At 37.2% G+C, this 576716-nt stretch overlaps 1 protein-coding gene across 10 annotated transcripts; it reads left to right on the top strand.

The window, feature by feature from the left end:
* Positions 1 to 117186: 117186 nt before the first annotated feature.
* NOL4 (nucleolar protein 4) lies at positions 117187 to 543928 on the top strand. 10 transcript variants are annotated; one of them, XR_006707305.1, is made up of 12 exons: positions 117188 to 119174; positions 218245 to 218394; positions 240379 to 240490; positions 241401 to 241513; positions 247518 to 247650; positions 330827 to 331110; positions 415652 to 415831; positions 416568 to 416759; positions 434423 to 434536; positions 472625 to 472805; positions 485798 to 485887; positions 541979 to 542082. XR_006707305.1 is itself a non-coding variant. In XM_045457208.1 (11 exons), exons 1-11 carry the CDS (start codon positions 118911 to 118913, stop codon positions 542170 to 542172), a joined length of 1788 nt encoding a protein of 595 aa, XP_045313164.1. In that variant the 5' UTR covers positions 117187 to 118910; the 3' UTR covers positions 542173 to 543928. The 10 variants fall into 10 exon arrangements, 9 of the variants coding, with proteins under 9 accessions (XP_045313164.1, XP_045313155.1, XP_045313156.1 ...); XM_045457208.1 differs by lacking the exons at positions 416568 to 416759; positions 485798 to 485887 and adding an exon at positions 219376 to 219438 and having other exon boundaries at positions 117187 to 119174; positions 541979 to 543928; XM_045457199.1 differs by lacking the exon at positions 485798 to 485887 and having other exon boundaries at positions 117189 to 119174; positions 541979 to 543928.
* Positions 543929 to 576716: the final 32788 nt, after the last annotated feature.

Below are 576716 nucleotides of genomic sequence, written 5' to 3'. Positions count from 1 at the left end.
ATTTTCCCTATCCTTCCCTCTGGCAACCACCCCTTTGTTCTCTGTATTTATGGGTCTGTTTCTGCGGTTTGTTTGTTGTATTTTTGGCAAAATCCTATAGTATTTGTCTTTTTTTGTCTGACTTGTTTCACTTAGCATAATAGCCTCTAGGTCCATTTGTGTTGTTACAAAAGGCAAGATTGCATCCTTTTTTTTATGGCTAAACAATACTCTATTGTATTATATACCATAGCTTTTTTTATCCATCTATTGATGGACAGTTGGTTGCTTCCACATCTTTCCTATTATACATAATGCTTCAATAAACATAAAAGTGCATATATCTTTCTGACTTGGTGTTTTCATTTTTGGGGGGTAAATAGCCAGTAGTGGAATTACTAGATCATATACTATTTCTATTTTTAATTTTTTTGAGGAAACTCCATACTATTTTCCACAATGGCTGCACCAATCTACACTCCCACCAATAGTGGATAAAGGTTACTTTTTTCTCCACATCCATGCTGACACTTGTCATTTCTTATCTTTTTGATACTAGCTACTCTGACCTGGTGTAAGGATTATTCGTTTTGTTGTTGTTTTCTGTGTGTGTGTGTGTGTGTGTGTGTGTGTTGTATAAGTTCCTTGTATATGTTGGATATTAATCCCTTATTGGATATATCATTTGTAAATATCTTCTCCTACCCAGTTGGTGACCTTTTTGTTTTGTTGATGGTTTTCCTTCACTGTGCAAAAGTTTTCTATTTTGCTGTAGTCCCAATCGTTCATTTTTGCTTTTGTTTTTCTTGCCCAAAGAGGCATATCCAGAAAAATGTTGCTAAGGCTGATGTTAAAGAGATTACTGCCTGTGTTTTCTTCTAGGATTTTTATGGTTTCAGGTCTCACATTTCGGTCTTTTATCCAGATTGAGTTTATTTTTGTGTATGGTATAAGAAAGTGTTCCAGTTTCATTCTTTTATACGTAGCTGTCCAATTTTCCCAGCACCATTTATTGAAGAGACTGTCTTTTCCCCATCATATGTTCCTGCCTCCTTTGTTGTAGGTTAACTGATCATATAAGTGTGGGTTTATTTCTGGGTCCTCTATTCTGTTTCATTGATCTGTGTGTCTTGTGTGTGTGTGTGTGTGTGTGTGTGTGTGTGTGCGCGCATCAGTACCATGCTGTTTTGATTTTTATAGTTTTGTCAAAATGTTATAGTATATCTTGAAACCTGGGATTGATACCTCCAACTTTGATTTTCTTTCTTAAGATTGCTTTGGCTATTTTGTTTTTTTTTTTTTCAAGTTTCATACAAATTTTAGCATTATTTGCTCTACTCCTATGAAAAATGCTGTTGGTATTTTGGTAGGGATTGCATGGAATTTGTAGATTGCTTTCGATAGTATGCAATTTTTTTTTAATTTTTTTTTAACGTTTATTTATTTTTGAGACAGAGAGAGACAGAGCATGAATGGGGGAGGGGCAGAGAGAGGGAGACACAGAATCCGAAACAGGCTCCAGGCTGTCAGCACAGAACCCGACGCGGGGCTCAAACTCACGGACCGCGAGATCGTGACCTGAGCCAAAGTCGGCTGCTCAACCGACGGAGCCACCCAGGTGCCCCGATAGTATGCAAATTTTAAAATGTTTTAGAATATTAATTCTTCCAGTCCATGAGCATGGGATAGATTTACATTTGTTTGTATCACTGTCAACTCTTTTCATCACTATTTTTAGTTTTCAGAGTACAGGTCTTTCGGCTCCTTGGTTGTTTATTTCTAGGTATTTTATTCTTTTTGGTGCTGTTATAAATAGAATTGTTTTCCTTAATCTCTTTCTGCTAATTTGTTACCCCTTATTTCTTTTTACTCACCTTGTATATTACTACAAGACTCTCTGCTCTAGTTACACTAAAGAGAACACAACACACTTTCTGTAAAGAGCCAGATGGTGAGTATTTAGGCTTTGTGGACAAAAAGTTTTTGTCACGACTATTCAGTTCTGCCACTGTGACACAAAAACAGCTGTAGACAATAATATAAAGGAATGGGCATGGATGTATTTCCATAAAACTTTATGAACACTGAAATTTGAATTCATATAATCATCACATGCTATCAAACACTATTCTTTTGATTTCCCCCCTAACCATTTAAAAGTCTAAAAAAAGCATTTTAGGCTCACAGACTGCGTGAAAACAGGCAGTGAGTCAGATTTGGGCCATGGGCTGTGGTTTGCTGACCCTTGCACTAAGCCACTCTTAGAGGACTAAACGTGCTGAGGTATCACACACATGCTTTTTGGGTTTTTGTTTTTGTTTTTGCCTGACATGACCCTGTTGTTTAGGCTAGAGAGCTTTAACCGGAGAGGAGCTTAAATAGAAGTTAAACTTCATCATTATCTCCTGTGAAGAGTTCCCTAATTCTTATACCCCCAACCAGGAAAAGGTTGATCACATCTTCTTTTATGTTCTCCAAGTATGTCCAAGTATCTTGACACAAGATCTCCAAGTACCGGGGCGCCTGGGTGGCGCAGTCGGTTAAGCGTCCGACTTCAGCCAGGTCACGATCTCGCGGTCCTGAGTTCGAGCCCCGCGTCAGGCTCTGGGCTGACGGCTCAGAGCCTGGAGCCTGTTTCCGATATAATTGACTAGGATGTGCATTAGAATATACATTCCTTTTAAATGATAGCAGAAGAAACTCTTTGGAAGTTAAAATAAAAGCAAAAGTTCTCTTCAATTGTGCAAAATTAATCAGGTTGTGGCTTTTTGTGTCTTTTCTTGCATTTTATATTCCATCAAAAACTCATGGTCAGCTTTTGAAATTTACATAAGTAAATGGAAGTAAGAAAGTAAATTCAGCCCCTTTGGCCTAGAGGTAAATTTTCATGTTAACAATTTAGAAAAGTCATTTCTCATTTTATAAATAGAGTTTATTTTCAAGAAGTTGACAAGGGAGACAAAAGTCCAGAGGCTTTCTATGTTACTTTTTTTTTTTTTTTTTTTTTAATTTTTTTTTTTTTTCAACGTTTATTTATTTTTGGGACAGAGAGAGACAAGCATGAACGGGGGAGGGGCAGAGAGAGAGGGAGACACAGAATCAGAAACAGGCTCCAGGCTCTGAGCCATCAGCCCAGAGCCTGACGCGGGGCTCGAACTCACGGACCGCGAGATCGTGACCTGGCTGAAGTCGGACGCTTAACCGACTGCGCCACCCAGGCGCCCCTCTATGTTACTTTTTAATGGAGATGTTTCTCAGTATATAATTTGGAGTATAATATGTGTAATTATGTATGGAAATGCAGCCTGTCAGGCAGACTGCTACACAATGGTTTGTTTGTAAAAATATGGATGCTCAAGGTGGATACCTGTTACACTAGCAAGCAGAGGGCCATGAATGAATGAGGGTCAACTCCATTAAATTCTTTATAGACAGGCAAAACATGTGAGAAATTTTTTTTCTTGTTAACTACATGTGTGATGTGATCGTTACATTTTCTTATTTATAATTAGAGGTGTTTTTACCCCCAATATTTTAGCGGAACAGAGTTTTAGAAAAGGGATTTTGGCTGAGGGTGGGAACTGCTGAGGGTGGGGATTAAGATCACAGTGACTTTGTTTTGTGTTGCAGGTATCATCATATTGATACTGCCTCAAATAGAGAACTAACCTACAAAATTTATTCCTCCTTCTAATTTACAAGTTCCTAGAGGGCAAAGGGTGGGTCTTTTTAAAATCCCTTCTCCTGGGGGCACCTGGGTGGCTCAGTTGGTTGAGGGTCCACCTTCCGCTCAGGTCACAATCTCATAGTTCGTGGGTTCAAGCCCCACATTGGGCTCTGTGCTGACAGCTCAGAGCCTGGCTCCTGCTTCAGATTCTGTGTCTCCCTCTCTCTCTGCCCCTCCCCTGCTCACACTCTGTCTCTCCCTGTCTCTCAGAAATGAATAAACATTAAAAAAATTTTTTTTTAAATCCCTTCCTCTCTTAACCAAATATCTAACATAGTAGAACAAAATCTCATTGTAAAAGCTGGGTTGGCAACCTGTTGGGTGTGAGAGTCTGTGTTCTCAGATTTGCATATAAAGCAAACATTGAACCTGTGAAATGCTCTTAATATACGACTAACAAAAAACAAAAGGCAGATATAGCATCTTTCAATAATTCTGGCACAGCTAGTTTTTCCTACAGCTTTGGAACAAATGAAGTACTTTGTTTGCATTTTAGGGGCCAAATTGAAACCCCTAGAATGCATGTTTCTGTGCTATCAGGATATATGTTTCTGTGCTATCAGGATATTTAATGTTCATTGTACAGAACTGAATTTCTCTAACTTAAATAGTCAATGAATGTTCGCTGAATAATTGATTGAGCATGATAAAATATTACTTTTTCTAGCAGATGACATAAAAAACAAAAATCTCTATAATTTTGTCAGCTTTCTCTCTAGTACAGGAGTATTTATTTACAAGGTCAGTTCATGCTCTTTATAAAAAGGGTTGCAGTATTTGTTTGGAAGCCAAGGTGTTATTCTGCAACTCATGAAAACTAGGAGCTACCGTCCTCTTGAGGTATAACTGTTAATAATAGCTACAGATATGACCTCAGTTCTGCTGGCAGCTTTACAGTTGAGGGACCACTAAATGCACATAATTGTTCTGGTAAAACTCCATAGATTATCCCTGCCTTATGGGAAAAAGTTATATCTTTGCAATTTTTTAATGATGTCCATGCCCATCAAAAGGTACCAGATTGACACTTGTTAAATTAATTGTGCTTGAAAAATCTGACTTTCTTAGAATCCAATGCAATACAGTTGGCATGGTGCCTTTACCGAGACTAGGCTTGTTAAGAAGTCCAGAAACATACTACGAAATCTCAATAGCTACTAAGCTATTAATGTCTCTTTGTTATTATTCTGAGATAGAGTTTCCAAACTCATTGAGTTTATTAGGGAAGTGATCATCCCAATCTGGTCATTAAGGAAACTTTATTATATTATGGGCGAGAGATAAACAAGACTAGCAGTGAAGCCAAATAGGACTGGAAACTTATTGTTGGGGAAACCAATGCTCTTTTTTCCCTCCCTGATGTAAAATCAGAAACAAAATCTGAAAAAACGGTTAAAATGAAGATTTTTTTAGTAGGTTAATGATAATTTTATTTTATTATTATTTTTTAATGTTTTTTTTATTTCTGAGAGAGAAGGAGAGAGAGCGAGCATGAGTGGAAGGGGCAGAGAGAGGGAGTCACAGAATCCAAGCAGACTCCAGGCTCCCAGGTGTCAGCACAGAGCCCCTTGTGGGGCTGGAACTCATGAACTGCGAGATCATGACCTGAGCCGAAGTCGGACGCTTAACCCACTGAGCCACCCAGGCGCCCCTCTACTGATAATTTTAAAAAGAATGTTTTGCCTTTTTTCCATTAGATACTCTTTTCCTGCTTTGTCAAAGATTAGTTGACCATACATTTGTGGGTCCATTTCTGGGTTCATTATTCTGTTCCATTGCTCTGTGTGTTTTTGTGCCAAGACCATATTGTCTTAATGATAACAGCTTTGTAATACAGCTTAAAGTCCAGAATTGTGATGCCTCCAGCTTTGGTTTTCTTTTTCAGCATTACTTTGGCTATTCGGGGTTTTTTTCTGGTTCCATATAAATTTTAGGATTGTTTGTTCTAGCTCTGTGAAGAATGCTGGTGTTATTTTGATGGAGATCGAATTGAATATGTAGATTTCTTTGGGTAGTATTGACATTTTAAGAATATTTGTTCTTCCGATCCATGAACGTGGAATGTTTGAGTCTTCAATTTCTTTGCGTCTTCAATTTCTTTCATAAGACGTCTATAGTTTTCAGCATACAGGTCTTTTACCTCTTCGGTTAAGTTTATTCCCAGTTATCGTATGGTTTTTGGTGCAATTATAAGTGGGATTGATTCTTTGATTTCTCTTTCTGCTACTTTATTATTGACGTATAGAAATGCAACTGATTTCTGTATGCTGATTTTATATCCTGCAACTTTGGTGAATTGACATATCAGTTCTAGCAATTTTTAGTGGAGTCTGTCAGGTTTTCCATATAGAGTATCATGTCATCTGCAAAGAGTGAATGTTTGACTTCTTCCTTGCCATTTTGAATGCCTTTTATTTCTTTTTGTTGTCTGATTGCTACGCTAAGACTTCCAATACTATGTTGAACAACAGTGGTGAGAGTGGACATCCCTGTCGTGTTCCTGACCTTAGGGGGAAAGCTTGAAGTTTTTCCCCATTGAGGATGGTATTAGCAGTGGGCCTTTCATATATGGTTTTTTGATGTTGAGATAGGTTCCTTGTATCCTTACTTTCTTGACGGTTTTTGTCAAGAAAGGATGCTATATTTTGTCAAATGCTTTTTCTGCATCTATTGAAAGGATCATATAGTTCTTATACTTTCTTTTATTAATGTGGTATATCACATTAATTGATTTGTGAATATTGAACTAGCCCTGCAGTCCTGGAATAAATCCCATTTGATCATGAAAGACCTACATGTGAGACAGGAAACCATAAAAATCCTACAGGAGAAAACAAGCAGCAACCTCTTTGACCTTGGCTGCAGCAACTTCGTACTAGACATGTCTCTGGGGGCAAGGAATATAAAAGCAAAAATGAGCTATTGGGACCTCATCAAGATAAAAAGCTTCTGCACAGCGAAGGAAACAATCATCAAAACTAAAAGGCAAGCGGGGCACCTGGGTGGCTCAGTCAGTTGAGTGTGTGACAGTTCGTGGGTTCAAGTCCCGTGTCAGGCTCTGTGCTGACAGCTCAGAGCCTGAAGCCTGCTTTGGATTCTGTGTCTCCCTCTCTGTCTGCCCCTCCCCTGCTTGTGTTCTGTGTTTCTCTCTCAAAGATAAATAAACATTAAAAAAAATTTTCTTAAAAAACCCAAAAAACTAAAAGGCAACTGAGAGAATGGGAGAAGATATTTGCAAATGACATATTGGATAAAGGGTTAGTATCCAACATCTATAAAGAATTTATCAAACTCCACACTCAGAAACAAATAATCCAGTGAACAGATGGGCAGAAGACACGAATAGACACTTTTCCAAAGATGACATCCAGATGGCTAACAGACACATGAAAGGATGCTCAACATCACTCATCATCAGAGGAATACAAATGAAAACCACAATGAGATACCACCTCATACTTGACAGAATGGCTAAAATTAACAACTCAGGCAACAACAGATATTGGCAAGTATGTGGAGAAAGAGGAACCGTTTTGTGCTGTTGGTGGGAATGCAAACTGATGCAGCCACTGTGGAGAACAGTATGAATATTCCTCAAAAAATTAAAAATAGAACTACCCTGTAACCCAGAAATTGCACTACTAGGTATTTATTCATAGGATACAAAAATGCTGATTCCAAGGGGCACATGTACCCCAATGCTTATAGTAGTGCTATCAACAATAGTCAAATTACAGACAGCCCAAATGTCCATCAAATGATAAATGGATAAAGAAGATGTGGTGTGTGTGTGTGTGTGTGTGTGTGTGTGTATGTATGTGCATATACATACATACATACATACATACATACATATGTATGTGCGTATATGCACATACATACGCACACACAGGAATACTACTCAGCAATGAAAAAGAATGAAATCTTGCTATTTGCAACAATGTGGATGGAACTAGAGTGTGTTATGCTAAGTGAAATAAGTCAGTCAGAGAAAGACAGATATCATATGATTTCTCTCATATGTGGAATTTAAGAAACACAACAAATGAACATAGGGAAATGGAAGGAAAAATAAGTTAAATACAGAGGGAGCAAACCATAAGAGACACTTAAATACAGAGAACAAACTGAGGGTGGGGGGACAGGCTAAGAAGGTGATGGGTGGTAAACAGAGCACTTGTTGGGTTGAGCACTGGGTATTGTATGTAAGTGATGAATCACTGGGTTCTACTCCTGAAACCAATACTACATTGTATGTTAACTAACTCGAATTTAAATAAATAAATTTTTAAAAAAGAGCGTTTTACCATGAAAACTTGTCTTCTCAATTATAATGATGGATTTACAAATATGAAGATCATGGATGCCTATTCCACTCTTTAGAGGACAAATAAATCACTGTTATGAATAAGAAACTATCATTTTCCTTTTGGTAATTAATATCTTAGCCGTGAAGTATGTTTTTATTGCATACTAAGTCTTTCACAATCCTAAGTGGACTTTTTTTTGAGGTGGTGGAGATAGTTTTTGAAGCTGTGATTAACCTTGAAACAAGAAAATAATAATTTATAAGTTATCTCTGCCTTCAGATATGTTGATTCCTATTAAAGCAGAGACAAAACTACTCAAATAATTCAGCAGAAAAATAATTTCAAGCAAAATGAAGTCATTAATTTGAGTGGCAAAAGTGGGGAGACTCTGATAAGGAAAAGAAATCTGTGTTTTGGTTGGTTTTTCTTTTGGACAGATTAATTTATGTTTAGGGAAATATATATGCCACATTTAGATATTTTTGCTTGAGTTTCATGCAACTAGTTTCCATAAAAGTCAAAATTTCACTCATATAATGGGAGAAACAGAGATATACACATAATAAACATCATTTCTTTAATATTTCAGTGTTATTTATTTTGTAATGGGGAATACAAAATATGTAAAACACATAAAAATAGTGTATAAATCATAAAGTCATTTCTGTACCTTGCATGAATCCCTTGTATATATATCTCTTTTAGGATATAATAAGAGCATTTGGAAAATTAAGATAAAGTCTTTGCTGAACAAATATTAGAATCAATCACCTAGTAATAATAATATTTTATATTTATACAGTGCTTTACAATTTACAAAGCACTTTCATATATGATATTTATCATGGTTTTAAGTAATATCTTTCCTTTAAAAACAAATACATATACTAAAAGTTACCCAGGTGGCACAGGTGGAAGAGAAAAGCCAATGAAAAGAGAAATCCAATGAAAGATGATGAAATGAATTAGTCCATAAGATGGATGATGTATTAGAAGCCATCTTGGAAGATTTCAAGAAGCCAGTGGTCAATGATCTTCCTACCAATTACAGGGAGGAAATCAAGTGAGACTCAGACTGAAATCTGTCCATTAGTTTGACAATTGAAGGGAAAACGGGGAGAGCAGTAGAGAGAAATTGTGGGCAGAGGAGGGCTTACTGTGAAGCTAATGGAGTTTAAGCATGAGACCACTCAAATGCATGTTCCCCTTCATATACTTAATCTCAGGTTCATGTTTTCGAATCTGTCTTCTTAAAATAGATTTCAAAATTGTGTAAGTTTTAGGCCCTACAAACTCTGATCTATTCCTGATTTTAGAGATGGAATCCTGATACGGTGTCGGGATGTGACTGAGAGAGGAGACGATGAACTGGTGAGCATGAGCCATTCTTTCAAGAAACTTGGCTGGGGTCAGTGGAGTTGTGCATACACAGCGCCGGCTTCATGGCTGTGTGACCAATACATTAACACAAGGCCCCCCACTCAGAAGGACCCCACACTTGGGATTTAATGCTCTTCCATGGCTGTCTTGAGATTCTTGAAACCTATCTTTTAATTGATGTTTTGTGAGGGCTGATCAGACACTGAAACATGCTCTGTGTCTGGGGCGTTGGCTCTCCTGCAGGCCTGCCTCCCCGCGACCCTTCTCCTGAAGAAATGTTCTCTGCTACTTGCTTCCCAACCGTCTGGTGCTCCAGATCCACTTGGCCTCAGCATTCCTGCCGCCACCCTGCCACCGCTGTTGCCCTCCACCTCTATAAGGAGCCTGGGCATGAGCACAAGAAGGGTCGGGGTTGGGTGTGTACATCCTGCCATGGCTGGGGACTGGGCATGGTGACAGAGGTCCCCCCTGGGGTTGGCAGCATCACGGAGTGGTTGGTGTGGCCAACCAGAGGCCATATGTCAGTGAGGACTAGCCTATGGTTCACCTCAGGTCCAACATCGTGCGCTCCTCAGTGTGGAGGGTTTTGTTCACCCACTTGTGTGGCCTGGAGTGACAGACCTGTGGGAGAGGGAGAGGGGGATGGCTGCAAAGACTCTCCCAGACCCTGCCCCTCCCTGGAGTAGAGAGCCTGGGTGGGGGGCAGGTACAAGGGGATCTTGACAGTCAGGAGACTGGAGGGAGCACAAATGCCCCACGTGGTGAGGTGGGGCACCTGAGTGTCTGTGATGGTCTCCACTGCAAGACTCTGTGGCTGGAGGATCCTCTCTTCCTCCTGGTTCCTTCAGCTTTCCTGGTTCTGGCTTCTTTTTGTCTCTTCTGGCCAGCTAACGTCTCCCTCTGGGGATGAGCCAGAAAATATGAATTTTATAATTTTGGTGATATCACAAACAACTTAAAATACTCTAATACTTGCATTTGAAACTGGCATTCCCAATATAAAGATGAATGGGAAAATATATGCTAAAAAATTTAACATTTTAATTTTACTATATTTAGAATGCCATTAAATAGCAAATAAAAAACAGCATAAGTTGAGAGCACAGAAGACATGAAAAGTGCTTTACATGTACCTTTAAGTGTACTTCTCCTCTACTCTTTGGACAAAAGGCCGTATTTTCATTTCGTACTGGGTCCTGCAAATATTGTCACTGACCTTGTGTGTGTATGTTTAGCACAAAGAGAACAGTTGGAGACAGAGGAGAGTTGGGGAAAGCACGTGTTTGATGTGCTAAATTTGATTTTGGTACGTTAGCTGCCATCACCTTTGATGAAAGGAGAGAGTTTTGCCAAACCTCTTGCTTAAGTTAGTCAGGTGTGTCTGACTGGGAGAACCTAGTTCATGTGCCTGTGCCTTAGCTGCAAGGGAGGCTGGGAGGGCATGCATTTCACTGTTTATGTTTTCATAGTGTTATGAAGTCTCTGTTTCATACTCTGGGTCATAAAGTCGGGACTTGTCTAAACCTAGGAGGAAGTTCAGATGCTAGAGCAGAAACTGTAGGTGCCTTAATCATATTCATTGAACCTTACCACTTTTGGTATGCCCCGGATGACTTTGACATCCAGTTGCCAGTGCCTTAAAGGCTATTTCCAAAGCTAGTGAAAGGAGGCTCTGCTCATTCATGGGGCTATCCAGAAGTACTGGGTGGGTGGAGTGGGGTGGGGATGAAGTACCCAAGGAGAAGGCCTCAGCAAATGACTGATAGGAGCTGCAATCCTCTTCCCTCCCTCCTTTGGTAGGATAACTATGAGATGTGTGTTTTATACCATTTCCTGAAACTGCCAAGTGAGAGTAACCTCTAATCTCTCACGGTGGCAGTTGACTTGATAACATACCCATTATTGACTGCCTTCCCTTTTCTGATCCAGCTCCTCTCCCCTAGTAATGATTCCTTTATTTCCCAAATAATCACCTTGTACTTGAATCTTTTCTCAGGGTCAGCTTCTGAAGGAACTCAAACTAAGATAGATGCCAAAGAGCCAAAAGGCCAAAAACCAAAACCAAAAACAAAATCTGCCTCTCCTTGTGATAGAAGCATGCATTTCTCTGCTTCAGTAACAGCTCTTTATGCACGTTTATGTAATAACACTAATATCTCTGTAAGGTAGTATTTGTCTAACTAGTCCCTTGGGTAGGCTCACAAGATCCAGGACCACGTACATTCAGCTGAGCATCCTCAGGGTTCATTGCAGAGGCTGGATGTAATGGGTGCCCAGTAAACATCTGGCAATGCGCAAGTGAACAAACTGATGAATGGTTATGTGTTTATCCAAACATGATGGCTCATGAAAGATTTATATGAAAGATGTTCACCTTATTACTGTTATCTGAAATTCTGATTGAAGGGAATGTGATTATCTCTGTATTTTCCAATCTGCCCAATTTTATTTTTGGCCTGGTTGCTGTGTAGATGTGGGCATGTGATCAGCACTAATTTGTGTATGTGAGGGTGTGCAAAGAACAATGCCCTACTGTGTTTTTTGGGTTTTTTAAAATTTGCTTGAAATTATGGAAAAATGTCTCCAAAATCTGTCTTTGACATGGCAAACTATATTAAGCAGACCTGAACTAGGTGGCAAACCTCTCTTCTTATGCCTAAAAGTTTTTGAAACACCCAGGAGGATGTGTCTTATCAGAGACTCAGATGAACATAGTGTTCTGTCCTATGAGTTTGATTCTAGCATTTTCCATAGAGGTGTCCTTTAACATTTTTCTTGCTGCGTTTTTATGCTGAATTTAAAGCCGGTGAAATATGCCAGCTCAGGGCTTCTCAAATCAGAGGATCTCTGTTTCCTAGAGAATAAGTTTGGCTCATGAGAGCTAATGCCACCCACACTCCAGAACCATACCAGAATGTAGGCTCCAAGCAAATGCCTGTGCATACTCTTTACCTTCCTGAATAAAAACATCTTTGAAAGTGCATCAGTTTGAAGGTCAAATCTGATTTCTTTATATTTTCCTTAGTTTTGGCATAATTTTTTTTCTCATTCTTAAGACAATGAACAGGAAGCCACACAGATGGAAGAGTGTGTTAAAGGCGTTAAGCAAGTGTCTATTAATACTGAAGGAAGCAATGAGTTCTTTAGGCACGTACATACAGAAGAATATGCTGAAGCAATGAAAGCAAAATATGCTTTTGATTGTTCCAAGTTAGAGATCATTTCTAGTTTGAATAATGGAATAGGAAAATGTCAGTGCCTGGATGGGCAGTAGGAGTATCTCAGGGATAATTATTCGGGGAATAAGCTGCTTAATTCTATCTACAACCTTAAACCCGCCTTGCCATGTAACATAACATATTCATGGATTCCAGGAATTAGAACGTGGGCATCTTTGGGGACCCTTATTACACCTACCACAAGATGATTTATAAAACTACATAAAAATAGCAAAATAACTAAGCTGAAACTGAGACTAATACAAGAAAGACATAAATTGATAGGGGCATAAAGTGTATTGAGAAATTAAGCCAACAGCAAAATGCACACTAATGAGGTCCTATACACCATACTTTGAGTTCCAAGTCAGTGATTCTTAAATTCTGGGTTTAAATCATACTTTTGAATGCTCTAACTTTGGTGCCATTCTGGAGGGGATTAAAAGAATCAAAACAAGACTAATTATGTCACCAATAATTATATCACAAACACTGCCCCAGTATAATTGTATCTCTCATTTTTATTAGAACAATCATAGAGAACTTGACTGCCCTTAAGCACAGTCATTGTTTAAATAGAGTTGCTTACTGCTTATGCCTTATTCTCCCATGAAATCATGAGGCACAGGTCTTGCCTATTCTGTGAATATCTTCCTTTTGGTTCCAGCTTACTTTTTCTTTATGCCGCTCTCATCTTATTACAGCAGATGAATCCTACTTTGCGCATTATTAAAAAAATTGCTCAGAACAACATTACATTTGATAAAAATTTCCATGACAGTAGGTATACCCAACATAATAACAAGAAAAAAAGTCTAAATGCTGGCAAAAATATGGGTACACACCCACGCTATGCCAAAAGGTCAAAGCACACCAGTTCTGAGCTCTCTGTCTTTAAACACAAGATATATCTGACCTATAACATAATCCGTAGTGTATATAGGATAAGAACATTAAATTCTTTTTTTAAATTTTTATTTGAGAGAGAGGGAGAGAGAGAGAGTTAGAGTGTGAATGGGGAAGGGGGGGCGGAGAGAGAGAGATCGAGAATCCTAAGCAGGCTCCAGGCTCTGGGCTGTCAGCACAGAGCCTGATGTGGGGCTTGAACCCACAAACAATGAGATCATGACGTGAGCCGAAGTAGGTTGCTTAACCAACTGAGCCACCGAGGCACCCCAAGAACATTAAATTCTTAGCAGAAGGACAACTATTCCTGATAATAACCTAACATTCCTATAGTACTTACTGTATCTCTGATATACCTAACACTCTTCTAAGTGCCTTTATATACTTTAACTGATTTAATCTGTACGAGGGTCTTCTGTTCCTAGTCCCATTTCACCAAAAAAGAAATTAAGGCACAGGAGGCTAGTTGACCTCCCCTTGTTAATAGTAGCAATCTGGGATTTGAATCCAGCTAGTCTGGCTTCAACTCTGTGCTTTTACCATCAATAGCATTGCTTCAAAGAACAAAGCCAAAAATGTGTCCCCACAATCCTTACAAAGATGACCTTGTGCCAGGCTGTATATGAAACTTACTGTTTTGCAAGACTCCATCTAACTGGGTATTTTTACCAATGGAAGGGGGTTGAAAATGATACCTAAGGCATGGAAAATCTTCTGTTCTAGAAAGTTCCTTTGCCTAGCATGCTGTCCTCCTTTCTTTCCTCCTCCTTTCCTCCAGTTTCCTGGTTAACTCCTTCTAATGCAGATCTTAGAACAGGTATCACTTCTTTAGGAAGATTCCAGTACTCTCTTGTTTCCATTATTTAATTGCATTTTTGTGTTAAGTACTCAAGTAAAATACTGAATTTTGTCCTTCATAGAATTCATTGTAGTTTGTAATTAATTAGTATGAATTTGTTTGTTTTGTTTAATTTGTGATTTATTTTAATATGTATATCTTCTACTGGACTGTCACATCCATGAAAGAAGGAACCATGTCTGCTGTTGGCCTCCATTGTACCCTTAGAGGTAGCAGTGTCTGTCACATGAGAGTTAATTAGCAAACATTTGTGGACTGAATGCAGGAAATCCCAGTTTCTGTTTATTTGTCCTTCATTTCACTTTTTATTATAAGCAATTTTATATCTCAAATTATAGGACTAATGAATTTGGTTACAAAACTATGGTTTGAAAAAATTTTATTTCTGAAATTCTATATTTATTACACTTAGCAAATCATGTTTTTGCATAGATAGAAGGTGAAAAATGATATTGATCTTATTACTATTCATTGTTCCTTGCACATGCCCTCCTTGCCTCTCACTGTATCCTACTTCCTTAGCTCAATCGAATTCCAGTTAAATCCAGTCTTGCCTCCACTGCCCTTCACCCGCAGAACTGACCGATGCTAAAGAAAAACACAACCCATGATGACTGGGTAATCCCTTAAATCTATGATCCCAGCTAACTGCTTAATGAATGTTTTAGTAACTATATTGAGGGAAAAAAAAAAACAACCAAAAACATATGGGGATGTGAATAAGTACTGATTTTTTAAATTAAAAAAAAAAATGTTTACTTGAATTAACAGGTAAATAGGTTCTGAGAAAGGAGTTAAGCAGCCCAAGCAAAAGGCTTAAGCATGTTGATTTCCAAGGGTGTATTGATTTGAGTACCAAGGCAGATCAACTTTTCTATTAATTTGTCAAAATCTCGCGTTAGCTTGGGAAGTGTAGTTGCGATTATGTGAAGGCTTCAGGGCACGAATGGCTGGATGGTGAATCCTGAAGCCCTGTGGATGGAGAAGCCACCTCGGGATGCATCAAATGTTTATGGACTCTTCACTAGCGAAGTCCTTCCTTGTATTTGGCCCCTTGATAGACGCCTGTGTGAGCTTTGGGCATTTGGTTAGAGTTACACAGAAGGGGGAGGGCAGGAACAATCCTGGGTGAGGCAACAGGAAAGAGAATGAAGACTTCAAGAGAACTGGATTTGGGTGTTAGAGGATGACCAAAATAGATGAAAATTGCAATGTACTTAGAATTCAAAACTAAGTGACTTTCTCGTGTTTCTTTGTAAAACTTAGCTTGTATTTTTACCAAAGTAATACATATTCATAGTTGTTCTTTTTAAAAAAACAAGTTTATGAAAAAACAGTGGTTTGCCTGCCTTGTTTCTGCCCACCCAGAAGTCAGCCTTTCTGGAGGCCACCACTTCTGACTCTTTGAACTGCTTCTTTGTGCTGTATTTCTAATTAATATGCTCATGTTGTTATTTATTTTCCGACCTCAGGCGTTTTATTGAATCCGCCTGAAAAAGAAACAATTAGGCCTCTTAACACTATGTTCCCACCTACACATAACTTCGCTTTTTCCCATTTTCCAAATATAGTCATTCTGCAATTTGAGGTTAAGTCAATATTGCGTTGTTTACGTTATCGAGACTATGAGTGGGCATTTTGTGTATACTTAAAACAATGTTTTTATTTATCTGGGGTTTCAAACACTGATCTAACTCCCTAATGTTATAATGTTTTAACGTTTTTACTTTAAGTTTTTAAATAAAACTTACACATTTTTATTAGCCTATTGGTATTAGTAGTCATTTATAAGGGAAATTTTATTTATTATTTATTTATTTATTTATTATTTTTAATGTTTTATTTATTTTTGAGAGAGAGACAGACAGAGAGAAAGAGTGTAAGCAGGGGAGGGGCAGAGAGAGAAGGAGACAGAATCTGAAGCAGGCTCCAGGCTCTGAGTTGTCAGCACAGAGCCTTACACGGGGCTCCAACCATGAGATTGTGACCTAAGCCAAAGTGGTATGCTTAACCGACTGAGCCACCCAGGGACCCCTATAAGGGGACTTTTATTAATGTTTGGTCCCTTTTACAAATTTAGTTCAATAAAATGCTGTAAAGAGCTTCAAACTTTATTTCCTATTTAATATTTTTAAGTATTGCATTTTGCCAACTAATACCCGAAATGAAGAATTTAATCCTAATAAATCTAGCAAAGAAAATTTATAAATATGGTGATTCCCCAGTTATCATAAGCATTCAGCATGGCTGATATATTTTCTAAAATTTTCTTGTATCTTGTGTCTTTCATATAAAAAAGACACAATCAAATATTCCAGAATGTTAGTATTCATCCATTGGATTCACTAATCTCGGAATGTCAGATTCTTAAATACCAAATTAAACCAAAGGTACTGACATATAGCTATGGGCTAAATTTAATATTTTACACTTTACCCTAAGCTTCCAAGAGTTAAAGATGGTTTACACTAAGGAGACAATTACTTCTTTCCCATCTCAGTGGATCATGGTGACCCAGGGCAATGCCTACAGTTATTATTTTTTTAAGTAAGCCCTTAAAAAAAAGAGTTGATTTTCTGGTCCATGTGCTGGGATTCCCGTAACTCATTACTTAAATTTTTAAGTTTAATCTGGGTCTGAATCCTTGTCCCTCCATGCCCCTACATTGAGGTCATTTCATTTGCTTGATTGCGTCATTCTGTTGCATAATATTATAAGTCATTTTATTATTCTTCAAGTTTGGTAAGGGCACACAATATCACAGATGTTTAAACAGCATCCAGTTTTATTTAGTTATTTTTTGTTTTTTTTCTTTTAATTTTGATTAGTGAAGGATAGCTGACATATAATGTTATAGTAGTTTCAGGTGTGCAATATAGTGATTCCATAATCCTGTATATTGCCAAGTGCTCACCGCGATAAATGTAGCCACCACCACATCTGTCACCATAGAACATTTTTACAATATTATTGACTCTATTCCCTATGCTGTACTTATCATCCCTGTGAGGACTTTGTACCACTTAATCCCCTTCACCTATTTCACCCCACCCAGTTTTATTTTATATACTTCTTATGTTTCATTGTCATTCTAAATGGCAATCACCATATAAATATTACATTAGAGCTGCATGATGTTCTATTATTGCATTTCCTATCTTGAAAATATTATTTTCATTGTTCTCGCATTTGATTTGTTATTTTGCTCCTACTATAGTTTATAGAATCTAAGACATGTCCTTTTTGTCTTATATATCTACATATCTAAAATCAGAACTCCAAAAATGAAAGTTTAGAAATACCTTGCTCAATTTGCTTTGTATTTCTTCTTTATATATAATCAGTGTGCTATAAATTCATGTCTACCTAAGTCTAAATTTTGATACATATAAAATAAAACACAGTCATACTTAATTGGTCAACCACTTCCTTCTTAGTACTATATGAAATGATGGTACATTTTAGAGTCTGGGATATCTTAGATTTGATGAAATATACTGCCATTTATTTATTCTAAGTCTCTCTGAAGGACATATGAGATTCCTTTTGGTATTGCCAGGCACAATATCAGGTTGTATACACTGGCATTTCTCCCCATTCTAGTCTGGTCTGGTTGTTCTCTGAATCTCTCTGCCCAGCTGTTATTGTGGAACTTTCTTCTCTCTCCTGTGTTAAACTCCCTATTTCTGGGATCTCATATCTCCTTTCTTGGGTTATTCCCCCATATGGGAGAGTTCACTCTTCAGCTCCTGAATTCCTAGAAAATATTTTAGCCTGACTTTATCATAATAATAGTTATTATTATTATTATTATTATTATTATTAGCAGCAGCAGTAGTAATTTTCTCTGTGTGGGTTGCCTTTTTTTTTTAAAAAAATTATTCTTTATATTTTTAAGGAATATTTATCATTTAAATGCTGCTCATTCTAGATTGATCCCCAATTTTTCTTGTTTCCTATTTTTCTACATTTTGTCTGTATTTCTGTTTTCAAATAGATTTTCTTAAACTTATCTTTTTTAAAAAATATGTTTATTTATTTTGAAGGAGAGAGAGAGAGGGAATCCCAAATAGGGTCTGTGCTGTTGGCTCATAGCCCCACACAAGGCTCCATCTCACGAACTGTTAGATCATGACCTGAGCTGAAATCAAGAGTCAGACACTTAACTGACTGAGCCATCCAGATGCACCTCTCTTGATTTTCAAATGTTCCTTCAAAAAATGGTACTACTCCCTTGTTCTCTTATTTATTTTATGTTAACTTTGTTTTATTATAGAAGTTGCCATTCTTGTTTCATCCACGTTCCTGTTTGTTTGTTTTGTTCTCTTCATGATAAATGCTTTCTGGGCTGGCCACAGTGACCACTGAGCTGAGTAGGGGGGAAAGAAGCAGGGGAAAGGGCTAGGTTAATCTCTCTAGGTTAACCCCACTGTTTTATCATGGTGTTACAGCTCACCTCAAGTCTGCCTCTAGGTCTCAGGCTAGAGCTTCTCAGAGGAGCCTTTAGCCTGGACAGTGGGGAGGATATGACTCGAGTTAATGAGTGAAGAACTGGTGTTTCTGATGGGGTATTCAGGTAGGGGAGAAAGGTACAAAATACGCTTTAGTAAGTGCGTGGAAAATTTAAAGACAAGTATTACAAGAAGGAAAACAGGATCCAGCCATATGGGTCTCCTTCCCTCTCCTCTTTCATTCATTCAACAAGTATTTTTTTTTGGTATTTACTTTGTTCTTGTGAGAGACAACCTGAAGACAGCGACCATCGATCGTCGTGAAGCCAGTCACAACTCCTGTTTCATGAGCTTAGAGACAAGCCAGAACATTCTAGATATCCTTACATAATTAGTCAACTAAGTACATTAAGTGCATTAAGTGCGTTGACGCGAAAGACAATGCCATGAGAGTATATAAATGGAAGAATACCATGTTCTGATGTTGGAGTGTGTGTGTAGGACCAACAGTTAACTAGACAAGGTTGGGAGAATAACGGGGGCAGGAAGACATTCCAGGCAGAGGGGATGGAATGTTTAAAGGATCTGCGGTCTAGAAATTAGAAGAGAGTTGGCTTGTTTAGAAATGGAAAGGAAGCCTGTGTGGCGCTGGCCTACAGTGAAGCAGCAGGAGAGTAGCTGCAGGGGAAGGGGAGAGGTAGGTGGGGAACTCAATACAGACCCCCCCCCACCCCAAAGCCAGGCTAAAGATTCGGGGAGTGACTTGATCCACTCTGTTTTTAAAAAGACTACTCTCCTTGATGGGAGAACTTATTGAAGGGAGAACATTTAACTGCTCTGGGGTGAGAAATTATATAATCTTACCGATAAATGATTTGGCAAAATAAATCCAGAGCCTTTAAAAATTCATAGTCTGGGGGCGCCTGGGTGGCGCAGTCGGTTAAGCGTCCGACTTCAGCCAGGTCACGATCTCGCGGTCCGTGAGTTCGAGCCCCGCGTCAGGCTCTGGGCTGATGGCTCAGAGCCTAGAGCCTGTTTCCGATTCTGTGTCTCCCTCTCTCTCTGCCCCTCCCCCGTTCATGCTCTGTCTCTCTCTGTCCCAAAAATAAATAAACGTTGGAAAAAACTATAGACGTTCCCTTGTAAAAAAAAATAAAAATAAAAAAATAAAAAAAATAAAAATAAATAAAAATTCATAGTCTGTTAATACAACTTCTACAATTATGTCTAAAAAGTTAAAAAAAAAAAGAGAGATATACACATGCACAGTCATAGTTGTTTATAAAAATGAAACATTAGAAACAATTCAAAGGTCAAATAACTTCAGCAACAACAGCCACATGTATCATCTGTTATTTTTAGCTATTTTCGTATATTAACTTTGAAACTTCCTTATAATTTTTGGAGATAGATAATATCGATATTCCAATTTATAGAGAAAACCCTGAGGGGTTAAGTCAATTTTCCAAGGTCACAGAGGTGGTGGGTAGGAGACCTGGGGCTCCTGCCTAGGCAGTGTGGATCCAGATCCTGAGCTTTCTATTACTACGTGAAATTACCACCTGGCAAGCAGCTGAGCAGCTGGCAGACCAGAAGATGGGCGATTCTACGGTGAATATTGTAGCACGGAGTCCTCGAAGAATATTTCATGACTTGGATAGAATATTTATAACGTAGTATTTAGTAAAAGAAATCAAGACACAAAACTGACTATGTATGCTTTATGATTACAGACAATAGAAGGTGCGTATGAGTGTGGCGGGATTATTAATCTGCATTAGGCTGTAATTCTTTTGCATCTTCCTCTCCTTCCTAGATCCTAGAATTCTCTCATTCTCAAGCCAGGAGGCCTTTCTCCAAGCCCGTTTGCATGGTAGGCATAGATCACCCACATCAGAAACAGCTCTAAAGACTGTAAATCTCAAAGACAGAAGTTGCAAGCTAATGACGTGCTGCATAAAAATATTCACAGGCTTGTTTGAGGACCAGGTTTGTCTACTCCCTGAAAGACTTCGAGCTGCAAAGAGGAAGAGGCAGCCTGAGAGAACAAGCAGATGGGAGGAAGGAACTGAAAGACCTCCATCCCTGGGGAGGAAAATAGAGCTTTCGTTTGCAAGTACCAGGCAAGTGTAGACACAGACTCCAAGCCAAATAGTCCTGTTGTTGCTAATTCAGGAATTTCACCACTACCGGCTTCGTGCCTCTGGGCATCTGCCTCCATACAACTGCTACCTGCAGAGAGTTCCCTAACGGATGGGAAATCTGGAAACCTGTAGGGGATTTAGATGTCCAGGGAGAAGATGATGGCTGGAATAGACTTCGAGCTGGGACAACAGCTGTATATTCTCTCCCGACACAGAGCATAGAAACAAGGAAGGAGAGGAAATACAGCAAAATGTCAATCACACTCCTGTGTCAATGGTCATGTTATTTTCTTGAAATTTAATGGTATTTTCAAAATATTCTATAATGTGTAATATTTACAGGCAGGAAAAAAAAATTGAAATGAAGGAAAGAAAGCTCGCAATCTTTACCAGGATGTGTGCCTGATACATGGTAACTTTATCCCCCTACTGGGTTTGTCCAAGACAGCACCTGCAGTGGTGAGAGCTCTCTTTCCAAGTCCCTCTGAGTTCGATACAATTTATAAAGAAATTCAAAGCCCTGGAGCACTTCCCTGTAAGGCACAGGCCAGGCGTAAGGATTTTGCTTGGACAGCCAAAGGCATAGTCTGGAAAGAGAGGAGCAGTCTGAGGGGATCCTAACTTCAAGAACGGCTGAAATTAGAATTTTTTTGGCTGTGTTGTGTTTTGTACTGCTGGCCGGAAACTGGTCTATAATCTCTTCTGAGCACCTCCTTCCAGAGTGTTTCTCCCGATTGTACTTGTTCATGTGACTTGTGAATGCCTGCCGCCTTCAGTAGACTTTTAACATCACAAGAGGAGAAACCACGTCGTTTTCTCACCATTGAAAATCTCTTCCCAAGACTATATAGTTGGTGCATCTTTGTTGTTCCATTAACATTGGCCAACTGAGTAAAAACCCAGACCCCATTTTTTCTGTAGGGAAAGGGAGGTTTTCCCCGTATTTTAGAGGTCAGCAAAGGTAAATATAACTCTTGGAACTTCTGACTTGTGATCAGGTTCCATGTGGAGGGTTGGAAGGCAGGGAACGAATTCATTCTCCATCTTGTAGGCCAAAGACTGCTTTCTGGAAGATGTGGCCCCGAACAGGAGTTTAAAAGGGTGAAGAAGAATTAGCCAATTAAAACCGAATGGATTACAGGGTGTTTAAAGTCTTACGGCTGGGTGAGTGAGAGATTTGGGGGCTCATTAAGGGAAAAGATATGACCATGAGGTCGCAGTAGTGCATACAACTTTATGGGCAAAACAATGACAGAGTCACACTCAGGACAAAATCCTTCACAGAAGTCTGTCTTAAGGCTTCGGCGGTGGGAGCGGGGGGCGCTAGGCCGATGGGCAAGAGAAGGGCAAGGCGACTTGCTGTGGGGGAGGGGCTGGAGAGGGAGAGCAGGGCAGAAAGCTCCAGAGCGCATCGGCAGCAGGGGATCTTGATGGCCCAGGGCGCATCTTATTTATTGCCAGCAGACCTGAGGTGAGGTTTGGAGGTATGCAAAGCAGGCAGGCTGTAAATGGCTCAAAATCTGCTTGTTTGGGCTATTTTTAAAATAAATGGATGTATAAAAAATTCGAGTTTGGCACCAGCCGGCTTCTGAGCTAACAGATCCCAGTCTGCTGGGAAGAAAGTAAACAACCTAGGAGCACACAGAGGCCCCTCCGGCTCATTTATAGAGCAGGCTCTCCGGGCTGCCTGGGTGACGCAGGCACTGGGGTTGTGGGTAGAGATGGGGCAAGGGCAGCAGAGCAGGGCACGACATACGTACCAGGGAGCCAGTGTGTCATTCTAAGAGAGCTGAACTCTAGGCTGAAAGCAATTTGGGGTCAGTGAGATAATTTAATAGTCTCTAGCCATCTGCACTGTTTAAAAAGCCCTTTGTGTATTGGAGCGCTTGGGTGGCTCCGTCAGGGAGCTGAAGTTTGACACTTCAACGAGGGGGCCATCTCGAGGTCTGTGAGTTCAAGGCCCCATCCAGCGCTGTGCTGAGCTCAGAGCCGGGAGCCTGCATTGGATGCTGTGTCTCCCTCTCCTTGCCCCTCCCCTACTCGTGCTCTGTCTCTCTCTCTCAAAAACAAACATTAAAAAAAAACATATCTTTTTAAAGCCATTTGGGTGAATAGAATACGTAACCCACGTTGGAAATACTGCCTCAGAACGCTGCTACTCAAAATGTGGTCTGTGGACCAGCAGGATTGAAACTGCCTGAGAGCTTCTGGTCAGTGCACGGCAGGTCCTACTCCAGCCCTGTGTTGGCTGTTGTTGTTTGCAATTCAAGTGTAATTCATGTACAGTGTTATGTTAGTTTCAGGTGTACAGAATAGTGATTCAACAATTCTATACATTACTCAGTGCTCATCACTATTCGTATAACTGTTAACCCCTCCACCTAATTTACCCATCCCCCAACCCATATCCCCTCTGGTAACCGTCTGTTTGTTCTCTACCGTTAAGGGTTCGTTTTTTTGGTTTTTCTCTCTTTTTACTTCGTTCATTTGTTTTGTTTCGTAAATACTGTATATGAGGGAAATCATGTGGTATTTGTCTTTCTCTGACTGACTCATTTCACCTAGCATGATACCTTCTAGTTCCATCCACGTTGTTGCAAATGGCATGATCTCACTCTTTTTTTCATGTCCAGCCCTGTGTTCTAAACAAGATACCAGATGATTCCTGGGCACATTACACTTTGAGAATCTAGAGTAAGTGCCCATAGATTTACTTTTACGCTTCACATATAGAATTGTTCAGAAGTGGTTCTCTCTCACTAAGTTTTAGTTCCTTCAAAGTTGTGTATGCAAGATATTTAAATGGTAGAATAGTTCTGCAAGGTGGGGCACCTGTGTGGCTCAGTCGGTTAAGCTTCCGACTTTAGCTCAGGTCATGATCTCGTGGTCCATGAGTTCAAGCCCCACTTCAGGCTCTGTGCTGACAGCCCAGAGCCTGCACATCTGCACATGCTTTGGACTCTGTGTCTCCCTCTCTCTGTCTGCCCCTCCCCGACTCATGCTGTGTGTGTCTCTCTCTCTCCTTCAAAAAAAAAAAAAAAAATAGCAGTATCCCACCTACTCCTCCATTCTCATTTCCTAAAGGCAACTGGTTTCCACTTTTGGAGGGTAATTACTTCATACCTATGAATATTATGTTTATAGTTCTATTTTTTAGTGTTAGGCTTTATCTACCGACTTTTCACTACGAAAGATGAATATTTAGTATTCTTTCACCTCTACCTTTCACCCCACACAATGAAAAATTCCCCTCTCTAATTAGAGTGATAATTTTTATTTAAATTAATATTCAGTGCTTATATCGACATGGCTATGAAAATCCCATGATGATTTAGGATGATTTCATTTTCTTTCTTACACGACTTTTTGCTATTTCGTCGGAGTTTTGTTTTTCCACAAATGATTATTCATGTGTTCGCTACCCTCTGTCCTAAATATAAAATTTCTCAAAGAAATCAGATATTCTCTGTCTCTTTCCTGGTTTAGCGTCACCTGACATGCTCTAAACCAATCTGGTTGCTCTCTGAAGCCACTATGCCGTCCTCAGCCTGAAAATCCTCTTACAACCATCTTAGGAACACCCTCCATTTGTCTCTTACCCTGGGTTCTTTTTTCCCAAACACCACATCTCCCTTTCACTTTTCTGCACCATCATCTCGGTGGTCTTTGTCACCCCATAGATGCTTGACATGTTTGAAATTTCATGTCTTTATTCTACCCTAACACTTCATTGACAGTTTAGTCTCCTACGTCCCTCTGCCCAGAAGCTTTTAGAATCTTCTTTCTGTCCTCACTCAAGTTCCCACGAACCCAGCCATATGCTTTGCTGTGGATCTAGCTTTATCTATATACTCAGTGGGGCCCTGTATTCATTTTGTAGGTCTGCCATAACAAAGCATTACAAAGTGTGGGGCTTAAACAACAGAAATTTGTTGTTTCACAGCTTTGGAGGCTAAAAGTCTGAGATCAAGATGTTGGCAAGGTAGGTTCCTTCTGAGGGCCGTGGGGGAGAATCTCTTCCATGTCTCTCAGCGTCTGGAGGTTTATTGGCAGTCTTTGGCATTCCTCGGCTTGTAGATGATTCATCCAAATTTCTGTCTTCATCTTGAAATGGCCTTCTCCCTGTGTGCATCTATTTTTGTGTCCAGATTTCTCCTTTCTGTAAAGACACCAGTCACAATGGACGAGGGCCCACCCTAGTGATGTCATCTTAATGTGATTACATCTGTCAAAACTAGATTTCTAAATAAGGTCATAAGTCTGAGGGTAGGACTTCGATGTTTTTTTAGAGGGACACCATTCAGCCCATAACAGCTCCTTTGAACTAGAAATTCAGTTCTTTCAGTTCTAGGAAATTTTCTCGAGTTTTTTTCTTGGAAAATTTTCCTATCTGTCTTTTGTTCTGTTCTCTCTGGAATATTTGTTATTTGGATCATAGAACTTATGAAATGATCCTCTAATTATATTCACTTTTCTCCTCTTTTCTGTATCCTAGTCCGTATCTTCCTTTTTATTTGTGTATATTTTTCTATCATATACAAACTCACAAGGCCCTATCCATCCATGCATTGTCTACTTCTTTGTGTATGATTTCCAAGAGTCCTTTTTAATTCTCTGAATATTACTTTTTAATATTATACTGCTTTTTTGTCAAGATTGTAATGTATTTCCTATTCTCTCTGATAATATTAAACATATGATTTGGAGTTTACTTTACCCACGTTGTTTGTTTATTCACTTTCTTTTCAGCTCTTTCTTTGTCTTGGTATATTCTCTTTTCGTTACTCCTCGACCATTTCCTCATATTTAGGATTAGGGACCAAAAAGCTGAACTGATGCCCTGTGTATGTGTTCTGGGCTTGTTAATTGGTGCACTTCAGTCTCAGGTGGTCTGAGACATTCTGAGGGTTCAATGAAGAAAGGGAGCAAAAGTTTAAGATTTCATTTCGTTTCTCTGTTTTAGTGTCTTCCACAGCTCAGCTGTATCTAGTGTCTGTTCTCTTGTGTCATCTAGTACCTAAAGATGCCTCTGCCCCCCGGTGAACGATACCCCCTGGTACTCACATTTTTAGATAGTACACTTGTCCTGATTCTGGACAGGCCTTGTGATTATGACCAATATCATGTGGCAGAAGTGATGCTGAATGACTTCCAACTCTATGTCATGGAGTCTTTGTACCTCCCCTTGGGTTTCTCAGAAGGCTTGTTTTAGAAGAAGCCAACCTCCGTGGATGAATTTCAACTAAACGGAGACTGCCAAGCTGTGATGAAGACAAGCTGGCTACATGGAAAGGCTATGTGTAAAGAATAGCATCTGGTCATTTGCTGGCTGTTCCGGTCATCCCAGCTGAAGAGCCAGGCATGTGAATGAACACTTCATCTTGGACAGCCAACTCATTCAAGCCTTTGGGGACTCCGGCCCAGCCACCATCTGTCCATAACTATATTGGGGAGCCCCAGTGAGAATTGTCCAACTGAGGCTAGTCAGCCCATATGTAGAATGATAGGTATAATACTAGATGATTATTTCATGTCACTACATTTGGGGAAGAGATTTGTTATGTGCCAATAGAATACAGAAACATCTCTCGTTTAATGGGACCTCTGTGTTATGTCTCTCCAAAGATTCCGTCTCCAATTTTCTGTTGAGGTGAGGCAGAGCAGGTCACCTAGATATGCAGCATAAGGGTGGGGACCTGAGAGTCTAGCTGCTCCTTAAAATGGTATTTGAATCCATTCACTGAATGAACGATCTCCTGCTTCTCTATCACACCATTACCTCCACAGCCATCAATTTCTGAACCGTTTGGACGTTCTGTAGTTATTTCAGGTAAATTACTGCACAGTTTCTACCACGGAAGCTTGGAATTCATGTTTCTCAAGTTTTCTAAGCAGCTACCCCATATCTATCTGTCTGCTTTTGTGCTTCCAGAGTTCTGTTTAGGTTGTTCTCCTTTTCTTTCTGTCTTTGTGGTTTTATGGCTTTTAAAGATTACTTTATTTTGATGGAAGCTCTCTAATCAAAAGTCCCTAGAAGCCACTTTACTAAAGGGCATTACTCAAAGCAGAACATTGTAAACAAAATGAATAGGGATTTCAAACAGATTAACACTAATTACTTAAAAAGAGGTAAGTTTGAAGGCCCACTTTATAAAATTTGGGACATCACCTTCAACTACTGGGGCTCCCTGAAGGACTAGCCCAGGTACCTTTTTTAAGTCCATTCTTAAAAAAGACAATACACAGACAGGCTTAAAAGCATCCTGCTAGGGACTTTGAATAACTATTACTTGAAATTATAGTAAGATTTCAGAGGGATTCAATATGGCCCCTCTTTCCCTCAATGCCTCTCTCTTCCCCTGGACTGTTCTTCTGCAGTGTAGTTCTGTAATTCACATATAATAAAGTCATACTCAGAAGTAATTTGCTATAATAATTTTGTTACAGCTCATTATGGAAATATTTCCTTTTCCTGTCATAAGTAACAAAAATAACAACTCCCAACTTCTTTCAAGATGAGTTACATCTTTTTGAGAGCATAGCCAGGTACTTTTAAATTTTAAAACTATCATACTTTGCTTATAAAAAGCAATATGACTGTCCACAAATGGCTCAAGAGAGCAAGGAAGCTTGGGGAAGTTATGAAGGACAGAATTAGGCAGCAAATGATTTAAGCAACATCAATCTCTTAGGATTTCCCTTTCATTCTTATGACTGAACATATAGTTTTAGTTTACTCAAGTCCTTAATATGATTTAATAAGAAATCCACAGGCAGACCTTTACTCCTAAATGTAGCGTAACATGGTAATCATGAGGCTTTAATTTCAAGTTAATTATCATAATATGCTTGTAGCATTCATGAAAACCCTCTACAATCTCCAGGGAATGAAAGTATTACATTCTGCTGCCCCCTGGCAGACATTTTGTTTATTGAATATTGTGAACTGCCCAGAGGAAAATGAAAACAAGATAGAGGCTGCCCTGTCTGTACGCCTCCACAGGAGATAAAATATTCTTTTAGGTGTTTGTCGTCCGATGAGCAAATATTATCTCTAGTCGAAATTTGTTTGAACGAGGATTTTGCTGAGGCAGAACCAGCTCATCTGAATTCTTGGCTTCCCTTTCTCTTAAGTGGGAAGAGTTAATATGAAATGAATGCCAACAGAGGATAAGTGTTATAAGTAAACAATTGAAAAGAAATACTACCATCCCTGTTTTAGGCACTTTATTATGAACCCAAACTGTGAATCATGAAGCTCAATATAGGTAGAGTTGAGGTCCGTATATATTCTCAAAGGTTCCAGGGAACAAGAACGTTTTAAACCATCATCATCGAGTGTGCACACATGCTGGGAGAGAAGAGGAAACATGTTGGGCTGGTGGAGAGGGGTGTAGATAACACCACCTGCATCATCTTGCCCGTGTTACATTGCTGTCAGAGCATATAAGGATGTGTGATCTGCAAACCATCGACGTGAGAATCAAATCCCATGGTTAAAGATCTGTAGATGATTTACAAAGTGAGAGCAAAATAAAATACAAAGTATTAATATTTCTGTTTTGGCTCGCTTCTTTTTTTAATTTTCTTTAATGCTTATTTATTTTTGAGAGAGAGAGAGAGAGAGAGAGAGAGAGAGAAAGCTTGAGTGGGGGAGGGGCAGACAGAGAGGGAGACACAGAATCTGAAGCAGGCTCCAGGCTCTCAGCTGTCAGCACAGAGCCCAACACGGGGCTCGAACTCACAAACCGTGAGATCATGACCTGAGCTGAGGTTGACGCTTAACCAACTGAGCCACCCAAGCACCCCTGGCTTGCTTCTTTTGAAATCATTAGAAGCAGTGAGCTACCTTAATGGTGACAAAGGAATGGAAATTTTCAAATTCCCTAGAAGTCCTTTCACCTGACATGTTTGTGGGAGAATATTTACCAAGAAGTCAAGTGGGAAATAACCTCGTTCTGCCTGCATCTCAGTCTTGTTAAGACGGATCTAAAGCTGGGGAGGTAAGGAAAGGTTGAGGGAGATCAGAGAGGGATCTAATTTGAATATCAGCCAGTGACTACTGTTGTCCCCTCTGGCCCCGAAGGATTTTTATTGCTTTCCAGATAGGATAGAATAGTTTTGTTTTAGGTTTTATTTCACATGATCAGGATTTCTTCTAAATTTATTGAATGTGAAACTCTGGGATCAACGGGGGAATCTCCATTTTAACATCTTTAGATGATGTTTGGGCAGAAACGGATCTTGGCGAAGCAATTTTTGTTATATTTTCAATATATATTTTCAGTTGTATTGTCTCTTAGAACTTTGATGGTAAAGAAAATTCATTTGATCCCATATTGTAGACGGTGGCAAATTTCCTAGATTCTTCTCGTGGCTCCTTGGACAAATACAAGATATGAATCCCATGTGAGCATACGCAATGTAAGAGCTGCCTGTGTTAAAAAAAAAAAAAGTGATTGGAAGTGCTATGTAGAATTCTTCCTTTAATGAAAGCCTCCGAGAGATTTGGGCCAAGTTTTTATTCCAGGGCCAGGATTACTACCATTAGCAATCTTTTTGTTTACGAAGTTCTGTGGACTGCTCTCAGAGTCATGAAAATAGGTTAGAAGGATTGGTACCAAAATTCTCAAATACTTCTCATTAGCCCTGAGCTAAATGATTTCTGCTTTTTCCCCATACAGACGTAGGCACACCTACCCAAATATGTTTCTGATTTATATGTCAATGCTGGTCTGTTTACACTGAATTATCTGTTGCATTGTTTTGTTGTTTAGGGTTTTTTGTTATTATTATGCATTGCATTTTTCTCTATATTTTGTAATATGTTCTTGGAGAAGACATTTACTGAGTAAGGAAGCTAAACAAGACGATCTCTGAAAACACATTCCAATTCTCAGACACAATGATTAAATGATAACTTTCAATGATTATGAACTATAATACTCCTGGCAATTCTGTGGGTTCTAAATAAGTAGTAGGAACCATCTTTATAGAGTATTTTTTATTTTTTATTAATAGATTTTATTGTTATAGTACTTTTAAGTTTACTGAAAAAGTATGCAGAGATTTCCCACATGCCCCCTATAGGCCTTTTGCATCTACAGTTTCCCCTATTAGAACACACATTGGTGTGGTACATTTGGTATAGTGATTAACTAATATTGGCAGGTTATTATCAATTAAGGTCCATAGGGTACGTTAAGGTTCACTCTTTTTTTTTTAATTTAAATTTTAGTTAATATACAGTGCAATATTGGTTTCGGGAGTAGAATTCAACATTTCATCACTTACATACAACACCCAGTGCTCATCACAACAAATGGCCTCTTAGCATCTCCCTTCTTCAACCCTCAGTTTGTTGTCTATAGTTAAGAGTCTCTTGTGGTATGCTTCCTTCTCTCCTCTTTTTTCCTCCCTTCCCATATGTTCATCTGTTTTGTTTCTTGAATTCCACATGAGTTAAATCATATGAAATCTTTCTCTGATTGAGTTATTTTGCTTAGCATAATACACTCTAGTTGCATCCATGTCGTGGCAAATGGCATGGTTTCATTCTTTTTGATGGCTGAGTAATATTCCATTGTGTGCATATACCAAAGGCTCACTCTTTATCTTGAATAGTTCTATAGATTTTGACAAATGTATAATGCCATATATTCACCATTACAATCTTGTGCAGAATACTTTTGCTTCCCTAAACATTTTCTATGCTCCACTTATTCATCCCTCCCTTCCTTCTTCCTTCAAAGTCCCTGGTAACTGTTGATCTTTTAACCGACTATAGTTTTGCCTTTTCTAGAATGTCACGTAGTTGGAATTGTACAGTACTAGCCTTTAGGAACTGGCACCTTTTACTTAGCAATATGTATTTAAGGTTGTTTCTTCTTTTATCTTCTTTTATTTATTTTTTATTTTTTAATTTTTGTTAGAGACTGCGAGTGGGGAGAGGGGCAGAGGGCGGGAGGGGGAGAGAGAGAGAGAGAGAGAGAGAGAGAGAGAGAGAGAGAGAGAGAATCGTAATCCATGCTTAGCATGGAGCCTGATGCAGGGCTTAATCCCATGACCTCGGGATAATGACCTGAGCCAAAATCAAGAGTCAGAGGCTCAACCAACTGAGCCACCCAGGTTCCCCTCATCTTCTTATCACTGAATAATATTCCATTGTATGGAGTACCACAGTTAATCCATTCACCTTTTGAATGATTTCTTGGTTACTTGAAATATCTTGGCGATTATGAATAGAATAGGGCTTTTATAAACATAACTGTGCAGGGTTTTGTGTTACATAAGCTTTCAACTCACTGGGGTAAATACCTAGGAGCATGATTGCTAGATTATGTGGTAAGCCTATGTTTAGCTTTGTAGGAAACTGCCAAATTATCTTTCAAAGTGGCTCTACCATTTTGCATTCCCTCCAGCAGTGAATGAGAGCTCCTGTGGCTTCATATTCTCACCAGCACTTGGTATTAGTGTTTTGGATTTCAGCCATTCTAATAAGTATGTAGAACAGCATTCAAATAAGTTGTTTTGATGACATATTCTGTGGAACATCTTTTCATATGCTTATTTCCCACTTCTATAACTTCTTTGCTGAAGTTTGTGTTCAGACCTTTTGCTATTTTTTAATTGGGTGGCTTGTTTTCTTATTATTGAGTTTTAAACGTTCTCTATATATTTTGGACAGATTCTTGTATCAGATATGTGGTTTGCAAATATTTTCTCCCAGCTTATGGCTTGTCTTTTCATTCTGTTAACAGTGTCTTTCACAAAGCAGAAGTCTTAAATTTTAATGATGTTCAACTTATTAATTATTTATTTTATGGATTGAGCCTTAAAAAAAATCATGTCCATGCCCAAGGTCATCTAGATTTTCTTCTGTGTCCTGTGTTATCATCTAGAAGTTTTACAGTTTTGCATTTACATTTACATCTATGATACACATTGAGTTAATTTTTGTGAAGGGTATAAAGTCTGTTTATATGAAAAAGAAACCTTTTTGGCATGTAGATGTCTAATTATTTGAGCATCAGTTTTTGAAAAGACTATTCTTTCTCCATTGAATTGCCTTGGCTCTTTTGTCAAAATGATTCAACTATATTCATGTGGACTTAGTTCTGGGGTCTCTGTTTTTTTCCATTGATCTATTTGCTTATTCTTTTGCTAATACTATACTCTCTTGTTTACTATAGAAGTCTTGAAGTTGTCAGTTCTCTGACTTTGTTCCAGTTTAGAATTGTGTTGGCTTTCTGTGTCTTTTCCCTTTCCATATATGTTTTAGAATTATTTTATTGATATCCACAAAATAACTTGATGGGATTTTGATTGAGATTGCATTGAATCTATAGATAAAGTTGGGGAAAACCGACATCTTAACAATACTGAGTATTCTTATATATGAATATGAAATCTCTCTATTTTTAATTTGTTTCATCAGTGTTTTAGAGTCTTCTTATGCATATTATGTTAGATTTATACCTAAGTATTTTATTTTTGTGTATTAAGGTAAATGGTGGGGTGTTTGTAATTCCAATTCCATTTGTTCATTTTTGATTTATAGCAAATAGATTGGCTTTGGTGTATTATCTTCTGTCCTGCAACCTGGCTATAATCTCTGATTAGTCCCAGGATTTTTTGTTGTTGATTTTTGGGTATTTCCTAGAAAAACCATCATTTCATCTGTGAACAAAACTTTATTTCCTTTTGCCCAATCTGTATGTCATTTATTATTTTTCTTGTTGTATATCATTAGCTAGGAATTCCATACAATGTTAAATATGAGTGGTAAGAAGGAATGTCCTCGCCTGGTTCCCAATCTTAGGGGAAAAGCATCTAGTTTCTCACCATTAAGTTTGATGTTACCTGCAGGTTTTTTGTAGAGGTTCTTTGTCAAGTTGAGGAAGTTCCTTTCTATTCCTACTCTGCTGAGTTTTTATTATGAATGGGTGTTGGATTTTTCCAAATGCTTTAAAAAAAGCTATTGATATGATCATATGACATTTTTTTTCTTCAGTGCCTTGATTACATTAATAATTGATTTTTTTTTCACCCTGAAAGTTGAATAAGCCTCGCATGCTAGAAGAAATACCACTTGGTTTTGTTGTTTAATTCTTTTTATACACTGTTGGGTTGATTTGCTAATATTTTGTTGAGAATGTTGGCATCTATGTTTAAGAGAGATGTGGGTCTCTGGTTTTCCTTTCTTGTAATGTCTTTGACTGATTTTGGTATTAAGCTAATGCTGGCCTCATAGAATGGGTTTACAAGTATTTCCTCTTCTGTTTTCTGGAAGAAATTTTGGAGTAGTGGTCTCATTTTCCCCTTAAATATTTGATAGAATTTGCCAGTGAAACCATCTGGACCTGTTTTCTGTTTTGGAAGTTTGTTACTTATTGGTTTGATTTTTATTTTCTTAGTCTCTATAGGTCTGTCAAGATTATCTATTTCTCCTTGTATGAGTTTTGGTATTCTGTGTCCCATGTTCTGAAGGCTTCATATTTGGTTTAACACTCATTGTTCCTGTCTTTAAATTCGTAATAATTTTATCTCTGAACTTGTGATTTGTAAGTGAAGTCCCCCAGGACAATGAAGCATGTTCATGAGTAGGGGAGGCAGGTACCACATGCACATCTGCCTTTCCCTGCTACTTCATTGCATGCAGCCTTCAGGATGCCCTGCGAGCACAGCATCTTGGTAGCACCACAATGTGCAGAGTTTTAGCAAGACTGGAAGGGAATACAAGTTAAGCATGTTACATAGAGTAGGCAGGGATAACAATGGGCCAGGAAGGCCATGTTTTCCTTTGGAACAGGATCTTACTTCAAATAGAAAGAATGCAGTGGTATTTTAAAAACAAATAATCAAGGAACCCCCCCACCCATCATAACTTTTCTTACTCGTGTTATCCCTTGTATGAGCCAACCACTTAAAAAGAAATGATAACACAGAGGAAAAGGCAAGCACCAGGCAAACCATTGTTCCTTTACCTTTCCGTCCTTCTTTAACTCATCAATCAGCTGAAGGAATGAAGACATTCCAATGTCTGTGGAATGTGTATATATTAAAGAAGCAAAATAAAAACAGTTAAGTTAGCCTTGGATATCATCACCTCTGACGTTTTGATAAGAATAAAAGACATATACTTGTGTGAGCTATAGATATGAATTGTGCAATTTAAGTGACTTAATGTGCAAATTAAATGCCCTTGTGTTTGCATTTAAAACTGCTATTGAACCATATAAAGACAAATTTGTGTTAATATTTATAATTTTTAAATGTTCTTTAATTAGTATAACACTAGCCAGGAAATAGAAAGCACCTTAACAAGAGCAACACCATGAAAGAAAGGAAAAGGCTTTGGCTTTATATTTTAGTACCTTTAATCACATGCGTTTCTTCTTTTTATCCAAGGGCTCCACATTTTTATTTTGCACACGGCCCTGCAAATGATGTAACCAGATCTGAACTCTTGAAGAAAAGGTATTAAATATAAACAACAAAGAAGTTAGTTACATTGAAATGGTGATCTCCTTAAAACATTTGCTGAAATTATGACTTTATTTGGCAACAGAGAAGCTGGGCAAGAAATTACAAAGACTGTGATAGATTTATTTGATAATTCAAAATCAAAAACTTCTGTACCTAAAAAAAAATATAAAATTAATGATAAGTTGGTAAATTACTCGTAAAAATGACAGGCAAGGAATTAATAACTTATATATAACAAGACTTTCCAAATCAACATATAAAGCATCCTAATAGACAAATTGGCAACACTTATCAACACAAAATTTATACAAGAAGAATATAAAATATGAATCACCATAGGAAAAAATACACTTTTACGGATAAGAAAAGAGTAAAAAACGTTTAAATGAGGTTTTTTGAATAATTTTTTTTAATGTTTATTTACTTTTGAGACAGAGAGAGACAGAGCATGAGCAGAGGAGGGGTAGAGAGAGAGAGAGGGAGACCCAGAATCCGAAGCAGGCTCCAGGCTCTGACCAGTCAGCACAGAGCCCGACGTGGAGCTCCAACTCATAGACTGGGAGATCATGACCGGAGCTGAAGTCTGATGCTTAACCGACAGAGCCACCCAGGCACCCCGAGTTTTTTTGTTTGTTTGTTTGTTTTTTACTACCAAGTTGACATTGACTGATGTGCATTGAAGTAATCAGACACATTCATTTCGTGTGGACAAATCCAGCTTAATGAAGACTCATTGGAGGAGTGTTTGGTAATGTGTATTAGGAACCTTCAAAGAAATTGTTATGATTTGATCCATAATTAATTTCCAGGAATTTTATGGAAATTTAAGGAAATTTAAGCAAATTATGAGAGACAATATAGAAAGATTTCTGTATAAGGTTGCTGATTTTTATTTTTCAATATTATAAATAAGGCGTGGTGGTGGTTTTAAAACAAGTTCACGCACTTTTCAACTCCTCCCGACAAAAGGTGAAGCCCAATTCACCTTCCGTTGAGTGAGGGCAAGTCTTAGTGCCTTGGTGCTGAGTAGACAATGCTGGAAATGATGTTGTGTAACTACACAACTAAGTCATAAAATGCATCACTGCTGGGGCTCCTGGGTGGCTCAGTAGGGTAAGCGTCCAACTTCGACTCAGGTCATGATCTCCAGGTTTGTGACTTCGAATCCCGCGTTGGCCTCGGTGCTGACGGCTTGGAGCCTGGAGCCTGCTTCGGATTCTGTCTCCCTCTCTCTCTGCCCCTCCCCTGTCACGCTCTGTCTCTCTTTCTCTTAAAAATAAACATTAAGAAAAATTAAAATGCCTCACTGTTTCATCCTTGCTCGCTCTCTTGATTTATTTGCTCTGAGGGAAGCCTCTCAAGCAGCCATCTCCAGAGGTCCAATCGGTGAAGAACAGAAGTGAGTGAGCTGTCTTACAAGGGAATCCTCCAGCTCGGCAGGTCCTCCAGCAGATTAGATGCACCTCAAAATGCCAGTGGTAGGTAGGAATGCTCTGTGGAATCTGTGGCAGGATCCTTCAGGGAATTACAGAGATGATTATAATGTGGGAACAAAGCATTGCCATTTTCTGTGAGAGAAAAGTCTCTCCTTTCATGAAACATCTTTTGCTTTGCTACCAGGCTTTCGCAGAGACTGAACACTGGACCACAGGCCACCAAGTTGCCAAGTAACTTGAGCTGCCCATCACGAACTGGTGTTATTTGACCCACCGACCTATAAATTAGGAGACATACAGCAGCACTCTTTATCAAATGGTAGGGATACGTCCTAGATTAGGCTCATGTAGTTCCTGAAAGCTCAAGGTGCATAAGGAAGTGGGAAAGATGTCCATGGACTCTATTCAGAGTACGTTGCCTTCCTCTCTCTTAATCTTTCCAACGTATGGTCTTGTAGGGCATTGTCGTTGACCAATTGACTGTTAAAGAAAAAAATTCGATCTGATTTTACGAGTGTGTTTTGCAAAAATGCAGGCATCATCAGTATAGCTGCAGCATGCGAGTCCTACTCCAGGATGGCCCGGAAAGATAGCAATAAAGGGCAGACGTTAAAATTATTCATTTTTCAAAAAAGGAGAGATGGTCACCGTTATGGGTATACACCTATTTCTGGACTGTAGCTAATGTCACAGTCCTCAAGACTGTGGCTAGATAGTCAGGCACTGAGGAAGTGCATGTTTAGAAAATTGGTGACAAGGAGCTCAGGGGAAAAGGTATCTAGACAGATCCAGCATGAAGATATTTGTGCCCCATTATGCTCACCAAAGGGCGATTCCAGCAGAAGGGGCTTAATTACCAGGTAGATAGAATAACATGATTTGGGGGTTGTTGGTGAACTTCCTTTCCTAGCCATTCCTGTCACTTACCACTGAGCTCAGGGAAAAGAGGCCATGGTGGCAGGAAGGGAGGTTATCCCCAAGGCCAACCTGATTATCACCCTTGCTGAGTACTCAAACTGCCTCGCAAATTGCTTTCGCTGCTGGCCATGCTTCTGCCAAAACTACCGTGTATGAACTTACAGGACACTTTATCCATCATCATGGCATTCACACATCATTTCTTATGCCAGGGAAATCACTTTACCGCAAATGAAATGCAGCAATGATTCCTGCTCATGGAATTTACCATATCCATCATTGCCCTGGAACAACTAACTTGATAGAATGGTGGGATGGCCTTTTAAGGATTTAATTATGGCACTGGCTAGGGCACAATATCTTGTGGGGCTGTGGCAGTCTCCTCCAGGATGTGGCATCTGTTCTAAATCAGCATCCAGGATTTGGTATTATTTCTCCCATATGGGATTCCCATAGCCAGGATCCAGAAACCATGCGATGGAACTTTGGGCTCTGCTTGCTAGAGTTTATAATTCCAGAGGGAGGAACTTCCACCAGGGGATTTAATTCCATTGAATTAGAAATTGGGATGGTCATCTGACTACTTTGGGCATCTCGTGACATTGAACCAACAGATAAAGAAGGGGATTCCTGACCTGGGTGGGGCAAATTTTCCTGACTATCGAGGGAAAATTGGTTGCTCCTATACAACAGGGGTAAGGAGAAATATGTCTCGAATGTAGGAACCCCGGACACTTTTTCTTGATTGTTTTTAACCATTCATTCAGTGTGCACTTTGCTGAATATGGGCCTTAAATTCATTCATTTTGCCAATTATTGAGTGAATAACGAAGAGGGAATTTGGAGTCAGAAATTACTCATCACAGTGGAATGAATCAGGATTTGTTCCCCTAAAATCTCAGTTCCTTGTAACTAGCAACGTATTTCCAGAGTAATAAGATAAAATGATCCAAGAGCAGTCATTCCTTACCATAGTCTCTTTAATTCTGTACACATTCTTCCACATTTTTGATCCTTTTTTGTTGCCCTCAATGCTCCTTTCCTTTATCACTACATTAGCAGTGTGGTTGCTGAACAAATTGCTTCAGGCTTTTAAAGGGAATAGACAAGACTGCTTTTTGTCATGATTAACTTTGGGGATTTATGAAGGAAGCTGCTCACAAGGTGTGGGCAGAAATTACTGACTACCCATATGTTGCTGGCACTGATAACACGTAAAATCTGAGGAATACGTCTGCACAATCAAGCTCATGTAACTATAAAGAACACTTCATTTGAAGGTTGAAGGTTTTGTTTTATGTCCTCTCAGTTTTTCTTACCAATTATTTAACCTCCAAAGGAGTTATCACCATTTATCTTTCACTGCCTTAGAAAATATTTTAAAATAATGTCAAAGTAGGAAGAAGTAAATGAATATGGTGAGAGTGAGTTGGAAATTTTGAATCCAATTCAATTTCTCAAAAATTCATAAATAAACCAACTTGGATTAGGTGGTAGTTAGGCTATAAAAATACTATTTTTTGTAGGTGGAAATGTTTATAGGACTTTTATTGGCTTCTTTCTGAAGTATGAATGGTATTCTGTTATTTATACCTAATCATATCTCTTAAAGATATTTCAAGGAAAAAATCTGGCCAAAGTCTCATAGGTAGAATACTTCTATTTCCATTTTGAAGAGGAAAGACTATTAAAGTTCAGAGAGCTGAAATGGCAAGCCCATAAGTCACATATATGATGGGATGGGGCTGAGAATCCAGATTCTTTCCACACATCCCCATGCTTTAAACACTAAGGAAAGGGGGAGAATAGCAAAATACTTTTTTACATAGCTTGTCTTTGTTTCCTAGTTTCTCACAACCTGACACAGTGATTACTGTCACATCTGCCACTTCAGAGGGCACAGAAAAGAGTGACTATGGACATAAGAGTAAGGGTAGATGGTGGGGAAGCTCATTGAGAAATGGATGGAGCCCATAGAAGGGGAGTTGTCCATTCTAATACATGAGTAATTCTAGAGACATGTTTCTATTCTCATGGGAATAGAACTCATGGCAGTGGTCACTGAACTCATTTTGGAAACATGTAAGCCATTCTCTGTTCTTTACTTGTACCTGAATTTACTACCTATGAGGCTTTGCTGTGGAAGCCTGGTTTCTTTAGACTCCAAAACACTGTTATCTAGTTCTGAAAAAAGCAAGCATTTAGATGAGAGATCTTCAGGTAGGCGAGTTAGAGTCTACAGACAGAGATCAATCAGATAGGGAAAGGCACAAAGCTAGAAGAGTATAAGTTACCTTTACTAATATTGTAGATTTCATTTAAATAGAAAATATTGATTAGCTTACCTTATGAGAAATATAACATCTGACCAATTCATAGTTTTAAACAAATGCTTGAATTAGGAAAAGACATTTAAATGTCAGTCTCATTTGGACTCCTTTGAGAACTCTCTATAGCATAGAGAAAGACATTGTGAAATAGCTTAGGAACTAAGACTCAAAAGTCAAACAGATGGCGGTTTGAATGTAGGCTCCATCATTTGACACCTATGTAACCCCAGGCGTTATTCAACTCTCTAAGCTTCATTTTCCTCATCTGTACAATGGGAATAACAACTGCAACTTCTTCTCAAAGTTGACGTGAAAATTGAATGACAGTCCACATTCTATTTAAGCTTTTATTACATTATATTTACATTGTGTAGTTAATGGAACATACTACTGGCAACTATTGGGAATATATTTATTCTTTTTGTGACAAGATCAGATACATCATATTCTATGTGTATGTCATTGGAGGTGGGAATGGAGTAGTCATATGGGTGGCTTGATTCATGTTTGGGAGTTGGCGGTTGCATCCTAATAGGATAGGAAAATATAGGCTTCAGTAGGCAGAGACAGAAAGATTAGGACCTGAGGTCCCTGGGTAGGGAAAAACACATATTTTGGAACAATGCGGGGAGCTGCTGACCACAACAAACCCCCTTAGGCTTAAGGTTCCTCTTAAGAATGTGACAGACAACACCTACTCCCCCTCTGGTTTCCCTCAGGAATTTCACAAAAGACCTGACTAAGAATAGGTGGTAGACCATAAAACATATGACCCACAAGGAATGGAATGGCCACAGACCACCCCTCATACAACGGAAACAAACCAATCAGGAACGGACAACCCAGCACCTAGAGTTATCCAACCAATGAGGGTAAAACCTGAGAAAGAACAAGGGGGGGGGGAAGGAAGGAAGGGGAGAACTTTATAAAACAAGGGCCCTTGCCTATAGTTGGTGGGTATTCACCTTCAAATGCCGCCTCTCTGTAAAGAGAGCTTCCCTCCTTATTTTATAACCTTATACTCTAACAAACTTGTGTTTGCTACTCATTCTGTGTCCACCCCTTCATTCTTTCAAGTGGCAAGACAATGAATCCAGGGTATTGAGGTAAAAAATCTGCAACACAAACAAGCAGAAAGGGATTCAGAAGGATGGTGAAGTCACTAATAATGTGCCTAGTAGACTAGGCTGAATGTGGAAGGAAGTGAAACATTTACAAGGGTGAAATACAGGAAAAATTGGAGAAGTTCAAGGACTGACTCCGAAATGAGGTGGAGATTGGAAGTATGGTAGGTGAGAGCTGGGAGGACAGATTATGCTGACCAGGTTGAGAACTGGTGCATATGCTTTCTGAGTTGGAGCATTTGCAGATAATGACAAAGCCCAAGGTGTAGTCATGCTGAAGAGAAGGGAAGAAGGGGTTAACTGGAATTTGTGAAGGTCAAAGAATCAAGAAGCCAGGGTGACAGATGAATGGTTTACATGTTCATAAAAGTACCCATGATGATGGCAGAAGGTGGCATGAAAAATAAGTGGAAGGATGGGTACATTATATTAATGAGGAAGTGCAAAGGCTGTAGTGGCTCAGAAACCAGATCTCCACAGAGGAGGGGTTATGGCAGACAGTTCATCCAACATATAGCAGTTATAAGGCAAGTAACGCCCCTTGTCTTGAGGCATTTGGGATTTCTGAGAAAGAGTCTGAACTTGAAGTTCAAAGGATAGCAGTATTTGGAGGGGGAAATCAAGTTTAAGGTAAGGCTAGGAGGTGAGGAGGCTGGAGGGTGATGATTCTCACCTGCCTACATTAATCATCCTCAGTGCTTTTAAAAATCACCCATGTCTGAGCACTTCCCAAACCAGCTGAGTCTAATTCTCTCAGATTGGTGTTGTCAGCTCTATTTGGTAAAAGTTCGAAATTACTTAATGGGATGTTTAGGTGAGAAGTTGCTTAGATTGAAGATGAATCAGCTGGGAGGAAGGGTAGAGAAGTGGTGACAAGCATCAAAAGAGAGAGGACCTCAGGGGGCAGGCCTTTGAGGACGTAACGGGACGAGGAGTCTCTATGCAGCTTTTTAGGACCTTCCATTACTCCCAGAGCCGACATTGTGTGGCAGGAGGTAAGGAAGACAACACCTGCTTGGGGAAGGCCTGGGGATGAAAGGTCAGAAAGTGTTTATTTACCTTTTATCTCCATCTCTCTTTCTCTCTCCTGGTTTCTCTCTCCAGAGCCCAGAGTTTGGGGAAACTTTGCTGTTCCTGTGAAGTATGAGTAACTTAGCTTTGGTGACCACTGACATCTATCCCATGCCTGCTTGTGCTATTCCCTTTCCCTGGTGCTCAGAGACCAAGCCCAGCCCCTGCACGCACTTGATTTCTCAGAATCTCTTCTCACCAATAAAAAAAAATCTGGAGGCCCTCTGAGTCTCTCTGAAGTGTGTGCTTCCCCAATAAAATGTGCCCATAGTAAGTTGTTTCACCTAAGCCTAAAATTTCCAATTCTCTGCAATGGTTTGTGGCAGAAGACTCTTTGGTTAGAACAGATGCACAGAGGCCTTTTCCTTTTCCATCTCAGTGTGATCAGAAATTTCACATAGAGAGCTGGTCACCCTTCAAAGCACTAAGTGTCCCTTGGCATGTTCTCAGGACTTACCTTACCCCACTCCCACCCCCAGCCCTATCACTACGCTGGGACTGCTGTGGGAATACCAATGAAAGTGGTACCAGCCCCCCCCACACCCCCACCCCAAATGACCTAGGAAATATCTATCTCCTATCCCAGATTTTTCTTTTCAATGATCTGTTCAACAAATCTGTTTCTCTTCAATGATCTGTTCAACAAATATGTGTTGAACAATTATGTGCTATGTCTGAAGGAAGCCAGTGGTTGAAAAAGGAAAATTACAAATTCCTGCCCTTATAGTGCTTATATATTCTGGTGGGAAAAGTTGGACAATGAACAAATATTTAAGGAAAGATACAGATGCTATTATATGGTAATATGCCCTTTGGAAAGGGATGAAGCCTTTGATGTAACTTATTTTAAATTAGGATTTAAAGTAGGGTGGTTGGAGAAGGCCTCACTGAGAAGGAGGTGTTGATGGAAGATCTGGAAAAAGATCTGAGAGAACAAGCTAGGTGGGTGTCAGGAGGAAGAGCATTCCTGGTGCAAAGACCAACAGGTGCAAAGGCCCTGAGCTGGGAGAATTTCTGCTATGTGTGAGGAACAGCAAGGAAGCCAGTATGTCTACTGTGACATGAAGCATGGGGAAATATTAGGGGATGAAGTCAGAAATGCAGCTGGATCAGGTTGGAGGCAGGCATGGGGGATGTGAGGGGAATCAGATCATAAGGGACCTTGTAGGCAATTGTAAGGTGCTCTGAGTGAGAGCGAAGGGCATGGAACAGAATAACACGATCTGAATGGGGTTCATCAGGCTTCAGGGTTGAGAACTGCCTGCAGGGAAGTAGGGCAAAAGAACAGAGAGATCAGTTAGGAGGCCATGGTGATAAGCCAGAGGAGAGATTTTGGTATATTGGTTTGGGTGGTAGCATTCAGGGTGTTAAGTATTCGTCAGATGAAAGATATATTTTGAATGTAGCATTGAGAGATGTGTCAGATGTGAAGGGTGAGACAAAGAAGAATCGAAGATGTGCCCAAGAGTTTTGACTTACAACTGGAGGAACGGAATTATCTGGAACTGAGAAGTATAAAACTGAAGAAGGAATAAGTGTGCTTGGGAAAACAAAGAGGTTGGTTTTGAACATAGGTTGAATGTGAGATATGCTGAATATCCAAGTGGGTATCTTGAGTAGGCAATTGGATTTATGAACCTAGAGTTTAAGGAAGGGATTTGAACCGAAGATAAAAACTTAGAAGTTTTCAGTGTGTATTTTACTTAATACCATGAGATTGGATGGCATCGGTGGGGGTGGATGTAGATGGAAAAGACATGATTGGTAGGTTGATAGGTAAATTCATCCCCTTAAAAGTAAATTTTACCCCTACCCACATGAGTATGGCCTTGCTCTGGAATCTCCAAAACTTATCAGAATAAGCTGATCTGGCCTTGGACTCTTTCCCACAATCCCATGGGAATTGCAGGTCACCAGCAGATCTGTCAGTGTGGAGCTGCATTAAGCATAGATCTGTCCTCTGGCTTGTTCCATACTTCTTCCAGTGAAAGGCCAGGAATATACCTATAGGTCTATGTAGAACCTTAAGTCTCTGCTTATGATTTCTGTGATGCTCACTATTTGAATAAAAATAGCATCTAAGAACAAGTAGAGGACAGTCTAAATCCATAGAGAGAAAAACAGCCTTTTTTCTAACATGGTATCAATGCCTGTAGAGGCCTAATTTGTAGGACTATCCAGAATATTGTCTCAGACTAAAACAATCACGTTTAGATTACACCACATTGAGGATCTTCCTCAAGAAAAATGTGTAGCTCTTGCTTTATTGTTCCAAAACTAAAAAGCCCATGGAGGCTGTTTTCCAACAAAATAAGACAGTTTATCAAATAGATACATTAAAGATATTCATAGGAGGCTGAAGTTGGCAAGTTGTGTAGACTGTTCCAGCTTCTTAGAGTTTCACTACATTAATTTGTACACGTGAGAGTAAATAAACATAGATACACACATGTACTTCTAAGGAGTATTTAAGGTACCTCATCAGAATTAAGATTGCAACCAAGATAGAAAAAAGAGTGCAACTTTTAAGTTGTACCCATTGGCAGGGATAGAGAAATAATATTAGAATTTATGTAAAAATCCCCTTATTTTATATTTTATCTATATTAAAAATTATCTTGGATAAATCTAGTAAGGAAAGATTTAAAAATTTTTTCTTAATAGTATATCAGTTAAATGCTTTAAATCTAAAATAGGATAATTAGGTATAGGTAATGGCTGCACAAACTATTCTTAGGATACTTTGAAAGCAAGTTATATAAATAGAACATGTAGGAAGTCTGAACTAAGAGCACTATATAAAGGGGTCTGTTGGTCACTTCAGAAAGCATATTAAACATGAGTCAGTACAGCGGTTCTGTTCTTGAAAAGGTAATTATGGCATTGAAATGCTAAATAAGAATTCAGAATGTAGGAAACACTTGGCACCTTTCCCATTAGGTACTCAAAATTGTCAAAGCCTCTACCTGCTCAATTCTGATTCTGTAATTAAATAAGACAATGTACATGGAGAATATTCAAAGGATGCCAATGCAAGACAATGTAAACAAGAAGGAAGTTGACAAATTGATATTATTTATCTGAGGCAAGACATGACATAAGAGGTATGATATAGTCATCAATTTGCTGGAAAAGGAGGTCCTTTGTCAAAAATAAAACCACATTATAATGGGAAAGAACCCTGAATTTCAGAACCAAATAAGCCTGGAGTATAATCCCGGCTCTACTATTAATTTGTGTGACTTTGGAGAGTAACCGAACATCATCTACTTTCTTCAGCTGGAAATGTGGATAAAAATGCAATCCTTGATTAGTTACTATAATGATTAGATTAAATTATATGATGTAAGTAAAGCACCTAGCAAAGTGTCTAGTTGAGAGCTGTAATGGAAATGATAATAAATCAATACAGCATTCTGGCATTGACATGCACTCTAATGTATGGGATTGACATGCATTCTGGCAGAATGCAATTTTGAGTATTGCACAGTGGTTAAGAACATCAGTTCTGAAACAGCCTTGCCCGCGTTCGAGTTCTAGCTATCCTACTTCCTAGCTATGGGACCATGGGCTCGTTATTTAAATTCTCTCATGTGGGTCATTTATTAGCCCGAGATTGTTCTATAGATTCTGTTCTGAGATTTACATTAGTTAACCCGTGTAGAATGTTTAGAATAGTTCCAGAGACTATTCTCTTCTGCCTCTTTCTCATTCTTTCCCCCTTCTCTTTCCCTTCCTTCTCCTCCTTCTTGCAATTAGTGTGGTTCAAGGGCGTCACTTGGCTATTTCTGGTACGTTGTAAGGATGGATCTTGAATCACTGCAAAACGTGCACTGGTTCTGGTGTCACGTGTTGGGCCCTCCCTCCTTGCCTCCCCTCCGTTCTGTGTGGTAATCCCAAGAGCACTCTCTAATGAGTCTCCTGCATGTTGTCTCCATCAGTCTACATGCCGGGGAATGCAACACATTACAGTCACCACAGCTATCCTCCCACCAATAACAATAGTAGTAATGACCAGTATTTTAATATTTCACGTGTGCCAAACACTGTGCTAAATGCTTTATGTTTATCATCGAATTGAACTTTCAACACTGAGCTATTATTATCACCTCCATGTTGTGTATGTGGTTAGTGTGGCTCAGAGGGGTTAAGAAGTTTTCCTTGGTCACTAGTTGTCAAGTGGCGGAGGCAGGATTCAAACCCCATAGTCTGGCACCAAAGATGTCACACTGTTCCATGATACTACGTGGTCGTTTAGGGGGTGCTTAGTAAGAATATTACCAGATATTTTGAGGTGATTTGCTACTTTCATTGAGTTATTTTTAGAATCCTCTCATTTGGTAAATTCCTACCCTGAGTGGACCCATTATTAATAAGTGTAAACAACGGGGTGAATGGGTAGTCAAAAGGGGAAGAGAGGTAGAGAAATGTTTAAGTCAAGACATTTATTTAAAGGAATGCTTTGCTCAAGAGATACATGTGTTAAGGAATGTTGAATGTACAATAAAAATTATAAAAATATGCTCAATGTCACAAGTAACTGGGGAGATGCCCATTAAAAGAACACTGAGATAAGTAGAGATCTGCACAATTTGTAAAGAACTGATAATGTCAATGTTGGTAAAGATGTGGGAAATTGGATACCATCATACAGTGCTGATTAAAGTTTTAATCAGTACTTTGGAGAACAATTTGACACTAATACATGTGAAAATGCATATACCCTGCAACTTTGCAGTTAAACTCAAATACCTAGAGAAGTTCCTGTACAATTACGTTAAGAGGGGAAAATGTGGATGCTCCAGCAGCATCTTTTGTGAAGGCAACGATTCTTTAAAAGTTCAAGTATCTACCAGTAAGAGAATGGGTAGATATATTATGGTGGTATATTTGTATGACAGAATGTTCATATAGTATTTCAAATGAATAAATTCAATATAACTGTAGATCTGGAAAAAAATGTTGAAAGAAAAACGCAAGTTTCAGAATGTTAAATACGGTATGGCATCATCTATGTAAATTAAAAAAAAATCAACACATATATTGTTAATGGATTCAGATGTGAGGAGAAAGTGTAAAATCGTTAACTGTGTATATTGCAAATTTGCCACGGTGGTTGCCTTGCTGGAGAGAAGGAAAGATGGCATAAACAGCAGAAGCAGTGAGAGAAATAGAGGAAACTTAACTTTTTCTCCCAAGGTTTATTTCTCAAAACAAACTGGCAATCACACAAAAGATCTGAGGCAAACATAAAAAGAGATCAACATAGGGGAACCCGGATGGCTCAGTCAGTTAAGCATCCGACTTTGGCTCAAGGTCATGATCTCAAGTTCATGGGTTTGAGCCCCCAGTAGGGCTCTGTGCTGCTTCAGATTCTGTGTCTCCCTCTCTGCCCCTCCCCCCCCTCATGCTCTGTCTCTCTCTGTCTCTTAAAAATGAATAAATCTTAAAAAGAATTAAAATAAACCAACATAACTGTTTGGGGGATAATAGGTTTTTCACTTTTGTACTTTCTTAAAAATGAGTAACAGTAGAAGAGAACGTGTGTGTAGTTTTACTGATGAATTACTTTGCAAAGTAAAATCTTAATCCAAATGTAACTATTTGAATAGAATCTAGATATGTAGGTTATCTCTAGGTGGGCTTTGAAGTGTAAATATATATTATGCTGAAAAAAAGTAAGGAATTTCCTCTTTCTTTAAAAAATGTTTTTTCAATCTCCTTTGGAGTGTTTCACGGTGACCTTTCCTGTGTGGGGAGAATGGAATGGATTAGTGGTTCCTAAACCTGGCTGATCTTCAGGATCACCTGGGCAGTCCTTCGATAGACAAAAGTGTGAGCCACACCTTAGGTTTATGAACCATATTCTTTGCTGGTGGAGCCCAGAGACCTGTTCCCTTTATTTCCATAGCCTTTGATAGCTCCCAGGGGAGTCTGGTAATTAGTCTAGCTTGGAAATCTACCTCCAGATGGCCTCTCAGGTTTCCTTCTTCCCGATTATTTTTTAAAGATTAATTAGTTTGGTATAGGAGTAGAGTGTAATCGTTTCCCACAGAGAGACTGGAAGTCCCCGCTTAGATAGAAAAGGTTTCCAGTTTCCAAAGTGGGCATGCCTTCTAACAGTTAACTCACGTGGCATATTCCTCCTTGCTTTTAAGTCAGTCTGAGTTCAAGATGGCCCCTGGTGCTTAAAAAACCAGGTACTTACAGTGTCTCCTTTTATATAAAGTCCAGAATGTTTTTTGCTTTGTTGGTGGCTTTAGTCTTTTTTTTTTTTCTTCCTCTCTCTCAATTTATCTTCAAGAACGCTACAGACAGTTGAATATCAGTAAGAGCATTACAATTTTGGCTGCCAGGAAAATAAACATTACTACAGTTCTTTTTGTGTGAAGCTCCTTGTCAGTGTAAAAAGTAACTAGTAAGCACAGATCTTTGATTCTGAATTGCAATGTTCTTTGCACTTGACTTGCAGGTGAATATAACCTCCATTCGTACTACAAAATAAAAATGGGATAATGATTTGTGCCTCTGAGGCATTTTCTTTTTGAGAGAGGCCTCACTATAAATCCTTCTGTGGGTTATTGGAGGAATTATATGTCTTACAGTGCTTGAGACTATAAATATATGGGTCATAAAGAGAGTGCCTCCTGACAGACTTCTCATCTGTATCTGCCATACACAGCTTTTCTGAGGGCTGGGAAGAGGGAGGACGGCAGAGAAGAAAATATCAGACAGGAAGTTTCCTTGTGGACGCATTTTATGTTTACTAGTTTTTAAAGACTATAGCCTAGGGAGGGGCCTAAATTTATATTTCTAAGTACTTTTTTTCCCATGAAAAGATGGAAGTAGGGGGTTGCTACTAAGAGTGACTGCTTTAATATTTTCTATTACTTGTTTCCTCCTATCTGAACAGGAGTCTAATTTCTGCTCTGACCTTGTGCCTTTAGCCCATGCTGACCCACGTACCTTCCGCCTTGTCAACATCCCGTAAAGGGGGATCCTAGGAGCCCAACTGTTCATGAAGTTTTAGACCATCTTCCTTCACACCCATTCTTTTTTTTAAAAATTTTTTAAATGTTTATTTATTTTTGAGACAGAGACAGAGCATGAACGGGGGAGGGTCAGAGAGAGAGGGAGACATAGAATCTGAAGCAGGCTCCAGGCTCTGAGCTGTCAGCACAGAGCCCGATGTGGGGCTCGAACTCACGGACCATGAGATCATGACCTGAGCCGAAGTTGGACGCTTAACCGACTGAGCCACCCAGGCGCCCCCTTCATACCCATTCTTGATCCCTGTCTTGCTTCTCTGCTCACTCAGCTCCTGACCGATGGCTTTCCTGTTGATAAGCTAACACTTGGCCCTGGGCTCTAATTCTAGACTTAGCTTTTCCAACTTGACCCTCAAGTCTGCTCTTAGCCTCAGTTTTGCTCCCTCTCATCCTCTCTGCTCTGTTTCTGGCTCCCCCATACCAGCCTAGTGTTCACTGTGCTCTTAAGACTTGAAAAGGAGGAAGACACCCTCCCCTCCCCCACCAGTGCTAAGGGTTGATGCTTTCCAGCCCAGTTTTGGCTGATGGTCTAAGTAAGAGTTTACATCCTTCCTCCAGTCATATCTGAGTCTGTGTGGCTAGATTTCTTTTGTAAATATTCATTATATGTTTTCAGGGCCTCACATATATTCTTATGATGCTGCCATTGTTGGAACACTTTTGAAGCATTTCAAATTGCCTTCTGACCACAATGCCTTATACAGCGAGAACTCCGTTGGTGTTTGTCGAATGAGTCAATTACAAATATGTATAGGAAACTCAATCTTGTTGATCTATAAAAATACTTCTTAGGGGCGCCTGGGTGGCGCAGTCGGTTAAGCGTCCGACTTCAGCCAGGTCACGATCTCGCGGTCCGTGAGTTCGAGCCCCGCGTCGGGCTCTGGGCTGATGGCTCAGAGCCTGGAGCCTGTTTCCGATTCTGTGTCTCCCTCTCTCTCTGCCCCTCCCCCGTTCATGCTCTGTCTCTCTCTGTCTCAAAAATAAATAAACGTTAAAAAAAAAAATTAAAAAAAAAATACTTCTTAGATTCAAAAAAGCTTTCCCTAACTTTCAGAAGCTACTTTGTCCATAACACATGTCACTAGATAACAATGGAACCTTAAAAAAAATAAGTACACCTTTACCCCAAGGCACAGGACTGACCACCATTGGATATTGTTAAAGGCACATGCTATAGCCTGGGAAAGAATTTCTCAAATGGGTAGTTTGAACAAGTTTCAATTAATGGTGGGATTTTTAGAGGAAGTATATGTTCTCCTATGATGAATGGTTTAAAAGGGATTATGTTGACATGTAGTTGATATGTTTGATGATGTTTTTAAAAATCAGTGACAATAGTTTATAACCACCCTTTTTACATTGAACTTTTTGGAAATAGTGTGGTCTTAGGTCTATGTTGCTTATGGCACCATTTGATTTAATTTAGGGAAGACATCTAAGCTGGAAAACAATTCCCGCCCTCCTCCTCACCCCCAGAAATCTCAAACCCTCATAAAGCAATTTTGAGTAACATACTCAAAGAAATGAAGTAGAAAACATTTTACTTTCCTTCTCATTTTCTGCTTTATAGGTTTCAGTCATTTCCTCAAATACTTTATTCATTATGTCACCAACCTTGCCCGAGCACTTTCTCTATTTCAGGCGCTGTGCTAGGAACCGGCCACAAAGCAATGAAATAATCCCTGGGTACTAGGAAGAAATAGTTGCTCTGAGAAGGATGGACACATAAATAAATTTGCGAGTAGTGGTCGGTTCTCTTTAGCGTCTTGTCAAGAATGCTCTAAAATTATAGAAATGATCTACTGACTAGGCGACTAAGGTGGAGTGATTACTTCACAAGAAAAGTGGCACCGATCTAGGTCAGTGGTTGGCAAGTTGTTTTCTGTAAAGGGCTAGATAGTAAATATTGTCGGCTTTGTGGCCAGACGACCTTTGTTCTAACTACTTTACTAGGCAGTTGTAGTGTGAAAGCAGTCATAGACCATGTGTAAACGGCTGTGTTCTGATAAAGCTTTATTTACAAAACCAGGCAGAACAGCAGGCAAAATGTGGCCCATGAGCCATGGTCAATTGACCTCTGCTCTAGGTTATCAGGGATGAGTAAGGCAAAGATGTTTTGGGTACTGAAAACAGCATGATAAAAGATCCGAAGCAAGAAAGCCCATGTATCCCTAGGTGATAGCAACATGAAGATAGGCAGAATAAAACACTGCTGGGAATAAGCTGAGTAAGAGTGACTAAGGCTATGTTGCCAAATGCATCACATGTCAATTTAAAGAGTTGGATTTTACCCTGAGGGGAGTCACAAAATGAGCTTCTCTTCCTGTAAAACTGGTATAAATCAACTTGTTCATTTTCTGAAGTCAGGGATGCAAAGTCTTGTAGACGGAAAAGCACAAGCTGAGTACAAATTCTTGCTTTTAACATTTTTATCATTAGCAGTGGCTGGATTATTAGGCCTATCATAATCTTTTCTCTTCAGTTGTGTCCTATTTTTCCCACACAGCAATTACCAAGAATTTAACAGAGGCAGCACACATCCATGCCAATGATATATCCCCTCAACCAGTTCTGTCTTCAACCAGCAACTTGTTTTTGCTCTTCACCTAGACATGATGGGACATTTGGAGAAAATTGCTCCCTCTAATGACTTTCCTATAGAAATTAGAAAAAAAGTCACCAAAGAGAGCAGCATTGAGATGAAATGCTACCATGAGTCCACTACGGGGATGGACAACTGCTCAGTAGCCTAGGGACTTTACAATACGATGATTTGTCTTGTTTAAAAAATAATTCTCCAAGACAAGGAATATCCCTGAAATCAACTATTCAAATTTGTGTTACTGAGGGAACCTTGGAATCTCTTTCTGCCCAGACATTGGCTGAACTTAACAGCAACAGTTTGTAAAGCAATTTTAAACCTATTTGATAGCATGAAGAAATAAATATATAATATATAAATAAAACAAGCTATATATATATATATATATATATAGATAGATAGATAGATAGATAGTTGACCCTTGAAAATTTCAGGGGTTAGGGGTATTGAACCCCTGTGCTATCAAAAACCCACATATGACTTTCAATTCCCCCAAAACTTTACTAAGAAAATCATAGGGAAAATACATTCGCAGCACTGTACTGTTTTTTATTAAAAAAAAAAAAAAAAGGGGGGGGGCGCCTGGGTGGCGCAGTCAGCTAAGCGTCCGACTTCAGCCAGGTCACGATCTCGCGGTCCGTGAGTTCGAGCCCCGCGTCGGGCTCTGGGCTGATGGCTCAGAGCCTGGAGCCTGTTTCCGATTCTGTGTCTCCCTCTCTCTCTGCCCCTCCCCCGTTCATGCTCTGTCTCTCTCTGTCCCAAAAATAAATAAATAAAACGTTGAAAAAAAAATTAAAAAAAAAAAAAAAAGAGGAAGAAAATCCGTGTAGAAGTGGATCCACACAGTTCAAACCTGTGTTGTTCAAAGGTCAACTGTGTGTGTACATAAGGATGCTTAAATATGTCCTTTACTCTTAGTGTTTTAATATTATTTTGATAAATAATATTTAATAACTATATTCTACAATATGAACTTGCTTAAAAAAATTTTTATTCCATGATTTTAATAATCTTTATTTCCATGATTTTCTAATATGAAAGTAATGCCATGCAGACATCAGTAAGAGAAGAGATCACAGGGAAACAGAGTGTCTAGGGAGAGGGCTGTGGCCCGAGTCAGAAGATGAAAAGTCTGGCTCTGGCTGAGGGCCTGCAAGTCTGAGCCATCTCTCTGAGAACAGAACATACTGATTCTTTGATTGCAATGAACTAGGAATCATGAAATACCAAGAAACTCCCATGGAGGTCAAAGCATCAGGGATTGCGGAGGCCTGTCAATGAACCTGTCCAGGTACAACTGACTGACTCGGGGAGGGAAGCAGAGAGATGAGGGCAGGAATGTTCTGACTGCTTCCATAATTGCATCCGGGTGCTAAATAAAGGGACCAAAGTGACAATTTATAACAACCTTCTCCCTATTGATTTGGGACACTGATCCTAAGAGTGCTCCCTAATCTATATATAGATTACATATCTGAAGAGTAAGCATCATGAGTCCTCAAAGAAAGGGAGAGATTTTAGCAAAGTGCATTTAAACATAGTATAAATATCAAAGAAAAACTTGTAATAAAGGATCCGACTTGAGTCTCTGTCATCACGAGCAAGTTCTTTCTCGGAAGGGGCACAAAGACATCAGCACACTTTACACAAAAACAATAATAACAGTATTATTGTTGCCTTACTCTTCTCACAGAAGGGAAAAGATCATCTCTTGGAGGTGTCAAGTGGGTCTCTCAGGTCCTTCTCGAGTATTTTCCTGATGTTTCCCGTTGAAGTAGGAGAAAATTGAGACTTAGTCCATATGCATTGAAAAACAAAACAGAAATGCCTTCAGGTCAGCGATAGCCCTCAGGTATGTCGTCTTCCCTGGGGGGATTATAATCAAGCGGCAGGTGACCACAGGGACTTGGATGATGATTGGATGATGAGACTGGACCGGAGAGGCCGTATTGGCAGAATGCTCATTGGCCAGAAGACCTCAGACAGACGAGAAGGAGCTCTGAACTCTTCAGCAATGAGGGCAGTAGGTACACACTGGACTTTGTGGAGCACACGCCACGCCTTTAGTCTGTGTCAATGTCCAGTGGTAGACTAGCACTTGAAATGACACCAACTGTGTTTGTCATCTGCTGTTTTTTGGCCTGTTCCCTTGCTACTGTGAGCCCAGTTTTCCTTTTGGGAACTGCTCCTTCATTGCACATAGTCCTGGTCAGACTGTAAGTCAAGATCCCCGGATAAAATTGATCAGGTGATCAAGCAAAGCTAATCAGACACTCTCTTCCAGAATTTAAATCTAGGGCAGGGTAATATAAGGACACAAAATAATTGAAACTGATCATTCAGATTGAGGTGGGTGATGTTTTTTCTATCTGCTCAGCAAGAACAACCACCCCCAACCAAATAACTCACAATTCACCAATTCTGCCATCATCGACAGCACTCAAGTGTCAGCTGATAGTCATGAGGAATTTGCATAAATGTGATTATTCTTGAACCAGAACAAATGCTGTTCTGTCCAGTGATGGACACAAGTGCTAGTCTCATTCTTTCTTTTAGAAAGTAATCGAGGCAGTGAAATAAAACTTCACTTTGCAATCGCATCGATGATAACTTTGTAGTGTTAGCTATGAAAGAGTCGTTGTCACGCCTTCTAGGAACATGATGATTTAAAAACGCAAGCCAATCACCAAGCTTTCGAAGACTAAACTTTGTCACAAGTTTTCTTCTCTTGAGGTTCTCCCTCAGTCTGCAAACGCACGACAAGACCTTGTCAGTTCAAAAAGGCTCTACCACATGGTGGCGCTCTGGTTGTGCCTTTAGTGAGATTGCTGGCGTTTTCTTTTTAGGGAAAGGTTTGATCAAAACATGAAGTAAAACAAAACAAAACAAATAAAACCTATCCACGCCGCAGCTTCCGATTGTCTTAGGAAAAAAATGTTCTTTTTGGTATTTTCTCTACATCCTCCCTGGGTCATCCTGCTGTTGTAGAGGATCGCACGTGCCCTTGACTTTTCTCCTGCAATTGCAGCCACCCGGGACCCAAAAGTGAGGACCTGGCGGAAGCTGCCTGATTGTAAACAATAGGAGGCTGGCTTAAAGATACCCTTAATCCTTCCTCATGTCTGTTCCTCTCGGCCCATTCAGAGCCCCTGCCATCCTCTCCATAAATGAATCACCGGGAAATTTCCAGCACATCCCAGCTTCCTGACCAACCGCTTGCTCATTCGTTCTAGCCGACCAGAAATAAGATGCACTAATGCGATAATGAAAAACAAGGTCTAATGGATGGAGTCCCGGGATGAAGTCACTCAAATTTAAACTCCAAATGTGCCCAAAGCGCATTTTCCTAGGGTAGGGGATGCTCTGGAATAGCAGTATCTTTTGCCTCCGTGGAGCCTGCGTTTTCTTCTTGAAAGAAAGTTGCCTTAAGGGAGAGGAAGGTCCAGTTCTGCACATCTGAAGAAAGCCTGTCGCAGGTGATTCCTGATAGAAAATTCACAAGAGGCAGAATAACATTTCAGCTGAGCTATGTGAAAAGGAAATTATAGGTTGATTGTTAGAAGTAATTTTTGATAAAAGAAAAAGCTATTAAATTGCATGTTATTTTCTCTAGTCGTAGAGGTATATTAGATTTCCATTGCTGTGTGACGAACTTCTATGAACCAAGTGGCTTAAAAAGCACCCATTTATTAGTCCACAATTCTGTAGGTCAAAAATCTGGCCATGGCAGGGCTGGGTTCTGTGCTCAAAAGTATCACAAAGTTGAAATCAGTACGCTGACCAGATTGGGTTCTCTTCTGGAGACTCAGGAGAAAGAAATCGATTTCCAAGCTCAGTGATTGCTGGCAGGACCCATTTCCTTGTGGTTCATTGTATGACTGAGGTCCACATTCTCCTGTTAGCTGTCAGCCAGGGGCCACTCTTAGCTCCTTGCTATATGGCCCCCAGGGGCAATTCACAACATGCTTTTTGCTTCTTCCAGGCCAGGAAGAACAACATGTCTTTCTGACTTCTTCTGCTAAGACTAACCAGAAGGAAAAAACCAAAAAACTCTCTATTTTTAAAGGGCTCATGTGATTGATTAGCTCACACCCACCCAGTTCATCTGCTTTTCTTAAGATTGACTGATGTGGGTCTTTGGTGACATCTGCAAAATATTTTCACAGCAGGATCTAGATTAGTGTTTGGCTATCTGGGAATGATGTGTATACCAGGGGTTGGTGTACTGTCTCAATCTATCTCATAACTCCACTCCCTGTCTTGATATCAGCATATAGCAAGGCTTGGGGGGGTTCTCCCTAATGTCCTCTGCCTGAGGAAGACTTACAGTTTTAATCCTTCTGCACCCTCCTGGGCTGAGTCAGAGATATAAAAGTTAGAGCTGGAAAAGACGTTAGAGATGGAGTCCAGTCGACCCGAAACCAGGAGAGATATAGTCAGAAACCACCCAGGGTCACCCAGAGGGTAGCCAGTCTGGCTCAGCCCAATGCCTTCTAATTTCCAGTCCTCACCTGTAGCTTCCTCCAACCAGCCAGTGCTGCTCCATGGTGGGGTTTCCCCCTGGCTGAGGGAGGTGAGGAAAATAACAATTTAGTACGTTTTTAATAATACTAAATATTTTTATAAATATATTTTTTTAATTTAAATAGCTATCCTTTATTATGAGATTATACTGCCTATTTTTCCTTTTTCTTTTTTTAGTGGTGTTGAGGGGTGAGCTAGTTGACGTGCAGAAATGATTTTTATGGTTCTTCCGTAATTCACTTTTTAGCCACGAATACAGTATAAGGCTTTTGATTTCTAGATCAGGATATAAAACTGACATCATGCTCTTCAGAGTGTCAGACAGATCCTTTAAAAGGAGAAAAAAGAAAACCACATCAAAAATGAAAATACTATGGCCCAACGTTTCGAGCACTTAGTCTGCCCTTCAGCTATTATTTGCTGTTGTTCTTTAGAAAGTTCATTGCCTTTTAAATGTTCCAGTCATATTACAAGCATACAACATACCCTGCCGTGGTGAAGAGATGTAGGCATAGAAGAATCAATTATCATTATTATGGTCATTGATATTCCAGTGACTGTCAGGATGAAGCCACAAAGCCCCTGAAATTCTAATCTATTCGATTATCCTACTTTCTGACATGTTCAGAATATATTATAGGCATGATAATTATTTTTCCTACTGGATCGGTAAGTGTATTTGTAGGTGTTATTACGAATTAGTAACAGGATAAAGAAAATGTATAAATACATAAAAACTATCATTTAGTGACTGCTAGTATGTGCCCCCAAACACTCTGATACGTTTTCTCTCATTCACTCATCAACCTGCAAGGTAGATATAATCCTCTCCACTCCACATGTGGATAGCAATTCAGAGAGATGAAGTAACTTGGCCACAGCCAGAAATCTGGGAAATGGTAGAGATGTAATTCGAATTTAGGACTCTGTACTCAAGGTTCACTCTGCTCTGGCAGGTGTGACCGTCAAAGCACTCCTGAGCACGGGTATATCTTTTGACCATGACCTAAGAATAATGATTATTTTCAGAGATGAGAGATTTTACCACAGCCTAGGAGCCCTAGCTCTGGAATCAGGAATGGGGTTCAGACTTCGTTAAGTGCTTTGAGCCTCAGTTTCCTTGTCTGTAAGACAAAGTGACAGGATCAAGTGATTCCCATCGGTGGCTGCTGCCCTGAATGACGGACCCCTTTACATTTGGGTTAACTTGTCTTCATTTGTTTGTTTCTTCAGTGACTTCCTCCCTCCCTCTGGGCTTCTGCTGTTTATTTCTGTGTCTGTTTCAACTGCCCCTGCTAATTTCAGCATGAAGGTGCCTCTGAGCAGCATGACTATACTGCTATAGCGACTGCTAACTTCCATTGCACACATTCTCCTCCTTGAATTCTGAAATCTCTATGAGACAGTTATTAGTACCTCCATTTTACAACTGAGAATTAAAATGTTTGGAGAAATATAAATACTTTATTAGAGGCTGCCTTACTAGTCTATGGTAGGCGTAACATTTAAAACTGTCTTCAAAACCCAAGATCTTTATCACAACTACCAACATGACATTTATTAGATTCTCCTTATCCGGTGTTTGCTTTAATAGAAAACTAATCTTTTAAACACGACTTAATAGAAATAAAATTGACTTTCCAGGAAGATGTGCTATGTTTGTCCTGTGACTTATGCTCCCCGGCACACAGGTGCATACTTCTGAGTATGTATAGTGAGGGAAAAGGATCTTATACTGGGGGTTCATTTATTCAGATCTTTATTGGATCGTTCTGTGACAGGCACTGTGTTAGACACTGTAGATGTAGGGGTGAATAAGGCACAGCCCCTGCCCAGAGGCAGGGAGGAAATCAACCTAGTTTTGCAATAGCTGCTCCACAGGCTTGGGGGTGAGTGGGACAAAGGCGGAGGTTACCATGTAGCAGTCTCCTGAAAAGGAAGCTCTGAGAGGTCTGTGTCCCTTTCCTGTATCTCAGTGAAAAATGTGCAAAGCAGGGTCCTGAAACTGGGCTCCGTGTAAATGCTGCCTAGTTTGGGGACAGTGATTTTTCTTCGAAATGGAAGGATTTAGCTTTGAGGCCTAATATGGGAAGGGGATATAGAGCAAGCAATAGGAAAGAACTTTCCCCGAGGCACTGAGGAGAGTTTGGCTGAAGATGATTATTTTCAGTGATGAAAACGAGCAGCTCAGAAACCCAGAGGCCTAAATCAGAGCAGGGCAAGACAGATACTGTTTCTCAGGGACCAGCCAGGGATGTGTGTGTGTGTGTGTGTGTGTGTGTGTGTGTGTGTGTATGCACAGGTGTGAGCGTGTCTCTCCGTGTGCATGTCTGTGCACATGTATGTGTTTATGCAGGTGTGACTTATATGTGTATGTTTGCATGTGTGAGAAGGCACGCATGTCTGTGTACATATGTCTCCATGCACATTTGTACACTGTGTTCATGTGTGTTGTGTGCGCGTGCCTGTGCACACGTGTGATTTTGAGTGGGTGCACATGCACTCTGGAAAGGAATTGAGCGGGATATGTTTCCATTGATGCTACAGGCAGATGCCTGTTTGCTTTCAGTCCAGAATGAATAGATGTGGCTATTTTCCACATAGACGTGGAAAATCTATGAATAGATGTGGCTAGAACCCATAAGATTAGAAGCAGTGTGAATTTTTTAGATTCACGATATTCTTGATGTCTAATAATTCCCCAAACAACTTAACGAAGCTTATCGACCCCAAGATCGGCAAGGTATATGAAGGTGTGGTGTGGAGATAAAAAGGGGTTTATTTTCTGTTATTATCTATGCTTCCCTATAATGCAGTCTTCTGCACCTCTTCCTGCCCCCTACTTGCCAGAGAAATTGCTTCCTTTGTCTGAACTTGTTTACAACAGATGCCTTATTACAGCCAGGGTTTTAATTCTCTTTATGAATAGTGAAAACAAAATGAAGGGAGAAAAAAAAAAAAACCACGACCACAAACAGTATCCATCTACAAACATTTTTAAACAGAGCTGGAGGACATGATAAATAGATTTCAAAATGATTTTAGTTTGCTAAGGAGGCTGGAAGCCTGGCCTTTCCCCGAAGGGGTTAAGTCCCTGGGGCAGGGATAATTATGACTATTTGTGTTCGTTATACACATAGAGCTGTAAGGATCTGTTGTCTTTCTCTGTGGTGTATGATTTCTATTCAGTGGGCTTCTGCTAAAACGTGGATTTTATATTTACTTCTGAAGCCGATTTTAGTCCTTTCTCTTTCATCCAAAACCAAAATGTTGTATTTCCGTGGCTGGTTTGATAATTGTGCAATTCCAGACCTAGAATGCAATGTATTTGTTTGCTAAGATTAAGAGTTTATTTTCATCTGCGCCGATGAATGTGATGTTGTATTGCAAAGCAAGCAGTGCCTCTCATCCTTCATTTCCACCTGATTAAAAACAAAAATGCTCACTGTAAATCTGAAGTCAGAAATTACCAAGCTTTGAATGTCTAGTTTTTGAAACCCCTCTGGTTCTCGGAAGGCCATCTTTTGTATATACAGCTGCGACGAGCCTTCCCGAAGCCCCACGGCAACTGCACACAGGCCCAGACTGTGGCAGCGGCTGCCGTGGAGTGATCCAGCTTTTGGGGTAAGAAGTGCCTCTCTTAGCTAATTAATCGGTAACTCCAAGAACCCACTAATCAGAAAGAGTACCAAGCACCTCCTGCATTCACTCAACCTTTGCCATGGGGCACATTTAAAGTAGCTTCGAGTCTTGGAGCATGTACCCTATACTGTGGTAAAAATCAATGCACTGGAAAAGGGAGAGATGCGAAATATCTCTGCACCCCCTGGGTACTAACAGCTACAATTTGTCCCTGGCGAAGTCCACAATACACTGGTATTAAAGATTAACTCGGTGTGCAGCACAGAAGTATCTGGGCCAACCAGGACAGAGCCGGAGAGTGACAGCATGTGCTTGAGGACAAGGGGCTCCGATGAATAGGCCACTAGAATCTCACCGAGGGCCTAGCTGAGAGGTAGAGGGAAGAGTCGAGGTCAAGAGGGCTCTGATGGTCAGAAGAAGCTTTTGCAGAAAATGGTGTAGGGAACTTTTGTGTAGGCAAGCATGAAGAGAGGAGCAAGTTCAACTTCAAAAAGGTAATCAAAGGACTACATGCTGGTGTGACTGACTTCCACAGTAAGTAAGCTAGTACAAAGGCAGGGGTGGAATGAGTCATTGAAAATTATTGACCATCAGCAAATCTGTGGGCAATTCATGGCAGCCCAGGCTGGATGAAATATTCCTTAAGTGGGTGTTGATGTATAGTTAGAGGTGAATAATAAATAGGGAGCCTGGGAGGGAATAGAACATTCAGGGAAAATGGGAATAAGACTGTTCAGGTTCAAGCAAGCAGGAAAACGGGAAAGAGGACTCAGGGAGATAGGACTTCAGGTCTCCTATCAGAGTGACGGTTGCCCTGAATTGTGTGGGGACCTGAGTCACACGGTTAAGCTCCTAGAACTACATTTCTGGTGGGTGTATATGAGGTCATGCAGGGAGTCGTGATGTTGCTGAAGCTGGAGCGTGTTGGAGCTGGAGGGATCATCTCACTAAACTCTTCAAATGTGGAAACTGAGGCTTAATAAGGTGAAATGACATGGCTAAAATCCACTCACCTGGGCGGAGCTGGTGTGACAGTGGATCCCCTGGCATTTGTTCCATTCTCTCTCTTTCTCTCTTCTTTTAAGTTTGTTCTATTCTGAGGAGACACAGACTACATCTCTTCTATTGATCTAAGAGATTGATTCTTTTGCAAATATAGTTAACAGGCCTATCTAAACACCAAAAGGAAATGCCAGTCCCCATTTTGTTCTGATCATAGCTTCCTTGCCTCACGATACCCGACATTGGGAGGCAGCATTTTCACCCCCCCCCCCACACACACACTATGGTTTTATTAATATGCCAAACAAACGGCAGTCAAGTTGAAAGAAACCTGAGCTAACAGGTGCTCCCAAAACAATAGACTCATCCAATCTCCAAACCTATGTATTTAATCCTTACTTGGAGGCATGAAACCATGACTTCTCACCAATGAATTTCTTCATTCTTTACTCACTTGAGAACATCTGACCCGCTACCCTGTGCCAAGCAGTGTGCCTGAACACCATGCAGAGATGCAATTCCCATCCCGGATGTGTGACCCAGAGCGTGCAGTGTAACAGGGAGAGAGCCAGAAAACTGCCATCAGGAACACGTGGTGATCAGTGCTATGGGCTGGTTGATCAATTGTTTCTGTTATAGTAATTTTATTCATGCAATCTCAACATAGTAACACGCCTAGGGCTAGCTGAAGGCTGCCTAGAAAGCTTAGATCCAAATAAGCAAGCTACCAATAGCATGAGTATAAGGTACACCTCATTGATAGCCTCTTTTTTTAAGTGTGTCAACTTATTCAGTGGTTTGACTCGAGTCTGCCATGTTTTATTTTCAAAGTGTCTCAAAGCACTTACGTAAGCCATTTAGATCCACAGTCCCTACGGTCACGATTGTCCTTGTTCCACTGAAGCACCCCAGCTGTTACAAAAGCTAGTGGTTCCTCTTCTGTGGCACTCGGCCCAGTCTACCGCCCATGGAAATCTTGGTAACTCTGGCACTTCTTCAAGCCCAGGTCTGATACCACAGATTCATAGATCTAAGCCTCCTACTCAAGGTGGAAACAGGATCTCCTTGAGGCAGAACCCTGAAGTGCTACTGCAAATATATACGATGCTCTTCCCCAATCTTCCCCCAAAGGGACCTTCAGCCTTTACTTGGGGGAAAAGGAACTGCTTAGAAATTTGAATGTGTTTAGATACCAAATCTGACCTGACACTCAGAAATTCAATAGTCCAATATGATTCCATAGTTAGAGTGATTAGAGACCAGGAGATAAAGACCTGACCTGAGTCTCTCTTGTGTTGGATTTGTTGGGTTCACAGATCCACTCTGTGGTTATTTCCTGAGTGCACAATTGGTATGGACATACTTAGCAGCTGGAAGAGCCCTCACAATTGTTCCCTGACCTATAGGGGAATAGCCATTATAGGAAAGGCTAAGTGGAAGCCCCTACAACTGTCCTACTACTCCCCACTACCTAGCCCAGCCAAGAGAGTAAATCACACCTTAGGAGGAACTGCAGAGAGTAGAGCCAAGATTAAAGACATAAGGATGCAGGGGTGGTGTTTCCTATTATGTTCTTACCCAATTTACTTGTAAGACCTCCATAAGACCTTCATGGGTATGGTGCATCATGTGCCATAAACTTAATCAAATGGTAGTCTCAATTTCAGCTGTTATGCTGGATGTGGAGTCTTTACTAGAATAGCCTCTGGCATTACGTAGGTGACTACTGAACTGGCATCTTCCCCAGTCCCATTAGTAAAGAAAACCCAAAGCAATTCCATTATGTGGGAAGACCGTCAACTCTCCAGCCCCAGGACTCCATTAACTCCCTTGTTTTCTGACACAGATACTTCTCATGGACCCTAAGCAATTGGTCTGCTATATTGGTCTTCTATATATATATATATATATATATATATATATATATATATATATATATTTTTTTTTTTTTTTTTTAATGTTTATTCACTTTTTGAGAGACAGAGACAAAGTGTGAGCAGGGCAGGAGCAGAGAGAGGGAAACACAGAATCTGAAGCAGGCTCCAGGCTCTGAGCTGTCAGCACAGAGCCCGATGCAGGGCTCAAACTCACAAACCGTGAGATCGTGACCTGAGTCAAAGTCAGACGCTCAACTGACTGAGCCACCCAGGCGCCCCTGGTCTTCTATATTGATGACAGTATGCTAAGTGATCGGGAAGTGGCAAGTACTGTGTATTCCCTAGATAGACACATGTGAGTCAGAAAGGGGGAGAATAACACCATGGAGATTCAGGGACCTGCAATACCAGTGAAGATGTTAGGGGTTTAATGGTCTAGGGAACATGACTATTTCCTCTGAGGCAAAGGACAAGTTGTTGCCCATATACTCCTACCAAAGAAGAGACACAGCTCTTGCTGAGTTTGGTTTTGTTTGTATCTTGGAGACTGCATACACTGTGCTTTGGGTTACTGCCGCAGTGAACTTACTGGGTATCTTGCAAGGCTGATGATTTGGGGCCCAGAGTAAGAGGAAATTGCAACCGGCTCATGTGACCAACAGATCTGATGTGTATAGTCTCTGTCTAGCGTGAAGAGCAGAGTCAAAGCAGAGATGCCTGGAATCCTTAGGCAACATCATACAGGCCATACTTTGTGGGTCAGGGAACTACTTGCCATTTGTAACAGCAGTTTCTGGCTGGGCTCTAGTATAGAGTAAGTACCTTCCTGATCCTGGGACATCGAGTTATTGTGTGACCAAGGTATTATCACACCCACCAAGCAAAAAGTTTGAACAGGTGTAATAGCAATTGGCATTGTGATGGAAATAGTACATTTGGGTTTTGGCTCAGTAAGTACAGAGAGATATCAGCAATCTGAACAAGTGGGTTAGATTTCCGTATCACTTACTTTTGTTGGACTACCTCCTCCCTCTCTCACCTTACATCTGTGGCCCCAAAGGTGGGGTGGAGGTTCTCTATCACCAACCAGCAGAGAAGGAAAACCCAAATAATCAGAAATGGATTGGCTGTATGTGTTGCTGCTAGCTGAAAGTGGACTGCCACCACACTACTACCCCTCAGGAAAGCATAATGATCTCTGCACTTCATGATAATGCCCACCAGAGAGCATCTGTGGTACTCGCCAACCAGGAAGACAGTTTGACTCGTCCAGTGGCTAGCAGTCAGCCTCTGTCCATAACCATCCCAGGGTTTTGTCAATATCATACAAATGGCAGAGCCCAAGGGGAACCCATGTGCAGGCTGCAAAGTTGGGCTCCTCACTAAGACTGATCTAGTTGCAGCTGCTGCTAATTGCTCAAGCTGCCAAAAGCAGAGACTGACACTGAACCCTCAGTATGGCATCATTCCTTGATGGAAAGTGGATCACATCAAAATGCGTCAACTCTCAATTTTTCAACAATTGTTGCTCAAGGAGCAATGATTGTCCTTTTTAAGTTGAAAATATGGATTTGCTCTTACCAGCACCATCATCTGAGAACTTACTAAATGCCTGATTTAATAACACGGGGTACAGCAAAACATTATCTCAGACAAAGGGACACATGTCACAATTAATGAGGGTAGCAATGAATGGGTGACCATAAGATCCACCAGTGCTAACATATACTGCGTGACCTGGAAGTAGACAGCCTAAAAGAATTATGGAACGGTTCATTAAAGATTCCACAAAGGCATCAGTTTGGGGCTAATGCCCTGCAGGGCTGGAGTCCTAACCTCCAGGATGTGGTTTATACCACAGCTAGTATTAAGGCACCATGTTCCCACTACCATGCATGCACAGATCTGAGAACCAAGGTGTGGGTGGAGGTTTGGCCCGTCTCACCATCTTCCCAGCTACCCACCTATGAAATTTGTGCTTTCTGTCCTAGCAACTTTAGGGCCTATTGGAAGAGAAATCTTGTTTCTCTGGGAGAGGGAGACGCTTTCATTAGGAAACACAATAAAGATTCCCCTGAGCCTAAAGCTGTAACTATCCCTGGACCGTTTTTGGATCCTCATGCTAGTGAGTCTTTAGACAAAGAAAGGAATTGCCATATTGGTAAGGGTACTTGAACCTGATTACTATGAAGAGGCAGGTTTGCTACTAGGGTGACTTTGAAACCCAGGGAACTCCCTGAAGTGTACCTTGGTTCTCCCATACCTGGTGATAAAAGTAAATGGCCAGTGTCAACAACTGTGGTCCATTAGGGGTAAAGCAACTAAGGGTTCTGATCCCCGGGGAATAAATCCGTCAAGTGATCCAATCTCAAGGAAAATCCCACATAGGGCGAGGAGGGGAAAGATGTAAATATCATTATAGCCTTGGGATCAATCATAGCAGTTGGGACTGTAGTTTTTTCCACTACCATTGTGTATTAAGTTATTTTGTACATATTGCAGGTGACCACCATTTTGAAGGTCCTGTGACAGACTGACCGGACTTAACGTAAAGAGCAAGTGAGTTTCAGTAGTACAAGGCATGGCTGTCCTAGACACCTCTCATGCCCTGCCTCAAATCCTCTCTGCCCATCTTTTTTTCCCGTTGTTGTTGTGATTCTTTTTAGGTGCAAGTGTGATCTGACTGTACCTTAATTCAGCTGTACCGTCTCTCACTTTCTGCCATGGGGTTCTTTGCTGCTACTACCTGGCTGGCTGTGGGATCCCCTCAGCCAATCTGATGCTTATGCAAACATGCATGTGCAATGGACAATCTTGAGCCATGGGTGCAGGAACTAGTGGATAAATAGTTCCTTTTTTTCCTTGAGCAGATACGCTGAGTCTCATTCTAGAGTTCTTTAGAAGGTCCCCGACCTGATCCATCCCACAGCAGGGACCAGTTCAATACAATCACTTGAACTGGCTCTCCTTCCTTCCCTGAGTCACCCTTGGCCCCACTGTACTATTATTCTGTGGGATCAGTTTCCAGTATAAACTTCGTGAATGCGGGCTTTTGCTCAGGCTCAGCACTGGGGAGTGACTCCAGCCAGGACAGAAGATGTCCTTTAATTCAACTTTTTTCCTGTTTGTGTCCCCTTTATGGATTGTGGAAGAAGGCATGTGTTTTCATGATTATATTCACTTGTCGTTACTGTATTCAGATACTCCAGGTCTGGCTGTGCATCTTATTTTACCTCTTTGGGTTTTGCTTTGCCAGGTATGCTCTGTTTTTCTCCCCTGTCCTAGATTTTTCCCCTCTGAGAAGGCTTTCTCCTTCTTACTTGCCCAAATATTGAACTTTGATATGCGTGTAAGAAGAACAACCATTTGTGAAGGTATATATGAAGTGAAATTCTTAGGCTTTTCCTTCCTTTTTTTTTTACCCCTAGAAGTTACTAGTAACTGTGTATTCATTTGGAAGGGAAAACTATTTGTGGTATATTCAGAGTATTTTAGGATTTATTAATGTGCAATATTCATATAGACTCTGTGGCAATCCTAGTTTAAATAACCAGCTAACCCAGGCTACAGTATGATTACTTAAGTTTTAGAGACACAGCCTGATTCTCTATAAATAATTGTGCTGAATTGATTATTCAGGAAGATTTTATTTTATTCTAGAAGGATTTGCATCTGTTCTAAATCAGTGAGTAGCAATTCAAAAGAGCTACTACTCGATTTTCAGTATCAATCAGAACTCAGAAAACCAAAGCCATACATTCCACATAGCTCCCATACTGATTAATAAGTTAATAGTGTTATTTAAATAGTATGTCGAAAAGAGAAAGGCGTGTCCCCATTTCCCCTTTAGCTGTATACACGTATCTATAGCATGCGTAATGGTGTGTGTGGTGAAATCAATCTCATCCAATTAAGTTCCCCTTCAATAGTATCTTCCAAGTGATGAACAGCAGAGTGTGTTGTAAATGCCTGATAAAATTAATGCTGAAAAAATTCTACAAGAACGTAAGTCAAATAGAGAAACTCAAGATCAGATCTGAAGTATAAAATTGAAAAATGTATCGTAAAATGAGCCCCAAAGAGCCAGCTTCAAGAGGAAGGTGAGTAGAAAGATCCTATATCAGGTATGTTTTTTGTTAGCAGAATCAAAGATACAACCAGTATGAGTGAACTTCAACATATATCATGTAATAGAAAACTTAGGGGAGATTGAGCATTTTTTCCAGTATGTCAATTTTAAAACAAAATATAAAAGTCTATTTATTAAAACCTTTTAACCTTCTAAGGTGTTTAGAAGATACTGAAAGCTGTGCTCCATCAAGGTATCTGCTAAATATTAATCTATTTCCAAAGACAATGATAATGCATGTTAGACCTAAGATACTTTTACTTGTTTGTTAAATTTAGTTTTAGATCAGATATCCAAAATAACCAGTTTTTCGATCTTACACACACAGACACACACACACACACACACACACACACACAGAGTATTTTATAAATAACAATTCAATTACAGTTTCCTATTCATCCAAGTATTAGATTACTGTTTTCCATGATTTATACCTATGGACAAAGAGTTTTTTACAAGCAGTGCAAAAAAATCAATAAAAATAAATTGAACTTTCCCGTCAAAATGGAAAATATTTCCTACCACTTAGTAACAGTGTCAAAAGATTAAAACAGTATCCAATGATCTCAAATGTCCCTTTAATTCATTTTATGATTGCTGGTAATTACACACATCCTATAATATTTGAATATTAAATAATACTTAAAAGGTATCTAAGTATACATCCATTTATGAAAGGTATGGTGTCGATTTGGACACATTTCAAGTTTCTGTTAAAATCAAAGCCTTTGAATTTGAGTTTCACAAATGAATGGAGACTTTAAAAGAAAAGAAAATATTAGCTGCTTGGAGATCTGGCACCCAGATGAGCTTGACATTTCGTTGAGAACTTAAACCACAACCTTCTCATCTTTGTGTTCCTAACACCCAACCCACTGCCTGACACAAAGCAACGTTTAATAAATGCATGTGGAATAAAAGAAAACGTAAGTGTAATAATCTGCAAATTATCCTCACTATGCCCACCCACTGTTACTTCTCCTTGAGGACAATTATTTATTTTTGGAGTCTTCTCCCAAAAGGTAAAACCTTTTTCCTTGGCTCAGACAGGCAATTCATTATCTAGAAGCAAATCCTCATGGAACTTGAAAGCATATGGAAAGCCTGAACCAGAAAAACAGACATTGGCTGAAGGAACAACCCCTGTAGAAACACTGTTGAAGAGTGTGTGGGAGCCCCAAAGGTTGTGTCTGATACCAGTGACTGGTCAGTTCACTGACCAGAAGGAAACAAGTTTGATTTTAAAGCCGAGATGCTGGTGTACAAGCAAAAGTGATACAAGAAATGGAAGGGGGAAAAAAAGAAAGGAAAAAGAAACGAGGAAAAGATGGGCAACAGATCAGCATAGAGTAGAAGGAATAGCAATGAGTCCATGGCAGTAACGAGCCTTATGGCAATGAGTCTACTGGCTTTATAGTGCTCGCTCCTGTTAATCCCCGGAGCATTCATGTGCCACAGCAAAGAGGGTGGGATCAGTGAACACTGTAGGTATGCAGATGGCTTCGTGTGTACCTCAATAGAAAACATTTAGAGAGAAGGCAAACTAAATTCCATTCATTTTGATTGTCTCAAAGGACATCAATATTCAACGTCATGCTTAAGGCAACCCAACGGCTGTCTGTGGCCCATTCACTATTGTGCAAAGGAGAGTTGACGTGTGCAGGTAGAGCTTGGACGGTAGCTGAGCTATGATCAGGTGTTGCATGTAAACTGTCCTACGCTATGATTCAAAAACTTCCCCCAGTTGCCAGCAAACACCTCCGTTTGTGCTCAGTGTAAACTGAAAAAGCAAATGATTTTATAAGCAAATGCTGCCAACTGAGTTGTGTGAGACCAAACATGAGAAGGCTAGGTGTAACTGTTTAAAAACAAAGTAAAAACAGAAAGCCATGGAATTACAGAGCAATTTTGCAGCTTCCCCCCCACGTTGAAAAGAGGTTAGCCCCTTAAATAGTTTTGTTTTGTTTTGTTTTTAATGCTGATGAAATTGGCCCATTTTGGCAAAGCTTGCTAAATTCTAGCCTAGCAGGGGCCGGTGAATCAAGTGCCTGAGGGTGTAAGAAGAATAAGAAAAGGCTGACTACTGTTATATGTGCAAATATTTCAGGCTTCAACAAAATAAAACCCCTGATGATGGGAAAATTCCACTCTTGGAGAGTTTTTATAGGTGTCACCACTTCTATACTGTTTATGGACTGTACACTCTTACACAAAGGGACATAAAATTGTTAATTCCCTTTGCAATTTTGTTCACTTTACTTCTTGATCCCCAACCCCCAGAGAGTGGACGTGAGTGAGCTGTCCTCCCAGAGAAAGGGCAGAGGAGATTGCTCCCGTAACGTTTTAATAGTGAAAATCCCACATCCTGGGAAGCTGTCAGTTCCTGGCAAGCGAGGGCTTTTGCTCACCCTCATTTCTGAGTTATGTGTGCTCCACCTCCTTTTCCAGGAGCTATTTGCAGATTTCATCAGAAACCTGAGAAGTAGGGACATGCAGTTGATCTACACCTAAAGAACAGAATCTCCGAAAGGAAGGACTAGGTAGCATTTTGCATGGTAGGAAGTGGTGCTTCTCAGCCTTGGATGTGCCTTAGAATCCCCTGGGGAGATTTAAAAACTAATATCTGTGTCCCCACCACTGGGAGTCTTGATATCATTGTTCTGGGATGTGGCCTAGACAGTATTCGAGATGAGTCCAAGATTGGGAACCACTGACATAGGGAGGCATGTAAACGTCTTCCGTATTTACTACGTTGAACTTCAACATGAATATAATTTGAGCTCATGAGAGTGATTCCTATTTAGCACGAATTGCTGATAAAGGAATATTTAACTCTCACCTTATTTGATATCGACCATCGCACAAAATAACCTGTAAGAAAGACAACATGAGCTAGTTGAACAAACTTCCCATTCTATCTTCAACAAATGAAAACATGTATCTATTCAGTTATTAATCTGATTCATTATAACCGAATAATTTAAAATTATACCTTTTCATGATAAAGCCTTTTAAACATGACTTTTACATTTCACATCTAATAGTTAACTTATCTTGACTTTTTGATGAACAGCTTCTGTTCCAATTGACTAATCATTCCCTTCAGAATAAGCTTTAATCTCAACTATGCCCACTTATGACTCAACAGTTATTGGGAGGGTGATATTCAAAATATTTAACAACCAGGAAGGTACAGGCACTAACCAACTGCCAAGGACATGGCAACTGCCAAGGACATGGCAACATCGTGGGGAAGGAACGAGTCCCCTAACTGCTGAATCAAGATGCAGTTCCGAAGGTCCTCACCCATGTCTAAATGGGATCGTCTGTGGGGCGGGGGAGCTTCGGACAATGTTATTTACCAAACAGAGCAAAAGTTTTACTTTAACAATATCATTTTGCCAATCGACATCTGCTGAATCCTGGCCCTAATAAAGAATGTATTGAAGCCTCTAATTTAAAATGTTGACAATCTTGGTAAAGCCAATGTAAGAGGATATCAATTCAACCCCTCACTGCTATGTGAAACTAGTTGATAGCTCTCCGTGTATTTTGCAATGGGAAAAGCATGGACTTTGAATTCAGTCAGACCAGAACATGAGTTCCAGTTTTGTAGCTTCCTCTGTATAATTTTGGGTAAAGTGCCTCTTTGAGCCACAGTTTCCGTCATTGCTTAGGTTTTATGAAGACTAAGTGGAGGCAGGGGTCTAGGATCTTATTACGTACTTGATAAATGGTGGCTGTACCATGATGATGCAGATTTTTCAGCTTCTGTTGAAATACTTTTGTGGCTCAGCTCACCGCAACTCAGCTCTAATTGCTAGAAAGTTACACCTTATTATCGTTGATTGTACTTTTGGTTAAAAACATTCACTGTCCTTGCCATGAAAGGAATATTTATCTCCAAGTTTGACCATGGGACTTGCTTTGGTCAATGAAGTGCGAATAAAGGTGCCCTGTGTAACTTGCAGAGAAGAGTTTACCACAGATTATCAATGTTTCACATAGGGACTTCTCAACTGGCCTACAAACCAGAATGAGGAACACATAGAGAAAATTGACTTACAGTGGGCATATATTATAAGATGTGTAATTTAGTGGGGTTTTTTTTAGACCCCTGAGATTTAGAGTTTTAGATTACTACAATCTAACACCCCACACTCTTGAATACAGAAATTGGTACCTAGAAGTGGGGTGCTACCAATAAGAAACCAAAATTTTGTGATTTGGGTTGTAGGATCCGGTAGTGGGCAGCAAGGAAATTGTGTTTAGAGACTGGAAAGATGTCAGCTCCTACTATGTAAAGGCAATATTTTTGGTCAAAGGATCCACTGACGTAACTTGGAAGGCAGATACCAAAAGAGCTTGTGGCTTTAGGAAAAGGTGGGGGAAAAGAATATTGGTATCCGTACTGTGCTTTGTTTGCTATTTGCTGCCTTTATAAGAATCTGCAAGAAAGAAATTGAATGTGAGGATGAAAGGCAACATGAAGGGACCATAAATTCTTGGACATTGCTTTGTTAGAAGAGTAAAGCTTTTTTTCATCTTCAACAGACAAACTCAAATCCTGGGTATGGCTGTCCTGCCCTTTGTCAACATCTTTACAAATTGATTAAGATACCAACTAGTTAATCCTTTCAGTGGGACAAGATGTCTCAGGGCAAAAGGGCTAAAGAATTGGCTCTCCCAGGGACTACTGAACTTATAATTAAGTCTAGAGCCATATCTTGAGAAGACTTGCTGGTGGGGCTATTGGCTTGTGGAAGCAAATCAAATAGAGTAAAAAAAGAATGCATTTGAAAGAATTCAACTGCCAAATAAATACCAAGACAAATATCGATGTGACCGTGTGAGCCGTAAACCAACCTTGGGCCTCCAATCTTCTTTCAAAATAAAGCAGCCTGGGAAAGCTGCTTAGTCCTCAGAGATGTGGCCAGGGAGGAAAAGGAAGGGGACATAAGGGAAAGTTATGGAAAATAGTGGTCTGGGGAGCTACTCCCAAAACCAAAACTAAGGTCTAATCCAAGTACATTTCCTGCCCTTAGAAAATAAGGGTGGAAACACTGCATCCCAAGATTTCAGAATTACTCTAAACTGGAGACTGCTGTGTGCCTCCCATTTTCCTGATTTCTGCGTTGACGGTGGTAATCCTGTTCTTTCCAGGGTGGCAGTGTCGGCTTAAATACAACAGATACATAAGTTGAAGTGTATTTATTAAAAGGGGTATTTTGGGGCCCTTGGGTGGCTCAGTTGGTTAAGAATCTGGCTCTTGATTTTGCCTCAGGTCATGATCTCATGGTTTGTGAGATGCGGCCCCACATCGGGCTGTGTGCTGCTGACAATGCAGAGCTTGCTTGGGATTTCCTCTCTTTCTCTCTCTCCCTCTCTCTCTCTCCCCCCCTTCTCTCTGCCCCCCTTCACTTGCTCTCTCTCATGCGCTCTCTCTCAAAATAAATAAACTTAAAAAAAAAAGCGGTATTTTATAGCGGCGGAAAAGAATTATTCCTAACCCAGCAACATTGGTAACTCATGGAAATAATATTGCATGTGTACCAGAACCCCGAAACTAGATGCTTTGTGATTTTATTTATCTGAAATTTCAAAAATAGGTAAAACTAACATACAGTGATAGAATTCAAAATGATGATTTCCTCTGGAGGGCTGTTGACTTAGGGAGGAAGCATGGGAGTGTCACCTGGGTGTTAGGAACATTCTATACATTGATTTGGGTGTGATTCCTAAATATAGATGTATGTGCAATTCATCAAGCTGTATACTTAATCCATCTCCGCTATACCATATGTAAGTTATACCTCAAAGGTTTTCTAAGCCATCTATATTTTTCTTGCCCCTCTCTCCCCTAAGTCTCATGTCATTTTGGGCTTTAACCTTTCTGAAACTCTTCTTATAGTTTCTTAAAAACTTTTGATTTTACTTTAGCTTTTTCATGGCATTCTCCATGTTATGTTCTTGTCTTTTGAACATAAGAATTTATCTTTGGGCACCTGGGTGGCTCAGTTAAGTGTCTGACTCCAGAGTTTTGAATCAGGTCATGATCTCACACTTCATGAGATCTGCAATGACAGTGGAGCCTGCCTGGGATTTTCTCTCTCTCCCTTGCTCTCTGCCCCTCCTCCACTCGTGCTCTCGGTCTCTCAAAATAAATAAATACACATTAAAAAAAAGGAATTTATCTTAATGTTTCTAATTCAATCTCTCTAGTTTCCTTAAACATGAATGCTTGTTTTCTTCCATTGAAACTAGTCCTTCACGTCAATTTCATCTTTGAGATTCTGATTCTTCTTGAGCTTTAGTTTCTTTCTCTGTGGTTATGAGATATCTTTTTTTTTTTTTTTTTTGAGTTTTGAACTCTGCTCTCCCAAAACTTTGGTTTCAGTGGACCCACAACCAGTATTGTTTTTCTACATCATCATAAATTCCACTGTGATCTATAATTTTCCTCAAGAATTTTCCACTTTCCCATTAATATAGTTAATCCACTGTCTTTGGCTTAATTGTTTGTAGTGCTGATAAGGAAATCAAAGGGTGGATCTTGGTCTGGGAACTGTTCTAATAGGGTATCCTCACAAGTGGTAGGCTTATGCCCTGGGGAAGCTCTTTGTGGGTGAATAGAAGGAGCTAAAATACTGGGCATCATAGCCAATTTTGCACTGAGTACTGCATGCTTGAATGAGCATAATACAGAAATGAGAATCATCCTTGATCTCACCTTAAAGAAACACTCTGTACTGAACAGAAATCTGCATCAGCAATAGTGAAGGTTACCAGAGCAGGAGGCTTTGTCTCAGCCCTAGTATCTGAGGCTAAATAGAAATCATGATATTCTAGTGGGACGGCAGTAGCCACATAATGCGGGTCTCTATGTTACCTTTGGTACTTAGAGCAGGTTAATGGGAGCACATTCTAGGGAAACCTGATCCTGGCAGTGGTTAAGGAGTCCCTCTTCCCCATTCCCCTGCTGAAGGGTTAAATTTGAGTTTCATTTCCAGGAATGAAGGGAAAACAAATTGAATTGATCTTTTGAATACAAGTAAGTGTCCTGAGGGAATTCTGGACACATAGGGAGCATTTTAAGCAAAGGCCATAAAAAGGAGAGACTACATTTTCTGCTAAACTTTAAATTGAACCATCTCAGTTACTTGAATGATTTGGGGCATACAAGTCTTACTACAGATACTTTTATTTGTTACTTCTCTATAGAATTATGAATACTACTCTCTTCATAATGAAAGCAGTATAATGAGTGGTTATAAACCCATGCTTTGGAATGAGACAGACCTAGAATCAACCCTCGGTTCTAACTAATACAAGTTGGGTAATCTTAGATGGATTATCTAATGTCTCAGACTCTTAGTTCTCTCAATGAAATAATATGAATATATTAAATGAGATAATTTATGTAAAGTGTTTAGAAGACTGCCTGGCACATATTGAAATTTCAGTGAGTGGTCATTATTATTCTTGTCATTCCATGAAATATCTATTGTCTTCATGGTATTTGTTTTTAACTTTCACATGTACGTTTCTATCTTCTCACCCTCAAATTCCATTTTAGACATATGTTAATAATATTGATAAACCTCTTCCCAGTTTTCATGGAATGCACATTGGACCTTGGCATAAAATAGTCTGAATACTCCGTACATTATATGATAGAACATGCTTAATTTTAAAAATTAGAAGTCTGAGAAAATTACTTAGATTTAATGTTATGTTAAAAGCTATTTGATAATAAAAAGAACTACTGCTAATAAAAAATAAGACTAGTTCGCCAAGCCAATTTAAAGTGTTTAAAGTGGCAATAAAAATGAGGCAGATCACTTTCTAAAGAAAGCAGTGTGTTTTTATACTTTCTCACATATTTAAGCAAATATTCTTAGAAAATGTGGTTTTTAGTAATATTTTAAAATAAAGTAAAATAAAATATTTTTATTATATGAATATATTATGAATATGAATAAAAATATGAATTTATTTTTTATTATATGAAAAGAAAAGGAGACATGGTCTCAATGGAGTAGATATTTAATACATGGATAAATAAATGAATGAAAAAAGTCCATAAATACACAATATTTACACATAAAAAATAAATATACTTCATTTAGTAGGTGAAACCTACAAATACAAAATAAACAAAACTTCTTGGCAATTCTTGTTTAAAAATTACAAATGCCACTGTTTTAAAGGACAAACCATATCTGTAAAATGCAATTTTGTTAAAAGGAGATTGTTAAAAGGAGAAATAATAAACACTAAATAATAAATACTAAACGATGACTCGAGTAGCATTCAGGACCATGTATCTCATAAATCTATTTGCTAAGTTTACTGAGATTGGATAAGATTCAAGTACAATCTCAAGAACTAAAATCTGAATAAAAAATAAAAAACAAAGAGAATAATGAATGACAATGTTTCCAGTTAAGATGTGATAGCTGGTGATACGAATTTTGTGGCCTGTGTTATTTAACAGATTTATTAGTTATAGAGGAAGAAGATGATTCTAAATGAGGAGATGCTACAAATACCACTGAAAACCAAGGAGTAATGGTTGGATTAAAAGGAATTCATGAACAAAACTACCATTAAATAATACTGAAGGACAGTAAGTAAGAGAGAAGAGTTCAAACTCTATTTCTTTTACTTTCTGATTTTGTGAGGCAAAATCTAAGAACAGATCAAGTATAAAAACAATTTTTGAAGCTGATGTTTTTTTTCATTTAAAGGAATATTGCAAATAGTTTTATCTTTTAGAACTCATCACTGTCAAGTGGGTACTTAAAGCTATGCTTAGAGATCAAGTCAGAGTAGTGAATTTCTTTGTGTTTGATTGAGGGGAATACTAATTTGGATATTTCTGGTCCATATCCTATAACTCTACATACAAGTCCAAGTCCTTGTTCACTGTCTGGATAGTTACTCCAAGTTCTCCTGAACAGTGAAACTCTGGCTCTGACCTGCAGTCTTTGGGAGCTGGGTTTCTACTAGTTTCATCTTCTTATACCAATCTGTCTGTCTGAACCTTTGACTATTAATTACTAAATCTCTGACTTGCCTTGTGCTCAAATGATCTTCCTCCTACCTCTGGTTACTGGGCAATTTCTGGCCCTCTAATTCCTCTCTGGAGGCTCTGTGTAGTTTTAGCATCCTAAGAAACGAAAAAAAATTAAAAAAAATAAAGCACTCAAGTGGACTAAGGCTTCGTCTGATAGCTTACAACTGCCCTTGGATACACCCATTTAGAAATTCTATTATCCATCTTACCCTAGATGTTTCTAAGGAGAATTCATTATCTCTCCCTCTTTCCTCTAAAAAGAATCCTTTTCTGACTTTTCTTTCAATGTCAGTGGTGAGAGATTTTACTCAGGCCAATAGGAATGGAAACTAAAGTTGTCCTTAACTTTTTCATATCTATGATTCTCTGTATTCTATTGTTCACCTAGACTCCTAGAGTCTTCTTTCCAAATTCATGTTAATCTTTCTCTTTTCTTTCTTGCTTTCATTCTTCTGTATCATTTATATCTCTATGATCATAATAGCCTTTTTGGAGGGAATAAAATAAAAATAATAAAAATTGGTTTGATGTGCCTATAATAGTAAGCACATATAATTAAGGTAAACAGATTTGCCTCACGCCATCCTTCCAAAAAGGAATACTCAAACGTACACACACGGAAAGAAAACAAAGGAGATGTTACCAGGTCAGTTTAGCACTGCATAGATACTACCTGGTTGTCTGTAAGCTATAACTGGAAGTGTAGGTCTGGTTCTTGCATGATTTTCATCACGCATTATTGCACATTCTTGGGAAAAAGCCAACCAGCACTAAAGTTGTCACCAAGGAAGAACTGGGCTGGTTCCACATAGACATACAATGAAGACATGGACGTAGTGATGGAAGTATTAGCTAACCCCACAGTGGTAGTAATCATTTTGCAATAAATAAGTGTATAAAATCAATACATTGTACACCTTAAACTTATGTAATATTATATAATTGTCAATTATATCTCAATAAAGCTGGGTGGGGGGAGATGTGTAGGCACTGAGGGCCTCCCAGGCAATTTAGAGGAAGATGAAAGCAGAAAGGGGCGGGGGGGAAGAGCAGTATTTATTTTATTTTCATCATTTAAAGTATCAGCTAACAAGTACTGAACATTTATAATATGTTGAGCAAAGTTGCAAATGAATCTTCATTTTGTCACAACTTCACGACATAGGTGTTGTTATTAACTCCATTTTCACAGTTGATGGCGTTGAGGATTCAGATATGGCCCCTTTTTTCTGTCTGTATCAGCCCCACCACGGCCCAAGCTCTCATCATTTGTCTTTGCAACATTCTCTTAATCTGTCTCCCACACCCACACCTACTTTTGCCCTCACCGATCCTTCTCACCAAAGCATCTAGAATAATCTAACAATTTATATCAGATCACACTGTTCTTCTATTTAAAGTCTTTTGGTGATTTCTATTGCAGGTTGCATAAACTCTAAAATCCCAAGTAGTTGGGATAAGACCCTGTGTGATCTGATGCTGCCTCTTTCTCTTCCGACACTGCTGTAACACTTTCCCCCTCTACCGCACTGACCTCAGGTTACTTCCTCTAATATCCAAATGCTCCCTCCTCAAGGCTGTTGCCCAAACTATTCCCTTTGCCTCAAGTATTTTTGTCCCAACCCATTAGCTCATTTCTACTCATCCTTCAGCCTCAGCTTAAACTTTACTTCCTCTGATCATACATTTTTGTTTTCTTTTTATTTTTTTTATTAAAAATTGTTTTATGTTTATTTATTTTTGAGAGAGACAGAGACAGAATGCAAGTGGGTTGGGGCAGAGAGAGAGGGAGGCACAGAATCTGAAGCAGGCTCCAGGCTCCAAGCTGTCAGCACAGAGCCTGACGCGGGGCTCGAACTCACAGATCACGAGATCGTGACCTGACCTGAAGTCTGACATGGGCAACCGACTGAGCTACCCAGGCACCCCATTTTGTTTTTCTTTTTAAAAAAATGTCTTCCTTATCTGAATTTTTAAGTCTGGTTTTTTGAGGTATAATTTATTTATTTATTTATTTATTTATTTATTTATTTATTTCAACGTTTATTTTATTTTTGGGACAGAGAGAGACAGAGCATGAACGGGGGAGGGGCAGAGAGAGAGGGAGACACAGAATAGGAAACAGGCTCCAGGCTCTGAGCCATCAGCCCAGAGCTTGACGCGGGGCTCGAACTCACGGACTGCGAGATCATGACCTGGCTGAAGTCGGACACTTAACCGACTGCGCCACCCAGGCGCCCCGAGGTATAATTTAAATACAGTAAAATTCATTTGGATGAAATTTGACAAATGTAAGCAGTCATATAACCACCAACAATCATATTATAATAGAACATTTTATTTGATTTCAAACATTCCCTTGTGCCCCTTTGAAAGCAATTCCCTTTCCCTGTATCAGTGGCAACCATTAATTTCTTTCCCTATAGTCTTTACTTTTCTGGGATGTCATATAAATGGAATCATATAGAATGTGGCCACTTGTATCTGGCTTCTTTCACTGACATAATTATCTTAATATTCATCTATATTGTCACATGTGTGTATCACAATTTATTCATCCACTCATCAAGAGATGTACATTTAGGTTGTTTCTAGTTTTTGGCGACTATGAATAAAACTATAAATAGTTGGCACAGGTTTTTGTGTGGATGTTCATTTTATTTCTTTTGAGTAGCTACCTAGGAGTAAAATTATTTGGTGATATGATAAATATATGTTTACCTTTATAAGAACTGCCAAAGTGTTTTCCAAAGAGCTATACCACTTTTTTTTGCATTTACACTAGAAATATAAGAGCCCAGTTTCCCTTCATATTCACCAGCACCAGATATTGTCAGTTTTAAAACTTTAGTAATTTTAATAGGTGTGTGATATGTATATATTTTTATTTTGTACTTCCTTGATGACTAATTTTGAGCATATTTCTATTTGCATATTTGCTTTTTTTTTTTTAAGTAGGCACCATGCCCAGAGCAGAGCCCAACATTGGGCTTGAACTCATAACCCTGAGATCAAGACCTGAGCGGATATCAAGAGTTGGCTGCTTATCCCAGGTGCCTCTATGTGCATATTTTCTATTAATAACTGTTCTTTGGTGACCTATCTGTTTTAATCTTTTGCCCATTTTTATTGAGTTGTGAAAGTTTTTATATATTCTGGATCAAAGTCCTTTGTCAGCTATATGTTTTGCAAATATTTCTTCCCAGCCTATGACTTGTCTTTTTATTTTCTTAAAAGTATTTTGAACAGCAGAAGTTTTTAATTTTGAATATGCAACTTATCAAACTTTCAGCTTTTTTTTTTTAAACCTGTGCTCTTGTGTCCTTACCTCATCCAAGGTCACAAAAATATTCTTCTGTATTTTTTTTTTCTAAAATTTTATAGTCTTGGGGTGCCTGGCTGGCTTAGTCAGTAGAACATGCAACTCTTGATCTTGAGGTTGTGGGTTCAAGCCCTATGTTGGCCTGGAGCTTACTTAAAAAAATAATAAATTGTATTCCATATAAAATAAAATAACTAAATAAAATAAAATAAAATTTTTATGGTCTTCAGCTTATGATCATTTTCCAGTTGATTTTTGTATTTTGAGCTATGGGTGTAGATTAATTTTTTTTCACATGCATGTTTATGTTTTCAGTTTGAATAACTACATAACATCTAAATATGCCTGTTTGGGGAAGTCTTGACTGAACGGCAACCTATGTATTGTTTTCCCACAGTCAGAAAACATCACATATCAGCTATACCCTCTGATGTATTTCTACACCAGCCCTCATTTCATCTACCTAAAACACAATTTTGTTACTTCCTTGCTTGAAAACATTCAGTGAAATAAATAGATTATTTAATAAATGGTGTTGGCACAATTGGATCTTCATTTTTCAAGGAAGTTTATTCAGACTTCTGCATCTTATTATATATACATGCACAATTCTAGATGGATTAATAAATATAAGGGATATAAAACATTAGAAAAAATAAAATTCTTAGAAACTGATGGGAGAAATTTTAATATTCTTGAAACAGAAAGTACTATTTAAGCAAAATATAAAACCCAAAGACAATGAAATAAAAACATTAACAGGGGTGCCTGGGTGGCTCAGTCAGTTGAGTGTCCAACTCTTGATTTTTGCTCAGGTCATGATCTCATGGTTCATTAGTTCAAGCCCGTGTCCCTCTGTGTGCTAACAGTGTGGAGTCTGCTTGGGAGTCCCTCTTTCTCTCTCCATCTCTCACTCTTTCTCAAAATAAATAGATAAAAAAATTTTTTTTTAATTAACAATTTGTGTAGTGTAAAAAGAACTAATTTATATATGACAAAATAAAATAAACCAAGGAGAGAATGAAATATTAAAATGAAATGATATATGGAGAAAGATATTTATTTGCAATATGTAACAGGAATACAGAGTTCCTATCCTTTTAAAAATGGGCATCGTATAAACCTGTAAAAAAAGTAAATAAATAAAGGGGGAAAATACCTCTGAAGAAAAATGACAAAGGGCATAAACCATAATTCATAATAAAACAAAGATCCAATAAAAATGAAAAGATATGTAACACTAATAATAACCAAGAATTGCAAATTCAAATAGCAATTAGGTGTTTTCAATTATCAGATGAAGAAAGATTAATGTGTTTTATAAATGCTTGATTTTAGTAAGTGTTTTAGGGAAGCAAAAATCCTACACATAATTGGAATGCACATTGATATGCATTTTTGTAAAGCTGTCTGACAAAATTCATCAAAATCTTTAACTCTGTTTAGATCTTTTGTACTATAAATATGTTCACAGAAATTTAATATAAAAAATAATTGAACAAGTGTGAACTTTTTCACAGACATAAAGTTGAAAATAGCCTAATCATTCACCAAAAATTATTAACTAAATAAATTAAGGCACATCAATTCAATGACATAATTAGCAGCTGTTAAAAAAATAAGGTAAGGTATATTTATATACCTGGTATATATCATACCCACATACCCATACATACATGCCTACATTTACACACACACACACCATATCATTGAATGAAAAACAGGATACAATATGGTATATATAGTATGATTATGCCATTTTATATATTATTTGTGTGTGTTCATATCAAAGAGTTAGTGATATTGAGCTTTGGGGAATAGGATTCGGGATAAAAACAAAACTGATATTTAAATAACTTTGGTATTGTTTAAATTTCTTTTATTATGACTGCAGTGATTTTTGTAATATGAATTAGTTATCCGTATTAATTTTAGGAAAAATCAAAACAGGAAAAACATACAACACAGGGATAACTACTATTCCTACTGTGCTGAGTTCTCCACTACAATGTTTTTTATGCTTACATATGTGTGTTTAGACACATTTGAGATCATATCATACACATATATTTTAAAAATTTATTTTTTTAATTTTTTTTCTTTTTTTTTAATTTAAATTCAAATGAGTTAACATACAGTGCAGTCTTGGCTTCAGGAGTAGAGCCCAGTGATTTATCTCTTACATATGACACCCTGTGCTCATCACCCATTTATCCCGTCTCTCCCACCCCCCCCCCCAACTCCCGTCCAGCAACCCTCAGTTTGTTCTCTGTATTTAAGAATCTCTTATGGTTTGCCTCCTTCTGTTTTTATCTTATTTTTCCTTCCCTTCCCCTATGTTCATCTGTTGTGTTTCTCAAATTCCACACATAAGTGAAATCATGAAGTTTATGTCTGAGAGAGAGAGAGAGAGAGAGAAAGAGAGACAGAAGGGGGAGGTGCAGAGAGAGAGGGAGAAAGAGGATGCCAAGCAGGTTCTGTGCTGTCAGCACAGAGCCTCACATGGGGCTTGCACTCACAAACCTTGAGATCATGACCTGAGCCACAATCAAGAGTCAGATGCTTAACTGATTAAGCCACCCAAGCGCCCCTCATACAGGCATATTTAATAACTGGTGTTATTGGGTCTCTTATTCATCAACCTTTGTATGGAAATCTCTGGCTCATATTGCAGGAAAGGTACAAAAAGAAAAGAAACAGTTGAGAAGGGAAGAAATCTGCTCTACAAATGCTTTTCATATACCTAATTTATTCATACAGCAAGTATTTATTGAGGGCTTTTTATGTGTCAGGCACTGTTCTAGATGTTACAAGCACATAACAGGCAATCTTCTGTTGTTAATGGAAATAGAAATCATCAAAATCTGTTTGACATGTGTTAATGTTAGAGTGAATAAAGACATGACTGGTCCTCAGATAATCTAACAAGCACTTAGCACACTAACTATGTTAAAATTCCTTAAATGACTAGGGTTTTTGTTCTCTTGAGTTTAAGGTCACAATCATTTAAATTTCTTCCAGTGAACATTTGCTTGCAAATCCACACCAGCTGAATTAATGAGTAGAAGACAAACGTGTCCTTCAATGGAAGAGAAGGGACCAATGAAAAACCACATGTAGCCAAGGGGTGAATTCAATGATCACTTTTGTCCCAAGCACGGAGAAGTGGGATGGAGGCAAACACCAGGTGGACAAAACTTCAGAAATGAGTATCAGCGATAAGACGGTATGATAAACTGACTCGTCCCTGCTCCTTGCTTTGATATTCTCAATGGCTCCTCTTTCTTGTGTAGAGGAATTGGCTTCCCCGTGACAACCGCGGGTGCTGACAGGATGGATGGAGCCAGAGATCATGGTGACCAGAGAGAGGCTACCATCTAGGAACCAGGCAGGTCCTGGCAGGGGACAGGGCAAGGCAGTAAGAAAAGTAGGAACACGGAACCTCAAGGGTAGACCTGAGACATCAAAAAAAGCAGTAGGCAGTCACTGTCGATGGGATACAGCACTAGGAACTATGTCTCTGGAGCAAAGCAAGAGCTTAGTCGCTAGAACAGAGCATGAGGCTAAAGAAACAGAGTTTCTGGCTTGACTCCTTTTTTGTTCCTATTGACAATCTGGTCCCAGGTCTACAGATGGTACTTTAGTGTGAAAGTGAATCTTCACCCTATTAAGCTACGGAACCATCTAACAGGGTGGTCACACCTCTCAATGGTATGCAATCCAAGAACTTGTAGGAAATTGGAAACCCATGGTCCTTATAGTCACATCTCTCTACTTGGACTGATTGGACCAATTACCTTAGCTTTTTGAGACTTTTTCTCCCCACATTGTGGTGCCATGGTCCTTTCTCATTCTTTCCACTTTCATTTCAGATTAAAACGAAAATCATATTGAAAACATCCTGATGGCAGAGATCATTTATTATATTCTGGTATTTGTTGTCAAACAAAAGCTGACAATTACTTCCCCTGTGTGAAGAATTTTAGGTAATCTGATATCTGTTTATGTGCTTAGGCTGGGTCAGTTAACAAGATAAATTGGACTTAATAGAAAAAGCCTAGGGGCGCCTGGGTGGCACAGTCGGTTGGGCGTCCGACTTCAGCCAGGTCACGATCTCGCAGTCCGTGAGTTCCAGCCCCGCGTCAGGCTCTGGGCTGATGGCTCAGAGCCTGGAGCCTGTTTCCGATTCTGTGTCTCCCTCTCTCTCTGCCCCTCCCCCATTCATGCTCTGTCTCTCTCTGTCCCAAAAATGGGTAAACGTTGAAAAAAAAAAAGAAAAAAAAAAAAAAAGAAAAAGCCTGTTATTGTTCCCAAATACACTACCTGCTGAACCCACGGTCTCTATTCTGTGTGGGGTGTGCTGGGGCACCCCGATGTTGTCTTGTGTTCTGCCTTCCTGGCTGTGGGTCATGACTTTGTACACCTTCGTCATGTTATTGGTCAAATTCAACTTCCTAAAGGTCAGAGACTCTTCCATTATTTCAAGCTTCCATGCTTTGTCCTTGAAAAGAGAAGATGGTGGTCAATCTCTTTTTCCACTTACTCAACTTACCCTTTGGAATTTCTCAGCCGACAATGAAGAAAACTGCATCTGTTATAAATGGACGGAGCTTAATTGAGGACGTCGGTTTTGTAAGAGAGGGCTATTTGTAAGTATGCAGAAGTCAAATGCCACCTGGGAAGCAGACATCCTTTTTCCAGGGCAGTATTTTTAATTATGTCTTTTCACCTGAGCTCGAGGGCAAACGTTCCATTTTTCTCCCTGCTCATTATTAACAAAACCCAAAAGGACACGGTTTTCTAATTTCATATTTTTAAGTGAATTTAGCATGCAGAGTATTCTGAAATGACATTAGCTACGTAGTTAAGATAATACCTGGGCTCTGGAGTTTCTCCGTTTCATACAGATCTTTACCACCTACGCAGGTTGACTGCCCTCTGGTCACAGAGAAAAAGTTAACCATCCAATCTGTGTGTGTTACTGAAAGCGTGTTCAGTGGCTTGTCGTGATCGTTGTTTGCAGGCTACATACGTTTGACACACATGGTAACTGTTATGGGACCCGTACATGTATATAATTTTCAGTGTTTAATTTGTATGGAGAGTGATTTTGTGCAGCATGCAGACTTGTGCACATTTTGAAATTAATTAACCTCGACAAAATTGGATTCGCCAGTCTAGGTTCCTTAATAATATCCTGGCTAACACATTAAATAATAAATGAGAGGGAAATGGAAGTGGTGAGATTCCAAGGAGAGAGAATGAGGATTCAAGCCTCCCGAGTTTTTAATCCCCATCCTGCCAGTGTTGTTCCCCTGTGCGTGAGTCTTCCATTCTTTGCTTTTGTTTTCCTGGCTATAGCCGGAGAGCGAGAGCAAGCTCAGGCAGTGTTGTAGTGAGAGTGAATGAATGCCTAAAATGCGCTTGGAGAGCCTCAAGTAAAACGCACTATGCCGCATGTGGAAATGATTATTAGTTCATTCTTCATGCACTTTTAGTCCTTGCCCTCTAGGCTCAGTCTGCCAGCCAAGGCGCCAATTACTGTCGATGGGGCTGTTGGTTCTTGTGATGTGAACACCTGTCCTCCAGCAAATGAACTGAAATAATACATCCCAATTTACTATGTGTGTCATATACCCTACAAATTGAATCTCTAAAATACACTCTGAGTTGAATAATAAATGACACTGGGTTTAAATGACAGGAAATAGACTCAATACAATTGCTTGGGCATCTGTGTCCACCCAAGCCTTTGTCCACCCAGTCTGCTGCTGAAACGCCAAGCCAGACTTCCCTCTGCATTCTCAGAGCTGACTAAGGGGCCATCTGTATGGGGAAAGTCACTGCAGAATTTCTGGCTTCCCTGGGAGAGCCTCGGGCTGATTAATTCAGTCAAGCCAGGGTTTGGCAGACCCAGCCCCATGCTGCTCAGCAGATAAGACAAAATTGCACCCGGATACAATTCCAGAGGCCCTCCAATTCATATTTCAAGAGACATTCATGAAGTAACGGGATGGACTGCCCCATACAAATTGTTACCCTGAAATCAGAAAGAGAAGATTACCGAATGAAAAAGGGAAGGAAGTCGCAGTGGAAGATAGTGGTTGAGGGAATAAGTTTGGGAGGACATACAAAAGCTAAGCTGTGTGACTTCGGGCAAGTTATAAACTATGATTTCTGTAAATTTCAGTTTCCTCTTTGGTCTCTCGACTAGAACCATACCTAACTGGCTCCCCAGTACATCGCGAACGCCTGGCGCATTATTTGGCCCACGTAGGTGCTGAAAATCAGCTGGACGAATGGTTTTTCTGGACTCCTTGTTACAGCCTGTTACAGCTACTGATGTAACAGCCAGGAGAGGCAGCGGTAGTGGACAGCCATCTGTGTCCACTCGTCCTGTGCTTTCCTTTGTTCTCCATGGGAACAACCTCTGGGTGAGGGAGAAAAGAGGTTCTTCAGCATTTGGCCGGCTCTGCCTAAGCGCCCAGCCAGGAGGCTAAGCATAATGCTTAAGCTTGTTTTGTGCAGATTAACCCTCCTCCCTCAAAGAATTACAGTGCCCAGCCAGGACTTCATGTTTTGATACATTTACGGACTTGGGTTTTTGTAGAATTCACCGTCAAATGAATACAGGGCTATTGGGCCTCCCATGGCTGCATTTTATGTAGATACATAAATGTGTACAGTTTTTCTTCCTTTCCTGTTTTAATTACACGTTAATCAGCTGGAACTGCATTGATCCAGATACTGCCTATTTTCTATGGCCCTCCCCGTTTCCAACATCCTTGATCAAGGGGAAGCGTGGACAGGAGAACGAATGCCCAGGAAAACAGAAGCAAGGCTATGGGAACACAGCAGGGTACTACAATAATATCAGTATTATGTCAATAGATGTGCACTTATAATTCTATGAGTGTTTAATTTGTTGTTCTTCCTCCATAGATAATGCCTACATAACCTAGGAAGACAAAGACTTAGTTGTCTGTTTGCAGTTTCTGTGTAACCCCACGTAATGCCTTCACTTTATTTGGTTGGCTTGTCACTGACAGTGAGGGCTGTTGGCACATGTGAGTTCAGAAGAAAGTGCCTGTCCTGCAACTGATTCGCACCCTTGAGTTGGTGGCGAGCAGAGAGCCATGAAAGCCATGAAAGGAAGCATGTGTAGATCTGCTCCAAAGGTCTCTCCCTGGGACCTGAAGCTGGTAGACAATCCCATTTCAGGAAGCCCCTTGTGAGCACAGTACAGTGCCCCTCTTTTGTGCTTCCCTCTTATCTGTCTTCCTTTCCTCTTATTTGCCTTCACCCAGAATAAGCCCTAAGGACCTTCTATTTGCCACTTCCTTCTAGCTTACTCCTTCTTTCCCATTGCTGCTCCTACCTGAATTCCCCTCTTCAGTCTTATTCTTTGACTGCTTTAGGACATTGCATGGGAAATCTCATATAGACATGTTCTCTATTGCTTTCCTCATGTTCTAGAGCTTTTCTATGTCTGGACATCCCTTGAGAAGGTATCTGACATCTCTCCCTGTTCCACTTCCTCACGGATCTATTAAATGGCAATGGCTGGTATTAGATTGCGGTGTTCAATATAGGATATTGGGAAAGAGAACTCTTTTTTTTTTAAATATTTATTTATTATTGAGAGACAAAGAGTGCAAATGGGGGAGGGACAGAGAGAGAGGGAGACACAGAATCTGAAGCAGGCTCCAGGCTCTGAGCTGTCGGCAAAGAGCCCGGTGCGGGGCTCAAACCCACAGACCATGCAATCATGACCTGAGCTGAAGTCGGATGCTCAGCCAACTGAGCCACCCAGGCACCCCATGGAAAGAGAACTCTTTATTGATTAGTTCAGGTTTGTAATACAATGTCTGCCACCTAACTATAGGTGTAGCAAGTTATTCATTCTCCATGCCTCAGTTTTCATTTAAATTTCATTTAATTTTTTCATCTTTTTTAAATGCTCTCCAATCTTTAACCAGCACCTACCTTTGGCTGAATCTAGCAGAAAGCCAGCTCACTTAGCACCCAGACATCCTGCAGGTCTTGGCTGCCTGTGTTCCTGGAGAGAACTGGGCAAGGTCGAAGCATGCATCAGAAGGCAAAGCAGCCATGGATCAGCCCAACAGCACTCTGTGTTTGTTCGTGTAGGTGTGTCCCCTCTAAGGATGTGAGATGCCCGGGGTCAGGAAGTGCATTTTCTTCTACGTTGTATCCCCACTGCTTTCACGCTACCTCCGATGGAATGCAAGCTTAATAAATGTCTACTGAGTGGACTTGTTAGTGGAGGTTAAGTAGTATCCTTCTCAAGAAACACGTTTGCCTTTTTAGTTAGATAGGTCTGAATCTGTAAGAGTCCATGCTGCCAGGAATGAGTACTGATGAGTGTGCAGCATGGTGGAGAGGGGATTAAAGAAAGGACAAACTGAGAAGAATTCATAATTCTTCCAGAAGCCCTACTAACTTGGACAAAGGACAGGTTGGTTTTGACAGCAAAAAGAAAGAGACATTCGATAGCACAGGATGTCAGCCAGAGAGGACTGGGTAGGATGGGGCAGTGTCATGGGCCTTGAAAGACAGACATGGTGTAGCATGAGTTCTTGACGTTAGAGATTAGTTGGAGATTAGTTGGAGGCACTGTCAGGAAAATGAATATGCAAACCATGAAGCTAGTTTCAAAAGTAAAACTATATTTAATTTATTTTGCAACATTGGCTTGGATCAACCTCACGAGCTTCCCCATTCTTTGTTTCATTCTTCTTTGTAGCAAAATACTTCCATCCCCAGTATTTGGAAGAGTGCCTGGCATGGGAATACGTATTGAGTGAAAACGATGTAGAAGGGAAGAAAGTTGTAAGTGTATAATAATGTCTACATCGTGTAGGTTTACTTCAATCCTGAAACTGGAGACGAAAAGGCATGTGTAGCTAGTGATGCATCCATACTGTTTTTCCTTTAAGAACAGGCGTACTCTGTCTCTTTGAGCAACCATGGAAAATAGTCATAAGAATGCATTACTTTAACTTTCCCAGGGGTAGTTAATTTAGCTTAGGAAAAGATGCTTAGGAAATTTAGCTTAGGAAAATTTAGCATCTCATAGTCTAAATATATTATTCTTCATATCTGTGACACACTGGATTATACACTTATCAGTTGCATTTCCCTTTCCTTTTTGCCATGTACTTCTCCTTCCACTAGTTTCCATTTGGTCACGTCATCTGCTTTGGCCAGTGGAATGTGAGCAGGTGTGGCATATTCCACATCTGAGCAAAATCTGCTTGTTTAGTATTGGTTTTATATCTTTCGTGCCCACCTTTACTTGAGAAGAACATGACCCAGACAGTAGTTACTTCTACAAACTAGGTTCCAAAATGAAGAGAGTCACAAGGTAGAACAAAGCAGAACTTGTCGGAGCCACAGCCGACTTGCCCATCTCAGGTAACTTAAGCAAGAAATGGTGTTTGCTTTTGTAAGTCATTAAAGCATGTGTCTAAGTCTTCTGCTGCTATAACAAATTACCATAAACAGCAGCTTAAACAACACAAATGTATCTTATAGTTCGGTAGCTGAAGTCCAATATGTGTCTCACTGGGCTAAAATCAAGGTGTTGGCAGGGCTGTGTTCATTTCTGGAGGTTCTAGGAAAGAATCTGTCTCCTTGCATTTTCCAGCTCCTAGAGGTTGCCCACATTCTTTGGCTTGTGGCTCCCTTCCATCCTCTTCAGCAGTATCTCATCTCTCTCTATCCATTCTTCCACAGTTACATCTCTCTCTGATTGTCTTTTTGTGTCTTCCTCTTCATTTTTAAGGATTCTTGTGATTTCCCTGGGCTCATCCAGAAAATCTCTCAATTTTACGTCATCTCAAGATGAATTCTCAATTTTGAAGTCAGCTGATTAGCAACCTTAACTTCCCTTTGTCATGTAACCTTAACATATTCATAGGTGCTAGGGACTAAGACATGGATATCTGTGAGGTAATTATTCTGCAGTATGGGAATTGTAATCAAGGGTGATATTGCTTGAATGGCAGACAATTAGCCATATTCTGTAAATGAACACGAAGCAGCAACTATCTGTGCTTTTTGAAGTTAAGGTAAAATACACAGCAGAATGACATTGAATATGATGACCTGACTCCATGCCTCATACCGCCTCTAGGTGCAGGACTTTGGGCAAACCATTTGATTAATTTCTCTCTTAGTTTCTTCAACTGTGACATGGAAATACTCCACTTTAGTGCAATTTATCTTTCAGGGCTATTGAATAGCTATATCCTAACAGTATCGGTGTCTATATATCTCCATATCTATACTTCATTCTTTTTGTCTTCCAGGGTTCTTAAATGGATCAAATCAAACAATGTAGTGTAAAGGCATATCTGTGTATATCTATCTATCTTCGTTCTTTTTCTCTGTAAAGATATATGCACAACAGGGTGTACCTGCTGGTAATAGGGTCACCAGATTTAACCTTGTGCCACATTTCTCTTTTAAATGGATCATGCCTTCTGTGCCTACATATGTAGACACATTTGGGACCTTGTAACTGTCCTGTGAATATAGATTAGCTAATGCACTTTTCCATCATAAAAGTAATATAGCTTCAAAAGATGAACAGCTTTCTCATTTATTCACCGATGGTAACTATTAAAAATATTCAGCAATAAATGGTAACACTAAGATAAGATTTCCATTGGCTTACAGTCCTATGTTGGCAAACAGTTATGTATATGCCCGTGTGCATTTTGTTCTACATTGTAAAACTTTTTTTCTATTTAATCTTCCATATCATATCACAGCATGGACTTGACACTTCTAACTTGTCATTTATATAGGTATTTCAATAAAAAACTCTCTACTGGAATGACCATATAAATTGCTTTTTCCTTTTATTGGAAGTGCAGCTTAGTGCTCATTGCCTGACTATTTTGGCCAACTCCTAAGGCATCTCTGGCTAAGTAGTCAGCTGTCTCCCCCGGTGGCAGCTGGAATCTATTCCTCTTTCAGCATCTGAGGATAGAAGACTTTATTTTATCCTTCCATATATGCTCATGAGAGCATATGCTCATGAGAGAGCAGAACATTACAGGTACCCAAAGAGTTTACATCTTCTTACATCTTTTATTCTTTCTGCCTGCTTTGACATATGTCTTACTATTTCAATATATATATATTTTTAATTTTTTTTAATGTTTATTTATTTTTGAGAGAGAGAGAGAGAGAGAGAGAGCACGAGTTGGGGAGGGGCAGAGAAAGAGGGAGACCCAGAATCTGAAGCAGGCTCCAGGCTCTGAGCTGTCAGCACAGAGCCCAACATGGGGCTCGAACCCACGAACTGCGCGATCCTGACTTGAGCCAAAGTTGGATGCTCAACCAACTGAGCCACCCAGGCATGCCTGCTATTTAATGTTTAATGAGATGATTCCAGCATGTATGTGAGTGGACTATGTCCATACATACCTACGTGCTATTTCAAATCAAATTATGCTGCCTGTCCAGTGACAGATCCAAACTGTTAATATGCATCACAAACTTGTTGCTTGAATGTTAAGGGTCTTCAGCAAAACAATGAAATCGGAGAAAAAATATCACTTGTAAAGGATGTTTTCCACATTCAAGTTAGGAGCCTATGACCATTCTATGGACTTTGAAGTTATGTTATGCTGTGCTAAAAACAAACATAAGAATTACTCTAAAATACGATACAAATTAGACACAAAGTATGACAAAAATCTTTGTTTTCATATTTATTAAATATTTACAAGTGGAATAACAACTAAACACGTATTGCATACAATGTGCCATAAGGGTACCAATGCCCACCCCAAAGTAAAATAATTTGATGTTTCTGAGAAGGATGTCATCTTGAAAATTAATGTCTCAAAATGAGAGATCTCTATTACCTTGCTCAGTTTTTTTTTCTCTAAAATTAAATATTTTAAAAATAGTTTTTGTTTTGTAGTTCATTTTGGTATTAAACATTATATTCGTTTATTTTAAAACTATTATTCTAGCTCTTGATTTATCATATTGCATTTTTTAAAGTTTATTTATTTATATTGAGAGAGAGAGAGAGAGAGAGAGAGCAGGAGAGGGGCAGAGAGAGAGGGAGAGAGAGAATCCCAAGCAGGCCCCACACCATCAGCTTGGATCCTGACATGGGGCTTGAACCCACAGACCGTGCAGTAAAAGGGGGGGCAAGGAGAAGCAGCTCCACTTGGGAGCCATATACATTAATCCCATGATAAAGCCCTCTTTACTTTGTCTAATTATTCAGTTCCCCAGACAGCTAGATTGTTCCATGTTCAACAACCTATGGAGCATTATGTACTGACATATCCTATCCACATAAACATAGCTCTTCTCCCCATAAAAACGCCCCTCATGATGGAGGGTCGGTCAGAAAAACATAACACACTACTTCTATTAATCATTTTAACCCTTCATTCAATAAATACAAAGCTACTTCTAAGAGTCAGCACATATTAGAGGAAAACCAATAGCATCCATGGCAAAAATCAAAATGAATAAACCAAAAAATTAACCTTATAGGAAACAGAAATATTTAGGAACCAGAACAAAAATTAAAATATCCCAATTAGTTTCCTCAGAGAAGTTTAAGAGGATATTACATCCATAAAACAAAAGAAGACTATTTTTTAAAAAGGAACCACCAGAGAATAAGAGTTTGTGAAAATTAAAATTTTAATTGTGATACAAAAGAAATCAGCCAATGCACTGAATAAGAGAATAATCAAGCACAACCAAGCTTAGTATTAGAAAGATTATGGATGGCACAAAAACAGACACTCAGATCAATGGAACAGAATAGAGAACCCAGAAATGGACCCACAATCATATGGCCAATTAATCTTGGACAAAGCAAGAAAGAATATCCAATGGAATAAAGACAGTCTCTTCAGCAAGTGGTGCTGGGAAAACTGCACAGCAACATGCAGAAAAATGAACCTGGACCATTTTCATACACCATACACAAAAATAAACTCAAAATGGATGAAAGACCTAAATGTAAGACAGGAAGCCATCAAAATCCTCGAGGAGAAAGCAGGCAAAAACCTCTTTGATGTTGGTCAAAGCAACTTCTTACTCAACACGTCTCCAAAGGCAAGGGAAACAAAAGCAAAAATGAACTACTGGGACCTCATCAAAATAAAAAGCTTCTGCACAGTGAAGGAAACAATCAGCAAATCTAAAAGGCAACCGACAGAATGCGAGAAGATATTTGCAAACGATATATCAGATAAAGGGTTATATATCAGATATATATATCAGATAAAATCTATAAAGAACTTATCAAACTCAACACCCAAAGAACAAATAACCCAGTGAAGAAATAGGCAAAAGACATGAACAAACACTTCTCCAAAGAAGACATCCAGATGGCCAACTGACACATGAAAAAATGCTCAACATCACTCATCATCAGGGATATACAAATCAAAACCACAATGAGATACCACCTCACACCTGTCAGAATGGCTAACATTAACAACTCAGGCAATGACAGATGTTGATGAGGATGAGGAGAGAGAGGATCTCTTTTGCAATGCTGGTGGGAATGCAAACTGGTGCAGCCACTCTGGAAAATAGTGTGGAGGTTCCTCAAAAAATTAAAAATAGAACTACCCTATGACCCAGCAATTTCACTACTAGGTATATATCCAAGGGATAAAGGTGTGCTGTTTCGAAGGGGCATATGCCTGCCAATGTTTATAGCAGCACCATCAACAATAGCCAAAGTATGTAATGAGCCCAAATGTCCATTGATGGATGAATGGATAAAGAAGATGTGGTATATATATACAATGGAGTATTACTCGACATTAAAAATACAATGAAATCTTGTCATTTCCAACTACATGGATGGAACTAGAGAGTATTATGCTAAGTGAAATTAGTCAGAGAAAGACAAATACCATATGACTTCACTCATATGAGTGAACATAAGGGAAGGGAAGCAAAAATGATATAAAAACAGGGAGGGGGACAAAACAAGAGACTCTTAAATAGAGAGAACAAACGGAGGGTTACTGGAGGGGGGATTGGCTAAATAGGTAAGGGGCATTAAGGAATCTACTCCTGAAATCATTGTTGCACTATATGCTAACTAACTTGGATGTAAATTTAAAAAAATAAATTAAAAAAAAAAGATTATGGAACTAGTATTGGAAATAAACTTTCCAAATGTAGAATATATATATACACATTATTTAATATTATGTATAGTTATATATAAATAACCATGTTTTATTTACATATATATACATATACATCTGTGTATATATATGTGTGTATGTGTATGTATGTGTGTATATATATATATATATATACATATGTGTATATATATATATATATATATATACATATGTATATATATTGTTGTTGTTGTTTGTGTGTTTTGTTTTCAGGTCAACTGGAGAGGGGGTGGAGAGAGTTGTTTGCATTAAATTTAACATCTTCTACTGAGTACGCCCTGAATGGTAATTTTGATTGTTCTCTGTGCTGTGGCTCATTAAAGTCCAAGCTATATGTCAACCTTACCTGTCTAGATGACTTCAAAAACACCTATGTGCATGCCAGCTTGGCCATGCATTTAAATGTCGTTTTAAAAAATCCAGTAAGCACACTTGTGACCAGATTGTGGTTTCTAAATATTATTCTGGAGAGCTGGATCCTCAAACCCTGGCTCAGTGAAAGCACATAGTGAGCCTGATGCATCTCGTGTCAAGAATAAGCAAGCTCTCCAAGAATGGGGACATGTCACAAGGACCCAGGAATCAGTTTCAGAACAATTTGAGCATCAAAAAGAATAATGAATATAATTGACTGTAACCACTGAATATATAAAAATCTATTAATTCATTGCGGTGTCAGTGAGAGATAGGCTACCAATGAAGAGATTATTATACCCCTTATCATCAAAATTAATTCAAGGCAAAGTTAAGCATTTAGCATAACTCTTGGAGAAAGTGTGTTCAGTCCATGATAATGAGATAAAACTTTCTCTTTCTTTTTTTTTTTTAATTTTTTTTTTCAACGTTTATTTATTTTTGGGACAGAGAGAGACAGAGCATGAACGGGGGAGGGGCAGAGAGAGAGGGAGACACAGAATCGGAAACAGGCTCCAGGCTCTGAGCCATCAGCCCAGAGCCCGACGCGGGGCTCGAACTCACGGACCGCAAGACCGTGACCTGGCTGAAGTCGGACGCTTAACCGACTGCGCCACCCAGGCGCCCCATCTCTTTCTTTAAACAGAAGTTGAAAGCTGCCAGTTAGAAAAGGAGAGGGAATGATAGAATTTGAAAATGTCCATTTTGTAACCCCGAGCAAAATAATTCAGAAAGGGATCATTGCTGGAGGATAGAATCATTAGAGGAAATGTTGTTGAAGAACAGGATACTCATTGAGACCAAAGTATCATCCCCACCCCCAAAAAAATCACTTGGTATTTCATGGGGCAGGGAAAAAAAAAATACCTTTACCACGGAGATATCTGGGAGTTACCACGTGATGAAGTCTTGCTAATAGTGGATCGTGAGACATTGTATATCTCCTGATGAGTGCTACAGGACCCAGCAAGTATTCTTGCCCTAAGTACTACACCTGAGTCAAATCAAGTCTGACATTGAATTTCCTGATTGTAGGGAATACATAGGGTTAGAAAAACAAAAACAATGACACAGTGAAAAAAAATCAAGATCCCAGAATGTGGGGCCTTGTTTACACTAAGTCTCTTCAAAATGTCAGATGACATAGGAAAAAGCAAAGTAGGAAGCATGAACTTTGAATCAAAGTTAAAAAAAAAAAAAAAAAAGCTAAAATTATATTTTGGAGAATTTTGGGGAAATTTTGAAAAGAAATTTTTAAAATATGAAAAATTTAAAATATGAAAATGTTTGTATTAGAGCTCTACAGAGAAAAAGAACCAATAGGATGTGTATACATAAAGAACGAGATTTATTTTAAGAAATTGGTGCATGCCATTGTGGGTGCCCAGTGAGCACAAAAGCAGACTCGAGACTCAGAAAAGAGTTGCAGTTTGAGTCCAAGAGAAAACCAGAAAGAGCTGGGGTTGCAGTTCAAGTTCAAAGGCCATCCACTGGCAGAACTCTTCTTGTTCGGGGAGGCCACCCTTTTGTTCTTCCTTTTTTTTCTTTTAAGTTTATTTATTTATTTTAAGAGAGAAAACACGAGTGGGGGAGGGGGAGAGAAAGAGGGAGAGAAAGAGGGGCAGAGAAAATCCCAAGCAAGCTCCACACTGACAGCATGGAGCCTGATGCAAGGCTTGAACCCAGGAATGGGGAGATCTGAGCTGAAGTCAGAGGCTTCACCAACTGAGCCACCCAGGCACCCCTCCAGCCTTTTGTTCTATTCAGGCCTTCTGCTGATTGGATGAGGTCCACCCACATTATGGAGGGGAATCTACTTTATTTGGAATCTATTGCAGAGAGAGAGGAAGAGAGAGTGCGCGTGCATAGGCGCAGAGGGAGAGAGGCAGAGGGAGAGAGAAAGAATCTTAAGCAGGTTCCATACTCAGCATGAGACCTAAAAGTGAGGCTCCATCCCAGGACTCTGGGATCTTGACCTGAGCTGAAATCAAGAGTCGGATGCTCAACTGACTGAGCCACCCAGGCGCCCCAACTGACTTTTTTTTTTTTTTAATGATAATAGGATGGGAGAAACTTTGGGAGATGATTTCAGTCATAAACCCTAGGTGGAATCCTCATGAATGGGAATAGTGTCCTTATAAAAGGGTCTCCAGAGAACTCTCTGTCTTTCCCTCATGTGAAGCACAGTCAGAAGACAGCAATCTGTGACCTGGAAGAGAGACCTCACGCAGCCACGCTGGCACCCTCATCTCAGACTTCCAGACTCCAAAACTGTGAGAAATAACGTTTCTGCTGTTTATAAGATACCCGCTCTTTAGTACTTTGTTATAGCAGCCCAAACAGACTGAAACACTGTAACTATTATTGGAAGCTAGGCTGTGCAATGTAGGAACCTGAGCTCAAATATACATACCTTGTGGGCATCAAATGCATGCCTGTGGGCACCGGGTGTCAGCAAGACATATTGAAAACACAGTTGTGTTAGGGAAAGACACATTGGGTATTGGTGGTTTACTTTTTTGTTTGTTTGTTTTTGAATTTTTACTGACGCTGAGAGCACAATGTGAGACGTGCCTTAAGCGTAAGGAGAGAGAAATCACACTTAGCACCAAATGTAAAGAGCTGCATTTTTGAAGTGTAAAAGTTCAACATGTTTGTTTCGGTGTTCTTACTGAAATAACATTTTAGCAAATGGAAGCATTGATAAATTCACAAGATACAAACATAGTTTCTGCTATTTTATAGACATGATTATGAAGATTGCTACTGTTGGTTCATTCTTAGTAAAGTGTTCCCCAGAAGAAGATAGGGGCAGAGAATATGGAAGGAGGAAGGAACACGAGAGTGGAACCCTGCAGGCTGACGTTGGCTTAGCAAATCTATTTCAGCCCTTGTAGACACTGCTTTGCCACCAGGATACATATCCTGTTGACATCACTTATTAAAAGCCATCCAGCAAATTTTGTCTTCTATTTTATTATGTGACTGTTCTTTTTTTTTTTAAGATTTTTTTTTTTTGAGAGAGAGACAGAGACAGAGCGTGAGTGGGGGAGGGGCAGAGAGAGGGGGAGACACAGAATCCGAAGCAGGTTCCAGACTCTGAGCTGTCAGTAGAGAGCCCAACGCGGGGCTTGAACCCACGAACCATGAGATCATGACTTGAGCTGAAGTCAGACACTTAATAGACTGAGCCACCAGGTGCCCGTATTATTTGAATCTTGCGTTGTTTAATCCATTCTGTGCTTTATCTCCATTGCTCTTAGAACTGCTTTTTTTTTCTTTTTTCCTGTTTGACCCGCTTCACCCATTTTACCCATTGAGGTCTGCTGATTTAAATATAAATCTCATCCCAAAACACCCTTATAGAAACATCCATAATGTTTGACCAAATATCTGGGTATTATGGCCCAGTCAAGTTAATACTTAAAATTAGCCATCACAGTGTTGTGAAAATGTAGAAGCAACTTCTTATTCTTAGCAGATGCATGCATAAATATTTGATGATAAAGTGTCATGATGCCTGCAGCTTACTTTCAAATAATTCAGAATGCATGTATATATATGTATATATATACACACAAACATATATACATATATAGCTACAAATACTTATAGACACATGGCAAATTTGAACTATTCTTCATTCAAAACATTGATTATAGCAAGTTTAAGCTTTAGAAAAAAAATGTTTTTAATCCAGACTTTTCAGTTGTTCAGTACTGTGGACAGTTTTTCTGCTTACTTTAAGATATACTCATAGCACATTATAGATGAGTATAATTTTATTTTATTTTTTTTTATTTTTTTTTTAATTTTTTTTTTCAACGTTTATTTATTTTGGGGGGGACAGAGAGAGACAGAGCATGAATGGGGGAGGGGCAGAGAGAGAGGGAGACACAGAATCGGAAACAGGCTCCAGGCTCTGAGCCATCAGCCCAGAGCCTGACGCGGGGCTCGAACTCACAGACCGCGAGATCGTGACCTGGCTGAAGTCGGACGCTTAACCGACTGCGCCACCCAGGCGCCCCAAGTATAATTTTATTTTTAATTATTATTGATAAATGGTCTAGTTTTATAATTCATCCAACTATTTTTTTTATTTTTACATTTTTTAATGCTTATTTATTTTCGAGAGAGAGAGAGAGAGAGAGAAACAGAGCACGAATGGGGAGGGGCAGAGAGAGAGGGAGGTACAGAATCGGAAGCAGGTTCCAGGCTCCAAGCTGTCAGCACAGAGCCCGACATGGGGCTCGAACTCACAGATCACGAGATCATGACCTGAGCTGAAGTTGAACACCTAACTGAGTGAGCCAGCAGATGCCCCAATTCATCCAATTATCTTAGTTATTTGCTGTGTCCTCCAGAAAATAAGTTGTTAAAAACCAGTGTATGAATTTACCTTTAAAAAAATAAAGTTAATGTTTCCATAATGTAGACTCTAGTTTATTGAAATGTGTTATAACTATATTGTGGAGTACATGATATATGTCAAAGCATGTGTTTATAATTAATATAATTAACATCAATCTTTCAATAACTACATGTTTCCATTTATCACATTTTATTTGTTAGTACATATGTTATTCTTTTTACATATTATTTAAAATTATATAATATTTAACATACTTATATTTATTTAGACAGAAATTGACTTCCATTTATTATAAACAAATAATATTATTCCAGTTTGGAATATTTTTTCCCATAAAAGTCTTTGCCATATATTTTTTCTCAATTTCCTACTAAGAGGGATGTGTAATTATTAAAAACACAGCAATTAATGGAAGAATAATGAGAAAGATTAATTAGAAATTATACTTAGAAATTTTCCTAATAATTTGTGTCTTTAGGTATTCCTCTACTACATGGCTATAGCTGTCGTTAGATAAAAATACTAAGTTCTCTGCTAAAAGTATAAAATTCAAATATTTTAAATTCCAAGTAAATAATCATTTCAGAAATAGAAATGACTTTAACGATAATTGAAAAGCTTAGTGAAGACAAACACATGGAGGTTTGATAATAAAGGACCTAAAATAATGAAACTTTGGTTATTTCTACTTCATATCTTACCTAACAATTGGTTTTTGACTCTTTGAGTTGTTTAATTAAAGTCGTATTATATTTGTGAGAGATTGACTTCCTTAAAACAATCAATTTTACTCTCAGAGAGAGTACACTACATCTAAACAATATATTTTTTGTGTCTCATTACTCTTCTTTTTTTTTTTAAATAATTCCACAGATTGTACAACACACTTAAAGCCTTCAAGGAAAATCCATTTCAAATACCAGTGAAGTCATCTCTTTTCTCTATGAGTACCTGGAAAGTAGAATTCAAAACACACTGTATTCAAATAGATTCTGTGTTTCCACTGAAGAAGAAACACTGGGAGGTGAAGGAATGCCTTAGTTTCATTCTCATGTTTTAAATTTCTCTTCGAAACAGTGACCAGCTAGAAGAACTCTTCTTTATTAAGAGGTGAGAATAAAACTCATGCAGAGTAATTCATATAATTGTAAAACAGTCAACATTCTTTTTTTTTAAGTTTATGTACTTATTTTGAGAGAGAGAGAGAGACCGCCTGTGAGCAGGAGAAGGGCAGAGAGAGAGGAAGGGAGAGAATCCCAAACAGGCTCTGCACTGCCCAGTGCAAAGCCTGATGCAGGGCTCGAAATCACAAATTGCAAGGTCATGACCTGAGCTGAAGTCAGACGTTTAACCGACTGAGCCACCCAGGTGCTCCTGACACAGTCAACATTCTGAAAAACAAATAACTTCACAAATAACAAAATAAACTACGAGTCTTGTTTTCCTAGATGTTTCTAAAAGGTCAATGTTGGGGCAATTTTAGGCACTATTTTAAATTCAACTTTTGTTCACTAAGAATTTAGGAGCAGCAAGGTGGGCTAAGTAGTAAGGAAAAGCATGGATTCTGGAATCAGAATAGCCCTGTGAATTAGATGAGTTCTCATGCCAGTTTCCTCATTTCTTGACAAAGAGACACAACTGTGCCCACGCTCCCTACATGTTGTTTCCCTGTTGAACTTGGCAATGACTTAACTTCAATGTAAGAATCTTAAGTCACCCTTGGTTAATGCACACCTTAGTACCATCCCCGTGGTTTCAGCAGCTTCCCTCGCTCTCCGCTTTTCCTGCTACATATCTCCTGTCCGTCAGTACTGAAGACGGTACTGAAGCTCTCCAAGGCCCAATTTATTTTTTCTTTCTAACAGAGCTACTATTCTTAAAATGTTCATTCTGTTATCACAGATGAGCCCTTAGTAGGTTTGACATTTAATGATTTTCCTATAGAGGTACCTCCAGATTTTCGTAAGTCAAGCTATGTGTATTACGTAGTCCCTAACTTTCCTTTTATGGGCCAGCTTTGAACAATTTGTTCATTAGTTAAGGTATGAATGTTTTATACTGTCACCTAGTGGTGATTGCTTGTCCACCAACAGCTTAATTTTGGCAGACTTACCATTGTTCTACAAATGCTTGTATGATTATTTGAATACTCAAGTCAACCAATTTTTATTGAGTGGCTAGTATAAGTCAAGTTCTGTTCCAGACCCTGGGGCTACGGTAGAAAAAGAAAAAAAAAATCCCTGTCCTTTGGAACTTACTATATGGTATTACAATGTGTTCTCTTTTCTAAATACAAATGAGAGAAAACATAGAAAAATAAAGAAATCTTTAATAACATGAAATATGAAAGACACATAATTTTATATAATTTTATATAACTAGTCACTAAAAGTGGAAAATTTTAGACCTAAATGGGGGCTTATGGACCTGAAGATGTTCACCAAAATATATTAAATAGCAATACAAAATTCCAGAAACATGTAATTACATGAAAAACATTAAGGACTTTACAATATGTTTGTCTAAATGCACTGTACACACAAACTCTAGACTGTAAATTTATTTTCTTTAAAAAATTTTTTTTAATGTTTATTTATTTTTGAGAGAGAGAGAGAGACAGAGAGACAGAGAGACAGGCAAGTGGGGGAGGGGCAGAAAGAGAGGGAGACGCAGAATCCGAAGCAGGCTCCAGGCTCCGAGCTGTCAGCACAGAGCCCGACCCGGGGCTGGAACTCACGAACTGTGAAATCATGACCTGAGCCGAAGCTGGATACTTAACCGACTGAGCCACCCAGGTGCCCCTGTGAATTTATTCTCTACAGAGGTATGTGTTAGCAATTCTGAAACTATGTGTATTCTGGAACTGAGAAAAAAGAAAGTTAATGTGGATAATGAGAGCCAGACTTCTTTTTTCCACGGGCAATAGTTATAAATCAGGAAGCGGTTATGGCTAGAACGAACCATGTAGTGTTTGGTTGGAAGTGGAGATGTCAGTATTAACTATGATTTCATATCTACATAGATAGAGCCAGATGTAGAAAACGACATAGGTGCGTATATTTCTTCCCTCTCTCCATTGAGACGGCCTAGAAGCAAGGGCAACTTAGTGGCAACAAGCCTACCTCATGCCTAGATCTTAGTTTCTAAATATTATTCTTCAAAAAATTTTTTTCATTTAGTTTTATCATCATGATAAGTACACTTTTCAATCCCCACCCCCTAAATATTATTCTCTAGTAAAATAAACTCGTGCCTTTTGGAGAAGTGAGTGACAAGAGTTGGGATTGGAGAAAGTACAAAATGAACTGAGAGTAAGACGTGGTATCAGAAAGTAAGCAAATGTTCGAACAATGATGCCAGCACATTGAAAGGATACCGGAACCAACTTGGAGTTCCTGGTGGCTGCACCAGGACCATTTGAGCACCAAAATAGGTAATGATAGTGGTGGAATATAACCCATAAAATAAAATAAATTTTTATGAGCTTATACTAGTACAAATATATAACTGAATACCCAGTAAAGGTAGGTAAGGGATAGCTCTTCGTTACAGTAGAACTGCAATTAATAAATGAACAATAAGTGGAATTAAAAAATGACTATTTGGTGACAACTACGGTAATAATTATTGTAGACAAGAATCCTCAGGGGATCCTAAAATTAGTGGAAAAAGTATCATGAGAAACAGAATATTTCCCTAATTGCAAAGTATTTGTCCCATAAGATACTTATTAATTTTAAAGGGAAAAAATAGTAACTTTACATGGATAAACCTGGAAAACATCACCTTAACCAAGTGATAAAGAGAACGGCACCCATAATAATATTGACAGGATGCACTGAGGAGGCGTAATTCCATTGCAGGACTATTCTTGTCAAAAATGCAGGGCTTGAGTTTAATCACAAGAAAATATCCGACAAACCTAAATTGATGGATATGCTGCAAAATATCTGGCTGACCTACATACCCACTTCAAAAGTTTCAAGGTCATGACCAACTGTCCCGAGTTAGAGGAGACTGAACACACATAGCAACTAAATGCAGTGTATAGTCCTGGTTAGAGCTTGGATCTGAAGAAGAACATTAATGTAACAGTTAGTGAAACTTGAGTAAGGTTTGTAGGTGACTTAATGGTATTTTCAATTTTCTGCTTATGATTATTGCAGTATGCTTATGTGAAGTATTAGCTGTGGGGGTGGCTGGAAGAAGGGCATATTGAGATTGTTTGTACTGTTGCAAGTATGAAATTATTTCAAGATGATAAGTCTAAGAAAAAAATAAATTGGTAAATGTTTTAATTAGCAAATATTTTATCTTAAAAAGGGAACCTTCCCTTTCAGTTTTAATAAGATGTAAAACTTGTAAATTTGCTATTCTGTTTTCACACATTCAACCCTTGTATGATTTGGGGAACTTATTTTGTGACTGCTTGAGATAACCTCCAGGGTAATAGAATCATTAATAATGACTAATTGAGTAACATTTTCTTTTAACAACAGGTACAAAGCTAACAGACAATTTAATTAGAAAATTATAACTATATTCCAGTTACAACTGCAATTATAATTTAGTGTTGATCTGTAGTTTTCAAACTTGAGATAGCACCAGAAGCGCCTGGAGGGCTTATTAAAATGAAGAGTTTTTGGATCCACCCTCCTGAGTTTCTGATTCAGTAGATCTCAGGTGGCGGCTAAGAATGTGAATTTCTGACAAGTTTTCAGCTGAGGCTGATACTACTAGTCCTGGGACCAGACTTTGACAAACCCTGGTTTAGACAAGAGTTCAAATTGTAGAATTAATGTCTCACCACATCTCTGTTATTTCTAATGTATATAGTTACATATAAAAGGCTCCTTTTCACTCCATTTTAACCCAGTTGCTGATCTAGAATATAAATATTGCAGAACTACAAACTGCTTTCGTGGCGACTTTAAAATTCTAATGCCCAAAGTCATGATATTCATAGGTGGGGCTTTGGGAGATATTTGAATCATGAGAGTGGAACCTTCTTGAATGCGATTAATGCCTTATACAAGAGGCTCCAGAGAGATCCCTAGGCTTTTCCACCATGCAAGGACACAGTAAGAAGGTGCCAGATATGAACCAGAACTGGGGACCCTCATGAGAGTGTGACCATGCTGGCACCTTGATCTTGGACTTCTCAGCCTCCAAAACTGTAATAAATAAATGTTTGTTGTTTATAAGCCATCCAGTCTATAGTATTCTGTTATAGCTGCTCATATGGACTGGGACAAGGCTTGATATGTAAGGTATCTGGAAATCCCCATCCTGTCCTCATAACAAGAAAAAGCTGGACAAATTGAAAATCAATTACTTCTTGGACCCATCAGAGAATTGAGGCTGCAGGACAAATTGCCAGCCTAAAAATCTGGAGGGACACTTTGATTCTGACTCAGGCATTGACCTTGCATCATGGTGCTTTAAAATAACCTTCCTTTATCCTGAAGAGAGCCATTTAAGAATAGGTCATAGACACAGACTATAGATTTTTTTTGTTTAGTTTTGCTAAACATTTTTTTTCTAAACGATTTTTACTTTTTTTTCACTTTCATATGTCTACAGAATTCTTGAGATCTGTGTGTGATTCTAAGATTCTTATGGTGCCCAAAGACCATACAAACAGCATTTGTTTTTTAGTGATGATGAATACTGGAAAGGAAGTTATGTTCTTCTATCGCTGGGGGAGCTGCAGTTTATTGACAAGTGGAGTGATGGAGGTAATTTAGAAGATTCTCTTAGTTTATTCATTCATTCAGAAGGCACAGAGCATTTTACTGGCCAAAGCACCTTACTGGTCAGTCAAATTTTCCAGCTTTGGCCATCGGGAACTTTTGCAATTAGTGCCTGTGTTCCTTTGATATGTCCATCTTTGTTTTCTTTTGTTTTTCTCTTACTTTTTGGAACTACTAGAGACTCCAGGGTTATATTTTCTATTTCCTGTTATATTTTCTATTTCCTGCTCCAGTCCAATAATAAGCCATCTCTCCAAGGAATGCTGGTTCCTTCTATTTTAGAAAGGTATTAAAATCAGCATGTGGATGTTAGGTATGCTCATTGCTACTGAGGTGTTGTTCTAGGCCTTCTCAGATAACAGAGCGGGGAAATATATACGTGTATATACTAACTTGTGTATATACATACCTATAAATATGTCCATATTACAAACATATGTGTCTATAGTAAGTTAAACATGAGCTCATATTGATGCCTTCAACTCTAATTCAATTAATCGTAATATATAAGTAATTCTAGCCTCACTTGTGTGTAAACTCCTACTCCAACAGTGAGACATTTGGCTCCAACAACCCAACTTAATTGTTAATTTAATTGGAATTACTTAATTGTTTGTTTACTCAATTGTTAAATTCAAGTATACAGGTACAGAAGTATCAGAATTATTAACCCTTACCCTCAATGTGGTTATCAACCAGATAAATGATTTTTTGCCTTTAGTTTCATAGAATCCATTCATTTCCAAGGTTACTTAGGTCAATATCTCTTTCTCCTTTAGTGAGATTGTATTCATACTTTTGTAATACAGTTAGGTTGTTTTGTTGTCATCCACATTTTATCCTGGGATCCCTTGCCCTCTGAAATGATTTAAAATTTGCATACATTAAAGTTCATTCTTTGTGTGGCAAAGTTCTATGAGTTTTCAACAAATGTGTAGTGTCTTGTATCCGTTCTTATACTATCATAGTGAATGGTTTTACCATCCTAAAAAATTCACTTATTCATACCACTCCGATCCCAAACACCAGGAAACCACTGACCTTTTTACTGTCTCTATAATTTTGCCTGTTCTAGAATGTCATACATTTAGGAAGAGACAATATGTTAGTTTTTCAGACTGACTTCCACTTAGCAATATGCATTTAAGATTTATGCCTTTTATTTTTATTTCTGAACAATATTCAACTGTACGGATGTTCATTTATAACATTTATAAAATGAAAGTTCGTTTTATTTATTTATTTATTTATTTATTTATTTATTTATTTATTTATTTATTTTTAATGTTTGTTCATTTATTTTGAGAGAAAGAGAGAGGCCGTGTGTGAGCCAGGGAGGGGCTGAGAGAGAGAGAGAGAGAGAGAGAGAGAGAGAGAATCCTAAGCAGGCTCTACGCTGTCAGTGCAGAGTCTAAGGAGGGGCTTGATCTCATGAACTGTGGGATCATGACCTGAGCGGAAATCAAGAGTCGGATGATTAACCCTCTGAACCACACATGGGCCCCTGTTTTATTTTTGAGTCAAATTCCATCGTATGGACATACCACTGTTTGTTTACCCTGTTAAGTATATCACCTATAAAGGGGCTCTTGGTTGTTTCCAGTTTGGGGTGATAAAGCTGGTATAAACTTGTACAAGAAGTTTTTGTGTGTGGACATAGATTTCCAAATCAGTTGAGTAGAAGCCTAAGGATGTCATAGCTGAATTACATGGCAAATCTATGCTTTGCTTTGTAAGGAACTGTCAAACTGTCTTTCAAAATGATTGTACCATTTTGCAATCCCACCAGCAATAAATAAAAATTCCTGTGGCTCCCCATCCTCCCCAGCAATTAGTATTGTCAGATTTTTTAAATTAGCCATTCTAATAGGTGTGTAGTGATATCTTACTGTATTTCAGTTTACAACTCACTTACGATAAATGATGTTGAGCATCTTTTCATATGTGTATTACTTTTTTGGGTGAGATATATGGTTAGACTTTTGGTCCATTTTGAATTGGATTGTTTGTTTTCTTATCGTTGAGTTTTAAGTATTTGGGATGCAAGCCCTTTATCAGATATGGGTTTTGCAAATCTTTTCTCCCAGTCTGTGGCTTGTCTTTTAAAAGTCTCTTAACAGTATTTTCATAGAGCAGAAGTCTTTTATTTTTAATGAAGTCCAAATTACATTTTTCTTTCATGGATTGTGCTTTTGTGTTATATCTAAAACCTCATTGCCAAACTGAAGCTTACAGAGATTTTTCCGTTTTCTTTTTCTAGACATTTCATAGTTTTAGGTTTTTCATAAAGTTCTATGATATATTTTGAGTTAATTTCTAAGTAAAGTGTAGATTTTGTGTCTAGGTTATTTTTGTGTGTGTGTATGAATGTCCAAGTGTTCCAGCACCATTTGTTGAAAAGCGTATCTTTTCTCCATTAAATTTCTCTTCTGTCAATATATTCTGTTGGGTGCATTTCTAGGGTCTACATTAATTGATCTATGTGTCTATTCTTTAGCCAGTACTATGCTGTCTTGATTACTGTGGTTTTAAAATAAGCATTGAGATTGGGTCTTGTGTTTCCTACATCTTTTCTTTCTTATTATACTGTTGGATATTTTAAGTCTTTTGTCTTTCTATATAAATTTTACAATCAACTTGTTAATTTCTACAAAATAACTCAGAATATTATACTTTTCTGCATATAGATCATTTATATATTTTGTTACACTTATGCCTAAGTATTTCATAGATTTTTGGTGCTATTATAAATTACATTTTTTAAATTTTGAATTGAAAATGTTCATTACCACTTTATAGGAGCGCTTGGCTTTTGTATCTTTGACCTTGTATCTTGCAGTCTTACTATAATTGCTTATTTGTTCCCAGATTTTGGATTTGTAGATTACCTAAGGTTTTCAACACAGACAGTCTGCTATCTGTGGAAAAGACAGTTTTATTTCTTCCTTCCCAATCTGTGTACTTTATATTTGTTTCATTAAAAAAATCTTTGTATTAGATAAGACTTATAATGCAATGTTGAATAGAAGTAGTGAGATAGGACATTCTTGCCTCATCCTAAAACTTAGGAGAAAAGTGTCTAATTTTTCACCATTAAGTATGATGTTAGCTTTAAGGGTTTTGTAGATGTTCTGTATCAAGCAAAGTTTCATTTATTCCAAATTAGCTGAGAGATTTTATTAAAACGGAGGTTGGGTTTTGTTTTATCTGTATCAATTAACATGGCTACATGATTTTTCTTTGTTAACCTCTTGATGTGTGATGAATAACAATGATTGATTTTCTAACGTAGAACCAACCTTCCATATGTGGAGTAAGTTCCACTTGATTGTGGTGTATAATGGTTTTACATATTATAGTATGTAACTGCTAATATTTTGTTGGGGATATTTACATCCATGTTCATGAGATATCATTGGTCTCTAGGTTTTCTTTCCTGAGATGTCATTGTCTAATTTTGACATTGATGTAGTAATGGCCTCATAAAATGAGTTAGGAATTCTTTTATCTTCTAGGTTTTTAAAATTTTTTTTTAATGTTTATTTATTTTTGAGAGATTGAGAGAGAGAGAGAGAGAGTCAGAGAGAGTGATGGAGACACAGAATCCAAAACAGGCTCCAGGCTCTGAGCTGTCAGCCCCAGGGCTGGAACTCAAGGACCGGGACATCATGACCTGAGCTGAAGTCAGATGCTTAACCGACTGAGCCACCCAGGTGACCTTTTTCTCTTCTAGTTTTAAGAAGAGATTGTAGAGTTGGGACCACTTGTTCCTTAAATAGAATGCAATAGAATTTACCAGTGCAACCAGCTGGGGCTGGTGCTTTCTCTTTTGGAAAGTTATTAATTATTGATCCATTTCTTTAATACATATAAGTCTATTTAGATTATCTATTTTTCCTTGTGTAAGTTTTGGTAGTTTTTGTCTAACAAGGAATGGATCCATTTTAAGTTATCAAATGTCTGGGCATGTGGTTGTTTATAGTATTCCTTTATTATCCTTTTAATGTACATGTGATAAGTGTAATGACCTCTCTTCCATATTTGAATTTGGTAACTTATGTCTTGTATTTTTCTTGGTTAATCTTCTGGAGGTTTATTGCTTTTATTCCATTTTCCAAAGAACCAGTGTTTGGTTTGTTGAATTTCTTCACTGTTTTCCTATTTGCAATTTCATTGACTTTTGCTCTAATTTTGTGTTATGTCCTTTCTTCTTGTTTTTGCTTAATTTGGGATTCTTTCTTAGTTTTCTAAGGTGGAAAGTAGGTTATTGATTTTAGAATGTTCTTCTTTTCTAGTGTATGTATGTAATGCTATAAATTTCCCTCTATGTGCTGCTTTTACTGCATCCCACAAATTCTGATGAGATATAATTTTATTTTCATTTAGTTTAAAAAAAACTTTAAAAATTTTTCTTGAACTCATCTGTTATTTATAAGTATTTTGTTAAATCTCCCAAATTTGGGGGTTTTCTAGCTCTCTGTTATTGATTTCTAATTCACTTCCATGTGGTTTAAAATTTTTTTTAATGTTTATTTTTGAGAGAGAGAGAGAGACAGAATGCGAGTGGGTTAGGGGCAGAGAGAAAGAGAGACACAGAATCTGAAGCAGGCTCCAGGCTCTGAGCTGTCAGCACAGAGCCTGATGTGGGGCTCAAACCCACGAGCTGTGAGATCATGACCTGGGCTGAAGTTGGACGTCCAACCGACTGAGCCACCCAGGCACCCCTCAAATCCATGTGGTTTGAGGACATATTTTGTATATCTCTATTCTTATAAATTTGTAAGTTTTGTTGTTTGGCCCAGAATGTGGTATACCTTGATAACTATTCCATGTGAGTTTAAGAAGAATGTGTATTCTAACTGGTGCAGTCATTATAGAAAACAGTATGAAGTTTCCTCAAAAAGTTAAAAATAGAACTACCCTGTAAGCTAGCAATTTCACTACTAGGTATTTACAAAGGATATATAAATATTGACTCAAAGGGGCACATGCACCCCAATGTTTACAGCAGCACTATCAACAATAGCTAAATTATGGAAAGAGCCCAAACATCTATCGACTGATGAATGGATAAAGAAGATGTGGTGTGTGTGTGTGTGTGTGTGTGTGTGTGTGTGTGTGTGTGTATCTATACACACTATGGAATATTACCCATCAAAAAGAATGAAATTTTGCCATTTGCAATGATGTGGATGGAGCTAGAGTGTATTATGTGTATTAAATATGTATTAGGTATGTATTACTTACTAAGCTTAGTAAGTCAGAGAAAGGTGAATGCCACATGATTTCATTCATATGTGGAATTTAAGAAACCAAACAGAAGAACATGGGGGGTGGAATAGAGGGAGGCAAATCATAAGAGACTTTTTAAAAAATATTTTTTAATGTTTATTTTTGAGAGAGAGAGAGATAGAGAGAGAACGAGCGGGAGAGGGGCAGAGAGAGAGGGAGACACAGAATCTGAAGCAGGCTCCAGGCTCTGGGCTGTCAGCACAGAGCCCCACATGGGGGCTCGAACCAAAGATCTGTGAGATCATGACCTGAGCCCAAGTCAGACCCTTAACAGACTGAGCCACCCAGGTGCCCCAAGAGACTTTTAATTATAGAGAACAAACTGAGGGTTGCTGGAGGGGAGGAGGATGGGGGGATGGGCTAAATGGGTGATGGGTATTAAGGGAGGTACTTTTGGTGATGAGCACTGGGTGTTATAGGTAAGCGATGAATCACTAAACTCTACTCCTGAAACCAATATTACACTGTTAACTAACTAGAATTTAAATACAAACTAAAAAAAAAAAAAAAAAGAATAATTTGCATTCTGCTGTTGTTGAATAGTGTTCTATAAATCTCACTTAGGTCAAGTTGAGTGATAATGCTGTTCAAGCCATCTCTATCTTCACTGATTTTTTGCTTGCTTTATATACTGGCAAAGAACTGTTGAAGTCTCAACTATACCAACATGTTTCTTCATTTCTTCTTTACAGTTCTATCAGTTTTCGCCTGACAGTTTCTGATGGTAGGTGTATGTGCCTTAAGGGTTGTTATGTGTAATTGGAAAAGTGATCCCTTTATCATTACATATGCTCCTCTTTATCCCTGATTTTTATTGTTCTGAAGTTGCATTGTTCAAAGTTAACACAAATCAGCTTTTGATTATGGCAACATGTTATATTTATCTCCATTCCTTTACTATTATTCAGTATGAACTCATATTTAAACCCCATCTTGTAGACAACATACAATTGGGTCTTATTTTGTAATCCACTCTGATATTCTCTGGCTTTTAATTGGCATATTTAGACCATTCACATTTAAAGTGATTATCATTGGATTAATATCTATCAGGTTTATATCTTTTCAGCATTTTTTGTGCTAATTTTTTGTGTATGTGTGTTAGTTTTTCTGTCTTTCTGGTTTTAATTAAGCATTAATTGCCTTCTTCTTAGCATATCAATTGTACTTTAAAAAATATTGTTAGCCATTGCTCTACACAGTTTGCATGTTTATTGCTTTTTAAAAGTAAATTTCTTAATTGAAGACTAATATATACAGGGAAAAGTGCACTAATGACAAGTTTATAAATGAATGGATTTTCACAAAATAAACCACCTGTGTAATTAGCATAGACGTTAGGAAACAGGATGTTACCAGCATTTTTAAAAACCTCTTAGTGTCCTCTACCAGTCCCTACAATCAAAGTAACTACTATCCTGACGTCACCTACCAGAGATTAATTTTATCTGTTTCTGTATAAAATCTTTGGAAGTTTACTTTTGTTGTTACTTATGCTGGCTTTTAAAGATGATATTTGTTCTTCTTGTACTTGGCCATTTCTAATTATATGCTCATATCTGGTAGATCTTAATCTGAGATAAGCCTGGTTGCTCAAATTGTGGGTGTTTTTTCCTATGGAGAATTTATATTTACTTTTACTATGAGCTAAGTGGCAAGGCATCCTTCAAGGACCCGTCTCTGGCTTAATACGGGAGTTTTATACACAGACCCAGCACTGTCATCCTGATCAGCAGCCAGATGAGTCTTCCTGCTGCAATGTTGGTTTTTAGTTTGCTCATAAGATAATCTAGTGCTTTAGGTGTGTTGACTGCTCACTGTACCATTTTCAATAGAATCTTTTGGGGGGTATGGAGAGGGAGATGCTTTCTACACATCCTGTGAACCTAGTCATGCAGAGTTACCCGTTATGCATTCTTGAGTTGTTTTCTTGAAGAACGTTCTCTTAGTTTGTAGTTAGCCATAGCACTAAAAGCTGAAATCCATTTTGTTCTTAAAATTCTTCTCATTGATTTAGCTCGAGCTAAAAAATCACAATTCATTAATAAATGAAATTGTGTCACTCCCGTGCTGGTGCTCTGCTTTTCCAGGCCAGCAGAATGACCCAAGTGGACAGTTTGCATTGAATTGCCAGAGGTATTTTTGCATTTTTGACTTTTATTTCTAAACTAATATAAACTATAAAAAGAAGGTAAAAATTTGGAAACTCTAAATGATTGTGCTGCTTTTTGATCAAAAAACCTAATTAAAGAGTTTCCTAAAAACTTGGGAGATGTCCATTTTAACAGATAAAAGAAAAGAAAAATCTAGAACTTTTTTTTCCTGTCTTGCTTTTTCAATGCCTATGAGATAGTCCCAGAGAAACTAAGGGTAGCTATTCCTTCGGCTTCTTCTTTCCAAAGGACAGTATTTTAACATTGTTACAGCTATTTTATATATTCTGATGTTTGAACTTCGATGTCTCCCCTGTGAAAACTGTTTATAGTCTGTGGTTTTAGCCAAGAAATCTTTGTGTCTTGTCACTTTTACTCTGCAAGTTAGAGAAATATCCTAGAAGGATTAATAATGTATTATAAATAAGATAGAAAGGTTAGATGATGATGGTTAAGATATTAACTGGTTGACTCAACAGAAATCAGAATAAAAAACTGGAAATCTGGAAAAGTATAATGGGAATTGGGCAGAAGGGATTGGAGAAGGAATTGCTCCCTCTCTCCCAAAGAGTTTTTATTTCCTATGACAGAATAACTATTCTAAAAATAATGTAGAAATTCTACAATAGTACTGTCCACTGAGTTGACGATGAATATGTGGATTACTGTTTTAAGACATATATTTTGGAAGAAAAGACAAGCCATATGGCTAGTGGGAAATAAAGCAATATTTGGGGCCAGAAAAAATGTATTTTCTTCTCTTATACAAGGGACATGAACACCAGACTGTTAACTTTGGGCTTTATCATAGTTATAACAGCTAGATGAAAATGTTGGGTGGATGAATGTTGAATGAATCCATATGTGGCTATCACAATGGAAGAACTGACTGCGCCATGGACTTGCTTGTACAAAGATGTTAAAGGTAGGGATTAAAGAGAAATTCAGCGAATCCATTAGGTTGTCAAATCTAATTTGTTCTTAGTGTGCACGCTTTAGTATTTATAGAAATAAACTTCTTCCCAGTGTATCATGTTTAATGATGATCATACCAGGCATAAATATCAGTCAATTTGGGGCTGAACAACAAACGTTAAATTTCTATACTTTTTTTTTCCTTTAAGTTAGAAAATGGAATAAAGATACTGATACTATTGCTTACAAATAGAAAGAAATATTTTCAGCGTCTTAGTAATGACAGCTGTAAAGATCAGGACACTATTTTAACTCTCTCAAAAGCATTTCTTTTCTGGACCAAAGGACAGCTACAGCATATTAAAGATAGACTGTTTTCAAAATTATCTGGGAGAAGAGTCAATAGATGAGTCAACTAGTAAAATCAGACTTGCGACTCTTTTTTTTTTAATTTTTAAAAAATATTTATTTGTTTTTGAGACAGAGAGAGACAGACCATGAATGGGGGGGCAGGGTCAGAGAGAGAGGGAGACACGGAATCCGAAGCAGGCTCCAGGCTCCAAGCTGTCAGCACAGAGCCCGACACAGGGCTTGAACTCAGGGACCTTGAGATCATGACCTGAGCCAAAGTTGGATGCTTAACTGACTAAGCCACCCAGGGGTCCCACTTGTGACTCTTTTTTTGTAGTCCCCAATTTCTCTATCCACAGGAGCTGTACATTCCTGGCTTTGTTTTTGCTTTATTTTGCAAAGTTACCATGCTATATGTTAAGTTGCTGATTGAGTTGGCCATTTGCTTCCTTCACAAATTCCTGTCCCTGGAAGAGTTATTAATGGACTGTTAAGCATTTGAATACATAACATTGTTCAGAACTTCCAGGTTTCAAAGTGACAAGTCATATCTATCACAATCTCTAGTACAGCTAAAGGGCTCAAATTCTCTTATGGGCTCAACTCAAGTAACCCAAATCCCTATTTGATCCATTCAATGATAGATTTGCTCACAGGCCATGCTCAAATTTTAGATTCCTATTTTGGCCCACCTCCAGCTCCTGATCTAATCTAGAAAAGGACTAATCCAATGTTTTCTATTTTTCCTTTTTTAAATTTTAGAGGATTTTTAAAGCCCCATCAATTTTGGAACTCACTAACAATTTGGGAAGAGTCAAGGATTGATCCAATGGCTTTGCTATATTTCTCAGATTTTCCCATTATGTGTTATAGCAAAAGAAGCCAAGTTCTGCTGTTCAGTACCTGACATTCTATTTTAGCCATGGAGTATTAGTTTATAAAAAATCAATATCTAAAGATGAAGGTGTTTCCTTTTAGGGGATGGAGGAGTGTGGGTAGAGGTGATGTCATTCATTCTTATGGCTTTAAAATCCCTGTATTTATATCTTCAGCCCAGACTTTTCTCTGTAGTTCAAGCTTCTATATTCAAATGCCTACATGAACAACTCTCCTGGTATTTCAAATTTAACTTCTCTGAAATTAAATTCTTTCTTCCTGCCTCTCTACATCAACCTACTTCTGCTCCTACCTCAGCCTCCAACTCCAATCTGTTCCTCCTCAAACACCCCTCTCTAAGTCAATGGCCTCACAAGCCGTACTACAAAAGCCAGAAGCCATATGGTCATCCTTGACTCAGTCTTTTCCCTCACCTGACACATGCAATCCCTCAGCGAGCCCTATCTTTAAAACCTATCTGCCACCCATCACGTCTACCTCAACTGCTACCTTCCTAATCTATCGTAGTGATACCTCACCGAAGCCACTAGAACTACTGCAAGTTTCCTAACTGGTCTTCTTGCTCCCACACTTGCTCTCTTCCAATCCATTCTCCTTCCGTTTGGCCAGAGAAACATACACATGCCTATCACATCACATAATTCTCCTGCTTTAAATCCTTTATTAATTTTCTGCTGGATCAATAATATAATGCAAACCCTTTATCCTGGCAAGCACTGTCCCACAAGATCTGGCCACAGAAGACTACTCAGACCTTCATTCCCCTATTTTCCCTCCCGAACTCAGTAAGCTCCAGTTTCATTGGCCTTCTTTCTATTCCTCGAATGTGCCACTAACTCTTGCGGTAGGACTTCTGCTCTGTGTCTATAGTTCCCCTTCCTGGCTCTTCAGATGGTTGCTTCCTTTGTATCCTTCAGGTCTCAGGATAAACATCACCTACTCAGAGATCTTCCCTGAGTTACCAGGTCCCTCCACTCTGCCATTGTTTTCTATTACAGCACTATTTCCCCCCCTCCTGGCATTCACTTCAAGTGCTATTTACTTCCTTATTTTCTGTTTTCCTGAGAAAACTTTAAGTCCCATTAGATGGGCACAATGCATATAAACATGCTTTGTTGGCTGCTTGAAACGTAAAGCCTATCAGAGTAATTGGTGCTCAGTAAATATTTGTTGAATAAAAGCCTAATTATGTGATGAAGTTTCTTTGACTCTTTGAACACAGGTTACAGGTTATGTTGTTTGGATTATAACATTTTGCTAATGAATATGTGGTGTTGCATAAACATTTGTGATTGATATTAATATATATGATTTTCCAGATTTTTATTTTATTTTTAAATGTTTTTATTTTTGAGAGAGAGAGGGATTTTGAGCGCGTGCGTGTGTGTGTGTGTGTGCACGTGTGCGGGGAAGGGGCAGAGAGAGACAGGGAGGCAGAGGAAATGAAGCGGGCTCTCCAACTCAGAACAGTGAGACCATGATCTGAGCTGAAGTCGGACACTTAACTGAGCCACCCAGGTACTCTGTTGTTGTTTTTTTTTTTAGGTTTATTTATTTATTTTGAGAGAGAGAGAGAGAGAGAGAGAGAGAGCGCGAGAGCAGGAGCAGGGGAGGGGCAGATCCATATTTTTAAAAATGTCATACACAACTGACCCTGAAGTTGGAAGAAATTTTTCTTTCATAATAAAATCATGTTTATCGTAGGTCAAAATTTGGATAATTTGGACTATCTTTAATGAAAATATTATTTTCTGATACAATGCTTTCTGATTTTCTCTCCCTATAAATATCAGACAGGACCCTGAGCAGGGATTAGGAACTGGTGTTCAGGTATGGGGGTGAAAAGTCTCTTTTTGGAGAGATATGCTCTGTAGAGAGGCAAATCTGAATAATGTATCTTGGGGAAATGCCAAATTAAATTCCAAGCAGCCTGTCAGATGAATCATATAGCTGAAAGAAAGGGTCAATATGACCCTCCAGGTGGAGCTAGGAAGACTTGGTTCTAGAAAAGCAAAAAGGAGAGAAATGAGTCTAGAGTGAGTTGCTGAAGCGCATTTTAGATTTTTCAGGTGCGTGTGCCCTTAAGTAGGAAAGATATGGTAAAAAAAAAAGTTGATTTAGATCGTGCAATTAATAAAGAGTATAAGTATGGAACAGAGCACACTTTAGTTTTCACTGGAGGCATGAGAATCTTCATGGCTCTGAGAAGCTTGGCCCTAAAAGTCCTAGGATTCTAGGACTTCTTTAGCCCAGTGTGAATATTCTTTCCACAGTAATTTACTTTTTCCTTCTAAAAAAAATGCACCTTCTATAATTGTTTAATCTTTGTGTGTTTTTTTCTTTTTTTTTTTTTTTTTCCTTTTATAACAAATCTAGCTAACACGGCTGGGGGTTGGTGACATATTTGCTTGTATAATATGAGTTCTTTATATCTATAGTGTTTTATTTTCCATACATTAGAATGCTAAGTATAATCATAAATATAACGAACGCAGTGCATCGTAAGACCTTGGTATCTCATTAAGCGGGAACCAGACACTACCCAGCAAAAGCCAACAGGAATGGCTAAGGATTGTGCTTCCTGCTTATTTCTTCCTTTCCTCTCTCTCCCTTTCCTTTATTAACTCAGTATATATTTACTAAGCATTTACTATGTGCATTGTTCATTGTGGTGGAGTTACTCAGAACACAAGAAAATCTTAACTCTCAAGGGTCTTCCAATTAAGATTCTATTTGAACAAACATACTCATGTGAAACTATGTTGTATAAGGAGTGGTATAGCTCATATGATCTAAAACAAGGTTTTCCACACTATAGGTTGCCAGGCATCTTTGGCTGCTTTATAAATTTATTGGGTTAGGACCGTTTATTGAGTTACTACTATTACCAAAGAGTAGTAATAGTAGTAGTAATACTAATGATAATAATAATAATAATAATAGGAGAAAATGGGGTAGATATCAGTGTGTATTCCATGCAGTAAAATATATTTTTTCATAACATTTTTGGAGGACAGCTGTATGAAGTGTAACGTATATGCCTTACTATGAGACAAGGTTAAAAAATGGTTGAAAGACACTTCTGCAGAGGAGCATAGAGAGACAGACTGTTTTAACTTGAGTAGTCAAGGAAAGAAGAAGGCTTTATAGTTCCGAAAGTACTTGAATGAGGCTTAGAGGAGAAGAGGTGACTTTTTCAGATGAAAGAGCTACTAAAAAGAATTCTGAAATTGTGAATTGTTTTAACCATAAGAAAAAGTGAACTCTATAGAACCAGCTTACTCTTGAATGAATGACCACCCCAGGATCAACTATACTTCCAGAATCTTCTAGGAAACATTTTGCTAACATACCACGCAATCTAGATCTCCCAACTTGGAATTACCCTCTATCTCTGATGCCACTAGATAAACTTTTAATAGTGTTCCTGTGAGGTATATCACTTATGAGAGTGATTCAAATATGCTTCTGATTGCTTAGTCCACATATCTACTTAAGATACTAAAAAGATTTTTTTTTAATGTGAAAGGCCTAAAGATAAATACCTAATTTAAAGTGTTTTTTCCTTCCTGCCACCCCCCCCCCCCCCATATTATATCCACTTGTCACTTGTATTAGTGGACTCTGAGCTCTACTGGTCTAATATTTACTGGGCAAAAATTCAAGGACTCAGGACAACGGATTTGTTTTAGCATCTTTAAAAATACAAAATAAAGAAATAAAAAGAATAAAAGTCAGGGTGGCCTCTGGAGAAGGGTAGCTGTTGTTGCAGGAATCTTGCAAGTTAATTGAATTCACCCGGGACTCAAGAGCGACTGCGAGGGGAGAAAGGAGGAGATGGGGCGGGGAGGGGGGGGGGAATAAAAACTCTTCCTTTGCAGCTGGCCCTCTCCCTCATTTGTTGCTCCAATAAGCAGTAATTAGGTCCTGAGCTAATGGTGTCAGCTGATCTGCTGTTTTTAGGCTAGACCCAGAGGAATCTCCATGGAAACCCTGCTGGAGTCGTCCCCCACCTGGATGCTGAGTGCTCCTTTCCGCCACCTGGCTGCCGCCGCGCCCGCTGCTACCTCCTCCTGCCTCTAACCTGCAGCCTGCAGCATGCGCACTGCCCCCGGGATCCCTAAATGGGACAATTCTGCCCGTGACGTCAGCGCCCAGCCGTCTCCACAGAAACTTTTGTCCCATTGGCCAATCAGAGAGCTTGGAAGAGGCCAGGGAGGGGGGGGGGTGGGAGGAGAGGGGAGTGGGAGGGGTAGGGGTGAGGGGAGAGGCGAGAGGTTTAGTGTGTGGAGCTGCTCGCGCTCCGCCCGGGCTGTCAGTCCCGGCTCCAGCCGCCGCGAGACCTTCCCGGAGACGCGCGCACACACAGCGCACTCCCCCCATCCCCCCCGCACACCGCACACCCTCGCTCCCTTGCTCACACACACGCACGCACTCAGCCTGGCCGAGCAGGAGCCACTGACCATTTTGCAAGTGCCGGGACCAGCTGCGGCGCAGTGGGTACAAACACTCAGCGTTCCCATTCGGGGCTTTCGTCTGGGAGACGACGACGAGGGGCGAAGGTGGGCTAGGACGCGGACCAGGCGCGGGGCACTGGTCGGGCCGCCTTCCGGGCAGAGGCGCCTCCCGGGACGGGCGCGGGCCTCCGCAGAGAGTAGAATAAAGAGGAGCGGCCGCAATCGCACGCAGCGCGAGGAGGATGGGAACTCCCCTATTTCCAGCTCTGTAACCAACGGGTGGAAATCCTGAATGGAGAAGCCGCCGGTTTCATTTGCTTGAGAAAATCGTCCAGAGGAACTCATATTTGGCTACTCTGAGCAGTGGAGGGGTGTCCATGACGTGGCAGGGGGAAAATAGACATACGAAACCTCCTGTGTGAACTGCAAACTGTAACCAAGCAAGGGGAAAATAATTTCTCTGTATATTTTAATTTCATGCAAAGGGTTTTAAGCATCTGTATTATAAACTTACTTCTATGCCTTGTACCCAGTCCAGCAGAAACCAGAGGAGTCCTGTCTGGGGACCCCGTCATTATCCGGGAGACCCGCCGCCCGCGGCCTGCCTTCGTTTACCCACATCCCCTTGGAGCGGCTATCTGTTTGGGGTATCACAGCCTTTCCTATAGAACTATGGCCAAATATCCACGAATGTTTTGTTAATTCTGGGACTTAACTCCTGGAACCTACCTGCAGGATTGGAATTTAGCCTAAATGCATATGAAGAAATGACATTTTAAACCATTAAAAAAAAAATACCTTAATGATTTCCTGTGTAGCAGGATTTGATAGGCTTAACAACATGACAGGTAAGAACTTTCTCTCTTTCTAGTCCCTTAACGCCCCACGCAGGGAAGGTCGAAGCGTAACGGGACCCTGGAGGAAGGAGAGCCCGGGGACCCGGGTGCCCTTCGGGGCTCATAGGCGCTCGGCCGGGCGGCTGCTTTCGAGAGAAGCTCAGCCCTCGCTCCTGCACGGTGGGGCCAGCGGCCGGGGAAGCTTCTGGGGCGCGCGCTGGGAGGCGGCGCGGCGCTCCACCTGCCTTGCCCCGGACACAGCCTCGAGGTGAAGCGTCCAGGGACCACCCCAAGTCAATATTGGGATTTTTAATAAACCAAGGAATGGGATTTTAATTATTTAAAACCCAGCTCCTCTGGGCCAGATGCTGTTGGGATGGTCCTAATCACACAATATTAAAGAGACCCATCACTAAGAGGACGAGAAAAGCGTCCGAGACCAGCGTCCGAGACATCCGTTGCAATTACGAATGAATCAGAGACTTGGTAGCACGGGGCATTGATTGCTGGTGCCCAACCGGACCCTCCTCCCCTCTCCCCGTTCCTCCCCCCACCCGAGGCAGGCTCCGGCGGCGGCCGGGACCTCGCGTCCCTACATCGTGGCCGGGGCCGCATTTTTCATGAGCCCGGGGTGAACAGGTGCGAAGTGCGCTGGGAGCATCCAGCCAACGGCCGGGAGCCGGGAACATGGAGAGCGAGCGCGACATGTACCGCCAGTTCCAGGACTGGTGCCTCAGGACTTACGGGGACTCAGGCAAGACCAAGACGGTGACCCGTAAGAAATACGAGCGGATCGTCCAGCTCCTCAACGGCTCCGAGTCGAGCTCCACGGACAACGCCAAATTTAAATTCTGGGTCAAATCGAAGGGCTTCCAGCTGGGCCAGCCGGACGAGGTCCGCGGGGGCGGCGGCTGCGCCAAGCAAGTGCTTTACGTGCCGGTCAAGACCACGGTGAGTGACTCCCCTTCCTCTGTTATTTGTCTGCGGGAGCAGCCGGCGGGGAGGGGAGAGAGAGGGGGGAGAAAGGGGGAGCCGTGAGCCACCGTTGGCTCGTGTGCCCCCCACCTTTCTCAACCCCCCTCCCCAAGTCGTCCCCACTCGCATGAGCCAGGCGCGTTTCCCCCACGGTGGAGTCTTTGTGGTCCTTTATTTTAAAGCGGCAGCGCACCACCAGAGCTCGCCGCCCTCCTCGCCTCCCAGGCTCCTGAACCCGCTCCTGGAGCTTCCATCCCCGGGTCGGGCGGCCTCCAGCGTCCTCGGGTCGGGCCATTGTCCCGTGTCCTTCGCTGGGCGCCTGGCGCGTGTCCCGCTTTTGCCACCAAGCATAAAGGCCACGCTGGAACCCCAGACGCACGCTCTGATAATAGACGATTCTGATCGATCGTCTACAGTGTCTCCTAACTGGCACAAAGCCCGATTGTGGCGCTGGTCAGAGATGTGGGGTTCCCCCCTCCCCCGCCCCCCGACACTATCCGGTTTTATTGTTAGACCGCCGCCCGGGAGACGCAGGGCTATCCGATCGCCTTGAGCATTCCCAGAGATCTTGCCACGACTATTTAGATTGTGGATGAGGTCCGGGAGATTCCTCCTCCCCGCCCCCCATTCCCTTCCTCACTTCCCCCTTTCACAAATAAAGCCGCCGCTACATGATGAACAACAAAGAGACATGGGTTTGGGCGCAATCAAATGGTACATGTGTTTGCTCCTCACTCTGGGATAGCTCTAGTCTCAGGGCCACGAAGCTCTAAGCCCAGGCGCAGCAAGGTGCTGGGCACTGAGAGCCTGGTGTACAGGGCAGAAGGCTGTGAGGCTGGCGAGCGGCAGCAGCGTCGATTGCCTTTTTAAGAAGATGGGAACTGTGGGCTACAAGTAGGATTGCAGATCAGATCCATAAGACCTCTTTCTCCGTCATGGAACGGTGGGTACTCGCCTGGAGTAGGGGTGGGGGAGGGTATCTGGCATCCTTTGCATTTTTGCCTGGCTTTGGGGTTTCTTGAGCATTTGCTCCTGTTCCACCCGCTCCCCCACCCCCCATACTGGCAACCCTTTCCCGTGCAGTGTTCCTGGAGGATGCTAGAAAGGAGATGTCTTGCAAGCTATTCTTCTGTCTCAAACGGAGGTATATGCAATTGGAAATCTGTGCATGGAAGGTTTTTCAGAGGATTATCTGGAGCGCTCTTTTAGGTTTGGAAAACCAGTTAGTGGTTTCCTGAGATTCGTTAGGGGTAGTTTGAAGGAAGTGTGTTTGTTTTGGAATGTATGTGGAAAACGGGAAAGGGAAATAAAGGTGAAACAGAAACACACATAAAAGTTCTGTTTTTTTTCCAAAAAGTACTGTTGTTGGAATTTTCTGGGAGGTAGATCTACAAACACAGCCTTCTCTTTGAACGTGGCATTGCTAAAGACAATGGTGAGATTACTGTCTTGCTTTACTAAATAATGAGAACTAGCTGGGTCTGGATTAGAACTGAGGTTTATTTACATCTGGATGAGCAGAAGTCTGTTGTAGAGAATTAAGTGCTTTGATTCATTTGTATCAGGAGTAACTTAACCTGATTTTTAAAAATAACTTATTGTTAGACAAAGTAAATGAGAATTCAAAACATAAGAATGTATTCTCCTTTAGGGGAACACTGGGCTAATTGAATAAATAAAATAATAATTTAAAGTGTATTTACCTAAATATTTAATATTCTGTATGTTTTTCATAACAATTGCCAGCTGGGAGGTTTGTTTTTCATTCCTTTTACATTAAAGTCAGGTTCCTGCATTTACCTGTCAGATAGTTTCCACCCTGTATGAATTGGTCCAATTTATACTTTGGGTATATCCACTATATGTATAAACAGATGTGCCCTTTTAAAACATTAACAAAAAATTGTAAATAACATAAATTGTGTAATGGCTGTAGAGGCAGTAAGATAAATATGGATGCCAGTAATTCAAATCAGAATTCACATGTTCAGATACCGATATTTTCATTCAAAAATTTTTGCAGAGTTGATAAAGAATTCTAAGACATCTAACAGAAAAACAACTTCAGGGTGAATACTAAAGTAACACATATTTCTCTTTTCAGTAAAGATTTCATATATTTATGGGAGAAAATGTAATTCATCAGGTGATATTCTTAGATAGTGGTTTCCATGTAGTAGTATTTAAGGGCTTTGGTCTTCATTCAAGCCTGTTTTGAAATGTTGAAGAGGCTTTTAATTCATGAACTCTTCTGTTGCTCTTTATGAAAATTTTATGCTGCTCCTCTCATAGAATTATAGGCTCCGCCTTCCCTGAAAGACAGCCAATCATCATTTCAACAAGTTAAAAAATAAATAAAAGGTTCCCCTTTTATCATGTGTTTCTCCGCATCTCAAATTATTTCTTCCTTAAGAATGAGTTTTTCCTTGTAGTAGCGGGAGTACAATCACCAGAAAAACAAAAAAATATATATTTTAAAGTCAAAGGCATATCTTGGCTGAAATAAAGTACTGTTTTTGGTATTTTCAAGTAGACGGAAGAATCATTCTAGCTGTTTGAGGTTTGAGTGTTTGCGGCTAGCTTTGCTGTCAGCGAGAGAGATTTGCGCCTGATGTTGCAGTAACCCACTGCTGCTGGTAATTAGACATCATTACTACCTTGAAAAGGGACAGACAGAAGGGAAGAGGACAGGCTGGGGCTAATTAACTGCTTGTGTTTAATGAAAGAAAGGGAGACTGATCGCAACTGGGAGGTCGTACCAGAACAGAGTAGACACAGCACATAGACTTAATAGAAACAGGACTAGCTTTCAGTCTGAAAGAAGCTTGGTTCTACCTCTTTTCTTAAACGAATAGCTGTAGCTTTGCAAATACTCTTTCCCCTAAAATCTAAATTTAATTGATGACAAAATTAAGCAAGTGACAACAGACTTCAAATGAAAATGTAGGATACTAGAAAGATAAACATGCCCTTTAATATTTGTCCTGGCCATGCCCAAAGCTGAGGGGGGCATATCTATCACTGTTTAGATTACTCTGTGGCTGAGGAGATACTGTTTGGTCGCCAAGCAACAACATCCTGCAACTCAGCCATTTTAGGTCTGGAGGAGGATCTGCGTGTGTGCCTGCATGCACGTGCACACACGTGTACATACGCGCACGTGCAGTTTGTTGAGCATTGCATCTAAGTTTTGTTCACACCACCGCCATTATTTTTATGTGTTCTTTCGTTAAAGATATCATAAATTTAAATGAGTGAAGTGAATGACTTAAAACAGTTCTGAAAAAAAAATATGGCAAAGGTCTGACGTTGACTATAAAATATGTTTCATCAGTGATCATTTTAAATTAGTGTTACTTTGGTTATTCTGTTTTACATTTTTGGTAGTTTCAGTTTAGTTTGTTTTTAGAAGCTTTCAAGCCTGGTTGACATTTTGGTTTTGGCCACAATTAGTTGAAACATCGACTTGTAATTCAAACTACCAAAACACATTATAGATACCACTTGGTAGTATGAAAGATAAACTTAGGAAATAACCAGAAAATTCATTATTTTTCTATTCGTATTGGATGAATGCATTATTGTGTATTTTTTAAAGGCCCGCCACATTGTTTAAAACAGGCAATTTGGCAAACTCACAATTTTATTTGTTTTTCAGTCTTAAGCAAACAAAGCAATGAATATCCAATTATGTGAGTATATGGGATATGTATATGTATATGTAGGAATGGACACTTAGGTCCAATTTTTGCCTTCTGTGTATGTAGTCCACTAGGGAACATAAAATGAATTTTCATCCAGAAAGGAAAATGTATTATCTTTAGTTATGTCATTTAAAAATGATGATGTATTCAGTTCTGCAATCTGTAGACTCAGATTTCATTTTGTTCTTACTGTGTATACTAATTGATTAGTACATAGTGATTAGAATGAATATTCATGGACTGGTTTATGAATAGTTACTGCTTTCTTAGTTCTCTGTGGTTTTGGTTACAAATTGTCTATGCTCTATCAAGAGTGAAGGAAATAATTCCTCATAAGGAGTTCATATACATTGCTATCAGGCCTAACTTCACTCGTGAGGCACACATCATGCATATTAGGCCTTGATCTGAAATTTGCTACAGAAATTCCAGAAAACAAAACTGAATGCTAGCCACACATTAGGATACTTTATATCTCTGACACAGACAGATCATAATAATAGTAATTAAGATATAAACAAAGTTTGGCTTATCTCCTATACTTTGAAGACAGGCATTGCTGTTGATAACCAATGCATTTTTCTCTATATTCCGGTATTTTGGAGAACTCTATAGCAGAGGTCTTTGGGGGTCAAATAGATCCCAAGTACGAGTCTCAGCAATGTGGCTTATAAGCTGACTTTAGTGGTTCCTTGAGAATTGTGAGGAATAACTCATCTACATCAAAACGCTAGCACAGTGCCAATTAAGGCTGTCAAGAATAGTGGGTATACCCTTATAAGAGGCCAATTTGGCATGTATATTTAGGGACAAGGGCTTGTGGAGATAATTCCCTTGAATTTATGGAGGAAATCAGACTCTGTTAATATATGAAGACTATCCCACACATATTTCCTAAAATACCAGTTCTTGACTTTTCCATTGGTTCTTCCTTGTCTTGTTAGTAAGTATAGTGGGTGGGGGAAGAGGGGCAAGACTCAGCACTCATTTATTTTCCCTCAATAACCCTCCTAACCAGCTGAGATTCTACTTCTCAAGATTTTACACTCTAGACTTCATGCATAGTATAGAGGAAAGATGAAGAAGCAAATACAGGGATACGGCAGAACTTCTGAGAATTTCAATCTCCTGTCAAGACTATAAAGACCTTTCACTAATAGCTGTTGTATTTATACAACACTTTATTTATACAAGATAAAATGAATCTGCTGTGTTTTAGATTACATTCATTTTTGATAGTTCTGGGATAATAAGATAAACGTCATGAACAGCAATAGATGGCAGGAAACATGGCATAGTGGGCAGGGTATAGATTTTAGAGCAAGATTTAAATCCCAATTCAAGATTTACGCTAGCTGCAAGTAAGCAGAAGTTTCTTGACTAACGACACTGTTTCCTCTTTGTAAATGCCACTAATAATACTTGTCTAGCTACTTTTGGATAAGAGTTAATAATAATTCATAAGCATATAGCGTTTGTAGTATCTGTCTGGCACATAGTAAATGCTAAAAAAACAAAAACAACAGAAGCTCTTCTAAGTATTACCAAGAAAGCAAGGACACCATGATGTAATTGTAATTAGGTATATGTTATAAACTCAAAATTACACTGCCACGAGGAGTTAAAATACATCTGTATGAATGGATATTTATTCAGATATTTATTTTTTAAAAAATAAAAATGACTTTATTTTGTAAAAGTGATACATTTTCAATATTTAAAAAAACTAAGTGAAAGGGAAAGAAATTTTAAGTCACATTAAATCCCTCCATTCAGATTTAACCACCATTAGCTAATTATGAGCATCATTATAGATGTCTGTCAAAACATATATACCAAAAGAAGATTAGATATAGTGATTGATACACTAATTGATATGGACATGCAGAAATAATTTTCCAAAACTGGGATGATAATTGTATGCTAATTTAAGTAAGAAGCATAAAACATCAAAATGTAACAAAAGAAAAATAAAAACATAAAATTTAAAAAGTTGTTAATTAATAAATGCTTCTCAGAGGTGTTTTTCCTGAAGTTAAGAGAAAACATTAAGAGATTGAATTCCATTCATTTTTTTCAAAAACAGATTTCAATTTCATTCTTATTGACTTTCTCCAATGGTAGGTGAAGAGTGAGCCTATTTCACTGTTCTTCTGTTTTGTTACATTTATTATATTGCCTGTATTTATTACATCTAATGTTACATTTATTGTAATTATATATTTTATTGTGTTATGTTCATTATATCATATAATATACTATATTTGGTTTTATTGTTAAGGTTTTGTTATAGTATGTAATTTGGTTCTCACAATTGTTTCTCCTTTGGTATATTTAAATACTTATTTATTCTTTTACCTTTTTTTTTTTTTTTTTTTGAATTCTTTGATTGGATTCATCACTTGGTTGGTTACAAGTCCTGGTCATTTTTCTTTTTCTAAGGAAAGGAATATGTGTTTTATTCTTTGAGGTTTGTATGCAATTAAAAATATTTGCCTTTTGCCTTTGTAACTAAAGAACAACCTGACTAGGTGTGATTTCTTTATTTTACTTTTACCACCAGAACATTGTTGATAATGTGTTTGTTCCGTAAAATCCTAAGGCAAACCTATTTTTCCAAATTTCATGGATTGTTTACTTCTTTATCCTTGAAATCAAATAATTTCACTGGGATATGTTTTGAATACCTTTTTTCAGTGAGTAATTACATTCATGTCCATGACTTCAGTTGCATTTGTTTTGGTGACTTAATGCATTATCTTCTGAGGTTCAGATCTGAATTTTCACGATTTCTACTGGTTGTTTCTACCAGGATATCCCAAAGCACCTCAAACTGAACATAACCCCAAATGACTTTTTCTTCTCTCCATTCCTTCATCCTAGGTCTTCCAAGCTGATACCTTTTTTCTTTTGTATTATCATTTTTAATAATTGTGCTGAAATATATCCTATTATTCGACTGAATCCAGCTAAGCATTAAAATAGTGAACCAAATGACATATTTGGTTCCCAGAATAAATGACAGTTCATAAATCATTCATTATAATTTCAGGGTGGCAAATAGAAATTAAAATGATTTGAAGCCATGCAATAATTTGAAAGACTTAGAAAAAGTTATTAGCACTGCACATTGGAAGAGGAACAGAAAAAAAAATGGTAAATTCAATACAATTTTATAATTTCCCTAGGCTAATACAGTAAAGTTTTACGAAAAAGAAGCATTTACTATTTTGCCTTTCTATTTTGTAACTGAGTATAGCATTTAACATTACATTGTGAATTTAGAGGAGAACAGCAGAAATGTGACAAATGGTACATTTTTCTCCTCCTTAAAAAAAGTACCTGTATTTCTCTCCTTTGTTTAGAAATTGAAAGCACTAAAATAATAGCTTGCCTATGAATCATCCAATGGGCACTCTGAAAAATGTAGAGGCTCCTTTTTATGATAATTTTCCTGGGAATATATTCCCTCCCCACCCCCACCCCCACCCCCGCTTCCTGTCTATATTTCATTAGAATCATTGTGCCATTTATGTCCATTATTTGGTGCACAGCAAATGCTCCTTTAAAAACAGTATTGAATAAATGAAAGCATGAGTATTTGTTGTAATCCCTACCTTTTTTTTAAGGATTATCTTTTTTTTCAATTGAGTAATAATTGACAGACAATATCATTGTAGTTTCAGGTGTACAACATAATGGTTTGATATTTATGTACGTCATAAAATGATCACAGTGTCTACTTACCCGTCAGCATACAAAGTTGTTACAATATTACTGACTGTTCTGGACACTATGTTCGCATGTCTTATTTATCTTATAACTGGAGGTTTGTCCCTCTTAATCCCCTTGTCCTTTTCATCCATCTCCCTATCTCCCTCTCCTCTGTCAACCGTCAGTTTGTTTTCTGTATCTGAGTCTCTTTCTTTTTTGTTTCCTCAATTGTTTTGTTTTTGGGGTTCCACATAGAAGTGAAATCATACAGTATTTGTCTTTCTCTGACGTATTTTACTCAGCAAATATCTTTTAGGCCCATCCATGTCGGCACAAGCAGCCAAGATTTTATTCTTTTTTATGGCTGAGTTATATTGTGTATTTATAGCTACATCTTCTTTATCCACTTATCTGTCAATGGACATTCAGGTTGCTTCCATACCTTGGCTATTGTAAATAATGCTGTGATGAACATAGGGATGCATGCATCTTTTCAAATAGGTGGGTTTTTTTTTTTTAAATAAATACCTAGAGGTGGAATTGCTAGATTATGGGATCCTGTGGTATTTCTATTTTGACTTTTTTTTGAGGAACCTCTATATTGTTTTCCATAGCGGCTGCACAATTTACATTTCTACCTATAGCACATAAGCCTTCCCATTTCTCCACATCCTTGTCAACACTTGTTATTTCTTGCCTTTTTGATACTAGCCTTTCCAACAGGTATGAGGTGGTCTATCATTGTGGTTTTGATTTATATTTCCCTGATGATTTTTAATTGGATTTTGTTTTGTCAATACTGAATTTTATGAGTTCTTTGTATATTTTAAGTGTCAGCCTCTTATCAGAAATGTCATTTGCAAATATCTTCTCCCATTTAGTAGATTGCCTTTTTGTTTTGTTGATGGTTTTCTTTGCTGTCAAAAGGCTTTTTTTTCTGGGGCGCCTGGGTGGCTCAGTCGGTTGGGCGGCTGACTTCCGCTCAGGTCACGATCTCGCGGTCCGTGAGTTTGAGCCCCGCGTCTGGCTCTGTGCTGACAGCTCGGAGCCTGGGGCCTGTTTCGGATTCTGTGTCTCCCTCTCTCTCTGACCTTCCCCCGTTCATGCTCTGTCTCTCTCTGTCTCAAAAATGAATAAACGTTAAAAAAAAAAAGGCTTTTTAGTTTGATGTAGTCCCATTTGTTTCTTTTTACTTTTGTAAAAGGTAAATGTCAAAAAACTTACTGCTTTTGTTTTCTTCTAGGAGTTTTCTGGTTTCAGGGCTTAGATTTAAGTCTTTAATCCATTTTGAATTTATTTTTGTGTATGGTGTAAGAAGGTGGTCCACTTTCATTGTTTCCCATGTAGCTGTCCGGTTTTCCAAACACCATTTATTGAAGAGACTATTTTTTCCCCATTGTGTATGCTTGTCTCCTTTGTTGTAGATTAACTGACCATAGAAGCATGAGTTTACTTCTGGGATCTCTGTTCTGTTCCGCTGATCTATGTGTCTGTTCTTATGCCAGTATCATCTGATTGGATTGCTATAGTTTTATAGTATAGTTTGAAATCTAGGAGAGTGATACCTCCAGTTTTCTTTTTCTCAATATTGCTTTAGCTATTTAGAGTCTTTCCTGGTTCCATACAAATTTTAGGATTATTTATTCTAGTTCTTTGAAAAACACCGTTGGTAGTTTGATAACGATTGCTTTGAATCTCTAGATTGCTTTAGGTAGTATGGACATTTTAACAGTACTTAACAATACTGATGTTTTGCTTTTTTTTTCTAATTTTTTTTAAGGTTTATTTATTTATATTGAGAGAGAGCACGCACACAAGCTAGGAAAGGGCAGAGAGAAGGAGAGACGGCATCCCAAACAGGCTATGCACCATCAGCACAGAGCCCAACATGGGGCTCGAACTTACAAACTCTGAGATCATGACCTGAGCTGAGATCAAGAGTTGGATGTGTAACTAACTGGGCCACCTGGGCGCCCCCTCTTCTATTTTTTTTTTTTTTCTAATTTGGATGCCTTTTATTTATTTTTCTTATTCAATTGCAGTGGTGAGGACTTCCAGTACTGTACTGAATAAAAGTGGTGAGAGTGGGCATTCTTCTCTTGTTCCTGATCTTAGAGGAAAAGCTTTCAGGTTTTGAGTTGTCATATATGGCCTTTATTATTTTGAGGCATGTTCCCTCTTTACATACTTTGTTGAGAATTTTTATCATAAATGGATGTTGAATTTTGTTAAATGCTTTTCTGCATCTCTTGTGATAATCATATGATTTTTATCCTTAATTTTATTAATGTGGTATATATCATGTTGATTGATTTTGCAGATTTGCATCCCTGGAATAAATCCCACTTGATCATGGTGCATGATCTTTTAAATGTATTGTTGGATTTGGTTTGTTAAAGATTTTTGGGTCTGTCTTCATCAGGGATATTGGCCTCTACATTTCCTTTTTGTGTCTGTCTGGTTGGTATACCAGGGTAATGCTGGCCTCATAGAATGTGCTTGCAAACATTCTTTCCTCTTTAATTTTTGGAGTTTGAGAAGGATAGGTATTAACTATTCTTTAAATGTTTGGTAGAATTCACCTCTGCAGCTGTCTGGTCCTTGCCTTGTGTTTGTTGGGAGTTTTGTGATTACTGATTCATCTTCATTACCAGTAACCACTCTGTTGAGATTTTCTGTTTCTTCCTGATTCAATCTTGAAAGAGTATATGTTTCTAGGAATTTATTCATTTCTTTTAGGTTTTCTAATTATTTGTTCTATAATTGTTCATAATAGTCTCATATTTTTTGTATTTCTGTGATATCTGTTATAACTTCTCTTTTTTCATTTCTGATTTTATTGGCCCCTGTCTTTCTTTTTCTTGATGAATCTTGCTGTAAGTTTATTAATTTTGTTCATCTTTTCTTTTGCTTTTTCTTTTTAAATTAATTTTCTGCATGCATGACAATACAACTTATCTATCCAAAGGCAAAAATCAGTGGGACATTTTTTATTTCCCCTTTTCCTCCCCTTTCATAGTCAGTACTCAACAGAATACTACTAACTCTGTGAACTTAATATCTCTTGAATCTATCATATTCTTACCATACTATACCAAACAATATAACCATTGCATAATAATTTGGTAATTTTCCCAAAAACCTTTGAAGGAAGGGATTTGATCTCCAGTGCTTGAATAATGTGTGATGTATCCTTAGTGCTCAGTATAAATGGAATAAGTGAAAAACTTCCTAGACCAGCACCACATGATGGGACGTTCTTATTTACCATCATACAGTAGCTAGTTTCATAGCTAAATTGGATGCTTATTTTCACTAAATGTAATTAATTAATTAAAATTCGTGTAAAAACACATAAAAAATTAATCATAACCATTAAAAAAATTTTTTTAATATTTATTTATTTTTGAGAGAGAGAGAGACAGGGACAAAGAGACAGAGCAGGAGTGAGGAAGGACAGAGAGAGAGAGACACACGTAGAATAGGAAGCAGGCTCCAGGCTCTGAGCTGTCAGCACAGAGCCTGACATGGGGCTCGAACTCATGAGCTGTGAGATCATGACCTGAGCTGAAGTCAGATGCTTAACTGACTGAGCCACCCAGATGCCCCAATTATAACCATTTTTAATTGTACAGTTGAAAATATTAAGTACAGGGGCATCTGGGTGGCTCAGTCAGTTGAGCGTTCGACTTTGTCTCAGGTCATGATTTCACCGTTTGTGAGTTTGAGCCCTGCATTGGGCTCTCAGCTTTCAGTGAAGAGTCCGCTTGGGATCCTTTGTCCCCTCTCTCTCTGTCCCTCCCCCACTCATGCTCTCTCTCTTTCAAAAATAAATATTTTTTTAAAAAAAATACAGTTTATTGTTAAATTAGCTAACGTGCAGTGTATACAGTGTGCTCTTGGCTTCAGGAGTGGATTCCCAAGGTTCATCGCTTACATACAGTGCCCAGTGCTCAACCCAACAAATGCCCTCCTCAATGCCCATCACTAATTTTCCCCTCTCACCCACCCCCCCCCATCAACCCTCAGTTTGTTCTTTGTATTTAAGAGTCTCTTATGGTTTGCCTCCCTTCCTCTCTGTTTGTAACTACTTTTTGCCACTTCCCTCCCTCCATGGCCTTCTGTTATGTTTCTCAAATTCCACATATGAGTGAAAACAGAAAAAGAAAAGTATTAACTACAGACATATTATCATACAACAGACGTCCAGAACCTTTTTATATTGTAAAACTGAAACTCTGTACCCATTAAGTAACAATTTCCTCCCCTTTCTCCCTTCTTCTAGTCCCTGGTAACCACCATTCTACTTTCTGTTTCTATGGATACGACTACGTTAGGTACCTCTTCTAAGTGTAATCCTACAGTATTTGTCTTTTTGTGATTGATTTATTTCACTTAGCAGAATGGCCTTAGAAGCCATCCATGTCATAGTATATGGCAGGATTTCCTTCCTTTTTAAGGCTGAATAACATGCCATTCTATGTATAGACCACATTTTCTCCATCTACTCATCTGTTGATGGACATTTGGGTTCCTTCAACCCTTTGGCTATTGTGAGCAGTACTGCTATGAACATGGGTGTGGGAATATTCCTCAAGATCCTGTTTTCAATTCTTTTGGATATATAGTCTTTATATCTATAGGTAATACATACTACCTGTAGATATTTTCTTTTAGATCTACAATTCTTTTTAGATACCCCACAAGTGGGATTGCTGGAGTAGTTCTATTTTTAGTTCTTTTGAGGAACTGTCATACTGTTTTCCATGGCAGTTGCACCATCTTGTAGTGCCACCAGCAGTGCACAAGGGTAAGCACTGTTCAAGACTGGAAACTGGTGACTTTGCTCCTCATCTAGATGTCTTCAGTGGACATGCTTCTTTCTTAGGCGATGAAAGTATTGAATGTATCACCATTAATAACAATAATAATGCCTCACATTTATCGAGTCCTTACCAGAGGTTAAGGATTGGGATAATCACTTTGAGGGAAATATGCCCTTTAATGTTGGCGATAGTCCGATGGTCGTTAATGCTTTTTATTACACACTTGAGAAAATTGTGGTTTAAGATGACTTTTTATTGTATTATTTTCTAATGTTTATTTTGAGAGAGCATGTGCATACTCACATGAGTGGGGATGGGGGGGGAGAGAGAGAGAGAGAGAGAGAGAGAGAGAGAGAGAAAGAATGAATCCCAAGCAGGCTCCGTGTAGTCAGAACAGAGGGATGCGCGGCTCCAACCCATGAACTATGAGATCATAATCTGAGCTGAAATCAGGAGTTGGACACTCAACCAACTCAGCCAGTCAGGTACTCCTAAGGTGACTTTTTAAAGTCACATAACTTCAAAGTGTTCAGATGGAAGAGTTCAGGTGGAAACCATTTAAGGTGGATTCCAGAGTCCTTGACATGATCTTCAGACTTTTACAATAATGCACTCCAGTTGATAAAAAAATGAACATGTCCCTGATATATATATTTATTTTTATAGATTATGTAGATATACTACTGTATCAATAATTAACACAATAATAATTAAAATACTCAAAAATATAAATATATAGTACTGAGATTAAAATACACAAAAGTTTTGGGCCGCCTGGGTGGCTCAGTCAGTTAAGCAGCCAACTTCAGCTTGGGTCATGATCTCATGGTTTGTGAGTTGAAGCCCCACGTCAAGCTTTGTGCTGACAGCTCAGAGCCTTGAACCTGCTTCGGATTTTGTGTCTCCTTCTCCCTGCCCCACTCCGGCTTGCACTCTGTCTCTGTCTAAAAACTAAATTAAAAAAAATTCAATGCATATGTTTTAATATTTTCTTCTTCACCTGGGGTATGCATATACCAATTTATAAATAATTAATCTATAGTGCAATTTTGCCTCACGGTAGAACATTGTGTTTAAGAGCTTGCCCTTCAACTAAATTATCACCTTTTTTATTACAAAGGGTGCCTCTGTACTTAACCAACACAACATAAAAATAATATCTTAGCTATACAAATCCTTGACATCCACAAAACAATGGTATATGTTTGGTGTTGGTATGATGGGAGAGGTTGTTTCATCAAAGGCACGTTTAGGGGATGGTGCACAGTCAAGAATAGTTGAAGTGTAGGGTATGATGAAAGATGAAGTTGGGAAATTAGGCTGGGGCAAAATTATGGGACACCCCTATTGTCATGTTAAAATGTTTGGACTTCATTCTATAGGGAATGACAGCTCCCAAAAGTGTTTGAGCAGGGATGTCATGATTTAGGTCTTATAGGTAGACTTGATGTCTTCCAGCAGTTTATATTGTGGAATATATATCAGATGAGTAAAACAGAAGCTAAATAGTTCCTTTGACTCACCACACTGTTTGAAATGTTATAGTTACAGATTATATAAGTATTCAAAGTATCAAGCAGTTTGTGATTAAAATTTAGTAACCTGATGTTATAATCAAATTATGTATAATTGAATCAGGCTGTACAAATCTCAGACAAGTCCAATAAAATGTTAAAAATAGAAATTATGAAATGTAAGAAAAAATTTAAAGGCACTAATAGAAATATGAATCAAGCCATCTTATAGTAAACAGGATTTTTTGTTTCTTTGCTCTTGGAGTTGAGGAGAAATGATTATTCATCTTTTAGTTGTTACTATCTCCACAATTATAAAGACTTCCCAGAGAAATCCTTCTAAAAACCCAACTGGAACATTCTGCGTTTATTTATTTTTGGGACAGAGAGAGACAGAGCATGAACAGGGGAGGGGCAGAGAGAGAGGGAGACACAGAATCGGAAACAGGCTCCAGGCTCTGAGCCATCCGCCCAGAGCCCGACGCGGGGCTCGAACTCAAGGACCGCGAGATCGTGACCTGGCTGAAGTCGGACGCTTAACCGACTGCGCCACCCAGGCGCCCCCCAACTGGAACATTCTGTATAGAATACTTACTCAAGAGGCACCTAGCTGGCTCAGTTGGGAAAGCACGTAACTCTTGATCTCAGGGTTCATGAATTCAAGCACATGTTGGGTATAGAGGTTACTTAAAAATCTTTAAAAAAAAAAAAAAAAAGAATACTAATTCAAGCTCAGACCTTTTCAAAGTCAAGCTAATGTTTCAAATGTTTATTAAAATGGTCGTTATGCTTTAAAACAGTATTTTAAATCTTGCTCATACTTCATTGATTTTATACCCACCTGCCTGTCTCTGCCACTGTGAATCTTCCTGTTATCCTTTAATTTTTGTACACTGTGATAGGCAGGATTCTGAGATGACTTCCAAATGACCCTCACACTAGTTTAATCCCCTCCCTTTGTGAGTGTGGGTAGAACCTGTGAATATGATGAGCTGTGTCACTCCCACAGTTTTGTTATGTTATATGTTGACTTTAAGAAAGTCAACATATGTTATATGTTATATGTTGTTATATGTTGACTTTAAGAAAGAGGACTCTTTCAGTAGGTTTGACTTAATCATATTAGCCTGTTAAAAGCAGAGAGTTTTTCTTTGGCTCATTGCAGAAGAAATAGAGTTTCAAAGTCTGAGATGGAGGGGACCATGTGGCTAAGAGCTGACAGCAGTCTCTAGGAGCTGAGAGCATGCATGCTTTGAAGACAGATAGGAAAACAACAGGGACTTAAGTCCTACAACCACAAGGGAATGAATCCTGCCAACAACCAAAGGAAACTTGGAAGTGAGCTTCCAAATGAGAATGTAGGGGGCTGACACTTTGATTTCAGTTTTGTGGGAACCTGAGCAGAGGACCCTTAAAATGTGCTGTACTTCTGACCCACAGAAATTGTGAGAGAGTAATTTTGTGAAGTTTCAAGCCACCCGATCTGCAGGTTACACAGCAAAAGAAAACTTATACATAGTTCCTTGGTACAAATCTTCTCAAAAGCTCATGCACAATTAAAAAGGTCAACTTTGGGGGTGCCTGGGTGGCGCAGTCGGTTAAGTGTCCGACTTCAGCCAGGTCACGATCTCGCGGTCTGTGAGTTCGAGCCCCGCGTCAGGCTCTGGGCTGATGGCTCAGAGCCTGTAGCTTGTTTCCGATTCTGTGTCTCCCTCTCTCTCTGCCCCTCCCCCGTTCATGCTCTGTCTCTCTCTGTCCCAAAAATAAATAAATGTTGAAAAAAAAATAAATAAAAAAAATAAAAAAAAATAAAAAGGTCAACTTTGGGGTGCCTGGGTGGCTCAGTTGGTTAAATGTCCAACTCTTGATTTCAGTTCAGGTCAAGATTTCATGGTGTGAGATTGAGCCCCGCATCGGGCTCTGTGCTGACAGCCTGGAGCCTGGTTGGGATTCACTCTCTCCCTCTCTCTCTCTGCCCCTCCTCTGCTCATGCACATGTGTGCTCTCTCAAAATAAATAAAGATTGAAAAAATAAAACAAGTCAACTTTTGAAAAGCATATTTGACTATGACTATTTATGGTTTAAGATACAGCTGGGAATAATTTAAATGTTCTTTCCACCTATTGCCTAATGTCTTGCTATTTTTATGATTTTTGATGAGATGGTCCATAATTTAGTAGTAAAATACAAAATTCTAACATCATTTGAAAAATTTAATGATGGCTTATATTGTGAATATATACATATATGTTCCTAATACTATATATGTATATATGTGTATATATGTGTGTATATATATGTATGTATATACACATATATATGTGTGTGTATATGTATATATGTATGTATATACACACACATACATCCATATATATTATTAGGAATATATATGTATATATTCACAATATGAGCCATCATTAAATTTACGTATGTGTATATATATGCATATATACATATATATATATAACTTTGCTTTTTCTCTTAATGTCTTTATTTTTAAACGATTTTTATTTCATTATATTTCATCTATCTCCTAAAGAGAATACAAGGTAGCTTACTGTTTTAGGTTTTTCATGGGAGGATCAAGACAGAACAGTACACATATCAGAAGAGATTATTATTATTTACATAATTATATTAATGTATGTTGAAGTATTTTTGAAAAAAATACACAGAAGATACAGCAAAATATAATATCCTTTATTAGGAATAACCATTCTATAATTTTATTTTAAAATAATTATTTTAACATAATATGCATTTTATTTTATTAAAACATTTTTTTACTGTTTATTTACTTTAGAGAGAGACAGCAGGAGGACGGGAGGGGCGGAGAGAGAGGGGGACACAGAATCCGAAGCAGGCTCCAGAACCTAATATGGGGTTCAAACTCCTGAACCATGAGATCATGACCTGAGCCAAAGTCAGATGCTTAACTGACTGAGCCACTCAAGTGTCCCAAATATGCATTTTAAAGGAGAGCCACCTAACAATTGTGGGCTAGGAAATAGGAAATAACCCTGATAGGTATCTTCTGTTTTAAAGTCTTCCTGGGAACTGGGAATCCTTTTCCCTTCTCTATGTTGAGAAGGGAAAATCTTTGTTTTGATTTTCTTTCTTTCTATCTGAGGTTTATTCAGTGGGCTCTTAAGTTCTACTCTTCCTAATGAATCAAGTATTCATTTGTGGTAGTTTCTCTCACAGTTACAGATCTTACCACTGTTGGGAGCTGTTCGAAACTGGAAGGTTGAGAAGGAGATTCAGAAGATAAGTTCAGTAACTGGGAAGCTTAGTTTTGGTAATAAAAAGGAATAACCTGTCTTATAAGCAGAGAGCTAGTGTTTTGTTATTAGTGGTTATTTTTCTTCCTTTTTAAAAGTTATCATGTCTTTTCAGGAAATATTACTTGCAGATTTATGAGTCATCATTATGTATAAAGGTAGCAGTTATTGGAATAAAGTTCAAATATTTTTGAAGTCTTATTCTCTGATGGAGTGCCAAGACGAGGGGGTTCAAAGGAGGATGCTTACATTTGGACCTAACTGTACTTGCCAGATGGCTAGAGGGCTTTAGAGGTTTAATCTAGAGCACAAAGCTAGGTGGCATATATGAGGATCTAATGACTAGCTAGGCCATATTAGCATCATGCTCTAACCAATTGACCTAATTAGATGAGATTTTCAAATCTAATATCAAAGGTTTGTTTGAATTGGAGATGTGGGTCATTGTTCCCTTAGTAGTCTCTGCTTACATACTCTTTGGTGTTTACCTGAGGTCATGGAGGAGTTTTGGTATATTTGTTTTAATTAATCTTGCTCTATAAAAGCTACCATTATAAAATAAGTCATTTGATGATTTGTTTGGTTTCACTAATTTGGAATATGTTAATTTAAAATTAGAGTTAATTTGAACAGGGGGAGGATGACATTTACCTTGAACTACCTATTAAAGGAGGATTTATCTACAAATTCATAATTAATAAGATAGCAGAGGGGGCATGCTTATCTACTATAATGAGTAAAAACTTTTTCTTAAACCATCTCTATCCTCATATAAACAATTCATAGGTCCATTCCATTATACATGGATCTCTACTTAATAAAGGAGGTATTATGAATAAATACCCTTCAGCTAATTTGCATTGCTTTGTTGTTGATACACAGAGTGTAAGAGTAATAAGTCCCCTAGAATTTTCAAGTAAGGGAAAAAAGATCACCCTCTAGAACTTAAACTTTAAAATCAACACGGTTAATTAATATGTGGTATTCAAAGTCATTTTAAAGTGACAGGATGGCAACTAAACGGTAAGACTAAGTGGTATTTTGCTTGAAAATATAATAAAAGATCTCATAATAGAGCCTCACGAGCTAATGAATTAACCAAAGCTCTATGCTCTTCCCTCTATAACATACTGATTCCCAGGGTGTGAACAAACTTGTTTATAGTAGTCTACCCTGTAGTTCCTTGCGCTTTGCGCTCATGAAATTGAATTGTATGCATATTATTGTTTATATGTCGTTCCCACATCTTTTTAAAATAACTTTTTAAATGTTTATTTATTTTTGAGAGAGAGAGAGAGATCGAGCAGGAGAGGGGAAGAGAGAGAGGGAGACACAGAATCCAAAGCAGGCTCCAGGTTCTGAGCTGTCAGCATGGAGCCCAATGGAGGGCCTGAACCCATGAACCACGAGATCATGACCTGAGCTGAAGTTGGAAGCTTAACCAACCGAGTCACCCAGGTGCCCCTCCCACATTCTTTTTTGGTAGTTTCATTTGTTATAATCATGTGATTTGAATATTTTATAAACTGGTAAAGTGAGTACAGTAACTTAAATTCAGCACTTTATAAAGTCTCAAACGTGAATCGCTAAAAACAATGGGGAAATAAGAAAAAAACAGAAAACTTAGGTTTCTGCACCATCTAGTTTACTTTACAAATAATGACTAACTCCTCCTTTAACTTTAACTAAAACTGGAAATCATAGACACATTTTCAAGGGCTTATACACTTGGGATATTGATTAGTAGATTCATACTTAAAGAAAAGATCTTTGTCCTATCACAAAAGTTTAGCAAATAAGTATAAATTAGCATGTATTAAATGAAAAACAAAATGATATTTAGGTGTGTGTATATCATCTACACCTTTCAGATTTAACTTTTTTTTGTATACTGAGCAACTTCACAATGGCTAAAGAGCTTTATGTATTATTATAGAAAGTTATATGTGGTATTTGATTAGCCACAGAAGTATGAGTTAAAGATGTACACATTGGTGATGCTGATAGTATACTGTCATGAAGACAGAAGAACTTAGTGTTTCCTAAAGATATGTTCTTATTAAATGCAAAAATGTTTCTATCCAGATGAGCCTGTTGCCACAACTTAATCACTTGGTATCATTATAACCTCATTCAGTCCATGTTTAGCAAACCACTTTTTGATTATTTGTATTTCCATGTGGCTTGAATAAAGAGAGAGAGAGAGGGAGAGAGAACACTGGTTGAACTGTTACCATTGTTGGGAATACTGAAGTTACATTTCTCAGTATAAGTTAGGTACTTCTAGGTTTTATACTATAATCTCTTGTGGGTTTTAGTTTAGTTCAGAGTCTAACCAACTTATGTACACTGATATTTGCAAAAAAATATTAGAGAGCTTGAGAAGGGGAGGGGATAATGGATGCTAGAAAGGGAACAAAGTGGTGTCTACCATAATCTGACTTATTTAGAACTCTTTCTTCTAATCAGCCATTCCTCCTGGTTCCCAGTTTCCATGACTTCCTGGTTGCTTTCTTCTGAGTTGATTATTTTCTAAAATATAGTAACTGGCATACTTTTTAGAGTTATAACAATAGTTTAATATAACTGTGAATTGTGCTTTTTCATTTAAAATTATTATCATTAACATTTTCCCAATGTTACTAGTCTTGATTATTTTTGTGGCTTCACAAATACCTACTCAAACATCTCTACCATGATTTTCTTTACTGTTTCTGTATGATCGATCATTTTATTTTATTTTTTTCTGTTTCAAGCTCTCCTTCCCACTGAATTATGATAATTATCTTTTTATTTTAAAAACACATTTGTTTATTTATGTGTGTTTGTGTGTTAGAATTTATATTTTGGACCTCATTGAAGGATTTACATGAATCTTCTTAGATTCCAAGACCTTTTTGAATCCTATTCCAGGGTTCTAGCTCAGGACATCTCTTAGTTTAATGTGCTTACTAGTTACCTAGGGAACTTGTTAAAATGAATTAGGGATTTAGGTATGGATAGGACTCAAGATTTTTTGTTTCTAAGATGCTGCCATAAACCTTATTATGGACTATCACTGTCACTGATTATACTGAAAACTCTGGAAACAGTATAAAGCACAACTGCTTGAGAACGCTGAAAAACAAACAATAAAAGGTAGCATGGGGTTGGAAGTGAAAAACAAGCACAGTAGTCCAAGGGGTGAGTGTTCAGGTTAGTTTTTCCTGCTGTTTTATCTCCTGGGTTTAATTGCAAGTTAGTCTCAGTGATGGAACTGCAGGATGACAGCAGACCATACAAATTCTAGGGTAACTTCTGGCCAGAGGATCAGAAAAAAAGGGCCCCTGCCACCTGAAGAATGTGGGGGAATCACTTTTTTCCCTTTTAATTTCACTGAAAGCCCTACGATGGGGGCCGCCCCGGACATGGGACTGCATTGCTGCTGGTAGAGGCAGTGCTTCCAGGGAGGGACCTAAAACTCTGAGGGGAACACCTGTCTCTTTGTCCAGAGGAACAAGGAAAACAGGCCCCTGTGGTCCAGAGAGTGTGTGTGAGATACCATTACAATGTTTTATCTCCCTGTTTTCCCGATACCTTTTTCTGAAGATGGCCCCAGTTTCATGGAATTGCGCAAAGCGCAGAATGCTAAAGGAATCAGAAGGAAAGGGGGATTTAGGGAATAAGAGAATGTGAGGAAACTACCAGAGGGGAGATACCCTAAATCTTTGTGTGAGCTGAAGTCATTGTCAAGCTAGGAATGTGAAGAACCTATACAACGCACCAAGTATTTGAGAGCTGAGGTATGATATAAACCACTGCCCAAGGCCCAGATTAACCCCTGAGCTGCCCGTATGCAGAGCAGACCCAAAGAAGCATAGCAAAATTTGAAAAATGGACTGATTGTTGGCATCACTGTTGAGAAGGCAAGATGGAATTTGTGTTCTGAATCTAACAGGGTTTACTGCATGCTATAAATATAGAATAATTTCCAGAAGATTTTAATAGATCCAGAGTCTCCCAACATAATATTCAAAATGTTCGGGATACAACCTGAAGTTACTTGGCATATCAGAAGACTGAAAATTGGATAATTGATTTTTTTAAAACATATTTGACATGCAGTGTTACATTAGCATTAGTTTTAGGTATACAGCCTAGTGATTCAACTTTTCTATACATTAGCTATACTTACCACAAACATAGCTGCCATCTGTTACCATACAGTGGTATTACAATATCATTGACTATATTCCCTGACCTGCGCCTTTTATTCCCATGACTTGCTTTATAACTGGAAGCCTGTATCTCCCACTCCCCTTCAGCTATTTTGCCATCTCCCCATCCTCTTCCCTCTAGCTCCCGTGAGTTCGTTCTCTGTATTGATAGGTCTGACTCTGCTTTTTGTTGGTTTGTCCATTGGTTTTGGTTTTCAGATTCTGCACAGGAGTGAAGTCATACGGTATTTGTCTTTCTCAGTCTGATTCGTTTCACTCAACATGGTACCCTCAAGGTCCATCCATGTTGTTGCAAATGGCAAGATCCTATTTATTTTTATGCCTGCATACTATTTCTGTGTGTGTGTATCACATCTTCCTTATCCCCTCATCTTTCAATGAATGCTTAGATTACTTCTGTATTTTGGCTAGTATAAATAATGCTACAATAAACATAGGGGGACATTTACCTTTTTGAATTAGTGTTTTCATTTTCTTTGGATAAATACCAGGTAGTGAAATTATTGGATCATATGGTCGTTTAATTTTTAATTTTTTGAGGAACCTCCATATTGTTTTCCATAGTGGCTACACAAATTTACCTTCTCAGCAGTAGTTCATGAGGGTTCTTTTTTCTCCACATCCTTACTAATAGTTGTTATTTTTTGTCTTTTTGACTTTAGCCATTCTAACAGGTATAAGGTGGTATCTCATTGTGGTTTTGATTTGTGTTTCCCTGATGGTTAGTAGTGTTGAGCATCTTTTCACATATCTGTTGGCCATCTGGATGTCTTCTTTGGGAAAATGTGTATTCAGTTCCTTTGCCCATTTTTAATTTTTTTTTTTTTTGGTGCTCAATTGTATATGTTTTTTTTTATATGTTTTGGATATTAGCTTCATCAGAATAATCATTTGCAAATATCTCCTCTCATTCAGTGGGTTGTTTTCTTCTTTAGTTGATGATTTTCTTCACTGTGTAAAAGCTTTTTGTTTTGATGAGTCCCAATAGTTCACTTTTGCTTTTGTTTCCCTTTCCTTAGGAGATAATATCTAGAAAAATCTTACTATAATTGATGTCACAGAAATTACTGCCTGTGTTCTCTTCAGGGGTTTTTATGGTATCACATTTAGGTTTTTAATCCAGTTTGAGTCAATTTTTGTGCATGGTGTAATAAAGACCAGTTTCATTCTTTTTTTAATTTTTATTTATTTTTATTTTTTGGAGAGCTCAAGCAGGGGAGGGCAGAGAGAGGGGGAGAGAGGATTTGAAGCGTGCTCTGTGCTGACAGGCTGACAGCAGTGAGCCTTATGTGGGGTCCAAGCTCATGAACCACGAGATCATGACCTGAGCTGAAATCAGACACTCAACCGACTGAGCCATCCAGGTGCCCCAGTCCAGTTTCATTCTTTTGCATGTAGATGTCCTGTATTTCCAGTACCCTTTACTTAAGAGACTGTCTTTTCCCTGTTGTATATTTTTGTCTCTTGGACAGATTTTAGTAGGAAAAAATCAACAAATGCTAACTCTGAGTTGAGCTAGATGTTGGAATTGCACAGAACTTTGAAGCCGCTATTATAACTGTGCTCTGTGCAGAAAATGCAAACCCTCTTGAAATTAATGGAAAAATAGACATTCTCAGCAGAAGAAGAGGAACTATAAAAAAAGAATAAAATGCCAATATTTAAACTGAAAAAAAATGGAGTAAGTGATAAAAATTACTGGGTGGGCTCAAGAGTAGAGTGGAGAAGGCAGATGAAAGAATCAGTGAATTTAAAGATAGATAAATAGGAACTATCCTGTCTAAAAAACAAAGTACAGAAAAGGTTGGGGGGAAAAAAACCCAGCCCGAGTGATCTGTGGAACAATATTTAAACAATATTTAATTTAAATATTAAACAATATTTAAACAATATTTAATTTAAATATTAAACAATATTTAAGCAATATATTAAACAAAAATATTTAATATTTGTTCTAATGAAATCATATTGGAAGAAAAGAAAAGAAATTGGTGTAGGGAAAAAAAAAAACGGTTGGAAAAGTAATGGCTGAAAATTTCCCAAATTTGGCGACAGTCCAATTCAAGATGCTTAGTGACACCCAAACAAGGTAAGTTGAAAAAAATTAAAATAGAACACAGAATAATGAAACTGCTGAAAGAAAACAGTCTTGAAAGCAGCCATAGAAAAGCAACCCCTTATATGTAGGTAAACAAAAATTAAATGATTGCAGATTTCCCATCAGAAACCATAAAGGGTTCTAGACAAGAGTGCAATTTTTTAAGTGCTGAGAGAAAGGAATTGTATATCCAGTGATAATATCCTTCAGTAAAGGTGATATGAGGATATTCTCAGATGAAGGAAAACTATGAATGATTTCCCAGTAGACTTGCTCTAAAATAAATACTGAAAGATGTTCTTGAGGATGAAGAGGAATGATGCTAAAAAGAAATGTAAAGCTTCAGTAGTAAAGGAAGAGTGCCAGACATAGTAAATAGACTGTTCTTTATCTTCTAAATTCTTTAAAATGTGTGTGACCACTGAACGCAAAAGTTATAGCATTGTCTGCTGGGGTTTTAAGACTATGTAGATGTGATGCTTGTTACTATATGTAACTCACAAACGATGTGCTCTGACCACAAAGTATTTAAAAGTGCAAATCAATAAGAGAATGTTATGCGGTAATTCCCCAAGTACTTAAAGATTAAACTACATACTTTCAAATAATCTACAAGTGAAGGGAAACTCCAAAGGGAATTAGACAATATTTTGAACTGAATGAAAATGATAATGTAGCATATGAAAATTTATGGGATGCACCTAAAGCAAGGCTTTGGGGAAGATTTATGGTAGTAAATACTTACATTATAAGAGATGAAATGTCTCAAATCAATAATCTAAACTTGCACCTAAGGGACTAGAAAAAAGAGCAAAGGAAACCCAGTGAAAGCAGAAACTTAATTTTAGTTCATTCCTGATAATCTCATTAAGTCTAAAGAACTCCTTTACCTAAGGTTCTAAGGATTAAGGGTCATTCATGTAGTGTCACAACCTCAGAGTGCAGAGGTAAGTAGGTAACTACTGATGGCAGTAGGCGTCTACTGAGATGTAGATTTCTTCAATTTGCTACTATCATGTTGATGGGTAATGTGGTACACATTGCTTCTGAATATACAGAATATGCAAGTAGGGGACCCTCTTCATGTTTTGGTTTCATTCTTGATGTCGTGGGATGAATTCACCTACTCTCCTGTGAGACCATTTCACACCAATATGCATTTAAGGCTAGTTCTCAGAAACTCTTAAGTATATAGGTTATATTTTCTTCCTTCCATGTCTTTTTATACCAACCGAGAGAATTATCTCCTTGGAAGTGTGAAAACTGTTTATTACTTTACCAGTGTTTATTCAGGTCTATTTTTTTTTTTTTTTTTTTTTTGTGCATGAACATTATATGATGAGTTCTCCAGGCTTCATGTTCATGGAGCTCAAAAGCTCAGGCTTTGCAACTCCAAGTAAATATCTGAAACTTAAAACCCAAGACTTTAAACGTTTGTAAACAATGTGTGCCACCATAACAACCTTTCTCTAGGGCAATGATGGAATGCCCTGACAACCTAGTTTGGGAACAAGGCCAGAATACACATAGAAATGCAAATGAAAGAAATCAGTTAACACTTCAAAAATTCTCCCAACGTGTGTGAAATGAGGAGAATAAATGATACTTATTTTACTTGGGTATTATAATGATTAAATGAGTCAATACATATGATTCATATGTCAGTTTTGACAACTAAATATTGAAATGTAAATTTTCCTTTTTTTCTTTGTCATCATCACGTCTTCCTTTTCCTCAATAAATACAACTGATATAAACATACAAATTCTGAAATATCCTCTCTGTGTACAGAGAACGTAAAGAGCCTTAGGGTTTATTCAATTATCGATGAAACAATTCAGGGAAATAATACGCATGGAGAGAGGCTCAGGCCCATGGGACTAGAGGAGAACACAACTGGCCAAGGGGAGGGGGAGGGACTTCATTTTCCTTTACTCCTTCTTTTCTTATCCATTATCCAGTATGGATTTGGACCAAAAGGCATTTTAACAGTCTCTTCATGTAAACCAAATGATTACTTTGAAATGCAGTATATTTAAAGTTATAAAACTCCAAGGATTAGGAAACTTCAGAATATTGAAATGAGGAGGAATGATATGACAAGTATTATAAAAAGCTTTATTATAAAGATTGCCTTAAGGAACAGTGGATTAAAAAAGATGCTTGTTGTAGACCATATGAACTACTTATTGGCTAAGATTATTTGTGATAAAACATCTAGAACTCACTGTCAAAGAGTACAGATTCTCCTCTTATTGCAGAGACTGTAGAACAATTAGATCATCAGAGGAATATCATGTATGCCGTAGGGTGTCATAGATGTGCATTTTGTATGCACATATTCAGGTTTTGTTGAGAACTATTTTAGGAGCAAATAGCACTTTGAATGAATCAAAACTATGCAAGAGACATCAGATGAAGTAGTTTGTAATGAGGAGAGGCGTATACTGTCTATGACGCCTTATCAGCCCTTGTCAGATTATGTTCATTTTTCAAACAAGGAGTTTATTTGTCTCTCATTCAAAGGAAGGTCAAAGATAGGTAGTCTAGGGATGACATGGCAGAGCCCGAGTGTCTTAAGGGCCCAAGGCTCCTTCTGTTTTCCTATTTCCCATCTTTATTTGAAGTGTACATCCCCACTTGCTGGAGTAGCTCTAGTTCAGGTAGACATGCTGCTTTCCAGGCAGAACATTGTGTGTGTGTAAGAGAGAGACAGACAGAGCCAAAGGATAGACTGCTCCAACTCTCTAATCGTTCTGTTTTGAATTGAAATTTTTATTGAGATTATTGTAGATTCACACACAATTTATGAAATATTACAGAGAGATCCTTTGCACCCACCACTTCCTACCAATGGTTAACATTTTGCAAAACCGTAGTATAAGACATCCCGGGTAATTATATTAGTATAATCCACCAATCTTATTTATATTTCCCCAGTTTTACCTTGTACTTATCTGTGTGTGTGTGTTAAGTTCTACACAGTTTAATTATGTGTGTGTTTGTGTGTCCGGTACCATACTAAAGATACTGAACATTTTAAACAATGCAAGGATCCCTCAGTCTACCCTTTTATAACCATACCCACCTCTCTCCTGCTTCCCTTTCCTCAAGGCCCCAACCTTAACCCTTGGCAATCACTGATCTATATTACATTTCTAAAACTTGTCATTTCATGATAAAATTATGCAGTATATAACCTTTTGGAAATGGCTTTTTTTTCAATGAGTGTAATTCCTTGGAGATTTATCTAAGTGTAACATGTATCAAAAATTTTTATTAATTTTTTTTTTTTACACTAAATAGTACTCCATGGTATAGATGTACCACTATTTGCTTGACCACTGTTGAAGGCTATCAGGTCTTATTTCAGTTTGGGGCTGTTATACATAAAGCTGCTATAAATATTTGAATACAGGTTTTTGGATGAACCTAAGTTTTTATTTTTCTGGGATAAATATCCAAGGGTGCAACTGATGTGCCTCAGAGTAATTGCATGTTTTGTTTCTTCAACTGCAAAACTATGTTCCAGAATGTCTGTACCATTCTTCTTTCCTACCAGCTTGTGTACGTGACTTTCCTATCGTATCCATTTTTTAATGTGATGGTAATAATGACTTATGTCAATAACAACATGAAGTCATTTTCTTCAAGCAATTATTTAGTGTTTGATGGTAACTTTCACTGATACAAACACAACCATAGAGAGGTGTCATTGTGATATTTTCTCAGTTTGTATTTTGAAAAAGTCATGGATATTTACTGAGTTTGTTCATCTTGCACATCAATATCTATTACCTAGAAGGCTGCGATTAACTTTCTTTGAAAAGTTTCCTGGTAGTGCTCTCCTATATAGTCAAGGTTAGAAACATTGACATATGTAAATACCTAGCCAGCAACTATCTTCATAAAATGGGAGCTGAAGAAGCAAATACTTGTAGTACGAATGTTTATAGGCAATGAAAGAAAGGGTGTGATTTATAACTTTAGGACAAAGATACCAAAGTGAATAGTCTATATTACAATAAATTATGCAGCCATGAAATTTATTACTTAACAATTTTGGTCTGGCGGACTAAGTAGGATTTGCTGGAATTTGACTCTCAAATGTATCTTTAAAACAAATTTTTTTAATGTTTATTATTTTTGAGAGAGAGACAGAGAGCAAGCAGGGAAGGCGCAGACAGAGAGGGAGACACAGAATATGAAGCAGGCTCCAGGCTCTGAGCTGTCAGGACAGAGCCCGACACGGGGCTTGAATCCTCAGACCGCGAGATCATGACCTGAGTTGAAGTCAGTCACTCAACCAACCGAATCACCCAGGCACCCTGACTCTCAAACCTATCTTAACAGCAGCAACGCTTATATTAATCTTAGTATCCCTAGAATCTGTGTGGTGCCTCCTTCTTGGTAGCTATGTGATAAATATTTAATTGAAGAATAAAATTGTGACAAAAGTAGGCTCTGGGCCTTTCCTTTTAGATCACTACAAGTCGAAGTCAACTTTGTTAGTCCTAAATCTGTAATTAATTATTAGACTCAGGACAAATAGAATCTAATAATGTTGTTTACTTTTACTTTTTTTAATGCTCAAAATTTTAAATAGGAAAATACAGTTTTTTGATAATAGAAAGATGTTCATACAAACCTAGGTAATTAGAAATGTTTCCATATAGCTTAAAGGCAGATCTAGATGAGAGGAGCAGTAGTTTATTTTTTTACTAAAACAGCATTATATAGAATGTTGGTGTTCTCATGGCACTAAATATAATGTTTGTATTTATGATATAGATACATTTAAATTATACGTTTAAATTAAAAATTTACAAATATGTTTAAAATGTAATTCTAGCCTTGAAAGAATTTTGAAAAATTCCAAGACACTGTTATTGAACTGAAAACCCAGATAAAAGTTTTTGAACTCAGACATTTATTGGATATGGCCCAGCGTTCACTTGGGTGGGCTAACAGGTGCAATTGTAAAAGAATGACACAAATTTTATATCTAATGGAGAAAGGATGCTGAGGAAAAGTAGCAAACAATTAGGAGTTATTTAGTATACTTTTTATTAATGCTATACAATCCTTAGAAGTGATTTTTTGCTTTTCTGATTCTTGGGGTATATAATTCCAATGATTAATTCATGGTGACAACAATGGTGATGGTTAAGAGCATAACACTAAAAGTAGGTGACTGCCTGGGTATGCTTTCCAGCTCTCTCACAGATTAGCTGTGTGACTTTTGGCAAGTTACTTAATATCTCTGTGCCTCACTTTATTCATCTATAAACTGAAGGTAATACTTCATAGGATTTTTATGAAGATTAAATGAGTTAGTATTTGTAAAACGGAGAGATGCCTTGTTATGTAGTTCATATTGTAGAAGTAATGGCTAACTAAAACTTTTGTATTTAGAAATGATAATGAAAAAGCTGAGTATCATTTTTGTGTGTGTGTGTGTGTGGGGGGTCTTTCTCTTCTGTCTCTGTCTCTCTGTCTCTCTGTCTCTCTCAATCTCTAATCATACAAAACATAACCCTATATCTAGATTGGAACTTAGAAGGGAAGTGTATTAGTAAAGTTAATTTCTTCAAGATAAAAGCGAACGTTTTGTTACAGGCTGATCTTCAGTTCTGAAATTTCCTCTACACAGTAAGAACTCTTCTTGTTGGTTACGTACGTTCTAGAAAAAAAAAATTTCCTTATGGAATTTTTATCATCACGTGGAACTCTCACATTGAATGCTTTCACTGAATTATCCACTTTATTTATTATAAAAATGTTTTTTATTTCTCTACTGGTCAATTCTCACCTATTGGCAGCTGACTTTTGGTACTGTGGTGGCATGGCCTAATTTCTGACCTGAATGGGTTAAGATCCACTGTGTGTAATACATGAATACATTGCTCTCCCAGAAGAGGTTCCTGGAGACCTTTTCCTTTTATGGATTAGTAAATTAAAAAAAAAAAACAAAACATTGAAACGTGAGACAACTAATATACCACATTTTTGTTTTCTCGTGTAAGGATATAAGAACATTAAAACTGAATCAAACCACACCTCTGTCATCCATTATACCAACATTTTATAAAACAATAGGCATTTTAACCTAAAAAACAACACAGCAACAACAAGGAAACTAGGGGGGATTTAATCTGAGAATCAAAAACAGCTCGTTAAATTGAGTTAGTATAAGTTGGTGGAAAACTCCCTCCATTTTTACTTTACTATTTCTCTTTGAATGGTGGGAACTACATCATGGATTAGTACCAGAACTTGATTTGTTTCTTTCTTTAAAAAAATTTTTTAATGTTTATTTATTTTTGAGATAGAGAGAGACAGAGCATGAACGGGGGAGGGTCAGAGAGAGAGAGGGAGACTCAGAATTGGAAGCAGGCTCCAGGCTCTGAGCTGTCAGCACAGAGCCCGACGCGGGGCTCGAACTCACGGACCGTGAGATCATGACCTGAGCCGAAGTCAGACGCTTAACCAACTGAGCCACCCAGGTGCCCCAAACTTGATTTGTTTCTAAGGACCTAGTGGTTATAGAAGAAAAGCCAGTGAAGTGCTATCAAATCAACATGGCTGGGTGCTCCAATTTATAAAATGGCGAAAGCCATGACTCAAAATGAAGTTTCTAGAGAGCTCTTCTTCACAGTAGTGTTTTTCCCTTCTCTGATGAAAAGTAACACATTAATTTTCCTGTCACCTCTTAGTTTGCTTACTGCTGTGATGACACTCTGTAGATGGTGCCAGGAGATGAAAAACAACAATTACTAAAATCGTTAAAAACTGAAGAAAAAAGTAGAAATTGTAAATGGAAAGGTAAATATATACCCTTTCCCCCCAATTTAAGACACTGCTGCTCTTATTGTTGGTATCTAGTGATGTGAATAGGCTGGAAGGAGTTCGTTGATAACAGCCATTATATACCATTGTGTATTTATAGCTAGCCTCCTCCTTCCTCTCCTGATTGTGCCAATTTGATGTGAAACTATTTTGAAGTGCATAATTAAATAAAAGCTTATTTTTATTCATTGGCATTTTGTTTATAGGAAAACTTCTCACCTCCTAGAGTTAACTGATGTCACTGATACATATTTTTTACCTTTTTCCATAATAAGGAATTTTCCAGGATATCTAAGTCTTCTATGCTCCAACCCAGTCATTAACCTTTGCCACTTATTTCTATACTTGTGTCATTATAGCTGCAAGTATACGTTGATAGAAGTTTGAAGAATTCATCTTCCTGTGTTATGTGAAAGTTTTATGTGGTTTTTATGGTTTGGTCTAGTAGAGAATAGTAGTGGAAACTACCTTTAATGTTGTGCATACAGAGATAAATAAATCTAGAATTTTTTCCCGTAAGGAGCTCAATTGTTTTGTGTGTGGACAGGTAAACCTGATTATACTTTAAATCCTTTTTAGGACATTCTTGCCCTTCAAATGAAATTTGAAGCTATCATTTTATTTTAACCAGATTTCACTACTTAAAGGTAGCTGCAGTTAAGCTAGAGTTTAGCATTTTAACATCTGTCTGTGGGCCAGGAGATAGGACTCATGGGTCCGCATTATATGGTAGGAAGCTAGAATTGAAGACCTCATAAAGCTGAAACCATCAAAGAATTTAATTTTCAGTGAAGGATGAACAAGGATATAACAAGGGAACTTCTATATTTCAGATGTGGCTCTGGAAAGGAAAGAAAGTTTCTCATGAAAGCTTACTACCATAGATTCCCCACCGCGCCCCCCCCCCCCCCCCCCGGTATGTTGATTTGGGTTCACATCTCCCACAAGAGTGTGGTCTTGGAGATCCCAAACTAACAAATTAACATTAGTGAATGAAGGTTGTTCTCACTGAGGGGGACTGGCAGAAGCTAATTCACACTGTCTATGAAATGATGCACTGTCAACGCAGGCTTCCCAGGATTCCAACAGAGAAAGCTCAACTGTACTTGAATTTGTCAAAACTACATATTGTAAAACAACCACCTATAACTGAGAGTCAGCAGAAATTTTAAAGAGAAGACTTAGATCTCCAAGAACATAGGATATTAGAATTTTTGTGTATAGCGTGTAGGGGGAATATGTTTTTAAGTGCCTTTCAAAATATAGGATCAAAATAGAAGAATGAAATGAGATATTTACATAAAAAAGACGGGGAGATTTTCAAAAGAACCAGTCACTTCTAAAAATGAAAAAAAAAAAAAAAAGCATGAAAATCTATACTAATTTCTGGAGGCTAGAAGTCCTGAGTATAAGTGTCAGCAGAGGGTGAGTCCTTCTGACGTCTGGAAGGGGGAGACTGTCCCCTCACCTTGGCTGGTTTTCAGACACCTGCAAATCCTTAGCCTTAGTAGCACACATCCTTTGCAGAATGGCATTCTCTCACTGCCAACAAAGAAGTTAAACAGCAGATTCGACACAGTAGAGAATTTGTGAACTTAAAGATAAGCTTGGGTAAATCTCCTTAGATTTCAGAGATGGCCATAGTGATAAAAAAAAAAAAAAAATAGGAAGAACAGGTTAGGACACAGAATAGAATGTGAAGGTAAAAAAAAAAAAAAAATGCATCTAATTAGGTTCCAGAAGCATAGCATAGGAAATAAGGGAAAATAAGCTTTTCTTTTTTTTTAAATGAAACTATTTTTTTATTTTTTATTTTATTTATTCTGAGGGAAGAGAGAGCAGAGGAGGGGCAGAAAGAGAGGGAGAGAGCAAAATCCCCAGGAGGCTTCACAATGTCAGCACAGAGCCTGACACAGGGCACAAACTCACAAACCATGAGGTCATGACATGAGCACAGGTCAGGAGTCAGACACTTAACTGAGCCACCCAGGTGCCCCCGAGCTTTTCAAATATATATTTGATTAGAATTACCAAGAATCTTTGAAAGAGATGAACCCACAAATTCAGGAAGGACAGCAAATATGAAACAGGATAAATATCAAAAAAATCCCTAACATGGCACATAATAGTGACATATAAAACCATAGACAAGAAGAAAAACTTTAAAAGTATATAGAACAAAAAGTGATTTAAGAATGATTTATTTAGGAACAAGTAAGTAAACAGCTTTCTTTTCAAGATCAAATGACTTCAAAATACTGAGAAGAAAGAAGATGCAATGGGAAATTTTCACGTGAGAGATGTTACTATTAATAGACCCTCACCCAAGAAATTTTGATGATATGATATGTTTAAGGAAAAAGGAATACAGAGATCTCAAAAGGAAGAATCAGGATCTCAGAGGAAATGGTGAACGTAAAAATGAGAAAACGTGAAGGCATAGTAAATATTATGAAATGGTATTATTAATATGTTGATAGTGGGAAATGAAGAAAATGTGGTAGTAAAATTCTGGACAAAAGTGACATTTTAAATGAAATATGACTGGGATTTAAAACAGTTTAAGCTTGTCTTGAATAAAAAGAGGGCTGAAATATTGCTTAGGTTTGGACATAGATATGCATTTAAAAGTATACATTGAATCACCACAAGAATAGAAATAATGTTCAATTTGAGAAAAAAGTGAAATATGAAAAACAACTTCAGTACATTGTAAGAATAATATAAAGAGAGAAAAAGCATGTAAAGGAGAAAGAAGAGCACAAAATGAGCTCATTGAATTAAGTTCAGGGGCACCTGGGTGCCTCAGTTGTTTAAGTATCCACCTCTTGATTTCAGCTCAGGTGGTGATCTCACAACTCATGAGTTTGAGCCCTGTGTCAGGCTCATGCTGACAAAGGGAGCCTGCTTAGAATTCTCTCTCCCTGTCTCGCTTCTCCTCTCCCCCTCAAAACAAATAATAAACTTAAAAAAATCAAATATATTATTAAATACAGTAAAATATATGAACTAAACTTGTTGGCTAAAAAGGAAAAATCAGCATGTTAGATTTAAAAACATGTATGTCGGGGCGCCTGGGTGGCGCAGTCGGTTAAGCGTCCGACTTCAGCCAGGTCACGATCTCGCGGTCCGTGAGTTCGAGCCCCGCGTCAGGCTCTGGGCTGATGGCTCAGAGCCTGGAGCCTGTTTCCGATTCTATGTCTCCCTCTCTCTGCCCCTCCCCCGTTCATGCTCTGTCTCTCTCTGTCCCAAAAATAAATAAAAAAATAAAATAAAATAAAAAAATAAAAACATGTATGTCCAGCTAATATGCTTTTTACAAGGGGGACGCCAAATTGTAAAGTTAGAGGTTAAAATCAAAAGATTGTAACAAATATTAACATAGCAGGTAGATGTGTATTTATACCAGACTAAACAGACTTTCCTTATTCATAACCATGTTATTGTGGATATGATACATGTGGATACATGTTATGTGGAAACATAAAAAGGAAACATATTTCTAAACTTGTATGCTACTAATAATATAGCCTTTATTATATACAAAGCCAAATTTGACAGAATTGCATGGAACATTTGACAAAGCCACCATAACAGTGGAAGTTTATCATATATCTCCCATTTAATTTTTGTCTGATTTGATTATATTAAATACATGATTTATTCCAACAGTAAACAGACAGGGTCTAATGAATATATATTTAGTCTCTACCTAGCAGATACAGCATTCACGTTGTTCTCAAGAGTATACAAATCATTTGTAAAAATTGGGTATGCATTATAATGTAGGGACAGGTATCAGTTTCTAAAACTCTGATTCATATATGCCATTTTGACCAAAATTAAGTTAAAAATTGAAAGTGAGTTACTGAAACACATAGTTGGAGATTTAAAAACTTTTAAAAGTTAATAAAAGGAGGGACAGAGACAGTGTGAGTCAGGGAGGGGGAGAGAGAGAGAGAGAGAGAGAGACAATCCCAAGCAGGCTCCACACTGTCAGTGCAGAGCCTGACACTGGGCTCAATTCCATGAACTGTGAGATCATGACCTGAACCAAAACCAAGAGTGGAATACTTAACTGACTGAGCCACCCAGGTGCCCCCTAAAACTTACTTTATTATTTAATGTTTATTTTTGAGAGAGAGAGAGAGCAAGCACACAGGTGCGGGAGGGGCAGAGAGAGAAGAAGACACAGAATCCGAATCAGCGTCCAGGCTCGGAGCTGTCAGCACAGAGCCCGACGTGGGGCGCGAACCGTGGAACTGTGAGATCATGACCTGAGCCAAATTTGGACACTTAACCGACTGAGCCCTCAGCCAGGTACCCCAAAACTTAAATAACCCACCTATCAAAGAAAAACTCAAAGTGGAAATTAGAAAATATTTTAAACTAAATAATAAAAAACACCATGTCAGAAATTTTGTGATGCACCTAAATTGGTGTTTGTCACTTTAAATGCTGCTTCTCTATATATAGAATCCAGAAAGCAGAAAATCTGTAAGATATCCTGTTCAACTTAAGAAGTTAGAAAAATAATTTAAAGGAAGTAAATAATAAAAGAATAGAAACTAATATTTTCAGAATGTTCAGAAGATACTTTCCCACTGACTACGAGCTTTCTGATGAGAAATTCAAAATAATCCAGTTGTTACTATTCTGTATGGAATGTGCTGTTTTTTATTTAATAGTTTTGAAGACGATTTCTTAGTTTTGTTTTTCAGAAGTTTCACTATGATAAGACTATGTAGAGTTTTGTTTGTATTTCTTCTGTTTTGGGTTTGATGAGATCTTTACTGTCAAAAAATCTTTCATCTAAGTTTATGTCTTTCACCAAATTTGAAAAGAAGTTATTGCCCGTGATTTCTTGAGAACTTTTCTTTGCCGCATCCTTTGTCTTCCTTCTGGGACTCCCATTACTCACATAATAGAATTGTTGATATTTTTCCATAAATCTTTGAATCTGTGTTCATTTTTTCAATTCATTTCCTCTCTCTCCAGATAAGGTGATTTCTAATATTCTATCTTTATTTGCATCCTTAAAATACTGATGCTCTTTCACCCAGAAAGCCTTTGCATATTCTGTTCCTGCTGCCAGGAACTCAAACCACCCTCCATAACCCCTTTTACCTACTTTCCTATTCTGCATTCTTCAGGTCTCATCTCAAACAGTGCCTTTTTCAGAATTCAGTCTCATTCACATTCCTTCCTACCGTTTATTTCACTTTATGATAATGCATGTGCTCATGTGATTAATTAAAGCTTGCTATTCCCGTGAGATAAGTTTCATGAAACAAGCAGAATGTAAGTTTCCCCCACTATCGTTTAGCCCCTTGGCACCAAGCAAGCATACAATAAATGTGGAGTAAAAACTTACAGCTTTGTTCTTTTATATTATTATCAGCTCCCACACATATGTTTACTGTAGACAAATATTAATTTGCCTCTTTCTGACCTCACCTTGCTGAACTATAAAATGAAGGGATTGGATTAGATTCACCTGTGTATCTGTTCAACTCTGAAATGCCATTTGTCACCTATTCTTGGTTTAAAAGGATAAACTTACAAGAAAAAGGATAAAGATCATAATTTTCAGGTTTCTTTCCATTTTCTTAATTGTTCAGGCACAATGAAATGGAATAGTATAATGCCTGCCCCTGAAACTTATTTAATTCCCAATGTTATATATTGTAATTTTATATGAGTTAGTGCTCTGTTGTATTGTTTTCTCCATCCGAGTAATGGATCTGCACAAATCCGTTATTATGTTCTCCACTCAAAAAAACAACAGAGCTCAAAACCTTAGCCAGTTTCTAAGGATGTTTGACAGACTGCAAGTGCAGCAGAAATCCACCTTCAGAAGCTCTAAAATATCTGCCTATCAATTTAAAGAGTGTTATCAGAAACATCTAAGGAGATATATAATTTTTGTACCATATATGATTAAACTACAATCATTCAATTTGGAGGAAATATTCATTTGTTGAATACACTTTAAGGGTGGCTTCTTTACATGACGAAGGCAAAAGTTAATGGAAAATAAGGTAAACTATGGCAAGGGAAAAGTCCCTTCCTGTCAGATTCTGGAAATGCCAAATAATCTTTCCATTGCATGAAAATTTGCTACACATTCATATGTTTTGCAATTGACAAAGTGTGAATAAATCTCCTTAAACATGTTTGCTTGAGGGCTCTCAAATCCCTGCCGTGAACATCTAATCAAAATTCATGTTTTACAGATCTTCTTCCACTTATGTACTGATAAACCCATCGTAAATTGAAAATATCCTAAGTCAAAAATGCATTTAGTATGCCTTACCTATCGAGCATCATAGCTTAGCCTAACCTACTTTAAATATACTCGGAACATTTACATTAGCCTCCAGTTAGGCAGAATCATCTAACACAAAGGCTATTTTATAATAAAGTGTTGAATATCTCATGTAATTTACTGAATACTGTACTGAAAGTGAAAAACAGAATGATTGTGTGGGTACAGAATGGTTGTAGATGAATTGGTTGTTTACCCCGGTGATGGTGTGGCTGAGGAAACCACAGCTCACTGCCACTGACCGGCATCTTAAGAGAGGATCTTAGGACATACTGCTAGGCCAAAAAGGGATCAAGATTCAACGTCTTGTTTCAACTGAATGCTTATCACTTTTGCACCATTGTAAAGTTGAAAATTGTAAGTTGAATCTTCATTAGGTTGGGGACCATCTGTATTGACAATAGTTTTGTAATGCCAACTTCACTTCTAGGACAGACCATTTACTTTTTTATGTACTGAATTATGTTGTGGGATAAAACCACTTGTGATTCTGATGCTGCATATTTTAAAATGTTGTTAACTTGTGTGGTTTCCAGTCCCAAATGGCTCTGATCAGCAGTTTCTGGAAGATGTGACATTTTCATGCTTGGATTAAAATAAGATAATAGAGTTTTTGTAATCGAATTGACTGTCCTTAGAATTTCCATGATGGAAACTATGTGTACACATTGAAGCATCCATCTCCCCCTAGCATAAGATTTCATAGAGCAGATACAATAGTGGGGATACCTTTCTCTGTATCCTCAAAGGACATGATGGACACAATATTTTCAGCATGGACATTTCTTTTTTTATGTCTGTCATTTACTTTATTTTTGTAATAAAAAAAATGTATTTATTTATTTTTATCAGGAATAGAATTTAGTGATTCATCACTTACATATAACACCTGGTGCTCATCCCAGCCAGTGTCCACAATAATTCCCCTCACCCCTTTAGCCCTTCTCCCCAACCAACACCCCGCCAGCCACCCTCAGTTTGTTCTCTGTATTTAGGACTCTCTTATGGTTTGTCTCCCTCTCTGTTTTTATATTCTTTTTGCTTCCCTTCCCTTATGTTCATCTGTTTTGTATCTTAAATTCCACATATGAGTGACATTATATGATATTTGTCTTTCTCTGATGGACTTACTTCATTTAGCATAATGCACTCTCATTCCATCCACCTTGTTGCAAATGGCAAGATTTCATTCTTTTTCATCATTGAGTAATATTCCGTGAGATATATATACCACATCTTCTTTATCCATTTATCAGTCAATGGGCATTTGAGCTCTTTCCATACTTTGTCTATTGTCGATAGTACTGCTATAAACTTTGGGGTGCATGTGCCCCTTCAAGCAAGTATTTTTGTATCCTTTGGATAAATAAATACGCAGTAGTGCAATTGCTAGTTCGTAAGGTAGTTCTATTTTTAGTTTTTTGGGGAATCTCCATATTGTTTTCCAGAGTGGCTGCACCAGTTGGCATTCCCACCAGCAGTGCAAAAGTGTTCCTTTTTCTCCATATCCTCGCCAATATCTATTGTGCCTTACGTTGTTCATTTGAGCCATTCTAACAGATGTGTGCTGGTATCTCATTGTGGTTGATTTTTATTTCTCTGATGAGTGATGTTGGGCATTTTTTCACGTGTCTGCTAGCCATCTGTATGACTTCTTTGGAAAAGTGTCTATTCATGTCTTTTGCCCATTTCTTCACTGGATTATTTGTTTTATGAGTGTTGAGTTTGATAAGTTTTTTTATAAATTTTGGATACTAACCCTTTATTAGATACTTTCTCCCATTTGCAAATATCTTCTTCCATTCTGCCAGTTGCCTTTTAGTTTTGCTGATTGTTTTCTTTGCCGTGTAGAAGCTTTTTATCTTGACGAGATCTCAATGGTTCATTTTTGCTTTTGTTTTCCTTGGCTCTGGAGACATGTCAAGTAAGAAGTTGTGGCCGAGGTCAAAGAAATTGTTGCCTATGTTCTCCTCTAGGATTTTGATGGCTTCCTGTCTTACGTTTAGGTCTTTGATCCATTTTTGCATTTATTTTTGTGTATGGTGTAAGAAAGTGGTCCAGATTCTTTCTTCTGCATGTTGCTGTTCAGTTTTCCCAACACCATTTGCTGAAGAGACTGTCTTTTTTCCATTGGATATTCTTTCTTTGTCAAAGATTAGTTGGCTATACATTTGTGGGTCCATTTATGAGTTCTCTATTCTGTTCCATTGATCTATGTGTCTGTTCTTGAGCCAGTACCGTACTGTCTTGGTGATTACATGTTTGTAACGCAGCTTGAAGTCCAGAATTGTGATGCTTCCAGCTTTGATTTTCTTTTTCAGGATTGCTTTGGCTATTCTGGGTCTTTTCTGGTTCCATACAAATTTTAGGATTGCTTCTTCTAGCTCTGTGAAAAATGCTGGTGTTATATTGATAGGAATTGCATTGAATGTGTAGACTGCTTTGGGTGGTATCAACATTTTAACAATGTTTCTTCCAATTCATGATCAAGGAATGTTTTTCCATTTGTGTGTGTGTGTGTGTGTGTCCAATTTATTTCATAAGTTTTCTGTAGTTTTCAGTGTATAGATTTTTTTTACCTCTTTGGTTAGGTTTATTCTTAGGTATTATATTTTTTTTTTGGTGCAATTGTGAATGGGATAAATTGCTTTATTTCTCTTTTTGCTGCTTCATTATTGATGTATAGAAACGCCACCAATTTCTATACATAGATTTTATATCCTGCAACTTTGCTGAATTCATGAATCAGTTTTAGCAGTTTTTTGATGGAGTCTTTTGGATTTTCCACATAGAATATCATATTATCTGCAAAGAGTGAAAATTTGACTTCCTCCTTGCTAATTTGGATGCATTTCATTTCATTTTGTTGTCTGCTGAGGCTAGGACTTCCAACACTGTGTTGAATAACAGTGGTGAGAATGGACATCCCTGTCATGTTCCTGACCTTAGGGGGGAAAGCTCTCAGTATTTCCCCATTGAGGATGATATTAGCAGTGGGTCTTTTCATATATTGCTTTTATGATCTTGAGGTATCCTTCTATCCCTACTTTCTCGAGGGTTTTTATCAAGAAAGGATGCTGTATTTTGTCAAATGCTTTCTCTGCATCTTTTGAGAAGATCATGTGGTTCTTACCCTTCTATTAATATAAGGTATCACATTGATTAATTTGTGGACATTGAGCCAGCTCCGCATCCCAGGAAAAAATCCCACTTGATCGTGGTGAATAATTCTTCTAATGTATTGTTAGATCCGGTTGGCTAGTATCTTGTTGAGAATTTTTGCATCCATGTTCATCAGGGAAATTGGTTTGTAGTTTTCCTTTCTAGTGGGGTCTTTGGTTTTGGAAGCAAGGTAATGCTGGCTTCATAGAATGAGTTTAGAACTTTTCCTTCCATTTCTATTTTTTTGGAATAACTTCAAAAGAATTGGTGTTAACTCTTTAAATGTTTGGTAGAATTCCCTTGGAAAGCTGTCCAGCCCTGGACTCTTGTTTTTTGGGAGATTTTTTTATCAGTGATTCAATTTATTTACTGGTTATGGGTCTGTTCAAATTTCCTGTTTCTTCTTGTTTCAGTTTTGTAGTTTATATGTTTCTAGGTATTTGTCCATTTCTTCCAGGTTGTCCAATTTGTTCACATATAATTGCTTATAACATTCTCTGATTATTATTTGTATTTCTGCAGTGTTGGTTGTGATCTCTCCTCTTTAATTCATGATTTTCTTTGGGTCCTTTCCTTTTTATTTTTGATCAATAGGGCTAGGGGTTTATCAATTTTGTTAATTTTTTCAACAAAGCATCTCCTGGTTTCATTGATCTGTTTTACTGTTTTATTTGTTTAATTATTATTTCAATATCATTGATTTCAGCTCTACTATTTATTATTTTCCTTCTTCTGCTGGTTTTGGGCTTTATTTGCTGTTCTCTTTCCAGCTCTTTTAGGTGTAAGGTTATGTTGTATATTTGAGACCTTTCTTACTTCTTTCGGAAGGCCTGGATTGCTATATACTTCCCATAATGACTGCCTTTGCTGCATCCCAGGAGTTTGGGCCTGTTGTGTTATCATTTTCATTGGTTTCCATGTACTTTTAATTTACTCCTTAATTTCTTGGTTAACCCATTCATTCTTTAGTAGGGTGCTCTCTAATCTCCAAGTATTCACCGTTTTTCCAAATTTTTTCTTGTGGTTGATTTCAAGTTTCATAGTGTCTGGCCTAAAAATATGCAAGGTATGATCTCGATCTTTTTATATTTGTTGGGGGCTAATTTATGACCCACTATGTGATCTATTCTGGAGAATGTTCCATGTGCACTCGAGAAGAATGTGTATTCTGCTGCTTTAGGATGAAATGTTCTGAATATATCTGTTAAGTCCATTCAGAGGCATTGTTTCCTTATTGATTTTCTATGTAGATGATCTGTACACTGCTGTAAGTGGGGTGTTGAAGTTCCATACTATTATGGTACTATTATCAATGAGTTTCTTTACGTTTCTGATTGATTGATTGATTGATATATTTGGGTGCTTTCATACTGGGGGGCATAAATATTTACAATTGTTAGGTATTCTTGGTGGATAGACCCCTTAACTATGATATAATGCCTTTCTTCATCTCTTGTTACAGTCTTTATTTTAAAATCTAGTTTTTCTGATGTAAGTATGGCTACATCAGCTTTCTTTTATGACCATTAGCATGATAGATGGTTCTCCATCCCCTTACTTTAGATCTGTAGGTGTCTTTGGGTCTAAAATGAGTCTCTTGTAAGCAGCATATAGATGAGTCTTGTTTTCTTATCCATTCTGATACCCTATCTTTTGATTGAAGCATTTAGTCCATTGACATTTACAGTGAGTACTGAAAGATGATGAATTTAGTGCCATTGTGTTGTCTGTTGAGTTGGTGTTTCTGATCATGCTCTTTGGCCCTTTCTAGTCTTTTTGTTTTGATCTTTTTTTGCTTTGTTGTCTTCTCTACTATAAGTGTCCCCCTTAAAATTTCTGGTAGGGTTGGCTTAGTAGTCAGAAACTCCTTTAGTTTTCATTTGGGAAACTCTTTATCTCTTCTTCTATTTTGAATCACAGCCTTGCTGGATAAAAAATTCTTGGCTGCATATTTTTTCCCATTTAGCATGTTGAATATATCCTGCCACTCCTTTCTGGCCTGCCAAGTTTCTGTGGATAGGTCTGCTGTGAACCTGATCTGTCTTCCCTTACAGGTTAAGGACTTTTTTTTTTTTTCCCTTGCTACTTTTGTAATTCTTTCCTTGTCTGTTTTGTGGATTTGACTATGGTATGCCTTGCTGATAGTTGGTTTTTGTTGAATGTGGTGGGAGTTCTCTGTGCTTCTTAGATTTTTATGTCTGTGTCTTTCTCCAGATTAGGAAAGTATTCCACTGTAATTTGTTCACATAAACCTTCAGTCCCTTTTTCTCTCTCTTCATCATCTGAGACTCCTATGATTTGGATGCTATTCCTTTTCAGTGAATCACTGAGTTCTCTAAGTCTTGTGGTCTTTTGCCTTTGTTTCTCTCTTTTTTCCTGCTTCATTATTCTCTATAATTTTGTCTTCTAAATCTCTGATTTGCTGCTCTGCTTCATCCATTTGAGATTGCACATCAGTTATAGCCGTTGTGGCATCCACTAGAGATTGCACATCGGTTATAGCATTTTTAATTTCATCCTGACTAGATTTGGTTCCTTTATCCCCGCAGAAAGGGATCCTATGCATTATTCAATCCAAGCTAGTATTCTTCTTATTATAGTTCTAAATTCTAGTTCAGACATCTTGCTTATATCTGTGTTGATTAAGCCTCTGACTGTCATTTTCTTCCTTTTCTTTCTTTTGGGGTGAATTCCTTTGTTTTGTCATTTTTGAGAAAAAAATTAAATAATTAAAAAATAAAAATTAAAAAATTAAAAACAAAACAATAAATCAGATAAAGGAAGCTAGATCCTAGGTGTGTTTTGTTCCACTTGTTGAAAGAAGCTTGATAGAATAGAGGGGAAAAAAGGAAAGGAAAACAAAAAAAAAAAAAGAAAGAAAAGAAAAAAAGGAAAATTTTAAGAATGAAAAAATTGTATAATAGAATAAAATGAAATAGAATTTAAAATTAAAAAAATTAAAAAAGTAAAAAAATAAACATAAATTTTTCTTTCCGTATCCAAGAATGAGGAAGGGAAGGAAAAAAAAAAAAAAAGAAAACAATTTAAGCAAAAACAGAAGCAAATAAAATGAACAAATAAATGAAGCAGCAACAGAATGAAACCCAAATGAAGTTACATCCAGTTTCCCCTAGAAATGAAACTATGAAGTCTTTTATAGTCCTTATACTAAGCAGGTGGAGTGACTTATGCTGGTTTTCTAGGGGATGTGCTTGGAGGGTGCAGTTGGGTGGGGCTTGGTGTAATGGCTCTGTTCTCTACTAGATGGCACTGTTTAGCTTACTGGGGTGGGTCGGTGTGGCACACATGTGCCTGTGGCCTGGGTGGGGGAGGCGGAAATGACTTCACCCAGCTCCTTATTTTCTGGCACAGGAACTTCACACTCTCACCCACCTGATATCAAGCACCCCTCCTTTGTCTCAGGCTTCCATCACTCCCTGACTCTGCCCTGTCTGTGTTCAAGCTGTCTGCCTGCCAGGAAGCACCTCCCTCCAGAGTTTTATCTCAGATTGGGTTGTGTTTCAAAGCCCAACGCTTCAGAGACCCCTGAGACTTGGACCCACACTGACTATCTGGGGGAGGGTCTTGTTGAGCAATGGCCGAGTACCGGCTTCCCCTGGGAAACATTCATGTGATGGTGCAGTGACAGAAGTTCACAGATTATGGCAAACCACAACACACAGGCGGCACCATGTTTCATTGCATCTTGGCGTCTTTGTCCCAATACCAGCAAACATGGCTGCTCTCTGGGGTCCACTCAGACCTTTGCCTGAGGGGCAGGCCATATGGCCTCTACCAAATGCACTCCAAGCAGGGGAACTGCTTCTCCCCGTGTGGCACATGGGCGCCTCAAACCACTGCCTGCTCCTGGGGATTCACCCTGCTTCCTCACCAGAGCACCACCAGGCACTGAACTCCAAAGCTTCAGATTCTGTGCCCTACTGTTTGTAGAACAGTGGTACCGAAACCCTCTCCTTTCTTCTATCAATGGTTTGGGGGAACAGATATCTTGTTCAGTCCCCTGTGAGTGTTTTCACACTTTCTCTCTCTTTCTCTCCAGCTACTTTGAGGGGTGTGCTTTTTTTGGAGGATCCCGGTGTGCCACTCTCCCTCTTTCTCTGTCCGTCCTCTGGAAAAACAACTCCTTACCCTCCGTATCTTTTCTCTCCCCCAGTTCACCTTCCCGCACCACATACCTGCTGAGTTCTGTGGCTCATTATGCAGATTGTTGTGTTAATCCTCAGATCAGTTTCTTAGGTGTTCAAAATGTTTGGTGCTAATCTGGCTGCATTTCAGGGACAAGACAAGTTCAGGGTCTCCATGCTGCCCTGCCATCTTGAATTCCTCCCTAGCATGGACATTTTTGAAAGGAATTTGTTATTTAAAAGTTAATGCATTTTTTCAAACATATGAAGAAAGACAAGTGCATGCACATAATGATCCTTTTTTTTTTTTTTTTGGTCAGAAAGTAAGAATTACCTTTTTTGTATTATCTTTATGTGTCTTCGTGAATATATCTATTCCCTGCATGTTTTTCTATATAATTATCTATTTTTTAATTAATTTACTTATTTTGAGAGAGAGAGTGAGCAGGGGAGGGGTAGAGAAAGAGGGAGAGAGAATCCCAACCAGGCTCCATGCTGTCAGCATGGAGCCAGGCATAGGGCTCGAACTCACAAACCATGAGATAATGACCTGAGCTAAAGTCGAGTCAGACACTCAATTGACTGAGCCACCCAGGTATCCCAGGCTATCTAAGTTTTTAAGTGAGAAAGTTGGGTAGAGATTAATTTGAAATGTGGAATAATGAATTATGTACTGGGAGGGATTTTTTTAAATAAAAGATTGATACACTTGTGCATCTGATCCCCATGTCATGATATTTCACCTTACTGAAGCAGTTCTAGTAAAGAATTCCAGACAAGGTGACACTTCTTAAGGTCTTAGATATCCTGACCAATGCTAATGCGAGATAAAATGCATACAACCAGTTGTAAAACTGGTATAATTGGCCACAGTGCAATGGCAACGGGGGGGGGGGGGTATTTTGGCACACGTAGGTGCAAAGCTTTAGTAGAATAAAATAGCATTCTTTTTGAGAAAACTAACATTTCTTTTATAAACACTGGGACTTCAAGGAAAACATGGCAGAAGGATTTTAAAAAGACACCATCTATTAATACATACATACAATTTACACAAACAGGGTTTGGCTTTTTCATTATTTTGCGTTGATAGAATCATCAAGATTTTCAATTTTTGCTTAACTTAGCTGCTTGGGTTTCTATGTTGAGAAGTATTAATTTCGTTATTTGTGACTCATTCTTAGATTATATTTTATTATTTCAATTTTGAGAAGAAATAATTAGAAAGGGCATATATAGGTGATGCCACTTGTTAGTAATAAAATTCATAAAATGCACATTGGAGGAAAATGTGGTCATGCTTCAGTGTTTCATGAAAACTAATTCAGTAATTTCTGATAAAGTGTCATTTTTACTATTACTTGTAAATGATTTAACACAAGACTGTAATTACAAGATTCTGGTGAGCCATTTGAAAATCACTTTTCATTGTAAACTGTCATCAATTTGAATTAATTGGGTTGGAGTCCACTAAATATCTGTATGTTAAATCTTAGCTCTTTATTTTTTTTTATATTTATTTATTTTTGACAGAGAGAGAGAGAGAGAGAGAGAGAGATAGAGAGAGAGAGTGAACTGGGAGGGACAGAGACAGAGTTAGACACAGAATCCAAAGCAGGCTCCAGGCTCTGAGCTGTCAGCACAGAGCCCGACGCGGAACTCGAACTCACAAACCGCAATATCATGCCCTGAACAGAAGTTGGGTGCTTAACCAACTGAGCCACCCAGGCACCCTGAATCTTAGGTTTTTAAAAGATATTTGCAGGGGCGCCTGGGCGGCGCAGTCGGTTAAGCGTCCGACTTCAGCCAGGTCACGATCTCGCGGTCCTGAGTTCGAGCCCCGCGTCGGGCTCTGGGCTGATGGCTCAGAGCCTGGAGCCTGTTTCCGATTCTGTGTCTCCCTCTCTCTCTGTCCCTCCCCCGTTCATGCTCTGTCTCTCTCTGTCCCAAAAATAAATAAAAACGTTGAAAAAAAATTCTTTTAAAAGATATTTGCATTGGGGGGGAGGGGAGTTTCTGTATTAATTATATGCAAAAATGCTCTACAACCCTATCATTAAAAAATAGCTCCAGAGAGACAACATAGCAGCTCTTGAAAAATGAGGTTAAACAAAATGTGTGACATCTTTTAATATTTGAATTTTGAACAAAGGCATTTAGGATGCTGGGAGTGGTTACATTTTCACCCAACTAACTTATAAGAGAAATACGTTTAAGCCAATGAAACATACTTGCTGCTTTTTTCTTTTCTTCTTTTTTTTTCTTACTAAAAACAGTACATTTCAACGAGTTACAAACATATGGTAGCTCTTTTGTTTTTGCAAATGCCGACAAAGGCTTCTGCATCCTGCTACGTAAAAATTTAGCCAAGATTAAAAAGGTTTAATATATAATTTAGATACAGTGGAGAGATGTGCATATGATGTCTTGGCACCTTAAAGTAAACAGCATTTCTCTTACACAAGCTAATCATTACAGGAGAAAAGTACACACAGGGGTGGTGTGTGTGTGTGTTTGAGTGAGTGTGCAAGAGAGAGAGAGAGGAGGGGATAGATAGGTTGGCAGATGAATTCAGAACGATCTAGGATAAATTAGATAAATCTACAGTTGTGGCCGATTTATAGATAATCTCCCTGACTCCTGTCTCTCTCCTGGCCTTTCTTTGTTTACCCCTTGTAAGGGTTGAATATGCATATATACTTGCTTTTCCAGTTTTCCCTGCAGCTAGGGTATTGGAATATAAACTCATTCTGGCCAATGGAACCCAAGGGAAAGTCTTTTGTAAGGCTTCAGGAAAGTTAATTCTCCATAAATAAAAAGATGAAAAGAATAAAACACTCTGCTGGATGTGGTGATGCGTACACATGAAGCTTGGAACTTGTGAAGTATTCTTGCAGTCATAGGAGAGAGCTGACATGGCAGGGATGACAGGAGACAAGTAGAAAGTACTTACTTGGGTCATGATGATACCACTGGCTTAGAACCAGACTTAAAACAATACTGCCTCTGGAAATTTTTGTGTACAAAATAATAAATTTACAAGTATTTTAAAAGAATATTTATTGATTTTAGGGAAAGCACAAAGTGGGGGAGGGGCGGTGAGAGGGGAACAGAGAATCCAAAGTAGGCTCTGCACTGACAGGCTGACAGCCAGATGTAGAGCTGGAACTCATGAACCATGAGATCATGACCTGAGCTGAAGTTGGATGCTCGACCGAGCCACCCAGATACCCCTACAAGTATCTTGAAGGTGGCTATTCTGTTAAATACAGCAAAATCTCCTTAGCTGACACAAGTGATTATCTCATGTGTGTGTGTGTGTGTGTGTGTGTGTGTGTGTGTGTGTGTGTATACACACATATATATGTATATATGTATTTTTTTTCAGTATCATGTAACTCACTTTTCCAATCATTTAGATAAATCAGCATGAGGAGAATTAATTTAGCTGCTGACAGTATGTTCTAAAATGACAAGGTTATTAGAACTGGGTGGAGATACACTCAAGTTTTTGTGGAATTTTTCTACTTTTTCATGTATGTCCAGGGACATCTGAAACCACATGCTATAATTATAGAGCTGTCTCATTAAGAGAACAGAGCTACAGTTGGGTTCTTATTTCTGTGCTGTGATTTCAAGCTGATGTGTATTAGCATATTCAGAGATTTTTGAGCAATATCTCCATAACTTTTAATAACATGGTATACTTATGATTCAGGGACCCAATGGGCTTCTTTGGTTCTGTTAGTATATTTTTGTAATTTCACATGTAACATTTTTGCTTTGTGTACCAAACCTACACATAGAATACCATTTATAATTGCTTTAAAATACAAATTCCTATATAATGTACTGATCTGAATGATATCAGAGTACTTCTTTAGAGTGGGAAATATACAATTATAATAATATATAAAATAAGCTTAAAAGCATTGTCAAAACATAGTTATTTGTGTATTTAAATAAAAATATGAGTTAAAGTTTAAGCTATCAAACCTTAAAATTCTATTCAATAGATTTGTATCTTTGTGTTGTCCCACTCAGTTCCACAAGGAGGAACTGAGTCACTTTAAACTGATAAATCCTACCAACAATTCAAAGCACACATTTTAATCATAGTGACTGGATAATTCTACCTTCATTTAGAAAGGACAGCACAAGATATAAACATAATAGAATTTTACTGAATTTATAGTTTAAAATTATATATATAAAAGCATTTGGGAGATACATGAAATCATATGTAAATATGTATATATGTGTATATGTACATATACGTATACACACATATGCATAAGTATACACACACATATATAAACCACTCGTCCAGTTTTATTACATCTTAAGAGACTATTTAAAAAAATTTTTTTAGCGTTTATTTATTTTTGAGACAGAGAGAGACACAGCATGAACGGGGGAGGGTCAGAGAGAGGGAGACACAGACTCCAGGTTCTGAGCTGTCAGTGCAGAGCCTGGCGCAGGGCTCGAACTCATGAACCGTGAGATCATGACCTGAGCCAAGTCCCTAACCAACTGAGCCACCCAGGCGCCCGTTAAGAGACTATTTTAATTTAAATTTCAAGCTTTTATTTGCACATGATCTGTTACAGATGGCCTTTAGCCATTCTATCAAGAGATAAGCATTCTCAGCTCTTATAAATTATGGTGAATGAATATCAATCAATCTGTTTTGCCTCTTTTTATAGACTATAATTCCAGACGGAAGCTTGCTGTTTATAAATCTGAATTCTTGCCAAAACAGAGATGTTGAAATTCATTTGGATATTATCTGTATGCAATGGATCATATATATGTATATATTTTCTCCCTACTAAATCGTAACTGAAAAAGCCCACAGTCACCCAGTGTGTAGTTAGGATAGGCAACCTGATGAGGTCATAGCAACAAGCAAAAACCTCCTTAAAAATGTATCTCCAAGTCCAAATGTGAAAGTGAGTCTTCTGGGTTCAAATGTCTCACAGTCATATGGAAATGAAAAATATATATTTAGGGGCGCTTGGGTGGCTCAGTCAGTAAAGTGTCGGACTTCAGCTCAGGTCAGGATCTCGTGGTCCGTGAGTTGGAGCCCCGTGTCAGGCTCTGGGCTGAAGCTTGGAGCCTGGAGCCTGCTTCGGATTCTGTGTCTCCCTCTCTCTCTGCCCCCTGCCCCTGTTCATGCTCTGTCTCTGTCTCTGTCTCAAAACTAAACATTAAAAAGAATAGAAAAAAAAAATATATATATATATATATTCTGCAGAATATATATATATATATTCTGCAAATGAGGAATGGAAAGAAAGTAGTTTGAACATAGTTTAGAGGATTTTAGCCTTAATGTTTTCATGACTGATTTATTTCTAAACTACAATAAGATTAATTTAAAATATACCAAATGCCACATGATCCTGAAATATTATATTAGATAGGGGGGAAAAACTGAAATGTGTATCTTAATAATCTCTAACTTTATCATTATAGGAAGTGATTCTGCTCACCGTCGATTCCTTGTTTTGGAATGGTGCCTAATGTATAGTAAACGCTCAATGAATATTTGCTGAATGAATGAACTTTGAAAGTCAAATTGCCATTATTTAGGGGTTTTGGAGGTCTTGCATAGGACCCTTTAATCTCTCTCAAAGATTAACACTAATACAAACAAAGCACCAACAGTAGTACATTAAGGCCATGTTCCGTGGGCTCACAAACCAATTTTGTGACAAGAAAAAGTATCGTCTGTGAACAAATATACCAATACATAGTCAGAAAAATACAAAATTACTCTAATTCTAGCAATGGCTGACTCTTGTATTATGTCTTAGACACCGCTGAGGCTGAATTCATCTTTCCAGTCAACTGAGACAGTTGTTTTTCATTTCTTTTATTTTCCCTCCCACGCTAGCATTTATTCAATAATTTTTCAAGGCTTTATATTACATTCAGTGGGGGACAAAAAGGTGAATAACTCTGGCTACCCTTAAGTCTACAATTAAAAGGGAGGTATAATGTGTACAAAAATAATTATTGAGTTATAATACTCAACATCATATGATATTCTGGAATTGCAAATTAAAACAAGGTACCGCTATACCCTATTAGAATGACAAAAGTCCAAAAACACTGACAGCACCAAATACTCATGAGGGTGTGGAGTAACAGAAACTCTCATTCATTGTTGATGGGAATGCAAAATGGTACAGTTACTTTGGAATACAGTTTGGCAACTTCTTATAAAACTAAACGTTCTCTGATCATATGGTCCAGCACGTGTGCTCCTTGGTATTTACACAAAGAAACAAAAATTTTACATCCACACAAAAACCTGCACATAGTTGTTTATAGCAGTTTTTTCAGAATTGTCAATACTTGGAAGCAACCAAGATCTCATTCAGTAGGGAAATGGTAAATAAACTGTTGTATCCCTTGACAATGTAATATTATTCAGTGCTGTAAAGAAACGAACTATCAAGCTATGAAATGACCTGGAGTAACCTTAAATGTACAATACTAAGTGAAAGAAGCCAATCTGAAAATACTACATAGTGTATAATTCCAACAATATGACATTCTGGAAAATGCAAAATTAGGGAGACAGTAAAGGACCAGTGATTCCTAGGGCTTATAAAGGAGGAAGGGATGAAAAAGTAAAGAAAGCATGAAGAGGTTTTTTTTTTTTTAATGTTTATTTGTTTATTTTGAGAGAAAGAGAGAGAGAGAGAGCAAGCGAGTAGGGGAGCGGGGCAGAAGGAGAGAGAGAGAGAATCCTAAGTAGGCTCTGCACTGAGTGTGTTGTGGGGCTCAATCTCACAACCTTGAGATCATGACCTGAGCGGAATCCAAGACTGAGACGCGTAACCGATTGAGTCACCCAGGTGCCCCAGCGCAAAGAGTTTTTAAGGCAGCAAAACTACTCTGTATGACACTATAATGATGGATATATATCATTATACATTTGTGCACACCTATAGAGTGTATATTTGTCCAAACCCAACAGTGAACCCTAATGTAAACTATGAACTATGAGTAACAGTGTAGTTTCATCAGTTTTAATAAATGTACTACTCTGGTGGGGCGTGTTTGATAGTGGGTAAAACCGTGTATCTGTGAGGGCAGGGAGTAGGAGGGAAATATCTCTAACTTCCACTCAGTTTTGCTTTGAACCTAAAACTGCTCTAAAAATATGAAAGTTTCTTTTTTAAAGCTACATTATAAAAGAAAGCTGGCAGTGTTCCAAGAAAAGCACAATCTACATGCTTTGGGAATGTGTGAGAGATAATCATTCTGGCTTAGAAAAATTTTATGAAAGATGTAACCATTATGTATGAATAATATTTTATTAGAGGTAGTAGTTAAATATTGCACACAGAGAAGAATGACAAGGGCAAAAATATTGGCAGATATACATGCAAAGTCCTCTTCTGTGGAACAGCACATAGTTTCTTTCCTTGGACTGGAAACCAGAGAACACTTAGAGTAATGGAAGCTAAGATTGAAAGATATACTTGTATAATTCTGCAGTTGGCTAGAATATTTTTTTTTATTTACTCATTTCTGGATCTATAGATAAATAAGAAGGCCTAGAGGTATGATCACACTATTAGTAATAAAGAAGTTTGTTCACCTAATTGCCAGACCAGGTTTTCCTTATTTAATGCTTTAGCAATGATAGAAGATTCTTGAATGTTAAAATAAAGAGTTTAATTTTATTCAATGGGCCATCAGTGAATTTTTTTTTATATGTTGGAGAGTGGCAGAATGGAGCATGATCTTAATTAAGGTAAGTGTGATAAAAGTAAGCAGAATGGGTTATGGAAAAAGTGGGGAAATTCAAACGTGGAAAATATTGTCATTTTGTAGTGTAGTTGCAGTGGAAATGGAAAAGGGGACCTGGCATGATTTGGGGTTTGAAGAAGTAATTTGCTATCATAGTCATTGTACCATAGACCAACCTTTAAACACTGTGCAAAAGGAACAGGGCCTGGGCATTGGGGTTGAAGTATTAGCAATTTTATAATGCAGCTCTGTATTGTATTAACTCTTAAAATAAGCCCATAGTACATTTGTAATCTAAGAAAATAAGCATTTTAAAAAGGATAATAGGGCTTTAATATTGTACAAAGTGTGCAAAAATGTTACAAGTGGCAGGGGAAGTATGAGGCAGATGTGTGTCTGATGTTAAGCAGTACATAAGCATGAGTTTATTTTGGAAATATTACACTCGATGATTTTTACCACATAAGTAAGACTTTTCTGGGGAGTAGCAGTAAGAGTTAGGAATTCAAAGAAGCCGAACTGGATTGGTAAGTCATGCTTATAGAAGTTGTGTCCTTGGAGAAAAAGGGATGTTAAGGTGAGTAAAAAAAAGGACAGAAGAAATATACACATGTAAGGACTGTGAACTTTTGTTGGGCATATATTCGTTCTTAGATGGTCTAGGTATGTGACAGTCAATGGGTGAAAATCTTTGCCTTCAGGTAGCTAGTGAGACTAGTGAGTATTTCTCAAAGCAGTATCTTTGACCTACTTTATAACCTGGCTGAGCATCAAATGGCCCATGGGTAGTTTAGCTGTTCCAGAGGAAAAGGGATGAAACACTTGTTAAAATACACTTAATAAATATGAAATGCAAGATTAATTATGATGTAATTATAAGATTACATTCTTCACACATTCTCAATGATGGTTCGTATCATATACTTGATTGTGCAAGCACTATGAAGGAGATATTGGTCACTGGTCTTGGCTAATATTCAGTTAACAGGGAGCAAGTCAGGTTGGCTAAAGGGCTTTCATGCTACTGTTTATATTTGTGAAATTTGCATAATATTGTATTGAATTACATCCTCAATTCACAGAAGTGGTCCAGGAAATAAAATGATTTGTTGACATATAAAAGTAATATAATTCACAACGAAGTAGGCAGTCTAGAGAATACAGGTGTACATGTGTAGCATTAATGGATTTGCAAGTGTAACTTTTCCACAGAGAAGCCCCAAAAGAAAAATTACCTAGAAAATATGATGATGAATATCTTAAAATTGGATTTGGACTGTTCATCTGTGTCCTCTTTCCCTTGCACGTTGGCAATGATGAAACTTTTTATGTATGAATAATATTGTATGGATGTGCCAGATTTTGTTTATCCATTCATTAGTTGATGGACACCTCGAGAAGTTTCTACATTTTGTCTGTCGTGTTCTGCCATGAACATTTGTGTACAAATTTTTGTGTGGTTATATGTTTTCAGTTCTCTTGGCTATACACTCAGATGTGGAATTGCAGGGTCTTATGGCAACTCTGTTTAATGTTCTAAGGAACTGCCAAACTATTTTCAAAGTAGCTGTACCATTTAAATTTCCACAGCAATGTATGAGGGGTCCAAATTCTCCATATCCTTACCAACATTTTCATGTTCCATTTTTTGTATTGTATATGGAATAGAATCATCTTATGGCTTGTATTTCCCTAATGACTAATCTTGTTGAACATTATTTCATGTGCTTATTGGCCAGGTATATATTTTCTTTGGAGAAATGTCTATTCACATTCTTTGCACAGTTTTAAAATTGGTTGGTCTTTTTATTTCTGAGCTGTAAGATTTCTTTATATATTCTGGAACTATACTCTTATCTGATATATTAAGAGTAAATATTTTCTTTGGGTTGAGTTCTTCTTATCAAAGCATTCTTTAATATGTAAACATATTAAGTTTTGATAATGTCCAACTTATCTATTACTCTTTAGTTGCTTGTGCTATAGGTGTCATATGTAATGTTGCCTAGGGGTGCCTGGGTGGTTCAGTCTGTTGAGCATTTGTCTCTTGATTTCATTTCACGTCGTGATCCCAGGGTCATGGGATTGAGCCCCGTGTACGGTTCCACACTCAGTGTGGGGCCTGCTTAAGATTCTCTCTTTCTCCTTCTGCTCCTCTTCCCTGCTTGTGTGCTTGGTCTCTCTCTCTCTCTCAAATGGAAAAAAAAAAGAAAGAAACCGTTGCCTAAAGCAGAGTCATAAAGGTTTGCACCTATGTCTTTTTGTAATAGTGTTCTAGACTTAGCACATACTTTTAGGTTGTTCATCTATTTTGAGTTAATTTTTGGATATGTAATGAATGGGTATCTAGTTCATTTCTTTTGCATGTGCATATCCAGCTGTCCTTGCACCATTTGTTGAAGAATATTCTTTCCCCAATTACATTGGCTTGGCACCTTTGTCAAAAATCATTTGACTATAGATGTATATTTACTTGTGGATATTCAGTTCTACACCATTGTTGTATATGTCTGTCTTTAAGCTACTTCCACGCTGTCTTGATTCTTGTACCTTTGTAATAAGATTTAACATTAAGAAGTATGATTTATCCAAGTTTAACTTTGTTTTTTAGATTGGTTTGGCTTTTCTGAGTTCCTTGAATTTCCATATGAGTTTTAGGATCAACTTGCCAGTTTCTAAAAGGAAAAATAAAAAAGGCAGTTGGAATTTTGATGTAAATAGTGTTGAATCTGTAGATTAACTTTGGGAGTATGGCCATCTTAACAATATTGTCTTCCACTCCAGGAACCTGGAATATCCTTACATTTATTTGTCTTTTTTTTTTTTTTAAAGAATTTTAGCTCTACTGAAGTAAATTGACATACATACTTAAAAGATATTTAAAGTGTACATCCTGGTAATTTGATATATGTATACATTGTGAGAGGATTCCTCCCATCTAGTTAATTAACACATCCATCAGGTCACATATTTATCTGTGTGTGTGTGTGTGTGTGTGTGTGTGTGTGTGAGAGAGAGTGACATAAGAAAATAGTTAAGTCCTATTACCTTAGCAAATTTCAATGATATGATACAGTATTATCAACCGTGGTCACCATATTTTACATTAGATCCTTAAACCTTATTCATATTATACCTAGAAACTTGTACCCTTTAACTAACTTCCCTATTTTCTCTATATCCCAGACCCTGACAAGCACTTTTCTGTTTTTTTTTTCCCTTTGTCTCTATGAATTTGATTTTATTTTTAGGATTCCACATAAAAGTGATAACATGTAGTATTTGTCTTTGGTTATTTCGTTTAGCATGATGCCCTCCGGGTCCACCTATGTTGTCACAAATGGCAGGATTTCCTTCTTTTCATGGTTGAGTAATATTCCTGTGTATACGTGTGTGTGTGTGTGTGTGTGTGTGTGTGTGTGTGTCTAGGCACTTATCTTTTAATGAACTTAGGTTGTTTCTATATCTTGGCTATTGTGAATAATGTTGCAGTGAACACTGAGTCCAGATATCTTTCTGATATTTTATCTTCATTTCTCTTGCATACACAGAAATGGGATTACTGGGTCACATGGCAGTTCTACTTTTAATTTTTTGATGAATGTCTATGTTGTTTTTTTTTATAGTGGGTGCATCAATTTACGTTTCTACCAACAGTGAACAAGCGTTCTGTTTTATCCACTTCCTTGTCAACACTTGCTATTTCTTGTCTTTTTGATGATAACCATTCTAACAGGTGTGAAGTGATATCTCACTGTAGTTTTGATTTGCATTTCCCTGATGATCAGTGAGGTTGAGCACCTTTTCATGTACCTGTTGGCCATTTGGATGTATTCTTTGGGCAAATATCTATTCAGATCCTTTGCCCCTTTTTCAATTGGATTGTTTGTTTTTTGCTGTTGAGTTGTATGAGTTCTTTACATCATTTGGGTATTAACCTCTTATCAGATGTATGGTTTGCACATATTTTCTACCGCTCTGTAGATTGCCTTCCATTTTGATTGTTTCATTTGCTGTGCAGAAGGTTTTTAGTTTGATGTAGTCACATTTGTTTATTTTTTCTTTATTTGCCTTTGCTTTTTGTGCCATATCCAAAAGCTCATTGCCAAGATTAATGTCAAGGATTTTTCCTACTATGTTTTCTTTTAGGAGTTTTATGGTTTCATGTCCTATGTTAAAGTCTTTAATCCATTTTGAGTTGATATTTGTGTATGGTGTAAGGTAGAAGTTTGTCTTTTTTATTTCAATGATATTTTTTTTTTTTTTAAATTTTTTTTTTTTTTCAAGGTTTATTTATTTTTGGGACAGAGAGAGACAGAGCATGAACGGGGGAGGGGCAGAGAGAGAGGGAGACACAGAATCGGAAACAGGCTCCAGGCTCTGAGCCATCAGCCCAGAGCCCGACGCGGGGCTCGAACTCACAGACCGCGAGATCGTGACCTGGCCGAAGTCGGACGCTTAACCGACTGCGCCACCCAGGCGCCCCTATTTCAATGATATTTTGAAGTTCTCATTGTATATGTCATTTCTTCTCTTAAGTTTATTACTGATTATTTTATTCTTTTTGATGGTATTGTAAAAGGAATTGTTTTTAATTGTTTTTAATGTTTATTTATTTATTTTTGAGAGAGACAGAGTGTGAGTGTGGGAGGAGCAGAGAGAGTGGGAGACAGAGAATCTGAAACAGGCTCCAGGCTCTGAGCTGTCAGCACAGAGCTTGATGCGGGGCTTGAACTTGTGAGACGTGAGATAATGACCTGAGCTGAAGTTGGTCACTTAACTGAGCCATCCAGGTGCCCCTATTTTCTTAATTTCTTTTTTTTTTTCAACGTTTATTTATTTTTGGGACAGAGAGAGACAGAGCATGAACGGGGGAGGGGCAGAGAGAGAGGGAGACACAGAATCGGAAACAGGCTCCAGGCTCTGAGCCATCAGCCCAGAGCCCGACGCGGGGCTCGAACTCACGGACTGCAAGATCGTGACCTGGCTGAAGCCGGACGCTTAACCGACTGCGCCACCCAGGCGCCCCCTTAATTTCATTTTCAGATTTTTCATTGCTATTTTATCAAACCTCATCTGACTATGTATATTTTTAACTTTATTTATTTATTTTGAGAGAGAGAGAAGGAGAAAGCACAAGCAAGGGAGGGGCAGAGAGAGGGTTAGAGAGATTCCCAAGCAGGCTCTGCAGCGCACAGCCTGATGCTGGGCTTGAACTCACGAACTGTGAGATCATGATCTGAGCTGAAACCAAGAGTTGAATGCTTCACCGACTGAGCCATCCAGGTGCCTGACTATATTGATCTTCTATCCTGCAACCTTGCTAAACTTCTTTTCCCTCAATGTCATGATTTTTATTACTTTGTTTTCTTAAGTTCCTTGGCTAGAAACTCCACTACAGTATTGAATGGAGTGGCAAGAGAATACTCTCTTGTCTTCCTTAGGATAAGAGAAAATTAAGTATAATGTTAACAGTTGTTTTTTGTAGATGTCCTTTATTAGTTAAGGAAGTTTTTTCTATTCCTAGTTTACTGAGATTTTTTTTTCATGAAAGTGTGTTGAATTTTTGTCAGATGCTTTCACTGTATCTATTTATATGATCATATGTTCTCCCTTTATTAACATGAAGCCATGAAGCAGTACATTGATTTTTTATATGTTGAGTCAGCTCTGTATTCCTGTGATAAATCCCACATGATCATGGTATTTATCTTTTTTATATACTGCTAGATTTGGTCTGCTAATATTTTGTTGGGGATTTTTGTATCTAGATTCATAAGAGATACTCGTCTTTAGTTTCATTTTCTTATGATGTTATTGCATAGTTTTGATATGAGGGTAATAATGACCTTAAGGAGTCATTGTCAGGTATTTCCTCTTCTGTTTTTTAGAAGAGGATATGAAGGGATGGTGTTAATTCTTTTTTAAACATTTAGTAGAATTCACCAGTGATGCCATATGGTCCTGTGCTCTTTGTGGGAATTTGAAAACATTAAAAATTTTACTCTTAATCTTTGTATTTATTATAGGAATATTCAGATTTTCTACTTTTTTCTTGAGCCAGTTGTGGTAGTTTGTGTTTTTTCAAGTAATTTTTTCATTTTCAACTATATTATCTAATTTTTTTGTAAATAGCTATTCATGGTACATCTTATAATTCTTTTTATTTATGTGGGTTGGTGGCAGTGTCCTGTTTTTAATTATTTTAGTAATTTGAGTATTCTCTCTTTTTGAAATTGCTCAACCTAGTCATATATTTATCAGTGTTTTTGATCTGTTCTATGGATCAACTTTTGGCTTCATTGATTTTCTCTTGCTTTGCTGTACTCAATTTCATTTATTTCTGCTTTTCTTCCATTTAGTTTACTTTGTTTTTATAGCTACTTATGATGGAAGATTAGGTGTTATTTGTTTGAGACCATTCTTATTTAAATGTAGGCATTTACCACAATAAGTTTTTTTCAAGGTACTTTTTTGCTTTATCACATTAGTTTTGATATGTTTTGTTTTTGTTTCCATTCAACTCATTATTGAGGACTGTGTTGTTTTATTTTCCACATATTTGTCAGTTTTGAAAATTTGTTATTGATTTCTAATTTTTTTGTTTATTTATTTATTTTGAGAGAGAGAGACAGAGAGAGGGAGAGAGAGAATCTGAAGGAGGCTTTACACTGTCAGCACAGAGCCTGCCATGGGGCTTGAACTCACAAACTGTGAAATCATGACCTGAGCCAAAATCAAGGATCAGAATGCTTAACTGACTGAGCCACCCAGGTGCCCCTGATTTCTAATTTTTTATATTGTGGTTGTAGAACATATCTTCTATGCTTTCAGTCATCTTTAATTTATGGAGACTTATTTTGTGGCCTAGCATATGGCTTATAATGGAGAATATTGTACATGCACTTGAATATCTATTTCTGCTGTTGTTGGGTGTGGTCCTCTGTAGATGTTTCTTAGGTTTGGTTGGCCTATAATGTTTTTCAAGTTGTATATTTATTTGCTGGTCTTCTGTCTAGTTCTTTCCATTATTAAAAGTTGAGTGTTGAAATCTCCAATTATTATTTTTCAGTTATCTATTATACACTTCAATTCTGTTCATTTTTTCTTTTTGTATTTTGTGGTTCTGTTGCTTAGCATATGTATATGTTAATAATTGTTATACATTACTTAAATTTTTTTAATGTCTATTTATTTTTGAGAGAGAGAGAGAGTGGGGGAAGAGAAGAAAGAGAGAGAAACACAGAATGTGAAGCAGACTCCAGGCTCTCAGCAATCAGCACAGAGCCCCGTGTAGGGCTCAAACTCACAAGCTGTGAGATCATGACCTGAGCCAAAATCAATACTTAACCAAATGAGCCATCCAAGTGCCCCCATATATTACATTTTTAAAAAAGTTTATTTATTTATTTGAAGAGAGAGAGAGAGAGGGAGAGAGAGAGAGAGTGAGAGAGAGCGCGTGAGTCTGGGTGGGGAGGGGCAGAGAGAGATAGGGAAAGAGAGAATCCCCAGCAGGTTCTACACTGTTAGTGTGGAGCTGGACGTGGAGCTCAATCTCATGAACTGTGAGATCATGACCTGAGCTGAAATCAAGAGTCAGATGCTTAAACCACTGAGCCACCCAGGCGCCCCTAATTGTTATGTATTCTTGAAGGATTGACACTTTTATCGTTATAAAATGTCCTTCTTTGTTTCTAGTAATAATGTTTATCGCAAATTCTATTTGGTCTATTACTAGTATAACCTATCTTTTGCTTTCTGTTTGCATGCTATATCTTTTTCCATCCTTTCACTGTTAGTATTTTGTGTAGGAATGTAAAGTGTGTCTCTTGTAGATATACTTTTGGGTGATTTGTAAAATCCTTTCTGCCAAGGTCTGTCTTTTAATTGTTGTTTTTTAATCCATTTACATTTAATGCCACTACTGATAAAAAAGAACTTATTTCTACTATTTTACTATCAATTTCTTCTTTACTGTCTTCATTTGTGTTCAATAGTTACTTTCTTGGGTACCATTTTAATTTCTTTTTTTAAAACTATGTATTTTTGTGTTATTTTCTTAATGGTTTCTGTGGGGATTGCCATCAGTTTCTTACTATATAACAACATAGTAGGGGGGCCTGGGTGGCTCAGTTGGTTAAGCATCTGACTCTTGGTTTCAGCTCAGGTCATGATTTCATGGTTTTGTGAGTTCAAGCCCCGTGTTGGGCTCCATGCTGACAAGTGCAGAGCCTGCTTGAGCTTCTCATTCTCTCTTTCTTTCTCCCTCTCTCTCTGCCCCTCCCCTGCTCATGCTGTCTCTGTCTCTTTCAAAATTATTAAACATAAAAAAATAATATATATATATACTATATAAAATACAATATAGTTAGGACTTTTACAAATATAATTTGAATAGTATATAAAACTTTGCTCCTCAAGAGTCTTACCCCTTATGCTGTTACGGCCACAAATTGTACCTCTATACATAGTGTCTCCATCAACATACATTTATAATTACTGTTTTGTGCAGTTATATTTTAAATTAGGTAGATGAAAAAAATTACAAACAAAAAATGCTTTTTCTTTACCTCTTTTTTTATATGTATTTATATAGCTACCTTTACCACAGCTCTTTATTTTTTCATGTGGATTAAAGTTATTGTCTAGTTTCCTCTCATTTAATCCTAAAGAACTCTCTTTACTTTTTATTTTAGGTCAGATATGCTAGGAACAAATTCTTTGAGTTTTGGTTTATCTAAGAACATTTTAATGTCTTCATTTTTTAAAGGATAGTTTTGCTGGGTATAGAGTCTGGTTGACTTTTTTTCCCTTTAGCACTTTGAATATATGGTTTTCGGCTTTCCTGGTTTCTGATTAGAAATCAATTATTTGTCTTACTAGGATCTCTTGTTTATTATGAGTTATTTCTTTCTTATGGCTTTCAATATTTTCTCTTTGTCATTGCTGCCCAGTTTGATTTGGTTTCTTGGTGTCTTAGTCTGCTTGGGCTGTCATGACTAAATACTATGGACTTTGTGGCTTAAACAACAAAATATTATTTTCTCACAATTCTGGATACTAAAATTCCAAGATCAAGGTACTAGCTTAGTCAGTTTCTAGTGAGAATTTCCTTCTTAGCTTATAGATGGCCACCTTCTTGCATGGTGGGAAAAGATAGCACATGCTCTCTGATCTCTCTTCTTATGAGGGCACTAATGTCATCATAAAGTTCCTGCCCTCATGACCTCATCTTATTCTAATTACCTTTCAAAGGCCCCATCTCTAAATATAATCACATGGGTGTTAGAGCTTTAGCATATGAATTTGGGGCAGACACATCTACTAGGTGTGGATCTATCTGAATTTAACCTATTTGGAGTTGAGTGAAATTTCTGATTACATACATTCCGTTTTTTCACCAAATATGGAAAGCTTCCCCCCATGATTTCTTCAGATATTCTTTGTGCCCTTTTCTCAGTTCTTTTAGTCTGGGATTCCCATTATGCATTTGTTTGTATGCTTGATGATGTCCCACAGCTCTCTAAGGTTCTGATCATTTTTCTTTATTTTTTCCTTTTGTTTCTCAGAATGGATAATTCTGTCAACTTTATGTTCAGTGATTCTTTTTTCTGCCTGCTCAAATAGCTTCTGTCTTTTCTTCTCCTTTCTTCTGTCAAGCTCCTCTACTGAATTGTTCATTTTAGCAATGCTACCTTTCAAATCCAAAATTTTTCTTTGTTCCTTTCTTAAAATAAATTGTCTGTCTCATTATTGATATTTCCAGTTGGTGTGATATTGTCCTTATATTTTTCTTTGGTTCTTCATACATTATCTTCGTTCTGTAAATACGTGTAAATATTTTTAAAAGCTGATTTATTTTTTTTCCTAGTAAATCCAGTAACTGGATAACAGTTTCCTCTGAGATAGTTTCTATTGATTGCTTTTATTCTTGTGTATGGGCAATACTTTTTTGTTTCTTTTAATGTCAGTTTCAACATCTTACTGAAAAATGGACATTTTAAATAACATTATATGGGAATTCTGGAAATGAGATTCTCTTCTTTTTCCAGGGCTTGTTGTTGATGCTTTTTATGGTTATAGATGTTTTTTGTTTAGTGGATTTTTAAAATTAATTCTGTGAAGTCTAAGTTGCTTGTCAGATGTAGCCACTAACGTATTTTTTCAGCTTAATAAAAAAGAATGGTTTCCTTAAATTTCTGGAACCAGCATTTGCTAATGGGCTCTCTGTGTTAGGGTAGACCTTTGACACTCAGCCAGTTTGCTTACAGCTCTTCCCTAGACTTTATTTCCTGCTTGTGCAGAGTCTCAAAGTCAGTTAGAGGTGAGACCTTAGGGCCTTCTTAGACTTTTTTGAGTGTGCGCATGCCTCTATGCATGTGTGTGTTGTTTTGGATTCCTAGGGAATATTTTAGAGCCTTTCAAAACTATGTGGATGTCTTTTTCCCTAGTTTTTACTTGTAGGCTTTTGTTTAGTCTATTGTTTGAATCAAACGCTATTCACTGTTGTAGGCAGCTGTGAAGATAAAACATTTTCCTGTAATTGTTTTCCATAAATGCTCATGAGGTGAAGGCTTTTCACACTGGGTGAGTTCCAAGTCAGGTCAACTTCAGACAGCTTGTTAAGTGGGGTCTTCCAGGGAACCACTAGACAGGTAAAATAATGTGAGTATTCTTTGGGGCAAAAGCTTTGAAAAAGCTCAGGTTCCATTCTCTTCCCTCCGGTGGCTAATAGGCAGCTGTAATAATGTGGGCTGTTATTTTTCAAGGCTACAGCAGAGCAACACATTAGGAGATGGAACTAGAGCAAGTTAAAACACCATAAATTTCACTGTTCTTTTCAATATTTAGCTCCTTTTCTGTGATAAGTGCTTGCTGGGTTTTTAAGGCTTTGATGAGCTTCCGGTATTTTATAAAGGTGGATTCTGACAATTTTACCCATTCTTTCATGGCTTTTAAGAACAGATTTTCAGAGGTTCTTACTCTGGCCTTATAGTTTTGATGTCACTTCTGTACACTGAATTTAAATCATACAATTTAAGCTCCCTGCCAAAAGTTTTGGGTATTGGGCTGGAACTTTAGTTCAGGATCACTCTAAAGGGGCAAGCAAACTGGCAGGATGCTATTCACAGAATAATGCAAGGCAATTTTCCAAGCATCATCCACTCTCTTCATTGTTACATGGTGTTGTACTGTTGAGTTGCTCAGATTCACTCTGTGAGGTTGTGTGTTTCCCAAAGGATTTTTAAACTTTAATAAAAAAGTCTTAATTGCATTACCTTCCCAAATGAGGATATAGTCAGAAAGTATTATGATTGAAGTTAAAATAAATATTACCATTCACACGGAGATATCCCATATCAACATATCACCCAGGTTGAGAAGATACTTTTCCTTAGTAAAAGTGTTTACTTCTTAATTTTCACAACAAAAATTCTTTTTTTTTTAATATTTATTTATTTTTGGGACAGAGAGAGACAGAGCATGAGAAGGGAAGGGGCAGAAAGAGAGGGAGACACAGAATGTGAAGCAGGCTCCAGGCTCTGAGCTGTCAGCACAGAGCCCGACGCGGGGCTCGAACTCACGAACTGTGAGATCATGACCTGAGCCGAAGTCAGACGTTTAACCGACTGAGCCACGCAGGCACCCCCAAAAATTCTTAAAATAACATTTTATATGATTTGGAAGTATGGTGATTTTTTATTTTAATTAGCACTTAAAACTGGATAATTCAAAATTACATTAGTATTAGATTAATATTAATTAATATATTGATGTCATCCAAAAATATTTCATTCATTTATAGTTATAATGCTGGGTGGTGACATAGAACAGATAGGTGTTAATAATTTCAAATATATAACAGAACCTCACTCAGGTTGTCAAAAGTATATAATAATTTGATTATATATATTTATTTGTATAAATATATGTATGCATATATACAGTGTGTATACGTACGTACAAAGACATAAACACATACATATATTCATAGATGTAAAATCCTAGGTTAGAGATTATTGGAGTTTTAAATAAAATATTTATCTCAGGGAGTGCCTTATCCAGATTGAAAGAGAAAATATATATACTTTAAGTAACAACAGAACCATAATAAAGTAATGGATTAATTAAATGACAGGTGATATTATATTCTTAACCTCATCAACAGATTGAGGCCTTTGATTCTGGAAGGAAGGTCAGGATTGAGGATAGCATGATAAAATGTAGTTTGGATGATTAATAACTCTTGAGCATTTTCTATATTGTAAAATACTATAAAACTCCATTCTTTTTATAAATCCTACCTAAGTTGTATTGCGGGCACAATGTCTGACAGAGAAAACATATAGTTTTGATATATGATATGTTTATGATAATTGTCTATATGGCATTGATATTTCCCCTTAATGGCTTACCCAGTGCTTGAATTAGTAACCTGTTTAGATGTTTAAAACTAGATAAATAGAGTAGAACACTAGCCGGCAATGTATCAAGAATAATAACCATTTTAGTTGCGACAAAGACAGCAGGCTTTATCTTCAGAGATTATTGACGCTTATTGACATTTGGCTACAAATGAACAATCTTAGAATTTTTCTTTTAATTATTATTTAGTATGTAAACTACACATTTCATAAAGTTTGTAATTGACAAAAGTTAATTTTACTTTGATATTTTCCTAGTGAAGTTATTTTATTTTTCCTAGAGTGCTTAAAAATAGCTTGACGTGTTAGAAAATACAAAACCTATCTTCCTTTATTCAACAAAAATATTTGAGCACAGAATAATGGCCTCAAAAGATGTCCTCATCCTGATCTCCAGAATCTGTGAATATGTTAAGGCAAAAGGGACTTTAAAGATGTGATTTAGGATTATAAAATAAGAAGAGTATCTTGAATGGTGGGCCCAAGGGTTTTTATATGAGGGAGGCAGAGGGCTAGAGGTAAAGAAGGAGTTGTGAAGACGGAAGCAGAGTTTGGATTGATGCACTTTGGAGATCTAAGAACACATCATGAACCCAGGAATACAGGTGGCCTTTAAAAACTGGAAAAGCCAAAAAAAAAAAAAAAAAAGATTCTCCCTGAGACCTTCGAGATGGAACCTGAAGAAATTGTGGGTGGGGTGAATTGAAAGAAGAAGCATGTACAAAGACTAAGAAACAAGAGAGAAAATAGATTAAGAATTGAAAAAAGAGGAGTGCCTAGGTGGCACAGTCGCTTAAGCATCCTACTCTTGATTTCCTCTCAGGTTATATAATCTTACAGTTCATGGGTTCGAGCCCCATTTCGGTCTCCACACTGACAGTGTAGAGCCTGCTTGGGATTCTCTCTCTCCACACCTCCCGTGCTCTCTCTGTTTCTCTCTCTCTCCCCTTCTCAAAATAAGTAAACTTGAAAAAGAAGTATTGAAAAAAGAATGGCATGGCTGGAGAGTAGAATAAATTGGGGAGACTTGCGACAGATGCTGTTCAAGATTTCACAGGGCCAAACCATGAATGCTTTGGCAGTTCATATTGATAAGTATGTATTTTACTTAAGTGTGTATTAAGTATAAAATGTAGCTAAATGTCCTTTATTCTGTTGAGGAAGTTTCCTTTAATTTATGCTTTTCTGACCATTGTTATTAGGAATGGATATTAGATTTTTCAAATGCTTTTTCTGTGTTATTAGGTGAGCATATTGTCTCTTAGTTTGTTAATATGGCAGACTGACATTGACATTGACTGACATTGGTTTTGAAATATTAAACCTACCTTGCATTCCCATCTTCCACAGTGTTAACATGGTTTATCTTTTTCCACTCTTTTACTTGAAAACTCTTTGTGACTTTAAATATAAAGTGCATTTCTTGTAAGCAAGCATATAGTTGGGTGTTGCTCTTTAAATACATGTCTTCCTTTCAATTAGGTATTCACTACATTTATACATAATGTGATTGGCGTTAAGTTTATTATATTGCTGTTTGTTTTCTATTTGTCCAGTCTGTTCTTTGTTCTTTTTACCTTTTTTCTGCATTTTTGAAGTAATTACATATTAGTAGTTGCATTAGAGCTTATAGTGTACATCTTTAACTTATCAAAATACATGTTAACTTATCTATTAACTTCAAGAATTATACCATTTGTATAGCTAAGAAGCTTATAATATTATACTTTCAATTCCCCCTCCTGACTTTTATGCTATCATAGATTTTCTCTATAGATATGTGATAAACCTCATAATACAGCATTTTGTTCATATATCAATAATCTGCAAAGATATTTACATAATAAGAAAAATATTCTAATATATTTACCCATGTGGTCATCACTTGTACTCTTAACTCCTTTTTATAGATCCATATTTCATTCGATATCATTTCCTTTTGCCCAAAAGACATTTCTGCCTGGAGGATATCAACATTTCTTGTAGTATAGGTCTGTTAGTAATGAATTCTTTTGGCTTTGTATGTCAGACAATGTATTTTGCCTTCATTTAAAAAGATACTGTAATTATATGTGTCTATATTTTTAATATACTTCAATTTTTTTTTTTTATTTTAGAGAGAGAGTGAGCTCGAGGGAGGAAGGGGGACAGAGGGAGAGAAAGCATCTTAAGCAGGCTCCACTCTCAGTGTGGAGCCCAATATGGGGCTCGATCCCATGACCCCACCCGAGATCATGACCTGAGCTGAAATCAGGAGTCAGCTGACTGAGCCACCGAGGATCCCTTATGTGTCTATTTTTTTTTAAATTTTTTTTTTCAACGTTTATTTTTTTTTTTGGGACAGAGAGAGACAGAGCATGAACGGGGGAGGGGCAGAGAGAGAGGGAGACACAGAATCGGAAACAGGCTCCAGGCTCTGAGCCATCAGCCCAGAGCCTGACGCGGGGCTCGAACTCACGGACCGCGAGATCGTGACCTGGCTGAAGTTGGACGCTTAACCGACTGCGCCACCCAGGTGCCCCCCTTATGTGTCTATTTTTAACATTCCATTTTTTGTTTTCTATTTACCTTGTTCTTTTTTAATGTTCCCTTTCCTACTACCTTGACATTTTAAATTATTTTTTTCTACTCGCCTTTTCCTTTTGCTGATTTGGAATTTATACACTAAATTTATCTTAGTGATTGCCATTTAAATTTGATCATGCATAATTATTATATTCTACACCTTGACCTTCCTGCCTACCATATTGGACATGAATTACAGTCTTTTGTTATCGAGGGTTTGGTTTATAGCCTTTTATCTTTTGAACCCCAGAATGTAGACAGTATTATTGTTCTTTTATGTAATTATTTCCTTAATGCATGTATTCTATATAACATATATTTATCTTTATTTTGTAGATCATGTTGCTTTTATACTATCTTCAAATTAATTAGTTTCTATTTTCTTATTCCAGTTTCTTAGGCTTTTTCTCTAGAGACATTTTTTCTTCCTTAAATTAGTGCTTTAGAAGTTCGTTTAGTTAAAATTCTTTGGGTGGTTAAGTTTCTTAATTTTCTAGCTGAAAATATTTTTACTTAGATCTGTTATTTTAACTTCTTAAATCCTTTTTTAAAAGGTCCTTGTGTTTTCCACATTACATTGTACCTCCTATTGAGAAATGTGCTATCACTCCTATTGTCCATTCTTTGTAGATGATCTCTTTTTTGAAAGTGTTCAGGTCTTTCTCTTTCTCTTTCTCTTTCCATGGTGTTCTGCAGACTTACTACAGTGTATCTAAGTGGAGATTTAAAAATCATTAGCCTGTGGCACCTGGGTGGCTCCGTTGGTCGAGCATCTGACTTAAGCTCAGGTCATGATCTCACAGTTTGTGAGTTCAAGCCCCGTGATGGGCTTTGCGCTGACAACGTGGATCCTGCTTGGGATTCTCTGCCTCCCAATCTCTCTCTCTCTGCCCCTCCCGCCTCCTTTCTGTCTCAAAAATAAATAAACACTAAAAAATAAAAATCATTAGCCTTTATGATATATGTTTCTGAATTAATGACTTTATCAGTTGTGGAAAATTCTGGTTTTATCTTCTTAAATTGGAGGGAAAGAAATGATATAAAACGGACCGGGCAGATCTAGAAAATATTTATTTTAAGGGAAAAACAACAAATGTGGCAAGTTAGGAACTCAAAGGTTTCAATAGAAATTTTGATAACATTAAAAAAAGAGTTGGTGAACTGAAATCTGGATGTGAAGATATTGCCCCCAATGCAGTCTTTTTTCCCCTATCATTCCTTTTCCTTTAATTCCTTGCACTCACATATCAGCTTTATTTACCCTACTTTGCCAGAATCCAAGGTTGAGTTTCTTCCTCTGATTCTCTGGTTTCATTGTATCATTTTTAAATTTGAATTTGTGGGTCCTGAGGCTTTCTCCTACTCATGCATAAGGTCAATAATACATTTAAAATATGTGTGACAGAGAATAAGTTGGCTCAGATTTTCATTTTAGATAGATACTTTAGGACACTCTGAGAAGAATAAATTGTTCTACTCTGAGTAGAACAAGGAGTAAATTGAATAAGTAATCCAAGCAAGAGATACAGGCAAGTGTCGGCAGACTTGAGAATAGCTTAAAAGTTATGCTTAGTAATTGGATATGTGGGAGGTATAAGACATCCAAAATGACTTATTTAAAAAAAAATTAATGTTTATTTTTATTTTTGAGAGAGAGAGAGAGAGCGAGTATGGATGGGGGAGGAACAGAGAGACACAGGATCTGAAGCAGGCTCCAGGCTCTGAGCTGTCAGCACAGAGCCCCATGGGGGCTCGAACTCACGAAACGTGAGATCATGACCTGAACTGAATGCAGATGCTTAACTGCCTGAGCCACCCAGGCACCACCAAGATGACTTTTTTTTTTTTTTTTAATTTTTAAAAATGTTTTATTTTTGAGAGAGATACAGAGACAGAGCGTGAGTTGGGAAGGGGCAGAGAGAGAGGGAGACACAGAATCTGAAGCAGGCTCTAGGCTCTGAGCTGTTAGCACAGAGCCTGATGTGGGGCTCGAACCCACAAACTGCAAGATCATGACAGGAGACAAAGTAGGATGCTTAACCTATTGTGAGCCACCCAGGCACCCCCAAGATGACTTATTTTAAAGCTTAACAGCACTTGAAAATGCAACTGTTCCAAACTGTTCTAATAACAGCCTAAGTGTTACAAATTTGTAAGCTTTGGTTAGTATTGTTCTGTTTCTTTAGTGGACGTTATTGTAGTTCTAGACATTTATTATCAGCTCAAGTTTAAATGATATGCCTCTGATATTGGAACAGTGGGGAAATACACATAGACACATTTTTGTGTAATCTGTTTACTGAAAATGACAAACATCTTTCAAATCCTGCCTGCTTGCCTATGACAGAATGTTTATTTATCTCAAGTCCATGTGCAACATCCATTTTCTAAACTCGCATACCTTGTTGCACTGGAAATTATCAGGTGGCTATTTTTATATTGTGTTCTTTTATTAATATCTTTCTATCAAACTCTTTAACTCCAGCTTATGAATTAGTTGGTACCTATTGGCCCAGGTAAGCTATAATGTGGTTAAATTCTGATGGAGTAGTGGATACAAACGGTCAGCTTTCGATCATATGATGCTTGGGAGGTTTGACAGTCTTATAACGAGGTTAATAAATATTTTAAATGTAACAATTTCTTGTAATATAATTGCTTAGTGAGTAACCTGGGTATGTACGTACAGGTTTCTCTGGCTGTATTCTGTGTTAAGAATCTCTGAAATGTTCCCAACTCTTGGAAAGACATATTTTGAAATTTTTCATTCAGTTGGCTTTTTTTCCTGGAAAGATTTTAGACATTGAAAAAATATAGGATTGTTTGTCACAACTAATACCATTAAAATAAACTTATGCTTTAAAATTTTTATTTATTTACTGAGAGAGAGGAGAGAGAGAGAGAGAGAGAGAGAGACGGAAGAAGCAAGGGAGGGGCAGAGAGAGAAGGGGACAGGGGATCTGAAGTGGGCTCCGTGCACACAGCAGAGAGCCCAATGTGGGGCTCGAACCCACGAACCATGAGACCATGACCTAAGCCGAAGGCACCCACTTAACTGAGCCACCCAGGTACCTAAAAGAAATGTATGCTTTTAAAAGTGTAGACATTTATCAATTTTAAAAATATTTATTATTATCTAATTAATACCTGCTTATTACAGATTTGTTGAAAAGTAAAGAAAAACAAAAGAAAGAAAAAAAACCCTTTGGTTCTACTATCTAGAGACATCTAGCAAAAATTGCATACTGAGTGTATGATATATGCTTCTTTCCAATCATTTCTTAATTCCTCAATTCTCATTCCCCAATTCTAGCATGTACTAATATTAAATGACCAGATAATTATTCACTTGGAAAGTTTTAGTTAGCAGCTCTGTATTATGTTCTATATTTTAATGCCCTAATGCGTATTGTACCTTGAGAAAATAGAACTATACTTGAATATGCAAAGATTGAGACCTAGCTGAAAGCATGCCAGACCTGCCGGGAGCTAATCATACCACGTGAAATAATAGAGTGAGCAGCTAGGTCTTTTCAAATGGCAAAAGAAGCAGTCCAGAAGTCCCAAAACTTTTCTGTTTACTTCGCATTCAGTGAAACCTCTACATACTGGAACATGAGGTACTCTGATCATGAGCCTTCTTCTGTGAGATCCTGATGATATAAAATGACATGTTAAACATTAGTCCATATACATTCTATGACTTATATACAGACAGATCTAGCTCCCAAATGAAAGATACGTTTGCCTTTAATCAATGTGGACAAAAAAAGGCGCTAATTTGGCACTTGAGGGCATGGATAAAACTCAGTGATAGAGAACAAACTGAGGGTTGATGGAGGGAGGTGGAGGGAGGTGGGTGGGAGAGGGATGACTAGGTGGGTGGTGGGCATTAAGGAGGGCATTTGTTGTGATGAGCACTGGGTGTTGTATGTAAGTGGTGAATCACTGAATTCTACTCCTGAAACCAATATTGCACTGTATGTTAACTAAAATTTAAATTAAAAAAATCCTTAGGGAGATAGTAGAAACATGTCTGCCATTACAATAATAACTACAGTAATAGTTTGGCAGTTTGGAAGATGATTAAAGATGTATTGTCTTTGTTGTTCTATTCAACTGTATCACATTTTTTTATTTAAAAATTTTTTTTTAAAAAATTGTTTTTGAGAGACAGAGAAAGACAGAGAATGAGCAGGAGAGGAACAGAGAGAGGGAGACACAGAATGCAAAGCAGGCTCCAGGCTCTGAGCTGACAGCACAGAGCCTGACGCGGGGCTCGAACCCATGAACCGTGAGATCATGACCTGAGCCGAAGTCAGTTGCTTAACTGACAGCCACCCAGATGCCCCTCAACTGTATCACATTTAAAGTGAAATTCTTCAGAAAAATCATCCTTGGAAATAACTGCCTTGTAAAATTAAGTATTTCAGTGTAAATATACAAGGACATACCTGAATGAATAACCATATAACACTTCAGTTTGCATTTTAAGGCATATGACTAATCTCAGAACTCTAATTGAAAGATCCTTTATGTTTTAGTGTCAAATTTAGTATCCAAATATATATACGTATATATTCATATATATACATATTCATATATATATATATGAAAATTTCTTAGGCAAAGTATTAAATCTCATTGAGAAATGCTGTTCATTTCCCTGTGAATTTTCTCCAGTTGAAGATTATCTTTGCCATAAGTTGTAAGTAACCAACAATTATTTAACAATATACTGATTCATCAAGTAGCTCCATAAATGTTTGGAAGAATCAGTGATACAACCTATATTCAGCAACAGATGTATTGCTTACAAATTTATTTTCAGATTTTGTGGATCTTATTTAAAAGGTATGCATGAAAAGCCCTGGTTATAGCAATAACATATTATTGTTCAAGAAGAGAACAGATCCGTATTGTAAACTAAATAAAACTGTCCCGAAAATTTCAAAATTTCAGCTATTTCTCCACCATGGTTCTTTCCTTTTGCTCCAGTAAATAAACACATGATTCAGTTCAGTTTCTGTATGCAATTTTGTTTTATTTGTTTATTTATTTATTTTGGAGAGGGAGATATTGTGCGCATGAGCAGTGGAGAGGGGTAGAGGATGAGAAAGAGAGAATCCCAAGCAGGCTGCATGGTCAGTGGGGAGAGGTCGGGGGCTCCACTGGCTTAATCCCACGACCGAAACCAAGAGTCAGACGCTTACCTGGCAGAGCCACCCAGGCACCCGTGTGTGCAATTTTGAATCATGGTGCAGGGTGCCTCTAATGGACAAGGTTTATCTGGCTGGGGCGGGGAGGGGGGGGAGGGCACCGCCTGCTGACAACACCCCCCCCCCCATGCCCCTCTCATGGGAGTCCCAGGGCAAGCGGAGATGCTGACCCTGGGAGAAGTCTGGGGGTGCCCTAGGGTCCCTGGCTGCAGTGGCCGCCTTCTACTGAGTGGCTCAAAGGGAGTCTACTCTTCTCTCCCCCAAAGCCAGGAAAGGGCAGAGTAAAGGGCGAGGACTGGGTGTCCCAGTGGTTGGAGATAAACCTAGGTGGGCGTGAAGGGCGGGCAGCAGGGTTTGCAAAGGGGTGGGAACGCAGAGTGAATGGGGGGAAAATGCCCGCAATCGGCGGCAGCACCCCTGTAAGGTGCCTCGCCCCAGCTTGGATGTGGGGATGGCCTGGGGTGGGGCAAGCTTCCATCGGTCTCTCGGACCTTTGGAAGGTGGCACGCAGGACCCTCGCTCCTCTGGGTGACTGTGCCTCAGTCCCGAGAGAGCAGATGCCTCTCCTGGTCAGAGAGGGCGGGGCGGGAGAGCCTCCTCCCAGGCGGCTGAGGATCCAGGGCGGGTCTCCAGCCCCCGCCTACTTCTTCCAAGTGCGCCACTAGGCCCAGACCCCGAGGGAAAATGGCCTTCCCTCCTCCACCCCCCCCCAAACCCCCGCCCTCGCCGTTGCCCGGGCAACAAGGTGTTGGGCAGGCTGGTGCTGGGGAGGCTGGCGGGGAGCGTGGTGTGCACGTGGTTGGAGGACCAGACGCGACCCCGCCCGAGGTCGGGGGAGGCGGGGCGGATGCTAGGCGGCCGGAGGGCACATTTCTCACCTCCCCCCCCCCCCCCGTGTTGCCATGGAGACTGCTCGGGTACCCTCACCTGTACTTGCTGCTGCGGGCGCCGCAGCCTTAGAAGCTGCAGCTACCAGAGCTCTCCTTTGCCCCAGAGGTCTCTTCCAGAAATTCTAATCCGGCACCTGCCACAGCTCCCCTCCCACAAACAGGAAATGACAGGGCAGACCTCCAAAATTCTCCCGGGGTTCCTCCACCACGCCTTCCGTTACTCGGCTTTCGACCCAACGTTTTATATGTCTCAGGGTTTTGCACAGTTAAAGGTCTGGAGGATGAAAAAGTGGCTCCCTTTATACTATGTCTGCACACATCTCTTCCGCTGACAAACAGTTTATTCCACAGAACACTAGCGTGGCCCAAATCTAATTATCAACAGAAAGAGATTTAAAAAGATTAATTAGATATGCGAAATTCCTGCTTTTTCTTGATAGGATATGGCTCATTTAGGAATGTCCTCTTGCTGAATTAACCACTCTTTGACAAGTGAGTGGAATAATTATGTGTTGGAATATCTGCGGACAGAGAAAGAATGAGCTGTTCAGAAGCCACTTCCCTGTGTTATTTTTATTTTTTATTTATTTATTTTGCATTCTGTATGCCAATCCAGTGCTAAAATGTCTCATTTCTGTGCTCGGTACAATCTATGTTTGAGATCAGTGTTTGGCTTTGCAGGGGAGGTTATTTAGCATGGGTCTGCCTTTGAACCGGGATGGGAGGTAAATTAAACACCCTAGAATATTTACACTTAGTTCAGGTTCAAGATTTAGTGCATGGATGCGTCTCTACTGACTACCGGCATGAACGCGCTTAGGCAAGGAGGTCTCTCTCTGATTAGAGCAAGTTGAGGCATCTGTGATCTTGAATCGCCAGCCATACCCTGTCAAGCTCAATGAACAGCTGGCGGTCTCAACCCCTTGCTTCTCAAATTTCTTTAATGTTTAATGTGTATATTGTACAGCTTTCATTTCCTGGAAGCACCCTGGTAGTTTTTGCTACTGATAATCATGAGTTTCCTTACATAGTTCTGTAATTTTGAATAGACTAGCCTTTTCAACTGACTTTAATACTCCCTCTTTAGAAAATTCCAACAATGCAGGGTAACTATTTCTTTCCTAAAGCTGCTAGGTGAAGTACTTACTAATTTAGTTTCGCCACACTTGCTGTGTCATGGGGTTTTCAAAGCCACCAAAAAAGATTTCTGTGTAGTCCAAGCCCTAGGTAAAGCTGTGGATTTGAAACACGTTTGTTTTCAGTGTCCTAATTTACTTGGTTGCAGCCTCTTGGGTTTCCTAAACACCAACTCTGAAACCCCCCTTTCATTTGCCTTCCTACTTAGCTTCTCCTAAGAATTTGACCCTCTTCACTTAACCTCTCCTCTTCCTTGCAAATCTGTCTCCATCTTCTTCTGGCTCGTCTCTGATCTCCTTCAGGGCTTTTTATCATGCTTTCCATTTTCTTCTTCCTTCTTTTATATTGCAGGTTGGTCTTCTGCTTTATCCATTCTTCATAGCTTCCTGGGCCTTCTCTTTCATATCCAAAACTAATCCTGCCTCATTATTCTCTCATCTTCTAAATCGGTGCTATTGTGTCCAATTCTTTTCTCTAAATGCTAGACTCTTATTCCTACCTATGGACATTTCTACTGGTCTTTCCTTCAGGCATCTCAAATTCAACCTCTTCCTCACTGAACTATGTTCCTCTTCAAAACTTCCTTCTCCTTCTGTATTTCATATCTCAGTTGATGACCTTACTATCCCCCCAGTTACCCCAGATAAGAAACATAGAGTCATTTATTGATTTTTGCATTCATCTCATCAAATTTCTTATTGGTCTCAGTGTATGCCAGGTAGACACCATCACGAAGGTTAATTCTAGTGAGGAAGATAGATTAATACATTTATGACTAAGTAATACAATTACAGCTTTTTAGAAAGTCTGCCACAGAAGTAACCAGGGTGGTATATGATAATGAAAGTTCTTGTATTAAGTTGAAGGATGAGAAGAAGCCAAACATTTAAGTTTCTGGAGAAAGAACAGGTTAGACAGAGAGAATAGCAATCACAAAGATCCTGTGGTAGAGAAGGACTTCTTGTATTCAAGGCATTGACATAAAAATCAACGTGCATAGTGAGAAAGGAAAGTGGGGAGCGGTGAGGGTGGAAAGAGAAGCTGGGGTCAGATTTTGTAGGACTTGGTGGGCCCTGAAAAGGAGTTTGGAGTTTATCCTATGTACAGTTGGAAGCCATGAAATGTTTTTAAGAAGACTGACATGAGCTGTTTTATAATTTAAAAAGATTATTCTGGCCACAGGGTGGAGAATGAACGAGAGGAGGTGACAGTTTAGAGATGGAGAGGAAATTAAAGACTACAGAAGTGTCCGTGGTTAGAAAATTAGTGGTAGATAATGGCGGGGGAGGGGGTAGAAGTGGAGAGAGAGAGATGAGTGAACCGACATGAGGTATTTTCAATAGTCCTTGTCACTCAGATTGGGCCTCAATTTCATTTCTGTCTTTAGATTACACTATGCCATATGGGACTTTCCACATTTAGGTACTTACTACTAAATCCCAATTGTTATGATTCTTATTCTTTTATGGCCTTAACTGTCAGTGATTGTTACATGATAGCTGGCAAGGAGAATATACAGAACAACAGATATGGAAGAAGTTCTAGAATCAAGTTGCCTTGGTTCGTGTCCAAGATCCATGACTTACTAGTCATGTCACTTTGAGCAAATTGCTTAAGCTTCTCTTTTATAGAATAGCAATAACAGTGTAATACTTATTTTCAGGACTTTATAGGGATAAAATAATGCATATTAATATACAGTGCATGGTAAGTGCTCATTAAAAGTTAGATGATGATGTTGGTGCTGATGATAATGATAGAGGACTTGATATCTCATTCTGATAAGGGTTTTTATAAAGGCGGTTGAGGGAAGTTTTGCAGCCTTTACTTCTAACTCGTTTGTAAATAATTCTAAGAATCAGAGAAGGAAAGGCATTATGTCTAGTCTTGAGGGTAGGAAGAAATGGGAAATGTTTTGACAACCTTAGGGTTACTACTCCTCAAATATCCCTTCTTGGGAAAATTCTCCTTGAGGAGTTTTCTGTTCTTTTTTTGATTATAAAAAAATTCCTTTCTTTAAGCCTATGTTTTGTCATTTTATTTTTCCTTGAGTGATTTGAAAAGAAAATGCATATGGTATTGTTAATCATGACAAGAATGATAAAATGCCTTTACGTTGGGAAACATTGGGCCTTGCTGCTACTTCATGTGGTCATTATAGTAAACACTAATTCCAAAGTAAACACTCTTCAGTAATTCAAAACTTCCATTTTCCTAAGTTCCTAAAACCAATATTTACTGCATTTTATCAAGTATTCACTATCCTTCATAAATGGCCTATAACCCATATTTTTCTTAATCACTTATCAAGTCTCTGTATTGAATAGATGAATTAATCCTTTGTAAAATATCTCTCCCATCGTTTTCCTTTCCTTTTTATTATCGTTACCCTCTATTTAAACTAGGCTGTCATTGTCCGACTTCAGCCAGGTCATGATCTCGCGGTCCGTGAGTTCGAGCCCCGCGTCGGGCTCTGGGCTGATGGCTCAGAGCCTGGAGCCTGTTTCTGATTCTGTGTCTCCCTCTCTCTCTGCCCCTCCCCCATTCATGCTCTGTCTCTGTCCCAAAAATAAATAAACGTTGAAAAAAAAATTAAAAAAAAAATAAACTAGGCTGTCATTATAAAATTGCATTATCAGGAAATATACATATATTATCCTTTTAACATTTCTCTGCTTGACTGTTTCATATTCATGGCAGATGAATTTTCTCAAAACGTAGAACTATTCTTGCCACTCTCTCATTCAAAAAATTCAAAAGCTGTTCACTGAGAAGAAAGTCACAAACTGGCAAAGATTCATATTCAGGCTATCTATGGAGCTCCTATAAATTAAAAAGAGCACCCAATGAAAAATTGGGTAAGCAACTAGGAGAGATACTCAACAAGAGTAGTTCTCCAAATGACTAATAAATATAAGAAAGGGTCCTCAACCTCAGTAGTCATCAGACAAATGAAAATTAAAACCACTAGAATAGTCATCAGACAAATGAAAATCCCAACTGCCAGAATGGCTACAATGAAAAAGAATGACATTCCTAAGTGTCTGTGAGAATGTAGCATAAATAGAATACCAGTATACTTCCAGGGAGACAATACATGATACAGCTACTTGAGAAAAAAAAAAAAAACTATTTTGATTTACAAAAGTTGAACATAGGTATATCCTCTGAAGCAATTCTACTCCTTGGGTCTATAGCCGAAAGGAATGAGTAATGGGTGCACCAAAAGATGCAAGGAAAACTGTTATAGCAGAATTATTTCTAATAGCTGAAAAGTGCTCCAACGTGGCTCTTGAGGACAACAGTTAGATAAATTGTGGCATGTTCTAGAATGAAATACTGTGCAGCAGTAAAACACTAAAAAATCCTGCTACATACTACATGTATGAATCCCACAAACATGTCATGACAAGATAGGCAACACTAATCCATGTGGAGAAGTCAGGTAGTGGTATCTTTGAGGTGAACCAGGTTAGTGATTGGGATGGGCATGGAGATACTGGTGGGGTGCTGAAACTTACATTTCTTGAGTTGAGTGATTCTCACATGGGTATGTGGGTGTAAATTTAGCAGTCTGTACATTTATGATATGTGCATTTTGACTCTTACATTCCAATAAAAATATTTATTTTTAAAAAAGCTTTCATTAACTACCATATTAAGTCACTCTCTCTAGATGGGCATTCAAGCCTCCCCCAACTGGATTTTACACCTGCTTTTCAAGTTGTTTCCTTATTACATCTTGGCACATGTCCTGTATTTCTATCAGGTCTCACTAGTAAATGAGGCAGAGGTTTTCACTTTTTCGTATTCATTGCTTTTTTTTTTCTTTTTAAAAATAGGACCCTCTGAATTTCAGCTGGACACCTGACTGCCTTTGACCAATTTACTGACTATATTTTCTAGCTTTCTTTGCCTCTAGGGGTGTTCAAATGATTAAGTGTGGACCAATGCTGCATGAGCAGACTTGATGAATGCAGTTTGTTTCTTGTGTTTTCTCTTTCGCTTTTGCTTCTGGCTGAGAACTAGCGAAGTCTAGAAAATGCTAGGCAGTCACATGTTTCTGATAGCAAGACTAATGCACTTGCCAGCCCACTGAACTATTAGATGGGAGGGAAATGCATTTCTATTTTTTAAGTTACAGTATTTTGAGATCACTTTATTATAATATAGTCTCTGTTAGCACACCTAATCTTCTATAAGCATTGTGATTCATATTGCCTCTGCATTTAGTGAGGCTAGTTTATCCAGAGATGCCCTGACCCTAGGATTCTTCTACTGAAAGGGCCTCCAGGATGTACCATATTCATTGTTTTTTCTGTGGCAGTGCATTACATTTCCTGTATATGTGACCATGGAGAATGAATTCATTTATCTGAGCCTCATATTCCTCACCTGTGAAATGAGAGTTGTAGATGATTATTATGAAGATTAAAACATATAATATATGTGAAGTGTTTAGCACAGTTTGGGACACATATTAGGCACTCAACAAATATAAGCTTCTTTTCACATCATAGCTTTAATATACATCAGGACACTATAGAATTAGCATAGCCATAGCATCAAAGATCAATGTAGGCTGGGGGTAGATATCCAAGTTAAGGGTATTTTAAAAACTAGCTTGACTTGCTTTATGATTCCAGGCCTTCTAGGAATTTTTGATTATGTCATAAATATTGGAAGTTGTGCAACGTGAACATAAGTATACCTCATAAGTAAGCATTTCTGCTCTTAAGTTATATGTCCAAAATAAACAAACACATGAGTATATTAAAAATATGAAAAAAATATTCACAGAAGCATTGTTTTTAATAACCACATGGAAATAAATCACTTGTGTCCTAGATATAGGACCAAAATTAATTCTTAATTTTGGCCTTTATCTTTTAACTGTTCCATGCTTCTCTTTCCTCTTAAATCTTGGGGGTAATAATTCCTTACTATTGACTTCTTAAGGATCTGACTTATCTATTAAAAAGTGCTTTGGGGAAAATTGCTACAAAATCTCTAATGTTACAAATAAATTATGCTTGTAATCTTAGTGTTTCCTTTCCAGAATCACCCAGCAATTTTCTTGAATCTCAAGTACTTCCTTTAAGTTCCCTTGATAAAGGTGGTAAATGCTTTTGGTTTTTGTTTCAAAGTTCATTCTTGAATGACAATTTACTTGATTATACAATTCTACATTAATATGTATTTCTCCTTAGAGCCATGAAACTATTATTCTACTGTCTTCTGAGTTTGTGATTATTGAGAAGTTTGCAGTCAGACAAATAGCTGGTCTTTAAGAGTAATAACATGTTTTATCTTTGTGGCCACTTGTTAATATGGTCAGTCTGTGGATATCAGCAGTTTAACTGAGATGTATTCAACAGTGGATTTTTAAAATATGAAATTATCCTGCTCAGAGTTCATTGTATTTCTTAAATCTGAATAGCTCTATCTAAATAGCTCTACCAATTTTGCTCCATTGTTTCCCCAAAGGTGAGACGTTTTTTTCTCAATAAAGAGACAAATTAAAGTAAGACAAGTACTTTGTCATCCCTGTTTTCAAATGGGCAGATTTTTCCTATTCCATTTTTTTGCTACATGCGTTGACCTTTTTTTGAGGGTCTTGTTTTTATGTGGAGGTTTCTGTCTCAAGTAATGTGGCCCCCCCTGCTCATGGGACCCTAGAAATTTGCCTTACTCTAAGAACTGTGTATTTTTTATTTTTATTTCTTTATTTAATTACTTATTTTGTAAACTCTTTTACTTTAACTCCAGTTAGTTAACATAAAGTGTTATGTTAGTTTCATTAGTTATATTAGTTTCAGGTGTACAATATAGTGATTTGGTATTTCATACACCACCCACGTGTATGAAACAACACTAAGTGCTGTTCCTATTTAATAAACAAATCACCTATTTATTCCATTCCCCTACTTACCTCCCCTCTGTAACCATCGGATTGTTCTCTAATAGTTAAGAGTCTGTTTTGTGATTTGTCTCTCTTTTTTTCATTTGTTCATTTATTTTGTTTCTTAAATTACACATGAGTGAAATCATGTGGTGTTTGTCTTTTCTGACTGGCTTATTTCTCTTAGTGTTATACATTGTAGCTCCATTCATGTTGATGTGAATGGCAAGATTTTATTCTTTTTTATGGCTGAATAATATTCCATTACACACACACACACACACACACACACACACACACACACACCCCATCTTCTTTATACATCTATCGATGGACACTTGGTCTGTTTCCATAATTTAGTACTGTAAGTAATGCAGCGGTAAACAGAGTGGTGGGTGTGTCCTTAAATTAGTGTTTTTGCCTCTATGGGTAAATAGTAGTGCAAATATTGGATTGTAGGGTAGTTATATACTTAAGTTTTTTAGAAACCTCCATACTATTTTCCACAGTGGCTGCACCATTTGGCATTCCAAGAGCTGTGGATTTTACACTGTGGTTGCTATTAATCCTTTCTAGTTATTTTATGGTAAAAAGTCTTTCTTTTTTAAAAGAATATTAATAGAAGTGAATGTTTTATATCCTTGGAAATTTTGTTTATTTTTCAATATGAACTGTTTTAAAATATGAAGAAGTATTTTTTAGAAATACATCTAATTAAAAGAGATGTAATCGATTTTGTTATATTTTAATTTTTCTGAATTTTCAGTTGATTTTTTTAATTGACCAAGGTTATTTTGCAAAAAATTCCTTGAGCTGGTTTTTTGTCCACTTAAATATCTTTCCACAGTGGTTACACAAAGAAGCAATGCTTTCCTTCTCAAAACCAGTCCATGGGCTTTTCTTTTAAATAGACTTTGTTTTGGGGGCACCTGGGTGGCTGAGTCGGTTGAGAGCCCGACTTCGGCTTAGGTCATGATCTCACAGTTTGTGGGCTCAAGCCCCTCATGGGGCTCTGTGCTGACAGCTCAGAGCCTGGAGCCTGCTTCCGATTCTGTGTCTCCCTCTCTCTCTGCCCCTCCCCTGCTTGTGCTCTCTCTCTCTCTCCCTCAAAAATAAATATTTTTTAAAAAATTTAAATAGACTTTGTTTTTAAGGTCAATTTTAGGTTTGTTTTATTGAGCAAAAACTACAGAGATTTCCCATATATGCCCTGCTCTCCCACATGTATAAGCCTCCCCCATTATCAAAATCCCACACCAGACTGGTGTATTTGTTACAATCAGTAAACCTGTGCTGCCATACCATTATCATCAAAAGCCCATAATTTTTACATTAAGATTCATTCTTTGTATACATTCTGTGGGTTTTGACAAATGTGTAATGACACATATTTACCAATACAATATTATAAATAATAGTTTGCTCTGAAAATTTTATGTGCTTCACCTATTCATCCTTCCTTTCCTCCCTCCCTTCTTACCCCTGGCGACTGATCTTCATGACAGCAGCTGTCTCCATAATTTTGCCTTTTCTAGAATATTCATATATCTGGAATCATACAGTGTGTGCCCTTTTCAGATTGTCTTATTTCACTTAGTGATATGCATTTACATTTCTTCCATGTCTTTTCATGGCTTGATAGCTCATTTCATTTAGCACGGGTTGTACCACAATTTATTTTCCATTCACCTACTGAAGGATATCTTGGTTGCTACTAAGTTTTGGCAATTCTGAATAAAGCTGCTATCAACTTCCGTGTGCAGGTTTTTGTAGCCGTAAGTTTTCAACGCCTTTGGATAAATACCAAGGAGCACAAGTGCTGGATCATATGGTAAGAGAATGTTTAGTTTTGTTAATAAACTGCCAAACCGTCTTCCTAAGTTGCTGTACCATTTTGCATTCCTGCCAGCAGTGAATGAGAACTTCTGTTGTTCCACATCCTTGCCAGCATTTGGAGTTGTCAGCGTACTGAAGTTATGCCACTCTAATAAGCATGTAGTGGTATCTTCTAATTTTAACTTGCATTTTCCTAATGGCATATGATACAGAACATTTTTTCATATGCTTGCTTTCTGTCTGTACATCTTCCATGATGAAGCATTTGTTCAGATATTTCGCCCATTTTTAAATCAGGTTATGCATTTTCTTATTGTTGGAATTTCAGAGTTCTTTGTGTATTTTGGATAACAATGTTTTACCAGATATGCCTTTTGCAAATATTTTCTTCCCATCTGTGATTTGCCTCATCAGTCTCTTGACAATGTCTCTCAGAGAGCAGAGGTTTTTAATTTTAATGAAGTCCAGCTTGCCAGTTATTTCTTTCATCCATAGTACCTTTGGTGTTGTGTGGAAAAATCATTACCATGCCTAAGGTCATCTAGATTTCTCACTATATTATCTACTAGGAGTTTTATTGTTTTGAGTTTTACATTTAGGTCTGTGATCCATTTTGAGTTAATTTTTGTGAAGAGTGTATGGTCTCTGTCTGGATTAATTTTTTTTTTTTTTTTGCATGTGCCTATCTAGTTACTCCAGCACTATTTGTTAAAAGGACTCTTCTTTATTGTATTGCCTTTGCTCCTTTTTAAAAATTTCTTTTTATTTAAAAAATTTTTTTTAATGTTTATTTATTTTTGAGAGACAGAGAGAGACAGCATAAGCAGGAGAGGACAGAGAAAGAGAGGGAGACCCAGAATATGAAGCAGGCTCTGAGCTGTCAGCACAGAGCCCCAGGCGGGGCTCAAACAAACTCATGAGCCGTGAGATTATGACCTGAGCCGAAGTCGGACGCTGAACCAACCGAGCCACCCAGCCTTTGCTCCTTTGTCAAAGATCAGTTGACTATATTTATATGGGTCTGTTTCTGCACTTCATATTCTGTTTCATTGATCTGTTTGCCTTTTCTTTAGCCAATGTGACACTGTCTTGATTACTCTAGCTTTATATTAAGTGTTGAAGTTGGATGGTGTTTGTCCTTTGACTGTTCTTCATTAGTATTGTGTTGGCTCTTCTGGGTGCTTTTTATTCCCCCCTTTTTTTAGGAACCATACCCAAAATCCATCTCTTTATATAAAAGGCTTACTCAGATATTTGAAGGACACAGATTATAATAGAGTTGAGTGCTTATTAAATTCCATGCATACTTCAAGTAATCCTCAAATCAAACCAATTGGATAAGTGCTATAATTATCTTCATGGTATAGATGAGGACACCAAGGCCCAGAGAAATATAAGGGAATTGCCGAAGGAAACTTAGGAAGTAAATGGAACATGGTAGTTTGCCTCAAAGAGGCATAACTCACCACTTCCCAATACTGATAGCATGAGCCAACTGTTTGGCAAAGAGATTCTACAAATATCCTGGCTAGAGAGACACAAGCTATACCCTAATTGGATGTTTACTGATCAAGTATTATATACCAAAGACTACTGTAGGTGTTACAATTTCAAAATAATTATCAAAAATAATTATCACCAAGCATCTTCTGTGGGTTCATTGTGCAAAGTAAGGATCTTATAGTGATGAGATCATTTAAAATACAACATAGTAGCTATTTTTATAATAGTGCCAAACTAGAATCAACCTAAATGCCCATCAACTGGAATATTGGCAAAATATGGCTTAGCCATGCAAGGACATATTATTCAGTAATAAAAAGAAGGGACTAATGATATAAACAAAAACATGAATAAATATCTAGATTATTATGCTAAATTCAAGACATGAGACATGAACAAGTACACAAATACGCATCTGTCATCTCAGATGACTTATATAAACATTTGGAACAGGCAAATAGTAACCTCTGGTGATTGAAATCAATGGTGAAAAGGTTGACAAAGAGTATGAGACGTCTATCTAGTGGAATGGAAATGTTTGTTGTTTGATGCATTTGCCTAAACTGGCTGAACAGTATACTTAAGATCTGAGCATTAAGGGGCGCCTGGGTGGCGCAGTCGGTTGAGCGTCCGACTTCAACCAGGTCACGATCTCGCGGTCCGTGAGTTCGAGCCCCGCGTCAGGCTCTGGGCTGATGGCTCAGAGCCTGGAGCCTGTTTCTGATTCTGTGTCTCCCTCTCTCTCTGTACCTCCCCCGTTCATGCTCTGTCTCTCTCTGTCCCAAAAATAAATAAACGTTGAAAAAAAAAAAATTAAGATCTGAGCATTTCACTGTATGTAAATTATAAAAAAGCAGAAATGAACAAAAATAGCATATTAAATGCTAAAAACAGGAATGAACAGAGGGATATAGAAGCACAGGGGAATTAGTAGGTAACTTAGATTTAAGGGGTCAAAGAAAGCTTCCTGGAAGACTGGACATGTGAGATGGGTTTTGAAGGGTAGACAAGAGCTTCCCAGTTGAAGAAAGACATTCTAGGGAGAAAGCAGAAAATGTTAATCTATTCACGTCTTAATTTATTCATTTTTCTGCTCAAAATTATAGTCCATTTATTCTCTGGTCGGTACAATTTTAGGTCCTTGGAAAAAGACAAATTCAGTCTTTGCCCATAGAAAGCTTAGATTCTAATGGAGAAGTCATATCATGAGTTTTACAGAATTTTCAGGGTAAGTTGAGAAGGTTAATGTGATTAGAGTGTGTTGGAATGACAGGTTATAGGGAAGTAGTGGTAAATAAATTGGGGCCAAATTAAGAAGACTTAAGTGTATAATAAGTTAAGGAGTTTGAGCTTTGTTTCATAGGCATGAGAGTCAAGTAGAAATTTATAAATCATAAGTTGGCGTAGTTATAATTTTTTTAATTTTTTAATTTTTTTATTTTTTTGATGTAGTTATAATTTTTAAATAAAGATTATTTTAGCAATTTGAGGACACATTGGAACAGTAAGAAATTAATGGAAAAATGATAAAAAGAATACTGTTTCCATAATCTAAGCCAGCGTTGGCAGAAGCTCAGTACATATGCCATCTCAGACTTTTGAGCCCGTGGTAGACAATACTAACCTAACCCATAAAAGCACTCTTTTCACCAAGCCAAAACGAAGCATTTACATACTGGTAGCCAGTGTCAAAAATATATTTGGCACATGTAATGAAACCTATTTGTAATTCCTGGTTTAGGCTCCCAAAATCATTTCCTGGGCTAGTAAATAAGGAATCCAGTAGAAACAGGGACAAGAGTGGATTGGAGAGCCAGTACAGAAGTAAAATTATTTGATTACTAGATGAGAGAAAGATTCAGAATTTTAGATTGTGAGTCTAGGTAACAATACCATTAAGCAAAGTGATCATTTTCACAATGATAGAGTAACACATAACATAGAATGTGTTTGGATTCTTGGGGAAGAATGATACTAAAGTTTTGACAAAGATCTCACACATCTCACTAACTAAGTGTTCACGTTGACTTTTCAGTGGAACTCTATTGTAGGTCTTCTGATCAAGTTAGAAGTGAAGAATCTTTCTCTCCAGGCTCTAATTCCTTTCCTTGTAATTAGGTAAAAAATTCTTACTTTGTGTCCATATGTACCTAACTCAATTACTATTCTTGGAATTTTCCTAAAATTAAGTCTTTCTCTCTTTATTCTGGGATTATGACTCACAAGATTGGCTTCTTAACTGTAAAGGCTTTACATTATTTTTTGTTGTCCTGTTAGCATCTCCTTACAAATATACTCATGCATTATAGGCCATTGGCCATGGACACCATACATCTTTGATCTATTAATTGTTTAAATCAAGTTTGTAATGAATATTAGAATCTCTAAAACTCATTTTTACTTGCCTTGCTCTGGTTGTTAGTACTAAAGGAATAAAAGGGATTTAGCAGTGTTAGGTAATGAATAGGTCTGCTAGTGAAGGGAAAATGCAAGAAGGTACTGTTGTGCTTCCCACTTACAACCAAGTACTGAATTATCCATAGTGATGACCAAAAAAGGTAGTGCAAATGATTCAGTCTTTGGAGGAACCCTAAATTTATCTTGAACACATTGGTTTTCAAGGGGAGAAAATTAGTTTTTTACCTTTTTGCTCAAATGCTGCATAAATCATTAATGAGGTTAGTGCAGTGAAATAATTGAAAGCCGGGAAATAGGCAACCTAAATAATAACTGATTAATCAGTACTTCAGAATCACAAGTTCTTTGTATTTCCAGGGCAACAGCGGTCTGGGTCAGGGAAGTGGTGAAAAGTCACTACTGTAAGAGAGTGTCTGACGAGTAAAGTTCATTTTGCCAGCATCTGAACATATGGCAAATCAGTGTTTTTCCAGACTTCTTTGTGCTGGCAGGGATTGGCCTCCTAGTAACTTGGATTTCTGTTTGTGCCAAAGAGAGGATGAATATTCTCCATAAATAATTGTAATTATCTTCTCATTGAAGCAACATAAACTTGGAATTCAGTACTGTTTTCTTGAATAGATCATCAATTTTGGAAAGAAGTGGGATTAAATTTTCTGTTTTTACAAATGAATAGCTGGTACAAAAATTAATAAATTTTGTATAGGTTTGCGTTTCCCAAAAACGTATTTTTTGAAGTACTTTAGGTTGAAATACTACATTTTTCTCTTTATGCTGCTTTTATTTTGTAGTGGTTTTTTTCTCCCCCCCAAACTGTCCATTTAAAATTCTACAAGTTACCTTGTCTCCTTTTTAAAAAATAAAGTTAGTAACTTAAACACTTTAGAAGATGTTAAAGAATGCTGCAACCTAAAAGTTCTTAATTTGGGTTATAAACATTTTACTTAAAATTAGAGTGCATTTCTTCAGTAATTGATAAAATCAAAGTTTTGTGGGTTTTTTTGTTTTGTTTTTTTTTTTTTTTTGTGTGTGTGTGTGTGTTTTGTTTTTTTGTTTTTTGGGTTTTTTTTTTTTTTTTTTTTTTGGCTGAAGGTGTCTTACAAAGTATTTACTCTACCAGATACTTGTTTTTAAATATATGAGTGAACTGAAGAGGAAGAGGTCAGGGCCAAACAGCAGGATCTTCCCCTAAGGTTAAAAAAGGGAGGTTAGGGCTGCAGACGACCACTTTGAAAATTAGCACTTTCTGCTGGAATGAGAGTGGAAATGTATATTTCATGTCTCTTTCCTATTAATAGGGGATGACTGCTTGAGCCCCCAGCCCTGGATTCGTATCCTAGCACAAGCTAGTGATTGGAGAAAGTTACTTATATTCTCCATGCCAGCTTTCCTATGTGTAAATTGGGAACAGTAACCGAGTCTGCCCCAGAGAGTTGTTACAAGGGTGAAGGACCCTGCTTACACCTTGCACCATATCAGCGGGGACTGCCTGAGCACAGGGACAGCTTCATGCACAGCAGCAGCTGTTGCTATCACTCGTTCCACTCCCACCTCCCATGCTGTCCTCAGCCTTGTAGTTCTTATTTCATCTACCAGTTTTACTCTTTCATTTTACTCTTTATTTTTCCCTTTTCTGGGGAGGGGGGTCTCATTCATTTCTCTCCTTCGTAAATTCATTCATTGATTTCTTCAGTAAACCTTCACATTTAGTCCCCAGGAATGGCTGAATTTTTCCTTCCCAAAATTTCTCTCACCTGCCCCTTCCCTTCCCCTCTTGTTACAATCGCTCTTATTTAATCTGGATATGCTGTACACGTTACTGTTATAGTAGTTGCTTTAAAGCACTGGGCTGATTTTGTGATTCTCATGTTGAAAACCATTGTAATGGTTTCTCACTACATCTTCAATAACGTATTAACTGAACTGACATCCATGACCACATCGGGTCTACCCCATAATTCTGCTTCATTCTTTTTTTTGTTTGTTTGCTTCAAATGTTTATTTATTTATTTTGAGAGAGAGAGAGCAAGCAGGGGCGAGGCAGGGAGAAAAAAGAATCTCACGCAGGCTCCGCAATGACAGCATGGACCCCAGTGAGGGGCTCAAACCCACAAACTGTGAGATCATGACCTGAGCCGAAATCAGGGTCGGTCCCTTAACTGACTGAGCCACCCAGGCACCCCATGTTTCATTCGTATCTGTAACTAACTCCTCTCCTGATTTCTCAACCTTTACTGCATATTAGAATCCCTGAAGATGTTAAAAACTCCCTTGCCCAAGTGCACCCATGATCTATTAAATCACATTCTCTGGAGAAAAGACCTAGGTATCAGAAATTCAAAGTTCACCAGGAGATTTCAATGTGCAGCCAAGATTGGGAACCAGTTTTAGAGCATATTGGATTTATCATGCTCTACTTGTTACAGTCTCTTTTGACCTACTCATCGAAACTAATGGTAGACTGCAAGCTCCTTCAGGAAGGGAAACAGCTTATGAGTTTTTCTTTGGAATTAGCTAAAGTAATCTATCACAGTATCTTGCACGTAGTAGAGGTAATTTCTTAAAAAAAAAAGTTTCTTTATCTTGAAAGAAAAATGGAGCATGAGCAGGGGAAGGGCAGAGAGAGAGAGAGAGACTGAGAGAGAGACTGAGAGAGAGGGAGAGAGAGAGGATCCCAAGCAGGCTCTTGCACCTTCAGCATCAGTGCAGAACCCAAGGTGGGGCTTGGACCCACCAACCATGAGATCATGACCTGAGCCAAAACCGAGAGTCTGACGCTCAACTGACTGAGCCACCCGGGCAACCCGGTAGAAGTAATTTCTTAAGCCTTGCCAACACTTTATACTTACTCATACTGCCCCACTCCTGGGCTTTCGGATTGCATCCGTCCTGCAGAATTATATTCCAAGGCATCACCCTTAGGTAGTTACAGTAAGTTACGCCAAATTTGGGTCCCTTTCCATATTCGTAGACTGAATCCTCCTCTTCTTCCATTCCCCCATTGCTTTATCTCAGCATACGACAATGGACTTGCCAATGGAAAATGAACTTATACGGTCAACTGAGTAGAGTAGGAGCAAGGGTACCTTTCAGTTTAGGTAGCACTTTGAAAAGTATTGGCAAAATTTCAATTTTTTGCAGATGGTCTCTATAAATTTTTGAGTTTAGAACTCTTGAATAGTGAGTGTTGGAACCCTTTTTTTCTGTATTATGTTGTTTTATTTGTTTATGAATTGACAGAGCTTCATACTGCTTTTATTTGTAAATATTTCACTAAAATTGCCATCCCATCAACTTTATCATAATTTTGTCATTTAAGATAGCTGTTTGATAACAACTAGACTGAAGGACAGGCGAGATCACTATTTTCACTCACTGATTCCTAAACAGTAAATGTGTTATATTGGCCTCAGTTTGAATTGTGTAATATAATTATGCCAGTAGATGTTTTATTTGATATATCAAAAATTTGACTTTCAAATATTTTTCTTTTTTTTTAATGTTTATCTATTTTTGAGACAGAGAGAGACAGAGCATAAACAGGGGAGGGTCAGAGAGAGAGGGAGACACAGAATCTGAAACAGGCTCTGGGCTCTGAGCTGTCAGCACAGAGCCTGACGCGGGGCTCGAACTCACGGACCGCGAGATCATGACCTGGGCTGAAGTCGGACGCTCAACCGACTGAGCCACCCAGGCGCCCCTCAAATATTTTTCTTTAATGGAGCAGAAAATTCTCACAAATTATCTGAATATGCTTGAGTGACATATTAGTGTCAATGTCTATGTGTATCTTACCAGAGCTTAATATTGGTGCAAGCAGATATACCCCTCTGTGGAGAATGGGAGTCAGGAAGGATTGCAGGAGAGAGATCCCTGAATGGTTGTGTTCCCATCAGTTCTTGTTTAGCTTCATAATGTAATTGGAAATGAGGAATTTTGAAAGAAGTTGAATTTGAAACTTAGGAATAGTGTATTCTAAATAGGTCCTGTAAGGCCAAGAAAAGACATGAAAATCTTTTACGATAGTCTTTTAACATAATGGCATATTGATTTCACTATAATCATGTTAGTATCTCTAAACTTTGTGTATCTCATTTACCAAATTCACGTTTGCCTTAAATTTTTTTGTGTATGTATGTTATCTGACTGATGGGCTGTTAGTAAGCTAGCAGGAAGTGAAGTAAGGGTGATTCATTTTTGAGCTTAACTATTTTCTTCCTTCAATAGCATTTTAGTGTGTTAATATAATACAATTAGGACATTGAATAAACCATAATTTTTTGAGCACAGACTTGCCATCACACATTCCATTTACAAATTTGATTAGTTTTGCTATCATGTTAACTTTAACATAAAATTTTTCCAATCGTACCTATGTTTTATAGCACCCTCAAGTGTTATGTTAGATTAGTTAGTTTTTTGAATTCTTGTTATCTAAGGCTTTTTATGTCAATGGTTGACTACAGGAACTGTGCTATAAAATATTCACTTAATTCGTTAAATATGTCACTCATCTTGAATGACATAAAAACAGTGGTATCCTGGGGCTAGTTTGTACTAATTTAAGAGAGCTAATTGTTACATTTTCAGGAATTTTATAAGCCATTTGTGAAACAGCCATTATTAAGCATTAAGGGATATGAACTTAGTAAGCTATTTACTCTGAGAGGTGGTAGAAACTCAAAATGTATCACTGCCTAGTTATGTTATTATTATTCATACTCTTGTTTTTTAAAGTTTATTTAGTTTTGGTTTGAGAGAGACAGAGACAGCATGAGTGGGGGAGGGGCCGAGAGAGAATCCCAAGCGGGCTCTGTGCCGCCAGCACGGAGCCCGATGTGGGACTTGAACTCATGACACTGTGAGACCATGACCTGAGCTGAAATCAAGAGTCAGACACCTAACTGACTGAGCCACCCAGGCTCCCTATTATTCATATTCTTGAGGTAGGTTTTCTGGTCTATTATGCGGTATTTTCACCAGACTGCTATGCTGTTGTGCATCTCTTCCTAACTCTGGGCTCGGTGACTTCACACTGGTATCTTGAAATATTCTTCGGTGGAAGTACTTACACCACGGAAATCAGCAAGTACCACACATCAGGGCTGGATTTATTGTTCTGCTTATGGCCCTAGTGCTGAAGCTGAAAGAAGTCTCAGTTTAATAAAATGTATACAAGGGAGAAATAGTACAACAGTAGAGTATATACCATGTTAAATTACAAAAGAACTTATTAGGAAGAAGTCTGCAATGAAGTTCCATTTGACATTATCATGGTTTGAATAAAATAGGCTGGTTTTGCTGACCAAGAATTGAACACAAGTCAATGAAAGCATTCTGTGAGAATTAGTTGTCTATATGGAATTTACAGTAAAAAGTATTACGTATTTTGCTATTATTTATAAGTTGTATGCTACACATCCTGATGTTATTAAAATTTGTAAAAACCTTGTGTATGGGGCGCCTGGGTGGCTCAGTCAGTTGAGCGTCCGACTTTGACTCAGGTCATGATCTTGCGGTCTGGAGTTTGAGCCCCACATCGGGCTCTGTGCTGAGAGCTTAGAGCCTGGAGCCTGCTTCGGATTCTGTGTCTCCCTCTCTCTGACCCTCACCTGTTCATGCTCTGTCTCTCTCTGTCTCAAAAATAAACATTAAAAAAATTAAAAAAAAAAACCTTGTGTATACCAACACACTGCTATAAGCCTTGGTGATTTAGCCATCCATTTTCACTCTACATTTATGGGTGTGCAGACTGTTAGAATTGTATTGTATGAACTCCTTTTTTGATGTTTTGCCTCTTTGAAATTAAGTTTTTTTTTTTAATGTTTATTTATTTTTGGGAGAGAGACAGAGTGTGAGAGGCGGAGGGGCAGAGAGAAGGAGTCACAGAACCCAAAGCAGACTCCAGGCTCTGAGCTGTTAGCACAGAGCCTGACATGGGGCTTGAACTCACGGACTGTGAGATCATGACCTGAGCCGAAGTTGGATACTTAACCGACTGAGCCACCCATGCGTCCCTGGCCTCTTTGAAATTAAAATCTGTGTTGTTGCAAATGGTAACAGACAGCATTACGTTAAGTGAAATAAGTCAGATTGAGAAGGACAAATGCCATGTAATTTCATTCATGTGCAATACATAAAACAAAAGAAATGAATAAACAAACATAAAGCAGAATCACACCTATAAATATGGAGAAAAAACTGGTGGTTGCCAAAGGGAAAGGGGTTGGAGAGATGAGCAAAATGGATGGGGACGAGTTGGGGCAGATACACGTTTCCGGTTATAGAATGGATAAGTTACAGGAATAAAAGGCACAGCATAGGGAATATAGTCAGTGATAGTGGAATAGTGTTGTATGGTGACAGATGGTAGCTACATTTGTGGTGAGCACAGTGTAATGTAGAGTATTTGAATCACCGTGTTGTCCACCTGAAACTAATGTAATATTGTGTGTCAACCATACTCAAAAAATTTTTTAAAATTTAAAAATGCATATTTAAAATACAATAAAATAAAACAAAAAAGAAATTAAAATTCAAAGCTATCGGAGACTGCGTATTTCAACAGTGTTTTTGAGGTATAACACACACCATGTAATTCATCCACGTAAAGTACACAATTTAATGTTTTAGTATATTCACAGGATATAAAACCATCACCACCATCATCTAATTTTAGAACATTTTGTCCCTACTAAAGTCCCTTCTTTGTACCCATTAGCAGGCAATCCCCATACACTCCTCTTCCTCGTTCAAAGCATCCAATAATCTGCTTCACATCTGTAAATGTGCCTTTTCTGGACACTTCTTATAAAACGAATCAAGTAATAGGTGTCTTTTGTTGTGTCTGGCTTCTTTAACTTAGCTTTATATCTTCAAATTTCATCCATGGCATAGCATGGATCAATACTTTATCCCTTTTTATGTCAGAATAATATTTCTTAGTATGGTTATACCACATTTTGTTTATATATTCAGTCCAGAAGCATTTTATTATCTCTATTTTTTTGCTGTAATGAATATACTGCTGGATTTTGTACAGTTTATCTTCTGTGGGCCTATGTTTTAATTTCTCTTGAACATATGTGTGTACTTAGGGCTTTTTCAGTCATCTGGTAAATCTGTTAAATTTTCAAGTTCCTGTCAGACTTTCCAAAGCACCTGCATCACTTTGCATTTCCACCAGCAATGCATGAGAGTTCCAAGTTCTCCATATCTTTGCCTATACTTATTTTTGATTATAGCAATCCTAGTCAATGTGAAGTAGTATCTCATTGAAATTTCGATTTACGTTTCCCTGATTACTAATTCTGTTGATCATTTCTTCTTGTGCTTACTTGCCATTGGAACATCTTCTTTGGGGAAATGTTTATTCAAAATCTTTACAATTTTTTTTTTTTTGTTTTAGGTATACAACATAATGATTATGGTGTAGATATATAATGATTATATGATTACAATGATTATATGTAATGAGACATATATCAAAATGGTCACCACAATAGGTCTGGTTAATATCCACTGCCACCCATAGTTACAACTCTTTTTTTATGATAGGAACTTTTAAGATCTTAGCAATTTCAAAAATGTAATACAATATTATTATCTATAGTAACCATGCAGTATATTATATCCCCAGGATTTATTTATTTTATAACTAGAAGTTTATACCTTCAAAATTTTGACCATCTTTACCCATTTAATCCACATCCTACTTCCTGACCCTGGTAACCACCAGTCTGTTCTTTGTATCTATGAGTTTGGTTTTTTGTTTGTTTGCTTGTTTTTTTACATTCCATATATAAGTTAAATGATATGGTATTTGTCTTTGTCTTATTTCTAGCACAGTATCCTCAAGAACCATCCATGTTGTTGCAAATAGCAGGATTTCCCTTTTTTTGTGTGTGGCTGAAAGATATTCTATGTGTGTGTGTGTATAATACCACAATTATGTGGTAGCACAAAATGTGGCTTATATACATATGACCACATTTTCTTTATCCATTTGTCCATCAACAGATAGATACTTAGGTTGCTTTCATGACTATTTTCTCCCAACATTCATAGCTATTGTAATGAAAATGAAGGTGCATGTATCTTTTTGAGTTAGTGTTTTTGTTACCTTTGGATAAACCCAAAACTGGAATTGCTGGGTATGGTAGTTCTATTTTTAACTTTTTGAGGAATATCCATACCATAGTGTTTTTCATAGTTCTGCACCAGTTTACATTCCCGCCAGCAGAGTGCAAGGGATCACTGTTCTCCACATCCTCACCAACATTTGTTATTTCTTGTCCTTTTGATAGTAGTTATTCAAACATGTATGAAGTGATATCTCATTGTGGTTTTGATTTGCATTTACTTGATGGTTAGTGATGTTGAGTACCTTTTCATGTACCTGTTGTCTGTTTGGGTGTCTTTGGAAATGATGATTCAGATCCTTTACCTATTTTTGTAATTGGAATGTTTGTATTTTTAGCTATTGAGTTGAACGTGTCCTTTATATAGTTTGGCTATTCACCCCTTATCGGATATATGATTTTCAAACATGTTCTCCGAGTTCTGTGGGTTGTTATTTCACTTTTTTGATGGTACCATATTCAGCATAAATTTTTTTTAAAATTTTAATACAGTTCAATTAATTTTTCTTTTGTTGCTTTTACTTTTGATTTTATACTTGGATGACTTTGCCTTACCTAAGTTTAAAAACATTTACTTCTCTGTATGGTTTATTTTTTAAAGAATTTTAAGTTTTAGCTTCTACATTTAGGTCTATGGTTCATTTTGACTTAATTTTTATGTATGGTGTGAGGTCGGGATTCCATGTCATTCTTTTGCATGTGGGTATCCAGTTGTTCCAGTACCATTTGTTGAAAAGACTATTTTTTCCCTGCTGCATTGTTTTGACACTCCTATTTAAAATGAATTGAGGGGCGCCTGGGTGGCGCAGTCGGTTAAGCGTCCGACTTCAGCCAGGTCACGATCTCGCGGTCCGTGAGTTCGAGCCCCGCGTCGGGCTCTGGGCTGATGGCTCAGAGCCTGGAGCCTGTTTCCGATTCTGTGTCTCCCTCTCTCTCTGCCCCTCCCCTGTTCATGCTCTGTCTCTCTCTGTCCCAAAAATAAATAAGCGTTGAAAAAAAAAATAAAAAATAAAATGATTTGAAAATGAGTGTAAGGGTGTATTTCTGGAATCTCAATTCTATCCCATTGATCTATATATCTTTTCTCATGCCCAGTACCATGTTGTCTATTATGTAAGATTTATAGTAAGTTTTGAAGCCAAGAAGTATGAGACTTCCAAATTTCTTCTTTTAAAATATTATTTTGGCTATTCTAAGTAACTTGCATTTATATATAAACTTTGACTTGTCAATTTCTGCAAAAAACTAGCCAGAATTTTTAAATGGGGATTACACTGAATTTGTAAATAAGTTTTTGGAATATTACCATCTTAACAATATCAAGCCTCTGCTCTGTGAGCATAGGCTATTTTTCCATTTATTTGGGTCATTAGAAGTTTTTATAACAATGTTTTGTAGCTTTCAATGTATGAGGCTTGCACTTCTTCTTTAACTTTTTGTCTAAATTTATGTTTTGTATTCTAATTTTTAGATGCCATTGTAAATGAAATGATTTTCCAAATTCATTTTTGGGTTTTTTATTGCTAATGAACAGAAATGCAATTGATTTTTATATATTACTTATCAACCTCAAATTTGCTGAACTCACTTATTAATTCTAACAGTTATTTGGTGGATTCCACAGAGTTTTCTATATACTGGATCATGTCATATACAAATAAAGATAGTTTTTTCTTCCTTCTTTTCAATCTAGGTGATCTTTCTTTCTTTCTTTCTTTCCTTCTTTCCCTCCTTCCTTCCTTCCTCCTTTCCTTTTCCTTTTTATTTCTCTTTCTCTTTCTCTTTCTCTTTCTCTTTCTCTTTCTCTTTCTCTTTCTCTTTCCCTTTCCCTTTCCCTTTCCCTTTCCCTTTTCCTTTTCCTTTTCCTTTTCCTTTTCCTTTTTCTTTTTCTTTTTCTTTTTTTCTTTTCCTTCTCCTTCTCCTTCTCCTTCTCCTTCTCCTTCTCCTTTTCCTTTTTCTTTTCCTTTTCCTTTTTCTTTCTTTTGCCTAATTGTACCTCCAGTAAAATATTAAATAGCAGTGGCTAGAGCAGACATTCTTGTTTTGCCCCTATTCATAGTGGGAGAGCATTCAATCTTTCATTATTAAATATTGGTCATGGGGTTTTTATAGATGCCCTTTATCATGAGAAAATTTCTTTCTAGTTTATTAAGAGTTTTTCTCAGGAAAGTATATTGGTTTTTGTCAAATGCTTTTTCTGCATCTATTGAAGTGATCGTATGCTTTTTGTCCATTCTTCTTTTTTTTTTTTTTTAACGTTTATTCATTTTTGAGACGGAGAGAGACAGAGCATGAACAGGGGAGGAGCAGAGAGAGAGGGAGACACAGAATCTGAAGCAGGCTCCAGGCTCTGAGCTGTCAGCACAGAGCCCAACACGGGGCTCAAACTCACGGACCGTGAGATCATGACCTGAGCTGAAGTCGGACGCTTAACCGACCAAGCCACCCAGGCGCCCATTGTCCGTTATTCTTTAATATGGTATATTACATTAATTAATTTGGGGGGCACCTGGATGGCTCAGTCAGTTAAACATCTGAATGTTGATTTAGGCTCAGATCATGATCTCGGCTCAGGTCATGATCTCGCAGTTCATGAGATGGAGCCCTGTGTTGGACTCTGTGCTGACAGCACAGAGCCTGCTTGGGATTCACTCTCTCTCCCTCTTTCTCTGCCCCTCCCCAGCTCCCACATGCACACACTCTCAGAATAAATGTATAAACTTTAATTAATTTTTATATGTTAAACCAACCTTGTGTACCTGAGATTATCCTACTTGGTTATGGCATTTTTGAGTTTTAATGAGTGTGGATGTAAATTGAACTTCATCACAATTGCAAGCAGATCCATATGACAGAAGGATAATAGGTGATTTCCCTTCCCCAATGCATGTGATTTCAATATTATCTTGACTAACACTGATTTCTTGAACGTATATTAACTGTTAACCACTGATGGTGAAGCATTTCCTATATATGTTCCCATAGCCCAATTCATACCTTTTGTACTCTAATTCATACAACCTGTAGTTATATGATAGCTCCCTAAAGATTTCAAGTCTTAATCCCTGAAATTTGTAAATGTTCCCTTGTTTAGAAAAAGAGTCTTCATAGATGCAATTAAGTTAAGGATAGCGAGTGAAGACGTTACCCTGGATTATCTGGTTAGACCTAAATGCCTTCAGAAAAAATGAGTCATTAAGAGAAAGAGACACACGAAGGAGAGACACATCAAAAAGAAGAAGGCAATGTGACAGGGCCTCAAGGCATGGAATGCTAGCAGCCACAAGACTGGAAGAGACCAAGAATGGATTCTCCTGTAGAGCTGCCCGAGGGGGTGCAACTTTGCCACCATCTTTGAATTTGGACGTCTGGCCTCCAGGCCTATGAGGAAATAAATTCTCTTGTTTTAAGCCTCCTATTTGTGTACTAATTTATTACCAAAGTCACAGGAAATCAGTATACACCTCTAACAATTATTTGTTTGATATTTTTTTTCTGTACTAGACTGTGAACTCCACAAAGACCTTGATCATCTGTCTCATACACATTGGTAATTTTAGTGCCTAGTAGAAGGCTTGGCGATGTATTTGGTCTTTCTGGGATAATTGTTGGAGGAGCGAATAAGTGGGCTGTGATTCCTACGTCGCTCATATTTTATTAACTGTATACAGTCACTATGTTTCTGATTATCCAGCAAAGGAAACAAGAGGAAACTGTAAGTTTTATGAGTTGGAGAAAAGACAAAATTTTATGTGTGTTTTTGCTGGTGGGAAGAGCTAAAATTTGGATATCTAGCCTAGGAACAGTGGATGTTCTCTGAGGAGTGGGTGTAGGTTGGAGTGATTGGGGGATGGGCATCTGAAATGGTGCTTCCCAGGCACTGTACTCTAAGCTACCTCAGTTTTTTGGGGTAGTTACGGCCATGCTTCATGCAGTTTCTCTGTACTTTCACTACATATGCTGGTCTTGTATCACAAGACATTAAGGGATTATCCATGAGACCCAGTATAGAAGAAAAGATGGCTTAAGATGTTAAAGGAGAGAAGTGAGAAAGATATAAACCTAATGAGGAATCACCTGCATTCTAGGTAACTGTGGAGGAGTGCTTCAAATTTAACAGAGGTGAAATACACAATCCACATATATTTGAATATATATGTATTTTAATATATATGTAGTTATTTAAATATATACGTATAGTTATTTAAATATGCCATTTGACTCATTGCATAATAATTTAACTCAGATTAATCACTCACTTATGCTGTATACCAACATTAATGCCTACATCATGGTATTTCAGATTATGCCTCGGGGTCCACATAAGAACCTTGTGTGTGTATGCACGTGTGTGCATGTCTGTGTTTGCAAATAGGAAATGCTTTCATATAAGATTAAATGTCTTTCTTGTCTAATTCCTAATTTCTTATTCTTTTCTTATGAATTTCTTACTTCTCATCATTTATGGGAGCTTTTTGCTACACTTTGTACCACCATGGCTTTTACCCTGTATGGATTCCCACTCACATCAAATTCTGTTTCTTCCAAGAAGCTACCTCAGCCGGAGGTGATACCTTTATTCTTTCAACTCCTATAGTATGTTGTTTACATTTTTATCCCAATCATTAAAATGACAAGAGCTGCTATTTGTCAAGTGTTCACTATATGCCAACCCATTGGGTCACATCCTTTTCCTATGTTATTTCATTTGATTACGATTCTGTGAAGCGGCCTCTGTTACCTCTGTTTTCCAATTGAGAAAACTGAAATTTGAGAAGAGTGAGATTTAGGGGAATTTCAGTGATTTGCACAAAACATACAGTTTCTGAGTGGAGGGTCCGAAGTTCACACCTAGACTATCTCTAGAGCTTCCATTTTTAACTTGAACACTTATTGCCCCTTAGTCTAATCTTAAATTATATGGTGTTTAAGGTTAGGGATTCCATATTATTTCTTTTATTTCTCTAATAACAGCTTCCAGTACCCAGCAACTCAATAAAGTTGATTGGATGAATGAATCGATATTTAGAATGAAATTATTGGAGTAAAAATTACTAAGCCTTAAAATATGTTTTAGAATAATTTACGAATGTTATGCTGATGGCAACAAATAAGTCATTATAAAACTTAAAAGATGTTATTTATGGGTAAGCATGATCACTATGCCAAATATCTTTTTTCATATTTCTTAAAGTTCTATATGTAAATGTGTGAAATTATGCAATATTCACTCACAAGTTTTTAAAGTTTCCTATCAGATGATTTGGCTCAGTTTATCAAAATGTTTTTGTTTAATTACCTCTTTGTGGTGAATATATATTTCTTTATTAATTTCGTGTCTTTTGTTTGTTTATTTATTTATTTATTTATTTATTTATTTATTTTTTGGTTTTGTTTCCAGGATGGTGTAGGGGTAGATGAGAAGCTGTCTTTGCGGCGGGTAGCTGTGGTTGAAGATTTCTTTGACATTATCTATTCGATGCATGTGGAAACAGGGCCAAATGGAGAACAAATTCGGAAACATGCTGGACAAAAGAGAACTTACAAAGCAGTAAGTTAAAAAAAAAAAAAAAAAAGAAAGTAGAAAGGCATGCGTTTTGGAATTTGATATTATGTATGTTTGTTGAAAATGGTTTAAATATTTATAAATAGTCTATCTTTAATATAAATTAGACCATACCATGGTCACACCCAACATGTAAACTATTATTATTACTGATTCTGTTTTGGTCGTATATGCACTAAGTCTGTTGCATATAATTTAAATCTGTCTCTAGCACTCTCATTTTGTTTTCTTTAAATATACATAAAATGTGGTAGTCCCAGTCAAATGCCCACAAATGGAAAGATATATTTCTGTTACATATTCAATACATAATATATATTCAGATCATAAATATATGATATATGGACTGGGTCATATGAACTTTTGTACTACCACTATAGTCTTAACATTCCTTCCTTTCAAATCATATTGTGTATTATAAGTATTTCCATTTAATACTTATATTCACATGGATAAGAAAATTTGATGTACTTTTCTTGTGTCACCTTATATTAAATACATTTGTCCTGAAGAGTATGTATTTCTAAATTTTCCAGAGTAGAGGATTAAAATATATGTGTTGTTTTCATAGATCCAATGCCCTTGAACATTTTAAAATGAAAATAGACAATTATGTATATCGTAAATTATGTGGAAAATAGATTTAATTAATTGTTAGATATTGAAATATTTTCAAAATGGAGTTATATATTATTTCTGAAGTTTCTAATTATATATACAGTTTGACCTAGACATTTTAATCTAGCTTTTATTTAATCAAACATTTTATGAAATCATCTTATAGATATTTCATCCTTTCTGGGAAAATTGAACAGTAAATTATTCTTTTCCAATATGAGCAAAGTATACATCAGAAGTGTTTTATCAGCAATCAAAAATAATATCCTTTTTTAGAATTCTTATTGAACTTTGCTTTTGGCTACCTTTTTATTGACTGTTTTCAGCTATATTGATACACAATATCAGTCTGGATCCATTTTTTTTTCAGATACAGAAAAATGTGTGAAATGCTCAAAGTTTCAAATACAGGTACATATGTTTGAAAATTAGCTACTGAGCATAAGAAATAGCTTCTTTTCCATAACTATTTTTTGCTATATTTCCAGGGTCATATTGAATCTTTGTAGTTGCATAATAACCCCTAATACATGTTGTATTTATCTCTCCTTCTCTATGGTTTTGTTTCTTGGCTGTTTCCAAATTGCATGGTTTGTGGGCAGGCACTATTGTAAGTTTCCTTACATAATTCTGCCACATAAACTTTCTTTTGACTTACATATCCTAGGAGACATTCTTATCATGACTAATGGCAATGGCCTAGCTTCTTAAAATATTTTTATGTAGACTAATATTACTGAACATACTCATTTTGCTTGTCTCCTAAGCCAGGGTTTTATCTTTGGATATTGGATATTAACAGGAAAAAATATACATCGATCTACTAATATCACTAACTGTGTACCCTTAAGATAATGCATTTTCATGAAATAGCTACCTGAACTTGATAGAACTTCGTATGGTAGGAATGCATAAGTTCAGTTGTGAAATGGAAACAAACGTGTCAACAAAAAAGTGGCTTCATTGTCAGTAGTAGTGTGGCAGCCAAATCTGTTTAGGTGCCAAAAGCAATTTAATATGATTTAATCTTTGACGTGTATTTATTAGACACCTTTAATTGAAACGGAAACATGATGTAGACCCAACTCTCACCGTTTTCTTAGATGAAATATAGGGAATGTGATCCCTTGCCATGATTCTTGCTAGACACTTCCAATAAATTGGTAAACATGTTTCCAACATGTATTATTTTGCATTAACATTATGAAGATATTGTATGCATTTTGGGGTGGAAATACCAACTTTGGACATATAAGTAGCACTGAAACATCATCCATTCCCTCTTGAGAACATCCTATTTGAAGATCTTTTCCCAAGTTTATTTTTAATTTCCACATCTAAGATATTTTCACCCTTCACTAATATCATGAAGATTCTTTTTGGCATAATCTTTTACCTCCTGCTTTCTCTTAATTGAATCCTAATTAGGAAAGATTTCCATTTTATAGAGTAATAATACATCATAGAACAAAAAGAACCACTGCAATGCCAGAAAACTGTGCATATCACTCTATAATAAATTAAGTCTAATGTTAAAATTTAATATAAATGTTCAACTAACAGGGCATAAAACTAAATGCAGTTTGAAATGGAATGGTTTAGTGGTACTAGGGCCCTACACTGTTGGGTCAGTGTTTAATTCTCAAGACTAATGCTAGAATTGGCTAGTCATTGGTAGAATTAGCTAGATACCAATTGCAATTACAATGGTTCCCATTAAGTTTAAGATTTTTTTCTACTTCTAACACATTAGTCATAGCGCATGCATGATTATGTTTATTGACCTTTTTTCTCCCTTTTGCTACATGGCCAAGAAATCATACTTATACAACTAATCATTAAAGCGTTTCATATTGTTTTAATAATATTATCAATAGATTTAGTGATCATTTTATTTACTTTGCCTTTTTTGCAAATCTTTCTATGTTTTCACTCTGCAGGAAATGGTGGTCCTTTAATATTGGATTAACTTTTGAATGCTATTTGTTTTTATCTATCTGCGGTATTGTCATTCCTTGAAATATCTAGGCATTATACAACTTAACTATTATTGCAATCTGACCTGATTATAGATAAAATTGGAGGGTATGTGTCCTACTCATGAGCTCTTTTTAAAAATCCACATAAAATGACACATTTTAGGAATATGTAAAGGCTATCATAATTATTTTGTTGAGTCATTGGGGAATTCTAGTGTCTTTTAGGTCTTTGCTTTTTTTCTGCATTTTTCCTTGCATATATATGAACTATTACTGCTGCATTAAATGTATTTCCTTCCTTATATTTGACTATAGTCAACTCTTGATTATCTGTGTGAACAGAATGGAGAGGAGGAATGGCTCATTCAAATATCACTTACATTTGAATTGAAGATAAATCTTTGTACTGAAAATTGAATGTTAAGTGTGCTTAGTAATTTGGAAGTTTACTCCAAAATTAATGACGTAACATTATAAGAAATAATTGTGAGATGTCTAGTCTTCTAGTACTTAGTTCTTCCCAACTTTTGCCCACACTTTACCTTTGGAAATATGTCACTCTTCTTCAGTTATCTTTTGTCACTTGTGTTTTATCACAGGCTAAGCACAGCTGCCCTTCGAGTAATATTTCTTAAGTTAGGGTCCAATTAAAGGGTTAAATTTCAAACTCTTTCTTCTACATGTAAAATAGGAGGAACTGGTAGAAATCTGGGAACTAAGGGGAAAAGTTGGTGTTTTCAATAGAGAGAACAGTCTGCATATAAATGTGTACACACACACACACACACACGCACACACGCACAACTTGTGGTGTGATACAGTAAACCTACATGTATTATTCACATACATAGCTGCCAATAATTACATTCATTTAATTCAGAGTGGAGAACATATGCTGTAGCTAAAAAAAAAAATAGGCTAGAAGCCAGACAAACTCAGTTTCAGATTTCAAATCTAGCACTTCCTATCTGTATCAGTTTTGGCAAATTATTTACTTTTTTTTCCTCCTCCTGTTTCAAGGGTGATAACAATATGCATGGTGTGGCGAAATAAATCAGTTCATATGTGTAAAGTGCTTGGTACATGGTAAAGTTTGGAATAATATTATTTGTCCTTTATCCAATCACAACTCATGTTCCAGGTAGAAGAATAAGCAGGACGATTCCCATAGATCTGTCATTGCCTTAGTTACAATTATGGATATAATCTCCTCTGCCCGCCCTGATGCCTCTGTGTTGGGAGATAGGAATAGTAATAACTTTTCATGTATTCTTTTATGTCACATTCTAGACATCAGCATCCCTGGAAGTCCACAGAGCAAGTTTTATCTGAGGTTTCACTGGGCAGAAGGGAGGCATGAAAGCAGGCCAGGGTTTCCATGTTTAAGAGGTCTCCTGCTTCATGGAAGTTTATGAGAATTCCATTCTTTTTATTTGCTCTTTCCAAAGTTTGAGTTTGTTAAATTACTTTCAGATTAATTTTTTGGAAAAATTTTAAAACTGGCTCTCTTTAAGGAATGTGTTTTCAATATGAATTGAACATCCATTTGTAGGGATGTACTATAGAAAAATAATGTATCGTGCAGAATGTATTGTGCATTCCTACTCTGAGAATTAAAAAGGTACATCTTTATTCTGTGAGACCTAGAATACTTAACCTTAGCTTTAATTAGCATAATTTTTGTTCTCTTCTTTTTATAAATACCTATTGGTTTGGTGTTTCCACTTCTGAATAGGATATTTTAACTTGCACCAGTTTCTGATGATATGTATGTAAAATTTTCTAGAATTCTTGTCAACTTATGAGACTAATGAGAAAAATTTGTAGCCAATCTGGTGTGAAAAAATAATACTACACTAAAATTTAAGAGTTCTAAACAATTAATTTAACTACTTTTTGGCTTAGGCTACAGTTTACTCAGATACGAAATGAGGGGGCTACATTTCAGGTTTTTTCAAACTCAAAGAATAACTCCAGTGTTAATGGTGTGTATGGGGCTGTCGCTGTGCTGGAGACATAAGAGATAGTAACCAAAGTGAGTAAATTGGTTTGCACCAGAAATGTTCAAATATAGGGAATGTATCCTGCTGTTACAAAGGCAGATTGGCTGATAAGCATAGAATAGAGCTAAAATATTCCTGCTCCACTCTGATCCAGAAAATTCTTCTATAAATAATCATAATGATGATAAGAGCAATAATGAAAAGGATCTGCAGTCATTGGACTTCATATTTCCAGGAATTTAAAATAGTAATCAAAGGAGAAAGTCCATAAAATATTATCAGTGTCAGCAAAACTTCACTGCACTCCATTTTTGTTAAAAAATTTGCAGTAATCTGAACCATGTGACAAATGAGCAACTCCTTAGTTATTATGGGATTTTAAGCTGCTGTACCACACATATGGCTATACCCCAGTTGCATTTATTCTTGTTCAGAACGTGATGACTTTGCTATATATCCCTTTTGCTTATTTATGGTTTTTTCTGTATCTTTATTGTAAACATGAATAATCATGTGAAGATCAGTGTTACCTGTCTTACGGTCCTATAGTCTGAGACAGCGTTTAATAGGATTTGCTCAATCTTACTATTGAAAAAGGGGGCTACCTATGTACTTCTGTGATTAGTGCCAGAGAGGCTTTGCTCTCCAAATATTTTTCCCTTCCCTATCACAGTGCCTCAAGTTTTAGTTAGGATTTAATTTACTTGGGTTAAACCATGGCCCCTGTATCTTTTTTTTAAATTTTTTTTTTCAACGTTTATTCATTTTTGGGACAGAGAGACAGAGCATGAACGGGGGAGGGGCAGAGAGAGAGGGAGACACAGAATCAGAAACAGGCTCCAGGCTCTGAGCCATCAGCCCAGAGCCCGACGCGGGGCTCAAACTCACGGACCGCGAGATCGTGACCTGGCTGAAGTCGGACGCCTAACCGACTGCGCCACCCAGGCGCCCAGGCCCCTGTATCTTTATACAGCCTTCAAATATCCTTGAGCAAGAAAAGCTGGAGAGTAAATCAGGCTTCTAGCAGTCATCGACACTTTGTGTGATCATCTTACACATTTGCCTCTGTCGTATCTAGCTGGGTTTAACTCAACCATAGAGAAGTATACGGGATGGGAATGTGTGTTGCCCTAAATAAATGTTTTGATATCTGGCACCCCACGTAGCATAGGATCTGCTGGATTTTTGTATGAGCCCTTAGTGTGGCATTACACTTACATATAGCTTTTGAAACATGTATGATATTTACAAGTTGAGATCTCATGTCATCAAGGCAAAGATGAGAAACCTTTACAAACCTCATTTGAAAATATTTTCCAAAAAGAGGATACCATTTATTTTAATGTTTTTAGAACGTGAGAACAGTGTTTAAAAATATGTCAGAAAGGTTGGGGTGCCTGGGTGGTTCAGTCAGTTGAGCCTCCGACTCTTGATTTCAGCACAGGTCAGGATCCCAGGATGGTGGGATCCAGCCCCTTGCCAGGCTCCATGCTCACAGCGTGGATTCCCTTTCTCTCTGTCTTTCCCTCGGTGCCTCTCTCCCTACTTGCACTCTCTCTCTCTAAAAATAAAAAAAACGGAAAAAAGGGCACTTGTACGAGCACTGGGTGCTGTATGTAAGTGATGAATCACTAAATTCTACACCTAAAACTGATATTACACTGTATGTTAACTGGAATTTAGATAAAAATCTGGAGAAAGGAAAAAATTAAAAATTGATGGGAAGTATTAGATTTAAAACTCTGAAACTTAAATCGGATTTTCTAGTAAAAAGTACTATCCAATCAGGATTCACTATAATACAATAAAAAAGTGTATGCTTCTGTCTCTTCTCAATCCCTTTTACTATTTTCAATTCTCTCCTTCCCTGCCACAGATTCAAGTGCATGGGTAGGGTGTTACTGAAGCTAAGTGTTGAGGAAAATGTTCTCTGGGACCTAGAAGTTAATATGCTGATAAGCCATCTTCTTTGACTTAATGCAAAGAAATTTCAAAGCAAAGTAACATAGCAAATGAATATAGGTTCCTGCCTTGTTTATGCAGGGAACATTTTTTATTTCATTATTATAAACTACAGTGGCTTTACAAATTTTTTTTAATGTTTATTCATTTTTGAGAGGCAGAGACAGAGTGCAGTCAGGGGTGGGGCAGAGAGAGAGAGAGAGAGAGAGGCACAGAATCCGAAGCAGGTTCCAGGCTCTGAGCTATCAGCACAGAGCCCAGCATGGGGCTTGAACTCACAAACCTTGAGATCATGACCTGAGCTGAAGTTGGACACTTAACCAACTGAGCCACCCAGGCACTCCTACAGCGTCTTACATAAACAACGGTTCTGGATATCAAATAGAGATAGAAAAAAACCTTAAAATTATTCCAGCTTCAAATAATTTTGTAGACATTCTCTAATATTGAATTCAACGATGATATTATGAAATTATAACTAGTTTATCCTTGAGAGTTTATGAGTACAAAACATTTTCAATGATAGATATTTTATGCTACTTGGATAAGGTTCCTTTTTTGTTTGTTTGTTTTTGCGTTTTATGACTAGGTAGATGTTGAAATAATCACACAGTTCTTGATGAGGGGGGCACCATATCTGTTTCTCATACCACTGTGTCAAAGAAGGCACTCAGTTGTCGAAGGAATAAATTCTCCTTGTCTTTGTGAAGCCCTTGCCTTTTTGATACCAACTAAAGAGTATAAAGATGTTACTGTCACTGGGAATAATGAAATAAGATTAGCAGTGTATCCCATGGCTGTAAAGACTGTGGACTGCAGAGTCCATGTTGACCTTGAAAAGAGCCCCAGATTTATGCAACTTTGTAGGTTATGAATAGGGTAAAAAAAATATTTTAACACAAGTGCTTCTCATTTGCTTTTCAGGCAAAACTTGAATATAAGAAAACTTGATAGCTCCATTAAATAATGCTATCATCTTTGGGGTGTCTGGGTGACTCAGTCAACTAAGGGTTGGACTCTTGATTTCCGCTCAGGTCATGATCTCATGGTTCGTGGGTTCTGCCCCCGCATCAGGCTCTGCACTGATAGTGCGGGGCCTGCTTGAGATTCTCTCTCTCCCCCTCCCTTGTTCTCTCTCTCTCTCTCTCAAAATAAATAAACATAATTTTTTTAAATGATGCTGTCATCTTTGAGGCAGGATATAAACACTACTTACTTTTCCAGACATTGGTTTATTTTTATCAGATACACACTTACACCTACATATTCCACACATACACACAGATATAGTTTTAGGCAGGTGATTTCTAAGTATTGAAAACATCTATTAAATTTAAACATGGTACACATAATGTTAGATCTACTTTTATATTAGAGCAGCCATACTATTGTTGAAAACTAAAAATAATTTTCAGCCTAATAAGTCAGATGGGTAAAACATCTCAGAAGGAAAAAAAAAATCAATGGCAAGGCAATTAGAGTTATTATACAACCATTCTGAAACTGAATACTAGTGTACTGCCATTCATCAAAATTGATTTATTTCTCATATAGGTGTAGTTAAAATTATCACAGGTGGGCAGATTAATAGTGCAAATCCATTATACTCAGAAGCTGTCTTTTTGGTAGTGGAAATCGTCAAAAAGACATAAGAACTCACCGAAACCAGTTAATCATCAACTAATGTCACAAGCCCTGTCGTTAACAATTTTTGTATTAAACGATAATGTCCCAGTGAATAGATCTATTCCTTGAAAGGGAATTAACCTTTTGGAGAAACTATTAACTCTTAATGTCCAGCCTGGTAAATTGCGACTTCGGCGCACCCTTGTGGTGAAAGTGAGCCAGTGCAGCTTTACAACAGGATGATTAATGCCTACCAGCTGGTGATTCTCACTCAGATCCAGAGATTTAGGTCTTCCCTGGTGTGGTGATGGTATAACAAACAAAAATCTCCCGAGTTTCTTCGAGCATATGCATGGGTGCACCTATGTAAATACTTACATAAGTATTTAAAAGGGATAAACTATAACAGGAAGAAGAGACAGGATGTGGATGACTAGGATGAGGTAGTAGAGAGAAAATGGTTCCCGTTTTGATGTCAACCAGACTTGTTTTGTTCTTACTTATTTTTATTTTTTTCTCTACTGTGAATAATGCTGCTCTAAGCATTTGTGTCAAGTTTTTTTGTTTGTTTTTGAGAGAGAGAGAGAGAGAGAGAGAGAGAGAGAGAGACAAAGCATGAGTGGGGAGGGGCAGAGAGCTAGGGAGACACATGATCCAAAGCAGGCTCCAGGCTCTGAGCTGTCAGCACAGAGCCCTACCTGGGCTCGAACTCACAGACTGTGAGATCAAGACCTGAGTGGAAGTCGGATGCGTAACCAACTGAGCCACCCCGGCTAAATCCCAGATTAGGTAACAAATTGGACTTGTATTATGTGAAGGATTTTTTTTTTTTTTTTTGAGGCTCAGAAATAATATATGTAAAAATTTTAACAGTAGTTCCTTCAAACATGATATTATATTGAAGGGAATGGAAACTTGTTTTTTTTTTTTTATGTGGAGTTTTTGTGGGGTGACAGATTCTATAAACAGCTTCTTTAAAAACTTATTTATTGGGGCACCTGGGTGGCGCAGTCGGTTAAGCGTCCGACTTCAGCCAGGTCACGATCTCGCGGTCCGTGAGTTCGAGCCCCGCGTCGGGCTCTGGGCTGATGGCTCAGAGCCTGGAACCTGTTTCCGATTCTGTGTCTCCCTCTCTCTCTGCCCCTCCCCTGTTCATGCTCTGTCTCTCTCTGTCCCAAAAATAAATAAACGTTGAAAAAAAAATTAAAAAAAAAATCTTATTTATTTATTTATTTAATTTATTGATAGAATGCAAGTGAGTGAGGCAGAGAGAGAGAGAGGGAGGGAGAGAGAATCCCACCAGGTGCAGAGAGAGAGAGAGAGAGAGGGAAATAGAGTGTGGAGTCTGGAGCCGGGCTCCAGCTCACGTGAAGCGGGGCTCCAGTTCACACGATGCAGGCTCAAACTCATGAACCATGAGATGGTGACCTGAGCCGAAATGTGATGCCTGACTGACAGAGTCAAACAGGTGCCTCTACGTAGCTTCTTACTAACTAGATTTTGAAAGATCTCTTTCTTTGTATCGTCTGTGCTCCTCTTTGGCCTATGGATAACACTCACCCATGTCTTTCATGCTTGACCCTCCCAGAATTGAGATTATGATTCATTGGCTTTATCAGAAACAGGTGTCCTTTCCTGATAGGTAAAAAAGAGACCAGCCTTCACCTATTCCTTGTCTGTTCACCTGCCCTTCTCCTCCCCAGCCCCCTCTTTTTTCCGGGGAAGTCCTCTCCAGTCAGTACATGGCACAGCTGTACTCTACTCCTTGGCTACAGTAATGGGAAAGGAGGTGAATCCCAGAAGAAACTGACTTAGCTGCCACTTTTGAGAATTAGGAACTTTGACCAAGAAATCTCTCTCTTGGTATGCTTTTTCTCTAAGTAGAGAACAGGTAAACATGGTATCTTTGACCTATGTGTCCGTTAGTTGTATCATTATCTGTATAATCTAAGACAACATTTCTCAGTCTGGCTCTGTAGGTCTTTCGGCGGGCAGTGGGCTTTGTCCAAATACTCCAAGCCATTTAATATCCTTCACCCCTGAATGTTATGTTCCAACAACACAAGCCCGGCTTCCTGTGAGAATCAGAATGCATCCCTATTCTGTATTTCTGGTCACCTCTATAGCACAGTAAACACACCAAGTTGAGAGACGTTTTCTTTTTTTTAAAAAAATTCTTTAATGTTTATTTATTTTAGAGAGAGAGACAGAGCAAGAGTGGGGGAGGGCAGAGAGAGAGAGAGGGAGACACAGAATCTGAAGCAGGCTCCAGGCTTAGAGCTGTCAGCACAGAGCCCGACGTGGGGCTCGAACTCACGTAACCATGAGATCATGACCTGAGCTGAAGTTGGACGGTTAACCAACTGAGCCACCCAGGCGCCCCGAGAGACATTTTCTGAAGGACACCATGTGGCCAGTTCTCTACTTAGTATCTTAGAAAATTGTTATTATTTGCCGGTTGTTGAGCAGTTCAAGAATTCAGACTATGATTTCTGCATCCGTGGCACATAGTTATCCTCTCATGACTGTGCACTTTGCCTGCACAGATCTTTGAGGGTTCTGTAACTTACTGGACTCCTGAGTAGTGAAGTCTAACCTTCTCCATTTATTCCCATTTCCCCTAAGGTGCCTAAATCTTGCCTGCTTTAAGTACCTGTGGCAGTGGTATTCTTAGGTACCTATTTCAAAGGAAACACTGCTTCCCCATTGACCAGCGAACGTAGTAGTAAAGGTAAAGTTTAACAGAGGGGATTGCAGTCAGAACCAAGGGAGAGCTTGAATGTGCTGATGAATTCTAGACCAGGAAGTTTGAATTCTTTTTTTTTTAATGTTTTTTTTTTTGTTTGTTTGTTTTTGAGAGAAAGCATGAGTGGGGGAAGGACAGAGAAAGAGGGGGACAGAGGATCCAAAGAAGGTTCTGAGTTGACAACAGCAAGCCAGATGTGGGCCTCAAGCTCACAAACTGTGAGATCATGACCAAGCACCCTGGAAAGTTGAATTCTAACTGGTCTTTCCTAACCCCAGTAAATGCACTAATATTTCATATTATAAACACTTTTCAGAAAAAATCAAGAGAGGAAGTAAATTCTCCACAATTCCCATGTGTGTAATTGTGTGTTTTAATGTAGCTGTTCGTACTGCAAGTAATTATATAAGCATTTGCTTTGCTGAGTCATTTTATTTACATGCAATATTTAGGGATTCTCTTTATTTTACTATTAGGAAATGTGCATGAAGAAAAACTTTTCACTGCCCATCTGCTCATTTTTTTCCATCTAATATAAGAATTCTCTGTTACGACAATCTGTTCCTTAACAGGCAAATATTCTGACATGAGAAGTGACAAAGATAGCATTCACAACTTTAGAGATCTATCGCCAGTTGCTTATCTCTCTTTTTGATGGTGTCTCATTGGCTCAATTGATGATAACTATTTTAATTATTGTAAAAAATACAGCTCCAAATTAAAGATGTGCATCATTATAAGAGAGAGAAAACAGAAAGACAATAAGGTTCTTTTTTCACAAAGCAATACAGCGAAGTTTGAACGGCAATCAATGAAGCAAAAACTGTTTCCAGGAAAAGTTAATGAATTATAATTAAATCACATGCTACTTCTTGTTTGCCTATGCCTTGATCTCCTAGTGTGTGATGTTGTAGTGCCTCATTCATGTGCTTTGCCCTGGAATGCTGTTCCCTCTCTGCTTACCTCCTCCATTCACATCAGGTGGCGGTTTTCTGTGCTTCTGCCCAAGCTGAGTGTCTTTGCCCTTCGCCTCTCATTCTAGCATCTCCCTGTCCCTGGAGGACACTGACTTCTGCCACTGTTCTGCCTTCACCATTCATTCCCCTCATACTACATCCGATTTATTTGCTTCTGGTTTTCAGATCACTTTGAGCTGTCTACAGTTTGACCTGAACTGTCTACAAATATCCCTGCCTGCATTAGGCCTCCTTTGGATTTTCCAGCCTTCATTTTTAAATTTGACCGCCTATGCAGCATCTTCTCTCAACCCCATAACAAAAATCTTTGCATTGACAGACTGCATTCTTCTGCTTCAGACCCATCGTTTGCATTACCTATCACAACCCCTTAGTGAGTTATCAAGTCAATTTAGTGGGTTGTAAATCCTTTAAAAGGATAAAATGGAAGGAAACAGAAATGATCAGTTTTAATTTATAAATGTGTATATGTGCTAGCTTATCATATAAACTATATTTGCACTTGTGCTGTTGGTCTTGAAAGTTGGAAAGCATCACTTTATTTTTTTTTTTTTTAATTTTTTTTTTCAACGTTTATTTATTTTCGGGACAGAGAGAGAGCATGAATGGGGGAGGGGCAGAGAGAGAGGGAGACACAGAATCGGAAGCAGGCTCCAGGCTCTGAGCCATCAGCCCAGAGCCCGACGTGGGGCTCGAACTCACGGACCGCGAGATCGTGACCTGAGCTGAAGTCGGACGCTCAACCGACTGAGCCACCCAGGCGCCCCAGCATCACTTTAAATGGGGACTGTGATTTCAAATTGCCTCCATACTTTCCAGTAATCACTTCCACTCCCCTTGGCTCTCACTTCAGCTCTTGGTACATTCTTATATTTTCCTGACGTAACAATTTGTTTCAAATTTAAAATCACTTCAGGCTCTAACCCATATTTTCACTCATCTTAGATAAATGTATCCTGTGAGATTACCAGATTTAATGAATAAGACAGAGGATGCCCAGTTATATTTGAATTTCAGATACACACTAATTTTTAATATGTTTGTCCCAGTATTGCCTGTTTATGTGGGATTTATATTTAGCTGGGCATGCTGTGTTTTATCCACTATCATTAATCCCATTTAAAAATCAACACTAGACCCTAAGGGTGGAAAAAATTGTGGTGCCTCCCCCATCTGTAATTAAAAATAAAAACAGTCATAAGCCCCAAATACGTGTAAGGATGATCTGAATTTGCCATGTTACACTCAGTTGCTTTTTTTTTTTTTTTTTTTTTTTGATTAGAAATTAAATTCCTCCAGTTGTGAAAAATAATGAAGTAAAACAATCCTAAAACTCAGCACTGGATGTTCCTTTCTGGGCCGTTCCATCCCCCTCAACTAAATGAAAAAAGCAAGGGGAGCTGGTGAATGATCCAAGAAGAAAGAAAATGATCAGACAAGAAAGAGGGGAAAGGAAAAGTGGACCATGCTGTGACTGAAAATAGCAAATGATAATAGCACCAGAGTCGTAGCAAATCAAGCAATAGTGCAGGATTTATGGGAACTCAAACAAAACAAGAGATTCCTGTCGGGGAGCAGTGGTGACTTTGGGGATGGAGTGCAAATGCAGCTTCAGCTGGTTTCGGTATTGGAGACATTATTAAGGTGCGGGGATTCAGTTGGTTGTTTAACAGGCATTTAGGGGTCAGACAGATACAACCTAGCACCAAATGTTTCTAAACAGTACTGAGGGTTTTGAGGCAAAAATTGTTGAGGTCCAGAGTGAATGCAGTTTTGATGTAGGTAAATGCCTACAAGCCAAATGCCTGGCTTGCAGTCTATTTGAATCTTACCACACATGTACTTTTTTACCTAAGAGCATTTATGTTGAGTCCTGTTGAAAGCATTTTTCAGGATGACTTGAGAATGAATCAAATAGTTACTAATAGGTGACTCCAATAATTTGATATATCCAGGCACATTAGTGGTGTAGAACCAGATGTAGAAGTATTCAGGGATAAGTTTACTCTCTGTGGATTTTGGTAGGTATTTGTTGAATAAGTAAATGTTTAGGTGAAAGGTGAAAGATGTCTTCATCTTTGTTTTTTCTTTTTTTTGAGAGAGAGTGTGAGCGCGGGAGAGAGGCAGAGGGGGAGAGAGAGAGAGAGAGAGAGAGAGAGAGAGAGAGAGAGAATGAATGTTAAACAAGCTCTATGTTCAGTGTGGAGCCCAGTGTGGGGCTCGATCCCATGACCCTGGGTTCATGACCTGAGCCAAAATGATGAGTCAGATGCTTAACTGACTGAGTCCCCTATGTGCCCCATAAATGTCTTCATCTTTGGAAGACAGCTTCCATATGCACCTCTGCAAATTAATAATTATCTCTGTGGAAGTGCAGTGATGCTCCTGCTGATCTTTTCTCATGCATAAAATGGGTAAAAGAGAATCCATATAAATATAAGAGCAAACCACTGGCTGGACATTTCAATTTCACAATACATGTAGAAAAATGTCTGAGCCAGGTGTTAGAGCATTTGCAGGATTTTTTTCTTTTCTTTTCTTTCTTTTTTTTAGCCTTAATTCCTTCCTTTCAAATGTGTTCAAAGATACACAATGTGTAAAGTAGATAAAGGCAGGGTAGCCCTTGTTGAATAGAAGATATTACCCCGAACTAAGGCTTCCCTTCTCCCAAAAGAGGTGTGCTGCTATTTCTTTATGAATCAGGACATATGGGGTCTTTAATAGCATTTAGAGGTATAGGCTTTATTAAATTCTGTTTCAATTTTATTTTTGGAAAATTTTATTTATTTCGAGAGAGAGAGGGAGAGAGAGAAAGAGACAGAGCGTGCGCACATGAGCAGGGGAGGGGCAGAGGAAGAGGGAGAGAGAGAATTCCAAGAAGGTTCCATGCTCAGCGCAGAGCCCACTGTGGGGTTTGATCTCATTGCTGTGAGTGAGATCGTGACCTGAGCTGAGATCAAGAGTCAGACGCTTAACCGACTGAGCCACCTGGGCAGGCCTAAATGTTACTACTTTTTAAAACTGCAGTTTCTATAGTTGTATTATCCATTTCTATACACTGCAGGTGGTTTGTGATAGAGGAGCACAGTATTAAATATCACAATACCAAATATAGCAAGGTAAACAAATTTCACTAGGAGAATACTTCTAATTTATTTTGTGTTCAGAATCTCAAGAGTGTTCATAAGAGAAGATAGCAAAAGTTTATCTCCGAGGGCAAATTCTTCCACAAGTTACTGCATGGTATTCAGCAACAGACATGGTTTTAATTCCAGTAAAATAAAAGTATTATTGCCATTCTCTAAATTCATTTTACAAAAAAGGCAAAAGTAATTTTAAAAATAGTATGATTAGACCAGTTTTATTTCCTTAGAGACTCAGTATCTCAAGTGGAGCACACTATACTGAGACATCGAGATGAGGAGTAATGTAACTTACGATGAAATTCAGCACTTGCCTACCAGTTTTCCAAATTACTGATATTTAGTAACATTAATTCTGGTTTGTTTTGTTTGGGAAAACCTTACTGAACCTAGGACAAAATGGCGTGATTTTGGTGGATAAATCTTTTGACGTTAGCTGTTTTGTTTTGCTTTAAGAAGTGTTTGCTAATGCCCATGATTTCCCAGCATCATGTAGTGTCTCCGTTTCAGCTCACGTGGCAGGCTTGAATCTTAAGCCAAGAATGCCTTCTCCACTGGTGAATTTCCTTCAACAATTAGAATTCTTACTCCTTTGGAAATAGGCTACTCATACTCCTTCTCGTACATTCTATTAAAAGCAGAAGCCCTATGCATTTTGTTCCCGGCTGTTAAATGTGACAGCATTGTCTCGAAGCCGTCACTTTAGCCATGGGTCCTGCTGAACAGCATATTGTTCATTTCCTCCAGGTGGAGCTCTCCGTCGTTACTGCACAGTCTGATGTGTTTCTTGTGGAACTTTGTAACCTGAGCCAAGGTACAGAGAATTGGACTGCCCCTTGTATTCAGAATGTCACCTCAAACCAGTTACAGCATCTTAATATTACAAAGAACCGCACACTGGGGGACATGATAAATATTTCAGCATATTAGCCTATGCAGTGACATTAATATTCCAACTCTTTATGGATGAGACAGTCTCTCTCTATTTCTTTTTGAATGCTAATAAGCAGGAGAGGCTATATATACAGTGATTAAAAGGATCGTCTCTGAAACCAGATTGTCACCTGAATCCTGTCTCTTTACTTGTTTGACAAGTTGTACAACCTCTCTGGAGCTTAGTTTCCTCATCTTCTAAACAGAGATGACGGTGGTAATGACAGTAATCTCTTCCTGGGATCGTTGTGAGGATTAAAGTGTAAAATCCATGTAAAATCCTTACTTAGCATAACCAGTGTTTAAGGACTCAATTCATGGAAAACTTAAATGCACACGTATTGTTCAGGAAACATTTCCTTTTGTGTAAAACAACAACAGTGAGTTATAGTTGGCGTACATTGAATGATATCTTAATTTTGAGAATTGTCCACTCTACAATTTCAGGAACCAGAGTATTGCGGATATATGTACAAACTGAGGACATTTAGAGCATTTTTCTACTGAAAATGTTCAGAAATTAAACGGTTAAAATTAGAGAAGAAGAGGCTTGGGACCGAGGAAAAGAGACATAGAACAAAGAGCCCTGTTTTAAAATCCTTCTCTGTTAGCCATGTTGCTGTCACAATTTTATGGCTCGCGTTAATGAGCTGAACTTGCATCCTATAACCGTGAGACACACAGTCTCAGAAACAACAGCAAAGCAGCAATATATTACAGTGTTTTGATTAACTTCTTCCATTTTTCCAACTCGATGTTACTTCAAGTATTCAGATCTAGGTAGGAAAGATTTACTTCTGAAGACAAAGCTCTGCTCATCAAAAGTAAATGTAAGAGAACTTTAGGAATTATATATACTATTGAATTTGTAAGATAACATTTGCAAATCAATTTAACTACAGTTGGTGTTTTAAGTTTTTTTTTTTTTTTTTAAATTAAATTTTTACTAGAGAGCATGAGCCAGGAGAGAGGAGCAGAGGGAAAGAGAAGGAGAATCTTAAGCAGGCTCCACACCTAGCATGGAGTCCGATGCAGGGGTCGATTCCACAATCCTGGGATTATGACCTGAGCTGAAATCAAGAGTCGATGCTCAACGGACTGAGCTACCAAGGCACTCCTATTTCAGTTCTTTTGGATAGCTGACATTTTGACCTTAACTGAGCTGTGCTGAGAGGAAGCCAGAATTTGGCTTTATAGTTGTAAGGTTTTGAAAAAATGTGGTTTCTTCTTTCTTCAGAGTGGCAGGGACATTGGCAAAGTAAAATGCCCATCCTCTTTTCAATCATAAAATTTGCCAGTAAACTTTTCAGAAATGTGTCCCAGATTTTTTTTTTTTTTTTTTCTGTTGTTGTTTTAACCCACAAGTGGAAGATTGGTAGCAGTGCCCGTTATGGCCCTGGATCATTAGGCCTTCATCGGGTGGATCTGTTTATCGTTAGATTACTAACGTCATACTATCTTTGCTATAGAGGCCGAGTTTATTGTATAATCCATCAAAAGATGCCTCAGTTCAATTATTTTTATGTAGAAGTATTACCATATTTTTTGTTGTTGTTGTTGGGAGAGGTTATTTCTATCCCTGATGTGTGATAATTTGGTTCATGATATTCTGCATTGTTGACCAAGTCCAGTTTTAATGGACTTAGAATGTAATATTTTCATTGTAAAAACAGTATTAATAATGTCCAATACAGAGAAGAATTAAGGTCTTTAGAAGGGGTAAGTAATGAAAAAATACGTTGTGCCCCAACATTCCCACCCCGGAACCACAAACTTAAGAGGGGTAACAACAAATCTTCAGCCGTACCTCAAGTTTAAGGACGTTTCACAAGTGCTGACTTTGTCCTGTGAGACACTTTGAAATCTACAATTAAAAAAAAATCTATTTCAATGTTTCTGCTTTCTTTGGACCCTGAGCATTTGTCTGTCTGTCAGATAAGCTCATCAAGGTCCGTTCAATTCATAGAGATAGACCAGGATTTGGGAGACCAGGATTTGGGAGACCCAAAGCCCTCTGCTTTGTCCTTTGTTGCATAACAATGACAACTCATTTCATCTCTTTATGCCAGTCAATCCACTTATCAAAAAACTACTGTGAAATCTGTTTAGTTACCATCTAACGTAATGATTGCAAAAAGTCAATGAAAAATACAAAGCATTACATAAATCTAAGAAAACAAGTCTGGATTCATAGGAAAAACATCTTCTGAGGAAGAGATGCCTCACAGTAGTTTACACGAAAAATGATGTTTGGTATTACTTCGTAAGTTTCAGCGTGGCTAGGTTCTAGGCCTTCCTTTGGATGTTAATTTCTAGTATAAGCAGTATATGTGGTTTGTCATAAGGCAGTTGTCCTTTTAGTGTTCACTGCAGAGAGAGCAAGACTAATATCCATTCACGTTACGTTTTGCTTCTTATTACCAAAAAGATGCAGTGTTTCCTCATGGAAAAATTCAAAGTAAATATTCTCTATCATTCCAAAATATATATATATATAATTCTAAGAATACATTTTCAAATGACATGTCATCCTCATCAGTGTTCTAGAAAATGTTCCATACTCTATTCAAAGTTCAATTTCTATCCTAGAAACAAGTAAGTGATTAGATTTGAAGAGTGGGTCAAGGAAATAGACATTTATGAATGATTATAGCATTTCATATAATTAATTATAGTATTAGAATGGTATTTCAAGTGTCTGAATCAAAATATTTTTTTCAATTTTCGTCCCTTCGAAGTTTTATTTGCAACTACTATTACATACTGCATGAAGGATGTTAGGACTTTGATGAATGGAGAGCCTAGAAGAACACATCCGTGTGTTTTATCACCATTTATGAATACCTATTTAAAGTTGGTTTAGCATTTCCAACATTCACTCCCAGCAAATGGAAACAGGGCCTTTCATTAGAGAAGGAGCCATAAGGGCATTTTGCCCCTGCCTCAATTTCTAAAGAGGCTTTCAGTGTTATCTCTAAATGGGGTTACAAGAAGATACTGACAGGATCAAAAGACAGGGCTTTAAATATGAAATGTATTTATTCAAATGTACTGTAATTTAAGAGCTTTTTAAGAGTATTTCTTCATTTTTACAAATATCCTAAGAACTTCAGCCATGAAGGTTGCCTAGGATCCTTAATTTCAAAGAGGCCTGGGAGGAAAAATTCTAGATAAGGAAAAAGAAATTATTTTCCTTCTTCACCTCCATGGCAGGAGAAATATCATTTCAGAAATAAGTGTAAGATGTGAAGAATCTGTTCTGAGGGTCTTTTCTCCTTGGGCTCAGGAAGACTCCGAGGTCTGTGAGCCCCAGTGAGCATGAGGTGGGGAAAAAAGATTCAAGGAGAGTGGGATGCCTTGGCTGGTCTCCCCATAAAGTGGATTCTGAACACCAAGAAAAGTACCCCCAAATAAATGCTTTTATCCACTGATATAACATGTGGTGACATGGCAAGTGCTGTGCCAGCATAATACCACAGAGAATGATGTGATAAAATACTTGCTAAAATTTCCTTTCTAAGATACAAAGCAGGATTTTATATTTTTTTCCATGCCCACATGTACACATGAACACAAACATATTTGTGACCATTACAGTTACTCATTTCTCAGAGTTAAACTATTAAAAGAAATGTAATGTGATTAATTACAGAATTAAACTATTAAAAGGAATGTAATGTGATTAATAATGATTCTAAAACAATTGGTTTGGAGCTAAGTAATGCCAGGACAAGTAATATGATTGGGCCAGGTCAATGATAAATCCATCTAGAAGGGATTCCTACACAAGCGCCTTATTAGCATTGGGAAATGGGAAGATTGTGGAGAGCATCAGGATGCTGGAAGCAAACACAGGGTGTCTTCAACTCCACATTTACTCATCAGTTTTTCAATGGAAGGTTTGCCTTTTATATAAGTAGATAGGGTTGTAATAGAAATCCTCTGAAAATCAGTAGAACATGCTACTCAAATCCTATTTGTTGAAGAATTTACTGGACAGCCCCATTAGTTCCAATGGACTATAACTTCATGTGAGTTAAAATATTAGGGCCAGGCATGCATCGTGGACATTTGTTTGTAACTTCTGAATTACTTTAACATAGGTTTTTGGAGTGTCAGAAAAACGATCTCCAATCAGATTAATAAATCAGGCAAAGGTGTGAGTTCCTTCTATAAAACAGATGAGTAATAATCAAATGTGTTTGTGTGTGTGTGTGTGTGTGTGTGTGTGTGTGTGTGTGTGTGTGTAGTTAGGAAAATAGCATAAGAGAAAGGGAATGAGAATTTAATTTGTGTATGTATTTCCTTATTCAATAACTAATATAAAATAGTTTGATGGGGGGCACCTGGGGGGACTCAGTCGGTTGAGTGTCCAACTCTTGGTTTTGGCTTAGGTCATGATTCCAGGGTCGTGGGATAAAGCCCCACATTAGGCTCCACACTCAGTGGAGTTCTTCCCCTCTGCCTCTCTTCCCCACTCGTGCTTGCTCTCTCTCTCTCTCTCTAAAAATATAACATAAATAAAATAGCTTGATGAAATACTTTCAAGTTGTTCTGTTTATTTTTCTCTCAAAATTCTTTGTACAGTATGAAGTATTTTTTTTTAAACTGGACAACATCTGAATTTACAAATGATAATAAATTAAAAACCCTAGTAAAGTTGAATTTTAATTACCTGTATATGGATCATCCATGATAGACTTTAATTGTGGACCTGTGCCTTCTCTTTGGTATTCTTGTGGCTTTTTTGCCCTGATCTAGGCTAAGTGGTACAAACTGATTTTATTATTAAATGCAAGGCAAAGTTTGCTTTATAATTTTGGATTTTAGTGCATGGGATTTCTTCAATGTTGTGCTCTTTCTACAGCATGAATAAGTAAAATTTGACCCCATCATCACTAACAGAATTGGTGTAGAATTGTACTCAATTATACACAAGGTGCATATTTCCTTTCTACAAGCTTCAAGTGTGGTAGTGTTCATAACAGCTGTACATACACCTGAGAAATTTTCTTTGGCATTTATGTCTCACTTACAACTCAACTTGTTTGTTCTTCTTCTTTCTGGTGTATTTCATGTACCAGTGTTAGTGCTATGGTGGAAGATTGATGCCCTGCATCACACTTCTGAGTAGCACTGTCCGAGTCAGTGTCCGCTTTTATTTAGAGCTATTTAACAATCTGTCAGCTTCACTTAAGTTATTGGCTTTGATGAGAGAAATACCTTGGATTTTGAAAAATTAGTATTTTAAAAATGACTGATAGGAGTATTGATTTCTAATGGGATCTAGATCATGATTCTGATAATAGAAGCTCTATAGAGTGTACTGGAGAAGCTTGCTCTGATAATCAGCCTGAGCTTTTGTGGACATAAATTTTGAAACACTGACGTAAAATAACAAATAAGTGGCCAAAATGCATTTCCAGGTGTGTCATTTTCTGTGGAAGGGATGATTCACTGTAGCAAATATATACATGAGTTCTCTTAGAATTTTCTGTTATTTTGACTTAAAATGTTTTAAAAAGCCATACTGAAGAAATGCTCACTAATGCAAAACCCAAAGTTTAGTGTTTCTTAGTTGGGGCTAAATTTTTAAAAATATATGTAAATTGGATAAAACTTTGATGGTGCTAGCAGTAAGTTTAAAAAACAATGTTGGCAATTTTTCATAGGAAAATTCACTAGAATATCTGCACACTGTGATTACGTTTCCTAAAAGAAATGCAGAAACCTAAACAGATATCCATCCAGATGTGGGTGATGTTTTGTTCTCCACATCACATTATTAGCTATTACTAAGAGACATGCAATCAAGTTGGATAGATATTTCTTGAAATGATGCATGGTACGCAGTGCATGCTTTCATTGTGCTTCCTGCCATTATGGAATAATGCGTCTTACTGGGAAATACAGTGATCATTTCTGTTGACTCATGTGCAGTCAGCTTATATAATAACACCTCTATTTTGTGAATCATTTCAGATTTCAGAGAGCTATGCCTTCTTACCAAGAGAAGCGGTGACACGGTTTCTAATGAGCTGCTCAGAGTGCCAGAAAAGAATGCATTTAAACCCAGATGGAACAGATCACAAAGGTAGCTGTGGTGTCAAATAGTGAGACTTAAAGTCATTTTACTCGTAATGGCAGTTTATATCCGACATCTTTATACACATGTGGTAGACTGAAATAGTTCAACAAGTCCGATCGTCTCGTTGATTCAATCCAGAGGCAGTCAATTTTGAATATCCACTTACAGAGTAATTCTGTGCCCATTCTCAGAAGAAAGGTGGTTTTGACTGTGGCAAATAACTTTTTTCCCTATAATAATATTTTAATTTTCACATATCATGTGTATTTCATGGGATGTTAAACATAGTTAGCAAGGAACCTGATGTTCCATCAATCTCCTTTTAAATCTACCAGTTCCTTATTTCTAAAAGTGAAGAGTACAGTATGGAGCTCCTCTGCTGAAAATTTTTACATGAAAGTTATAATTTGACTTTAGTTCTCATTGAAAATTACTTATATGATTTTCCTAATCGGTGAGTTTCTCTGAGAGTTTAAAATAATCTCAAAGAGACATTTAGATTAGTTCATTCCCGTGTGTTGGGGGATGAACAGACATAGAAGAAAAAGATGAAAGGAAAAAATGCGCAAATTTCCTTTTTTACTCAAGTAGCACATAGGAACTGTAGGTGTGCAGCAAAGGAGAAAAATACAAAACTACCAATGATCGTGTTTAATCACTGTATTGGGTTCACCCTTTGCTGCCAGGGTATCAAAAAGCTTTCCCGTAGTTAGAAATAACTAGTTTATCCATAGAGTTAGTTTGTCCCATGTACCTTTGTATGGTTACCTTTTCCTACCATCCATCTGTAATGCTACCAACCTCCTAAAGACTTGGTATCTAGAACCAGATTTCAATTTTAACAACGTGGGTCGCTCTGAAATTACAGGTAGAATGCAGTATCACTTTCACACCCATTAAAAATGTTTTATTGCAGATAACGGAAAACCTCCGACTTTGGTGACCAGCATGATTGACTACAACATGCCAATTACCATGGCCTACATGAAGCACATGAAGTTGCAGCTGCTGAACTCACAGCAAGATGAGGTAAAATGGAAATACCGACTTCCGAGTCGGAATGAAGTTTGATAACCATGACTATCGTATTAAGCGTGATGGCATTTTGAAGATGGTAATTTACTCTTTAATGAAAGGAATGTTACTGGCATTGCACAGTTGGAAAAAACAGGCAGAAACTTCTAGTCCCCGACAGAGAGTCCCTGTCTCAACACATCTACCTTAGTGCTGGGTGGGAATGTGTTCCTTCCCAAGAAAGCTTCTTTTTCCTTAATGGACCACCATCAAGCTAGCCTTGGTAAAGTGCTAGAAAGTTCAGGGGAAAGTATCCCAAATGAGTGAGTATCCAAGGAAAGTGTCCAGTAGTATTCAGGCTATTTTCCCTGGAAATCACAAAAGTCAATTTAATGGGCATTTCAAGTATAATCATTTCTCCACCATCTAAATCTTTTGTATGTTTTAAAGGTTTTTTTTTTTTCCATTATTGTCTATACCAGTGTGTATTTTCTAGAGATAATTTGTTGTGATTCTTCCTAATTAGGGGTATTTTGATGTTTCAAATTATCCTGTTTAATTTGTAGAGTAGAATCGAGATGTGCGCTTGCTGGCATGTATTAGACACAAATGCACACTTGTTGAATATTCTTTAGGATACTAATTAAGTGTTCAGTTTGGTGGCAGTATCTCGAAGATAGGGACCAAGTTATACATATTCCGCCACCAAAACTTGTAGCAGTAGGGGCTTAGGAAATCCTTGTTAACTAGTCAGTTAACAAGCCATTAATCAATAGGCACATTCAGATGATCAGTATTAGGAGTGGTTTCTCAGGCTAATACATACAGTCCTTCTTGAAATTTCTCAATAACAGGAAATGTGGTTAAATATTTATTTTTCAAATATAACGTTATTTGGCAAAGTGTTATAAAATTCACTTTGTTGAGCTTACTTTATTTAATGAAACTCATATTTTTTGTTTTCCTCTTTATTTGAGCAGGTTTAATCTTAAAACTATATTATAAAATTGTTTTATCTCAAAAAACCATTGAGAGTACACTTTGTGAGAAGATCTGTATTTGTACAGTGGCAGACGTGGATTTCATATTATCAGATGGCTACATATAAATGATTAAGTAAATAGTAATAAAATCTTTGGGTTAAAGATACAGAAGACAACTAAAAAAATACTAATGTCTATCCATCCGGGAGAATGGAAAGTTATTCTCCTGATTTATTATATAATTGGAAAAAAAATTAAACCTCATAAACTAGTTGGAGCTGTCAAATTATTTGTAGGAAGCTCATTTAGATGTTGGTACATTTATTTCTAGGCTAAAAAGTAAGAAAATCAACTCTGTGCCAACAGTACAGCCCACATATGCCGAATCCTTCTGGCTTCTAAAACATCATAAGTATTTCACACAAAGGGAGTAGATCCTTTCAATTTATAACTGGATTAGGAAAATAGCTCTCATCCTTACATCTTGAAAATACCAATTGGATGCACACTGCCTTCAAAATATTCATATAAATGGCTAGATTATTTGCAAAATTTTAGAAGCTGTGATTATTGAAAGATAGGAAGGTGATTAAGTAAATTACATTAAAACGGAATTCAAGTGAGATATTTCTTTGTGCTCAGTTATATTTAAATTTTAATGCGTTATTTCAATTAGTTCAACCAATATTTACTGAGTACCTTCTGTGTAACTGGTACTCTTGTAGATAATGGAGATAAACTTAATAAATTGACAAAAATATTGCCTTTATTAAGCTTGTCTTCTAGTTGCAGGGGAGAAAATAAAGGACATAAATAATAAAAGTATGTATAGAAGAAGATGCTAAGTGCTATTAAGAGAAATAAAGATGGCCAGGAATGAGAATCAAAATACTTTAATAATGTAAGATCAGTTGACCTTCTTACAGACTGTTGATAGAGTTTGAACCAGAATAATCTTACAGGAGGAGAGTTTGGCAATAATTATTAAAAATTTTTCAATGTTACCCATATGCTTGACTAGAAATTTATACTAAGGAATGTGATGTATGAAGCAACTCAAGTATTAGGATGTTTGTTGCATTGCTAATAGTGAATGATTGGAAATATTTTCAAGATCCAACAATGAGGAATTGTTAGATTTTCACTGCCCCATATGGTAGCCATTAGCCACATGTTGATATTTAAATTTAATTGGATATTAATTAAAATTACCTAAAATTAAATTTTTAGTTCTTCAGTTGCACTGGCCATGTTTCAAGTGCTCAATAGCCAAGTAAAGCTGGTAGTCACCTTACCGCATAGGGAATCTTATAGAGTAATTCCATCAGCACAGAATGTGTTTCTGAACATTACTGGCTAAATAACCAACGTCAGGGGCACCCATGGAGCTCATTGCACTGCATGTTGCAGAACCCCAGCCCAAGATTCTGATTCTAGACATAATGTGTGACACGTGGTGATCTGAATTTTTAACAATATCTACACTCATGCACACTAAGGTCTGAGGTGGTACATTCCGTAGAAAGGCTAATAGTATGGGCTTTGAGTTGGTTTGAGCATAAGGTAAGTGAAAAACAACAAAGATTAGATTGTGGGAGTGGGTTTCAAGCAGTCTTATGGAAAACCCTTAATGTTTGAGCAACTTACACATTACTTGGTAGATTTGGATTGACGAATATAGCTGCAAATTTATGAGCAGAGAAGTGGCACTTTCTGAAGTGGAAAGGTTAATTTAGCAGTAGATGATGAACAGGACTGGTGGGGAAGAAATTGGAGGTGGATAGAAACCTAGGAGACTATAATTAATCATTCAGGAAATGGGAAAATGAGATCAGGACAAATAACAATGGAAATCAGGAGTCGCAGGGTAGAGACCTCTAGAGGTAAAACCTGGAACTTGAAAACAAAAATAAAATATAGAATGGATCAGAGGATCTAAATTCCATGCAATTGTCTTAAAAGGAAAAAGACTGGGAATAAAATTATTTGTTACAGTAAAATATTTATTCTAATTTTTAAAAATTAAGCCTTAGGGAAGCAAATTCTATGGTAGTTGGCCATGGTTTTCATTATCCTAAGATTTTAATAACATAAGGAATAAAGTCAGATTGAAGACTCTCTTTCTGATTGTCATATAGAATAAAATACCCATAGGGGAAGAATTCAGATGAATGGCCTACAGATGATCATGAATAAAATAAAATACTTTAATATCATATCAGTCAAGTTTTCCAGTTCTTCATTCTTAGAAATATTTGGTAATTTCTTCCTAGACTTAGCATTCCTGACAATTAGCGTTGTCTCTATGTTGATAATAAAAAACCGCAACATTAGGTTTTAGGCAATTTTTCCACCTCTTATCAAAGATAGTAATTTAATCAGTCAATAATTTGAATAGAACTTACAGAATGAATACATGCACTTAGTTTTGTTAAAGCTCTTTATAAATGTAAGCAATTGGATAATTTATATTCTAATAAGGAGTAGAATTGTGAAAAATAAAATATATCAGAGGAAATCATAAAGGAAAATATTTAAGATAGTCACAATCATTAAGACACCTATGATTAATAGAATGGTGATTTCTTTTAAAATTAAAATAGCAGGTACAGTTGGTTGTATAACCATTTAATTTGTTGTCCACATTTCTTAAAATATATACTTATAAGAGTGTTACTTATTGATGATAAAATGTGTATTGATTATTCATAATGTGCTGTAGCAGTTTATATAATCATTCCATGGATCAGATATTATCTCTTTGTATCTAGCTTTCCTTTAAACTCACACATACATTCTGACATATACATACATTTACACACACACGTGTGAATACACACACACACATATATTTAAGATGGTATATATTAGAGATGAAATTTTACTGGACTATGTATATTTAGCTATTTTTAGTATATATAATAAGTGCCTGGTTCTACAGACTATGTTTATATAAAATACACAGCTAGTTTATAAACACATATTTAAATTTACTTTATATTTTATTTTATATGTATAAGTTTTACTATTATATTTAATATATTTAAATGTATTTACTATTATATTTAATCTTTACTATTATATTTAAATTTATTTTTGTATGTGTTCATAAAACATAATATAAGTCCTATTATATACTGCAGAGTTTCTTATGTATTCTACATAAAAATATTAAAACAGTTTTGTACTTAATTATCTGACCTTGTCCTAAGTACTTTAAATATTAGTATATTTGCTTAACCTTTATATAGCCCTATGAGATTGATACTATTATTCCCATTTTATAGATGAAGAAATTGAGGCACAGAAAGGTTAGGTTACTTATTTAAGGTAACACATCTAAGTGGCAGAGCTGGATCTGAATCAGTCAGTCTGGCTGTAGAGAATGCACTCTAAAATTCCATCATGTCAGACACTATATATAGTGCATATAATAAATATCTGTATCACCTACGTGTGTGCATATATATGTAGGTATATGTATATGGTACACACTGATAAGATTGATGTGCACATTGAATTCTGTTATTTTTTTTTCTTTTTAACATATATATTTATTTCAGATGCTTTGGATTTTCTTAGAATTTAGAATTTGAGAAAACATAATGTACCAAGAGAGAGGGCATGCCGCTGGGAGAAGTCTATGTGGCTGATTGCCCAGAGGCCTCACAGGGTGGCATTGCCTTGCTGAATTAATGAAGAGCTAGTTCTACTCAGTATACCCGGGCATGATCAGACCTTTTGTAAAGGAAGGACACCAAAATCACCTTGACCTGACCTATGGATCAGAATGCCAATTTGTTAGTCTACTAGAACGTTCCTGTCCCTTAACCACAGCAACTTCTTTGCTGATACCAAGATGTCATTTAGGAAGCCAAGGTAACTCTTCCCTGTTCAAAGAAGTTATTTTCTCAAGCCTGAATGACTTCATATGAATCCCAGTTCTGGTGTATTGTAGTGGGATACATTCTTTAACTGCTCTGTGCCTCAATTTCTCAATCTGTAAAAGTGGATGAATCCTGGTACCCAATTCACAGGTTGTGATAAAGATGAAGTGAGTAAACGAGTATAAAGAACAGTTATGTGTCACATAAATAGCACTACTGCTATGGCGATTGCTGATTTTTATATTAATGCTAAACTTTGAGATCAGACATTTACAAACTAAAGTCAAACCTGGTGATTTTGATTAAGTACTTGCAATATGTTACACAAGCTTCTCAGGCCTTTCTGCCTACATAAGCATACCATTTGGCTGAAAATCGGTTCTCTAAAAGGGATTTGCTTCAGTGAAACGATTTACAGCAAAATATCTTAGACTTGGTTTAACTTAATTTTTGACAGGTTTTGATGAGTTGGGCATTTGGAAAACTGGCCTTTTGGTAATTTAGCCACTCAGCGAACTGGCTTTTGGTAAATGGATCTTTCACACTTCTACCTAGAACTTGTTTTTGTGGTTGCAGTACAGCATATATTATAAGGAAAGAAGGGAGGTGTTAAAATCTTGCTTTCAGGAAATGTGGATTTTCAATCTAGCCATGTAAGTTTGTCAATTATTAGAATTCATCCTGTTTGCCAAGGAAAATTTTTTGTGTAAGGTTTTCTTATCGCATCCTAAGATTTTTGCTTATAATATTTTATTAGGTCATTTATTTTTGGACTCGAAACATATATTTCTCTATATTTTATGTTTTGTGACTGACTGTCCTAGGGAAGTTTTTACTAATTAAAAAAACCATTTTTTCATTGTTAAGGATAATTTTCCCAAGTACATCCTTCCTAAACATGTTATTTTGCCTTTTAAATCTGCCTGTACTTAGATACATTGTTTGATTTTTCACAAGCCTTGAAATTCCTTAAAGAGAGAAATTATTACATTATTTATTTCAAGTATCTATTAATATGTAACACAATTTACTGAGTTCTGTAAAAGCTAACTTACTGGCTAAACTCTAATTGACCCTGTAGATATAATGGTCACTATTTGAATGTGTTATATTTCATGATGCTTGATGATATTTTAAAACCATTTTCAGGATGAAAGTTCAATAGAAAGCGATGAATTTGATATGAGCGATTCAACACGGATGTCAGCCGTGAACTCTGATCTTAGCTCCAATCTTGAGGAGAGAATGCAGAGTCCTCAGGCTCTTCATGGGCAGCAAGATGGTAAGCCTTTCAAACTGAACAAACAAATCAACAAAACAACAAAAACCCAAGTCAGAGTTTATTTAAACAACAACCACCTCATGCTCTTGTGCTGATTTTTTTTTTATCTGTTCCTGTGGGGACTTTTCTGTAGACTCCGGTTCCATTATCTACTTCCTTATTTTTGGATTCAAGTACTTTGTTCAAAACTAGGGTGATAGACTGGTTTATAAACAGATGTTAGTTATAAAAATCCGAGCTTTCCCGTGTTTTGCTCCCTGAACTTAAATGTGTGGTACCAGTGTAATTTGGGTTTCTGCAATGTTTCCTAGCTTTGGTTTCTCAGGCCATAATAGTAAAGAGTTTAAAAATGATCAGAAGAGTAATTTGGATGTTTTAATTTTCCTAAAAGACAAAGTTGTAATTAAAAACAATTTATCTAAAAGAATAATTTTACCAGAGTGATTTTGCTGGGGTAAGAAGATTTTTGCTGGGATTTTGAGCTACTTTATAAAGCTGTAAGTGAAAAATCAATCATAATCTCTTATTCCTGGGTCCATTGAAAATTCCAGAATTATCCAGTTGTTGTTGATAGGAAGAAAACTGGATAGGTAGAGAAAGTAGACCAGGCAGTTAATATTTTAGGTCTACTGTTTGCAGAGATCTTTAAAAGTTATCTTTATAGATTTCTGTCTTTGTATGGAAGTAAATGTGCCTTACTAAGGTAATTGTGAATGAAAATTACGGGTTGTAAATAGAAGGCAGTTGGCCAATTTCATCCAACATTAGTTTATTATTCCTGTAATTAACAAGTTTACATGAACTTTTTGACTATATAGTTTTGTGCCTCCATCTCTAGATAGGGAAATGAAAAGTTTTCCTTGCTTTCTCTGACGCTTGCTATTAAAAACTGGTTGTAAAAGATTGCTGCATTTCTAGCTGCTGATCTGCCTTTGCTGTCAAAGTTTAAGAAATCCCCAGTTTTAAGTATACCCAAATTTCAAAAAAAAGGTGGCAAACATGTTTCTTGTTCACAATTCAGATAAGCCTAAAAGATTTTGGTGTCCTTGTTGGCATGAATTGCAAGGAATGACGCGTGCACTGATTGATCAGTGCCTTTAAAATCTTATTTTACCTACTGCACAGTGGACTAGCTATTGTGGTAGAAAGGGCATTTACTTGGGAAATTTGTTTCTTTTTTAATGCTTATTTATTTTTGAGAGAGAGACAGAGAGAGGGCGAACGGGGGAAGCGCAGAGAGAGAGGGAGACAGAATCTGAAGCAGGCTCCAGGCTCTGAGCTGTCAGCATAGAGCCCAATGCGGGGCTCAAACTCACAGACTGTGAGATCATGACCTAAGCCGTAGTCGGAAGCTTAACTGTCTGAGCCACCCAGGTGCCCCAACTTGGGAAATTTCTAAGAATGGAATTTTTCTGGTTCAGATATAGATTATCTTTTCTCTTTTAAAATCCGAGCAGACATCTTCAGATTTTGACTTTTTATTGGAAATTGCATAGCACTGGGATCATAGAATAACTGAACTATATATCAGTGACAAATATATTTATGTATATATCACTCTACTAACATTTGTTCGTGTACTTTGCCTATTTGCACCATCGTCTTTTTTAGTCTATAATTTTGGAGCATGTAAATAACAAGAGAATGTGTCTCACGATGCAAATTCATGGTTTTCTTGATTGAAGTTGTCAGTTGTGGATATTTTGCTAGGGGATAGCTGATGTGATATAAATCTACATTGATTCTAATACAATTCAGTGGAATAATTTCAAATACTGTTTACTCTTGGGAGAAAACACTTTCTCATCATATATGGATGCATGCCTCAAGGATAAGGACATAGCTAGTCATTCCTTCTCCAACCTATCCCTAAGTCTTCTCTTATACAAATGCCTTTTCCTCTCACTTCTCATTGAGTTTTCTCTTGCAAGCGTTTCTTTTGTTTTCCTGCATCATAGGTTTTCCCCAGGATGACTATATAAGCATGGTGTGATAAATGTCCTCTATACAAAGCTTCCATTGATCCCATGGTGCCCTTCTATTCAGTGCCCCATTTCTCTGTACCATTCCCGCAATACACTTTCCAGAAAAACTCATCTCAAGAGTTGTCTCAGCATCACCACTTTCTCTCCTCTGCTTCTTTTGCTCATCTCGGTAAGCTTCCATCCTTGCCACTCCCTGTTGGAGTGCTCTAGGGTGCAACCCTGAACTCTCTCCTCCCCTACACTTACTCTCTAAATGATCACATTGACTCGTGTAGCACCCTGATGAATCTCAGATTTGCTTCTCTAAGTGCTGATATCTTTCCTGAGCTCAGGACTATCTCCTCCAAACACCTAAATTTTAATATTCTTCAGAGGACTCACCGCTGTATGAAGTATTATTTTTCGTATTTATTAGCTATTTCTCTTCTAGAATACAAATGCCATATTAATGGATAGATCTTATGCTTTTGATTTTCCTTTCAGTTGCTCTATTTGAGGTAGTTCTTAAATACTCCATTATTTAAAAAAAATGAAAATATAACTTTTTACCATTACCACGAATTTTTGCCTAAGTTTTACATATTTTTTTTCTTTTCTCCTTTCCCCTGATAATAGCACTCCCATATGTAATCCTCAGTGACAAACTACTGTATCAGTTCATTTTTCTCTGTACTTACAGATAAATACATGCATCAATGAACATACCTAAGCATACAAACACACACACATAAACAAAAATATGTACATACTGGGAAGGTTTGATCACCATTCTTTTATAAAAATATGTTCATTCTCTCTCTCTTTCCCTCCCTCTCTCTCTGCCACTCCCACTCTCTGTCTCTCAAAATGATAAAAAAAATAGTTCCTATTATTTGCACTATACTGTATCTTGTTTTTCTCATCCAATGTTACCATTCAGAGCTTTCTATATGGTGCATATATATGTAGATGAAGGAAAAAAAACACATGGTCCCTACCTCCATAAAACACACAATCTAAAGGAATAAAAGTATACGTGATACCACCCACATTTGATTACTGTTCAGTTAACCAATGTGGGAAAATGCCAGTCTCTGTAAAAATAAGAATTCAATGTGGTAAAACCTGTAGTTTATGTCTACCTTTCTAAAGTCAGTGGGGAGGGGCGCCTGGGTGGCTCAGTCAATTGAGCTTCTGACTTCGGCTCAGGTCATGATCTCGCGGTCCATGAGTTCGAGCCCCGCGTCGGGCTCTGTGCTGACAGCTCGGAGCCTGGAGCCTGTTTCGGATTCCGTGTCTCCCTCTCTCTGACCCTCCCCCATCTGTGCTCTGTCTCAAAAATAAAAATAAATAAATAAATAAATAAATAAATAAATAAATAAATAAACAAACATTAAAGTCAGTGGGGACTCTGGGTGCTAGACCTACATTGGATCTGAGGGTATTACTTTCTTGTACCTGGTGTACGTGATATTTGGGAGTAGTCAGAAGGTAGGGACTTATGATACAACAAATCCACTTTTGGGTGGGCAATCCACATGCACCTCCAATCTAGTCCCTCCCAAAATTTCTCAACTTGGGCACATCATTTGTGGTTGTGGGGCATACCCTGTGCATTGTAAGATGCTTAGCAGTGTCTCTGGCCTCCACTCACCACGTCACTATTAAAACCTGTCTCCCGAGTTGTGACAACCCAAAATGTCTCAGACATTTCAAATGTCCTATGGGGAGGGACATAAAGTCCCTAAGTTGAGAACAACTGGTATAGGCAGAAAAGGCAAGTCTGGGTTAGAATCCTGTAAGATGGAGACTGAAGAGACCCAATAAAGAGAAGTTTAGAAGTGGAGGTTGGGGAGGAGTGAAGGAAGCGTGTTCAATCCACTTTCTGAGATTAATGGAAATGTCCTGTATTTGTGTGTTTTATACTTGTGGTAGTCACCAGCCATGCTGCAACTATTGAGGACTTAAAATATTGCTGGTGCAACTGAGGGACTAATGTTAATTTAATCTGATTTCATTTTAATTAATGTTAATTTAGATTAAAAGTCACATGTGCCTAGTGGCTACTGTATCAGATGTGTAGGTCTAGAATATTGTTTTACTCAGACTTGGAAGTTAAATTCATTTCTCTGTAGCCACGGGTTTGATGTGTGTGAAGTCTTTGTAGAAATTGAGAAAAATCTTATATTTTAACAGTCAGCTGGAACTCTAGTTTAATATTTATAAAATATGAATAACAACATTTTAAATGTTAAGTTAAAAGCTTCCATTTTCGGGGCGCCTGGGTGGCGCGGTCGGTTAAGCGTCCGACTTCAGCCAGGTCACGATCTCGCGGTCCGTGAGTTCGAGCCCCGCGTCGGGCTCTGGGCTGATGGCTCAGAGCCTGGAGCCTGTTTCCGATTCTGTGTCTCCCTCTCTCTCTGCCCCTCCCCCGTTCATGCTCTGTCTCTCTCTGTCCCAAAAATAAATAAAAACGTTGAAAAAAAAATTAAAAAAAAAAAAAAGCTTCCATTTTCTTTAATACAACATGATTAATGTATTATTGTAAAGAAATTAACATATCGTGATTTTAGAAATCCTTACCTATAAATATAACACAGGTAGGTACAACAATGTCTTTATTGGGCACCATATAAAAGGGAGAGTTAAAAATCCCTTTTAAGAGCTTTTTTTTTCTCACTGTGGTTATGAAGGATTTGCAATATATTCATTAAGGGAAATAATGTAAATTCATTGGGAGATATATGTATATTATGTGTGTTGGAGAAAGAGAGGAAAAGAAGAGAAATGTCTTGCCACTGGGCTAGATAATTAGGTGAAGGTCAAATAAACACAACTGGAATGAAGAATTTAGAAAAGGAAAGATCGATGTATAATATTCAGCTTTTTTGTTTATTTTAAGCTTCTAGTGCTTCCCTAAGTCAACAAAAATATAAAGATAAAAAATGTGCAGAAACTCTGAATCTTAGCATAGTACTTAATCTATTTTACATTTGTTTGTTTGTTTTAAGTTTACTTATTTATTTTGAGAGAGAGCACGAGCATGTATGCACAAGCAGGGGAGGGACAGAGGGCGAGTGAGAGAGAGAATCCCAAGCAGGCTCTGTGTTGTCAGCGTGAACCCCATGTGGGGCTTGACCTGAGCTGAGCTCAGGAGCCAGACGTGTAACTCACTGAGCCATCCAGGCCCCCCAAACCTATTTTACCTTAAATAAGTGTGCAACATAATGGCTCGATATAGGTAGTTACTGTGAAATGACCACCACAATAGGGCTAGTTGACATCCATTACCATACATAGTTACAATTTTTTCTTATGGTAGGAACCTTTAGAATCTACTTTTAGAATCAACTTTGAAATATACAATGCATAATTATTAACTCTAGCGACTATGCTGTACATTATATCCCTAGGACTTATTTATTTTGTAACTGGAAGTTTGTATCCTTTGGCCACCTTCACTGGATTTTGGGTAAAATATATTAAGCTATGTAAAACTTTTTGACAGACTTAAAATAATGCCTGTAGGTTAAACTCATTTAAAGATTGCATAAATCCCTTGAGTTAATCATAAAAGCAGGAGGTCTTTGAAGCTATCATGAAATATAAGTAGCTTATCATAAAAGAGGCTCTCCTGTGCAATGGTTGTTGTTTACAGAATTCCGAAAAGCATTCCCAGATCAAGAAGCTTAAAGATGCTCTGTATTCAGGTGTTTGTCAATTTGTAAGTGTCTAGTTCTGTCATTTAATTGGATTAGAAGTAGAACTGTGGTCACTTAGGCTTCTGTCCTTGAATCCAGATTCTAGAAATTCGTGGGAGCTTGTAATAGCTCAAGAAAACACTCTTTTTTCTTAATTATTTTCTTCCGAAGTTGTACATTCTATAAACCGCTGATTTGTTTGTTTTGTTGTTGTTGCTGAGGTTATTTATTAAAGGATGTCTGGCAAAAGAGAAGTGTCAGATTTAGAGACAGACTTGAAAGTTTCAGTTCAAAATAAACATTCAATTTCGTTTGATAGAAGTATACTTTTACAAGAACCATTTTAATTGCTTGTCTGAGTCAATACTATATTGTATATTATTGATAGTTTTGCAAGGGAATATTTGTACTTTATTAATCTCAAAAATATGTTTACATAAGAGCAAAGGATTTCTGTATTTTTGAGTCAAAGCAAATTGTTGTATTTTTCCCTGTTGCCCATTTTCTTAAGATTATTGGAGTAGAGGGGTGCCTGGGCGGCTCAGTCGGTTAAGCATCCGACTCTTGATTCAACTCAGGTACTTATCTCAAGGTTTGTGAGTTTGAGCCCTGCATTGGGCTCTGCACTGACAGTGCAGAGACTCCTTGGGATTCACTCTCTCCCCTTTCTCTGCCCCTCTCCTGCTTTCTTTCTCTCTCTCAAAATAAACTGGAAAAAGAAAAAGATTATAGAGTACAAAGGTAAGTTGAGGTACCCCTTTAACTCTGCACATTACTTTAATCATCTTTAAAAGTAAGGGATTGCAATAGAAAAAATGTACACATTCTCTTCAGCCCTCATTTTTTTTAATGGTTTTGGTGGTGACATCACAGAATATATTGCTTTTAAGTGTGTGTTCAGGGTCTCCAGATTGTTTCTTGACTCAGTGGAATAATAGAGACTATTTTAAGCATAGTTTTTTTTTTTTTACTTCATTTATGCATCAAACAATGACTTCTTTATACATTTGAAACCTTAACAAATAACATCCAATGTACCAGGCAAAGGGCTATGATAATATACAGAAACAAAAAAGAGAGAGAAGGACTCTTTTAAAGAGTTCATTAACACTTCAATGTCTACCCATGATGGATGGAAGAAATATATTCAAGGCAACTTTTTCATTCAAAGATGTGTTGAATAACTCTGTTAGCATGTGGGAATACATAGTTGATTTGCTAGAATTTAACCCTCCCCCACACTTTCTGCATAATATTTGTATTCTAGAAATGTTTTGATATGTTTCACTTGGTCAGACTATTTTTGACAAACAGGAAAAAATTGAATTGGAGTTTAGTGATAACCTGCATACAAATATTAAACTATTACATATATATATATACATATACACACATACAAACACACAGTCATCCTTAATTATAATAAACTGAAGAATTTTAGGTTTTACTTCACTGCTAAAAACAGGCCAATTGTTTACCGTAAATATCAGTTTAGTGAAAACAAAAGAATTTATATAAGTTATAAATATCTTATAGGGTAACTAAATAATAGGTAAATGCTCTGCATTCTAATCATTTGAATTGCATACCTTTGAGTAAAATCATAATTACAAAAAAAATGTGGTTCCCAGGTTCTAAAGGCCAGAAGGCAGTTTCTGAAACTCAGAAAAATATCTTGTTTTGAATCTTGTTGGGAAAAAAAAATTGAATCTCACTGATGTCCGCTTAGTCTTTCAAACCGTAGTTTGATTAGAACAAATATCTCTCTGTAGAAGCTAGGGTTAAAATCAGGAATGCATAGATATTTTGTTTGATAACATATCAGTCTAGAACACTTTTCCTATATAACAATACATAGTGTACTGGTTTCCAAAGAATGTTAGAAAGAAACCCATTGAAATAACATTTCTATGTGAAATATTTTTCCAAAATGTTTTCAGCTCCTTTGGCTTTGTAATGGGGATCTTCACCTCTCACTAACACTTACGTGATACAGCATTAACCCCCCAAAAAGAGCCATATTCAGGAGCTGAGTAGACAACATGGAGGCACATGTCCCAACATGGAGGCACATGTCCCATGCAGGCATATAATTTTAATAAGTATCTTACATGGAGCCTTGAGCATCCTTAGGCAAGGGTAAGTGGTGAGAGACCCAGTCTTTCATTATTAAGTCAACAAATACCTATTGAAACCTAGAATGAGCTACACAGTGGGGTTATAAGGACAGACCTGACATGTAAGGTTGAACCATATGAAATTGCCATATTGGTTCAACCTAATAGGTCATGCTCTAAAATAACTTAAAGTAGAACATGAAGAATATGAAAAGCAAACTGTTTTTGAAATTGGGATTTCTGTTTCAGAACAATGATGCATACACATGGGCATTGTGTGTATCTTGACTTTCACATTTGTAAAGACCAGACTCATGGGACCACCTCAGATGAGGTAACTAAGACAATCAAGGGAAAGGTATGGAGCCAGTGTTCCAGCTGTACTTTTATTTTCCTCACATTTCTACCTGGAAGTTTGGGAGGGTCAGGATGGCAGCGGTCTAAAAGGTAGTGAGTCATGTGGGTATAGTCATGCTCAAATGCTGTCTTTAGCCAGTGTTACCTTCTAAATTACCTTCAGAGTGAGGATTGATATGCATGGGTTTCAGGTAGCCCTGCTTTCTTAGTTAGGACAGCTGTTATATATTGCATTTCTTTAATATTTCTGAAAATGTTCCTCTACTCACCTACTAAATTTTACAGTTTTTTTGCAGTCTTATTTATCTGAGTATCATACACATTTGAACTTAATTTTAGAATACACACACACATAACACTCTTTTACTGCTGTATATACGTGAATAAAATTTTATTAAAAGTATGTTCATGACTAAAATTGCATCTAATTTAGCTGAATGGGATGGTTCCAAGTAATTATTAAAGCATATAAACCGGCAATAAAAGCAATAACTATTCACTATGTAATTTAGTTGGAAATCTAATAAAACATGTTTTTAATAAAAATGATGTAAAACAGTATAGTTAATACAAAATTAAATTTAGTGTTTCATTTTTTATGATGTTGAGTTTTAATTAGAAAAGCTATTAACATTTTTTTAGGTGCAACACCAAATTCCCTATTGACCTATTGTCTTGCGTAAGTAAGGCACTTTCTTTGTTCCAAAACTTTGTTTTCCTTTAATACTTTATAATTGTTCAGGATATGTTGCATAAAGCAAAAAATATTGAAAAGAATTTTTTTGCATAAATATAATAAAATATTTTACTTCCCAAATTGAAACTGTCCTTAATGGTGTTATTCTCAAATTTTAAGTTGCCATACACTTCTTCAAATACCTGAGAATTATACACTGGTGCTACTTTTTCTTAATCCAAGTTGTTCTAATGCCAAATTAAAAAAAATAATTTACCTGAGAGATTCATTATTCTGGGTTGAGGTGGTTACACGGATTTTTAAAAAAAATTTTTTTTAAATGTTTATTTACTTTTGAGAGAGGGGACATCGAGGGGCAGAGAGAGAGGGAGACGGAGAATCCCAAGCAGGCTCCGTGCTGCCAGCACAGAGCGCTCCTCATGGGGGCTCTGAGATCATGACCTGAGTCAAGATCAAGAGTCAGGCGCTTAACTGACTCAGCCACTCAGGCGCCCTACACCGGTGAAGTTTTCAGAAAGCTTTCTCTTCATGGCGGTGGCTCTATGAATAATTATATCATAATTTTCAGAAATATAAAATATCCTTATAAGTAAATGAAGAAGGTAGATAATTAAATGGAGTGTTTCTATGAACTGGAGGAAATTTTGATTGCTAGGTTCTGTTGTAATATTATGTATGCTTACGTGTGTGTGTGTGTGGGTGTATTTAATCATTTGAAATTGCTTTTAGGCAGTTACTCGACTTCCAAAAGCAGAAGAAATAGCAATTTGGCTTACCTGTAAAATGTAAGTGTGGAAAAAATATGTTTAGTTATGTATTTCCTTTAAATGCTTTTGTAGGGAATATTTTCTTGTATTTAGAGTGATAATATTTGAAAGTTTACTTTCCTTTTAAGTTGAAATTCCACTTCTTCATATTTTACTCATATTGCATAAGTGGTTTTTCATGTAAGTGAGTGCTTGTTTACAAATTTAGCTTATTGATTTCAGTATAAAGCTTGCACACTCAGGACACCAGTCTAATCTTAGCTAGGTCCTAGATCTCTGGAAAATTAAGGGAAATTGGCTAGGCTCCAGTTTGATTTGGAGAGTCTAATCTGATCAGTGAAGGATGTCAGATTAATTTGGAATTTTACTTCTGGGGTAATCCTTTGTTTTGAAGTATTGTTCTTGTGCTTGGTCATTAACTTCGTGGCAATATTCACTGGTCCATGAATGATTACATGGATCCAACATTCAATATCTTAGCACCTCCAGGAGATGCCAAAATTCCGTTGGGGCTAAATAGCAGATACTAGACCCTTTAGTCCTTGAATATTGAGTTTTGCTTGCCTGATAAATAAATAAGGTAAGAATGCACATGGCGCTGGGGAGATGTTAGAAAGTATATATCTTTTGAGCATTTATTCAAATAAATTTTGAGCCTATAAATTCACGTATCCAGCTATATTATAGAATCATAACTGCTTGAATTGTACAAATTTGAGTGTAAGTAGCCAACTTTTTTTTTTCCTAAATTTTTGTTTTTACTGTCACCCTTTTTAAACTCTCACTATAAAGTCAACACCATGCTGTGTTTCTTTACAACTCTCTTGTCAGTGTGGGTCAGCTAGCTATTACTTAAAAGAAAAACAAGCAAACAACTTTAGCCTTTGGATACAAATAATTTCAGGGTTGAATTATTTCAGGGCTTTGAAGCTGGTGTTGCATAAGAGTTGTAGAGAGAGAAAGCAGTTACAAAATGGTGCTAAATTGTCCATAAAAATCTTTATTTACTAGGTTTACAAAGATCATAATTGGATGATAGGTTCATGAAAGGAAAGAATGGTCAGAGGATATTGAAGAAAACAGTTAAAAGGGTATTTCATTACATTCATTATAAATTTGTAGTAGAGTTGCTTTCTTATCACTCTTACCTGTTTGACCGGCAGTGCCTGCAGTGGGGGGACCGTACATCTTCTGAATCCCTTCACCCTGCCTTTGGAGCCAAGAACAGTGTTTGACATATCATAGAATGTAGTTTTTGAACTGAAATAGTGTTTGAAATTTCTTCTTCATCTGATTGCTTCGGAGGTGAAAGTGGACTCAACTCTTACACTCCGTCTTTCTCGCCAAACATTAGACATGCAGTGGATTTCCTTGCCCGTGAATGAATATTCTGTCCTTTCTACATCTCACTTTGGGGTTTCTGATGCCAGTTGCTGTCTTCCTCCCAAAGCCAGTCAGGAGCAGTGGAACATTAGGAAGCTTTGAGTCCTAAAGTGAATTCATGAAGGAGGCAGCATGAACAATCTCTTAAGTTCAAATCTTGACACCTGGCTTCTTGTCCCAGCTCTTCCAGTAAATGAGTCTTGCGGCCTTATTTAAGAAGTATTGTCTTCGGGCAACCGTTTCTACATCTGTCAATGAGAAGCTCAGATGACCTCTCTCTAAGACTTATTCTGGCTCCGGAACACTCTGACTGTGCACCGTTTTAGGATTCTCTCTTGGATCTGTAATGTTTTCTGTTGTTTTCATCCTGACAAAACATTTTCCTTTAAAAGATATCATTTTCGGGGCGCCTGGGTGGCGCAGTCGGTTAAGCGTCCGACTTCAGCCAGGTCACGATCTCGCGGTCCGTGAGTTCGAGCCCCGTGTCAGGCTCTGGGCTGATGGCTCAGAGCCTGGAGCCTGTTTCCGATTCTGTGTCTCCCTCTCTCTCTGCCGCTCCCCCGTTCATGCTCTGTCTCTCTCTGTCCCAAAAATAAATAAAGGTTGAAAAGATATCATTTTCTATGTATCTTTAAACTGCTTTAAATGTTTTCTCAGGCTAGAGGAAGGGATTAAAGAGTGATGTAGACATCCCCATCCTTCTCCCAGCTAGCCCTTGGCATCTTTTTTTTTTTAAGTTTATTCATTTGTTTTGAGAGAGAGAGAGAGAGAGAGAGAGAGAGAGAGAGAAATTGAGAGCAGGGGGGAGGGGCAAAGAGAGAGGGGAAAAGAGGGAATCCTCTGTGCTGAAGCCTGACACGGGGCTCGAAATCATGATCTAGCCGAAATCAAGGCACCCCCTGGCCCTTGCCATATTTAAACAGCCATTTTATTTATTGGCTTTTTCTTTCTTATTTAAATTCCAGTTAGTTATCATACAATATAATATAAGTTTCAGATATTGTAATTCCAAGGTACATGTATGAAGAGTACTTAGGGAACCAGGGTGATTGCTGACCACTTTCCCTCCAGTCTTGACAGCAAGAATCTTCCAGGGTCATTTTCTGTCTTGTTTTTGCTGCTGATCTTCCATGCCTTTGGCAAGAAACTGTAGTCAGCACAAAGGCTGGTAGGTATTGCCAATATGTGAAATTAATGCTCCCATTTTTCCCCCTCTTCTTCATGAACATCATTCATAAGAACCCTTATCCCTTATTCCTTCCTAAATATATGTATATGTGTATGTACATATATATGTATGAGTGGCTGTGTGTGTGTGTCGAGAGAGAAAGGAAGGGGGGTAGTGGCTGTGTGTGCATGTGGAAGGGATGAGAGAGAGGGAGGGCATGAGGGAGGGAGGAGGAGTTAGTTCTAGTACTTCCAACAATTATGATTATCTTCCTTCAAGCACTTTTCATAACATTTATCCTGAGCTCCTGAGGTACCGGAAGGTTTCCTAGGATTTCTTTTAACAGCAACATCATTGAAGCTTTGACAACCTTAACTGTCTGTATACATTTCAGAAACTTTGCGATTCTTGGCAGTCAGGTGTCAATCAGCCCATCTCTCAGTCTGGGGATTTATTTCACTAACATATCATTATTGCCACTGCCTAATAACATCCTGGAGAATACATTCTAGCATCATACAGAATAAAAATTACAACTCATCACTGCTTATCTCTGTTCTTATTCAAATCTGTGATAAAGCAATCAAGAAAAATCAGATTAGCATTATAGGTACAGGGGAGTTTGGTACACCGAACAATGATGCCAGAGTTCTAACTTGGGCTCAGTGAGGACATGCTTACTCACTTAATGCATGTCAGCGACATCAGCAGTTTGTTTATCTCAAATGTGATGTGCATAATTCTATTTTTGAATTGATGAAACACATCTAGACTCTCATCTGAATTTAACCATTGAAAATCAAATCGTGGTAAGATATTTCCAATAGAAAGTGAGGATAAGTGATGATGAGAACTGTCTTGATTGCTTCCTGTACATGGCGCTGCCCCAAGAATTAACTTTTCAGATTTTCACAACGATCCTATGAGGCATGAACTGTTGTTATTTTTATGGTAGAGGTGAGGACATGGAGGCTAAATAACTAGTCTGTCATCACCCAGCTGCAAAGTAGTAGAAGAAGGATCAGAACACGGATATTCTGGATCTGGAGCCTGTCTCTCTAAAGATGAGTTTCTAAGTTGCCACAAGCCCACATCTGTCACCACCGCATTTATCATATTCTGTAACTTGTGCTTGCTTAACGCAGATTATTTTATGCCAGACATGCTCAAGTGTCCCATCGTGTTCTTATTTTCCGAACAGGGAATTAATATTCTGGCTTGTGTTTTAGTAGTACCTGTGCTTTTAAAACTGTATAATAGCTACTTGTAGATGTTTTCTCATACTTTCCTATTTTCGTGCATGTAGCTTCTTTGTTTCTGCATTGTTATAAAGAAACTAAAATGCTATTTCTAGCCCTTGAAATCTCTTGGTTTCATCAGGAGTAGCAAACCTAAAATCTGTTTATTTCAATAACACCTCTTAACAATAATTGCCCTGTGTTTAAAATTCATATTTCCTTTTATCTGTTAAATGTGTAATTGACTTTTGACAATTTCTTTCATTTCCCCTTATTCTTCCCTTGTTGGAAAGGACAATAAGAAATTATGATTGACCTCCTCTGCTGCATTCATTATTTCAAATCTTCTCATTTTACTTTACTTTATTCTGAATAATAAGGCCAATATTTGGCAGAAAGCGGAAAAAAAACCCACTTTTCATTCATGACCACCCAATTAGGCCAATAGTGATTTACCTTATAAGCTTTTTTTGGGTAACATTTCAGTTTTGCTTTGTGTAAATAACAATAAAGTGTACACTTTTTGATGAAGAATACTGTTTTTCTGCATAAAGCATTCAGATGAATAGGCTCTTTTGAAAATATCAATCATACAGGGCACATCTTAAATTAACATACTTTATAACAATAATACTCATGTTAATGTAATAAAAACATTTTTGAAAGAATGTTAAAGGTTGCATAATGTGGAAAATATCCAGATTAAGCTAGGGAAACTTATATAATAATGGTATATTCAGCCATACCTAATGTGAGTAAGCTTTAAAAATAAAACAGCAAACTTCAAAAGAAGGCTTTTAATATTATGAATTGAAATTACTGTACTGCATTTGTGAAAAGAACACAACTAGACCCCATAAAGGTTATTAAATGCTGGTAAGATATTGTGGCTTTGAGAACTTACATTGAGTGAATTGAGGGCTAATAATAGAAGCAGTTACCACTTGGGTGTATTTTTTGTCTAACGATTATGAATATCCTTACTTGTTCATAGGGCTGATTAACTGGCCAATCTGTAAATTGGCCAGCTTTTGCATCTGCATCTAGAGATGAGGATCAATTCATAGTTTCTTAAAAAGAAGACTATAAAATGTTACTCTGGAAATGAAATTTTTATAAATAAGCTCCAGATAGACTAGGTATTTTGACTTTCTTTTGAAAGTGTTTCTTACCCCATTGTGGTGATATTATAATAATGTCGTTCATTTTAATGATCAAAATGGTCTTTTGGGTCACATATTATTCTCATTTCAAAATTAAACCTGTTTTGGTTTTCTTTTCATTAAACCATGCTGCTTTTTTGTTACTAAAAGTATTGTTTTACCTTATTAAGCAAATGTTTTACTAAGAATTCTTTACAAAGCCGATTCCAAGCCATTGTTAAAGGTGACAGTGGATAAGCATGTGGTATAATGGACAGCATTAGGCCAAGATTCATAGGACCAAAGTATAGATCCCATTTCTATGACATAAAATGTCCTGATGCATGTCATTTCATATATATTAACCTAAGGGTTAATTAACCTAAGGTTAATTTGAAGGTAATATTTGCCTTATTAACCTCACAGAGTCTATGAAGGGAACCAATAAGATAATATGACCATTTACAACAATTACTATTGACCACCTACTGTATAAAGTGCTTGGAATTCAGTAGTGCGTAAAACATAAAAAAGGTCTACACTGTTGACGTTGATGTGTAGTCTAGGAGGGTGGGGACATAAGACTAAGTTTATGCGTACAAATTGTGACAACCGCTAAGAATGGAAGGAGCCCCATCAGAGAGGATAGCAGTGGCATTGACTTAACCTGGCCATGGGAGAGCTGGAAATGCCTCTCAGAAAAAGTGACGTAGATCCAGAGGTGCAAACCAGTTCATAGGTGAAGAAAGGCACAAGAGCACTTCAGAAAGAAGCAATTGCATGTGCCAAAGCCATGTGCTTTATACACTTTTAGGTATAATGGGGCGATTATTTTGATGTTAAACTGTGTGTGCGTGGTTTTTCAAATCCTCTCCCACTCACCACATCTCCTTTCAAGCAGAGTCCAGGGCTTTTCAATGAACTGCCCTCAGGCTAAGCATATTATAGAAAGAACAAAGAATCAATTGTTTGGCTTTTGAGTGCTTAAGTAGATATTTTAAAATTAATAGCATAGATATACATCTTTAAAACCATGGCTTTCACTGGCAAGATCCCAACATAGAATAGAATTCTAAGAAATTCGCTTTAAATAGGAGCAAAAGCCTAGAGGTCTGAATGAATACATTATAGAAAGGACGAGAATGCAAAATTGCATAAAACTTTTGTTTCCTCCCCAAAATTAACCTTCCTACTATATGTGGGAAAGAGCAATTTAGAGATATGAGCTGCAGGGTTCTCTGGGAAAAGCCTAGTGGCCATGGCCAGGGCAGCAGAGTAATCGGAATATGCTTCAAGGATAAAAGAACAGAGTCTCATTACCCAGGGTATATAGTTAGGAAGACTGCAAACCTCCCAGAGAAATGCCCTGTGTCCAACATGGCATCTGAAGAGGGCAGCAGGAATCCTGTGAAGTACTTAGGCAATAAGCCGAGGGAAAACCTCATAGACTCGCTAACATGGGGTAGGTAGAAAGAAGCAGCTGAGAGGTCTGGCGAACCCGAAGAATCTCTGAGGTTGGGGGAAAAAAAATCCTGAATCTACAATTTGGAAGCCCTGGCAGACTCATGGTCATCATCAGCAGACTCCACAAGGATAGGCATCTGATGAGAAAGTTCCTCTCTCCATGGAGGAAAGTTATCTTCCCATGGAGGACAGTGAACACAGAATAAATTGGCCTCCTTTTTCTTCTCCCTTTTCCTGAGGAGAAGAATATCATGTCACTGAGATCCCTAGGAAAAAGGGGAAGGAATGCGTGTCATTAGAAACCTCATGAGTTCACAAGACAGAATGGTTCTACGACCAAGACTCGAGTTTTCACTGGAAATGACTGAACGTCCTTCATGTGGCATAGATTTCCCTCCCTCACCAGGAGTGGGGCAAATCGAATTCAATTTAAAAAGGAAAATGCCCCCTTTTTGTACACATGAGTTGGTGACCGTGTGGGCTTAAACCAGTTCTACGTGGAATACAGATGTCAGCAGTAATCATCATTGAATTTGGGGCAGAGCTTGGAAGATGATGTTTCTAAGGTTCCCTCACAGTTGTCTTGAATTTACATTCCTGAGCAATGTCCTTCCTTTTTTTAATACCTTGTAGGAAATTGGAAAGCAGGTTCATTTTGAACCTATGTTCTTTTTACAAGTAGTCACTAGACATTTCCAAAATCCTTTTTCAGATCAAAAGATGTTTTAAAACTATGCTGTTTTGATCCCATGTGAGTAATTGTTGAGTTACTGTTGGCTTGTTGTTAGATATACACAGTTGGCTTGAACATGACTTATTAAATGTTTTATCTTCTCCTACACTTACCTATATAAAATGAATTATTCAAGGGGTGCCTGGTTGGCTCAGTCGGTTAAGCATCCGACTTCGGCTCAGGTCATGATCTCACGGTTCGTGAGTTTGAGCCCGTGACTGTGCTGACAACTCAGAGCCTGGAGCCTGCTTCGATTCTGTGTCTCCCTCTCTCTCTGCCCCTCTCCCGCTCCCGCTTTGTCTCTCTTTCTCAAAAAGAAATAAATGTTAAAAGTGTTTTTAAATGAATTATTTGATGTGTACAAAAGAAACACATTCTTGTGGAAGGTAATTTTTTAGTTATTGTTAGAGTGATATCATTGAGGGTGAGTGTCTTTGTCTCCTGGGAGTTCTTCTATGGCCACAACATCTACTGTCACCTGGAGAATGCTGCTGCTTGAAGACATCCTTTGCATTTTACCAATTGTCTTTATTAATAACGGGCAAAAAGTCATCATTAACAAGAATGACTTAGGGGCGCCTGGGTGGCTCAGTCGGTTGGGCGGCCGACTTCGGCTCAGGTCATGATCTCGCGGTCCGTGAGTTCGAGCTCCGCGTCGGGCTCTGTGCTGACAGCTCAGAGCCTGGAGCCTGTTTCAGATTCTGTGTCTCCCTCTCTCTGAGCCTCCCCCGTTCATGCTCTGTCTCTCTCTGTCTCAAAAATAAATAAACGTTAAAAAAAAATTAAAAAAAAAAAAAGAATGACTTAAATTGGGGAGAAGGAAATTGATGTCATCTGAGACTTTTCACTTGCAATTAGAATATAGGTTACATCTACCTAATGCGAATTTCTGTGACCTGACCAATGTTGAGAGGTTTATATCCATCATCCCCCAAAAGTGACATTTTCATTTTAATATAAAGAAAAAACATGTTATATATTGCCTCCCCTGCAAGTAAAATCATGTATTCACAGCTCACAGATTTGAATTTAGACTAAAACACCTTGACTAACGAAAACGGTCACATTTCGATTATCTGAGATGAAAAGCAATAACACATATGTGCACTGGATCCCTCTTTGCATGGAAGTTATTTTACAATTAGAAAGGTCGATCTCTGGATTTAAAAACCTATAATAGTTTTTTCGGGGCGCCTGGGTGGCGCAGTCGGTTAAGCGTCCGACTTCAGCCAGGTCACGATCTCGTGGTCCGTGAGTTCGAGCCCCGCGTCGGGCTCTGTGCTGATAGCTCAGAGCCTGCAGCCTGTTTCAGATTCTGTGTCTCCCTCTCTCTCTGCCCCTCCCCCGTTCATGCTCTGTCTCTCTCTGTCCCAAAAATAAATAAACGTTGAAAAAAAAATAAAAAAAAAAACCTATATTAGTTTTTCAAGTATAAAAATAATACAATGTCTTTATGTGATAGATAGTTCCAAACTACTTTGGAAGTTAGTTTTATATTTTTTATTTTGTTTTGCTAGAGATATGAAAAGATATCTGATACTCTTTGTACCTTTGCCATTGAAAGTAATATCCTGGAACACTTGAACAGTTCATGTTTTATGCTGAAAGGGGCAGTAATGAAAAATAGTAAAATCACCAGTTACTCTAATGACCACTAGAGGTCTACTGATATCAAATTTCTGCCAACCTCCTTCATTTCTACAAATATTTAATTTCATACGAATTAAAGTAAATTTCCTGTTTTGTTATGTATCTTTTTTTCTATGGACTCCAATTCCACTTAAAATTGAGGGTATTTGGTGGTTTGTGGTGTTTTGTTTTTGTTTGGGTGTTTTTTTTTTCAAGTTAATTTGAGAGAGAGAGAATGGGCTCATTCATGCACACATGTGTACAAGCAGGAGAGGGACACAGAGAGAGAGGGAATGAGAGAGAATCCTAAGGAGGCTCTGCTCTGTCAGCACAGAGCCCAACGGGCGGGGGGCTTGAACCCCTGAACTGTGAGATCATGACCTGAGCTGAAGAAGTCAAGAGTTAGAGGCTCAACTGACTAAGCTACCCAGGTGCCCCTATGTGTTGTTTTTGTTTGTTTTGTTTTCCTCTGAAGTTGTATTTAAATACTATATCATGAGTATTAACTTTTAGGGAAAGTTAACTTTTAAGTGGTTAGTGTGTGTGTGTGTGTGTGTGTGTGTGTGTGTGTGTGTGTGTGTGTGTATACATATATACATACATACATATCTCATGTGCATATGTGTCACATTAGTTCAAATGAGACTGGCTTACTTTTCATTCAGTAGATTTTATAAATTCCATTTGCAAGACTTTACTCCCCAGTATGACACATTTTCACATTGACTTGTGAGTACACCTTCAGGGAGTTTGCGGTGTGCATACACGTCAAACGTAAACAAAGTTCACTATTCAAGGACTCATGCTGTAGTCAGTCCTGTTGCTAAAAATAGATGACTTCTATTTTGTTAGAAGCAGATAAGTGTTACTAGCCACCATTTTGTAGAAAATTTGTGTCTAAGAACCCTGGAAGTATTCAATGTTGTGCTATTCAGATAATCTGCCTGCAATTTAAACCTGTGTGGAAGAACTAAGGAGCCCATCTCTAAGATCTGGCGCATAGGAAGAGTTCTGTAAATGCTGTTCAAGTGACTTGTCTGTCTTGGACCACAGATGACATCTGGAACTCAGAAACACCCTATAATCAGAGAGTCTCCTGTATCTACAGTGCTTTAAAGAGTCCCAGCTTGCAAAGATCAGTAGAAATGTCACGTTTGTTATTCTCTCATTCCAACACATCCTGTTCTGGCTCCATTCTCTTGCAAGAAAGAATAGTGAAATTAGAAATGTGCAGTCATCTTGTTGGAACAAGGAGGAAGGGAAATGTGTGAGTTCTGGGGTTTTCTTCTAATTAGTCAAAATAATTATGAATACATCTGCAATAAAGAGAAAACCTCATCTTGAGGAAACATTACATCTACACTTTTTGGAGCATTTAGTGAACTGCCCCCGAATTTATTTTCGGACAGCATTCTGTCTAGGAGACAGGAGTCAGATTACAAATGCGGCGAAGGGATGATTTTCATTCAGTCCAGTTGGTGCTAATGATTTTTTGCCATATGTTGTTGGGTAAGTGTATTTTACACTATCCGGGGTGGCCTTTTTTTTTTTTTTTTTTGAGTAAGCAGAATAGGGCTGCTGTTGATGTAGGGGACTCGGAGGATGCCAGAAATGGCTCCTCTGGGCTGCTGTGTGTAGATTTGAAGTGATCAAGTTTGTACGCTCTCCAAAGGCTACTGTTGACCATGGGGCAAGTGAAAGCTGATTACAGGTCATCTTCTGCTCTGCCAAGCCAGATGTGCTGGTGCAAGCTGCATTCACCTAGAGGAATGGGCATCTTGTCATCTGACAAGACAAGCATGTCTTGCAAGTAGCCAAGGCCATGGTCGTTTGCTCAAGGCTTTCCCTGCCTGCCCCCTACTAAAGTATCACCCTCATTCGCCTATCATGATATGTAAGACTTCATCATTATCTTTGGTATCTGAAGTTTCTCCTGTTTCCCCCTTATACATAAAATCACATACACCCCTCAAAATATAACCTTTGCAACTGTGAAGGAACACCGAAATTTAAATTACCAACTACTCACTGGGAAGACTCAGGAGGAGCTTAAAGGTTTTGAAAAAAATTATGAAATGTGTATGTTGTGTTACAATATATATTATATAGGAAATATATAAAAATTTCAAACAAACACAAAAAGAGGAAATAGTGAAGTACGTATGTGTTTATAGTAGGATGTACTTACCACCCAGATTCACAATTATTTGCTTATAAACTCTTTATTTAAAAAAAATTTTTTTAAATGTTTGTTTATTTTTGAGCGGGGGGAGGGGCAGAGAGAGAGGGAGACACAGAATCCAAAGCAGGCTCCGAGCTTTGAGCTGTCAGCACAGAGCCTGACACGGGGCTCGAACTCACAGACCGTGAGATCATGACCTGAGCTGAAGTTGGAGGCTTAACTGACTGAACCACCAGGTGTGCTGCAAAGTCTAAATTGGGGCATGAAGAGCTCCAAAAGAGAACGTACTTTTGACTTTTGAGAATTCTGCTTCACTTTGGCCGTGCCCTTCATGGTTTACATGGAGACTAATCCCTTCTCTCCTTTTGTTCAACTGTGATCTAATGAATGAAAATTTTTATTTCACTTACTACTTCTGGAAGCATTTCATAAAAATTATTGAGAAGCTTTATGATTGCTAATATAATGGGTTCAAGAGTAATTCATCCATTCTTCTTCAATTATTAAGCCCTTACTACGAGGCAGAAACTTTTTTTTTAAGTTTATTTATTTTGAGAGAAAGAGCGGGGGGTGGGGAGGGGACAGAGAGGGAGAGAGAGAATCCTAAGCATGTTCCATGTTGTCAACGAAAAGCCTGACACGGGGCTCAATCCCACAAATCTGAACCCTGAGATCACGACCTGAGCTGAGATCAAGAATCAGATGCTTAACGGACTGAGCCCTCAGGCACCCTGAGGCAGAAACTTTTTTACTCTAGGACCATAGCAATAAACAAGGCAGACAAGGTATCTGTTACATTAGAATTTATATTCTAACAAAAGAAAGGCTTAGTTATATAAAATAAACTAAAAGACTAAATCCCATATATGAAAGGAAGCATGGACCATTAAAACAGCTTTTTAAAAAAAATTTTTTTTTTCAACGTTTATTTATTTTTGGGACAGAGAGAGACAGAGCATGAACGGGGGAGGGGCAGAGAGAGAGGGAGACACAGAATCAGAAACAGGCTCCAGGCTCTGAGCCATCAGCCCAGAGCCCGACGCGGGGCTCGAACTCACGGACCGCGAGATCGTGACCTGGCTGAAGTTGGACGCTTAACCGACCGCGCCACCCAGGCGCCCCAAAACAGCTTTTTTTTAAGAAAGAAAATTAGAAACAAGTTTTTCTTTTAAGAGGAAATTTATTTTTATTAAAGTTGTTTAATAACTAAGGGGGAAAAGTCCAATAAAGTATTTATTACAGTGTGCTCTGCTCTTTTCTAGGTATCTAAGAACATCAATCTTACTTGGTCTATGAAACTTGTAATTCTCATTCTCCCCCCACCATAAAATACACTTAATGACTCTTCATTCTTGAGTTAGTTTCATACTTTATGAAATATTGCTTATAAAATTAGGTAAGCTACGAAGAATGACCATTGTAAAAACTGGTTATTCAAATGTTATCAGTTGAGGTAAGTAAAACTATGTAAGAACTTGGACTTCTTGTGGTTTCATAGGGTAGTTCATTCTCAAAGCTATAAAAAATACTGCATACTTGTGATGGGCAAAAGGAACATGACTACTTGGTATTTTCCTGCTGCAAAAACTAAAAAAAAAAAAAAATGATTTTGCTGTTGTTTTTTTCTGAAAACCAACTGTAAAGCTTTATATTTTGTGTCTTATTTTTTTAAAGCTGTTGTTTGAAGCAGTTTTAGTTTTGGACTTCCGTATACATCCTTCCCCCACAAATACATAGTCTCCACAAGAGAGGGAGGCAAATAAGAGACTTTTAAATACAGAGAACAAACTGAGGTTGCTGCGGAAGAGGTGGGTTGGGGGGATGGGTTGAATGGGTGATGGGCATTGGGGAGGGTACTTTTTGGGATGAGCACTGGGTGTTATATGTAAGAGGTGAATAACTGGGTTCTACTTCTGTAGCCAAGACTACGCTGTATGTTAACTAACTTGAATTTAAGTTAAAAAAAAAAAAAAAAAAAAAGAAGGTGGCACTTAGAAGAAGGTCATCTCCCAAAGAGGAAAAAAAATCACCCACCAGAATGGTACATTTTTTTTTAACCAAGGGTGAACCTGTATTAACTCCTAATAATCACCCACAGTCCTTGGGGTTCACTCTTGGTGGTATATGTTCTGTGGGTTTGGATAAATGTAAAATGACATGATCCATCATTATAATATCATAGAGTGTTTTCACTGCCTCTGTGTTCTGCTCATTCATCTCTCTCCCTACCCACCCCTGACACACAGTGGTCTTTTATTGTCTCCACAGTTTTGCCTGTTCCAGAATGTTACGTAGTTGGAATAATACAGTCTGAAGCCTTTTCAGATTGGTTTCTTTCACTTAGTAATATGCATTTAAGATTCTATCATATCTCTTCCTGATTTGATAGCTCATTTATTTTTGGCAGTGAATAATATTTCACTGTCTGAATGTTCCACAGTTTAATTATCTTATCCACCTACTGAAGGCCATTTTGTTTGTTTCCAAATTTTAACAATTATGAACAAAGCTGTTATAAACATCTATGTGCAGTTTTTGTGTGTACATAAATTTTCCTTGGGATAGATGCTAGGGAACATTATTGATGGATTGCATCATAAGGGTGTGTTTAGCTTTTGGAAACCACCAAACTGTCTTCCAAACTGGCTATGTTATTTTGCATTCCCACCAGCAGTGAATGAGAGTTCCTGTTGCTCCATATCCTTATCAGCATTTGATGTTGTTGGTTTTCTGGATTTTAGCTATTCTAATAGGTATGTGGTTGTATCTCATTGCTGTTTTAATTTACATTTCCCTTATGACATATAATTTGGAGTATCTTTTCATGTACTTATTTGTCACCTGTATATCTTCTTTCTGAGACTTCAAGTCAGGTCTTTGGCCCATTTTTAATTAGTTTGTTTTCTTATTATTGACAAAATTTTAAGAGTTCTTAATATGTTTTTGAATGATAGTCCTTTATTATATATGTCATTTGCATTTTTTTCCAGTCTGTGGCTTGTCTTATTCCCTTGATATTGTCTTTGGCAGAAAAGTTTTTTTTTTTTTTACTTTTAACAACTTGTCAGTTGTTTCTTTCACAGATCGTGCCTTTGATGACTTATGCAAAAAAGTCATCACCATACTCAAGGACATTTAGGTTTTCTCCTGGTTATCTTCTAGGAGTTTTCTAGTTTTCATTTTATGTTTAGATTTATGATTCATCTTGGGTTAATTTTTGTGAAGGGTCTGGGCCTAGATTAATTTTTTTTTACATGTGGACATCAGTTGTTCTAGCACCATGTATTGAAGACACTGTCTTAGCTTCATTGTATTACATTTGCTACTTTGTCAAGATGCGTTGACTATTTATATGGGTCTATTTCTGAGCTGTCTATTCTTTTCCATTGATCTATTTATTTAAACTTTGGCCAATACCACACTCTCTTGATTACTGTAGATTTACCATAAGTGGTTTTTTTTTTTTTTTTTTAATTTTTTTTTCAACGTTTATTCATTTTTGGGACAGAGAGAGACAGAGCATGAACGGGGGAGGGGCAGAGAGAGAGGGAGACACAGAATCGGAAACAGGCTCCAGGCTCTGAGCCATCAGCCCAGAGCCTGACACGGGGCTCGAACTCACGGACCGCAAGATCGTGACCTGGCTGAAGTCGGACGCTTAACCGACTGCGCCACCCAGGCGCCCCTACCATAAGTGTTTAAGTTGAGTAGTGTTAGCTCTCCAACTTTATTCTTCTCCTTCAATATTGTATTGGCTGTGCTAAGTATTTTGACTTTCTATGTAAACCTTAGAATGGTTTTTCAATATCTATTAAATAACTTGGTGGGATTGTGACTGAAATTACATTGAATCTATAGATCGATTTTAGAAAACTGGCATCTTGACAGTATTGAGTCTTTCTATCCATTAACATGGGGTATCTCTCCATTTATTTATTTAGGGTTTTTTTTTTACTTTGCTCGTCACAGTTTTGTAGTTTTCTCAGGTAGGTAGGTAGGTAGATAAGTAGATAGATATTGTACATACTTTGTTAGATTTATACCTAAGTATTTCATTTTGGGGGATGGATGTTGTGTTTTTAATTTCAAATTCCACTTGTTCATTGTTGTTATATAGGAAAACAACTGGCATTTTACACACAATTTGTTTCACAACCTTCCTATATTCACTTAGTTTCAGGGGGCTTTTGTTGATTCGTCAGATTTCCTAATACACAATCAAGTCATCTGTAAACAAAGACAGTTTTGTGTTTTCGTTTCTAATATGTATATAATTTATTTCCTTTTTTTATTGCATTAACTAAAACTTCCAATATGACGTTGAAAGGCACAGGTGATAGTTTATATTGTTTTCTTGTACCTGATATTATGGGAGAGCTTTGAGTTTCACACCATTAAGTATGATGTTAGCTATGGGTTTTTTTTTTTTTTTTTTTTTTTGTAGATAGGCTTTATCAAGTTGAGATATTGCCCTTCTATTTCTAGTTTACTGAGAGTTTTTTTTATCATGATTAGCTTTTGGATTTTATCAACTGCTTTTTCTTGCTTCTATTGATATGATTATGTGATTTTTAAAAATCTACTGATGTGAAGAATTATGTTAATTCACTTTGGAATGTAGAATCAGTTTTGTATACCAGAGATAAATCCCACTGGTCATGGTGTGTAATTAATTTTATGACTTTTTTAGATTCAATTTGCTAATATTTTGTTGCATCTATGTTTATGAGAGATATTGGTAGGTAGTTTTCTTTTCATGTGATGTATTTGTCTGGTTTTTGTGTAAGGAAAATACTGACCCTACAGAATGAATTAAGATGTATCCTCTCTATTTATGTCCTCTGAAAGAGATTGTAAAGGATTAGTATAATTTTTTCTTTAAACGTTTGGTGGAATTCACCAATAAACACATCTGGTCTAGTGCTTTTGTTTTAGAAGGTTATTAATGACTTATTCAATTTCCTTGGTAGATATTGGTCTATTTAGATAGTCTATTTCTTCTTGTTTGAATTTGGCAGCCTGTGTCTTTCTAGTAATTGGTTCAGTTCGTCTGTGGATTACCAAATTTGTGGGCATAGAGTTGCTTCATATTATTCTTTGTTATCTTTTACTGTGTTTTTTTCCTCTCTTTCTTTTTCGTTAGTCTGTTGAAGCTTATTGATCTTTACAGAAAATTATTTTTTGGTTTCTTTCATTTTTTTATTGATTTCCTGTTTTCAATTTCATTGGTCCCTTCTCTAATTTTTATTCTTCTGTTGAATTTGAATTAAATTTTTCTCCTTTTTTACTTTCAGGAAGTGGAAACTTGTTAATATTAAATCTTTCATATTTTCTAACATATATATATTCAATACTATAAATTTCACCCTAAGCACTACTTTCACTGTTTTCCACAAATTTTGATAAATTGTGTTTTAATTTTCATCTAGTTCTAAATTTTAAAATTTTTCTTGAAATATCTTATTTGACTTATGTGTTATTTAGAAGTGTATTGTTTTTGTGGCTCAGTCAGTTAAGCGTCCGACTTTAGCTTAGGACATGATCTCATCATTAGTGAGTTCGAACCCACATTGGGCTCTGTTCTGACAGCTCAAAGCCTGGAGCCTGCTTCTGATTCTGTCTCTTTCTCTCTGTCCCGTTCATGCTTTGTCTTTTTCTCTTAAAAATAAATAAACGTTAACAAAATTAGAAGTGTATTGTTTTATTTTGTTTTTAAGTTTTTATTTAAATTCCAGTTAATAGAGTGTAATATTAGTTTCAGGTATACAGTTTAGTGATTCAACACTTACATACAACACCCGGTGCATAAGAAGTGCACTCCTTAATCCCTATCACCTGTTTAACCCATCCCCCCACCCACCTCCTCTCTGGTAACCATCAATTTGTTCTTTATAGTTAAGACCCATTAGGCTAGCTGCAAGGTTCTCAGGAAACATGGCAAGCCAGAAGGGACTGGCTTGATATATTCAAAGTGCTGAATGAGAAAAATTTGCAGCCATGAATACTCTATCCAGCAAGGCTATCATTCAAAATAGAAGGAGATATATAGAGTTTCCCAGACAAACAAAAACTAAATGGGTTCATGATCACTAAGCCAGCCCTGCAAGAAGTATTAAATGGGGGACTCTTTGAGTGGAAAGGATACAAATGTATTATTTAATTGCCACATATTTGGGTATTTTCCACTGATCTTTTATTGATTTCTAGTTTAATTCCCACAAGGTCTAAGAGTATACATTATATAATTTCTATTCTGTCAAATGTGTCAAGGTATGATTTATGGCAGAATGTACTCTAACCTGTTGAATGTCCCATGTGAGCTTGAGAAGAGTGTATATTCTGTTGTTGTTGGACGAAGTAGCCTATAAATGTGAATTTAATCTAGTTGATTGTTAGTGTTGTTGAGATCAACTGTGTCCATACTGATTTTCTAGATGCTGGATCTCTCTATTCCTGAGAGGGAGATGTTGAAATCTCCAACTCTGATAGTGGATTCATGTTTGTTGTTCCTTACAGTTTTATCAGTTTTTGCTTCACATAGTCTGACACTGTTGTTAGGCACATACACATTAAAAATTGTGGAGAACAATTGTGGAGAACTTGGAGCACTGACCTCTCTTTATCATTATGTAATGCCCTTCTTTATTCCTGATAAATTTCCTTGATTCGAAGTTTACTGTGTCTGTAATTAATATAGACCCTCTGCTTACTTTTGATTATTATTAGCATGGTAAGTGTTTTTTCCATCCATTTACTTTTAATCTGTATGTGGTTTTATATTCATATTTAAAGTAGATTTCTTATAGACAACATATAGTTGGATTGTGTTTTTTGATTCACTGTGACAATGTCTGTCCTTAACTGGTGCATGTAGACCATTCACATTCAAAGTGACTATTGATGTGGTAGGATTAATAACTAACCACATCTGACAGTCTTTATTTGTTCCTCTTGTTCCTTTTCTTTTTTTCTCTTCCACTCTTTTTCTGCCTTTTGTAGCTTTAATTGAGCATTTTAAGATTGCATTTTTCCTCCTTTTTAGTATATCAGTTATACTTCCTTTTTTACATTTTTAAGTGGTTTCCCTAGGGTGGACAGTGAACATTTACGGATAATCCAAGTGTACTTTCAAGTAACATGTACCACCTCACAGTAGTGTGAGTACCTTATAATAATGTGTGTGTGTGTGTGTATATGTATATATATGTATAACATATATGTGTATATGTGTGTATATACATGTATATATGTATGACATATATGCTTTTTTGTGTATGTATATATAGATACAGATACACCTGTGTGTGTATACAAAAACAGACATATTTGAAAAATTGTAGGAATTATTTTGTATAAGCTGTTATCTGTTAGATCAATTAAGAATAAGAAAAATAAAATTTTTGTTTTACCTTACCTTATTCTTTCTTTGATGCTGTTTCTTCCTTTATGTAGATCCAAGTTTCTAACCTACATTATTTACCTTCTCTCCAAAGTTCTTTTATTCTTTTTTTTTTTTTTACTTTTTTGTAAGATTACTGAAAAAATATTCCCTCAGTTTTTGTTTGTCTGAGGAAATCTTGGTTTCTCTTCCACTTTGAAGGATATTCGCAGGGTACAGAATTCCAGGTTGATGGGTTTTTTTCCTCTTAACACTTTAAATATTTTACTTCACTCCCTTCTTGCTTTCATGGTTTCTGAGAAGTAGGAGTAATTTTATCTTTGTTCCTCTATAGGTAAGGTGTTATTTTTTCCCCTCTGGCTTCTTTCAGAATTTTGTCTTTCATTTTCTATTATTTGAAAATGATATGCCTAGGTGTAGTGGGGTTTTTTGTTTGTTTTTAATTCACCCTTTGGTATTCATCTTGCCTGTTGCTCTCTGAGTTTCCTAGCTTTGTGGTTTAATGTCTGACATACATTTGGGGAAACTTTCAGTCATTCTTATTTCAAATATTTCCTCTTCCCTTCTCTCTTTCTTCTGTTTCTGGTACTCCCATTATGTGTATGTTATACCTTTTGTAGTTGTCCCACAGTCCTTGAATATGCTTTTGTGTTTTGTTTTGTTTTGTCTTGGTTTAGTTTTTGTTCTCTTTCCTTTTTTTGTGTTTGAGGATTCTATTGATATATCTTCTAGCTCAGAGATTCTTTTTTTTTTTTTCAACATTTATTTATTTTTGGGACAGAGAGACAGAGCATGAACGGGGGAGGGGCAGAGAGAGAGGGAGACACAGAATCGGAAACAGGCTCCAGGCTCTGAGCCATCAGCCCAGAGCCCGACGCGGGGCTCGAACTCACGGACCGTGAGATCGTGACCTGGCTGAAGTTGGACGCTTAACCGACTGTACCACCCAGGCGCCCCTAGCTCAGAGATTCTTTTATCAGCTGTGTCCAGTCTACTAATAAACCCATGTAATGCATTCTTCATTTCTGTTACCTTCTTTTTTTTATATAACCTATAGCTTTTCTTTTTGGTTCTTTCTTAGTATTTCTGTCTCTCTGCTTATACTTCAGTCTGCTTTTGCACATGCCTACTTGTCTACTTTATTAACTAGAGCCCTTAACATATGAATCCATAGCTGTTTTCCATTCCTGATCTGATAATTCCAACACCCCTGCCATATCTGGTTCTGATGTTTGTTCTGTCTTTTAAAATTGTTTCGTTTTTGCTTTTGTTTTTTGCCTTTTGGTATGTCTTGTGATTTTTTCTCGATAGCTAGACATGATATAATGGGTAATAGAAACTGTTACAAATAGGCCTTTAGTGATATACTGTGAGGTGGGGGGTGGGGTGGGAAAGTATTCCATAGTCCTGTGATTAACTCTCAGTCTTTTAGTGGCCTTGTGCCCAGGTGTTTCTCAGTTTTCTTCTCCCTGCCCTTGGTGGGGCAGGATAGCAAAATTGGGCTGGATTTGGCTATTTCCCTTCGGCAGCAGATTTTACTCTGGTTAACTCATTTTCCCTGAGTGCAGGCCTTGTTTAGAAGAGCCTCTCTTTTATTTCAGAATGGTTCCTCTCCCTCCTGCTCCCAGATACCCAAGGGGATTTTTCTCTGGTATTTACAATAGGAATCTGGTTGAGCTCCGTTGGTAAATCTCACAATATTGTGTCCCCCTCCCTACACCCCACCAGGCCTAGATCCTCCTGGAGTTATTCACTCTCAGAGTTATCCACACTGAGCCTCCAACAATTCATCATTTACAGTTCATGTCTTCCTACCCTGGCACTGGCTCCCGTGGCAGTTTCCTTTTATGTGTCTGTGTCCTGGTAAGCTAAGACGCCCTGCATTCACTTGTCTGACTGTCCAGTCTTGGTGGCTGCTATTTGCCCTGGGTCCTGTCCCCTCTAGGTACCCAGAAGATTTGTTTATTTCAATTTTCTGGCTTTTTTCTCATTAGGACACAGTGGTGACTTCCAAGCCCCTTCCATGTAGAACAGGAAACTGGAAATGATTTCATTTTGTTTACTTCCTTTAGCTAAAAACCAAAAACCAAAAACAAACAAGCAACAACAAAAAAATCCACAAACAAAACAAAACACAGTAGTTGTGAGATAAAAGACATAGTCAACCCTCTAAGGAGTAAAATAACCAAGAAGAACAGGTAACTAATATGAGAAAAAATTTCAAACTAATAAGTAAAAGAACAGAAACTAATAAAAGGATTATTTCCCCATCAAATTGGAAAATATTTTTAAAAGATAATGAAATTGTTATGGTATGATATAATTTTGTAAAGCAGACACTGTAACACACTGATATAATGTAAATTGGTACACTCTTTCTAAGACAATTTGCAAGTATGTTTCAAGAAACTGTAAAATATTTATAAGTCTGAATTATAAGTGAAACTATAATTCCAAGAATTACTCTTAGAAACATAATCTAAACAGTAATTATAGGTACAAATAGATACATATTATCTGACAACAGAGATGTTTACTGAAACATTACCATAACAACAACAGCAACAACAACAACAAGATAAATAAACCTAAATGATCCACTAATGGACTAGTAATGGATAGCAAATGCCTGTTTTTTCACTGATGTATCTCAAGTGTCTGATCATATTAGATGCTCATAAATATTTTTTTAATTAATGAATATTATTTTTTTTTCAACGTTTATTTATTTTTTTGGGGACAGAGAGAGACAGAGCATGAACGGGGGAGAGGCAGAGAGAGAGGGAGACACAGAATCAGAAACAGGCTCCAGGCTCTGAGGCATGAGCTCAGAGCCTGACGCGGGGCTCGAACTCACGGACCGCGAGATCGTGACCTGGCTGAAGTTGGACGCTTAACCGACTGCGCCACCCAGGCGCCCCTTAATGAATATTATTAATAGAAAATTATATCACCATTAAACATATTAGCTTTGAAGAATAGTCAATGATATAGGAAAATATCCATATATAATTTTAATTCACAAATATGATTGTAAAATTTATATATACAGCATGTTTCCAACTTAGTGATTTATTTTTTTCTTTATATGTTTATTATATGACATTATGCAATACTACTACATATGAAGAAAGGCTAGCTCTAAGTTCTATTAAATATGATTCTTACTTTTAGACTTTATACTGTTTTTTAAATATATAATGAACTTATAGTATCTTAATTTGTAATTAATTTAATTTATATAAATAGTTTAAAATCTCAATTTTTAAAATAGCATATACAAAAATATATCAATGCCTTACCTATTCTCTCTTCTTGCTTCACACAGGTAACTGCTTTCAAATATTTTAGTGGTTTCTTTTTCATTTCTAACATGTTTCTTAAAAAAAAATTAATGTTTATTTATTTTTGAGAGAAAGAGAGGCAGAGTGTGAGCTGAGGGGAGGCAGGGCGGAGAGGGAGACACAGAATCCGAAGCAGGCTCCAGGCTCCAAGCTGTCAGCACAGAGCCTGACACCGGGCTCAAAACTCCGAACCACCAGATGGTGACCTGAGCCAAAGTTGAACCCTTAACTGTCTGAGCCATCAGGGCACCCCCATTTTTAAATAACCGCTTCTTCTTGGTATTTCTTGATTTTTTTAGTTTACATTTTAGACATAATATATTGGTTTTCTATAGCACTCTCCTATCCTCTCTCTCCTGACACTTCCCAATTTAGTTACTTCACATTTTTTAGTTAAAAAATAATTGAATTTAATTCTCATGTAAATGGTATCCATAAGTGACCATATTTTCTTTCTTATAGAATTTTTTCTATTATTTCTTTCCTGGAGAAAATAAGTCCCTGCTTTTTTATTTGATTGTATTTCTAGACATCTGTTATTTTGTAGATCCGTTATTGAACACATACATAGATATTTGGATTTATTATTTCTTTTTTGTTACAGTTGTAGTTTTAAGAAATTTATCTATTTCATCTAATTTACTTAATTTATTGGCTTAAATATTTAGAATATCACCTTATTATTGTTTTAATGTTTGTAGAACCTGCAGTGATGCCATTTCTCATTACTTATATTGATAATTTATGTATTTTGATTTTTATTATTTTCATGAAGTTGTTCCAAGGGATTATGAATTTTATTAATATTGTCAAAGAACCAACTTCTGGCGTATTACCTCTTCTCTATATTTTGTATATTTTCTACTTACATGACGACCACTGTGAATTTTTAATAATTTATCCTTCTTAGTTTTCATTTGTTTTTCATTTTCTAGCTTCTTAAATAATTCTAGCTTCTTCACATGCACATTTTGTTTTCATATTAGTTAAAATGAATATATTTTTTAAATTTCCTTGTGATATTTGACCCATGGATTATTTGGAAGTAAATATTCAGTTCCACATCTTTTTTTGTGTGTGTGTGGATTCTTTTTCAGACTTTTAATTGTCTTCTATATGATATGTGTACTTTTAAATTTACTTAGACTTGTTTCATGGTCCATTATATGATATGACTTGATGGAAAGTTCGGATACACCTGAAAAATAAGAATATTCTATACTTATATTGTGCAGTATTCTATATATGTCAATTAAATCAATTTGGTTGATAGTGTAGTTCAAATCTATATCCTTACTAGTTTTTATCTACTTGTTTTATTAATGACTGAGGAACATATATTAATCTCCAACGTAATTGTACATTTATCTGTTTTCTCCCTTTAATTCTGTCCATTTTTTGCTTCACATATTTTCAAGCTTTGTTATTAGATGTATACACACATTCAGGACATCTCTTCTTGATAAATTGACCTTTTGTCTCTATAAAATGTAATTTTATATCACTGGTAATACATTTTTATTTTATTATATTACCATTACATTTTTTGTAATGTACAATTTTATTGAAGTACATTTTATTATATTGAAATCTATTTTGTCTAAAGCTAATATAGCCATACCAGTTTTCATATGAATGATGTACCATTTTCTTTCATTTTTCTTTTCACCTACCTGTCTCTTTAGATTTAAAATATAGCTCTGTATGACATATATAATTGGTTGCCTCTCACTACCTCAGTCTCTCTAGACAGACAGACAGATAGGTAAGGAGGTAGGTAGGTAGGTAGGTAGGTAGGTAGGTAGGTAAATAGACCTAACTCTAGATGTTGATATGTATTTCCAGTCTGATAATCTCTAATTAGAATACTTTTAGTTCTAATGGTTTTTCACGGTTATCTGGGAACTTCAGTATGTGTCTACCATATTATAGCACACTTAGAATTAATACTTTGTTTTCATATGTTTTACTTCGTAACTTATAAACTCCATGTTTATATTACCATTTTTGCTTTTAATAGCCTTTTAAATAAAGTAAGAAAGATTAAAAATAGTCTATTTTCTACATGTTTATAATTTCTTTCACTTCTAAGCTGAGTTTCCAATTATTTACTTTTATACTGAAGGATTTACTTTATCATTTTGTTGTGCACATTCTGCTAGGGACAGATTCCCTCACTCAGCTGTTGCTTAGTGGATATATCTTTATTTTGTATTCATTTCTCAAGGACTTTTTCACTGTAGAATTTTAGGTTACGAGTATTTTTCCCTCCAACACTTTAAAGACGATGTTTTTTATGTTCTGGGTTGACTTGTTTATTATGTGCAGTTGGCAATCATTCTTCTTCTTCTGTACATTATGTGGAAATAAATGAAGACCAAATGAGAACAGGCAAAGGCTATTTATTCAGAGCTGGCTGTAGCAAGAGTCAGCCACCATTACTGATGTTTGCAGAGACTCAAAGACAGAGGAGCGGGAAAGCTTTACAGTGAAAGCAAAGGAAAGCCTTCAAGTAAACCCTGATTAGATGCTGTTGGGCTGGGGAAGCTGGAAGTGGGCTAATTAGAAGTGGTACATTCTGTGCAGTTAGTTAGGGCTGCGTAGGGCTTTCTTTGGTTAGTCATAAGTTGGATGTGGGACAGAAATTAGGGAAGCTGTCAGTTACTAATCAGGTCCTGGCCAGTTTGGACCAGTTGTATAGAGGTTATTGCTGGGCTTTTTAGGCTGGTTTCTAGAGAAGGACATCTGATTGCCTCCACATCTGGCTTACAAAGTAGTCTGACTTTCTGGACTAGTTACTGTAGAAAATGAGTTGGTTTCCTGGGATGGTTGCTGCAGATTGTGGGTCCCAGTTCTATTTTTGTATGTGGTCTGGCCATTATCTGTATGTATATTCATTCTTTCAGTTATGTGTATTTTTGTCTCTGTCTTCTCTTAAGATTATCTTATATTTTTGGTTTTCAGCAGTTTGCCTATGGAATGCTCAGGTGTGTGTGTGTGTGTGTGTGTGTGTGTGTGTGTGTGTGTGTGTGTGTGTGTGTGTAAATTCTGATTAGGGTTTGTTGAGTCTTTTAAAACTGTGAGTAGAGATTTCTTTCAGTTGCTTCAATTTTTCAGACTTCTCTTTTCCAAAAACATTTTCAGCCTCATTTTCCCTCTGATCTCCTTTGCAGATTTCAATTGCATGATTACATGTGTATTATTGATATTATGTCACAGATCACTGACATTTTTACTGTCACTTTTTTCCAACAGTCTTTTTGCTTCTATGCTTTTAATTTAGATAATTTCTTCTCACTTGACTTCAAATTCACTTATCCTTTCTTACCCATGTTAAATCTTCTCTTAAACACGTCAAATGAACTTTAATTTCAGACAACATATTGTCTAATTCCATAATTTCTATTTAGTGCTTTTTTAGAGCTTCCTGTTTTCTGCTGAAATATGCTATCATTACACCCAATATATTAATCTTTTGCTATAAGTTGTTTAACATGTTAAACTTGTTTAATATGACTAACAAGTTAATAATGATTACTGTAAAGCCCAGGCATGCCAATTTCAATAATGAATTATCTATAGAGCTTCTATTTATTTTGCTTTCCCTTTATTATGGGTAATATATCCCTCCCGTATCTTGTAAAGTTTTATTTTTTCTGGACATTGTTATAAAAAATGGTGGAAATATTGTTTCGATTCCTTTCCCAGGTAATAAAACCCTTTCACTTGTCTAGTGGTTAGGGTAAGGGGCTAATCATTCCAAGTTCCTCTGATCGATGAGCCATAGTTTTAATTATATTGAGTTAATCTTTGGTTTGTCAGGCTACCACCCCTTTTTTCATCTTACCAGTATTTGGGCAGAGAGGGTATTGTATTGCAGCTCCAAGTTTGATCACTCTTTAATTCAAATTGGAAAGCATTTTGAGATATAATTACTTCAAGAATGCTTAGGAATTAGCAATTTCTCTTTCCATTGTTTCTTCCTCCACTGCTGCTTCCTGGTAAAATTTGAGGAGGCGATGAAGAAGAATTGACATACTCAGGTATTTGTTTTCACATTTAGGGCTATTTTCAGGTTTTAAAGCATTCTGCAAGACCCAACTGTCGTCTAGTCTTGCCCGACTTGCCCTCATCTCTGCAGAGCCTCTCCATCTGCCGTGGGTCTGTACCTGCACTGACACATTCATGGCCACCACCAGGCGGTGCATGGTGCAGGTGCATGGTGCAGGTGCAGAAACTGCAGCACTGCTTTGCTCACCTAGTTTATTTAACTCTTAGCTCACTGGCTTTTCCTTCTCACGTTGTTTCTTAATTTTTCATCACTTCCCTTATCTCTTAACTTCGTAGCACCTTGTGGCTCAGTGTTTGAATACTTCCTGTTTTCTGTGTGCAGTCACTCCTTTGGTGATAGCAGACTCGTACATTTACACATCGTCTGTGCAGTGACGACTCATGGTTATATCTCCGAACTAGGCTTCTACTGTTAACCCCAGACTTGTATTCCCAAACCGCCATTTGGCATTTCCATTTGGACATAAAATAAGCATCTTGATCCATCCAAAATTTAACTCTTTCTAAAATAATCAATCAGTCAATCAGTCTTGCTTCACCTGCATCCTTGTCTGCCTCAACTCTGTCCTCTTAGTTGCTCAGACCAGAATACCTGGAGTCAGGTATCACTTCCTTCTTTTTAGCATTCAGCATTCGATCAATCAGATAACTTTCTGGTTCTTTTATCTTCAGAGTATATCCAGAATCTGGACCCTTATCTCCCTTTCCAAACCTGCTTTCCTAGTCCAAACCACCAACCAACATCATTTGCCTGTTTTTTTAAAGTAACCTCCTATCTAGTCTCCCTGCTTCCACTCTTGTTTCCTTTTCCGTCCTACAGTGTATTCTCAACCTGGGTGATCCTTTTGAAACCTGGGTCAGATCGTGTTATTCTTTTGCTCAAAACCAAAGGCTTCCCCATCTCTCACTGTAAAATTTGAAGTCTTTGTATGGCCTGGCTACAGCTTCCTGCTGTTCTTCAGACATGCCAGCTGTACACAGGCCTCAGGGTTCTTCGTGCTTCTTATTAACTTTGCCTGAAACTTTCTTATCTGCATATTTTGCCCCATTACCTCCTTCGAGGGTTTGCTCAAATATCATCTTCTCAGTGCATTATTAAGTGACCAGTTCATTTAAATAGCAAACTCTATACACTTCCCCCACTTTATTTTGCCCTATAACACTATTTTCTTCAACTATCTATGTAATTTACTTTAGTATTTTTTTTTTTCTCCCCCACCATTGGAATACGAGTGGGGCAAAAGGGATTATTTTCCCTGTTTCGTTTATGCTGTATCCATAGAACAATGCCTGACACATAGAAGGTATTTTGGAATATTTCTGTATATTAGTAGTTGTTCTTTTGTCCCTTGGCTAGCTGTTCATATTGTCAGTTTTTGTCCTTTACATTATGACAGTCTAAAGGTGAAGAGATTTCTTTGTTTTACAGTGACCCTTTCCTTGTCCCCGTTATATATTGTTATATTGATTATTTTAGAGATCTGGGATTATTGTTACAATTAGAAAAAGCAAACACAATTTTCTTGAACAAAGGTTAAATGTTATACTAGGGAAAGGGAACATATATTTGTATTCCGTCTTTGAAAAACTACTTTGCAAATATTAAAACGCTTTTCAAATATAAGGAATTAAAATATTGTGCATAGTAGACAGCTTTTTAGTACTGATTTGAGATGCCAGCTCTCCACTAGCAACTACACGCTGCTTTTAAATATTGTGGAGCCCACGTAAAGTGTAAGTAAAGTTTGAATATTCAAATTTCATGTAAATAATTTAATATTTTTATAACAGAGTTCCAAATACTTTTCCCTTTATAGCATATTCACGGCTATTTAAATTCATAGCAATACCTATGCTCGTGGACCAATTTTAATCAGGTGTAAAGACTCTTAAATAATTGAAAAATCCAGAAAATTAAGAGTAACTGCTCATGTTTAATAATGGACTTACAGAGTGGAGGTGGGTTGGGCGATGGATGAAATAGGCGAAGGGGATTAAAGGTACACCCATCATACTGAGCACTGAGTAATGTACACAATTGTTGAATCATTATATTGTACACCTGAAACTAATATAACACTGCATGTTAACTATACTGGAATTAAAATAAAAACTTAATTTAAAAAAGAATGGAATTAAAGAACTTTGTATTTTAATGTAATAAAATGGTAATAAAAATCTCTTGAGAGCTATTTTGATAATTCTCAAGAGTGAATGAACCATCTAAAATAAAGAGATGTTCTACCATTATAATTTTGCAATGAGTAAAAAGTATATCCCAAATTAAACTTCTTTTTTAGGTTAATTATTCATGACCACTATTTAAAAATTTATGCAGACATTATTTTAATCTCTGTGTAAATATCCCAAGCCAATTTCAAATTGTTATTTTTGTTGTTAGAATATATATACATGAAATCAGTTTATCCTAAGAGATGGCTTATATATTTTAGAGATTAATAATCCCCAAGTTAAGCTCTTTTAACAAGAGTTGTGTTTTGGAAATCTGTTTAGATATTTAAAACCACTCAAAGTGTTATATATCATTTAATGGCCAAAATTTGAACTTTTTGCTTAGAAATTTCCTGAAACATTCAAGCAGAGTCCTCAAAGCAAATAAACCAATGCTCTAAAATTTCCTACAAATTAACTACTTAGCATTTTTTATATCTCCTAATTTTTTATATCTCCTGTCAGAAATTCTTAGCCTTCATGACTATCATCAAACTATGTAGTTAACAATTTATTCAAAGTTATAAAAGTTATTTTACTAATCAGGAAACATAGATGTGTACGTGTCTTCAAATTATAATATAAAATGACGAATCATAATTTTAGTGCATTTTATAGTATAAACATCCTTTGCAGAATATTTTTTAAGGGGAAAACTCATTTGCAGGCTGAAATCCTTGTTAGTATCACAAATAATAAAAGTTACGCATTTTAGCCTTTAAAAAAAGAAAAAAAAACTCATTTCTTTGATGAAACTGTTGGGTATTTAATTTTAGAATGTCTGATATTCAACATTTCATTTCAGGATTTTAGAATGCATTGTGATATCACTTTAACTTCAGTGAACATGTAGGGAGAATATGTGTAACTGAAAGAGATATAGAAAGCAGTATATGTGAATATTAATAAACTGCTATTGGCTTTTAGTTGATTTTATAACTTTCAAACAAAATTGATAAAAGCTAAGTGTCAAAGATACACAATCTAATGGAATTATGAGATGATTGGCGATGTTTGAGAAAATTGTTTGTGTGTGTGTGTGTGTGTGTATGTATGTGTGTGTTCTCTTTGACACATCTGCTTTCCCTTCTAACACTTCCTAAAAGTGCACTAAACTAGATTTCTGAGCTAATTTTTAATGAGATTTTACTTGTTTCTGTTCTAAAGAATGCAGTGATATCCTTATTTGAATAGTTTTTATCATTCAAGTTAATTGCCTGTTTTATTGAGTTGGTTTAGTAAAATCAAATAACTTTCTACATAGATTGTGTTATCTAGCACGTGAGTAAATATTGTATATTTTAATTTTTTGCCGTAAAAACAAGATGTTTATAAATTACATGTATTCTAAAAACATCATGGGGAATAAACGTTAAAATTTTGGAAATTTTTATGCATTAGGATGGTCATAGTAGGATGCTTTTCAGGTAAACCATCTAGAATATGGTTGGAAGATTTGTAAGACTTGAATGAGTATTTTCTCTTAAAAATGTTTTTAATGTTTATTTATTTTTGAGAAAGAGAGAGACAGAGTGCAAGTGGGGGATGAGCAGAGAGAGAGGGAAACACAGAATCCAAAGCAGACTCCAGGCTCTGAGCTGTCAGCACAGAGCCTGACGCAGGGCTCGAACCCATGAACCGTGAGACCATGACCTGAGCCGAAGCTGGACACTTAACTGACTGAGCCACCCAGGTGCTCCATGAAGGAATACTTTCAAGTCTAGGGATCAAAGCTACATAATGACAATCTATAGAAATTTATTTATGCTAGATTATATCATGACTAATAATACTATTGAATTATATTTCACATTTCAGAAGTAAAGCATATGTATTACATCTACTATTAATAATACCACCAATTTGTTTTACATTTTAAAATTTCAAAGAGCAATTTTCATTATAATGATCTGGGAATGATAATGATCTGGATATTTCATAATTTGGAATGTGTGCTAATCTACCAAAATAAAATATGCTGTAGCATATGATCTTCAAAAACAGTTCTTTATGAATGGTTAGAAGTCAGACTCTGTAATTTCATTGACACTGCTTCTGATGAACTTAATAATGGAGATAATAGGATCCAAGGCTTTTATGATATTGTAGCATAAGTGGAGAGAAGAAAAGGACATGTGCCTTGGGGCTATATACAGTCTCTATAATATAATACAGTAAGTATAATCATAATAATATTGTTTACATAAAGCATTGATGACAATTCCATATTACAGTCTTTATTTCTTTTTATTCCTTTGACCTGCTTCATTTAAGTTTCAACAAATAAGAGGAATTGGCAAAAGACACTGTGTAGTGTGTCCTGCTTTACTTTTCTTGGACTCATTTGATCCTTCACTGGTGCTCATCCTGCACTATGTTTTGCTATTCATAGGTGACAGTGTACTGATTGTATTCTGTAAATTGTACTTGACTTCTTATGATGGTCTTTGTGTCATAATTATTAATTCTTTCTAAACACATGAACGATTTAGTCACACCATTCAATATACAGCAAGGAAGAAAAAATGGCATTTTCCAATTATGTAAATAAAATTAATTGTTGTCTGTGCATAACAAAGTCTCTTCTGTAGAATTGCTACAATGTGTTGCTTTTGAGAGAAAATAATTGAGCTTTAGTGTAGCATTCAGTGGTATAATATTGGTATAACTAGTTTATTAATTAATTACTGTCACATAATATGGCAACGTATAATGTCTGGAAACAGTAATATTTGTTTACATTTTTGTTGCATTGGTTTATTAAGTGCATTCACAGACATTATTTTATTTGGGCATGAAGGTAGACAGAAGGATTGGTTTTCTCACATGCCCACGTAAAAGATGTAAAAGCTCAGACTTGAAGAGATGACTGTGTCCAATAACACACTACACATGCAAGAATAAAAGTCTCCATCTATTTATTTATTCTAATATCCAGTCTTTTTTTCTTTTAAAGCACAATTTCTATTATCAATTAGAAGATTGCCAAATTTTGATATAAATAATTCCACATATGATATCATAAGTGTATATTTGGGGAGAAGAAACAATGTAAAATAGTTAATGGGTAAAGTCTAGAACACAAAGTAAAAGGATGATAAAGACCAAAATTGTCATTTAATTTATTTTTGGAAGTCAAACTCTTTGCTCAATGCTTACCCCTGTTAGGGAGTCATTGCACTGAAACTTTGGCTGGTGGTTTCACACTGCTGCTAATGTCAAGGTTGCTCTCTTTTCAGTTTAATTTCCCATGGTCTGATCACCTCTGTTGGGTCAAATCAAGATATGACATGGCCTTTCTTCTCTATTTGTTTCATGTGGGTTTAGTTATCCATCTTTTGTCTATGCCTCACCCAGGGATACAATGTTTGAGGAATGAATGAGAAGGTAAAAGTTACCAAAGGTGAATGACCTCTTTAGAAGCAAGGATCCATTACTGATATAAAGGGCAATATACTTTATAGCATAAAGTAACTTCTCTTTGTGTTTATATGATGTAGTTGATTGAAGGATGAATGGCATTTTACCTGATAAATTTAGTGATGATTAACGAGTTCTGTAAATTGGCTGTCTTTTTGGTTTGTGATTTGCATTTACTTCACATATTTCAAACATCTCATTCTGGATACAGTTAATTTTTTTATATGAATATGCACTGTTGCTTTCTATTTACTGGTATCAAAGTCCAGATTATTTCATTCTGTGATCTCAAATTGACATATTTTCAGTCCACCTGCCTATTTTAATTTTGATATATAAAATGTATATATATGTATGTGTGTATATATATGTATGTGTATATATATATATATATATATATATTGCATGTAAAAATGGATATTTGAGTATATTATTACTCTTTTAAAAAATTAGATGATCTCCCTTTTGACACATTCTCAAACTTGATTAAACTTGTCTTTTAGAAATGTTGAGAATTTGGGGGCACCTGGGTGGCTCAGTGAACTGAGCTTCTGACTCTTGGTTTCAGCTCAGGTCATGATCTCCTAGTTCTTGCGATTGAGCTCTGCCCTGACAGTGTGGAGCCTGCTTGGGACACTCACTCACTCACTCACTCTCTCTCTCTCTTTCTCTCTCTCTCTCTCTCTCTCTCTCTCTCTCCTTCCCCCACTCACACTCTCTCTCACAAAATAAATAAATAAACTAAAAAAAGAAATGTTGAGCATTTTAAGTGAGGAGTGGAATGGAAATAACAGGGACTACTACTCCAGCATATTACTTATATATGAAGAGAAGATAATGTTTATATCTTTAGTTCATTTATAATATTCTGGCAGAAGTATAGTAGAAGGCTTCTTTGGGAAAGAATTCATGCTTGTTGAGGTTCTGCCACAGCCTCTTCTTGCCCCTCAGGTGAGGTTCATGTATTTAACTGAAAATTAAGGTCCATCACCTAGTGCTATATTTTTATACCTATCTAAAGTATTTAGCTATTATCTTTCATTATCTTTTATGAGACATCTACAGATCTTTATCTTCTTTTGTCCCTTCAAATGGATCTTTAGGTTACTTATTAGCATTCCAGGCTTTCATATTTGCTATTTCTTATTTTAACCTCATTTTCTTCTTTTGCCCATTTTCCTTATCTCACATTTCTATTTGTCCCTGCTTTATCTGTTATCCAATTCTGATAGACTTAATGCCATATCTGGTATATATCATTCTAAATAATGCATAATTAGTTCCTTTGGTAATTGAAGCAAGAGTTTCTAATAATGTATCCAGAGGAGTTGTAGCAACTATGATAAGCAATATTAACCCTCTTCTAACTGTTCACTCTTTTTACATACTGTAAGATACAACAGTTATTTAAGACAGGATCCCTTCACCTAATGAATTTATAATATTCCTGGTTAAAAATTTCACATTACTTCCAAGTAAAATAAACTGTTGATGTTAAAACAAACAGGCTATACTTTCTTTTCCTTCATTTGTGTATAGTTCTTATGAGTTACCAGTCCATTAATGTAGAGCTTATGAAAACAACGAATGTAACGTCCCCTCAGCCAACCCAACAGTGTGACTCCGGCAGACTAAGCCTATGTGCCTTGAAAGGATATGTTTAGAGAGACCACTGGTCAACCTTCTTGTAGGAGCATTTTAGCATCCTGGTCACCATCCCATAAGGTCACTTTGTACACGTGGTATTCTTCCAAAGAGCTCTTGAGCTGTGTCTACTTAGAATCACTATAATAAATAGTATAAGAGACTAATATGCTCTTCTCTCCCCATAGAGCTAGATCTGTAGGATTAGAATGTTGGTGATAACACCTCATTGAATTTTTCTCATTCACCATATCTTTTTTTTTAAATTTTTAATGTTTATTTATTTTTGAGAGAGATAGAAACAGAGCATGAGTTGGGGAAGGGCAGAAAGAGAGGGAGACACAGAATCTGAAGCAGGCTCCAGGCTCTGAGCTGTCAGCACAGAGCCTGATGAGGGGCTTTAACGCACGAACTATGAGATCGTGACCTGAGTCGCAGTCAGATGCTTAAGCAACTGAGCCACCCAGGTGCCTCTCTCAGTCACCATATCTTGAAGAGTACCATTGAGGTAATTTATTATTGGGGTGGGTGGGTGGCTCAGTTAGTTAAGCATCTGACTTCATCTCAGATCATGATCTCAAGGTTTGTGTGTTCAAGCCCCACATCAGGCTCTGTGCTGACAGCTCAGAGCCTAGAGTCTGCTTCAGATTCTGTGTCTCCCTCTCTCTGCCCCTCCCCCACTCATACCCTGTCTCTCTCTTTCTCTCAAAAGTAAATTAAAAAACATTAAAAAAAGATAATTTATTTTAATAATAAAGATTATTACAAAAATTATTGTATGGAAGATAAGTGTTTATTCATTCAACACTGATTCAGCAAACATCTTTCAAATATCTATTGTGGACTACTGACTAAGCTAAATACATGTGTGTACTCCTAGTTCTTAATTATATTTTCTCTGCCATTTTTATACCTTATATTCAAGTGACTGAAATCTTAGGATTTCAAGAAATCTTAGGATTTCTTTCTACATGAAACTCAGGCCACTTAAGGCATGTCAGCCTTGTATATTCCTTTAAGTTAGTTTGAAGTTCTGCTTTCTGAAGAAAAATACTAAATACCTTAGCAGCTTGAAATCGTCACACAACAAGGCACGATGTGATGTCTTTCCATCTACGTAGCACCTTTATTCTGAAGAGGTCAAGATATTTCATAAACATTTATCTCCTTTCCACCCAGAATTCCTTTCTGCACTAATTGCTAAAACATGGAGAAGTAAAATTTCTTGTCTTGGGTCATGTAGTCCTCTTCCTTAGACACCAACTATATACCTTCTCTATGTCCTGGTTTTCTCTACAGCATGGTTCATGAGTATGTCCAATTTCCTCCTAAAATAATGAATTAGGCCAACCAGCAAATATTGTACATCTGCTATTACTAGGCATTGTTCTAGGTATTCAGGATAAATCGCTAAACCAAACAGAAGAAAAAAACCTTTCTTTGTCCTCCTGGCACTTATATTTTGACGGGAGGAAGGGAATAGAATGGGGAACATAGACAATAAACATTATAAATTAATAATTTATAGTATTTTGAAGAGAGAAAAATTCAAAGGCAAAAACAAAGTAGTGAGGAAAAAGTTAGACAGTGGGGTGGGAACATGTAAATAGATTAATCCGACTGGTGCAGAAATAATTTAAGTTCCCAACTATGTAAAGCAATGTCACTAAAAGTTGGCTCAGAATTGAAAATTAAGAGCTGAATTGTTTGGCAGTGGGTATTGCACATTCAAATGGTGGAGACTTGAGTTTACTAGTTCAATTTCATAAACATTTATGAGAACCATTCTGTACGAAGTACTTTTCTAGTGGTTTTGAGTACAAAGGTAGATATAGTGTGGCTTCTGCTCTCAAGCTGCTCAGACTTTGAAGGACAAGCTATTTTGGTATCTGTTTCTGCATAAAAACACCACCTCCAAGTACAACTGTTTAGAACAATAACCATTTTATTATCTCATGATTTATTGGGTTGACAGTTTACCTGGTGTTGGTTCTCCTTCTTCTGATTGCAGTGGTCTGGGGGCTTGATTGGCCTGGACCATCAGAGGGGGCTCGCTCATTTGGTTGCTGCCTTGGTGGGGGAGGCCAGCAGGCTTATTTCAGGTAGGACATCATTGGGTCACTGAGACTGCCTGTGGGTCACTGTCAACACCTCCTTGCCTCTCAGATTGTACTGCCCATGGTTTCTCCACATGGTTCTTCCAGCAGGTAGTGAGACTTCTTATGTGTTGGCTCAAAGGTCCACAAAGTGCAAAAGTAGAAGCTGACAGATCTTCTTAATTGTTAGGTCCAGAATCTACGCGGGGTTACTTTCTCTGCATTCAAGTGGCTAAAATGAGTCCCATGCCAACTCAGATTCAGGGAGAATATTTCACAAGGGACAAACTGTGGGATACGCAGATCATCGAGGGCCATTTTTGGAGATCAACAATTCCAGAAGACAGTGCTTACGATATGTGCAGGGTACTGTGAAAACCTGGACAAAGGGCACCTGTCAGTCTGGAGAAGCTCAGATGAGGCTTTCAAGAACAAGAGAATGCTGCACTGGACCTTAAAGGAAAAATCAGAATTAGCCAGTGAATGAGGAACAGAAGGATATGCCAGGCAGAGAGAGAGCGAGCGAGCAAGAGAGAAAGCACGAGGCATTTTACAACACATGTTGTCAGAGGAGAGTATGATGTGTTCTGAGAACTTCCAGTTATTCGGTATAATAGAGTACAACCTCTTTTGGTAAATACTGAGAAAGACAGCTGAAGAGGAAGACGGTGCTTTGAACCAAGGGTATTTTATAAACGCGATCTCAGAAAGTTGCTGTGAGGTTTACATTATATCGAATATCCAGTGTGTGTGTGTGTGTGTGTGTGTGTGTAATGTGTATATATAATATGTATATATTCCATATACTAGGAATACTTCGATATACTAGGTAACTTCTAACACTTGTTTTGTGATGATGGGGGTTTGAAATTCACCAGGGAACTGATGGGAAGCCAAGTCTTCTTTTTTTTAAAATGTTTGTTTATTTATTTTGAGAGAGAGAGCCAGAGAGTGAGTACAGAAGGGGCAGAGAGAGGGGGAGACCGAGAATCCAAGCAGGCTCCGTGATGTCAGCATGGAGCCCAATGTGGGGCTTGAACTCAGAACTGTGAGACTGTGACCTGAGCCAAAATTAAGAGATGTTTAAACGACTGAGCCATACAGGCGCCCCAAAATGATTCTGAAAAAATCATTTTGCTCTATGGAATTTACAACAGGATATTATATATTTTATTATTATTATTATTATTATTATTATTATTATTATTATTTATAACTTGTGTGTTACATAGCCCTTATATTCGTGAAATTTATATGCACACTTTTTTGGAGAGCTGGTTGTTAAACATTTACCAGCACATCACAGGTAGTAAATAATTTGCCTGTTTCCTATATGTTCCAAAAAGTCATTTCTCTCCTTTTCATGCATTTAACTCACTATCTCATCCTGGATATTTTCTACTGATCTGTATTCCAGTTCACTAATCCTCTCTACTTTTCTCTCAAACTATTGTCAACAATCAAATCTATCTTCAATGCCTAATTTTAATGCTCCCTTATTTAAAATTCTTGAATTTCCTTTTGATTCCCTTTTATAATTTCCAGTCTGGTGAAATTCCCACTTCTTTTCATCTGGCCACTTAAATATAATAATCACCGTCATTTAAAAAATTTATTTATTTATTTATTTATTTAATTAATTAATTAATTATTTATTTATTTATTTATGACAGAGAATACATGTGCATGTGAGTGGGGGAAGGGCAGAGAGAGGGAGAGAAAGAATCCAGAGCAGGTCCTTCCCCTCCATCCAGCCCAAAGCCCCATCAGGACTCAAACTAAGGAACTGTGAGATGACTTAAACTGAAATCAGGAGTCGGACGCTTAACTGATTGAGCCACCCAATTGCCCCAATATTCATTCATTTAAAAATTTACTTCTGATGACTCTAGTAACTGGTTATCTGTGTCTTTCTATTGTCTGTTTTCTATAAAATGTTTTTTTCTCTTGATCCTGTTTCTTGGTATGCCTTACCATTTTTAATTAAATTATGGATATTGTGTATGAAAAATAATATGTGGTCTTAGGAGTGTTGTCTGGCTCAGGGAGAGTTTCCCTTATCTTCTAGAATAGCAGATAAGGAGGCACAGATCATTTCAATCAAGTCAAGGATCAGACTGATTTGATGCTGCATCTCAATTCTTATAATAAGCTGCTTTCCCCATCTGTTTTTCCTCCGGTGAAGGGTGTAACCTTCCAGAGGCCCCAGCTGATAGCCTGGATTATTTACAAAAAGTCCTTCCTCCCTCTGGGTCCTTGGGTTTTCAGTCCAGTGCAGGACTACAACAAACACTGTCAGGTGTTTGCTTGTTTGTTTGTTAGAGGTTTCCTGCTTATCTTCTTGGCCTTTTGCGCTGTGCAGCTTATAAATAGGCAGAAGTCTCAAGAATAAAACCACAAGTTGTGGTCTTGCTTCCATGCTACTACCCTTTCTCTGGGATCTTGACTACCTCACATCCTGGCTACCTTTTTCGATCTGAAATCCATTTTTGTTTTTCTTTACAGCGTTATGAGATCTTCAAAAGTTCTACTCTTTTTTTCTCTGCCTCTTCGCAATGTATGCTCATATTCTTAGTCTCTCTCTTCACATGAATATCAGCATTTGCCTGGAGGAAAAAAACTGCTGCTTAGAGAATGTTGGTTCACAGTTCTCTGATTTCCTTCTCTCAGGGATCTTGGGCTCTCAAATCCTGGTTGCTGTCTGATGACTTCAATCGGATTTCAGGCATACATTTTTTTTTTTTAAATGAGCTTTTCTGCCTATTCTCAGTGATAACATTGGCCTGCTCGAATCTCTTCCATTCTGGCATCTACACGCTCCTTTGATGATTTCATATGTCTGCACCAGGATAAAATTCTCTCCTAGATCCTCTCGTAGCATTCTGTACATAATTTTCTAATAATCATACTGTGTTGTGATAAAGACTTGTATACCTCTCTGTCTCTACTGCTTGACCATAAACTTCTAGAAGGCACTATCTCATTTTTCTTTGAATTCCCAATATCTGACACATGATTGCACTGAATAAATTATTGTGTAATAAATAATTTAAAAGTGGTTATGGATATCTATCTATATCTATATATCTATATCTATCATCTCTCTCTATATATAATATATATATTAATATATTATTATTTAATAATAAATAAATAAATATTTATAAATATATATTTATATTAATTAAATAAATAATATATTTATATTAATTAATAAAATAAAATATATATAATATATATTAATTAATATATATAATACATATGTTATATAATATATATATATATATATATATATATATATCTGTAGATTTCTGGGCTGATCAGGATATCAATTATATGACAGGTATTTCAGAATTTGTTTTCCTCTATGTTTATTGTTTTTAAAATCTCAATTTGTTTTCCATGCTTTTACAACTTTATTCTCTTTAAAAATTTAAACCATCTGGAATTTATTTTGTTGCATAAAGTATAATAGAGTTATAATTACGTTTCTTAGTTATGTTTTTTAGGAAGATAAGAAGAAAATTGCTTTTTCAAAGTAAGGGGGAATTACTTTTGTAGATTAACCATATATTATTTCAGTTGGTAGAATAACATGTTTTTTGATTGTGAAATTTTTGAACATTCTAAACTCATAATAGTTAATAGATGTATATTGCTCTTTTGACATATTTGAGTATTTTTAGATGTTATGTATTCATTTGTTGTGTTAAGTATTAGACAGATGATAGAAAATACTGTTCAATACATAAATAAGAACTTTTATGTATTAATTTTTAATTTTTCTAGTTGGAATTTGACCACTCCTTCTATGAAGTCTTCACAGATTCCTTAGGGAAGAGTTAGTCATTCCCTTTTGTAGCTTCCCATGGTCCTATGTAGCTCTTTTATGGCTGTTACTAACTTGCATTATATGTATAGGTTTAAAATTTAAATCTTGTCCCTGTTTCTACCACCCTTTCTATTTTTCAACTTTGCTTTATTTTCCTCTCAAGTAGCTATATTTTACTTACATACTCACATTTCCCACATCTAATGCACACACACACACACACACACACACACACACAGCAAACATGGGTGACCTTGAGAGTAGACATTTCTCTCTGTTTGGTTTACTGCTGTATCTCCAGCACCTAGAACTGTGCCTCACACATAGAATATATGTTAAGTGGATATCTCTTTCCTACATTATATTGTGAACTCGCTGAAAACAGAGACCATGATCTAAGTCTTAGTACCCTGGTGTCTAGCATAATATCTACTAAAGCAAGTGCTAATACTTTTGCAATAAGTGATAACTCATTCTCTCATAAAACTAAGGGGATTATGGTGCTCATATTCACATAATCCTACTTGCTGTGCTCTGTAGCTGTTGTTCAGCAAATAGTTCCTAAACTAGAATTAGTATGCAAGAGGGCTACATATTGAAAATCTACTCCGTTCATTTCTTGAATATGTATTTATTTATTTACTTACTTATTGAACTTTATAAAACCCATAATAATTAGTTATATAGAGAGATTTATTATGTCTCTTCTGTCATATTTTAGAAGCCTTAGATATTATATATTTGCTTTACTTTATTATATATTGAAATCATATAGATGATATGAAAAATCATCTGAACATTTAGTGAACACATATCCTATAGCAGATACTGTGTTAGGAACAGGAGGAACAAAATGAATGATATTTCATCCCTGTCTTCAAAAATCCTAAATGATACTTAACATTTACATAGTATTTTCCGTATGCTAGGCCCTGTTATGATAACATTAGGCATCTATTCCTTGAACTTGTATGAGAATTCCATGATATAAGTAGTATTATTTTCCCCATTTTGAAAGTGAGGAAACTGAGGCACAGACTAGTGCAGTTTGTCATTAGAATCTGTACTCAGTGTCCAGCTAAAGTCTAGAGAGTGTACCTAAGCCTTTGTACAAAAGGCAGCCTCTTCAAAAAAAAAAAAAAAGGTGGTTCTTGACCCACACTTTGCTCCCCTTGCTGTGGACTCCAGTATCTCAGTCTCTTTCCTCAGAACTGCCTTGGGGTTCATCTTCAAAACTTGTTTTGAGAAAAATGTTCCTTCCCCTACTTTCCCTATCTCTATTTCCCAAGACAAAGTTATTATTTTAGTTTAACAGACATACTGATTACTATGTTGAAAAATAGAAGCTCAAAAGTAATGCATAGGAGACAATCATAAAACTCATAAATTTCTGACAATAGTGATTTCTGGCATTCGTATTATATTGGTTGGTTATAATCTGCTTGCAAAATTCAAATTTAAGTTGTGGCACTCTAGCACGACCTACTTAAAATCTTTTTTAATTAATAATATTGGTTTTTTTGGAGTGAAGGGTAACTGGAAAATATATATGATTGATCTCCAGGTAGTTAGTCTTAAAGGAATAGCAGATGGTAAACATTAGCTATTAGAGCAGGAAATTATTTCTTCAACATATTTTTTTTTGCTAAGAGATTCTTTGAAAATGAGTAATTCTGGTTGGTTGATTTTGAAAGTAAACCATATGTTGTTTACATGTTTTGGCATTTATCCAGTTTCCCTGAAGATGAGAGTGAAAATGGGGGAAAAAAGCGCCTTTTACTAATTAGATAATAATGAACATAATGAAAACAGGTGCCATAACTTTTTGAATTATGAGAATGTATCTTCAGAACCAGCTCTGGGAATAGGATCTTGAGGGAAAAATATTCTGTACATACCCATGATGTGAGCATGGGAGTATATACCCAGGCACACATTAAATAAATTTAACTATTTTTTACTATGATAGAAATAAAAAAAAACATAGATCAAAATGTGTTTTCAAATGCCCTGTTCATTTGATATGAATTATTCAATATAAATGCATGCATTGTTTGCAATCAGGACATCCTAGTTAATATCTTAAAGCTTTTCACACACATCTGAGTGAGAACCAAGAAGTAACTAAAGATAGCCTAATGATTCTCCTAGAAAGCCAGTAGGACATGAATCCTTGTAACCTATAGATCCCCTCACTTCTGAGTGACAACAACACCCTTGAAGTTATATTCTACCTCCACAATCAGAAGAATGCATGTAGGTGATGCAGATTCTATTGCTTCAGCCACAAAGGAGAGTAATTGCAGTCTAGTATGGGGGAAGGGTGGTGTGTGTTAAGAGCTGCTCCAGACATAAAGGATTGAGAAATGGAGGAGGTGTTGGGGAAATCAAGAGGAGAAAATAGAGTTTGGATGACTCTCTGGGTGAAAGCCTCACTCATGGTACGGTAGTAAACCGAACATTTGCTGCTGAGAAAGGGAAACTTTTCCTGCCCTGTGTCTTTTCCTTCTAGTGGAAAAGATGGACATGTTTGAATTTATATGAATGCCTTTTGAAGAAAAACAAATATCCCATACGGTACAAAGTTAGAACTATTAAAATGCATTATCAACTTTTAAAAATACACAATAATGTGCGAGTTAATTATTTTCCAAAAAATATAACCGCTGTGTTTGAAAATAATATGTGAAATCTGCCCTCATACGATATGACCCAATACTAGATCTCTTCTGCTGTTGAAAGGCACTTAAATTCTACTGGTGATTATTTTTCTAAATGATTAACGCTTATTGTGATTATTCTCCAGCTAATATATGTATGCAAAATGTGGCTGCAGGGATTTGCTTTTGTTAGCATATCCCCTCCCCCACCCTGAAACCTCAAGGCTCCAGATATTGATGCTGGAGAGAGAAAATGGATGTGTGTATGTGTGTGTGTGTGTGTGCGTGTGTGTGTGTGTGTGTGTGTGTGTGTGTGTGTGTGTGTATCTAACCTTCAAGTTGATACATTGGTGATGATATGCAAACAAACAAAAAAAGATAGAGCTTTCCCTTTGATAATGCCCTTCTCAACACATTAATATCATTTTCAAAAAACTTAACAGTAAGCAGAATGGTTTAAATTTAAATGAGGCTAGTGTTCTAAAACAGCTATACAAAGCAGTTACAACTGGAAATTTAATATAACTGAGAATGGCACTTTTATTAAATAACTCTGTGATCTTCCAGCCATGTTCTTAATCAGTGATCTCCCTGTAGCAAAATGCATAGGTAATCAACAACTCTGTCAGTAAACTTGTTGGGGGATTAAATCCTAAAGGAAGGAGCCCATAGCCCTGGAGGAAAACTGAGTACATGTTTCCCTGAGTCTTTGAAGGCTCATCTCGGTAGTCCCACTGCTAGAATGTGCTCTGTTGTCATAGCAACACCATCTCCTGCTTCATACAGGAAAGATTAGCTCTTACTGTGCAGAGGAGAGAATTTAGGGGAAGTCAGACTAATCCCTGGGTGCACTTGGAGAGAAAGGTTGGACCTCGCCTGAGGGATGCTGTCTCTGCAATGATAGAATTGGCTGCCACAGACACTGGTATTTAAGTTGAAGAGCAGAATTCACAGTAAGTGTCAGCTCCTCCAGAGTAGAATATTGATGAATGAGGTTTGTCTAAGTCTTGTTGAAGACTGTCCCATGCAGCAGTGGAATGACAGCAGGAGACTCTGATAAGACTGCCAATGTTTTCCTAGTGTAGGTGGTATTTAGAGGGTTGACCATATCAGGAACTTGAAAATTTTTAGATACTTTTGAAACATCAATCTAAAATCCTGGAAGCATATCAAAATTAGATAGGCAAAAAAATGTATTATATGTTTTTGGCGCTAAATTTATTTACCCTAGATTTTTATGCACTTAGATTTAAAATTCCATAGAGATAAAGCAAAAAAAAAAAACAACTCATGAAAAAATTTTATTATTTCTAAGCAAGTGTGTTTTTCCAACACCAAAAGTAATGAGATTTCATTTTAGAAAAAAAAATGATTTCATTTTAAGATTGCAAATGTTTGTTTTCAATAATATACACTGTTTTTGAAAATTCTTTTAGAAGCCTACAAGTGGTATAATTCTTTTAAGGTAATTGGAATATGATAAAAAGATTTTCTTTGGGGAAGATTAATTTATTTAGGTCTTTGGTGCTGTTGCTTCAACTTGTCAGCATAAAGCATGTGCAATGTATAAATCTTTCAGGATTTTCTACTGCTTGTCTCAAATGGATTTTGTTCTGGGGGGGCTATGGGGTTTTATTTTGTTTTTCCCTCTTGATGTGTATTGGCACAATTTTTTCTATAATTAAAAGGGTTGTATGAATTTTAGCTTAAGCACTGGGAAACCTTGTTATGGGTTTGAAATGTTTGATATGGATATCTATTGTGGTGATATGTACTCATTGAAAACTTAATTACCTCAAAGCACACTTTAATCCACATCCGAAAATAAAAAGAATATTTCAAGAATATGTAGATTTTATGTACTGTATTAGTGATATGTAAACTGTGTGGTTTTGACGATCAGTGTGTATTTCCCTGAAAGTATATATATTTTTTATTTAAAGTGTTCCTGGTGAAATTTGAATTATGCTGCATCGATCATGTTTTTCACTTGCTTTGATCATGGCCCTATATTTAAAATGTGTATTTATTTTTTTTTTTATTTTTTTTTTTCAACGTTTATTTATTTTTGGGACAGAGAGAGACAGAGCATGAACGGGGGAGGGGCAGAGAGAGAGGGAGACGCAGAATCGGAAACAGGCTCCAGGCTCTGAGCCATCAGCCCAGAGCCCGACTAAAATGTGTATTTAAAAACTGGGTTTTGGTGCCCATGTACAAAATCCTAGGCTACTGATGTACTACCACACTGTAACTAACATTGCAGTCTGTGCTAAATATAGCCAATATCATAAAATATATTTAATTTTTATTTGAAGTATACTGCTTTGATTTACCAAATGAAAGAGATTTGGGTATTGGCTGTCAAGCGGAGTGCAGATTACACATAAACTCCTTTTCTCTGAAACTTAAGGTTAGAAGAGACCATGGGTCTTAGACTTGAATGAGCAGTTGTATTAAATGGCTACATAAAATTATTCTCTTCATATGTCAGGAAATGCACACAAAACCATAAGGGTCACAATTGGCTTAATAGCATTCAAGTTATAACTACGCAGAAAGCCTGATGCTCTTAAGAAAATGGAGACAAAGCTGGAAGTCAGGGAGCCCCTCTCAGTGAATGATTGCAAATTATTACAGCAACCTCTTTTCCAGCATTTCTATCAGTTTAGGGTAGGGCCCTTAGAAATCACAAAAAGAAAGAGGCACATCTGCTAATTTCTCCTGAGCCTCCTCCCCTTCCTCCCTCCACCCCCCCCAAAATAAACTGGAGTAACTTATTTCTCTTCATTTATAGACTTTGGGCAAAAATAAGGAAACCAATGACCTTATTCTAAAAAGGGAGAGAAACTTAGGGTTCACTATATGATGTGAGGCTCAGAATGAACAGAACAGAACTGGGAAAGGAGGAGGGCTGAGTCAAAATGGGCACCACTCACTGAAATAACAAAGTATGTAAATAGATAATAATAATTGAAAGGTAAGACAGGGATTTAGCCCATTCACTACTTTAACTGAAGTTTTTCAAGAGGTAGTCCTAACTAGTTTAAAAAAAAAAAGAAAACAAACAAAAACCCTTGTTATATCATTTAGAGTTTTCCATTTTCTGTCTTCTGGGCTTATTTCTTTGTAAATACAGTAATGATTGAGCCAAATGCTGTCAGCTGAAGACTTGTGGGGATTTATCACCTCCCTGAGGCAGTTTGGTTTGGGCTGCTAGAATGTCAGGGTCTTGCTTGGTGAGGAACAGGTCATATTCTAAAGCCTAATTATCTCTTGAAAGGCATTGCTTCAGGAATCTTTGAAAGAGCAAGTTGTTCTATTCTTGAACTGGTCTCAGAGGTTTGGAATATCTTGTGGGAAGTGCAGAAGTCAGTTTAAGATTAAAAATCTTCAGGACATCAAAATCTTGGGGCTAGTAGGTGATCTGGAAATGGTCTGAGCTTTTGTGAGGAAAGCGAGTACAGAAAAGAGAAAGAGGAAGCAATGTCCTGGAAAGATCACAACACAAGCTTCTGCTAGGGAATAATCAACAAACACATGCATGGAAGGCATTGATATATGATTTTATAATGGTCAGCTATCATATATACTAAGAATAGCTTCTAAAACTACCTGGTATGGTTGATGGCTGACATGTGTATAATAATAAATATTGAAGATAAAAATATTTAGCACAAAAGGTAATACTCTGATATAAACACTTTTTGTATTTGCTTTTAAATAGCAAATTAAGGGGGCCCCTGGGTGGCTCAGTCATTTGAGCATCGACTTCGGCTTAGGTCATGATCTTGTGGTTCATGAGTTCAAGTCCTGCGATGGGCTCTGTGCTGATGGCTTGGAGCCTGGAGCCTGTTTCAGATTCTGTGTCTCCCTCTCTCCCTGCCCCTCCCCTGCTTGTGCTGTCTCTCTCTCTCTTAAAATAAATAAACATTAAAAAAATTTTTTTAAATCAAGTTAAGATTCAATGTTGACTGTAGAAGTTTCAATTCTATGACACATTGTTGGGTTAGAGGCCACTTTAAAGAGCTGTAACGTAGCAATAATTCCTCCTTTTTTTTAATTTTGGGATTTATGTTCAAGTAAAAATATTCTCCTTATATTCTCTAAGTTTTACTCTATGTGTCTCAGGACAAATATGTAAGATGCTAAATTTGTCTGTTTTCTTAGGATTGCCCGCAAGCAAATAGGTAGCATGATGTATGAGAAGATGGCTGGAACAGTTGTTGAAATTGGGTTGTATGTAGAAAGACCAGAATATTCATTGGGGCTATGTACTTTTGGTAATATACACTTTTGAAGGCAGATGGGAGCCAATGGAGATTTCTGAACAAAGAGTGAGAAACAAGGAGCAGGACTCTGTGAAGATGTATCCTACAAACGTAGAGAGGACAAATAGATGATATGGGCAATAGTTAATGGAAGGTGATTTGGACTGAGAACCTTAACTAGCATAGGAAAACTGAGAATTAAAGGTAGGGAACTGATGAGAAAGAAATCATAGCCATATAATCTGTGGAATTTCATGTATTAATTTATTCAACCAGGGTTTATTTGGCCACTGCTAAGATGGATGCTAAGAATTACAGAGCAAAATGCTTATGTTCAGGCATTCATTAAAAACACTCGGTCTGGTGGGAATGACTGAGAGATAGCAAATCAGAGTATCTCATGGTTTGAGGTGTGATAAAGCAAGCACAGGGGATAGACTTGGCCAATGACTGGATAGCATTAAAGAACCTTCAAACCTGGAAGTTGATGGGTGCCATTACTAGACATAGAGAAAGTCAATAGAAAGAGAGGGTTTATGAGGAGAGCAGTGACAGTAATGGACAGCATTCAATTTGATTTTAGACCTCTTGTTTGATCTTTAAGCCTTAAAAAACAAATATTGCATTTAATTATAAGAGTTAACCTACCCATTATGTAGTTTATTTTAGAAGGTCATGCAATGCCTTCAAGTTCATAGCACCTTTAGCATTTGTTTTACTACTCTCTATTTTGTTTCCTCTGTAATATTTGTAAATAGCAATTAGAGTATGTAAAAACTTGACATGTGTTTTCATGTTGAAGTACAACTTTTTAGTATGACCAAAAAGAAGTTTATCTTTCATCCCTGGGGTCTGACACTTCCAAAATTTAATACATTTTACCTTTGTATTCTTCTCTTGGCATTAATATAAGATAGAAATAAATTTAATACAAAGGAAAAATGAATATATTCAGCTGAAGTTTTGAGAAAACCACTTTTGTAAAACTTAACCCAATGAACTAGAGAGAGAACTATTTTATTGTCTTTTCTATCTGAACGATGGCATAATTTTCTATAGTCTTGAAATGATAATAGTTAATAATAATAACAACAACCACATCAACACTTTACATTTATAATTGTCGAGGCAATGAAAACAACCCTGCCCCCTAAAGACCCCTCCATACATGTGTAGAAGAAAGAGAGAAAACACTATTATAGTGTAGGGATGTATGGTGACATCAACGTGACTGCAAGGTCTGTACAGAATTTCACACATGTTTATACAGGAAAGTAACATAAAGGACAATGACAACTTGTCTGTTTTCTTGAGAGATATGTAGATGTACCTGATCATCTCCTATTTATCTTGTGAGGGAAAGCCTAAGCTAATTCTGGAGGCTCACATTTACAAGTCTGAATGGTCAGAAGTCCTAATGCTGCAGTGGAAAATCAAAAGGTTGGTCCTGTTACGCCTGTTCATTTTCAAGAGACTGTAAAGGGGATAGTAGGGAAGCAGCTGCCTGTCTCCTCGAAGAAAATCCATCCTTTTATCCTTGCACAGTGCACTTTTTCTAAACATTATCTCATTTAATAATCACAATACTGTTAGACACACATAATTACCATTATGTTTCAGTTTTGTGATTGAGGAAACTCATGGTTGAAAAGGTCAGGGAATATTTTTAAAGTTGTATAACTAACAGCCTGAGATTATCCAGCTCGCTCTTGATCTCACATTCTCATTTCCTAAATGAGGCATTGTAGAAACTCATTTTTGGATGCTACATGGAGAGGTAATGATAAGGAAACAATCATTTTTATTGTTCTTGCCTTAGGTGTCTGTGAACACTTATAAATAAGCAGGCCATTGGATAGAGTCTGATCCAATTTTTCTGTATAATAATTATTTCATGGAATTGTTTTGGAAATTAAAAGAGATAAGTAATATAAAGAAACCTACACTGCACTAGGTGCTTAATAACTGATAAGTCACCATCACAGAAACTTATTCCACTCCAGGAAGAGGAGAATGATGGAGGCAATTGGAGCTTTAGTAAAAATAGTGCATAAGTACTCTTAAATACAGAGAGCAAACTGAGGGTTGCTGGAGGGGAGGTGGATGGGGGGTTGGGCTAAATGGGAGGACACTTGTTGGGATGAGCACTGGGTATTGTATGGAAGTCTTGAATCACTGGATTCTACTCCTGAAACCAATACCACACTGTATGTTAACTAACGTGCGTTTAAATAAATTTTTTAAAAAAAGAAGGAAAACCAATGAGTATCAAAAAGAAAAAAACATGCTGTCCTGGAGAGTCAGATCATCCATCCATCCATCCATCCATCCATCCATCCATCCATCCATTCATCCATCCATCTCTTCACTCATTATTCATTCAGCAAGCATTTAAAACCCTTTCCCTGGGCTTCCTTCGGCACAGACACGTTGTAGGAAAATGAAGAAAACCAGAAGCTGCCCCTCCCCTCAAAGATAATGCTAAGCTCTTCCTTGTTATGGATTGGCTATGGGATTTAAATACTCTGCAAACATTAACTCATTGAATTGTATCAGTTATCCTCTAATGTAAATCCTAAACCTGCCCCTTTGTTCCTGTGGGGAAGCTTAGGTTGGGAGAGTGTCCCAACCACCCAATTTATAAGTGACAGACCTGGGTCTGAATCTAAGTTTTTCTGACTGCAACACCCATTCTCTTAACCACAGTTTATTCCCGCTGTTGCACACGTGTCAAAGGTGTTATGAGGAAGAGTAGTATAAGATATAGAGCTGTCCCAAAGGACAGTGGTCATATGGGGAGGCCTTAGAAGATACAATTTCTCTGTATAAGAACTGTTTCATGGAATTATTTTGGGAATTGAGGGAGCTAACTAACACAAAACACTTGCACGGCACTAGGCGCTGATACAGCCTAGCAGCCACTTACTTTCTGGCCAGCAGCCGGAACTGAAGTTCCGATTATTTCGATCTCCGTTACTGCTCGGGGTTGGGTTTTTTTTTTTTTTTTCTTTCTTATTTCTTTGATTGTTTCATAGACAGTCTGTCTTCTTCACTTTGTCTAACAGTTTGAGAGATGATTAAAGATTCAGAAAACAGAAAACTTTCCCAGCATTTGACCTTGACCTTCCATGTGTATCCATTAGGGTTCCTGGTTTCTGTCTCAATTTTTTTCTAACTTAACAGAGAGAAAGGGGCTTAAATATCATGAAAGTTTTTTTCAAGTAACAATGCCACTACTGGCTAGGGAGCTTGCCTCTTTCTCTATGCAGTCTTCATTCATAGGTTTCATTGAATGTGTGGCAGAGAAGGGTAAGAAAATTAGTGCCACAGAAAGGAGGAAGCAGTGTTTATAATCAGGTCTTCAGAAGGATCAGTGGCTCAATATCTGAGTCAAAACATTAAAATACACTGAAGGATATTCACACTTTGTAACCTATAGGAAAAAATTTTCCCATATTGGTCCTGAATGCATATCTATGTATATAACATTACATTGCAGCCTTTTAAATCACAGGCAAAAATTCACGCAACAGAAAACTCTCTGAAGGCTGTTAACTTTATCTGTGACAGAATCACTTATAATCTCATACCTTTTAGTAAAAGCTAACAATATGATTTTAAAGTTTAGCCCTGTATAATAAATATTAATAACATTCACAAAGCAATATGAGCTAATACAATGATTTGTGGAACAAACCTAAGGTAGATTTTAAAAGGAAAATGAGAAATTGACTTTGACACTGCCTGTACCTTCTGACCTTGTCTAATAATAATCACAATTAGAAAATGAAAGAAAGAATAAAGAAAGAAAGAAAGAAAGAAAGAAAGGTCACATATAATGCTTTTCTAATGCTTGGAAAGAAGCTTAGAAATTTAGAAAATCCCAGAAGCCGTGACTTTATTAGAGAATCCTGCACATGTGTATCTTCTCTCTAGAAGTTGCTTTAAGCGAGTAGGGAATTTAAGGGTGATAACCAAGTTTTTTTTTTCTTTTCTGTAGCTAATAAGGTCTCAAGGGATGACTATCTATACCCATATCAGGAAGGAGACATGTGCTTCTCTTAACTCTTGCCAATGGAGAATACCAGGGATCTTCTTAGCCTTTAGTTCTGTAGTCTGGTCGCCATCCTACACAGGGGGAAGTGGGGAGAAGAAATGGCCCAAGACTTTGATTTTTCCTTTCTGCACATTTTTTGCTGCAAATTCTCACAGTATTTTCCTTAAGTTCTCTTCAGATTTCTTTAGAGCTTAAAATTTTAACCTGTTAATTTAGTATTGTTTCTTCTTGACCCCAAGACATGGTTTTCTTAGTGGCCCCTCCTCTCTTAAAACAAATGTCATAGGTTTAAGTTTCTTTATTTATTATGAGAGAGAGAGAGAGAGAGAGAGCGCTGGGGAGGGGCCAAGGGAGGGAGAGAGAGAGAGAATCCCAGACCTGTTCCACTCTACCAGTGCAGAGCCCAACATGGGACTTGATCTCACAAACCTTGAGATCATGACCTGAGCCTAGATCAGGTTGGATGCTTAAACAACTGAGCCACCCAAACGACCCACAAATATGGTTTTTAACCAGTCAAGAGAAAAAGCAGTACTGGGACTAGCATGATATTGTTAGTATCTTTCTAATTTTAAATATCTTAAGTATTGGGTTTTTGTTTTTTAAGAAATTATCAGTTACAAGCAAATTATGTGTTAATGGACCTGTGGTTTAAAATTGGGTCTTTAATCTGGCAAATATTTACATTATGCTTTCTCCATCATAGAATATTTTTGGTTGTCAGACAAAACTAACATGTGACCTTGGCCAACTTAAGGTGTTCTCTGTACCCATCTCTAACGTTTTAGAGACTAAATGAATCTCTTACTGAGATTCCCCCTCATACCAGGGGAAAAGTTTGGTAGGGTAATTAAAATATAAAATATACTTCTGACCAAACCTACTTGAACAATTTTGGCTCAGAACTACCTCGAATTCTGGGTTGTATCACTGTCACAGTTCATGCTTCACATGGTCCTTTTGTTGTGTATTTACCCCAGTGAGATATCTAAGTTAGAAATACAAGAAGATTCCATTAACTGATGCAATATACTTATTTGTCATTGCCCTGCAGCATAAGGAAGTGGGAAGCTCAGACTTTGACCTTACACATATTTCCCTTGGAATCTCAGCCCTCTACCTCCAATGTAGTTCCCTCATTTATCTGCTAAAGGGCTAAGAACCTGCCTCACGTGTTGCTCTATTTCAAAGTTCAATGGATAAAGTAAGAAAATTTATTAATAAAATATTACACAATTGTTTTAAATATAATTCATGTTTAAAACATTTAGACTTCCTAGAATCACTTCCATCACCAATATATTATTAATAAAATATTACATATTCATTTGGATACATATTCATGAGAACATGTTTTTAAAGTACAGAAATCTCTAAAGAAGGAAGAGTCTCCTATTCTCTACTCCTAATCTGCTGTATTCCCAATAGATAATTTCTGTTAACAATTTGGTATGTACTTTTCCAGAAAAGATAAATAGCTAAATGATAGCCTGTTCAATAGATATCCTTTTAAAAGAAAGGGTCACCAAAATTTTGAATTTCGGTTTTATTTTTATCATTTTGAATCATTTGTTGAAAAGGACATTTTGTCAATGATTTGCTGAAGTTGTCATAGATTTTATGTTGTTTTTATACGAGCTCTTTTATACCAATACTACAAAAGACATAACAATTTACAGACTAAAAGAAAAGTGGAATGGGATTGACCACCACCCATCTTTTGAGAAACATTATTTGTGGCAAGATCTCTTCTCTTCTGGAATGACAAGTAAATACACATTTTAACGTTATAAATACAGAAATGGATGCTAAGCCAAATTAAAGACTAGCTCTTAGAATATTGGTCTGCAAACGTCTGCAGAGCTGAAATGTGTAAATTAGAGATTCACTGGAGTCTGCTAGCCAAAAGCGAAAACGAAAGCGCTTACAGCTCGCTAATTAATGCCGCATGTCCAATTTGATTGCAGAAAAAAGAGCCACCGAGGCCTATGGGAAAAAGCAGTGGCCTGGCAGTCAAGAGAACTGAGTCCCCTTCTCTTTTGCTACTCAGTGTGGGACCATCCTCGGACAAGCCTGTCCTTTGTCCTCAACACAACCATTTAAAAATAACGGTCATATTCACCACCCTGTTAACTTCTCAGAACTGGCAATAAAACGGGGGGAAAAGAGAGATTGAGTTCCAGAAAAACCATGATATAACTCTAATTTATTGCAGAACTGTTAATGTTCTTATGTCTGTATTGTTTAGGTATTTCACAAATTCTTAATGAGTTTCTACCACGCCAGGCTCTTCGAGGAGCACTTTGTGGACCTCAAAACTATTACTGGTGCATGACAAGATGAAGTGCTGGGTTTGAAACCACAATTTCGTTCCTGTAGAATTTAATAATAAATAAATGGGTTTGTATTTTGTACGTTCTGTTTCAAGCTTTGGTGTTTGTTTTTACAAACTATTTGTCCGTGACAGATTGGAGATAAACAGATTGATTCTTCATCACACATGCTTTGAGAAGCACTGTAGTTGGGAATCGGAGCTGTGGGTAGATAAAACAAAGAGCAAAAATTGACCTAATCACTGCTCTTTCAGAGCTGGAGGTCCTGGGGGAGACCCAGATATTAATCAAGTAACCGTATCTAAGTGATTATGTTATTCAAAGTGAAGTAAATTATTCTCCTCAACCACGCTCCTCCTCTTTCCTGTTCTCCTCTTCCCCCCCCCCCCCGCCGACTCTCTCTGCCTTCTTTCCTTCTCTCTTCCCCCTCTCTGCCTTCTCTCCTTCTCTCTCTGCCCTCCCTACTCCTCTTTGCCCATTCACCCCTCATCCCTCTTCTCCCTTCCCCTGCTATGACTCACTGTCCCTACTGTTCCCTTCATTTATTTTCACCTACTCTGAATTCTATATCTGAGAACCTTTATCAATCTATACGGTAGAATAAATAATTACCTTGATATCAATCATAGTCAACAAGCAGAGCTCTTCAAATATTCCAGTTTGGGGGCAGTATATATATTTTCTTTCTGATTACTATAGAGTGTGTGCTTACATCCCTATGTATTTCTTCCTCTCTCCTTTTCTTCCTTCCTTTCATCCTTTTAGATTTATTTAGATTATTTAAGTTTATTTAGAATTTGTTAAGCCCCTAGTATGTGGCAAGCATTGTGCTTTGCATCCCCCTATATCCCTGCCTCCTATTCCCTATTCCTACCCCTAACATGAAAAATCAGCAAAAGTAATAAGAACTGGAAATAAAGATTCTATGAATATTTAACCTGGGCATGCGCTATCTTAGGATGTGTTCTCGTATGTACCCTTTAGAAAAAGAGAGATACTATTAAGATGAAGCATGTAGAAGTTGAAATTCAAAGCTTTTATCATTAACAATATAAATACAATTGGCATGATTTCTTTTTGAATTCCAGAAAACTGTAGGCAAACTACAATGTCACTTAAGTCATTGCTTTCCTTTGCCTTTAGGATAGGATTCTTATGATCAAAAGGAAAAAAAGAATTTATTTTCTGAGGCATGAAATCACTCAATCATAGTACGTTTTGCACTACTTAGTAACAGCTGTAAATAATAGCTGAAGTGATTTGTATGTGAATAAATGTGAAATTGTGCCCTGCTTTCATCCATTAACTTATTTTCAGTTGTTTTGTCACTGTTTACCACTACAGATTGGTCAGTATACCTTGGTGGCTGCAGGAAAAAGGCACATTTTGGGTGAAAATATATCTCAGTAGAATAAGATAAAAAAATTTCCATGTCTTGGTTCAGTATAATCCAGAAAATAATTTTCAATCCATATCTGCAAAGCATCTGAAAAATAGAGCATAGCATCTGAAAAATAGAGCATAGTATCTTATAGAAAGAACTTCTCTGCCTTCAGAGACCATACATTTCTTTTTCCAAGGCTGGTATCTGCACCATCACCAGAATAATTGGGTGACATGAGATTATGTCCTAGAGAGGTTTGTGGGAGAGGGAAAAGGACAGTGGCTCTGGACTTAGCTTCCATGAGTGTGATTTGGGCCTCGGGCCTTGTGGTACCTTGAAGAAGTCATTCGATCAAGATCCCAGAATATGCCTCTCTGATAGTAGATTAGCTGGGCCTGCTTTGAGGATTAGATATAATGAAATAAGTACCCAGCACATAATTTTAAATTATTTTCAATGGCAAATAGCACTAATTAAACAGTGTACTTCTTTGTATCAGTTACTTCAAATAATGAGGACAGAAGGGAGGTGTCAGTTTTTATAAGAATGATGTCACAGTAAAGGAGGCAGTGATTTAAGGAATGCAAGGATAGGAAGTCTAGAACAAGCCTGGCCATGACTTAGCCTTGGCCTCATTGAGTTATATACAGGATTATCATGCAATTTTATTGTCCAAAGCAAAACACATTTAGAGTCAAAGGGGGGATAATTAATAATTGTACTGATGCCAAGATGTGTGAAGCCAACCTGCCACATATGTAGTCCCTCTGTTGTATACCTTTTTTCTGTGTCCATCTGTTACCCCCACTCCAGCCTCTGGCTTTCTTTGATGAATTCGGCTTGTTCAGATTCCCTGGCAACCTCTTCAGTCCAATGCTCCCTTAATGGTTCTTACTTTAGCTGTGTTTACTAACCATGTTAGGAGTTTGGGCTTCTGAGATTTTTGTTATGCACAGGGATTGTCTAGAAGTCTTGTTAAAATGCAAATTCTGGGGGTGCCTGGGTGGCTCAGTTGGTTAAACGTCTGACTCTTGATCTTAGCTCAGGTCATGGTGTCAGGGTTGTGGGTTCAAGCCCCACATTGGGCTCCATGTTGGGTGTGAAACCTTCTTAAATAATATGTGTGTGTGTGCATGTGTGTGTGTGTAAAACCTGTGTGTGTGTGTGTGTGTGTGTGTGTGTAAAAACCCATGATTTCTGATTCAGTAGGTTTGAAGTAAGGCTTGAGATTTAATAGTTTTAACAAGTTCACAGGTGATTTTGATGCTGCTCATCATTAGCCCACATGCTGAAGAGAAAGGTGTTAGTTCAAATTCCAAGAGATGGAATTTTTTTGAGCTACTCACCTTTCTGATTTGACCGTAGTGGTTGTGGCTTTGACCTCTTATGGTATGTTGGTTCTTTGGTCAGGTGCCTACCTTGGCAGATTGAGCCTGGGGAGGACATATGGCTACCAAGACAGTAGGTAGGGTAATTTGTTCTTGAAGGGAGTATAGAGAGGAGATTCATACACTAAAATGATATGTTCAGTGTTATTAGTTCTATTTCTTTTCATGGAGAGCCACTGAGGAAGGAGCTTGAAAAGGTGCCATCAGCACTGGATACCCCTCTAAACCAGGCCAGTCAAAACTCAGTAAACATTTCCTCTCTGCTGAAGTCAAGAAGCAATGGCTTTCAAACTAGAATCTACTGTGCTTTATCCAAAGCAAGGTTTTATGGATGACCATGGTTGTGTAACATTAGTATAGCAGCATGAGACATTGGGGACAGGGAGTTTATTTTGAGCAGCTCTTGGCTAATTAGAAATAATCACACTGTTAGAGCTCTTATCTTGGTATTATTCAGAGAGTTTAAATTGGTATAGTCAGTACAGAAGTTTAGAGAAATTGGTTTTTTTTAATGGTCAACCAAGATGGATTTTTAAATTTTGATTTCAGGAGAATTCAATGATTTGCTATGATAGAAAAAGTATTAATGAAAATAAGCACATATATCACTAATATAAAAAGAATATAATCATTACCTGGGAATCCTTTCAATTCTGAGCTCATTTTTATTTTTTTCAAATTCATTCTGACATTACCTCCTGCCAATCCTTTTACTACGAAAAATAAAACATCAGCAAACCCAAAATGTTTTCTCTTCTTCTTTGACTTTTCAAAAAACATTATGTTTCTACTTGGTGACTTGCTATATATACATATATATATATATATATATATATATATATATATATATACACACACACACACACACACACACACCACTTTATACACAAGGAGTATTTAAGCAAAGTCCACATTCTCCATGAACATTCAGAAAAATATGACAACTATGTGTGAAAAGTTGGTGTTTAATATCAAAAGTTTTGAACTATGCAAAGCAAGAGGTTAGAAAACAGGATCAATGTAAACAGTGTTCCGTGGATATTGGTAGCAGTGGGTCTGTGAGAGCCTGTGCTCTAGAAGGAGGATTTGGGGCAAGATGGCCGCCCTGATGTTGCCTAGGCTGCTCAGGTAGAGTTGACCTAATTCCTCAGCCATCCACTGTTTGAGAATCTGCTGGGTTGCAAACTAGGTGATGACTTTGAGAACGTTCATGGTTCTCTTGAGCCATAATCTTCCTTTCCCCCCAAATCAGTGCTAGGACTACCTATTGGTTATTTAATTTGGTATTAACAAAATTAAATATTTAAACTGGCTCAAGAGGGGCGCCTGGGTGGCGCAGTCGGTTAAGCGTCCGACTTCAGCCAGGTCACGATCTCGCGGTCCGTGAGTTCGAGCCCCGCGTCGGGCTCTGGGCTGATGGCTCAGAGCCTGGAGCCTGTTTCCGATTCTGTGTCTCCCTCTCTCTCTGCCCCTCCCCCGTTCATGCTCTGTCTCTCTCTGTCCCAAAAATAAATAAACGTTGAAAAAAAATTTTTTAACTGGCTCAAGTATACTGAGTTTGAGAAATGTAAAGTGTGGAAACAAGTCTTCCATCTTTACTGTTTGTTAAGGTCTTGCAATTAATATAGCCAAAGCAAGGACTATTTCTGTTATTGAAAATAGTTCACCTTTTATTCTTGGGTGGTGACAAATATCCAAATGCTATGTGGACTCATGATGTGTAGTCTAGGATTCTGCTATTATGAAAGCATTTCACTATCAAAGTACCTGCTTTACAATTTCCTCTCTAGCAAGTGCAGTGCTTGCTATTTTTTTTTTACAGAGCACTTTATTTTAGAGTTGAGTAAGTAGTTCTTTCTTCCGTTCTGCCCATTTCTTCTGTATTTACTCACAGTCCTTTAAAACTTGGCAACTAGAAGTATATATGCACCTCATGCGCTTATGAATACTCATACACAGAGATGAAGCCATCCATAGTCATTCAGATTCAGTCATCCTTTCCCATGAATGTGGCCATTAGCCCTTGTCTATCATTCAGTTATGCTCTCGTGATCTGTGTGTGGGAATGTTAGTGGTATCAGAGATTTACTTACCCTTTTGGGATGGGCGTAGGACTCCTGGCTTCTTTGTGCTTTGAATAAACTAACTGTGGCCTATGAGTAACACCTTACTGATTTTTTTTTTATATTGAGGTATAATTGATATATACCATTGTATTAGTTTCAGGTGTGTAGCATAATGATTTGATACATTTGTATATCATGCAATGGTCACTATGATAGGTCTAGTTAACTTCCATCACCACACATAGTTTCAAATTATCTTTTCTTGTCATGAGATAAAATCACTTTTCAAATAGAAAAGCAGCAAATGTGTTACTGTTCTCTTTCAAGAGTAGGACTTTAATTTTCCATATCCTCCAAATACTGATGTTAATGTTAGCTTGCTTTTATCTCATATATTCATAAATTGTGTTATTTTTTCTCCTATTTATTTAAAGCTTCAGCAAGTTTCCTAAAATGGTATCATTTGATATCATTCAGCCCTGAATGTCAAATACAGTTGTCTTTGGTTATAAATATCGTGTAATTGGTCAGCTTGTACTTATAATCATGGTGATATTGAAAGTTCATCTGCATCTATAAAAACATCAGAACTACTCAGTTTATGCTAATTGCAAGAAGGGTAGGCAGAAGGTCTTTGTTACAGAAAGAAGAAGGTGGTAGCAGGCTATTCACTGTGATTTCTGATTTTATGAAGTACTACAAAACAGGTAACCTCAGATGACATCTTTTAATTTAGTGTCTCTAAGAGCTCCCTAAATCCAAAGTTAACTTGCCCCCCCCCCCCGCCCCGCCTCCCCAGAGCATATTCCCTATCTTTTACAGGCTCTTCTCTTCACAATACCTAGACAGGTGTTTCCTGCTGAGGTGTAGCTACATGATTTAGACAGACATTGGTCTGGAATTAAGGATCGGGTGTTTGATCCTATATTTGTCACTATCAGTGTGACTTGAGCAAGTTCTCCATTTTATGTTTATCAAGCTGTTTCAATTAGTAAAACTGATAGTATTATTTTATTCCTAGATCTGTTTTAAATATTGTAAATATTTAAATATGTAAATACCAAAATGATTTGTATAAGTAAAATGTATAATGATTAAAATCAATTGATATTATTCAGATGAATCTAGAATAAATTAGTCTTTGTTAGAAAGATATTAGTACTTTCACAAGTGTCTAAATAATAATGCTTTATAATTTGCCGCCAAAACTCTTACTGGCTTAGAATCCTTTAAGATGACCAATAAATTCCGTGATACCACTGTTACTGATGATGATGGATTTCAGCACCAGAGGTAGAAATCATAAAGAAAGTTTGGTGGAAATCTCTTGGATATCAAACAATGAATTGGCATTAACAAGGAAAAAAAAATCACAGAACATTTGCTATAATACTATCAAAGATGCTAGAAAACAGAAGTCTTGAAGCCACAGTAAGGCAAATTGTATCAATTGTGATCCATTCTAGAAAATCGAGGCCATTACAGGTTACTCATCAAAAAAACTTAATACTAGGCACTATTTATAATGGTGTGAGAAGAGTTCAAAGGCTAAACAGAGGATAGTAAAGCAATATAGGAATTAATAGCAGAAGGAAGCCACTGCTACAACTAGAGGTGGAAAAGTTGAGAAGGAGTTGGTGTTAGTAGAGCCCAAGAGCCAGAGGACCTACCTGGTTGCGTGAGATTCACAGAAGATACTTCCTGGCAGGATTTGGGATGTGGAGAAGATGCATCCTGAGCTAGAGACCTGAATCAGACAGGATGTGTATATAAAGTGGGGGCAGGGATACCCAGCCATTTTCTCTTTCTCCCATCCTCAGTCTTTGCCAGCATCTCCCATCATTTGATCTAAGCCATAAAACAATAAGCAAAGAAATCTAGGAAATGGTTTGCAAAGAAAGGGGAAGAAGAGATCAAACCGGCAAATGACCAAAGTGTAAGATGGAACATATGTAGAAGCCTTTCATCGTCCCGTTTTAGGATTTGTTCATTTTTTAGATCTAAGAAGTGCTTAGTGGCTCCGGTTTCTTGCCATCTCAGGATGTTGTGGATGAGATCTTCACTTTCTTTGTTGAATAGTCCTGGCTCACCCACTGCACTAGGGAGAGGAACTTACGGGGTTAGGAGGGCTTAGGAGAAAATATCATGGAGCATGCACTCTAACCATCAGCCTCTAAGTTACTCAAAAAACATGGGCATTAAATAGGTCTAGTATGGTTACAAGACTTCTCCCTTTACACACACTCCCAAAACACATTATACTTCTTCACCTGCTTGCTAATGGCTGAAAATATCAAGAGTAAAAGCCTTTCGTTCCACAGAGATAAGATGTTTAAATTACAAGTGCCTAGCTGAAATGATTTTTTTCTGTGGGGAAATTTCAGTCAAAGGTCAATCAACCAATCAATCAGTCACTCTCTTCCTCAGTAACATGACTTACAGAGAACCAGTGTGCACACAAATAGCTGGAAGATTGACCATGAAGATGGGAAGAGAACATGAGGGACCCAGAGGAAAAACTTGGAAGGTTTTGAAAATTTTTCCTAGAATAGTACTGTTTACCTACTGTATGAGCAATGCTAACAATGATTGCAGCACATGCGAGCACACAGGTGATATGCAGCTCTGCTTTAGGGGCTGAGTAACAATTCTTGATTTCATAAACCCGCACTTGACATTGGTAAAGATCTTCTTTCCTAGGAGTTTGCTAGTCAAAGTAATTGAGGTGATCTTCCCTGAAAGAATGCCTTTAGTTCTGCAGTTACATATTTCCATTCACTCTATGGGGAAAAAAATCCTATTCTTTCCTGAGTCTTTTAAAAGTGGGGCCACACTGGCAATAAGTGCTCTTGGTTATTTGTTTTGATTAAGAGAGAATATTTGGCTTGCTGGTATCTTTTTCTGAAAATGTCCTAAAGATTTATTAAATGGGATTAAAATGGTAGATCAGTCTTACTAAACTCAGATTTAATATTCTCTTGACATCAAGAGTTCTCTCCCACAATTGCGTATGTCACCAGTTAGTTGTTGGAGATGAGCTCCATGAATTTCTCACATGTGGCCCCAAAATTCTCATATGAGAAATGCTTCTAGATGGCTGTCCCTTAAGATAAATTAAACCAAGGTTCCTGTGTTTTGTTGGGGGAGAGGTTTTTAGTGCCCAAGAGGATTTTCATTTTTAACAGTTTCCCTGGAAAATTCAGAAGCAATTGAAGTTTGAGAACCACTGATAGGTACCTATCATATGAAATATGCCTTGAAGACTTTTGAGTGGTGTTACCTATCGTGGGCCACCATAGAAAATCCTTTGTGTTTGTTTCTGTGTTCATTTCAGATTGCTGTATAACAAATTATCACACACTTACCAGCTTAAAACAACAGCTATGTCTCACAGTTCAATAGGTCAGAAATCTAGGCAGCCTCGACTGGGTTCAATGCTCAGGGTATCACAAGGGCAGAATCAAAGTGTCAGCCCGTCTAGCCTTTAAAATAGGGACTCTGGTAAAGAATCCACCTCTAAGCTTATTCAAGTTGTTGGCAGGACCTAATTCCTTGTCGCTGTAGAACAGAGGTCCCTGTTTCCTTACTGGCTGTTGGCAGAAGTCTCTCCCAGCTCTCTACAGCTGCCTGCATTCTTTCTATGTGACCCCCTTCGTCTCCGGGCCATCAGTGGCAAACCGGAACCCTTTATGCTTTGTGTCTCCGTGACTTCTGCTTACTCACCAGAGAAAAGCCCTGTGCTATTAAATGCTCATGGGATTAGATCAGGCCCACCCAAAGAATCTCCCTCTTCAAGATCCACTGTGCTGCATGACATTTCTATAATCACAGGAGTGATATCTCACCATGCTTACAGGTTAGGGGAATTAGGGTATAGAATCTTGAGGGGGAAGGCACTATCTAGATTCTTCCTACCACAGTGTCCAGTGTACTAATGCTTTCAATGAGTAGCTCAGTAACATATATGAGGACGTAAAAAGATGTGATTCTTTTTAAAATTTTTAAAAAATCCTATGTTTTGAGCAACATTAAATAGATATGTGATTATGGCCTCCTGTGGTTACCTAGTTCAACAAATAGTTATTGAATATTTACTATGTGGCAATCATAAATTCATAAAGGAATAAACTAGATCTTTCCCTTCAATACCTCACATTTCATAATTAAACATCTCTGGTGATAGAGGAACTTCTTTGATATTTTGATAATGTGTCAAAATGTTTTCCCATATACTGATTCTGTGTAACTTCTAATCTTTGATCTTCTGACAGGTAATAAAACACATTAATATTTTTCAATTTGATTCAACCATATTTCTCCTCATAATCTCTGACAGTGTTCTTTTCAGGTTTCGAATCCTCTTGTTCTTTGAGTATATTTTATTACATGATTTCAAGTCCTTTCCACATGTAAGTTATATTTTTAGTAAGACATAATCAAGTCACTTAACATTTCTGTTCCTCAGTTTTTTCAGAAGTAAAACAAATATTATGCATTAGTTAACATTGTTTTTTCCACGTTAAAAAATTATCTCTGGCTAAACTAAGTGAAAACAATGCAAAGAATGGGAAGCTAATGGAGAGGTACTGGAATTTCTGACAGAATCACAGAAAAGAGGTAAAAATTAAAAACAGCCTCAATTTTAGAGAAATGGTGATAACTCCAGTGATAATAATTTTTGTATTTTCTTTCTAGAGGTTAGAATAAAAAGACCTAGTTCCAATGACGCCCTTTTTCTGTCTCACAGCTCCAAATTGTCCTAAGGTAGGAAGGGATTATGGCTTCTAGAGCCTATATGCATATTAGGAAGGTATCATCTACCTAGGTTTCCATCCCAGTGGGTGCTTGGTACATGCCATCATTTGGCTGCTAAAACACACACATAACATACCACACCAGTGCACATCACACATCACATTAACTTTTTCACATAGCCAAAGATAATCCTATTGAAAACTTACCACCTATTTCACATAAACCTCAACCAGTCTCATTCTTCCCCAAATGGAATGAAATCTAAGCCCGGCTCTTGCACTCAGAGATGGTGTTGGGGAGCCCCAGTTTCTCGGGCCAAATTACCCATGGATGTTCATTTCTTCTTTAGTTCTGTAACCACTGAAATTATGTAATTAATGGACTAATTAGTATATTTATCTACCATCACCACACCATATATACACAATGGAAATAAAACTTCCGGATGCCTGGGTGGCTCAGTCAGTTAAGCGTCCGACTTCACCTCAGGTCATGATCTTGCAGTTGGTCCCTGTGTTTGAGAGCCCTGCATCGGGCTCTCTGCTATCTCCCTCACGCTCTGCCTCTCCACCCTCCCTCTCCCCGCCCCTCTCAAAAATACATTTGAGAAAAAAAAAAATTAAAGAGACAAGAAACGTGTTTTAATCTTCAGACACTTGACAGCAAAGAAATCCAAATAAATACTGCACTCCTAGTTTCTGCATCTGATTCCAAAGCCAAAGATATCACTAGCCAGCTCCACTACTCATTCCACGTTTTCCTTTCTTTAGCTGGCAGTTAGATTACTTGGAGTATTTTCCAGGTCAGATATCGGAGGGGAGGCGGGGGAGATGAGATTTTATCTCTACCTATAAGGATTACCTTGACAGTATTTTCCTTTTGGCAAAGTAAAATGAAAAATGCTTCAGGTACTCGTTTGGGCCTATCTCCCAACCCATTTTCTTTTTTTGATACCTTTCATTCCCTTGATATTCAAGATGAGTGACCACGGCCCATACATAGCTCTTCTTTTGCCTGTTCCCGTAGTGGCCCGCGTGGTGTGAAATGGTCACTTGTCTGTCTGTTTTTCTGGAAGCATCCTTCTTACAGGCCAACAGAACGTAGAGCTGTAGAGAAGAGTTGTGAGAAGTGTCACTAGCATCTCAGAAAAGCCTTTTCAGACCGATGTTGTGGCTAAGAGAGAGGCAGCCCCAAGAGTCAGTAGCTGGTTTAGAGCATATATCACATCCTGAAAGGCAGCACCTCAGGCTCAGGTTGTATCTTTCAGTGGCATCACGGCTGAGTTTTGTATGTTTATGTTTGTAAGCATTTTTTTATGTTTATTTGAGAGAGAGAGAGAGAGAGCGACAGATCATGAGCAGGGGAGGGGCAGAGAGAGAGAGGGAGACACAGAATCCAAAGCAGGCTCCAGGCTCTGGGCTGTCAGCACAGAGCCCAACATGGGGCTTGAACTCACAAGCTGTGAGATCATGACCTGAGCTGAACTTGGATGCATAACCGACTGAGACACCCAGGCACCCTGGCATCATAGCTGAGTTTTTTAAATAATAGTTTATTCCATTATTTTATAAGGTACATAGTTGGTCAATAATGGAGTAGAGAATAATAGCTCCATGGCAAATCTTCCAATTGTTTCTTTTATTTTAGTATGATGTGATTTCCTTAATTAAAATTAATGTTGTGTGGGCGAAAAGAGTGGTATATAAAACATTATGAAGTTCATATGTGGTGGTGTTGAAGGAAGAATGAGTCAGTAAAATTCAGGCCCAAGTCAAAAATAAGTGTCCATTCTGTTGAGGACAACTAACTACCCCCTCTAATTAGAGGCATCTAATACAATTGCTCTGCCCTGGACTATTATGAAAGGTCTATCAATATCATCCTTCCTTCACCTTCTATTCAAAAGTCCTTCAGACATTCCTTTTCCAAGTATCTATACCATTTGGCTGCAGCCAAAGAGATATTAAAAACAACCTCTGAATATCTTTGTTTAAAGAGAATATATAACCAGACTTATTGCTAAAGGTCCTGTCCTTTTAGTGGATTTCATTCTTGTTTGGGCCTATCCATGAAAGCAACTGTACCATTGCAGAGTGTTACAGGAAACCAGGCTGACATTTTTCATTGCCGATTTTTCAAAAAGAATTTCATTTAAGACAGGAGACAGAGATTTACAGAAGGAAATCTTGTATGGCAGATTGTGCTCATATGGCACTGGGGCATGAACAGGCTTGTATATTACTTTCACTCAACAAAGGAGGGCTACTGAGAATGCATAAATTTAGCACCGAATGAACCAGGTGGTGCTCAGTTGGTAACGGCCAGTTGGATAGTCAGAGGCTGTTATCAAAAAGTCAAGTTACCCAAGGAAGAATGCATTGCCCTGCATTAAATCTTGTTCTTTACTGACAGAATTTCTCTGGTTGGAGATGACCCCAAGCTCCATGCCCAATCCCAAATGGCTACAGATCTAGAGTACCATTTCAACTACTTTGTCTTTGTGAAGGCCAAGTGGAAAAGCCACTCTCATTACAGTCTAAACCAGATGAAACCTACTTGGTGATGTGCCTTCTTCTTAGTGATAAACAGGTCAAGTTTTAAGAACTTCTCCTTCACTGGGGAGGGGAAAAACTGAATCTCTCTGTTACTTTCTTACCCTCAGTATTGGTTCTATCATTTTAAAATCAATGCCGTTTAATATTTTGGTAAGAGTCATACCTATATATACACACGCGTATATTTATTTACATTAGTAAACTCCTTGGTGTGAATGCTTGACTTCAAAATGTAGCATCATTTTTTGTACATGTTTAAGATAGCATTACTAGGAATGCCTGAGTGGCTCAGTCGGTTAAGCATGTGACCTTGGCTCAGGTCATGATCTCATGGTTTGTGAGTTCAAGCCCCACATCAGGCTCTCTGCTGTCAGCACAGAGCCTGCTTCAGATCCTGTCCCTCTGTCCCTCTCTGTCCCTCCCCCACCCTCGCTGTCTCTCTCTCTCTCAAAAATAAATAAACATTAAAAAAATAGATAGCATTACTAAATAGTATATAATGTAGATTATAGTTTTCAAATGCAAATAAAAACAGACAACTGCTTTTGCTGATTACCTTTTCAAAGATGTTTGTGGTGTTGAGGACTTGGAAGTGCAGGACTATTGTAATGAACAATTACAATTTTCACGTATAAGAAAACAAACAATAGAACAGGGCTGTTTACTGAAGTTAATAACAGTAATATAGAGGATGAGTAAAGTAGAAATCAAAGAATGGAAAAGTCATCAGAAGGATTTGAAGAAAGGAATTGAGAAAAATGAAGAAGGAATTTCTAGGTGACAACTACAAATGGACAAAGGGTGATAAAGGCAGGAATGTGTCAGAGTCTTGGGCTAGGGGAGGGGTGAGCTGCCCAGCAAAGGATCGATCAATTGATCGATCGATCACCTATGTATCTATTCATTTTTGTTTCAAGTTTTTATTTAAATTCTAGTTAGTTAATATATAGTGTAATATTGGTTTCAAAAGTAGAATTTAGTGATTCATCATTTCAATATAACACCTAGTGCTCATCACAACAAGTACCCTCCTTAATACCCATCACCCACTTTAAACTGTCCCTACCCACTTGCCCTCCAGGAACCCTCAGTTTGTTCTCTATAGTTATTAGTTTCTTATGGTTTGCCTCCTTCTCTTTCTTTTTTCCTTCTTTCCCCTATGTTTATCTGTTTTGTTTCTTAAATTCCACACCTGAGTGAAATCATATGGTATGTATCTTTCTCTGACTGACTTACTTCTCTTAGCATAATACATACACTCTAGCTCCATCCACATGATTGCAGATGGCAAGATTTTGGCTGAGTAATACTCCATTGTGTGTGTGTGTGTGTGTGTGTGTGTGTGTGTGTGTATACATATATGTATGTATATGTATGTAGGTATATGTATATATACACACACACACACACACACCTTCTTGATCCATTCATTAGTCAGTAGACATTTGGGCTCTTTCCATATTTGGCTAATGTTGATAATCCTACTATAAACATCAGGGTGCACATGCCCCTTTCAGTCAATATTTTTGTATCTTTTGGGTAAATACTTAGTAGTGCAATTGCTGGATCATAGGCTAGTTCTATTTTTAACGTTTTCAGGAACCCCCATACTGTTCTCCAGAGTGACTGTACCAGTTTGCATTCCCACCAACAGTGTAAGAGAGTTCCCTTTCTCTGCATCCTTAGCAACAACTGTTGTTTCCTGTGTTGTTAATTTTAGCCATTCTGACAGGTGTGAGGTGGTATTAATTATAGTTTTGATTTGTATTTTCCTGATGATGAATGTTGTTGAGCATTTTTTCATGTATCTGTTAGTCATTTGTATATCTTCTTTGGAAACTTGTCTATTCCTGCCTTCAGCCCATTGCTTAACTGGATTGTTTGTTTTTTGGGTGTTGAGTTTGGTAAGTTCCTTATAGATTTTGGATACTAACACTTTATCTGATATATCATTTATAAATATCTTCTCCCATTCTAAGGTTGCCTTTTAGTTTTGATGATTGTTTCCTTCACTTTGCAGACGCGTTTTATCTTGATGACATCCCAATAGTGCATTTTTGCTTTCGTTTGCCTTGCCTCCAAAGACATGTCTAGTAAGAAGTTGCTGTCACTTATGTCAAAGAGGTTGCTACCTGTGTTCTCGCAAAGGATCCATTTAGACTGCATCACTTGCTTCACGTTGTAGAGTAGCCCTAGGGTGCTGTGGTATAAGATGTAGGGTATAAATCTATGATTTCATTCATGTGGAATTTAAGGAACAAACGGATGAACATGGCATGGGAGAGAGAGGCAAGCCATAGAACAGACTCTTAACTATAGGGAACAAACTGAGCGTTGATGGAGGGGATTCATTAAATGAATGATGGGTATTAAGGAGGGTTCTTGTTGTGATGATCACTGGGTGTTGTATGTAAGTGATGAATCACTAAATCCTATTCCTGGAACTAATATTACACTGTATATTAACTAACTGGTATTTAAATAAGAACTTGGAGGAAAATTAAAAAGATGTAGGGTATAGTCTAGCAATGGATGCACTTTCATTTTTTTATAGGGGTCCCTAGGCTGGGAGAAGACTTAGAACAGAGGCCAGGAGTAACAAAGTGAGGAAGAAGGCTGGCACCTAAACTCCATTTTGCAAATAGATTTTGAAGGATTTAAAAAAAATCTACTTTTTTTGGATATTAAGGTACCAATCTTTTGACGTAGGGTTATTTACAGCTGTATTTTGGATTTAAAAGTTAGCTCTATGGTGAGATATCAAAGGGCAGTTTTCTAAGGAGGAATCAAAAGGCTAGAGGTAGAAGATTGTGGTGCATTTGAGGAAAAATGGTAAAAAGCTTTTTGGACCCTGTAAGCATCTGACCTGGATTTTAGGACTAAATTTCCAAATACTAATCTTAAAATGATTATTATATAAATTTTTTTCCTATTCATTTTGCCCAAGGCACTTGGCCTAAAGGCCATAATGAAGAGCTACCAAAAGTAAATGAATAAGAATGTAGGTCAGGTGTTTTGGGAGATTCCAAATATATATACATCACATTATGTTTATATGGAGAGATATAGATATGCACACACATATATGGATATTTATATACTTAAATACACACACATCATACATACTGTCATAGGTTAATTCTCTTTAAAAATATGTTTTAATCGTTTATTCTTGAGAGAGAGACAGAGAGAGAGAAAGGGAGGGAGGGCAGAGAGAGAATGGGAGACACAGAATCTGAATCAGGCTCCAGGCTCTGCACTGCCAGCACAAAGCTCAATGCAGGGCTCCAGCTCAGGAACCACAAGATCATGACCTAAGCTGAAGTCAGAGTCTTAACCAACTGAGCCACCCAGACGCCCCATTGGTTAATTCTCTTTATATGGAGAGAGCTAACCATTGAATCTGGTTCTGATGCAACTGCTTCACACAAAAGACTTGTGACGACATTAGACATAATTAAACAAATAGTATTTCTAGGGTCTGTACCAATTGGTGGAGGGAGTGGGAGTAGGGAAGGAGAAAGAAGAAAATGAACAGCTTGCCGTGAGGGTTAGTGTCACTGCACCTTACAGGCAAGAGTCGCAGCTGAGCTAACTTGGATGGCCCTCTCCACAACACTAAATCCATCCCAGCAAAACTAACCTCAAAGCAATGGAACCCAAACATCCATCGGCCTTCCTGATGTCACTGGATTGCCACACTACCTGTCATCACATTCCATGTTCTCTTCTGTTGCTAGGTACCCTGGGCACTCTTAATTTGCAAAGCTCCAGGTGCCGTGTTTTCCCTTGGTACTCACACATAGAGTTTTGGTTCCAATGCTGTGGTGCCCAGGCTGAAATTTGAGAGAAGCACCATTGCTCTTGGCCTGTGAAGCTGAAGGCCATACCTACAGATCTCAGCACCGTACCCTCTGTGTAGCAGCTCTCGACCTGCATGCCAGCAGCTGCTTACGATGGAGCAAACTATGTTGGGTAAGGAAGCAGATTTCCCCTTGAGAGCAATAAACTGCTGTGAGTCGATTATGATAAATAGAGGAGTCTGAGATTTGTGGTTTCAAATTCTGGAAAAGTATCTTCAAGGAAGAGAAAATACAAATCGTTAATATGGTTATGAGAACCCAGACAATAAAAAATGCTTCATTTAGTTTCAGTTTAATGTCTGCTCCCTCTTTCTGTTGAATTTTTCTAATACGGACATCAAAAACTTTGTTTCAAATTGTGATTGATAAAACAGTGGCATGTGACATTACTCGTTCTTTTACCATTTAAATGATAAAACGGTGTGAATATATATTATATACAAGCAAGTAAATTATTCACTTGTTCTTTATGAAACATACCGATTTACTCAAGAATGAAATATGTAAAGCTGTGGAATTTAGTTACCTTGGTAACATCTGGAGTGAGGTACTCTAAAAATATTTTCTCCTTTATTGTTTATACTTTATACCAAAATTACAAATACATGACTTTTATTAAAAATTATCCTGAGGTAATAATGTTTATCTTATTTAAAATGTGAATAAATGGTACACTAGTTACTAAATATGTATGCTGATTTTAGATTAAAGAAACAGTTGTAGCATGTTTATTTATTTAAAAAAAAATTTTTTTTAACGTTTTTATTTATTTTTGAGACAGAGAGAGACAGAGCATGAACGGGGGAGGGTCAGAGAGAGAGGGAGACACAGAATCTGAAGCAGGCTCCAGGCTCTGAGCCATCAGCCCAGAGCCCGACGCGGGGCTCGAACTCACGGACCGCGAGATCATGACCTGGCTGAAGTCGGACGCTTAACCGACTGCACCACCCAGGCGCCCCTATTTCTTAACAGTAATAGATGTTGGATTTGTTTTCTGCTAGTATCCGTTTTGTGTATATAATATACTTTTAGGGTTATTCATTCTTTTAACATATTGACAAAATGTTTATTACATAAAATGTTTAGTATTTTAAGGGATTCTAGTGCACAAATGTTACATCACATTTTTCTTCATGAATATAAGAACTGGACTTGACTATGTACATTCTGCTTTTCTTTGGACTTTCATGGAAAGAAATAACTTAAATAATCCGAAATGATTTAGCATACTTTAGCATAGGATTTGACTTCACATAAAGAGCATGTGCAATTTTATGGGTTGCTTATATAAATCACACCCCTAATTCTTTATTTCAAAAACCTTCTGTATTTCATGGTTAAAACAAAAAGAAGAAGAACGTTTTTGATTTTCTCAATAGCTGTGGAAAGTGATATGTCATGTTATTTATGACCAGTTTCTTAAATTCTCTTATGTATGTTTTCTCTCCCCATGAAGTCTTTTTTTGAATGGAAATGTACAAAGAGGAATTTATGAGTAGAATCTTGCCATTTGAGTGTATTTTAACTTCTTCACAAAGCGGTTTTAGAACATTTTTAAAAATATCATTTTACTGAAAATTAAACTTAATACCCTTTGTTTTCATTTCACATTGGAGCTGGAGATCTGGGCTTCCTCCCAGACCCTTGTCTGCCCTACTCTCAGTCTTACTTGTTCTTTTCTTAGGATTCTTTGAGTCTCCTCTTGTTCTGCACTGTTGCTGCTTTGGTTTGGGCTTTCAGCAATGCTGAGTCAGTGGCTTATAGAGCTCTTAACGGTCCCACTGTTGTTGCCTTCATCCCATTCTCCTCATCAGTCAGAGTAATCTCTTTAAAACACAGTTCTGTTCATATCACTTCTGCATAAAATTGCTCCTATTCACTCCCAAGGTACGATCCACGCTCTTAGTTCAACAAAACACATTCTCTGCCTCCCTTTCTTGTTCTCTTGTTTGCAGTCAGCACCCCAACCTTACTTCCCATCTGCCCTGCACTTTCCTTCCTCTGAGGTGTTGCCCCTGCTGATCTCTAATTGGGAAACTCTCTCCCCCACCTTCATCACTGGGTTAAGGCTTACTCATCTTTTGGAATTTAGCTCATATGCCACCTTCTTTAGGAAAACTTCTGTGATGTGTTTACCCCTTGTTTTGGATCAAAGCCTTTTTCCTCTGCATTTTAGTTGCATGTTTGTTTTTTCTGTCTCTTTTAATTATTTGTGAAATTACTGAAGACACAGTCTCTATTGGCCAAATATTTAACCCCCTTTTGGCCAAGCATAGGTATTCAATAAATGTTGAATGAATGAATGAACAGGTGAGTTATACCACTTCTTCAAATTTATATATTCGTTTCATGAATTTAATTGATTAGAAGGCATAAATTTTTCATTGCATCCTACAAAAATAAAGCACACTGGGGAATATTCAGAAATCAAAATATTACAAATATGAATATTATTAATCTGTGTGTTCATCTTTTTATGGCTTCATCAATAGACTTTAACTACAGGAAATAATCGAACACCTTTGCATTTCATAGTCCTTTAACGTTAATAGAAAATTCTTACCATAAATGCAAAGATGAAATTAAGAGAAATAGAATTTTCCTGTTTCATCTAAATTTTGTTTTTTACTCTAAGTAAATTGTTATTGATATGTTTTACTAAACAAGCTTATCATTTATTTTAAAGCCAGAAAAATTTTGGTTAATTCTACTTCTTCCCCTCCCTCCCTGTTTTGTTTTTTTTTCTACAGTTATTTTATTTATTTTTAAAGTTCTTTATTTAAATTCAAGGTAGTTAATATACAGTGTAGTATTGGTTTCAGGAGTAGAACCCAGTGATTCATCACTTATATATAACACCTAGTGCTGATCCCAACAAGTGCCCATCTTAATGCCCATCACCCATAAGCCTGTCCCCCGACATCCCTTCCAGCAACCCTCGGTTTGTTCTCTGTATTTAAAAATCTCTTGTGGTTTGCCTCCCTCTCTGTTTTTGTCTTATTTTATTTTTTCTTCTCTTCCCCTGTGTTTATGAGTTTTGTTTCTTACATTCCATCTGTAAGTGAATATCATGATATTTGTCTTTCTCTGACTGACTTTTTTCACTTAACGTAATACATTTTATCTAGTTCCATCCATGTTGTTGCAAATGGCAAGATTTCATTATTTTTTTACCAGGTAATATTCCATTGTATATGTAGGCCACTTTTTTTTTTTTTTTTTATCCATTCATCAGTCAACGGACACTTGGGCTCTTTCCACAATTTGGCTCTTGTTGATAGTGCTGCTATAAACATTGGGGTACATGTGTCCCTTCAAATCAGCATTTTTGTATCCTTTGGATAAATATCTAGTAGTGCAATTGTCAGATCATAGGGTAGATTTGTTTTTAATTTTTTGAGGAACTTCCATACTGTTTTCCAGAGTGGCTGCGCCACTTTGCATTCTCACCAACAGTGCAAAAGTGTGTTCCCCTTTCTCTGCATCCTCACCAACATCTGTTGTTTCTTGAGTTGTTAATTTTAGCCCTTCTGACAGGTGTGAGTTGGCATCTCATTGTGGTTTTGACTTGTATTTCCCTGATGATGAGTGATATTGAGCATCTTTTCATGTATCTGTAGGCCATCTGGATGTCTTCTTGGGAAAAGTGTCTATTTATGTCTTCTGTCCACTTCTTCACTGGATTATTTGTTTTTGGGTGTTGATGTTGATAAGTTCTTTATAGATTTTGGATACTAAGCCTTATCAGGTATGTCATTTACAAATATTTCTCCCATTAGGAAGGTTGCCTCTTAGTTTTGATGATTGCTTTCTTCGCTGTGCAGAAGCTTTTTATCTTGATGAAGTCCCAGTAGTTCATTTTTTGCTTTTGTTTCCCTTGCCTCCAGAGACGTGTCTAGTAAGAAGTTGCTGTGGCCAAGGTCAAAGAGGTTGCTTCCTGTTTTCTCCTCTAGGATTTTGATGGTTTCCTATCTAAAATTTAAGTCTTTCATCCATTTTGAATTTATTTTTGTGTATCATATAAGAAAGTAGTCCAGGTTCATTCTTCTGCACGTCGCTGTCCAGTTTCCCCAGCACCATTTGCTGAAGAGACTGTCTTTTTTCCATTGGATATTCTTTTCCACTTTATTGAAGATTAGTTGGCCATACATTTGTGGGTCCATTTCTGGGTTCTCTATTCTGTTCCATTGATGTCTGTGTCTGTTTTTGTGTCAATACCATACTTTCCTGATGATTACAGGTTTGTAATACGGTTGGAGTCCGGATTTGTGATGCCTCCAGCTTTGTTTCTCAATATTACTTTAGCTGTTCGGGGTCTTTTCTGATCCCATACAAATTTTAGAATTGTTCGTTCTAGCTTTGTGAAGAATGCTGGTGTTATTTTGATAGGGATTGCATTGAGTGTGTAGATTGCTTTGGGTAGTATAGATATTTTAACAATATTTGTTCTTCTAATCCACGAACATAGAGTGTTTTCCATTTCTTTGTGTTTTCTTCAGTTTCTTTCATAAGCTTTAAATCATATATATGTTGTAAATATTAGAGAGTATTAAAATATCCAGTGCCATACAGTTAAGAAGAAATTAATATTAACATTTGAGACTATATTTTTCACTGTTCTCCCTCCCATATTCCACATTTCCCATATTCTAATCATTTCAACATATATTAAGCCAATTTTTTATTTTTGGTAATTTCTGTCTCTTCTAAATGTTTGCTATTGTAAGAAACAGTTTTGTAAAGACCTTTTTACCTGCACAGCAATGCACACAATGATTGCTCTCTTTAGGTTTAAAAGTTCCAGAAGTGTAATGACTGGAGCAAAGGTGACAAGCTCTTTTAATGTGTTTGATGTGTATTAAACACTCATAAAGCTTGAACCAACATATGCCCTGCTAGCATATAGACAATGCTCTTATCAGAGAATTTTCCCCAAATCTTGACATTGTCGCTTGAAAAACAAAAAATTTTCTGCAAAACAATGAACAAGTTTTCTTTGTTTAAATTTACTTTTGTTTGAGATTGCATTTGAGATCAAACTGTTTTCCCTACTTTATCTTTTTCTTACTTCATTTCTTCTTGTGCCTAAATGTGTCTACTAGATTACAAATAACAATGGCTGCTTCACACGTTATTGCTAAGGATGAAACTGCACAGGCTATGTAAAATCAGCACCATGGCAAGCATGTAGTAGGAGCTCAGTAAATGTGAATTGAAGTAGAAACCGAATGGCATGTTAATTAAAATCAAAATATTCTTTTCAACAGATGATTCTGCTGCAGAGAGCTTTAATGGCAATGAGACTCTGGGGCACAGTTCAATTGCTTCAGGGGGAACACACAGCAGGGATATGGGTGACTCCAATGGCGATGGCAAAACTGGGCTGGAGCAGGACGAGCAGCCACTGAACCTGAGTGACAGCCCCCTCTCCGCTCAGCTGACTTCGGAATACAGAATAGATGACCACAGCAGTAATGGAAAAAACAAATATAAGAATCTTCTGATTTCTGACCTCAAGATGGAACAAGAGACGAGAGAAAATGGAAGCAAGGTAAGGTCATGTTACGATTTTCAGAGATTTTGAGTTTGTCGTGAAGGTCAGAAAGAAACACGTATTTACACAAGAGATGAAGATTATTTTCGCTAAAAATATTTTAAACAAATCCTAATAATACGCTGCCAAGACATTTAGAAGCATAGATATCATGTGTCCACATGAGCAATAATTTTCCCGAATAACAGTTAGCAGAATGAATAGTGTTTCGAGCAAAGCTGTTGGTGTTTTCATACATGATGAAATCACGTGATTTAATGTTTCTCCTTCATATAATCTTTTTATGGATCTGTCTCTGGGAGTTTGTGGAGCTCATACCTGAAAATATAGCCCTGAGAACACAATTACAGACCTTAAAAAGATCACTCTCTAGTTTCTACTAGAATGGATAGGTAGACACAGTAATAAAAGTTTCAATTAGACTCTCAAGTTTGCTTTAGAGACCCAGGGACTTCAGTTAGTAATTTACTCCCCATACCTGGGAGAAACGTGTCAGTGTTCTAGATGAAATATGCAGATTAAATAACTACTGCAACACATAATGTATCACACGCTGTATTATACAAAAGACACAAACATGTTTCAGACATTTCTAAATTTCTAGATGCTTTATAGCAAAATAAATTATAATCCTCCCCATTCCCAATTGATTTATTATTTTATTTTTATTTCTTGGTCCTTCTGTTTTTATCTCTTTATCTTCACACCTGTTTTCAGAAATACTGCCCATTCTTTTTTTGTTTTTATTTAAATTCCAGTTAATATGCAGTGTAATATTTCAAGAGTACAATGTAGTCATTCAACACTTCCATATATCACCTGGTGCTCATCACAAGTGCCCTCCTTAATCCCCATCACCTCTTTCACCCATCTTCCCCCCCACCTTCCCCTCTGTCACCATCAGTTTGTCCTGATTGATTTAGTAAAAAAAATAAAGTTTACATTTCCACCGGTTTGAAATAATGCATGCTGGTGACTTTCGCTCTATAATTTTTCAAGGTATACTTTTGACCACATGAGGATTTTTATGGAATGTACATTTTGACTCCTTCCCCCCCCCCACCCTCTTATAAATTAGAGTTGAAGAACTGATCTTTTGACATAGCAAAATGTCTTAATTTGGATTAATTTGTGAATTTGCTGAGGCACTGTGCTTCCTAAATTGGCTCCATTCAGATCCTCTTGCTTGCCTGAGGGTATGTTGTTTCATCCTCTTTTAAGCAAGTCACTATACATCATCAGACACTTAAACACTTCTGCCTGAGGGAGGCTGCTGCAACTTTTGCTGGGGTAAATGTGCGAATATTCTCCCCTATGGTTTAAAGCCAAATCACTCAAACACAAATGATTTTATATTCACTAGCATGATCTGAATCAGAGTTACATTTTACAGAACAAAATAGCCTTTAAATTCTCAGGCCATCTGCAACATCCGTCCAGTCTTCATAAAACTTAAATGATTATGAATGTCCTTTTTATGCTATGTATCTGTTGAATATTTTTCTAAAATTACTCAGTGGTTTGCTCTTCTGTTCCTTAACCCCTTATCCATTATAATGATAGGAACTATGCTCATTGGAAACACATTGTTGCACATTTTAAACAGTGAAGTTACTTTTCTACTCTATTAAAATGAAGTTGCGAAAAGCACAGATTGTTTGGGTTGTATGTGAGGAGTAAGATGAGAAGTGGGCCTGGGGAGGAGACCTCCCTAAGGAACCTAAAGTTTAATGGTTTGGTAAAGGAATAACCGTTCCAAGGGCCGACTGAGGAGTAGCCAGAGAGGCAGAAAAATAATCAGAGGGGTATAGTGAATGGAAGCTAAGGGTAATATACCTTTCAAGAAAGAGTTGTCAGCTCTGATGGGCAATGCTGATATATCAAATAAGATAAATACAGAAAATAATTGGATTTGTGTGAACAGTTTTGGAGCACTTTGAGAGCGGAATCCAGAGGGACTCTTTATTCGCTTCTTCAAAGATTAAAGGACATATTAAATACCTGTCATACTTGCATTAATGGAGTAGGTAGCAGAGACAACTCAAAGAGAGGACTCTTTATTCATAAAACCTTTGATAAATAGTTTTGGTACAAAAGGGTGCATATACAGAGAAAAGTTTCTTAGTAAAACTATAGGCAAGTATCTATTTCTGTGTTAGAACATTGGGAATTCAAAGTAAGAAAATACTATTTCTATTGAAGTAATAAAGAGGCTTCCTAGAGAAAGTAAATCTTGAACTTTGAAGGAAATGTAAGATTACCATTTTTTTTCAGAAGGGATCTCCTTTTGGACATTGTGAAGGCCCTGGAATGCACAGGAAAGATCAATTGGTCTCACAGGTTAGGGAACCATTGCCTATTTGGAGCTAGGTAGGACTTAATAACATCGTACTTGAAGAAGAACATAGTATCATTATTCAAGATAGACTATTTGCCACCAATAAATTTATTCACTGAATATTTACTGAGGGACTCCTACATGCAAGGCACTGTTGTAGGAAGCAAAAACATGGAAGTGAGCAAACTAGGGTCCTAGCCGCTCAAAAGCTTAAAGTCTATCAGGAAAGAGAGGCAAACCTCTGATTATAATCAGATTCCATAAGTAATATTATGGGCATATGGCAGGGTGAAGTGAGAGATGAAAAGTAGTGCACCCATGGGACTATAATGTTCTTAAGGAAGACTTTGGAGAGAGGTTGATGCTAGGGATGAATGCAAAGTGTAAGTAGAAGCTATTTAGACGGGGAGGATTATTTATGGTAGAACATGTTTGGAGGCATAGAACCACAGGAGAGCATACTTGTCATGGAGATTTGCAAGGAGCTTAGCATGGCCACAGTAGAGAATATGTGTGGAGAAATGGAGTATAGAGTGGCTCCATCAATAAGGGCTTTATAGGCTAGTTCAAGGACTTTGGACTGTATCCCATAGGTAAGCTTAGCATGATAAAGTTGTGGTCAGCTTGGAATTTTAGAAAGATTAGCTTGTCTACATAAACAGGGTAAACAGGATAGGGACTAGAAAGTATAAAAAAGACAGAAAACTGGTTATAAGCTATTGTGGCATTCCAGGAGGAAAGTGATGTAGGAATATATATATATGAATATAGGAATATATGTGAATATAGGAATATATATATATTAGGGCTCCATAGGTTGTATATTGCCAAACTCCTGGGAATGTCTTTCACATAGACTACAGTATGAATAGCCTCTTTATACAGCCCAGTAGGATATAAATTCTATGACTATAAGAATGATACCTACCATGGGTGCCTAAGTGGCTCAGTCGGTTAACCAGCTGACTTCAGCTTGGGTCATGATCTCACGGTCAGTGGGTTTGAGCCCCATGTTGGGCTCTGTGCTGACAGCTCAGAGCCCGGAGCCTGCTTCGGATTCTGTCTCTCCCTCTCGCTTTCTCTGCCCCTCCCCCACTCACACTCTGTCTCTCTCTCTCTCTCAAAAATGAATAAATGTTAAAAAGAAATTGAAGAAAAAGAATGATCTCTACATTATTTACTGAGATGTGTCCAGCACCTGGCTTAATATCTGGTACATAGTAGCTTCTCAAATATTTTGAAGAAATGAAGTTTGATCGAATGTGGGAAGTGGAGCAGAGAACATTCTAGAATGACTCCAGGCTTATTGGCTTGGTTGCCTAGGTAGATGGTCATTCCATTTACCAAGATGCAGAAAGAGAAACATTTGAAGAAGTAGTTTTTTGATAAATAAGGTTTACCATGCCTATGCAGTATCCACTGGATATATTTAATAGGCATCAGGGATATATGTGTCAGCTCAGAAGAAATGTCCAGATTGGAGAAAGAAACACATGAAAGGTTTTAGAGCAGAAGTGCAGCTTAAAGCTGTTGTGGTTGACCGGATCACCTCAGAAAAGCATAGAGCGAGCAGAGGAGAGGATCAAAACATATCGACCTGGAGAATAGCACATCAAAAACAAGTGGCATAAAAGGAGCTTGTGGATGAACATAAAACCAAAGGAGAAAATGAAGGCAACCAGATAAGGAGATGTTTTAGAAGCCAACGTGTGGGGCAATTTCAAAATTTATATGTAGCTAAATGGAGTAATGGTTAGGAGAAGTGATATAGGTCTAAACCCAGATGATACTCGGAAAGTTAATGCTAAGAGTTGAAGTCAGAACACATGGCACAAGAAGAAGCCAAATTAGTAGGGAAGTGGATTGGAGACATTTTTAGAGGCTGGATAGGAAAACTAAATCATTTTAATTGTAAAGGAGACTGTGCCTGGAATTTTGTTTTAGGAATTCTTCTTGCAATGCAAATTTGTATGCAGAGTGCCCTGGGTTCCTGGCTTTGGATCAATACTTGCTCTACCTGAGGCTATCTGGTGAACTTCATCCTAAAGGTTTATCACTCATATGTTCAGTTAGTACTACTATTTGTAGTCCTTAGAAATGTTCCAGTACTTTTGTACAAATTTATAAAGTGACAGTACCAATTTTTTCTTCCAGTATTTTTCAGTCTAGCCTCTGTTCTGCCTTGAAGGAATATTAAAGTTTAATTATATAGCATCTTTGAGAAGCGTAGATTGCTGTGAGTTTGATATTGACCTATTTTACAATTTTATTGTGAATAATACCAAACAAAAATAATTACAAAGCATTTAAAAACCTGAACACTGAATAGAAATGCTTAAAAAGAATAGCCAAGCTGGACTATGCCATTTACTGATTGCTTATTATTATGCAAATTCAGTCACTAGACTAACAAATCTTATTAACCAATCTAAAGAATAAATACATTGCATTGAAAACTTTTAGGTGATATATATTTTCTGCTTGCAGATGCCCATATTTTTAGAGGACAACAAGTAACATTAGAACTCAGAAGGAAGTAGAAATGTCGATTAAAGCCTTGGAAAATGAGACTCATGAGGAAGTGTCAAGGAACAATTTAGATAGGGAAAGACAGGCTAAGAAGACACAAATTTGGATATAAATATGTTTAAAATTATTAAGTGAGAATAAAAACAAAACTTGAACTCTAATGGAGAGAAATGTGTAACTTAAAAACACTATCATTGACTTTTGTTTTGTTTTTTTTCTCTTTTTTTCTTTTAGTATTTGTGACCTACCTGAATTATACTTAATATGGTAAAATATTCTGAATCAACCTCCCCAAAGAATAATATTTCAAGTAGTAACTGTGGTAGGAGGGTGATTATTATTTGAAGGTTAATGTATCACTGTGGTTACTGCATATTAGGTTTGGTTTGGGCTCAGTTCCCAAGACCCTTCAATCTTCACTTTATTAAAATAATATTTTTTCCCCAAAATGGTCCATGTGACATTTTTTCAATGAATCTTTAAGTTCTTACCAAAATGGATATTACCATTCAAATTAAAGTTTATAAAATATTTATCATAATTACCATTAATAACTGCTATGCAATTTTATTTAGGCATGATGAATGGAAGTAGCACATTTTTTGAAATATCTCTTTGTAATATTTAGGTGTAATGAGATTGCCTTTTAAAGCATAAGAGCCATGGATTTACTTTTGGAACAGTATTATCTTGGTCTTTGTTGTGTAGGTATTCCAGCTTGTTGTTGCTTTAATTTGATGATTTTCAATATCTAGCTTCTTGGTTGTTGTATAAAGATTTGGGCACAGACCTTCCTCAGAGTAGAAACAGCAGTATGTATTCAACAAATGTTCCTCATATATGCTAGGAACTGTCCTGGGTGCTAAAAAAAAAAAACACAAAAAAACCCACAAAAGGTCTCTGTCATTAAGAACTCACCAGAAAGGTAGACACAGAAGTAAATAAGTGTGTTACAATACAGAAATTAATTGATATGTAGATGTGCCTTCTAGGCTTACTAACTATGTCTTGGAAAGTTTCCCCAGTTAATTTTTAATGGTTACATAGGAGACAGCTACTTGTTGAAAAGGGAGTAGGAAATTCTCAAAGAACACACCATTAAATTAAGACCTAGAAATGTCGAGGACTGAAGTGGTGAGAGAGAAGTCCGGAGAGGTAGTTCAGGGCATCAGAAGAGAGTAGGCTATAGATACACTGTTAAAGTTTGAACTTCACTCTATAGTTGACAGGGAACTTCCTAGGATGTAGGCTAGGAAAATATCACGGTCAGATTGTGTTTTGGGGTAGATCATTGTGGCATCTTTGTTACAAGATGACTTGAAGTGGCATGGAAAGGGAAGAAGCTGCTAACAGGATGAGGTACTGCCATAGTGAGGTGATGGTAGGGATGGGAAAGAGAGCAAAGACTTAAGAGATATTTAGAATGTTAAATGGGTGGAATTGGGAGTTTGATTAGGCAAGTGATGGAGGGCATGAAAGAAACGAAGAGCCAGAAAATAACCGATATATCAGTTCTGATATTTGGATGTCACGTCAACTCTAACAATGATGAACACTTGTGTAATGTTTCATATTCATAACTCAGACTAATTCCATGTGGTAAGGAGAGAAAGTATAATTATCAGCCTTACTTAAACATAAGGGCATAAAATCCAATGGATGCTAAGCTATTTAATATTAATTATGCAGTTAGTTAAGTGATAGAGCCTGCTATTGAACCCAGGTCTTCTGACTTTGCAGCCTTGTGCTTTTCACTATACCCACACACTGATTGATGTTTGTAGGACTAGTTACTCTATGGACCATATAGTGACTATGTTAAGCAAGCTATCCAGAAAGGCAGATATTTAAAACATTTAGTGGATAATTCCTTGGTAAGTGGCACATACTTACAGTGGCATTTATTATACAGATATTTGTTTTGCTCTTCTATATGGATTATTTTACAAAATAAAAATAATGTACTAGGTGCCCCTATTGGAAAACTAAGCATGTAGCCATTTGTTGCTTTCATGCACAAATGTAAATAAATGGATAGTAGTGGGTCCTTAAAAGCCCTAAGGTAAATTTTAGACTTACTTTTTTTACTGCCAATTTAAAATGACGTCTTCATGTATTTTACCTAGAGACATATATATATATATATATATATATATATATATATATATATATATGTATGTATATATATATATGCATTAATGTATAGATATATAGAGAGAGTATGTATGTGTTTCATATTTTACATGAGTTACATGGGCTTCATTTCTTCTCATTATTGGACACATTTTTTCCTTCTGTCCTTAGTGGATCTTTTTTTAAATCAAAAGATATACAAGAAGAATATAATATCATATGATTTTTTGTAGTGTCTATCATATTTTCAACCTAAATTTAAATGTGTATAGTGCTTTTGCACTATATAAAATATAGTATATTATGTATACCATGTAAAATATATGTAAAACATATACATATATTTAAAATATGTGCCTTATTCAGGAACTGTTAAATTAACTCTCTGTAGAATAATATAATTTTTAAAACTGCTTCATTTTATAGATGAAGCAATTGAAACTCATTCAAGTGACTCCTAACACGCAAATCAGTGTCCTTCTGAATCATTATGCTGTCATGGTTACCAGTGAATATGCTTATATTCTTGATATGTTATTAAGGAAGAGAAAGGGTAAAGTCAACATATGTGAATATCTATGCGTGATCCAGTCTATGTTTGCTCATTTCACATTTGTTATGTTAACAGAATGAAGAAGACAAGGGGCTTCTAAAATTTATACCCTGAAATGTGCAGAGGGTGGTTGATTTTAATTCCCCATATGCAGCAAAATATACATTTTAGGTTCCTTTTTAAACGTATGAGTTCATTTGGTTCAATACAAAATCTCAACTGATCCTTCAGCCATCAATGCTATGTATTGATAAGTAATCTGGTTACAGTAATATGCGACATTTTTGGCCAAAATACAAAACAATGAAAACTGACCAACTATTGTCTTTGTCTTTATTTAACGATTAATCAATAACTCAAAAAGAAATAGGAATTGTATCTTATATGCTTTTGTGTTCAATGTTTTTTTGGTTAGGGGGTGGGTTTTTTGTTTTGTTTTGTATGTGTGTTTGTTTTATATTTGTATTCTGTCATTTGGAATAAGATCCAAGGGTTAAAAATATCATTAGGTCCATGGGTATTTTGAGAATGGTAGAGGAACTCTGAGAGAACTATAGTTAATATACCCATAAGTAATTCATACGTGTCTCAGAATAGTTGGTATTACCGAGACTCATTGAAACACTGATATTGACCCAAATTTGGTGAAAGAAGAAAAGAAGAAAATCAATACCAGAGACCAAGAGTAATGCATTCTAATTTGCCTCAATATAATAAATTTACATTGTTTTTGTTAATATTAAATATGTGATGAATATTAAAGTATATTCCTGAAAGCAGTTATCTGTAATCTTGTTATTAGTATGATTTAAAAAAAATATTGTGAAATGGAGATCTTGGGTTTATTTGGAGTCAAAAGGATAAGATGGAGGAGAGTTTAAAGAAAAGGATTAAGTAATAAAAAGTCATAAACTTTTGTCCCAAGGAATAATAATGAAAAGTAACCTTACTGAGTTCTTACCATGTATCAGGCACTATTCTAAAACTTACTCATGTAGCCCTCATATAACCCAATGGACTTAGCTCTGTTATTATTCCCATTTTTACAGATGGGAGAACTAAGACCCAATGATATTATGATTATGATTACACTAAGAATTTCTAGAATTTGGACTTAAACCCCCCAAAGTTTAGCCCACATTTCAGCCATGCAATTTAAGTTGAGATCATGGGGAAAGGCCTGAAAATGAGCAACAGCAAATTTAACTTGATGCTGAGACCCCCAGCTGCTATTTTATGGCTCATAATTACTCCTTGATCAGAAGCCACTCTGATCAACTCTGTGACTTGGAGCAAGTCTTTACCTTATAAGCCTGAATACTTCATTAGTTACAGTGGGATAATAATACTTAACCTATAGGCAATTGGGGCAATCAAATAAGACTGTATGCATTTTTATATAAGTAGATAATAAATGGAATTGCTGTAGTGGTTGTTATTGCCTCGAGTTTGGGGCTTAGCTGAGTCTTGCAAAAATGTTTTCAACTCATAATATTTATTTGGGAAGTTGAATGTCCATTTTTAATAGCCTACCAAGTACTTACTGAGACTGGCAATTTGGAGAAGCATATTACTTTATTTCATCTAGTAAATACTACTGTCTTTTATTCCTCTCTTTATCCCTTCTTCCTTCCTTATTTCCTTTTAGTTACACCTGTTTTCCAGGAGTCTGGAATATATAATACATTCTCAGAGGTGTTTTATAGGTATTTATTCTAGGACCTATTTCTGTGAATATATAACAGGTACTCATAGAAATAGATCCTAGATTCCTTGCAATTTCTGCTTGTTAAAATCTTCCTGACCCTGTTGGAATCTGTCCAACTCAAATGTCACTTCCTTTATAGCATCTATCTTGATTACCTCAGCCGGGGGGGCGGGGGGAGGGCAGGGAACATCTTTTTTTTTTTCCTGAAATCCTAGGGAAAAAGATCCATGAGGAATAAGGACAAGGTGGCTTGATGGTAAATTGTACAAGTCGTGGATTTTATGGTCACACCCTAAAGTGATTTAAATGCATAAAGCTTACTCCTTACAAAATGTTTGTTGAACAAAAATATGCAATGATGTGGGAATACATCATATTGATCTCATCTCACCCATTTTACTTATACCATTTTCTTATACTTTTTTCACATTGCCACCTGACTTCCCCCAACTTCCCACTATGTAGCTGACTCTTAACTTAATCTGGCATATGAATACTATCCCAGGTAATAGGTATATAATCTTATTTCTCTTGGCTTTAGATTCTCATTTGAATATTTCACCATAAATAGTGACTTAATTGAATATAATAGTAAAAACAAACAACAAAAGCAAAAATCAACAAATGGGGTTGTGTCAAATTTTAAAACTTCTGGACCACACAGGAGACAACCAAAATGAAAAGGCAACCTAGAGACTGGGAGAAAAATTTTTCAAACCTTATATTGGTAAAAGGTTAATATCCAAAATATATGAAGAGTGCCTAACAACTCAGTAACAAAAAACATCAGATTTAAAAGGGGCCGTGTAGCTAAATAGGTATATTTCCAAAGAAGTCATCCAAATGGCCAACAAGTACATGAAAGATGCTCAACATCACTTATCATTGGGAAAATGGAAATCAAAACCACATTGAGATATTATCACACACCTGTTAGAATGCCTATCATCAAGAAGACAAAAGACTATAAGTATTGGAGAGGGTGTGGAGAAAAAGGAACCCTTGTACAATGTTGGTGGGAATGTAAATTGGTTCAGTCACTATAGAAAATAATATGAGAGTTTTTCAAAAAAATTAAAAATAGATCAGGAATTCCAGTATTAATCTGGAATTAATCAGGATCAGTATTAATCAGGATTTCCACTTCTAGGTATGTATCTACAAGAAATGAAAACAGGGTGTCACAAAGATATACTCCCAAGTTTATTACAGCATTATTCACAACCTAAGTGCATATCAATTGATGAATAGAAAAATAGGATGTGATATATACAGATGAATATAAATATATATGAATATATAAATATATAGGATGAATGGATAAATAGGATATGACCATATATATATATATAATATCCTCTTTATATTAATTATATATATATATATATATATATATAATATTATTCACCCATGAGAAAGGACATTTTGCTGTTTGCAATATGGATGGAACTTGAGGACATTATGCTAAGTGAGATAAGTCAAATACTATGATATATCACTTACATATGGGATCTAAAAAAAATTTAGAATTCCAAACTTGTAAAAACAGAAAATAAGATGGTGTTTACCAGCGTGGGGGATGGACAATGGGACAGATGTTGTTTCAGGGTACAAATTTGCAACAAGTAGTAAATAAGTCTTAAAGATCTAATGTACAGTATAGTGAATATAGACAATACAATCATATTATAATAATCAAACTTGCTGAGAGACTTGATCTTAATTATTACCATCACTGAAAAGTAATGATAATTATGCAGTAGGATAGAGGTGCTAATTGTTGCTATAATGGCAATCATATTGCTATATATGAATGTATCAAATTAACACGTATACACCTTAAATTTACACAACGTTATATGTCAAATATATTTCAATTAACAAAAAACCAGCGACTTGAATGGATTGGATTTCCAATATGGTAATTAATGAGGATAGCATCATTGCAGACAGGTAAAGGAGATACTTGGAGGTTTATGAGGTCTTGTGATTCTCACATGTGCGCACTAAATATAAAGACAATTGATTGTTTTTAAATTGGTTTTGCTTTGGTGTTTCAGGCAATATTTAGAAGACTTAATTTTCTTAGAGTAGTTTTAGGTCCACAGAAAAATTCAGAGGAAGGTACAGAAACTCCCTGTATGTGCCTTGCTCCCACACATGCATACCCTTCCCCAGTAACATTCCCTACCAGAGTAGTACATTTATTAAAATTGATGATTCTATATCGATACCATCATAATCACCCAAAGTCCATAGTTTACCTTAGGGCTCACTCTTGGTATTGTACATTATATGGTTTTGGACAAATGTATAGTGACATGTGTACATCACTGTGGTGTCACAAAGAGAGCTTTCACTACCTTTAAAAATCCTCTGTGCTCCCCCTATTTATCCTTTAACCAGTTTAAAGCAAAATTAAAAAATTAATGTTTATTTCTGAGACAGAGGGAGACAAAGCAGGAGTGGGGGAGGGGCAGAGAGAGCGGGAGACACAGAATCCAAAGCAGGCTCCAGGCTCTGAGCTGTCAGCACAGAGCCCGACGTGGGGCTCGAACTCACAGACTGTGAGATCATGACCTGAGTCCAAGTCAGACGTCCAACTGACTGAGCCACGCAGGCGCCCCAAAAGCAAATTTTTAAAGACCAAAATTAACCAGTGATACTTATTTCTACATTTTTATGAAGTGAGATATTATTCCTAGTGTTAGCCTTCTCATCAGAGATGCCTCTGTAACACTGAAAAGCTCAACAAAACTAGTATTATTTGAGGAAATCACCTCTGGGTCAGAGTTGTCCCAGTCATCAACTGTTCCTCAGTTCCTGTATAAGCAGGGTTCCTGCCAGTGACTGTGGGTGCTATAGACTTGCTTCTGAAAGAGCTACCACATAAACAAAAACAAAAGGTAAAAATAGATGAATGTCAATCATTATGTACAAAACTGTTGGTAAAAACACAAAGTAGGCAATTAAAGATGGTTTCATAGAGGAAAGAGTTTTCAAAGAGGAAAGAGGAAAGAGAATAAGGATAGTCATGATGAGAGAAGTTTGAGGAGGTGCAAAGGGAAGAGTAAAGTCACAAATGTAAGAAGTTCACCAAATGACCTAGAAGCAAATAGCCATGGGTTTGGATGGACTAAGGGTGCATAAAAGCATATTGGTGCAGGGGATATTTTCCAGGGCCAGTCCTGATACACTACTTGATTTATGTCCTTGAGCATGGAGAACCATGGAAAGTTATAAGCATGAGAGTGATGCAGCGACCATGATCTTGGGCAGGAGGATGGATTGATGTTTCAGCACTTCATGGAATAGTTTGAGGATATGAGAGACCGGAGGTCCAGAGAACTTTTCCAAGGGAGAGGTACGAGCAGTGCCAGTTTTTTTTTTTTGAGTTTACAGAGTTTCAGGTGCTAGAGGGTCAGTTAGGCATGAGTGGATGACAGGTGGAAATGTGAAGCCAACAGAGAGGAGAAAGACTAAGGAAGAAAGAAGCAGGGGTCACCTGCTGTGTAAACAGGAAGCCAGGGAGGAAGTGGCCAGCCAGCAGACCCAAGCCTTTCTCTATTGGCTGAAAGGAGAAAGCAGTGAGGATGGATGGATGTGAAACTGACAGACAGAAAACAGAGAACCTGGCTCATCCAGTCCCAGAGTACAAGAAACGGTGGTGATGGATCATTTTGGGTATAGAGGAGAAGGAAAAATGAAAGAAACCTTTGACTTGGATGTCCCCGGAGACCATCCAGAAGGCAGTTTCATTTGAGTGGTGAGAACAAAAGCACATTTCAAGGAACTGAGGGATGATTCAATACATGGTTTCCTCAGAAAAAGACATGTATAGTAAAACAGTTCATTGGCTTTGTGTGCTTTTTTAAAAAATTAAATTTTAAAATTAAATTTTAAAAAATTTAAAAAAGGGAAGAAAGATGGTTCAGATCTCTGCAACTGACTAAATTGGGTGGGTTCAAAGAAATTAACTCAAATTTAACTCAATTTACTAACTCATAAAGTGAGGGAGTCATCTTTATTGCTAAACGATCCTTCGTTTAGTCATCAACAAGTATTTGCTATTTACTATGTGCCAAGCCCTGACTTAAGTGCTAGGCATTTGGCAAATGCAATGAGAATCAAGTGGGGAAAAAAAAAAAACTATTAGAAAATATTTTATTTGGGCTCAGGACAAAATGAAAAGGATCTGTCATTATTCGTAATAGGAATGTAAGTGAATGAAACAATGCAGGAAGTTAAGGAAATGATAAGCAGCCAGTGGTGCTAAAGAATAGGAAGAATGTATAGTACACCTGAGATGATAGGTGGTTGGGCTGAGCTTCGGACCAGAGGAGAGGCAGGAAAGAGATGAGACAGGAGCCAGATCATGAAGGATCTCTGAAGGGTTTGAACTTTATATTACAGGGAAAGGGAACAAGAAGAGGATTTTTCAGCAGGGACAAGATGTGATTCCATTTGCATTTTAGAAGACCAAATAGTATGCTCTTCTAATTCACTAAGGTGTTTAATATGATCGAAGTACTAGATTTGCAAAGTTGATAAGTAATCTTGATTCTATCTGTTGAACGAGCATGTGCTGAGGATCTGCTGTTTGCCAGGCATCATTCTGAGCTCTGAGGATGCAGAAATGAATAAAATGCATTCTGCTCTAAAAGAAATCCAGCCCATTGAGTGAGGCAGTTGTATACATAGATAATTGCCTATAGTAGAACACATGCAATAATAAAGATATGTGCTGGGCATGAATGTTTCACAACACTGGAAAACATCAATAAAAATCAAAAGATAATCATATACTTTAACATTTGTTTGTAAGAAGCTCACAAATGGGTAGATTTCAAAACTGCCAAAAGAAAAATGTAAAATAAACTTATTTCTGCACCTCCTGAAAAAAAATATTATTATGTAGGGACACAGAGAATGAGTATGACCGAGTTTTCTTGGAACTCCCCTTTTTGGAGAATAGGGATAATTTTTACTCCCATAGTATTTCACATAGGTTTGATAAATATAATTAAAGAATGTCTGTCTACATTAGGAAGGACTGATTCCAGGTTTTGACCTGAAATACAAAGCATGATCATTTCAAACATTAATTTTAATAAAGTGACAGTTGCTTCTTAATGAAACTTTCATTAAGGAACCATGTTCCCATGTCATGTAGTAACTTTTAATGAGTGAGAAAGTAAATGGGGATTGATTTACTATTTACTATTTGTACTGGTAGTTCTTATTTAACACTTATATTGGAGCTTATATTTAATATTACATTTTTTAAATCTGTTTTCCATTTTATACATCATTTACCATTTATTGATCCCCTCCTGTCAGCCAAGTATTATGTTGACAGTTATAAATGCAAGGGTGAAAAAGACAGAGGTGGTCCCTGTTTCTCAGAGGCTGGTTGGGTCAGGTTGTTCATCAGAGAGAAGTTGGAGGCAGGATAAGAGGACATGCTGAGGTAGGAGCACTAGGAGAGACATTGATTGGGATTTGGGGAGTCAGGACCTCCTTTGTGGAAGAAATAAACATCTAAGTAAGAAACTGAAGAATAAGTAGGAGCTACACAAAAGAGAAGTCTTGTATTCTGTGCTGAAGGACTGGTTCCAGGCAGAGACTTAGAGGAAGACAGAGCATGGCAGGTTTGAGGAGCTAAAAGAACTTCAGTATGACAGGATTTTGGAGTGTGGGGGGACATAGTGGTAGAGATAAGTCTGAAAAAGTAAACAGAGCCATATTTCAAAATCTTTTGTAAATTACATTTATTAATTTGGACAGTGTCACTATAGAAGTCATTAATTGGGCTAAGATCTTCATTTTTAGGATATCTTAGTCTGTTGAGTCTGAACCTGGATAAACCAAGGTAGAGTCAAGATAATCTCCACTACCTTTGAAATAATCTAAGGAAGTGATTTTGGTGACCTGGTTTCTATCATGAGGACCTGGGTGGATGGTAGTGCACATCACTAAAGTAGGTCTCTGTGTAGATGTTGCTGTCCCCACAAAGCTGTTTGACATCCATTTTTGGGATATTTGCCTTTCCTAGTTCATGCTCCCATAACACTCTTGGTTCCTCCTACTCCAGTGCCTAAGAAGTATGTTTTAATTTCAGCATTAGTGCTTAACACTCCCTCTGATGAAACCTGAGTTCCAGCCATTTTAATACTGTGTTTGAACATGAACTTCCTTCACTCAGAATATTCACTGTGTCTGCTTTCCTCATTCTACCCAATTTCAGCTCCCCAATTGCCCCCCCCAACCCTGCACACACGCGCACACGCGCGTGCACACACACACACACACACACACACACACACACACATACTTCTTTGACCTGGTGTACATCTATTACCTATGACTGGTTCAGGTATGTGAAATCTTCCCTGATAATAATGACTGTAACTAGCTTCTTCTGTCTCTTAGAACTGGTATATAGTTCTATACAAATTACATTAGATTCTGAATATAGGTTGTATATTTTTCTCCTATGTTGAACCAGAGAGGAAATGTACAATAAAACCTTGGTTTATGAGCATAATTCATTCTGGTAACATGCTTATAATCCAAAACACTCATATATCAAAGCGAATTTCAAGAACCATTGGCTCAGTTGTGATCATGTGACATTCTGCTACTTGTTATGCAACACATCACTTGCTTATCAAATTAAGATTTATAAGAACTGTTTTCTAGTCTTGTGGAACACTTGCGTAACAACTTACTCGTAATCCAAGGTTTTACTGTATATCATCCATCTCTGAGGCGTTAGCATTTAGTGCAATTTCTCACAAGTGTATATTGAATCAGACTGGCTGGAAGATGGCAAACTGTATGTTGTTCTTAGCTAATATTGTATGTATGCAAAGAAAAAATAAAGATGAGGGCAATTAGTAGGGATTATCTGATAGGAAGAATTGTAGTGAGATATGAGAGAATTTAGTTATCATCTACAATGCTAAAGAAGTAGTGCTTGGGAATACTAACTTTCTCAGGTATGTTTAGGAAGAATTCAAGTAAAAAAATGTATTGAAGTGTATCTTGCTACGCTGAAAATAATTAAGCTTTCTGAACCATCTATCGTATAGTAACTAGGAATAACTGAACTAAAATAATTTTTGTACTGACATTCTTTTTTTTTAATTTTTAATTATTTTATTTTATTTTTGAGAGAGAGAGAGAGAAAGAGACAGAACGCCAGCAGAGGAGGGGCAGAGAGAGGAGACACAGAATCCCAAGCAGGCTCCAGGCTCCAAGCTGTAAGCACAGAGCTGGACATGGGGCTCCAACCCATGAACCGCGAGATCATGACCTAAGCCAAAGTGGGATGCTTAACTGACTGAGCCACCCAGGCACCCCTGTGCTAACATTCTTGGCCTGCCTATTCTTGTCCTAATTTATAAAGTCAAAAAGGTATTTTTTTCTTTAAATTTAGCTTATTATTTTTTCTGTGAGGACTTTACATTTCCCAATTTAAGTTCTTTACATTGTGTTTTAGCTATATTTTTTATATTCAGGTTTATAGTTCCTTAATATTAGGAGATAAATTCAGTATCAAATCACATTCTCCCTCAAAGCCATTGTTGAATTTTAAGAACTTCTTTATTATGACAGCATTGTCACTATTACTGAGTAGAGAAAATAGAAATTAGCATTCCATCATGTCTGCGGAGGAGTTTCTGGGCACTGAGAATGATATAGATATTATCTTTCCCCCCAAAAGGAGCATGCATTGTCAAATATTCACACTGTCTTGAATTTTAACCCCTTGGGATTCTATGATTTAATTTGGATATCATGCCAAATCTGAAGTGTGTTCTCGGGACTTTCAGATTTTGATCCAATTATGGTGGCAGATCTCTCCCTATTTTCTCTTATCAAGACTGAGACAGGCTGACATATTCAACAAAAATTTTGCCAGAGATTAGTGGAAAACAAAGAAATAGTAATAGGAAAAAAAGACTAGTATAAAAACCAATATCTGGAGGGCAAGTATGTATAATGTTTTGTTTGTAGTTGAAACCTAAGTACCCAGCACAGTGTTGAGATCAACGTTAAATATAGTCTATGTTTTAAACAAATTCTGGAATTGAGTTAATCTACAGTAATTACCAAAGATCTGGCTGTATTTTATAGGCACTTTTGCCTGGTTTCTTGGTCTTCCAGCAATTGGCCAACTTCCAGCAGGTTGACTTGAGGGGCCATACTATAGTTTTGGAATTGTATTATTTATGGACAGTCAGATTAAATACCAAATGCCTGATCATGTCTCCAAAACTATTTCTTATCTACCTAATTTACATTTCTTGCCTGAGAGATGTTCTAGCCAATATGGCAATCGAATTATCTTTATCCTATAATGAAAGATAGATTTGACTTTTTGTTTTAGTTGTAAATACTTGGTAGTAACTGCTTGGTCCAGAGATACATTTTGCCCAGGTTCAGTAGAAAAAATGATCAATTAAAAGGTGTGTCCCGAGCATGGGTTAGGAGAGTAGGAGCATCTTTGCCAGTCCTGAGATAACCCTATTCAGCTTAAAATTATCATCATCATCTGACTCTGAAACATCTGGTTTCAGTTCATATACCTACATCACGCTCACCACACTCAAGATAATTATCAACAATCATTAATCTATAATGATAAGTCCATGATAACACTAGTTAGTAAACATTACTCAGAGTTGCCCTAGACAATTCTCAGATATTTTTTTTGTTTTATAGTATATTTCTTAGTGTGTCATATCCATAGTAAATATGTAGAACTCTTATGCCTATTAAGACACAATAAGATAAAAGGAAAATTAGCATTTTCTAAATCAGTTTCTAAAAAAAAATGATGAGGGAATATGTACTTATTTAAATTCTCTGTGATTAATTTTTTTTATTTGAGTATAGTTGACACACAATGTTAGATCAGTTTAAGTTGTAAAACCTAGTGATTCAGTTTCTCTACACATTATGGTATGATCGTGACAAGTGTAGCCACCATCTGTCACCGTACACTGCCAGCACAGTATTGACCATGTTTTCTATGTTGTGTCTTTTATTCCCATGCCTTATTTATTCCATAACTGGAAGCCTGTATCTCTCACTCCCCCCCCCCCATTCATTTTTTTTCCCATCTTCCTAACCTCTTTTCTCTGGCAACCATTAGTTTGTTCTTTGTATTTATAGGTCTGATTCTGTTTGTGTTTATTCATTCATTGGCGACAGCATGGATGAACCTAGAGAGCATTATGCTAAGTGAAATGTCAGACCAAGAAAGACAAATACCATATGATTTCACTCATATGTGGAATCTAAGAAACAAAACAAATGGTTAAATTCTCTGTAATTTAAATACAATAAAAATGGTGGATTTGGAGTACATGTTCTCTTCAACTCAAAAATCCCCGGTACAAAATCCACCTTATGATTTCTGGAGGCAGGTTAGCAAGCATTTCAAGAAAACTGTGTCTTTCCTCTCCATATTCTTTTACATTCCACTCAAAAGTGTACCATTATGAAAAATGTCAATGAAACATGTGGAAGAGAAGAAAGAGTGAGAAGGAAAATAAATATTTGTCAAGGGCCAACCATATGATGGGCATAGTGCTGTGTAATGTAGTAAACCTGTGAAAGTTTTCTCTCTACAGATCCTCTGCAACACATATCCCATTTATCATTCATTCAGTCAATTGGCAAGTAATCAAACATTTATTAATCACTTATTGTGTGGAAATACTGAACGTGCATGCATTTTTAGGTGTGTTTCATCAATAAAACATGAGCTCTTTAAATTTGATATATTTGAAAAATGATGTACAAAGTAAAACCATCTGTATGCTTGTCTCCTTGTTTCTGACATAGTATTTTTCTCTTTTCCAAGTCAGTTTATTCAGGATTTCATAGTAAGAAACCAAGTTTTCTCCAAAAATTGTGAAATAGGTGGAAAAATAGTTTTGTTAATAGTTTTGTTAAAACTTAAATAACGTAACTTTACATTTTTTTAATTTATTTTTTTTAACGTTTATTTATTTTTGAGACAGAGAGAGACAGAGCATGAACGGGGGAGGGGCAGAGAGAGAGGGAGACACAGAATCTGAAACAGGCTCTGGGCTCTGAGCTGTCAGCATAGAGCCCGACGCGGGGCTCGAACTCACAGACCGCGAGATCGTGACCTGGCTGAAGTCGGACGCTTAACCGACTGAGCCACCCAGGCGCCCCGATGTAACTTTACATTTTAAGGAACTAGAAAAAATACCAAATTAAGCCCAAAGTTTGTAGAAGAAAGGAAATAACAAACATCAGAGTAGAAATAAATGAAATAGAGACCAGAAAATAATGAAACCAGGAGGTGGCTTTTTGAAAACATAAACAAAATTGAAAAAAATTTTAGCTTCTCTAAGGAAAACAAAGACTCAAAATCTGAAAGAAGAAACATTACAACTTATACTACAGCATTTCTCTGATACCAAAGCCAAATAAGAACATTATAAGAAAAGGAAACTACGGGCCAATACCCCTGATGACTATAGATGCAAATATTTTAACTAAATATTAGCAAAATGAATTCAACAGCACATTGAAAGGATCATACACCATAATCAAGTGAGATATATCCTTGAGATGGAAGGTTGGTTCAATATATACAAATCAACAAATGTGTTATATCACATCAGTGGCATGAAAGATAAAAATAATATGATAATCTCAATAGATGCAAAAAAAGCATTTGACAAAAAAACCATTCATTATAAAATTGCTCAACAAATTGGGTTTATAAGGAACATACCTGAATATAATAAAAGGGCGTATATGACACACATACAGCTAACGTCATACTCAACAGTGAAAATTTGAGAGCTTTCCCCCTAAATCACAACAAGACAAGGGTACTCACTTAACCACTTCTCTTCAACATAGTACTGGAAGTCTAGCTGGAGCAATCAGGGAAGAAAAAGAAATAAGAGGCATCCAAATCAGAAAGGAGGAAGTAAACTTCTTTTTTTTTTTTTAAAGACGACATGATCTTAGATGTAGGAATGCTAAATGCTCCACCAAAAAACTGTGAATTCAGTGAATTCAGTAAAGATGCGGATACAATGTTTACATAGAGCAATTATTGTATTTCTATACACTAACAGCAAAATAACTAAAAATAAAACAATCCCATTTATAATAGCATCAGAAATGGCAAAATATTTACAAATATATTTAACTACGGAGGTGAAAGATCTATACACTGAAAACTATAATACATTGATGAAAGAAATTGAAGACACAAATAAATGGAAATATATTCTGTGTTTGTGGAAGAGAAAAATCAGTATTGTTAACATGACCATACTACCTAAAACCATGTATAGATTCAAAGCAATCTCTATCAAAATTCCAGTGGCATTTTTCACAAACATAGGGAAAAAAAGATATTATAAGATGTGAATGGAACCCAAAAGACTGAATAGGTAAAGCAATCATAAGGAAGAAGAAAACTGGAGGTATCAACTTCCTTTTTTCAAACTAGACTACAAAGTTATAGTAATCAAAACAGTATGTTACTGGAATAAAATAGATGTAGATCAATGAAACGAAATCAAAAGGCCAGAAATAAACTCCATATATTTGGTCAATTAATATTTGACAAGAAAGCTTATGCTTAATGAAGAAATGATATAGCTTCTTTAATAAATCATGCTGGGAAAACTGGACCATTGCATGCAGAAGAATAAAATTGGATCCCTATCTTATGCAACTCACAAAAATTAACTGCAAATGGTTAAAGGCTTAAACATAAGATCCAAAACCATAAAATTCCTAAAAGAAAACAAGGGAAAAGCTACTTGACATTAGTCTTGGCAACAGTATTTTGGATATGACACATAAAGCATAAGCAACAAAAGCAAAAATCATTGAATATTTCAATGTCAAACTAAAATGTTGCTTAACAGCAAAAGAAATAATCAACAAAATGAAGGGCAACATACAGAACAAGAAAAAACACTTGCCAATCATATATCTGATATGGGGTTTATATCCAAAATATATTTAAAAAAAAAAAAAAACTCGTACAACTCAATAGTAAAAAACAAACCAAAAAAAAAAAAAAAAAGACTAATAAGTGAGTGGAAAAACTGAATAGACTTTTCCCAAAGAAGATATACAAAGGGCCAATGGGTACATGAAAAGATGTTCGACATCACTAACCATCGGAGAAATGCAGATCAAAACTACCATGAGATATTAGCTCCCATCTATTAGAATGGCTCTTATCAAAAAGACAAAAACTAACTTGTGCTGGTAAAGATGTGAAGAAAAGGAAACCCTTGTGCACTGTTGGTAGAAATGTAAATTGATAGGGGCACCTGGGTGGCTCAGTCAGTTAAGCAACTGACTTTGGCTCAGATCATGATCTCACGGTTTGTGAGTTCGAGCCCTGTGTCAGGCTCTGTGCTGATGGCCTGGAGCCTGGAGCCTGCTTTGGATTCTGTGTCTCCCTCTCTCTCTGCCCCTGCTCATGCTCTGTCTCTCTTTCTCTCAAAAATAAATAAACATTAAAAAAATTTTTTTAAAAAGAATGTAAATTGATAAAACCATTATGGAAAACAGTATGGGAGTTTCTCAAAGAGTTAAAAATAGAACTACCATGTGATCCTACAATTCCACTTCTAGGTATATATTCCAAAGGAAATAAAATCAGGATCTTGAAGAGATATCTACACTCCCATATTCACTGCAGCATTATTCACAATAGCAAAGATAATAAAAGAACCTAAGGGTGTGTCAACATATGAATGGGTAAAGATGGTATGTCTGTACATAAGTACATATGTGTAATTGAGCCATGAGAAAGAAGGAAATTCTGCCACTTGTAGCAAATGTATGACTTCATTTATTTAAAAAGCCCAGCTCATAGAAACAGACAGTAGAATCGTGGTTAACAAGGGCTGGGGTTCAGGGAAATGGAGAGATGTTGGTCAAAAAGGACAAACTTTCAGTTATAAATTGAATAAGTTTTGGGGATCTAATGTATAGCATGGTGATGATAGTTAACAATACTGTATTACATACTTGAAAATCACTGAAGAGTAGATCTTAAATGTTCTCACCATAAAAAAAAAAAAAAAGAAATGGTGTACTTGTGAACTAACCCTACTGTGGTAGTCATATATATTAACATTGTACACCTTAAACATACATAATATTGTATGTCAATTGTATCTCAATATAGAGGGAAAAAAGAGAAACCCTATACCCTTAAACTATGACTTTCTGTCCCTCTATTTCTGTCAGCCCTCAGCAACCATCAAACTACTTTTATGGCTCAGTAGATTTCCCTATTCTGGATTTTCATGTAAATGAAACCATGTAATATGTGGTCTTTGTGATAGGCTTCTTTCATTTAGGATAATACTTTTAAGGTTCATCCTTGTTTTAGCATGTATTAGTATTTCATTCCTTCTTATGACCAAATAATATCTCATTGCATGGATATACAATGCTACATTTTGCTTAACCATTCATCAACTGATGCTCTTTTGATTTTTCTTCTTTTGTCTATTTTGAATAATGCTGCCATAAGCATATGTGTATGAGTTTTGTGTGGACATATGCCTTCATTTCTCTTGGACATACATTTGGAAATAGTATTGCTGGCTCGTCATATGGTAACTCTATGATTAACCCTTGAGGTATTGCCATACCTAAATTGTGTGTATCATTTTACATTTCCAGTAGGGTATATGAGGGCTCTGGGTTCTCCATATCCTCACAAACACATATTATCGGATTTTTTTATTCTACCCATTTAGTAGGTATGAAATGGTATCTCATTATGCTTTTGGTTTGCATTTCCCTGATGAGTAATAGTGCCAAGCATCTTTTAATTGGTTATTTGTATGTTTTTTGGGGGGGAAGTGTCTATTTAGATCCTTTGACCTTTTTTTGAAGTTGGGCTATTTGTTTTTTTATTAAAAAGTTGTGTAAGTTTTTTGTATGTTCTAGATATAAGTGTCTTATCATATACAGTATATGACTTGCACATATATTCTCTGGGTGGTCTTTTCATGTTCTTGATAGCACCCTTTGAATCACAGAAGATTTAATTTTGATGAAATCCAAGTTACCTATTTTTCTCATATTGCTTATGTTTCTTATGTCATATCTATGAGTCCATTGCCAAATACAAAGGCATGAAATTGCTTTCCCCTATGATTTCTTCTGAGTTTTATAGTTTTAGCTCTTTTCTCCAGTTGTCTTAGCACCATTTGTTGAAAAGACTGTTCTTTTCTCATTGAGTGGTTTGGCACCCTTGTTGAAAGTGAGTTGACAGTAAGTGCATGGGTTTATTTCCGGGTTCTCAATTCTATTCCATTCACGTCAGTGTCTATCCTATGTCATTACTACATTATCTTGATTACCACAACTTTGTGGCAAGTTTGGAAACTGGGAAAAGTGAGTACTCCCATTTTGTTCTTCTTTTTCAGAATTGACTTGCCTATTCTGGGCTCCTTGCAATTCTGCATACATTTTAAATCAGCATATTAATTTCTAAAAAAAATTCAGCTTGGATTCGGGTAATAATTTCATTGAATCTGGAGATCAATATGGGAAGTATTGCCATCTTAACAATTTTAAGTATTCTAATTTATGAAGAGGGTATTTTTTCTTGTATATTTAGTTTATTTCAAAAATAGTTTGTACATTTCAGAGTGTAAGGTTTACACTTTTTCGTTAAATGTATTCTTAAGTATTTTATTCTTTTAGATGCTTTTGTAAATGTAATTTCTAAAAGTTTTGTATCTGGTTTGTTCATTGCAACTTTACAAAATACTATTAACTTTCGCACTTGGATCTTATATCCTGAAAACTTGCTGAACTAAGTTTTCAGTTTTAATAGAGTTTTAAGAGATTCCTTAGAAATTTTTACATACAAAAGCATTTCAACTGCAAATAAGGATAGTTTTACTGCTTTTCTAATCTTGATACTGTAATTTATTTCTTAAATAAAATTGCTGTAGCTAGAACCACATTTATGGTTAAAAGTGACTACATTTATGAATAGAAATGACAAGAGTGTATAATCCTTGTTTTGGTCCTAATCTTTATTAAAGAATCCATTCTTTCACCCTTCAGTTAGCTGTTAGCTATGGGTTTTTGTACACGTCTCTTCTGAGGTTGATGAAGTCCCCTACTCTTCCTACTTGGTTGGATTTTTCTAATGAAAGAGCGTTGGACATTGTCAAATGCTTTTTTGGGCATCTACTGAGTTGATTTTATGGTTTTTATTTCTCATTCTGTTGATATGATTAATTGCTTTTCAGATGTTAAGCCGACTTTATATTTCTGAGATAAATTTCGGTAGATCATGGTGTATAATTTTATTGACATGTTGCTGGATTTGGTTTGCTGGTATTTTGTTGAGGATGTTTATATCCATATTCATGAAATATCAGCTGCAGTTTTCATTTCTTGTGATGTCTTTGCCTGGCATTCAGACGAAGGTAACACTGGGAAGTGAAGCCATATGAGTGTGGGCCTTCCTTTGTAGGTAGTTTTGATTAGTAATTCAATATGTTTACTTTTTATAGGTCTATTTGAATTGCTTATCCTTGACGCAATTTAAGTATTTTGTGTATTTCTAGGAATCTTCCATTTCACCTAAGTAATTTGTTGGCATACAATTATTTATTTATTTTAATCTTTTTTATTTCTGTGGGGTCAGTAGTGGTGACCCCTGATGCATTTATGTTTGTCATTTGAATCTTCTTTTCTTTTTTCTTTGTCAGTCTAAGTAACAGGCCATCAATTATGTTGATGTTTTCAAACAGCCTTTTGGTTTCATTCATTTTGTCTATTGTTTGACTATTTTCTATTTAATCAGTTTCTGCTCTCATTTTTGTTATTTATTTCTGTTTCCTTGCATTAGGTTTTATCTTTTTTCCCCAGTGTCTTAAGGTAGAAGATTAGGTTATTGGTTAGAGATCTTTATTCTTTTTTTTTTTTTTTAATATAAGTTTTTACAATTGCTCTCTAAGCACTGCTGCTTTAGCTGCATACCATGTTTGGGTATGTCATCTCAAACTATTTTTTAACTTCCCTTTGATTACTTCTTTGACCAGTTGGTTATTTAGAATTGTATTATTTAATTTCCACACATTTGTGAGTTCACCACATTTCTTTTTGTTATTGATTTCTAATTTCATTCCATTAAGATCAGAGAACAACTTTTTTTTTACTTATTTCGAATTATTTATATTTATGGATATATGCTTTCTGGACTAGTATATGGACTATTCTGGAGAATGAGCCACATGCAGTTCAGAAGAATATATATACCACTGTTGTTTGGAGAAGTATTCTGTTGATGTCAATTAGATCTAGTTGGTTTATAGTGTTGCTCGATCTTCTATTTCCTTTTTGATCTTCTGCCTAGTTGTTCTACCTTTATTGAAAGTGAGGCATTGAATTCTCTAAGTATGATCCAACTATTATTGTTATATCTTCCTGATGGATTGACCCTTTTATCATTGTAAAACACCTCTCATTTACTCTAGTAGTATCTTTGTAGTAGTATCTTAAAAAGTCTATTTTGTCTGATGTTAGTATACTCACTCTAGCTTTTTTGTGCTTCTTGTTTTCATGATACATCATTTTCCATTCTTGTAATTTCTATCTCTTTCTATCTTTGAATCTAAAACATGTCTCTTCTAAAAATATTTAGGGGCGCCTGGGTGGTCCAGTTGGTTAAGCATCCATCTTCAGCTCAGGTCATGATCTCGTGGTTCGTGAGTTTGAGCCCCACATTGGTCTCTGTGCTGACAGCTCAGAACCTGAAGCCTGCTTCAGAATCTGTGACTCCCTCTCTCTTTACCCCTCCTCTGCTCATGCTCTGTCTCTTTGTCTCTCAAAAAAAAAAAGTTAAAAAAAATAAAAAAAATAAAAGTTTAAAAAATGAAATGTGTCTCTTTTAAATAGCATATAGTTGTATGTTACTACTTTGTTTTTCTTTGAATCCAGTCTCATAAACTTTGTCTTTTAATTGGGTTATTTAATGAATTCACATTTAATGTTATTATTGATGTTGTTGGATCTATATGTGCCATTTCGCTTTTTGTTTTCTGTATGCTTCATGTCTTTTTTTTGTTCTTTTATTTCTTCTTTACTGTTTTCTTTTGCATTGAATAAATATTTTTAATATAGTATTTTAACTTCTTTAATGATTTATTTTTGTTCTTTTTTAAGAAAAAGTAGTAGTTGTTGTTCCAGGTCTTATCATGTATCTTAAACTTACCAGCATCAGCTTCAGATTTATATTAACTTACTTCAAGTGATAAATAGAAATAGTATTCCTATATAGCTCTATTCTCTTTTCCTCTTTTTTATATTATTATTGTTACATTATGTCTATAAACATAAAACATTGCTATAATTACTACCTTACATAATCTTATCACTTTTAAAGAATATGAGAATGGAAAGGAGAGCCAATATATATAGTGTTTCCTATATTAACTTTGTTTATCTTTTCTGGCTCTCTTCCTTTGTTCCTCTGGACTCAAGGCTGGTGTCATTTTCCTTAGCCTAGTAGAGCTTTGCTTCCATCCACCTCCTTTGTGCTATTATAGATATCCCCTACTTTTTGAAAGTTTGCATTTCACCACTTCACTTTCATGAAAGACTTACCTTAGTACCCACCTTCACTAACTGAAAGAAATCTAAAGAGAATTTTCTCTTTTGTGTAAAAAGACAAAAAAAATGAAGATAGCGTTCAGCATTTGTTTTTCAGCAAGCTGTGTTAGAGGCACACACACCCTGAGCGACAAGCGTGCACTACCAAGCTTCTTTCCTCGGAACTGCACTCAGTATTCTCAGCATCAAGCCATCATAGCTTTGAACTCTGTCTGTGAGCATGTGTGCTTTATTTAAATTTATTATTCATTTTGAAATAAATTTTTTTTTGATTCCTAGGAACTCTCATCATATCTCTTAGGTTAAGTTTGTATATGACCAAGATCCAGTACAGATGGGATAGGAGAGCTAGGTCAAAACTCAACTTCAAAGAAAGCTAACATTCCTTTGTAGATTGCATTTTGTAGAGAAAGAGCATTGCTCTTATCAGGAATATTTTGTAGGGCTAATCATTTATTAAAAAAAAAAAAGGAAACTAAGCAAATATGAGGTTAAGTGGAATTATTAAATTGTTAAATGCATTTTTAGGGCAATATCTCAATTTATTCTACATCACCACAAATTTGGAGCTACAAAAGAAAAATAGACTTGAGGTTAAGAATTCAAAAAGAGATTTTATTTAATTATAAATAAAAACTTAAAATTATGCAAACGCTAAGTACAATTTCAAGTTAAGTAGATTCAAATGAAGAGAAAATAGATTTTCATAGGAAAGCAAGTATTCTCATGTCGATTTTAGAGTATTTTTCATTAACATTCTCCTATTAACATTTATAGAAGATTTATGCATGCACTGATGGGAGAATTAACCTCTGAATCCGTAATGTCAAGTGTTTTCCATAAAAAGCTTACAGATATCTGCTTAAAGAATTTGGCTGTTTACAATTAGAGATGACAGTACTAATTTTACAAAAATGATTTTATTAATTTTACTTGCAGATGTGTCAAATGTGCAAAAACCTAGGACTTAATTTTGTCTCAGTTTATGTCTCCAAAGATACCTATCCATTTATGGTATAGACTTCAGTTTAACTGGAATAGTACTGTCCAGCAGAAATTTCTGTGATGATGGCCATGATCTCTACTGTCCAGTATGGTAACCACTGGCCATGTGTGGCCATTGAGCATGGGAAATATGGCTACTCTGACTAAAGAACTTGATTTTTAATTTTAGTTAATTTAAATGTAAATAGACTCATGTGGCTAGAAGCTATTTTATTAAGCATCACAGAACTAAAATAATTAGTTAATGGTAATTCTACCCTATAGATTCATTTATTCTGTACCTATTTATCTTCCTTCCTCCAGACACACACAGACTAACACTGACCATCACCCACAATTGTAAAAAAATAAATGCTATGTTATTATTTCAATTTTAAAATAACAAGATGGGATTAATAGTTATCTTATTTTTTATTGAATAATACATTTCATTTATTTATTTACTTATTTATTTGTTTTTTAAATAATTTATTGTCAAGTTAGCTAACATACAATGTATATAGTGTGCTCTTGGCTTTGGGTATAGATTCCCGTGATTCATCGCTTACATACAACATCCAGTGCTCATCCTAACAAGTGCCCTCCTCAGTGCTCATCACCGATTTTCCCTGCCCCTCCGCTCTTTCACCCCCATCAACCTTCAGTTTGTTCTCTGTATTTAAGAGACTCCTATGTCTGCTTCCCTCTCTGTTTGTAACTATTCTTTTTCTTTCCCTTCTCACATGGTGTTAAGTTTCTCAACTTCCACATATGAGTGAAAACATGATATCTTTCTCTGACTGACTTATTTCACTCAGCATAATCACCCATTATCTTACATTGCTCTACATTTCTTGGACATTTCATGTAGAAACTCCCCCAAATAAAACTGTATAAATTAATGCATATTTTCATTTCAAATTTTTAGTTTGCTTTAAAGGATGGTGCTGAAAATAAGAAGAAATAATCTAGTACATTTATCTGTACTCTTTAACAACCATTGGGATGATTAAGGCAGAATAATATTGCCTCCTGGAGTATGTGAGCCAGATAGAGGAGGTATGGCTCTTGGTTGCATAGTTCGCTTATCAAAGGCATGATTCAGGCTAAGATCTGTGCTATCTCTAAGAATTGGCTTGCTCGGGAAGAAGCAGTTTCTTCCCTACTCAGACAATAAGACAGTGGTCTCAAGGAGGGCTATGTTTAACTCATAGTGAAGAAAGGAAGGAAGCATATTCTCTTCTGCAAAGATTAAAGTGACAGGATGTGCTTGCCATAAAATGGGAGGTTTCAGATATGGGTGAGTATAACCTATGTGAAAGATGTATAGCATAATAGGATGTTCAAGAGAATGAATGAAATATTTATATATTTATGCAGTGAACAAAAATGATTAGAAGTATGGAAAATTAGCTGGCTTATATTTTCTGAAAGGAATTACTTTATAAAGCTGTTTTGATGCTGCTAAACTGATAACTTCATCCTCCCATTACCATTACAATACCTTATCGGATTTTTTTTTTCCTTATACTTACCAATGTCTGAAATTATCCTGGTTAATTATCTCCTGGTTATGTTCTTTTCCTGGTAGAAGATGGTCTCCCATGAGTATAGGATCCTTTGTTACACATTGTTACTAGATCTCTAGTTTTCAGAACAGTGCGTGTACATAGTAAGTGCCCAATAAATACTTTTTAAACAAAATAATTAGCTCATTTACATTGTTATGTTATTATAAGTGGGAAGAAAAATGGCTAAATAGGTTATACCTAACTTACTGGACACCGTATGTGATATTATACATTATAATCATGCCACAGCTATAATGGGGTGTCAATACAGAAGTACCTGTAACATAGTTATTTTTATTTTGTCAAACGCTTATATAAGTGCTTCTATAAATAATAATCAGAAATTATTCACTTTACTATTAACTCATTAATCATTAATTGTTATGCTTCCTTAATTGTTCCCTAAGACATTTGCTTTGGGTTTTATAACAATTTGACTTTAACCATTGAAATAGGCTGAGCATAAAAATGTCATCTACCCCGTGTCAAAAAGTAAACATTATTATAAAGTTAAGTGAATATTCTTAGTAGCTCTTTGCTGGATTAGGCACTATTCATGAAAACACATTCTTTTTGTCCGATTCCATACAATAACCATTTACAGACCTATTAATAGATCTTGTATTAAAAGTTATTTATCTATTGATTCAGCATCTAGCAAACTATCTTCATTGTGTTGTTCAGAGATATTGTGTGTTATGGATTTCTATTATTTCTCCTACCCAGCTGGTTCATAATTATTAACAGATGCTATCATTCATCACGCTAAGATGCAGTGTTGAATGGCAGCAAATCCTTTTACACCGATCAGTCTGTATTTTAGGCTTTAATGCAGGATGACTTTTGCCATTGGTTTTAAACGTGTAGTTCAAATAATTCTGATGGAGTTTTCCAAATTTTACTTGGTGCCATTGTCTACAGAAAGGGAAGATGGTATGTATAGTGCAGGGGCTTTCAAAGTACTTTTCATTTTTAGCCTCTTACAGAATTTCAATATATAAAATGTATGTACCATGTGGTGTGTTTTCTTTTCCTTCCCCATAGTATGTATGTGTAGCTACCTTAGTTGCAATTTATGTAAATCTGAATAATCATTCTTGCTCTTCAGCTGGGTCCTAATCTACATCATCCATAGTGGTGGTTTCTCATGGCCCCAAATCCATAATTATCTTTAGGTGGATGCTTCTTGTGTTTCAGTAGTCCACAATGAGTCTGGTACTCATGATCACAATGACTATGAAAGAGGGCTTCCTCCTACTAGTTCTCAATACCACCTGTCTTGACTTTGCTTAAGTGAGCAGGGTTTCACTGCCTGGGCCATTTCCTGGGATGAGTTGTCTTTCCCTAAAGAAATGATAAAGATTCAAGTACATTCTTATGGTTGAGCATTTGATTCTTCTGGCATCCTCTGAAACTCTCCACCTCTATCTGGTTTCTTGGGCACTCCAGAAGAGGAGAGTATTCCAAAGGAGAAGAAGAGAGAGGTCTGATGATAGCCTGTGTAAGATAGGAAAGGTGGGAAGAATAATATTGACAAATATCCAATTTACTTCTCTGGCTAAGGTCTTATTTGTCTCAGAAGTGTGAAGTGAATCAAACCTTGCTCCATGACCTTATTTCTCCCAAGTCCTCTTTATGGTCTACATGAGAATTTTATATTTCACTCACAACATGTGGACCTTAATTTTTGATCTGGAAACCCAAGTCTTTATACCTAAGTGAGCATTTGCATCACTTGTATTGCCTGACCTCCTCCAGAAAAAGGCAAGAAATTAAGTTATTTCTTGAATAGAGTGGGGAAAGCAATTTAACTTCACTCTGATTTACTGATAAAAGAAGAAATCTTCTGGGGCTCCTGGGTGGCTCAGTTAAGCATCCGACTCTTGATTTCAGCTCAAGTCATGATCTCATGGTTCATGAGTTCGAGCCCCACGTTGGGCTCTGTGCTGACAGTGCAGAGCCTGCTTGGGATTCTCTCTCTCTCCTTCTCTCTCTCTGCCCCTTCCCCATTTGTGTGCACCTGTGCTCTCCCTCTCTCTCAAATAAACTTAAAAAAAAAAAAAAAGAAAAGCAGAAATCTTCTGATTTTACTATGCCTTGGGCAATAGGGCAGTTCCAGGTCTCCCCAACTCAGCCTGCCTATTGTTGCCCACACGGTACAATAGTCTTTCCTCTAAGTGGCCTCTGGTGCATAGGTGGCTGGATGGAGATCACTAGTATCTAACCTGAAAACTTGCTATAATCATGTATTAGTTCCAGGGTTTTTTGTCAGTTCTTTCAGAATTTTACATAGGTGATCATGTCATTTGCAAATAATGACAGTTTTAGACCTTCCTTCCCAATGTGTATACTTTTGTTTGCGTTTTTTTTTTTTTTTTTGGTTTTTTGTTTGTTTGTTTTTTGCCTTACTGCATTAGCAAGGACTTCTAGTAGCATGTTGAAAAGGAGTGGTGGGAGGGAACATCCTTGCTTTGTACCAGATCTTAGTGGAAAACTTTCCAGTTTCCCACCATTAAGTGTGATGTCAGCTGTAGGGTTTTGTTTTGTTTTTTTACTGTCTTATCAAGTTGAGAACATTTCTCTCCATTCCTAGTTTACAGAGAATTTTTACCACGAATAGGTATTGAGCTTTTCAAATGCTTTTTCTGTATCTATTGATATGATTTGATTTTTCTTTTTTATTCTGCTGATGTAGATAGATTAAATTAATTGATATCTGAATGTTGAACCCATCTTGCAACCTGCTGTAACTCTCGCTTTGTTTTGGTGTAAAACTTTTTAATACTTTTTTGGACCAAATTTGCTAATATTTTGTTGAGAATTTTTTTTCTCCATGTTCATAAGAGATACTGGTCTGTAGTTTTCTTTTAATGTTTTTGGTCTTGGTATTTGCATAATGTGGACCTCACAGAATGAGTTAGGGAATATGGTCTCTCTGCTTCTATTCTCTGAAAGTGAGTATAGAGAACTTATATAATTTCTTCCTCAAATGTTTAGTAGAATTTACCAGTGAACCTATCTGGGCATCATTTTTTCTTGTGTGAGTTTTCACACTGTCTTGCAAGGAATTGGTCCATCTCATCTATGTATTTGAATGTATAGGCACAGAGTTGTTCATAGTATTCCTTTATTGTCCTTTTAATGTCCATGGGGTTTGTGGCAATGTCCTCTCTTATTTCTAATATTAGTAACTAGTGTCCTCTCTTTTTTTTTCTTCATTACCTTGGCTAGAGCCTCATTGATTTTATTGATCTTTTTAAAGGACCATCTTTTGGTTTTGTTGATTTTCTATGTTGTTTTCCTGTTTTCAGTTTCCTTGCTTCCTGCTATAATTTTCATTATTTCTTTTCTTCTGGTTACTTTGAATTTAATATTCACATCTTTCTCTAGTCTTTAAAAAAATTTTTTAGTGTTTATTTATTTTTGATAGGGGGAGAGAGACAGAGCCTGAGTGGGGGAAGAGCAGAGAGAGAGAGGGAGACACAGAGCCTGAAGCAGGCTCCAGGCTCTGAGCTATCAGCACAGAACCTGACACGGGGCTTGAACTCACAGACCATGAGATCATGACCTGAGCCGAGATAAGACACTTAACCAACTAAGCCACCCAGGTACCCCTCTTTCTCTAGTTTCTAAGGTGGAAGCATATATTATTGATTGTAGATCTTTCATCCTTCCTAACATTCAATGTTATAAAATTCCCTCTAAGCACTGCTTTAACTGAATCTCACAAAGGTTGGTAAGTTGTGTTTTCATTTGCAAAATATTTTGAAAGTTTTCTTGAGATATCTTATTTGACTCATGTTATTTAGAAGTGTATTGTTTCATTGCTGTGTTTTGTTTCTAGTTATCTTTCTGTTATCAGTTTCTCATTTAATTCCCGTTGTTGTCAGAGAGCATTGTATGATTTCTGTTTTTTTAAATATGTTAAGGTATGTTTTATGACCTTAAATGTGGTATATGTTGATGAATATTCCAGGTGAGCTCTAGAAAAATGTGTATTCTACTACTGTTACATGAAGTAGTCTAGGGATGTCAATTATATTCAGTTGATTGACAGTGTTGCTTCTGACTGCTGGATCTGTTTCTGAGAGGGGTGTTGAAATATCCAACTGTGATAGTAGATTCATCTATTTTTCCTTGCAATTCTATCAGGGCTTTTTTGTTTTGTTTTGTTTTTTGCCTCATGTAGGTCAATTGTTGTTAGGTGCATACATGTTAAGAATTGTTATGTCTTCTTGGGTGAATTGACTTCTTATCATTATGTAATATCCTTCTTTATACTTGATTACTCTCCTTATTTTGAAATCTGCTTTATCTAACACAGCTACTCTGGCTTTCTTTTGATTATTGCTATTTTTTCTCCATCCATTTACTTTTAATTTTTGCATCTTTATATTTAAAGTGGGTTTCTGGTAAACAAGGCATTAGTTGGCTTATCCTTTCTGATCCACTTTGACAATCTATGTCTTTTAATTAGTATATTTAGACTACTCACATTCAATAAGATTCTTGATATAGTATCTACCGTATTTCTTGCTATATTCTATTTATTGTTCTTGTTCTTTGTTTGTTTTTGCCTTCCATTCCCTTTTGCCTTTTGTGGTTTTAACTGAAAATTTTACATGATTCCATTTTCTCTCCTTTCTTAGTATATCAATTATACTTTTTTAAAAACTTTTTTTCAGTAGTTGCCCTAGAGTTTGCAATATACAACTAATTCAAATCCACTTTTATTTTTTTAAATTTTTTTAATCTTTATTTATTTTTGAGAGAGACACAGTGTGTGAGCAGGGGAGGAGCCGAGGGGAGGGAGACACAGAATCAGAAGCAGGCTCCAGGCCCTGAGCTGTCGGCACAGACCCTGACGCTGGGCCTGAACTCACGAACCCTGAAATCATGACCTGAGCCGAAGTCGGACGCTTAACCGACTGAGCCACCCAGGTGCCCCTCAAGTCCACTTTTTTTTTTTTTTTAATTTTTTTTTTTTCAACGTTTATTTATTTTTGGGACAGAGAGAGACACAGCATGAACGGGGAGGGGCAGAGAGAGAGGGAGACACAGAATCGGAAACAGGCTCCAGGCTCTGAGCCATCAGCCCAGAGCCCGACGCGGGGCTCGAACTCACGGACCGCGAGATCGTGACCTGGCTGAAGTCGGACGCTTAACCGACTGCGCCACCCAGGCGCCCCTCAAGTCCACTTTTAAGTAACACTATATCACTTCATAGGGAGTGTGAGTACCTTAAAATAACAAAATATCCTAATTCCTTCCCCCCATCTTTTATATTATTGCTGTCATTTATTTCACTTTATGGACATATATATGTGTGTGTGTGTGTGTATGTATATATATATATATATATATATATATATATATATATATATATATATATATGTTTAATTCCAACATCCCTGTCATGTCTGATTCTGATGCTGCCCTGTATCTTCAAATTGTGTTTTTGGATTTTTGGTATGCATTGTAGTGTTTTTTAGTTTTTGTTTTTTGTGTCTTTTTGTTTTTCCAGGTAGCTGGATTCAATTTGCTTAGTAGAAGAAACTACTGTCAATAGGCCTGTAGTGATGTGTTGTGAGGTGTAGGGGGAGGGGCATGTTCTATACTCCTTATGATTAGGTCTCTGTCTTTGAGTACCCTGTGCTCCTGGGCTGTGAACGTCAGAAGTGCTTCTCAGGTTTTGCCTCCCTGCTTAGGTGAGGCAGGGGGACAGACTGGCTTAAGTGTGTAGAATGGGCATTTCCCTTCCCTGTGTCAATTAGGCTCTGATAAAACTCCAGCAGGTTACACTCTGGTTAATTAGTTTCTCCTGATGGCAGGCCTATTTAAGAACAGAGTGCTCTGGCTTATTTCAAAATGGTTCCTTTTCCCCCTCCCTCTGCCGGAAGTAGGAGGGGATTTTTTGTCCGATATTTATGGAGGGAATCTTGGGCAAACTCCTGGGCGTAATTCTTGCAATATTGTTGGGTTCTATCCTGTGGCCGAGTCCTCCTAGAGTTTTTTTTTTTTGTTTTTTAATTTTTTTTTTTCCGTTTATTTATTTTTGGGACAGAGAGAGACAGAGCATGAACGGGGGAGGGGCAGAGAGAGAGAGGGAGACACAGAATCGGAAACAGGCTCCAGGCTCCGAGCCATCAGCCCAGAGCCTGACGCGGGGCTCGAACTCCTGGAACGCGAGATCGTGACCTGGCTGAAGTCGGACGCTTAACCGACTGCGCCACCCAGGCGCCCCAAGTCCTCCTAGAGTTTTTAACTCTCAGAGTCACCACTGAGGCTCTAGCAATTCATCAGTTACAGTTCAGGTTTTCCTACCCTAGCCCTGGCTCCTGCACTGGTTTCTGCTTGTGGAGAGCCTACTCAGGTAAGCTGGGAGTCCCAGGATTCACCCCTCTGTCTCTAATCTTGGGGGTAACATTTGCTCTGTCTTTCCCTCTCTTATGAACTCAGAGTTGCTGATATATATATATAGATATAGATATAGATATAGATATAGATATAGATATAGATATAGATGTGTGTGTGTGTGTGTGTGTGTATGTATATCAAGTATATGGATTTATCAATAGTGAGTCCATCATAACGATTTTCCAAAACATGAAACTTACTTACTTTCCCCACAAAACATTATGTAATCCCTCATTAGGCTTTTGTTAGTTTTCCCTAGTCAAAAAACATGAAAGTAAAACTATGTGACCGTTTCTCATTTCTTTAAGACAAATAGTAGATTGTATGCTAATACAATGCTAAAATCCTTTAAATGGGTCAGAATATCTGTATCACGTTATCTGTAATACAACCAAGGCTGGAGAATAATTTGAAGATTTATACTAGGCTTTTATGAATTAAGGATTGGCTCTTCTGCAAAACGTTAAGTAATGGGCAGCAATTTGTAGATATTGTAATCCTTATTAAACTCACTGTAAAGATCAATATCCTTTTGTGGTTCAACAAAGTATTCCACATCTGCCTAAAAAATAGCTTAACTTTTACTTTCTAGATAAAAATGGTCAGTGTTCTTATTCAGTTCATGAGCCATAAAAACTTTGTAAGCCAGAAACTTTGGGAGAAAAACATTATTTCAGAGCAATGAGATGTATTTTGGTTACCAGCTGACATAGGACAAAAACCATACCAAGGGTTTTCTTTCAAACTTCTCTCTAATAACAGGAGGAGTCAAACTGGAGAAATTTGGCCCAAAACTAATTCTGTTGCAGGAGGTTTATGCCTTTATTTAAACCTAAAAAGAATACATCTATGTAATGAAAATAATAAACTTGGTGGTTAATTCTGAGTTTCAAACTCAATTTTCCTTTTAAAATAGTCATTTTCATAAATAATTACTTTATTTAGCATACTATTGTTTGGACTATCCTGTTTCATGTAAATTGTCACTATTATATTATACATTGGATTACAGCTCCTGCCAGTTGTAAAATAAAATAAAATTATTTGGTCTTGTCCCGAAGTTATTGGAAGAGCATTAATAGACTTTAAATCAATATGTCAAATAACTACAATTACTGTTATTACAAATATCTCTTTCAAACTGATAAATATAAGGGGATACAGCACAGTTTATGCTATAAAGTACTTAAAGTCCATCATAAGTAGAAAGATATTTTTATCAGGCACACTTAGTTTTCTTAATTGATTTTTTATATTGGCTTAAGAATAAAGTAATAAATGGTAGTTGATTTGATTATAACCAACTCCAGAGATTATTTATTTGTCTACATATCTATATCCCAATTTCTTTATCTGTAAAATCCAAGTGGGCATAATGTTTGGCTGTTTGCTGCATCATCCTAAACTTGAGCAGATAATCAATTGAGAGAGATTAAGGAAACCAGAAATTCATTTAAAATCTATGTATTTCATACTTTCCCTAACACACACCAAAGATAGAACATGGTTAGAATTTTACCTAAAATCCACTGAATGTACAGTCTTTGCTGCAAAACTGAAATGGTTGATTGCATTTTATTTTACTCAGTATTGTTATTTAATGTGTTTCTCTAGAATTAAAAAAACACGAATACTAAGACATGAGAGTTTTAAAATATTGTTCTGGAGGAAAAACAAATTAAAGTGTCTAAAGGGAGATTTTTGAAGATCAGGCATAACTGAGTAGTAAACCATTCAGAAACTATAGTGATGGCCATGAAAGGTTGTTTTTTTTTCCCTCAATAGAAGACATAAAATAAATTTTATAGCATTTTAAAATACAAAAACAAAATCCTAAAACTCAAGCCATCAAATGTTGGAGGGTACAATACTTAGGCACTCACAATTAAGTGCCTGTGAAGGTTTTATTTTCCCCATCTGTCAGAGGGTTGGTGCTGCCTCAGTAAACACTTTCAGATGCCTGAATTTCCCAGCTGTCAAAAACAGCTCTCCAAAATGATCTCATGTGAGGTTTTACAACTAGTGTAACCATTTAGGGTTGATTAGTTTAAAAAATTATCTTAACAATTAAATATATTGCCTTTAAAATACTTAATCCAATTGTGGCCTATACCTTAGTCACTAGTTGGCATTATAGCATTTTTCTCTTAGGGAAATAATTTTCAATCAGTTTTTGTTCTTAAAAACCATCTCGTTTATTTCTCATTTCTGTGCTTCAAGGTATAGGTACTAGTAATATCCTGTTTTTAATGAGGACCCTGAGATTTAGAAAAGTGAAGTAAATCCTCCAAGGTCACATAGATAGCAAATGGGGGAGGGGGAATTGAGTTGGTTAAGTTAAAGATAGCCCTTGGACAAATGTTGACAATTTGTAAAACCTTGAGGCCATATTATATTTCTCCAGAGTTGATGAAACAATAGAAATCACTAGGTTTTGCGTTGTATTTTGGTTTTTGGGTTTTTTGTTTGTTTGTTTTATTATTACAAAATTTACCAGTATTGGGAAGTTTGCAAATTCACATGTGCCAACCCAGTAGAATATTTGTACGTAAGTGTGATGTGGTGTCTGTCTAGAGGTATATTTCCCTGTATATTTGGACATAAGGTAGGTTAAAAGTGAAAATTGGATACAGACTGAGCTTGTGTTACGTTTCATCATAATTCCTTGTGTCTTATAAATTTACTGTGACTTAATTTGTTGAAAAAATAATATATTCTTTGTTTCCCTATTACTCAACAAATATGGCCCTATGGAAAGGAAAAAAAATTGGTTTGTCTCATATGTAAGGTGTGAGGCCATTTCCTATGAATTTGGAACATATTTTTTCACAGATATATATTGGTTAATGCTGAGATTATTTTATTATGACTCAAATCATGTGCAAGCAAGACAGAAATAATCTTTAACAACTTTATTTTTTTACAAGTAAAGCACTAGCTTCTGTTCTGTAGTTCAGTATTAATTTTAGCTTTGTTGAAATTGCTGAATATTTGACTTTTTTATTTATAAGAAATGGCAAGTTCATAGGATCCAATCTAAAATAAATGAGAATAGGAAACTGGATATTGGCTTAGCTGAATGTTAAAAACATTGAAGAAAGGAAGTGGGGGAAAAAAAAAGCCAAAGATCCAGTGAGTAGTTTGGAAGCAACAATTGTTTATATCAAAACAAAATTATTTTTGTTGTTTGTTTTTAAAATCTACCTTATTTTTAGAGGAGTTTTAGGTTCACAGCAAAATTGACTGGAAAGTACAGAAAGTTCCTGTAGACCTCTTATCTCCACACACAACCTCCCCCACTATCAATATCCCTCACCAGAGTAGTACATTTGTTACAATTGATGAAACTATACCATTATCACCCCAAATCCATAACTGTGCATTAGGGATAAATCTTGGTGGTGTACATGCTATGGGTTTGGACAAATGTATAATGCCCTGAATTCACCATTATAGTATCGTATAGAATACTTTCATTACCTTAAAAATCATCTGTGCTCTACCTGTTCATTTCTGCTGCCCTATGACTCCTGACAAACTATTCTTTTTACTGTCTTCATAGTTTTGTCTTTCTCAGAAAGTCCTGCAGTTGGAATCAAAAGTATAGCCTTTTCAGGCTGTCTTCTTTCATTTAATAGTATGCATTTAAAGTTCATCCGTGACTTCTAGTGGTTTGATAGCTTTTTTTTTCTTTGCATTGAATAATATTCGACTGTCTCTGGATGTACCACAGTTTATCCTTTTACCTACTGAAAGACATAATGGTTGCCTGTAAATTTTGGATATTATAAATACAGCTATTGCAATAATTGGTATAAGGGTTTTTGTGTAGACTAAGTTTTCAACTCATTTGGGTAAATACCAAGGAGTATGATTGCTGGATCATATGGCAAGAGCATGTTTAGTTTGGTAAGAAGCTGCAAACTGTCTTCCAAAGCAGTTAAAACATTTTGCATTCCCACCAACAATGAATGAGAGTTTCTCTTGCTCCACGTCCTTGCCAGCAATTGGTGTTGTCCATGTTTTAGACTTTTCACCCTTCTAACAGATGTGTGGTGGTTTCTCATTTTTGTTTTAATTTGTAATTCCCTGATATATGAGATTGAACATCTTTTCATATGCTTATTTTCTGTTTATCTTCTTTGGTGAGGTGCCTGTTCAGATCTTTTGCCCATTTCTTAACTGGGTTGTTAACTTTCTTATTGTTGAGTTTTAAAAGTTCTTTGTATATTTTGAATAGTCTTCATCAGATGTGTCTTTTGTAAATATTTTCTTCCAATCTGTGGTTTATCTTCTCATTTTCATGACAGTGCACTTCATAGAGCAGACACTGTTTTTATTTGAATGAAGTCCTGTTTATCAGTTATTTTTTCACAGATTACGTCTTTATTATATCTAAAAAGTCATGGCTATGGCCAAGACCATCTAGGTTTTCTCCTATGTTGTCTTCTAGGACTTTTTTTTAATTGAAGTATAATCAGCGTAGAATGTTAGGTTAGTTTCAAGTGTACAACAATTTTATACGTTACTCAGTGCTCACTAAAATGTGTAGTCACCATCTGTCAACCATACAATATTATTATAATACTATTTACTATATTCTCCACACTGTACTTTTAATTTCCATGACTTATTTATTTTATAACTGGAACTTTGTACATCTTAATTCCCTTTCTCTATTTCACCCATCCCCACCTGCCTAATGGGAACCACAAGTTTGTTCTCTATAAGAGACTGTTTTGTTTGTTTTGTTTTTTGTCTTTCTTTGTCTAAATTATTTCACTTAGCATAATACCCTCTAGTCCATCTGTATTATTACAAATGGCAAGACCCCATTCCTTTTTATGGTTGAGTAATAATCTGTGTGAGTGTGCACACTACATCTTTTTTCCCCTTTGCTTTGATTTTCATTGCCATGACTTAATCATTCAGTAACTAGAAGCCTATGTCTCCCACTCCCCTTTACTCATTTTGCCATACCCACCAACACCCTCCCCCTTGCAATCAGTTATTTCTATTTATAGTTCTTATTCTGATTTTTGTACATTTTTTTAGCTTCAGTTAATGAGTGGAATTATATGGTATTTGTCTTTTTCAGTTTGATTTCTTTCACTTACCATAATGCCCTCTATGTCCATTCACATTGTCTCAAATGGCAATATCTCATCCTTTTATGTGACTGTGTTATATTCCTGTGTGTGTGTGTGTGTGTGTGTGTGTGTGTGTGTGTGTGTATGTATACACCACAGTTTCCTTATCCGTTCATTTACTAATGGACATTTAAGTTGCTTCCATGTCCTGGCTATTGTAAATAATACTGCAATAAACACAGGGGTGCATATATATTTTAGGGTTAGTGTTTTTGTTATGCTTGGGTAAATACCAAATAGCGGAATTACTAGACTATTTGGTATTTCTATTATAAATTTTTTAAGCAAACTCCATACTGCTTTCCACAGTGGCTGTTCCAATTTACATTCCCACCAGTAGTGCACAAGTGTTCTTTTCCCCTACATCCTTACCACCACTTGTTTCTTGTCTTCTTGATTCTAGCTATTCTATCAGGTGTGAGGTGATATATTTTTGTGGTTTTGACTTGCATTTCCCAGATGATGAGTGATGTTGAGCATCTTTTAATGTGTCTGTTGGCTATCTGTGTGTCTGAAGAAATGTCTATTCAGGTCATCTGCCCATTTTTAGTTGGATTATTCATTTTGGGGGTGTTGGGTTTTACAAGTTCTTTATATATTTTGGATACTAACCATTTATCATATGTCATTTGCAAATATTTTCTCCCATTCCATAGCTTGCCTTTAGTTTTGTTGATTGTTTCATACACTGTGCAGAAGGTTTTTATTTTGATGAAGTCCTAATAGTTTATTGTTGTTTTTGTGTCCCTTTCCTCAGGAGACATATCTATAGAAAATGTTACTAAGGACAATGTCATAGAAAGTATTGCCTGTGTTCTTTTCTAGGATTTTTATGGTTCTAGGTTTCATGTTTATGTCTTCTTGAAGTATTTTTGTGTATGGTGTTAAAAAGCAGTCCAGTTTCATTTTTACATGTAACTGTTCAGTTTTCTCAGCTCCCCTTATTGAACAGACCATCTTTTTCTCCATTGTGTATTCTTGCTTCCTTTGTCGTATATTAATTGGTCATATAAATGTGGGCTTATTTCTGGGCTCTCTATTCTGTTCCATTGATCTATGTATCTATTTTTGTGCCAGTACATACTGTTTTGACTACTACAGGTTGATGTAATATTCTTGAATCTGGAATTGATACATCCAGCTTTATTCTTTCTTAGGACTGCTTTGGTTATTCAGGATCGTCTGTGCTTTAACACAAGTTTTAGGATTATTCTAATTTTGCGGACAATGCTATTGATATTTTGATAGGGATTGCCTTGAATCTATGGATTGCTTTGGGTAATATGGACTTTTAGGCCATGTTCTCTCAATTCTTGATCATGTAATATCTTTCCATTTGTGTCACCTTGAGTTTCTTTCATAAGTGTTTCATTGTTTTAAGAGTACAGGTGTTTCACCTCTTTGGTTAGGTTTATTCCTAGGTATTTTGTGGGGAGAGGTCCATTTTAAGTGTTTTTCTTTTTTAATCTCCTTTTCTGTGACTTTGTGGTTAGTCTATAGAAATGCTACCAATTTCTGGATATTAATTTTGTATGCTTCCACTTTATTGAATTCATTTATTACTTTTAGTAGATTTTTGATGGAGTCTTTAGGATTTCCCATGTATAGTATCATGTCTGAAAATAGTGACAGTCTAACTTCTTCTCTATCAATATGAATGCCTCTTATTTCTTTTTTTTTTTTTTTGTCTGATTGCTGTGGCATACCACATCTTCTTTATGCATTTATCTATCAATGGACACCTGGGTTACTTCCTTATGTTGGCTACTGTAAACAGTGCTGCAATAAACATAGGGATGCATGTATCTTTTTGAATTAATGTTTTTGTTTTCTTTGGGTAAATACCCAATAGTGAAATTACTGGGTCATAGGGTATTTCTATTTTTAATTTTCTTCTTTTTTAGAGAGAGAGTGCAAGCAGGGGAGGGGCAGAGAGAGACAGAGAGAGAAGCTCAAGCAGGCTCCATGCTCAGCTTGGAACTGAGCTATGGGACGCTCAGCTATGGGACTCAATCCCATAACCCTGGGATCATCACCTGAGCAGTAATCAAGTGTTGATTACTCAGTCAACTGAGCCACTCTGTTGTCCCTCTATTTTTAATATTTTGGGGATCCACCACACTGTTTTTCACAGCCGTTGCATCAGTTCACATTCCCACCAACAGTGCTTGAGCGTTCCCTTTTCTTTATATTCTTGCCAACACTTGTTTTGTCTCTTTTTGATTCTAGCCATTCTGACTGGTGTAAGGTGATATCTCATTGTGGTTTTTGATTTGAATTTCCTTGATGATGTTGCTGATGTTGTTCATCTTTTCATGTGTCTTTTGGCCATTTGTATGTCTTCTTTAGAAAAATGTTTAGATCCTTGGCCTATTTTTAACTGGATCATTTGTTTTCTTGTTGTTGAGATTTGTAAGTTCTTGATATATTTGGATATTACTTGTGTTGGGTATATCATTTGCAAATAACTTCTCCCAATTAGTGTTGCCTTTTCATTTTGTTGATGGCTTCTTTTACAGTGCAGAAGCTTTTGCTTTTGGTATATTCCCAATGGTTTATTTTTGCCTTTGTTTCCCTTGCTTGAAGAAACCTATTCATAAATAAGTTGCTAAAGGCAATGTCCAAGAGATTACTACCTATGTTTTCTTCTAGAAATTTTATGGCTTTAGGTCTCATATTTAGGTCTTTAATCCATTTTGAGTTTATTTTTTGTGTGTGGTGTGAGAGAGTGTCCACTTTCATTCTTTGGCATGTATCTGTCCAGTTTCCCCAGCACCATTTATCAAAAAGACTGTCTTTTCCCCATTGTATATTTTTGCCTCCTTTGTCATAGATTAATTGACCATATAAGTGTCGGTCTGTGTCTGGGCTCTCTATCCTGTTTGTTAGATACATCTGTTTTTGTTCCAGTTCCTTGCTGTTTTGATTAGTACAGCTTTGTGGTATATCATGAAATCTGGAGTTGTGATACCTTTAGCTTTGTTCTTCTTTCTCAAGATTGCTTTGGTTATTCGAGGTCTTGTGTGGTTCCATATAAATTTTAGGATGATTTCCTCTGGTTCTGTATAAAATGCTATTGATATTTTAAAAGATTGCATTGAAACTATGGATTGCTTTGGGTAATATGAATACTTTAACAATAGTCTTCCAGTACATGAATATGTTATACCTTTTCTTGTATTTGTGTCATTTTCAATTTTTTTCATCAATATCTTACAGTTTTCAGAGTATAGATTTTTTATCTCCTTGGTAAAATGTACTCCTAGGTATTTTAACTCTTTGGTGAAATTGTAAATGGCAGTGTTTTCTTACTTTATTTCTGCTACTTTATTATTAGTGAATAGAAATGCAGATGATTTCTCTATATTAATTTTTGTCCTGCAACTTTACTGAATTATCGGTTCTAATACTTTTTTGATGGAGTCTTTAGGGTTTTCTATATATATTATCAGGGAAGCTAAAAATATTGAGTTTTACTTCTATACCAGTTTGCATCCTTGTCTGATTTCTGCAACTAGGACTTCCAGTACTATGTTGAATAAAAGTAGTGAGAGTGGACATTCTTGTTTTGCTCCTGATCTCTGAGGAAAAGCTTTCAGTTTTTGATCTGAGTAGGATGTTAGCTGTGGGTTTTATATATAACCTTTATTATGCTGAAGTATATTCCCTGTAAACCCACTTAGTTGAGGATTTTTATCATGAGTTGATGTTGTGATTTCTCAGATGCTTTTTCTGCATCTATTGAGATGATCATGTGGTGTTTATCCTTATTCTGCTTATGTAAAGTATCGCATTAATTTGGAAATGTTGAATCAACCTTGAATAAACAAATAAATCCCACCTGATCATGGTGAATCACTCTTTTAAAATATATTGTTGAATTTGGTTTGGTAATAATTTTCTTGTTGAGGATATTTTTGTCTCTGTTCATAAGAAATACTGGCTTGTGGTTTTCTTTTTTTGTAGTATCTTTGTCTCATTTTGGTATCAGGGTAAATTAATGCTGGCCTTGTAGAATGAATTTGGAAGTTTTCCTTCATCTTCTAGCTTTTGAGATAGTTTGAGAAGAATATTTATTAACTCTTCTGTAAAAGTTGGGTAGAATTTACCTGTGAGTTGTTTTGTGGCCTAACAAGTGATCTATCCTGGAGAATGTTCCATGTGCACTTGAATGTGTTTTCTGCTTTTGTATGGAATGTTCTGTATATATTGTTAAGGTCCATCTGGTCTAATGTATCACTCAAAGCCACTGTTTCCTTTATTTCTATGGAGATGATTAATCCATTGTTGTAAATGGGGTGTTAAAGTCCCTACTCTTGTCACTGTCTTTTTCTCCTTCTATGTCTCCTAAAAATTATTTGCTTTATGTGTTTAGGTACTCCTCTGTTGGGTGCATAGATACATATAATTGTATCTATACAAAATATATACTCTTGTATTTATCCCTTTATGATTATATATTGCCCTTCTTTGTCTATTGCTATTACTACTGTTTTTGTTTTAAAGTCTATTTTGTGTGATAGAAGTATTTCTACCTAAGTTTTTTTCCTTCCTTTGATTTGCATGATATATGTTTTCCTATCCTTTCATTTTTAATCTGTATGTGTCTTTAGGTCTGAAGTGAGTGTTTTGTAGGCAGCATATAGATTTTTTTTTTACCTTTGTTCTCCATTCAGTCACCCTATATTTTTTACTGAGTATTTAGGACATTTACATTTAAAGGAATTAGTGATAGGTGTATAATTACTGCCATTTTCTTAAGTGTTTCCTGGTTGTATTTGTAGTTATTCTGTTTCTTTCTTCTGTTGCTTTCTTCCCTTGTGTTATGATGGTCTTCTTTAGTGTGATGCTTGGATTCCTTTCTCTTGATGTTTTGGGTACCTATTATAGGTTTTTGACTTGGAGTTGCCATCAGGTTCACATATAATGTCTTTACGTGTTAGTCTCTATTAAGTTGAAGGTCGCTGAAGTTTGAACACATTCTAAAAAACTGAATTTTTACTTCTCCAGGTTTTATGTATATGGCATTATATTGTACATCTTTTTATTTTATGTACCCCTTAACTAATTTTTGTAGATATAGCTGATTTTACTACTTTCGTGTATTAGTTTTCATATTGGCTTTATAAGGGATTAATCTGCTACCTTTACTATAGGTTTGTTTTAACCTATGACATTTTTTACTTTTACACTTCTAGTTAAAGCCTTTTCTTTCCAAAGAATTTCCTTTAATATTTCTTGTAATACTGGTTTAGTGGTTATTAATTCCTTTAACTTCTGCTTGTTTTGGAATCTCTTTATCTTTCCTTCATTCTGAATGATAACCTTTCTGGGTAGAGTATTCTTGGTTGCAGGTTTTTCCCTTTCAGCACTTTGAACATATTATGCCATTCCCTGCTAGCCTGAAAAGCTTCCGCTGAAAAATCTGCTAATAGCCTTACAGGGTGTTTCTTGTATGTAACTGTCTTCTCTTGCTGCTTTTAAAATTCTCTTTTTATCATTACTTTTGCTATTTTAATGATTATCTTGGTGTGGACCTCCTTGGGTTAACCTTATCAAGATCTGTCTGTGTTTACTGGACCTGAATGTCTGTTTTCTTCCTTGTATTAAGGAAGTTTTCAGCTATTATTTCTTCAAGCACGTGTCTCTCTTCTTTTGGGATTTCTATAATGTAAATGTTGTTATGCTTTATGATGTTGCTTAGTTCCCTTAACCTATTTTAACTTTTTATTCTTTTTGCTGTTTAGCTTGGTTGCTTCCCATTACCTTGTCTCCCAGATCACTAGTAAATTCTTCTTCATCATTCTCTAATCTGCCAATGATCTAGAAGTTTTATAGTTTGTGTTTGAGTTTTAGGGCCACGTACTACTTTGAGTTAAGGTTTGTGAAGTGTATAATGCCTGTGTCTAAATTCTTTCATTTGCATGTGGACGTCTAGTTTTTCCAGCACCACTTGTTGAAAAGGCTTGTTTCTCTGTTGTATTGCCTTTACTCCTTTGTCAGAGATCAATTGACTATACGTGGGTCTATTTGTAGACCTGACCTGTTTAATTGATCTATTTATTCTTTCACCAATACCATGCTGTCTTGACTTCTGTGGCTTTAGAGTAAATATTGAATGCAGGGAGTGTTAGTCCTCCGACTTTGTTCTTCCAATATTGAGTTGTCTTTTCTGAGTCATTTGCCTTTCAATATAAATTTTAAAATCAATATGTTGGTTTTCACAAAATAACTTGGGATTTTGATTGGGACTGCACTGAGTCTCTAGATCAAGTTGGGAAGAATTGACTTCATCATGATATTGAATCTTATCAATGAAGATGTAATAGCTCTTTTATTCAGTCTTTCATTTTATCAGTTTTGTACTTCTCCTTATATATATCTTATTTACACTTTTACATATGTGCTTGAGTATTTCATTTATTTTAGTGCTAATGTAAATGGTATTGTGCTTTTAATTTTGAATTCCACTTCTTCATTGCTAGTATATAGAAAACAAATGGCTTTTATGTATTAACCTTGTAACCTGCAGCCTTGCTGTAATCACTTATTAGTTCCAGGAATTTTTTGGTTGATTCTTTACAAATTTCTACATAGGCTGTTCTGTCATCTACCAGCAGAGACCATTTTCCTTCTACTTTCCGAATGTGTTTACAGTTTATTTTTTTCTTGCCTCATTGCATTAGCTAGGACCTCCACTATGATACTGAAAAAGAAGGGTGAGAGGTGCTATCCTGGTCTTGTTCTTAATTTTATCAGAAAAGCTTCTAGTTTCTCACTATTATGATTTTTGTGGTAGGTTTTTTGCAGATGTTCTTTATCAAGTTGAGAAAGTTCCCTCTATTACTAGTGTGCTGGAAATTTTATCATGAGTGAGTGTTGAATTCTGTCAAATGCTTTTTTACATCTATTGATATGACTATATATTTTTTCTGTTCTTGTAATTGGTCTCTTCATGTGATGGATTACCTTAACTGATGTAAATATTGAACCCACTTTACATATCTGAGATAAATCCCACTTGGTCATGCTATATAATGCTTTTTATACATTGTTGGATTTATTTTGCTAATATTTTGTTGAGTATTTTTGCATATGTTTATGAGAGGTATTGAGTTGTAGTTTTGTCTTTTTTTGTTTTTATATAAATTCCAGTTGGTTAACATAAAATATTAGTATCAGATGAAGAATACAGTTATTCAATACTTACATATATCACCCAGTGCTCATCACAAGTGCACTCCTTAATCCCCATCACCTATTTAACCCATCCCCCCACCCACCTCCCTCCTGGTAACTGGATATCGGGGAGCCCTCTTGCCCTGTTGGTGGAAATGCAAACTGGTGCAGCCACTTTGGAAAACAGTATGGAGGTTCCCTCAAAAAGTTAAAAATAGAACTACCCTACAATCCAGCAATCACACTACCCAAAGAATATAAAAATACTAATTCAAAGGGATACATGCACCTCAGAGTTTATAGCAGCATTATTGATAATAGCCAAATTATGGAAATAGCACAAGGGGCCTATAATTGATGAATAAAAATGTGGTATGTGTATATAGTGAAGTACTGATCAACCATAAAAAATAAGGAAATCTTGCCATTTGCAATGACATGTATGGAGCTAGAGAGTATTATGCTAAGTGTAGTTTTATCACTGAAAAATGTGTTTAATTTTTAGTTTTTAATTAGGTTCCATGCCCAATGTGGGACTTGAACTCCATTATCCAAGATCAAGAGTTGTATGCTCTACCAACTGAGCCATCTAGGCACTCCAGTTTTGTCATTTTTTAAATATAGCCTTGGTATTAGCATAACATTGACCTCATAAAATGAGGAAGTATTTGGAAGTATTCTCTCTCTTATGTCTTCTCGAAGTGATTGTAGAAAATTGTTAAAATTTCTTTCTTAAATGTTAGTTAGAGTTTCTGGACATCATGCTTTCTGTTTTGGAAAGTTAATGATTAAATTAAAAAAAATTTTTTTTTTTACATTTATTTATTTTTGAGAAACAGAGTGAGACAAAGCAGAGTGGGGGAGGGGCAGAAAGAGAAGGAGACACAGAATCCGAAGCAGGCTCCAGGCTCTGAGCTGTCAGCACAGAGCCTGATGTGGGGCTCGAACCCACGAACTGTGAGATCATGACCTGAGCCAAAGTCGGACGCTCACCCGACTGAGCCACCCAGGCGCCCCTGATTAAATTTTTAAAACAGATACAGGTCTATTCAGATTGTCTACTATTTCTTGTGTGAGTTTTTGCAGATTGTGTCTTTGAAGAAATTAGTCCATTTCATATAGAATTTTTATTATTGAAATTGTTGCCATAGAATTGTTCCTTTAGAATTGTTTTTGTAGTATTTCTTGATTATCCTTTTGATGTCCATGGGGTCTTCAGTTATTTCCCTTGTTTCATTCATGATATTAGTAATTGGTATCTGTTCACCTTTTTTCTTTATTAGCTTTTTTCTTTATTATCACTTTTACTTCTTTATTAGTCTTATGACTAGAGGTTTACACATTATACTAATCTTTTCTAAGAACCAACTTTTGGTTTCATTGCTTTTTCTCTGCTGTTTTCATTTTTTGAATGTAATTGATCTTTTTTTTGCTCTAATTTTTATTTATTATTAGTTTGGATATAATTTGCTCTTCCATTTTGAGTTTTCAAGTGGAAGCTTAGATCATTGTCTTTAGATTTTTGTTCTTTTCTAATATATGTAGTCAATGTAATATATAATCTAAACACTTTTTGCTGCATCACACAAATTTGGCCAAATTGTATTATTATTTTCATTTAGTTCAAAGTATTTTTTAATTTCTTTTGAAATTCCTTCTTTCATCCGTGTGTTATTTAGAAATATGTTGTTCAATCTCCAAGTATTTTGGTATTTTTCAACTATCTTCCTCTTGATGACTTCTAGTTTTATTCCATTGTTACTGAGAGCATATACTGTATGATTTTTATTCTTTTAAATTTAAGGTACTTTTTAATGACCTAGAATGTGGTCTATCGCATTTGGTTTTTATTCTTTTGCAGAATCATCTGTCTCTGCTTATGTCATCTATCTCTTCCTGCATGTTATCTATTTTTCACATTAGAGTCCTTAGTGTATTATTCATAGCTGTACATTTCTGGTGTAATTATTTAAACATTCCTGGCACATTTGGGTCTGGTTTTAATACTTGTTTTGTCTCTTCAACCTGTTTTTTTGCCTGTTAGTATGCCTTGTAAATTTTAATTGAATAGACATGTTGTACTAGGTTAAAGGAACTGTAGTAAATAGGTCTTTAATAATATAGTAGTAAGGTGTGTGAGAAGTGTTCTATAGTCCTGTTGTTATGTCTTAGTCATTTAGTGAACCTGTGTCTTTCAACTGTGAACTCCATAAGCACTTCTCAGTTTTTTCCTTTTTTTCACCCCTTTAAGTGGTATTGGATAATTAGGAGGAGTCAATATTTGGATATTTCCTTTCCTAATTTGTTCTTGCATGTATTTTTCTTCCCCCAATTAAGTTTTCTTCCTGATAAAACTCCAGTAGTTTAGGCTTTGATAAAATAGTTTCTCTTGAGAGCAGGACTTAAGGTCAGAATACTCTGGCTTATTTCAAAATATTACTTTCCCTTTTCCCCTGGAAGCCCAAGATTTTATTTTGTTTTGTTTTCCTCTGATTTTCACTGTAATAACCTGGTAAAGTTTCTAGAAGAATAAATGCAAATTGGGGAACCTCCTCCCAGTAACTGTCATGACTAGGTCCCTCTGGGGTTTTTATCTCTCAGATGTCTCCTCTCAGCCTCCAGAATTTCATCTATTACAGTGCAGGTTTTCTACCCCAATACCAGTTCTTTTGGATGTGAGTTTCTGCTCTAGTAAGTCATGATTCTTTCTATACACCTGTTTGTCTATCTGATTTTGGGGGGGAGAGGGCGGGGACAGTTGTTTGCCCTCACTTCCTTGACAGATACAAGAAGTGTTGTTGACTTTTGTTTCTTTGTCCACTTTTTACTTGTTAGCTCCTTGCATGCTGGGTCAGAAGCCACCAAAAACAATTTTTATTTGACCATACAATAGTTATTTGGAATTTTTAAGCTATTTAAATATTTGTAATTCATTAAAAGTGCTTCATGAACAGGGTGCTTAGAAACAATATCTAATTTAAACCCTGAATATTTAATTGTATTATGAGCCCATGGTTTCTTTTTCACAATTCTAAAATCCAAAGGCTCTCAAAAATAAAAATTTTTTACGTAAATTTGTGCCAAACTCATTTTTAGCAAAATCTGTTCTGAATTGACGTGTAGCTATTTATGGTCTCTATTTACTTCAGTATATTCATTTTTTCTAGAGAAATGTTAATGTATTTTTACAGTATTCTTCTGGGAAATTTCAGACTATATTAGTTATGCTCCACATACTATATGTAAATTTTTTAAAAATCTAAGTTTCGAATATATCTAGAACCAAGGGTTTCTTATAAAACATTATGAATCAGCATTTTTTTAAATAAATACCTAGTAGTGCAATTTCTGGGTCATAGGGTAGTTTTATTTTTAATTTTTTGAAGAGGAAAACAGTATGGACACACACACACACACACACTCACACAATGCAATATTATTCAGCGATAAAGAGAATGAAATCTTGCCATTTGCAACAATATGGATGGAAGTAGAGTGTATTATGCTAAGTGAAATAAGTCAAAGACAAATATCATATGATTTCAGTCATGTGGAACTTAGGAGAAGGGAAGGAGAAATAAGATAAAAGCAGAGAGGGAAACAAACTGTAAGAGACTCTTAAATACAAAGAACAAATTGAGGGTTGCTGGAGGAGAGGTGGGTCAGGGAATGGGCTAAATGGGTGATGGGCTTGAAGTAGGGCACTGGTTGGGATGAACATGAGGTGTAAGTGATGAATTACTGAATTCTATTCCTGAAACCACTACTACACTATATGTTAACTAACTTGAATTTAAATTAAAAAGTGAATCAGTTTTGTATAACAATTTAAAAAAGATTATTAACCTTTAATAATAATGTTATTAATCTCAGATTCCAAGACCTTTCTTTAGTAGATAGTATGTTACTGTATAATTAACTAGACATGGTATCAGACAATATGGTTGGGGCATTTAATGGATGGGTTAAAAAGGAGTACATAATTTTTAAAATAATTTAACTTAATTTTTTTTTAATGTTTATTGTTTTTGAGAGAGGGAGAGAGAAAGAGATAGAGCATGAGCAAGGGAAGGGTAGAGTGAAAGGGAGACACAGAATCCAAAGCAGGCTCCAGGCTCTGAGCTGTCAGCACAGAGCCTGATGCAGGACTCAAAACCCTGAACTGAGAGTTCATGACAGGAACTGAAGTCAGATGCTTAACTGACTAAGCCACCCAGCCTCCCCAATTTTTTTTTTTAATTTTTTTTTAATGTTTATTTATTTTTGAGACAGAGAGAGACAGAGCATGAACAGGGGAGGGGCAGAGAGAGAGGGAGACACAGAATCTGAAACAGGCTCCAGGCTCTGAGCTGTCAGCACAGAGCCCGACGCGGGGCTCGAACTCACGGACCGTGAGATCATGACCTGAGCCGAAGTCGGACGCTCAACTGACCAAGCCACCCAGGCGCCCCGGGTACCCCAATTTTTAAAATAATTGTAAAGGATAAGATTGAGCCTGGCATATTGTTTGATCATGAATAAACCTGAAATGTCAATAAGGTAACTTAGAGAAAAATACTTTATTTATCATAGTCTTCCCATAGTCTTCTTTTTGCCCTTTGATTCTAATTTACATCTTATGGGAAATGTGGGGTTGATTTTTAATTTTGTTCCAGAGATCTAAGAACAAGCATGCTTTAATGTCTATTTGAGTCTCGCTTTTCAGATTTCACATTTATAATCTAAAAGTTCATGTGCTTAACATATCAAAAAGCATTGCTCTACAATCAGCTACATTTCCTACATACCTACCTTCAAAGGAAAATATGAAAGGAAAACAGTATAATCCTTCCATAAGCCTTTAATTTAGATTCGTAGTTTGGATTCTCTCTTTACTCCACAATCAAAACCAATATTGGCCAAGCAATAATCCACAAACTTCTAATAAGCACTTGCTATGTTCCTGGCACTAAGTATGTACAGAGCACATTGACGTTAATAATGAACAAACCCGGGATGCTTACTATATGTCAATAACTGATCCAGTCAAAAATCTCATGGAATTCCATAGTTTCTCAAGGGAGCTAATATCTCGTATGTAACAAGGACAGATAAGAAAACAAAGATTTAGCAGGTAAGGGTTTTTGGTTGTTGTTGTTAGTTTTGTTTTTTGTTTTGTTTTGTTTTCTGGAAGAGGAAAAATGTCTTCAGTAAAGACCTGAGTAATACATCATCTAGCTTTTCTCTTGACACCCCAAATCTTCCCTTTGGCAAGAATTTGGCTGTTTTTTAAAATCCTACTCTACCTTCTTAACATCCTTTGAATATACTGCTGTCATTCACTTTGATATATGCATTGTGGAGTTCCTAGAAAAGATAGATATGGTGACTGGTATAATTTATTTTGAAATATGTATATAGAGTCTCTAAAAAAGATATAGTGAGTGGTATCCACTTTTTTAAAACGTTTATTTTGAGAGAACAAGAATGAGCAGGGAAGGGGCAGAGAGGAGGGAGAGAGAGAATCCCAAGTAGGGGCTTGATCTCACGAATCTTGAGATCATGACCTGGGCTGAAATCAAGAGTTGGACACTTAATCAACGGAGCCACCCAGGTGCCCCATCATTCACTCTGAAATATGCTATAGAGTCTCTAGAAAAAAATAGATATAGTGGACTAAATATTAGTTTCGGAGTCAAAAAGTATGAGTATCACTAAGCAGATCTAAGCATCACTAAGAAGATAGGCATAGACCAGTGTAGGAGATACTGGCCAGCTACTCACCAATCCAGTTTTCTCTTTTTCCTGGAACACACACCTCAACAGCATTTCCAAGTATTCTTTGTCCCTGAAATTGAGTTCTGGGCAATGGAGACATAGTAGAGATGAAATGCAGTAGTTCCAGTGCTGGCCCCTCGTAACTTCCCATGTATGATCCTTCTTTCCTTCTGACACAGGTCTCCAAGGTCCTAGATTTCCACAAATGGAAAAAACCCAGGTCCCTGAATTACCACATGTGAAGTCCCCACCAGTCATGGAAACCATTTTGGACTTGATTTGAATGAGAAATGAATTGTGCTTAGTCACTGAGATTTGGAGGGTTTGTTTTTTATGGCAACTAGCATTATATTAGCCAATACAGTTATGGACATACCATTTAAGCATAGATGATGTCTGTCACATAGTATCAAAATAATCTCAAACCAGAAATTATATCCATTAAATCTTGTGTGATATAACATAATGCATGTGGGTGGACAGCACTGAAACCAGACTGCAAGGGTTCAGATCACAATTCCACCATTCATTCTCATTTTTCCCACCAGTAAAATGAGTGTAATAGTATTTACCTCATGGCATCCTTGTGAGAATGAATTAATATGTATAACATAATATGTAGAAAGGTAGAACATAACTAACTCTAATATTGTGCTTATTATCATTGTTACTGATGTTACTGTTAGTTACAACTAGACTTATTTTTAAAAAATTTTTTAACGTTTTATTTTTATTTTTATTTTTGAGACAGAGATTGACAGAGCATGAACGGGGGAGGGTCAGAGAGAGAGGGAGACACAGAATCTGAAATAGGCTCCAGGCTCTGAGCTGTCAGCCCAGAGCCCGACGCAGGGCTCGAACTCACGGACCGAGAGATCATGACCTGAGCCGAAGTCGGACACTTAACCGACTGAGCCACCCAGGTGCCCCTCAACTAGACTTATTTTAAAAATTAAGACAATTGAAACAAAGTTTAAATATGTAATCGACAAGTTAAAAAGCACTTGAATAATACCAGGCTTGGCATCTCCACCTTTTAAACCTTTAGTCTTTAGTGTCTGAAGCCTAGGCTGTGAGATTTTTACTAAATATTGGTAAAAAAAAATACCTCTTTCCCTTGTGAATAAAAGTGGTAATAGTGCCTCAAAACCTCTAACACTATTGTAATTGAATTGTTGGTGATTTAATTAATGATCAGGAAATCATTTCACTTTCAAGTCTCAATTTCAACTGACATTTAACTCTAAAAAGGAAAAAATGTTACTCTAAAAACAATAAAATTAGCAATTGGGGCAAAAATACATTAACATTAACAGTATAACATTTTTCATCTTTATAAAGTACTTGAACAAAATCTAATTGATATTCACGAGACATTCTGAGGTCTGATACCTACATTTACCTTTATTATTTTAATGGTAGAACTAAACTGAGATATTAGAAGATGACTTTTGCCATTTGGGATTTCTCTTTCATGGTGATGAGTTAGTAACTTTAATAGTTGTGTTTGAAATTTTGAAAGAAGAGTTAAATCAGGGATTCATGTTTTTACTGTGTCACAAGACTTCTCTAATATCACTATATTCTAACCTGGTCATAAAAGATCAAATCAATATCCCTGATGACATCTATTTTTGAAAGCTTCAGGAACATAAACTTTGTTGGTTTCTTTCTCTTAAAAGTGGTGTAATCATAGAAACTTGGAGTTAAAGAAACCTGTGATGTCATTCCTACCACGTATTTCTGTCATCATTTATATAATAAAAATAAAAGCCTCGGTAAATTGGTTAAAATATGTATCGATTCTCTTGTGGGAAGTTCTTTCACATAGAAGTGTATAGTAAGTTCAAATAAAAATGTGTTGCTTTTGACTTATGTCTTTTATTCCTAAATGAAATCTGCAGAATGATAGGGTAGATTTTTTTCTCAGGTGGGAAAAACTTCAGTAACCATTTAGCATACCAGGAATGCGTGCCAGGGGACAGTCATTAGAGTCCCCTGTGTGCCAGGGGACATGTTCTGAACCCATTGTAGAACGATGGCTTATACTTTCCTCCCCGCCTCTACTCCGTGAGCACTAATATTTCTCTTCTTTGTCTTGGCATGTGTATTAATATCCAGGATTAGCTGTTTAGTTTTGAATCTCTGTATGATCTCATTGCATGTTTCTGAGGTTGTATATCCTCAAAAAAACTGTTTCTCATAGATAACTTGTTGTCATTGATGGATCAAATTATATATGTCAGAATTAAAAAAAAAAAAAAAAACAATTTAAGATCCCAGGAGGGATAGCTGTCTTCTCTACCTGTATCTCATCTTCTTTAAAAAAAAAATTAATGTTTATTTTATTTTTGAGAGAGACAGAGCATGAGCCGGGGCGGAGGGGAGCAGAAAGAGAGGGGGACACAGAATCCGAAGCAGGCTCTAGGCTCTGAGCTTCAGCACAGAGCCTGACGTGGGGCTCAAACTCACGGACCATGAGATCGTGACATGAGCCAGTCGGACGTTTAACTGACTGAGCCACCCAGGCAGCCCTACCTGTATCTTGTTTTCTAAAAATGGTACCCAAACAATGAGATATGCTTGACACGAAGATGTTTTTCCCTTGTATCTACTAATTTCATCATTGATTTGTCTTTTAATAACCCCACATATTGTTAGTGAGGAAGAGAGAGTTGTGAATACTCAAACATGAGAATTAATCACAACAAAGAGAAACAGGAGATATTCCTTACCTTATGTTTAGATGTCTTTCCTTATACAAATTGTGGAGATTTTTTTCATTAAAATATTCTGTGTTTTTTTAGAATTGTGCTAAAATAAAAACATCTATCATAAAAATTTACCATTTGAACCACTTTTGAGTGTACAATGGTATTAAATGCATTCATAATGTGCAAACATCACTAACATCCAGGTCCATAACTCTTGTAAAACCAAAAGTCTGATCCATTAAACAATAACTTCCCAATCCCCTCTCCTCTCATCTCCTGGAAACAACCATTCTACTCTGTATGATTTTGATTGCTCTAAGTACATCATGTGAGTGGAATCATAAAGTATTTGTCCTTTTGTTACCAGTCTATTTCACTTAGCCTAATGTCTTCGAGGGCATCCATGTTGTAGAACGTGACAGCGTTTCCTTCCTTTTAAAGCCGAATAACATTCCATTCTAGGTGTATACCACACTTTGTTTATCCATTTATCCATGGATAGATCTTCAGGTTGCTTCTACCTTTTAGCTATTGTGAATAGTGCTTCTATGAACATGGATGTGCAAATATCTCTTCGAGACCCTGGTTTCAGTTCTTCAGGATACATACCAACAAGTGAGATTTGGTAGTTATGTGGCAGCTCTATCTGTAATTTTTTGAGGAACCAACATGTTTTTCAAAGCCATCACACTATTTTATAATCCCACCATCAGTGCACGAGGGTTCATACTTATCCATATACCCACCAACACTTATCATTTTCTGGGTTTTTGATGGTAGCCATCCTAGATGGGTATGAGGTGATATTTTATTACAGTTTTAATATACATTTCTCTGATGATTGATGATATTGAGGAACTTTGCATATGCTGCTGGCCATTTATATGTCCATTTGGGACAAATGTCTACTCAAGTCCTTCACCCATTTTTTAATTAGGTTGATTTTTTTGTTGTTGTTGAGCTGTAGGAGTTCTTAATACGTTCACAGTGCATTTTTAAAACTTGCAGTATATCATGAGTGATTTGATCTTGGGGCTAAAAACTATTTTTCTTTTTCAATTCAAATATCAATTTACTCATCAAATAATTTGGCATTTGTAGCACTCAGGGATTTCAGTAGCAGCTAACTAACAGCAGCAGAAATAAAATATTTCTATAAAGCCATCTCTGGGTGGGGTGGTGGGGTGGTGGTGGTGAACACTCAGGCTTAGACTCTTCGTGGGCAGGAATGAGTTTGTAATTTGCATTGCACCAGTTACCTGTTGGAAATACCTCAAGACTGAGCACAGGCAATTGACCCCTGGAACCATGGATACTGCTGCCCCTGGAACTAAACAGAAAGCTGCCCTCTGGCTACCACCTGGTCAGACTGATCTCTATTTCTTTACATACTACCTTGCATTTAAAGTGCGTGGTGAGTAAATCCAGTAGGTGGAGTCTGGATCAAGGGTCTCCCCAACACAGGCATTTTAAGCTTCTGTGTTGGGAGGTGGGCTCTGCTCATAAAAAGGGGGATTCTTCAAAAATAGGAAAAAGTATCAAATTTCTACTGTTTCTTTTCCTTATTTCACCCAATATCACAAACTTACACTTCTAAAAAATTGTGTTCGCACATCCTAAAATGTACTTACTACTCAACTGAAAACATGCCCTTCTATAAAATAAAAGTCCACTCAGAATTTCATGGTTACTATGAAGGGATTGATCAAAAAAAACTAAAGGGCCACCCTTCAGAATGGGGGAAGAGAGTTGCACATGGCATATCTGATAAATGGTTAGTATCCGAAATCAATAAAGAACTTAAACTCAACACTCAAAAAAACAAATAATCCAGTTGAGAAATGGGCAGAAGACATGAATAGACATTTTTCCAAAGAAGACATTCAGATGGCTAACAGAGAAATGGAAAGACGTTCAACATCACTCATCATCAGGGAAATACAAATATACAGTGAGTACCAGCTCACACATGTCAGAGTGGCTAAAATAACACCTGAAACAAGATAGTGGTGAAGTTGCAGAGAAAGGGGAACCCTCTGACACTGTTGGTGGAGATGCAAACTGGTGCAGCCAGCCTGGAAGACATATGGAGATTCCTCAAAAAGTTAAAAATAGAACTCCCCTACAACTGGGCAATTGCACTGCAAGATATTTACCCAGAGGATACAAAAATATTGATTCAAAGGGATACCTCCAGCTCGATATTTATAGTGACATTATCAACAATAACCGAATTATGGAAAGAGCCCAAATGTCCATCCACTGATTAATAGATAAAGAAGGTAGATGTGGTGTGTGTGTGTGTGTGTGTGTGTGTGTGTGTGTGTATGAGATGTGGATATATATATATATATATAATACATAATAAATATATATATTTATATACATTTTAAATATATAAAATACATAATATATATATGATATGATATATATAAAATATATATAGTATATATAAATATATACCACATCTGTATATGATGTAATATTATGCAGCCAACAAGAAGAATGAAATCTTGCCATTTACAATGACATGGACACAGCTAGAGTGTGTTCTCAGTGAAATAAGAATCCTTTTGCATGACATAAACTTATAGCAGATCTGAGAATAGTTCATGTATCCACAGGTGAGGGTAATTGTTGTATGCCTCTCACATATCAAAGTGGACCTTAGCATACTGCATCAAGCAATCTGTCCAGAGGAGGCCTGGAAGTTACAGAAGAAATGGCATGCAAAGTTGCCGTTGACAGGTTGAAATATCTTGAAGAAATAAGTTTTCCAGTAACAAAACTCTACACAGATTCATCAAGAACTCCAGTGTATATGGTATAAGGACAATGTGGTGATACAGTTACATAACTTAAAATAATAAGTGACTTAGAAATGTATACATCTTAATTGTAAATTAATTTCATATATTCAGAATTCTTGATCATTCCACAACTGATATATAAAGGAAAGGGAGGCTTCTATCAAAAATCCAAAAAGAGAGGAGGACCTGGGCGTCTCAGTTGGTTAAGTGTCTGACTCCCAATTTTGGCTCGAGGCATGATCTCCTGGTTTGTGGATTCAAGCCCCTCATCAGTCTCTGTGCTGGCAGTGTAGAGCCTGCTTGGGATTCTCTCTCTCTCCCTCTTTCTCTGTCCCTCCTCAGCTTGTGCTTGCTTTCTGTCTCAAAATAAGGAAATTTAAAAAAAAAAGGGGGGGGAGATTGGCAGGAGCTTCACAATGTCAAAAACTATTGTAAGAAAATTCTGATGGTCAAAACAATAAAAATAAGGAAAAGAATGACAAAAGATAAATGTGATGAAAATAACAGGAGAGATAAAGATAATGAGATTCAAGACCCTTTCTAACAGGAAACAACAAAATAAAGATTAAAATAAAAATACAATTTGTTAGGGTAACAATATACATAAATGTCAGCAGTGATTTTGTTTGACTTTGATAAATAATGCCATATTTCATTATGGCATTAAAAAATTTTTTAATTTTTAAAATTTTTTTTGAGAGAGAACATGAATCGGGGCAGGAAGAGAGTGATAGAACTTTAAGCAAGCTCCACTCTCAGTGCAGAGCCTGATGTGGGGCTCAGTCCCACGACCTTGGGATCATAACCTGAGACCAAATCAAGAGTCAGATGCTCAACCAAATGAGCCACCAGGTGCCCTGATTATGGCATTTTAAAGATAAATTGAGTCCATTCAATACAGGTTAAGTGTAGAAAGGTTTTTTTCTCTTAAATCTTGTTCAAATATTATTTAAGGATATTCCACAGTACATGGATGACAAAAATAAGTTCATTACATTTAATGGAAAAAATAAAGAGGTGGTCAAAGTGATGAAAGATGCTGGCCATTTTATTTGAAAACCAAAAGTCACATATACTATTTTGCTTGTAAACTATTTTTTAATATAATTTATTATCAAATTGGCTAACATAGAGCATATACAGTGTGCTCTTGATTTTGGGGGTAGATTCCCGTGATTTGTTGCTTACATACAACACCCAGTGCTCATCCCAACAAGTGCCCTCCTCAATGCCCATCATGCCCATCACCCACTTTCCCTCTCCCCACCCCCATCAACCCTTAGTTTGTTCTCTGTATTTAACAGTCTCTTACAATTTGCCTCCCTCTCTCTCTGTTTTTAACTATCCCCCCCACCTTCCCCCATGGTCTTCTGTTAAGGATCTCAAGTTCCACATATGAGTGAAAACATAGGATATTTTTCTATGACTGACTTATTTCACTTAGCATAATACCTTCCAGTTCCATCCATGTTGCTGCAAATGGCAGGACTTCATTCTTTCTCATTGCCAAGTAGTATTCCATTGTATATATAAACCACATCTTTGTTATCCATTCATCAGTTGATGGGCAGTTAGGCTCTTTCCATCATTTGGCTATTGTTGAAAGCACTTCCGTAAACATTGCCCCTGTGAATCAGCACTCCTGTATCCTTTGGATACATTCCTAGTGGTGCTATTGCTGGGTTATAAGGTAGTTCTATTTTTAATTGTTTGAGGAACCTCCACACTGTTTTCCAGAGCGGCTGCACCAGTTTGCATTCCCACCAGCAGTGCAAGAGGGTTCCCATTTCTTGACATCCTCACCAGCATCTTTTGTTTCCTGAGTTGTTAATTTTAGCCACTCTGACAAGCGTGAGGTGGTATCTCAGTGTGGTTTTGATTTGTATTTCTTTGATGATGAGTGATGAGCATCTTTTCATTTATCTGTTGGCCATCTGCATGTCTTCTTTGGAAAAGGGTCTATTCATGTCTTCTGCCCATTTCTTCACTGGATTGTTTTTCAGGTGTTGGGTTTGGTAATTTCTTTATAGATTTTGGATACTAACCCTTTATCTGATATGTCATTTGCAATTATCTTTTCCCATTCTGTTGCTTGCCTTTTAGTTTTGTTGATTTTTTCCTTTGCAGTGGAGAAGCTTTTTATCTTGATGAGGTCCCAATAGTTCATTTTTGTGTTTGATTTCCTTGTCTTTGGAGATGTGGCGAGCAAGAAATTGCAGTGGCTGAGGTCAGAAGTTTTTGCCTGTTTTCTCCTCTAGGGTTTTGATGGTTTTCTGTCTCACATTTAGGTCTTTCATCCATTTTGAGTTTATCTTTGTGTATGGTATAAGAAAGTGGTCCAGTTTCATTCTTCTGCTTTTGCTGTCCAGTTCTCCCAGCACCATTTGCTAAAGAGACTGTCTTTTTTCCATTGGATACTCTTTCCTGCTTTGTCAAAGATTAGTTGGCCATACATTTGTGGGTCCAATTCTGGGTTCTCTATTCTATTCCATTGGTCTATATGTCTGTTTTTGTGCCAATACCATACTGTCTTGATGATTACAGCTTTGTAGTAGAGGCTAACGTCTGGGATTGTGATGCTTCCCACTTTGGTTTTCTTTTTCAACATTACTTTGGCTATTCAGGGTCTTTTGTGGTTCCATACAACTTTTAGGATTGTTTGTTCTAGCTTTGAGAAGAATGCTGGTGCAATTTTTATTGGGATTTCATTCAGTGTGTAGGTTGCTTGGGGTGGTAGTGACATTTTAAAAATATTTATTCTTCCAATTCATGAGCATGGGATATTTTTCCATTTCTTTGTGTCTTCTTCAATTTCCTTCATAAGTTTTCTGTAGTTTTCAGCATATAGATCTTTTACATCTTTGGTTAGGTTTATTCCTAGGTATTTTATGTTCTTGGTGCAATTGTAAATGGGATAAATTTCTTGGTTTCTCTTTCTGTTGCTTCATTATTGGTATATATAAATGCAACTGATTTCCATACATTTTTTGTATCCTGTGACTTTGCTGAATTCATGTATCAGTTCTAGCAGGTTTTTGGTAGAGTCTTTTGGGTTTTCCACACAGAGTATCAGGTCATCTGTGAAAAGTGAAAGTTTGACTTATTTGCCAATTTTGATTACTTTTATTACATTTTGTTGTCTTATTGCTGATGCTAGGACTTCCAATACAATGTTAAACAACAGCAGTGAGAGTGGACATCCCTGTCATGTTCCTCATCTCAGGGGGAAAGTTCTCAGTTTTTCCCCATTGAGGATACTAGCTGTGGGCTTTTCATATATGACTTTTATGATGTTTAGGTATGTTCCTTCTATCCCGACTTTCTTGAGGGTTTTTGTTAAGAGAGGATGCTGTATTTTATCAAATGCTTTCTCTGCATCTGTTTACAGGACTGTATGATTCTTACCCTTTATTTATTAATGTGATGTATCACAGTGATAGATTTTCAAATATTGAACCAGCCCTGCAGCCCAGGAATGAATCCCACTTGACCGTGGGGAATAATTATTTTTATACACTGTTGAATTTGATTTGATAGTATCTTGTTGAGAATTTTTACATCCATATCCATCAGGTGTATTTGCCTATAATTCTCCTTTTTGGGGGCAGTCTCTGTCTGGTTTGGGAATCAAGGTAATGTTGATGTCCTAGAATGAGTCTAGAAGCTTTCCTTCCATTTCTGTTTTTCAGAACAGCTTGAGAAGGATAGGTATTTACTCTGCTTTAAGCCTCTGGTAAGAGTCTGTGACTCTTGTTGGGAGATTGTTGATAACTGATTCAATTTCTTTACTAGTTTTGGGTCTGTTCAAATTTTCTATTTCTTTCTTTTTGAGTTTTGATAGTGTGTGGGTGTCTAGGAATGTGTCCATTTCTTCCAGGTTGTCCAGTTTGTTGGCATATAATTTTTCATAGTATTCTCTGATAATTGCTTGTATTTCTGAGGGGTTGGTTGTGATAAGTCCATTTTCGTTTGTGATTTTGTCTGTTTGTGTCCTATCTCTTTTCCTTTTGAGAATTCTGGCTAGAGGCTTATCAATTTTGTTTATTTTTTCAAAAAAACAAGCTCTTAGTTTAATTGGTATGTTCTACTGGTGTTTTTGGATTCTATATTGTTTATTTCTGCTCTGATGTTTATTATTTCCCTTCTGCTGGCCTTGGGGTTTCTTTTCTGTTCTGCTTCTAGTTCCTTCAGGTGTGCGTTTAGATTTTGTATTTGGGATTTTTCTTGTTTCTTGAGATAGGCCTGGACTGCAATGTATTTCCCTCTTAGGACTGCCTTTGCTGCATCCCAATGAGTTTGGACTGTCGTGTTTTCATTTTCATTTGTTTCCATATATTTTTTAAATTTCTTCTTTAATTGCCTGGTTGACCCATTCATTCTTTAGTGGGGTGTTCTATAACCTCCATACATTTGGAGGTTTCCCAAACATTTTCCTGTGGTTGATTTGAAGTTTCATAGCATTGTGATCTGAAAGTGTGTGTAGTATGATCTCAATTATTCTATATTTATTGAGGCTGTTTTGTGACTCAGTATGTGATCTATCTTGGAGAATGTTCCATGCACACTTGAGAAGAATGTGTATTCTTCTGTTTTAGGATAAAAAGTTATGAATATATCTGTCAACTCCCTCTGGCCCAGTGTATCATTCAAAGCCATTGTTTCTCTATTGATTTTTCTCCTTAGACGATCTGTCCGTTGTTGTAAGTGGAGTATAAAGTCACCTGCAATTACCACATTCTTATCAATAAGATTGCTTATGTTTGTGATTAATTGTTTTATATATTTGGGAGCTCCAAATCGGGTACATAAACATTTATAATTGTTAGCTCTTCTTGATAGATCCCATAATTATGATATAATGGCCTTCTTCATATCTTGTTACAACCTTTAGTTTAAAATCTAGTTTGTCTGATATAAATATGGTTATTCCAGCTTGCTTTTGACTTCCAGTAGCATGATAGATGGATCTCCATCACCTCACTTTCAATCTGAAGGTGTCCTCACGTCTAAAATGGGTCTCTTGTAGGCAGTAAATAGATGGGTCTTGTTTTTTTTTTTTGTTTTTTTTTTTTTTTTTTTTTTTTATCCATTCTGATACACTATGGCTTTTGATTGGAGCATTAATCCATTTACATTCATCATTATTATTGGAAGATATGGATTTACTGTCATTGTGTTATCTGTAGGTTTCATGCTTGTAGTGATATCTCTGGTCCTTTGTAGTCTTTGTAACATTCCACTCACAGAGACCCCTTAGGATCTCTAGTAGGTCTGGTTTTAGTGGTGATGAACTCCCACAGTTTTTGTTTGTCTGGGAAAACCTTTATCTCTCCTATTCTGAATGATAGTCTTGTTGGGTAAAGGATTCTTGGGTTCATATTTTTCCTGTTCATCACATTGAATATTTCCTGCTATTCCCTTCTGTGCTGCCAAGTTTCAGTAGAGATGTCTGCTACTACCCTTATGTGTCTACCCTTGTTTGTCTCTAGCTGCTTTCAGAATTCTCTCTTTATCTTTGTATTTTGCTAGTTTCACTGTGGTATGTGGTGAAGATTGATTCCTGTTACATCTGAAGGGAGTTCTCTGTGCCTCCTAGATTTCAATGTCTGTTTTCTTCCCCAGATTGAGGGCGTTCTCAGCTATGATTTGTTTAAGTACACCTTCTGCCCCTTTCTTTCTCTCTCTCTCTCTCTCTCTCTCTCCTTCTTTTGGGACTCTTATGATACGGATATTATTATGTTTCATGGAATCACTTAGTTCTCTAATTCTCCCCTCGTGGTCTAGAATTTTTTTTATCTCTTTCTCAGCTTCATCTTTTTCCATAATTTTATCTTCTCTTTCACTTATTCTCTCCTCTGCCTCTTCAATCCTCACTGTCACCACATCTAGTTTATTTTGTACCTCACTTACATTTCTTAATTCATCCTGACTAGTTTTTAGTTCCTTGATCTCTGCAGCAATAGATTCTCTGTTGTCTTCTATGCTTTTTCTAAGCCCCGAGATTAATCTTATGACTATTATTCTAAATTCTTGTTCAGTTATATTGTTTATATCTGTTTTGATCATTTCTTTAGCTCTCATTTCTTTCTGGAATTTCTTTTGAGGAGAATTCTTCCATTTCATTATTTTGGCTAGTTTTCTGTCCCTTATGTGTTTTAAAAGTTTGTTATGTGTCCTGCACCTGTGAGCACTACTATATTAAAAAGTGGTCATGCCCTGTCTTGTTCCTGGCTCTTCAGGAAGTGTTTTTTGGAGTGTGTTACATGCTGTCTGTTGTTGTGACTCTGGTTGTTTTATCTCCCTACTTATAGTGATGTTTTGGACCCTCCACCAGGTGTGCTTTGATTGTTCATTGAAGTAGCCCTATAGCCTGCCAGGTTGTCCCCATGGGCCCCTGGAGATACTCTGTTACGTAGCAGCCTGGACTCGGAATTCAGAGTCCTCTGGGCTTAAGACTGCTGTGTCTGAGGGACAAGGGAACTTTGAATCCCCCTATTTCTCTGCCATGTTGGATCTCACTTGTAAACTATTTTGAAGAAAGACCTTATTTATTGGGATTTATAAAATGGATAAATATCTTATAAAGAAAAAAATAATCTTAAAGGTTATGAAGATTTCATGGAGCTCATGATGGCTATGGTTATTTGGATTAACGTGGGTGGAAAAATACACTAGCTTCTATAAGTGTGTTCCCCAGATGAGCAGTGTTACAAAGTAAATGTGTCCTCGTGTAATTCCTATGTTGAAATCCTAACCCTCAGTGTGATACTAAGAGGGTGGGGCTTTGGAGAGGTGATTAGGTTATGTGTGTGGAGCACTCATGAATGGGCTTTTTCTTCTTTTGGTAGGCCTGACTTGATGTATGGTTCACTCTTATGACCACTTTTGCTGCATTCCAAGGTTTTGGACCCTCGTGTTCTTATTTTCATTTGTTTCTGTGTATTTTTTTTTATTCTTTATTGATTGACCGATTCATTCTTTCATAGGATGTTCCTTAGCCTGTTTGTATTTTTGGTCTTTCCAAATTTTTTCCTGTGGTTGACGTCAAGTTTTATAGCACTGTGGTCAGAGAATATGCATGGTATTATTTCAGTCTTTTTGAACTGTTGAGGCCTGATTTGTGACTTAATATGTGATCAGTTATGGAGAATGTCCCCTGTGCACTTGAAAATAATGTGTATTCTACTTTAGGATGAAATAATCTGGGTATATCTGCTTAGTCCATCTGGTCCAGTATGTTATTCTAAAGCCATTGTTTCCTCGTTGATTTTCTGCTTAAATGATCTGTCCATTGCTATAAGTGGGGTGTTAAATCTAATACTATTATTATTATCAATGAGTTTCTTTACGTTTGTTTTATATATTTGGGGTTCTTTCAAGTTAGGGGCATAAATATTTATAATTGTTAGATCTTGTTGGTTATGATGTATTTCCCTTCTTCATCTCTTGTTACAGTCTTTGGTTTAAAAATCTATTTTGTCTGATATAAGAATTGCTACTTATTGCAGCTTTCTTTTGATGTCCATTTGCATGGTAAATGTTTCTCCATCCCCTCGCTTTTAAGCTGGATGTGTTTTTCAGTCTAAAATGAGTCTCTTGTAGGCGGCATGTAGATGGGTCTTGTTTTTAATCCATTCTGACATCCTTTGTCTTTTGATTGGACCATTTAATTCATTTATATTCAGAGTGATTCTTGATAGACATGAATTTAGTGCCATTGTATTACCTGTTAAGTCATTTCTGGAGATTTTCCCTCTTTCTTTCTAGTCTTTGTCACTTTTGGTCTTTCTTTCCCACTCAGAGAGTACCCTTTAATACTTCTTACAGGGCTGAATTAGTGGTCACGAACTCCTTTAGTTTTTGTTTGTCTGGGAAACTCTTTATCTCCTATTCTGAGTGATAGCCTTGCTGGATTCCCCATTCAGCGTGTTAAATATATCATACCACCCCCTTCTTGCCTGTTAAGTTTCTGTGGAGAGATCTTCTGCTAACCTTATTTGTCTTCTCTGGTAAGTTAGGGATTTCTTTTGTCTCCCTGCTTTTAGGATTTTTTCTTTATAATTTGCAAATTTAACTATAATATGTCTTGGTGTTGGCCTACTTTTGTAGATTTTGATGGGACTTCTCTCTGCCTCCTGGATTTGGATGTCTTTTTCCTTCCTCAGATTAGGAAAGTTTTCAGCTATTATTTGTTCAAGTAAACCTCCTGCCCCCTTTTTCCCTCTTTTCTTCTTCTGAGACTCCTATGATACAAATGTTGTTATGCTTTATGGAATCACAGAGTTCCTTAAGTTTGCCTTCATGATCTAAGATTTTCTTTCCCCCTTTTGTGCAACTTTATTATTTTCCATAATTTTATTTTCTACATCACTTATTCATTCCTCTGCTTCTTCCACCCTTGTCGTTGTTACACCAGTTGATTTTGCATCTTTGTTATTTTAATTTAATTTAAGCATTTTTTAATTTAAGCCTGGCTAGTTTTTAAGTCTTTTGTCTTTGTGGAGAGAGATTACCTGGTGTCTTCTATACTTTTCTCAAGCCCAGCTAGTATCCTTATGATTGTTGTTTTAAATTCTGGATCAGACATATTACTTATATCTGTTTCAATTAGATTCCTAGCCATGACCTTTTCTTGTTATTTCTTAGGGGATGAGTTCCTCTGTCCTGGAATTTTGCTTATATATCTGTCTTCTTCTGTGTGTTAGGAAAGCCTGGTATGTTTCCTGCTCCTGAGAGTAATGTTTTTATGCAGAAATAGTCACATACTGTCCAGGTTGTGGCACTTCAGGAAGTGTCTCTGGTGCTGCATGTCTCTGCTGCTGTGTTTTGACTGCTTTGTCCCTTAGGCCAATCCTCTGCAGAGTTTTTGCTTTCCTGCAGTGGGGAGTGTTTGGACCTTGTCCAGAGTGTGGTGAGTTTTAACTGGGTGTGCTCTGGTCTGTTTGTTAAAAGAGACTTGATGCTATTTTCACTAGAGCTGAAGATTTGCGGAACTCTATGTTCAGTAGATGTGGTGTGGCAGGGATTTGTGCTGGTCTTTTGGGGGGTGGAGCCCACTGCTCTGGTTCTCAGGCACACTGGCCAGAGAGAAGCAGCACCTGGAGAGCACAGGGTGGGCAGGGCTTGCTGTAAGTGTTTTAGGCCACCATTGTTGGCCCTGTGCTGCTTACTGAAGTTAGTTCATGCTATAGGTGAGGGAGGGAAATGGTGCTGGCCAGCTCCTTCTTCCCCAGAGATGAGAGTTCTCACGTGCTACTATCAAGCAATCCCTCCCAGAAGACAGAACAATTTCCCCTTGGGTCTCTCAGATGTCTTTCAGATCGTTGCCTTCACACTGTGTCCAAGTTGCTTGCCCACCTGGAGCAGTACAGTGCACTTTTGACTCTGTCTCAGCCAGGCCTGCTGAGTTTTAAAACTCAAAACGTTAGGGACCTGGTGTGGCAGTATCCATGCTGGTCTTCTGGGGGGAGGTCTTTCATGCTGGAACTGATACAGGTTTGACCCAGAAGGTCAGTCACCCCAGAGCACAGGAGAATATTTTCGTAATAAAGCGCAGTAAAGATCCAGTGTCCAGGTTAGCCACCCTTAACTTGTGTGTCTGCATCTATGCTGAGAGGTAGAAGAGGGAAATGGCACCCACTGGTTCCTTTGTTTCCAAAGAGGCAATGTCATGTTTCTCAGATGCACCGCAAGAAGGAGGAATCATATCTCCCACTGTATTTAGGTGATGCTCAGATTGTGCTGTCCCCCCTCCAGGTTACTTGCTTGCCTTCTCTAAAGGAGCACTGCAGCACCCTCAGGGCTCTATACCAGCCACTCCATAGACCTCTAAAACTCTAGTCTTTGATCCCTATTGGTTGCAAAATCTCATGAAAATCAGCTCCTCTTGTTTTCCCAGTCAGTGGCTTTGGAAAAGCGTTTTCTTTGTATAACCTCCTGTGCACCCCTCTGTCCTTTTGTCTCCTCTCTCTCCACCTGGACTCCCACTCCTCTGCAGTATCCATGATCCATTTCTCCCATAACCACATTTCTGCACCTCCTTCCTTCCACGGTGTGGTCTCCGCGCTCTCTCTCTGGTTGTACAGTTTGTTCTGTCAGTCCTCAGATTGATTCCTTGGGTACTCAGAATGATTTGATATTTATCCAGCTGTGTTTGAGGGATGAGATAAGCCTAGGGTCTTCTTACTACACTGTCTTAGCTCCTCTCAGCTGAGAAAGGTCAGTATTAACTGTTCTGTAAATGTTTGGTAGAATTCACCTGTGAAACCATCTCATGCCACACCTTCATTTGTTGGGAGTTTTCCTATTACTAGTAACAAAATTGAGTCAGTAATAAATCCGTTTAGATTTTCTATTCCTTCCTGATCCAGTTTAGAATTATTGGATGTTTTTAGGAATATATCTATTTTTTCTATATTGTATAATTTGTTGGCATATAAATTTTTGAAGTAGTCTTATATAATCCTTTGTATTTCTGTGGTGTTGGTTCTAATTTCTCTTTCATTTGTGGTTTTGAGTCTTCTCTTTTTCTTGATAAGTCTGGCTAAAGGTTTGTACATTTTATATTTTCAAAGCACCATTGATTTTTTTTTTCTGTTATTTGTGTCTCTATTTCATTTACTTCTTTTCTGATCTCTATTATTTTCTTCTTCTACTAACTTTGGGTTTTGCTCTTCCTTTTCTAGTTCCTTTAGGTTTAAGCCTAACCTGTTTGTTTGAGATTTTTCTTGTTTCCTGAGGTGTGCCTGTGTTGCTGTATACTTTCTCTTAGAGCTGCTTTTGATGCATCCCAAAGGTTTTAGTCTGTTGTGTTTCCATTTGCTTTTGTCTCCAGATATTTTTTAATTTACCCTTTGATTTCTCCATTTGCTTATTGGTTTAATAGCATATTGTTTAGCCTCCATGTATTTTTGTTTTTCCATCTTTTTTTTCTTGTGACAGATTTCTAGTTTCATACCATTTGAGTAGATAAGATCCTTGATTTGATTTTAGTCTTTTCAAATGTATTAAGATTTGTTTCATGGCCTAACACATGATGTATCCTGGAGAATGTTTCATGTGCAGTTGAGAATGCCTGTTCTCTTCATTTTGGATGAAGTGTTCTCTAATAATCTATTAAGTCCATCTAGTCTAATGTGTCATTACAAATAACTATTTCCTTACTGATTTTCTGTCTGGGTGATCTGTCCATTGATGTAAATGGGGTGTGAAAGTCCCTAATATTATTGTATTACTTTGAATTTCTCACTTTATATCTTTAATATTTGCTTTATACATTTAGGTGCTCATAGTTGGGTGTACAGATAAACAAAATTATTTTGTCCTCTTGTTGGATTGATCCCTTTATCATTATGTAATGCCCTTCTTTGTCTCCTGTTGCAGTCTGTTTTAAAGTCTGTTTTGTCTGATGTAAGTATTGCTCCCCTACCTCTTTTCTTTTTTTCAGTTCATTCATTCACCCTTTGTTTTTGATTGAAGCTTTTAGTCCATTTATGTTTAAAGTTAGGTGTGTACATATTGTCATTTTCTTAGTTGTTTTCTGGTTGTTTTTATAGTTCTCTCTGTTCCTTTCTTTTTCTCTTGCTTTCTTCCCTTGTGATTTGGTAACTTTCTTTAGCCTTATGCTTGGATTCCTTTCTCTTTATTTTTTGTGTATTTATTACAGGTTTTTGGCATGTGGTTACCATTAGATTAATATATAATAACATATGTATGTAGCAGTCTGTTTTCAGTTGATGGTCACTTAAGTTCAAATACATTCTAAATACGCTATATTCTTACTTTCTCCCTCCCCACATTTTATGTATATAATCTCATATGTTACATCATTTTATTTTGTGTATCCCATAACTAATTTTTATAGATGTAATTGATTTACTACTTTTGTCTTTGAACCTACATAACAGCTTTATAAGTAGTTAATCTTCTACCTTTACTATATTTCCTTTTATCAGTGAAAAAATTTCCTTTCATAATTATTTTTACTTGTACTTATGACCTTTTCCATTGAAAGAAGTCTTTTTAATCTTAAGGTTTAGTGGTGATGAACTGCTTTAACACTTTTTTGGGGGGTGAGGGGGAGTCTGGAAAACTCTTTATCCCTCCTTCAATTCTGAATGATACCTGCCAGGTAGAAGAACCTTGGCTTTATTTTTTTGTTTTTTGTTTTTTGTTTTTATTTTTGTTTTTCTTTTTAGCATTTTGAGTTTATCCTGTCACTCCCATCAGGCCTATAAAGTTTCTACTGAAAAATCAATTGTAATAGCCTTATAGGGTTTCCCTTGTTATAGAATTATTTGCTTTTCTCTTACTGCTTTTAAAATTCTCTATTTTTGGGGCGCCTGGATGGTTCAGTCAGTTAAGCATCCAACTTTGGCTCAGGTCACAATCTCATGGTTTGTGGGTTTGAGCCCTGCATTGGGCTTGGTGCTCACAGGTTGGAGCCTGGAGCTGCTTCAGATTCTGTGTCTCCTTCTCTTTCTGCCCCTCCCCCACTTGTGCTCTGTCTCTCAAAAATAAACGTGAAAAAAAGATTCTCTATTTTTAATTTTTGGCATTTTACTTATTATTTTTCTTGGTGTGGACCTCTTTGTGTTCATCTTGTTTTGGGCTCTCTGTGCTTCCTGAACTACGACATCTATTTTCTTTATCAGGTTAGGGAAGTTTTCAGCTATTATTTCTTCTTGTAATTTTTTGGCCCCTTTTTCTCTTTTCCTTCTGTGACCCTTATAATGTGAATGTTAGCATGCTTGATACTGTCCCAGAGGTCCCTTAGCTATCCTCCTTTAAAAAAAATTTCCCTTCTCTCTGCTGTTCCATTTGGGTGATTTCTAATACACTGTCTTCCAGATTGCTGATCCATTCTTCTGCTTCCTCTAATCTACTTTTGATTTCCTCTAGTGTATTTTTAATTTCATTTGTTGTATTTTTCAGCTTTGATTCATTCTTTTTTATATTTTATATCTCTTTGTTGAAGTTTTCACTGAGTTCATCCACTTTTATGTCTGGTGAGCATCTTTATCACCATTACTTTTAAATCCTCCTGAGTCAGATTGCTTATCTCTATTTCATTTAGTTCTTTTTTCTGAGGTTTTGTCTTGCTTTGTTTGTTTGTTTGGAACATGTGTCTCTGTTTCTTCATTTTATGTGACTTTCTGTGTTTGTTTTATGTATTAAATAAGTCATCTATATCTCCTGGTCTTGAAAGTAGTGGACTTATGTAGAAGATATCCAAGGGGCCCATAATACAACCTCCCTGGTCACTATAATCATGTGCTCCAGGGGCATCCTTTGTATGGGCTGTGTGCACCCTCCTTTTGTGGCTATGCTGATGAGCAGGGCTTTTTCTGGGCTTGGCCGGTTGCAATGACCAGTTGCAATGAGCAATTGCAACTGCTGTGAGTGCACCATTGGGCAGGGCTGGCCCCAGTGTGACTGGCTGAGAAGCCTAGCTATAGCTGCTGTGGGCATACTGGTAGGTAGAGTTAGCCCCTGCTTCAGCTTGTTGAGAAACCAAACCATACCAATAACACATACCAATCCATGGCTATACAAATGGATAATTGCAGATTCACATGCAGTTTTTAGTAATAATACAGAGATATCTTGTATGTTTTTCACATAGCGAAATATAATGCTTCAACTATCATGTAGAAAAATCTTTTATGAAGTTTATTTTGATAGAGCAGAGGAGGGGCAGAGAGAAAGGAAGAGAGAGAATCTCAAGCAGCCTCCGTGCTATCAGTGCAGAGCCTGATGCAGGGCTCAAAACCACGAACCATGAGACCATGAATTGAGCCAAAGCCAAGAGTCAGATGCTTAACCAAATGAGCCACCCAGGTGCCCCAAAAAATCTTTTTGATAAAACAAGTGAGAAGTTACAAATGCCTAATTTGAAATATATGATGACTATATCATTTTGTTGTCTTTATACTTATTTAATAAATTATTGAAAGAAAACTCAGATAAAATATTCTAAAAAAGAGAAGGGAAATCAATAGACATTCTGACACTGGAAGTAACTGACTTATAATTTCAGATCTTACTAAAGGCAGTATATAGGAATAAGAAAAATGCAACTAATGAAGAAGAATTAACTAACACATTGGGAGAAGATACTAACACATTGGGAGAAGATTTAAATTTCATATTGAATTTGACAGAAAATGCCAATATTAAGAAAACAAACTCATAAAATGTCACTTTAATGAAGACATCAGTCACTTCCTAGGAAAACTTGAAATGCTCTAAAAATTCATGGTTTAGACATAAAAGGAACTTGATTGAGGGTTTCCCTGACAGAAAACAATGTAACAATTTACATGATATTAGCAATAATTAATTTGAAGAGCAAAGGAAAGTTTCTAAACTATCAACAGTACAAGACACGTTTCCATCAGACAGACTGAAGTAAAGACAGAATCATTTTTCTGTTCTCAATAGGATATGATAATACGAAATAATTGTCATATGAAGAAGCAATCAAAGAGCATGCAGCCAAGAAATGTGAAATAGTATTATAGAGATGTGTTAAGGAGTTACTTAATTTCTGAAATATTTTTTTTGCATTTTGTGATGATTGTAGCATTTATAAGCTTTTTAGTTTCATAATTTACTTTTTCTCTTATTATATCTTTCTGTATCTAATTTTTTTCAAATAAGTGTGCCCTGTCTCCAACTTTTCTAACTTTCAGGCCTCAAAAAACCTGCATCAAGTCAGTCCTATGAGCCTAGAATGCTGCTATGAGCATAGATAATGCTTCTCTAAATGTTTCATGAATTATTGTTACGAAAAATATTTGAAATGGAAGAGACACCAAACTAAAACTTACAAATTTTAAATTTTACTTTGAAAGTTTAAAGTGTATTGAAAAATAGAGAAGATAATACACAGAACTGCTGATATCCGTCAGCCATATTCAACAATGATGAAGACTCCATGCTTTTTTCACTTTTTTCCTTTCTTCTGTAGTATTTTAAGGCAAATCTCAGATATCTGTGTCATTTCATCTCTTATACCTAAATTCATGTCTCTAACAAGTGTGGGCATTTTCTTACATAAACATTTACTTAACCAAATGTTAGGTCTTACATCTTGTAAAATTAATAAGAATTCAATGTTATCATGTAATACCCTCCATAGATAGTCAAATAGTCCCAAATGTTTTTCAAAATTTTTGCATTGGTTTTATTTGAATCATGATACAAGCAAAGTCAGCACATTTAATTTTATTAAAAGCATAACCTCAGATGCGTTACGGGTTCAGTTCCAGGAAATCACAGCAAAGTGAACATCGCAATAAAACGAGTATCACAATAAAGCTAGCAAATAAATTTTTGGTTTCCAGTACATAAAAAAGTTATATTTGCAATATACCACAGTCTATTAAGTGTGCAATAGAATTATGTCTAAAAAACAATGTGAAGTTGTTTTTTTTTTTTTGAGAGTGTGAGCAGGGGAGTGGCAGAGGGCGAAAAATCTTTAAGCAGGCTCCATGCTCTAGCAGGGAGCCCAATACAGTGCTCCATCTCATGACCGTGAGATGATGACCTGAGTCAAAATCAAGAGTAGGACACTTAAGTGACTGAGCCACCCAAGGCACCCCACAATGTGCATATTTTAATTAAAGAACACTTGATTGCTAAAAAATGCAAACCATCATCTGAACTTTTAGTGAGTTGTAATCTTCTTGCTGATGGAGGGATGTGCCTTGACATTGATGGCTGCTGACTGATCAGGATTGTGGTTGCTGAAAATTGGGGTAGCCGTGGAAATTTCTTCAGATAACAATGAAGTTGGCCAAATTAATGGACTCTTCCTTTTACAAACAGTTTCTCTCTCGTACAGCGCTGTTTGATAGCGTTTGAGCGCAGAACTTCTTTCAAAATTGGGGTCCATCCTCTCAAACCCAGCATTGCTTTACCAACTAAGTCTATGTAATATTCTAAATCTTCTGTTGTTATTTCAACAACCTTCACAGCATCTTCTCCAGGAAGAGATTCCATCTCAAGAAATTACTTTCTTTGCTCATCCATGAGAAGCAAGTCCTCATCTGTTCAAGTTTTATCATAAAATAAATCACCAATTCAGTCACATCTTCAGGCTCCACTTCCACTTCTAGTTCTCTTTCTGTTAATATCACATCTGTAGTTACTTCTTCCACTGAAGTCTTGAACCCCTCATTGTCACCCATAAGGACTGAAATCAGCTTCTACACTCCTGTGATGTTGATACTTTAACCTCTTCCTATGAATCACAAATGGTTCTGAATGGCATCTAGAATGGTGAATGCTTTCCAGGAGGTTTTCAATTTACTTTGCTCAGAACCATCAGAAGAATTACTGTCTATGGCAGCTATAGCTTTATGGTGTGTATTTCTTATATAATAAGACTTAAAAGTCAAAATGACTCCTTAATCTGTGGACTCTAGAATGGATGTTGTGTTAGCAGGCATAAAAACATTAATCTCACTGTACATTTCCATTAGAGCTCTTGGGTGACCAGATGCATTGTGACCAAAATGCAGTATTATTTTGAAAGCAATCTTGTTTTCTGAGCAGTAGGTCTCAACATTGGGCTTAAAATGTTCAATCAACCATGTTGTAAACAAATGTGCTGTCATCAAGCCTTTGTTTTTCCATTTATAAAGTGAAGGTAGAATAGATTTGGCATAATTCTTGAGGACCCTAGGATTATCCTACTGGTCAATGAGAGCTTTGGCTTCAACTTAAAGTCACCAGCAGAATTATAACCCTTAACAAGAGAGTCAGCCTATCCTTTAAAGCTTTGAAGCCAGGCTTTGATTTCTACCTAGCTCTGAAAGTCCTAGATAGCATCTTCTTCCAATATAAGGCTGTTACATCTTATATTAAAAATTTGTTATTTAGGGGCGCCTGGGTGGCTCAGTCAGTTTGTGAGTTCAAGCCTTGTGTCGGGCTCTGTGCTGACAGCTCAGAGCCTGGAGCCTGCTTCAGATTCTGTGTCTCCCTCTCTCTCTGCCCCTACCCTGCTCATGCTCAGTCTCTCTCTCTCTCAAAAATAAAATAAACATTACAAAATTAAAAAAAAAGAATCTGTTATTTAGTATAGCTATCTCTATTTTCTTAGGTCGTCTGAATAATTTGCTTCTATGTCAGTGCTTGCTGCTTCACCTTGCACTTTGATGTTAGGGAGATGGCTTCCTCCCTTAGACCTCATGAACCAGCCTCTCTGCTAGCTTCAAACGTTTCTTCTTTAGCTCCCTCACCTCTCTCAGCCTTCATAGAATTGAAGAGAGTTAGGGCCTTTTTCTGGATTAGGCTTTGGCTTAAGAGAATGTTATGGCTGTTTTGATCTTCTATACAGACCACCAAACTTTCTCCAGATCAGTAATAAGATTGTTTTGCTCTCTAACCATTTGTGTCTTCACTGCAGGAGCACTTTTAATTTCCTTCAAGGGATTTTCCTTTGCATTCACAGCTTGGTTAACTGTTTGGCACAAGAGACCTAGCTTTTGGCCTGTCTCGGCTTTTGACATGCCTTCTTCACTGAGCTTAATCATTTGTAGCTTTTGATTTAAAGTGAGAGACAAGTGATTCTTTCAGTTGACACTTAGAGGCCATTATATGATTATTAATGGGACTAATTTTAATATTGTTGTTATCTTAGCTAATAGTAAGGCCCAAGGAGAGGGAGAGAGATGGGGGAACAGCTAGTCAGTGGAGCAGTCACAACATACTTTCTCAATTAAATTAACTGTCTTCTATGGGCATGGTTTGTGACACCCCCCCCCAAACAATTACAATAGTATCATCAATGTTCACCGATCTCAAATCACCATAACAACTATAATAATAAAGAAAAAGTTGAAAATAGTGTAAGAATTACCAAGTGTGACAGAAAGTGAGCTTAATGCTGTCGGAAAAAATGGTGCTGATAGACTTGCTTGACCAGGGTTGCCACAAACCTTCAATTTGTAAAAACAACACAACAACAACACAGTATCTGTAAAATGCAGTAAAACAAGGTATATCTGTTTGCTTCTTAAATCTCTTCTGATATGTCACCTGTTTTTCTTGTGTCACTTCTTACAGAACTGAAGTCAGTTGTCGTATACAATGTCTCGTATTTGGGTTTTATCTCTTTGTTTTCTCTGGTGTCATTTAACTTGTCGTTCTGTCTGTCTTATTTCATATAAGTGGAAGTTAGCTCTGGGATACTGGTCCTCACACTTGAGAGTGCAGCAGAATATCCCGGAAGACATGTTAAAACACAGATTGCTGGGTTTAGCCCCAAAGTGTCTGATTCAGGTGGTCTTGGATGGGGGCCGATAATTTGTGTTTATAATAAGTTCTCAGAAGATGCAGTTACTACTGACATAGCAGGAACTCTTTGAAAACTACTGCTTCTATACTGTTCATATCTTTAATTTTTATAAGATTGCCCAATATATTCTGTAATGAATAAGATTTTTAAAAAGCTGAATGAATTCAGTAAAGTTACATGATACCAAATCAGTATACATAAATCTGTTGTGCTTCAACTATGCTTCAATTAAAAAAAATTTTTGTGTTTTTTTACACTAATACCAACTATTAGAAAGAGAAATTAAGAAAACCATCTCATTAACAATTACATTAAAAAAATACTTAGGAATAAACTTAACCAAGGAGGTGAAAGACCTATGCACTAAAAAATTTGGGACATCAATGAAAGAAATTAAAACTGACACAAACAAATGGAAAGATATTCCATGCTGATTGGAAGAAATAATATTGTTAAAATGTCAATACTACCCAAAGTAATCCAGAGATTCAATACAATCGTTATCAAATAAGTTAAATTTATTTAAATATGTGAAAATTCCAATGGCATTTTTCATAGAAGTAGGACAAGTAATCCTAAAATTTGTATGGAACCATAAACAACTCCAAATAGCTGAAGAAAAACAAAGCTGAAGGCATCATGCTCCCTGATTTCAATATATACTACAAAGCTATAGTAATTAAAAATGTATAGCATTGGCATAAAAACAGACACACAGGGGCGCCTGGGCGGCGCAGTCGGTTAAGCGTCCGACTTCAGCCAGGTCACGACCTCGCGGTCCGTGAGTTCGAGCCCCGCGTCGGGCTCTGGGCTGACAGCTCAGGGCCTGGAGCCTGTTTCAGATTCTGTGTCTCCCTCTCTCTCTGACCCTCCCCCGTTCATGCTCTGTCTCTCTCTGTCTCAAAAATAAATAAACGTTAAAAAAAAATTAAAAAAAAAACCAGACACACAGATCTGTGAAACAGATAGAAAGCCTAGAAATAAGCCCATGCGTGTATGGTCAACTTAGGATAAAGCCAAGAATAGACAACGGGGAAAGACCATGTCTTTGATAAGCAATGTTGGGAAAATTGGACAGCTGCATGCAGAAGAATGAAACTAAACCACTATCTTACACCATACACCTAAACAAACTCAAAATGGATTAAAGACTTGAATATAAGACTTGAAACAATGAAACTCTGAAAGAAAATACAGGCGATAATTACCTTGATGTCAGTGTTGGTGATGTGTTTTTGGATGTGACACCAAAAGCAAAAGTAAACAAGTGGGACTACATCAGACTAAAAAGCTCTTGCACACTTAAGGAAACCAACAAAACAAAAAGACAGCCTGTTGAATGGGAAACCATATTTGCAAATTATATATCCAATAAGAAGTTAATATCCAAAATACATAAAGAACACCAAAAAAACAAACAAAACAAAATAAAAAACCAATCCAATTAAAGAATGGACAGAGGATCTGAGTAGACATTTTTCCAAAGAAGGTGTACATATGGCCAATAGACATCTGAAAAGATGCTCAACATCACTGATCCTCAGGGAAATGCAAATCAAAACTACAATGAGTTATCACCTCACACCTGTTAAAATGGCTACCATTACAATCAGAAGAAATAACAAGTGTTGGCTAGGATTTGGAGAAAAGGGAACCCCCCGTGTGACTGTTGGTGGGTATGTAAATTGGTATAGCCATTATGGAAAACAGCATGGATGTTTCTCAAAAAATCAAAAATAGAAGTATCATATCCACCCAATTCTACTTCTGGGTAATTGTCTAAAGAAAATTAAAACACTAACTGTAAAAGATATATTCATTCCCATGTTCATTATATTATTATTTATAATTCCCAAGACATGGAGGCAACTTAAGTGTCCATTGATGGATGAGTGAATCAAGAAAATGTAGTGTATATATATATACAATAGATTATTATTCAGCTATAAGAAGAAGGAAATCTTGCCATTTGTGATAAAATGGATAGACCTTGAGGACATTCTGCTAAGTAAAAAGAGAGTAAGGAAAATACCAAATGATCTCACTTACAGGTGGACTCTTGAAAACAATCTCAGAGATAGAGAAAACGTTTTGGAAGTGTAGTGGGTAGGAAATAGTTGGAGAGAGTCAAAAGGTACAAACTTTGAGTTATAAAGTAAGTCCTAGAGATGTAATATACACCATGGTGGCTATCGTTAATAATATTATATGGTATATTTGAAAGTTATTGACATAAATTTTAAAAGTTCTCATCACAAGAAACAATTTTATAATTGCCTATGGTGCAGAGGTTAACTAGAATTATTTGGATCATTTTGCAATATATCCAAATATTAAATCATTGTTATATACCTGAAACCAATATAATATTGTATATCAATTATAACTTGACCAAAAAAGAAGTAACTGGCCAAACAAATTTCTAAATTGCCATTTACAAAATTAATTCAAATTATTTTCTGTATAGCTGTAATGTGTAAGCAGTCACTTACTCAGAAAACATTTACTTTATTCCCACTATGTGTTTGACATTGGCCAAGGTTATAAAGGTGGAAAAGCCATGGTCTTGAAGTGTCTCCAACCTCAAGTAACACTTAGTCTTGTGGAAGATGGATATATAAGCTAACTTGTATAAGACTTCACGATCAGTGCTCTGGCAGAGCTACATACAGACTATAATGAAACCATGATTGCCTGGCACTAAATTCATGAGATTCTTCCCTTTTTTAGGGTATAATAAAGAAATGAAAGGTTTTTCCTTATTTTCCTTGGCTGCATATATCAGAAATGGCCCCTCCAGCCTCAGCTGCATCTCCTATCAAGCACTGTGATATTGCTGTCTTAGCCATTCTATATGCTCTGACCACAGAGTAAGCAAACAGATATAGCTTCCTTTTTTGGGGGGTGGGGGGGTTTCAAGGTCCAGAGCTGGCAGTTTTATTAGGGTGGTAAAAATGTGAGAAAATGGAAGCGCAAATGTATTTTTAATAGGTCTTCGCTAAGGAGAGCCACAGGTTATGTCGAAAGGAAAAAAATGGAATATATAATTAAGGCAAAAATACACCTTTGGCCCCATAGCAAAATTGAGAGGAAGGTATAGAGATTTCCATACACCCACTGCCCCTAGGCATGTATAGCCTCCCTCATTATCAACATTACTTACCAGAGTGGTACATTTGTTATAATTGATACACCTACATTGATGAATTATAGATACCCAAAGTCCATGGTTTATATTAGAAATCATGGTGTTGTACTTTTTATGGGTTTGTACCAATATATCATGACACGTATCATATAGAGTATTTTCAGTGCCCTAGAAAGCTTCCATGCTCTGCCTATTCATCCCTCCTCACACCCCAACCCCCGGTAACCACTGATCGTTTTACTGTTCATAGTTCTGCCTTTTACATAACGTCTTATAGTTCAAATCATGTGATATGTAGCCTTTTTAGGTTGGCTTCGTTCACTTGGTAACGTGTATTTTCATGACTTTTTAGCTCATATCTTTTTAGTATCAAGTAATATTCCATTACCTGGATGTACTACAGTTTATGCATCCATTCGCCTACTGAAGCACATCTTGACTGCTTTTTAAAAAAATTTTGTAACATTTATTCATTTTTTGATAGAGACAGAGCACAAGTGGGGGAGGGGCAATGAGAGAGGAAGACACAGAATACGAAGCAGGCTCCAGGCTCTGAGCTGTCAGCACAGAGCCCGACGCGGGGCTCGAACTCACAGACTGCGAGATCATGACCTGAGCCGAAGTCGGATACTTAACCGACTAAGCCACCCAGGGGCCCTTTGACTGCTTTTAAATTTTAAAAATTATGAATAAAGCTGCTCTAAATATCCCTATGCAGTTTTTTGTGTAGACATAATTTTTAACTCCTTGGGTAAATGCCAAGGAATATGACTGCTGGACCATATGAGAAGAGTATGTTAATTTTGAAAGAAAAAGCCAAACTGTCTTAAAGTGGTTGTACCATTTTGCATTCCCACTGGCAATGAATGATTTCCTGCTGTTCGTCATCCTCATCAACATTTGATGTTGACAGTGTTCCAGATTTTGGCCCTATAAGGGCATCTCCTTGTTTTAATTTGCATTTCCCTGATGATAAATGTTGTGGAACCTCTCTTGATAGGCCTCTTTGCCCTCTGATTATCTCCTGTGGTGAGGTATCTCTTAAGGTTTTTGGCCATATTTTAATCAGGTCGTTTTCTTTCTTATCATTTAGTTTTTAGTGTTCCTTGTATATTTTGATGAACGGTCCTTTATCAGATGTGCCTTTTGCCAATATTTTATACCAATCTGTGGCTTGTCTTCATTCCTCCATTTTTAAAGACCAAATAGTTTTGTAGCAAATTGGGTCCTGCAAAAAGTCTTAAGTGCTATTTCTGTAGAGAGCATTTCTTTGTTGCTGTAGGGAAGAAGTAGAAGGTCATGTGCTATTAAGATTCCTGTCTCCATGTAGCTTAAAAGAAAATGCAAATTAACATGAGAAGTAGAGAGCAATAATAGTCTTTAATTTTATGTCAAATGCCATAGCATACTAAGAGTTCACAGTTTAGAGAAACATTGAAGTAGACTGAGGAAGAAGAGGGAATCTGTGGAAATTGAATTTACTCAGAGTGGCCTTGAAATCTAGTTCTGTCTTCAGCAGTGGCAGAGGCAGAAAATGACATTCCAGCTGAGAAACTGGATTCAGAGTTATAAAAATTTCAGTTTATATTGTAGAGGGAAAAATTGATTATGCTTTAGATTTAGATTCTGAATATTCTCATATCTGTAAGACTGGATTTTTTTTAGCTAGAGGGACTAGAGGTATAAATCCTACATCATTCCAAATGGTTCTATTTATAGCAGATGGCTAGGTTGCGTGTTTCACATGGCAATAGAAAGAATATATTAGCCCAGCTTATTTGCATTCATATGAGTATATTAGAACACTTAAAATGTTGTACTTGGGCACTTAAAAAAATATATATGCTATATTTTTCAAACCTATGGAATATTTGCTTTATGTTTTATTTGGTAAATCTACCTTGTTAACAATTTGAAATATTATTATAATATTACAATGATATAGTGTCAAATATACTGGTTTTTAAATTTTAACTTTATTTTTTTAATGTTTTATTTATTTTTGAGAGAGAGAGACAGAGACAGAGAGTGAGCAGGGGAGGGGCAGAGAAAGAGAAAGGGGGACACAGAATCCGAAGCAGACTCCAGGCTCCAAGCTGTCAGCACAGAGCCTGACATGGGTCTTGAAACCATGAACTGTGAGATCATGACCTGAGCCAAAGTCAGATGGTTAACCAACTGAGCCTCCCAGGCACCCCCATTTTAGCTTTATTTTTAGTATCAGTGACCTATTCTAGTTTTGTTATTCTTCCTGTGATTATGTAGTAATAATAGTGTGATCCTTAGAACATACTACACATACGTTACCATTGCACACAGACATTTTTGAACACTGCTGATTTAAAATTTTCCATTGTAAAGTTCTTTCTAAAGCATTTTACTTTGTTAATTGGAAAATGCTGCCGCTGTTGACAGAGATATTATCCATTTAGCTGAGGCCACCTTTGTACCTAAGTTACCGTATGTGAAATTCGGGTTGTTAATCTGGACTTATAATAATTTCTGTACCACTCCAGACTAAATTGCAAAGGACTAAAACTCAGATTTAGGCAAAGAAAAAAACTAAGGGGGTGGTGTAGAAGATGTATAGTATCACACAGCTGAATTCAACTGTGGGTGAATTTCAGGCACAGTTGAATCTAGAATCTCAGATGATGTTATTAGGACTTTTGTTCTGCTTAGTCCTGTGGGATTCAACTTGATTTCAGTTACATAGGGGTAAAGTTGGGGCACCTCTAGGGTAGAGAAGGCTGATGCCCTATAATTGGCACTTTTGCCTGGAGAAGCAGAAGCTATTTCTGAAAGGAAAAGGTACTTCCCTGACAAAGAAGTAGAAGTTTCCACAGTGGGACCCATGGTTGCTCTCGAACACAATTATCAAAGTTTGTGAAAACTGTTGGTTGGCATTCATCTACTAAGCTTTAGAAAACATTCAACTTAAAAGATGATTCAGAGGAAACCTGGTTCCTTTTCTCTAGACCAAAGTTAGATGCCATCCTAAGACTCACAGACCTTTTAAAAACTGATTTTCAAGCCTGTGGTTATAAATAGCAGCCTGGTATCAATATTTTGTATAGTCCTTCTTGGGCAAAGTAATTAAATATATCCACCCCTCAGTTTCCTAATCTGTTTAAAAAAATACTAAAGCAGTTAGATTGACTAAGCTCTGAGGTCATTTCTGTTTCTAAGAATATATGATTCAATGATTCTCTTGCAAAAGTGATTATAGGTTGGCTTTCCTGTCTTTTTTCTTTTTTCTCTCTTTTCTAGACTATGTACATTGAATGGAAACTATCTTTTGCTCTTGAAAAGCCAAATTCGGTAAAAACTTCCCGCAGTGATAGAAATGATCCACGCAGCTATTGAAATGTGGCTGGTGTAACTTGGGAAATGAATTTTTAATCTAGTCTTAATTACTTTTGATTCAAATGAAAACAGCCCCAACTCTGGCATTAACTTTTTTCAACAAGATTTTTACATAATAGTTGAAATTTTAAAATGAAATTTATAAGCTATGTGATGAATTTCAAAGCAGCAATCCCCCTACCCCCACTTTCTTTTCAGTCCCCCGCACACAGCTACTCAAGCTACGACTCTGGCAAAAATGAGAGTGTAGACCGAGGTGCCGAGGACCTGTCTCTAAACAGGGGCGATGAGGATGAAGACGACCACGATGACCACGACGATTCTGAGAAAGTTAACGAGACTGATGGCGTTGAGGCAGAGCGGCTGAAAGCTTTCAATGTGAGTCCCACCACCGCCCCCCCTCCCCACCCACGTGGGTTACTTTTTACCACTTCACTTTCATGTTGTTGCTTGTTGGTAAACGTGGATATTCTAGAGACGTGTTTGTTTAATTTACAGAAGGATTTAAAAAGTACATGAAACTCTCTTTGCCAACCAGACACCAGAATTGCTGGGTTTTGTTTAGAATTTTACAGCCAAATGTGAGCTGAAAACTGGATTTGTGTTGTGTGAGTATGCATGTTTACCTAGAGGATGAGGGGGTCTCCGCTTATTCCTCGCAAGAGTATGCCTGTCATCAGTTATTTCTTTTGCCTTCCTGGCTTATCTAATTATGCATGACAAAAGAGTCCCCCTTGTTATCAGAGATTAGTACACTGTGCAGGGTAGCAATGTAGCAGCCATACTGATCATTAATGGAGAATTTTACGGGGTGCTTAATTGTCACAGTCTGCTGTTATTTCCTGAATTTTTTTTTCCTACATGATAGTCTATACTTTTCTGTCTGTCTGTCTGTCTGTCTGCCTCTCTCTCTCTTTCTCTCTAGTTTTTTTTACCCAACCATTTAAAAAGCCTTTAAGAGGTGTTTGCTTAAAATCTCTGGCTTTCCATTGCAAAGTTCTCCAGTGCATAAAGCAGAAAAGAGTATTTTCCTATCGGTAATCAAGACAGGAAGCTAGGAACAGCAGAGAGCAGTCCTCCAAACCCTTCTCCTCTGTCTCCCTCTTGCCAACAGATGTTTGTCAGGCTGTTTGTAGATGAAAACTTGGACCGAATGGTCCCAATCTCTAAGCAGCCCAAAGAAAAGATCCAGGCTATCATTGACTCATGCAGGCGACAGTTCCCTGAGTATCAAGAGCGTGCCAGAAAACGTATACGTACTTACCTCAAGTCCTGCAGGCGGATGAAAAGAAGTGGTTTTGAGATGGTGAGTTTTGAATTAAAACACAGCCCTAGATTCCATCAAAATCCCACATGTAAACCATGACACTATTTTTTTTTCATCTTAGTGTCTTTTTTATTTTTTCCATAATGTCAGGTCAAAGGGGTTTTTGTTTGCTTGTTTGTTTTTACCCCCTTCTCCTTTTCATCTTCCCGAAGTATTTATCCCCTTTGTTATTCAATAAGGCATAGCTGGTGAGACCAGCTTACAGGCCCACATGGTACCATGTCACAGCAAATGAGGGCAATCTGCGTAAAAACCGGTGAGAACCAGCATCTCATTCGTGTTCGTTTTCTGTCACTACCAAAGTGGGTATAAGGTTAATCAAGGCTTGAAGCACCAGTTGCTGCTTTAGGTGGCACGTGAGAATGGCTTTGTCTGGAGCCAAAGGAAATGGATGACTCCACCTAAATAATACTGTTTTCATACCAATGGCTAACAAATCGCAAGCCTTGAAAGTTAAAGATCAGTAAGATAAGGCTTTGTTGTACTCAGTGTATTTGCACGCTTGTGGATGGTAACATGAGCTTTTATATTCATCTGGGCTTTCTAGATGGATGAGATTATGCTGACATTAGATCCTTATGGGTGGAAATCAGGTATTAGTGTTTTTTGAACTTTATTTCACCTTTCTCTAATTGTTATGCCCAGAAATAGCATATTCATTTACAATGTATTTTTTTTTATTTTTGTTTTTTGTGTATGTGAGCAGAGATGTATTAAAAATTTTCTGAATCGATTTATTCCCCTTTCGTGGGTCCACCAAAGCCAAGGCTGATAGTGATGGCGATCGGTGCCTGTAATGTGTTAGGTGCGGAAGGGTGATGTTAGTGAAGCTACGAGAGGTTTCAGAGTGTGTCATATAGGAGAAATAGGTTTTTCGATCTGAATGAAATGACCAAAGCAGTAAGTCCACTATCGACTATTAATTCTTCTTCACTGGCTTGTAAAAATACCTTCGACATTCTTTAAAACCGAATGGCTGTTATTGAGAGGCGTGTGCCTAGATGGAGCACAAGGTTCAGTCCTCAGAGAGCCTGGTTTGGCATTCTGGATCCATCACTTTGTAGCTGTGTGTGACCCGGCAAGTCAGCTGCCTGTACTTAGGTACCTCCTCTGGAGATGATCACTCCTGATTTATAAGCTCATGAGGATTACATAAATTGTCACTTGGAAAGCTCTGCGAGCCATTACGGACAGATAGTCACCACTCAGTAAATCTTAACTCTGAAAATATTTTCAAACATTATTTAATCTATCATTTGATAAAAGCTTCCCAAAATGTTTGTGTTAAACAATCACAAAATACTCCAGTTAAGTATTTGCTTACTTCTTGGAAGTAACAACCATATTGAAGTCCGAGATTGTGGTGCATGTGTCATTTTAAGGGGCACATGGGTGGCTCAGTCTGTTAAGCGTCCGACTTCAGCTCAGGTCATGATCTTGCGGCCAGTGAGTTTGAGTCCTGAGTCGGACTCTGTGCTGACAGCTCGGAGCCTGGAGCCTGGTTAGGATTCTATGTCTCCCTCTCTCTCTGCCCCTCCCCCCTCCCCTCAGAAATAAACATTAAAAATTTTTTTAAATAAAAATGGCATTGTTATGCCTGATCAAACTAAATTTGACAGAAAGGCAGTATGGTATAAGAGAGAAGGAGAGTTTGCTTGAAGAAAATAAAGTTATTTCTCCCATTATTGAATTATTTAAAAATTATTATTACCTACTCAACAGGAGAGAGATGACAGACAGAAAGGGTATCTCAACATGTATAGAAGCCTAGAAGAGTCCTGGTGTTGACATTTGGTTCAGGACCACTTAGCAGCTGATGTGAAATTGCAGTTGAACATAAATGTTTCTCACAGAGTATGATATACAATATATACTCTTCTTTTTCAGTAACAAAGATGATATCATATACCAAGATTTTTATTTACCAGCATCTGGCATTACTATTTTTTCCTAATCCTGTCATATTTTTTAGAGATTTTATGACAAAATTTATCTTCTTTTACATTAATTATTCTTTAAGAGAAAGAAATCATTGTTCTGTAAAATTCTTGATTTCTCTAAGACATACCTTGCACTTTCAAGTTTTTCTATTGATTGTACTTACATGTTTACTTTAATATGCACATCTATTTGTTGTAAATTCTGTGCTATGCATAGAGAAAACAAAAGTTGACTAATTCAAAGTCAAGTAGTTTTACTAACTAATCCTAAAGAAATATGCTGTAAGAATTCATTCATTTATTCAACAACGCAATAACATTATATAAAGTAATAAGCAAAAATATTAGAGATTTCTGCCCACTTAATTAGAAAAATATAACATGTTCCCTGATCATTATGATTCATTGAGGTGACAAGGTTTGGGAAGTAAAACAGTCAAGTAACAAGGTTGAATAGAATTAAATGTTAAGTGAACAACATGAATGAAAATTTATATTGTAGGTTCTTTTTTTTTTTTTTTTTTTTTGAGAGAGAGAGAGAGAGAGAGAAAGCACGTGTGAACATACAGGTGTGTGTGTGAGCAAGAGGGGAGGAGCAGAGGGAGAGGGAGGGAGAGAGAGAGTCTTAAGCAGGCTTAATGCCCAGTACAGAGCCTGATGCAGGGCTTGAACACACAACCGTGAGATCATGACCTGAGTGGAGTTGAAGAGTCTGGCGCCTGACTGAGCCACCCAGATGCCTCAGTTTATTTTTTTATACATTTACTTAGTAAAGTACTACTGGCAATAATAAATCTACCATCTAGTTGATACTTGGTATCTTGAGTTTTTTTTTCCTTAATGTATCACTTTATTGTCATGGGGCATGGGGAGGATCATATGTCATTTTGAATACTTACCCTTATCTAGAACAGATAGGAAAATGTATGACTACTCCAGATAGCAAGTACAACTAAATATTGTATATGAATATCTTTTGTCATCACTTTTTAAATTTTATGTAATATCCATCATTTCTCTTTTATTGAGACATCATTAAATAAAAGAATCTGTCCTCTAATGTGTTTTGTGTAGTTAGACATGAAAAAAAAATCTCAATTTCAATGTGTAGTTATTTTTACACTCAAATTATTCTGTAGTATTTAACGGATCAACAGAGAAACATAAAGAATTTTTAAATATGTTTATTTAAAACATAATTAAAATTTTTTTAATTTTTTAAAAAATTTAAAAAATTTTTTTAATTTTTTAAATATGTTTATTTAAAACATAATTTTTTTTAATTTTTTTAAAAATTAAAAATTTTTTTTTAATGTTTATTTCTGAGAGAGACAGAGATAGTGTGTGAGTGGGGGGAGGGGCAAGCGGAAAGGGAGACAGAATCCAGAGCAGCCTCCAGTCTCTGAGCAAGCTGTCAGCACAGAGCCTGACACGGGGCTTGAACTCACAAACTGTGAGATCGTGACCTGAGCCGAAGTCGGACACTTAAGCAACTGAGCCACCCAGGCGCCCCTAAATATGTTTTTAAAATGAAATTATTAAGTGTAGGATTATTTGGTAGGGGATTCCATATTCTAAAACAAAAGTGGCATTCAATAAGCTTAGCTCTTCCAATTATTTGGGGTGTCTAAACCAGAAGATGCCTTAAGTGGAATGAAACACAAAATATTGAATTATATATTTTGTGCTGACTGTAAGAAATTCAAAGAGATAATCCCATAGAAATGGTTTATCACAACATATATTAGTACTGAACTTGAGGGTCTTGGCATTCACTTTTATTAATTTCCTGCTATCATTAATATATATAAAATTTATGTATGGTTAATTATTCTACACTATCGCTTACGAATTTAGATGCTGACATAAACACTTTTAATTGACTTCACTGAATGGATACAAATATGAGAGTATGTGTTTATGAATTTCTATTTCACTACAATTATCAAGACCTTACAAATCTTGATTGCTTAAGCAACCAAAATTTCATGCTATTACTCCAAATAGTCTCCAAGTAATAGGTGAAGGACAGTAACTATATTATGATTCTTTTCTATACATTTTCACTAACAGTTACCAATAATCTGAAATAATAAAATCCTCCATGTTGAATATAAAAGGGCATATTCTATGAAAAATAAATCTCATAAGTTTGATCTAGAGTACTGTTTCAGTTTTCATTAGATTTTTAGAACTCAGTGAGTTAAGCAGTCATGAAATTAATCCTTTAACAAATATATCAAATCACTACTGATTCATTTGTGCAGCTTAGACTCTCAAAATACTTTGGCTAGTTTCCTAAAAACCATATGTCGATTTTTCTAGAAAAAAAAATCTGTTTCTCCAAGGTGTCCTGATCTTAAATTCAAGAGCATCTATAACAGATAAGTTCATAAAAGCAAAACTTTATGAACAAGGTAGGGTTGGTCCATACCTGAGGATAGTCTGAGTTATATGATGAGATTTATCTTTTTATTTTCTGAGCTTGTATTGTTAGAGACTTTTTCACCATGCTGCATATGTTTACATGTATTTGTATAAAACCCAAAGGTAATATTTAGGAGAGTCAGCCTAAGATGCTTGCAGTCCGTCATTCCTACTGTATCCTGAATTCAATAAATTTAGCCTCTTGAAAAATTTCCTGCTTACTTACTTTTTAATTCTTGTGATTAACTATGTTTGAAGAAATGAGTCTATGAAATTTTTGTAATATTTTGCCAATGACATTGTCCATTAGGCTACTAAATGTCCATATTAAACTACCTTAGTTCAGAAACTTCTTTTAGAACATAATACAAGAAAAAAAAATGCTTCTCCTGTGGAAGTAGAATGCTTTCTGTTTTCTCTCTGCTAGGACAATGCAACTAAATATATTCACATTTGTGCCTCATTGCCACGAAGTTCAGAGCCAAAGTTTATCTGAGGTTCTAGTCATCTTTTTGTTCAGTTTATCATAGAGTATATATCATATCATAGCATAGCATAGAGTACATAACAGTTTTAAGAAAAAAGTGAGATGTAAGTTTTAAAAAGTATTTAAATCTGATTATGGAAACAAATTTTAATACTATAATCAAAGCTCTTCATTATAGTATTGTGTTAAATTACATCCTATAATATCCCTGTTAGCTATTTTGATATCTGGCCTTCTGAACTCATGATTCCTTCATTAGAAAAGAAATAATGTTTAGGAAATAGTACATTTTTTTCCCTAGGGAATTTCACTAATTACATCATTTGCCTTGAGTTGTCTAATGCAGATGAAAGCAGAGAGATCAGAATTTGTTTTCAATTTAAAACTTCCCTAATATGAGCATTGCAAAAACTACAGTGACACTTGCTATTCATTCTTAGCTAATGGGAATATTATACAATACGAATTAAAGCGCTTCTTTAAACTAAAACTTTGATTAAAGGTATACCCATCCCTTCATACAAGGTCATGATTAAAAACTCTCTAATACCTGTGCAGCCATTATTTGTGTTATTATTCGCACAACTATGTACATTTCTGTCTTTGTGACCAATTAACTTAATTGATGCTAATTAGCAAACACATTTTGTTTGAATTCCCCACCTGCTACTTGTACCAATTTATGGGCTCTTTTTCATACAGGTCATCTACCATCCCCTGGGATACTTTCATATCATCTCCTGAGTCCTTTATTCATGGTATTTCTTTTTAATTGTATCTTCTAATACTCTGCTTAGTAATTTTGCTATCCGGTCTTTTGAATTCACAATGCTTTTACTTTCTCAGTTTCAGTGATCTGCATCTTTGTTTCATGTTGGCTGTCGTTAGCATGGATGTACCTTAGTCTTAGTTATCACTCAGCCTGCACAAGCAATATTAAGAACTTTCATGGTCACCTAAAATTTTTCAAGTATTTGCCACTGTCTTTACAGAGGAGATGTCCTCATTGTGTTTGCCCCTGGATGACCCTGCAGCCTCTGTTCCCCCCTGTTCGTAAAGCTGCTTCATCAACCATCCCAATGCTCACATTCTCAGTTTTCCCTTTTCACCGAGAGAGGGAAATTTCTTCTCTTCTGCCTTATCAAAAGGTCCCTAGACAAAGTAAATATTTCATCTTGGATCTTCTCTTCTACAGTCTGAAACCAGCCTTCTTTGCCAGGTTTCCTGAAAGATTATTTTATACTCACAGATCACACTTATTACAACCAACTCCCCCAGTGGTCCCTCTTCCAGACTCTGGTTCTCACCAACCCATTGAATTGGTTTTTTAAAAGACCACATGACTGCCTTTGCACCAGATCAAACATTGTATTCTTTTTTTTTCTTAATGTTTTTATTTATTTTTGAGACAGAGAGAGACAGAGCATGAGCAGGGGAGGGGCAGAGAGAGGGGGACACACAGAATCCAAAGCAGGCTCCAGGCTCTGAGCTGTCAGCACAGAGCCTGACGTGGGGCTCGAACTCATAGACCGTGAGATCGTGACCTGAGCCGAAGTCGGACGCTTAACCGACTGAGCCACCCAGGCGCCCCCAAACATTGTATTCTTAATGAACTCGCCCCCATTTTCTTGAGCATCTTGTTGCTCTCCCTCCTCATTTTCTTTTTCTTGCTTTGGGGCCACTTCCTGAGATCCTTGGCTTGGCCATGTACTGTGTCTTACCTTATCCACAGCCGCAGAGGTCTGTTCTGTATAAGCAACTCTGGCAGTGGAAGTCCAGTCGCCTGCAGAGCTTTTGTATTTTACTGAAATGTCAGCCAGATGCTGGACAAATGTATTGTTATATCTTCACTGAACTCTTTGTATTTTCCATCATCCATCCTCGCCACTGGTCTTTCACCTCATCTACCAAATCGCCTGTAAGTTCTTCTTGACTTGCCTTTTTCTGGCAATAGCACCACTATTGTGATTTGCAGCCGTATTCATACACCTGGAATGGAATTAGACTTCCTTACACTTATGGCTTGCATCCTACCGCTCATTGAATTCTGTTGATTCTTCCTTTACTGTGTTTCCCAAATCAGTCCAATAATTTTGAATTTTATTGGCTACCATTTTAGTTCTTTCCCTTCACACCTCATACCTGTACTCATACAGAATTCTAACTCCTCTATTTGCATCTTACCCTCCTTCCCTCCCCTCTATCTGAGGCAGGAACAGACCTAGGATTTGTGCCCGAAATTTATAAAATTGGGGCCTTATATTAAAAGAAATATACTATAAAATTGTGAGCAAAAAATTATGTAGAAGGATGAATATTTGTTTATAGTAAGAAAACACCAAAAATTTTAACGAAACAGAAGTCTTGAAGATTCAGACCCTTTTCCTTTGACACCTCTTTTGACAATTTTCAGACACACATATGAATAGTTACTGATTTTAACTTGGCTTCCCCTCCCTACCTAGAATGCTTACAATATCCAGAAACTCTGGAAGTCCCATCTAGTTAAGGAACCCTGGTATCTAAACTTCACTGGCTTTATGAGAAACCTGCTTTTGCTCCTAGAGTAGTCTTCCTCAGTTCTGGCTTTGATGGTGTCAGACTTTTGCCATCTCAGAACAAATTCTAAATTTCTTAGTGTAATAGAGTATGGGCTCTTGAAACTGAGAGACCTAGGTTCAATTCCTGTACAACTTTGTGTGATTTTTCTGAATCTCCAGTTATCTAAAGAAGTTGGATGTTGGGGTATTATATGTAATAATGTATAAGAAATATTGAGAATATAATCTAGCCTCTTTCTGCTCTTTCTTCTAATATGCTCAATTAGTTCATTTCTCACCTTAAGCCATCACATGGGATTCTGGTACTTTCCTCAGTGTGTGCCCTTTTGGTCCACTGATTTTTCCTTACTTAGGAACTATGGGTGCTATTCTCTCATTGTTGACTAGATATATTAAGATTGATGAGTAAATAGAGTGTAAGGAATATAGCCAACATAGTTGTCAGAGTTACTTAGCACTGGATCTTTTAGCAAAATGTTGACCTAAGCCTTATGGAGTATCCCGCATAGAGCCCACCCACCACCTTCCCTCTACAAATACACAGATACTAAGTAAAATATAACAACCTTTTAAATAACCAGATAAGATCAAAAGAAAGAAAATTTCAGGCTGTGAAACTGATAGAAAACTCCTAGCCATAATTGTAAGTCTTTAATTTGGTAGGGTAACAGACTAGGAAGATAGAAAAAGTGAATGTAGGCCAAAACAGGTCAGGGTTGTAGTCTGAATGCCCACTTAAAGTTCAGGAGATGTGTATTTTAGTTTGCAACTAGACAGGAACATGAACTGAGAATTATATAAAAAAAAACTGGGACTCTGAAAGAGCTACTCCTCTATCAAGGGGAAATTACAGAAAACGAGAAGAGAAATAGGAAAAAGGAATTAAGGTGGAGAATAGAATGGTAAAGATAGATCTAATAGGCACTCTAGAAGAGAAATTAGAATAAGGACAACAATTCAAACAGATGAGAAGGGAGAATTTTATAGAATTGAGTAAACTGGTGAGTCCTAAGAGCAGGGAAGTAGACTCGTGCTGAGCAGTATAAACAGAAACAAATCTGTGCCTGTGTGGATCCTAGTGAAAGTACAGAAGTCCCAAGAAATTCTTAAAGGTCACTATGAAGAAACAAGAGATTATCTAAAACGTAAAAGCAGAATGGACACACGTCTTGTCTTCAAAATAGATGCCAGAAGACCGTCTGTAAGGGACCAAGGACAAAAAGTCTCGATTTTTATTTTTTTAGAGAAACTAGTTTTAATTCACAAATCAAAGCCCAGCTAAACTGTACTTCCAGAGTGAAAAACAAAGCACCACTTCAGTGACCAAGGTTACCACTTACAGGCTGTCTATGGAAAAGCTGAAATGTCCTCCAAGCAGAAGGAAGCTGTGCCCTGAAGGAAACAGTGGAAAATTAGCACCATTGGTGAGAAAATCTGAAAACAAACAAACAAACAAACAAAAAAACCTTGATTTTTAAAGTCAGAGGGTCTTGGTTCTTAGCCCTCCTTTACCAGTTATTGCCGGTGGACCTTGTATAAGTAAGTTTCAGCTTCCTCAGGGGAAAAACAGAAACAAATAGCATTTATTTTGCACATGAAAACCAACATCACTTGGTCACTGGAAATAACAAATGGAAAAACTCCCACCTCGCATAGTACCTGGTATCCAAGGAACATGATAAAATGCAGTCTCATCTGAAATTGTGTGCCATGGCTGGCTTTACTGGGACACCCTCACTATCTCAATCTCTTGAACTATTTGGAAGACTAAATCAAATGTCTCTATCTAGACAGCGCTCACTTCTCACTAAAAGCAGCCTTAAATCTCTCTCTCTTCTGTGTGCAAATTGTACTTTGTGGTACATCTTTTGTAGTTTGCTCCTGTCTCATATTGCTGTTATTTATATATGGGCCTTAGCTCCCTTACAAGAAGTTATGTTCCTTGAGTATTATGCTGCTTAACCTGTTCATGTCTGTATCACCTACAATGTCTTACCTAGAGTACAGTTAATTGCTCAGGAAAGCTGCTCAGTTCCTGTTCAATTCAACTGAATTGAAATTGTCAAGTGAAAGATGAATGAATGGACATTGACTAATGTGTTCCTTTGTGGTAGAAATTAGTTGGGAGATAAGCTCATTTTTATTGTGTGCTATGTGTTTCACAGTCTTCCGTAGTTGGCATTTCAGTTTTAAAAGTGCTTATATACAATGGATTATTACTCAGCAGTCAAAAAGAAGGAAATCTTGCCATTTGCAACAATGTGGATAGAACTAGAGGATATTATACTAAGTGAAATTAGTCAGACAAAGACAAATATCATATGACTTCACTCATATGTGGAATTTAGAATGCAAAAGAGCCGAACATAAGGGAAGGGAATATAAAAACAGAGAGAGGAACAAAACATAAGAGACTCTTAAATACAGAGAACAAACTGAGGGTTGCTCTAGGGGTTGTGTGGGTGGGGAGATGGGCTAAATGGGCAAGGGGCATTAAGGAGGACACTTGTTGGGATGAACACTGGGTGTTATATGTAGGGGATGAATCACTGGACTCTACTCCTGAAATCATTATTGTACTATATGCCAGCTAACTTGGATGTAAATTAGAAAGTAAAAAATTAAAAAAAAAAAAATAAACAAAAAAAAGTGATTGCTGACTGAAAATCTAATAGGGAAAAAAATATATCCCTGGAGAAAAAAAGTTACATTTAATTTTAACTCTTTTTAACTCTTGAAATCCTATTTTAAAAAATATTTTCATCTATTTGGCAGTTTGTGTGAACAGGTAGTGACATTAACCAAGTGAATAGATTTTGTATACAGTTTTAGGTTTCACAAATAAGCTATTAGGGCCAAAGATGCCATGATCGGCAACAATCATAAGCATATCTAGTCAGTTGTTTTCAGAATTAAAGGATGTTTCCTAGTGGATATTTCAAGTAGTCACTTAGTTAAAAATGAAAATATGTCGGGGCGCCTGGGTGGCTAGTCGGTTAAGCATCCGACTTCGGCTCAGGTCATGATCTCACGCTTGTGAGTTTGAACCCCGCGTCGGGCTCTGTGCTGACAGCTCAGAGCCTGGAGCCTCTTCAGATTCTGTGTATTTCTCTCTCTCTCTGCCCCTCCCCTGCTCACACTCTGTCTCTCTCTGTCTCTCAAAAATAAATAAACATTTTTTAAAAAATGAAAATGTCACTTTAGTTGATAATTCAGTTTTTCTGGTCTTGATCAAAAGTATTATCAGATGGGATTAGCCAAACTGGGCTTCTGAGTATTAAATATGACATTAAATCCTCATTTATTTGTGAAAGATCATTATTAACGGCCAATGATGCTCTAAAATTAAGGCCAAAGTGCATACTATTAATTCATAATTGTTGTCAAAGCTTAGATGAAGACTAATTAGCATTTTTGTTGAAAATACATTTTCAAACTCCTTTTAAATAGGTCAAGAGAATTTTCTCAAACTGGAACATCCAAGGATTCACACATAGCTGGATCCATGGGGCCAGACGTCAGCGGCTTGCTGATCCCCCATTTCTCAACCAGGCTTCTTCCTCTCAGGTCCTTGCTACCTGCTGGAAAATGTTGCCATCAGCAGCTCTAAGCCCCTCTTCTTACTTAGCATCCGAGAGCAGTCTTCCAGCTCCAGGTCACCCTTCCCATGAAAGGACTTTAGTCCTATTTAGATCATATATCCATCTCTTGGATGGATGAGCTCTCATGATAGTCATGGCCAGGGTGAGGTCAATGAAGCTCTTTTCTCATAATGTCCAGCAAAACCATCTAGGATGAGGTAAGAACAACTGAATTGTGTTTTTAGTCCACATCCACAAGCTTTACCTGAAACCTTGGATCATATGTGGTCCAAAATTCAGAACTTTTCAGATTTGGGGAACATGATAGAGTATATATTCCAGTTATTGCATAACCTTGCAACAGAGTCTGGGAAAGCAGCTCATATACAAATATATTAGTATTTCTGACATAAAAGATCGGAATATTCACAGAAAGTAGGGAAAAGGCCATATCAGTTTTTTTCTGCCAAACTTCCCCAAAGTTTTTGAAACAATTCTCAGTTTATACAATATTAGCATTATAGAATTGCTGGTAAAAGGTTGCAAGTCTGTAATTAACATATTCTATTGCACGTGTATTACACCCTACATGCTAGGCATATATTAGATTGTAAACTGTGATGTCTGAGACAGTATTGATACTGTTAATATATCTGAACATGACATACTTTCTGACATATAGAATGTGCTTATTAGATATGTTTGTTGAATAAGTGAATATATCAGTGACTTTATGTACATTACTTCATCATGGAATTCCAAAAATTAGCCCATGATATAGATATTATTTTTCTTATTCACAACTTACTGAATGAGCCTTGGTTTTGCCATTTGCAAAAAATAGAATTAATGATACCTAGAAGAATGAGTGAGGCTCAGAGAGATTAAAAAGCAAAAGCGGTCAGATTGCAAGTAGCTGATTTCATAATAATATTCAAGTCAGTCACTTCATCACTAAACTATTACTTTATTCCACTGATGGATACAAATGAAGCTGCTTGATTAATTGAAGGGATCCCTTAGGAGCTACAACTTTCTACACAGCCTGTAACAATTATCCCTTTAGGTATAGATATATCATTTGGTGGGAGATAAAATATGCATATCATCTAAGCTGCAGAATTTTTAAATTATGTATTCTAGAAAGTAACAAGATTAGGAAAAATAATTTAGGGTCCTATGTCAATTCTGAGTAATGTATCATTTGCTTTAATTATCTTGAAAGAGCTCATTCTACATAAAATCTTGGGTAGATATCACAGTTGTTCCAAATCTGGTCTCATTTAACACTTGATTTAGTTATGCTTAAACCCTGGAGGCTAGTGAGCCTTGCCACGAGTAAGTACTATAAATCCATGAATACAGTCTTATAGTCATGATTTATTTTTTTTAAGTTTATTAAACTTAAATTTACGTTTCTTGTCTATGCAAGTGGGGGAAGGAAAGAGAGGAAGAGAGAGAATCTCAAGCAGGCTCCGGACTATCAGCACAGAGCCTGACATGGGGCCCAAACCCACGAACTGTGAGATCATGACCTGAGCCAAAATCAAGAGTTGGATGCTTAACTGACTGAGCCACCCAGGTGCCCCCAGTCATGATTTATCTTTACTTTTTTATTAAAAAAAAAACAAACCTGGAGCATCCTAAATGTACAGCAGAAGTTCTGAGGACACTAACATTGTGTAGTTTATAGTTTTGAGATCAAAAAGTGGACTAGTTTGTTGGTGTGGTATTAAGTTTTACATGTAACTATAAGGAAAGGCACATTTATGTTGTGCCAACAGCAATCACATCTTAAGTCCCCAATTAAAATGTGACTTTTTAAACTCCAAAAGTTCCATGCGACAGCTTAGCCATCTGTTTAATGAAACAACCACTGATTTGGTCATAGATAATTATTGCAATAAGAACAGTGCTAGGGAAAGTTCAACTCGACAGTTAATTACGAAGAGATAATTAGCGAGGGTAGTTAGCATGATCTCCTCTCTAGGGTAAGAAATAGGTAAAAAATCTCATTCCAGGTGTAGATCATGTAGACAGTATAGTTACATATATTTTTGAATCATCATTTAAAAATCTTATTAGATACCAAACAGTATATTTACTGAGCTATGTTTAACCAACATGAGAAGTGTTGTTTTTCATAAATTATCTATTGAATTCTATGCATTTTTTTTGTCAAAAATACCCTTAGGTTATCACATGGAGGCTTTTGTGTTTCATGGGCACTCTTACCAATGTAAGAGGGAAATTTCAGCACTTGTCCCTGGTGGAATCCATGACTACGGTCCTTAACACATTCTGCTAATTACCTTCCAGGAAGACACAAATGCGGGAGTATTAGAGTAAGCTCTCTACCATCAAATGTGGTGAAGGAGAGTTCTGGTGAAGATAGTTCTCAAAACTCACAGTAAATAATAGTTTTAAATTCCTCTATGATAAAATCACTTTGATAAGGAGCAAAAATGATTAATTTCCTTCTTACTATCTTGGTATAAGTACTTCAGAGTTGCGAAGTACTTATGAGAGTACAAATTATGAAAGAACAAATTATGGAAGGACAATAAGCAAAAGACTTGCAATTTTAGTATCTTCTATCCAAGCGCAGCATAATGGAGCTCCAAGGGTGGTGAAAGCATTGGCATTCATTATTGACTCATCAGTATTAGAACCAAGGGAATTTTTAACAGATTGCCTCACAGGGAAAGAAAGAACCCTGCCTGGCTCCTTATTCTCATTTTGGGCACAAAACTAAGGTTTTCTTATGTTTCATATACAGTGATGTCTTGGCACTTCTGGTTTCTCCAACATGAAAACCGCGTGAGTTTATATTGCGTCCGTGTAGAGTAGGTGACAGAACTGAGAAAAGTTAAACTTATTTTTGTGCTATTAGTGAAGAAAGGTTTTTAAAGAATAGGAAAATATGTTAGGAGAATTTCAGTCTCTTTAAGAGAAGAATTTTAGGGGCGCCTGGGTGGCGCAGTCGGTTAAGCGCCCGACTTCAGCCAGGTCACGATCTCGCGGTCCGTGAGTTCGAGCCCCGCGTCGGGCTCTGGGCTGATGGCTCGGAGCCTGGAGCCTGTTTCCGATTCTGTGTCTCCCTCTCTCTCTGCCCCTCCCCCGTTCATACTCTGTCTCTCTCTGTCCCAAAAATAAATAAACGTTGAAAAAAAAAATTTAAAAAAAAGAGAAGAATTTTAGTGAGATCCTAATATACTCTTTGCTTAAATGCAAAATTGAGTTAGCTGTAAATGGATTTCTCTGTAGGAGTGTGTAATATTTAAGATCTCTAACTTTGTTTAAGCTACTGAGACTTTTGGTGTACTTTGGCAATAATTCTTTACTAGGAATTAACTATTACTCCCAACTTATCATCAGACTTAGATATGAATTCAGGTATTTCCACATACATAGCTGTGTGATCTCAGGCAAGTTATATGATTTCTCAGAACTTCAATTTATCTTTCCTCAATAGGAGTATTATAAATATTTTTCTCAAGAGTTGCTTGGAAAATTAAATTAGATAATGAATCTCAGCTTCTTATATTATGTCTGCCCATCCCAACCACTCAGTATGAGTTAGGTGTTATATTTATCTTAAAATTAGGATGGTAGTGGTTTCTACTTAGGGGTATATATTTTATTATTCACTTAAGATATAGGAAATTCTTTGAAAAATACATGTATATTAAACTGTAATATAGATTTTATTCATTCTGCCTTTCTTTCCAATGAGCATGACTGTCATATACACACATAAGGGTTGTCTTTGGTCTGCATATTGAACGCAACAGAGTGTGTGTAAGGATTTTTTTCTACAGTATTTTCCATTAATGATAAATTACATAAAAGTACTAAGTATACAACAGAATTTAGACAATGGAAGGGTTGAGAATTAGGAGACAGGAACCTTGGTTTCTATATCTAGTCAACTTGTCCTTTAGCAAATCACTTACCTGGGTTTCAGTTTCTTCAGACTTCAGAGAAGAAACTTGTACTGAATGATTTCTATGGCTATTTACAGTTACCAAGCTATAATTCTACAATAAGCTCAGAACAACCGTATTTTCAAAATTATATATTTACCTACTGGCAATGTTTATCATAGATCTTTGCTTCTACTTATTTTTTTGCACTTAATAGGAAAAGTACATGACTGCTTTATCTTGAAGTTGATTTTTTTTCCCAAAATCTTGAAATATTAGGCTATCCAGTGACCTTAAAAATGATCTAGCCTCTCTCTCGGCCAGGACATTATTCTAGTTTCTAAGAAGACCAATTTCCTTTATCTGGAAAAGACCCAACTTTCTCTGTTCTCTGAAAAGGAAATTATATAGATTATCATGCCTAATAACTTTTACTGTTCTAGTGAAAGTTATTTCCCATTTTATTTTAAAAATTAAAAAGAATTTGAAAAGAAAAGCTAATTTTAATTACAGGGATATTTTACCTTTTGTTTTATCTGTTCAACAAACCTTTATGTGTTTAAGAAGGTGTGTGTTTATTGCTACAATCGAATCAGCTGAATAAAGTTCCACAGCTTTATATATTCCTAATTTTGAATGGAGATACCTGATAGAAATAAAGATAATGAAGAGCAGAAATACATCTCTCTGAATTTCATGTGTCTGTCAATAATTACATCAAGAAAAGAGAGGCTGCTGATGTTTTATTTAGATTGTGTTAATTCAGTCCCTAGAACCAGATGAAAGGTCTAATAATGTAGTTTATAATGATGTGAACTGTCACTTCTATTTGAATAATGTTAGCTACAATCAAATAATTTTTCCTTTTCCATAATGGAATGTTCCTATTCTCATTGTTTTCTGCAATATCTTTGCCTCCAAATAATTCAATTGAGGAAAAACAACATCGTGTACCTAATTCCCGTGTGGTTTAGATTGTAGTTTTGAGCCAAGCTGTGGCCAGAGTTGTGTCCTTTCATGAGACACTGATTTTGTGGCTCAATATGTTTTTGGTTCTGAGCTAGATTATCTTATCCATACTCAGGGAAGTACGAATGAAATAAAGAAGCAATATGACTTTTGAAATTATGTTTACATCTTTATGACTTTTTTTTTTAATTTATCTGATTTGACCCTCCTCTCTGTTCCCTACACAAATTCTGGCTTTCTGATTTCTTTCTAAAAATGCATCTGCTGCTTTTAACTGCCACCTCAGGGGCCTCTCTCTTTTTTTTCTTTTCAAAAAAATAGCATTTCCAGATATCCTAACGCATTATTATCAAAGTTGTCCAGATGTCATTTCAGGCATCTCACAGGGTTCACAGTGGAGACAGTACCCTGTACCTTTCTTACCTTTTGTCTATAGAGGTGACTTTGCAGGTGGAAGCATGAGGAGGGCGGCTGAGGCAGCTACAGAAATTGTTTCCTAGGTCACGCAAGGTCAGAGCCTGGTCTCTTCGTACACTATACAAATTCCACTGACGAATATCTGTGAAAACATTGATGGTCTGAATTTAGCTGTTCCATAATATTGAGATATAAACCCTATGGGTCAATTTGCTAAAGCACATTTTACATGCTAGACTTAGCAAAATGAATCAAGTGCCATAAAGGCATGCTCATATTCACTTAAAAAAAATTAAAAGGTATCTATTAGGTCAGAGGCTTCTAATAAATGGCATCCATACATATTTGAGATTGAGGCTTTGAAAACTCTAAGGTGGCATGTCATTATATAGGCTAACTTCCCAAAGGGTATTTTTATTTTGTAATTGCATCTTTGGCTAACTTATCTGGCTAAATTGTCATGTTATTTCTTATCTGTCATTTGCTTATCTTCATTAAAAAACTGTTCAATATCATTAAGCACTTCATCTTTCAGTTAGATGATTTTGCACGTAATTAGGGGAAAAGAAAATGGAAAAATTTTCTGATTATCACAAATGATATGGAGAGTTGCAAACAATTTGAAGTTAATTACGAGCTTAGTTGGGGGGTTAATTAATTTCTGCATGGACTATACAGAAGATGGATTTCCAACATGTATCTATTAAGTTAATAATATCGACTCCTATTTTATAAATAAAACATGTAGGTACACATACAGCTCAGATGAAAATATCAAACTTTTATTATATCAAAATTGTTCTAGGACTGACTTTTTGGTTTGTATTTAAGCTTTCTTAGAGGATTTTAGTCACACCAAATGTGTCACAACTTCAACTGTAAATACTCATATTTCATATTAAGATTGTTTGACATGGTCTGAGTGTCTGTCCATTTTTCCAGCTATGTTTCAGCCTTGTCACTTGCTTTTGTTTTGTTGTGCATTGTCATGTGTTTTGAAAGAATTAAGGCACTTCTTTTATTTGCAAAACCCAGTCAGCATTTTGTCACCACCTGTTCAAGTTCCAGCGTAATGGCCCAGACAAAATACTTGGGAATGTGGAGGTCTGGGAATGACTGATGGATCTGTGTAGCAACTATAGCTTTAACCTCTAACTAGCTTTCATTTTTCATCTTTGCAATTTCCATTTCCTCTTTTTATCAAAATTAATTTAGTCGAAATAAATGGATACTCCTGCACATCCTATGAGCTCTTCTGAGAATTGCACGGGTCTGTTAATAATTTTTCATGTCTCTCTCTCTCTTTTTTTTCTTTCTTTCTTTTTTTTTTTTAGTCTCGACCTATTCCTTCCCACCTGACTTCAGCAGTTGCAGAGAGTATCTTGGCTTCAGCCTGTGAGAGTGAGAGCAGAAATGCCGCCAAGAGGATGCGCCTGGACAGACAACAGGTACCGAGGAGCCTCGGGGTCGGTGGACACCAGCTATTGCAAATATGGTTCAGTTAGTCTGGTTCAGGTAGAAGGGCGAAAGCTCTGGGATGGATTTTGAAGTACTCTTAGGTAGAGTTTTGGGGTCTTTATGATATGAATTGAAAGTTGAAAGTGCAGGATCATGAGAGCAGCGGGCATCCATTACATTTTCCGTGGTGAAAAAATGGACAGTTGTGGGGCACCTGGGTGGCTCAGTCAGTTAAGTGTCTGACTTCAGCTCAAGTCGTGATCGCACGGTGTAGTTCGTGGGTTCAAGCCCTGTATCGGGATCGGGTTCTGTGCTGACAGCTTAGAGCCTAGAGCCTGCTTTGGATTCTGTGTCTCCCTCTTTCTCTGCCCCTCCCCTACTCACACTCTGTCTCTCTTTCTCTCAAAAATAAACAATAAAAAATTTTTAAAAATGGACAGCTGTAAAATCAGAAATTCTGGCTAGTATCCAATTTGCAGGCTAATTACTTATTTAAATAAATGGTTCTAACTGATCATTTATGTTCGTTTTGTACATTTACCTGATTGTTTATAATAGTGACACGATTGTGTTCATTTCGAGTGAAAGTGAACCTCTCTTTAATTTCCCCTGCTCTGCTGCTAAACGTCAGTGAATTGCTCTGGGAATCTTGAAAGCACATACTTTGAAAGACTGGAAAGCTGTAAAATGGGGACAGAAAATAATGAAAATGTATGTCCTGGGCTTGCTTCCACGTTAATGAATCATTTACTGTATACCCATTAAGTATCCTTCTATCTGTGTCTCCTTCCTAGGGATGTAGCTGTATGTGGTGTGGGCATGTGCATTTTGCGGGCGTTGTGTGCTTATGTCTTGCTCAGTTTTCCCTTGGTTTATGTGCCTCTGTCGGTCTCCCCTCCTCAGGTCTGAATGCCTTTCTCTGTGTTCTTTTTATCTCTGGCCCTCTTAATTGTCCATAATCAAATACTAAAGTACAGCACACAATATTAAATGCTACACATAAAAGTATGCTGTGTTCTGACTTTTAAGTTATTTTTACAACAAGTGATCTGGTGCTTCATATCTTTAGTTGAGTTTGGGATGAGAAGACTAAATTTTCAGTCTAATTTTGTTTTTTCCTACGGACCAATGAGCGTCTTAAATTATATATATGTATATATATGTATGTATATATATGCATACGTATATATACATGTATATATATACATACATATGCATATATATGCATACTATACATATATACATATATACATGTATATATATGCATACATATATATACATATACATTATATATATTTATAATGTATATGTATGTATGTATATGTGTGTACATATATACATATATGTATGTATATGTACATATATATAAAACAAGTATTTCCAGTCCAGGACCAAAATATTTCAAAATGTTTCAGAATGGCAGTATTTTAAAATTGTATGTGTTTATTATTAATATGGCATGTGCTAATAATTCTAAACAATGCAAAATATGAAATCCCTGGTTAATATTTTTTTATTTAAAAAAATTTTTTTGAGTTTATTTATTTTGACGGAGACAGAGACAGTGCAAGTGGGGGAGGGGTAGAGAGAGGGAGAGAGAGAATCTTAAGCAGGCTCCACACTGTCAGTGCACTCACTGTCCACGTGAGGCTCAACCCCATGAACTGTGAGATCATGATTTGAGCCAAAACCAAGAGTCAGACACTTAACCGACTGAGCCATCCAGGCACCCCTAGTTAATATTTTTTAAATGTAGTATTAGCCTCAGATAAAATGTATATGAAAATACTTATTTTGAGTTTGTTAATCATCCTTGGCCAGTCATGTTTATGCACATATGCATTCCTCCGTGAGACTTTTATCATTATTATAAGCCTAGAATCTATCTTACTTGGAACAAGTCAGAGCCCTGTATACAATACCATATAGCACAGTCATTAAGATGGCACATTCTGGAGTTAAGTACATCTGGTTTGGTTTGTCAGCCCTACTCTTACTAATAGCCCTTCAGAAAGCTACTCCATTCTCTGTGCCTCAGTTTCTTCATGGGCATGATAACAATAACAGTTCTAATCCTAAAGCGTTGTTGTGAGCATGCTAAATGGCACATTTATGTTAAGTACTTAGCCTGGCATATAGTAAGCATCAACAAATTTAGCCTAGGAAAAGATTGTAACTGATGGTCTGTCATTGCCTTGGCATCAATAAATCTAGAAAGAAACATTAATACTAGTATCTCAGATATAGGAATTTTGAAGTCAGACGAAGTCTATTTGAGAAAATATCATAATTCTAGAAACCAACATAATAGAATTCTGGGATTGAATGCGCTTTTCTGTGTTGTCTTGACATATATCCCACCTCATCTACACTCTAGAATGGTGTCAGTCATATATACAGTTGTCATGAAAATTAAATGACTGATTGGTGCTATGAACTACCTGTGATACTTCTATATATCCACCAATATTGGGTCCAGTAACTTAACCACTGTTGGCCTAATCTATCAAATCGAGGTTACATATATCAAATTCATAGGTTTATTTTTGAGGATTCAATAAGGCAAGGCATATGAAAGCATAGCTCATTTAATAAGTTTACATATATTGTCCGAGCTATACTGTATTCAAACTCCTATGTATATGCTTCCATGCATACCTAAGTGGTAGGAAAATGTTACCTCCAGTCCTAAGATCGGCTATTTACTAACACAAGTGTCCTATTATCAGAAAGGAATACTCATTTGGGCAGCCTTTAAATTGAGATCAGAATTGCTTCCTAGAACTTCTACCCACTGAAGAAAAGCTACTAGCAACTTTTAACTATTAGCAATCATGAGAACAGTGACTTCTAACTACTGCCCAGGGACCAGGGGGCCAGAATGGGTGGGGATCAGTGGTCCTTGACTCTGCTTCCCATGTTACCTGTTTCCTTTTTCTGTCCTCCTACACAGTGGTCATTTATTGCAAAGCTCTGTCACCTGGGAATAGGGGATGTCCAATATTTTCCCCACAGAGGAACGTTCTTTCCAGGTTTTAAAAGTGCTGGGGCGCCTGGGTGGCGCAGTCGGTTAAGCGTCCGACTTCAGCCAGGTCACGATCTCGCGGTCCGTGAGTTCGAGCCCCGCGTCGGGCTCTGGGCTGATGGCTCGGAGCCTGGAGCCTGTTTCCAATTCTGTGTCTCCCTCTCTCTCTGCCCCTCCCCCATTCATGCTCTGTCTCTCTCTGTCCCAAAAATAAATAAACGTTGAAAAAAAAAAAATTTAAAAGTGTTCAGTGGACCTGGTATTTATGGGGGATATGGAAGAAAATATTTTAAAAAATACATTCTGTGATTTATTGGCAACCTAATAGGTGCTTTGTGGGACTTTTTTTTTTCCTATTTAGTAATTTCAACACCCCATGGAAAGCAGGTGCTATTATTCCCATGTCCATATAAGGAAACTAAGGCTCAAGGAAGAGGGGTTATTTGTACAGGGTCACCCTGCTGAATGAGCAAATCAGACAATGTGTTTCTACTGTGGGAGGCGGACACTCTAGATCTCTCTACAGTCTTGCTGCCTTCCATTGATTATATTCACTGAGGGAAAACCCGTGTCCTGGAACAAACTCTTAGGACTCCTATCATTTGTGCCTCTGCTTGTAATGTTTTTGACAGTGCAGTGTTCTGTTGGGAAACCATCTGTTTTAATCATAAAGATATTTATGCTCTTTCATATCTAGCAAACCAGGTTTCCCCAGTAAGCAAATTATTCCAGGCAGGACATTTTTGCCTCAATATCAGCTTGAAAAAGTGCCTCACTTCATGTGGGAAATGAGTTCTAGACTGTGAACACTGATTGAGTGTTTAGTATTTCAAAATAAATAAAATATATTACAGATACTTAAAAATCCATGAATTATTTCTGCTTACTCTGAACTCATATTTCATTTAACATGCCACACAAAGTGTTCCATCAAGTAATTGTGCACCGCCAACCAAAGCATGCGAATGGGACAGCCCTCTCCTAATTAGATCTAGACCTTCTTTACGCAAGTAAGAGAGAGAAGGATTCTTTTGGGTGTTGGCAATGAGATTATCCTTTTCTGTGCACATTCTTAACCCAACTCACAACTCTTAGAATTTGCTGGTGACTCAGAGATTCTGTATCACATCCCTGCCTTTCTGTAGGTGCATGAAAGCTCAAAAATTGGACAGTTAAATCTGGATTCTGTTAAGCCCCATATCTGAGTGCTTGCTGCCATTGCATAGCCACACGGAGAGCTATAATTATGTATGTCCTTCAGAGTTGATGAAGCTTGATGAATTAATTGGATTTTATAAAGCTGTTTGAGCTATGAACATGAAAGGTGTTATGGATGTGTTAAATACTTTATTTCATATGCCCACTTTGCACCACGATCCAGACGAGTCTGGTTATTATGCAGCCTGAGCCCCGGGGCAAGCCAGTGGCAAGGACAGGAGACTACCGTTTCATCCGGAATCAGATTTCACAGAGCTGAGGTCAACCCTCAATGCATTATAGAATATAGTCCGCATTTCTTTTCTTTTAACGTGAAAATCTTGGATTTTTATGGCCCGTAGGAAATTCTTCCTCACTCTGACAATTCAAAAAACTGGTCAAAATCAGACTTCACTTTTATGATTCTATGTCATAGCTTATCTTTCAACTAAAAGATTGCCTTTGTTCAGTCTTTATTTCATTCCTCTTTCCTTAAAAACAAAGATCTCTCAAGGTTCTTGGTTACAGTTCATCTGAACAGACAAAAGCAGAAAGTGAGAGATTAGAACCTGCTACTTGCTGATGATTTATTTCCCATTGGTGTATATTTTTTGCTGTTTTTTTAAGGGATGATATATGTTTCATTCCTGGGCTTGATGACTGATAAACTTAAGGGATTCATGAATAATATGAGTTTCTTTGGTTTCTTTTCTCTATCCCCAGTTCTTTCCGTTGGTTTGTAGTGCCATATTGGAGATCACATAAAACCAAGGGGTAAGGGCTGTGACAGCATCAGTGCAACAGACACGGCCCTCGTGAAGGACAACACAGCACACGTGCTAGGTGACTGCTTTTGCAGTGATGAGGACAGATGGGAAGTCAATGCTAGGCTGTGATGTGACCTCTTGGACTCTATTGAAAAGAACATAGTGAAGGGGGCAAGGGGACATGGCTTGTTAGTTGCTTGTGACATAATAAAGGGTGAGAAGTCAAGGGAAAAATTACTGAAAACTGGGTGTTTTGCTAAATTAAAAAGAAAAAAATCAGAGCTAGTAAACCAGCATGAAAGCACCAGCCAGGACCTACAAATACTGAGTGAGCCTAACACAGTTCCTGCTACTCTGTTTTCTTTGGCAGTGCTGAATTCCTTGCGACCTGCTTCTTGTCATGATTCTTCCTATGTTCTGTTAGGGTGGACATATTAGTGAGCATATTATCAAAAGAAAAATGTAATTGTGGATACAAAGTTGAAAATATAGCTGTGTAAGCATGGTGGCAGTTTTGACACAGACTTTTTATTTTCTCAAGGACATTTTTGAAAACTAGCTGAAGCCCCCTGGTCAAGACAGAGTTTTCAAGACGGGCAGCTTTTCTTTCCTATTTCATTCTGTCTTGGGTGTCCTTTTGGTACCACTTATAAACTGTAACAAATGCACAACTTAAAGCAACATTTTTCAGTAGGTTTTCATGCTTAAATTGAAACAATGTGATAGTAACTGAGATGCAGCTGGAAACCAATTTCTGTTCCTTTCCAGCCCACACCCCCAGGCTCCCATTCTTAATCATCCTCAACTTGTATTCTGCTCCCACCATTTTTCTTTCATATTTATAACATGATATTTTAGAGAAAACCTGACATCTTTGAATCTTTCAACATCTGTTTCAGCACGCTCCTCTCATCTGAAGGAGAAAATACACTATAGAAGGACAACAAAGTGCCATAGAGGGTAGTTCTTGGATTACATTGTATTTCCTTTGTGACGTGTGTAATTTAAAACTATTTAGATAGAGGGGCGCCTGGGTGGCTCAGTCGGTTGAGCGTCCGACTTCAGCTCAGGTCATGATCTTGCTGTCCGTGAATTCAAGCCCCGTGTCAAGCTCTGTGCTGACAGCTCAGAGCCTGGAGCCTGTTTCAGATTCTGTGTCTCCCTCTCTCTCTGATGCTCCCCCATTCATGCTCTGTCTCTCTCAAAAATAAATAAACGTTAAAAAAAATTTTTTAAAAACTATTTAGATAGAATAAACTTCCCAAAGTCATCTCACTATACGGGACCTTATTCTCCTTACTCATGGTAATGTTAAGGTGAAGAATAGCATCAGAAGTGTTTGGGGATGCAGTCCAGTGTGAGGTGTTTTCCAGGCCTATTTTATGCCATTGTCATGGCTTTTAACGAAGTGAGGAAACTGAGGCTAAAGCTAACTTCTCCCAAGAGTGCAGAGTTGCTCAGGGTAGAGCCCTGCTTTGATCCAATCCTTGTGCTTTTTAAAACCATTTGTTCCATTTAAAATCACTGAAGAAGCAGCAGCTACAGCTGTCCTCTGATATACGTGTGATGTGACAGCTCACCGCTCTTGGTGACACGAACTTTCCAGATGGTGAAAAACTATTGGTAAAGTTCCAAACAATACACAGTACAATATTCCCTTGATTTACATAGTAGTGATATGCCTGAAATAATGCATATTTAAAAGCATGCATAAAAACTTTGTGTTCATACCTGAAGTGAACTTTTAGGCTCAGGTGATTGTATGTAGGCTTCCACCCACCCAAAATATCCAGAAGGACTTATTTTAAAATCCACATGGGAGGAGAGACAGCTCTTAGTCAGTCAAGACTGCCTGGAGTTTCCAGGAAACTGGCCCCCCATCCACTTCGTGCCTATGTCACCTGCTATATATTTTCCAAATGTCCCCTCTGAGTGGTTGGTAACACTCTTTAAGAAGCATCGACACAGACAGACTAGTCTAGGGTTTGAATAGGAAAGGGAATCATAAATTCACAGATCCATTCTTTGATAGTGAACCCCTAAGTCTGTAACTCCCATCTGAAGAGGACTGGCCTTGAGCTGCAGAACCCACAAATTTTCCATACGTTTTGCATTTATCATATTAAATGAATTTTCCCTCCATCCTTTTCTCCTTCTTTTACTTTTCGTTTTTAAATTCACCAGAGCCTATAAATAAAAATTCCATGGTGTCAGATAAAAATAATGGGGTCCCTTGATTTCATTTTTATTTCTTCGCAGGTGTGAGGCAATTAAGTATCAATGGCCATATCAGTTATGCCCTCAGTTAAAAAAAAAAACTAAGCCATATGTGATTTCTAATTCCAGTTTTATTCTTGAAGTACAATTCCATTTTGTATCCATCATTCAACTATTTTAAATCTTTCCCAAAATTACATTTCTATTCTTTCCAATTTTGAAGTCACCATCAATTAAATTTTTACGTTAGATATTTATAACAGGGGTACCACAACATCCAGTGCTTGGCTACAAATAGAACTCCACAGAAAGATAAGGCTCTGTAGTCTTCAGAAATGCGTAGTTCATCCATTTGAATCATCCATAAATACGCCATTTGCACACTCACCATTGGAGGGCATCACTTGACGGCTCTTCTCTTTCTGTGATGGGTGTGCGCTGAATTACCTACTTACATCATCTCTAAAAGACCTGGCAATATGTAGTGAATAATCATATTCTAAAGGAATAGAGTTTTTTCCTATATGGGAAATAGCTAACACGGTAGATATCAAACCATGACCTTGAATTCATGAGCACCAAAGAATAGACCAATCAGTAAACCAATCCAGAGAGACACGATGGCAAGCATTCTCACTACTGCAGACCTATCATCATACCTCTACTAGACCAGAGCAGACTCTAGGAATGGGTATAATCACATTTTTCAATAATAAAAATATGGTAATATTATATGTTCCATTACATTTTTGTAAACATACAGAAGTTTTAGAAGTATAACAACTAAAGAAAAGTAAAGATATATGCCAAAATAAAATGCTTTACAGTTACATAAAATATCCTTTGTGGGTCATTATAATGCATTTTTACCACTCCAATTTAAAAGTTTGAGCTTATTGTGCACATTATTTAATATTTGAGAAACAGGGTTAAAATACTTTCACCGGAATTTTTATTTGCTCTGTGGGGAGGAATACTTGACCTGAATTCTGTTGATATTTTGTAAGCAAAATAATTGCTTTATGAGTTTGTATTCTTTCCGCCTTAGCTTAATGCAGCTGGACATCAAATATGAATTAATTCCAACTTGAGTTTTTGCAAGATATCTTTTTAATGGAAAAAGTTTTAAACTTTACTCTTTTTCCATGGTTTTTTAACTTCTCTGGGTACTTATTCAAATATTTCATTTATCTGTATCAGCAAGGAATATGAATAGGAATGTTAATAGGAGAAAATTGCTTCTAAATAAGTTCTAAAGTGGTTTATTTAGCAAATATTCATTATATGGAAGATATTTTGCTATATACAGAGGCCATGAAACAAGTAAGAAGAGGGGAACCTTTACTGAGGGTTTACTAAGTGCTAGATTTAGTAGCAATTAGATTGGTTAGTAGCACTAGATTGGTTTTTTGTAGATATTCCGTTATTTCTGACAATATTGCTGCTGAACAGGTATTTTTATTCTCCGTTTACAGATGGATAAGACATAATACTTTTCCTCAAGAAACTCACATTCTATTAAAGATAAGTGAAATTAGCATGATAAACAAAATTATAAGAGCATGACCAGATTGCTGTAAGAGCCAGGGGACAGCACTCCTAATTCTGCCTAGGGTACCCAGGAGGACTTCCCAGAGGAGGCACTATTAGATCCGGACCTTGGGAAGTAAAGGAGATTCTGACAGACAAAAAAGCTGAAGGATGATATTTTGGACACATGGAGCATTTCCATGCATGAAAACTTCTTGAGTGTTAAAAATCACAGTCTCCTGTGATGGAAACAAGATTCTTGGGGGGAAAAAATACAAGGACAGGAGATTGGACATGAAGATTTAAACTAGGTTGTGTAGGCACTTTATATGATGTTATTTGGACTTTTAATGCATGCCAGAGAGGAGTGTGAAGGAGACTGAAATGTCTTATTTTTACAAAGCTTCAGAAGCCTAGGGACAAGGAGTATTGAGATTCGAGGGCAAAGGTGAGGTCCTGATTCAGACAGGAATTACTTTCCTTACCACCTATCATTTCAAACTTGCTATTGATTTTTTTTTTAAGTTTTATTTATTTGAGAGCGAGCACAAGCAGGGGAGGGGCAGAGAGTGAGGGAGAGGGAGAGAGAGAATCCCAAACACTTCTCTGTACTAACAGCACAGTGCTTGGTACAGGCTCAATCTCACAAATCGTGAGGTCATGATCTGAGCCGGAATCAAGAGTCAGACACTTAACGGACTGAGCCACCCAGGCGCCCCTCAAACTTGCTATTTAAATGAGATGATATGCAAAGCTGAGCATATGCCAAAAAGTGTACATATTTTCCTTGTGTAATGGTGTATCAAGTTATATCTGTATAGTAATGCAGAAAGCATCATTTTATTGGCCCCTCATAATATTGTGAAACATGTCGAGTAAATGGTTTCCTTCTTCTATGGATGGGGAATCTGAAGCTGAGAACCTTTATCCTTTTGGGTGATATCCATGTGGGGTTTTTTGCACTCAGTCTACTTTACTGTTTGTTTTTCTGGCTTCATCGAGAATTCTTGCACATTCTTTTTTATTTTTTTTATTTTTTAATTAATTTAATTAATGAATTAATTAATTTAGAGGGAGAGGGGTAGAGGAAGAGGGAGGGAGAGAAGCTTAAGCAGACTCCACACGCAGCACAGGGCCTGATGCAGGCTCTAGCCAACAACCCTGAGCTCATGACCTGAGCCAAAATTAAGAGTCATACACTGAATCAACTGGGTCACCCAGGCACCCCTCCCACATTCTTACAGAAATGATTTCTTTTTAGATTTTTAGGTACATCTTTGGATTCAGATGTTATTAGTTTCTGGATAAGTGTCAGGATATGGGTAGGTGGTTTGAATTCAGACGGAGAAATTCACATACTATGTTTATATACTTTTTGGTGCCAAAGTCAGGCGAACATATGGTTAACTTCGCTCTCTGTGAATACAGCATCTTTGTTAATATTTATTTTAAAATGAATTATTTTTAGGCTTAGTAGATAAATGAAAATCTGCCATATTCAATTTATGCCAAATGTACTCATTTTTATAATTTATTTCTCATAATATATTCATTTTCTGTCCTGTCTTTTCTCTTTAACCACTTTAAAACCCACTAGGTACTCTGAAACAACAATATTGTGTGGATTGGGGAAATTTAGCCATAGTCACACATTTATTATGAAATTAGATAATATAGTGGCTTGACAAATTGGACTGTGCTTCCTAAAGAGATTTATGATGACTGACATGACTCACGTGGTAAATACAGTGAGACCCGTGGCCTCAAGAAACACATTTTTCTCTCAATAACTCAGCACTTTGGGAAGTGGGGTTTCTGCAGAGCTGAGTAGTTAGGGTAGCTGAATATTAGCTTTCCTTAAAACATCATTTTACTTTTGTTTCTGTTTCACTTATTTTACTTTTCTTTTTTTCATTTCATTTCATTCAAAACTTTCAGTGTATCTTCATTTCATGACAGAAGTCTTGTGATCGTAAATTTTAAGCATGGATTTCGTTATTAATCTTTACCAAGGCTTGGGCTGTTCTGATATTAGAGCCTTACCTACAGGCACAGGTACTGCAGAAGACGTGAGCCTATAAAATATTTCCTAGAGAAAACCCCAGAGGCAGATCAGCCTGCTTTCTTGGTAATTTTCCTCTTTCTCATAATGGTCAAAAGAGCCTGGCTTTCTGATAGGCTTGCTGGCAATATTGATCTTTATTGACACCCTTCTTCTCCTACGTTTCTCACCCTCAGGAAGGAGCCACATCTTTCCTTCACTATCAGTGTTCTCTGCCTTGTCAACAATATTTTTTAAAGATTATTTTCTGGGGCACCTGGGTGGTTCAGTTGGTTAAGCGTCTGATTTCAGCTCAGGTCGTGATCTCACGGTTTGTGAGTTCAAGCCCCACGTTGGGCACTGAGCTCTTAACACAGAGCCTAGACCAGCTCAGAGCCTAGAGCCTGCTTTGGATCCTATCTCTCTCTCCCTCTCCCCTGCTGGTGCTCTGTCTCTTTCTCAAAATTAAATAAACTTAAACATTTTTTTTAATTATTATTTTCCTTTAACAACCCAATGGCTTCTAGATGACAACAGGACATGCCTGTATTTGTTCTCATTTACATCCTGTTCATGGGATATAAGAAAGACTACCTCTCACTACTGTTTGAGGAGTTTATGCACACCTATTTTCTAAGAGGCCTTACCCGTACCCTTTCATCAAGAGAAAAATGATGCATATATAGGTCAAAATCCAAGTCACATCTCTAAGTTCTTTTTAATGTTTGCCTTGAACATAAACAAGATCAAAATAACACTTTAAATGATACAATCAGGTTGAAAGCCCAGTGATCTTCCTATGTTAAGATCAAACTTCTCATTAAATCACTTCTAGTGGCATGCCATATTCTTACCTTTCTTGGTTTTGGTGCTAGTTTTGATACATAAGAAAACATAATAGTGCATTCTGGTCCCGATATTCAAGGGCACTCGGGGAGCTCCAGCACATGGCAGGAACAGTCACCTCTTTCATCTCTGAGGTTTGTGTTTAGTCTCCCGCTCCAAAATCCTCCATGAAAAGTTACTTGAGATTTAATAGACGTCATGGTTCTGAGTTCCAGAAAGAAGGCAGAGAACAAAGGTACAAAAAGAGGTCATGGCTATAACTGTAAGCATAAATAATAAAATAGGTAGCTGTAGGTGAAAAGTTTATCTGAATCTCAGAGGCATTATGGTTCCCATCAAAAAGCAGTGATTAAAGCTTTTTTACTATGCCGGTGTCTTTCCTACTGGTTATTTATCGATGAGCCATGATTACTTCTAGGTGAGGGAACCTGAGAACTTGGGGGCAGAAGGTAGGCTTTGATTCAAACCTTTAGAAAACAAATAGGGGCACCTGGGTGGCTTAGTCAGTTAAGCACCTGACTTCAGCTCAGGTCATGATCTCGCGGTTTCATGAGTTGGAGCCCCGTGTAAGGCTCTCTGATGACAGCACAGAGCCCACTTCTGATCCTCTGTCTCCCTCTCTCTCTCTGCCCCTCCTCTCCTACTCTCTCTCTCTCTCTCTTTCTCAAAAATAAACATTAAAAAAGAAATAGTGTCTGGAGAATGAGAAACAGCGGGATGTTTTAAATACATGTATGGAATATCTACAAAGTCACTCCACTTGGGGACTGCTAACCTAACAACTTTTCAGAAGAGCCTCTTCAAGTTATTAAATTACCATTTTTACTATGGGACATATTCAACTCATTTAATTTTTTTATTTTTATTTACTTATTTTTTTTTAATTTTTTTTTCAACATTTATTTATTTTTGGGACAGAGAGAGACAGAGCATGAACGGGGGAGGGGCAGAGAGAGAGGGAGACACAGAATCGGAAACAGGCTCCAGGCTCCGAGCCATCGGCCCAGAGCCCGACGCGGGGCTCGAACTCACGGACCGCGAGATCGTGACCTGGCTGAAGTCGGACGCTTAACCGACTGCGCCACCCAGGCGCCCCTCAACTCATTTTAAAAAGTCAGAGCTCCTGGAGTGCCTAGGTGGCTCAGTCAGTTAAGCGTCTCACTTTGGCTCAGGTCATGATCTCACGACCACATCAGGCTCTGTGCTGACAGCTCAGAGCCTGGAGCCTGCTTGGGATTCTGTGTCTCCCTCTTTCCCTGCCCCTCCCCCATTCATGCTCTCTCTGTCTCTCTCTCTCTGTCTCTCTCTCAAAAGTAAACATTTAAAAAAGTTCTCCAGAGAACCTTACAGACCACTTCATTCAATAAATTTATTTTATGAAAGCCACAGGCCTGGGAAAGTTAATTTCTGGTTAGACTTTCTTTTCTCCCCGCCCCCCCCCCCCACTCCATTTTTCTTCCTTCCTTCGGTGATTTTTCCATATTTCACTAGAAGCAGAATTTCTCTTTAAAAAGAAAAAAAGAAGACTAATACAGTACAAAGAGTTTAGCTCCCTTTTTATTTCAGGGTAATGTTCTGAATAATGAAAATCAGAATGCTTCATAAATTTCAACTCTTAATGCCATCATACATTCATAACATGCAAGAATTTGAATACTACTTCAGATGTGGAACTCAGAAGGTCACATTAGTTTAATGGAGTTGCATTTTTCTATCCTTTATTATTGCTTATGAAGCAAGTTTGAGAAGTCCAATGAAGCTGTCAAGCTTTGTATGTCTCCATGTGTGTGAGGAAAATTTCCCTTCTAGGGAACTGCCCAGTTATTAGTGTATTTTCTTAAATTCTTATAAAGGATCTGCATGTGAGCTTTTTAAAACTACAGAACTTTTTCTGTAGCTTTTTGCATTTATTTCTTAAATGACTATTTATTGGGTAATTCTTACTCGAAGAACAATATTTATTGAAACCATTTCAAATATCCAGATTCAGGTTTAAATTCCAAGTTCTTTAACACATAAGGTATCATCCCCACTATATTTGGGAAATAACCAGGACATGTTTAGGAAGAACATCACACATAATTATACTAATGTTTGTGTGTTCTCTTATACCTTAATGTTGAATTCACATACATTTTCCCACTGAATTTTTCTGCCCAAACTCAGTGAGGTATATACATCATGCCTATTACTCATCACTCAGACTCACACACATAAGTGCAGCCCCTCATTGTTGCTCCTGTTTTCTTTCTATATCCATGAAATATTGAGGATTTAGAGGTATGTGAAGGTAGAGCCAGATCTCAGTCCTTTGAAGACACCGTAATTCTTTCCACCCGAGTGGCTTTGCTCAGGCTCCTCGTCAGGGCCAGCTCCACACCTGTCCTTATTGGTACCCATCTCAAAATGCATCGGTTTGAAGAAGCACCTCCTGTATCAAATCAGCCCAGGAAACTAAGTCCTTTTCCTCTTCTCTAGGTAGCAACAACTATCAGCCCAACATATTGTACTGCTTGATTAAATACCCGGCTAACACTGGCATGGCCTCCACATGTCTTTTGGAATATTGACTCTTCAATTATGTATCGCTCTGTAGGATTAAAACGGCTTTGGCTTTTCATCATTTTGAGCCTCAGAGATCTATCTAGTTATATGCTGGGATGAGGTGATGCACTCAATATCCACATGTGGCTTGATGTAGCAGGGCAAAAAGTTCAGTTTCAGGGAAGGAAAGAGCCTGTTGATGAGATGCCTGCCACACAATAGAACGCTCAGGCCCAACAATGGTAATACGTAGCCTGATAGAGTGGTAATCATTGGAATTAATACTATCATTTGAAACGTTGTCTAACAGCCCAGTACACAATGTCAGCACCAAATGGGGAAAATCAAAAATATTATATGACAGGAATCAAACCTGTAAACTGGGGAGAGGATAAAGAATGTCTCAACATTTATTTCCATGCCCCCTGTTGCTTTTAACTGTTTGGTGAGAAAAAGAAGGCAGCTATTGGGTTTCTGACAAAGCAGTTATAGGGAGAGACAGATTCTGGGAGATGACCTGACATTTGCCCCTGATGGTTGTCATAGCAGCAGGCTGACTAGAGCAGCTCAATACACGTGCTGTTGCAGGCTCTGGAGGAAGTTCCGCCCTAAATGGAACACATTAGAACATGCATATACAAAGATATCAAGCATTCGTTAGTGGTAGCCATCTTCTTCCTTTATCTGGTGCTTGTCTAATTTTTAAAGACTCAAGACTTAAGGAGTCCATGTTTAAAGGCAATGACAACCCCAGGGCCTTTGGGATGAATGGCAGCACCATCCCCCATAAGTTGACACCACGTATCTAGGGTGCTGTTCCTTGGGGAGAAGGTATTTCAAAGTGTTGCTAACAAAGGCTTGGATGCTAAACTGGATGTAGCCTTTTTTTTTTAAAGCTATATATGCTGTGTCTATACTTAGCAAGTTTTGTCCTTATTTATTCTTCAATTACTCACAAATAACATGCATGCACGCCTTTATCTCTTAGACATGAAAGATAGCAACTTACAGTTATGTATAAAAAGATGTGTACCCATGTAAATTTATCTACATAAAGGAGAGGGTATCTGTCAATAGGTTTTTATTAAAAAAAAGGCTTTGGGATTGTTAGTGGGGTACTCATTTGAGTTTTGAAAATGTTACCTTTGGTTTAGTAGGCTAGATTTGGTATTAAATGTGGACACGTCTTTCTAAAACTGAAGTCTTAATAGTAACATTAAGTTCTATATCACTAGACAACCGTATTTTATAGTTACAATTATTAATGCATCCATAACCTCTAAATGCTCAGATGAACTATTGACAATTACATAATTTTCAGCAACAATATGATTTCTTTCCAATGATAAGTAAGATGTGTGATAATCTTGGATGATTCTGCCTAAAACATTAAGAATAAAAATCCTGATCCTATGCATGAGCAACAGAGAACCTATATATTCTAAACCACGGCCTTAAAAAAATCTCTAAATATTTTCTAAACCATGGCCTTATGTAATTATAAAATAGGTATAGGAAAGAATAAAAAAAATTAGTATAACCACAACGATGAGGGTGTTTTTTTTTTTCTTTTTATCAATCAGCATATATTTAGGAGAAATTGGAAAAATTTAAATTTTCACTCCATTTTGACCTGATGAAAACAATAGTAAAGTTACTGACAAAAATACATAATCTGAATGGTAACATTTTGGTTTTGCTTAAAGCTTGAGAAAAATTATTATAATATATTGACTCCATAGTAATTTCAAACCAGCACTTCAGGAATTACAAAAGAATGGATGCATAATAAACTAAAAAGAATATAAACTAAATGGAAGACTTGGCATCAAAATTGCATTTTGTCTCTGTCATGAATCAAGTTGGAATGGGAGTTTTCCAAAAAAGCTTGGAAGCACAATCTTTGTGGACACAGGATATGTGAGCACTGAAATATAGTTTATTAGTATAATGAAGTTACCTTTAAGAATGTATTTAAGGGGCGCCTGGGTGGCGCAGTCGGTTGGGCGTCCGACTTCAGCCAGGTCACGATCTCGCGGTCCGTGAGTTCGAGCCCCGCGTCAGGCTCTGGGCTGATGGCTCAGAGCCTGGAGCCTGTTTCCGATTCTGTGTCTCTCTCTCTCTCTCTCTGCCCCTTCCCCGTTCATGCTCTGTCTCTCTCTGTCCCAAAAATAAATAAACGTTGAAAAAAAAAATTTAAAAAAAAAAAAAAAAAAAAAAAAGAATGTATTTAAAACATACAGTATATTCACCTTAGGGCGGGGAAGTTGGAAATCTATCTGATCTAATCCAAATCCACATATTTTAGTAGGAAGAGAGAGGCTCTTCAGTACTCTTTCCCCCTGGGAGAAAGTTAAGCAACATTGGTCTGTTCTCTCGGGTCACTGAGACACATACAACTGATTGAGGGTCTCTACCGTGCAGACACAACCTGCAAGACTAAGTCCTAGGTGTGAAAAGCATCCAAGGTGGTACACATTTAGAGATGAGGAAACCTAATGAACTTTTTTTTTTAACGGAGATAACCTGAATTAGGAATTTTCAAAGCATTGAATTCATTAAATACTCAGTGAAACATCAGACCAAAAGCTTAACTTCGTTTTCAGGTTGAGAAGTGGCCCAGGAGAGTGTGATCCTGGCATTCAGTGACTGTTGAAAGGAACTGAAGGAGGACAGTGCCAACAACTAGGAGATCTAACACCCGGAAATCTCTTACTTCACAGTGGTAGAAAATTTAGTCACAGAGGGGGTGAGCAAAACAGAATTGATAAGTTCAGGCAACCGAAAGTTCTAGCAACAAGGCCGGCTTTATATGGGGTTGATTGTCTTGTAGGTGAATGGGATTCTCCCTGAGATCTCCTGGCTCTGCTCCACCTTTGCTGTTTCTATTCTCAGACAGGTTATCCCTCGTGATAGCAGAATGGCAGCAGCAGCTCCAGTTTTCCATCTTCCCCACTGACTGAGATTGGATTACCATTCCTCCCTAAAGTACATGCTGAGGCCCAGAGAGCAGAAAAATGCGTAGATCACATGCTCAGTTTTGGATCCATGAGTGCAGTCAGCTCTGTAGAGCACATGGAATAAGAGCGGGAGGGGAAAAGTCAGACACAGTAACCGAAAGGGAGCGGGGGGAGATAAATGCTGAAAAGCCAGAGAAGAACAATATTCACTACAGTGGGTTGTGCTAGTTTCCTAGGGCTGCCATCCCAAAGTACCACTAACTTGGTGGCTTAAATAAACAGAAATTTATGTTCTTGCATCTCTGGAGGCTGGAAGTCCAAAATCAAGGTATTGTAGGGGCCACGTTCCCTCCAAAGCCTCTACAAGAGAATCTCCCCTTTCATCTTCCAGCTTCTGATAACCCCAGGCATCCGTTGGCCTGTCTTGTGAGCCATCACTTCATCTTCATTTGTCCCATCTTTCCTCGGTGTCTGTATCTATTCTTTTCTCTTAAAGACACCAGTCACACTGGATTAGGTCCTACCCTAATTCAGTATAGTCTCAACTAGATTACATCTGCAAAGATCCTATTTTCAAATGAGGTCACACTGGCATGTATGAGGGGTTAGGACTTCAACATATGTTTTGGGGGGGGGGCACAGTTCAACCTGTAAGAGTCCACTCCCTGCCCTCTTCACCAAATTCATGTCTTTTCCACTTGAAAAATGCAGTCACTAATTGCAACTTCATGAGAAGTCTTAACTCATTCCATTATCAGTCTTGAATCCAAAACCCCCCCTAAATATAATCAACTCAAAAAGTCTCAAATCTTCTAAATCACCTAAATCTGGTATGCGTGAGACTGAGTATGGTCCATCCTTGGGCAAGACTCCTCTCTGCCTGCGGGCCTGAGAAACCTGGAAAACAAGTTAGATGCTTCCAAAATACAGTGATGGGACAGGCGTAGGATAGACGTTCCCATCCCTAGAGGGAGAAATGGCAAAGGAAAACAGGGTTACAGACCCTGAGCAAGTCCAAAACCCAGCAGGCTAAGTGCCATTCGATTTTGAGGCCTGAGAAGAGCCATGCGTGGTGCCCTGCTCTGTCATCCTTGCCCCCCCCTCCCCTCCCAGGCAGCAGCTCCGGGCTCCTGGCCCACCTGCTTGGAGGTGCCCCATCTTAGCTCAAGGAAGTTTGGTAGGCTGGCCTCGATCAACTCCACCCTGTCTGTCTGATCCTTGTGTCTTTCCTGTGTCGTACAAATCCTCTTTCTCATTCCATCCCTGTTCAGGCTTGCAGTTTTTCTGCTGGCATAACACTCTTGAAACATTTGTCAGAGGTGAATAATGTTATTGGACATGAAGGTTCTTTGCATGCCGTTCCTGGATAATCTCTATCCCTAGCCTCTGCTGAGATGGTTGATTGGATCTCTGTGTCACAGTTAAAATCTTTAGCATAGGGTTGTCCAGCCACACCCTTTTTTCAAAGCATGCTCTCTAGAAAGTTTTCCAAATCAAGTGCCAACTCCTTTTTCTTAGCAAATTCAACCCACAACATGGGCTGACTCCAATTTTTGCATTCAAGTTTTTGAAGAATGTGTGTATGGCTTTATGTCCATGAGGTGATAGTATACCTAGTAAGAATTTACCAACAGAACTTTTGAAGGCATAGAATTTACAGTGTATCTGTAAATGCAAAATATGTAACTACCTCCAGTGCTATTTAAATGAGGAAAAATGTATAAACTATCTTTGAGTTTTACTTAACGATTTGAGGTAGGGCTAATATTTCCACTTGTTTGTTTTTTAAAAATTATAGGAGTTTTATTATCAGGAGACAGGCATATGGGGCACCTGGGTGGCTCAGTCAGTTAAGCATCTGACTTCAGCTCAGGTCAGGATCTCATGGCTCATGGGTTTGAGCGCTGCATCAGTCTCTGTGCTGACGGCTCAGAGCCTGGAGCCTGCTTCAGATTCTGTGTCTCCCTCTCTCTCTGCTCCTCCCCTGCTCGTGTTCTGTCTCTCTCTCAAAAATAAATAAACACTATTTTTTTTAAAAAAAAATCAGGAGACAGGCATAGATATTCTCTCTCTCCCCCACAGACACATGCACTACAGATAAAATAGGTAAACTCTTATACAAAATTATTTTTTTTAATTTTTAAAAAATTATTTTTGATATTTATTTTTGAGAGAGGCAGAGTGCAAGCAGGGGATGGGCAGAGAGAGAGAGAGAGAGAGAGAGGGAGGGAGGGAGGGAGACATAGAATCCAAAGCAGGCTCCAGGCTCTGAGCTGTCAGCACAGAGCCTGACGCGGGGCTCGAACTCACGAACTGTGAGATCATGACCTGAGCTGAAGCTGGACATTTAACCAACGAGCCATCCAGGTGCCCCCCCCAAATAAAATTGTATATCAAAATATGAAGAAATGCTAATAATCTGCATCACTGAGAGGTATGAAGAGTATAAACATTGGAAGTAAAATTCAAAAGGAAGGTGAAGATAGCCCTATTGCCCATTGATACGTGCTTTACTCTCATGAATGTAGCGACTGCATAGCCTCCATTCTGTTGCTATTGTCAAACCCATAAAAGTACTTCACATACTTCACATTCCCACACCCAGAAAATCTGTCCTTTTTAAAAAAAAAAAAATTCAGTCTTGTGTTTTTCCTAAGTATTTTGCTTAGTTGTAATAATTAAGTATAAGATGGGAATACTATGTATATTTAAATGTTTTTTCTGCTTTACCGACAAAGTGATTCATACATACGTATCATGTACGCATCCCTAATCAAGGCCATCTATAATTAGACGAATAATAAGTGCTTCTTAATGATGAGAAGGAAACCAATTATTAATGAGCTGTCTCTTAAAAAGTACAGTCCGTTCATTAGCTGTAAAGTGCTGACCAAGCTTAAATGTGTATATTCTGGTCTAAAAATCAAACTAAAATGAATGCATAAATGTATTGCTCTCTTTTGTTTCTTATTTACTTTGTGGGTCTTCAATGAATACTGAAAGCACAGTAGAAAATTTGACAGTGATTTATTTATAGAAGTGCCCACTTAAGGCAGGTTCTGACAAGTTATATGTATCTTAGTGTGGAGGCAAGCACACTATCAGCCCTCACTCTCTCCTGTGCAGAACTGAGGGGTAAACATCAGGGAGACTGGCCTCAAATTCCTTTATTTGATCCCTTTCTGAGCAACCCCCCTCAGGAGGAGGAAAGGATCTGGTCTCTGTCTTTGTAACCTGTCGGGACCCTGTGTCCTTCGAACCTCAGATGTGCTGGATGCTCTTGTATCGAGTAGCTTAGAAGCCTCTGTCCACGAAGCACAAACGAGGAACCCAGGGCTGGGCTGTGGCTGTGAGCACAGGGCCCGGTTCAGCCGGACACGCTCATGACGTCTCAAAAGTATTCCCAGGAATAATTCAGCATCCCCCTGCGTTGCTTGCTTCAACAAGTCAGGAGCACACTGCTCCGGCAATTCTGAAAAGAAATACAAATTAAAATGAATTGAATCATTTCTCAGTACAGTAAACCTAGGTAGGCATCAAAAGCATGTAGGAGGGTGGCAAATAGTTAGCGGAGCACAGAAGTGACGATTTTGCCCTAGCCACTGCTGGAAAATGTTTGCATTTGAACTTTCTTCAGGGCGCCATGTGCTCTGGATTTACCACTGGCCCCACAACTTCCCACTGTCCTATAATCGGACCCCCTCTCTCGTTGATGTAATTTTCTGGGTACCTAGAGGCAGTCTGGTGTGCCATCTATGGTAATAAAAGCCTCCAAAGACTTTTGATTGACCTCATATCAGCTGAGTCTTTTATCACCCACACATATGTGCCAACATTGTTGCTGTAAAACTTAAAGCTTTGCTAATCCTCTAAAAAATAATTAGGATGAGAAATAAAATAGTCTTTAGATGTTTTACCCATTTCAACTTACACACGTGCATAAATACTATCTCCTCTACACATTTTGATAGTAGAATAGAAAGAGTGTTAAAAGAATAGGAATAAGGGGCGCCTGGGTGGCGCAGTCGGTTAAGCGTCCGACTTCAGCCAGGTCACGATCTCGCGGTCCGGGAGTTCGAGCCCCGCGTCGGGCTCTGGGCTGATGGCTCAGAGCCTGGAGCCTGTTTCCGATTCTGTGTCTCCCTCTTTCTCTGCCCCTCCCCCGTTCATGCTCTGTCTCTCTCTGTCCCAAAAATAAATAAACGTTGAAAAAAAAATTTTTTTTAAATAAATAAAAATTAAAAAAAGAATAGGAATAAGAAAACTATTCAGATTTGGTTCTTCTCTTTTTCTGTATTTTAGCATGGAAGAATATGTGGGTTCGCCCTGATGGGGATACTGTCTGGTATGAGAAATAATGCACATATCCGTAAGAATATACTAATATAAATTAAACTCAAGCTGAATTATCAACCTTGTCTTAACGAATCACTAAATTAAGGTTTAGTTCCTTTTTATTTTTAAAGTTTATTTATTTTAAGAGAGAGAGAGAGAGAGAGAGAGAGAGAGAGAGAGAGAGTCCCAAGCAGGCTCCACACTGTCAGCACAGAGTCTGATGTGGGGCTCAAACTCACTAACTCTGAGATCATGACCTGAGCCGAAACCAAGAGTTGGACGCTTTAACCAACTGAGCCACCCAGGCGCCCGAAAGTTTACTTCCTTTTTAAAATTCTACTGTGTGATTTCTGTGAGCTACTTGAAACCAGCAGCCTTGCTTGGTGCAAAACATGAAGGGGAAACAATTAGGCAGGTTTTTTTTTCCCCCCACCCCAAATGAATCTATCCGTATTCATTTTGAACTGAGTTGCTTGTTGTTCCTAGTCAGTTATTCAGGAAGATAAGCCTCTGGGTCCCCAAATAAGTAAATACATTATTTATGTTTGGCCACAGCAAAGACATGTTTAGTTTAAAAAATGGGGCCAGAGTCCTTAGGCTAGAATTATAAGACATTTATAAAGCAGACAAATAACTAAATTAAGCCACGTAAAATGAAGGATTCCTGGGATTAATCATCTTGAAAGCACACAGCTCATGAAATACTATGAAGCCATGGAAAGAGTGAGAGAGGCAGCCTTCATTAAGCAACTCCCAAAAGGCCTCATATGAGAATGAGGCTCACATTTCTAATTAGCCTTCTATAGAGTTTGGGATGATGGTCCTGGTTTTTAGGTAGTGGTGGTGTTAAATACCTATACGGCATTTTCGTCTACAGGACTCAAAAAGCTGTACGAAGATTAATAGACCCTATTTAGATGGGTTCCACAGGACAGATAGAACTGCACCCTTTTGTTCACCCAAACACACCAGGAGACAAAAAGGGTGAGGGCTGGGCACCATTTTTCTGCAAGTCTGGATGAGCTGCTGACCGGAAATGGAGCATTCTTACCTGCCGTTCACCGGTTGGTACACAGGACTATATCCTATCTTCCCTTTGCAAGGAAGGGCCCACAAAGGAGAGAGGAGGAGGAGGAGGAGGAGGAGGAGGAGGAGGAGGAGGAGGAGGAGGAGGAGGAAAGAAAGTTGTAGTTCATTTGCATAATTTAGGCTTCTGAAATTAAAAAGTATTAATCACCTTGCTGATTTGGTTCTGTAGTGAAAAAACTGCTTATCAGCAAATCCAGCCTCCTGCACAGTGCCTGGGTTAAAACAAACAGCAAATCCCATCAAAGGGAAATTATGAAGTGAAGATAATGCTGAATTTCTGATGAAATATCCTTGTGCGGTTCCATTATTTTTCACTTCACTTAATTTTGTTTTAAGGGCCATTTTAGAATTAAAACACTCCTTCCTTAATAATCGAATGTTGTTTGTCCTTGAAGCTATAGTTTAGGGCAGTTAGCAAATTTAAAAAAGAAAAAAAGTGAACGTTTATTCATTCTTGAGAAGCAGAGACAGCCTGCGTGAGCAGGGGAGGGGCATAGAGAAGCCTCCAGATTCTGAGCTGTTAGCACAGAGCCCCATGTGGGGCCTGAACTCCCAAGTGGTGAGATCGTGACCTAAGCCGAAGTCGGATGCTCAGCCGACTGAGACACCCAGTCACCCCGGCAGTTAGCAAATTTTAAAAGATTCAAAAACAAGTTTGAGTGTTTGCCTATGAACATGTGAAAACATACGTAAAAATATATTTAGCACTAGGCATACCAAAATACATCTTGATGTTCAGTACCCGTCAGAGTAAGTACTGTTGATTAAGTAAAGAGATAAAAATAGAATATTTTTATTTGAGAAATTTCTCAATTTTACTGTCACATTGTTTCACATTCAAATATATAAGCATGGAATATTAAAATGATATAGCTAGCTATATTTCCTTTTTGCCTTTTGTGCCTTAATTGCCTAACAAAATTAACTTAAACTGTGGAACACTGAGTGGGTAAGATCTGCTTTGGGTACCATTTTTCTGCCACCCATAAAAGAGTTTCCAGCAGTATTTGACAGCCTAAGTCTGTGAAAGAGGATTCCCCGGTGAGTGAACAAATGAATATTATTCTTTTTCTTCTCTAGTTAAACACCTCCTGTTCCTTTCAGTTCATTATAACGTTTTGAGAAACTTCCAGCAACCTGGTTTGTCTTGCCTAGACAGGTTCAGCTCATGATGGCTCCCAGTGTGCCTACCAGTCAGGAAGGTTTGACTTGCTCAGCACAGTGTGTTGGGTAAGCCTGCGAGCTCTGGAGTCGGAGTGCCTATGTTTAGATCTCGGTTTCAGTACTTACCTCTGTGTAAACTTGGATAAGCCACCTCGCAGCCTTTGTGCCTCTGTTTTTCCAATGTGTAAAATGAGAATTTAATAATATATAACTCATTGGTATGTTATGTGGATTTAGATAATATGACAGTCCATTAGCACAGTTCCTGGTGTATAGTAAATGCTCAATAAATATTACCTGGTAATATATTTATCTCTCTCTCCTCTCTCTCTCTCTTTGTCATTCTTTATTTAAGGAATAGTTAAATGCAGGCAGCTCAGCATTCTAGGATTTATGTACTTTTATTAATGCAACTTAAGATGGCATTAGATAATTTTTGTCTAATTCATCTATACATTAGGTCCCTTATTATGTGCAATCTAATAATCTCTTTTGTTATACTTAAATCATTTACAATTAATCTACAGTGTTAACTTGTTTCACCTGCTCATGTGTAAGTTCATGGGAAGCAGGCAATCATTCTGTATCATTCGTTACAACAGTGTGCAGTGTCTTGCACATTGTGTGTCCTCGATATTTTAACAAATGTTTTAAGTTAGTTATAACTGTACATTTTTCCAGAGGTCCTAATGTTACAACATTTCTTCCTCGCTTTGTGTGTAGAGGTAGTAGTTTAGACTTAAGGGTAAGGATACACTTTCAGCCCTGTTGAGTTCATCGTATGAAATATCAGCCTGTAACGAAACTGTCCAAAGCCTGTTGCTGTTGACTTTGCATATTGTTTAGACTTCCCCCTCATTCTTCACATCCTGCATCCCATTTCTCGTTATTACCCAAATTATTCAGTATTCTGTCAATATACTTAACGTGTCTCAGTTTAAATATCAAATGGCGTAGGCTTAGGGCAAAAATTCGTGGCATGCCTTCTAAAAACCTCTCTTCTAAGCTATTCCAGTGCATTCATCTGTCTTTGGATGTGGTCATTCTGTTAAGATGTGAACTGTCCTCATGATGCTATCTTTCAGCAAACTCTGCTTTATTTTGTCATATGCTTTGTTCTTTGTCTAGAAAATCACCATGATCTGCATTTTTAAGTTTTTTTTCACAAAGAAAGTGTGGTAAGTTTAGGTGTGAGTTGGTTGTTACCCATTTTAACAAGTATTTTAAAATATTTTTCAACTTTAATGACTTACTGCCTTTGTATAGAGACAGGGTGGTCTTTCTATTCACATATTTTAAGTTTTCCTTTTCTATCAAAGAAAACTTTCAGGTAGAGTGTGCCGTCTGATGTATTAAAACCATTTCAAATGACAAGAATCTGAGATTAAAAGATATACTTAATGTATCTATCCAAATCCTAAACATATTGCGTTACTTCCCAAAGTTTTCCTACCTGTAATCTTATATATATTCAAGTTTGAAGGTGTACATGTCTTTTGGCATGGCAAATTAAATTTTTGCCTTTATCTCTGCTTCCTTCCAAAACCCCACTAAAATTATTGTAAGTGAATATAAAGAGTTGAATACTAAGGGAGATACAGAATGAGGGAGCATTCAGGCAAGGATGAGAGATTTTATCTCAACTTTGGAAAATGGAAATCTGACATGTAGATGATGGTAGGGATATACCAGTAAGAAGCCACTGAATCCCCTCTTCCCCTAAGCAGCCTGAGGTGATCTCTGAAAATGGCTTGCTAATTCACTTGACCCGGAAAACCCGACAAAATCATGCAAATCAAGAGGTTCAAATCTTCGTGTTCACTTTAAGAACACACACGAAGCCTGCCCAGGCCATCAAGGGTAGGCATATCTGAAAGATCACCGAGTATCTGAAGGATGTCACTTTGCAGAAGCACTGTGTATCATTCCATCACTACAACGGTAGAGTTGGTACATGTGCCCAGGCAAACAGTGGGGCTGGACACAGGGTCCGTGGCCCAAAAAGAGTGCTGAATTTTTACTGCACGTGCTTAAAAATGCAGAGAGTAATACTGAACTTTCAGGGTTTAGATGTAGATTCTCTGGTCATTGAGCACATCCAGGTGACAAAGCCCCAAAAGATGAGACGCAGAACTTACAGGGCTGGTTCCTGGTCGGATTAACCCTACATGAGCTCTCCATGCCACAGTGAGATGATGCTCGCTGAAGGAGAGCAGATTGTTCCTAAACCAGAAGAGGATGTTGCACAGAAGAAAAAGACCCCTTCCAAATTCTAGGGGATCTCTGCCTCTGACCACCCCAGTAGAAGATGAGGGGTGTATTCTGTAGAGAAAGAGAAGCAGAAGGAAGGCTCTAAGCCCAGGCAATCTAGGTATAACAGCAGGAACAATATACTGAAAATGGACAGAATAAATTCTTCATCCTGAAGGTTATATATTTCTGCTACAGGCCTTTTCACATTTTAGCTCCAAGAATAGAGGAAGCCTAATAATTTTCTCCTTTCAGGAAACTTGGAATCTTCTCTCAAAAATTGAGGATCCAGAGAGGAACAGAACTATATGAATCCTGGCACTCAAAGTTCAGAAGCAAAGCAAAGAACAGAAGAAATTTTTGAAGCAAACATAATCTATAACCTCAGAGAGATTTTTTTTAAAAAAGGTTTTTCCTTGAAATAAGAAATGAATGCATGAAAAAGAGCAATAAACAAAATCAAACACGTAGAATATGAAACAATATATATGATAGTCAAAGGTTCTTTAAGGATTGGAAGACCATTTGGGAAATTACTCAGAAACTTTAAAATATTACACATAGAATGGAAAATTAAGGAGAAAATTTTTGTTTTGTTTTTAACATTTATTTATTTTTGAGAGAGAGAGAGTGAGCAGGGGAGGGGCAAAGAGAGACAGAGACACAGAATCTGAAGCAGACTCCAGGCTCCGAGCTGTCAGCACAGAGCCTGACATGGGGCTCGAACTCATGAACTGTGAGATCATGATTTGAGCCGAGGTTGGACACTTAACCAACTGAGCCACCCAGTCACCCCAAGGAGAAAGTTTTTTAATGTTTGTTTATTTTTGAGAGAGAGAGAGGCAGAGAGAGGGAGACAGAGAATCCCAAGCAGGCTCTGCGCTGTCAGCGTGGAGCCTGATATGGGGCTTGAACCCATGAACCATAAGATAATGACCTGAGCCAAAATCAAGAGTCTGGTGCTTAAGCGACTGAGCCACTCAGGTGCCCCATGGAGAAAAGTTTTTAAAAAGGATGATCATTCTAGGACAGCCAACACCTGGCTAATTAGAGTCAAGAGAAAGAGAAAATATGAAGAAATTATTTTTAAAAAATTCAGAACTAAATAACACACATTACCAGAATGAAAGAGCCCATAAATTATCAGGACAGTAAATGCAAACCAAGATCTGAGTTAATCACATTATCATGAATTTTTCAGAAGTCATGATATGAAAAGAAAATCTTAAATACTCAGGGAGAAAAAAGGGCACATACAAAAAATGAGAAAGCCAAAGGACATCACCCAGGAAAAACTGTCCTCAACGCTAAAATATATGGGAGTAAAACCGACAAAATTCTGAAGACCGTTCTATATCCAGCAAAATAAGCAACCAAATATCAGAGTAAAAATACTTTAAAATAATTTTCTGGTACATATCTTCTAATAGTCTTCCTCACAAAGTTATTGGAAAATATTCTCCACCGAAACAAGAATATAAGCCAAGGAAGAAGTCACTGAATCTACGAAGAGGAGCTCCAAAATAGAAGGGGATAGAAGAAAGTCTGAAATGACACTATGGAGCAAGCCTTGGAGAGTAATCTTTCTAGATTAGAGTAAGAAGATAAACAGTTCCAGCAGACAGGTGTCCAGGGGAAATACAGAACTGATGGGGCACCAGATGGGTTTGATGATATGGAAAATGTTCTAAGGGGTTTATTCTGTGTTAGAGAATTTGGGGAAAATGAGTGCTGGTGCCTTAGAATACTTGCCAATTAGAAATAGCGGCTTGGAATACGAAGAATGCCAAAGGAAAAAAAAATTAATATCAAGGGAATAAAAATCTAGAGAAGAACGTATACTCGTTGTTCAGTGGTTGGGTCAGTCGTGAACAGCACTGTGTGTCATTCTGGGTCCCAGCAGGGAAGAGAGAGCACAGTAAAAAGAGTAATTAAAGACTATTTCGTAATAGGACTATGTACGTAGGCATAAGATGGCCTAAGGGAATGAAGAAGAAGATGATGAAGCATCGTCTGGGGCTGGCAAGTGAGAGAAGCGTGGAGAAGCAATGGAAGGGAACTGTTAACAGAACCAGACTAAAGCCCTGGGAGAGCGGCTGTTTCACAGGCTCCAGATTCAGCCACAGAGGAACACAGACGCGCCAGAGCATGGCAGGTCAGGAAAGGCTGCCGGGGGGATAAAAACCCACACCCTGTCATTTCTCAACCTCTGAAGCATGTTAGGGCTTCCCGTTGACCAAATCCTAGCCTCCAGAGAGCAAGAAGCCCAGCGAACTAACTTCATACTGGTTAACACTGGTTCTAGAGAGTGCATCTGAAGTGGAGGAAATAAGAATATTCAATTCAGTAGCAAAAATGTGTGTTGTTTAAATATTTTGTTATGACGCAAGTTCTAGTCTAAGCAATGTGAATGCTTCTGTGACATAATGAAACAAAACCCAGGGATCATAGAAATCTTTGGATGTGAAGAATGTTTCATGTCAAGTGTAGAATCATTTGTGTGTAATGTTCATATGCGGACACACACACGTCCCCCGTCTCTTCATATGACTGCCTCTTTTCTACCAGTTTTACCTTTTGGCTTATGTACTTCTTTCAGAAAGGCCTTCCCTCTTGGACACCCATCTCCAATTATTCTTTTATATCACCATGTTTTCTTTCATTATTCATGGTTACCACTGTCTGAACTTATTACATATTATAGTTGTCATTTCTTCCTCTTGCCTACTCTCTTTCTCCTCCCCTACCTCTATAGGTCCCTTGAGGGCAGGGATTCTGCCTATTTTATCTGATGATCTATCTTCAGCACCTAGCTGGATGTGTAGCCTACTAAATAAGACATTCAATAGAACATTGTTTTAAATAATTGTATGAGAATTCATCCTGTGTTGTACATATGAGATAATAAAAACAGGGCCTATTCAATATGGCACCGATCTCTAGCTCAGGAGACTGGATGAAGGTATCATTAACAGAAATCCAAAATTCAGGAGGCAGAGCAAATTATGGATGGAGAAGTGAAAGTATGAGAAGAAAGTGTACAATTTTGACGTATTGATTAGGAAGCACATGCAGGGTATTCAGGTATTTATGTCCAGTGAGTAGTTGAAAATGACTCGGGAAAAGGTCTTAACTACAGATTGAGATTTAGGGGTCTTTGGTATAGAAGGGATAGATGAAGGGATAAACGCAGCTGAGATCTTCAAGGGAAATTATGCATAGAAAAGAGCAGACTCAAAGAGAAGCAAAATGGAAGAAAAGGAGAAGCTTAGTTATACCGTTTCTACCAAAATTTATTATGGAGAAGGATAACATAAGCCAATATCTTTTTTTTTTTTTCAACGTTTATTTATTCCTGGGACAGAGAGAGACAGAGCACGAACGGGGAGGGTCAGAGAGAGAGGGAGACACAGAATCGGAAACAGGCTCCAGGCTCTGAGCCGTCAGCCCAGAGCCTGACGCGGGGCTCGAACTCACGGACCGCGAGATCGTGACCTGGCTGAAGTCGGACGCTCAACCGACTGTGCCACCCAGGCGCCCCAAATAAGCCAATATCTTAAGGAAGATAATACCACTACAACAAATACACAGCCGCCAAGAACATTAGTGGATTTACTTGTGTATATTTTTGAGAAGTTAGAGCACTCCTAAAAATTAATGACTTCTTGAACAACAAACTAGTTTTTCATCATAGATGTAAATAAAATTGTAAACTTTTTTTTAAATTTTTTTTAACGTTTATTTTTTTTTTGAGACAGAGAGAGACAGAGCATGAACGGGGGAGGGGCAGAGAGAGAGGGAGACACAGAATCGGAAACAGGGTCCAGGCTCTGAGCCATCAGCCCAGAGCCCGACGCGGGGCTCGAACTCACGGACCGCGAGATCGTGACCTGGCTGAAGTCGGACGCTTAACCGACTGCGCCACCCAGGCGCCCCTAAACTTTAAACCTGATGTATGAAGAAATATGCCAATGGTGCTATTTCTTTTCTTACTATATACCCTACACCCACAGTCAACATGGTAGATCAGCGCACGTTACATAACTAAGTGACAAGTGACAGAAGTAGTACTATTCGGGAGAGGAACGTTAACAAAAAAACATAGTGTTTTGTTTATGTATACACACACCCATACATAGTCAGGCATAAGCACTGCATGTTAAATTTATCACTAGGTTATTTTCAGTTCATTTCATGTTGTCTCATGCATGTTCCCTTTAAAAGTTAATTTCACACTAATATAAAAGCATTATGACTCGGTGATTCAGGCATCACCATTTTGATGGCTTTTCTAATTACTTTAGTTTGACTATTTCATAATTAATACACTTAAAATATCCAGATGGGTGGGTAATTTGTACACCCAGATGAAATCAAATTAGAATAACCTGTAAGCTTTTATTCCAACGTGTAGGTGTTAACATCTCAATTATGTGGCTCCTTCAAGGTACACAATTTGGATGGAATTATGTTTACTATATGATTGAATGTAACGTTTGACAAAAGTAGCTATGAAGGAATCCATCATGTAGAGTGACGTTAGGAAGGGATTGTTCTTCATTCTGCTCAGGCAACCACGCTGGCACGCCTGTTTCTAATTTTGAAATCATCTGGGATTACCTCGCAACATCAGTGTGGAAACAGCATCATTAGTCAAGTTTCTCTGTTTGCTCAAAAAGAAATGTGGAAAGATGAAAATTATCTGCCATGGCCACTTGTTGTTGTTGTTTTTAACTTTAATTGTATTTTTCATATCTCTGCTTTCTAGTTCAGTCTAATTTTCTTAAGCCAATGATGAAAACTCCCAGGACCATACTGAGAGGATTTTGGGTAACTGACATCCGGGATAAATAAATAGTATGTGAGGGCTCCCTTTTAAAGTTCTTAGCCTGAGTTTTGTTGACTTATGTTTATGTAGCCATTTGTGAGAAGGAATCTAAAGTTTCAACATAACATAACATAAAACTGTGTTAAAACATAGTTTTAACATAAATTGCAGCTTAGTCGTGTATTTTAGAAAAACTGATACCCACGGAAATGAAAAGAAAGTTTATTTCTCTTGTCTTTGAATGTGACACGCATTATTTTAATTTGTACTAAAACGTTAATCACAACTGTATTAATACCTATTAGTTTATTTCAGCATTAGCCAATAATATATGGATATTCTATATGGATAAAATAAAATAAATATCAGAATTGATAACTGCCAAAAACTAATTAAATCCCTTTATGAAGCCCCTTTATGGATCACAGATTTGATCACATTGTAGATAAAATAACATACCTCTTCAGGCTGCCCAGCATCATACCCTAGGTGGCCAGTGTGCAGATTTAGCCTTAATCTTCTGATACCATTATGTCAATAGGATTCTTATGTAGTAGCTAATGGTTAACTGCTCTAAAAAAAAAATCTTAATGCTTCTATTGTGCTTCCCAAACTTAAAAATATTTTTTAATGTTTGTTTATCTTTGAGACCGAGAGAGACAGAGCATGAATGGGGGAGGGTCAGAGAGAGACAGAAGCAGGCTCCAGGCTCTGAGCTGTCAGCACAGAGCACGACACGGGGCTCGAACTCACAGACCGGGAGATCATGACCTGAGCCGAAGTTGGACTCAGCTTAACCAACTGAGCCACCCAGGCGCCACTGTGATTCTCAAAGTTTAATACTAAAAATACTTGTTCTAAATTTGGTTAAAGCTATAATATTCTGAATTTTTATGATAGCTATAATGTTTTTATAGCTAGAGGTTTTGACATAGCCATCATGTTTAGGTCTTTGCTTTGAGGGAAATTTTAATTGTTTGAATATAATTGTCTTGACACTTTGAATTTCCCATCTTCTGTAGGATATTTGGTTCAAGGTCTTTTGGTCTATAGCAACCTGAGGACTGAAGAGCTCATTTATATACATTTGAAGTCTTTGTTCTCTCCTATGATATCTTTTAGTCTCTATTTGTTCTTCTTGCATTTTTTTCATAAAGATAATTGTATACAGAAGAGGTACAAGAATTTTACATAAATAGGTCTTGTTTCTTTTGTTCAATGGTGGCTGGGGGATATTATTAGAGATTTAAGGAGAAAAAATACTTTGTTACTCTGGAATTTAGGTTAGAATATGAAGAAGGAAAATACTATCTTTCTCCATTAGTTTGATGAAAGCCGTAGCGAAGCCTGATTTATTCATATAACACTTTTTGATTTCACACAAAAAGTAAACTTAATTTTTTTTAAACTTTATTCAGTTTTTCTGAGAGACAGAGACAGAGCATGAGACAGAGAGAGAGACAGGGAGACACAGAATCCAAAGCAGGCTCCAGGCTCTGAGCTGTCAGTGCAGAGCCTGACGCAGGGCTCGAACTCACTAACAGTGAGATCATGACCTGAACCGAAGTTGGCCACTTGACTGAGCCACCCAGGCACCCCAAGAAACTTTGAAATAAGACTTTTAAGAAAAAAACTTTGTTTGCTCTTCAACATTGGATACATACCTTAAAATTTTGCAAACAATATTAAAAATTAAATGACAAACCATCATCAGATATAAAATATTCAAATAAAACCTAAAACCAGCAGAAGTAAGGAAATAATAAAGATTAGAGCATAAATAAAAGATATGGAAACTAAAAAACAAAATCATATGACAGATCAATGAAACCGGCGCTGATTCTCTGAAAAAATTAATTATGAGAAAATTCCTATGTATTGGTGCCCAATGGCACATTTAGATGACTCAGAATATTTCCGTGCTTTTTTTTTTTTTTTGCCACTTTAAGTTATGACCAGAGTATGGAGTGTTATCAGAGGAAGTGACAGAAAATGTGGCTGCCAGGATTGTTCTCAAACTCTGAAGAGCTTTGGATGCCAGCAGCTCTGGGTTTTGTTCTCCAAGAAGAAAGAAATCTCAAACTCTTGAAAGAGAATTCAACATGATAAATGATTTTAAAAGATACGTTTGAGAAGATGTGGACAAGATGTCAAGGGGAAAGCACTGGTCAGGAGGTTATCCCATTAGCCCAAAGGAGAGATTATGGGGCTCTGAATTTTGTATTCTCAGTGAGGGTTTCTCAGATGTATGCCAACCAATGAGGGTCCTTTCCAAAATGGAGCCACGAGGACATGGGTGTGGTTTGACTGAGAGAAGCCTAGTGTAGGAGAAAAAATAAATCTTGGTGTGATGCATTAACAGAACAAGATATATTCATTGGTGATAGAACAGGTCTTGTTTTGTTTCTTAATTAAAAATGTTTGCAAGAGATATCTGGAGGAAAGAAAACATAAATTTAAGTTCAAGATATTAAATCTGATATGCCTGCATTTCCGGTTGTTCAGGCATGAGCCTCAGAGAGAATGCCAATATTAGAAGTAAGAATTTGAGTATGACAGTTACATTGGTAATATCTGAAACCATGCCTGCCATGGTATCACCAGGTAAAGCATTGCAACTATCTTACCAAAAGAGAATATTAGGTTAAAGGGGATTAAGAAAAAAATAATTTAAGAAAGTTTTTTTTTCTTTTTAATCAGTAGAGCCAAAATTGCAAATAAAGGTATGGTTTTAAAGATGTTTTGAGTTGTTATAAATGTAGATTTTTAAAATATTTTAAAAACTCAGGAGGAAAAATATCTCAGGAGAAACAAAAATACCATATGATTAGGAAAATACATTTTTGTTCCCAAAATATATTAAAATTTAATATTTAAGATGCCAATTTGGTATTGCTTTGTTAAAATCGATTTTTCTGAGGCCAAAATTAATATAATATGCATATAAAATCAATGACCAGGGCACCTGGGTGGCTCAGTCGGTTAAGCGTCTGACTTCAGCTCAGGTCATGATCTCAAGGTTCATGGGTTCAAGCCCCGCATGGGGCTCTGCACTTGGAGCCTGCTTGGGAATCTCTCTGTCTCTCTCCTCTCCACCTCTCTCTCTCTCTCTCAAAAAAAAATCAGTGACCAAAATATTTGTATCTGCTGTCCAGTTTTACTACCTCAAAGGAACATTACTTTTACATTTCATTATGGTCATATTAACAAAGGAAACCAAAGTTGAGTGTTAGAAACCTATAGAAAAAGATATTTTTTAATATGATTTTTTGGGTCAATAATTAAATGGCAGAAACCTATAGAAACCTATAGAAAAAGATATTTTTTAATATGATTTTTTGGGTCAATAATTAAATGTAAAGTTAAAATTCTTTTGATGTTTGTCAGAGGGTATATATGCATGGAAGCAGGGGGAAGGGCAGAGAGAGAGGGAGAGAGAGAATCCCTAGAAGGCTCCAGGCTATCAGCACAGAGCCCGATGTAGGGCTCAATCCCATGAACTGTGAGATCATGACCAGAGCCAAAATCAAGAGTCAGACACTTAACCAACTAAGCCTCCCAGGTGCCCCAAAGTTGAAATTTTTAAATGCTAAGTCTGTACGTTTATTTTGGTAATAAAACTTGATGGCCATTAGGAAGAATTTTAGAGCAGATTACTTTGCGATGTAATTCTTGCCGTTCTTGCCAACCATATATCTATGTTTACTGGGTTGGGGACTATATTTATTTTGTGTTTTATATTTAAGCCAATAGTTCTCAAATCTTTATTGTTTAAAAAATCGTGTGTGTGTGTGTGTGTGTAAATAATGCTACAAAGAGAGTCTGTTAATGTAATAACCTGTTATTCTAAGAGTTTGATAAAACTCTGAGTAACAGCTATCTTGCTGTGGTTGTGGTTTCTCAAGTCAGAAACACAATCTACCTTCTCTCTTACTTCACATCTTATCTTTAGGCTACTTGGATTTGGTCAAAAGATATTTTTCCTTATTATCTTAGTGGGTTTGGGAGCATCTTTGCAAAGAACAGTCTTCTGCGTTGGCATCTTAATTATTTGTATGGCCAACAGGGGGAGAAGATTGTATGGAATGCTCCTAACTGAACGAAATAAATGACTCCCTGAGTGTTACTATATATATGAGTGTGTGTGTGTGTGTGTGTGTGTGTGTGTGTGTGTCTATTGTTGGCATCGTCAATCACTTCTCATCATCTCAAATAGTAAGTACATTTGCTTTAAGTGCAGACTTTTTTTTTCTAAGCAGTTTTAATGGAAGCTTTGATTCTCTCAGATCTTTTATGAATTTCCCCATAAACTCTTAGCAATGTACTTAGTTCTGGAACACTTGCTATCAAATGGAAGAAGAGAAGCTTTTAGAAAGTGGAGATGTTTTCCAGTAGTTTATATGTGAAATAAATTGTACTTGCTTGCCCCACCAGTACTAATAAATCAAAGGATAAATTTAGAGCTTTAACTTAAGTAAAAACGCTTCTGTCATATAGACTACAAAGAGCATGAAAAGATAGGAGAAATCCAATAACAATCTTGCAGAAAGCTCAGGCAAATTGATGCCTGAATTATCCATATGTTTACTATTTTGCAGTGATAAGCTTCTTTAAAGTCTGTGCAAGCTTCTTCACCTTAAAAAGGTGGATCACAAGTTCCTTGACCAATGATGAACTAAAAATGTAATTCAATATCGATGCAACATTGCCTTACAACTTCTAATTGCCATAACGATGTAAGGTAAAAGGCAAAAAAGAAGAAAGGTATCTGAATTATTAAATCTAGCAGTGCACTTTACTGGAATTTTCTAAGTCTAGATAGAGAAGACTTAATGAAAACATACAATAAACATGATAGACGGTAGAAGATATAGTCTAAGAAAACGTAGAATTCTTGGGAGACATAATAAAGACATTGTAACATTTTCCAAGCAAAGTTTTTTGGAATCTATTGTCAAAAAATTGAGTGGAACCAATCAAATTTATTTTTTTTTTAAGTATCTGTCTAAATTACTTGAGTAAAGGATTCCTTAGGCATCTGCACTTAAGGAATTCAATCTATATGGCCCAAGTGCCAATCAGGTTCTGCAAAGTCTAGTTGTCTCTGTCCAGTTTCTGAGGATAAGGTACAAAAGAGTACAAACCAGTCTTCCCAAAGACAGTGACAATGTCAAATCATTCCCAATCTTGCCTTCCATCTATAAGTAATCACAAATCCTATTACAAGCCTATATTTTGTGAAATGTGCACACTTCAATACATCAAGGCTATATTTATCGATAAGGCCAAAGCCTTGTTACAGAAGTTACTGTAAGCACTTCTTTAATTCGTTGTATATTTTTAATCAAAGAAATCTGAATCAAAGCAACACTGCATTATCTAGTACACTGCTGGTGGTCCTTAAATCACTGACGCTATCTTATTTTTATGGAATTTTTAACAGAAAATTGAAATACGTCTCATAAAAGCCAGGATAGGATTGTGTCTGATTTTTGAGGAATGAAATTTATTTCAATGCCTGAATATGCAGTCTTATAAAATATTGATATTATCCCATTTTAAAAATAATCTTCATAGCAACCCAGGGGCAAGCTGTCAGCCTTGAGAAGTTTGGGAACTAATAATTAAAAGTTGCTTACAGAGGTAAAATGTGACTCTAGGGGATATTTATTTTTTTATGTCATTAAAATCTATGCTTCTTTGAAGCCAGTAACAGCAATCGTTCATAAGAAAAACACGAATTAACTTTATATTAAACTTTTGTCCAAAAGATACTGCAGACCAGATTTTATTGAGGCTTTCATATGTTTTATTTCTCAGCATATAGTGGACTGCCAAGAACATTAATAATGCAAATCTGTGTTTGAACACAAATGACTCCCTACAAGGCCTGTTTTGATTATTAATGGAATTAATTATCTGCCTGCTCTATGCAGTTACTGTGGTTTGGAATAACAGTTAATAATGAAAGACTAGGCAAATTTTAAAAATAGCATGTTTAATAATACGAATTAATTCTATCCTACAAAGAATCAGTGAGCAAATATTGTGGAGACAATGCCTTCTCTCTTCTCTCTTTTTACTCATCATGAAGAAACTCCTCCTATAAGTGTATTTTATTGTCATTTTTCAAACACAGAAAAATAGACTGGGACGTTCAGAAAGGCCACCAATTTTGCCAAACTGGGAACTCAGATTTTATCATGTTGCCCAACTAATTTTCAATCAGGAAACTGGGAAGTTATGCAAGTAGTGGAATTGTTTGAGGCTAGCCCCTACCAGGGACCCCAAAATTGCTTTGAAGAATCGAATATTCTGCCTTCTTTCAGAGTTTCAATGGCGACATGTCTTCACAGAAAGAATACTTCACACAGCCTGGTGGTTTTCATAATGCTGTAGATGCAGTGATTTTATGAATGTAGATCGGACACGGCATAACGGCACGTCTTTGTGCCCTCATCCCACAATCTCTGGAACACTCTGAGTCATCTCCCCCCAGAAGCCTTACAGTTCCATGGAGCGTAGTTAAAATCTATTTCTTTATAGAAAAGAGAAGTCATACGCATAAAAAAAAAATCCATGGGTAAACATCGTGGATTCACCTATCAATGTTCTGATAAGCTTTACTCATTTAATAAGCTTAAGCTGAATATATAAGACCTGTCTGTGTTCTACTGTGGAGGAATATATATGTAATATATAGGATAATGACATAGTGTACATAATATTATATTATTATATATATGATAATATACATTTAGGTTGATTTCACCTCTGGGCTATTGTGAACAACTCTCTTCATGTAATTTTAAATTCAGTTGGCTGGGGCGCCTGGGTGGCGCAGTCGGTTAAGCGTCCGACTTCAGCCAGGTCACGATCTCGCGGTCCGTGAGTTCGAGCCCCGCGTCGGGCTCTGGGCTGATGGCTCAGAGCCTGGAGCCTGTTTCCGATTCTGTGTCTCCCTCTCACTCTGCCCCTCCCCCGTTCATGCTCTGTCTCTCTCTGTCCCAAAAATAAAATAAACGTTGGAAAAAAAAAAAAAAGATTTAAAATAAATTCAGTTGGAAATTGCTTGCAAATTTTGCTCCACCTCCAATCTGTCTAGCATCGTTACTTCCTTTTAGCCAAGTTGTTGAAAACGTGCATGTGTGCCAACTGGATGTTGACCATATATGTATGTTTTTTTCTTATTCAGTGCCGACCTGTAGATAACAATGAGATGGTCGTAGTCAAGGCGAAATAGTACAGTGACTTGACAAATAATGGAATGCTGTTGTCATTGCAGGACGAATCTGCCCCAGCTGACAAACAGTGTAAACCAGAGGCGGCCCAGGCCACTTACTCAACCTCAGCTGTTTCAGGCTCCCAGGAGGTGTTGTACATCAACGGCAATGGGACCTACAGTTACCATAGTTACAGAGGTCTAGGAGGGGGACTGCTTAATCTGAATGATGCTTCCAGTAGTGGTGAGTCTTTACTATTTATTGTGCTTTTTCTGTCCATTTGGGGATACCAAATTCTCTAAATCTGAGAGAAGAAAATGAATATGCCTTGATAAGCAACAGTGCCAATCTGCTAAAAACAAGACCATTTAATACAGAATATTTGTCTCCCTACCCGGATATCTCCCTATTCTGTTGCTGTTTCTGAAAGTGGCAGCACAGTTACGCAACTGGAGAATTGGTATTTTGTACTCAAAAAAAAAAAAAATCTCAACTAGTGAAATAGCAAAAAAATTTTTTTACCAAATAGTTATACATTCTTCCCCCCAAAGCTGTAATGCACTATTCATCAAGAATAATGACACATTTTCTCAGTGTTCAAAGAGGTTTTTGGTTTGGAAAATATGAGGCACCAGGAACTTTACTTGATAAAACACACACAGTAAACCTAAGAACATACACGTGGAAACAACACAGAGAAACGAACAGTGGCTATCCATGCACCACCAGCACTGAATGGTGTACTGGGGCCAGCTCATACCAGCTCATTCTTCGTAAATTGTTAGGAATTTCTTGAGCTTATATACCAAAATGAATTGCAAATATGTAATAGAAAAGGAATAAAATACGTGGGTGAATTTCTTATTACTGGGTCGTAGGAAGTGCTTTCCTACACTATACTTAAAATTCAGGGAAAAAATAAGTTTCATTACACACATGCATGCACACACACACACACACACACACACACACACTTTTGCATGACAAAAAAAACACTATGTGTTTATGTGTAAAAATAAATCATAAATTGGTAACATTGTTAGCTACAAAAGGTTAATAAGCCAATACATGAAGTTCTTCTAAAAAGAAAGAAATACCCAAAATTATATATTACAACATAAGGCTAGAAAGTAAACTCACAATTTCCCAAAGAAAGCCATGCAAATGTCCCTTAAATATGGGTAAAATTACTCAACCCCGGTCACTTCTAATAAAGAGAAATGGAGATTAGCAAAAATCCAAATATTTATACAATATTCCTTTGACAAGGCTGTGGGGGAAATGAGGACTCTCATGCACAGCTTGTAAAAATGCAAAAAGTTGGGGTGGAATTTGGCAGTTTCTAGAAAAGTTAAGTATGCATTTACCATTCAGTCCAGCAATTTCTTTAGGAATCTCTTGTTAGGAATTTATCTCAGACACATATGGGCAAAAATACAAAAAGATATATGCGGAAGGGTATTCATTGTAGTGTTATTTATAAATGCAAGAAAAAAAGGATTACCAATAAAAATGTCTATCAATTGATGGTTCGTTGACTCATTTTGAGTGCATCCAAACAAGAGAGTAATATGCAGGTATATATACTCCAAGTGGTGAAAAGTACCACAGTTTGCTAATATTCATTAAAGAAGGACTTATATAATTTTTTTTGAAGTGTATATAGACGCAGGAATGCGGGAGAACAGTTTGGAGAAAGGAATATAAGCAGAATTCTGAAAGCATAGTTGGTTTTTATATATTTATTTTAAAAAACTTAACTTTGAACAGTTTAAATACATAATTGTGAAGCAAACTGACTTGAAAAATTCCTGATATCAAAAGTAAAATGATGCACATGAACTTTATCTGTGTTCACGAGCAGTTGGCATAGCCCCCACACAGAGGCAATTTTCCAAGTGATCTCAAAAACCATAATTTGATTCCACAGCATGCAAGCCTACGATAAAACCTTAAACTATTTTCAGTAATCATATTATTTTGGGCTGTTGTCTTTGTATTGTGGTTTAAAGCAAAGTTGTAATTATTTTGATGTCTGTGAAAGTTGGGATTTTTAGCAAGGGGCAAAGTAGATATAGACGTAAAAGCAATATGTTTAAGGAAAACTCCCATTATCGTGTATTTGAATTGGTAGTATCAGTGAGAATTCAATGCATTTTTTGTTTTTTTTTTTTAAACATATTTCTTCTTCCACTGAAAATTGCCTGAAAAAATACCAATTTCAATTTTAATATTTAATTAGGCTTGTGGGCTTTTAATAGATTTCAGAGCAAATTGCATTATTAATGTCGAAGGAGTATATACTCAAAATCATTTACTTTTATAATACTGCAAATATGCCCTGAGTGTGTTCGGGGGTTACTCTGCCTTGAAGGCTGGGGCTCTTTGGTCTGCTTTAAAATGTGCTCTAAGGACAGAATCACTGAGCTTTCGTCTGAAGCAGTTACTTTCAACTCAAAAGAGGGGTGCCCCAAGTTGAAAGGAAAAAAAGAAAGCATCTCATTTGGGAAGAAACTAAGTTTTAAGTGTATATTCAGTTTTTCCAAAGCTAGGGAACCTTATCAGCTTTTTTCAAGTTTTGTTTGTAGTTAGTGCACAAGTCAGAAGGAAAGAGAAAGTTTAATACCAGAAGGGGAAAACAAACAAAACCTGAGCATTCCTTTTAGCCTACAAAGCTGGAAACTGACAATTCTTTTTAAATATTCGACATGGGAAGTAAGACCTGATAGGTATTTCAGGACTTATCAAAACCTTATCAAAAGAATTGGGGGGGGGAGTGCATTGGCTATAGGTTTTAGAGATAGAAATCATATTTTTTATTCTTGAAAAATCATTCATTTATTAAATTATTTAGCATCAACTAATAACAATAGCTACCACTTAGCAAGTCCTTCTGGAGCTTCCGCGTAATCTCCGTTGAATCCTTACACAGTCCTCTGAAGATATGTTTTGCAATTTTGTGGAAAAATTAATTGAACTTGCCCCAATTAAAAAAAATAATAATGCCTAGACAGCACTTGCCTTTTTCCTAGCATGAAAAACACTGAGCTAACAATCTGTGTAAAGGAAGCAAGTACTAAAGTGTGTGATATCCTTAGGTATGAACTAATCTACTTTTTGACTCCAGAAACACTCCCATTCTGGACATTTTATATAATGAATGGATCATACAGTATGTGGTCTTTTATGTCAGACATCTTTCATTTAGCATGATGGTTTAAAGGTCCATCTACATTATAATATGTATCAATACTTCATTCTTTTTTATTGCCAAATAATGTTCCATTCTGTGGCCATGCCATATGCTTTTTAGTCATTCATCAACTCGTGGGGACTAGGATTTTTCTCACTTTGGGGCTACTATGAATAACGCTGTAAACATTTATGTACAAGTTTGTGTATATATGTTATGATTCTTTTGGGTATATACCTACAAGAGGACTTGCTGGTTTATTCTTATGGCAACGCTATGATTAACATTTTGAGGAAATAACTCAAAATGAGATAGATGTCTTTTCATTTATTAACAATCTTTAAAAATTTTTCTTAACTATGTCTTGTCATGCTTACACTACAAGCTTTATGCTTCTTTGATTGCTGTTTCCTTTTGTGATGCTATTGTAGATGGAATGCTTTCCTTAAAATATTATCCTATATTTTTTTCTATTTTTTGGAGAGTGGGTAAAGTAGCAGTATTAATCATTTAAATGTTTGGTAGAGTTGAGGAGTGATGATATCTGTGCCTGGGTTTTTCTGACAGGTTTTCAATCACTAACTCTCTTATTATAGGTTCACTTATATTGTCTCTTTCTTCTTGAGTCAGGTAGTTTGTGTATTTCCAGAAATTTGTCCATTTCAACTGAATTATCTAATTTATTGACACAATTATTCATAGAATTCATTTGTAATCCTTTTTGTTTTCATAAGGTCAGTAGTGGTGTTCCCTCTCTAATTTCTGATTCTGGTTACTTGAGTGTTCTCACCTTTCTTCTTGGTCACTCTAGCTAAAGTCATGTCAGTTTTCTTCATCTTTTCAAAGAACAGCTTTTGGCTTTATTTATTTTCTGTATTTTTTTCTATTCTCTATTTCATTGTTTTTTTACTCCCATACTTATTATTTCTTTCATTTTGCTTACATTAAGTGTAGTTTGTGCTTATTTTCCAGTGTCTTCAGCTGAAAAGTTAAGACATTTATTTTTTTCTTCTTTATATATAGCCATATTGTGTTTTGTCTTCATTTACCTTAAAATGTTTTCTAATTTATTTTTTCTTCTTTGACCCACTGGTTATTTAGGAATATTGTATTTAATCACCATATATTTATAAATTTCCCAATTTTTCTTAATGATTTCTACTTTTATTCCATTGTGGCTGGAAAGCATACTTTATAGATTTCAATCCTCAAGTTAAAAGTTTGTTTTATGACCCTGATTGTGATCTGTCCTAAAGAATGTTCCATGTTTACCTAAGAATGATGTGTATTCTTCTAAACACAGAATATTTAGCACCCCATCTGTGGTGGGGTCTTTGTAAATGTATATTATATCTAGTTGGTTTATAGTGTTGTTCAAGTTTTCTATATTCTTGTTGATCATCTGCCTAGTTATAATACCCATTATTGAAAGGTTATTGAAGTCTCCCACTATTATTATTGAATTGTTTACCTTCATTTCTAACAGCCTTTCATTTATTTTGGGACTCTGTCATCATGTGTGTGTGTGTGTGTATTTATATATATATGTATATATATATATATTGTTTTTGTTATATATTATTAATGAATTGTCTCTCTTATCGTTATAAAATATCGCTCTTTATCTCTAGTAACTTTTTTAATGTTTATTTTTGAGAGAGAGTACACCCATGCGTGAGCAGCAGAGGGGCAGAGAGAGAGAGAGAGAGAGAGAGAGAGAATCTCACACAGGCTCCATGCTGTCAGCACAGAAGAGAGAGAGAGAGAGAGAGAGAGAGAGAGAGAGAGAATCTCACACAGGCTCCATGCTGTCAGCACAGAGCCTGACTCAGGGCTCAATCTCACCAACCTGACCTGAGCGGAAATCAAAAGTTGGATGCTTAACCAACTGAGCCACCCAGGTGCCCCTCTAGCAACTTCTTGTATCTATGTTGCCTAATATTAGTTATTTCTGTAACACCAGAAAAAGGCAATGGTAACTTGGATTATAGGTAGTGGTAGTACTGAAAATGAAGAGAAGTGGACAAAATTTTGGACATGGAAGTGACATATAAAAGAATGCAGGACAAATTGAATATTGCTTACCTCTACTCAAATACAACCAAAATAATTTACCTTTGCTTCCTAAATGGCTATGTAATTTTGGAAACCCAATGCCAAATGAAAATGTGGAGCCTCTTATTTAAAAATTAATATCAAGATGGTGATAACAGAGCATTACACAAAGCATGGTTAGTTTTTTGGTTATTTTGTGTGTGTGTGTGTGTGTGTGTGTGTGTGTTTTCATTGTTTGTTTTGCTGTGTTTTGTTTTTGAGAGAGAGAGAGAAAGCCTGCACGTGCACATGGAAGAGGGGAAGTGAGAGAAGGAGAAAGAGAATCTTAAGTGGGCTCCACACTTAGCATGGAGCCTGATGGGGGGCTTGATCTCACAACTCTGAGATCATGGCCTGAGCCGAAATCATGAGTGAGATGCTTAACTGACTGAGCCACCCAGGCACCCCACATGGGACTCTTCTGAGCACGGGATGTTGTGAAACACATACATGCCCCACTTTGTTCCTTTGATTTATTTAGCAAATTGGATGAACACTGTGTTTTCATAAAAACGGCAGATAGTTACTGGCGGGAAGAAAGATAATATATGCAAAGATGGAAAAGATTAAAGATACAAGGGAGGATATTTTGAGTTTTTTGAGGAGAGGAGAAAACGGGCAACTGCCAATCATGAATAAATACTGAAAAGGACTTTAAAGGAAAAAATTGCTATGAATTATTAATGAGCAATGATCCAAAAAGAAAAAATTTTGGTTCTTCTTGGCTCTATGGCTCTCTTTCTTTTTAGGAAAATGATGTTATCTAGCCCTTTTATGCCTCAAGGTTCACCCACCTGAACTTTTCTTTGGCCTGCCCTTTTCACCCCTATGTCCCGCATTTACTAGTCATCTTTTAAATCCTGAACTCAAAGCCTGGATAAAATGTAGTCATAATTTTCCTAGCATCCTGAGTTTGTCCTTTGAAGGATGTACCACAGCGTATGGCGACATACACACACTACATGCCCCTACACACATTCACACACATATGTTATCATACTACGTTGGTATCCATTCCTCAGTTTTATTGCTCAGTGCTACTTAAAAGCCACATAGGGAATCTGGTATAGATCCTCCGTATGCCACCATGTAAGTGGTTAGAAAGCAGGTTTGATAAATTAGAAGTTTAAATGTAGGTATTGTAATACTATGGTGAGGTTTACCTTGGATGTAAGTTCCCCCCCAAAACCTATCATAGCATGAAAGGTCTAAAGGGACCTGAGAAATAATTTGATAGCAACCTCTATTTTTTAAAGGCTATAGAGAAAGAAACAGGCCAGGAAAGTTAGGTACCTTGCTCAAAGTGACACAAGCTGACTTTTTGGTTATTTAGTTCATATGTATTTTGGTTTTTATATATTGATATAACGATCTCCTGAGGACACAGCAAAGGACAATGCTGAACAATCCAGACTGTGTACTGCAGCAAAGAAACAGGACTAACAGAATAACCAGTGTGGCGTGCAACATGCCAACGTTCAAATGGGTGGCTTTCTTTGAGCATTGGCTTTGCGATGAGTGTAGGGGAGTTTAAGAAAGAAAGAAAGAAAGCAAGCGAGAAAAGAGGCAAAAGACTAGTCTTGATAAATAACAGCTTCAGGCTCCAGCCAAAGAGAATTTCTCTACCTCACATTTGAAAAATAACTCTAGCTATAGTAACGGTAGCACCACAAATGGCTAATTACAGTTGTGAAGGAGCTCTCATTACTGGTTTTCAAAAGTCCATACTACCTGTAACACTGGCAGTGGCTACTGCTATTTTGATAGTGCTTGGCTTTTGCTTGTTTTTATCACAAAAAGGCATCCTGATTGGTCAGGCCCACAACTTCCTTTATTTGGGAACTTTCTTCATAAATTCTGGAAACCCCAAACGTTCTGTCTTCTAAACACGGTATTATCTTTAGCTTCTTGCTTCATTTTTAAGACATCAGAATAGTCATTCCCTGTAACAGATTTGGAGCGATGGAGAAAGGATCTATATACATATACATAAATCTTGAGAGCTAAAAAGGACATAGCAGAAGATTAGCATTGTATGAGATGCAGCATCGCATCTGATGGCTGAGAACTCTGGTTAATCTAAGTTTGAGAATTCTTGATTTGGGGATTTGTAGAGATCTTCTGAAAAGTGTAGAATGGAGCAGCTACTTTCAAGAGAACTAAGTGAATTAGCTACACATCTGAGTTTCTTTTTTGTAATGTTTATTTATTTTTGAGAGAGAGAGAAAGAGTCAGTGTACAAGCAGAGGGGCAGAGAGGGAGACACCGAATCTGAAGCAGGCTCTAGGCTCCGCACTGTCAGCACAGAACACGACATGGGGCTCGAACCCACAAACTGTGAGATCATGACCTGCACCGAAGTTGGACGCTTAACCTACTAAGCCACCCAGGCAACCCACTGTACCTCTGAATTTCTAAGGCAGATGAAGACAAGAAGAATTTAAACCATTAACTGGGAAGCATGATGTGTGTAGGCAGCCTAAATAGGAAGGTGAAGATTGAAGGAGACAGATGTTTGTGAAACCTTTTAAACTAATATAATAAGAACACAAACCCTATACATTGTACCATGTTCAAGAAGAATGGGAGGGCAGAAAGATGAGAAAGGATACCCTCACGGCATTTGGACTTAATTTTTTTTTTTCAACGTTTATTTATTTTTGGGACAGAGAGAGACAGAGCATGAACGGGGGAGGGGCAGAGAGAGAGGGAGACACAGAATCGGAAACAGGCTCCAGGCTCTGAGCCATCAGCCCAGAGCCTGACGTGGGGCTCGAACTCCCGGACCGCGAGATCGTGACCTGGCTGAAGTCGGACGCTTAACCGACTGCGCCACCCAGGCGCCCCTGGACTTAATTTAATAGTAGTTTTGGGTTCTTATTTTCAAATCACTGTAAATAGGTACTTTCTTAATCTATTCAAGCTGCTGTAACAAAAATACCATAAACCGGGTAACTCAAACAAAAAACATTTATTTCCCGGAGTTCTGGGTGCTATGAAGTCCAAGACCACAGTGCTGGCAGATTTGTTATCTGGTGAAAACCTGCTTCCTGGTTCATAGCTGGCCATCTTTTCACTGTGTCCTCCCATGGTAGAAGGAGTGAGAGAGGTCTCTGGTGTCTCCCTTATAAGGGCACTACTCCCACTCATGAGGGCTGCACCCTCACAAAGGTCCTACCTCCAAATACCGTCACACTGGGGATTAGATTTCAATATATGAATTTTGAGAGGATGGCAAACATTCAGTCCACGGCAGGCACTTTAAGAGAAACAAAGTTAAATAAGAATCACTGATCTCAGGGAACTTACAGATCAAAATGAGATAAAATATTTTTTTCTTTTCCCGTCTAAACATCAGAATCCTTTAAGATTCTGATTGAATAGTACTTCCTCTGGGAAACTTTACTGTACCTTGCCACCTTGTGGCCCTTTGGGAGAGTAAATTATTCTCCTGGATATGTCTCTATTCTAGCACTATACTTTTTTTTTTAAGTTTATTTATTTTGAGAGAGAGAGAGAGCTCAAACATGGGAGGGGGCAGAGAGAAAGGAGAGAGAGCGAATCCCAAGCAGGCTCAGTGCTTGTCAGCACAGAGCCTGAGACAGGACTCGATTTCCCAAACTGGAGATCATGACCTGAGCCGAAATCAAGAGTCAGACGCTTAACCGACTGAGCCACCCAGGTGCCCCCAGCACTGTACTTGAAAGCAGAAATTCTGTCTTGCTCACGATTACATCCCCTGAATAAATATAATAAGTGATCAACCATTTTGGCTTAATGAATAATAGATTTTTAAAAATAGAACACATAGTGCCAAAAGTGAGAAAGGTGTAAAGAGAATTATTTATTGGATGGCAGGGGTGAAGGGTTTATTTTAGATAAAGCAAAGGAATCTGAGGCAAAAAGAAAAACTATACTGAATTTGAAGATTCTATGGGTAAAGGAGGAAGCCTCCAAGAAGTTTTATAAACTTCTGCTTTATTTTGAATACAGTAGCAACAGGAAAAGCTGGCCCCTGTTGGAGACTTCCATTGCAAGGAAAGGATGCCCTTCAAATCCTTTGTTAGCCAACCTCCATTTGTTTAGAGCTGGCAAGGGTCTGCACCCAGTGATCCAAATTTTCAAGTTGGAGTGTTATCCAAATGACAGCAGTTACAATTTGTGTAAAGAATTTATTCAAATTATCAAACTGAAATGAGAAGCAAGCAAGCAGCCAATCCTCCCGTTATTATCAAATCCAATTACATAGGACTTTGGAATGCTTTCTTTCTATCCGGAAGTTCACATTGAGCTGTCTAAAGAGGGCAATTGTAGTTTGCTGCAGTCATCCATTGGATCTCTTGAGTCTAAATTATATGCATAATGCATAAGTTAACTACTGATGTTTCCTCTCCACAAACTCCATCAGGCAGACTTTTCAATTTGTTTTTCAACTCTGATATAAACTGGGCTGATATACAGACCGAAATTTAACAAGACCAAATTGTAGTAATAATGGCCATAATAACTAACATTTGTGTCGTAATTTCTAGTTTGCCCGAATCTTTACATCCATTATCTTCTTTGCTCCTCACTAATATTCAGCGTTGTTGGCCATAAAGATACTTTGGATCAGAACCTATAATTATGAGTCTAAGGAAGCTCGGCCGTAAGATTCACCACCATTCTAGAGCTCATTGATAGTGATACGACTGACTTTGTGTATGGATAGTGATGTCCCTAGGCATCAACATTCTGAACATCACTCTTCATCTGAAATTTTCAGAGGAATACTTCTATTCATGTACAGTCTTGACTTCTCATCTGTCATTCACTCTTCAACCCACTGTAGCTGGCTCCTCCCCACCATTTTGCTGAAACTGGTCAGGGAAAATTTGTCAGTGATCCCACTTATTGTTAAACTATAGGTGATTTTTGTTTTACTGGATTTCCTGGCTATATTTAAATGTGTTGATGTTTAGAGCTTTGAAACATCCACTCTCTTGGCTTCTGTGATAATACACTCTCATTTCACTTTGCTCCTCAGATAATTCTTCTCCTGCCACATTCCTGGGCTTTCTCTCTCTCTCTTCATGCCCTCCACACTGGGATTCTCCTAGCCTCCTGCTCTTGTCCCTTTAACCCTCTTATTCTGCACACTGCTCAAAAGGAAGCCGACTAGCTCTTAGGGTTTTAGAATATGCTAAGAGTGGCATATCTCACCCATGTTTTGCCCTGATCTTCAGATTTTATATCTGGTTATCTACCAGGTAGCTTGATCTAGATATCCCAAGAAAACTCATATTCAATTACTTTAAAATAAATTCTTCATATCAACACCTACTGTTGCCTGTCTTATGGGGTTATCTCATGCAGGAATGCCTTCCTCTTCACCTGACTCATATCAGTTATTATGTTCTCTATGATAATTTTCTAGTTGCCTCCTCCATTAAGTTTTCTTCCTGTATGTTCCCATGATGCCCTGGGCATGCCTCTTATTTAACCAGTTACCTACTTTTCTCTATACTGGACTGTGCACAGTTTGAGGACAGGAAAGGTGACTTTTTTTGACTCTCATATCACCAGTGTTGATAGATAACTGGCTTATATTCATGTTCAATGAATACTAGATGGATAAATGAATGATTCATAAAGGAATTGTTCCAATAAAATACTGTACCACTTTTGAGAACTTAATTAAATCTAACTGAGCACAGTAATAATCAGTTGAGGATGTCTTCTTACAGTTCTCTTTTTCTCTTAATACCTTGAAAAGCACAATAATGGAAGAAGAGAAGTATTTCATATCAAACATTTAAGACAAATGTTTTGAAATACATAAATTCTGTTTTAAACTGTATTCAGCTTTAAGTCCTCTGACTCAAGAGAGAAATATTTACATAGTTACCTGGGGAACCGTTTTTACCTTTACCTTATCCTCTTTATAACCTCTTCTGGTTCACTAGCCATATGCAAAGTAGTGTGGAGGCATGGGGAGGGATCCCTCATCATCCTGCTCTAGAAGATCAGCTGGGTGTTTCTGTTGTGTGAAAAATACATAAGATCTATTATGTAAAATTGTGTAGATAATGATTTTACAAAGTAGAGCCTAAAAGGGACTCACAGAGGTTAAGCCATCCCCTATGGTTAATTTGTATGTCATTTACACAATGGAAAGATCTACATGATGATAACATATGTGAAAAAAGATGACGATGCGATCTAATTAAAGTCAACATAATTGGGATTATGCAGTTATTATACCTCAGTAGATTCCAATAAACCTGAGTTAGTTTTCAATGCACATTCTATGGCCCATAGTGGAGACTTCGTTTGTATCTGGAGATTGTGCCATTGGGGTGTCCAACTTGTGGCACTCTATTCTTAGAAAGCCCATTTCTTCCATGTGAATTCCTCTGATGAGCTGTCTTGATTAGTATATTTTCCTCTCTTAAATTCTACTCTTTTCTGTCCTTATTTTGATTGCTTTTCTTTTCTTATAAATATAAGTTTCTCCACTTCTGCACTATCCAATACAGCAGCCATTAACCACATATGACTATTGAAACTGAAATTAAGTAAAATTGAGTAAAATTTAAAATTCAGTTTCTCAGTCACAGCAGGACACATTTCAAGTGCTCAGCTGCCAAAGAGGTGGGTGGGTACTATATTGAATTGAACATTTCCATCACCACAAAAAGTTCTATTGGAAGAAAAAAAAGTTCTGTTGGATAGTGCTGATTCCAGACACTACTCTTCTTACCTTACACCATTACACTGACCTTTAGATGGTTTTATTACTTAAGAACTTTGTCTACATTTATTCCATTAAGCTCCTTGCATTTAATTATATATGTGTTTTTCTCTCAATAAAATGAGTGAGGTCAATGAATAGCTTTATGGAAACTTAAATGGTGATTCTTAAATAGTAATGCTTTTCATTCAAACTGCTCAGCCTTTAATTAACTTTGTAGCTATATAGGGGCTCCAAGAAGAGCTACTAAGTTGTACCATAGGTGTTGAAAACTTCTTTGGTAGAGGCTGGCATTGCTTTAAAACTAGAAACAAAACCAATTTTAAAAGAATTTCATTGTGACAGAATTTCAAATTGTGTGCCATCTAGAGAAAACAAGACCAAACTGAAAATGTTTGAAATGCCACTGAGTTCATTCTATTTTTCCAGCTTTTCCCACATGGACCATGATAATAACCTAGAACTCAGGTGAAACTATGGAAGATTTACACACATATGTACTGAGATAACATAGAGCTTCAGAGAGACGATGCTTATCTGTAAACTTTAATGATTGGAAATTATGTTAATCAGTTGGAAAAAATGGAAGGAAAATTATAGGAATTGTCTGCAAAATAAATGGAAGCAGCTTTCAGTTTATCTGACTGAGCCCTCAAATCTTCCACCAGGTTATTGTGAGGTCAGGGAGCCACAGAGAAAGGGCTCTAAAAGAAAGGAGCGGCCCTGTGCTTTCCCTGGACTACCAAGCATATGTAACTGGTTTTACAGGTCAATATTGATCAGGCTTTCTGGCAGCAGGTTCTTAAAAGCCCTTCTCGACAGTAAAATGGGTCTTTATTTACTCTTAAGATCCTCCTTTTGTTTTGTGCTTTTGTGTTTGTGCCTCCTCACCGAAGGGAAGGAATGAAAAGGCGACTCGTTAGAATTCTGGGACCTTTCTCTAGGATACAGTTCAGGGCTATCCAGGTGTTATGAGTGCATAATGGTTGCTTTGGCTTGTTTTCCTTCTACAACCTCCTCTGAACTTTGTCATGTCCTCTGGGAATCTGTCTACACAAACCGGTTAAATTTTACTGGCTTCACCAGCCCGCTGCTACTCAGGAAGGAGCTCTTTGGGGAGTTCAGAATGTTCTACTTTTCTAGAAAGTCAGAAATATCACTCTCTGTATGAAAATTGAATTAGCCATTTTCTACATTCCTCTTTCCTGGGTTCAGGTACTGATGCACCTTCCTGAAATAGGCACCAGGCTGCTCCCCTGCCTCAGTAGAGATCTTGAGTCTGTCTGCCTGAATCACTCCAAGAGGGTAGGAAGGCCAGAGTTGCCTTATTTTTTTCTCTTTCATGTTAACAAATTTCAAATGCCAAATATGATTACAATTACAATGCTAATATTTTCCTTTTGTGGTTTCAAGGCACACAGTCATTTTAAATGACATTTGGTTCTTGGCTAACATACAAATGCTTCTTCTGAGAGCCCTGCTTCCATCCACATATAGTTTCTGGAACTAGTGGAAGTATGTGGGTCCACAGAGTGAAAGCTGCCTTGTGTCATTGTTTGGTCCACTCACTCAAGTTCAGAATTAACAAATGATTAATGCGTGGTGACTAACATTCTGGCCAATATCTCAGTGGCCTCAGGGGAAAACAAATTATATCTGGTGATTTAAACTCATTAGGGAATGATCCTCTTGAGTACAGTAGTCCCTCCTTATCCACAGGGGATATTTCCAAGACCCCTAAGAGATGCCTGAAATTATGAATAGTTCTAAACCCTAGATGTACTATGTATTTTCCTCTATTACATACCTATGATAAAATTTAATTTATAAATTATGTTTTTAAGTGTATGTATTTATAAATTTAGTAATTTATAAATTAGGCATAAGTAAACAATAATAATGAAATAAAATAATTATACAATATACTGTAATAAGTGTTACATGAATGTGGTTGCTCTCTTACCCTTTTTGTGATGGTTTGAGATGATAAAATGCCTATGTGATGAGATGAAGTGAGGTGAATGACACTGGCATTACGACATTAGCATTAAGTTACTATTGACCTTCAGACTATACCTCAAAAGGAGGATCATCTGTTTCTGGATGAAACTGATTCCAGATAACTGAAACCCTAGAAAGGGAAACCATGGATAAGGAAGAACTGCTGTACTCTGAATGTATCTAAAAGTAATTTTTACACTACTTAAATTTAGAAATTTTTTTCTGGTTCCTATTTCTGGCAATATAAGTGACTCTATTGTTTCTTGGGGCAATATTGTAAAAATAAACATTTTTTTTATTTTAATTCTGGTATAACATAACATAGTGTTGTATTAGTTTCAGGTGTACAATGTAGTGAGTTGTCAGTGTTCTATATTCAGTGCTCATCACCGTAAGTGTACTTTTAAACCCTTTCACCTATTTAACCCATCCCCCCACCCACCTCCCCTCGGGAACCATCTGTTCTCTATATTTGAGAGACTTTTTTTTTTTTGGTTTGTCTCTTTTATTTCTTTTGTTTCTTAAATCCACATATGAGTGAAATCATATGGTATTGTATTACACTGACTTATTTCACTTAGCATTGTATCCTTTAGTTCCATCCATGTATTGCAAATAGCATGGCAAGATTTCATTCTTTTTTATGACTGAGTAATATTCCATTATACGCACACATACACGTATCAGTGGATACCTGGGCTGCTTCCATACATAGTCTGGCTATTGCAAATTATGTGGCAATAAATGTAGACGTGCCCGTATCCCTTTGAATTAGTGTTTTTGTATTTTTTTCGTAAATACCAAGGAGAGTGATTACTGGATCATAGGGTAATTCTATTTTTAACTTTCTGAGGAAGTTCCCTACTGTTTTCCACAGTGGCTGCACCAGTTTGCATTCCCACCAACAGTGCAAGAGGGTTCCTTTTTTCCACATCCTTGCCAACATTTGTTGGTTCTTGTGTTACTGAGTCTAGCCATTCTTACAGGTGGGAAAAAAGGCCTCATTGTCTTTTTGATTTACATTACCCAGATGATGAGTGATGTTGAGCATCTTTTCATGTGTATCTTGGCTATCTATATGTATTCTTTGGAGGAATGTCTGTTCATGCCTTCTGCCCATTTTTTAATTGGAGTGCCTTTTGGTGTTGTATAAGTTCTTCTATATTTTTTATACTAACCCTTTATTGGGTGTGTCATTTGCAAATATCTTCTCCAATTCAGTAGGTTGTCTTTTAGCTTTGTTGATTGTTTCCTTTGGTGTACAGAAGCTTTTTATTTTGATGTCATCCTAATAGTTTATTTTTGCTTTTGTTTCCCTTGCCTCAGGAGACCTAGCTAGAAAAACACCACTATGACTGATGTCAGAGAAATTACTGCCTAAGTTCCCTTCTAGGATTTTTATGGTTTCAGGTCTCACATTGGGGGCTCTAATCCATTTTGAGTTTATTTTTGCATATGGTATAAGGAAATGGTCCAGGTTTCTCAACACCATTTGTTGTTGTTTTTTGTTTTGTTTTATTTTTTTAGATTTATTTATTTATTTTGGCGGGGGGAGGAATTCCAAACAGTGAGTCAACAATGCCATATTCAGCTTTGCACAGACAGCACAGATCCCAACATGGTGCTCAGTCTCCCAAACAGTGAGATCATGACCTGAGCCAAAACCAAGAGTTGATCACTTAACTGACTGAACCACCCAGGCCCCCCCTAATACCATTTGCTAAAGAGACCTTTTCCCATTGTCTATTTTTGCCTCCTTTGTTGAAGATTAATTGACCGTACAATCATGGGTTTATGTCTGGGTTCTCTGTTCTGTTCCATTGATCTATGGGTCTTTTTTTTTTTTGTACCAGTACCATACAGCTTTGGTTACGATAGCTTTGTAGTATATCTTGATATCTGGTACTGTGATATCTCCACTTTCATTCTTTTTCAAGATAATTTTGACTATTCCTGGTCTTTGTTGATTCCCTACAAATTTGAGTAGTATTTTTTCTAGTTCTGTGTAAAATGCTATTCGTATTTTGGTAAGGATTGGATTAAAACCGCAGTTCGTTTTGGGTAGTTTGGACAGTTGAACAATATTTGTTCTCCAAAATCATGAGCATGGAATATGTTCCCATTTGTGTCATCTTCAGTTTCTATTTTCAATGTTTTAAAGTTTTCAGAATACAAGTTAAGTTTATTCCTAAGTATATCATTATTTTTGGTGAAGTTGTAAATGGGACTGTTTTCTTAATTTTTTATTCTGCTACTTCATTATTAGGATCTAGAAATGCAACAGATTTCATATATTGATTTTGTATCCTACAACCTTACTGAATTCATTTGTCACATCTAGCAGTTTTTTGGTGGAGTCTCTAGGGGTTTTTTTTATATACAATTATCAGTTCATCTGCAAAGAGTGACGGTTTTACTCCTTCCTTACAAATTTGGATGTTTTTCTATTTATTTTCCTTGTTTGATTTCTGCAGCTAGGACATCGATTACTGTGTTGAATAAAAGTAGTGAAAGTAGACATCCTTCTCTTGTTACTGACCTTAGGGGAAAACATCTGTTTTTCAGTATTGAGTACAATGTTAGCTGTGGGTTTTTCATATATGGCCTTTATTATGTTCAGGTATGTTCCCTCTAAATGTATTTGGTTGAGGGTTTTATCATAAATGGGTGTTTTACTTTGTCAAATGCTTTTCTGCACCTATTTGAAATGATCATATGGTTTTTATACTGTCTCTTGTTGATGTATCCCATTGATTGATTTCGAATATTGAACTAGCCTTACAACCATGGAGTAAATCCTACCTGATCGTAGTGAATGATTTTTTAATGTATTGTTGGCTTTAGTTTGCAAATATTTTGTGGAGGATTTTTATGTTCACCAGAAATATTGGCCTCTGGTTCTCTTTTTTTGCAGTGTCTTTATCTGGTTTTGGTATTAGGGTAATGCTGGTCTGGAAGGTTTCCTTTCTCTTCTTTTTTTTGGAATTGTTTCAGAAGAATAAGTATTAACTCTTCTTTAAATGTTTGGCAGAATTCACCTGTGTCTGGTCCTGGACTTTTGTTTGTTGGGAGTTTTCTTTTATTACTGATTCAATTTCATTGCTGGTAATTGGTGTATTCAAATTGCTATTTCTTCCTATTTCAGTTTAGGAATTTATCCATTTCTTCTAGGTTGTCAAATTTGTTGGCATATAATTTTTCAGAATATATTCTTATTATCCTTTGTATTTCTGTGGTGTCCATTGTTAATTCTTCTCTTTCATTTCTGACTTTGTTTGAGTCCTCTACTTTTGATGAATGTCCTAAAATTTGTTAGCTTTGTTGATCTTTTCAAAACCTAGCTCCTGGTTTCATTAATTCATTTTATTGTTTTTTTTTTCAGTGTCTATGTATTTCTATTCTAAAATTTATTATTTCCTTCCTTCTACTGGTGTGGGTGTTGTTCTTTTCCTAGCTCCTTTAGGTGTAAGGTTAAGTTGTTTGAGATGTTTCTTCCTTCTTGAAGTAGGCTTGTATTTCTATCAACTTCCCTCTTAGAATGGCTTTTACTGCATCTCAACGATTTTGGTCTCTTGTACTTTCATTTTTATTTATGTACTTTTGGATTTCTTCTTTGATTTCTTGGTTGACCCATTCATTGTTCAGTTGCATGTTATTTAACCTCCATATATTTGTGTTCTTTCCAGATTTTTTCTTGTAGTTTATTTCAAGTTTCATAGCATTGTGGTTAGAAAAGAACATGAAATGAGTTTTATCTTTTTGAATTTATTGAGACTTGTTTTGTGTCCTAACATATGATTTATTCTGGAGAATGTTCTGTGTTTGCTGTTTTAGGATGGAATGTTTTTAATATATCTGTCAGATCTATCTGGTCCAATGTGTCAATCCAAGCCACTGTTTCCTTGTTAATTTTCTGTTTCATTAATGTAAGTGGGTGTTAAAGTCCCCTAATATTATTGTATTACTACTGATTACTTTCTTTATGTTTGAATAGTATTTTCTTGTTGCGTATTTCCTTTATTATATAATGCCTTTCTTTGTCTTTTGTTACAGTCTTTGTTTTAAAGTCTGTTTTGTCTGATACAAGTTTCCCTACCCCAGCTTTCTTTCCACTTCCATTTGCATCATAAATGCTTTTCCATCCCTTCACTTTCAATGTGCAAGTGTCTTTAGGTCTGAAATGAGTCTCTTGTAGATAGCATATAAACCAGTCTTGGTTTTTTTATCCATTCTATTCACCCTACATCTTTTGATTGGAGCATTTAGTCCATTTACATTCAAAGTAATTATTGATAGATACATATATATTGCCATATTGTTACTTGTTTTATGGTTGTTTTTGTAGTTCTTTGTTCCTTTCTTCTCTTTCATAGTTTGTTGACTACTTTAGTAATAAGCTTGGATGCCTTGCTCTTTAATTTTTGCACATCTATTACTGGTTTTTGATTTGTGGTTACCATTAAATTTACAAATAACATATCATGCATATAGCAGTCTATATTAAGCTGATGGTGACTTAAGTTTGAGCCCACTCTAAAAGTACTAAATTTATACTCCTCTCCCCCCAAACATTTTAGATATATGGTGTTCCACTGTATAATATGCATTTATTTCATGAATGCCTTGACTGATTTTTTAGATATACTTAAGTTTACTGCTTTTGTGCTTTCTATTTTCTTTACTCCTACTCATGATCTTTCCTCACTACTCAGAGTCAGCCTTAATAGTTCTTGTAGGGCTAGTTTGGTGGTCATGAACTCTTTTAATTTGTGTTTGTATGGGAAATTCTATATCTCTCTTTCTATTCTGATTGATAGCCTTTCTGGATAGAGTGTTCTTTTCCCTTTCAGCACTTTGAATATATCATGTGACTCCCTCTGGCCTGCAAAGTTTCTGCTGAAAAATAAGCTGATAGAAAGCTTATTTTTGAGGGGTGCCTGGGTGGCTCAGTCAGTTGAGCATCTGACTTCAGCTCAGGTCATGATCTCAGGGTTCATGGGTTCGAGCCCCGCATCGGGCTCTGTGCTGACAGCTCAGAGCCTAGAGCCTGCTTCCAATTCTGTGTCTCCCTCTCTGTCTGTCCCTCTCCCCCTCATACTCTCTTTCTCTCAAAAATAAATAAACGTTAAAAAAAAATTTTTAAAGGAAAGCTTATTTTTGAAACACTTTATTTTGAAAGCGTTTTGTAACTGTTTTCTCTTTCTGCTTTTAGAATTCTTTCTTTATCACTACTTTTTGCCATTTTATGTGCCTTGGTGTGGACCTCCTTGGACTGATTTTGTTGTGGGCTCTCTGTGCCTCCTGAATCTGGATTTTTGTTTCCTTCCCCATATTCAAGATGTTTTCATCTGTTATTTCTTCAAATAAATTTTCTGCCCCCTTTTCTCTCTCTTCTACTTCTGGGAAACCTATAATGCAAATGTTATTACACTTGATGATTTTGCTGAGTTACCTTAATGTATTTTCATTTTTTATTATTTTTTTTTCTTTTTCCTGTTCAGCTTGATTGCTTTCCATTATTATGTCCTCCAGGTCACTGATTTGTTCTTCTGCTTTTTCTAGTCTACTATGTATTCCATCCAGTGTTTTTAATTGTTAATTGAGTTCTTCATCTCTGATTCTTTTTTAATGTCTTCTATTTCTTTGTTGAGGATCTCACTGAGGTCCTCCACTCTTGTTCTCAAGTCCAGTGAGTATCTTTATGACCATTACCTTAAATTCTCTGTCAGACAGTTTACTTATGCTTGTTTCATTTAGCTCTCTTGCTGTGATTTTGTCTTCTTTCATTTGGGACATATTCCTCTGGATCCTTATTTTGTCTAACTCTCTGTGTCTGTTTCTAGGTGTTAAGAAATTCAGCTACATCTCTTTCTCTCGAAAGTAATGGCCTTTTTAAGAGGTCCTATAGTGTCCTGCAATCAATGTCCCCTATTCACCAGAACCTGATGCTTCAGAGTGGTCTCTTATGTGTGTTGTGTGCACCCTGCTATTGTGGCCGAGCCCCATTTGTCTTCATTCCAGTCACCTGCAATGACTCTTTTTGCCTATTATGGGCAGGATTTGGTCCCTGTATTATTGTTAGGCCAGACTGAGGCCACCTTTGGCTTGAGTTCAGTCAGACCAAGCATTGTCAGATCTGCTGTAGCACCAAATTGCAGGGCCCGCTCCCTATATTCTTTCCTGTGAAGCTTTTGTTGGTGGATGTGGCCTGCAGTCAGACCAGATGTCTGCCCCCAGCCAACTGCTAGGGCTGCAGTTGGACTGCTGTGTGTGTGTATGTGTGTGTGTGTGTGTGTGTGTGTGTGTGTGGTTCTCTTCTCTTCTTCCTGGGATGGGAATCACATTGGAGTATTTTGGTACGCTATGAGGCTTGTGTCACTACTTTGGATGGTCTCTTGCCAAAAGCATGTTGGAGAGGGCATGTCCATAAGAGAATGTGGGGGTAAAGTACATGATGCCAGCAAGGTCTGCACCAGTTCACTGTGGGAGGGGACCCACAGCCCTGTGGGAATATTCCTGCCCAGGCTGAGATGGAAGGGGTGAGGCACACTGTTAGCAAGCCAGGTGGAGGGTGTTTCCACTGTGCCACCCAGGCACCTCTCAGTGTAGTTTTGATTCCCCTTTCCCTAATGATAAGTGATGTTGAGTATCATTTCATGTACATGTTGGCCATTTGGATGTATTCTTTGGAAAGTATCTATTTAGTTTTTCTGCCATTTTAGATGTAGATTGTTTTGTTATTGAGTTGTGTGAGTTCTTTATATATTTTAGATACTAACTGCTTATCAAATGTGTCTCACAAATACTTTCTTCCTTTCCATAGTTTCTTTTTATTTTACTGATTATTTTGCTGTATAGAACCTTTCTAATTCGCTGTAGTCCTACATGTTCATTTTTGCTATTTTTGCTTATGCTTTTTGTGTCATACCCATCACTGCATAGACCAATGTCAAAAACTTCTTCCCTATGTGTTTTCCTAGGAGTTTTATGGCATCAGGTCTTAGATTTAAGTCTTTAATCCATTTCAAGTTAATTTTTGTAAATGATGTAATATAGGGTTCCAATCTGATTTTCCTGCATGTGGCTCTCCAGTTTCCCCAACATTATTGGCTGGGGAGTCTTTCCTTTCCCTATTGAGTGTTCTAAGCCCCCTTGTCAAATGTCAGTTAACTGTATAGGGAAGAATCTAGTTCTGAGTTCTCAATTTTGTTTTATTTGTTTATGTGCCTATTATTATGCTAGTACCATACTATTTTAATTACTACAGGTTTGTAGTATACTTTGAAATCAAGAAGTACAATGCCTACAGCTTTATTCTTTCTCAAGATTGCTTGCATTATTGGGAGTCCTTTTGTGGTTCTATGCAAGTTTTAATATTCTTACTAGTTCTGTAAAAAGAAATGCCATTGGAATTTGGTAGTAATTGCATTGAACGTATAGATGGCTTTGAGTAGTATGGGCACTAACAATGTTAACTCTTCTGATCCATGAACATGGATATATTTACATTTGTTTGCATCTGCAATTTTTTTTCATCAAAGTCTTTTCATTTCCCTTGTACAGATCTTTCACTTGGTAAAATTTATTCCTAAATATTGTTTTTTTATGCTACTGTGAATGGGATAGTTTTATTTATTTTCAGATGTTTTGTTGTTAGTGTATAGAAACACAACTGACTTCTGGATGTTGGTTTTTATATCTTGCAACTTTACTGAATTCATTTATTAGTTTCAACAGGTTTTTTTGAGTCCTTAAGATTTTCTATATATAAGATCCTATCATCTACAAGTAATGAGAGTTTTACATCTTTCAAATTAAAAAAAATAAGATTTTAGAGCGAAATAGTTGGGGGGAGTAACATATGGGGTGGGGGGGGGGTGGAGAGAGGGAATTTTAAGCAGTCTCCACCTAAGCACTCAGCCCAGTATAGGACTCAGTCCCACGACCCTGGGATTATGACCTGACCTGAAATCAAGAGTCAGACATTCGACTAACTGAGCGACCCAGGCACCCATTTCTTTCTCATTTGTATACCTTTTATTTCTTTTCCTTGTCTAGTGGCTCTGACTAGGACTTCCAACCATGCATTGAGTAAGAGTAGTAACAGTGGGCATCCTTGTTTTGTCCCTGATCTTAGTGGAATATCTATCTATACCATTCACCATTGTGTATGATGTTAACTGTGGGTTTGTCCAATAAGGTCTTTCTAATGTTATGTCCTTCTATACCCAATTTGTTGAGGGTTTTTATCATGAAAGGATGCTGTATTTTGTCAGATGCCTTTTCTGCATCTCTTGAGATAATCATGTGATTTTTATCTTTCATTCTGTTAATGTGATATATTGCATTTATTGATTTGCATATGTTGAACCATCATTGCATCCCAGGGTTAAATCTTGTCTGGGCATGGTATATAATCCTTTTAATATGTTGCCAAATTTGGTTTACTAATATTTTTTGAGAATTTTTGAATTTTTGAATTTCTGAATTCTCTGTTGAGAAATCAGAAATTTTGGTCTATAGTTTTCTAGTAGTGTTCTAATCTGGATGTGGTATCAGGATAATTCTTGCCTTGTACAATTAGTTTGGAAGTATTCCCACCTCTTCAATTTTTTGGAAGCATTTGTGAAGGATTTGCCTTAATTCTTCTTTAAATGTGTGGTCGAATTTCCTATGAAGCCATCTGGTCCTGGGGTTTAGGTCTTGGAGGTTTTTAATTACTGATATAATCTCCTTACTCATTATTGGTCTATTTAGATTTTCTAGTCTGCCTTTTTCAGTCTTGGTAGGTTGTATGTTTTTAGGAATTTATTCATTTCTTCTGGGTTGTCCAGTTCTTTGGTATATACTTGTTCATAGCAGTCTCTTCTCCTATGTTTTTCTGTTTTATCAGTTTTAACTTCTCTTTATTTTCTTATTTATTTAGGGTGTAGTTAGTTTGTTTTATTTAATGTTTCAAGTTTTTATTTAAATTCCAGTTAGTTAACATATAGTGTAATATTAGCTTCAGGAATAGAATTTAGTGATTCATCACTGACATATAACACCAGCTGCTCATTACAACAAATTCTATCTTTAAAACCAATCACCCATTTAGCCCATCATCCCACTCAGCTCCCCTCCAGCAACCTTCAGTTTGTTTTCTATAGTTAAGAGTCTCTTTTATGGTTTGCCTCCCTCTCTTTTTTTTTTCTTTTCCCTATGTTAATCTGTTTTGTTTCTTAAATTCCACACCTGAGTGAAATCATATGTCATTTGTCTTTCTCTGACTCATATCACTTAGTATAATATACTCTAGCTCCATCCATTTTGTTGCAAATGGTAAGATTTCAATTCTTTGGTGGCTTAGTAATATTCCATTGTATATATGTACCACATCTTCTTTTTTTTTTTTTTAATTTTTTTTTTCAACGTTTATTCATTTTTGGGACAGAGAGAGACAGAGCATGAACGGGGGAGGGGCAGAGAGAGAGGGAGACACAGAATCGGAAACAGGCTCCAGGCTCTGAGCCATCAGCCCAGAGCCTGATGCGGGGCTCGAACTCGTGGACCGCGAGATCGTGACCTGGCTGAAGTCGGACGCCTAACCGACTGTGCCACCCAGGCGCCCCATGTACCACATCTTCTTTATCCACTTATCAGTCAATGGACATTTGGGCTCTTTCCATACTTTGGCTATTGTCGATAGTGCTGCAATTTATAGCAAAATCAGCATTTTTGTATTCTTTGGGTAAATAGTAATGCAATTGCTAGGTCATAGGACACTTCTATTTTTAGGTTTTTTGAGGAACCTCCATACTGTTTTGCATTGTGGCTGCACCAGTTTGCATTCCCACCAACAGTGCAAGAGGATTCCCATTTCTCCACATCCTCACCAATACCTGTTTCTTGTGTTGTAATTTTAGCCATTCTAACAGATATGAGGTGGTATCTCATTATAGTTTTGATTTGTATTTCCCTGATGATGAATGATGTTGAGCATCTTCTGACTTCTCTTTCATTTCTGATTTTGAGTTCTCTTTTTTTTTTTTTTTTTTCCTTGATGAGTCTAGCTAAAGGTTTGTCCATTTTTTTTTTCTTAAAAAAGAAAACAAAAAACTCCTGGCTTTTTTCCCCTTCTGCTAACTTTGCGCTTAGTTCTTTTTCTTTTTTAAAATGTCTGTTTATTTATTTAGAGAGAGAATGAGTGAGCAGGGGAGGGGTAGAGAGAGAAGGAGAGAGAGAATCCCAAGCAGTCTCCACATCAGCACAGAGCCTAATGCAGGGCTAGATCTCGCAACACTGATATCATGACCTGAGCTGAAATCAAGACTCAGATGTTCAGCCAACTGAGCCACCCAGAAACCTCAGTTCTTATTTTTCTAGAGTCTTCATGTATAAAGTTAGGTTGTTCCTTTATGATCTGTTTTCTTAACATATGCACGTATCATTATAAACTTCCCTCTGATAACTTGTTTTACAGCATCCACAGGTTTTGATGTATTTCCTTTTTTTAATATTTTTTAAATTTCCCTTCTGATTTCTTCTTTGACCCATGGGTTATCCAGAAGTTTGTGTTAAATTTGCACATATTTGTAGATTTTTAAGCTTTCCTCTGGATTTCTAGTTTCATACTGTTGTGATCAGAAAATATACTTCATATGATTTCAGTCTTCTTACATATGTTGAGACTTGTTTTATGTCCTATAATCTTATCTGTCCTGGAGACAATGTCATGTGAAATCGTAAAGAATGTGCATTCTACAGCTGTAGGATAGGATGTTCTGTAACTGTCAGGTCCATTTGGTATAATGTATAGTTCAAGTCCAATGTTACTTTGTTGGTTTTTTTTTTTTTAATTTTTTTTTAATGTTTATGTATTTTGAGAGAGAGCAAGAGGACAGTGAGTGGGAGAGAGGCAGAGAGAGAGAGACATACACACACAGGATCTGAAGCAGGCTCCAGGCTCTGAGCTGTCAGCACAGATCCTGTCACAGGGCTTGAACTCACAGACCACAAGATCATGACCTGAGCTGAAGTCGGCCGCTTTACCAACTGAGCCACCCAGGCACCTCATGTTGATTTTCTATCTAGATGATCTACCCAATGCTGAAATTAGGGTGTTGAAGATCCCTGTTATTACTGCATTGTCTCTTCCCAAACTTGTTAATATTTACTCAATATATTTATATGCACTGATGTTGGTAGTTATGTATTTACAAATATACCTTTTTCATGAATTGATACCTTTATCATTATACAGTAACCATTGTTGTCTCTTATTAAAATTTTTGGTTAAAGTCTATTTTGTCTGGTGTAAGTGTAGCTAAACACACTTTCTTTTGGTTTCTATTTGCATTGAAATTTTTTTCATCCCATTACTTTGAACCTGTTTATGTCCTTAAAATTCAAGTGAGTCTTGGGGGCCTCATGTAATTGGGTCTTTTTTTTTTTCATCCAGCAAGTCTATGGCTTTTGATTAGTGAATTAAATCCATTTACACTCAATTATTGATATATGTGGACTTGCCAGTGACATTTTATTAATTGCTTTCTGGTTGTTTTAGATTTCCATTTTTTCTTTTTCTCTGTTTCTAACTTCCTTTGTCAATTGGTGATTTTCTGTGGTGGTTAGCTCTGTTCCCCACCCCACCCCCTTTTTTGTCTTTAGTAATCTATTACAGGTTTTTCCTAGAGGTTTATGTAAAATATCTCCAATAAAAGAGCCCAATTTTAAGCTTATAGCAGCCTAAATTCAGTTGCCTACAAAATCTTCATCTGATTACTCCTGTGTTTTATTTTTTTGGTAGAATTATTTACATTTTGTATTCATTAAATTAAAGTAGCTAGAATTATTTTTAATTTTAAATGGTTAAACATGATCTTATTATAGATTGAAGTCTGTATATTTACCTTTACCAATGTTATATACTTTCCTATGTTTTCATGTTTCTGATTAGCCTCTTGTCAGCTTAATACTCTCATATTAGAATTTTTTTCATGGCAAGTCTAGTTGTGATTAACTCCTTAAGCTTTTGTTTTCATGAGATTCTTTATTTTTCCTTCAATATCTGAAGGATAACTTCAGATAACTTCCATATAGAGTATTCTTCCATATAGAGTATTCATGCTTGGTAATTCTTTTCTTCAGTATTTTCCTAGCCTGTAGGATTTTTCCTGAGAAATCTACTGATAGCCTAGTGGAGGGTTCCTTTGTAGGTTAAAATCTTTTTTCCCTGGATTCTCTTCTATCTTTGACATTTCCCAGTTTCATTATGTTATCCTAGGTAATGTCTTTTTACATTGAGATAATAGGTTGAGGTATTATCTTTCATGAGCTTGGATGCCCAAGTTTTTCCCCAGCTTTGGGAAGTTCTCAGATATTATTTAAGTAAACTTTTTGTCCCCTTCACCCTTTTCTCTCTCTAGTATATTAATTTTTTCAATATTTGTTCTTTTGATGAAATTTCATAAATCACTTTCTTCACTCTTTTAGTTTTTCCTGCTCTGATTGAGTTATTTCAAAATCCCTGTCCTCTTATTTACTTATTGTGTCTTCCATTTGCTGTACTCTACTGCAGATGTTTTCTATTGCAATTTTCATTTTATTCATTGAATTCCTCAAATCCAGAATTTCTTTGTTCTTTTTTTATGATTTATATTTCTTTGGTAAGTATGTCATTTTGTTCATGCATTTTTTTCCTGAATTCATAGAATGGTCTTTTTGAGTTTTCTTATAATTTATCGAATTTCTTCTAATAGCTATTTTGAATGTCATTCAGTGTCATGCACCAGAGCTTGGTAATTTAAAAATTGTTACCTTTGGTGATGCTGTGTTTTCTTGATATTTCATATTTCTTATAGTTTTGATCACTGCTTTCACATTTGAAGTAGCAGATACCTCCTTAAATCTGGACTAGTTGCCTTCAGTTGGGGTATGCTATTTACTGGTGCTTTTATATTTAGGGTTTTCTCTGCTTTCTGGGTTTAACAGAAGGTAGTGCTATAGTTCACATTGGCGGTTTCTCCTTTGCCCACAGTTCCCAATCTGTTTTTCTGATAGCATTCCATTTATAAGACCTGCTCTCAATGCTGCATTCTGGAATATGCACAAAGAGTCAACTACAGAGTGGAGTGAGGTGTGGGTTCAGCATTTAGGGCACTAAAGGTATCCAGGAACCCAGTGGGAAGATCCTTGGGTGAGATGCTCCCAGACACCATGGGCAGATTTCTTGCTGAAGTCTTGAGCTTAGTTTGCAGGAACCCTGTCACTTTAATGTCTTGATATCCTTATTTGCCTCTTCTCCAGTCTTCCTTTCCACAGTTACTGCTGCTGGAAAGAAATGGGTTTCTCAAGCAGCATTCCACACAACTGGGTTAGCCAGGCATTCACTCACCACTCTCCTTTTTATCTGCTAGAGAGGTTACCACTACTGGATAACTCAGTCCTTGCCATGTTGTGGGGAGTGAAGTACCTAGGGCAAATTCCTCTTACTGTCTCCATTGCAACCAAACTCTTTTTTTTCCCCTCCAAAGACATGCTAGAATCTCTGCTTGGGATGGCTGGACATATGCAAATTCTCTCTCTTCTGTGGCTGTTGGTCCAGCTCCATGCTCTCTAGTTTTTTCATAACTTTAGTGAGAGGGGTTGGGCCAGGTTTGCTGGCTGTGTTGTTTCCACAGCCCAGACCAAGGTCTGTTTGCCTATTACTAGATGCACAGGTGGGTGAGATTCCTCCTAGTCTCCTGATACACATTCTGGATCCTACCCTTCTCACAAAAGTGCTGCTGTTCATAGATGTATATCTAACTCATTGTTCAAAAGAAAGAATAAAATGGAAGAACTTCGTACCCTGCCATGATGCTGATGTAAGCTCTGGACATTCTTTTTAAAGATACAGGATAACCAGTTTTGCTGACCTTAGCTTCAGTTTAATTACAAAGTTGATTTAATTTTTATCTGCTATTTGCTAGACTTCTAACTCTTTTACAAAGTTAGTTTTTCTCTTCTTAACCTTTAATTATTAGATTGAGTGAAATGGATACTCCAGAGGTAGCAGGGTCCGCCCAACCCATTTCACCCACACTCCCAAGGAAAAAAATGTTTTAAATTACCATGGATATATACCATTTAAGCATCTTAAAATATGTTGATTAAAATTTGTTGAGACTATTTGGGAAAATAGTTAAACATAGAAACCTCAAATTTTAAACACAATGGATCAGACAAAAGCATCTCATTCATACTCTGTATTACAAATATATAACCTAAAGTTATACATGGATTCCTATAAATGTTATATACTGTGATTTCCATAATTAATATGTTCATAATGAATTTTGAGGGATTTAAAACACACGAATAGAAATGATCTGTCATAGACATTACATTTTTAGATTATCAGTGATGAGAATATTAGAAAGATTCTTTAATTTTGTTTTTTAAAATAGATAAATTAACTCTTCTATAAGGAATTTTTTCTAAAACTTATTGTCCACTATAATAATGACCAAGGGAAATCAGTGTTGCATTTTTATAATATTGCAGTATAATATTACAGTTATTAACTATAAAGTTTATTAATTATTAGTAATCCTAATTCCAGAGGGGTCATTATTTCACTAGTTCACATATGTCTTACCTCATGAGCCATCAGTATTTCTGCTATGGTTGTTGTAATCCTACGTTTTTTAATGACTGTGGTATTAACACTGTGTGTGGGTGTATGTTTAATATCCTAAATTCAAAGTAATTTATCTGTGTATAGTTGACATGCATGTTAATTAGTTTCAGGTGTACAACATAATGATTCAATCACTCTGTTATGCTCACCACAATTGCAGCTACCATCTGTCACTATACTCAAATTTTTAAAAATGTAATTATTGAAAACAAAATGAAAAACTACAAAAGAGAATCTAAATGAATAAAATGCCAGGCTGAATTTCATTTCCCTTGAAAAGAAATAACTCATTTTACCATTTTACTGTTGAGCATATAGAACAAAAAGCAACTCCTACTATTTGTATAATAGACATTTATCTTATAGTAAACATGTCTTATATAACTAACTCAAAACATTAAAATGATTTAGACTATCTTCCATTTGGGATAGCAGAGTCAAAATTATATGAGGGTTCTGGGAAAGATTGTAGAATAGGAGGACCCCAAATAGATAACATGGATACAACTAGATAATACATCAATGCCCATAACCCAAAAAATGACCCCACGACTGGCAGAACAAAGTCCTTAACCAAATGTAGAGAAGAGGCCACATTGAAGAGAGTGGGAAGGGCAAAGACATGGGGAGCTTCAGGTATGGCCACCAGAGGGAGGGATATGCAGGCATTGAGAAGGGTGAGAAACAGACTATTCCCATTGCATTTGTTATTGAAAACAGAGGGACCAAATTTCATGAGTTCTTACTACCAGCAGGATGTAAAGCCTGGAACTCTGAAAGTCAGTGGGCTTGGCTCTAAGAGTGCTTGGAGGATGATAGGAAGCTGAGTCCCTGCCCTTTAAGGGACAGCACAATAAATAGGCCAAGGAGATACAGCTTAGAAGCAGCTGTTTGAAAAACACCTGAGGAATACAAGAGGGAACATTAGTTACTAACCTAGGAACAAAGGAGCTGGCGGGCACCAATTCCCTCCCTTGCCCCCACCCCCAGCATAATTATATATCCACCTGCAGGAACCAGTACTGTGCAGGCATTCACTACCTTACACTTGTGCTTACACTGTGTCCTGCCTCTCCAGCTGGTCCTGCCTTAGTCCTGGCCCTGCAAGCCAATCTCCCAGAAGACTACAGCAAGCAACCCTTGCCAACACTGCCTCTCCCAACCTCCTGTAGAAGTCACATGCACCTTGTTAAAACTGCACCACCCTCCCCGTACTGACCACATTTTGCAGAGCAGCTTCAGCCAACCTAATCTTAGCAGGAACTGTGTGTCCCCTGTGGAAGTGGACAGGTACATCACCTTGTTAAAAGTGTGTGCCTTGTCCACTACTTTGAAGAACAAGAGACACAGCTGACTGTCCTAAAATACAGGAATGGATACAGTTAGGAAAAGAGGATATAGAGGAATATGCCCCAGTGAAAGAACAGGACAGAATCACAGCAAGAGACCTAAACAAATAGGAGATAAGTAACATGTCTGATGGAGAATTTAAAGTAATGATCATAATGATACTCACTGGACTTGAGAAGAGTGGATGACATCAGTGAGACACAACACAGAAATAAAAAAAGACCCATTCAGATATGAAGAACACAATAGATGAAATTAAGAATACACTTGATGGTTGCGGCACCTGGGTGGCTCAGTGGGTTAAACATATGACTTTGGCTCAGGTCATGATCTCATGGCTCTGAGTTCGAGCCCTGTGTAGGGCCCTGTGCTTACAGCTCAAAGCCTAGCAATTGCTTCAGATACTGTGTCTCCCTCTCTTGTTATCCCTCCCCCAATCATGCTCTGTGTCTCTCTCTCAAAAATGAATAAACATTTAAAAAGTAAAACAAAAAACAAAACAAAAAAACGAATACACTTGATGGAATAAGTAACAGGCTAGAGGAACAAAGTAAAGACTTGGAATACAGTGATGGAAAGTAATCCAGCTCAGCAAGTGAGAGAAAAAAGAATTATGCACAATGAGAACAGGAACTCAGTGACTCCATCATAGTAACATTAGCATTATAGGTTTCCCAGAAGTAGAAAAGTGAGAAAAAGGGGCAGAAAATCTATTTGAAGAAATAACAGCTGAAAACTTCCCTAATCTGGGAAAAGAAACAGATTCCCCCAACAAAATCCACTCAATGAGGTCTGCACCAAAACACATAGTAATTGTAATGGCAAAAGTAGTGATAAAGAATAAATTTTAAAAGCATCAAGACAAAAGACAACAGTTACATACAAGGGAAACCTCCTAAGGCAATGAGCTGATGTTTCAGCAGAAACTTTGCAGGCAAGAAGGGAGTGGCATGATATATTCAAAGTGGTGATGGAAAAAATCTGCATTCACCGGTACTCTATCCAGGAAGGCTATCTGAATAGAAGGAGATGCAGAGTTTCCATAAGGAGAGCAGGAAAAGTAGAAAACACAAAAGCAGTAAAAATAAACGTATCTGTAAAAATCAGTGAAGGGATTCACAAAGTAAAAAGATGTAATATATGACACCATATATGTAAAATGTCAGAGGAAGAGGAATAAGGAATACATTGAAACTTAAGCAGGGGCGCCTGGGTGGCTCAGTCGGTTAAGCAGCCGACTTCGGCTCAGGTCATGATCTCACGGTACGCGAGTTCGAGCCCCGCGTCGGGCTCTGTGCTGACAGCTCAGAGCCTGGAGCCCGTTTCAGATTCTGTGTCTCCCTCTCTCTCTGCCCGTCTGCTGTTCATGCTCTCTCTCTGTCTCAAAAATAAATAAATATTAAAAAAAAAAAAAAGAAACTTAAGCAACCACAAACTTCACATAGACGGCTGTATGCAGATGATGTTATATACAAACCTAATGATAACCACAAACCAGAAACCAGTAATGGACATACTTAGATTCCTTTCTCTTTATTCTTTGCATGTCACTAAAGAAAGCCAGTACACCATGAAAGAGAACAAGAAAGAAGCAGAGAAAACTACGAAAACAACCACAAAACAAGTAACAAGATAGATACATATCTATCAATAATTACTTTGAATGTAAATGGGCTAAAGACAGAGAGTGACAGAGTGCATTAAAAACAAAACTTACCTTGGGCCAGCTGGATGGCTCAGTCAATCCATCTCTTGATTTTGGCTTAGGTCCTTATCTCATGGTTTCGGGGATCAAGCCCTGTGTTGGGCTGCAAGCTGACACTGTGGAGCCTGCCTCGGATTCTTTCCTTCTCTCTGTCCTTCTAGCAATTGTGTACTCATTTTTGTGGGCACTGTCTCTCAAAATAAGCAAACAAGACCTATCTGTATGCTACCTACAAGAGACTCATTTCAGATCTAAGGACACCTGTAGATAGAAAATGAGGTGATAGGGAAACATTTATCATGCAAATCGATCTCAAAAGAAAGCTGGAGTAGCAAATACTAATATCAGACAAAATAGGCTTTAAACTGTAACAAGAAACAACACTACATATATAATCGTAAAGGGGACAATCCAACAAGATGTAACATTGTAAATATCAATGCACACAACAGAGGAGCACCCAAATACAGTAAAAAGTTAATAAAGAAAGGAACTAATTGATAGTAATACAATTACTATTATACCCCTATTATTAACACCCTACTTACTAATGGGCAGATTATCAAAACAAAATCAACAAGAGTGGCTTTTTTTAAACTCTTATTTTAATTACAGTTAGTTAACATAGAGTGTTATGTTAGTTTCAAGTGTTCAATATAGTGATTTCAACAATTCTAGAGGTCACCCAGTGCTCATTACAAGTGTACTCCTTAATCCCCATTAACCCATGCATCCACCCCTGCTCTCCTTTGGTAGCCATCAGTTCTCTACAATTAAGAGGGTTTCTTGATTTCTCTTATTTTTTCCCTTTGCTTGTTTTGTTTCTTGAGTGTAATAATACGGTATTTGTCTTTCTCTGACTTATTTCACTTAGCATTATACTCTCCAGCTCCATCCATGTTGTTGCAAGTGGCAAGAATCCATTCTTTTTTAAGGCTGAAAAATATTCCATTGTATAACTTCTTTATCCATTTATCAGTGGATGGACACTTGGGCTGCTATCACACCTTGGCAATTGTGCATGTAGCCCTTTGAATTAGCGTTCTTGTATTCTTTGGGTTAACACTCAGTAGTGCAATTGCTGGATCATAAGGTAGTCCTCCTTTTAACTTTTTGAGGAACCTCCATACTTTTATATATATGCACACAACTCTATATATATATGTATATATATATATATATATATACACACACACACACACACACACACAGTGTGTGTGTGTGTGTGTGTAATTTACTTTGGCAATATTGTTTTATATGGGTCTTTTCTATCAAAATGAAGCTACATTTTATTTATGCATCTACCTAAGAACCTGTCCTTTAACAAATAAGGATTACAACAGAACAGGGTATGATGTGTTAACATAAGATCTGCAATCACTCCTCTTTAGCGAACTTACCCTGTGATTAAGAAAGGCCAGATGCTACGGTTTAGTGAGAACTGTTTGTCTCTTCTGAGGTCTTTGTCAAACTCAAGCCATTTTCAACTCATTCAGATCTACTGTAAGCCTAATAGATTGTGCTGTCAAGTACTTAACTCTCCTTGATCTCATCCTTTTCTTACTTAATAAACACTGATTGATCAGTATTAGGTTACCAGGGAACAGGGTATTTATTCATAAAGTACGTACCAAATTGCTGAGATACATATCCTACAAACAACTAAGAAAACACAAAAAGCAAGATATTTATCACTGTCAAGTAGCTGTTTAAGGCTTTATGCAAGGGAGAAAAGAGCATATGGATCACTTTTCCTCTCCCCGGAACATCTACTTTCTATCAAAACTAAAGATCAAGCACTGACAGCAGTTATAGGTTGGATTTGATCTCCCATTATATATTCCCGTGTTGATTTGAAAGCATTTTTGATTGTTTACTTCAGACTTTAATTGTTGATATCCCATACAATACAAAAAATTATACATCACTGTCCTGAGACAAATTTAGCTGAGTCCTTATATACTTCAAAATGCAAATCTCTTAGATCTGCTTTTAAAAATTCATCTTTCAATTTTTTCCTTTACCAGGTCTTTCTGTATTTAATCTTTTTTCCATTGTCTTAAGCCATTTGTTTTCATTTTTCTTACCTAATTGTACCTTGTTTAAAAAAAAAAAGTAAAATTGCAGTTGAACATCTCAGCGTTTTTGTTCTCCTCTTAGAGTTTTTCTACACAATTTGAAAAGACTCCATTTTTTCCCACATTGGAAAGACCAATCTCTCCTCTATTTATATTTGCTAACTGCTGATACTCAGCTCTGCAAACTGCCTTAGTTTTTTCATTGTGTGGCCTTTCCACTTGAGCTTCAGATTCAGCATGTTGTAGAGACCTGACTAATCATTCTGATAAACTACAGGATGACTTGGCAGTATGAGTCATCATCCCAGCAGAGTCTTAGAAATTTGTGAGGGAAACAACTCAGCATGCTTCTGTTTTGTGCTAGTTTTGGCTTGTGGGAGAGGACACAAACACTGCAGTAGAGAGTTGTTTTTAATTTCAGTTGAATCAAACATACTATGTGAAGGCATAATGAATTAGTGTACTATGTGAGTTCATGCATTTTCATACATGTATAGTTATTTTTCCAAGTAACAGGAAGCAATCCCTAAAAAAATCATGTGACCAGAACATCAATTTATTATTTTTCAGAGCTGAGGTCAAAAATATCTTAATTGCTTAGACTATTGAGTTCTGCCTTTTTTTTTCTTTTGCCATGGTTATTAGGAAGTTTAGTAAACAAGGGGCAAGAAGAGATAAAAATCTCCAGAATGCCCAAGAAAAGACTAGATATTTGTTTTTATTCTTTTATACTTTGACTTTGTCCTATTTTTAAATTTTTTTATTTTTTTTTAATTTTTAAAATTTATATCCAAATAGCATACAGTGCAACAATGATTTAAATTTTTTTTTAATATTTATTTATTTTTGAAGAAGAGAGGGAGAGAGACAGGGCATGAGTGAGGGAGGGGCAGAAAGAGAAAGAGACAGAATCTGAAGCAGGCTCCAGGCTCCGAGCTGTCAGCACCGATTCCAACACGGGGCTCAAACTCACGAGCCCTGATATCATGACCTGAGCCAAGGTTGGACACTTAACCAACTGAGCCACCCAGGCGCCCCTATCTTGTTCCATTTTTAAATTAACAGAAAACCCCAATAAGTCACAATTTTAAAATGTCAAGCTATATACAAATATATCTATGTGTATTTATTCAATCTACTTCCAGAAATATTTGAAGACGCTTTAAAGATATAAATTAAATAGAAACAGTACCTGTATTAAAGCACTAATAAAAATTCTAATGAATTTGGACTTGGACACAGGTTTCATCTTCACATGATGAAATCCCATTTAATATACACATATAAAGATACAGCATTTAGTTATAAGATCATAAAACTAACATGTGACTTAAATATATTCAAGTCTAAATATAGAAACTTTCTAGATACGTGAACTGTAAATTTGGGCAAGTCATTTATCCTCTGAGATTCACAAGTAAAATGTGAATGCTGCTACCACTTTTGTCCATTTGTCAAGTTGTTGGAGCAGTGGAAATGAAACTATGAATGTTAAATGAATGGTCCAATGAATGTGAGATCTTATTCTTAACGGGGATCCTGCCCTTGCCTTATCTTCCCAGTAGAAATAGAGGATTCATGGATTATTTATGTTAAAGTCTAAGGATTTATTCAAGTTGATGTAACTCATTGCATTAATCAAGGTTGTCCAGAGAAACAGAACCAACAGCTGTGTATGTGTATGTATATAATATATATAATGAGGAATTGGCTCACTTGATTATGGAGGCTGGGAAGTCCCAAGGTGTGCAGCTGACAGGATAGACCTCCAGGAAAGCTGAATGTGTAGCTTCAGTCTAAGTCTTAAGGCCTGAGAACCAGGAGATGTGACCATACAAGTTCTCATCTGAAGGTTGGCAGGGTCAAGCCCCCTGACTTGCTGATTTTTCAGTTCAAGTCCAAAATTTAGAGCAGACGGCTATCCAGCGCAAACAGGTGGAAGGATTTCTGACTTAGCCTTTTTGTTCTAGTCAGGTCTTCATCTGATTAGATGATACCCACCCATTTTAGAACATATCTCCTTTACTTAGGCTACCAATTCAAAAGTTAATCTGATTCAGACAAATTCAGAATAAGGTTTGGCTAGACGTCTAGGCACCCAGTGACCAGTCAAGGTGACACCTAAAATTAACCTTCATATTCACGTATCTCTTTTATTAAGTTTTTAAAATTTTATTCTAGTATAGTTAACATACAGTGTTACATTAGTTACAGGTATAGTGATTCAATTGTTTATATACTACTCAGTGCTCATCATAATAAATGTACTCTTTAATCCCCTTCACCCTGCCAACCTCCCCTTTGGTAACCCTCATTTTGTTCTCTGTAGTTACGGGTCTGTTTCTTGGTTTGTCAGTCTCTTTTCTCATTTGTTAGTTTGTTTCTTAAATTCCACATGTGAGTGGAATTTATCTTCCTCCGACTTACTTGGTTTAGTATTATATGCTCTAGCTCCGTCCACGTTGGTGCAAATGACAAGATTTCATTCTTTTTCATGGCCAAATAATATTCCATTGTATATATCTATATTACCTCTTATCTATACCACTTTTTTATTGATCGATTTATCAATGGACACCTGGGCTCCTTCCATCATTTTGTTATTATAAATAATGTTGCAATAAACATAGGGGTGCATGTATCCCTTTGAATTCATGTTTTTTTGTATTTGCGGGGTATATACCCAGTACTGTGATTACTGGATCATAGGGTAGTTTTATTTTTAACTTTTTGAGGAACTTCCATACTCTTTTCCACAGTGACTATATCAGTTTGTATTCCCACCAACAGTGTACAAGTATTCCTTTTTTGCCACATCCTCACCAACAGCTGTTGTTTCTTGTGTTTTTTATTTTAGCCATTCTGATAGGTGTGAGGTGATTATCTCATTGTGGTTTTTATTTGCATTTCCCTAATAATTAATGATTATGAGCATCTTTTCATGTGTCTTTGGCCATTTGTATATCCTTAGAGAAATGTCTGTTAATGTCCTCTGCCCATTTTTCAAAAATGTTTACTTATTTTTGACAAAGAGTGAGAAGCAGAGAGAGAATCCCAAACAGGTTCTGCATTGTCAGCGCAGAGTCTGATGCAGGGCTCGAGCTCACGAACCATGACATCATGACGTGAACTGAAAGCAAGAAATCTGACACTTAATCGACTGAGCCATCCAGGTGCCTCAATGTCCTCTGCCAATTTTTTAATTGGATTATGTTTTTTGGGTGATGAGTTGAATCATTTCTTCATGTAGTTTTCATACTAACCCTTTAGCAGATATGTCATTTGCAAATATCTTCTCCCATTTAGTAGGTTGCCTTTTAGTTTTGTTGATTGCTTCCTTCACTGTGCAGAAGCTTTTTATTTTGATTTAGTCCCAATAGTTTGTTTTTGTTTTTTATTTCTCTTGCCTCAGGAGACATATCTAGAAAACTGCTGCTATGGCCGGTATCAGAGAAGTTACTGCCTGTGTTCTCTTTTATTTTGGGGTATGATATAAGAAAGTGGTCCAGTGTCATTTTGTTGCATGTAGCTCTCCAGTTTTCCCAATATCATTTGTTGAAGAGACTGTCTTTTTCCCACTGTATATTCTTTCCTCCTTTGTTGAAGAGTAATTGATCGTATAATTGCAGGTTTCTTTTTGGATTTTTTTTTTTAATTTTTAACATTTTTAATTTATTTTTGAGAGACAGAGGGCAAGTGGGGGAAGGCCAGAGAGAGAGGGAGACACAGAACCCAAAGGAGGCTCTAGGCTCTGAGCTGTCAGCACAAAGCCTGACGTAGGGCTCGAACTCATGAACTGTGAGATCAGGACCTGAGTTGGATGCTTAACCTACTGAGCTACCCAGGTGCCCCTTAGGCTTTCTACTCTATTCCACTGATCTATAAGTCTATTTTTGTGCTGGTACCATGCTGTTTTGATTACTATGCCTTCTTAATATAACTTGAAGTCTGTAATTGTGATACCTCAGTTTTTTTCTTTTTGAAGATTGCTTTGGCTTATTGGAGTCTTTGGTGGTTCCATAAAAGTTTTAGAATTGTGAAATTCTAAAATGCTGTAGGTATTTTGATAGGCATTGCATTGAATCTGTAGATTGCTTTGGGTAATATGGACATTTTAACAATGTTTGTTCTTCCAAATCATAAGCATGGGAGTCTTTTCATTTGTTTGTGTTGTCTTCAATCTCTTTCGTCAATGATTTGTAGTTTCAGAGTACAGGTCTATCACCTCCTTGGTTAAGGTTATTCTTAGGTATTTCATTATTTTTGGTACAATGGTAAATGGAATTATTTTCTTAATTTCTCTTTCTGCTGCTTCATTATTAGTGTATAGAAACGCAACAGATATCTGTACATTGATTTTGTATGCTCTGACTACTGAATTCATTAATCACTTCCAGAAATTTTTTGCTAGAATCTTTAGGGTTTTCTATATACAGTATCATGTCATCTGCAAATAGTGGAAGTTTCACTGATTTCTTTCTTACCAATTCAGATGCCTTTTTTCTTTCTTTTTGTTGTCTGATTGCCATGGCTAGAACTTGCAGTAGTCTATTGAGAAAAGTGGTAAGAGTGGACATCCTTGTCTTCTTCCTAAACTTCTGGGAAAACCTCCCAGTTTTTCAGCATTGAGTATAATGTTAGCTGAGGGTCTATGATATATGGCCTCTATTAGTGAGGTATATTCCCTCTAAACCTATTTTGTTGGGTGTTTGTAATCATAAATGGATGTCATACTTTGTCAGATGCTTTTTCTGCATTTGTGGATATATTCATATGGTTTTTATCCTTTCTCTTATAGATGTGATATATTGATTGATTTGCAGATATTGAACCAGCCCTATATCCCAGGAATAATTCACACTTGATGGTGGTGAATGTTTTTTTTTTTAATGTATTGTATTCTACTTGCTAGTTGGGGATTTTTGCATCTATGTTCATCAGAGATATTGGCCTTGTGGGTCTCTCTTTCTGTGGTGTCTTTATCGGGTTTTAATATTAGGGTAATGCTGACCTCACAGAATGAATTTTGACGGTTTTCCTTCTCTTCTATTTTTTGGAATAATTTGAGAAGAATAGGTATTCAAGTTTCTTTAAGTGACTGGTACAATACACCTGTGAAGCCAGGTGGTCCTGGACTTTTGTTTATTAGTTTTTTGATTACTGCTTCAATTTCATTGGTGGTAATTGGTCTGTTCAAATTTTCTATTTCTTCCTGCTTCAGTTTTGGTAGGTTTTATGTTTCTAGGAATTCATGTATTTCTTCTAGGTTGTCCAATTTTTTGGCATATAATCTTTTATAATATTCTCTTACAATTGTTTATATTTCTATGGTGTTGGTTTTTACCTCTCCTCTTTGATTTGTGATTTTGAGTCCCCCCACCCCCAGCCCTTTTAATATGAGTCTGGCTTAGAGGTTTATAAATTTTGTTGATGTTTTCAAAGAACCAGCTCCTGGTTTTATTTCATGATTCTAGTGGGTTTTGGGTTGTTATTTGTTTGTTTGTTTTAGTTTCTATATCATTTATCTTTATTATTTCCTTCCATCTGCTTGTTTTGGGTTTTGTTCTTTTTCAGCCTCCTTTAGGAGATTGAAAAGGTTAGGTTGTTGGTGATTATTTTTCCTTCTTGAGGTAGGCCTGTATTGTTACAAATATCTCTCCTAGAATCACTTTTGTTGCATCTCAAAGATCGGGATTGTTGTGTTTTCATTTTGTCTCCATGTAATTTTTTATTTCTAATTTCATTTCCTGGTTGACCCATTCAGTTTTAAATAGCATGCTTTTACACCTCAATGTATTCGCGTTCTTTGTAGATTTTTTTTTCTTGTGGTTGATTTATACTATCATAGCCTTTTGGTCAGAAAAGATGCATGGTATCACTTCAGTCTTTAATTCATTGAGACTTCTTTTGTGACCTAATATGTGATCTGCCCTAGAGAATGTTCCATGTACATTTGAAAAGAATGTGTTTTAGGATGGAATGTTCTGAATATATCTCTTAAATCCATCTGGTCCAACATGTCATTCAGGGCTACTGCTTCTTTTTTTTTTTTTTTTTTTTGAAAAGCTAACAACATATATTTTTTTTTAATTTTATTTTTATTTTTATTTTTTTTCAATCTATGAAATTTATTGTCAAATTGGTTTCCATACAACACCCAGTGCTCATCCCCAAAGGTGCCCTCCTCAATACCCATCACCCACCCTCCCCTCCCTCCCACCCCCCATCAACCCTCGGTTTGTTCTCAGTTTTATACAGTCTCTTATGCCTCTGGCTGTCTCCCACTCTAACCTCTTTTTTTTTTCCTTCCCCTCCCCCATGGGTTTCTGTTAAGTTTCTCAGGATCCACATAAGAGTGAAAACATATGGTATCTGTCTTTCCCTGTATGGCTTATTTCACTTAGCATCACACTCTCCAGTTCCATCCATGTTGCTACAAAGGACCATATTTCGTTCTTTCTGATTGCCACATAGTACTCCATTGTGTATATAAACCACAATTTCTTTATCCATTCATCAGTTGATGGACATTTAGGCTCTTTCCATAATTTGGCTATTGTTGAGAGTGCTGCTATAAACATTGGGGTACAAGTGCCACTATGCATCAGTACTCCTGTATCCCTTGGGTAAATTCCTAGCAGTGCTATTGCTGGGTCATAGGGTAGGTCTATTTTTAATTTTCTGAGGAACCTCCACACTGTTTTCCAGAGCGGCTGCACCAATTTGCATTCCCACCAACAGTGCAAGAGGGTTCCCGTTTCTCCACATCCTCTCCAGCATCTATAGTCTCCTGATTTGTTCATTTTGGCCACTCTGACTGGCGTGAGGTGATATCTGAGTGGGGTTTTGATTTGTATTTCCCTGATAAGGAGCGACGTTGAGCATCTTTTCATGTGCCTATTGGCCATCCAGATGTCTTCTTTAGAGAAGTGTCTTTTCATGTTTTCTGCCCATTTCTTCACTGGGTTATTTGTTTTTCGGGTGTGGAGTTTGGTGAGCTCTTTATAGATTTTGGATACTAGCCCTTTGTCTGATATGTCATTTGCAAATATCTTTTCCCATTCCGTTGGTTGCCTTTTAGTTTTGTTGGTTGTTTCCTTTGCTGTGCAGAAGCTTTTTATCTTCATAAGGTCCCAGTAATTCATTTTTGCTTTTAATTCCCTTGCCTTTGGAGATGTGTCAAGTAAGAGATTGCTATGGCTGAGGTCAGAGAGGTCTTTTCCTGCTTTCTCCTCTAGGGTTTTGATGGTTTCCTGTCTCACATTCAGGTCCTTTATCCATTTTGAGTTTATTTTTGTGAATGGTGTGAGAAAGTGGCCTAGTTTCAACCTTCTGCATGTTGCTGTCCAGTTCTCCCAGCACCATTTGTTAAAGAGACTGTCTTTTTTCCATTGGATGTTCTTTCCTGCTTTGTCAAAGATTAGTTGGCCATATGTTTGTGGGTCTAGTTCTGGGGTTTCTATTCTATTCCATTGGTCTATGTGTCTGTTTTTGTGCCAATACCATGCTGTCTTGATGATGACAGCTTTGTAGTAGAGGCTAAAGTCTGGGATTGTGATGCCTCCTGCTTTGGTCTTCTTCTTTAAAATTACTTTGGCTATTCGGGGCCTTTTGTGGTTCCATATGTATTTTAGGATTGCTTGTTCTAGTTTCGAGAAGAATGCTGGTGCAATTTTGATTGGGATTGCATTGAATGTGTAGATAGCTTTGGGTAGTATTGACATTTTGACAATATTTATTCTTCCAATTCATGAGCACGGAATGTCTTTCCATTTCTTTATATCTTCTTCAATAACCTTCATCAGCTTTCTATAGTTTTCAGCATACAGATCTTTTACATCTTTGGTTAGATTTATTCCTAGGTATTTTATGCTTCTTGGTGCAATTGTGAATGGGATCAGTTTCTTTATTTGTCTTTCTGTTGCTTCATTGTTAGTGTATAAGAATGCACCTGATTTCTGTACATTGATTTTGTATCCTGCAACTTTGCTGAATTCATGTATCAGTTCTAGCAGAGTTTTGGTGGAGTCTATCGGATTTTCCATGTATAGTATCATGTCATCTGCAAAAAGTGAAAGCTTGACTTCATCTTTGCCAATTTTGATGCCTTTGATTTCTTTTTGTTGTCTGATTGCTGATGCTAGAACTTCCAACACTATGTTAAACAACAACAGTGAGAGTGGGCATCCCTGTTGTGTTCCTGATCTCAGGGGAAAAGCTCTCAGTTTTTCCCCATTGAGGATGCTGTTAGCTGTGGGCTTTTCATAAATGGCTTTTATGATCTTTAAGTATGTTCCTTCTATCCCGACTTTCTCAAGGGTTTTTATTAAGAAAGGGTACTGAATTTTGTCAAAGGCCTTTTCTGCATCGATTGGCAGGATCATATGGTTCTTATCTTTTCTTATATTAACGTGATGTATCACGTTGATTGATTTGCGAATGTTGAACCAGCCCTGCGTCCCAGGAATGAATCCCACTTGATCATGGTGAATAATTCTTTTTATATGCTGTTGAATTCGATTTGCTAGTATCTTATTGAGAATTTTTGCATCCATATTCATCAGGGATATTGGCCTGTAGTTCTCTTGTTTTACTGGGTCTCTGGTTTAGGAATCAAAGTAATACTGGCTCCATAGAATGAGTCTGGAAGTTTTCCTTCCCCTTCTATTTCTTGGAATAGCTTGAGAAGGATAGGTATTATCTCTGCTTTAAACGTCTGGTAGAACTCCCCTGGGAAGCCATCTGGTCCTGGACTCTTATTTGTTGGGAGATTTTTGATAACCGATTCAATTTCTTCACTGGTTATGGGTCTGTTCAAGCTTTCTATTTCCTCCTGATTGAGTTTTGGAAGAGTGTGGGTGTTCATGAATTTGTCCATTTCTTCCAGGTTGTCCAATTTGTTGGCATATAATTTTTCATAGTATTCCCTGATAATTGTTTGTATTTCTGAGGGATTGGTTGTAATAATTCCATTTTCATTCATGATTTTATCTATTTGGGTCATCTCCCTTTTCTTTTTGAGAAGCCTGGCTAGAGGTTTGTCAATTTTGTTTATTTTTTCAAAAAACCAACCCTTGGTTTCATTGATCTGCTCTACAGTTTTTTTCGATTCTATATTGTTTATTTCTGCTCTGATCTTTATTATTTCTCTTCTTCTGCTGGGTTTAGGCTGCCTTTGCTGTTCTGCTTCTATTTCCTTTAGGTGTGCTGTTAGATTTTTTATTTGGGATTTTTCTTGTTTCTTGAGATAGCCTGGATTGCAATGTATTTTCCTCTCAGGACTGCCTTCGCTGAATCCCAGAGGGTTTGGATTGTTGTATTTTCATTTTCGTTTGTTTCCATATATTTTTTAATTTCTTCTCTAATTGCCTGGTTGACCCACTCATTCTTTAGTAGGCTGTTCTTTAACCTCCATGCTTTTGGAGGTTTTCCAGACTTTTTCCTGTGGTTGATTTCAAGCTTCATAGCATTGTGGTCTGAAAGTATGCATGGTATAATTTCAATTCTTGTATATTTATGAAGGGCTGTTTTGTGACCCAGTATATGATCTATCTTGGAGAATTTTCCATGTGCACTCAAGAAGAAAGTATATTCTGTTGCTTTGGGATGCAGAGTTCTAAATATATCTGTCAAGTCCATCTGATCCAATGTCTCATTCAGGGCCCTTGTTTCTTTATTGACCGTGTGTCTAGATGGTCTATCCATTTCTGTAAGTGGGGTGTTAAAGTCCCCTGCAATTACCACATTCTTATCAATAAGGTTGCTTATGTTTATGAGTAGTTGTTTTATATATTTGGGGGCTCCGGTATTCGGTGCATAGACATTTATAATTGTTAGCTCTTCCTGATGGATAGACCCTGTAACTATTATATAATGTCCTTCTTCATCTCTTGTTACAGCCTCTAATTTAAAGTCTAGTTTGTCTGATATAAGTATGGCTACTCCAGCTTTCTTTTGGCTTCCAGTAGCATGATAAATAGTTCTCCATCCCCTCACTCTCAATCTAAAGGTGTCCTCAGGTCTAAAATGAGTCTCTTGTAGACAGCAAATAGATGGATCTTGTTTTTTTATCCATTCTGATACCCTATGTCTTTTGGTTGGCGCATTTAATCCATTTACATTCAGTGTTATTATAGAAAGATACGGGTTTAGAGTCATTGTGATGTCTGTACGTTTTATGCTTGTAGTGTTGTCTCTGGTACTTTGTCTCACAGGGTCCCCCTTAGGATCTCTTGTAGGGCTGGTTTAGTGGTGACAAATTCCTTCAGTTTTTGTTTGTTTGGGAAGACCTTTATCTCTCCTTCTATTCTAAATGACAGACTTGCTGGATAAAGGATTCTCGGCTGCATATTTTTTCTGTCTAGCACACTGAAAATCTCGTGCCAATTCTTTCTGGCCTGCCAAGTTTCAAAAGAGAGATCAGTCACGAGTCTTATAGGTCTCCCTTTATATGTGAGGGCACGTTTATCCCTTGCTGCTTTCAGAATTTTCTCTTTATCCTTGTATTTTGCCAGTTTCACTATGATATGTCGTGCAGAAGATCGATTGAAGTTACGTCTGAAGGGAGTTCTCTGTGCCTCTTGGATTTCAATGCCTTTTTCCTTCCCCAGTTCAGGGAAGTTCTCAGCTATTATTTCTTCAAGTACCCCTTCAGCACCTTTCCCTCTCTCTTCCTCCTCTGGGATACCAATTATGCGTATATTATTTCTTTTTAGGGTATCACTTAGTTCTCTAATTTTCCCCTCATACTCCTGGATTTTTTTATCTCTCTTTTTCTCAGCTTCCTCTTTTTCCATAACTTTATCTTCTAGTTCACCTATTCTCTCCTCTGCCTCTTCAATCCAAGCTGTGGTAGTTTCCATTTTATTTTGCATCTCGTTTAAAGCATTTTTCAGCTCCTCCTGACTGTTCCTTAGTCCCTTGATCTCTGTAGCAAGAGATTCTCTGCTGTCCTCTATACTGTTTTCAAGCCCAGCGATTAATTGTATGACTATTATTCTAAATTCACTTTCTGTTATATTATTTAAATCCTTTTTGATCAGTTCATTAGCTGTTGTTCTTTCCTAGAGATTCTTTTGAGGAGAATTCTTCCGTTTGGTCATTTTGGATAGTCCCTGGAGTGGTGCGGACCTGTAGGGCACTTCCCTTGTGCTGTGGTGTATAACTGGAGTTGGTGGGCGGGGCCGCAGTCAGCCCTGATATCTGCCCCCTGCCCACTACTGGGGCCACAGTCAGACTGGTGTGTGCCTTCTCTTACCCTCCTTAGGGGCGGGATTCCCTGTGGGGTGGCGTGGCCCGTCTGGGCTACTTGCACACTGCCAGGCTTATGGTGCTGGGGATCTGGCGTATTAGCTGGGGTGGGTAGGCAAGGTGCACGGGGGCAGGAGGGGCAGGCTTAGCTCGCTTCTCCTTAGGTGATCCACTTCACGAGGGGCCCTGTGGCAGCGGGAGGGAGTCAGACCCGCTGCCGGAGGGGTGGCTCCGCAGAAGCACAGCGTGGGTGTTTGCTAGGAGCAAGCAAGTTCCCTGGCAGGAACCGGTTCCCTTTGGGATTTTGGCTGGGGGGTGGGCAAGGGAGATGGCGCTGGCGAGCGCCTTTGTTCCCCGCCAAACTGAGGTCTATCTTCTGGGGGCTCAGCAACCCTCCCTCCCTTTGTCCTCCAGCCTTCCCGCTTTCCGAGAAGAGCTGTTAACTGATGACCCTCCAGACTCTAAGTCGCGCTTGCTGTCAGAACACACTCCGTGCGGCCCCTCCGCTTTTGCCAGCCAGACTCGGGGGCACTGCTTGGCCGGCAGGCTGCCCCTCCGCCCCAGCTCCCTCCCGCCAGTCCGTGCAGCGTGCACCGCCTCGCTGCCCTTCCTACCCTCTTCCGTGGGCCTCTTGTCTGCGCTTGGCTCCGGAGACTCCGTTCTGCTAGTCTTCTGGTGGTTTTCTGGGTTATTTAGGCAGGTGTAGGTGGAATCTAAGTGATCAGCAGGACGCAATGAGCCCAGTGTCCTCCTACGCCACCATCTTCTCTTCATTCTCAAAGCCACTGTTTCTTTATGCAAATCAAAACTACAATGAGGTATCACCTCACACCTGTCAGAATGGCTAAAATCAACAAGACAATAAACAGCTATTGGGGAGGATGTGGAGAAAAAGGAAAATTCATGCACTGTCGGTGGGAATGCAACCTGGTACAGCCACTATGGAAAACTGTATGTTTTAAGGCAAAAACTTTAGACTTATTACCTAATAATGCAGGGAACAGTTCAAAAAGTCACAATTGTCTAAAAACTATGTGCCCCAATAATATAACCTTAAAATTAATTTTAAAAAATAACAAAATTACAAGAAGAAATTGGCATATCCACATTCATAGCCATAGACTTTTTTTTTTAACGTTTATTTATTTTTGAGAAACAGAGACAGAGCATGAGCAGGGGAGGGGCAGAGAGAGGAAAAACACAGAATCCAATGTGGGTTCCAGGCTCTGAGCTGTCGGCACAGAGCCCATGCGGGGCTCAAACCCACGAACTATGAGATCATGACCTGAGTCAGACAGTTAACCAACTCAGCCACCCAGGCGCCCCATAGCCATAAACTTTTAAGACGCATCTCTCAGAAACTGACTGATAGAAAAGAAACTCATTTGGATTTGAAAAAGTAATACAATTTAATCTGGCTATATCTAGAACCTGCCCCAAAATGTTTGACAACACACGTTTTTTCAGACATATTGACTAAGAAAATAGTGACAAAGGATCATTATTAGTATACTGATAGCATTGTGTTTATTTTTTTATATGAAATTTATTGTCAAATTGTTTTCCATATAACACCCAGTGCTCATCCCAACAGGTGCCCTCCTCAGTGCCCATCACCCACTATCCCCTCCCTCTCACCCCCCATCAACCCTCAGTTTATTCTCAGTATTTAAGAGTCTCTTATGGTTTGCCTCCTTCTCTCTCTGTAACTTTTTTTTCCCCCTTTCTCTCACCCATGGTCTTCTGTTAAGTTTCTCAGGATCCACATAAGAGTGAAAACATATGGTATCTGTCTTTCTCTGACTGACTTATTTCACTTAGCATAATACCCTCCAGTTCCATCCACATTGCTGCAGGTGGCAGGATTTCATTCTTTCTCATTGCCAAGTAGTATTCCATTGTATATATAAACCACAACTTCTTTATCCATTCATCAGTTGAAGGACATTTAGGCTCTTTCCATAATTTGGCTATTGTTGAGAGTGCTGCTATAAACATTGGGGTACAAGTGCCCCTATGCATCAGTACTCCTGTATCCCTTGGGTAAATTCCTAGCAGTGCTATTGCTGGGTCATAGGGTAGATCTATTTTTAATTTTTTGAGCAACCTCCACACTGCTTTCCAGAGTATCTGTACCAGTTTGCATTCCCACCAGCAGTGCAAGAGGGTTCCTGTTTCTCCACATCCTCTCCAGCATCTATAGTCTCCTGATTTGTTCATTTTAGCCACTCTGACTGGCATGAGGTGATTTCGATTTGTATTTCCCTGATGAGGAGTGACAGTAAGCATCTTTTCATGTGCCTGTTGGCCATCTGGAAGTCTTTAGAGAAGTGTCTATTCATGTCTTCTGCGCATTTCTTCACAGGATTATTTGTTTTTTGGGTGTGGAGTTTGGTGAGTTCTTTATAGATTTTGGATACTAGCCCTTTGTCTGATATGTCATTGCATTTGCAATGACTTTTCCCATTCTGCCGGTTGCCTTTTAGTTTTTTTTGATTGTTTCCTTTGCAGTGCAGAAGCTTTTTATCTTGATGAGGTCCCAATGGTTCATTTTTGCTTTTAATTCCCTTGCTTTTGCAGATGTGTCAAGTAAGAAATTACTGCAGCTGAGGTCAAAGAGGTTTTTTCCTGCTTTCTCCTCTAGGGTTTTGATGGTTTCCTGTCTCACATTCAGGTCCTTCATCCATTTTGAGTTTATTTTTGTGAATGGTGTAAGAAAGTGGTCTAGTTTCATTCTTCTGCATGTTGCTGTCCAGTTATCCCAGCACCATTTGTTGAAGAGACTGTCTTTTTTCCATTGGATATTCTTTCCTGCTTTGTCAAAGATTAGTTGGCCATACTTTTGTGGGTCCAATTCTAGAGTCTCTATTCCATTGGTCTATGTGTCTGTTTTCGTGCCAATAGCATGCTGCCTTGATGATTACAGCTTTGTAGTAGAGGCTAAAGTCTAGGATTGTGATGCCTCCCGCTTTGGTCTTCTTCAATATTACTTTGGCTGTTGGGGTCTTTTGTGGTTCCATACAAATTTTAGGATTGCTTGTTCTATATTGGCGCAATTTTGATTGGGATTGCATTGAATGTGTAGATTGCTTTGGGTAGTATTGTGTTTAGAAAGATTTACAATTAATGAAGATGAAAACACTACACATTAAATTTGTGGGATGGAACTAAAGTGGTATTTTGGCACACACGTTAGAAAAAGAAAATTAATGAGCTATTCGTTTTACCCAAGAAGTTAGAAACAGAACAGAGAAAATAAATGCACACATTAAATAGAAAAAACACAATAGAGGAGACCAATAAAAGTAAGATCTTTGAAAGGACTTAAAAAATATCTAGCAAGATTAGCCAAAAGAAAGTAACATAAAATAATAAGAATGAAGGAACAAAATGTTTTAAAAAATTAAAATACTAATACCTTTATAGTAATATATTTGAAAATGTAGAGTTAAAGACTGTTTTACAAAAACATAATTGGCAAATATTGACTCAAAAAATAGATATTCCAAATGAGCTTATGATTAATACATTGAATCATGTATAAAAAACCTATGCATTAAAAAATAACAAAGACTCACATAATTTTACAAAGGAGTTTTACCAAAGCTTTAAGGATGAAATAATACCCATTTTAGACAAACAGGTCTAAAAGAGGGGAAAACAGATCTAAAAGCACTGTGCAGTGCTTTTTAAATTAGAAAGCACACAGCCCATTCTGTGATGCCATTATAATCCTATCACCAAGAACAGTATTAAAAGAACAAGTTCTATTATAATCACTTGTGAATATAAATACAATTTCTAGTATGTTGAATTTAGGAATATGTATCTGCTATAACACAGGCCCTGTGCTGGCTGCTTGGTATGTATTATCTCATTTAGCCCAGATGCTAAAGAATAATAATTTTTTTCACTCATTGGCAGAAATGTATGAAAATATTACCAGTAAAATACTGTTAAACATATGATCAAATATAAAGGAGAAATAAACCTGCAACCAAAGTTCAGTTTCTAAGTGGCTCATGTATTTGTGAAGCAGGCAAAGTGACTTCACGTATTCAGATATCAGTTGATTAAAATGTGTGTGATTGCAGCACTCGACGAAATGTGTCTGTAGCAAATAAATTTGCTTCACTATTAGCATTATGGCAAAAACAGTGCTTGAAGAACTGAAGAAATTGAAATATTGGCAGTATTAGTAACCAATTAAAAAACAAGACAACTGATTAAAAGTGGTTTTGTCCCTTAATAAGTTGAGATGTTACTGATACTGCTGGGGTTCTTTTGAGTAACTAATGATGAGTTTGAAGTGACAGAATAATTGGCATTTATAAATAGTATAAATCGAATGCCTTTAGCTGAGAATATTTTCAAAGTAAAGAATGAGATAATTCAGCAAAACCTGAAGTGGAATCTGCTAAGATGTTTGAAGCAGGAAAAAAGGCTTTAAAACGTTTATTAAAACATAAAGCATATGGCTATTTCTTGAACTCTTCATTTCTTGCATTAAGTACACTGTGGAGGGGCGCCTGGGTGGCTCAGTCGGTTAAGCGCCCAACTTCAGCTCAGGTCAGGATCTCGCGGTATGTGAGTTCGAGCCCCGCGTCAGGCCCTGTGCTGACTGCTCAGAGCCTGGAGCCTGTTTCAGATTCTGTGTCTCCCTCTCTCTCTGACCCTCCCCCGTTCATGCTCTCTCTCTGTCTCAAAAATAAATAAACGTTAAAAAAAAAATTTTTTTTTTTTAAAAAGTACACTGTGGAAAACATTTGAACTCATCATGTGATATTCAAACAGTAGTGTGAATTTTAAACTTTGTTTTCAGTTTAATCGTCAGTCCTGTCAAAAATAGAATCAGAATATTCCTACTTATCCTAAAACATAGCAGCTTGCTGGCTCAGTGGGAAATTTTTATTACAATTTTTTTTCAGGTCAGGGCTAAGATTGAAACTTTCCTGATCAAGAAGAACTGCCCTCAAGCTTTATTATCAAACACTAAATGGCTTTGGAAATTAGATTATGCTGCAGAATGGACAATGATTCTTAATGAATTCAATCTAAAATTATAAGACAAAACAGTATTTATATGTGACTATTATGCTGTGGTAATGCCATTTTGCCAATGACCAGCACTTTTTGAATACCATGGAACTGCTAGATGCTTTATAAATGCATACTGTTGAAGCTGAAACAACAAGGTAAATCTACATTTCAATACACATTTCCAGTGGATATATTTACTGAGCACATACTACAGGCTCAGCAATGCTTTATGGGACTTCATGCTAGTGCAAAATAAATTCCCATATTTCAGAATAATTTCACCATTCAGTTGAAGAGCTTCTGGCTTCATTGTCTATTGGAAGTGATTAATCTTCAATGCATTGACAAATTATGAGGTAATAAGAAAATCTAGAAGACTATAAGTGATTTAAAAATGATGAACACACTCTCAAACTCACAAAATCCCCATACAGATCCACATTAACAGGGAACATAAATTTGAAACCCCAGTTAAGCAAAATGCTGTCCCCCCTCCTAAGAAAAAGAATTTCATTCTTAGTAGACATATATATTTTGTAATGTATTTATCAGTTGTATTTTGAGTTTTGTTCATGAAAGTTTTGTGAAATCTTGTAACAGCAATTTTAATATTTGTGAGGGGATATATCATTGTGGCTTTGACTTGCATTTTCCTGATGACTAGGTCCTTTTTAACACCTTTTAAGGTATCTGTTGGCCATATATATGTAATCTTTGAAAAATTGTTCAGATCATCTGCCCATTTATTAATCAGATTTTTTTTTGCTATTGAATTGTAGGAGTTTGTATATGTTTTGAGTATTAACCCCTTATCAGATCTAGGATTTTCAAATATTTTCCTCCCATTTGGTCAGTTGCCTTTCATTTTGTTGATGTTTTCCTTTGCTGTGCAGTGTTTTTTAAATTGATATGGTCCCATTTAGTTAGTTTTGCTTATTGCCTTTACTTTAATGTCAAATCCAAAATATCATAGCCAGATTGATTTCATGGAGTTTATCATCTATTTTTTCTTCTAGGGGTTTTATGGGTTCAGGTCTTTAACCTACTTTGGGTTAACTTTTGTGTATAGTTTAAGATAGAGGTGCAGCTTCATTCTTTTGCATGTGGCTGTCTGATTTTCCCAACATGATTTATAAAATAGACGGTTCTTTCTGCACTGTGTATTCTTGGCTCTTTTGTCATAATTAATTGACCCTATACGTGTGTATTTAGTTCCAGGCTATTTTGTTACATTGGTTTCTGTGTCTGTTTATGCCATACTATTTTGATTACTCTAGCTTTGCGAATATTGTTTGAAATCAGGGAGTATGTTGCCTCCAGCTTTGTTCGGTCTCAGGCTTACTTTGGCTATGTGAGGTCCTATGTGGTTGCATACAGACTTTGTGATTGACAGTTTTACGTTTTCCTTTCCAATGTGGGATGCTTTTATTATTTTTTTTTCTTAATTGCCCTGGCTAGACTTTCAGTACTATAGTAAATACAAGTGGTGAGAGTCAGCATCTTTGTCTTATTCCTGATCTTAGAGGAAAAGCTTTCAGCTTTTCACCGTTGAGTGTGATGTTATATATGGGCTTGCTAGAAATGGCCTTATTTTGAGGTACATTCCTCTCTAGGTCTGCTATGTTGAGAACTTTTCAAATATGTTGTATTTTATCAAATGTTTGTACCTATTGAAATTATCATGTGTTTTATATACATTTTGTTAATGGAACATCATTGATTGATTTGCAGATATTGAACCATTCTTGCATCCTTGGAATAAACCCACCTGATCATGCTGTGTGATCCTTTCAATATATTGTTGAATTTGCTAGTTTGTTGAGGAGTTTTGCCTATATGTTAATCAGAGATATTGGCCTGTTATCTTTTTTTACTGTGTCCTTGTGTAAATTTGGTATTTAAACGTACAATTACAGAAAATCAAAACACAAAGACAGCAAGAAGAGAGGAACAGAGGATTTGCAAAAAACCAGAAAACAATTGACAAAATGGCAATAAATATGTGCTTATTGATAATTACTTTAAATATAAATGCCTAAGTTCTCCAATCAAAAGACACAGAGCAGCTGAATAGATAAAAAATAAAACCCATTTTGAAGCTCCCTACAAGAGACTAACATTAGATCGTATCTAAATATATATATAACCTGAAAAGGAAGGGATGAAGAAAAGATATTCCATGCAAGTAATGGAAGCAAAAACAAAGCTCGGGTAGCAATACTTGTACCAGACAAAATAGACTTTAAAACAAAGACTTTAACAAATAGACAAAGAAGGGCATTACATAATGAAAACGGGATCAATAAAACAAGATAATATAATAGTTGTATATACCTATGTACCCAACATAGAAACACCTAATTATTAAAGGCAAATATTAACAGACAAAGGGAAAAATGGACATTCATATAAAAACAGTAGGGAACTTTTTCTTTTTTTAATTTTTATTTAAATTCTAGTTAGTTAACATACAGTGCTATATTGGTTTCAGGAGAAGAATTCAGTGATTCATCACTTACATACAACACCCAGTGCTCATCAGAACAAGTGTCTTCCCTAATACCCACCACCCATTTACCCCATCCCCCACCCACCTCCCTCCATCAATCCTCAGTTTGTTCTCTATCCTTAACAGTCTCTTATGGTTTGTTTCCCCTTCCCCTCTCTTTTCCCCTTCCCGTATGTTTTATTTCTTAAATTCCACACGAGTGAAATCATGGCACTTGTCTTTCTCTGTTTCACTTAGCATAATGTACTGTAGCTACATCCACGTCCTTGCAAATGGCAAGATTTTATTCATTTTGACAGCTGGGTAATATTCCTATTTGTTTACACACACACACACCACAATACTCCACAATTTCTTTATCCACTCAGCAGTCAAGGACATTTGAGCTCTTTCCATAATTCGGCTATTGTTGTTAATGCTGCTATAAACATTGGGGTACATGTACCCCTTCAAATCTGTATTTTTGTATCCTTTGGATAAATACCCAGAAGTGCAATTGCTGGATCATAGGGTAGTTCTGTTTTTAACTTTTGAGGAACGTCCATACCATTCTCCAGAGTGGCTGTACCAGTTTGCTTTCCCACCAACAGTGCAAAGGGTTCCCCTTTCTCCACATCCTCACCAGCACCTATTTGTGTTAATTTTAGCTCTTCATACAGGTGTGAAGTGTTATCTCATTGTGGTTTTTATTTCTATTTCCCCGATGATGGGTGGTGTTGAGCATCTTTTCATGTGTCTGTTAGCCATCTGGATGTCTTCTTTGGAAAAATGTGTATTCATGTCTTCTGCCCAGTTGTTAACTGGGTGATTTATGAGTGTAGATTTTGTTAAGTCCTTTATTATAGATTAGGGATAATAACCCTTTATTAGATATGTCATTTACAAATATCGTCTCCCATTCCATAGGCTGCCTTTTAGTTTTGTTGATTGATTGTTTGCTTTGTAGAAGCTTTTTATCTTGATCAAGTCCCAATAGTTCATTTTTGGTTTTATTTCCCTGGTCTCCAGAGATGTATCTAATAAGAAGTTGCCCAACTTATGTCAAAAGAGGTTTCTGTCTGTGACTCCTCTAGGGTTTTGATGGTTTCCTGTCTCACATTTAGGTCTTTCATCCACTTGGAATTTATTTTTATGTATGGTGTAAGAAAGTGGTCCAGTTTTATTCTTCTGTGTGTTGATGTCAAGTTTTCCCAAAACCATTTGTCGAAGAGACTTTTTTCCACTGGATATTCTTTCCTGCTTTGTTGAAGATTAGTTGGCCATATATTTGTGGGTCCATTTCTGGGTTTTCTATTCTGTTCCACTGATCTATGTGTTTGTGCCAATAGCATACTATATTAATGACTACAGCTTTTTAATATAACTTCAAGCCCAGAATCATGATGCCTCCAGCTTTGTTTTTCTTTTTCATGATTACTTTGGTGATTCCGGGTCTTTTGTGGTTTCATACAAATTTTAGGACTGTTTGTTCTAGCTCTGTAAAAGATGCTGGTGGAATTTTGATAGGGATTGCTTTAAATGTGTAGATTGTTTGGGGTAGTATAGACATTTTAACAATGTTTGTTCTCCAATCCATGAGCATGGAATGCTTTTCCATTTCTTTGTGTCCTCTTCAATTTCTTTCATAACCTTTCTATACTTTTCAGACTCCAGGTCTTTTACCTCTTTGGTTAGGTTTATTCCTATGTATCTTATAGTTTTGGTACAGTTTTAAATGGGATCAGTTCCTTTTTCTGCTGCTTCATTATTGGTATATAGAAATTTTGTATCCTGTGAGTTTGCTGAATTCATGAATTAGGTTCTATCAGTTTTTTTTTTTTTTTTTTTTTTGGTGGAGCCTTTTCAAACAGTGCAAGTTTGACTTCTTCCTTGCTTATTTGGATGCCTTCTATTTCATTTTGCTGTCTGATTGCTGAGGCTAAGACTTCCAGTATCATGTTAAACAGTAATGGTGAGAGTGGATATCCCTGTCTTGTTCCTGACCATAGAGGAAAAGCTCTCACTTTTTCCCCATTGAGTATATTAGCTGTGAGTCTTTCATATCTGGCCTTTTTGATGTTGAGGTATGTTCCATCTATATTTACTTTGTTGAGGATTTTTATCAAAAATTGGATGTTGTATTTGGTCAAATGCTTTTTCTGCATCTATTGAGAGGATCATATGGTTCTTCTCCTTTCTTTTATTGATGTGTATATCACGTTGATTGACTTGCAAATATTGAACCACCCCTGCAGCCCAGGAATAAATCCCATTTTGATCATGTTGAATAATTTTGTTGGATTCAATGTGCCAGTATCTTGTTGACAATTTTTGCATCCATGTTCATCTAGATATTGATCTGTAATCCTCTTTTTTAGTGAGGGTCTTTGGTTTTGGAATCAAGGTAATGCTGGCCTTAAAGAATGAGTTTGGAAATTTTCCTTCCATTTCTATTTTTTTTGGAACAATTTGAGAAGAATAGGTATTAACTTTTCTTTAAATGTGTGGTAGAGGGGTGCCTGGGTGGCTCAGTCGGTTAAGCATCCAACTTCAGCTCCAGTTACTAACTCCTATCTTGTGGGTTGGAGCCCCGCATCAGCTCTGTGTTGACAGCTCAGAGCAGGGAGTCTGCTTCAGACTCTGTTTCCCTCTTTCTCTCTGCCTCTCCCCTGCCCACACATACACACTCTGTCTCTCTCTCTCAAATATAAATAAACATTAAAATTTTTTCTTTTAGTGTCTGGGAGAATTTCCCTGAGAATCCATCCGGTCCTGGACTTTTGTTTTTTGGGAGTCTTTTGATTACCAATTGAATTTCGTTGCTGATTATGGATCTGTTCAAATTTTGTATTTCTTCCTATTTCAGTTTTGCTAGTTTGTAAATTTCTAGGAATTTTTCCATTTCTTCTAGATTTCCTAGTTGGCTTATAATTTTTCATTAAAAAAATTTAATACTCCACTTAGTAGATAGGTGATCCAGACAGAAAATCAATTTTTTAATGGCTTTAAATGATACATTAGACTGGATGGACCTAACAGATATATAGAATGTTTCTTCTAAAAACTGAATACACATTCTTTTCAAGTACACATGGAGCATTCTCCAGAATAGATCACATGTTAGGCCATAAAAAGTCTTAATAATTTTAAGATTGAAATTATACCATCTTTTCTGACCACAGAAGTATGAAACTAGAAGTCAAATACAAGGAAAAAAACTTGGAAAAAACCACGGACATGTGGGAGCTAAACAATGTGTTGCTGAACTGCCAATCGTTGGACAAATAAAGTGGAAATCCAAAAATACCTTGAGACAATAAAAGTATAAACACAAAGTTTCAAAATTTTCAGAAGCAAAAGCAGTTCTGAAATAAGATTATAGTGATACAAGCTACCTAAAGAAACAAGAAAATTTCAAATAAATAATCTAACTTTGCACCTAAATGAATTAGAAAAAGAAGAACCAACAAAGCTCAAAGATAGTATAAAGAAGGAAATAATAAAGCTCAGAGCAGAAGTAAGTGAAATAGAATCTAGGAATAAATCTAATCAGGATGTTTAAGAACTGTACTCTGGAAACATTAAATACTGATAAAAAGAAATTGAAGACAATACAATGGAAAGGTATTCCATGCTCATGGATTGGAAGAATATTGGTAAAATGCCCATACTACCCAAAGCAATCCACAGATTTAATGCAATCCCTGTCAAAATACCAACAGTATTTTACACAGTACTAGAATAAATAGTACTAAAGTCTGTAGGAAACTGTAAAAGACCTCAAATACCCAAAGCAGTCTTGAGAAAGAAGAATAAAGCCAGAGGTATCATGACCCCTGGTTTCAACATATACTACAAAGCTGTAATAATCAAACCAGTATGCTACTGGCACAAAAACACGTAGGTCAATGGAAAAGGACAGAGAACCCAGAAATAAACCCGTATTTATATGGTCAATTCATGACAAAGCAAGCAAAAATATAAAAGGGGGAGAAGACAGTCCCTTTAATAAATGGTGCTGGGAACACTCAGCAGCTACATGCAAAAAAATGTAACTAGACCACTTTCTCACAACATATACAAAAAATAAACTCAAAATGGGTTAAAGACTTGAGTGTGAGACCACAAACCTTAAAACTCCTAAAAGAAAACAGACTGTAAACTCTTAGTGGTGTTAGCTATATTTTTTGTATGTGTCTTTTCAGTCAAGAGCAACAAAAGCAAAAATAAACAATTAGGACTACATTAAAATAAAAAGGTTTTGCAAAACAAAGGAAACTATCAAGAAAACAAAAGGAAACCTGGTTGGGAGGAGATATTTGCAAATCATATATCCAATAGGGGGTTAATATCCAAAATATATGAACTCCTATAATGCAATTAAAAAAAATCAAACCAATTAAAAATGGCAGAGAACCTGAATAAACATGTTACCAAAGAAGATATACAGGTGGCCAATAGACCCTTGAAAAGATGCTAATGAACTCCAGTCATCAGGGAAATGCAAATCAAAACCACAGTGAATTATCACCTCACACCAGTTTAAATGACCAGTATCGAAAAGACAAGTAAGTTTTGGAGAGGAGGTCTAGCAAACAGAACACTTGTGCCGTCACTATGGAAAACAGTATGGAGGGTCCTTACAAAACTAAAAATAGAACATCATACAATCTAGCAGCTCTACTTCTTGGTGTTTACCAAGGAAAATGAAAACCCTAATTAGAAAATACATTTGCACCCAATATGCTTATTGTAACATTATTTACAGTAGCCAAGATATGGAAGCTACTTAAGTACATATTTATCAACAGATGAATGGATAAAAATGTATATATACACAATGGATTATTCAGCCATAAAAAAAAATGAAATCTTGGCGATTCATGATAACAACATGAAAAAACCAAGAGGGTATTTTGCTAAGTGAAATAAGACATAAACTAATACCATCTGATGTTGCTTGTATGTAAAATCTAAACGAACACACAAACAGAAATATATTCATAATTACAAAGAACAAACTGGTGGTTGCTGTGAGGGGTGGGGTGAAGAGAAGGGCAAAGTACAAACTTCTCGCTGTAAAACAAGTTAGGGGGATGAAAAGTACAGCATAGGGCAATAGTCAATATTTTACTAACTTTAGTGAAACTGTGGCTATTGTGGTATATTGCAATGTATATAAAGTCCAAGCACTTTGCTGTATACCTAATACTAATATTCTATGTCAGTTATACTCAATTAAAAATTTAACACGTAGGGCCACTGAGGTGGCTCAGTTTGTTAAGTGACCTGACTTCAGCTCAGGTCACTCTCACATTGTTTGTGGGTTTGGGCCTCATGTTGGGCTCTGTGCTGATAGCTCAGAGCCTGCTTGGGATTCTGTGTCCCCCTCTCTCTGCTCCTTCCCCATTCATGCTCTGTATTCCTATCTCAAAAATAAACATTACAAAAATTAAAAATGTAAATGGACTAGGGGTGCCTGGGTGGCTCAGTCGGTAAAGCATCAGACTGCAGCTCCGGTCATGATCTCATGGTTCATGAGTTCTAGCCCCATGTCGGGCTCTGTGCTGACAGCCTGGAGCCTGGTTCAGATTCTGTCTCCCTCTCTCTCTGCCCCTCCCCCGCTCGTGCTCTGTCTCTCTCTGTCAAAAATAAATAAAAATATTAAAAAAAATTTTTTTAATGTAAATGGACAAAACTCTAATCAAAAGAGTAGCTAATGGGTTAAAAGGAAAAAGATCCCATCTAGATGCTGTCTACAAGAAACTTACTTCAGATAGAAGGATACACATAGACTTAAAGTGAAGGGGATAGAAAAGATATTCTATGCAAATGGAAACCAAAAGAAAGATGAGGTAGCTGTATTTATACTTTAAGACAAAGACCATAAAATAACAGACATGTAGGACATTATGTGAGAGTCAATCCAACAAGAGAATGTAACGTGTAAATATTTATGCACCCTACATAGAAACACTTAAATATAGAAAGCAAATATTTACAACATATTGTATCAGAGAAGTATGTAGCAGTACAATAATAGTAGAGGTCTTTAATAAAACACTTTCTTCAATGGATAGATTTTCCAGATAAAAAGAATCAATACAGAAAAATTGGCCTTAAATGACCCATTAGACCAGATGGACTTAAACAGACATGTACAGAGCATTCCATTCAAGGGCATCAGAATACACATTCTTCAAGTGCACATGGAACATTCTCTTGGGGTAGATAATATGTTAGGTCACAAAACAAGTCCTAATAAATAAATTTAAGATATGAAGCATCTTTTATAACCACAATGATATGAAACTAGATAGAACTTAAAAGAAAACTGGAAACTTCACAAATATGTAAATATTTAAACAACATGCTGCTAAAAAACCCATGTGTCAAAGAAGAAATCAAAACAGAAAAAAATACCTGGAGACAAATGAAAATATACCAAAACTTATGAGATACAGCAAAAGTAGTCCTAAGAAAAAAGTTACTAGCAATCATGCCTATATCAAGAAACAGGTAGGATCGCCAACAACTTAACTTTATACTTCAAGGAACTATAAAAAGAACAAACAGAGCTTAAAGTTAGTAAAAAGAAGAAATAAATACTAGAGCAGAAATAAGAGAAATAGAAAGTAAAAAGACAATAGAAAAGACCAATGAAGCTAAGCTCTTTTTTAAAAGATAAAATTGATAAACCTTAGACTTACCAAAAAAGAAAAAAAATCAGTAATGAGAAAGGAAATATAACTGATACCACAGAAATACAAAGGATAAGAAAATGAACAATTACATGCCAACAATTTGGACAACCTTAGAAGAAATATATAAATTCCTAGAAACATACAACATACCAAAACTGATTCATGAAGGAATAGGAACCTGAACAGACCAATTATTAAGGAGTTATCAGTAAGGAGACTGAATCAGCAATCAAAAAACCCAACAAATAAAAGGCTTCACATGTGAATTCTATAAATATTTAAAGAACTAACACCAATCCTTCTCAGACTTCTGCAATATATATGTAAGTGTATATATTCCATCATATATATATATCATATATACGTACGTATATATGTATACATATACATATGTATATATGTATATATGATATACATATGTACGTACGTATATATGATATATATATGTATATATAATATATATGTATGTATATATGTATATATGTATGTATATATAATATATATGTATGTATATATGTATATATAATATATATATATGATGGAATATATACAATTCCATATGTATATATACACAATTCCAAATATATACAATATATACATATATAATATATATATGTCTTATTTCCTTAAGACCAGCATTACCCTGATACCAGATGAGACTCTTCATAATCTCAACTACCCAAGCTGATAATTAGTGGACCTGGTTTCCAATAATTCAAGAAGGATGTTTGAGTCTGCTAGCATTTTGTCATTGTTTCTGGTATTGCTTTTTTAATCCTTTATGGACCGATGGCCATTTATGAAAGATGCTGAGAATCAGAGGAAATCACCACTATCCAAATAGAAGAATTATCAGAACATGTAATTAGCCAGGATCAAATTGAGGCTCAATGGAAGAACCAACAGACACCACCTCAATATAATATTATATTAAGGCCTTTTTAAAGTCTCTTGAACAGTTTTAAATATAAATTAATTTTGTAATAAAAATAATACCCCCAGCCTGATCCCCACTTGGCCCTAGCCAGCACCTCCCATTGTCCCCACACACCATGTCCTGCCCTTCTCTACACCTTTGCTTCTTCTTTCTGTGGAGACATTTGTTTGTTCTTCCCTGCCCAACTGCTCTTATCTCCTCTGATCTGATACAACATAAATAACCAGAAGCCATCCACAGTTTTGTCAAGCTAGTGAACCTGTCTGGAACTCAGTTTCCCCAACTGTAAGATGGGAGCCAGTCATCCTGCTCTGAGTCCCCATTGGACCATTGAGAGGCTTCAAGGGGGACAATAGGAGTCCCTAATGAAGAGAGGTTCCAGGAGGTAGTGTCATTGCTTACCCCTCACCACCACAGTCCTTACTGCCCCTTCATTTCCTCTCAGCCCCCACAGCCCTCACCTGTACTAACAGATTTGGTCTTCATTAATGAAGTTTCATTACAGTTAAAAAATTGTTTATCTCTCCCACCCTCTTCCCAGAGCACTAATCAAGAACTCTGGGAAGGTTCACAATGAATGGGACTCAAAGATCCATGGTTATTTCTCCCTCACCTTCCTAAACTGTAAGGTCTCTATCTACTTCAGCTCTAAGCCAAACAAATCATTTAGGTGTGGCCATATATGTTTTTTGTCTTTAAAAAGTCTTCCTTGTGAACATTATTGTTTTGCCTTTAAATAAATTATAACATGTTTATGTTTTATCGGAATCAGATACGTTTGACTAATTCTTTATCATATGATCCACCATTTCCACTTCTGGGGATTTATCCAGAAAAAAAACACAAGTATTAATTCAAAAAGATGTCTTCACCATGTTCATTGTAGCATTATTTACAATAGCCAAGACATAAAAACCAACCAAAGTGTTCACTGATGAAGGAATAGGTCAAGAAAATGTAGTGTATGTGCACATATATACATGCACACATGTAATAGAATATTATTCATATGTGGAATCAAAAAAAACAACCCTGGAACTCATAGAGAACAGGCTGTGGGAATGGGGGTAAACAAAATGGGTGGGTGGGGGGGGTAAAAAACACAAACTGCTGGTTATAAATAGGCATGGGGATGTACAACATGGCAATTATTGTTAATAATACTGGATTATATATTTGAAACTTGCTGAGAGTAAATCTTTAAAATCTGGGCACTTGGGTAGCTCAGTCAGACTTCTGACTTCAGCTCAGGTCATGGTCTTGCAGTTTGTGGGTTTAAGCCCCACATTCAGCTCCACGCTGGGGTGCATAGCCTGCATGGGATTCTCTCTCTCTTCCCTTTCTCTACTTGCATGCTGTCTCTCTCAAATAAATAAACTTTAAAAAGCTTAATAAAAATTAATGAAATCACATCATAAAAATAATTTCCAACTATATGTGGTGATCGATGTTAGACTTACGGTGGTTAATACATACAAATACTGACTCATGTACACCTGAAACTAATTTTATACGTCAGTTGTATCCTAATTTTAAAATTATGTAAATTTACTTCCTTTTTAATGAAGTATGCCTCTTGACCTATAACTGAAATATTTACTGTCCGGCTATTTGTATTAAAAGTTTTCCAAACCCTTTTTTATTTATTTTTTTTGTTTGTTTAAAAAAATTAATGTTTATTTTTGAGAGGGGGGTGGAACACAGAATATGAAGCAGGCTTCAGGCTCTGAGCTGGCAGCACAGAGCCCTATGTCGGCTTGGTCTTGAACTCACAAACCCTGAGATCATGAACTGAGCTGAAGTTGGACACTTAACGGACTGAGCCACCCAGGCTCCCCTCCAAACCCTTTTTTAAGCATAAATCTGAAAATGTCACTCTATTATTTAAAACTTGTAAATGGCCAATTATCCAGAGTTCATAACACGGTAGTGGAGAAGGGAAAAGAGAAGTTTGCATGTAGCCAGGACCAATTTTATGCCTGATTCAGGACTCATCTACTGAGATTGTTTTCCACAATTTTGGATGATGACTTTTATGCTAATAAAAATATCCCCATATCAGAGGTAACCCTATTTGAATAAGCTACATTAAATCCACTGTGTTCTATATCTAACTAGTTTTCTTTCAGCAATAATTGGGTGTTACAAGTGACATCACTCGTTCTCCATTTCTTTAGTGTTGGCTATAGAAACATCTGAAACTTCTCATTCATTTATTGCACAAATATTTATTGAGCCTTATTTTGTGCCATGTACCATCACAGTAGTAAGCCACAAAGGGTGACTGCCTTCATGGGTCTAGCCTCTGGCCCCCAGTATATGTAAAAAACATGGTTATCCAAGTCTTTTAAAAAGAACTCCCTCTGCAAAACAAATTAAAAATTTGTCCTATATTGGGGTCTCTATTATTATTGGGGTCTCTATTATTTGAGTATAATTGACATTAAAATAAGGCCACAAAAGTGAATCTAATTTTAAAAAGGACCAAAAATGCATCATAGATAGGGGTATTCAATTGATAGTTTAAAAAATACAGACTTCAACAAAATATTAGCAAACTGCATTCAAAAATTCATTAAAATGATCATTCACCATGATCAAGTGGGATTTATTCTGGGGGAAGCAAGGATGGTTCAATATTTGCAAATTCATCAGTGTAATACATCACATTGTATGAAGGCTAAAATCACTATCCTCTTAAGATGCAGAAAAAACATTTGACAAAATTGGACATCTGTTCATGATAAAAACTCTTAAAATGAGTTTACAGGGATCATGATTCAACATAATGGCCATATATGACAACCCCCAACATCATACACAGTGGTGAAAAACAGAGCATTTTTTCCTAAGATCAGGAACAAGATAAGGATGTCCGCTCTCACCACTTTTATTCAACATAGTACTAGAAGTTCTAGATTCAGGAATAAGACAAGAAAAGAAAAGTTATTCAAATTGGTAAGAAAGAAGTTAAACTATTTGTGGATGACATGATCCTAAACATAGATCCTAAACATAAGGACTTTACCAAAAATCTACTAGAAGTAATAAATTAAGTCAGTGAAATTTCAGGGTACACAATTAATATAAGGAAATAAATTGTTTTATATACACTGATAATGTAGCAGAAAGAGAAATTAAGAAAGCAGTTCCACTTATGATTGCATCAAAAAGAATAAAATACCCAGAAATAAACTTAACTGAGGAGGTAAAAGATTGCACTCAGCAACTATAAAACATTGATTAAATAAATCACAGATATACCATGATCATGGGTTGGAAGAATTAATATTGTTAAAATACCCATGCTACCCATAGCCATTTACACATTTAATGTAATCCTTATAAAAATACCAACAGTATTTTTCACAGAACTAGAACAAATAATACTAACGTTTGTAGGGAACCACAAAAGACTTCAAATACCCAAAGCAATCTTGAGCAAAAAGAACAAAGCCAGGGGTATCACATTCTCAGATTTCAAGTTCTACTACAAAGTTGTAGTAATAGAACCAGTATGCTACTGGCACAAACACAGGCACATAGATCAATGAAAGAGGATAGAGAGCCCTGAAATAAATCCACCCTTCTATGGTCAATTATTCCACGACAAAGGAAGCAAGAATTTACAATGGGGAAAAGCAGTCTCTTCAATAAATGGTGCTGGGAAAACTGGACAGCTACATGCAAAAGAAGTAAACTGGACCACTTTTTCATACCATACACAAAAATAAATTCAAAATGGGTTAAAGACCTAAACTTAATACCTGAAACCATAGAACTCCTAGAAGAAAATATAAGCAATAATCTCTTTGACATTGGCCTTAGCAACATTTTTCAATATAGGTTTCCTCAGGCAAGGGAAACAAAAGCAAAAATAAACTATTAGGAATACAGGAAAATAAAAGGCTTTTGTGCAGCAAAGGAAACAATCAACAAACCAAAAAGGCAACCTAGTGATTAAGATATTTGCAAATGCTATGTCCAATAAGGGATTAATATCCAAAATATGTAAAGAACTTATACAACTCAACACCAATACAACGCCAAACAATCCAAATAATTAGTGGGCAGAGGACCTGAATAGACATTTCTCCAAAGACATACAAATGGCCAATAGATACATGAAAAATTGCTCAGTGTCACTAATCTTTAGGAAAATGCAAATCAAACCCATAATGAGATCACAACTGTCACTATGTCCAGAATAACAAAGACAAAAACAGCAAGTGTTAGTAAAGATGAAGAAATCCTTGTGCATTGTTGATAGGAATGTAATTTGATATAGCCACTATGGAAAATGGTATGGAGCTTTCTTAAAAAGTTAAAAATAGAAATACCGTATGTTCCAGTAATTCACCCACTTGGTATTTACCGAAAGAAAATACATCACTAACTTGAAAAAGATATATACCTCTAGGTTTACTGCAGCATTAACAATAGCCAAGATATGGAAGCAACCTAAGTGTCCATCAGTAGAGGAATGGATTAAGAATGGTGAGTGTGTGTGTGTGTGTGTGTGTGTGTGTGTGTGGACTAATGGACTAATACTCAACCATAAAAAAATGAGATCTTGCCATTTGAGACAACATGGATAGATCTGACCTAGAGGGTATTATGTTAAGTGAAATAAGAGAAAGTCAGGTACCATATGATTTCACTTATTTGTCAAACCTACAAAAACAAAACAAACAGGGGCACCTGGGTGGCTCAGTCAGTTGAGCGTCCGACTTCAGCTCAGGTCATGATCTCGCAGTTGGCGAGTTCATGCCCCGTGTCGGGCTCTGTGCTGACAGCCCAGAGCCTGGAGCCTGCTTCTGATTCGGTGTCTCCCTCTCTCTCTGCCTCTCCCCCGTTCATGCTCTCTCTCTGTCTCAAAAATAAAGATAAACATTAAAAAACAAAAACAAAAACAAATAAATGCAGAAACAGACCCATAAATACAGAGAACTAATGATTGCTAGAAGGATGGTAAATGGAAAAATGGAATAGATTAGAAGTAGAGTAGAAGATACAGGCTTCCAGTTATGGAATGAATAAGCTACAGGGATGAAAGGTACAGCTTACTGAATATAGTCAATGGAATTGGAATAGTTTCTATGGTGATGATGGTACCTACACTTATAGTAAACAGAGCATAACATATAGAGTTGTTGAATCACTATGTTGTACACCTGAAACTAATATAGCATTTTATGTCAACTATATTTTAATTTAAAAATATTTTTAAAATATTAAATATGAATTATTGATATACATTTTAATTTAATTAGAATTTATTTGTAACTTAAATATGCCCCCAAACCTTAAAAAAATAATTCAAAGATTGGTTTAGGTGGGTCTTAATTTTTTTTAGTATCTTTTTTTAACGTTTATTTATTATTGAGAGAGACAGAGCATGAGCATGGGAGGGGCAGAGAGAGGAGGAGACACAGAATCCAAAGCAGGCTCCAGGCTCTGAGCTGTTAGCAGAGCCCGACGTGGGATGCGAACTCACAAACTGCGAGATCATGACCTGAGTGGAAGTCAGATGCTTAATGGACTGAGCCACGCAGGCACCCCATGGGTCTTAATTTTTCTAACATTGCATGTTAACCTGAAATGTATCTATCTCTTCCTCAGATTTTCAGAGTTAACATAAAGTAGGTCTGCATCATTTTGTTAAAATGTGGGTGCTTATTTTAAAATGACTTTGTCAAGTTTTCTGATTATTTCCTTTCACACTTGATATTCAAATCATTTTCTCTGCAGGTATCTATTGTGTCATTATTTGTGTTTGTTTTGTTAACAGGTCCTGCTCTTCCAGAACCATACTTTTTATTGGCTTTCTGATTTAAGCAAATCTCCAAGAATATTTTCCTGGACTTCATTCAATTCAACATCTTCATAAATTTTGAGCTTTTATTTTACATTGATTGTTGTTTGGGTTAAGCTAAGCCAGTCAAGTATGACATTGTCTGAATGAGGCAGATAAGAATACTAATGACAAGGAAGGGGCTGGTTGAGTAGATACTAGTTATGTAATTTGATCATTTGTGAATATTTTAATTTTTTTGCTTTCCTACTCAACCTCTTAACTTTGAGGATTTAAGTAATAGCAAAAATAATTCCTTCTAGTTTTTATGTATAATACTTAATCCTGATCCTGTAAATGGAAAAGAAACCAAGAGAAGTCAACTTTGTTCCAGAAAAATAACAAAGGTGTGAATGGCTTCTGTAATACTGAGCTATCTAGAATTTGCCTATGTTGGGGCACCTGGGTGGCTCAGTCAGTTAAGCATCCAGCTTTAGCTCAGGTTGTGATCTCACGGTTTAGGAGTTCAAGCCCCACATCAGGCTCTATGCTGACAGCTTGGATCCTGGAGCCTGCTTTGGATTCTGTGTCTCCCTCTCTGCCTCTCCCCCACTCACACCCTGTCTCTCTCGCTCTCAAAACTAAATAAACATTAAATTTTTTTTTTTTTTAAAGAATTTGCCTATGTTAATCATCTGAAAGAAAGTGAAAGCCATGTCTTGGTGTCGTAACCATACTCCTAAGCCAGAAGTAGAGAATTATCTGTAAACAGCAGTGTTAGAATAAAATCACAATATCTTTTACCCCAAGAGGAACTGGAGCCCTAGCCCCCTCCTTTCTCAATTGCAGTTAAAGGGGTCAATCACCAACTTGGCCTGTCAGCAAAAACATCACAAAATATTACACCTTCTAATAAAATGATAATCAACCACATGCCAAATATCTGCATAACTGAGGAAAATCCTTTCTATTTTCTTTTGTAATGATTCTTACCAGGATTCTTAAATATTAAAGGAACAAAACCTCCAGATTTAAAGTTGGCTCATCCATAGACCTGAACCCATTATGTCATGGGATTTTTTTTTTATGTTTATTTTCAAGAGACAGAGAGAGAAAGAGAGGGAGAGCACACAAGCTGGGTTGAGCAGAGGGAGAGGGAGACACAGAACCAGAAGCAGGCTCCAGGCTCTGAGGTGTCAGCACAGAGCCCCATGTGGGGCTCGATCCCACCAGCCGTGGGATCATGACCGGAGCCAAAGTTGAACACCCAACCGACTGAGCCACCTAGGCTCCCCCTTTAATTTCTTAAATGTCATGTTAGTTTCTTAATCCACACAGAACTTTCCGGAAAAAACCTGGTTGCTATGAATAATTTGCTTGAATGCTTGTTCAGTAATTCCCATTTGCAAGGGTGACATCCCTACATCTCTCCGTTTCAGCTTGCTATGTCACACTCATGATTTTGTAAACAGCACGACAAATGGAGGCTAACTCCTGCTAGAAAACCAAGGCTTTGAAAGGCCATGACAGAAGTGGAAATACGTCTCTCTCAAATGTCAGAGTTCTTATGTGCAAGTCTTGTCTCTGTCCTAATTAAATTACAAAGCAAAGCTGTTTCTGTCTCATGGGACATCTGCCTCCTTGCTGACAGGAGCCCTCTTTTCCCTCCAGGGTAGAGGGTGGAGGAGGTTGGGTCTTGACCTGTCTCCACCAGGCCTCAAGAAGAACTAACAGGATAAAATACCATCACTCATTTCAGTTCATGAAATGAATACCATTATCTGAAAAGTTATGTTTAGGAGAAGTCCGTGAAAATATCCTCAAGGTAGGGCATCACTATAGTTTTGAGCATGCCTTTAGCTATGTTGACAGTGAGACTTATTCAAGGATTTTAAATGTATTGCTCATCGCAAATGCAGTAATTATAGCAATTGCTTAACGAAAGGTAAGAATTATAACAATGAATATTTTGGTATATAATAAAACCTTAATAATCTAAGAATAATTGATGCAAAGCATCTCAAAAATCTTTAACTCAGGGGCCCCTGGGTGGCTCAGTCAGTTAAGCATCTGACTCTTGGTTTCGGCTCAGGTCATGATCTTGGGGTTTATGAGTTCGAGCCCCAGACTGGGCTCCCCACTGACAGCATGGAGCCTGCCTGGGATGCTCTCTCTTCCTCTCTCTCTGCCCCTCCTTCACTCTCTGTCTCTCAAAATAAATAAACTTAAAAAAGAAATCTTTAACTCTTCTATGTTAAATAAATTGTTTTAAAGTAAAAATTTATAAAAAACAAATAAAAATTTATAAAATGTTGTCAAAAGGCAGACCTATCTGATTTGGTTTAATTATATGCAATAAAAAAAAAAAATCTTTTGACATCTAAATATTTTATGTAAATATAGAAGGAGCTTTAGCAAGACCTAAAGCAGTATTCCAAGTCTAGTTTCTTTGCAAAATTGTACTGATCATTTACTTGCTGTACACTTCTAAAAGAAACTTTAGTGTTGAAAAATACCAGACTGATTTATACTAATACCCATTTTTCAAAAAAATAAAAAAAAAAGATTTTGCCTACGTTAATAACCTGATGGAAGAAAAAGCATTCACCCGAAATGAAAAACAAAATATGCAACTCACACCCTTACTGTGTCACTTAAAAGTTGAACTCCCCTGTCCAAAATTTCCTTTCTTCTAAATAAAGAGGTTTGTAATCTGGAGTCATTAGCATCACAATCTAGGATATTTCCATGTCAGAATTGGTGGGACCTAAAATCATTTGTTCACCAATGGCACAAATTCAAAGCATTCGTAATTCCCAACTTTTTTTTTTTTTTTTTTAAATTTTTTTTTTTTTTTCAACGTTTATTTATTTTTGGGACAGAGAGAGACAGAGCATGAACGGGGGAGGGGCAGAGAGACAGGGAGACACAGAATCGGAAACAGGCTCCAGGCTCTGAGCCATCAGCCCAGAGCCCGACGCGGGGCTCGAACTCCCGGACCGCGAGATCGTGACCTGGCTGAAGTCGGACGCTTAACCGACTGCGCCACCCAGGCGCCCCCGTAATTCCCAACTTTTGACACAACTGCAGAGAAACTTCTACTATGTGTGTAAGATAGACTTAAAATTGATTTTTCCAAAAAGCACGTGTTGGGAGGTCTTCACCGTGTTTCCACAATGAGAGGTGATTGCCCGGACAAGGAGTCATACTCAGCCACTCATTTCACATCAGGTTGCTTTTGGGTATTTCTGTGAACGGATGTATTTGATTAAAGGTATCAGTGGCTTCTCACAAAAGAGTAAGTGAATCAAGTCAACAGTTTAGTGCTCATGTTCAAAGTACCGGAACAGAAATTGTTCCTGTTAATTTTGTGATTATTTTTTCTAGGACCCACCGATCTCAGCATGAAGAGGCAGTTGGCGACTAGCTCAGGATCCTCCAGCAGTTCAAGCTCCAGACCCCAGCTGAGTCCAACCGAAATCAATGCCGTGAGACAGCTCGTTGCAGGATATCGAGAATCAGCTGCATTTTTATTGCGTTCTGCAGATGAACTGGAAAATCTTATTTTACAACAGAACTGAGTCAAATGATGATCCTATTCACTGAGGTCTAAATTTGCAGTTTCCACTAATGACATTTTGATTTCCCAGCAGAGATGCTTCTGGTCTTACTGCACAGTCTTAAGAGAAATACTTCCATTATGCCACATTGTCCTTGATCCATAAAGTGATGTGTTAAGGTGCTTCAAAGGAAGTCTGACCTCTGAAGTACTTGAGATACAGTAATGTGTCCAGCTCACTGCTTTTTGTTTTAGTTTGTCAGCATAAATATCAGGGGCAAATAAAGTCTGTATATTCCTAATTCAAGGATGAAAAAGAAGAAACGTGTGGTATTGATAGTTCAAGATTCAACTGAAATATTAGTGGAATCTGCTACTGACTTATTGAACTGAAAGTTGCAGTATCTGGCAAAAAAAAAAAACAAAAAACAAAAGCCAAATTTCTTGTTGCTACAGGATATAACAACAATGAGACGGATCTTGTATTTTAAAAAAAATATATATGTAGTTTTTATAAAAAGAAAACTTGTTTTTCATTCAAAATGGTCATTTTTACTTTGGTAACTTTTTCATAGGTCCTAAAAAAAAACTGTTTTGAAAAACTACTGTAAGTACCTTTTCCACATCCCTTTGCCTTCTCCTCTTTCCAAATTCTTTCTACAAAAATAACGATGCTGGAAAACAAATCCTTGCTACGTTCTTTAAATCGTCACATCAGGAAGTACTTCCAAGAGAAGCCTGCGTTTCTGCACCCGTGCTCATCAACCCACTCAACATTGCGGTTGCACCATAGCGGTTTTCATCACAGAATTTTTTAATATTAAAAAAGACATATCATTGAAAAAAAAAATATCACACCTTGGTTCCTTACAGCTGCTTGCCCGGGATTGACGCTGCTGTCTTATAGGCATGCCTCCAGCAGCAATGGGATGTAGATGGCTGAATGTTAAGAGGTTGCAAGTGACAATCTGAAAATGTGCACTCATGTGGTTTTTCTTTCTCGGTTTCAGAAATCGTTTCCAAAAAAAAGACCGTTCCCCTCTCCTGATAGGATTTGTATAATTTACAATTCTAGGTGAAAATGATGTAAAGAACTCTCAGTGGATGCAGCTGCAACTTTAAATGAACTGCCCCATCCTATCCACCCCCCCCCACTTTGTCCTTCTTTCTTATTTTATAGTGTTGGATACACATGAATGGTGTTTTCTTTGTGCACTGAGGCAAGCTTTTTTTTAAAATATTTAGGGAGGAGTACATCTGTTTATGCTTCTTGTACGATTCTTTTTCTGTTGTTTAGCTTTGGTTGGATTACAGATTCTCTGTGCATTCCTGGATTTGCCTTATTTCATGTAGAACTTATGTCATTCCATTTTTGGTAATGAGTTTAAGGCATCAGTGATATTTCTTATCTACTTGTTACATATAGTTTTTCAAGTAATGACTGTGATTGTGACCAAGTAATGTGCACTTTTTCTTGTAACTGTGGACATTGCTATGCTTTTTTCTTCTAGTGTTTCTAGAATTACTGTTCCTTACAGTTACGTAAGCAAAACAAACAAAAAAACAAACAAAAAAAAAGAACTTTTGTGATACTGTTGGTGAATATAATGTGAAAATCTTATTGAAATATGAGTATTTTGGAAATACATAGATGCACAAACATCTTTTAAGGTGTGGATTTAGAGTTTGCTTATTTAAATGAAAATTCAAAAATCGAGGGCTGGTATAATTTTCTCTGTTTTGTTTGGTTTAATAAACAGATTTCTGTGTTAAAACAATGATTGTGAAAAATTATAAACTTTTGAATGATACAATACTTAACTTTTAGCAGTTTGCCTCTAAAATATGCAATGCTATTTTGTACCTAACATTCAGCACAAAAAGAACAGTTTAGCCTTTTATCTTAAGATTATCCCCAAACCCCCTTGAGTCTCAACATAGTCTAATAAAGAATTTATTCTAAGACAGGGTAAAGCAAATTAGCAAACCAAGAATATTTCACTTGATCATTTAAAACTAAATTTTTATTATTATTGGGGTGCCTGGTGGCTCGGTTGGTTAAGCGTCTGACTCTTGATTTTGGCTCAGGTCATGATCTCACAGTTACTGGGATCAAGCCCTGTGTTGGGCTCTGTGCTGTCAGCACAGAGCCTGCTTGGGATTCTCTCTCTTCCCTTCCCCTCCTCCCTCTCTCTCAAAATAAGGTCTTTTTTTTAAAGAAAATGTTTATTTTTGTGAGAGTGAAAGAGTGCAAGTGGGGGAGGAGCAGAGGGAGAGGGAGAGAAAGAATCTTAAGCAGGCCCCCCTGGAGCCCAGGAAACTATGACCTGAACTGAAATCAAGAGTCAGACGCTTAACCACCCGAGCCACCTAGATGCCCCAAGTATTTATTTTTTTATTACTCATGAGTGAGCCATCTGGCTCTTTTAGTCACTCCTGATTTAACAACTTAGGAGAAACATTTGCCTGCTTGAGGTGCCTGTTTCCTGCTTTGGGTTTCGTTGCAATGGTCTTTGAAGATTTTGACAGGGTTGCTGTTTCACAAAGTAACAGGTTTGAGCTCTGCATCCACATAAAAAATCCTTGATGGTGATTAATGAAGCAAACGCAGTAGAGGAAGTAAGTTTCAACACCGTTCTCTTGTCTTCATTACATTTCCACCTTCAATTTTAAGTCCCAGGCCTGCCCACCAAGAACTAGAGTCCCCCAAAGTTTCTGCTTTTTGAACATTTACCTAAAGCACGAGGGTCCTGGGACTCCCATTATTTCTCTGGGAGAGGTCAGAGGCCAAAATCAAGCACTGTTTTTCCTTTGCCTTTAAGACTTGTACCTAAAAACACCCTGATCCTCTTTTAAACTCTGTCGCAGCAGAATAAAGAGATCACATCCCCCTTTAGAAAGCATTTTGGAGAAACTAGGTTCATATTCTCCTTCGACTGAGGTGATAGAAAACTATCATCAGAAACACAGGTCAAATACAAGTTTCGGCCACTTCTACCAGTTAACTTCCCTGACAACAGCAGTCCCTTGTTACATGTGTTACTTTTTCACACTTCCTAAGAAAACATGCCTTGAAATGACCAGAGAACACCAACACAAGCAGTTACTGAATTTTCTTAAGTTGTGCAGTTCAAGCAACAATACTAAGAAAGGGCATTCACATATGAGGATAGCCACCACTTTGCTCGTCGTTTATACACAGAGAGGCATTTTGTTTCCTCTCCCTCTCACAGTAACTGTAGATGATGAGGACAGTCACAGTCCCTTTTACAAAGAAAGCTCAAGAAGTTGAAGTGACTCACCAGGAGCGCAGACACAAGTGAAGGCTGCAGCTGTCATTGGAAGCCAGGCATACCTGATGCCGGAGGTCCGTGCCTGGTCACGGCAGTCTGCTGAGTCTGCTGCCTCCCAGGTACCGAATAATTGTATTCCACCCTGTGACTTGGAACCAGGTCTTTGTATTCAAGTTTAGCAGTTTTGTGTGGTAGATAAGTAATAGTTACTGAAAATGCTCTTGACATCAAATAAAGCATTTGACTTAACACCAGGAGTTTTAGCCTGCTTAGAGAGGTTTAATTTCCTTTAAGTTACGTTCTCTGCAAATATAAAAAGCAACAATAAAACCCAGCACTAATGAAAATCAAATACACGAAGCAAGAAGGAGAGACCATGGCTTTTTAACAATGATGGTATCAGCAGTAAATCTGGTCAAGAAACATGAAAGTCATTATCTGTCTAAACCCATAAAGGTTAAGTTCTTTCACCTGAGATTTTAGTCTTGGCCTATACATAATTGGTTATCCTGCTATTGTAATTAATCTTTACACCATTATTACAGATATCAGAGATTAATCTTTGCCAAAAAATATTTTCTAATTTCATATTGCTCTGGTTTCAAACTTCATTTAAAAAAAATCCAAAAATAGGGGCGCCTGGGTGGCTCAGTCAGTTGAGCATCCGACTTCGGCTCAGGTCACGATCTCGCGGTATGTGAGTTCGAGCCCCGCATCGGGCTCTGTGCTGACTGCTCAGAGCCTGGAGCCTGTTTCAGATTCTGTGTCTCCCTCTCTCTCTGACCCTCCCCCGTTCATGCTCTGTCTCTCTCTGTCTCAAAAATAAATAAACGTTAAAAAAAACTTTTTTAAAAATCCAAAAATAAAGCAGGGAGACACATTGAAAATATGTTAATATGTTTGAGATGCAGAGATTTGGCAAAGTAAGGATTGAGCATACGCTAACCTCCAAGAGCTTACTGTATTAATTGGAGCTCATATCCACTCTTAAAGATTTTGAAGGGAGATAAAACGCTGTGAGTAACCGATCTCCAGTGTTAAAGTCAATGATATTCAACATTTAATTTTGTTTTTTTTGTTTGCAAAAGAAACTTGGGAAATAAACAAGACAGAAGAAAAATAGGCCATAGAAAACAATTACCTAAACAAGTATATAAGTATTTTCGTGCAATTTTACTGTCATATAGTGTTACCTCAGCTGCTTTTCTAACCTAACATACCATGATTATTTCCCACATTACATGTTCTTTTTTCTTTTTAATGTTATTTTTGAGAGAGAAAGAGACAGAGCATGAGCCGGGGAGGGGCAGAGAGAGACAGAGGTGCAGAATCCAAAGCAGGCTCCAGGCTCTGAGCTGTCAGCACAGAGCCTGACACAGGGCTCAAACTCACGAAGCTGTGAGATCATGACCTGAGGCAAAGTCAGACGCTTAACCGACTGAGCTACCCAGGTGTCCTACATGTCCTTCGTAAGCATGTTTTAATGACTGTGCACTATCACATTGTCTAACTGTACCTGTATTAGTGTTCTATTGGTGCTGTAACAAATTACCACAGACAACAGAAATTTATGACAAATAGATTTTAGTCCATGAGACTTCCAACCTAAGTTTAAGTAAAAGTGTTCCTCTCTAGAGGCTCTTGAGGAGAATGTTGCCTTGTCTGCTCTGCTTCTAAGGGCCCTCGTTGACTGGTGGCCCCTTCTTCCATCTTTAAATCGAACTCTGACTTCTTTTACCCTCCCCTTCCACATATAAGGACTTTTTTGAGTACCTTGGGACCACGTGGGTCAAACAGGATAATCTCTTTATATTAAAGTCAGCTAATTAGAAACCTTAAAATCTTCTTCAAACTTAATTCCTTCATTTGACATACAACCAAACATTGACAGGTTCTGGTGATTAGAATGTAAACCTCTTGGGGGGCATTATTCTGACTACAGTACCTTAATTTCTTTTAAAAAATACTTCTCTGTGCCCAGATACTAGAGACGCATTTTCCAGTCATCTGTGTAGTAAAGATCCTAAGTGAGCAGCACAAACATTTTCCAAATAATGATCAGTGGCTGTACCCACACTTTTTTTTTCCCCTGTATAAAGGATATACTCTTTTGGAAATTTTAATGGAATTTTCCTCCAATGTGTCATATTCAAACTAATTATAATGAACAAATAAATATGGTAAAAGTACCACTAAATTTTCCAAGGGAAATAAAAACAAAAATACCTCTGAACCCTTTCTTCACTTTGATTTCTTAGAAGGTGGTCCACCTAAGAAATTCCCTGATAGATGTGTGAGAAGCTTCCAATTCATTAGGCCAGAAACGGTACATGAGAATCTAAGCTTCACTAAATTCAACTGCATTTATAAAACTTCTAGTGCTAATTCCTAGTGGCATTTTATTTACTCTGAACAAATGATATATTTAACACTAAACGTTATCAGGTGACACTTCTTTTTAAAAAGGAGAGTTTGGCAATAACAAATATATTGCATTTAAGATGATCAGCTGAGTTTAAAAATTAAACCTCTTTGTTTCCTTGCTGGGACAACTATTTTTATCTACAGGTTAAAATTTTTCTTTACTTTTCTTTACTGTTTTTCCCTTGAAAGGCTAGCCACTGAATGAAAGAAGATCAAGATAATTCAAGGCCATTTTTAATGCTATGAGAGAAAAAAATGCAATAAAAACATAGACCACAGAGACCAAATGCTATTACTGACTGTGTGGGATTGGCACCATTCCTTTTTTTTTCCTTGAAAGTTCTGATTTCTCATATTTGTTTACTGGAGAATGAATTAAATCAGTCTGCCTGCGAGAAAAGTTTTCTACTTGTTGAAGGTGCTCCATGATGGTGACCCAAGTGACCAAATCCCAGCATAGATTATTTATCGTAATCCCTTCACGGATGGAACGATTCTGAGGTCTGCTCTCCTTGGAGTAGTAAGCCTCTTAGCTCGTTTTAATTTTTCATGTTAATGAACATATATTCTTTGACCTATTATGTGCTAGACATTGTGCTGTCATACAGAACAAAACTATTCCTTCTTCAAGAGGTCCCAGCTAGTGGAGAAGAGGGACAGATAATTACAATTCAAAAGGATAAAGTTTAACAGTGCAACATGTCACGATAGAAATATGCCAGACAGATCAGAGGAGAACACAGACCCTGCCTTGGCAGTCGAGGGGTGGGCTGGAGCTAGCTGGTCACCACAACTGGAGCTGTGGGCAATACTTGGCAAAATTGTCGGTTGTGTTTAGGAAAGAAAGAGGAAGAAAGATGCATCAGCGAAGGCCATTTCAACTATAGGGGGCAAGACAAGGAGAGCATAGAGGAGATGTGAAATAACACGATGTGCACAGTAACTCAAGCAGCTTAATGTTGCTGATCGGCAGGGTTCAAGAACGGAGAGAGATTCCCGCCAAGGAATAAAGGAGGCCTAGCATGCAGAGCCAAAGAGGCCTCGCCTGCCATGCCAAAGAGCTGGGCTGGGAGCTGCAGAGGATGAAGAAGCAATGGCCTATTAGTGAGATGGTTAAATGGCATATGCTGCCTCCACTTTTGACTCTTTGAAATTCTGGGGAAGGAAATGAACTAATGCTGGATCATAGGACCTCCCTTCCCAAGAGAGTTAAGTAAAACTCTTACTGGTAAGAAAAAAAAAAAGTATTACATGAGCAGCATGCTGACAAGGAAGGATGGGCTTTGTCCCATAACCGTTGAGAAATAAGAACCAGGAAAAGTCAGGAAGGGTCACAGATTAATGTGACTTCTTCCTCAGAAGGCAAATCCAAGAAAAGACAGGTAAGTAGAAGGAAATTGTGAGAAAACTCCACTATGAACTCCTTAATTTGGAAAAAGGGAGAATGAGGGGAAGGTGGACCACCTGGGGAAGTAAGGACACAACGCTTCAAGAATGCAAGTCCCTCCTTGTCCCCACGGGTCTCCCCAAAATAGAAGCACTGGCAAAACTTGCTATTTGGTGCATCCTCTGGTGGAAAAAGAAAGTCTGAAGAGTAAAGGAAGGAAAATGGTGATACCCAGGGCAAATCTCCTATAAAAATGAATTAAGATTTCAGCCAACACCCCATCTTCCTGTCCTGTCTTCATTCTCCTTTCCTTTACCTCCTCCCCACCCCTGACAACACGGTAGCCAAAACTTACGAGCTCAATTTTTCTTGCTTGATTTTCTTTGAGAGGGAAGGGGACGGGGGAGGACATTAAGAGAAATGAATGATTGGGTTTCATTGCCCCTGTCAAAAGCAAAGTTTCAAAGGACCCACCTTGAAATTGAGCAATTTAGAAGTCTTCAGATTAATTTCCCATTCCTAAATCCTGGTAACATGAAGTCCTACCCAAATAGAGTTATAAACCAAAGACACTGCAGAATAAAATTATCATAGACTGCTGTTATCATCTCAGTGACTAGCAACACCTCCTAGGACGGATAGTAAAACAATGAGCATATCCCATAAAAATGAGTAAGATGTAAAGAAACAGCATGACCCCCAGATAGCCAACCAATAGCAATGAGTGGAAGGCAGGCAGGCAGACAGAAAAGAGTTCATAAATGTGAAAAACAAAATACATTTGAAATAAAATACCTCTGAATACATAATTTTTTCTGGAATAAATACTTGGCTTGCAATAAACTGAGACCAGGGAAACTTTTTTTTTTTTTATCTCATTTGACAACCTGAAATTCTAACAATGTCACCCATGACAAACCTTTCACTTTAAGTATCGTTCTTCCATACTTCCTAAGTACAGAAATGTCTTTTACTGCACACGTTTTCTATCCACTATAGAAACAGATAGGGAGGATGCCTTCTACACCACACCAGACCAAGGCATACGTGTGGCGCCTCTGAAAACTGGATAAAGATCATCAGAGTTGCTGTAGGGAGCTTGGCATGGGAGAGGGTCTTATTTGGCATAGATCTTGCAACCTTATAACATGGTGTACCTGGTGGGATTTCATTTTATTTTGTTTTCTACTGGTGCTATGAACATTACTAATGAGTTGTGTTTCCGTTGGGAGATGTGACAGTGTCACATTCCATGTGTCACTTGTGTTCTACACCTCCCATGCAGAGAGCAGAGTAGTGGGACTTCAGACCAAGCGGCAATGGGAGAAAGTGCCTCTCTCACTCCTAAATCAATTATTCACCTTCTCTTCATTATTATGCAGCTCAGCCGCAGATACTGCCAACGCCAAAGGTCAAATTCAATTTTCTACATAAGATCTTTCAATTAAATAGGAAGTCATACTCCAGACTGGTGCCTTCAATGTCATGTTTGGATAGGATTTCTCTCTCATAGGATACGCCCCATCCAGGACTTAATCGGTATATCCTTTCCAAAGCCACTTGCAGTCTGGGAATCTTCCCTTTTAGTCTACATTTAAGGGCAGACCGGGATGGGTTTGACTTTGCTGAGCTGTCCGAGCTCAGATTCTCAGCAGCCCACTCTCACCGGCTCTTAGGTCCTGGGTGAGTGATTGCAGAAGGCTTAGCCAAGCGACCCCATGTCCAGACGGGGTATGGCTGAAGCCCGGAACGTGAGGAGGAACAGCTGGAAATGGAAAAGACCTTAGTGAACTGTGGATCTGTCCATGTATAACTGGGCACCTTGCTCCATTGCCAAGGTTTCAGGCCAGCAATGTGTTCTCCTCATTAATCTAAACACTGCAGTTGGTGTTGTGACAGAAAAGGCCCGCTCTACTGACATTTGAAACGAGTCCCAAATATACAGTTGTAGATGCTCAGGAAAGGAGAACCCAGCTCGGCTTGGCAAACCAACAGCACCCATCTCACCACCTCATCAAGTCCCTCTCAGGACCTCACTGAATCATAGGCAGAATATCATAACTTGTGAACGGATTCTGATTATACACGTAATAGCACATTGTGTTTGTGTTTAAAGATAGAACTTTAATGGGCAATTTTGAGAGCTTTTAGAAAGTACCCCCCCCCCCAGACGTGGATTTATTCAATCCATATTTTAGGGAAGACAAGATTTTATCATCCTTTTCTGAAACTGAAGCTCAGCATTTTGAGACTTCTAATTATTACAGCCACGAAGAGAAATCAGGTCTTCTAATTCTGAATCCCGTGTTTTCCTTGGCCCCTACTGCATTATTTCACAGTGCACTTCGAAGAGTTGTTTCTCCCGTGTGCCACAAACATGCATTATCTGGGTTTTCCGGCTCATTGCCGATACCCATTCTCTGACATGGTCATAACCTCAAAGACATTCAGACCAGAATATCTTTTGATTTTCTCTCCTTTGCCTGTAGGTTTGTCTTTTTCTTAATAAAAATTCATTAGGAGAGTCATTCAAGCAGAATATATGAAATACAGAGCCCCGTGCTATTCTGGTGTCGGAGGCGGGGGGTTTCTATAGAAAAGAGGTACATGTTTATGTGGAGTCTGCAAGTCAGCAGTGAGGGTTTTAGCACCAGGCCCTTTGCTGACAGCCACTGGGCTGGATCTGTCTGTCCATGTGTAAAATGAGAATAAGCCTCTTCACAATATAAACACAGCAGTGAATATGAAGAGAACTGGTTTTGAGGCACACACTAAATAAAATTTAGAACCTTAGAGTGCTACTCCTTACATTTCCACTTGAAGCCCTCGGCAGTGTTACCTGTAGAAACTAAGACCAACTCCTGCCACACCAGCGTAACCAAACAAGAACCAACAACATTAGGAACCTGTCCCCGTACTTGGCAAGACACGTGCTTCCCTGTGCCCCTTTCCACTCCTAGGCAGCCCAGTGATGGTCCTGAATATTCCAGAGGTCGCTTACACCAGGTCTCTGTTGGGTCTCCATGTACACTAAAAGCACCATGAGTCAGAAAAATAAGGCACGCTTGAGCCAAACCTGATGTTCCGTCGGTTTGCTCCATTTCAGACACAGATATTTAGCAATTGGACATTTGAGAAAACAGCATCATGGGGCGCCTGGGTGGCTCAGTCCGTGAAGCATCCGACTTCGGCTCAGGTCATGATCTCACATTCCGGGAGATCGAGTGCTGACAGCCCGGAGCCTGGAGCCTGCTTCAGATTCTGTGTCTCCCTCTCTCTCTGACCCTCCCCCTGTTCATGCTCTGTTTCTCTCTGTCTCAAAAATAAATAAACGTTAAAAAAATTAAAAAAAAAAAAAAAAGAAAACAGCATCATGCATAAAGTTTCAATTCCTATTTAAAACCTGGGTGGGTTGCTTTGCTAATTCTTTAAGGCTATAATCCGGACAGGCCCCAAACCTACGTCCCTCACCTATAAAAGTCACCAAATTGGTTTTAAGGAGTCCTCTCCCTCTCCTTGCTGGGACATGGGATTCTCTCCGTGTCCCCTTCCCCTGTCGGTCACCTCCCCCTGGGCATTAAAATAATGCCACTAACTAATATTTGGTGAGCTCTTACTATGAGGCAGGAACTAAGGGTTTCCCAGATTTTAGTTCTCAAGCCCACTGTGAATTCAGGAAAGCTTGTATCATCCCAGTTTTGTCCCAGGGGAAACTGAGGCACCAGCAGCTTAGCAGTTGTGGTACCCTGGTAAGTGGTGAATATGTGATGCGAGCTACCACTGTCTAGCTCCAGAGCCCATGATTTTGGCCGCGCTGCTGAAATGCCTTTGCCATGTATATGCCACAGAACTGCATCTCTGTATGAAACTCCCACCAAACCCTAAAAACGTAGCTCTCGTTCCTTTTGTTTTTAAATGAAAAAGGACAATCAGTGCAGGACTTACTACATTAAATGAAGAGTTATGATGCTCCGGTCCATGATAGCCAGTGTGCTTTGAACAGTACCGTGTGTCAATTCTATTCGACTGGTGTAACTTGTTACCCTTTTATCATATATGTGAGGGAGACAGCATGGCCTTCATTTTACAGACGAGAAACTTAAAGCACAGACAGGTAAAATTAGCTTTTCCAATGCCATCCAGCTAAGCAGTGGCGGTCTTAATTACCACACTACTCTGCCGAATAATTTAGTTCACATTAATGAAAAACCCTAAAAGTTTTGCATAAAACCTTATGATGAGAAAATAACATGAGCTCACCATATAAACACAAAGGCACATGCCAAGTTTCCAGTCCTAATTCTTAAATTCCCCTAATTATGCCTTTTTTTATGCCATAAACACCATCTTTATGCCATCGCGCATCTGATTCCAGATCATTTTTTACCTTAAAGAAGGCTTTCTCAGAACATGAGAGTAAAATTAGTTTTGACTCATCTTTTGATTAGGTTTTTGTGGGGAGAGGGCAGAGGGAGGTGTGCGAGGTAGCCATGTTTACTTGTGAAAATGTTTACGCTTTCTCTCATGATCGATAGATGACACCCGGTGCTTCTCTAGCCACAAAGAGGTGGCATCTAACACTGGGCAGGTATCTGTGGGCTGGGCCCAGCCTCCAAGGCGTATTAAAGGAAGGCAGCCCGCCAGGCTGCACATCTTCACACATGCTTCTACTTCTCTGCCCTCCCAACTCCGTCTCAGGGCCCTCAGTTCCCTGTGTGCTTCCCTGGGTGCCAAACTTCCTAGTTAAGGTGACGAGAGGTAGTTCTGTGGCGTCAGAATGGCCTGGCGAGGAGAGAGAAAGGAAAGAAAGAAAAAAGATCTCTTTTTCTCTCCTTCAGAGAAAGGGCCTTGCCTTTACGCCAGTCCATAGTTCTCCAATGGCAAACAATTGTTTGAGGTAGCATCTGTTCCCATCATTCCACAGGGAGGCCATTGCTGCAGCAGCCTACGTAAACAAGTCAAAATCTGAGCCTGTCAATGCCTCGTGGCTACAAAATCAAACGCTAAGGACAACCAATCACCAACAGCCCACTAGGCTTTAAGCTATCATCAGTTTCTTTTTTTTGCTTCCACACTTACTCTGCCTAAGTCTCTCCCCGCACCCCTGTTGGCCGAGTGTGCCTAACTACTTCTGGTTCAGTGCTGCCCTATCGAGTCAAGTTTTGTTGAAATGAATTCTTCAAATGTTGACTATGCCTCAATAGATCTTTAGCAATTTATAGGTGTGACTAGTCTAGACACCTGAGCACCAGCATAGTGGTATCTGAGTCAGAATGGGGCAGGTAGGGGTGGGTGGCCTAACAGTGTAGTTAGGATAAAGCAATCTGCCTTTTTTAAAGTTCTCCCAAGTGATTCTGATGCAATTTTATCATTTCAAAACTAACCAAGACCGGAGAAAAGGAAGAGAGAGGGGGCCAGTAGGTGGGCATGCTTGAAGGAAAATAAAGGAATGCCCAGAAAGCTCAGAGTTACACAGCATTTCGCAGAAGTGATGCTGTAGAGAAGCTTTGAAGCCCATGGCAACTTTCCCCACAAGTAAATCACCTCTCACTCATCCTAGAGATTCCACTATATCCCTGCGCAGTTCTGCTCTGACAGAAGCACAGCCCTGGGGCTATGGACTACTTCTGACTTCTAGCAAGAAAAGACTGGGGAGGTAGGAGAGTCGCTAGCTCTCCAACAGGCTAAAGGCAAGTTCCTGGCACCATGGGACACTACTGAATGCCTTTTACCACAGAAATAGTGCTACACCGGGTGATTTGGTTCCATTTTAATATATTCCAGTTACGAGTACTTTTATCAATAGTTATATATACATATATTCCAGGGCAGGGGTTATAAAATTATGGCCAGCTGGTCAAATCCAGCCTGCTCACTGTTTTTATAAGTCAAGTTTCATTGGAACACAGCCACGTTCATTCACTTACATGTTGTCTATGGCCGTTTTCACACTGTAATAGTCAAGCAAATGCAACAGAAACTAAATGGCCCATTAAGCCCAAAAATCTGACCATTTATAGAAATGCTTGTCAACTACAGGTCTACAAGATTATATTATGGACCGTAGCTGTTCTCCACTATATGCCTGGCAGTCTACTAGGCCCCTTTCTTAAGTTATCTTTAATGTTCCCAATAACCTTGCTAATTATGGTATTTTCATGATCTTACAGGTGAGGAAAGAATCTTAGGTCAAATGAGCATCTAAAGCATACTAGGATACTAATAAGTATTCCAACCAGAATTCAAACACTGTTTTGTTTTGCTTCGTTTTGTTTTTTTCTGACTCAGTTCTTTTACGAGCTGTTTTAGGAACATAATCCCCATGTTTTATTTTTAGTGGGAAAAGTAGTTCTCAGTGGCAAATCACGGACCTAAAAATGAGCTATTAAAAAGCAGCCCATTTAGAATTTGGGGACTGCCTCCTAGTCCAGAAAGCTCTTCCCGACCACCTGATCACTTTCCAACCTATTTCATTTTGTAACAATTTTGAGTGCCTATATATATTTTATTTAGGCAACAATTTCTGTGTGGATCTGTTCTGTAGAATGCAGGCCGCTCACAGGCAGAGCCTTTGCACCATTCACTTCTGCAACCCACAGCCCGGAAGAGGGCCGGGCAAAGCACCTCATACGTGAACCCCTCTAGTTAAGAATAAACATCCACGTGGTCTTCTCATCCTAACATACAACACCTGGGTAGAGCCTGGCATGTGTAAAAATTTCCATTTGTTTATTTATCAACAATGGAAAATACTCCCTTGAAATCTGTGTAAGCGTATAGGCATTCTGGAAGAGAACTGGGCTACGTGTTAATTTGTTACAATACAGTATTTTGCAAATTATCACAATCTCACTTTGGGGGACTTAATTAATCAGAACATATATATCAGAGAAAAAAATAACAGCTTTTTAATTAAACAGTAACTTCAAATGAAGGTGATACTGCTCCTCATTTAACCCCTGAGAAGTTTGAGTTTACAGATTGCTACATCCTGCCCCCTACTGGAAGAGAGACTAACAACAAATAGTAACTAGCCAAAAAGCTAGTTTTTCAAGCTTCTACAAAATTTTTCTTTTTGCTAAAAGAAATTACATGCTCAGTTGCCTTTTTACCCACATCTAATGCTTTCTAGTTCCAAAATAAACAGTGAAACAAAAAGGAACATAAGATGGCTCCAGTAAAATAGAGGGAAAAACCAATATATATGTATTTTAAAGCCCCTATATATATACATATATATGTGTATATATGCATATGTATATATATATGCTTAAATATTATATATACACACAGATATATATATGACACATTTTTAAAATTTTTTAATGTTTATTTTTTGAGAGAGAGAGAGCACAAACAGGGGAGGAACAGAGAGGGAGACACAGAACTCAAAGCGGGCTCCATGCTCTGAGCTGTCAGCACAAATCCTGACGCGGGGCTCAAATTCATGGACCATGAGATCATGACCTGAGCCAAAGTCGGTTGCTCAACCGAATAAGCCACCCAGGTGCCCCAGACACGTTTTGAAAATAAAGATGATTTGTTATTTCTGTAGGGTTATTTAAAATGTGACCAGTTTAATAATTAGCTCCATATAAACTTACCATATAGCATAACCTGAAGGAATGTAAATGTAAGGGTGAACTTCTAAAAATCAAATTCTTTCTGAATATTAAAGGCAACACATATTCATTATTTATTAGTATTAACTCATTTATTTCAGGTTCTTTTTAACTCTTAACTAATGGAGTAAATTTCATGTGTAATATAATATGTATGATCCCTGATTTTAAAATGCCTATCTTGTAGGATACTTTCTTTTATAGATAAGAGCATTTAATTACATAATTACACTGGACTTTTTTTTTTCCTGCCCAAATTGGTCCCTTCCACTTCCATAACTCCCCATACCAAACCCCACGTCTATGTGGAGATAAAGCAAGCTATCCCTAACCATTACCCAGTGCTCATTGAAATAACACCATCCTACAAACCAGCATTGTGACTTTTATAGGTACAGGACTTTAATCAATAATCTAGACTACATAATTTTTTTTAACATTTATTTATTTTTGAGACAGAGAGAGACAGAGCATGAACAGGGGAGGGGCAGAGAGAGAGAGAGACACAGAATCTGAAACAGGCTCCAGGCTCTGAGCTGTCAGCACAGAGCCCGAAGTGGGGCTCGAACTCACGGACCATGAGATCATGACCTGAGCCGAAGTCGGACGCTTAACCGACCGAGCCACCCAGGCGCCCCAAGACTACATAATTTTAAGCATTGGCTAATCTGTGCTGTTATGACGTTATAAAGAAAAGTGTGTACACCTCTAAGTTAATTAGCTGCTCCCCTAATTTTAAGATAGCGACACAAGAAGTTGCCATGTGGAGAATGTATTTTCTCTTGCGCAACTGGGACCAAGATTTTGATTTTCATTTTTCTATTACATTCTATTCTATTACATTTCTATTACTTTACATTTTCTATTATATTACATTACATTACTGAATATATTTTTCTTAAACTCAGGGCAAGAAAGTCTTTACCTCATGGTGTTCCCTTACTGGAGAGTAAGAGGAATCATTGTGCTTAAGAGCATAAATCCTCAAGTCAGATTACGTCAGTTCAGATTCCAGCTCTCAGGTACTAGCTGTATTACCCTGGACAAGTTATTTACCTCCCTCTGCCTCAGTTTACTCATCTGTAAAATGTCCATGTCAATAACACTTGCCTCATAGAGGAGTTATGGGAGTAAAAGAAATTCGCACATAAAAAGACCCTTAGAATTGGGCCTGACACATGGTAAACATTCAACAGATGTCAGCAACAACTCAAATCCGTTTATACATCTGACCCTGTGGACAGAAGCCTCAAAGCTAAAGCTCCACGCTTCTGTCATAACTAACTCATCCCAGATACCTGCTTCTTCTGTCTCCCTCCTTTGTGATTCACTTATAATTGTTTTCTACCACTGTAATAGCAGCTATCTTTAAATATTTTAAGGAAATAAACAAGATCCGAATTAAAATAGACTAAATTGACCCTGGCCTCTTTAGCCAATTATTTCATACCAGATTACTTAATTTTCTGCTTTGGAAAATACTCTTAAATTAGGTCACATAAATTTCCAAAAGCACATCTTAAAATATGATTATCTTCCATGTGCAGGAAAATCCAGAATTGAATAAATCTCGCCTTCACATGAGGCTACTTTGATGGCACACATGGCTGTTAATGGTTTAATAAATCCATAAAAAGAGCTCTCAAAACATCACATGTGCTGATGGGTTTTCACGCTCATTGGCGCTCACGTGGATAAGGAATAGAACAGAACAGTTATAGACCACTGGCCCTGAGCTTGGAATAAATTGAAATCAAGCTTCCAGCAGAGTGCAATTCCAGTGAAAAGTGTAAGAGGGAACCCAGTACGGAGTTCAAGTGCACCAGAACAGATTGCTCTGGCTTGCATGAAACTCTTAGCACCCCCAGGAGACGTATGCAGAACACTTTTCCAAATGGATAGCTGTCCTCAGAACTTAAGCTCTCGAACACAAGTTAGGAACAAAGGCTTGTTCCCCCTCCTCCTCCACCAACCCAACTCAAATATCTTTACCACTTATTAGACAAAGCGATCCAATACCTCCTGGAGAGTGCCCTTCCAGATGAAGGAGGATCATTCCTCAAGGGCTCTACTCTGGACACCTCATTGTTGAGATGGAAAGTTAGGGTTGCATAACAAGAAGCATTAGTTTTAATGTACTCTGATTTGTCCTAAGGAAATATCCCAAAATTTTCAGAAAGAATGTGTCTGAAAATGAAAAAAATTGAAAGAGGTGAAGCACAAGAGGTATCATCAGCAAGTGATGGAACAAGGCTGGCCCGTTAGGATCGCTGGGAGTGGTGATGGCAACAGGGTTACTCATAAAAGAAGAAAACAACAAGAAACATGCATTTTCATTGTGGACTATCAGCCAGCTGAGCGTGGCTAAGAGAACGGTTCAGGAATGCTCGCAGGTAATGGCTAAGGAATTTTTTTTGAGGCGAGTGTAAAAAGAAAGTGTTGAGATTCCAGTGGTTTCACTTGAGGGAGCTCAGAGACACACACTCATATCCTTCCTACCCTGGTTATTATTCTCTTAGGCCATGAAAGCTAGAGAGTGTTTTTTACAGTATCAGTAACATACAGGTGCTTCCTTCCTGATTGTTAAAAGACACAGACTTGCAATTTGAAGTCAGCTGTCCCCACAAATGGTACTTGTACCCCACACTACACTGAAACAGATCTCAGTACCCTGTGGCACCAAACAGGTTATTCATAAAGTACATTTAGTCATCTCATATTGCAGATGGGAATATGGGAAGGTTACAACACTGAATTACTAGAAAAATACTTAAAATCTTAACTAGATGGGACTGTTTTCTAAAACTCACTATTTGCAGTACCAGCGATGAGTTCCTTCTACGCTCGGCCTCCTTAACTTTTGTCTTTTCCCTCCTGGACTCTCCCTCCTCCTCCTCCTCCAACCCAACTCAGATAGCTTTACCACCATGCAATTCAATACCTCTAATTCTGCATACCATCATCAATATCATCATCCTTCTGGCCATGACCATAGCAAACACTCCGTACTTAAATGTCTAATACTCCAAGAATGGACTCATTTAATCCTTGTGAAGGTCCAATGGATTAGGATTTACTATCATCATATGCATTTTTATACTTGAGGAAATTAATGCACTGAGGGGAGATAACCTGACAAGATTACATAGATGGTATGGTTGGATATAGAGCAGGGCTATCAGATGTGGGCAGCTGAAACTAGTCTGTGTTTTTAGCCATGGACCCTGTTTCCCATACTGTATACCCCATACTGCTCAGTGAACAAAGGCCCGCTGGTCAACAGTATACACCTGCCCCTAGGAAACAAAAAAAATTAAAATTCTTTTTTATGCTACACATATTAAATAAAATAGAACATAGAGCAACTGAAACTGCCAGAGGGAGGGACTCTTTGGTCAAGTCTACATAGGAAGTAAGCTGAGCTTTAAGAGATGCATAGAAGTTCAAAAAATATGGCATAGCTATAAGGCCATGTGGAAATGTGTGGTTTATGTTGGAACTGGCTGGATGTGATTGGAGGAGGCATTATTTGAGGAAGGTGCAAAAGATGCAGCTAGGAGAAAGACAAAGATTTGATGCAAGGTAACAAATTGGCTTGGAACGATGATATTAAACATGTGGTTAATTTTAGGTTGTAGGAATTCAGAGACTTTTAGCACAGAAATAATATAATCAAATTCATATTTTGGAAAATTCTCTGAGTGCTTAGTGGGGGACAAATTGTAGGGAATCAAGAAGTGTGTGCATATGAGGATTAGGATTGATGCAAAAATACTAGTTAGGCTACAATGCCTGTTAAAACTACAGCCTTAAATTCATTCTCAGTTCCAAATTCTCCCAAATATCTGCTTTTCCTTTGGTAAAGGGAGGTGACTGCAACAACCATTTTTGTTAGACTTCTTTTTTTTTTTCCAATTTACTTTTCCCTCGTATGCTGGAAGAGTGAGCTCATCAGAAAGCACTCAAAACCAACTTACTATCTTGTCTCAAATCTACTTTCCTCTGCTTCAAATTTCTAGACCTAGTTTCATTCATTCCTCAATTCAACAGATGCTTGCTGAGTATCTACTACCCAGTAGGCATATACATTTATTCCTGCCAAATTGTCTTCTGCTTTAAGGTGGATTGTTGCCTTTTGGGGGAGGGCTGACCGGTTGAGACCTTGAGACGATTTTGCAACACAAGGTAGAGGGTGAATGGCCCAATGAAAGGAACCCTCATATGAAAAGGCCACATCTCCAGCCAGAACATGGTTGGAAGAATTTTTCACTTCTCTCTGCCAATGTCTTTGGTCTTTAGTAGATTGACAAACATTTGAGAAGACTCCAAGGGGTTGGGGAGAATCACCTTTGCCACAGAGAAGCTACTGGAAGATTGGCAAAGAGGTCACTTGCAGGCAATTCTAAACTTAAATGAAGTAATCTGTATCCTGTAAACCACATAATATTTCTGTGATGAAAATTTCCCTGTGTTATCTTCAAGTCTTTTTAAAAGTCTTGCTCCAAAGTTCCAGCAGTCTCCATTAAGACTATAAAGTGTCTTATTTCCATACTTAGGCCCAGTAATTGAAGAAGAGGAATGTCCCCTTAAGGCCAGTAGGATGAAGATAGAATTACTTTAAGCAGCGAATCTTACCAAATAAAAATCAAGGGCCAGAAATTTCCAGTTTTAGCTCTGCTGTATAAAGAGCTTAGAGACTGTGTTTCCCATACCAATAACAAGAAAATACTGGGCTGATAATCACTTTTCTTGGACCCAGAGAACTGAGGACTCAGGGCCAACTGCCACTCAGTAATGTGGAAACACAGACAAAAATAGAGGGCCTTGGCCAAGATCTACTTACTTGGAACAGCAACCACTAGCATAACTGGTAGGAATACCTAAATGATAACTGACAAGTTTCTGGAGGCTGAGTGTAGACTAGCATGACAGAGAGAAACTCTGGAGGGTTGCATTCTTATGAGAGGGCCAATAATCAGCAATAACCAGTGACTTTATCTACAAAAGTTCCATTTGGCTGTCCTGGGGAAGATCTAAGCAAGATCCCCTTGTGACTTAGGAAGAGAAAAAGAATAATCATTGTGAAATAAGGAGCATTTGCCATAGCAGCAGCCTTCTTTTCATGGGGAAAGGCTTTATCAGAGTTTTATCCCAACTGTGGGAAAGACATCCCTCCCATTCTGCCTCTACACCCAATCCTTCTGGTCTTAACTTGGGGTGGGGGCGCTACCCTACAGTAGAAACTCTGCAAAGATCAAGCCAGGAGACAAAAGCCCACTTAAAGGCTGAGATTGAACTATAACATAGGAAGTGCCCCCTCCCATGCACCATGGCACTATACCAACAGGGTTTTAGTATAATAACAGTGGGTTATAGCTAAACAAACAGCAGGATGCATACTCTCTGAGAAGGAGAACTTACGAAAACCAAACTCAAAAAGAAATTAAGACCAACAACAAATAAAAACAAAGTTACTAGAGGAATTTGAAGCCCTTGACACTCACTGCATTAGCCAACATTAAACATAGCCTAATACCTAGACACATGAACATAAATCCTAACAGTAAAAGCCTATTTACTTCAGTTCTCATTATCCAACAAAATATGTCTAGCTTTCAACAATAACTAATAACAAGGCATAGGCAACAGCAAAAAACCCCACCATTTGAAGAAACACAGCAAGCATGAGAACCAGACTTGGATATGGCACAGATATTAAAAGTAGAAGATGTGGAATTTAAAATAACTACAATCGGGGCGCCTGGGTGGCGCAGTCGGTTAAGCGTCCGACTTCAGCCAGGTCACGATCTCGCGGTCCGTGAGTTCGAGCCCCGCGTCAGGCTCTGGGCTGATGGCTCAGAGCCTGGAGCCTGTTTCCGATTCTGTGTCTCCCTCTCTCTCTGCCCCTCCCCCGTTCATGCTCTGTCTCTCTCTGTCCCAAAAATAAATAAACGTCGAAAAAAAAAATAAATAACTACAATCAATATGTTAAGAGCTCCAGTGGACACAGAAGACAAACATGAAAGAATAGGTAGGTAAACAGAGTTGGAAACTCTAAGGAAGAATAAATATTACTGCTATAAATCAAAAAACACAGAAATGGAGCAGCTTTTGCTGGGTTCATCAGTGAAGTGGACAAACTGAGCTTGAAGACAGGTCAATGTAACCTTCTCAAACTGAAATGGAAAAAAGAAAAAAACTAAAATTATAAAAGTCTAATAAATGTGGGACAATTTCAGAAGATGTAACATATGCATAATTGAAATATAAGACAAAGAATGAAGCAGAAAAAATATTTGTATTAATAATGGCTTCAAATTCCCCCAAATTAATGACAGAAACAAAACCACAGATACAGGCAGTTCGGGTACAACAAGCTCAGATACAGGAATACATAAATTGCAGGTTAATCAAGCTGATGAACATTAAAAAAAAAAAAACAACAACCAAAAAATTAGGAGACTTCCCATTCCCAGTTAAGCACGTAAGAAAAACTTGGCAGTTGCCACTCTATACTAGTAAGTAAAAAGTTGAAAAAACTGAAAAATCAATAGGTCTCCTTGTATTCTTAAAGAGAAGTGAAACCACAGGGTAAACCACTGCCCCCCAAATTGGGGAAAGCAACAGTAAATACAAAGAATCAAAACTTACTGTACCAGAGCCCCATGAAAGAAACCTGGGCAGGAACCAGTGCTAAGGTAGGAAAACCTGAACTGTAATGAATCGCTAGAGGCTCAGTGTGGACAAATCTTAGAGTTGTAACTCCAGGGAGATCCAGTCATAAAGCAGCCTCCATACTGTTGTGAATTTTATCCCCGGGAATTCTATCAGGTACTCATGATGAATTGTAGAGAAAAATCCCCTCGTGCTTCCAGTAGGAAGAGGGGAAAATAAAACATTTTGAAATACACCAGAGCATTTTGTTCTTCTTGAATCTGCCCACAGGAGAAATTATTTCACCCACGCCTAGCCTGATGGGGTTTTATCAGAGCCTCAACAACCTGGGGGACAATAAATATCCAACTCCAGCCAGCCCTAACCCTTCCACATGGAGGAAGGAAAATAGCAAGCTCCAGCCATCCTGTCCCACTGAAGGGGGTAGAAATCTGAGAAGCACATATGAAGTTCACAATCCAGAGACAGAGGCTCCCTTGAAGACTGAGAGCTGAATATAGGATTATAGAACACGCCCCTCCCCCCCACACCTCACCATCTATTACTAAAGGTCTATTTATAGCAGTTCATTTTACCCAGATCCAGCTATCAAAAAGACTTACAAGGCATACCAAAAAACCAAAAGACACAATTTGGAGAGACAGCGCCATAGAATCAGACATGGTAGAGATGTTAGTGTTACCGGACTGGGAATTTCTTTTTAAAAACTATGACTGGTATACTAAGGCCTGTAATGGATTAAAAAAAAAAAAAAAAAAAAAAAAAGATGCTACGCAAGAGCATACGAGCAATGTAAACAAAGATGGAAGCTCAAAAAATAATAATTGCTAGAGATAAAAAACACACTGTAAACTGAAATGAATAAATGCCTTTGATGAGCTTATTAGTAGACCAGATAGACATGGCTGAGTAAAGAATCTCCAAGCTTGAGGATATCTTAGTAGAATCTTCAAAAACCAAAAATCAAGGAGAAAACTGAAAACAGAATACCCAAGGATTGTGGAACAATTACACAAGTTTTAGCAACAACAATAGAAATACCAGAGAAGAAGAAAGAGAAAGGAACAGAAGAAATCTTTGAAATGAGAATGCTCAACTGACAATTTCTCCAAATTAATGTCAGGCACCAAACCACAGACCCAAGAAGCTCAGAGACCAAGCAGGACAGAGGCCAAAAAATTAAACCTGGGTATACTTCTTCAAGCTAAGAAAACCAAATAGTTTTTTAAAATGCTGAAAGAAATCAGAGGGAAGAAAACATTTACAGAGGAGCAGAGAATTATATTCAACTTCTCAGAAACCATGCAAGGCAAAGAGAATAGACTGAAATAGTTTAAGTGTTAAGAGAAAAAAAGCCACCAACCTATAATTCTACCTAGTAATGCCTCAAAAGTGAAGGAGAAATAAAAACTTTCTTGGAAACATAAAAATTAAGGGAATTTGTTGACAGCAGACATTCCTTGCAAAAATTGTTAAAAAAAAATAGTCTTTAGAGAAAAGGAAAATGACATAGGTAAGAAACTCAGATCTACATAAAAAGAGCATCAAAGAATGAAAAAATTAAAAGCTTTCATTATTTCTATTTTTTAATCGATCTGAAATGGGTTTGTTCAAAATTTAATAGCAACAATATATCCAATGATGTATGCTTACACATAAGTGCATTGAATGACAGCAATGATACAAAGGATAAGAGGGAAAAATTAGGATTATTTTGTTATTACTAGGTACTTGAATTATCTGTGAAGTGGTATAGTTTTATATGAAAGGACACTTGAATTAGTTGTAAATCTATCACAAATTATACAGAAAACACTCAAAAAATTAAAAGAAACAAGTATAACTGATATGCTAAGAAAGGAAAGAAAATAGAATCATAAAATGCTCAATTGGAACAACAAAATGCAGGGGGAAAAGTGGAAGACTAAACAGTAGCTAATATCATAGATATTAATCCAACTATATCAAGAATCCACCATGAATGTCAGTGGCACAAATGTACCAATTAAAACACGTATTATTAGAGTGGACAAAAAGACAAAACTGAAGTGTTTGCTGTCTACAAGAAACCCACTTAAAAAATAAGGACACCTATAGATGAAAAGTAAAGAGATGAAAAAAATAAGTATCATGCCAACAGTAATCAAAAGAAAACAGGAGTAGCTATATTAATTGCAGGCAGAGAAGATTCAGAGGAAGGAAAGTTATCAGGAATATAGAGGAGCATTAATGATAAAGGGCTCAAGTCTCTAAAATGGCAGAATAATCGTTAATGTGTATGTGCCTAACAACAGAGCATCAAACTACATGAAGCAAAAACTGATAGAACCACAAAGAGAAACGGATGAATCCGCTATTATAGTCAGAGGCCTCAAAAACACTCTATCACAAAAGGATAGATTCTGTAGGCAGAAAATCGGTAAGGACATAGTTGAGCTCTACAGCACCATTAGTCAACTGGATTGACATAATTGACATTTATAAACTATTTCATCCAACAATACCAGAATACACATTCTTCTAGTTCACATGAAACATTCACCAAAATAGACCACATTCTGAACCATAAAACACTCCTTAACAATCGTTTAAAAAGTGAAGTTAGGGGCTCCTGGGTGGCTCAGTGAGTTAAGCGTCTGACTCTTGGTTTTGGTTCAGATCATGGTCTCATGGTTGGTGGGTTTGAACCCCACGTTGGACTCTGCACTCACAGTGTGGAGCCTGCTTGGGATTCTCTCTCTCCCTTTTTCTACTCCTCCCCTACTCGCTCTCCCTTAAAATAAATAATTTTTTTTTCATTTTTTTTAACGTTTATTTATTTTTGAGACAGGGAGAGACAGAGCATGAACAGGGGAGGGTCAGAGAGAGGGAGACACAGAATATGAAGCAGGCTCCAGGCTCCGAGCTGTCAGCACAGAGCCCGACACAGGGCTAGAACTCACGGACCGCAAGATCATGACCTGAGCCGAAGTCGGCCGCCCAACCAACTGAGCCACCAGGTGCCCCTAAATTTTTTAAAAATTAAAAAAAAAAACCCAACCCTGAAGTTATACAACATATGCTCTCAGACCAAAAAGGAATCAATAACAGAAAGATAGCTAGAAAATACACAAATGGGGATTAAACAGTTCTAAATAATGTACAGGTCAAATTAAAAAATTACATACTTTGAATTAAATGAAAATGCAAATTTATCAAAATTTGTGGGATACAATGAAGGCAGCCTTTAGAATGAAATTTATAGCATTAATGTATATGTTTAAAAAGTTCTAAAATCAACAAAACATTCAATTTTAGGAAACTAGAAAAAGGATAAATTAAATCCAAAGTGGGTAGAAGTAACAAAAATTAGAGGAGAAATAAATGAAATTGAAATAGTAAATCAACAGAGAACAAAACCAAAAGATGATTCTTTGAAGGATCATTAAGATTTATAAGCCTCTAGCCAAGGTAATTAAGAAAAAAAGAGAAGATGCAAATTACTAATATTACAAATGAGGAAATATCACTACATATCCCAAGGATAACAAAAGGACAAGAAAGAAATAGTATTAACAACTTTATGCCCACAGATTTGATAACCTCAATGAATTGGATCAATTCCTTGAAAGATACAATCTGCCAACACTCCTACAAGAACATATAGATGATTGGACAAAATCTTTAACTATAAATGAGTTCATAATTAATAACCTTCCATAAATAATAACCTTCCATAAATAATAACCTTCCATAACAGAAAGCACAGGTCGATAAGAGTTCACTGGTAAATCCTACCAAACATTTAAGGAAGAAATTATACCAATTCTCTACAATCTCTTTTAGAAGATAGAAGTACAGGGAATTCTTTTAATGAGGTCAGAATTATCCTAATACCAAAACCAGACAATGATATTACAATAAAACTACACTATTTCTGATGGGTATAAGTGCAAAAATATTCAGTAATAGCAAGTAACAAATCAAGTCCCACAACGTATAAAAAAGGTATACAACACTACTCAGTGGGATGTAGTCCAGGTATGCAAGGCTGGTTCAACATTTGAAAAATTAATATAACCCATCACATCAACAGGTTTAAGAAAACTTACATGATCATATGAATAAAAAATTACATGATCAGAGTTGAACTCTACAGCACCATTAGTCAACTGGATTGACATAATTGACATTTATAAACTATTTCATCCAACAATACCAGAATACACATTCTTCTAGTTCACATGAAACATTCACCAAAATAGACCACATTCCAAACCATAAAACACTCCTTAACAATTATTTAGGAGAAACATTCAGCTCCCACTCACGAAAAACTCTCAGTAAACTAAGAATAGAGGGGTACTTCCTCAACTTGATAAAGACTATCTACAAAAACCTTCCAACTGGGTGTCCCTGTGGCTCAGTCAGGTAAGTGTTAGACTTTTGATTTTGGCTCAAGTCATGATCTCACAGTTCATGAGATTGATCCCTGCATCACTGCTGTCAGGACAGAGCCTGCTTGGGATTCTCTGTCTCCCTCTCTGTCTGCCGCCCCTAACTCACTTTTGCTTTCTATCTCGCTCTCTCTCAAAATTAAATCAACAAACAACAGCAACAACAACAAAAACCCTCCAGCTAACATCATACCTAATGGTAAGAAACCTGAAGCTTTCCCATAAGATCAGGTACAAGGCATGGATGTTCTCTATCACCACTCGTTTTCAATATCATACTGGAAATCTTTGTTAATGTGATAAAATGAAAGAAGAAAATAAACTGTATACAAATTGGGATGAAAACATAAAATTGTCTTTGTTTGCAGATGACATAATCATCTATATAGAAAATTTAAAAGAATCAATGAAAATACTCCTGGAACCAATAAGTAATCATAGCCATGTTTCAGAACACTAGTCAAAATTGACAAAAGCCAATTGCTTGCCCATATTCTAGCAGTCAACAAGTGGAATTTGAAAATAGAAGCAATACTATTTATATTGGAATCGCTGAAACTGAAATACATAGGCATGAACCTAACAAAATATGCTCAAGTTCTACATGAGGAAACCTATAAAATTCTGATGAAATGAAAGAAATCAAAGAATTCAATAAATAGAAGGATATTTCATGTTTATGGAAAAGACTCAAGTTCTTCCCACCTTAAGCTCAATCAAAATCCCAGCAAGTTACTGTACAGACTAAAACAAACTGATTCTAAAGTTATTTTAGAAAGGCAAAAGACCCAAAATAGCCAACAGAATATTGAAGAACAATGTTGAAAGAGTAACAATATCTGACTTTGAGACTTATTTCAAGGGGACAATAAATATTCAACAGTGTTTCTTTGGCAAAGAGTAAACAAATCAGTGGAATAGAATAGAATCCAGAGACAGACCCCTATAAATATAGGCAGTTGATCTTTGACAAAAAAACAAAGGGAATGCAATGGCAGAAGATAGTCTTTTCAAAAAGTGGTTCTGGAACAACTGGACATCCACATGTAAAAAGCAATGAATCTAGACACAGATCGTATAGCTTTCACAAACATTAATATAAATGGATGAAAGATGGACTGTCGGGCTGGCTGAGTTGGTAAAGCATGTAACTATTGATCTTCAGGTAGTAAATTCAAGCTCCACATTGGGCGTGGACCCTACTTTAACTAACTGATTAAAAATTTAAATTAATTAAATTAAATTTAAATTAAATTAAATTAAAATTAAATTAAATTAATTAAATTTTAATTTTCATTAAATTTAATTTTTAATTAAATTTAATTTTTAAATTTAATTTAATTTTTACATTAATGAAAACTAAAATTTAATTAATTAAAAATTCAATAAAAGTAAAATGGATCACAGACTTAAATGTAAAATGCATAACTATAAAATCCCTAGAAGGAAAAAAAATCTAGATGACCTTGGGTATGATGATGACATCTTAGATACAAAAAAAAGACACAATACATGAAAGCAATAATTGATTATTTGGACTTCATTAAAAATTAAGAACACTGGTTCTGTGAAAGAAATTATCAAGAGACTGAAAAGTCAAATTAAAAATTGGGAGGGGTGCCTGGGTGGCTCAGTCAGTTAAGCGTCCGACTTCAGCTCAGGTCATGATCTCTCGGTCCGTGAGGTCAAGCCCCGTGTCAGTCTCTGGGCTGATGGCTCAGAGCCTGGAGCCTGCTTCTGATTCTGTGTCTCCCTCTCTCTGCCCCTCCCCCGTTCATGCTCTGTCTCTGTCTCAAAAATAAATAAACTTTAAAAAAAAAAACTGGGAGAAAATATTTGCAAAATGACATATCTGAAAGAACTGCTCCAAAATATACAAAGAACTATGAAAACTCAACAAGAAAACAGACAACTTGTTTAAAAAAAAATAGGCCAAAGAGCTTAAGAAACACTCCAAAGAAATGTACAGATAGAAAATAAGCGCATGAAAAGATGTTCTGTATTATGTCATCAGGAAAATGCAAATTAAAACAATAATCCAATACCACTATGCACATATTAGAATGGCTGAAATCTGAAACACTGCCAAGACCAAATGCTAGTGAGACTGGAGTAATAGTAACTGTCATTCATTGCTGGTGGAAATGCAAAGTGGTATAGTCACTATGGAAGGCTGTTTGCATTTCTTACAAAAATAAACATACCCTTACAATGAAATGCAACATTCATGCTCATTGGTATTCACCCAAAGGAGGTGAAAACTTATGTTCACCCAAAAATCTGCTTACAGGTATTTATAGCAGCTCTGTCGATAATTGCCAACTTGGTAGCAACCAAGATGTTCTTCAGTAGGTGAGTAGATAAATGAACTGCAGTACATCCAGACAATAGAGTATTATTCAATGCTTAAAGGAAATGAGGCTTCAAGCCATGAAAATCCATGAAGGAAACATAAATACATATTACTAAGTGAAAGAAGTAATCTGAAGGCAACTTACTGTATGCTTTCACTCATATGACATTCTGGATAAGGCAAAACTATGAAGATAGTAAAAGAATCAATGTTTGCCAGGGATTAGATAGAAGAGAGTGATGCATGTGTCAAACACAGGATTTTTAGGGATATGTGGCAGGAAAACTACTATGACTCTATAATGGTAGATACAGGTCATTATAAATTTGTCCAAACCCATAGAATATACAACACCAAATATGAACTCAAATGTAGACTATGGACTCTGAGTGATAATGATGTCAATGCAGATTCATCACTTATAACATAAGCACCACCACATGCAGGAAGTTGATATGGGAGAGACTATGCATGTGTACAGACAAGGGATAAATGGGGAATACCTAGCTTCTACTCAATTTTGCCATGACCTTGAAGCTCCTGTAAAAAGTAAACTCTTAAACAAACAAACAAAAAGCTACAGGTAGGCATAACATATGCAAAAGGAAGAAATCAAAAGACAAATTCTTGAAATAAACAAGGGGACTTTTGAAACCTCTTATGGAATAACATGAGTAAGAGTTAAAGCAGAACAGAGAACCCAGAAATGGACCCACAAATATATGGCCAACTAATCTTCGACAAAGTGGGAAAGAGTATCCAGTGAAAAAAGACAGTCTTTTCAGCAAATGGTGCTGGGAAAACTGGACAGTGACCCACAGAAGAATGAAACTGGACCACCTTCTTACACCATACACAAAAAATAAACTCAAAATTGATGAAAAAAAAAACTAAATGTGAGACAGGAAACCCTCAAAATCCTACAAGAGAAAACAGGCAGCAACCTCTTTGACCTCAGCTGCAGCAACTTCTTACTAAACTATATCTGGAGGCAAGCGAAACAAAAGCAAAAGTGAAATATTGGGACCTCATCAAAATAAAACGCTTCTGCACAGTGAAGGAAGCAATCAACAAAACTAAAAGGCAACTGAAGGGATGGGAGAAGATATTTGCAAATAACATAGCTGATAAAGGGTCAATATCCAAAATCTATAAAGAACTTATCAAACTCAACACCCAAAAAAACAAATAATCCAGTGAAGACATAGACAGAAGACATGAATGGACACTTTTCCAAAGAAGACATCCAGATGGCTAACAGACACATGAAAAGATGCTCAAAATCACTTATCATCAGGGAAATACAAATTAAAACCACAAAAAGATACCACCTCACACCTGTCAGAAACTCATGAAACAGATGTTGGCAAGGATGCAGAGAAAGGGGGACACTTTTGCACTGCTGGTGGGAATGCAAACTGGTGCAGCCACTTTGGAAAACACTATGGAGGTTCCTCAAAAAATTAAAAATAGAACTACCCTGTGACCCAGCAAATGCACTACTAGATATTTATCCAAAGGATACAAAAATGCTGACTCAAGGGGGACATGCACCTCAATGTTTATAGCAGCACTATCAACAACAGCAAAATTATGGAAAGAGCCCAAATGTCCATCAACTGATGAATAGATTAAGAAGATGTGGTGTATACATATAATGGAATATTACTCAATGATCAAAAAGAATGAAATCTTGCCATTTACAGCAATGTGGGTGGAAGAATCAATGATGGGTGATGGGTGGAACTAGAGTGTATTATGCTAAGTGAAATAAGTCAGTCAGAAAAATACAAATATCCTATGATTTCATACATATTTGGCATTTAAGAAACACAACAGATGAACATAAGGGAAGAGAAGGAAAAATAAGATAAATACACAGAGGAAGGCAAACCTTAAGAGACTCATCAATACAAAGAACCGAGGGTTGCTGGAGGGGTGTTGGGTCTGGGGATGGACTAAATGGGCAATGGGCATTAAGGAGGGCAGTTGTTGGGCTGAGTACTACTGGATGTTATATATAAGTGATGAGTCACTGGATTCTACTCCTTAATCCAATGCTACACTGTATGTTAACCAACTTGAATTTAAATAAATACCTTTTAAAAAAAGAGTTAAAGCAGTCAGTAGCCATGCAAACAAGATAACAGATAAGATATTTATAGTTTTGAAAGATATCAAGCCCAACCTATAATTCTATGTCCAGCAAAAGTTTTCTTCAACAATGAAGGAAAAATAAAAACTATCTGAGGAAAAAAATAATAAAACAAAACCTGAGGGAAGTCATCTCCAGCTGACCTGCCTTTAAGAAATGTTAAAGTAAGTTCTTTAGGAGAAAAATTAAAGATCAGAAATATTGGATCTACATAGAGCAATAAAGAGTACTGGAGAAAGTATATATGAATGTAAAATAATTTCTTCTCTTAATCTAAATGACAACCATTTATTTCAAATACTAACAGTAGTAATGTATCAGGCCATCACCACAGATGGGATAAGTGAAATGAATGACAAGGTCATAAGGTCTGGAAGGTGGAATTAAGAATACTCTGTTATATGGTACCTGTGTTACAGGAAAAATGATATAGTGTTATTTATGGCATGCCTTTGGACACTAAATCACAGTATCCCGAATTCATCTTATAAAAATTTTTCTTATGGTTTTGTTTTCTTTTTCCACTTTTTTTTTTTACCATGTTATATTCTGTGGATATTTCTAAGGTAACTTGAAACCATTCAAAATAATGAGTTATTTTGAATAAATAAATGAATCAGAATTGTTCTAAAGATACTCCTGAGGAACAGAACAAAGTTAGAGCTATCACTTAGAGTGAACCTAATGGCATTGATCCTTTCAGTCACTGATGAAGTTATTTTTAGTTGCATCATCGTCTTTGAGCCACACTAAGGGAGCAATAATGCCACTATAGTTTTGTCATCCTTGGATATAGTTTTCTTATGTCACACAGTCATTATAGTACTTGCCACTCTGGGAATAATTAATTGCCAGCAAAATAAAAAGTATTATAATTGTGATGTGGTTTATCCTCATTATTTCACAGAAACAATTCTAGAGTTGGAATCTATTTCAAAGGATCAGTTGTTCTAGTCCTTACTATCAGTTGATGATTATTTATAAAGCTCCCAATTACAAAAACCCTGCAGGTTCTCTTAGGGCTTTTGAAGGATCTTTACACTTTTTTCTTCCAAGAAACTCAGACTGAATATTGAATACCTTAATTTACACACACATATGAACTGTCCTTACCTGCAGTCAACACTTTAGTGTTTCCCAAAAACATTTAATACCATAATCAGTAAACATCGTCTGTGTCTTGGAAATGGCCATTAGAACTCTTAGTTGAGGAAAAAGAGGGAAAAAAAACTAACCACATTTTAAAGAGAACTATAAAAATTGAAGTCAGATTACCCTTGGCCACCTGGGTTTACTAAGAGGCTGCCTCAAAATATTCTGATACCACCGTATGAGTATGCCAGGTCTCCCTCAACTGCCCCTAGGCTCTATGAGGAGAAAACTCAGGCTTATACCAAAAGGGACAATCATTGGCCCATGGGGAAGTATGGTGCTGTCTGCATTCCCTACACATGTCCTTTGTCACAAACTGTGAGAAAAGCTGTCTGAAAAATTCATTTGCAAAGACTGAGGATGCTTCAGTTCATATCTGGGTGGCCCCTCAAAAACTATTTTTACAGAAAGCAAAAAAAGGGGTGCCTGGGTGGGTCAGTCAGTTAAGCATCTGATTTCGGTTCAGGTCATGATCTTGTGGTTTGTGAGTTCGAGCCCCACGCTGGGCTCTGTGCTGACAGATTAGAGCCTGGAGTCTGTTGCAGATTCTGTGTCTCCCTCCCGGCCCACACTCTGTCTGTCTCTCTTGGAAACAAATGAACATTAAAAAAAAATTTTTTAAGTAAAGAAAAAAAAAGAATTCTTGCAAGAAAGACAGAAGAAAATTTCATTCCTTATTTGGACTTGGGTTTAAGAAACTGCCAATTATATCATCTCAAATTGATGGGGACTCTTGAGTTGCCCCTGTGTGCTCATCCTGGCTTGCCTAGAGAATAGAACCCATTCATTTTTGTATTCCCTCTCCTCCCTCAAAATATGAAAATTAGAAAACAAACATGAAGTGCAAAATCATTTACTTGTAACATGTATTTTACAGATGACATGAGGAGATAAGAGGGCAAACTGTTCATTTCAAGGAAGGGCAATATAATAAATGTGTTTCCCCATTTATGAAATCCTTGGATTTCATTTCACAGATCATATTGTGGGACTACTGTTCTATGGAGTACATGTTGGAAAATGTTGCACTAGACATTAAAATTAGCAGCAAGAATGTTCAACCAGTTCTCATTATTACTATTTAATATTCTTTTACATTTTAATCAATGAAATAAAACCAATGAAACAAATTTAAAAAGCATAAACCTCACTGGTAAAGTAAAGTGATACCTTTACCATATTACCTTTAAAAGTGATAAAAGACAGGGGCGCCTGGGTGGCGCAGTCGGTTAAGCGTCCGACTTCAGCCAGGTCACGATCTCGCGGTCCATGAGTTCGAGCCCCGCGTCGGGCTCTGGGCTGATGGCTCAGAGCCTGGAGCCTGTTTCCGATTCTGTGTCTCCCTCTCTCTCTGCCCCTCCCCCGTTCATGCTCTGTCTCTCTCTGTCCCAAAAATAAATAAACGTTGAAAAAAAAAAAATTTAAAAGTGATAAAAGACAAATGTAGTGAAAATACAATTAAAATAATTACTAAATATATAAAAGATAAAAAGAAGTAAAATGTGACATCAAACCAAAATATGATGGGAGAGTAAAAACGTAGAGCTTCAGAATGTGCTCAAACTTATTTTGTTATCAACTTAAAAGACTTAAAACTATAAGTTGCTATATGTAAGCCTCCTGGTAACGATAAAGCAAAAACCTATAGTAGATACACAAATAAAAAGCAATCTAAGGATAACACTAAAGGAAGTCATAAACCACAAAGGAAGAGAACAGAAGAAAAAGAGAGGAACTACAAACCATCCAGATAACAATTAATAAAATGGAAGTGCATACCCTCAACAATTAAATGTAAATGGACTAAATTTTACCATTAAAAAAAAAAAAAAAAAAAGAGTGGCTGAATGGATTAAGAAAACAAAGCCCATCTAGTTACCACCTATAAGAGACTTCAGATATAAGGACATACAAACTGAAAGTAAAAGGATGGAAAAAGATATAAATGCAGGTGAAAATCAAAAGAAAGCTTTTATCAAAGTAAACTCCTATCAGACAAAGTAGACTTTAAAACAAAGACTGCAATAAGAGACAAAGAAGGTCATTGCATAATGGTAAAGTAGTCAATCTACCTAGAGGATATAACACATGTAAAAATTTATGCACCCAACATAGAAGCACCTAAAGTAAATATTAAAGGAAGACTAAAGGAAAAAATAGACCTCAATACAATAATAGTACTGTAGTAATACTACAATAATAGTAACAATACAATAATAGTAACGAATTGATAGATCATCCACACAGAAAAATCAATAAATACTGGCCTTTAACAACACTTTAGCCCAGATGGACTTAACAAACACATACAGAACATTCCATCTGAAAGAAACAAAACAAGAGCACACGAAGCATTCTCCAAGATAGATCATATGTTAGACTACAACTTTCAATAAATTCAAAAAGACTGAAGTCATATTAAGCATTTTTTTCCAACCACAAGGATAGTAAACCAGCAACAAATTATAAGAAGAAAACGAAAATTCACAAATATGTGGAGATTAAATAACATACTACTGAAAAATAACAGATCAAGGATCAAAAGAGATTTTAAAAATACCTTCAGACAAATAAAATTGGAAATAAAACATACCAAAACTTATGGGATTCAGTAGAAGTAGAGGATTGGTCATAGTGATAAATGTCTACATCAAGAAAGAGGTAAAAGAAACATTTATCATACAAATATATGTCAAAGAAAACCTGGGGTAGCAACACTTATTTGGAACAAAATAGACTTTAAAACAAAGACTGTAACAAGAGACACAGAAGGACACTGCATAATAAAGGGGGCAATCCAACAAGGTAATATGACAATTGTAAATATTTGTGCACCCAACATGAGAACACCCAAATACATGAACCAGTTAATAATAAACACAAAGGAAATAACTGATAGTAATACAATGATAGTAGAGAAATTTAATATTCCACTTACACTGATAGAAAGATCATCCCAACAGAAGATCAATAAGGAAACTGTGGCTTTGAACAACACATTGGACCAGATGGATCTGACATATATTCAGAACATTCCATCCTAAAACATCAGAATACACATTCTTTTCA

Source organism: Leopardus geoffroyi, chromosome D3, assembly GCF_018350155.1.
Source record: "Leopardus geoffroyi isolate Oge1 chromosome D3, O.geoffroyi_Oge1_pat1.0, whole genome shotgun sequence".
Classification (NCBI taxonomy): Eukaryota; Metazoa; Chordata; class Mammalia; order Carnivora; family Felidae; genus Leopardus; species Leopardus geoffroyi.
Note: the sequence above shows the minus strand (reverse complement) of the source record. Positions and strands in the feature narration are given on the sequence as shown.

Coding starts and splice junctions, on each gene's coding strand:
- NOL4 (XM_045457199.1), top strand. CDS start 118,911: ATGGAGAGCGAGCGCGACATGTACCGCCAGTTCCAGGACTGGTGCCTC. Junction 119,175..218,244: donor ACGTGCCGGTCAAGACCACG/GTGAGTGACTCC, acceptor TTTTGTTTCCAG/GATGGTGTAGGGGTAGATGA. Junction 240,491..241,400: donor AGATGGAACAGATCACAAAG/GTAGCTGTGGTG, acceptor GTTTTATTGCAG/ATAACGGAAAACCTCCGACT.